The sequence below is a fragment of the Siphateles boraxobius genome, unplaced genomic scaffold (assembly GCF_051911475.1).
Source record: "Siphateles boraxobius isolate OS27281-9 unplaced genomic scaffold, OSU_SipBor_1 25, whole genome shotgun sequence".
In the NCBI taxonomy this organism is placed as follows: Eukaryota; Metazoa; Chordata; class Actinopteri; order Cypriniformes; family Leuciscidae; genus Siphateles; species Siphateles boraxobius.
The window spans coordinates 26876807-27437095 of NW_027508866.1; the positions used below are offsets into that span (position 1 = coordinate 26876807).

At 40.8% G+C, this 560289-nt stretch overlaps 11 protein-coding genes and 1 pseudogene across 12 annotated transcripts; 6 read left to right on the plus strand and 6 right to left on the minus strand.

Annotated features, from left to right (window-relative positions):
* Positions 1–17863: 17863 nt before the first annotated feature.
* Positions 17864–19868, minus strand: LOC143749576 (uncharacterized). The gene is made up of 4 exons (XM_077242022.1): positions 18877–19868; positions 18706–18786; positions 18529–18603; positions 17864–18382 (listed from the first exon to the last, which is right to left on the minus strand). Exons 1-4 carry the CDS (start codon positions 19280–19282, stop codon positions 18126–18128), a joined length of 819 nt encoding a protein of 272 aa, XP_077098137.1. The 5' UTR covers positions 19283–19868; the 3' UTR covers positions 17864–18125.
* A 5698-nt stretch (positions 19869–25566) lies between these two features.
* On the minus strand, positions 25567–33605 carry LOC143750740 (uncharacterized). The gene is made up of 9 exons (XM_077243911.1): positions 33356–33605; positions 30543–31970; positions 29674–29976; positions 27950–28050; positions 27751–27801; positions 27056–27440; positions 26782–26958; positions 25910–26045; positions 25567–25827 (listed from the first exon to the last, which is right to left on the minus strand). Exons 1-8 carry the CDS (start codon positions 33417–33419, stop codon positions 25951–25953), a joined length of 2604 nt encoding a protein of 867 aa, XP_077100026.1. The 5' UTR covers positions 33420–33605; the 3' UTR covers positions 25567–25827; positions 25910–25950.
* A 1558-nt stretch (positions 33606–35163) lies between these two features.
* isoc1 (isochorismatase domain containing 1) lies at positions 35164–67655 on the minus strand. Its single transcript, XM_077243428.1, has 5 exons — positions 67291–67655; positions 41252–41371; positions 40399–40602; positions 40140–40256; positions 35164–36236 (listed from the first exon to the last, which is right to left on the minus strand). Exons 1-5 carry the CDS (start codon positions 67561–67563, stop codon positions 36090–36092), a joined length of 861 nt encoding a protein of 286 aa, XP_077099543.1. The 5' UTR covers positions 67564–67655; the 3' UTR covers positions 35164–36089.
* A 1056-nt stretch (positions 67656–68711) lies between these two features.
* On the minus strand, positions 68712–102760 carry slc27a6 (solute carrier family 27 member 6). The gene is made up of 10 exons (XM_077243426.1): positions 102086–102760; positions 100966–101175; positions 95026–95184; positions 93844–93968; positions 92143–92337; positions 80427–80517; positions 71927–72125; positions 71722–71819; positions 71250–71380; positions 68712–69804 (listed from the first exon to the last, which is right to left on the minus strand). Exons 1-10 carry the CDS (start codon positions 102555–102557, stop codon positions 69628–69630), a joined length of 1857 nt encoding a protein of 618 aa, XP_077099541.1. The 5' UTR covers positions 102558–102760; the 3' UTR covers positions 68712–69627.
* A 12587-nt stretch (positions 102761–115347) lies between these two features.
* On the plus strand, positions 115348–117519 carry LOC143750741 (uncharacterized). The gene is made up of 8 exons (XM_077243912.1): positions 115348–115411; positions 115517–115566; positions 115651–115788; positions 116564–116698; positions 116781–116864; positions 116951–117039; positions 117125–117227; positions 117310–117519. The coding sequence occupies exons 1-8, from the start codon at positions 115384–115386 to the stop codon at positions 117517–117519; spliced, it is 837 nt and encodes a 278-aa protein (XP_077100027.1). The 5' UTR covers positions 115348–115383.
* Positions 117520–121095: 3576 nt separating this feature from the next.
* On the plus strand, positions 121096–183540 carry LOC143750374 (long-chain fatty acid transport protein 6). Its single transcript, XM_077243425.1, has 10 exons — positions 121096–121689; positions 134360–134710; positions 136628–136786; positions 136949–137073; positions 173832–174026; positions 174189–174279; positions 175440–175638; positions 177311–177408; positions 177704–177834; positions 181238–183540. Exons 1-10 carry the CDS (start codon positions 121212–121214, stop codon positions 181412–181414), a joined length of 2004 nt encoding a protein of 667 aa, XP_077099540.1. The 5' UTR covers positions 121096–121211; the 3' UTR covers positions 181415–183540.
* Positions 183541–198814: 15274 nt separating this feature from the next.
* On the plus strand, positions 198815–201889 carry LOC143750354 (G2/M phase-specific E3 ubiquitin-protein ligase-like). Its single transcript, XM_077243347.1, has 7 exons — positions 198815–198924; positions 199177–199319; positions 199564–199742; positions 200386–200558; positions 200659–200873; positions 201269–201360; positions 201638–201889. The coding sequence occupies exons 2-7, from the start codon at positions 199247–199249 to the stop codon at positions 201710–201712; spliced, it is 807 nt and encodes a 268-aa protein (XP_077099462.1). The 5' UTR covers positions 198815–198924; positions 199177–199246; the 3' UTR covers positions 201713–201889.
* Positions 201890–202108: 219 nt separating this feature from the next.
* LOC143750695 (uncharacterized) lies at positions 202109–206807 on the minus strand. The gene is made up of 4 exons (XM_077243880.1): positions 206684–206807; positions 204365–204530; positions 203863–204156; positions 202109–203563 (listed from the first exon to the last, which is right to left on the minus strand). Exons 1-4 carry the CDS (start codon positions 206805–206807, stop codon positions 202771–202773), a joined length of 1377 nt encoding a protein of 458 aa, XP_077099995.1. The 3' UTR covers positions 202109–202770.
* A 33341-nt stretch (positions 206808–240148) lies between these two features.
* fbn2 (fibrillin 2) lies at positions 240149–359370 on the plus strand. Its single transcript, XM_077243913.1, is given in 40 exon segments — positions 240149–240191; positions 241686–241736; positions 241850–241975; positions 251656–251990; positions 264502–264562; positions 264647–264714; positions 264964–265150; positions 269078–269203; positions 272407–272532; positions 272708–272821; positions 287673–287775; positions 287777–287793; positions 287896–288021; positions 288191–288313; positions 288406–288528; positions 297402–297470; positions 297565–297690; positions 305777–305902; positions 306139–306264; positions 306419–306535; positions 306751–306879; positions 312024–312686; positions 315413–315624; positions 326115–326255; positions 327453–327587; positions 331718–331782; positions 333747–333841; positions 334511–334618; positions 336402–336419; positions 337561–337713; positions 339613–339678; positions 340188–340313; positions 344963–345068; positions 353863–353978; positions 355281–355383; positions 355385–355449; positions 355452–355497; positions 356202–356243; positions 356245–356320; positions 356714–359370. Coding segments are annotated over 40 exon segments (5067 nt in total). The 3' UTR covers positions 357023–359370.
* Positions 359371–359706: 336 nt separating this feature from the next.
* Positions 359707–480712, minus strand: slc12a2 (solute carrier family 12 member 2). Of its 2 annotated transcripts, XM_077243436.1 has the most exons (27): positions 479787–480712; positions 440623–440742; positions 438580–438655; positions 438236–438331; positions 418118–418257; positions 417899–418009; positions 417709–417817; positions 416980–417104; positions 416796–416880; positions 416548–416714; positions 414908–415015; positions 414650–414773; positions 414460–414561; positions 410482–410637; positions 410168–410267; positions 407001–407112; positions 406113–406253; positions 405409–405515; positions 404123–404202; positions 401413–401535; positions 377117–377164; positions 376677–376799; positions 366802–366913; positions 366049–366135; positions 365323–365458; positions 363213–363280; positions 359707–362274 (listed from the first exon to the last, which is right to left on the minus strand). In XM_077243436.1, exons 1-27 carry the CDS (start codon positions 480303–480305, stop codon positions 362139–362141), a joined length of 3411 nt encoding a protein of 1136 aa, XP_077099551.1. In that variant the 5' UTR covers positions 480306–480712; the 3' UTR covers positions 359707–362138. The 2 variants fall into 2 exon arrangements, with proteins under 2 accessions (XP_077099551.1, XP_077099552.1); XM_077243437.1 differs by lacking the exon at positions 377117–377164 and having other exon boundaries at positions 479787–480693.
* A 33855-nt stretch (positions 480713–514567) lies between these two features.
* LOC143750744 (uncharacterized) lies at positions 514568–544809 on the plus strand. The gene is made up of 9 exons (XM_077243914.1): positions 514568–514659; positions 521052–521220; positions 543475–543525; positions 543613–543657; positions 543739–543800; positions 544055–544113; positions 544201–544235; positions 544326–544470; positions 544589–544809. Exons 2-9 carry the CDS (start codon positions 521215–521217, stop codon positions 544807–544809), a joined length of 624 nt encoding a protein of 207 aa, XP_077100029.1. The 5' UTR covers positions 514568–514659; positions 521052–521214.
* LOC143750696 (HMG domain-containing protein 3-like) lies at positions 534066–541682 on the plus strand (annotated as a pseudogene).
* Positions 544810–560289: the final 15480 nt, after the last annotated feature.

Here is a 560289-nt window from a genome sequence, read left to right on the forward strand (position 1 = left end):
ATGAAAAAAGTCTTGAAATCATGTCTTCTGTTATCCTGATTAAAATCACATCAAGTGAACATCATGTAAAATTTCGTATTTTAGGACACCTTCAGTCAGACGTCTTTTCACAGACATTTCATGGAGGTCATAGGCACTGCACCCCTCAATAAAAAAGGGGATCCAAATGTACTACAGTGAGACATTCATCTCCACTTTGGCTGCCTAGTTCTTGCCTCATGCAGCTCTTTGGACAACGATGATGCTGGGTCAGTTACACTTTTGTGATCGAAAGAGTCACTCAGAGAAAAACTTAAACATATCTTTGGTTACTTCAATAATTTAGATGTAAAGTTGTACTTGACATGTCCATGTAGTAGATTTGTCAGATGTCTGTAGTACTTTTGGCCCCATTGCCAGGCATGGACATAGTCAGCCCATCAAATGCTTCCTCCAAGGCAATTTTCAAAATCTACTAATCACATTCACATTAAATTTGTTATGCAATTTCATTATTCAAGGGGTGTGGATCTTCTCAGTTGTGGTCTCATTATATTTCCTCTGCTTTCACCATCAGGATAACTTCCAGCTTTTTACAAATGTTGTTTTAAGTACTCTGTAGATATAATCTAGAGTATGCAGAGAAGTTTCCCTAAAAGATGACCAAACAAGATGTAAAAATAATGTTATACTGTATCTTCAGGGGACCTGGGCAGACATGGTGAAGGACCTCCATACCCTATTTCAAAATTGAAAAGAAAAAACGCCAGGTGTGGAATAATTTGGATGAATATATGCAATCTAACGTTTTAATGTCTAAACCTATTACTTTACTCTGAGTCCTTAGTTAAGATACTATAGCCCTTTTATTGTCTTTTCAGAATTTCACTCAGGACAACAAGACACAAGGAATTATGGAAACGAGTCAGTGGGATTTTAAGAAAATTCGCTTTAAAGGAAGACGACTGCCCAGACTTGATGACTTCATAACGACCTACAAAGATACGGACACTGCACTTTTAAGGGAATTTAACGATGTGGAACGTATCACTAAAAGAAAGGTAAAACAATCACATTATATTGTATTTAAATGACTCTTGGTAAGAGTTATGCCTAAACATTTTTTTTTAAATCACACAAAATACAGTCACATAAGAAATTGCTTATCTGGTAAGACAGGCCTAAGGATGCATTTTCCATCCCTGCATCTGTCCAACTGTCTGTCTGTTCACCACCTTACTGTAATGCAAAATAAAAAAGATGTATTGGCCTTATTGGCCCATTACCATGACATTTGGACAGAAATTCCAAGTCTTTCATAAAATTAACTGTAACTTCACTAGAACAACAAATAATAACTTGTACAAATATATAAGAAGTCTACTATTCATTTAATTTCATAGGAGCACCGTATCCTGAAGGGGAAATGGAGGCAGAGAAAGCAAAACAGGAGAGGAGTCTGTTACCTCCATCAACAAGCCATTTCAATTAAAAAAACAGTGGTAACATTAAGCACATTTGGATACATTATTTAAAAAATAACACAGTTTTCAAATGCATTCCTACATAAATTCTATTTTCCAATGTTTATCCGTAAATAAAGCAGATGCCTACAGCTCTAGGAACAACCAGCACATCTTCTACTGACAGCCAAACACCATCAGTGGCAGCACAGGACTTAAAGACAGTCATCCAAGACAAAGATGCTTTGGAGGTGAACTTGACTGTAATGTCTTTTATAGTGTGCACTTACAGTACAATCTAATGTAAAAAGTGTACATTTTGGTCTGAGACGTAATGAAACGATTTGATTGTACTACTTAAAAAATAACACAATTTTCAAATACATTTATATTTTCCGATGTTTTTCCGTAAATAAAGCAGATGCCTACAGCTCTTTGGACAACCAGCACACCTTCTACTGACAGCCAAACACCATCTGTGGCAGCACAGGACTTAAAGACAGTCATCCAAGACAAAGATGCTTTGGAGGTGAACTTTACTGTACTGTCTTTTATAGTGTGCACTTACAATCGCAATAGTTTGACAATCAAAAGTTAGTTATGCCAACAATTCACAAAATAATTTAAAATATATTAAAGGGATACTTCAGGGTTTAGCATTAAACTTTGTATCAGTAGAAAACCAGTAGTATTTTCGAATTACTGTGCTTCCCCCCTCATTTCCCCCTGATATGAGAGATTTATGTATTTTTAGTCATTTTGGTCACTTTTAGTCATTTAGTCATCGTTATTTTGCGTCATCAGAGGATTTTTGGGCCAGAGGCTTAAAACTACAGCCATTACTAGTAGCTAGTTCCGCATTTTTTCACCACGCCCATGTGGTGCGGGATCTCACTCACAGAGTGTAAAGATATTGTCAGCCATCTTTCTGTAGAAGCTAAGTTAACAGGCTTCATGCTCTGTGTATAAAGTTTGTATAGTAGGCTAATCACGATGGCGGAAGTTAACAGTAGTTTTGAAGTTGAAATGGCAGAAGGGGATTTCGAAGATCTGTTGCGAGAATCTGATCCTCTACCTGTACGAGCCGCAATACAGCGACGAACAGTTGCAGGAGACGGAGGAACAAGAGGCGGCCGGAGGAACAAGAGGCGGCCGGAGCATCTGCTGCAGCAGGGGAGCAAGACCTGACTCGATCCGGTGTCACTGCTCTCGCTGTGTGCCTATGGAAACAGATAGAGAGTCCTATTGCTGTCGCGAATTTCAGCAATCCCATTTTCTTCTGGACGAGATAAATTGGAAACGCCAGCCAAAGCCCGCAGGGACAAACGGACGGCTTAGTGTAAAGCGAGTAACGTTATTTGGTTTGTTTTTCTTTTTTTACCGAGACGTAATGTTTGGACACCCGGCATTATCACAATGTTCTTCCCACGTAGAGCTATTGTTGTTATATTTACATGATAGCATACTGTATGTGCAAATAGTTCGCATTGCTAACGTTGTGCTTACTGTTTTGTAGACAATATCGCCTCAGTCTATCGTCACTTTATGGAATGGGTCCTGCAATGCGAGCGACTTGGTAAAGACTATCGTCTCGTTTTGCCCACCTGTGTTGTCCAGGATATCAGGATATCATTTGTCCAAATATTGAATATAAATGACAAACACTAAATAACAGCAAGTAACCTTTTCTGTGGACCCAATGAGCTTTGTCTTTACGACAGCCACAACACAACATCAACCCATAATCCAAGATCGCAGCATGTCAGTGTTAAATGTTGTCTGTTTTTACTAGTAAGATTCTCTAACTTTTTAGTTTTTTAAATATTTACACTTGACTTAAGTAAAGCATAGCATTTATATAGTGCATTGCAATTGGCATGTTTTATGATTTGTATGTGGATTTCTCCTTGCTGGATTATCTAACTGGGATACTGCTTTGATTCTCTGAACATATCCGTGCAACTGTCTGGGTTCTGGGTCTCAAAGACCTCCTGCGTCTCTCTACCTGCCTGGCCTTTCCCTCGGACCAAATTCACTGCAATGGCTTTCTCCATTTTTCACTCCATTGCCTGCAGTGCACTCACATACACAGATGTGCATTTCATGGACTAAGTCAATGGCGCTTCTCGGGGCTTTACTACGCGCCTTGTCTGTGTGGGATTTACGAGCAAGCTATCGTTCTGGGGTGAGTACATCTAACAATGTGGATTGCCCGCTGAACTTTGCTTTTGGATGCACTTGCTCTCTGGATGTTGTACAACCTGTGCAAACACCTAAACGGCTGGATCAGGACATGAATTTAGCATGCATGCTACCCAGAGACCTACCTCGTCTTCAAAGCCTCTTTGCTTTGAATAATTACTTTGTATTCAATGAGAGATCTCGTTCCGACTTTACGTACGAACTGTCTAAGGAATCGTCATGTAATGTTGCTACACGAAGATTGTTGATTGTTTTACTTTTACTTATGTCTGGCAACGTGCAACCTAATCCTGGCCCTGAGTTGCAATGTGTTCAGATGCCATCTGATTGTAAATTCTTGTCTGGTCTAAGTATTGTTCATCTCAATGTCCGCAGCATGATATCCAAAATGGATATGATTAGAATATGGGTTAAATCAACAGATGCCGACATTGTTGTAATATCTGAAACTTGGCTGACAAAATCAGTTATGGATAAAGATATTAACATGGATGAATACAATGTTTATCGAGCTGATAGACCAAAGAAAGGTGGCGGTGTTGCTATTTATGTGAAATCGAAATTTCATGTCAGGATAGTTTTGTCTGAATCAATCTGCAAACAATTGGAATTTCTGGCAGTAAATATTGACATTGTTAAGGGCCTCAGTATAACTGTTGTTGGGTTTTATAGACCTCCATCTGCCCCAAATGATGCGTTACAGTCTCTGATGCAACTTTTAAGTAGATTAAATTATAGCAAAATTATTGTAGCTGGCGATCTAAACTGGGATTGGCTTAAAGGTCCAGTGTGTAGATTTTATTGGCATCTAGCGGTTCGGTTGCGAGTTGCACTAATGGCTCAGCCCACCTCTCACCCCTCCCTTTCGAAGAAGCTACGGTTGCTAAGACGGGACAAACATATCGTCGTCTGAAACAGCAGAGAATAGCAAGAGTAAGCCAAGAGTGTGTAACATTGTCACTGTTTCTGTACCACAGTCCATTATAAACCACATGGATAAAGTTTACAAAGCCATAGTCAGGTGAGGATCAAGGGTCTTAATATATAATATAATAATAGTAATCAGCTGATTGTCTCACGAAAGTAACCAGCACATTTCTCCCCACATAACAAACCCATAATACAGGGAGGGAGAAGAACCACATGAAACTATCCAACTACACATTTTTTCTACTAGGGTAGTAAAAGTTTAGCTGGCTAATATGAGCTGTTATGCTGTAGGGCTGTGGCTGAGCTGGTTAAAGCGTAAAGCATTATTTATACTCGACGCGTCTGCAAAAATGATGTGATTGTAACAGCGCACGCGCCTCCGCATCCCCTAGACAGCATTTACTACACACAAATTAATCAATAATAATTAATAAAAATATTGTTTTTTTTTTCTCTGGTTTTGAAAACTCTTCGCGATCGACTTGAAATGCTTCCAAGATCGACTTGTCGACCGCAATCGACGGGTTGGTGACTCCAGTAACATTGTTTTACGGTCAATAGTACTAATCAGCTGATTGTCAAAGCCATAACACAGCGAGGGAGAAGAACTAAGTTACATGAAAAATCCAACTACATATTTTACACCACTGACAAGGGAAAAGGCACTACTCACGGTGTTTATGGCTAGCTTCTAGCTTTCTGCTGCTTCTCTTTCAAGGTAATGACGAAACGCGCTCTGTAGCGCTGTTTGTTCGCTGTCGGCTACGGTAGAAACATGACGTCACAATATGTCGACCTTCATAGAAGGGGGTGACCGCCAGGCTTGTGCACAATTCAGAATTGAATTGAGAATGACTCCTAAATTCCAATTCAATTCTTGAATTTGAATTGAATTTGAATTGATGTCAAAAACAGGATCTAGAATAACAATTCGAATTTGAATTAAAGGAAGCAGAATTGCAATTCAAAACAAATTCTAAGAAATTCATATAGATATTTTAAGTGAAGTGATTAACAATGAAGCTTTACAGTATATGTCAGATATGAATGCATTACATATTTTATATAATTGATATTAGTTTGAACTACTTGTACAGATTACATTAACAGGAAATATTTTCCCCCATCAATGAATGTTAAAAGCTCTAGTCACAGAACAAATAATTAAGTTTGATTTATTGTAATTGTAATTTTGTGGAACATGATAGAACATGACTCAGAACATGATAGAACATGACTCCCAGAATTACTGTAGTAAATCTTTAGAAGAAAAAAAAAACAATTTTAGGTGGACATTTGTTATATATAACAATATATATATATATATATATATATATATATATATATATATATAACAATATATATATATATATATATATATATATAGATTGTTATATATATTAGAACAAAATGTATGCAGGGTGGAGGAGTGAGTTAACTGTAATGAAATTATGTTATTGAAATACAAAATGAATGTACTTGTATTTAGTTGTATTACTGAGGTAAAATGTGTAATTTGATTAGTTACTAATCAAATTAAAAGGAAATTGATTTACATTGATAAAGTAATCCAAATAAAATAATCCAAACCACATTTATAATGGGTAACTTATAACAGTAAGCAATTACATTTCCAAAGTAACCTTCCTAACGCTGAATGTATGTGAGATTCAACATATTCTTTCTGTTGTGTGTGTTGTGCTGCCTTGCTCAGTGATGTTGAATTTAAATGGCAAGTAAAATAAAGACATGTTATGTTACATTGTGATGTAATTGTGTCGTCTGGAAGGGACTAAATAACAAAGTATTTTTATCAGCTGAAATGCAGAATAAAAATGTTTTTATTAAGTTAAATGGACATTATATAACAGTTTCAGGTTATGTTTTAGTGTTGGTAACATGTCCCACATCGTCCCACATTTGGTTTGTTTGATGGTGGTCACCCTATGTGTGACTGTGTAGAATTTCTTTGAATTGCCATGAATTTAATTCCACTTCCTGTCATTTCAATTCAAATTCAACTTCCTGTGGGGTGGAGTCAATTCAATTCAAATTCCAATTCATGAATTGAATGGAGGCCAATTCTGTAATTCTGAATTTTGCACAAGCCTGGTGCCCGAGGTTATGTAGATAGAAATGTCTCATTCTAAGGTAATAAAAACATAACGGTTCATTGAGTAAGGTCTTTATACACCACTGAACACATAGTTATGGATCTTATATTGCATTTCTGTCAATAGATCCTCAGAAATATTACACATTGCTCCTTTAAGCCAGTATCTCATGATTTTAAATATTTTTGTGAATCTGTCACTCTCACACAGTTGATCAATTCTACCACACATCCAAATCTTAAATGCCCGGAGAAGTCTACTTTAATTGATTTAATCCTGACCAATGTTCCTCATAAATTCTCATCTATTAGTGTTTTTTGCAATGACATAAGTAACCATTGTGTTGCGGCTGCCATCAGGAACACTAAGGTCCCTAAATTAAAATCATGTGTCATTTGTAAGAGGAATCTTAAACATTTTAATGAACAGGGGTTTTATCATGATTTGTTTAATTTTAATTAGAGTAGAATAGAGCTTATCCCTGATGTGGAGACAGCTTGGACATTATTTAATGAGGGTTTTACACAAATCATAAATACACATGCCCCATTCAGGAGATATAGAGTAAAGGGGCGTGATAACCCCTGGTTTTCCCCAGAGCTAACAGAAATTATTCATGAGTGTAACTTGGGTTGGGCCAAAGCAAGGAAAACAGGTTCTACATCTGACTGGCTTGCATTTCGACAGCTAAGAAACAAATGCTCCTCTTTTATTAAGACAGCTAAATCTGAATATTACTTGTCTATCCCCACTAAAAATTTAAATGATCCCAGAAGATTTTGGAAAGTATTTCACAAGTATTACCCACCTTTGTTATGAAGGATTCAGTTGCTGTTCATGAAAAAATAGAGATCTTGAATAGTTTTAATGAGCATTTAATATCTTCAGGTTCTTTGTTTGATTCTACTTGTTCTGCATCTGTGAATCCCTGTACTGACAAGCCAGGATATATTGATCAGTCTTTTAATTTCGTACCATTTTCGGTGCAGGAAGTTCATCAAGCCCTAAAATCCTTGGATTGTAGAAAAACATCAGGACCTGACCTTATTGATCCTTATTTCTTGAAATTGGCAGCCGATTTTGTAGCTGTGCCTCTTACATATCTTTTTAAACTTACAGTGGAAAATAAGGAAATTCCAAGGATATGGAAATCAGCTTTTGTTCTCCCTTCATTAAAAGGGGGTGACCAAGCTATTTTAAATAATTACAGGCCAATACCTAATTTATCAGTACTAGCTAAAATTCTTGAAGGTCTTGTGAGTGATCAATTAAAGGAGTTTTTATACTCAAATGCCGTTTTATCTACATATCAATCAGGCTTCAAAAAAAGACATAGCACTATCACAGCTGCAATGAAGGTGGTAAATGACGTTTTGGTTGCACTTGACAAGAAGCAACATTCGGCATTACTCTTTATTGATCTGTCCAAAGCTTTCGATACTGTTGATCATGAAGTTTTAAAATTTAGACTTATTAACTCAGGACTTTCAGAGCAAGCAGTTGCTTGGTTCTCAAACTACCTTAGTAATAGGTCTCAGTGTATTAGATGCAATGGTCTATGTTCCAATACTGTAGCAGTCACTAAGGGTGTACCACAGGGCTCTGTATTAGGTCCACAATTATTCATTATTTATATAAACAATATGGGTCAAAATGTGTCAAATGCTAATCTTTTTTTTTATTATTTGTTTTTATGCTGATGATACTGTCATATATTGCTGCGCGTCAACTCTTGTACAAGAAATTGAATATTTGCAAAATGCGTTTATCGAAGTCCAAAATACCCTTATGCAGCTGAAATTAGTTCTAAATGTAGATAAGACAAAACTTATGTTGTTTGTATGTGAAGATTGCAGAAAACAATTTGATTTAAATTTTTTATGAATTTATCAAATATGTCTATGTCAAGGTAAACCATATTGCTCATGACTTTGGCAGGCAATTATTTAAGAATAAAAAAGTAAAGCTCCATGAAAATCGCCACTGGTAGTCAGTGAGATGTAGAACAAGAATCTGGTGGAGTTTACAGAAAACAATTTGATTTAAATTTATGAATTTATCAAAAATGCCTATATAGCAAGGTAAATGTTCATGACTTTGGCAGGCAATTATTTAAGAATAAAACAGTAAAGCAACATGAAAATCACCACAGTGGTAGTCAGTGAGATGTAGAACAAGAATCTGGTGGAGTTTGCAGAAACCAATTTGATTGTAATTTTTTTATTAATTTATCAACTATGTCTATATATCAAGTTAAACCATATTGGTCATGACTTTGGCAGGCAATTATTAAAGAATAAAACAGTAGAACAACATGAAAATCACCACAGTGGTAGTCAGTGCGATGAAGAATAATAATCTGGTGGAGTTACAGAAAACAATTTGATTTAAATTTTGTATGAATTTATCAAATACTCCTGTATAGCAATGTAAATGTTCATGACTTTGGCAGGCAATTATTAAAGAATAAAACAGTAGAACAACATGAAATTGCCCACAGTGGGTAGTCAGTGAGATGTAGAACAAGAATCCGATAGAGTTTGCTAAAAATTATTTGGTTGTATTTATTTTATTATGAATATTTTTTTTAAAGTCTGCCGACATCAAGCGCATACACCTTTAGCCTAACACGCAACCTCGTGTAGACGCGCAATATATTTTTAAGCGTAGATGGCGTGACCGTGCTTTTCCACTGACCGCAGTCGGTAACTTAGTGTGTATTGCTCAGTGGCGTGAGAACATGACTTGAAAAATGCCTTTTCCTTCCTTAGGCACAGTTAACCAGTTTTAAACGTGCTTGCAGAAATATACATTTGATTACTTTTTGGAGAACAGACAGAAGAAGATCCGTCGATGTGCATTTGATCGTTATTTGTGTTCAGATGTTCAGTAGCGGTCATGAACACGAAGAGTTTTAAATCTTTCTTCTCTTTGTCAATGGTTCCCTTTACATCCCTTTGAATGCAAAACTCTGCAGAGTCACTATTTCGACATTGTCTAATAATCCAAATGTAGTTGTATATGTTACTATTATACAAACCAAAGGACAGGCAATGGACGGGCTACAAATAGCAGAAATATCCTTGTCTCTTCTGCTTTTGTTGCAAATGTAGCCTATCTAATTATGATAATAATAGTAATTTAAATTAAAAAATATCTAAATAATATCATGTGTTATATATATACATACACATATACATATTCAGTGGGGCCAAAAAGTATTTAGTCAGCCACTGATTGTGCAAGTTCTCCTACTTAGAATGATGAGAGAGGTCTGTAATTTTCATCATAGATACATTTCAACTATGAGAGACAAAATAAGCAGGAAAAAAATCCAGGAAATCACTCTGTAGGATTTTTAAAGAATTTATTTGTAAATTATGGTTGAAAATAAGTATTTGGTCACCCACAAACCAGTAAGATTTCTGGCTCTCACAGACCTGTAACTTCTTCTGTAAAAAGCTCTTTTGTCCTCCACTCGTTACCTGTATTAATGGAACCTGTTTGAACCCATTATCTGTATAAAAGACACCTGTCCACAGCCTCAAACAGTCACACTCCAAACTCAACCATGGCCAAGACCAAAGAGCTGTCGAAGGACACCAGGAAGAAAACTGTAGACCTGCACCAGGCTGGGAAGAGTGAATCTACAATAGGCCAGCAGATTGGTGTGAAAAAATCAACTGTGGGAGCAATTGTAAGAAAATGGAAGACATACAAGACAATTGATAATCTCCCTCGATCTGGGGCTCCACGCAAGATCTCATCCCGCGGGGTCAAAATGATCACGAGAATGGTGAGCAAAAATCCCAGAACTACACGGAGGGACTTGATGAATGACCTGCAGAGAGCTGGGACCAAAGTAACAAAGGCTACCATAAGTAACACACTACGCCGAGAGGGACTCAAATCTTGCAGTGCCAGGTGTGTCCCCCTGCTTAAGCCAGTACATGTCCAGGCCCGTCTGAAGTTTGCCAGAGAGCATATGGATGATCCAGAAGAGGATTGGGAGAATATCATGTGGTCAGATGAAATCAAAATAGAACTTTTTGGTAAAAACTCAACTCGTAGTGTTTGGAGGAAGAAGAATGCAGAGTTGCATCCCGAGAACACCATACCTACTGTGAAGCATGGGGGAGGAAACATCATGCTTTGGGGCTTTTTGTCTGCAAAGGGGACAGGAAAACTGATCCGTGTTAAGGGAAGAATGAACGGGGCCATGTATCGTGAGATTTTAAGCCAAAACCTCCTTCCATCAGTGAGAGTCTTGAAGATGAAACGTGGCTGGGTCTTCCAGCATGACAATGATTCCAAACACACTGCCCGGGCAACGAAGGAGTGGCTCCGTAAAAAGCATTTCAAGGTCCTGGAGTGGCTTGGCCAGTCTCCAGACCTCAACCACATAGAAAATTTGTGGAGGGAGTTGAAAGTCTGTGTTGCCCAGCGACAGCCCCGAAACATCACTGCTCTAGAGGAGATCTGCATGGAGGAATGGGCCAAAATACCAGCTACAGTGTGCAAACCTGGTGAAGACTTACAGCAAACGTATGACCTCTGTCATTGCCAACATAGGTTATGTTACAAAGTTTTGAGTTGAACTTTTGTTATTTATCAAATACTTATTTTCCACCATAATTTACAAATAAAATCTTTAAAAATCCTACAATGTGGTTTCCTGGATTTTTTCCCCTTCATTTTGTCTCATAGTTGCAGTGTACCTATGATGAAAATTACAGACCTCTCTCATCATTCTAAGTAGGAGAACTTGCACAATCAGTGGCTGACTAAATACTTTTTGGCCCCACTGTATATATATATATGCCTATATGATCCGAAGTAACTAACTACTTGAGTAGTTTTTTCATTGGATAATTTTTACTCTTACTCAAGTAACTATTTCTATAAGTACTTGTACTTTTACTTGAGTACAGTTTTTGGATACTCTTCCCACCTCTGCTGAAAGTACTTGGTGTGATAATGTAATGTAAGTATTGCATGTCCGTTATGGCACGTTCATTTGTGGAATATGCAGTGAACATAGCCAAAGTTACAGCACAGTAACTGTAATGTTAGCCCAGTGCATAACAACAATCGTTGATTGCTGAACAGAAATCGTGTCAGATGGAGTGTCAAGTAGGCGGCTGTAAGGTTGAGGATGGCCTTATGCAATATTTACACTGCTCTATTCCAGCAGATAAATGTATGTCTTGGCAATGAAATACATTTTTTTTTCAATTAACATAGGCTATTTATCAGGTTATTTGTGAGTCTTCTGGGTTAAAACTGAATTACAGGTTGTTGTTGCACTATCTCAGATTTTGTTCAAACCTTGTCTATATCAAGAATGTGTCCCAAAACTAAGGCCTGTAAAATATTTGTTCAAATCCTGTCTTCATATTTTTAGTCCTTGAACTTTCTTCAGTTTTACAGCCTGAATATCATATTATCTGGGAAGCAATATTTGGACATTAATATAATGAAGTATTATTCATAGGAATTATCTACTTAGACAGTTATACATTTTGAAAAATAAAACTAGATTTTTTTTAAAATCTGATCCGTCTGCTATTATGAAACACAATTTTGCCTGTTTATATAAAAACACTAAATAATAATTTTGACTATGTATTGGTATGTAATTTATAGTGGTGTAAGGTGCTGGAAAAAGCTTTAAAATGGAACTTGAAAAGTGCTTGAATTTGACCTTGGAAAAGGTGTAAAAACCCTGCTGACAGAAACACATGGAACGAATCACCGCTCCACCTTTTGATCGACAGCCGTCACAACCTACTAGTGACCGTGTTTACTCCTTTCTTTTCAACCATTGGATAGGATTTTAAAAACGGCTGTTGTATTTGTACTTCTGACGAAGCGCTGTTATATATAGGTCAAAAACTACGCCGCAAAAAGAATATATAAAATGCTTTCTTAAAAAGGAATAAGAACGCGTTCACGTTTTCTTAATATGATAATTAAAATCAACAGACTGATGAAAATGCGGGACATTTTCTCAACATGCGACATGCGTGACAAGGGGTGAAAATGCTGTGCGGTCACCCTAATCTTCACCTGTTCTCCGCGCTGCACACCGGAAAAAGACACGGCGCCACTGCCTAAACTGAAATTGAATGGTCTTCTTTTCATTAGCGGTGTAGAAAATGGGCAAACAGCTTTCAAAGAGAATGGGTTGTCATGTCCACACATGCATTTTTTTGTTTCATAAAATTGCGGCATTTTGCTTCATATAATCGCTTCACATAAGTTTTTTGTAAACATAAGTTTGCTTCATTTTTCTTCGGGTGAACAGGTTTGTTATTTCAAACAAACTGCAACTTGACACAACGAACAAACGAATGTTACAGTAGGAATTACTGACTGACTTGCCGGGGTAGTGACAAGCGCCTCTCACTGCTCTGCTCTGCTCCTCTGTTTCTGCTGCTGTCAGTTACGTGACGCTGGCTCTGAACGAAAACACGTCGTGGAAACGCGTTGGCCTAGTACTTTTTGACCCTTTCTGCTATTATAGTTTTTCAAGATGGCAGAACTACATGGAAGCCTCTGTGGACCTACCCGTCACATGTATATAAAGATAATAAATTCTTCGTTTACGAGGATAAGTCAGATAATTGACAGAGGTATTTGTACACCATTCGGGACATATTTATGAATAAAAATATTGATTTTAGATAATAAAATACCTAAAAAACTACACATTGTCCCTTTAAGAAGTAGAAGCTTTATTTCTTGTTAATTTAGCCACCCTGTCAAATAAATACCTAGGGTTGTGTTTTTCTTCTAAGAGCACCGAAAAATAAGCAGATCTAGCAGTTTTTAAGGCCTTTCTGTACGCAATCGTGCTCTCTCTCTCCACGAAATATGAAAAACGTCTAGTTTTGTTTTCTTACAGTTGCGCTCCATTTTTCTGGCTGCTCTCTTAAGGGCCTGAGTGTGCTCGTTGTACCATGGCATTGAAATATTTTCTTTAATCTTTCTTTAATTCTTTAAGTGCAAAGGAGCAACTGTAATATTCAGGTAAGCACTGAATATTTGGGACACTGGTTTACGGCACCACGGCAAGGTTGCTGGGTAATATTGGCTGGGCGCCAGGATCGGGGGTACTAGTTAAAATGAAAAAACGACTGCACGTTAGCTAATAAAAGTTCCAAGTTTGTTCGGTGCTCGCTGTACGTTTCCTTCTTTATGACTGGACGCCCTGTGCAATATAATTAGTAAACAAGAACAAGACATGGTGTCAGAAGAAAAGTAACTAAAATGGATTTTGCAGCAGTACCATCGCCGCACATGAATTGGGAAACGTCTAACTTACCAGATGCATGGCGTAAGTTCAGACAGCATGCAGAGCTCATGTTCGCGGGTCCGTTGAAGACACGAGGTGAAGACGAAAACTGCAGTTATTTGCTCCTGTGGATAGGAGGGAAAGGAAGAGATATCTTCAACACTTGGGCGCTGACGACAGATGAAACAAAGGTACTGAAAACATATTACGACAAGTACGAAGCATATGTGATGCCCAAAACAAACAATTTTCGCCAGATATAAATTTCATGAGCAAATTCAAGCCAACGAAAGTTTTGAGCAATTTATGACTGAACTAAGACTATTAGTGAAAGACTGGTGCTTATGCAGACAGCGAGGAAATGGTTAGAGATTGCATCGTTTTTGGCATTCACTCTCTGCGAGTGCGGGAGAAACTGCTGAGCATCGGCTCGGAGTTAACGTTAGACAAGGCCATGGATATAGCCAGATCACACGAAGTTGCACAAATTCAGCTCAAAACGTTTGCAAACAGCGCATACAACCCCCGCGATCAAGCAGTGCACGCAGTTATCTCGCAGAAAGAGTCACAGAAGCGAACAGTAAAAGCTGGAATGAATGCCTTTTTCATCTTTCAACATAAAACTAACAGAGGAATCGTCCAAGCTGTCGACATTCAACACTATACTAGGACGATACAGATTTCGTCGTCTTCCATTTGGCGTCATTTCAGCTCAGGATGAATTTCAACGAAAAATCGACGAGACAAATGTAGGTCTAAATGGTGTCGTTGCAATCGTCAATGGTATCCTCGTTTACGGGCGAACCAAAAAGGAAGATGACGAATACTTACACGCAATGTTGCAAAGATCTTGTGAGAAAGGGGTGAAGGTCAACCAAGAGAAAAGCATTGTGAGTGCCTCTGAGGTTCGCTACTTCAGACACTGCTTACTCCGCTGAAGGAGTCAGGCCAGACCCTGAAAAGGTCTCAGCGATCAAGCACATGGAGCCACCAAAGAGCAAAGCGGAGCTCGAAACAGTCCTGGGAATGGTGAACTACCTGTATAAGTTTGCACCCTGCTTATCGGACATTAGCCGCGTTTCCACTGTCGGGCCAGGGCCGGGCCAGGGCTAACAGCGAGCCGAGCCGGGCCACTGGCCTCGGGCCTCACGCACCGGGCCTCAAGCACCGGGCTTGCGTTTCCACTGCCGGGCCAGTAGCCCCGCAGCGCTGTCATAAACCCCGCCCTTAACACGCCTTCCTGGATCGAACGTCATACAACCCCACCCATTTCAGCGGGAATTATGAAGTTCATTCAGGCAGGACACACTAGCTTGCTAAAATCACACGACGATCGAGATGGAGAGGACCGAAGCGTCTGTTTGTTTGCTCATTTTGGTATTTGCTTGGTGGAAGATAAGGCAGCAAAGCCAAGATAAGAAGATGGAGGTTCAGCGGCGACAACGCCGAAAGCTTATGTTGGCAGCAAGGCGAAAGAGAGCGATCCAACGACGTGCGATTCGGTTACAGCGAATGGAGAGTCGTCAGCAATGGATGGAAACGGTAAATATTTTATTTTATAGTATAGTTAATTCGTATCTTGTAGTCGATGTGAGCATAACTTCAAATCATATTGCACGGAGTTGTTTTTATGAGCTTTCACTGTCTTTACTATCTGCTGAAAAGACAAATGTTTTGCTAGCTTATCATATCTTGCTTGCTATATTAATATAATTAAAGTTAGATGTTATTGTTAAACTGTCATTGTATTATTCGTTTAATACATCTATTTATACCCAAGATTATGAAAATATGCATTTACATTTCGCATAATTAGGGAAGTAATGTTTACAGTACCACTTTGCAAGAAAGTAAAGTATGTAATGTATGGGTTAACATGAACAAAACATTAGCAATACATTTGTTAATGTATTTGTTTATCTTTGTTAACGCTAGATTTTCAAAAAAATCAGCTGTTGGTTTGTTAGTTTGTTCAGTGCGTTAACTGATTGTAACAATTAAAACATTGGAGTGTAATGTATTAATAAATGGGTTAGCAAATATTTATAAATGCTGTAGAAGTGCCTTTCATTTATGTACATGTACAGATCTGTAACATAATTATGTAATTAATGTTTACACTTCATTCTATTATTTTTCAGATGATGCATCACTACTACACCAATATAATACGGACCGCTGAGGTGTGGGCCTATCAGCGAACAAGTGACTGGTGGGAGAACACTGCTCAAAGATTCACAGATGAGCAGTGGCTGGGCGACTTCAGAATTTCCAGAGAAACATTCACATACATTTGTACAACTCTGAAGCCTGCACTATAGCGACAAGATACAAATTATCGATTATGCATTCCTCTGGAGAAACGGGTAGAGAACTGTACAACATGCGAACAAGTCGAGCCCGTTGTGTGGTTGAACATGCGTTTGGGAGGTTGAAAGGAAGGTGGAAGTGTCTCAGTAAGCGCAATGACTGCAATGTAAATGTTGTTGTTGATATGGTTGAGACGTGCTGTACACTGCACAACTTGTGCGAATTGTACATGGACAGATTTATACCAGAGTGGTGTGATCGTGATAAAGATGCTGAACGTTCACTTTGCAATGTTGGTGATGAGCGTTCAGATGCAAGAAGTGCTCTGCAACAGTTATTCATGCAGCAGCAATAATTGTAAGTTGTTGTTATATTGTGTTTGTTACAAATAAAATATTTGAAATGAAGATTTGGCATAACCCTGTTTTGTGACTTGAATACAATTCTTTATCCTAAATGGTACATGGTTACATCAGACAATATCAGATCAATAGGCCATTTAAGCATTCAGAGTGAATACTGCAAAACTGTTTTAATAACATACAATTTAACAATCTTCTCACTATTTTTAAATAAAATCAAACATACTTAGCTCTACAGTTTTTTTTAAATTGCAGTTGTAAGTATATGTCTGTTGACATTTATTTAGATATGGTCACTTCTGTTAATGGTACTTTAAAATGTTAAACTGCTTACACTGTTTACAGTATTACAGAATACAAAAGGTGCCCATCACACAGCCGTTTAAATAATGTGCCCATCAGTATGCATAGTAGTCTATAAGTAGTCTATACCAATAAATGGCTTTGCTTAATTATCATTCTACTGACTAGGACCGTATTTGCATTACAGAATACAAAAGGTGCCCATCAGACAGCCGTTTAGATAATGTTTCCCATCAGTATGCATAGTAGTCTATACCAATAAATGTCTTTGCTTAATTATCGTTCTACTGACTAGGACCGTATTTGCATTATAGAATACAAAAGGTGCCCATCAGACAGCCGTTTAGATAATGTTTCCCATCAGTATGCATAGTAGTCTATACCAATAAATGTCTTTGCTTAATTATCGTTCTACTGACTAGGACCGTATTTGCATTATAGAATACAAAAGGTGCCCATCAGACAGCCGTTTAAATAATGTGTCCATCAGTATGCATAGAAGTCTATACGAATACCTGCAATAATGGCTTATCTGAGTCACAAAGTCTTTATATTTTAGTAAATTATCATGTAGGTAACTTTTACAATAGGTTTTCATAAGTTAACATTAGTTAAATACTTTATATAATAAAAACTAATAGTGAGCATTTAATACACAGTATGTATTCATCTTAGTTAAAGCAAATGCCAAATATTGCTAAGTATTGAAATCTAAAGTTTTTTTTTGCTAACGTATATGCAGTGTGAAATAACATGAACCAACAATGAATTACTAATAAAGAATGTATTTAAGTAACATTCATTTTACATATATGCCTTATAATAGGTGTATAATTTTTACTATAATGTGTATTTGCTTTTGATAATGTGCCCCTTAATAAGCATGATTTCCATTTGCCTCAGTTATAATAGCACAGATACTACTTTATTTATATATTAAGTTTACATCAGAGTGCAAAAATACAAAGGTGCTTATAAAACTTATAAAGCATACATACAAATGAAACAAAACAGGTGCTTTTGAGAAGTACTACTTACAAATGTGCATACATTACAAACAGAACAGCAGGTGATTTTAAGAAGTAGCCTACTATTTACACAATTTTTTTAAGGCATTAAGGAAAACGTTTCCATTAAGGAAAGATAGATGTTTTGTCCATCTAAGTTACTTCCTCTGGAGAAGGGCTGCGGTCAAATGACTGAAGACTGATGCAAAAGACTCCGATTCTTTCTGTCTTTGTGACATCTCCTCCCGTCTGAGTTGTGCATCATAGTCCAGTTCCTCTCGTCTCATCATCATTTCTTTCTTCATTTCTTCTCTTCTTAGCTCACGCTCTTCTTTCATCTGTTGCTGTGTTATGTCCTGCATACACTGCAAAAACTCCCTTGATGCCAAATTTACAGCTTTGCGTTTGCGACTCTCTGTAAAAGCAGACACACAAATAAGCAGGATATTTGAGATGTCTTCTGATAGATTATAGATTGTGGTATATAGCACATACAGTATACCAAACTATAAAGTCTGTTACATATATTTAGCAGGTACATTAAACGAATATAGTAAATACCTGGTCTAGTCCTTTGTGGAATGTGATGTGATCCTCCTCTTATTATGGTTAGATCTTCAGGGTCGTCATGTCTCTCTGTAATAAACATATATACTCATAACGTTAATTACATACTGACAAAGAAACTAACAAAACATTGAATACTTCTGTGGTGTATTTTGTATATTTTTTGCATACCAGGTGTCGACGTTAGCAGTGGAAGTGTAGACGGTCCCTGCTCCACTTCTGAGTCAAATAAAACACTCTGGGATGACGATTCTAGCACACAAAACATAAACACGCACGTTAGCCACTTATACCATATTTAATTATTTATTTAAAAGTTAGGAAGATAGCATATTAACTCACCGGCCGTGGCTGCCATAGTGTCCCGACTTGTCTCGCCACTAACAGAAGGACGGTGACCCAGCACACCGTCCATCAAATCGAACCATGGAAAATTCCTTCTTTGGGCTCCGCTTTTTCCATTGTGCGTTTTAATCGCCTTGTACTGCGCCCGCAACTTTTTAATTTTTTCCCGAACTTGAAGCGTTGTTCGGCTAATACTCAGCTTAGCAAGTTCAGCAACGATGTACTTGATAACATCCTCGTTTCTGCACACGCCGTCAAATTGACGTTGTACTCTTTCTTCTGCCCAAATGCTCAGAAGAGCTTTGGTATCCTCGACAGACCAGTACAGGCGATTCTCCATTTCGAGCAGCGATAATTTTGCGCGATATAAAAAAAGTGAAATGTGCATCTTGCCGCAGACCATACCTTTCCCTAACACCAATAAACTCCGCCTTTTACCTTGACCACGCCTCTAGCCCGAGCTGGCCTGCTTTGGCCCAAGGTATTCGACGGGCCAGAAATCCTGGCCGTTGGCCCCGAGTAAGCCCCGCTCAAGCACCGGAAGTGACAGTGGAAACGCGACTGGCCCTGGCACGCACTAGCATGGCTCGGCCCTGGCCCGGCAGTGGAAACGCGGCTAATAATGCACCACTTCGTCAGCTGCTCAAACAGTCCAGCGAGTTCATATGGGATTCCCAGCACGACACTGCATTCCAAAAAATGAAAGATCTTATAACTAAGGAACCTGGACTAGTGCTTGCATACTATGACCCACAGAAAGAACTGCACCTTCAAGTGGATGCATCGAAATATGGCCTCGTGCAGTCCTGCTGCAGGTCGGGAAGCCACTCAGCTATGCTTCGAGATCACTGACCAAATGTGAAGTTAGCTGTGCTCAAATAGAGAAGGATCTCTACGCGTTCTTATTTGGCTGCAAGCATTTTCATCAGTACGTATATGGCCGAAAAGTCATAGTGGAGTCTGATCACAAGCCGCTTGAAGCTGTGATGAAAAAAACACTAGCTGCAGCTCCGCCGCGACTTCAAAGAATGATCCTGCAACTCCAGAAATATGATATCACTATCACATACCGGCCAGGAAAAGAGATTCCTGTGGCAGACACCCTCTCTAGAAAGTTCATAGAGACAGAGCACGACAATCTCAGTGAGGGAATGGACTTGCAGGTTCACATGGTATGCAAAAGCTTACCTGTAAGTGACACAAGGCTACAACAGATCCGTGCTGAGACTGAGTTAGACAGCCAGCTTGTCCAGCTCAGACAGGTGATTCTGGATGGATGGCCTGGAGAGAGGAGAAAATGCCCTGCAAACATCAGCGACTTCTGGAATTTCCGAGACGAACTGTCATTGACTCAAAGGTGAGAAGATAGTCATACCCTCCTCACTCAGAGAAGATATGCTCACACGCATTCACGTAGGTCACATGGGCATAGAGAAGTCGAAGCAAAGAGCACGAGATGTGTTATTCTGGCCAGGAATGTGTAAACAAATAGAACGCATGGTCGAAAGATGCGATACCTGCCTGGAGCAATGCTGTTCAAACACCAAGGAGCCCATGATTCCTCACGAAATACCAACCAGACCATGGCAGGTGATAGCTTCAGACCTCTTTATCTGGAACAGCGAAGAATACATGGTTACAGTAGACTACTATAGCCGCTTCTTTGAATTGGACAAACTCAGCACGACCACGGCTGCCACTGTCATCAGCAAACTCAAAGTCATTTTTGCAAGACATTGTCGGAGAAAGTGGTCTCCGACAACGGTCCACAATATCGGGGAAAGGAATTTGAAGACTTTGTAAAGACAGGTTTCATGCACACCACCACAAGCCCTCATTACCCCCAGAGCAATGGTTTGGCTGAGAAGACTGTCCAGATTGCAAAATTCTATCTTGACAAAAGCCAAGATGGACAGGAAAGATGCCCATCTCAGTTTGTTAGAGTATAGGAATACATACCTGTTGACAACTTCAAATCACCTGCCCAGCTTCTCATGAGTCGCAGACCAAGATCCATACTGCCAACCACCATTAGGCAGCTCCTACCTGAAATTGTCAGTTTCAAACTTTCAGACTTTGGAAACCAGCTGTTGTTGTACACCCTGCCAATACACAAAGAGCCTATCATGTTCGCACTTCAGATGGTCTGGTGTATCGCAGAAACTGTCGTCTAAGAAATCTAAGATCTGGTATGGGCTGTCAGAGAATAATGGACGTTTTGTTCCTAAGTACTGTTGCATATTGTGCATAAGTGTCAGAGGTGTCTAGATGTTTTGTGAAATGCAGCAACCTCTGTGTTTAGGTTAGAGTAATGTTTCAGTGATTAGAGTATCCATACTGCATTGACTTGAGTGTTTTTTTTTTCAAAACAAAGGGGATGTAATATTCAGGTAAGCACTGAATATTTGCGACACTGGTTTACGGTGCCACGGCAAGGTTGCGGGGTAATATTGGCTGGGCGCCAGGATCGGGGGTACTAGTTAAAATGAAAAAACGTTTGCTCGTTAGCTAATAAAAGTTCCAAGTTTGTTCGGTACTCGCTGTACGTCTCCTTATTTATGACTGCACGTCCTGTGCATTATAATTAGTAAACAAGATCAAGACAGCAACTGTGTCTAAAGTGCTGGAAAAGAGAGAGTTGAAAGTTTCTGAACAATATAGAGTTCTTCTAAGCTATCTGGGATGTTAAGATGATGAAACTGATAAGGAAGATTATTTATAAAGTGATCTTTAGTGGCAGAAGTGATAGGTCTAACATATTTGTAACACAGAGTCAGCTTTGCAGCCTTGGCTAAATGAAGTTTACACAAGACTAGATAATGATGCTCTGCTGCAGAATTTCAACGGCATCAACATTGATTCCATGTGATATTATCTAGAGCAAGGGTTTTCAACCGGTGGTCTGCGGCCCCCTGTTGGTCTGCGGCGGCATTGCATGTGGTCCGTGACATGCATTCCAGCCTACGTAATTTCACTATTAAAATCACTTTTTTCCATAATTTATTTGCGCATTGGTGTGAATACTAAATTTAATGGAAATATCTAAAATAATATAGAGGAGTTGAGATTCAAACTGACACAAGATAGGCTAGCTTTGCACCTATCAGGTCTATGCTATGCTTTGCTAACGTTGTGTTTTGCGTCCCCAACGTCATGTACGTACTAGGGGTGCAACGGATCAAAAAACTCACGGTTCGGATCGTTTCCCGGATCAGAGTCACGGATCGGATCATTTTTCGGATCAGCAAAAAAAAAAAAAAAAAATTGCCTCATGTCTGCACCTATAAACACACTGATAGCTAGGCCTTTCTCGATAACAAATTTTGCTGGACGATAAATTGTCCAAGAAATTATTGCGATAAACGATAATATTGATAATAAACGATAATATTGTCGTTCTGAGACCATTTTCATCTAAAATAATGATAATGGCATAATAATGCAGGTATACCTTTTCAAAGATCAATAAACTTATTTCTATAGACTATTTAACACTGAAAACATTTTAAATATCCGCAATAAATGAACAAAACCAAAAACAATAAAAGCAATGGACTCTCATTCTCTGTTAACAAAAAATGCACTTACCAATGTGTGACTTATGTTCACACTGAGAATCATATGCATCATGTACTGTGTGAGCATGCGTCTCATATGAGTATGTGCGCTAGTGTGTGTGCTCGAGTCTCATGAGTATGTTCGCGGAGAGTTTGTGTGTGTGCTCGCGTCTCATTGAGTTTGTGCGCGAGTTTGTGTGTGTGTGCTCGTCTCATATGAGTATGTGCGTGGAGAGTTTGTGTGTGCGCGAGTTTGTGTGTATGCGCGTCTCTCATGATTATGTGCGTGGAGAGTTTGCGTGTGCGCGCATCTCGTGTGTGTAAAGTTTGCGTGTACGTGAGTGAGCGACTTTAGCTGTGTCTGTGCATTTCATTTGTATTTGTTTGAGCTTTCAGCAGTATACATGCATGTTTGACTACTTAGTATAGGTGTATGCAAGTGTTTCATATATATGTGCGTGAATGAAGTTTGATTTAAGCCGTAGATGGCACCTCATATGAGGGAGAGAGAGTGCGCGCGAGAGAGAGAGGGTCGAGCGAGGGGTAGTGCTGCGCGAACGCCGTTTGTGATGGCTTTAGCCCGCTCTGATTGTGCAACAAGGGGTTGCTTAAATGCCGCGGTGATAAGCGGTTGTTGAGCAGCCTTCGTTTTCACTCCTGTGAGTGAAACATCGGGGCGATGTCGCTTCAAATGCGTGGCCATGCTGCCACAGTGCCTACACACCGTCACGGGTTTTATCCACTAACCTCTTTCCTTCATCATTATATTTGACAGGGAAGCCAACATGCTCCCATACAGGGGATTTAAATGACGCGGGGCGTTCAAGCTCCTCCGTTCGCCATGATCACGCTGTGTGTGGATTGAATATGCGCACAACTTTTTTTTTTTTCATAAATCAATCCGCGGATCACGCGTGTGCCGAACCGAAGATATTGATCCGAACGGATCACGGATCAATGATGATCCGTTGCACCACTAGTACGTACACCTTCATCTTGCGCGCGAAATAGACCAGCATCTCGGAGTAAATGAAATACATTTTTGAGGTTTCATTGAAAAGATGCTTAATATTGGTGAATTTAAATTTGGATTGGAGTGGAGCTGTTAGCTAACGTTTCTAACTAAGGCTAAGTTTGCTAGTCAGCACCAGCATGGATCGCTTTTTAGTGAGGAAAGTGACATGTCAGGACAGATGGACAGGAGGACTACAGATGGACTACAACTTTGGAGGAAACAGGGAATCGTAGTGGGAAACGAAAAAGAAAATACAGTGAAGATTATGTTAAATATGGATTTACAGTTACGACTGACAAAACAGGAGAGGAGGTACCACTGTGTTTCGTATGTTCAACGTTGCTTTCAAATGAAACCGTTGAAGCTTTCTCGTCACACACACACACAATAGTGGGCCGCCGATTACTTGTTAGTCAGAATGGTGGTCCCTGGCACAGAACCAGTTGAAAACCCCTGATCTAGATTGTGATTTCGACAATGAGTAGGTCCTGACACGTGTTGTCTAACTCCAATAGAGTTAAGAATGTCTTTAAATGCCAATCCCAATGCATCTTTTTCATTATCTACATGTATATTAAAATCACCAACAATTAGGAATTTATCTACAGCCAGTACTAACTCTGATAGAAAATCAGCAAATTCTTTGATAAAGTCTGTATGGTGCCCTGTATACAGTAGCTAGCACAAATGTCAAGCACGATTTATCATTTACACTAGACAGTGTTACATTAAGCACCAACACTTCAACAGAAATATAGACTTGTCAGTAATTATGAAGATATTACTGTAGATTACAGCAGCTCCTTCCCCTTTTCCTTTCAGACGTGGCTCGTTTTTATAAGAGTTATCTTACGGGGTGGACTCATTTAAAGCAATGTAATCGTCTGGTTTTAGCCAGGTTTCTGTCACACAACACACGTCTAGGTTGTAGTCTGGAATTATATTATTAACAATAAGTGCTTTTGAAGTAAGGGATTGAATATTCAGCAACCCAAGTTTAATTAAGTTTAATTCTTTGAACATCAATTACATTTTTACCCTTAAATGGGTTTAGACGTTTTTTTTATTTTAAACTTTTTTTATTTCCTGGGTGTTTCACTGAGTGGGGAGAATCTATTTGTTATGGTAATCAGAACGGAAGAGCTGTGTTTTGTCCCGCGACTACAGCATCTCATGGTCACCCAGTTGCCCTGCTGCACGGGCTCTACAGCCGGAACCGAACCATGTACAGAGTTCACTAAGCTAGTCACATCCAAAGCAGTATCTAAAGCCCTTGCACTCTTACTATCCTCGATTAAAGTTTGGATGCGTATCTCTAGTTCTGAAATCTACCTGTATTTATCACGTGTAGTCCTCACCGCTGACAGAGAAGGCCAATACTATACATGTGACACAAAGTGCAAGTGACAATAACAGGAGAATACATTACTCATTGTGTTTGTTGACTGATCCTACTTACCACAGTTCTTTGATAGACTCGTAAAAGGCGCGAGAAAAAAGAAGATGGCAAGCACGGATGGCAGGTTAACAGCCTAGCAAGATCCTAGCATGTTGTGCTAGCGATAACGATTTAGATAAAAGCTAGCGCTGTCAGATTAATGTGATAGGCAATATTAGACAATATCTAACATGTTGATGAATGAGTTATATTTAGCAATAGAAACAACAAGAAATGTTATTAAATAGAGATTCAAAACAGAAAGCTATACGGAGCATACAGACGCAAACCAGCAGCGAGGCAGACAGGAGCAATCACTCGCCCTACTAGCCCCAATTACTATTTTATTTATTTACTTTAGTCCATTTTTAAGGTATATTTAATTGATTTCACTGCTTTAAAATGTACTCAATATTTTTAAGTTTAAAAATGTTTAACTAAAAAAAAAGAAGTACTTTTTTGAAAAAAAAAAAAAAAATTCTTCCTTGAACTTTAAATAAAGTTAAAAAAAAAGAATTGTGAAGTGAATAAAATGCATCAGATACAAATATGAATCAGCTGATAAGATGTCACCCAGAATCGTCTCTCGTGGGGGTGGGTGAATGTTTAATTCCGGTCCTGGAGGCCACTTGGCCTTATGAGGATGAATAAAACGTATAAATAAAGATGACAATTGCTTTGGTTAAAATATTTTTTATTAATTATATATTATATTATAACTAATCTTGTTGCCATTTCTGAAATGTCACTAATGTGTCTCCATCAGTATACTGGGGCGTTAGGACCCACACAGAGCACAGGGTGAGCAGCGCCCCCTGCTGGCCTCACTAACACCTCTTCTCTAATGTGCATGTAAACGCTGTCATTTTTCATTCACTTCAGTCCTGTTGGTTTTTTTTGATGGAGCTGTCTTCTGTCTTTTGTGCATCATCTACATACTGATCACATAAATGATAAAGAATTGAAAAATAACTGCTTTGCACTGCAAATGTAGTTTCCTACTTCTCTGTGTTACACTACCTGTTCTCGTCTGACTGATACACGGGATCTGGTTCTTCTTATCATGTATCAAACCACCTGTGTTTCTCCAGCTGCTCTAGCGTCAGTCGCTGGGCTGGATCACGCACCAAACACCAGAAAATCAGGTCTCGGCATGCTGTGAAGTTTTCAGAAAGGGCACGGGTTAGTCTTAGAGGAACACTAATGTTGAAATATGTGAAACAATGTTAAATATTTCTGCATAGTCCCGATTTATGAACATGTTTTGCCATATAAAATGTCATTATTTGATTATGTAAATATCCCTAATCAAATAATTAAAATATTAATCTAGTAAAAACGAGTAAAAAGTGTTAAAAAACTTAAAAACATGGCAGATATGCGTGACCGACAGTGAGAGGTTTAGATAAAGGTTTGAGTGACTAATCAAAGTTTAACCAGATAGAAAAATATTTATTTAATGTTATCCGTGTTATATTTCATCTGCAATAACAATGTGGACTTTTATAAAGATCCGTTTGGCCATTAACTTTCTGCATTTCTCTCCGATATGGTAAGAAATGAAATATGGAGGATTTTATCTTTGACAAGATGATTGACAGGCCAGTTAACTGTGACAGAGAGCAACAGTTCAAGACGCAATTGTATGACGTGATAGTTTGTCCTAAAGCTTGTGTTCTCTTTTGCTACGCACTCAAAAGTATCTACTTTTTCTTAACAAAGAGAGTACATACTTTTAGGGCGTAGGCGAATTGAGACACAGCAATAGTTTCGGCCCAGATCCGGCCCACATCTGGTACACATGGATCACACGGTCCAGATGTGGGCCGGATCTGGGCCGTCACTATGTTGCTGTCTGGGTGAGATTGTGCAGAGGTGTCTGATGTGTTTACCTGAGGATAAAGTCAGACTCGTGTTAAGATAGTCACGTAGTATGCCGTTCATGTTTTTAAAGGGCAGATGTCTGTGCAGGATTTCAAACAGCACAACACCTACAGCCCAGACGTATGCTGGCTCGGCGTAGAACACAGTGTCCCTCATGACCTCAGGTGGGGTGTACAGGTGTGCTCCTAAAAGAGAGACTTTGTTAGTGTCAATAATACAGTGCTCAATGTCACTGCACGCAATTTCCAAACTCTGCTATGCTAACACAAACTGCTAACGCACCTCGATATTCACTGCTGTTAAAGCCCTCACTACTAATTAGAAGACCACATCCAAAGTCAATTAATTTGAGCTTCAGACTGTCGCCTGTCACCACCAGGATGTTCCCCGAGTGGATATCACCATGGAAAACTCCACGATCAACACAGTGTTTTACAGCTTGGACTAACTGACGTATCATCCAGCATGCTTTTGCTTCGTTAATGTCGTCTGAATACACAATGTAATGCCGCAAGTTCTGGCATGGATCAGGTTTCTCCATAATGAGATTGAAGCTGCTCTCGTCCTCAATCCAGTGGTGTAATTTGATGATGTTGGGGCATGAGGGAGCTTGTCCCAAACGCAGCATCATTGCCACTTCTGCAAGCACAGGTTTGGAATGATCAGGCTAGAGAGAAAAACAAATAGTTAGTTGGCCTTGAGTAGTAATTTATTAGATGGAAAATTTGAAGATTGTTCAAGTTTATTTGTATAGCACATTTAAAAACACCCACAGTTGACCAAAGTGCTTAACAATGTTACACACAAATAAACAAACAGTAGAGAATGTCACAGTAGCAAAACTCTACTCATTGTATTTTTATGTAATTGTAAATTGTATTTACATTTACATCATCTTGACTTACTGCTTTATGTTAGCAACAGGAATTGACAATACTCGTCACTCAACCAAATTTTATATAGGTTTGTCAACTTACAGTGTCAAGATAATGGTCCTGTTCACGCTTGCGTATATGCTTGATGGCAACCTGTGAATGTCAGACAAAAAAAATCTGTTAATTTTTTTAGCAGTGCCTGGTCTGCACAACTACAATCTGTTCGGTTTTAAATTAAGAAAGACGACACATCTCTACATCAGGAGCAAAATGTTGGTTGAACTCAATAAGAGTGCTCTACCTTCATTCTCTCACAAAATATGTGGCTTGCTTCATAAACCAGGCCAAAACTTCCTGATCCTATAATTTCACCCACTAGAAAAACAACAGACATCCTAGTTCCTGAAAAAAAAACACAGGACAAAAACATAGACTATATATATATATATATATATATATATATATATATATATATATATATATATATATATATATATATATATGAGGCAGATTGATAAATAATTATAAGTAGGAAAGAACAGGGCAGTGCTTTAAGTGGCCCAAAAGAGGTGCCGGTACTCTATTATTAAATTTTTTTTTTTTTTTTTTTTGCTGACTCCCCTCCTCCCCTGAGGTAACAACAACTATATTGAAGGTTATATATTATATATATATATATATATATATATATATATATATATATATAGGCTATATATATTTACAGTCAACAGACGACCTTATAAAAAATTATTTAATTGTGGATTTGCTTGAGCGAGAAAGAGCTACTGAACATAAATAAAATGTGCAAAAGGGTATTGAAAACATTTTGAACAAAATGTAGGCTACATAAAATAAATTATAAAACATAATAACCATAGAACAGTAGAACATAAACATGAGTCTTGCTATGGTTCATACATTTCTTTACCCGTTTCACACACCCTCTCCGGACCACGTTGAGTTGACACCATGATTGACACATGGACACTTATAATCAGATTGACGGCTCGATCGGACTAAAAAACCCTCATGTAAACACCTTAATCGATCCGATTGAGCTCGATCCGAATGACATTTCGGTCGGATTGAAAGGGGGGCTTTATCCCTTATGTAATCCGATCGAGGGAACATGTAAACACTTGATTGAAAACCGAAACTGAAAGGACTGCACATGTGCAATGACGTTAAATAAACATAATGAGTATAACGCGCGGAACGAGCTGTTTTTCCAGTTGAATAAAGTGTCATTAATAAGCTTCCCGTCATTCTAAAATTCTCATTTTACTCGCGCGTATGTGAAGTGAAGCAGGACAACGTCCCACCAGTCCTTGTTGTGGATTCTCATCCACAGACGCCTGGTTTTGGCCGCGGGGAGGGGCATTTTTACTTCGTGATCAGCACGGCAAAACGGTTAATATGCTCTAAATTATGACCAGAGACGAATTAATATTACGTCTGCTGTTTAAAACAAATAAAGAACCAATAGAGGAGAATATTTATGCGCGAACAGCGGGAAACTCTGTATATTCGTTCAGTTTGTGCATGTCAAAAAATCAGATCCGATTTGAAACTTGTGACATAGGCCTATAAACGCGCACATCAACCCGATTACTTTATTTATCATTCATGTAAACACCTTGTTCAGATTCATCAATCGTATTGATTTCATTCCGATTGTGTCCATGTAAACGTAGCTACTGACAGCGGCAAAAGCGACGCATGCTCTTTTCACTTGTAAAACTCAAGGGTGTATGGGTAATGTAGTCTCTGCTCTCGGTGGGACGAATTAGGAAGCGTACATTGTGAAGGGCACTCTGAAAAGCGACAGCGCAGCCAAAGGATTAAAACAGATGTGCAAATAAGCGTACCGGTACGCTAAAAGCACATTCTGGGCGCACGGAGAGGTGGCGGTAAGCTCAAGAGCTATATTTGGAAGTGGCGGTACTGAGTACCGGCGCGTACCGGCCCACTTAAAGCACTGGAACAGGGCAGAAATATCAAGAAGCAAAGATAATAATGCCTCACCGTATTGCAGTCCGACAGGCAACGCCTCTGGATCGTCTGCCTCCGCTTGCACTGACGACTGCAGATCCTCACAGACCTGGCCCGACTCCGGCTCAGAATCCGGCTCCGGTTCCGGCTCAGGCACTGACTTGATCTCGGACGAAACCTGGAAAAGCGTCAGCTCGGAGTTGTCCAGATCCGACTGTGGTGTAAGATGCTGGACACTGTCCGGGTCGTAGCAGAGGAAGAGGTGCTTTGCAGCCTTGCGTAATCTACGGAAGAAGGCACGGACTGCTCTCCTCTTCCTTCCTTTCTTAGCTTTTTCTAAAATGAAGAAAAATCTATTGAAAATTATTGTAACACTTTACAATAAGATTTATTAGTTAACATTAGTTAATGTATTAACTAACATTAATTAACAATGAGCAATACATTTGTTACCGTATTTATTAATCTTTGTTAATGTTAGTTAATAAAAATCCAGCTGCTCATTGTTTGTTTATGTTAGTTCACAGTGCATTAACTTATGTTAACAAATACAACCTTTGATTTTAATAATGTATTAGTAAATGTTGAAATTAATATTAATAAATGCTGTAAAATTATTGTTCATTCTTAGTTCATATTAACTAAGGTAGGTAACTAAAGTTAACTAATGAAACTTATTGTAAAGTGTTACCAAAATTATTATAAACATCTCTGTGAATGATAATTAGAGCTGCAAGTACTAATCAATGCAATTAAAGATGAAAATAGTACAACAAATATCATTTTCAGATTTTTAACTCAAGGGATGTCAAATCAGAATTATAACTGAAAGTAATAATAAAAAGAATAGAACAAAATAACAGATGGCAGAAATAACATGAACAAAAGTAATAATGACTCACTGTCATCCAGATCAAAACTGGAGGGAAATGAAACAGGCGACAGCTCAGAATCAGCAGGATCTGTGTTCGGAGTTTGCTCAATCCTGGAGGAACCTGACAACCATTGGGACTCCAGATCTACACACACCTGGCCTGGCACACACACCAGCTCAGGAACTGCGTCCGGCGTTTGCTGGATCCTGGAGGAACTTGGGACACACAGGGACTCCAGATCTTCACACAACTGGCCTGGGTCAGGAACTGCGTCCGGCGTTTGCTCAATCCTGGAGGAACTTGGGACACACAGGGACTCCAGATCTACACACACCTGGCCTGGCACACACCCCAGCTCAGGTACTGTGTCCGACGTTTGCTGGATCCTGGAGGAACTTGGGACACACAGGGACTCCAGATCTTCACACAACTGGCCTGGGTCAGGAACTGCGTCCGGCGTTTGCTCAATCCTGGAGGAACTTGGGACACACAGGGACTCCAGATCTACACACACCTGGCCTGGCACACACCCCAGCTCAGGTACTGTGTCCGACGTTTGCTGGATCCTGGAGGAACTTGGGACAGACAGGGACTCCAGATCTTCACACAACTGGCCTGGGTCAGGAACTGCGTCCGGCGTTTGCTCAATCCTTGAGGAACTTGGGACACACAGGGACTCCAGATCTACACACACCTGGTCTGGCTCAGGAACTGCATCTGGCGTTTGCTCAATCCTGGAGGAACTTGGGACACACAGGGACTCCAGATCTTCACACACCTGGCCTGGCACACACACCAGCTCAGGAACTGCGTCCGGCGTTTGCTGGATCCTGGATGAATTTGGGACACACAGTGACTCCAGATCTTCACACACCTGGCCAGGCACACACACCAGCTCGGGAACTGCGTCCGGCGTTTGCTGGATCCTGGAGGAACTTGGGACACAAAGGGACTCCAGATCTTCACACACCTGGCCTGGGTCAGGAACTGCGTCCGGCGTTTGCTCAATCCTGGAGGAACTTGGGACACACAGGGACTCCAGATTTACACACACCTGGCCTGGCACACACACCAGCTCAGGAACTGCGTCCGGCGTTTGCTTAATCCTGGAGGAACTTGGGACACACAGGGACTCCAGATCTACACACACCTGGCCTGGGTCAGAAACTGCGTCCGGCGTTTGCTCAATCCTGGAGGAACTTGGGACACACAGGGACTCCAGATCTACACACACCTGGCCTGGCAAACACACCAGCTCAGGAACTGCGTCCGCCGTTGGCGTGTTCCACACAGGACTTGAAACAGGCATTAGCTCGGGATCCTCTAGATCCGGCTGTGGTTTAAGACACACCACCCTGTTCGGGTCATGTGGAAGGAAAGTGGGCTTTACAGCTATCCATAATTTCAGAAAGAGAGCACGGACTACTTTCCCCTTGCTACCTTTTGTAAGGTTTCCTAAAACAAAGAAAAATTATTATAAAACCAAATTACCACAGATGAAAAACAAACATATTCCAGAAAATTAAATGTGGCTTTTATCTGATAAATTAATTAAAGAAAAAATAAATTGCACTTTTGCAAGTTCATATTCCTGGCAAAATGTCAAACCCTAAGCCATGAACTCACGAAGGACCAGTGCAAGATTGAAAATTACAAGAACACTACAGAGATTAGTCACATAGCCAGGGCTTGACATTAACTGTTTTGCCCACCAGCAACAGTGGCTTATGGTTTTCCAAAGTTACTGGCCATTCAGCATTTTCACTGGCCACAATTTTGACATCGCTGCAATGGGGGAAACTGCAATACAGATATTTTGAATATTATCTCATAATTTGACATCCAGTATATTAGGCTGCTGTCACTTTAAGACCTGAAACACGGATCCATTATACTGTTACACATGCATTTTCTTTCTCAACTGTTTACGTTCACTTAAACAGAACTGACTATTTACGTCAATACTCGTGAAGATCTGCATTTGACATTATTTTGTGTTTTTGACTTTTTAAACACAATAAGCAGGCGTCGCTCAGCCCAAAACTTCCTCTGATTGGCTTGGTGTTTCATGATAGAAAATTTGTTCGGAGTTGTCTTCACTATAATGCACAGACAACATTAGCCTACATCCCGCAGTGGCAAGAGAAAATCATTATGAAATGTTTATTCGTAGTGGACGGTGTAAACAAACCCTGTACTTAAACTAGAGAAACACTTAAAATAACGAGGAACAGCATGTTTCCATGACAATGAAGTGGAGGAAAAAGTCTGATATAATGCTTTGCAATGTAGTAAAGCAAAATAAAGTTTCATAAAAACTATTTTAAGCTAGACACATTAGACTGCAGTGTCACTTAGTTATCATACAATGCACAACAAAACAAATAGCACCTTCTGCAAATTAAGTTTGTCTTTTCATGTTCAAAACAATACTGATACATATTTTTCATTTCCTTTCTCAGAGTAAATAATAACATTCCATAAATAATTGAATTCATAATTCATTCCTCTGAACTGAAGACCTGACCCTCCTGCTGTGGATAACCAAACAATACATTTTGTGTGTTCGTTCGTTCAGATAGTCTATTTCAGTACCGTATCGAAAAATCGATAACACTACCTTGCACTAAGTTTATTATTTCAGATGCCTTTTTAAAAGACTAACGTTACAATTGAAAAATGTATTCAACCCGCCGAAGTGGCCAGTAGGAGTGCGTTACACGCCGCTGATGAAATATACACCTGCATTTGGCGGGTGTTAATGTCAAGCCATGCACATAGCAATAACTTTATTTTTAATAAATGTATAAAATGATACATTTTTGTCACTTTCATCGCACCTGTTGGGCTGTTCTCCATGGTCTCAGCTGTCAACTCCGCAATGCTGACAGAACCAGAGAGCATGTCTGAGGTGCTCCTCTCAACTTCACTGCACTCAATGAACAACACAGAGGTGTGAAGATGCTGTTAAATATGTGTGTTAGCTCTGTGTGCAAATGCTAAGTCTAAATCGGTGTTTAAAAGTATCTAAAATCAGTAGTATCGCTCTCGATCAACTCTCTCACTGCTCTCGCACTTTGAGCGTGTTCTACTCTGTGACGTCACGGGGTGTTCTATAGGCACGTGACGATGGAGCAAGGATTTCTGTCTTGTTTTATTTCGAAATATAAAAATACCGCTCAGAAACTGTGTACCTCACCATCTAGAGAGATAACGGAAACGATAATACATTTCACGTAATATTTCGTTAGTTGTATTAATGTTTTATAAAATACTTCACTGAGGAACTGATTCGTTGAGCAATGGATAATTTCTAAAAAAGTTTACTACCACACATTAAACTTAGACAACAAACCACTTAATGCTTATGTCTCTATGAATCCGCTCGAAAGAGTTAAGATAAGAGTCAACTTTTATGTTTATTTATTGCAATAACAGTTTGAAAAGCAAAACCTTTCACAGGAAACCTTTGCTTCGTAACTGAAACTTCTAATTATTCTTGTTTGGGAGCCTGGCAGAGAACTAGACCTGAGCAACAGACACGTTTATGTTTCTTCCTCAGATAGTGATAGAGGCTTAAGTTATTAAATAACTTTTAATAATGTTCCAAGCAACCGTATAATGAAATGCTTTAACAATACATCAAGCTTACTTCCAGCTTTTCAGTATTTTTTTTAGAACATGTGCTATGTAGCATATACAGTGTGAATATATAAAGCAGGGTCCCAAGTTTTGTGAAAATCAGCCACAAGGTATCACTGTAATAAGTTAATTTATAGTTTTACCACTGATTTTTCTGTGGCTCAGAAATAAAATGGCCATATAGTTTTATTTCTGTTAGAAACAGTATACCATTCACTTAATTCACTGGGCAAGGCCCATCTTCTCTGAAGTTCAATCTGAAAATGAGGATACAGACAGATAATGTTTTCTTAAATTCCACTGACAGGAGGAGACACAATTTTTACATAACTCAATTGTTTTGTATATTGAAATACACCACATTTAGATGATTAATGTGTTCTGTTCTGCACAATTTGGATATTTCTTTCATTTCCTGATGTGCTTGTAGCCTGGTTCTACCAGACTCTCATACATTTCATTTGTACAGAGAGTCTGGCACCGCTCCATTGACAAGCGTTAACTTCCTTGTAGGCGGGTATTCTATTGAAGTCTAAAACTATTGGATCTGCCCAGAGTCACTCTATCTGCCATAACCAATCGCTGACGTTTGGTCGTGACATATGTCTTTTCGAGAACCCCGTGGGAGGATGGCCATAAACACAAAACTAAGCAAAGATTGTTCTTCCTCCGGCTTTAACTTCTTGATATTCGGCAGCGTTGCCACAACGGACCGAATGGCTTCGCCCGCATCTTTCTTATTTTGAACTACAACTCAAAATAACGCACGAGTCGACATCAACGTCATCGTTCTCAGCCACTCCCTCTGTTCGCTGATTGGCCCGGTAAAAAATTGATCGGAGAAAATCAAAGTCTACAGCGCAATCCCAGACGTAGTACTGAAGGAAAATGAAATTGAGCGGAAGTGCGTAGGAGGGCGGAGCCAGGCTAATGTGCTTGGGCTCCGATTACTGTAATATGTAATTGTTTTTGGACTTTTATAGAAACACCTTTAAGTTTACGAGACTTTGTGCATATAAACATTTATTATCAGATAAATATAGAGCAGATACAAAAACGTTTTTGGAACTGTAATGGTACAAAGTGCACAAAAAAGTACAATCAGTTGCGACTGTTCATTAGTAGGCACCAAATACATATTTTTCTCCCTATATACATGTACACAACAAAATGGGGGCTGATTTTAAAACGCACAAAAGAAATAGCAATAAATCAAATGACAATTCAGGAAATCACCCTCCCAACTTTAGGGCTAGCGTAGTCTATAGGGCAATAAATCAAATCAAATCAAACAATAGGATTAAAACTGCCCACAGGTCTACAGAAACATGTCACTTTCAAGAAATACATACAACTGTATGCAAACCTGATGCTTTCACTCTTGAAAATAAAGAGAAATTAATTTAAGAGAGAAAATCAGCTGATTTGAGTAACTTGTACCATGATCCAGCACATTTAGATGAGAGGCAGTTTGATGTGTTCATACATCACACTTTAAAATAGCCTACAGCAACTCTTAATAAACAGAAAGGTAAGGACAATCCGGTTAGGTCATCCATCATCATCATCAAATATCTACAAATCCACATAATCTAAAACTACAGAATGATCTTTGTTGATAGCCTGTTATTACATCATTGAACAGCACTGATTATACTCTACATTCAGAGCATGTATTTACAGTAACATAAAACACCTATTTGCCACCGTGCTGCAACCTTAGTGGGATTTCTTTATTTCGATCCTCATCTTGATATAGACACCAATTCACTAATGACAGATCTATTGCTCTCATACAACAGACATCTAAAAACACATTTCAGATTGTGTGACTTTAGCCTAAATTACGCACATCAAATACAACTGCCTGTGAGAATGAAAAGGTGTACCATTTTGAATATTTGAGAGAACTGTTCCAGTGTGTGTGTTGGTTCAGATCTTGGACAGCAGGCCTGACTCTGGAGCGCTGGCTTTAATGATGTTCTGGATCTCCTTGAACTTGGGATGCTCTTTATCGGCCACGAGCTGCAGCAGAACAGCCTCACTGGTGGTGATGATGGTCCCGGTGCGTGCCAGACGCTGGGGAACACCACACACAAGTTACCTCTCTGCCCACACAGATTATATTGTTTTAGTTGTCAAGCAGCAATATAACTGCAGCCTGACCCTGGATATATGAAGCATGAAGTGATTGGAATAGATTAGTGATGCACCGAAACTACATTTTCACCAAATCACGGAAGCCTTTTTTTTATTTACTCTAAAAAAATTTATTTACTCTAAAACCAAAACTAAAAGTTGTTTTAATAATCAACTCTCAAATAATGAGTTCCTTTTAATTATATAACTATTTCGTCTCCAATCCGTTGTTTTTTGGACTTCCCTTCACTATCAGAGTTGCAGTTTGCAGGATATTCAGTCCCGCACTCCACTGAGACACGTCATGAAGACAACAGGCGCTTCGAGATGTTTTTGATTAAAGATTTAAGAGTGCACATGAATTTTTAATAAATGATGTGCACAGATAAATCATAATATAATGATTAAAAAAAAAGAAAGAAGAATTCAAATATATAATAAAAAGAATGGTCAATGTTGATTTCATGGTGACTAAACGGTGGCTGTAATAAAAACTTGTTTTCATAATAGATTTATATATATCAACATGCTCCTCCTTAGATTTCCTTTTTTTCTTAGCTGACTATCGAGTTATGGACACTTTTCTGAGGTAAATGTAACGTTACATCACATATTGTTTACAAGCAGGTTTATTGACGTGTTTCTGTTGTTGAAACACTGATTGAGTGAATACATTAGAAATCAGTATTGTCAATCGAGCCGACATGTTTAACATTGTAGTTTATCCACATTGGCCCTCATTTATCAAAAGTGCGTACACCAAATTTCCAGCGTACACCTGGCGTTCACCCAAAACCACGGTGACTTTGATATTTATCAATATGGATGTTGGCGTATGGCACGCTCAAATCCTACACCAGGTCAGGAGGTGGTGTACATGTACACACGTTTTGAGTTAGTGCGGAAATGCGCAGAAAAACAATTCCTAACACCACAAAACGCACTGAAAACTAAAAGATATGAGGAGCTCTTTTCCAAAACGCGATAAACGCGTATTTTATTTCTATTAATAAACTAGTGTTGTGTCTGCAAAGATGAAATTGATGATAACCATCTCCGTAGTGAACGCGCCTATAGAGAGAGTAGCCTATTTCTTTTCGTTTATAATTGTTTCGTTTAAAGACATTTCAAGCTTTCTTTATAGATATATTTCTCATGTCTGTGAGGCATATACTGAGTTTCGGTTAATTTGTGATGAGATGCGCTCCAGTTCACGTGCAATGCAAGGGACCGCGCCCGCACCTCCATGTCATGACTCATGATTATATTGTCTGCTATTTGATTCTTATTTATTAAATCCAGGCAATTGGTTGATGAAAAAAATATTAAAATTAAGATACAATTTATACAAAACGAAATTCACTTTAAAGAAAGGCTTTCTACAAAACAAAACTTAATTAAGTGGCCAAAATCATGTCGGAGCATGTCTCCCGATATATTGCGCATCCTATCTTAGCCTATGTTCACTTTTCATAATCAACATAGATGGGGAAAAAATAACATTAGCATTTTTTAAGAAAATATGAAACTAAATGCACTTAGTTAATGGCTACAACACGTAGCCTAATAGTTGGCCTGAATATTGTTATCATTACTTTTTTCAAGTTCGGCACGAATGACTATTAGCCTAAATGTGTTACTAAATGATTTGAATGCATTTTTAACATTGTTGTATTTAAGGACTGTATTTGTGTGTTATTTTTAAATTATTTGTTTTATGTGGTGGACAATATTGGAACGTGACATTGGAAATATTTATTTTATTTTTACTATTTCATTTATTTTACTATTTATTTAGTTTGGCTTTTATTTATTTCATGCAGTTGCACTTATTTAATTTATATTAATTTATAGTATGAGTCCCTGATTATATGTTGCATGTTCTCTTCTTGTTGTTTTTGTTGTTGTTTTTTTAGACAAAAAATGGATGGATTTATAGCGTTTTGAAAAAAAAAATACAATTAACTTTGAATTTATCATCAACAATATTGTTGTTTGATTCAATGATAATTTTTCATGATGGTGATGGTCTCGATCTCCAGAGAAGTGTCTCCTCTTTGCCGTCTTCCGTGTGTCCATGGCGTAAAATGAGGGCGTGGGGGAAGCGGATACTTAAATATCCGTACAAACACTGGCTCATACTTGTATACAAGGCATTAGTCGGCCAGCTTCCTCAATATATCAATAGCTTATTAACTTTTAATAGTCAAGGGTATAATCTACGTTCAAGTAGATATATTCTGTTAAATGTTCCTTTAATGAAGACAGAGTTTGGAAAAACTGCTTTTATTTATAGTGCATCAGCTGCTTGGAATGAGATCCAAAGTTCATTGAAACTTGATGAACTTATTTCAGTACATGTGTTCAAGTTACATTTAAACAAATTATTCAAATCTGTCTGCACTTGCTCTTAACGTTTAATCTTGTTTTATTTTTATATATGTGTGTGTTGTGAAATCTGTTTTATGTAGTTATGTATATTGTGTGCTGCTATTTTGGCCAGGGCACACTTGTAAATGAGATATTTATCTCAATGTGTTTATTTCCCTGGTTAAATAAAGGTTTAATAAAAAAAAAATAAAAAAAAATATCTAGGGGCGTGTTATTCTAATGACGATCGTTTTCAGCCGCGGCATTTATCAAGGGCAGGTATTGCGTACACCTGGATTTCAAAGGTACCCACAGCTTACTAAATCAGGCGGTGAGAGGAGTGTAAGCATAATCTTACGCCAACATAGACGCCCGTTTCTACGCAAGAATGATAAATGAGGGCCATTGTGTGCAAGAAATAGACACAAGCCATGTTTCCATTACCCTTGAAATTGCGCAAATTGAAAATACACCCAATGGAAACAAGCAATTAGCAAAAATGTTTATGCTCGCATGAGGTGGTTTTTCAAGCAATTCGAAAAAGGAATTTTTGGCAAAACGGTTGTGGTCACCTGATGTAGATGATGTGGTGTGTTTGGACAGAAGTCAAGACAGAGTTCTTCATTAAACTCATAAAAGACAAAAGAATTAAAGGAATACTGGATTCTAAACAAAGAAATGCCACAATTGATCAAGAGCTTGAAGCAGATATGAGGGACAAACACCAAGGAAACACCTCATATGTGCCTCTCAAATATAAGGGTCTTTCCTTGTCAATAATGCTTGGATAACACACACGTCTCCTTCAATTAATAATAATGGCTAGTATGGCAGCTGAGATATACGTAATCTTACCAACATAAGTTGCCATGACTGTTGGAATGACTTATAGCAAGACAGAGGAAAAAATGGCGTTTTAGTCGCATAACATCGGTTGATGGAAACGCAGTCATTTCCCAATCGTTTTTATCGACATTTAGAAAATATTCCAAAAGTTTTGCGCAAATCTGTAATGGAAATGTGGCTACAGTCAAAACATGCTGTCAGAGAAGTGCTAATTAAACATCATTGTTTCAGCTGAAATCCAAATATTTTTGTTTGCTGAAATTTCAGTGCATCACTGGAATAGATGTTTATGATTTCTGTCCCAACAAATATAAACAAAACATTAAAGGAAGAGGTGAAATGATATTCAATACATCCAGACCAGCGGGCGTTCAGGGATTATTAAATGACCTTCAACAGTGTCTAAAGATTACACATAAGCAGACAACCATCATATACTGTACATTTCAAAACTGTGCGTACAGATGTCATGATGAATAATACAGAGTTCATCATGCATCAGGTTTCACACAATGTTGTCAACACTTTACAATTGATATTTGCACATTTGATATGCTAGCTTTCACTTTCCAGGATTGCTCAGTACAGACACTGTCTCTTGCTCCTAAACACAGTTATCCATCTTACCTCCAGTGCAAACATTCTGTCCATCATGCTTCTGGAGGACGTGGCGTCAGCAACAATGTGCACTTCAAAACCTCTTCCGATGAGATCCAGAGCGGTCTGCTGAATACAAACGTGTGTCTGCAAGAGACAAAACACTCATTCAAAGTCTCCTGTCAGCCAGTTTGGGTTTTCTGCTAAATCTCACAGCAGAAAGAGCATGTGAAGGACACTGCATGTCCATTATCACACAGATGTCAGTCTGATGTCAGACAGTACTGACCTCGACCCCGAAGAGCACAACACTGCGGACTCCTGGAGTCTCCGCCAGGACGGCCTCCACCTCAGGAAGCACCATCGAGAACTTGGTCTTGGGAAAAACTAGTTTGGCCCCCGTGAGGTCCAGCTCCTGCACGCTGCTGCCCAGGCCTTTGGGATACTGCTCCGACACCACCATGGGAACACCCAGAATACGAGCTCCCTGCAGCTGTGACACTCTCAAGGTCAGTTAGTCAAGTCACATTTACTTATATAGCGCCTTTTATAATACAGATTGTTTCAAAGCATCTTTACAGAGATAACAGGAAAATAATGCAACAAAGTTTGTTTCCAGAAGAAAATAGCGTCACAGTCCAAGCTTAAGTAAGTTGTAATAAGTAAGTAAAGAAAGACTACACGCCTGCACACATATATTCAAACGCACATACCTATATACTAAACACGTAATACACATGCGGATGTGTTCTCACAGGTTTGTGTTTTTGAGTTTGCACATAGATGATTTTTCATGGTTTGCGTTTTCAAGTCCCAGTGACTGTTGTTGTGCAAATGAGCGGCCAGAGAGCGTTAACGTTTTTCTGTTAGAACGGTGTCGTGTTAGCGGCCCCTAAGTTAATAACTAATGATCATTGCGGCGGAAGTGAATCAATTAAAACTAACTTTAGCTAGACAATAACTTTATTCTAGAACTACTGTAAAGCCAAAAAAATCTCTGTTACTTTAATATCCTATTATCACTGTAAAGCTGCTTTGAAACAGTCCATATTGTTAAAAGCGTTATATAAATAAAGGTGACTTGACTCTTCTAGAGCTGAGTTATGGTATTCAGAGATCATCTGAAAGATCAGCAGTATTACCAGCCTCTGGCCCACGCTGATGATGTCACCGAAGTACTTGATGGCGGGTCTGAACCTCTCCTGCATGTCACAGCAGAAGAAAACCGTGGAGGCCGGCGAGAGGTTTCCCAGCGTCGTGATCTGTGGTGAAGAGAGGCAACAGTGTAGGTATTATTACAACTCTGACATCTCATGATCCATCCGAGACCAATCAGCCCTGAAAATCATTTCTGCCGTGGCTTAAAAACAAGGACAGTGTTGTAGAAATTTTAATAGTCATTGATCCCAAACAGGTATCATAAGAGAAAGAACCTATTCAATGTATAAAAGTATATGTGTGTACGTGCTTGTGCGTGACTTTTCAGGAACATATGGGACAGGACCTCTGACCTTAGGGACGGTCAGTTTTGGCCAGTTTATTTCAGTACCAGTTTGTGTCTTTAAGTAGAAACTGAACAGCAGTAAGGACCTTATCTGGGTGGGTGAAAGGTACAGCGGGTGAGGAGGAACCTTGAAAACAGTATAAAGGCTGTCTCATATCTTCCTGTTGGGTGTCAATCTCTTGCACAGCGTAACTTCTGTGTACTAGACTGAACCTATTCTTGCAAGAATAAATACTTTTCTTTTTATTAATTTGACTCTGAGTGTCTCTTACGCAGTGATGATGTTTAACAGAATTTTTGCCACAACAATTTTGGTGTCAGAGTGGGGTTCCTTGGAAGTGCCTTCTGGACCTGAGAGCGGACGGTGTTTGGCCACCTGGACTGAGCAGTTCCAGCTCTACCTCGTAACCTTGAGAGAGAGGGGCCGACCGCTATCGGGTCCGGGAGGGGCTCCACTGGAATCAAAAGAAAGCGAACCCGTGGCAGCCAACATATCTCTGGTAAGAGACGTCTAAAATATTTTCTTTTGGGGAAAAGTATTTTGTTTCGGGTATGAAATGTGAGTGAACCATATTGGCTGAGGGCTGTTTCTGTGGTACGTAATCTGAGATTAATTGAGATCTATATATAGATCAAGAGGTTTCAAACAGATACGAGAGGAAATTATCTGAGATTACTTGAGGTCTGTAACAGATCAAGAGATTTCAAACAGATAGGTAACCTGAAAATGAGTTGTTCCGCCACGGAGCAAATTGTTTTTAGGTACTGAGGCTAATTAGGGGGAACCAGAACAGTTTTTGGTAAACCTTAATTAGGAGGCCACTAATAGTGCAACCCGACCAATTTGGGTTAAAAGGAAAAATCGGGTCTGTTGGGGACACCTAACAGATCAGGAAAACGCGCGTAAAACCGGTTTTTCTATCAAATGAGAAAATTATGGGGGAAAATTTATGTTTTAGATATTGAAAAAACTGAGAAAATACCATTATTTCCCAAGGGAGGGAACACTGAGCACAACTAGACTGAAAGTAGTGCGAGAATCAGTTGAACAGGGCAGTGAGAAACAAAAAAGGTTGTTATGGCTGTGTTCAACATGTGTAAGCAATGTGGACAAACAATGGATTGTTGTCTTAAAGGGGCAGATAAAAAAGTTGAACTGCCAGGAGAAATAAAGTTTTTACTTCTTCATCCAGTAAATGGGGTGACTCTGGGACGCAAGAATCACTGTCTTCATGTTTTTTATCATTTACGCCCGTGTTATGGAAATCATTATGAACAGCAGCTACGCTAATTATTTTCCCTTTTTGCTTTTCTGCTGTTATCTCGGGACGCGAGTCCCGAGAAAAACGGCGTTCGTCAGCTCCAGTTTGTATCCAGCCTTTCACAGAGACTTCAGATACGCCAATCACAAAGCCTGTGAAGAGACGACTCAACACCGGCGATATGGACCCTCTATGGTGGACGGCACTGATCCTCAACAACTCGTCTCAACACCGGCGTGATTACTTGGACTTCCAAAAGATGGAAATGGATAAATATTCTAAATCTTCCGATCCAATCTGACTTGTAATGCTGCCCGAATCATAAATCATGCACTGTTCCTTCGTTGGCCAGAGGAGAACTGGCCCTCCGACTGAGTCTGGTTTCTCCCAAGGTTTTTTTCTCCATTCTGTCACCTGATGGAGTTTTGGTTCCTTGCCACTGTTGCCTTGGCTTTTGGCTTGCTTAGTTGGGGACATTTAATATTCAATAATATTATTGATCTGCCTTGCTTAAGGTGGACGTTGACTCAATTTTCTTTTAGAAACAAACTCTGTTATATTATTTTCATGTTATCACTGTGAAGCTGCTTTGATACAATCTGTATTGTAAAAAGCGCTATATAAATAAAGGTGACTTGACTTGACTTGACTTAAATGGAAGCATGACATTAGATGTCTAGAGAACTTAAATTTATATGATACGGATTGAAGTTGCAAGCAGCAGTAAGGCGGTCTGTGTGAAATAGGGGATTGTTATCAAAACAAGGGAAAGATTGGAAATTCAAGTGTCACTATGACGGGTGGGAGACTTGATGGAAGAAGGAAGCGAAAAAAACACAAAAAAAAACGAAGGTTGGTGTGTGATATGTTTGTGTGGGGATTGTGCAAACAATCATGTACTGGTTAGATAATGAAGGAACTGGCATGTAGAGAAAAGAAAGAATTAGCATGTAGAACAGAGGATGCAGAAGGAACTGGCATGTAGGGAAAGATGGAAGGAATATAGTAGAAAACTATATGTGATGAAAATTAAATGTCTGACAGATTTCCATTACACGAGAGTAGATGTTAAAACTTCATGCTGATTTGTACTCGGCTTTCGCCAAGATAATCACCAACTAAGACGTAGCTTTACAGTAACCTATGCTTCTCCATCCATTTACGCTTCTTTCCATCTAGTGACGTGAATCTTCTGTCTGGTGTTAATACAGTGTATTGCGCGTCAGCACACACAACGGCTGCAACCACAGTGCGGTCCCCCATAACAACCCTCTGGATTGAGCGGAGTAGGGAATATCTCTAGGGTCTTCAAGTGGGCACCTTCCGTCCTCAGTGTTTCGTCGACTAGCCCACGACACCTCAAGAGGGCTCGACAGTGACTCTGGCGTCCCAGAGTCAACCCCCTCCGTCCCCCACTCAACTCAGCCCAGCTTACTGACCTCTACTTCCCCCTTGCTGCTGAGACCTAACCACAATCTCACAATCTCTCCGCAACCCAACCATACGCGCCAACCCGTTTGACTAAGGCTGTCGAGCCCCACTGGTGCGTTAATATGCAGTTTCAGTGGCAACGGTTCCGTATGGCATACCACCTACCACAAAACACAATATCTGCCCAACCACCCGTCATTCACGCAATATACACAGGAACGTAATGACTGTAAATACTATACAACCTATACAAATAAACCAACAGTTGCTGCTGAGACCTAACCACAATCTCACCGCAACCCAACCATACGCGCCAACCCGTTTGACTAAGGCTGTCGAGCCCCACTGGTGCGTTAATATGCAGTTTCAGTGGCAACGGTTCCGTATGGCATACCACCTACCACAAAACACAATATCTGCCCAACCACCCGTCATTCACGCAATATACACAGGAACGTAATGACTGTAAATACTATACAACCTATACAAATAAACCAACAGTTGCTGCTGAGACCTAACCACAATCTCACAATCTCTCCGCAACCCAACCATACGCGCCAACCCGTTTGACTAAGGCTGTCGAGCCCCACTGGTGCGTTAATATGCAGTTTCAGTGGCAACGGTTCCGTATGGCATACCACCTACCGCAAAACACAATATCTGCCCAACCACCCGTCATTCACGCAATATATACAGGAACGTAATGACTGTAAATACTATACAACCTATACAAATAAACCAACAGACCTTTCAAGTTTTCAAGAATTCTACGAAACCGTAGCATGGCGGCCTGTACACAGCCAGCTAGAATCTTTCCGTCTCAACCACAGCCAGTTGCTGCTCCTTTCTGCTGCTTCAGATAAGTTCTTTACTGTACGACGCAACTCTTGGCCACTGAATCCGACGTCTCTGAGGAACCGGGTTGTAGAGTGTGCCACAAAACCACGACAACCCACTTCCACTGGATAAACCTGGACTCTCCATCCTCGCTGTTCTGCTTCAGTGGCCAGATGAGCATACCGCAGTTTCTTCCTCTCATATGCCTCATCTACCGCATCCTCCCATGGCACTGTTAACTCTATCAGTTGAACAATGCGTGCTGATCCAGACCACAAAACAATATCTGGCCGTAGGTTAGTGGTGGCAATCTCAGGTGGAAAAATAAGCCGTTGATCAAGATCAACCAGCATCTTCCAGTCCCTAGCAGCTTCCAGTTGTCCTGGGCGAGAATTGGTGTTAGCACCTTTTCTTGGTGGTTGCTCGCCTGGGCGGAGGAATATTGTCTTCTGCGTGTAATGTTTTGCTAGAACAGGCGGCAATTTATTGGTCATACTACGCTTGCCTTCCAATGCTAAAGCCAAACATCGCAATACTTGGTCATGGCGCCAAGTAAACCGACCCTGGCTAAGAGCCACCTTACATCCTGTCAAAATGTGCCTTAATGTGGCAGGTGATGAACACAAAGGACAAGATGGATCCTCTCCTACCCAGAGGTTTAGGTTCTGCGGTGATGGGAGAACATCATATGTTGACCTAATAAGGAAACTGATCCTACTCTCTTCCATTGACCAAAGGTCTTGCCAGCCCATTTTGCGTTGTTCCACACTCTCCCATCTCATCCACTCTCCCTGCTTGGCCTGGGAAATGGCCTTTATACATCTCATCCTCTCCTCCTGCTTTCGCACCTCGTTGACTACCAGCTTCCTCCTTTGGGCTGGGCCTGCCTTGTGCCATTTAGGAGGAGCTAAACTGAGCCCAAAACCCCCTCTTCCATGCTGTACCTGTCCCACGATATCCCCAATTTGAAGGTCAGCCTTTGCCTCTACTACAGATTTCTTTGCTGACCACTTTCTACCAGTTTTTACCACAGGGGCTGTCTCCCTTACACATTTGTCACGTGACTCTGCTAAAGTCATTTCCAGTCTGACCTTGGCACACTTAAACTCCTCGGTTAAAGCAGAGACTGGCAGCTGCAATACTCCTTTACTATAAAGTCCCACTCTGCTGAGGCAGCTTGGAACTCCCAACCATTTCCTGATGTATGAACTTATTAACGCTTCCAGCTTATCCACTGTTGTCAAAGAAACCTCATACACAGTCAGTGGCCACAGCAACCTTGGCAGTAGACCAAACTGAAAGCACCAGAGTTTTAGTTTGCCTGGTAGAGCACAGCTGTTTATGCTCTTCAACCCTTCCACTGCTTGTCGTCTAACTTCTCCCACTCGAACTGTGTCCTTTAGATCCCCATCGTACCATCTCCCTAGACTCTTCACTGGCTTCTGAGAAACTGTTGGTATTGCCTCACCATTAATGAAGAATGTTTTATCTACTACCTTGCCTTTAATTATGGAGATGCTCCTTGATTTAGAGGGCTTAAATTGCATTCGTGCCCATTCAATATTATCTGTTAACTTCCCCAATAACCGATTAGTGCAGGCTACCGTTGTAGTCATGGTTGTCATGTCATCCATGTATGCTCTGATTGGTGGTAGTCGCATCCCAGAAGCCAAGCGCTCTCCTCCTACTACCCATTTTGATGCCCTAATGATTACTTCCATTGCCATGGTAAAAGCCAGTGGAGAAATGGTGCATCCTGCCATTATTCCAACCTCTAAGCATTGCCATGTAGTGCTGAATTCTGGAGTTGAGAAACTAAATTGCAAATCTCCAAAATAGGCTTTCACTAAATTTGTTATCGACATCGGTACCCTGAAAAAATCAAATGATGCCCAAAGAAGCTCATGTGGCACTGAACCATATGCATTAGCCAAATCCAGGAATGTCACGTGGAGCTCCTTCCTCTCCTTTTTAGCTGATTGAATTCGTTGCCAGATAACACTGATGTGTTCTAAGCATCCTGAGAATCCTGGAATGCCCGCTTTTTGAACTGAAGTGTCAATGAAGCCATTCTTTAATAGGTAGGTTGACAATCTCTGAGCAATAATGCTGAAGAAAATCTTTCCTTCGACGTTTAATAGTGAAATAGGGCGAAACTGACTGATGCTTGTAGCATCTTTTTCTTTGGGTATAAAGACTCCCCCTGCTCTGCGCCATGCTCTAGGTACAACCTGCTTTTCCCAAGCCACTTTTATCAATTTCCACAGAATTCGTAGAACTCCTGAAGCACTCTTGTACACTCTGTACGGAACTCCATTAGGCCCTGGAGATGATGAAGCCCTTGCCTTTCTCACAACCTGCTCTATCTCTTTCCACTTAGGTGCACAGACCTCCATTTGGTATTCTGGTGGATTGACAGGTGGGATGTCGACGGAATAGACATAGGCTTATGCCTTTTTGCATCTGTATGTGTTTCCTCCAAATATCTCTCTAGCTCAACCCTAGATGCTTTTAAAGTGCCATTCTTCTCACTGGTGAATAACTTCTTTGCGAATTTGAATGGATCTTTATAGAAATTAGCCCTCGCACGCTCCTTCTTTTTGTAGCGTTTCCGTAGGCGCTCAGCTCTGCGTAATGTTGCAAGCTTATCTTTTATGGCCCTTTGTAAGAGATTGAGTCCCTCATTCTGACTTTGTTCCGCTCTTTTCCATTGCTTCCTCAGCTGTCTCCTTTCTCTAACTAACCCTTCAATTTTCTGCTGCCGTCTAGACAATCCAGGAGTAGTTTGTACTTTTTCCTTCCTTTTTTCCACACCAAACCTCTCACTTCCATATGCGTAAATGATGTCCCCAAATTTATCCAGCTTCTTTTCAACTGTACCAGTTAATCTTTCTAATGCAAAGCATAGATCTGTGTTTACCGTGTCCCATGCAGTTTTCTCACAAGCTCTTGGCCATCTAACTCCAGGCCTATGCCCGTTGAGGTTCTTTTCTCTCTTATGCTGGTTAGTCTGACCGGGCTCACAAGAATCAATGTGTTCATCACTAACTGTGCAAACCCTCCTCTCCTCTATGACAGGGGTGCTGATATCCTGCGAACTGTGGTTTGCTTCCTGTCGCTGGATTTCATTCGACTGACTTGACTGACTTCGTAAGAAGTACTGATCAATGCGAGGCCCTTGTCCCTTCTCCCTCAAGCATTTCATTTTCCCTTGATGAATCTTCAAACCCCTGACCGTTGTCGCCTTGCTCCAGCCACAGACACAAGCTTGGAGTTCAATGGCTTTGCTAACTGCAGAACCTGAACTAGTCTTTAGTGAAGTACTCTCTATACTCATATCCGTTTCCATTCCAAAGTCGTTAACCATGTTGTCCACCATTGAGTCATCTTCCGCCCCTGCTCTCGCAGACTCTAGGGGTATTTTCCTCTTTAATTTTTCAGAAGCCTTGGGCGGGTGTCTCCAGCATCCTGTAAACACAGAGCTGGATACTGCCGACAAGGGTAGCTAACCCTTACCAGCACCATTGGGGTCTCTTTCCTCCTGTCAGCTGTCTCTCCAGGCTGTCACAAGGTCTTTCCCTTGTTGCCAGCAGCACTATTCACCGCAGTCACTGGACGTATCCAGATCTTCATGATTTCCATTACACGAGAGTAGATGTTAAAACTTCATGCTGATTTGTACTCGGCTTTCGCCAAGATAATCACCAACTAAGACGTAGCTTTACAGTAACCTATGCTTCTCCATCCATTTACGCTTCTTTCCATCTAGTGACGTGAATCTTCTGTCTGGTGTTAATATGGAAGTCAAATTAACTGTTTAAATGGTATGAAAAATGAGTTTCAGAATAAAAATAAGGCATTGAGTATGATTAACGGGGATTAATGTGATATAAAGATAAGGAATGTTTCATTAAGCAAAATGGGGAAAAATTCTATATTTTAATGGTAAAATAATGATTGAAATTAGGTTTAGTTTTAGTTTGATAACCATTGTGTTTTGAACCTAGGGTCCAGCTATGCTGGGGGTACAGCAACAGGGTTTGCTTATTCAGCCCGGTTCCCGGATGTTAGATATGTACTTGTTCTGTAATTAGGGTTGTTGATGATAATACCAAATTAGTAAAATGTAAAGACAACTTTGACCAAAAAATTCTGAAAATCAATAATGTATAATGTTGGATATTTGTTGATATTAAGTAATTGAAGCAAAAGATATTGTCTGTTTTATAAATGAAATTATGGGTCGGGGATAATTTCCCTGGACAAGTATGACTAAAGTTATACGAAAACTTTGTGAAAACAACTTAGAATATTTTGAGCATTTCGATGCAGCTTATTAAAATTAATGTGCGGCCAATGATAATGATGAAGATTATGATTTGGCTATTGTGATTAAATCCGCCACTGGTGGACTGTAAAAGAATACAGAGAACTGCTTAATCAGTGGCTCTGTTTATATTCCTGAATGGGACACACACTGCTTCAAGGGTGTGCAGTAAGTTTGCAAATGATGAAAGCCGTTTGCAAGCTCACAGTGATCAAACTATAGTCAAGGACAGGTGTCTGATGCTGTAGTTGAGGCTGACACATGAACCCACTAGATGACAGAGAGTGTTTTAATTGTGGTCAGCAGGACCATCTAACACGTAACTGTAAATGCCCACCGAGAAGGTGTAATAAACAAAGTGTAATTAAGTGATATAAATTTCTGGTGTTAATGTGGGCTTGAAAGTAGATCAGTGTTTAATATGATGATATTAACATTTTCGTCTGAGAAGGAACAAGAGATAAAAACAAGGTCAAAGGATTGAACTCTTAAAGTGAATCCTTTTGAAGAAAAGATCTCTAATAGTAATTTTTATAAGTGAATTGATGAATACAGGTTGATGTAAAATTAATGACTCCAACAAATGTGAGTTGCAAAATATATCAAAGTAACTAACAGGATGATTGTGTTGTAATTAAACATTTAAAAAAAAGATTTTAGAGTACATAGAGAGACTAATCTCACAGATGATTTACAATAACTGCAAAAGTATCACAAGCAGAGAGTGCTTGCCTCGTCAAAAAAGTAAATCCTAATTGGAGATTGATAAACTCCAAGAGAAAACTTAAGTCAAATATTAAACTATGGCAATTGAGATTGAGAAATGTGAAACGTTATTGAGAACTAGAATAATTATTTTTATGTAAGAACAAATAAGCAGAAGTAGTAGGCTACTGAATTAACGGTTGCTAAATGTAAAATGTGTTGAAAGGCATCTGATTAAACAAACAGCTTGAAAAGTTGACCATGAAAGAGCTAGAAGCTGATGTTTTGCTTTCAAAAGATAAGTCTGCTATTGGCTGTAATGAAACAGTTCGCTTATCTAAATCTGATGTGTGCTGTGGCTGAAACAGCCAGTGCGACAGAGACTCAATCTGAATGGAAATTTGTAATGTCTAGATTCCCTGACGTGGGCAAAAGACAACTGTAAAACTATGTTTATTTAAAAACACATGTAATTTCTGGCAAAGATGCCTTAAGCTGGGATAGAGTTAAAAGATGGTAGATAAAAGTTTGATGTTAGAAGTATATGAGAGAGCAGTGTACCAGTCCGAATGTCTCAGAGTCTCTCTAATTCAATGAGTCAGCTAAAAGCTGACATCTGTGATAATAAGTAAAGCACAGTGTTTCAGTTGAGAATCATAGACACAGAGATGTTTAAAGAAACAATTGCCGTTCAGAGGGCTATTTGTAAATGTTTTAAATGTAAACCTGAATGACTTTAAAGAAGTCTTTAAAATAATAATACAGACCTTAAACGATAGAGGTGACATTTTGATTAGCGTATTTTAGGACCAGTAACAACTTTGTCTCATTTAGTCTCCACCATTCAGGACCGATGGCTCCGGCTACAGATGAAGTACACTGAATGTACGGTTGTGATCTAAATTCACTGAGTATAGTCTAAGTAGCTAGGTTGCTGCTTTTAAGATAGTTAATGGATTTAAGTGATTAAATACTGTTGTTATTAACCTGTCTCCCTGTGATTCCATGAGGCAATCGGAATGGCTCTGGTGACTCTTGAACGTGCCTTTCCTAAGCTCCAGAAAACAGCTGAGTTCTGTTGAAGAAAACTGATTGTATTGGGAAAGAGCGGTCACCAGTGTGTACGTGTGTACGAGTGGCTACTCAATGACGGGATGATCTTCCTGGCCAGGGGACAGCCCAACGCAGGGGGTCACGAACATTGGGCAACTCCGGATGGAGGTGTTATTTGTGAGAAAGGTATGAGAGTTGAGCGCTGATTACTGGAGGCCACCGGGGTCAGCAGAGCATTGAGAGGTGAGATGGGCTGTGAGGTGAAAATTAATGTTACGGCAGTCTGACCGAGAAATGTGAGTTCCTCTATACCACTCACCAGAAACCGCATTGATTGTATGGCTTGTTTTTCATTGTGACAAGTGTCTGCAACTATGCCAGGGGACAACACCCTGAAGAGAAGAAAATTAGAGATAAAGAGATAATGGGAGTGGGCTTTCAGGAGCCAGCTGATTCCATGAGGTGATTGCCATTATTTGCTGCGGAGACAGTAACAAAACTTAATTATATGAGGGACATGATGTTGGTTGCCATATGGGCAAGTAAAATGTATAGAAGAGTTAATGTTGGGCTAATATGTTTATAACATAGTTTTAACTCCTGAAGGTCGTTAGGCATGGTGGTGGCTAAAGATGAAGACAGCTTTGTAGATTTGAGAAAAGTCTGGATAATAAAGCTGAATGGTAAAAGGTTAATGTAATGACTTTAATATTACATTTTGTCTAAATTACAGTCTTAGGAGGCTGTTGAAAAGATAATTTGTTTAGAGAGAGAGAGACTGTCTGAGTGGAGGCAGGGATGGTAACTGTGTCTGTCTTTCTGTTATCGGCCTGCTAGAGCAAGCTGAAGCAAAATAGTGATAATGAACCAAAATCCAGCTGACTTTTCTAAGATCAAATGAATAATGAACAGACATGCTTTGAAACTGGTTAAGAGACCATGTAAAATTAGGTAAAAGCTACAGTAAAATGTGAAGTTTAAAATCTTACTTAAAATTTAAATCTTTTTAGAGATGATATAATGAAAAGCGAACATTGAAGATGAACAGTTAAAATATGTGTCTAATATGTGTGTGTGTGATGGTGACTGCACTCTATGTCTTGTATGTGTTAGTTTGGGGTACGAATACTGTGTCTGAATAGTGTGTATATTGTAGTGTTGTCACAATAATAGAATTTCTAACTTCGATACGATACCTTGAAAAATATCGATATTCGATACCATTTTCGATACCACAGAGAAAAAAACTGCCACAATATTAAGGGGGTCTTTTTTTTATTTAAAGCTAAATATTACAAGTCTAGAACATGACAATGAGGTATATTTTACATGAACAAAAATGTCCTGAGTTCTATCTGTTAATATTTTTTCATTGGACCAGAGCTAACATGATCCGTTGTGTTTTTATTACCTACTGTTATCAAAGATTAAAATATACTGTAACAAATGCATTGGTCATCGGTGATAAATGCTGGTTAATACATTAACTTAATTTGATGAACAGATTTAAACGCAAACGTGTGTGCATCACACGCGGAAACAATGCTCACTGGATCAGCATCTAGTCAAGTTACCTTTATTTATATATTGCTTTTAATAATACAGATTGTGTCGAAGCACTTAACTGTATCAAATTGGAGGATAGAGTGTCAGTAATGTATAATAATAAGGTTAAACATTCAATTTTCAGTTAAAGGCATTTCGTTATTGAATTCAGAGATGCCATTGTCTAGCTCAGTTTAGTTTAATTAGTATATGTGTAATCAAATTGATGATAATCGCTAATGAAGGCAAATTGCAGAATTAAATAATAATTTTTGAATAAAGTTAAACAGACACAAGTTAATTTACATCTGACCACAGTTACAATATTTACTTGTCTACGATTCCTCAGTCAGATTATGTTAACTTTAAGAATTACAGTGAAAAAACGAAACACAGACTCATATCAACAACAATACTAGGCCATCTTGGTTAATGTTTCAGAAAAGTTAAAATGAGAAGAGTTACAGTGTTTTAGGATGTTTTTAGCAGTGGTGCAGGTCTGTCCAAAAAACAAACACCCCTGATGCTGAGCATATGCTTGCTAAATGGTACCCCTGGAGCCAATTCCTTAAATGTTTTCATCTATAAAATAATTTTACAAAATGAGTGATGAGAGGGATATTGATAGTCAAACAATCTTTTGGGTGCCCGCAGCCCGCTCGCAGTGTGAAGCGCGTGTCCGCGCTATTCTCCGACATGCCCGCTCGCGGTGTGTAGCGCGTGTCCTGTCCACGACATTCTCCGACTCCGACATGCCCGCTCGCGGTGTTCTTTATCAATCAACCAAAGCCGGTCGCGGGGACGGCTCACTCACCATCTTTCCATTCACTTTTGCTATTTAACCAGAGCGAATGAGACGAGTGCGTCACGTGTGGTGTTTGTCAACGCGCCTTTGGAGAGAAGTGAAAGTGACTGCTCGGCTAGTATTGGTGTATCGATACTTCGGGAAATTAGTATTGGTACCGTTCAGATATTTCAGTATCGATATTTATCGAAATATCGATATTTTTGACAACACTAGTATATTGTGTCATTAACCTCTAGAATGAGGGTTTTATCATTACAGATGGGTTAAGGCAAATGACAAGTTTTAAGGAAGCTAATAGTTTTGAGTCAATCTGATGACAAGATGATGCAGAAAATGGGACGAGCTTTAAATGGATTAGTCATCCAGCTCTGTCTGCTACTGGTAATTATGAATCAATCTATGGATTAAAAGCATTTATGTAAATTGGACTTGTGAAGTTGTAGAGCGCTGTCCATCATGGGTTGAGATAAACTAAAATGTTATAGATTTGCAGGCAATAACAAAGTGACATATTGGCTAATGCCTGGCTCACACTACAGGAGTTTTAAAATCCTAACCGATTTTGAAATCTGCTTGCACCACACACTTAAGGAGAATCTTTGCAGATTTTCTTCCCTCAAATCTTAAACATGCTCACACTACAAGATTTGAAAATCATGGCGCATCACACACTACAAAATGTTAATAAGATTATCATGCCAGATATGATTCCACCATGATCACGTGATTTCACGCAACAGATCGTAAGCGGAAAAGTGGATGTAAACTAAATATCTGTCCTTCAGATCAAGTCATATTTGAAAAATATGCCGTGACCAAGGAAAGCGAAATCTTTAAAAAAAAAAAATCATCCTTTTAACATTTAAGGATATTTCTAATGAATGGCGTCATCTCTATGAGGTGACTTGTCAGCTTCAGCGTTGCCTTGCCCATGCGCCGGAATGGGCAGCTGAGCCTTATAAAGTGGAGCTCAAAGTTAAAATTAAATGTTAAAATAATTAACAGCTTGTTTCATTACTTATATATTAGAATGAATCCGAATTTCTTGTTATGACTCACTCAAAGGCAGTATCTTGCCGCCACCTAGTGGCCTAATTGTGTAACTGGACTGAGTGTCTATAACACGCAGAGACGAGCAATGACGATACTGGTGAAATATCAGCAGAACGCCTCTCGTTTGGTGAGATTACAGGATCGGAACTAACTGTTATATAACAATGATCTAACAAGCTTGTGTCAGGTTTATGTTCTGTTATACTATGTGGACCCTTATTTTGACACTGTATCTTCTGTTTACTCCACTTTCTTTTGTTTCGGTTTCATTACTGAACATGTACTAGTCTTCGTGCCTGCCGACAACAGTGTAACACTTTTATTTAGCAATAAATAAATAAATAAAGATAATAAATAAAGGTAATACCGCATATCCTTTTTTACAGTCTATGTATGTGCATATCACGCTGATGAGTCACTCAAAATTACCTCATTCCTTCACCACGACAGCCCTACTTGTTTCTTATTGGCTATTGTGACAATACTGACGTAATCACAATCTTGCTCATCCCGATAAATATCAAACATGTTTGATATGATCGGGGCGACCCCGATTTGTGTGAGAGCAGATCGGGAGGTGCAAGATTCGATCTGTGAACGCCTCACATTACCAGATAATCTGCGCCGAACATCGGAACCGATCGAGGTCCTCGACAAGATATTTTCTCCGATTCTCGGGAGGGGGAAATCGGGCATAAATCGGCCTAAAACTCCTGTAGTGTGAGCCAGGCATTAGTCAATATCAAATTATCCAGAGAGTCCTTCACATTTATGAATATTGTGAACAAAAGGGGGAAAATGTTGTTTGACTGACATTGACAAAGTCTGTACAGCACGACCTGACCTGACAGAAACAATTGAAACAGAATTTTCAGAAACAATGTTTGTAGATGATGGGATTAAGAGACCAAACAACAGGCCTGAAAAGCAGGATACACTGTAAGACTGAGGGCCGTTGCCCTCCAAATACTCTGATAAGAAGATGTGTTTGTGGCTTTAAGTAATATTTTTGTTTCAAGAGGCAGAGAAAGATGTCTGAAGGAAATTTGTCTGAAGGACAACGTTTGGGTTAGTGATGATGGCAAACTTTACCCAAACACCATTATGTTAGATTGATGCAAGAGTTGAATCATTGCATCAAAAGGGGGATGGTAACAATTGGTAACAATTTTGATAACAATTGACAAAATTTGGTTTATTAAGGGACGGTATATGTTGGGAGGACAAGGGGCTTAATAGGGTAAAAGCCTGGCAAGAAGCGATTCTTCTCCCTAACAAAATTGCTGTCTGTAAATGTGCCGCACACACTGATAACAAAATTGCAGGACTGTTTCAACAGGAAACGCCAGGGCAGATGCAGCAGCGAAGGCCGTGGCAGCACAGCAGACAAAAGAAACTACGTGTACTTTACTATCTGAAAATAACCTCGACATTTGTTTTTCTTTACAGAGCATGCAGACTTTTGATGCAGGGCAGAATGTGCCCAATAAAATAATGGTTATGGATGAATTTGACTAACTATCCTGGCCTAGATTGTTATTGTGGCAGAAAGAAACAAGGCCACACCTGCGCAGCGCATAACTTAAGATTTTCCTTTTGCAGAATGTCAGGAAGGATTGCAGAAAACAGAACTAATTCTGTTCCAAATGTATACATATTGTGTTGTGGACATGAGCAAAGTGGGTTGAGTGTTTTTCAGGGTAAAAGGACCCCGAGTGCTATTAAGTGAGCAAGAAATTATCCGGAGATAATGTTTCAGGTTGTTGATTCCACAGGTCACACCAAAGGGGACGAGCGGCAAGACAAGCGGTCACTAACAAAATACTTAAGGTCTCCATTCACAGGTCAAAGCAGGAGATGGTTCACTCCAGTAGGGGTGCATCGTGATCTAAGGGGCAAATCTGGTAATGATCAGAAAATGGTTGGAGAGTGGGACACCTGGGTCGAAGCCTCTCACCTTAGACTACACCGACAGGCCTCAACAATCAAATATGAGGACAACGTGAGGGGTCAAAGGCTCGTGCTAGTAACAGCCTCCCTCACCGGCGAGGGAAAGACTACGGCAACGACTCGCAAAGAGTCACCCTGGTGAAGACGGAATGTCCATGGGGCAAACGAGATGACCAACACACCTGGAGGAAGATGCACCAACTAATGGTTTGAGTTTAGCAAAAGAATCTGTTTTTGTGATGATTTTGATGATTTTATTTGATTGAATCAAAATAGGGCTTAGAACAAATGATTTGATTGGTTAAGGATTCATTAGAAAATATTTCAGGTAAATTATAGGGATTATTATTGAAGAAACTTGATGATTAGGCTTTCCATTAAGGGTAAGAAAGGCCGATCATGGGAGAATATGTATGGTAATAAGCTAAAAGATGGTCCGTATTTGAAATATTAGAGTTAATTTTGAACAACTACATTGGTTAAAAGAATGGATAAAAAAATATATAACCTTTTCAGGATAGATTTTATTAAATATGGTGTTAAAAGTTAAGAAAATATGGTTAGGAAAATGGAGGCGTGGACTGATGGTAAATGGATAAGATTGGTTAATCTTTGGGGGGTTGGGGGTACTGTACTACCAATTTCAGCGATAGGATTATCAATATTGTTATGTTTACCATGCATTATAATGTGTCTCCAGCTCAGTACAGAGACTGGTTAAAGCTGGGAGTCTGTTCAATTGGATGAACAAAATATGATGATACAAGTAGTGGGAGCTACTGTGACATGTGTTAAAGAGTATGTTTCCTTTTCTTTTTCTTTCTTTCTATGAATGTTTTTGATATGAACAGAAGGTTAAAAGCTGTGGTTATCCGCTATGTGATGACGTACAAGGAGAGGGGTCGAAATGAGGGATTTTATTCTACTTTTATTTCTTCGTATTTCTTAGCCTGTTGATATGCCATGTGGGTTTCAGATGTGTAATGATAACCAGGGTGTTAAATTGATGTGTTTCCTACTTAAACTATACACTATTTCTTGTTTATACTGAGGTGACTGAGGGTCCGACCTAGGTCGGGAGTGCAATAACAGTGCTTATTCATTCAGCCCGGCCGCAGATAAAGTCTTTACTTGCTTGCTAATAATGAAGGGACTATCCCCACAAAAACAGCCTAGGCTTTTTACTTTTCCAAATGTTATTTCACAAATGTTTAAGAGAGTGGTCAGTTATGTGAAAACCAGAGATGAAGAGTATAAGTGTGATGAAATGACTTAAAATTTGTTCTAATATTTTTATTATTATGATTGGGTAATCTGAATGATAAAAAGGGGGGAATTGTTGTAGAAATTTTAATAGTCATTGATCCCAAACAGGTATCATAAGAGAAAGAACCTATTCAATGTATAAAAGTATATGTGTGTACGTGCTTGTGCGTGACTTTTCAGGAACATATGGGACAGGACCTCTGACCTTAGGGACGGTCAGTTTTGGCCAGTTTATTTCAGTACCAGTTTGTGTCTTTAAGTAGAAACTGAACAGCAGTAAGGACCTTATCTGGGTGGGTGAAAGGTACAGCGGGTGAGGAGGAACCTTGAAAACAGTATAAAGGCTGTCTCATATCTTCCTGTTGGGTGTCACTCTCTTGCACAGCGTAACTTCTGTGTACTAGACTGGGCCTATTCTTGCAAGAATAAATACTTTTCTTTTTATTAATTTGACTCTGAGTGTCTCTTACGCAGTGATGATGTTTAACAGAATTTTTGCCACAACAACAGCAATGAAATCGCTAGCTAGCATAATGGAAAAAAGTACTTTTTTCAGTAATACGTCAAAGATGATCATTGTGGATGATTGGGAAACACTGGGATCATGGCCAGTTCATCTTAAGGTCATTCAGATTCATCTAACCAGGACAAGACTGTGTGAGTATGTACATACCCTGACTCACATTATTACTATTGAGAATAAGGATTAAACCCTCTATCTAGACTTTAACCCTTATTTTCAATAGGATTTAGTAAAACGTCCGGATGTATCAAATTAATGATATATATATATAGAGAGAGATATTTGAAAATATATTGTATTCATATGCCCCATTCACGAATACATTTTTAGCTTTCAGGGTTTTCTTTCAACCAAACTTTGTATAATGATGATTCTCAACTATGTTATGAAATATATTATGGAATGAATTGATAAACCATTTTACTTTATGCAATATCTGGGTAAAATGGCCATTCATGTGTTTTACAACACAATGCAACTATGAACTGTATCTAATTTGCATATTAAAGCCAAGCAGAATTTGTTGTCCTTGTGAAAGCTCCTGAACAGTTGGTGTCTCTGAAAAGCCCTGGATCGGCTCTTTACAGGACAGACTCAGAACTGTGGCATGTGTGCTGTCAGAGAAATACACTACAATATAGTGTCCACTACAGGGGACCAATATTATGAAGCTGTTACAGTCCCCCACCCAGAATCCCGCATTCTCAGACCCCTCGTTTTTTGAGACAGCGCCTCCTGCTGTTCGGAAGATCGTATAACACCCTTATCCAAATGCCATTGAAAACAATAGGATGCAATATTTCGGTCTAGTTATTAAGTCTTAAGTTAAACAAATAAATATTTTCGTTCCCTGCTTAATGCATGTGCCAAAAAAAACTCGTTGTGTTCTCTGACTAACAAATTACCCAGTAGTTATTTTTTGAGCGTGGGTGTAATTGAAAGAAAATTACTGATGGAAGGTATACAATTACAGATTGAACTATCTTCTAAAAAATATTATGTGATGATATATTGCTACAATTTTTTTATTTAAATTCCATTTTTTATTTCAGTTCAACCTATAATGGTCTAATTAACATTATACCATGCTAACATTACAGAACCTGTTTTTTGATATTTTGAATGCGAAGCAAAACTCAAATAAGACTAGAAAAAACACCAATAATAAACAATTCTGTACTTTTTTTAACGATCACCTAAACATCATCTTGCTGTAAACAGGACAAAGCAAAGAAACAAGGAAGAAAGAATTGTGTTAGTATCTTTACTTTTCGTCTTCAATTGCATAAAAAAAGTCGCTTTGGATAAAAGCTTCTGCTAAATGAATAAATGTAAAATGTAATGTAAATGCATGAGGTAAAATAATTACTTTCTGGTAAGCGAATGTTCCTTCTTTTGTCATTCTTTTTGCAATCGCTCTGTCAAATTCCTCCACTTCACTGAATGCCATTGTCAAAAATATTGTGTAATAATATATATATATATTTTTTTTTTGCAAATGCAAATTACAAGCATACCTATGACACATTCTAGCTCACATGTTAAGACCATAGACTGGTTAATACATACATAGTGAAGGCATTGTAAATTTGATTATTAGGCAATTGTATGAGTTGTAAATGGCTGGCAACAACTTCATATCACAGTTAAATTAATATTGATTCATTTTAATACGTTTTATATGGCTTGTCTACAAAAAGTCATAGGTTAACGCTAAAGGCTAACGTTAGCTATCAAAATATTTTCGGGGGAAAAGGCGAAAAAACATACAATAACGGCTCAAATTTTGTTACATACTATCTTTACAAATATTAAATGGACTATTCATATGTTGGTGTATCAATGAGCTATAAAGTAGTTTGATTAAAAAAGAAATCGAATGAGTATGATTCGCTAAATAAAATTGACGATACTCACGTTTGGCCTAAGTTCTTCACATGTTTATCCGATCCAATTTGATAGGAGGCGCTGTCTCGAAAAACGAGGGGTCTGAGAATGCGGGAATCTGGGTGGGGGTGGGGGACTGTAGCTGCAGGCTCCGAGACTTCATACTACCAAAGAGAACAAGAGGCGAAACTCTGATGCTTTTTTGGTAACAGCCAGGTGGCGCTTCGGTAGCGCGGGCGCCATTTTGGGGTCAAAATTCCAACTGGATCACTGGACAACAGCACAGATAACGGTTGCTTTATTGAATATTTGCATTTTATGCAACTTTACAGATTTACTCATATTATTAGTTACAAACTCCACTAGGGCTGAAATATATTTTGTACGTTTTACCCATACAAAAATGTAATATATGGCCATATATGTAGGCCTACTTATATTTTAAATAGCATGACATATACATATATTTGACTTATCTGAGAACACAATATATGCCTGAAACATATATGAACACTTATGTGTCCAAACATGTGAAGAAAATATTTGAGTTCATCCATATGATACCATATATCTGCATATATTACAGTGTAGTATTGGTTCCTCGCATATGTAGACAACATTAAGCATAAATATGTGACATAAATTTTTGTTTCCCACATATTTAATAAATGTATGAAAACATACATGCGATATTGATTCATTGAAATAAGTATATGCATATCAACATATATGTGTCTTAGGCTACATATATTTAACATTTATGTGCATATATGGGAAAATATCCCAGACAGCATTTACATCTGTGCCAGGTCCGTTTTCGAATCAGTAGATTCGCGCAGCAGTCGCACTCAATATGCAGATCTGCACCAACTCTGCGCCAGACTTGTCTGTAGCTTCGACTGTGACAGTCCGTCCGGCGGGTGCGGCGCCGATCCGGGGCAGACCATACGCGCCACGACTGAATTGAGTCCGCCTGGCGGGTTTGGACCGGATCCGTGCGAGCTGCGCAGACCATACGCGCCACAACTGAATTGAGTCCGCCTGCCGGTTGTGGACCGGAGCCGCGCGAGCTGCGCAGACCGGACGCGCGGGCGCCAGCCCACATAAACCCGCTGACAAAAGTGGAAGAGTGCAGGCTGCACCGTCTCTGCTAATTGGTAAGTGCATTATACACGTATAATATAGTAAGTACATTATAAAAGTAAACTGGTGTTGATGTCATATTAGTCTGTTACATAATTATATTAAAAATAAAAGTTTACAAACGTTTACACTGACATTCTTACAACCTGAGACGTGTCAGATAAGCTGGGTAGTAGCAGGCGGTTGGTAGTAGCTATAGGTTATTTTAAACATCCACAACTAATGTGAACATATGCTTTAAGGCTGAATGGGTGATATTTGCTTATTATTCTCCAAAATTGCTGAATATCGTGTCCATTGTGTGTTATCTGCAAAATCGTATAACGTTAGCCTACCCACTAACGTTACCAGGGGTGACCGCTGCTAGCAACTGCAACAATAACAGATTAATGACTTCCCACGTCCAAATACATTAAACTAGTTCGACGTCAGTATCATATCAATTCTCACTGTATTATACCGGCTGTAGAGTGCGACATATATGTGATATGTCGATATGTTAGCTATCAAACTACCTGCAAATTACTGTTGCTTACCTCCAGTTCGTGTTGCAAAATGGATAAACCATATTAACGTTACCCACGTCTTCTAAGCCACTGCGATGTGCCTCTTTTATTAATTTGTTAAACAAGCTGTTTGTGAAATAGCCTTAAGCGGTTTTTAATTTCCATTGATGACTGATTATTGCAGTGTTCGGACATACTATTTATAGGCTGTTAATAACTTTAATTATAGGCCTATAATTCATTGTATAATCGATCTAACGTTAAATGTTTTTAGATAATTTTCAGCCCAAGCAAGCTCCTATATAATATTATTATCCTCCCAGCGTGTCTATGCGGTGATGCGCAGTTAAATTATTGCGTGGCATATTAATAATAATAATAGCCTATCAATTTAACAATAAAAGTAGGCCTTCCCTAATAATAATAATAACAACAACAATAATAATAATACAGTCATACTAATAATAATTTAATGCATAAATTTGAAATGCTAAATCCTCTTAAGACGATCTAGACACGGCAGGCAAAAACATTTTCTATCATTAGGTTCAAAATTATTTTTTCATTGTGTTCACATATTAGATGGAGAAATAATTACAGAGGGATTTATGGATATCTACTTTTGTTATCCTGTAAATCAAAATATACTGTCTATGAATATGTTGCCCATACCTCTCTATCATTTATCAATCTTTTACTTCTCACTAATTTAGTCTCTTGTTTCCACAGGTGGGAATGCTGGCCTTCATTGGTGGAAGAGATACCAAAAACATCATAACCAACCAAGGCTATTATGGCTCGTAAGTATTATGTATAGATGCCTTTCACTTTACTTAATCACCACTCTCTCATTCATTCACTCACTACTCTATGAAGGTAAAAGAGTATCAACACTCTAGAGCACGTAGATGTGAATTTGAGAACTTGTACAATAAATATTCATATTTGTACGTGAACATTTACACTCACAGCTCCAATGTGAAATCCTGTCAAATTAAAATCTGAAGTTGAATGTTGAAATTTGCACTCACAGACAAAAGTCACAAACCTGTATTTTGAATTTGAAGCTGCAGACAAGCAGTCACAAATGTGTAAAATGCCATTCACAGAAATACAATGACAGACACAAACTTGTAATATATATTTGCATTTAATCGCAGTACAACCTCAATTAGGCACTTGCAACTTGCAAATCTGTCACTGCAATTTCAATTTCAAACTTCGCGCCTTGAATTTTGCTACTCTTTTTTCGCAAGCGGCGAGAGAGAAGGGGGGGGGGGGGTGTTTTCTCCCTCCCATAGAAAACACTTAATGAGGCTTAATGGACCAACAGTTATAAAAAATAAAACACGATTCGTTATAAATTATTAATAAAACACAGGCAGCAGGTTTATTTGCTCTGAACACAAATTTGGTCATATTTAGTCATATTCTGTGCTCATGGGCTTTTCTGTTGATTGCATTATTAGTATGGTGTTTACTGAGTTTGATAATATCATTTATTTCTTTAAATATCAGTCTAATGCATTAAGTCATGTTAGCTTTTCAGAGCGTCCCCCTTTCTCTCTTACTGACACTGAGTTGCAAGTGCACAAGTTAGTTTTGCAACTTGCACGAAAGAGTAGCAAAATTCAAGGCGCGAAATTTGAAATTGCAGTGACAGATTTGAGAAGTTGCAAGTGCCTAATTGAGGTTGTACTGCGATTAAATGCAAATATATATTACAAGTTTGTGCGTGTCATATTTCTGTGAATGGCTGTGAGTGTAAATGTTCACGTACAAGTATGAATATTTATTGTACAAGTTTTCAAATTCACATCTACGTGCTCTTTAGTGCTGATACTCTTTTACCTTAATACTACTCATTCTACACCACTTTAGTCACATTTATTATTATTTATTTGTGCAAGCATTGTACAATAATGTCATGTAATAAAGAATCTTTGAATATTGGATCTAATATTTACTCTTTGTTTCTTTGCTTTGTTGTCCTTTTTGTACGTCTTACTGGAGCAGTGAGGAAGAATTGCATGTCTGACAAAGCCACAGACCCCGAGATAAACCAGTATAACATCAGGTGGTTTAATCTGGCATGCGACCGTGGGGGTGGCCACCGTGCCCGGTCACACCCAACTAATGAGCAATAAATGTGATTAAAATAAAAAAAGTTTTTTGAAAATTACAAATTGTCTGGGTGTTTGTGCCTTAATTGTCTGATAGCCTAAATATGAATCACAGACCAGGGCCAGATGAGCCCCAGATGTAAAATATGAGTCACGGATCTGGGCCAGATCTGCACCACATGTCATGGCATTAATAACTGTACTGGGCCAGTGCTGGCCCAGATCTGTCTCTGATCCGTAATTCCAACCTGTTCCGGTATTGGGCCGTTGGAAAGAATGACCCCGGCCCAGGTCCGTTTAGCGGATCTGCGCCAAATGCTAATGAAGACCTGGCCCAAATCTGGCCCAAATACATTTTGCTGTCTGGGATGGCACTTACATGAAAACGGCCATTTTTGCTATATTGTTTCATGTCTATGTGTTGTATTTATATGAATTTTGCATATATTCTCATATAGGCAGCAGACATAGGCTACATGGGCACTGACTGACATTATATATGTAATTTACTTATTTTGACATATTACATTTCTGTATGGGTAATCCCCTGGATCATGCTACAAACATGATGATCTTATAGAACAGTGGCTGTGTTTTTTTGTTTACATAGTATTGCTTTAACGCTCATTAATATAAGATAGTACTACTGCAAAAAAAAAGTTGACTGTAAAGCTATTCTATTGCTGTTATATATAAATACTGTCCAACATTCCCAATTATCTGATATAGCATGTCCTTTACTTTTATATGTTGGTATTAATCCAGTGTTTGTAATGCTAATACGAAAGGTTTTGTGGGAAAAAAGTAGAAAACTTGTCTAAGTATGTGAAAGAAACTGTTAAAAGGGATTTGATGATCACTAGTCTAGCCATTGTACGTTATTCTGTATTTGTCATCATTCCGTTTGGATTTGATCTTTAATGTAACGTTACTTTAAAAAAAAAATTTAAAAGCAGCTGATATTGCCATAGCGACAGCAAAAAGCAAGTGGATAGTGATGGGAAGTCCGGCTCTTTTCAAAGAATCGGCTTTTAGATAGTAGTGGGAAGTTCGGATCATTTTACTGACTCGGATCTTTGAGTCTCGTTCAGAAAAAAGAACGAATCTTTTTTCGAGTCATTTCGTTCATTTCGTTCATTTCAGCATAATATAATTAAAATGGCATGTTAAATATCCCAACACATCTAGTACTTACGAAAATGTTGATTACATTTGTAAAAAGAATAAAAATAAACTATAGGGTAATGCAGCCAAAGCCAAATTATAAGAAACCGAAATGTTTTATTAATTGATTAGTTGTTGGGTCTTAAGTTCAGGCTATTGCAGTCTGATTCTGTTAGTTCACCTCACCTCCTGATCCGAGATGTTCTTTCCTTTGCAACTTCATATTTATCAGGTTAGTTTTCCTCTCGTGTCTCGAGACATTAGCTGTCGACTCGCCAGTGTCTGACTCGGATCTGTCTGCTGGGCCGACCGTGCCGTGTGTGATGCAGCAGGGCCGGAAATAGAAATGATTAGTTCATCTTTCGAGTCTCGAGTTCGGGTTCGACCGGCTCCGAGTCTTTCGTTCTTCCTGTCAGTCCATAGAGACTATGCTGTCAGTACCGGAAAGAGAAATGATTAGTTCATCTCTCGAGTCTCGAGTTCGGGTTCGAGTCTTTCGTTCTTCCTGTCAGTCCATAGAGACTATGCTGTCAGTAGCGGAAAGAGAAATGATTAGTTCATCTCTCGAGTCTCGAGTTCGGGTTCGAGACTTTCGTTCTTCATGTCAGTCCATAGAGGCTATGCTGTCAGTACCGGACAGAGAAATGATTAGTTCATTTTCTTCGAGTCTCGAGTTCGGGTTTTAAATCCTTCGTTCTTTTGTCACGTGACCGCTGGTATCTCGCATCAAATACAACATTATATTCGTATTATTGACTGCGTCTGAATGTATATTGTTTTATATTTAGGAATTAAAATACAAAATATGTGCAAAACATTATCTGTAAAATAAAAGTTCCATCTTATATTGTCCCTGTCCTTCTCTTTTCTAAATGTTTCTTGTGCATCTGTGGTATGTTTTATTATATATTATACATTAATTAAGTACTATTATATTTAATACCTTAACTATACTTGTTTGTAAAAGGTTGTAAATTAGTAGGCTATTCAATACGGTGACAAGTCACGTGACAAAAGAACGAAGGACTCAAACCCGAAGACTCGAAAAAAATGAACTAATCATTTCTCTTTCCGGTACTGACAGCATAGCCTCTATTGGACTGACAGGAAGAACGAAAGACTCGGACCAGTCCGAACCCGAACTCGAGACTCGAAAGATGAACTAATCAATTCTCTTTCCGGTACTGACAGCATAGTCTCTATGGACTGACAGGAAGAACGAAAGACTCGGACCCGTCCCGAAACCGAAGACTCGAGAGAGATGAACTAATCATTTCTGTTTCCAGTACAGATTCAGAACCCATATGCTGCGCAATGCGCATGCGCGGTCGACACAAAATGAACGAATCACTCTCTGAGACAACTCGGCAGTCCCGAGTCATAATAAAGATTCGTTCAAAATGAACGAATCGTTCATGAACGACACATCACTACTTTTAGAGCGGCTCGTTCGCGAACGACACATCAACACTATGGACTGCCGAGTCGCTTTCACCCCAAAATGTCGGAAGCGTAGCGCTGCCGATTGCGCGTTGGTGTTGCAATGGAACGTTCTATTGAGTTTCGCCTCTTGTTCTTCTCTAGTATACTACTCCAGGGAACACAAGACTATTCCTGGGTCCCAGGAAAGAGCTTCAGTTCGCTTTGTGTTTCGAGACTGTAAACACGGTCAGTGTTTATCATTGAAACAACACATATACAAACGACAGATCTCAGTCTATACGAGAAAAGCCAACTTATATAATATCCATCCATGCACATAACGATTATATCACCTGAATTTCACATCACTCGTGTTTTCTGAACATTACTTTAATTTTACTAGCCAACAATAAGTTCACATTAGACATGGATGCATGGTTGTGTCTAATATAATAAACAAATGCATGATGCAACAGCCACACGATATCATGAGAAAAATGAAAGTGTTTTGTTTAAACGTCAAGCTATCCAACAAAGTTTGACAAACTGAATAATTTCCGCCCATACGCGCTAACGTTAACGTTACATGTCGATATTAATTTTTCACAGAACAACACGTCACATAATAAAGGGATATTATTCATACAGGTCTTGTGTGAAATATGAGCTTACATCCATCTGCAGAGGTACTAATCTCAGACGACATCTCTCTGAGACCACGAATCCCTTCGGTAAATCAATGTACTGGCCCCATTCCTCCGAGAAATACTGAAGCACCAGTTTACGATGAACATCGATCTGACGCCCGTAGATGGACAGAAACTTCTGGATGAGCACTTCATATCCTGAACCCACGGGCACAGACGAGGGACGAGAGTACACCGAGAAGGAGAATAACACCGGGACCTGCGTGTTATTGTTGCTGTGTGTGTCCGCCATGATCATATGAATCAGGAGTGATGTCCGACTCACAAATGAATTGTTCTTAAGAACCGATTCATAAGAACCGAGCTCATAAAGTTGTGAACCGGTCTTGTGTAGGTTTTAAAATTTAAATGCGTTTGTTTGGCATAATTGGATATAAAAAAAATGCAAAGACAATATCTGCTTGTGTCTGCTCCATTCCTCTGTATTTTTCAGTTTGTGAATTGAACACATGGGAATTGGCACAGTAAATCCGTGGTGCAAACCTATGTGGTGGTAGCATCGTGTTAGAAGTCCAAACAAGGTGCATTAACGTTCAGTGATGGCTGAAATCAATCTAACGTTTTTAACAAATCATTGAAACGAACAGTTCGAAAGAAGCGATTCGTTAAAATGACTCAAAATCTCCCTGCTATGAAACGAAATCTATTTAAAATCACCCTCGGAAACAATCATTCCTGCTTGACCTTTAATTAAATTTAGCATTTATCAAACTTGTCGTCATCCCCCAAAAAGTCCTCAGAGTGTGTTATAATTATCTTCAGAGAGTGTAAAACCTAGACTGGAAAAATTAAAGACCCTCAGTGGTGAAAAGCAAGCTTTTAATACTGTTTATATGCCTACGTGGTGTTTTGAATATGCTTTAAGACAAACCATGTGCAAATTCATCAGTCAACACACCATTTCTGAATATTTTCTCTTAAATCTGCAGTGAACCTGCAGTCTCAAAGTAAAAGCATAGTTTGAATGCCAGATATTCATGATCACAAAGTGCCTCAATAGTCTCTCTCCGAATGATGAAATGGGGCCCCAATTGATAAAAACGTATAATTCATTATCCATTGTATTATGAAGTGAAATGTGAAGTGACAATATAGTCCTGACATGGCTTTCCTTCTCAGTATCATGGCATCATTACAAAACAGCTCATAGATGATTTACACCGCTGTGAAAATAAGCTTCACAAAGATGAAAGAACAGGAATTGATTGTTTCCAGTCAGTCTATTGAAGAGGTAGCATGTGTTGAAGGACTCTGACTTCAAATTCAGTAGGCTACTACTTTTCTCTTGATAAAGAACTGTTTCACGTTTGAAATGAGTGATGTTTTGCTGTCTTTTTCTTGCATTGGTTTTTTGACATGCTTTTCACAATACAGTGAAAACATGAATGCATGTAAACAAAATTGTTATTTATTATGCATAATTAGGTTAATAAAACTGAGTGACATCATTGCAAATAAGAAAAAATAGTTTTAAATAAAATTCACAGTGAATCTCAAATGTTTCAAGTGCCCTGTTTAACAAGACTAAAACAAAATAATCAACCAAAAAGAAGAAAATCTTCACTTTCTATGATGCTCAGAACTCTAGCAAAAAAACAAACAACAAAATTTCCAGTTCAAGTCACATTCAGACTTAGTCTGTGTATTTGAAGTATTCACAGTGCATGTGTATGTATTACACATAATTATAACATTACACATCAACATATACAAAGATGGCCGGTTTTATTAAAATAAAACTCACAGCCACTCAAGACTGATGTCAGCAGGAAGACCGTACACGATTATAAGTGCTGAATTTGATTTGGAATTCCTTTTCACATAATTTACTTTAAATTCAACTATAACCATTTAAATTTCACTGGGATTGAGTTGCATTGTAGGACGTTAAAGCTTGATGTGCTCATATGACACACACTAAAGCAATATGTGAAAGTGTCTGTTTTGAACATAATCTTTCCAGTCACCAAATATAAAAGCTTTTCCTTCACACCCACACACATTCACTATACTATATTAGCCAGATGGCCTGTTCCACGTCTCAAGGTCTTTGTGCACTTCCTGTGTCGAAATCAGCAAACACACAACTGTTCGCTCATGTCCACTCAGAGCATATCATCATTACCCTCTTATATATCTACTAACTCTACATTCACTGAATGACACGGTCTGCAGCTCTGATCAATAATTCACTACGGAAGCTGATCAAATATACAGCGCTACAAAAGAGCCGGCGAGTCCCTCAGCGTCAGCACAGCTAAATCACTTCTCTAAGGTATCGTGGTGCTGTCAAGGGCTCGCGCTAGACTTTCTTCTGAGAGTTTAATATACTATCATAGACAGAGCTGGTCAGGGGAATGTAGCTCTTCTCTGTGTAGTCCAAGAAGAAGAGCGGGTCGCTGATGCAGGACGGGTTGAAGCCGCTCTCCACCAGACCGAACTTCTGCTGCTTGAACGTGCTGGTCATCTCCATAGACTCCTACAGACGCAAACCACATGACACACTGAGCATGAGAAAGCCTCAGCCCTGAAGGCAGAGGGTGGACATGATTGTGATGAACTGCAGCTACAGAATGAAACTGATTGGGCACTTGAGAAAGTCCAGAAGTCCTGATCTAGATGTCTAAAAGGCCCTTTTTCCACCTGGTATTAAAGGGTCATGAAACTCTAAAACTACATTTTCTGAGATTTTAACAGTTCAGTATACTAGTCTATAGGTGTAAGAAAACATCATCTTTTCCCTTCAAATCTACCTTCATTTTATTTTGTCAGTGTTTTTTATTATATTTGAATAAACATACTTTACAAAAATATGATGACACTGATTATCACAGTCAAACTCACACAGTTATAGCAAGTGTTTTTTGCTAGCCAGCCTGACGCAGTTTTTCTTTTCACGTCCTGCGCCACAGCTAATGCATTTGCGCCCAGGAGTTGCTGGTCTGAGAACGTGGTATGTGTTCAGGCGCATTGTTGGAGCGTTGCTATTTTGAGGCAACTGAAATAGACTGAGCCATTGACCAACTGAAACCTGATCTAAAGTCAATGGTGCAGTATTTTTTTGTTATTTTGTTGCATTAGCAATATGTGCCTATAGGTTGGTCATTTGACAGTCACGTGTCTAGTATCTGTAAAACCGCATTCTTCCATCTTAAAAATATATCTAAATTACATAATATGCTCTCAATGACAAATGGGGAACAGTTAGTTCATGTGTTCATGACATCAATGCTAGATTATTGTAATGCTCTACTGGGTGGTTGCCCAATCTATATTGTTAAAAGTGCTATATAAATGAAGGTGACTTGATTCACAGTCACACACGCACTCACACAGTCAGACTCACACAGTCAGACTCGCACAGTCATTCTCACACATACCCGCCAGGGCGCGAGCGCAACTAGCTTTTAAAAGGAATGGGATCTGATTGTAGAAAAATACAATCTGATTGTTTTTCGCACGTTACGCCCAAAACACACCCATAACTCATTAAGAGAATACGGACAACCCTTTTAGACCATACGCTGGACGCGCCAACCATTTTTCCTGTCGTCAAACTAGCAAAAGTACTATGTTTTGTTAGGGTTACCCTTATACTAACCCTACCCCTAAACCTACCCATCACACAAAACTTTCTGCATTTTCACTTTCACTTTCACACACTCACACTCACACTCACACTCACACTCACACTCACACTCACACACACACTCTCACACACACTCTCACACACTCTCACACACACTCTCACACACACTCTCACACACACTCTCACACACACTCTCACACACACTCTCACACACACTCTCACACACACACACACACACACACACACACACACACACACACACACACACACACACACACACACACACACACACACACACACACACACACACACACACGTTAGTGTTTGTTTTGTACCTGCAGTCGAATGAAGAGAGGTCTAGCATATGATGGCAGCTCTTTGAGGACAATATTGAACAGTTTCTTTCCATCAAACGTGCACTCGGGCCTCACAATCACTGCAGCCATTCCAGCACGGCCCTCATTTCCTGCACACAGAAACCCAGATGCTTTTTATCTTCCGGTTTACTCTTTCATCGGCCAGTCATAAGAAGATGCTACTATGATTTCATGGCAAGATTAAACAGTCTCAAATCTTGTAAAAAATAATAAACAAACAATCTAACAGACATTAACATTCAAATGTATCAGTATGGCAGAGTGATATAGTTAAAAAAATGTACTTTCAATATTTATATATTGATTCCAAAAGAGTGTTTTTTTTCCCCAATCATACAAAGCATTTTTACAAAAGAGCTATAGTAGTCCAGTATATTAAACATGTAATAGCTAAAATAAGGGTATTTGGCTCATGTGAAGTCTACAGTACCTGGCACTTGGACTCCATACACATTGACTTCCTGAATAAAATCTACTAGTCCCAGTATCTCTGTCACCTCAGTGGTCGCCACATTTTCACCCTTCCATCTGCAAACAGCAGCAGCGTGCAAAATTTGCACATATGCATACATGCTTGATCACAAATATTTCATCATTGTGACGACAGGCCTTCGGGGTTGTGCGCTCCTCTGTACCTGAAAGTGTCTCCCACTCTGTCTTTGAAGCAGATGAAGTTGTCCTCATCCTCAGCCATCAGGTCTCCAGTGTTGAAGTAAGCGTCTCCCTTGACAAACACATTTCGCAGGATCTTTTTCTCTGTCAGCTGTTTGTTCCCAGCATATCCGAAGAACGGACTCTGACTGCAGATCTTCGACAGCAGCAGCCCCGTCTCACCTGATCATCAACATACAGACACCACATTAGCAGAAAACAGCAACAATTGAAGTCATCGTGTGTTTATTAAGTTGGCTTGGAAAAGCCAACTTACTGATATTGTACTTAAACTTATTCTTCTTCTTCTTCTGAGCCAAATTTTAGACTGTATCTCCTCCTAGACCGTTAAAGCTACGACCACCAAACTCGGGTCAGACCTTCAGACTGTTCTGATTTGAGTTGCTATATCTTTTCAAACTGATTTGACTTTCAGATTTCTTAAAAATTAATATTAAAAATCCCATTGACTTTTATTGCAACAGTTCAAATTGAGCCAAGACTACGGTGGCCCAGTAGTGCACAACAAATAAACTCAAATCTAAACTCCCTGAAGCCCTAGACTCAATTAAACTACCATTCTATATGTACTAATGAACTTATCTATCTATCTATCTATCTATCTATCTATCTATCTATCTATCTATCTATCAAACTATCTGTCAAACTATCTATCTGTTACTAAATATATTATACATCGTCGCGGTCCGATGAAAACCGTGCAGGTCCATTTTGCCGATTTTGAGATTTTTCAACGGATAGAATGTCCAGGTTCATTTCCGTATACAGTATGCTTCACATTATCTAAATGACCAATGAAAAGTTGTGAAATGATGTCATCTTATTTTCACGTATATCCATTTGGTGTCAAAGCTGTCAATCACGCCGCGTATCTCCCACCCTGTGGAGGCATCTCGCCGGTCTCGTGAAGTTTCATCTTAAGCGTCTCTGGAAGCTCAGCATTGGATAGCCGAATAACACTGTGAGGTAAAGTATCAGCAAACGTTTGTTTTTGACAACTGTTCACAAGTTGATTATATATTCACAAAATTACGGTTGGACTGTGCAAACAAAGTATCAGTCTAGCATTGCCATGTCAGTGTATTGATTCATTGTCCCTTCATAGTTTGCAAGAGACATTTAATAAACTGAGACGTAGGCTATTTAATAAACTGAGCGTAGCCTATTAATCTGTCAATATGAAACGCGACTTGGTCATTCTAATTAATGATCGTGAGAACGCGTATCGACCACCGTTACTGTAAAATATGCACGTATGTCCATTTAAACTCGATTTTGGTCAAATGTGGATTATATCATTACACTGGCAAGAATATGGTTACATTTAAAGATGCCATACCAAGTATGCAACGCTACGTTCAACTGCTTTTGAAATTACAGTGTTTTTTTCACTTCCTGAAAAGTAACCGTTCTCGACATACGTGAGTTTCATCGGGCAGCGACGATATATATCTTTCTATCTTTCTGAATTATCTTTCTTTCTTTCTTTCCAATTAATCTTTTTCTTTCTAATTAATCTTTCTTTCTTTCTAACTAATCTTTCCTTCTGACTAATCTATCTTTCTTTCTTTCTAACTAATATATCTTTCTTTCTTTCTAAATAATATTTCTTTCTAACTAATCTATCTTTCTTTCTAACTAATCTATCTTTCAAGCTAATCTTTCTTTGTTTATTCTTTCTTTCTTTCGAACTAATCTTTCTTTCTTTCAAACTAATCTTTATTTCTTTCTAACTAAAATTTCTTTCTAACTAATCTATCTTTCTAACTAATCTATCTTTCTTTCTGACTAATATATCTTTCTTTCTTTCTTTCTAACTAATCCTTCTTTCTTTCTAACTAATCTATCTTTCTTTCTAACTAATTTATCTTTCTTTCTAACTAATTTATCTTTCTTTCTAACTAATCTATCTTTCTTTATTTCTTTCTAACTGATCTCTTTCTTTCTAACTAGTCTTTCTTTCTTTCTTTCTTTCTTTCTAACTAGTCTTTCTTTCTTTCTTTCTACCTAATCTATCTTTCTTTCTTTCTAACTAATCTTTCTTTCTTTATAACAAATGTATCTATCTTTCTTTTTTCCAACTATTCTATCTTTCTTTCTAACTAATCTTTCTTTCTAACTAATCTATCTATCTTTCTTTTTTCTAACTAATCTATCTATCTTTCTTTCTAACGAATCTATCTTTCTTTCTTTCTAACTAATCTTTCCTTCTTTCTAACTAATCTTTTTTCCTTCTTTCTAACTAATATTTCTTTCTTTTTTTCTAACTAATCTTGCTCTTAATTTTTTTAACTAATCTTTCTTTCTTTCTTTCTTTCTTTCTAACTGATCTCTTTCTTTTTAACTAATCTTTCTTTCTTTCTCTTTCTTTCTAACTGATCTCTTTCTTTTTAACTAATCTTTCTTTCTTTCTAACTAATCTATCTATCTTTCTTTCTTTCTACCTAATCTTTCTTTCTTTCTACCTAATCTCTTTCTTTCAACTAATCTTTCTTTCTATTTTCTAACTAATCTTTCTTTCTTTCTAACTAATCTTTCTTTCTATCTACCTAATCTTTCTTTCTTTCTTTCTAACTAATCTTTCTTTCTTTTTTTCTAACTAATCTTTCTTTCTTTCTTTCTAACTAATCTTTCTTTCTAACTGATCTACCTTTCTTTCTTTCTAACTAATCTTTCTTTCTCTCTCTCTCTTTCTTTCTTTCTACCTAATCTGTCTTTCTACCTAATCTAGCTTTCTTTCTTTCTAACTAATCTTTCTTTCTTTCTAACTAATATATATTTCTTTCTAACTAATCTATCTTTCAAGCTAATCTTTCTTTGTTTATTCTTTCTTTCTTTCGAACTAATCTTTCTTTCTTTCAAACTAATCTTTCTTTCTTTCTAACTAATCTTTATTTCTTTCTAACAAAAATTTCTTTCTAACTAATCTATCTTTCTAACTAATCTATCTTTCTTTCTTTCTGACTAATATATCTTTCTTTCTAACTAATCTATCTTTCTTTCAAACTAATCTATCTTTCTTTCTAACTAATCTATCTGTCTTTTCAACTAATCTATTTTTCTTTCTTTCTTTCTTTCTTTCTTTCTTTCTTTCTAACCAATCTTTCTTTCTTTCTGACTAATATATCTTTCTTTCTAAAAAATCTATCTGTCTTTCCAACTAATCTATCTTTCTTTCTTTCTTTTTAACTAATCTTTCTTTCTAACTGATCTCTTTCTTTCTAACTGATCTCTTTCTTTCTAACTAGTCTTTCTTTCTTTCTTTCTAACTAATCTTTCTTTCTTTTTTTCTACCTAATCTATCGTTCTTTCTAACTAATCTTTCTTTCTTTATAACAAATCTATCTATCTTTCTTTTTTCTAACTAATCTATCTTTCTTTCTAACTAATATATCTTTCTTTCTTTCTAACTAATCTTTCTTTCTAACTAATCTATCTATCTTTCTTTTTTCTAACTAATCTATATCTTTCTTTTTTCTAACTAATCTATCTATCTATCTATCTTTCTTTCTAACCAATTTTTCTTTCTTCCTTTCTAACTAATCTTTCCTTCTTTCTAACTATTCTTTTTTCTTTCTTTCTTTCTAACTAATATTTCTTTCTTTTTTTCTGACTAATCTTGCTCTTATTTTTTAACTAATCTTTCTTTCTTTCTTTCTTTCTTTCTTTCTTTCTTTCTTTCTTTCTTTCTTACTAATCTTTCTTTCTAACCGATCTCTTTCTTTTTAACTAATCTTTCTTTCTCTTTCTTTCTTTCTAACTAATCTTTCTTTCTAACTGATCACTTTCTTGTTAACTAATCTTTCTTTCTTTCTAACTAATCTTTCTTTCTTTCTACCTAATCTTTCTTTCTTTCTACCTAATCTCTTTCTTTCAACTAATCTTTCTTTCTATTTTCTAACTAATCTTTCTTTCTTACTTACTAATCTTTTTTCTTTCTTTCTAACTGATCTTTCTTTCTTTCTAACTGATCTATCTTTCATTCTTTCTAACTAATCTTTCATTCTTTCTAACTAATATTTCTTTCTATCTACCTAATCTTTCTTTCTTTCTTTCTAACTAATCTTTCTTTCTTTTTTTCTAACTAATCTTTCTTTCTTTCTTTCTAGCTAATCTTTCTTTCTAACTGATCTATCTTTCTTTCTTTCTAACTAATCTTTCTTTCTCTCTCTCTCTCTCTCTCTCTCTCTCTTTCTTTCTTTCTACCTAATCTTTCATTATTTCTTTCTTACTTTCTAACTAATATTTCTTTCTACCTAATATTTCTTTCTTTCTTTCTACCGAATCTTTCATTATTTATTTCTTACTTTCTAACTAATATTTCTTTCTACCTAATCTTTCTTTCTAACTAATCTTTCTTTCTTTTTTCTAACTAATCTTTCTTTCTTTCTTTCTAACTAATCTTACTTTCTAACTACTCTTTCTTTCTTTCTAACTGATCTATCTTTCTTTCTTTCTAACTAATCTTTCTTTCTTTCTTTCTTTCTAACTGATCTATCTTTCATTCTTTCTAGATAATCTTTCTATCTACCTAATATTTCTTTCTTACTAATCTTTCTTTCTACCTAGTCTTTCTTTTTTCTTTCTTTCTTTCTACCTAATCTTTCTTTCTTTCTTTCTTGCTATCTTTCTTTCTTTCTAACTAGTCTATCTTTCTTTCTTTCTAACTAATCTTTCTCTTTATTTTTTTCTAACTAATCTTTCTCTTTATTTTTTTCTAACTAATCTTTCTTTCTTTCTATCTTTTTCTAACTACTTTTTCTTTCTAACTGATCTCTTTCTTTCTAACTAATCTTTCTTTCTAACTAATCTTTCTTTCTAATTAATCTTTCTTTCTAACTAATCTTTCTTTCTTTCTACCTAATATTTCTTTCTTTCTTTCTACCTAATCTATCTTTCTTTCTTGTCATGTCCTTGATTTTTTGACTAGTCTTGTGGCAGGATCATGACAGACCCATGTTTTGTGTACAAGCACGTGGCCTTTTGCTTGGGCCATGTGCTTGTGTTGTCTAGTTATGTAACTCCGCCCCCTTGTTACACTTGTCTTGTTGTACATTATTGTCTAGTCAGTTTCACCTGTCCTCGTCATTAGTGTTCCCTATTTAATCCCCTTGTGTTTGCTGTCTTGTGCCGGTTCATTGTTTGATGTAGTGACATACGTTGCGTGTATCAAGCCGTGAGTAACTTGTTGGAAGTCTTGTCTAAGAGAAGTGTTTGTTCCTGTCTTAGTTGTTAGTTTATTGTCTGAGTCTTAGTCTAGTGTAGGCTACCCTGTCTTGTTTTTCCCCCACGTGGGTTTTGTTTTCTGTTTTTGTCATTAATAAACCCCTGTTTGAGTTATTTGTTGTCTGCGACTGGGTTCATCCTTCGTCCACATAACACTTTCTAACTAATGTTTCTTTCTATCTATCTAACTAATCTATCCATCTTCCTTTTTTTATATTATCTCTCTTTCTTTCTGATAAAGCCTTCTTTCTAACTAATCTTTCTTTCTTTATAACTAACTAATTTCTTTCTAACTAATCTTTCTTTATTTTTTCTAACTTTTCTTTCTTTCTTTCTAACTAAATTTCTTTCTAACTAATCTTTCTTTATTTTTTCTAACTAATCTTTCTTTCTAATCTTTCTTTCTAACTAATCTTTCTCTTTATTTCTTTCTAACTAATTTTTCTTTCTAACTAATCTTTCTTTCTAACTAATCTTTCTTTCTAACTAATCTTTCTCTTTATTTCTCTAACTAGTCTTTCTTTTTTCTACCTCATTTATCTTTCTAAATAATCTCTTTCTAACTAATCTTTCTTTCTAATCTTTTTCTAACTAATCTTTCTAACTAATCTATCTTTCTTTCTAACTAATCTATCTTTCTTTCTAACTAATCTATCTTTCTTTATAACTAACTAATCTTTCTTTCTTTCTAACTAATCTTTCTTTCTAACTGATCTTTCTCTTTATTTCTCTAACTAGTCTTTCTTTCTTTCTACCTCATCTTTCTACCTCATCTATCTTTCTAACTAATCTTTCTTTCTAACTTTATCTATCTATCTTTCTAACTAATATATCTTTTTTCTAAATCTCTTTCTTTCTAACTAATCTTTCTTTCTAACTAATCTTTCTTTCTAACTAATCTTTTGTTCTCTCTAACTGATCTATCTTTCTTTCTAACTAGTCTTTCTTTCTTTCTACCTAATCTTTCTTTCTTTCTAACTAATCTATCTATCTTTCTTTCTTTCTAACGAATCTATCTTTCCTTCTAACTAATATTTCTTTCTAGCTAATCTTTCTTTCTTTATAACTAACTAATCTATCTTTCTTTATAACTAATCTTTCTTTCTAACTAATCTGTCTTTCTTTCTTTATAACTAATCTTTCTTTCTAACTAATCTTTCTTCTTTTTTTCTAACTAATCTTTCTTTCTACCTAATCTTTCTTTCTTTCTAACTAATCTTTCTTTCTAACTAATCTTTCTTTCTTTCTACTTAATCTATCTTTCTAACTAATCTTTCTTTTTTTCTAACTATTCTTTCTTACTAATCTTTTTTCTTTCTTACTAACTGATCTATCTTTCATTCTTTCTAACTAATCTTTCTTTCTTAACACCTAATCTTTCTTTCTTTCTAACTAATCTTTCTTTCTTTTTTCTAACTAATCTTTCTTTCTAATCTTTCTTTCAAGCTGATCTTTTTTACTTTCTTTTTTCAAACTGATCTTTCTTTCTAATTACTTTTTTTTTAACTAATTTTTCTTTCTAACTATTTTCAACTAATCTTCATTACTTTCTAACTCACCTTTCTTTCTAACTAATCTTTCTTTCTTTGTTTTTTCTAAACTAATCATTCTTTCTTTTTTATTTCTTTATTTCTATCCATCTCTAATCTTTCTTTCTAACTAATCTTGATGATCTATCTATCCAACCATCCATGGTCATCATGTTAAAACATGCTAAATCATGATAGCAATGTGGCAAACCATACTGGAAACATGTTAAACCGTGCTAGAACAGTTTAAAACGTTTTCAAACTTTCTGGCTAGGCTTTTCCAAGCCAAAAAATTTTACCATCTAGTTTACAGAATTATTATACATATTTCAGTGATTATTTGATCATGTCTAGTGAGCCAGTCAACATTGCAAAATAACCTGGTTAAAAAAATAAAATTTGTTGTCGAACCTGCCCTGGAGACTCTTTGATAACTTTGCAAATTTAATAGGGAAAAAAGGTTCGGTCTTAAAACTGAAATATCACTGACATAGATATTCTGACCCGAACACCTGCAATTTAGCTCAGGGACATCTCTGAGATGTTTCTACACTTAAACTGGACTCTACTGGGGCAAATTAAATTGACTGGACATGATTTGGAAAGGCATTAAGGTGCGTTCACATTTACTATTTTCCTGCAATTATCAAGTCAAGTCAAGTCAAGTCATCCTCATTTATATAGCGCTTTTAGCAATGTAGATTGTTTCAAAGCAGCTTTACAGAGATAAACATATAATTTAAGGTAACAGAGATTGGTTTGGTTTCATAGTGGTTCTCGAAAAAAAAAAAATTTCCAGCTAAAGTTAGTTTTGATTGATTCACTTCCGTCTAAATGATCATTTGTTATTAAATTAGGGGCCGCTAAGACGACACCGTTCTCTCTAAACAGACTTTAAACGTGAACCTGTGATAGACGCTGATGCCGTTCACATGCGCATTAAGAATTGATTCTATAGTTATGTGCATTTGAATATAATTGCGCAGGTTTGTAATTCCTTACAAACCATGCCAAAACAAACTACGTGTCTTATCTATAAATTTTGATGCAGAATTTTATTTTATCTTATCACTTTGGGTAGGTACGCGAACCGAAAAATTCCACAAAGCTTTATCTGTAGAGTGGTATAGGGATCCTCCATAGGGAGAGGCTAGTTGGCACTTCAGCACTGCATTGTCATCAGGTCCAGGCGAAAGTCCTTCGTCAGATCTGGAAATCAGAACAACACTGGACCTCTTCTCACTGAATCATTTGGAGTGCTGAAACAATTTACATTTTATTAATTTAGCAGAATTTTTTTTACAAATTTTATCCAAAGTGACTGAAACCATCAGCTGTCAATGCAGTTCCTTCCTTCACAACACTTCATTCCTTCACACTGGTAAGGAAAAGTTTGTGTAAGCAGTTGGCAATAATTTCTGCAAACTCTGTTTTGAAGAAGTTCAAGTTCCAAGAGAGATTTATGTGACTGTTAAATTACACCTGTTGGTAACCCAGGAAAGTTTAATACTGCTGGCAAGTATGTGTTTTTCTCTTTTGAGAAAAAGTAGGCTCGGGTCAAAAGATCTTAGTATGGGTAGAGTTCAAGCTTCAGTTTAAAGCCTGTGCAGACCTACAAACCAAAGGTGTAAAAAGCAAAAATAATGTTTTGCCGAAAAATTATACTGGCTGGGCTGAATCTTTCTTCGAACGTTTCAGATGCTCTCACCTTTCTGAACATGCTGGCAGAATCCATTGTGGTCTCTCGTAGGCTCATCTCTGATCAGGTCATACCTCACCAGATCATACTTAAAAATCAACTGCAAAAACAAACAAAACGCTGCGTTTCAGACACCGTGATCCTGTGGAGAAATATCAGCTGGATGACATCATCCTTCAAACAGATGGAACTGATATGAACAAACACAACCTTCAGCATGAACGCTGAAAAAATATTTCAAATTTAAGGACTTTGTGCAGATCTTATATAATTAAAAACATTTCGGAGATATATGTTTATTAATTATTTCCTCCCAATTAAATCTAATGAGCTTGATATGTAGTTCCCTTTCAAGGGAACTTGCGTTGGTTCGATTGACGCTAAGGGAATGCTTTGCGTGTTGATGTATTGAAGCACATGTAAAATCAGTCTAATGGCGTGACAGGACGTCAGGAGCGGGTGACGTCATGTACCAGGAAGTATATAAGCCGGTTCAAACCCAGCCGCGACAGCTTTCTGTGTCTTCACAAGCGCTCTATGTGAAATTGTCCTTGTTACTTGGTGTTGTCTGTTATATATATATATATATATATATATATATACATATATATATATTTATAGACTATGGCGAGCAAGCAGCAGTTTAGAGTGTGTGTGTGCACCCCTGCCCGCGTTATTTAACGGGTTGGGAGTGGGGACACACACACTTTATGTGTTGTTTGTTTGGGAGAGGAGCATGCACGGTCAGCGCTCGAGGGCGCTGACTGTAAGCACTGTATCGTGCTTCCCTTGCGGACATTCTGATCCCGCCTGGCGTTTTTTAACGTGGACGCTCAGGCTTGCGTTCCCCAAGGCTCAGGTCCCGCTGCTGCCGAGGGACAGCGAAGACATCAGACTTGGGGTTCGCAAATGGATCTGTCAGCGGGGTTAGAGACGGGTTCTGCCTTATCTCTGACTTCACCTGGCAGATCTAATGCCTCGTATCAGGGTTTCGGAAGCACGCGCTGCGGTTTCTTCCACCCCGATACAGGCACAAAAACTACAGCTATCCAGTTCCGAGGGACTGGATGTTGTTAGTGTTTATGCACGTGATACTGAGGATTCGCCACCTCGGTCTCATGCTTTTGAGGAGCTCGTTGAGGTTGTAACGTGAGCGGTCAAAAGATTACATATCGATTGGCCGGCAGATAAGCAGGACGTTCGTTTTAAAAAGCAAACTAGACGAACGCTTCCTGTCCCCTCGTTCACAATCTCAACGCCTGAGCCTTCCGTTTTTTCCCGATCTCCACACTGAGGTGTCGAGATCGTGGAAGAAACCCGTGTCATATAGAATGTACAGTCCACAATCATTACACTCTCTTCTATTTCACAATATAAAGAGCACAGATATGGGGAAATGCCGAAGGTGGAAGAGACGCTCGCGAGCTATCTCTCCCGTGAATCTGCATCTTCCCTTAAAGCCACATTATTACCCACCAAGCCAGTTAGAGTAACTTCAGCTTTGATGGGTAAGGCTTATTTATCGGCTGGTCAGGCTGCAGCATGTCTTCATACAATATCGCTGCTGCAGGCTTACCAGGCTGAAATGTTAGGAGACATTGAGGGTGGGGCTATTGGCCCGAACGCAGTTTGCGAACTGCGTCGAGCCACAGATTTGTCTCTCAGGGTCGCCAAGGAGACGGCTATTTCTATCAGCCGGTCTATGGCAGCCCTGGTGGCCACCGAGAGACATTTCTGGCTCAATTTGAGCAATATTAAAGAAAATGAGAAAATATTTTTTATGGATTTTCCTATATCTTCATATGGCCTCTTCGGCGACGCAGTGAACACGGTCATCGAGAGGGTTCAGGAGTAAGCCATACAAGAAACGGCTGCCTTCCAAAAACTTCTCCCTCGCCAGACTCATGTCTCCGGGGTTGCTGAGCGGGAGCAGCCCCAAACTTTTAAAAACCGTGCCACACAAGAACAGAGCGTGGCTTCCCGTGTTCCCCCACAAAAAGACTGGGGACACGGAAAGCGCGCTCAACAGCAGCCTTCAAGGGATAAGACGGTCCAAGTGCACAGGCCATCGAGGGCAGTTCCCCACAGATTCAGAGCGGTTAACACCTCATTTTACGGTGCCCGTCTCCCTTCGGTGCCCTCGGGGGACCGTTATGCAAACCCTGCCACCTCGTGCGTTACAGGGCGCAGCGGTCCCCAGCGAGCACATATCTCAGTTGCCACCCGGAAACGTAGTGGCCCTGGGATGCCCGCCCCCTCCATGGAGGGTCCTAGAGCAGTCAGTTCAGTCGTTCCCTGCCGGTTCGCCATTTCAGGGCGATGGGTTGATTGCTCAGCAAAAAAAACTGAATCCAGAAACCAGTCTCGAGAGTCTGGTACCTTCAGTAGAATTCTCGACAGCACGGAAGCTACTGCCAAATATTTGTCGTTAGGTCCTGCAGACCAAAAGGGGCTTTCATCCCACCGTGGTGAGCCCTGAGCAGGTTCTGGTAATGGAACAAGAAGTGAAAATCCTGTTGGATATAGGGGCCATAGAATATGTACCTCCCTCCAGCAGGGACACCTGGTTTTTCACCCGGTATTTCATCGTTCCAGAGAAGGATGGGGGGGTTGCGACCCATTTTGATTTTAATAGTTCAGTACGTTTCTGTCATGTAACTAAAGTTTAAAATGTTGAGACAAATCCTGCCACAGATCAGCTCCGAGGACTGATCTGTCACGAAAGATCTCAAGGACGCATACTTCCACTTTTCCATCCTTCCATATCACGGGAAGTTCCTGAGGTTTGCTTTGGGGGACAAAGCATACCAATATCGAGTTCTTCCATTCGACCTAGCACTATCACCCCGCACTTTCACGAAATGCGTAGATGCAGCTCTGGTGCCACTACGTCCTCAGGGTATTCGCATCATGAACTACATCGACGATTTGTCGATTCTAGCTCAGTCGCATCTGTTGGCGGTTCGGCATCGAGATGTCGATCTCACCCACATGAAAGAGCTGGGGTTATGGCTGACTGTACGTTCACACCGCCGCCGACTTGAGCGTCAAAGCTCTGGCCGCTCTGTCAAGGACGCTTGTCAAAAAGCACGGGGAAGCTCGTTGACGCTTTGGACGCTCTGACGTAGCAGGGAGAAGAGAAGTGTCACAACATGAAATTTAATTAACAGAAAAAACAAGCAATACATTGAAGAAACCTTTTATAATGACAGCATTTTTATAACCGTTTTGGTCACATTTGGTCGGGGAAAAAATAATAATTAGCTATTATTATTATTATTTGCATTAGGCTATTATTTGCATTAGTGCAATTGGTCAAATCGTTGTCACCGTGAGCAAATGAATTGCATTCCCGCTTAAAACGAGCGTTCGTAAATATTTCAAATAAAAGTTGCGCTCACTATCAAATGTGTATCACTGGATCATTATGGAAAATCGCGAAGTTGTTGTGTTTGGTGCTGCTTTACTGTATTTGCGGAGAAGACGTCGGACTCTGAGATTTTGGGTTCATGACACCCTCCAGGACCGTTATCAATTCGGAGAGTATCACCGGCTGGTGCAGCAGCTGCGGCTCGATGACGAGAGGGTCCAGCGGAACTTCAGGCCGGACACGGAGCAGTTTAATAGCGTGCTGTCAAAGGTGGGGCCGTTTTGGTAGGAACGAAAGTTCACATCGTATGTTTCTCCGGAATCAGCCAGAGTGAAGGACGTCTTTATTCTGATTGGTTGCTGGCGTTTTGCCGCTGCTTGCCGCTGAACCGCGTCATAGCTCGGCGATGCTTACGTGCCCTGGTCATGTGGAAGAAACCTTGGTTCCTGTCCCAGGTCCCCATGTTGAGAGCTTCTTGTCGTCGCAGGATGCTAACGACAGATGCCTCACTCACGGGCTGGGTAGCGATCCTGGAAGGACGCCCAACTTAGGGCCTACCAGACCTCAGAGGTCAACATGTGTGGGTCTATACAGACAGCACAGGTGGTCACCTATATAAGTCATCTAGGAGCAGACATCCTGTGAAACCCGGGGGTTATATGTTCCACCCGAAGTGGTGGAACAAATATGGAGGGAGTTAGGCCAGGCTCAAGTGGATCTGTTTGCGTCTCGAGAGACGTCTCACTGTCCACTCTGGTTCTCCCTCACGCATCCAGCTCCTTTCCAACTGGATGTGTTGGTACAGACGTGGCCAAGGCTACGTTTGTAGGCTTTTCCACCGATCGCTTTGCTCCCGGGAGTTCTGGAGAGAGTTCGCAGGGACCATCTGCGCCTACTTCTTTTAGCCCCGCTGTGGCCGGGCAGAGTACAGTTCCCAGATCTATTGTCTCTCCTCTACGGGCCTCCTATGGAGCTTCCCGTCAGGAGAGACTTTCTATCCCAAGCAGAGGGCTCTATATTTCACCCTTGTCTCGAACTGTGGAACCTGTGGGCTTGACCTCTGAGGGGGCCCAGCTCATAGGGTCAGGTCTCTCAACTGAGGTTGAGGAGACCTTTCTACAATCCAGAGCTCCCTCCACAAGCAAATTTTATGCCCTGAAGTGGAAGGTTTTCACTTCATGGTGTAGTAACCGTCAGTTTGGACCCGATTAACTGCCCGGTTGGTACAGTGCTGGAGTTCCTGCAGGAGCGGTTCACTGCAGGTCTATCCCCGTCCACTTTAAAGGTTTTTGTGGCTCCCTTAGGTGCTTACCACTCTCATTTGGGTGGTATGTCTTTTGGTAAAGACCCCTTGGTATCTCGTTTCCTACGTGGCACTTTGAGGCTGAGGCCTGCTGCACGCACGAGGGTTCCGACTTGGGACCTGGCAATTGTCCTCCAAGGCCTTTCCCAGGCTCCCTTTGAGCCCCTGGAGGAGGTTCCTGCAGATTTCTGACTTTGTAAACTCTGTTCCTCCTCGCTATTTCGACTCTCAAGAGAATAGGAGATCTTCAGGCGCTGTCGGTTACACCCTCGTGCCTGGAATTTGCGCCCGGCATGGTTAAAGCGTTCCGTCATCCTAGGCCGGGTTATTTTCCCAAGGTCCCCACTAATGTGGCCCGATCTATAGTGCTGCAGGCCTTCTGTCCTCCTCCGTTCCAGGAGGCGGACCAGGAAAAGCACAATTTGCTATGCCCGGTTAGGGCTTTGGATGCTTATGTCCACAGAGCTGCCCTGTGGCGTAAATCCGAACAGTTGTTTGTCACTAGCATCTAAGCAAAGAATGTGCAAGTGGGTGGTCGAGACTATCTCACTTGCTTATGAGTCGACCGGACAGCCTTCCCCTTTGGCGGTGCGGTCCCATTCAACAAGGAGTATGGCGGCCTCTAAGGCCTTATTGTCAGGAGTACCTCTTCAAGACGTTTGTGATGAGGTTCTATTCTCTGGACTTGGACTCTACACCAGGGTCCCGAGTGCTCTCGTCCTAGTGCTGCTCGTCCTATTTCACAGTGGACATGCACTTCTCGCTATGGTGGCGTTGGTATAGACGCTCCCTTAGCGTCTATCGACGCAACGCGAGTTCCCTTGAAAGGGAACGCCTCGGTTACGACTGTAACCTCGGTTCCCTGAAGAGGGAACGAGACGTTGCGTCACCTGCCATATCTCCTACGTGCCTGTAAACGACTTGTTCAGACCCTACGAAGCTGTCGCGGCTGGGTTTGATCCGGCTTATATACTTCCTGGTAGGGGTGGCACGATCCGCCTTTTTTGCCTCCGATACCGATTCCGATACCTGGGACTCAGTATTGGCCGATACCGATCCAATCCGATCCAATACTAAAATAATAATTAAAAAAACAGTGCCAAATTACCTAATAAACTGTATCTGTATGCCTCACTGTGAGGAAGAGACTGGGATTATTCTTTTGTTAAAGGCATCAAAGCTTGACTTAAACATTATTTTCCTTACTTTGTAAAACAATACAGACAGAATATATACATATATATATATATAATTAAAAGACATTAATTTTAAAATTTTAAGCGCAACTTTTTAAGGAAGCAGCAACATATGATACATAGATTGGGCAGAACAACTAAGGCTATCAATAAACTGCTATTGGGCAAAAGTATTGTAATATGAAAGGCTCCAATATGAAAGGCACGAAACCTTATGCGCATCCCGTGCGCAGAATGATGCGCTCGAAGCAACATGGAGTCACGGCGCGCACCGCGTTGCATTGAAAAGTTCAAAGCACAAAAGTGAGATATACATATATTTATTTATTTATTCATTAGTTTGAGCCTTTTAACAGTTTTAAATTTCAGTTAATGTGCGCGTGAAGAGGAATTATATCGCTCTCTACTCCAGTGTTGTGATCACTGAGCAGTTGTGTTGTGATCTAACAGACACCCGGTAACATGTGAAACTCCAGCACGTTAAAGTCCTTTTATGCAAACCATAGACCTTTATCTACATATCTACAGTATAATAATAGGAACATTGACTCATCTTGGAGAGAGTTTCATCGTGTTGACTGTTTTACCCGAGCGCGACGCGCTGTTTGAGTGCTGAGAATGACTGACAGCCGCAGCGGAGGGAAGCACTTAGGTGAAGATTAATTTAACGATTTAAATCTGTACCTCACATTAAACTATATGTAATGGCTTCAGAAATCTTGGAATACAGTACACGAAAACATATAGTGCTTTATAATGTTTTTGTGCCTTTTGTGTTGTATAACAATAACATACGTAGGCTATACAATATCGGATCGGATTTGGATGGTCTCGTCTGGCGATACCCGATCCGGCAAATATTGGTAGTATCGGAGCAATACCGATACTGAGTATCGGATCGGCGCACCCCTACTTCCTGGTTCAAGACGTCACCCGCTTCTGACGTCCCGTCACGCCATTGGACTCATTTTACATGTGCTTCAATACATCAACACGCAAAGCGTTCCCTTAGTGTCAATCGACGCAACGTCTCGTTCCCTCTTCAGGGAACCAAGGTTACAGTCGTAGCCAAGGCGTTATCTTCATTGATTATAATTAGTGGTCAACCGATATTTATGATAACGCACAGTTTAATTTAAAAGTTTATACATACATGTCCAGTCACCTTTAATGTTGACATGTATCACACTAACATTATTTTAAAAATAGTATTTTGGATCTTGCATGTGCTCACATGAACGTTGTAAGCCATATTTTGAGAGGTTTTGTAATTTTAAGCATCTAAGAATAGCACGATGAGGATTACATGTCAATGCTTTTCCGCTCAGACTGATCATGTATTATGGCAAACAGAATCATCATTAAGCAACAAGTTGAAATATGCCAAGAGATCATCACTCTTTATTTAAAGCCTCACAGGCAGAGAGCATCTCTCTGTGATGAGTGTCAGTAATACTATTTCCTCTAGGGTATAAATAGTGTTTTGTTTATCTAGTTCTGGTATATTTGTTGCCATTTAAATACACACACACACTATATTGACAAAACCACTTGATTCCTGAATTCGGGTGCTTCAAGCAGACCCATTGCCACAGGTGTATTAAAATTTTAGCCCTGCAGTCTACATTTACAGTTTTTGGCGTATGCCTACCAACGCAGTGTCATAGGAACCAATGCAGCACCAAGACAGACAAATCAGATCTGAAAAGTTGCGATACACAGCTTGGACAGTCAATAATTTAGATCAGATTCCAATGAGATACACAAATAATCGGATTTGGACTGACTGTGTGTACATAGCCTAAATGCTTCAACATACCAAGACAATGCTATGCTTCCAACTTTGTGGGACCAATTGACCCTTCGCAAAGACCCGCCCCCCTCAGTTACTGTCGCTATGTCCGACAAGCTACGCCGCTCTCACGCACAAACCATGTTCTCACGCAGTGAAAAATACATCGTGGATCAGAGAGGAGACTGACAATACGCTGACAGACCAGGTTACTTTTCGGTTACTTTTGATATTAAACATATTAAACAAAGAGTCACCTTTCAAATTTGGTCATTTTTAAAAAGGAATTTAAACAATAAATACCGTTTTGTGGCTCTTTAATTTGTCGTGACAGATAGCTGTAGAGCCTCAGTTAAAGCTGCTCGTGAACCGATCATCTCTTCCTTGTAGTTCATTTATAGCATCAAATAAACATGAATGAACATAAGAAGGAATGTTGTTTTAACCGCGGAAAGGCGTCAGTATATTCAGTTTTTCAAGTTCAAATCCTCCCATGTTAAAGGGTTAGTTCACCCAAAAATGAAAATGATGTCATTAATGACTCACCCTCATGTCGCTCCAAGCCCGTAAGACCTCCGTTCATCTTCAGAACACAGTTTAAGATATTTTAGCAGCGTCTTACGTCAGCAGCGTCACTGAACACGGATCCCCAACAGAACCGGAAGACAATACAATGCTGAATAAAGTCGTAGTTTTTGTTATTTTTGGACCAAAATGTATTTCCGAGGCTTCAAAACATTCTAACTAACCCACTGATGTCACATGGACTACTTTGATGATGTCTTTATTTCCTTTCTGGACAAGGACAGTATACCGTTCATACATTTTCAATGGAGGGACAGAAAGCTCTTGGACTAAATCTAAAATATCTTAAACTGTGTTCTGAAGATGAACGGAGGTCTTACGGGCTTGGAGCGACATGAGGGTGAGTCATTAATGACATCATTTTCATTTTTGGGTGAACTAACCCCTTAATCTACTAACTCTCCTGACTGCTTTGTCGGACAAAATGGCAGATGGCAAAGTATGATTGGTCAGATCACCTGTCAATCAAGCTCCCTGCGAAGGGTCAATTAGGAGAAAGGCCCTTTTCTATTCAAGCATGACTGGGCACCACTGCACAAAACAAAGTGAATAAAGACATGGTTGGGTGAGTTTGGTGTGGAACAGGTTCTTCAGGTTGACTGACCCACACAGGGCCCTGACCTCAACCCCATCCAACACCTTTGGAACGGAGATTGCGAGCTAGGCCTTCTCATCCAACATCAATGTCTGACCTCACTAATGCTCTACTGGATGACTGGGCAAAAATTCCCAAAGTAAAACTAACTAAAAACTTGCGGAAAGCTTTCACAGAAGAGTGGAAGCTGTTATAACTGAAAAGAGGGACCAACTCCATGTTAATGTCTATGTATCTAGAATGTGATGTCATTACAGTCCCTGTTGGTGTAATGATCAGGTGTTCCAGTACTTATATAGTGTATATACTATACAGTGGTGCTCGAATGTTTGTAAACCCTTTAGAATTTTCTGTATTTCTGCATATATATGACCTAAATCATCATCAGATGTTCACGAAAGTCCTAAAAGTAGACAAAGAGGAACACATTCAAACAAATAAGATAAAAATATATACTTTGTCCACAAAACATTTTCCCAACAGCCCTCTGGCTTGTCCTCTTGATCTTTAGCAAACTGCAGACGGACAACAATGTCCTTTTTGAAGATGTTGCAACTCTGCCATGCACACCATGTTCTTCTGATGGTGAACTCATGAACATTAACATCAGCCAACATGAGGGGGGCCTTTAGTAGCTTAAAAGTTACCCTTGGATCCTTTGTGACCTCACAGACTATTACACAACTCGCTTTTGGAGAGATCTTTGCTGGTTGACCACTCCAGGTGAAGGGAGCAATCGTCTTAAATTTCCCTCCATTTGAACACAATCTGTCTGACTGTGGATTTGTGGAGTTCAAACTCTTTAGAGATGGTTTTATAACCTTTTCCAGACTGATGAGCAACAACAACTCTTTCTCAGAGAGGTTTTCAGAAATCTTTGTGAATTGCATGGGTTTAATTTTTAATATTTTAAACTGAATTGAAGGTTGAACTCCAAGATTTTGAATGGATTTCTTGTCCATTAGCAACCCAATACAGTTAGTATTCAGGGTATCAGCAAAAAATCAAAAAATGTTTTGAAAATCAAATTTAAGACATTAAGACTTGCACAGATAAAATGAATACCGTATGTCCATACAGAACACACAAGCACTCATCAACATGGGTGTCTATTATTGTTGCGTCTCCAGTAATTGATTTTTGTTCAGTCTCATCTATTTTGTGACTGCAACAACGTGCTTAAAAACTTAAGCTGAGCAGACAGAGTACTCTTGTTTAGTAAAATTGGACTGCGCACATGTGCACCCTTACTATGCATTAGCGTATGCATAAAAACCTATACTTTGAGCTTAATTTAGGAAATAATTCAGACAGAAACCTTAATTTTCAGCCTGAACCAGCACATAGCATTAACCCCCTGAGGTCAGATGATGCGTCAACCCGATGTTTATGTTTCTATTAATATCTCCGCGATTGTGCAGCACACATAAATGGTTCTGATTTTGCCGTAATCAATAGATTCTCAGCTTCAACGTCCTTATTCTCACGAGATCTTACGTGACTCACACAGAAATCAAGAGGGAAGATCAGATGGTCGCTCGCCTTGCGTGATTGGTGGGCTAGCTTGTCTGTCTGCATTTTGTGTGAAACCAACCAATAGATGCGGTTGAAATCCCTAAGTACCCTCCCATCTCCTCACAGTGAGGTAAATACCAGCTGACATGGATAGTGGTGGGTTTCTGTGTTATTTCTAATATATAGTTCATCTTTGGTTTGAAATTTTTTTTTTTTAATTTGACATGTTATGTAGACAAGAAAACATGAAAATGTGTACATTTTGTGAATATTGTTAGTAGTGAGTTTTTTCACAAAGTAAACGTTTTGCTTGAAAGAAAGACCTGTTGTAATGCTACTTTTTCATTTGCACACATCCCATAAAGCTTGATATGTATTAGGAAGTTATTTTAGTCCTATTTTATCTCAATCCCTCTAACATTTGGTGAAGGGAGTGTCACAGACAAAACTTGTACTAAAAACCGATTTTTCAAAAATGTCACTTAAGATCATTATTATTCATTATCTACTATTTTATTCATATATTACACTACTTTTGTGACCCTAAGACTTTGGGGAAACCCATTTCAAGGACCAAAATAATTCGTCCACATGAGTAATGGTATGTTTCCACAAGAGATTTGAAGAATTTCAAAAATCTGACTAATATTTTTCACCTTTTAGAGCCAAATTATCCCTCTCTCTCTTTACACAATGCTCTAGGACAAGCCGTGAGCTTAGAATTATACAGTTCTATTTCCGTTTAGGGTAGTTCTGAGATATTGAGCATCAAAGTTTTTAAATCCCTGCTGTTTTGTGAGATGGAACCTTTTTATTTGATTTATAACTACTAACAAAATATTTTTTTTACAAAAATAACACCACACAGGCATTAATAAACACCTAATGGATAAGAGTATGTCAAAAACTCAATTTTGACCAAAAGTGGGAGATAGAACCATGTAATTCTAAGCTCACGAAGTGGTGAACTCACCAGTAAGAGAGCTGGGTTTTCTCTGCACATTTTGATATAAAACATATGGGATTATGTTATGTAATTGCCTTGCCTGAATTTATTATGTAAAATCAAAGGAAAAAGTGAAAAAATGGCCTTAGACCTCAGAGGGTTAAAACAAATAAACACACTCAACCAGAACATCTTAAACACACAACACGGATGATATTTCTGCTCTGGTGGTCATTGACCCTGGGTCTTTGACATCAAAGCAAAGAGATGCAAGAATGAATTATGGCGCAATCCCATGTTTGACGTTGAGACGCACCCCTATAGATCTAGTTTAAATATTTACAAAGACTTGCTTATCTTTTTGTTGCCCTTTAAACTTGACAATCATAAGCCCAGTGTGAATTAAAGAGTTTCTGAACTGACCTTGTAAAAGAAATTGGAGCGGCCGACGGCTCCGATCTTGCCGACGTGGTTCATGAAGCACAGGTTTCCTTCGGTGGAGCCGTAGATCTCACACATGCGAATCTCCCCGAAACGCCGGAGGAACTCTCTCCAAACGTCCTGCCGGAGACCGTTCCCAACACCCATGAGCACCCTGTGATCCTTCTCATTCTCTGCCTAAAAGACACACACAAATCACATCAAGCTTTTCACGATCAATTCAATTCTATTCACATTTATTTGTATAGCGTTTTTCACAATACACATCGTTTCAAAGCAGCTTTACAGAGTCCACATTACAATTTAGAGTGATCTGCTATCAGAGTTATCAAAATCACAGTTAGCTAAAAATGTATTCATTTAAACAATGCAATAATTTAAGGCACACAGACTCTGCATGTTGAAAGATCGGATGCCCTGGGAGAAACCGGCAAAGTGGCATGCTTGAGGATTGAGTCCAGTGTGTAATTAATGGGGGGAAAAAAGTTACAAAGAAAATGTGAATAGTGTTTGACCATGCAGAACTCACTACCACAAAGCTAGGGTGATCTGGGTGGTTTCTTATGTCAAAAGAGCTCACTCTCTGGCTCGGGTCACTCCAAGTGATTTTTTTCCTGCAGTGCCGCATTTCTCAGTAAGACCGTGTGTGTGTGGGTGAACAATGCGAGCCAGTCAGACCAGCAGAACCACTACATATTCACAACAGCCTCGTGGATGTGTGTGCTGTCAGTTAAAGCTAATCAATGGAGGAGACATGTCCCATTTTGAAAACTCATTCTGTATGTGGATGTTCCTGCTGCAGAATGTGTACTTTTGGTCTTACGTGCCTGTCACTGTAATGTTTTGTGTGTTTGCTAAGCTAGCACAACGGTGTACGGACTGTCCGGGCCGTTAGAGGACGCGCACAAAGAGATCTTTGACAGACTCTGGGACCCGCTGAACCGTGAATGAGAAACATTAACAAAAGAGCCGTCTGTCATTTAGCCAAATGCTACACAACCCCACAAAACCAAAAAGTTCATTTTCATGGATTCGCAGAGCACATGGGTAAATTCTTTGCAGAGTTTGTCTGCGTGACCAAAGACACACGCGCTCTGCAGTGAGCTTCTGCGTACGGACCCTTCTGGAGTGCTGGGTCCATGATTAAAGTAATGAGGCATGACGCATAATGAAGACATTAATGTGGAACTAACAGGACCGTGGCGGGTCTTATTGTTATGAGATTATGTAATATATGCAATATATGATGTCAAAATGAACGACCTGAAACTAGACGGCATCAAAAACAAGGGTCATACATGCACATGAGTCATGCTCAGAAAACACAGCAGGGAAGGGATCGTAAATATTATGTCATTATTGCTTCACCCGTATGTCATTACAAAACTTACTTTCTTCAGTGGAACACAGAGGAAGAATTTCCATTATACTTTCAAACTTACTGTAACAGGGTTAAAATTAACAAGAGTCTACATTTAATTTCTACAAATTTTTAGACATAATAATCAAGAGTTTTATACCAACATTTACATTTTTATATCACGTTTTTCATCACATAACTCCAATAAATACAACTTTTGCTGAAATTATCAGGAAAAATGGCAGCATTTTCTGAGAATGACACACATCCTGCATATACCCACACAGATTTACATGAGAAAACATTGATATGAGTTACTGTACCACAGGCTGATTGCACAGATATCTGCAAAGCTCTCCTATATACTGGAATATGGTGACATTGTGTTTCCTGCAGTCATTCCAGAACTGAGAGGCTGAAAACTTCTTCTTCAGGACACAGGTGGCACCTAAATGACAAAAGCACAGAGACAGATATGAAACTAAACATTCATTCTGATGTGCCTAATAAGGCTGTTTTTGGGGATGAACATTACACATGCATGTTCCTTACAGCTCATTAACATGCAAATTCTGTTCGGTTTTGGTGAAAGGGCAGAAAATGGATATATTTTAGTAGCATTGGACAGCTATTGTACTCAAAGCATCGCCTGCATTTAAAGGCTGAATTAATGAATGAAAGAATTAAGGAATGACCACACAAAGTCACATAAGTTTTGTCATCCAAGGTCAAAAGAAAGCATTTCTATGATCATCTCAGGTAAAATGTAACTAAGTTATCACTCTTATCGTTCGTGTACACTGTTTAAAGATAAATGACTCCATCGTCGAGTCTGTGATTACATGAAGAAACAGAAACAACAGAAACTAAATACAGAAGAATTGTGGCAACGTCTCCAAGACGCTTGAAAAAACCTTCCTGCAAACTACAGTGCTGTGAAAAGTTTTAGGCACTTGTGTAAAAATGCTGTAAAGTCAGCATGCTTTCAAAAATAATGTCATAAATAGATTTTATTTACCAATTAACTTCTATTAATTACAGCAAATCAATAGTTGGTGTGATCACTCTTTTGCGTTTAAAATAGCTTTTGTACCTGTAGGTACACTTGCACATAGTTTTTCAGGGAGCTTTACAGGAAGGTTTCCTCAAGCGTCTTGGAGACGTTGCCAGAGTTCTTCTGGACTTAGACACAGGAGAATCGTTGTCATTCAGGAATAAGATCGGGTGTGTTTGAATCGAGATCGCCATCTTTTAATGAGTCATTTACTGAGACATTTTTCTAAATATCTTCTTTTGTGTTCCACATTAGAAAGAAATGCATACAGGTTTAGAATGACATGACATGATAATTTTTGGGTGACCCTTGAAGAGCAAGTCATTAACATTCTTTGACCCAATCTGTGTTTGGATTAGATGAAATGGATGTCATTAATTACCACAAGAAAGCATCAAGGTTTGCGATCACCTAAAGGCTGTTCATTAAAAGGTTTGATGAAGAGAATTACCCAATTCAATGGTCCCCCCAATGCCTACGAGCGAGGCTGCACTATGATACAGGGGGAGCGGCGTGTAGATGACATCACTTCCTGTCCCGCCATACGCCCAAAACCCAGCTGCCGCTTTCAGGGACTGCAAGTGTGTGATGACTGCAGCTTTGGGCAGCCCTGCAACAGACAACACACCATGACAATACAGAAGAGTCCGGTTCCTACAGGCAGACAATAACAGTAATAACAACATAATCCACACTCTAAAAAATGAAATGGATCTTCACAAGTCAGTAGTCCCATGGTGCTTCCCAATTCGCATACTATCTGTCCTAAACAGTATTCGAAAATAGAATTAGTACGTCCCAAATCGTAGAATGTTGAAATGAGTAGTCCTAAGATACCCAGATGGTCTACTATTTCCAGTCAGAATCTGAAGTGCAGATCTGTACACACACATATGATTTTCTCTTATCATCCGATCGTGGTTGTATCTCTCTATTAGTGCTACTCGATCTTAGTTCTGCATTTGATACTATTGACCACACCATTCTTTTAAATAGACTTGAAAATTATGTTGGCATTAGCGGAATTGCACTAGCATGGTTTAAATCATACTTATCTGACCATTATCAGTTTGTAGCAGTAAATAAAAAGATGTCTTATCGGTCAAAAGTTCAGTATGGTGTACCACAAGGCTCAGTACTAGGACCGTTGCTTTTCACTCTGTACATGCTACCCTTATGAGATATTATTAGGAAGCATGGCATTAGTTTTCACTGTTATGCTGATGATACTCAGCTCTATATTTCTTCACACCCTGACGAAACTTACCAATCCACAAAAATTAACGGACTGCATAGCAGATATTAAAAAAACTGCAGAGGTGTCAAGTAACGAAGTAAAAATACTTTGTTACCTTACTTAAGTAGAAATTTTGGGTATCTATACTTTACTTGAGTAATTATTTTACAGCCGACTTTTTACTTATACTTCTTACATTTTCACGCAATTATCTGTACTTTCTACTCCTTACATTTTAAAAATAGCCTCGTTACTCCCATTTCATTTCGGCTTGTTTTCATTCTGGCTTGTCATCGTTCAAAAAATGTTTAATAGATCCGAGTCCCGCCTCCTGAACATCGCTAAACTGATTGGCTTTGTGTTTTCTTTCTAACTTGTGAGAGGCTGTTACATTTGGTTGTGCAATGCGGCAAAACTCATCCGAAGGAATTAAGAAACCTAGATGCGGTAAGTGAGGGAGAAATCAACAGTTCTTTGCTCAAGAATACGGGGCAAATCGCGTCAAATATTGATTTGGGGGCAGACGTTTTTACAATATACTGTAAGACAATCCCGGGATAAGAGTCTGTGTGTGTGTGTGTGTGTTTAACCCTACATTATAGGATCAAAATATCCCCATAAAGATGGCAATATCCGAAATCCTTGTCGGGATTTTTTTTTTTTTCAGTTAGTTTCATAATTAACTGGCTACTAAAAAACAAACAGTGTTGGCATTGGTTTACGTTCTTGATCAAATCGAAAATTACGTCAAAGTATGGAAAATACATTTACAAAATTAGTGCATAATTCAGGTCCAAAATGTTTGTACGTGTTTGTCATAGACACACGAAATAGCGTAACTAAGTGGCTACTAAAGCCAGCGCTGGCATTTGTTTACGTCCTTGACAAAACTAAAACATTATGTCAAAAATTATACCTGCAAATACATTTAAAATTATTAAGTCTTACTTACAGGTTGTGGCCCAACAACTGCTGCCTCTCGGGTTTAAAGTTGGAACTGCTTCATGTTTTAGTAACAGTTTCTTGTTGAATCTGGCATTAAATTTGTGGAGATTCTGGAAGCTGTCTTCCGTAAAATGCGTAGCACAGAGAGCTAAATTAGGATTGTAATTTTCTGTCACATAATCAAACATAAATTGTAGCCATTGTTGACGAACTACAGCGTCCGTAGGAAGCCCGAACACAGAAGACCTGACAGCTGGGTGAAAATAACACACTTTCGACGGCATGGCTACTGCTATCCACTATAACACTTCCTCTTTGACAAAGCCGCAGAAATATCGCCATGTCCCCTTTTTTGCATATTCTGGAGGGAGGGTTGATTATGGGTTAGTTACGTACAAAACCTCGGAAGTATCTCGTTGTAGTCCCATTCGAGTCGTTTTTGTAGGCATTAAACTTCCTGATTTTTAAAAGACGATATCTCTGCTTACGTTGAACTGTCAGCGCAGCAACTTTGCAGATACTGTTCATGCACCAACAGCAACATTACACACTATTTAAAATGAAAAAAGTAAAATCGCAATCAACCACCCCTTTAATGAAAGATACAGACGTGTTTGGCTTCTTCAAAAAGCAAGGAACAAGACATTGGACTATGAACGGAGTAGGGCTGAAACGATTCCTCGAGTTACTCGATTTACTCGATTACAAAAATTCCTCGAGGCAAAAACTCTGCCTCGAAGCCTTGTTAAATTCCTATGTAAAATGTAATTCACTATACGCGGATCTATACTATAGCGCGTGATACATTTTGAATTTATTTGGCACGATGGCGGAGAGTAGGCTAAAGATGTCCATAAACGGAAGAGAATGTCTAAAGTTTGGGATCATTACATACTTAAAAAGGAAGAGAACAAGGTGCAATGTGTCTACTGCGAAGTAGACCTGGCATACCACAACAGTACGACTTCAATGATTCAGAATCTGAACCTAACATAACCTAATGGTCTGTTCACACCGAACGCGAATAGAGCGTCAAATACGCGTCTATCTCGTCTATTTAGACGCTTAAACATTGGCTCGAGTTAACATTTTTCAACGTGCGCGGAAGACGTTTGCGTCATTCGCGGCGTCCGGCGCGAATGATGCGTCTATTCGCGTCTTTGCACTGACTTTGTATGTAATCTACTCGCGCAAATAATTAAAGTTGCGTTCGGTGTGTGAACCCCTTCACTTACACACACACACACAGACACAGACACACACACACATGCACCCTCGTCTCTCTCACGCGCCAGTCAGATCAATTGCGGCAATGGATCACATATGCTTAAACTTTCATGTAGCCACGCAACAATAATTTCAGCATGCATTCACTGTATACACCGCGACGTGATGGAGGAACACATATTGTACTGCAATCTTTGCGAGACCTTGTTTGTATGTCACGTCTTCCAAATAGTTACAGACGACAACAACAAAAAATGAAATTCCCGAGCCTGCTTCTCCAAATCCACTCATACTTTTGGGGAAGACATTTTAATTGGCTACCAAAGTAATTGAGCATAGAACATTGTTGGCACTTATACTAAATGGGTAAAAATTGCAATAAATAGGCCTAGTTTTGGAGCCAAATGTTGGAGTTGGAATAAGTTTTTTTTGTTTGTTTTTGAGAAATAAAAGCCAAATGCTTGATAATTTTACAGCCACATCATTTTCGTTATGCATTATTTGTTTTAGTTGTTTAAAAACACACAAAATTATCCGATTACTCGATTAATCGATCGGTTAAGTGCTAGATTAATCGATTACAAAAAGAATCGATAGCTGCAGCCCTAGAACGGAGTAAAGTTAAGTCTCTGTTAAACTGCCTCCTTGTCTTTATTAGTTACCTGTAACATTACAGAATTAATTAATTAACGTATCGTTAAGGTCAATATAGACTAAAAACCTTAATACATTATCCTATTAATTTCCTGATTCCTCCGCTTCTGTGGATGTCCCAAGTCCCCACCAATCTCAAAATCCAACCTACGCCCTAAAGAGAAGTATAAACATATACCATTTCGATGATAACATCCCTCTGAAGTTTGACTTTTTGCACCATTACAATACTTATAGGCAACTAGTCATCATATCTTCCTCTCCATGAAACAAATGTTAATGCTCAGTAGTACACACATATGGTTCTTTAATGTATTTGCATTTTACTAAAAAGGAAATTGGACTGAAATTCATTTTCTAAGGGCATATTGGCGGCTGAAACAGGTAGTGCATCCCAAATTTTTCAACATTAAAATTTTAATATAACGTTATAGTCATGGCCTTTAGAAAAATGTTTTTTGAGGAGGTGGTAGTGCAATAGGCCCCTGTGGTGCGGCCTAAGCTTTTGTCATTAATGGCATTTTTTGCTTGCATTACTTTTACTTTTATACTTTAAGTAGTTTTGAAACCAGTACTTTTACACTTTACTTGAGTAAAAAGCTTGAGTTGATACTTCAACTTCTATAGAAGACTTTTTAAACCCTAGTATCTATACTTCTACTTAGGGTAACAAATGTGAATACTTTTGACACCACTGAAAAACTGTATGACTAGTAATTACCTACACTTAACTGAAAAAACAGAGTTTCTAATTATTGGGCAAAAAACCTCTCAAGTATTAACCCAGAATACTGTCTATCAATTGATGGCTGCTCTGTCAAGTCCTCGTCGATCGGTCAGGAATCTGGGTGTGCTCTTTGATACCAATCTTTCATTTGAAAGTCACGTGTCTAGTATCTGTAAAACAGCATTTTTTCATCTTAAAAATATATCTAAATTACGTCATATGCTCTTAATGAAAAATGCAGAACAGTTAGTTCATGCGTTCATGACATCAAGTCTAGATTATTGTAATGCTATTATGGGTGGTTGCCCTGCACGCTTAATCAACAAACTACAGCTGGTCCAAAATGCAGCCACTAGAGTTCTTACCAGAACCAGGAAGTACGACCATATTAGCCCGGTTCTGTCAACACTGCATTGGCTCCCTATTAAACATCATATACATTTTAATATATTGCTGATTACTTAAAAAGCACGTTTAGCTCCCCTGTACTTGAGCGAGCTTTTAACGCATTATAGTCCTTCACGTCTATTGCGATCTCAAAATTCTGGCCAGTTGATAATACCTAGAATATCAAAATCGACTGCTGGCAGTAGATCCTTTTCCTATTTAGAACCTAAACTCTGGAACAGTCTTCCTATCATTGCCCGGGAAGCAGACACAACTCTGTCAGTTCAAATCTAGATGGAAAACACATCTCTTTTACCTGGCATTCATGTAGAATATTATACATTATATTATTCAAATCAGTTAAATGATTATTAGACTGCATAAATTAGGTCAGCCAGAACCGGGAACACTTGCTAGAACACCTGATGTACTCGCTACATCATAAGAAGAATGGCATCTACGCTAATGTTAGTCTTTCTGTTTATTCCAAGGTTTACTAAAGTCAGCCGGATCCGGGCCGTATCCAGATCAGATAGTGGACCTGTGCCTGGACCCATCCACAACCCATCCCTGAAGTGCCAGCCTCATCAGCCCTGTAAGGCCTCATCGACACGACAGCCATCGGCAATGATCCTCAACAAACTCGTCTCCATACCGACATGACTCCGACTTCCAACCAGATGGATCTGGATAAATATTCTAAATTTTCTGATCCAATCTGACTTCTGACCTATAATGCTGCCTGAATCATAATCATAAACTTTTGTAAAGATACGTTTAGCCATTAACTTTTTAAATGCATCATTATATTCAAATTGCAAACACAAGAGGAGAATCTCCCCTTGAAAGACCCACAACTGGCAGATGAATGTGCTACTACATTTCTCTCCGAAACGCTAGGAAATTAAATTAGATTGAATGGAGGATTTTAACTGTGACGAGATGATTGACAGGTGACAGAGAGAAATCGTTAAAGATGATGAAGTAGTAGGTGCCAAAGCTTGCCTACTCTTCTCCTACACACTGAAAAGTATGTACTTTTTCTTCACAAAAACAGTACATACTTTTAGGGCATGGTATAAGTGTGCAAAGGGCTTTGGGAACACTGAACCTGTTAATCAGGGTCTTTGGGATCTTCTGAAACACAGGGCTGTAGAACGGAGATGTCCTGACACACTGGAGTCCACTGAGATGAAGAGAAACTCATCACATACCGGTAGTGCCTGAGGTGAAGATGTAGAGCGTGGGGGTTTTGAGACAGGTGACGGAGCGGCGATCAGCTGGGACGGGCTCGTGTGAAGCGCTCTCCATCTGATCCAGCAGACTGTGCACATCAGGATGAGCGCTTGCTGAACTCAAACCCCACACTGACACACCGTCCTGCCGGAGACCTGGCAGAATCTCCTCCAGAGTGCCTAGAAGATCTGCAGGCACAATCACTATCAATGAAAATCTGTATTTCAAACTATTAAAAGAAGAAACACATAAATAAAATATACAAACGAGCAAAAAGAAAATATATTAAATATACAAACGAGCAAAAAAAGAAAATATATAAAATATACAAACAAGCAAAAAAGAAAAAGAAAATATAAAATATACAAACGAGCAAAACAAAGAAAATGTTTAACAAAATACACAAAACAATTTCAACATAATACTCAACCTGTTCGCAAAAAGGATCATAAATAATACGACAATATTATAAATGATAAATGCTTACCTATTTATAGATAGCTTTTTTTACCTTTATTGTTTCACAAATAGTATAATAAAACAAGTGTTTCAGTGTAATTATACATTTGAGTACTGAGTAATAATAATAAACTACTTACTATTGGGTAAGGAATAGAGGTTTGTTCATGGTTAGTTGCATGTAATTGTTACTGTGGGTACAATTACTTATGAAAGATAGGCTATAATAGATTAAAATGTGAATATTTTAACATTGAGAATGTTTATAATGCACAACTCGAGCAAAGCCTACTCAAACAAAACAGCCCAGCACCTATACAGACAGGTTACCAGGGTAATAGGTCAAGGATTAACGGGTCAAAAAGGTCAATCTGGGGTTGTCAATCTGTCATCATTTATTCTTTAAATTAACACCGCAATTCGCTTATTGGCTATTTTGAGAGTATGTTTTATGTTTTTTTTAATCAGTTTATGTTTGCCAATTAATATTTATACATTAGGTAAAAACAAAGAAATAAAAAACACCTGTTTCAATGGTCTTTCGCCTGTTAATGATATGAGGTCTAGTCATTTCGTTCGCTCACATAACACATTTTAGAGCATTGTCGGTTGGCTGTAAAGCGTCAGAAATTAGTTTACCTGCTCCGACCACCAGTAGTTTGGCTCCACAACAGTTCAAACAGTGCAGCAATGATCTGGGCTTGATGTTCGTGTTGAGGAACGCCACTGCACAGCCCAGTTTGCAGAAGCCGAACCACACCGCGATGAAGTCGGGCTCGTTGCTCATGAGGAGCGCCACCGTGTCTCCTGTCCTCACCGAAGCCTGGAACACGCACGCGACCCTGTTGCTGCGCGCCTCGAGCTCTCTATAGGTGTACGTTACTCCTTCATAAATCACAAAGGCTTTCTCAGGGATCCGCTCGGCTTGTTGAACAAACCTGTCTATGACCGTCACGACCCGAGAGGATCTTTTGTAGATCTCCAGACGCGCTCCGTACCGAATAACTTTCATTAAATACATGGCGTCTTTCCAGAAGTGTGGGAAACACAAGCGCTGCGCGAGATACGCGGAGAGGATTCCAGTCAGCAGAGCCACGATCCATGACAACATCTCTGACACATAAACTTGACTCGGTCAAATTGGTCTAACCGTTAACATTGTTAAACTGCTTCGGGTTGGGTTGTTTAATGGATGTTATAAAACGCCGCACAGCACTGTCATCCTAATTTATGCAACGTCCAGAGGGTGTCACGTGACTGTTGTTGTACAACCGTGGGCGTGTCATCAGGGCCACGCGCTCAGCCCTGGTTATCAAGCTTACTACTATCACAGGAGTTACCATAGCAACAGGGCGTGGCGCATATTCTAGTAGTGCCACGCCCATAACAGCGACTCGGATGTTTTGTGGAATGTGCACGAGAGCAGGACGTAAAGCCTTAACCACGTAACTTTTGTTAATGTAAACTGCTAATAAGTGTCTGAACTGAAGTCACATTTGTCACATATCTCATACATAGTAGTAATGTATACACAAAAAATATAAAAACATGTCTTTGAAATAAACCATTAGTAACATTTTTATAAAATAAAACATTTGATTCATGTTTCTGTTTGTTTATTATACAGTGGACGGGACTGTTTACATTTACATTTAATGTTTAATTTAAGATTATGGCGAATGTACTTTCTATAGCCTAGTTCCTCCCCTCTGTACTGATTAGCTGCAGTAAAATATTCATGTCTCTCTCAATACTTGGTCAGATTCGTGGACACACTGTTCAGGTCAAATGACAGATTTCTGATTGAGTTTCCTGTCTGTGTCAGTCTGTGTGTTACTTTGGACCATTCAGTACTTTATGAAAGGCATTTTGTTCTCATCCAAATGGGTTTTGTGTAACACTGGCCCAGGACTCTGCAGATCAGTCATACTGAGGAGGAAGCGTCTGTCAATGAAGAAACCGTGGATTCGAAATCCTTAAAAATGGAGTTCATCTTGAAGTTTAGCGCCATCATGTGGGTGTCTTCATTATTTCTGCATTACATGTGTAAGTGTTATTAAACACAAAAGCCAATTGTTGTTTTTGTTTCCCATAGGACGAAGTAACTTTCACTGAGATATCTTAAATTATGTCAGTGCTATTGCTTTGTCCCAAAATTTACATCAGTGATGTTTTTTCTAAGGCACATTTATAAAAGCAGCTTAAATGCCCCTAATTGTTGAAGCTTAATCCTGGCTTAATCTAAAAAGCCTTGTCTGTGAAACCAGGGGGTGGTATGGGCTGAAATATGTGCCACCAGAAACTGAATTTCAATTCAAAAATTTGAATTGCTAAACTTGAATAATTGCGTTGAAAAACTGAATTTGAATAACATAATTGGAAATTGTATTGTTTAATTTGAATCATTGCATTGAAAAACTGAATCTGAATTGTATCATTTGAAATTGAATTTATTTGTTTGGAACTGAAGTCCAATAAAATTTGATCCTCACTGAAAATTAAACTCTCTATATACAGTATCTTCACATTCACTTCTCACAATTCAGCTTCAGTTTTCAAATTCAATTTCAGGTTACTGAGACAGACATCTGGGTAGTTGGAGGATGAAGGAAGAGCAATCGAGCGCAGATCGATAGATAGCTTTCATTGGCGCACAGGACTCCTCTTGGACCAATCAGCACCTACGTTTTCATTCCGAGTGGGGGTTCAATCGTAGACATAATAAATACATAGATGCCCTATTGGCCGCTGGGGCGTACGTCCACGGTGCCGCCATATTGCGGAGGGCAACTTTCCCATACCTCTCATTACAGGAATTGAGAAAAATGCCTGCTTCGTGTGTTGCTTGGGGCTGTACAAATCGCTACACAATTGAAAACAGGTTCCGGGGAATTACCTTTCACAAACAAGACTGAACATTTTTTTCTGGTTGTATTTGGTCTTTATGTAACAGTAATGTACACCACGTAGCCTACAAACCACTGAAATCGGTTGATAAATGTAAACGTTATTATTGTTTTTATCCAGGAAAACCGCAGCTCACCTGGGGTCTATTCCAGAAAGTAGGTTATGTGACATACCCGGGTATGTTTAAGAGTAAGCGGATAACCTCAACTTTCAGTTCCAAAAACGGAGGTAACTTTCAGGGTATGTTAGTAGTCATAGCAACTCACTCTCTGAACTTAACCTGCTCCGGAGCAGGTTATGTTCCAGAGTTAGTTTGTTTCAGAGAGGTGACAGAACATGGCGTGCCCTGACCATTTTAGTTACATAGCACTACTTAATCTAACCCTACTTTATACAGTCACAATAATTTTAAATGTTTCTAATTATATAACTTTCAATTTCAGGGTTCCCAAATGTTATTGGGTGCATTGATGGAACCCACATTCCCATTAAAGCTCCTTCAGTCAGGAGACTATGTTAATAGGAAGTCAATCCATAGCATCAATGTGCAGGTGACAATAGATTTTTTGGATGCTAAATGTTTGGGTGTTTAAACCATTAAATCACCCTCATTACTGGTCCCCACTAACTAGGTAATATGTGGCCAAGAGGAACCCAGTGAACCCGGTAGACCAAAGAGATGGCAGGGTGGTATGAGACATGATTAGCCAAAATCACTTTAATTAAAACCAGTTAACAGTCAAGTGTTGTTCATGGTTTCTTTATTTCCTGTAACAAAAGACATTTGTATTTATTGCTTTAGATTTCATTCAACAACAAATGACAGATTAATGTTCACATATGTTTCCCACCTTAAGCTGATGCTCCAGCAATTCAATTTCAAGTCTGGCCTTTTTTAGGTTAATCCTTTTCTCCTCCATTTGAAGCTGTATAAGGCTTATCCATGTCACTTTTTCTGATTTGCTTTTGAAGGTGGACCTTATACAGTTTTATGGCAGGCAACTAGAAAGACTGAAAAAGTCTTTAATACAAACACAGACCAAATATTTAAATGAGGAAGGAGAACTGCAGAACATTTCTTACACTGCTAAGATTCTGTTTGGAGGTAGATGGACTCTCATCTGTATTAAAATCTCCTGCCATATTCTGTAAAATGACAATTTATTTATTCTCTTATGTAAAAAAGGGGGAATGCATTCTATGCATCGTACCTCTATGGGCCTCCCCACATTTTCTGTTTCTGTCACAGCAGAAGTGGTCTCTTCATCATCATCCTACAGTGAAAATGAGGAAGGATGCTTGGTCTAGCAAACAGAAACCTAAAGACAATATTCACTTACACTTGTGACAGAGTGTGGTGTTGCAGGAGGATCCAACAATACAATGTGGCCATCAGCAACTGCAAGATAATTAAACCAATAAGATAATCATGCATATTCAATACTCAATGTATATTCTTAAACAGATACAACTAATAAAGAAGGACATTAGGAGCATCTAAGTACTAGTAATAAGATTACAGTATACAGCATATGCAGTCAAAGCAGCATGCATACTGCACAAGTGAATCAATGACTGTAAAATGAATTCAAAATGCCTTTTTAAAATGGTGACAGTGTTGATGATTTTCTTTATTAAAACACTGACAAAAACAGTAGGTAAACATAAGTATTATCAATAAACATAAGTATTAATATGGTACACCTACATTTTACTAAGCTACTTGTCTTGGTAGCTGAGTCTGACGAACTGCCCCCTGGGTGGACCCCCAGGAGGTGGACCCCCACCTGTTTTACTGGCCTCAGCCTTCTTTCTATTGGCTACATAGAAAACTAAATTACATTTAATACTAAATTACATGGCGTCAGTAACAAGTTTAGTAAGTTTAGAAAATATTACCTTGCCGGAGAATGTTTTTGTGTTTCATTTTGACTTGGCTTACACTTCTTCTGGCTCCAGAAGGATTACACCTGATAAAACAAGAAGCCAACATATAACTAGCCAATTATGCGCATTACTACTGTAATATTAAGAAATGTATGGAGGCCAACAAGTAATTACTTGTCTATTTTTACTACATGCCCCCAAAGAATTTTTGCGTCACAAATTATAAATGGGGTATTTTCCCATAATTTGTGACTCACAAGGGGAAAATACCCCATTTATAATTTTCTAAACTCACGCATTTACTCTGTCCATTATTATTTGCCAAGCCAACTTTCTTTTGCTGATGCAGCAGTATTGCTTTTTTTTTAATTTTTATAATGGGCTTATAGTCTTCATAAGCAAGCATTAAAACCTCCAACTCAGTTTCACCGAGGCATCGTATGTAGCTCGCTTTTTTTCTCCCTTGGTTTCCATGGTGACTCCTGAAATCGGCGATCCATTGAAAATACTCGCCGTGCGCGCGCATTAACTCTGGGTTACCAATAGGAGGTTGATTAAACTAACTCAACATAGGGGTTTTGGAACCGACATACCCAGAGTAAGCAAGTTTGGGGTTAAGTTCAAGGTTTATCTGACGGTAAGTTAACCTTGCTTTCTGGAATACACCCCAGTTTACTTGCATTTGTTTACAGCGCAGTCTTGCCCTCAGCAAAATGGCGGACGCGTTGACGTATCGCAGCAACGTTCCAAAGTGGCCAAAAGGGCGTCTATGTATTTATTATGTCTATGGGTTCAATCTTCAGCTGGCTGGCAGGAGCCGCCACTGGCATACACGTGACCTGTCAGTGGCTGGCTGGCAGGCTGATTCTGGCATGTCACGTGACCTGCCAGTGGCTGGTTGGCAGTCTGCCTTGGCAAGTTTCAGAAACCATTTATTTTTTGCAGTTTTTGTGCTTTGTGTTCCTCCCTCTCTAGCTCATTTAATATGCATCTGTTGATATGATTATGTTATTTTGTATGATTGATGTTTTGGGGCCGGTTATCCCAATTAAAGCAGTCAAATGGCCGATCACGACTGGTTGCTTACTGACGCTTGCTGGACGCTCAATCCAGCCAGCCGCGGTTGAACTGCGAGTATAACGTGTTGCCTATCACTCTCGCTGCAAGGAAATACATTGTTTTCTTTTTATGAATGTCATATCATGCATTTATTCTTTTATAGGATTGTCGTTTTAGAGAATTTTATCCCAATTAAATTAATTTTATCACAATTGCATCTGTTACAGGATTAGTTTTGAGTTGACAAAACCAAACCAATCCAACCAGGCTTTGGTACCATGACGCTGATCATCATCTTTTTCTGTCAACTCAGGCTTTGATCCTGAGTTTAGGAGTTTATGACATCAGTAGCGAACAGCCAATAACATGCTGAGAAAGAGTGAAACTCATTCAAAACTCATTGAAATTAATTTCTCAGGAGAGAAGCAGCGCAATTCACTTATTAAATAAAGTATTAAAATATTAAGAATTTAAACCAATTTACACAGCAACAAGAAAATGGCTGTCTATGAAAGAGGACAACTAAAAGAAAAAGACCCGCTACTGTATATCAGTGCAAGTAAAAGTTGTGAAGTTAGTTCAGTTGATAAAGGTATAGAGAGAATTGAACATTTAAGCTCACATGTAGTCATTTTATAGCTTCATCTATTGATTCTAAAGCGTATTTATATTACCTTTATATTTATTCATTTAAACTCTGCGTAATAATAATTGATGAACTAGAAATGTACTTGTGTGATCGATAATAACATAAATAATAATATAAATAATATCCAAAACATACAAATTTATTATTCTAAATAAGCATTACTAAAAGCCAGACGATTTTGTCTTTAAAAATCATTTGCTGTGTAGTGATTTTTCATAGATTTTTAATTTGGAGTAGAAACAGGTGGAGTGACTTTATCGCATCAGACATGTGACACTTTGCTCACAGCTGATTGGTCCCAGTTCGGTTTGGAACCTCTCACCTGAACATCACCTGACCTGGATCAGGGGCACGTTCAAGTTCAAAACGGTGCGCAACGTTTGAGAAGGGTCTGGCTGCAGACTGTGGGCGATTGGAGCTCCACTCTCAAACAGGAAGTACGTCACCTCCACTTCGCGGGGGCGGGAGGGAGTAAATTCGCGGGGTTTTTACATTCCATACGTCGCTGTGGGGAAACATCAGCGATTTTCTCCCCTTCTATTCAGGTATTAATTCTAATGATTTTTTTAAATATAATATTTGTAGAGTGTGCAGATGTGAGTATTATATTGATTGCTTGTTAATTTAAATGTTTGCCATTTTTTTAGTTAAGAGATGCACGAACGCAAATCTCCATTTTGAGCATTATTTAATGGCCCGAGACCACATATAGATAACATTTTAGTGTTGGTGTGTGGCAGGTATGTTTGTATTTATTGTTTAATTGTTTAGTGGGGATTTGATTGTATTGAGAAGTGTAAATCTGAAGAGAATTTAACGTTATGCATTTTCAGTTAAAACGGTTTCACCCTAATCCATTTCCCTAACATGAAACTTTTGGCAGTTAAAGATTTGTGCATTTATTGTCTGAATTGTGACTTTCATTGTGTTTTGAAATTGAACAGGTGTAGTGAGTTGGAAAAGACTTTCAGAGAGACACTGTCAAATGTACAGAAAGCCGTACACCATCTCTATATGCAGCCGCCTACAATGCAGCCAGCTTTACAAAGACTGTGGGGCTGGCTACCAGGGAAATGGACAACGGGGAGTGCTTTTGGGGTTTTACTCCTCAGATGACAACCCTGGCTACTGTAGCTGGGATTGCTTTTTGGATGATGGAGGTCTTGAACAGTGAAGTGTGTGTGCGCGCAGTGTTGTCTTTGATGTGACAATTTTGGTCACTTTTTTTGTAATTCAAGTGTGCTGTCAATATATATATATATATATATTTAAACAATTCAATTAACTGGAAATTATTCTTCATTATTTTACTGTGGTTGATTTGCACGTTATTTTGCTTTAAATACAAAATTCTAAATAATTATTTTGTTCATATTTGTATTTTTTTTTTGACAGTATGGACCATACAGTTATTGTGTTTTATTTGTGCATATTATTTGTTTTTTTACATAAAAACAATTAAAACTTAATTTGTGGAAATTATTCTTCATTATTTTACATTGGTTGATTTGTACATATTATTTAGCTTTAAATAGAAAATTCTGAAATTATTTTTACTGAAATATTATATTTAAAAGTCATAAACCGTAAAGTTAAGTATACTGCTTTGATATTGTGTGTGAAGATTAGGTGAGGTCACGTATATATGCGCTCGGTTAAATAATATATATATATATATATATATATATATATATATATATATATATATATATATATATGCGCTCGGTCGCAGTCATAGACAGTAAGGTCGCAGTGGAGGTGACGTATTTCCGCTTTTGAATGGAGCTCCACTCGCCCCGTAGTCTGCAGCCAGCCCCTATTGGAACGTTTTGCTACGGTTTCCGGGTTGAACGTCATGTTTCCTGGGGTGCTTCTCATTTCTTATTTGTGCATCCTCATTTCCTTTCCTCGCGTCTCAGCTCCACCCCCTGTAGGTTGTGAGGGAAGGACGCAAGGAAAAAAATTGAGGACGGAGGAATCGAATGAAAGCTTTTTTATACATTGGAATACTTGATCACTCGAGCGTCACTTCATAGCGTCATCAGCAGCGCTCAAAGGATCTGCCCTTATGTTGTTGAAGTTTTTTTATTTAAGAAATTCATATTAAATAATAATAAAGCAAGATACCCTGTTGAAATATGTGTAATGTGTGGTTTATATAAACTGCAAAGGTAAAGTATATATTAAAACAGATTGTGATCGATGTGAAGGGGGAGGAGAATGTATACGCGCGTCACGTTTAGTCGATAAAACTCTTCCGCATAGGATACAGCTGTGTATCCTCGCTCATGACCCCTCTGGAAGCCTCCTCACTCCTCGATCCTCAACTCCTCGCGGTGCAATCATAGACAGTAAAAGAAATGGACACAGCGACCCCGTTGATTTCAACGGAGAGAGTGGAAGCCAAACATGGGCACTCACTTCCTGATAGCCAAGCGTTCTGCGCAGGCTCAAACTGAGCTTGATGACGTATATGTCACGTGAGCAACCTGACTGACAGTTGTAAATCTTCTAGTAGCTGTGCCAAGAATATGTGAAGTGTATTAACAGTAGCATTATGAGCAGAACACATGGGTATGCAGTATGAACAATATAGACAGATATGTGCAGTTTAATAACAGTAACATTTTAAGAGTAGTGTGGGTGTGTGTGGTTGACCCTGTCAAAGCAGCCCCATGGACGTGGTTATAATAATTAATTTAATATAACATATTACGCTATATAATTACAATATGACATGATAAAAGTGGCTAAAATCGACTTTAAAATAGCCTACTTTAGGATTGTAATCGTTTGAGTAGCCTATCTGCAGTTCTAGTAATTTTAGTTAGTTAGTTTAGTTTATTTTGAACATGTTTATGTATATATCCATTAGATTTAAATATTTGGCTAGTACACACACACACACACACACATACACACATAATACAATCAAACATAACAGATAAATAAATGCATGTAGGCTACAGCTCAATCTTCCAAAATTATTAAAAATGATTCAAATATAGGCACATATGCAAATAATGTTTTCCCTTCTTTTTCGTTTCCTTCTACATCAAACAGAATAATAACCCATCCAAAAAATACTTCTTAGTATGAGCCCAGGAACCATATAATAATGTCCCCTCGAGTCATTTTCGTATCCATTCAATATTACATGACCATATAATATTCCAATATATAAAGAATTGTGAGCTAGGTGTAAAATCATGTAGTTTTGGCTAATAAATCACGGTCACAAACACTTGAACAAAACCGTTTTTCTTTATTTCACGTTATGTAGGCATTTTGTACATATGGCTTCCGAACGGGATCACATTCATCTTCAAGCGTAGATGTGTAAATAAATAAAGGAACAATGTTAACCGCGATAGACATTGAGATGTTTTTTTTCTTCTTCCATTGCCTGTATAATTTCCTGATAATTAATTTCCCCATCCCCCGTAGGTGTAGTAGTAGATAAATAATTTAAAGTTCGTGGATAAATGTTACTTCATATGTATTCACTTGCCACATATCGAATTATTTCCAATTCCTCAAAAACGTTGTTTAAATATTTTGTCGCGTTGCTTTTATGGACTCTATCTATGCCATGGGCTGACTTTAGACAGTAAAAGACTGCCTACGAGACTGTGCGAGCTTCTCCTCCTGTCTATACGGTAATGTCTCTATTGTGCGACATAAAGTCGCGTGGTTATGACGCAATTTTTAGCCTATTTTTACAAGAATGGCTTCTACGGGGCCATAACGTAAGATACAAAGTAATGGAGCCTTTTATACATTGTCGTGTTTCTTTAGAAATAAATAATGGACAAATGGAGTCTTTGGACACCTCAGATGTAAAGTTATTCGCTGTCAAAGTGACGCCAAAATGAATGGGAGTTAATGGGATGCTAACAGCAGGTGATAGCCAGCTACAATGGCGGCCCCCGGAGGCGATATTTTTTTTCACAGGATGGTAGAGGAAGACTCATGAATATTCATTAGGGAACTCATGCCTGATTGGTCTGATGACCTATCCCCTAACCCCGCCCCTAAACCTACCCGTCACTGGGGGTCTGATGACCTACCCCTAACCCCGCCCCTAAACCTACCAGTCACTGGGGTTAAGACCAATCAGGGATGAGTTCCCTAATGAATATTCATTAGTCTTCCCCTACAATCCTGTGAAAAAAAATATCGCCCCCCGGAGGCAGCTTCAACTTCCGGCTGATGGATTACCCCCTTGGGTGCAATTAGAGAATTGAGATGTCCTTCAAGATGGCTGAGCTCGATCGGTTTCCGGGTCATAGGATGGAGGACAGAGGAACGAGGAGACGAGGAGGGATATTGAGAATCACCCCTGGAAACAGCGTGCACCGGTGTGCAGCGGGGTTTGAGATACGTGTTCTCTTGTTTGATGGGTGTGTCAGAACTGCAGTCCAATCAGTAGCAACATGTATAGCACGCGGTATTAAAGTGAACTGGCACAATGGGTACAAGGAAAGTAATTTAAAAATGTGTTCGATGCTGCTCGGTATAGCCTACTGTACGCAACAACTGAGGATATTAGAAGACATGTTTGTCGTAAGTTTTATTGTAAAAATATAGGATTTTTTTTGTCTGAATTAGGAAAGATGTCTGCTTCCATTTGAGTTTCGGCAATCCCTTCACTTGATTGGGGTGTTCTCTTGTGTTCTGGGCGGCAAGTGCAGTAACTGTAACATCTGGCATATTTTGTAGTATCAAACACATATTTATACCATATTTATACTTCATCAGGGTCCGAAAATTCATCACAAAGAATACAAAGAATGGCCTTCTCAACTGCCATAGTTGCAACTCTTGCGTCAGAACAGTGCGTTCAACGCATCACCGTTTCTGTTTAAAAAACGTTGAGCAACGTTTTGTCGGGGCTGAACGCTGCCCAGTTTAGCCTGGGAGCGTGCGTTACTATGGCGATGCACAACGCTAAAAGCCAAACCACTTTCATTGTGTCTAACAGGGGCGCAGATGGCACTAGGAACGGGGGGGACATGACCCTGTGTGACAGTGTGTTACGAATCCTCAAAATGTAATATACAGGGGGTAACCACTTTTTCTGGACATCCAGGTAAAACGGTTACTCCTGTGTTCTCAGTGGAAGAGACTGATCTATGGATGACAGTGTTTACACATAAAGATGACACTTAAATACATCACCAGTATCACAGCAGTGTGTTATGAATCCTCAAAATGTAATATACAGGGGGAGAACCACTTTTTCTGGACCTCCTGGTAAAACGAAAGTGTTTACACATAAAGATGACACTTAAATACATCACCATCACTGCAGTGTGTTATGAATCCTCAAAATGTAATGCACTTTTCACTTTTTACTGTACCAAATGCACTTTTTCTGGGCCTTCAAGCAGACGAGTATCATAAAATATCGTAAATGAGAAAAACAACACAGATATTGTGCAGTGCAATATAGTTTATTTATGTCTGCAGCAAAACTGACAAAAACCACACACACACACACACACACACACACACACACACACACACACACACACACACACACACACACACACACATACACACACACACACACACATACACACACACACACACACACACACACACACACACACACACACACACACACACACACACTAACAACAACAATAATAAAAAAGAACTTAGAATTAGCATGTAGCTTGTAGCCTACATCTGATTGAGCCATAAAACATCTGAAAATATGCATTCTATAATTTAAAACCTGTATGTAATTGCAAATTATCTAACAAACAACGTAAAATGTACATTACTGTGATGGAGAGTAAGTAAAAACACCGCGATGCACAATACACCCGTTAATCGGAGCTTGCGCGGAATCATGAGGTCATGATTTTCGTCTTGATGTTGCGGACGCGCACTGAAGGGGAACTGAACTCTCCGGAACACCGCCGGTGTGGTGAAGGCGTGATTTTTTTTCCCAAACCACTTCAGCGGAAATCCCGCCCTGCAGCCGATTTCATTGGTTTAGGTTACAGTGACGGGTAGGTTTAGGGATCAGTGTTTGGTGTAGGCAATCAGTACAGTGATTGACATGACCAATGAAAACTTTTAAATCGGCTGCAGGGCGGGATTTCCACTGAAGTGGTTTGGGAAAAAAAATCACGCGTGGTGAAGAGATCGGAAGAGATGACAAGTCCCACTGAAGAGATGGGTCTCATCTATGATGGGTCTCACCTTAGGACCCCATTAGTATGCCAGTAGTATTCCTGATCTAAATATGTTCTCGCGATAACTTGTAGCTAATGTGAACTGTTATAGCTTTATGTGGAATGCTAAATCCCGCTGCTATGGTAGTACCCCAGAGTGCAAGATAAGATAAAAGATAAAAGCAGTTTGTTGCCATCAAGTAATACATTTATTTGTATAGCGCTTTTCATAGTAGGTTGCGTCAATAGCAGAGGAGAAAGGCCGCGAAAATTAAAAATACTACTTTTATTGTGTCACGAAATGTAGTTTTAAGAGTTTTTCAGTCGAGAATGTAGTTGCTTAAAGCTCAAATCTGTGGTTTATTTATAAAGATAGCGCCTATTTAAAATTTTGATCTAACGTTTTCGGAGTTGTGAGATCCAGGCGATAACCGGGCGCACAGCGCTCATGTAACCCGCCTGGAACAGCCTTACCTAGGCTAGTCCTTCTGACGTTTGCCGCTAGCTCTGATGTCTCTAGTCTAGTGGTTGAACATGAGATATAATTCGGCTTGTATAAGTCGATCTTTGGTCTCATTAATCTATAGTTTGTTCCGTGGCAAATCGTTTTGGCTGAGGGCAAAGTGAAGTCTCATAACTTTATATATTTAGGCTATTTATAACTTTAACGTTGTAGCCTGCTGACTTAGTTTGACTGAATCTTTTAACTTGCTTTATTTCTTGACTTGTATAGCTTCTTATACCTTTTAGGCTACTTATACTTTAATAATGGCTATTATTGATCAACAAAACTGAAATTTAACAAAAAGAGATAGGGTTGTGTCATTTTATTTCATATAGCCTATGTAAGAATATTTTAATATATATAAAATATGATATCACCAACACGTCATGTATTTTTTCATGTATGGAATGGGAAGAATTTCAGAGTATGTTGTCTTGAAAGAAATCAAGCATTACTGGCAAAGGCTGAAAAGAGACCATGCCTTTCTAAGAGCTTTTAAAAACAGGTTGCTGTTGATAATGTAGGTAAACAAAGTTTTTGTTCTGTACTTAGCTAATATGATGTACTGCAATATTAAATATATAATACTTCAATGTGTATATAATATAATGAACTTTGCTGCTTTGTAAATTTAAATCAGGAACGGGCAACTCAGTCCCTTTATTACACGTGTAAAAATTACACATACATTTTTTTTTCAGTGAATATTCATGATGACCATGATTACTGCCTGAAGACAGACATGGCAGGAGGTGATGCATCACGCACAGGTATGCTTTATTTGATTTTGATATTAGAATTAAATTTGTGCATTCCTTATTTAGATGTAAAAATGTAAAATAAGTTTGACAAAGATTTGTCCAATGTGTTCACAGAAATTGTTCAGTTTTCTGTGGATCGCTTTCACATCTTGGAGCTAGAAGAGGTAAGATGTCAAATAAATCTAAGGATGTTATATATTATATAATACTATATATATAAGACAATTACAAAGCATTACTTTTTCTAGGAAATATATATGAGAATTTTGAATGAGGAAACCGACAGAAAGCAGCCACTCATTAAGTTTTCGAGATGCCAGGCCACAGTTGAAGATTTCGAGACACTGTGCCCACAGAAGAAAAGTTTCCCATGGCTGAATGACGACGTTAGAATTTCAATTTGATAAAATTTTTGTAGTGAATATATATTTGTAATATCTCTAGTTAGTCCTGGTTTCCAGAAAACGTCCAAACAATAAGCTGCAATTGGACACATTCCTACCTGCAATCCATTTAATGGGGCTTTAGACAGTTTGTTTGGTAGACATTTTAATTAAAGTTCCTGTCATGATAAAAACTATTTTACTGCACTCAACAGGCCCAGAGTCTGTAGCACCAAGTTTCATCACAAAATTAAAAATATCTCAGCTCTGGAAGGCTCTAGAGCATCCAATCTTGCACTCATGTCTATGTCTCAGCACCCTCTATCAGAAATCCAAGATTTCGAGAAGATCCAAGAAACTTTATTTTTCAACCCAAAAAATCTATAAGGGGGTAGGTAGGCCATCAGGTAAAGTTTCTCGGATCTTGTCGAAATCTTGGATTTCTGATGGAGGGTGCTGAGACATAGACATGAGTGCAAGATTGGATGCTCTGGAGCCTTCAAGAGCTGAGATATGGAGATCCCACGTAGCATTTATTCCATGTACAAAATAGTGGCTTCACGGCCAGTGGAATTTTTGGATGAAACTTAGTGCTACGGACTCAGGGGAGCCCGCAAGTAAATAACAGGCATCTGTCATCCCAATTCAGCCTACGATCCCTCTGAGTCATTATGCGTTCAATTGTAGCTTATTTGTATGACCGTTTGTCCACGAACCTCCTACATATACTTCTTATATTATTCAACAACATTTTACTGTAATCTACTATTTCTTTTAGATTCTTGACACAAGGATTGCACAGCTCTGTAAAGCACATGGTGGAACTGCTTTACAGGTGCACACATTCGTTCTCTGGTGGCGATCCTTCACTAACAAGAAACATGTGAATGACAGTCACATTTCTTGTCTGAAGGTAAATGAAAATCTATTAAATAAATCTCAGGGGCTGGGAACACATTTGTCGCACCAATTATTTTCTTAAAAATATTTTAAAGGACCTTGATGAGAATGACATGGTCCTTATTCCAAGAATTGTTGGTGGACAGAGCCCTGAAAAGGGAAACCACTTCATTTTGTGGGTATGTGTGGAGAAAAAATAAATAAATTTTTTGCTCAACAGTTGTTACTCTTTGTGGTTAAAGCGGTTTCTGTTTGTTTTGTAAAGGTCTTGAATGGTTTGTTGAATCATATTCGAGTGTACGACCCCACTGGCAACTACAAATCAATTTCTGAGATGGACCTGGCTATACTATGGTATTTTTTGCATTGTAAATGACACACAATTTATCTTTATTTACTAATGTACATTTCTTAATTTCTTTTTTCTTTTGTACAAAAGCAATGCATTCCGAAATACTTGGGACTTGGGAAAATGGACTGTTGAGTACCCAGAACAGTGGAGGCTGGCTGACTCTAACAACTGTGGGGTTTTGGTTTGTACAGTAAGTTAAATAAATCCTTTTATTTTTTTATTTTTTGTGTATTACATCTACATTACTTTAACAACTGTGTTTATTGCATTAGATGGCAGAAATGGAGGTGAGGGACAAATGGACCTCTATGAAAATCGAGGTGATACAGGGAGAAGATCTGTGGTATCTGAGAAGATATCACGCATCATCAATGGCAGCATATGCTGTTCAGCATATTGACCCATCTCTTCGGTGGGACTCATCTCTTCACCACACCGGCCCGCCACTGCTTCAGAATCGCGTCGGGGCAGACGCAGGCTGACACACAATAATAATCTACACCGGTGACCATTACTTTGTTTGTACCCACGTTCTCACTACACGCTGTTCTGTTTTCAATAAACACACAATGCCACCAACGTTTACACACTCTCTCTCTCTCTCTCTCTGTGTGTGTGTACGACTCCTGAGTGACGTCGCCGGGGTCCTATGAGGAGCTGGTAGCTGCCTCAATCGTGCCTGTAGGAGCGGACCGGTAACCATAGTTATCATACTATGACTGAGCTGAGTCGGTGATTTTCTGAACTGAAAAAAATCGACTGTATAAATGCCACATAAAGGCAATGAAGAGACAAAAAACAATAACCTTGTTTTTTCAAAAACCAAACAATGTAAGTATCCTATGCCTGTGTTGACTTTCCCAGATGTGGCAGAATAGATTTGTTAAGGGGAATAACTAGTCTGACAATAATGGCAAGAAGGCAAATGTGGAGACCATAACTATGCATTTAGGTGAGTGGACAGAGGCAAATAATGAATGAACACAAAAAGAATGGTTGGATAAATCAAACAATTCGTCAGGAAATAATGTTTTATCTAATCATTTAAACCAGTGTACTGTATAAATGGATTGAGGTATGTTCACTGTTGTTTAAGCCACTATAAAAATAATTATAATAAGTCAATTTGTGTGGTGCAAGGTTTATGCAAACAACAAGTAAAGGCCTACATAAACTTTTGACATCCTCTTATAGCAGGAAATCATGTTTTTTTATTATACGGACTGGAGCAACGGAGGATATAGATTCTTAAATGATGGGCTATGAAAAACATTTCTTAATATGTCATACATCATTTGAAAGATATTTCTATAAATTGCAACAAACTTGTAATTAACACTTAAATTTAAAATTTTGAGTCATTCTTAGACATTTTTGAAATAGTAGTTTTAGCCATTAATTCTCAGGAATATGTTGTATTTCACATTGTTGTGAAATTCTATTCAGGTATAGAGGGTTAACTGAAATAAGATTTCAAATGTTTTCCTCCTGGCCTGCAGGCAATTTCTGATGACAGTAATGGCGCTTTTCCACTACACAGTACCAGCTCGCCTTGGCTCGGCTCAGCTCGACTCGACTCGCCTTTGTTTGGTTTTCCACTGTGTAAAAGTTGTACCTGTACCTGCTTTCGGGTACTTTTTTTCGTACCACCTCCGGCGAGGTTCTAAGCGAGCTGAGGCGAGCTAAGGCGATACTAAAATGTGACGTGAAAACAATGCCGACTGCTGATTGGTCAGAGAGAATCGTCACTATTCACTGCGTCATCATTGCACGCGCCAGATGGAGTATCCAGAATAACCCCGCCTTTTTTAAATAGTTTAGCCAGAGATAGTTACTAAACTTACTACTATTATTATGGCAACTCGGAAGAATACGCCGTGGTCAAACGAGGAGGTGCAGACATTCCTTTGTTTGGTTGCCGAAGAGAGGATCCAGCGAGAGCTTGATGGGGCAACGAGGAACGAAAGGCGTCGCTATGACGACCGGGTACTATTTGTGGCGATACTTTCTGCAATGGAAAACGGAACGAAAAGCGAGCCGAGTCGAGGCGAGCCAAGGCGAGTCGAGTCGAGTCGAGCTGGTACCTGTAATGGAAAAGCGCCATAAGACAGGCCCTAGGCCTAGTCAGTCAAGTGAGAATCTGCAGGAGGGCAGCCACAAAAAATACTTTGCTGAAGACATGAAGTTTTGGTGGGTGATTGGCATACAAGTCAAATAACAGTCTGATCATGCATTGCTAGTGGTGATCAGTGGTGATTAGGCCTTTGTTTACCTTTGTTCATTGTTGTTTATCCATGATTTCAAATAAGAATCCCCCAATGGCTTTTTAGTGCAAATCATTAGCCCAAATTACGCGAAGTTAATACACTCAGCAGAAAATTGCATTTTTAAGTTCACTTATCTGTTCTAAAAATCCGTTCAAAAATATGATGACGTCACATAACAGCAGAATGCTAGCGTGTTCCGGCCAACAACGACCTAACCTGTAAGAAATCGAAAGGACATAAGTACTTGTTCATTCGACTTTTGGATAATCTATATTGAACTTGCTGAATCAACAATAAAATCTACATTGATTCAACGACATGCAGGAGAAAGGGATACATTTAGCCTTCTAGCCCCATAGACTCCCATTCATTCTGCACTCGCCCGCGATCACCTCCAGTGGAATTCTAATGGAACTGCAACCAAGATGATATACAATGGGGCTAATAGGAAGTGCCAAGGCTCTCCGTTAGACGGGCTCTGCCTAAACCGGCTTCATGCTATAGGCCCCTGGGCTGTGTGCTTCTGAAAGACATCTATTCGGCTCACCAAGGCTGCATTTATTTGATCAATAATATCATGAAACATTACAAACTAAAATATCTGTTTTCTATGTGAATATATAGTAAACTGTAATTTATTCCTGTGATCAAAGCTGAATTTTCAGCATCATTACTCCAGTCTTCAGTGTCACATGATCCTCCAGAAATTACTCTAATATGATGATTTGATGATCAAGAAACATTTCTGATTATTATCAATGTTGAAAACAAATGTTGTGGAAATCGTGATGCACTGGCATTCAATAGATTTGGGTAGGTGAGATTTAAAAAAAATTATAACAAAAGAGACAATAAAGACATTTGTAATGTTACAAAAGATTTCTATATCAAAATGCTGTTCATGAACTTTCTGTTCATCAAAGATACAAAAATATTAAGCAGCAAACATAGTTTTCAACATTGATAATAATAAGAACCACCAGCACCAATAATAACTGATCAGACTCTGAAGACTGGATGACTGCACAAATAATGAGGTATGCATGTATATATTCAAAAAGAAGAAAGATATTCTATATTATAATCATATTTTACAATATTAATGTTTTACTGTATTTTAGATTAAATAAATGCAGGCTTAAGAGACTTAGACTAATTTCAAAAACATAACTTGTTTTAATAAATGGTGTAAATGTAGAAAAAAAGCACAAAGTGCTACTTATTTTATGAATATTAACTGATTTGTTACCTTCAGTAAAACATTGACAATGCACTTATGATTTATATAGCCTACAAAATTTATTGTTTGTACATATTTCCATAGTTTTATAATCGTATAAGACAAACAGTTGGCCATGTTTTATGTTAATGCATCTATCGTGGTTATAATGTGAGAATGAGTTATTCCTTTACTTTCTATCATGAATTATTCAACAGTTGGCTAATTATACTTTTGAGGGAGTATTTTTATATCTTAATAAAATTTGCATCCATTAAAAAAAGAAAGTAAATTCTGTGTCTGTATAAGGTTACAGTCTCACAACCTAGTGAATCAATACCTATCAATGCACTTTTGGGCTTATATGCTACTTTACAAATAGACAGCAATTTTATTAGATTATGAGAGTTTTGGACTTAAACCAAAATTCATTAGGATACTTGCAATAATTTTTTTCCTGAAGTGGGAGAGAAGCGAATTTCCTGCTGGCGTAGAGTATGTAGGCTATTTGTAGTTTCATGATAAAGAATATAATGAATGGTTCGAAGTGAGTGAAGTTGAAAATCATGCGCATGCGCAGTAGCGTCTGAGTGTATTTAAATATGGGATTCCAGCAGCTCCACAAACACACACGGTTCTTCTTCTCCACCTGATCAGTGTGTGTGTGTGTGAGAGAGTGTTACACATCATGATAAGCTGGGCCATCGGAACTCTGGCGGTCGGGATCGCCACTCTTCTGCTCGTCCAGAGGAAGTTTTACCCGTACTTCTGGGAAGACTTGCTGTATTACGCGAGGGTTCGGCGCGTGGGGAAGGCGATGATGGCGAGGATGAAGCGCGGAGTTGTCACATATCTCCAGTGCTTTGAGCTTCAAGCCAGAAACATCCCTCAGAAACCGTTCATCGTGTTCGAGGATCAGATCCTCTCGTACAGGGACGCAGATGTGCGCAGTAACAGATTCGCGAACGTGTTGAGGTCTCACTGCGGGCTGAAACAGGGGGATATCGTTGCGCTCCTCATGAACAACGAGCCGGACTTCATCTTCGTCTGGTTCGGGCTCTGTAAGCTGGGCTGTGAGGTCGCGTTTCTAAACTTTAACATCAAATCTCAGTCTCTGCAGCACTGTCTGCAGAGCTGTGGTGCTAAAGCGCTCGTCATCGGCTCAGGTAAGCGTCACAGACGCGACGCGACGCACGGGTAACGTTAACGTTAATAGCAACATAACTGACTGTAAAAGGAGCTTAGCACTATTATGTTATTATCACGGTATATAACTGCAATATATAGAGACATTTCCCCCTCAGTCGTTGCCATGTTTCATTGGCCTTTTTCCCATCAAGCTGAAGTCAAGATGAACATATTTGATCCTGTGAAAATTAGTGTGACGTAGAAGCACAGGGTTCTTTTACTACAGCTCGTATGCCATGCTAGTTGTTTTGGTTGATTATTTTGTATTGTTTGACTTTGAAAACAATTTACAAACAACAAGAAAAGTTTGACCCAAGAAATCTATGTTTTGACAAAGCCAAGCATGACTGAACATTGAAAAACAACAACAACTAAAGGCTGTTTAGGCTGGTATTGTTCTGTTTTTTTGTTTTGTTTTGTTTTCAGTTTCCAGAAATCTGGCGTCTGAATTATTCTGGGTGGTTGCTGGAGTATTGATTGGTAGTTATTAGAAGGGACGACAAAAGAAAAACGAATCCGGGTAGATTAATTACAAATTGTAATTAATAACCTAATCCTTACATTACACATTTAAAGTAATATAATATGACTACTTATTGATTACTTTTAGTTTATTTTTGACTAATATAAAAATACAAAGATAAAGAAAATATACTACATTCTTTATCAACAATGTGTGTATCAAATATTACGTTACGTCAGGGTTTCCCAGACTGGAGTCTGTGAGTTTAATGAAAATCATATAAAAATCTAAATAAAACAATTATTAAAAAATATTTTAAAAAATGATTTCTTTACCTGCATGCTATGTGACCATTAACCAATATTGGAGAACCTTAGTGATAGCCTAATTCAAATGATAATTAATGTGTTTGTCAGGACTTGATTAGATATGCAATGTTGAGACAACTCTTCTTAGAAGTGAAATGATTTCTGTATCTCCAGTGATAAAATGCTGTGTGTCAAGTCACCTTTATTTATAGGCTACGTGATTTTTACAATACAGGTTGTTTCAAAGCAGCTTAACAGAGATAACAGGAAAATAATGTTGTAATGTTGTTAAATATAAAATTAAATGTCCCCAACTAAGCAAGCCAAAAACCAATGGCGACAAAGGTGAAGAAAGGCGAAAAAGGCGACAGTGGCAAGGAACCAAAACTCCATGAGTGTCAGAATGTAGAAAAACCTTGGGAGAACCCAGGCTCAGTAAGGGGGCCAGTCCTCCTCTGGACATCGAACAAACAGTGTATGATTACAATTTAGGCAGCATTATAGGTTAGAAGTCAGATGGGATCAGCGAGCAAGTGGGACAATCTGGTTGGGGGTTGAAGTCATCACGCCGGTATGGAGACCAGTATTCTAGGTTATTACATGAGGAAGTTTTTTGTCCAATAATCAGAATCTCTGTTTTTTCAGAATTAAGTAGTAGGAAATTGCTAGTCGTCCAGTTTTTTTTTTCTGCTATGCATTTGTTAATTTTGTGAATGGGTAAATAGGGCATGAAGAAATATAGAGCCGTGTATCATCAGCATAACAGTGAAAACTAATGCCATGCTTTCTAATAATATCTCCTAAGGGTAGCATGTACAGAGTGAACAGCAACGGTCCTAGTAATGAGCCTTGTGGTACACCATACTGAACTTTTGATCGATAAGACATCTCTTCATTTACTGCTACAAACTGATAACGGTCAGATAAGTATGATTTAAACCATGCTAGTGCAATTCCACTAATGCCAAAATAATTTTCGAGTCTATTTAATAGAATGTTGTTATCTATAGAGTCAAATGCAGCACTAAGATTGAGTAACACTAAGAGAGAGATACAACCACGATCGGATGATAAGAGCAAATAACTTGTGTCTCTAATGAGAGCTGTCTTAGTACTATGATACAGTCTAAATCCTGATTGAAAATCCTCGCAGATACCATTTCTTTCTAAAAAGGAACATAGTTGTGAAGATACTGCCTTTTCTAGTATCTTTGACAGAAAAGGTAGATTCGAGATCGGCCTGTAATTGACTAATTCTGTAGGATCAAGTTGCGTTTTTTTAACAAGCGGTTTAACGATAGCCAGCTTAATTTTTTGGTACGTATCCTAATGACAAAGATGAATTAATGATATTAAGAAGAGGATCTATGACCTCTGGAAGCATCTCTTTCAGTAGCTTAGTCGCTATAGGGTCTAACATACAAGTTGTCGATTTGGATGATTTAAACAGGTTATAAAATTCACCCTCTTCTATAGCAATGAATGAATCAAATTTTTCGTCAGGGAGACTACAATGCACTGTCTGATGCGATCCCTGATATTATCAATCTTGTAAGTAAAGAAGTTTATAAAGTCATTACTGCTGTGCTGCTTGGAAACGTCTGGGTTGAAGCTTTATTTTTCGTTAGTTCAGCCACTGTTTCAAATAAATACCTAGGGTTTTGTTTATTTTCTTCTAATAGGGTTAAAAAATAAGCAGTTCTAGCAGTTTTTAAGGCCTCTCTGAATGCAATAGTGCTCTCTTTCCATGAAATGTGAAATACCTCTAGTTTTGTTTTCTTCCAGTTGCGCTCCATTTTTCTGGATGCTCTCTTAAGGGCCTATGTGTGCTCGTTGTACCAAGGCGTTGGACTATTTTCTTTAATCTTCTTTAAGCGCAAAGGAGCAACTTTGTCTTAAGTGCTGGAAAAGAGAGAGTTAAGTTTCTGTTGCAATATCGAGTTCTTCTAAGCTATCTGGGATGCTGAGATGATGAAACTGATCAGGCAGATTATTAATAAAGCAATCTTTAGTGACAGAAGTGATAGGTCTAACATTTTTGTAACACGGAGTCGGCTTTGCAGCCTTGGCTAAATGAAGTTTACACAAGACTAGATAATGATCTGAGATGTCATCGCTCTGCTGCAGAATTTCAACGGCATCAACATTGATTCCATGTGATAATATTAGATCTAGAGTATGATTACGACAATGAATAGTTCCTGACACATGTTGTCTAAAGGCCCGTTCACACCAAGCACGATAACTATAAAGATAACGATAAAGATAACTATATATGCGTCCACACCAACGACCGATAACAGTCTTTTTATTCTAAGCACGCGCGCGCCTGCGCTTCGGTTTCAAAGTAGAGAAAATGGATGACCTGCTGCTGCTTTACATTATAAAAAAATATCAAAGAAAAACAGGCGCTTTTGGGTACACGATATCCTTAAAAGACGAGAGGAGTTGGGAGAATCCGAATTTTATTATAATTGTTATTGTCATTTAATATGTTTTTGCTGTTCTTATTGCCTTTACACGTCTTTGCCAGCAGATGTCCTCAGCCAGCATGCTATGTTCCGAGCACATCTAAACAGTGAATCTAGCAAGTCTAGTGTAATCGATCAAATCTAACAGTGAATTTAGCTGACGAAGTCAATGATGGGATAAAAACATCGCCCAGTCAACACCTTTATGTACATCGCCTTTTTCACTGCAACTTAAGCAATGTTGTCAAAACTAGCGCTGGATAGCCTACCTTAGGTAATTTTGTCATGCTATGCTAAACTTTGCTAAACTGCGTAATATCTCATCGTTAATACTTCTCACCATTTATTCCCAGGATACGATGCTTTCCATATATCTCTCTTTTTTAACGTATCCTTGAAAAGGGGGTTTGACTTGTCAAACAGTGGAGGATTTTTTTTGTACCTCGACGATTAACTTCTCTGCAATGTCATCTGCCATTTTAAATGTACGAGACCTTAAAATTATAATGGATTCCGATTGGCTGTCAGTGTTTTATCGTTCGACAGCTGGAAAAAAATCGTTCTGAAAGTGATCCCAACGAAATCGTTTTTCATATCTTTATCGTTATAGTTGTGGTGTGAACTTTGTTATTCTTTAATATGCAGAACGATTTTTAGAATTATATCTTTATCGTGTTTGGTGTGAACGGCAGGGCTCTCAAGTCTCACGAGACACACGCATTTCAACCCGTTCACACGCTCACACGCCACACCTTGTATTTCTCACGCTGAGGAGTAAGGGAACTTGTCCCGCTATACAATTAATGGACGAGGCGCAGGCAAACGGAGGGAAGTTCTCTGCCGAGTTCATAGCATCTGTCTCGAGTTATACTGAGTTAAATGCTAGCTACCAGCCAATCAGAAATTAGAATTAGTTGTTTCCGGGTAAATTATGTGTTCCCGCTGCAAGCTCGTTCGTTACTAGACAACACGCGCACACACGGAGTGGAAATTGAAGAGCACGATCTGATGAATGCGGTTTGCGGACATCTTCATTTATTTTTTGTAGCATTTTGATTTTACGATTCCTGGACGATATCTCTTGCCTGTGATCAAAGACAGTGAGAGCTGATGTTGAGGAGTATAGCCAAATTCGTGCTAAATTATTTTTGATGCATTCAAAAACTCTCCAACTGCTTTTAAAGGGGTCATCGGATGCAAAATACACTTTTATATGGTGTTACGACCCAATATGATTTAATTTGTGTCTAAGGATTTTAAGGGAATAACATTTATTTTGACACTCAATATCTCGAGAAAGTAGCAATGCAAACAGTGGTAGTAATAATAATAAAGGAGAAATTGGATTATGAAGTGATTTATTCTTCCCAGCCCATAAACACAATATAGGAAAAGTAAACTTTAAATATTTCCAAATATAACTAATTAAACAAATGAAGAAAAATACAATGAAATTCACCAAATGAAAATGAAGAGCACGAGTGTTGCCAAAATCAAAGAACTAAATAAAACAAAACACCTCTAACTACAACCATGAAATCTAACCTCACTAAATCAAAAGAAAAATAAAAAGAAACATCTTCGGCGTGCCAAAGCACCCCTTAACTTACCTCCACTAACTAACAAACAAAAATTACAACACGGCAACACTCTCTAAACTAGTGAACTAATACATAACATTCGCTATGTAGCATGATGTATGTCACGTGACGTTCTAGCTAGCTCTTCGTAAGAAAACACGAGGACACACGGTCAAACTCTATCAAAATAAACTGAACAACAGATCAAAACTAAAGAAACAAATTAACAACAAATGAGGGACACAGATCTAACATGGGCTACATAATGAACATCTACGAGAGGGGCGCGCGCGCGCGCACACACAGCCAAAGCCCAACCAAAGCCCCCGCGCCTTTGAAGACAGCTGGCGTCGCATTTTATAGCCAGCTTCCGGCAGAGCGTCATGGAGACGAACGAATCCCAGAGGACTAACAGGATCTGAAGCCAATCAGAATCTGAGAACAAAAATAGAACAGATCATAAGTACGAAAACAATCGTAACACACTTCCCCCCATAAGTTTTTAAACAGCGAGTGAAAAAACTGTTTAAAGACTAAAAAAAAAATAAGAGGAAAGTAATACTTAGATTCTCGAGAGACTGTCCGCTACCACGTTTTCCGAACCCTTTTTGTGTCTAATTTCTAAGTTGTAACTCTGTACAATCAACGCCCAGCGCATAAGGCGTTGGTTATGATTGTACATTCGGGAGAGAAACACCAAAGGGTTATGGTCAGTAAAAACAATCACAGATGAAGAAGAAGACCCCAAATAAACTTCAAAAAATTGCAAAGCAAAAAATGAGTGCAAGGGTTTCTTTTTCTATGGTCGAATAGTTCAATTGATGCTTATTGAACTTCCTAGAAAAATAACAGACCGGGTGATCAAACCCCCTCTCATCCTCCTGCAAAAGTACAGCTCCCGAACCTGTACCACTAGCATCAATCTCCAACTTAAATGAACGAGCAAAGTCTGGGGCAACCAGAACTGGTGCGTTAGTCAGCAACATCTTAATGCCATCAAAAGCCTGCTGACAATTCTCAGTCCACTTCCATATCCTCTTAGGACTCAACAAATCTGTAAGAGATTGCACGACGACAGAAAAGTTACGACAAAAATTGCGATAATATCCAGCCATCCCTAGAAATCTCCGCAGTTCACGTCGCGTGGTAGGAACTGGATAATCTGCTACAGCCGCAACTTTAGCGCTGACCGGTCGAACTTGGCCTTGACCCACCTCCTTTCCAAGATAAGTAATTGTTGCTTTACCAAACTCACATTTCGCCAAGTTCACGGTCAAATGAGCTTCAGCTAGACGTGCAAACACAGTTCTAAGCAACATCAAGTGTTCTGACCAGTCCAAAGAATACAGTACAAGGTCATCCAGATAGGCATTACAATTTGGTACTCCAGACAAAACAGTGTTAATCAAGCGCTGAAATGTGGCAGGCGCGTTCCGCAGTCCGAACGCCATCACCCGATATTGTAGAAAATGATCGGGCGTGACGAAGGCAGAAATTTCGGCTGCGCGAGATGTAAGCGGCACCTGCCAATATCCTTTCAGCAAATCGAGCTTAGTAACAAATTTGGCCGGACCCAAATTGTCCACGCAATCCTCCATCCTCGGCAAAGGATAACTGTCGGGTATAGTAACTGAATTAACTTTTCTGTAATCTGTACAGAAACGACTGGTTCCATCCGACTTCCTCACTAGTAGACATGGGCTACTCCATGGACTCAAACTGGGTTCGGCTAATCCATTGGTCAACAGATAGTCAACTTCGGATTTCATCTGCATTCGCTTGACAACATTTACCCTATAGGCATGCTGCTTAATCGGGACCGCACAAGTGACTTGTATGTCATGTTGTAATACATTAGTGATTGAGGGGACATCTCCAAACAAAGAAGGAAACTCATGGATTAACCGAGTAACATCATATTTTTGGGTCTCACTTAAATCACTCAAAAAGCTTGGCATAGTTTGCAGAATTTCGGAATTTGCCAACCTTACCCCATGAGACGCATTAACTGACATTAACGCATCATCTTCTTGTAACTCACCATTAGATGGAGACGTACTCTCACCTTTCCCCGTGACGGAGGGAGCAATGACAGCAGCGACCACAGTGCTGTTCGGCTGAGAATCCACCTTACTATTAGCTTTCTCAATAGAATCTCTAGAAAGATATTTCTTCAGCATATTAACATGACACAGTCGTTGCTTCTTCTTACGGCCAGGAGTCAGAATTACATAACTAGTGTCATTCAACTTCTTAATCACCTCAAAGGGACCATCAAAACGCGCTGACAAAGACGAGCCCACAACTGGCAATAATACCAGCACTTGATCACCAGATTGGAAATCACGTTTAACAGACTTAATATCAAAACGTTTTTTCATTCTCATCTGAGTCTCACTCAAGGTTTTCTTCGCAAAAGAACAAGCTTCATGCAAACGCTCTTTAAACTTACTGACGTACTCTAGCACATTCACCCCAGAAGATTCCTGCTCACTCATCATCATCTCCTTAAATATTTTGAGAGGACCCCGCAGCGTGTGTCCGAAAACTAAATCTGCTGGGCTGAAACCCAACGATTCCTGAATAGTTTCACGAACTGCAAACAAAAGTAAAGGGACGCCCTCATCCCATTCCTTGTCAGACTCCAAACAGTATTTTCGTAACATCGATTTTAGTGTTTGGTGAAACCGTTCGATTGCTCCCTGACTCTCTGGATGATAGGCACTCGACACCTTATGCTGAATTTCAAGGGTTTTCAAAACCTGTGCAAAAAGAGAAGAAAGAAAATTAGTCCCCCGATCGGTCTGCACCACCTTTGGTAACCCAAAAGTAGTGAAAAACTTTACCAATGCTTTAATTACGACAGGGGAGGTAATTTTTCTTAAAGGAATTGCCTCCGGAAAACGAGTTGCAGTGCACATTATTGTCAGTAAAAACTGGTTACCACTCTTTGTTTTTGGTAAAGGACCCACACAGTCCACAAGAACCTTCTCAAATGGTTCGCCAACCGCAGGTACTGGAATTAACGGAGCCGGAGGAATCATCTGATTGGGCTTCCCAGTAACCTGACAAATATCACACGTACGACAGTACCCCGAGACATCTTTTTTCAATGCTGGCCAGAAAAAATATCTGAGGATTCGATTATAGGTTTTTGTAATCCCCATATGTCCCGACCATGGATGATCATGTGCTAACATCAAGACATGCCGTCTGTAAACTGACGGTACAACCACCTGCCTGAGAATATTCCAGTCCGTCTCTTCACTGAAATTTCCTTGCCACTCTCGTATAAGCAAGCCCTGATCTAACACATACCTCACTTTCTGATTTTTCACGGTGTCTGGATTTTCCGCCGCTAGAAAACACTTTTGCAGTGACGGATCAGCCCTCTGCGCTGAAATGACATCATCATGTGAGACAGGCAAATTCAGCACTTCAGCATCTAAAGATTTATCTTTAGGCAATTGGTCATCAGAAATAACCCTCGTGGTATTTTCAGGTTGAAGTTTACCTTCCTCAAATACAGACGACATGAATGAATCAGACAATCCAATCTCTTTGCCTATTCTGCGTTTTTGCGCTCGGGTAACCACGCTTGCGGGAAACACATCAGGATATTTGTGCGCTACATCATCCACAGGGATAAAACAATCTGGCTGATCAAGGAGTTCTGGCAAGGGAAATACCTTACCTCCAGCCAAATCATTTCCCAGGATAAAAGTGACACCCGTCACTGGCAATACAGTACGAACTCCCACATTCACAAAACCCGTGATTAACTCACACTGTAAGTGTATACGATGCAATGGGACTTTTATAGTACCCATTTCAATACCCTGAATCAATACATGAGATCCACAAGATGTCTGCTCAGATAGTGGTAAAACATCAGCGACAACAAAAGATAGAGCAGCTCCAGTGTCACGCAAAATGTTTACCTCTTGCTGATTATCACGATCGCCATGTAAAGAGATGAGCCCTTTCATTAAGAACGGCGTGAATTTCACATCAATCTCTTCACCATTAGTAGCATCACTCAAATGTGCCTTCATATTATTCACCAACCCAACCGGCTTTGGTTGACCTGGCGCCTGCTTTTTTTTTAACGTCATGCAGTCAGAAATAACGTGCCCTCGCTTATGACAATAAAAGCATTCTCTCACTTCTTGCGTTGGAGGTGAACTCTGTTTAACTCGGAAATTTGAACTCTGTCCAGAGAAAGAGCCTGCAGTTTTCTCTGAACGGACCGAACTAAACACATTCTTGTGCGTCAACACAAATTCGTCGGCAAGAATTGCAGCTTGTGATGAAGATACCACCTTCTGTTCATTCAAATATGTCACCACCCGTTCGGGCACGCAATTCTTAAATTCCTCCAACATCATCAGATCTTTAAGCGAATTAAAATCGGGCACCTTACTTGCAGCTAACCACTTATCAAATAGAATCCCCTTTTCACGGGCGAATTCCATATAAGTCTGCTGACCTGTTTTCCTGTGATTCCTAAACCTCTGTCTGTATGCCTCAGGCACCAACTCATATGCACGAAGTATAGTGTTTTTCACAACATCGTATTTCATACTATCATCCAAGGACAAAGTCGAAAAAACTTCCTGAGCCTTTCCTACAAGTCTGCATTGCAGTAATAATGTCCAAGCCTCTTTTGGCCACCGAAGTGAAGAAGCAATTCTTTCAAATGCATTAAAATATGAATCTACTTCATTCTCCCTAAACTGAGGCACTAATACGATATGCTTGCTGATATCAAACGAAATTGTTGAACCAACATTCCCTACCGGCACAGAATGATCAGGAGCAGATCGTACAGTTGATTCAGAACGACTCTTCACAGACTCCAATTCAAGCTGACGTAATTTAACCTGCGTCTCAGCTTCTATCTCCAGTTTTCGAACCTGGAGACGAAAATTCAACTCAGCCTGCCGTGTATCAGCACGATCCTGGGCTTCCATCTGAACTCGAGCGAGACGCACCTTCAGGCGCGTAACATCCCCTGAACCGACGGACAACGGGGCCAATGGCTGGAAGGGCGATAAAGTTACCTTGGCTTCGGCTTCTCCCTCCACCGTATCACCCAACCCTGCTCCTGACGCGTCAAACCTGGAGAGAGGCTTTTCAGCTGCCTCATCTTCCACCGCTTTCGCAAATACATTTAATTCAACAAGCTTTTGAAATATCGAAGCTTTAATAGACTTTTTCAACAGTTGCTTTGAAACTGGAACTTTAAAATGATCGGCAATTTCTAAAAGATCATCTTTTCGACACTTGTCTAACTGTTCAGGCGTTGGATTTTTAATAAATTCATGAAAATCGAATGAACTCATTTTTCTTACCTCATGCCATCCAATCTCTCACAGGAATTTTTCAAACGATCCAAGTGTTCTCCACACAACACCACTGTTACAATCTGCACATACCAAAGACAACAAGTGTACAAAACAGAAAAGAAAATATATATCTTTTCACTCCGGATCAGCTGTTATAATTATAATCCCGGACGAGCCCCCATTAAATGTTACGACCCAATATGATTTAATTTGTGTCTAAGGATTTTAAGGGAGTAACATTTATTTTGACACTCAATATCTCGAGAAAGTAGCAATGCAAACAGTGGTAGTAATAATAATAAAGGAGAAATTGGATTATGAAGTGATTTATTCTTCCCAGCCCATAAACACAATATAGGAAAAGTAAACTTTAAATATTTCCAAATATAACTAATTAAACAAATGAAGAAAAATACAATGAAATTCACCAAATGAAAATGAAGAGCACGAGTGTTGCCAAAATCAAAGAACTAAATAAAACAAAACACCTCTAACTACAACCATGAAATCTAACCTCACTAAATCAAAAGAAAAATAAAAAGAAACATCTTCGGCGTGCCAAAGCACCCCTTAACTTACCTCCACTAACTAACAAACAAAAATTACAACACGGCAACACTCTCTAAACTAGTGAACTAATACATAACATTCGCTATGTAGCATGATGTATGTCACGTGACGTTCTAGCTAGCTCTTCGTAAGAAAACACGAGGACACACGGTCAAACTCTATCAAAATAAACTGAACAACAGATCAAAACTAAAGAAACAAATTAACAACAAATGAGGGACACAGATCTAACATGGGCTACATAATGAACATCTACGAGAGGGGCGCGCGCGCGCGCACACACAGCCAAAGCCCAACCAAAGCCCCCGCGCCCTTGAAGACAGCTGGCGTCGCATTTTATAGCCAGCTTCCGGCAGAGCGTCATGGAGACGAACGAATCCCAGAGGACTAACAGGATCTGAAGCCAATCAGAATCTGAGAACAAAAATAGAACAGATCATAAGTACGAAAACAATCGTAACATATGGTATTTGCAAATAAATGTGTCTTTGCAGTGTGTGGACACAATCACCATGCAATGAAAAAAATCCATTCACTTTTTTTTAATCCTCAAAAAGCCAAAAAGTTGTTGCTCATTATCGTTTAAATATACATGCACCGAAACGGGTCACTGTGAACAGAGCTGTTTTTGAGGAGGTAAAAAGGGTGTTGTTTTACACAACCTTTGAGAAATTTTAACCAAAGTATGTTACAAACTTTACATGAAGACCCAAAAGAATCATACCAACTTGTGGAAAATGGGCATCCGATGACCCCTGTAAAGGTGACCGGTTTGGGTCTTGACATACATGCTCAGGGCAAGTTGTTATGACACAATGTTATGTACATTGAGCACTGATGTTCAGTTGGCTTGTTTGGGGTCAAATTTATTTTTTCAATAAATATGTATTTTTTAAATATAACTATTTATTTTATTTGGATGAATTTGTCTTTTTATCAGATTTAACAATTGTTATAATTTCCATTTGTGCTGGTCAATTATGAACAATAGGCAAAATTGAACTGCTAGCAAAAATTGAAGCGAATTTGGTTGGGTCGAGGGACCGCTGCTGCAAATATTTGGGTGGCTCCTCCCCTAAATCTCACTCTAAACTTTTGATAAAACTTGAGAGCCCTGGAACGGGCCTTAACCCCAATAGTGTTAAGAATGTCTTTAAATGCCAATCCCAATGCATATTCTTTATTATCTACATGTATATTAAAATCACCAATAATTAAATGATAGATTACAGCAGCTCCTCCCCCTTTGCCTTTCATACGAGGTTCAGGTTTATAACCATAATCTTGGGGGAGGGGGGGGGGGGGGGGGTGTACACATTTAAATTGGCTCTCAGTTTTCAGTGATCGGTGAGAATAACATATAATCATGTAATCAATAAAAAAGTAACTGTAGTCTGATTACGAGTATATTAAAAGGTAGTATAATCCAATTACATATACTTAATTTTTGGAATCTGATTACGTAACCCAGATTAAATGTAATCAATTAGCACCCAGGCCAGCAATGATTATTATTATTATTATTATTGGATATCTCAAATTAAAGAGTTGTGGCTCAGTATTATGTCACATAATTAAGACTCTTGCTCGCTGATCGATTCAATTTTAAGATGTGAATTTACAATAAGTTGGTTGTGTTGGTAATTAGTAAGAATATAAGCTCACAATAAAAATGATTAAAAGTGCTGCAGCAACCAAGACACTTTTATAAGAGCTTAATACATTTTTTATGTAGCAGACCAAAAATGTTACTCTGAATTGTTGGCAATGTAATTGTGAAAAAAATATTTTTAGTGCTTTTATTATATAACCATATTAACATCATTATATGCACTTCTGTACATCTAACATACAAGCCTCTTTGCTCCTGCAGCCACATAATGTCCTGATCTTGTCACGTCCTTGCAGACCTGATGGCGTCTCTGGAGGAGGTGCTGCCGACGCTGATGGACTCTGGGATAGGTGTGTGTGTGGCAGCAGAGAGGTCCTCACTGAAGGAATCTGGGATAGGTGTGTGTGTGGCAGCAGAGAGGTCCTCACTGAAGGACTCTGGGATAGGTGTGTGTGTGGCAGCAGAGAGGTCCTCACTGAAGGACTCTGGGATAGGTGTGTCTGTGGCAGCAGAGAGGTCCTCGCTGAAGAACATCAGGACACTGCTGGACCAGCTGGACTCGGCCTCACCAGAGAAGCCTGTGCTCGACGCTCCTCCACCAAACCTCATGGACAACTTCTTGTTCATCTTCACATCTGGCACTACAGGTGCAGTACACACAGAAAACACCAACAGCTGTTACTCTATAACAGTTCAGGACGGCAGCAGACACGTTTCTAGGCATGCCCACATCCATATTTTGATATTTTTAAAGACTGGTTTCGGATATGAATGGATAGAGTTGTCTTTACCTGTAGAACAGAGCAACACATGCTCTTTTTGTTTTCTTTCTTATAAAATATCCCAATATTATTTCAGCGTAAGATACCGCTGCAAAGGATTCAGCGCATTTATGAGCTGTGCTAAGACCTTTTTGCAAACCACTTTGGCAGATAAGATGAGGGTGATTACTCTGTGAATCTGGCATCACTAATTCTGATTCTAAACAGCTGATAAAAAAAACACAGATTACATGATTGATTGCTGAAATATTATTAGAGGAAATGATTCTCTGGACGGTATATGACACACAGGCCTGGTTAAACAGACAGGTCTTCGAGTAAGCCAGGATTAGGCATTAGTTCAATTATGATTGTATGTCCTTATGGACATTTTTGTCTTTTTCAGTTTTTTTTTAATCATTTTGCCTATGTTAGAGATTCCAAATGCATACATTTTGTGTCTAGGGGCGCACTATACCCTCATGTCCCGATTCAATACATATCACGAGACTGAACTCACCATACGATATTAATGCGATACTCCAAGGCATCTGTTAATTAAAATGCTAAATTTGATATTACATTGTGTGTGTAAGTGAATAGGCTTGGACTTGGTGCTGGAAACCCAAAGCACAAGACAATAGAGACACCAGAATAACAATATTCATGGTTCAGAAGCTGAAAATGACAAAGAAATGCCATGGGTCTGCGGAATATGCATATATTATTATTTGTTATTTCCGAGGCTCCTGGGGCATATGGCATCCGCGACCGCAGCAACGCCGCTCGGATTGTTTGATATGAGACCGCTTCAGCTCTGGTTTCGCAAACGAGTCCCGAGGTGGGCATGGTAACATGGCACGGTCCAAGTTAGTAAAATTTCCAGTTACTCCGGCCTGCCGTCAGACCTTCACCCCGTGGTCGAACTACAGCTTTCTATGGGCCGGAGTGCCCCTGGAATGAGTTTCCAGGCATATTGTTGTCTCAACAGATGCCTCCACCACGGGCTGAAAGCGGTGGTGGAGGCATGTCAATTGCACCATGTGCAATTGACATGCTGCCGCGGCTCCTGGACAGGACCCCAGCGCCTTTGGCATGTCAGTTGCCTCGAGTTGCTGGCAGTACGCCTTGCTCTGCACCGCTTTCTTGCATTGCTCAAGGGTCAACACGAACTAGTTCGCTCAGACAATACCGCAAATATAGCATACATCAACCGACAAGGTGGTCTAGACAAGGAATTAAATCAGAAATCAAGAAATGCTTCAGATACTTCACTGGTCTGGTAGAAATAGCTGTTCATTCATTTACAGTCATGTGGCAATGACTATTCTATTCTTCTATGTCTACATTACACTCTCCTCTCCTCTCCTCTACACTCTCCTCTCTACACTCTCCCCTCTACACTCTCCCCTCTACAAGGTGGTCTAGACAAGGAATTCAATCAGAAATCAAGAAAAATGCTTCAGATACTTCACTGTAAATGAATGAACAGCAATTTCTACCAGACCAGTCATGTGGCAATGACTATTCTATTCTTCTATGTCTACATTACACTCTCCTCTCCTCTACACTCTCCTCTCCTCTACACTCTCCTCTCCTCCCCTCTACTCTCTCCCCTCTACTCTCTCCCCTCTACACTCTCCCTTTTACACTCGACTCTACTCTCTACTCTTTACTCTACTCTGAGGTGTGGAGTGGTTGATTGTGAGCACATATGGAGTAGGTGATAATGTACACTACACATCTGTCTTTATTTTGCCCCAGGCTCGTTTGTTGCACTGATGGTTTTTCTCTGGTTCTCAGGACTGCCGAAAGCTGCCCGAATCAGTCACATCAAAGCTGTGATGTGTATGGCCTTCCTCCGTTTGTGTGGTGCTCGTGCCAGTGATAGAGTCTACCTGACGCTGCCGCTCTACCACATGTCTGCGTCGCTGCTCGGCATTGGCGGATGCATCGAGCTCGGTATGAGCTTACTAACACAGGGACTAATCACAACTGTTTTTTTGCACATTAAATGTCGCGTCTGTAAGGCTTCCATATACATATTGTTAGTGTAAGAAAGCAGTTAAATTTGAACAGTTCCTACAACTGTAATCCTTATCCTAACATGGAGCATTGTTTCAGGCGCAACGTGTGTTTTGAAGAGGAAGTTCTCTGCCAGCCAGTTTTGGAAGGACTGTCTGAAGTATGATATTACTGTGTTTCAGTATATTGGAGAACTCTGTCGATATTTGGTCAATCAACCAAAGGTACTAAAGTGTACTTCATGCTAAAATATGTACTGCATTCTTTGGGGTTTTGTTAAGTTGGCTTGTGAAAGCCAACTTACTGAAATTCTATTTAAACTTATTATTATTATTATTCTTCTTTTTCTTAACCAAAATTTTCTGACTCTTAACTCCTAGAGTTTTAACTCTACAAATTCCAAACTCGGGCCAGACCTTCAGACTGTTCTGACTCGAGTTGCTATATCTTTTCAGACTGATTTGACTTTCAGTTTTCTTAAAAATTAATATTAAAAACCATAACAATCCCATTGACTTTCATTGCAACAGTTCAAATTGAGCGAAGGCTACGGTGGCCCAGTAGTGTACAACACAAAAACTCAAATCTAAACTCCCTGAAGCCCTAGATTCAATTAAACAACCATTCTATATGTACTAATGAACTTTATCTATCTATCTATCTATCTATCTATCTATCTATCTATCTATCTATCTATCTATCTATCTATCTATCTATCTATCTATCTATCTATCTATCTATCTAACTTCTTTCTAACTAATCTTTTTTCTAACTAATCTTTTTTCTTTCTTTCTTTCTTTCTTTCTTTTTTTCTTTCTTTCTTTCTTTCTTTCTTTCTTTCTTTCTTTCTTTCTTTCTTTCTTTCTTTCTTTCTTTCTTTCTAACTAATCTTTCTTTCTTTCTTTCTAACTAATCTTTCTTTCTTTTTAACTTTATCTATCTATCTATCTATCTATCTATCTATCTATCTATCTATCTATCTATCTATCTATCTTTCTTTCTAACTAATCTATCTATCTTTCTTTCTAATCTATCTATCTTTCTTTCTAACTAATCTTTCTTTCTTTCTTTCTTTCTTTCTAACTAATCCATCTTTCTTTCTTTCTAACTAATCCATCTTTCTTTCTAACTAATCCATCTTTCTTTCTAAATAATCTATCTTTCTTTCTAACTAATATTTCTTTTTTCTAACAAATCCATCTTTCTTTCTAACTAATCTTTATTTCTTTCGAACTAATCTTTCTTTTTTCTAACAAATCCATCTTTCTTTCTAACTAATCTTTATTTCTTTCTAACTAATCTTTCTTTCTTTTTAACTAATCTATCTATCTATCTATCTATCTATCTATCTATCTATCTATCTATCTATCTATCTATCTATCTATCTATCTATCTATCTATCTATCTATCTTTCTTTCTAACTAATCTATCTATCTTTCTTTCTAATCTATCTATCTTTCTTTCTAACTAATCTTTCTTTCTTTCTAACCAATCTATCTTTCTTTCTAACTAATCTTTATTTCTTTCTAACTAATCTTTCTTTTTTCTAACAAATCCATCTTTCTTTCTAACTAATCTTTATTTCTTTCTAACTAATCTTTCTTTCTTTTTAACTTATCTATCTATCTATCTATCTATCTATCTATCTATCTATCTATCTATCTATCTATCTATCTATCTATCTATCTATCTATCTATCTATCTATCTATATATCTTTCTTTCTAACTAATCTATCTATCTTTCTTTCTAATCTATCTATCTTTCTTTCTAACTAATCTTTCTTTCTTTCTAACCAATCTATCTTTCTTTCTAACTAATCTTTATTTCTTTCTAACTAATCTTTCTTTTTTCTAACTAATCTATCTATCTATCTATCTATCTATCTATCTATCTATCTATCTATCTATCTATCTATCTATCTATCTATCTATCTATCTATCTTTCTTTCTTTCTTTCTAACTAATCCTTCTTTCTTTCTTTCTTTCTAACTAATCCATCTTTCTTTCTAAATAATCTATCTTTCTTTCTAACTAATATTTCTTTTTTCTAACAAATCCATCTTTCTTTCTAACTAATCTTTATTTCTTTCTAACTAATCTTTCTTTTTTCTAACAAATCCATCTTTCTTTCTCACTAATCTTTATTTCTTTCTAACTAATCTTTCTTTCTTTTTAACTAATCTATCTATCTATCTATCTATCTATCTATCTATCTATCTATCTATCTATCTATCTATCTATTTATCTATCTATCTATCTATCTATCTATCTATCTATCTATCTATTCTATCTATCTATCTATCTATCTATCTATCTATCTATCTATCTATCTATCTTTCTTTCTAACTAATCTATCTATCTTTCTTTCTAACTAATCTATCTATCTTTCTTTCTAATCTATCTATCTTTCTTTCTAACTAATCTTTCTTTCTTTCTAACCAATCTATCTTTCTTTCTAACTAATCTTTCTTTCTTTCTAACTAATCTTTCTTTTTTCTAACAAATCCATCTTTCTTTCTAACTAATCTTTATTTCTTTCTAACTAATCTTTCTTTCTTTTTAACTTATCTATCTATCTATCTATCTATCTATCTATCTATCTATCTATCTATCTATCTATCTATCTATCTATCTATCTATCTATCTATCTATCTATCTATCTATCCATCTATCTATCTATCTTTCTTTCTAACTAATCTATCTATCTTTCTTTCTAATCTATCTATCTTTCTTTCTAACTAATCTTTCTTTCTTTCTAACCAATCTATCTTTCTTTCTAACTAATCTTTCTTTCTTTCTAACTAATCTTTCTTTTTTCTAACAAATCCATCTTTCTTTCTAACTAATCTTTATTTCTTTCTAACTAATCTTTCTTTCTTTTTAACTTATCTATCTATCTATCTATCTATCTATCTATCTATCTATCTATCTATCTATCTATCTATCTATCTATCTATCTTTCTAACTAATCTATCTATCTTTCTTTCTAATCTATCTATCTATCTTTCTAACTAATCTTTCTTTCTTTCTAACCAATCTATCTTTCTTTCTAACTAATCTTTCTTTTTTCTAACTAATCTATCTATCTATCTATCTATCTATCTATCTATCTATCTATCTATCTATCTATCTATCTATCTATCTATCTATCTATCTATCTATCTATCTATCTATCTTTCTTTCTTTCTTTCTAACTAATCCATCTTTCTTTCTTTCTTTCTAACTAATCCATCTTTCTTTCTAAATAATCTATCTTTCTTTCTAACTAATATTTCTTTTTTCTAACAAATCCATCTTTCTTTCTCACTAATCTTTATTTCTTTCTAACTAATCTTTCTTTCTATCTATCTATCTATCTATCTATCTATCTATCTATCTATCTATCTATCTATCTATCTATCTATCTATCTATCTATCTATCTTTCTTTCTAACTAATCTATCTTTCTTTCTAATCTATCTATCTTTCTTTCTAACTAATCTTTCTTTCTATCTAACTAAGCTTTATTTCTTTCTAACTAATCTTTCTTTCTTTTTAACTTATCTATCTATCTATCTATCTATCTATCTATCTATCTATCTATCTATCTATCTATCTATCTATCTTTCTTTCTTTCTTTCTGTCTAACTAATCCATCTTTCTTTCTTTCTTTCTAACTAATCCATCTTACTTTCTTTCTTTCTAACTAATCCATCTTTCTTTCTAAATAATCTATCTTTCTTTCTAACTAATATTTCTCTTTTCTAACAAATCCATCTTTCTAACTAATCTTTATTTCTTTCTAACTAATCTTTCTTTTTTCTAACAAATCCATCTTTCTTTCTAACTAATCTTTATTTCTTTCTAACTAATCTTTATTTCTTTTTAACTAATCTATCTATCTATCTATCTAAATATCTTTCTTTCTAACTAAACTATCTATCTATCTTTCTTTCTTTCTTTCTTTCTAACTAATCCATCTTTCTTTCTTTCTTTTTTCCTAACTAATCCATCTTTCTTTCTAAATAATCTATCTTTCTTTCTAACTAATATTTCTTTTTTCTAACAAATCCATCTTTCTTTCTAACTAATCTTTATTTCTTTCTAACTAATCTTTCTTTCTTTTTAACTAATCTATCTATCTATCTATCTATCTTTCTTTCTAACTAATCTATCTATCTTTCTTCCTAATCTATATATCTTTCTTTCTAATCTATCTATCTTTCTTTCTTACTAATCTTTCTTTCTTTCTAACTAATCTTTCTTTCTTTTTAACTTATCTATCTATCTATCTATCTATCTATCTATCTATCTATCTATCTATCTATCTATCTATCTATCTATCTATCTATCTATCTATCTATCTTTCTTTCTAACTAATCTTTCTTTCTAACCAATCTATCTTTCTTTCTAACTAATCTATCTATCATTCTTTCTCTTTCTTTCTTTCTTTCTTTCTTTCTTTCTTTCTTTCTAGCTAATCTTTCTTTCTAACTAATCTTTCTTTTTTCTAACAAATCTATCTTTCTTTCTAACTAATCTTTATTTCTTTCTAACTAATCTTTCTTTCTTTTTAACTAATCTATCTATCTATCTATCTATCTATCTATCTATCTATCTATCTATCTATCTATCTATCTATCTATCTATCTATCTATCTTTCTTTCTTTCTTTCTTTCTTTCTTTCTTTCTTTCTTTCTTTTTTTCTTTCTTTTTAACTTTCTTTCTTTTTAACCTATCTATCTATCTATCTTTCTTTCTAACTAATCTATCTATCTTTCTTTCTAATCTATCTATCTTTCTTTCTAACTAATCTTTCTTTCTATCTAACTAAGCTTTATTTCTTTCTAACTAATCTTTCTTTCTTTTTAACTTTCTTTCTTTTTAACCTATCTATCTATCTATCTTTCTTTCTAACTAATCTATCTATCTTTCTTTCTAATCTATCTATCTTTCTTTCTAACTAATCTTTCTTTCTATCTAACTAAGCTTTATTTCTTTCTAACTAATCTTTCTTTCTTTTTAACCTATCTATCTATCTATCTATCTATCTATCTATCTATCTATCTATCTATCTATCTATCTATCTATCTTTCTTTCTTTCTTTCTTTCTTTCTTTCTTTCTTTCTTTCTTTCTTTCTGTCTAACTAATCCATCTTTCTTTCTTTCTTTCTAACTAATCCATCTTACTTTCTTTCTTTCTAACTAATCCATCTTTCTTTCTAAATAATCTATCTTTCTTTCTAACTAATATTTCTCTTTTCTAACAAATCCATCTTTCTAACTAATCTTTCTTTCTAACTAATCTTTCTTTTTTCTCACAAATCCATCTTTCTTTCTAACTAATCTTTATTTCTTTCTAACTAATCTTTATTTCTTTTTAACTAATCTATCTATCTATCTATCTATCTATCTAAATATCTTTCTTTCTAACTAAACTATCTATCTATCTTTCTTTCTTTCTTTCTTTCTAACTAATCCATCTTTCTTTCTTTCTTTTTTCCTAACTAATCCATCTTTCTTTCTAAATAATCTATCTTTCTTTCTAACTAATATTTCTTTTTTCTAACAAATCCATCTTTCTTTCTAACTAATCTTTATTTCTTTCTAACTAATCTTTCTTTTTTCTAACAAATCCATCTTTCTTTCTAACTAATCTTTATTGCTTTCTAACTAATCTTTCTTTTTTCTAACTAATCTTTCTTTTTTCTAACAAATCCATCTTTCTTTCTAACTAATCTTTATTTCTTTTTAACTAATCTATCTATCTATCTATCTTTCTTTCTAACTAATCTATCTATCTTTCTTCCTAATCTATATATCTTTCTTTCTAATCTATCTATCTTTCTTTCTTACTAATCTTTCTTTCTTTCTAACTAATCTTTCTTTCTTTTTAACTTATCTATCTATCTATCTATCTATCTATCTATCTATCTATCTATCTATCTATCTATCTATCTATCTATCTATCTATCTATCTATCTATCTATCTATCTTTCTTTCTAACTAATCTTTCTTTCTAACCAATCTATCTTTCTTTCTAACTAATCTATCTATCATTCTTTCTCTTTCTTTCTTTCTTTCTTTCTTTCTTTCTTTCTTTCTTTCTTTCTTTCTTTCTTTCTTTCTTTCTTTCTAGCTAATCTTTCTTTCTAACCAATCTATCTTTCTTTCTAACTAATCTTTCTTTTTTCTAACAAATCTATCTTTCTTTCTAACTAATCTTTATTTCTTTCTAACTAATCTTTCTTTCTTTTTAACTAATCTATCTATCTATCTATCTATCTATCTATCTATCTATCTATCTATCTATCTATCTATCTATCTTTCTTTCTAACTAATCTATCTATCTTTCTTTCTAATCTATCTATCTTTCTTTCTAACTAATCTTTCTTTCTATCTAACTAAGCTTTATTTCTTTCTAACTAATCTTTCTTTCTTTTTAACTTATCTATCTATCTATCTATCTATCTATCTATCTATCTATCTATCTATCTATCTATCTATCTATCTATCTATCTTTCTTTCTTTCTTTCTTTCTTTCTGTCTAACTAATCCATCTTTCTTTCTTTCTTTCTTTCTAACTAATCCATCTTACTTTCTTTCTTTCTAACTAATCCATCTTTCTTTCTAAATAATCTATCTTTCTTTCTAACTAATATTTCTCTTTTCTAACAAATCCATCTTTCTAACTAATCTGTATTTCTTTCTAACTAATCTTTCTTTTTTCTAACAAATCCATCTTTCTTTCTAACTAATCTTTATTTCTTTCTAACTAATCTTTATTTCTTTTTAACTAATCTATCTATCTATCTATCTATCTATCTATCTAAATATCTTTCTTTCTAACTAAACTATCTATCTATCTTTCTTTCTTTCTTTCTTTCTAACTAATCCATCTTTCTTTCTTTCTTTTTTCCTAACTAATCCATCTTTCTTTCTAAATAATCTATCTTTCTTTCTAACTAATATTTCTTTTTTCTAACAAATCCATCTTTCTTTCTAACTAATCTTTATTTCTTTCTAACTAATCTTTCTTTCTTTTTAACTAATCTATCTATCTATCTATCTTTCTTTCTAACTAATCTATCTATCTTTCTTCCTAATCTATATATCTTTCTTTCTAATCTATCTATCTTTCTTTCTTACTAATCTTTCTTTCTTTCTAACTAATCTTTCTTTCTTTTTAACTTATCTATCTATCTATCTATCTATCTTTCTTTCTAACTAATCTTTCTTTCTAACCAATCTATCTTTCTTTCTAACTAATCTATCTATCATTCTTTCTCTTTCTTTCTTTCTTTCTTTCTTTCTTTCTTTCTTTCTTTCTAGCTAATCTTTCTTTCTAACTAATCTTTCTTTTTTCTAACAAATCTATCTTTCTTTCTAACTAATCTTTATTTCTTTCTAACTAATCTTTCTTTCTTTTTAACTAATCTATCTATCTATCTATCTATCTATCTATCTTTCTTTCTTTCTTTCTTTCTTTCTTTCTTTCTTTCTTTCTTTCTTTCTTTTTAACTTTCTTTCTTTTTAACCTATCTATCTATCTATCTATCTTTCTTTCTAACTAATCTATCTATCTTTCTTTCTAATCTATCTATCTTTCTTTCTAACTAATCTTTCTTTCTATCTAACTAAGCTTTATTTCTTTCTAACTAATCTTTCTTTCTTTTTAACTTTCTTTCTTTTTAACCTATCTATCTATCTATCTTTCTTTCTAACTAATCTATCTATCTTTCTTTCTAATCTATCTATCTTTCTTTCTAACTAATCTTTTTTTCTATCTAACTAAGCTTTATTTCTTTCTAACTAATCTTTCTTTCTTTTTAACCTATCTATCTATCTATCTATCTATCTATCTATCTATCTATCTATCTATCTATCTATCTATCTATCTATCTATCTATCTTTCTTTCTTTCTTTCTTTCTTTCTTTCTTTCTTTCTGTCTAACTAATCCATCTTTCTTTCTTTCTTTCTAACTAATCCATCTTACTTTCTTTCTTTCTAACTAATCCATCTTTCTTTCTAAATAATCTATCTTTCTTTCTAACTAATATTTCTCTTTTCTAACAAATCCATCTTTCTAACTAATCTTTATTTCTTTCTAACTAATCTTTCTTTTTTCTAACAAATCCATCTTTCTTTCTAACTAATCTTTATTTCTTTCTAACTAATCTTTATTTCTTTTTAACTAATCTATCTATCTATCTATCTATCTATCTAAATATCTTTCTTTCTAACTAAACTATCTATCTATCTATCTTTCTTTCTTTCTTTCTTTCTTTCTAACTAATCCATCTTTCTTTCTTTCTTTTTTCCTAACTAATCCATCTTTCTTTCTAAATAATCTATCTTTCTTTCTAACTAATATTTCTTTTTTCTAACAAATCCATCTTTCTTTCTAACTAATCTTTCTTTTTTCTAACAAATCCATCTTTCTTTCTAACTAATCTTTATTTCTTTCTAACTAATCTTTCTTTTTTCTAACTAATCTTTCTTTTTTCTAACAAATCCATCTTTCTTTCTAACTAATCTTTATTTCTTTTTAACTAATCTATCTATCTATCTATCTATCTATCTATCTATCTATCTATCTATCTATCTATCTATCTATCTATCTATCTATCTATCTATCTATCTATCTATCTATCTATCTAAATATCTTTCTTTCTAACTAAACTATCTATCTATCTTTCTTTCTTTCTTTCTTTCTAACTAATCCATCTTTCTTTCTTTCTTTTTTCCTAACTAATCCATCTTTCTTTCTAAATAATCTATCTTTCTTTCTAACTAATATTTCTTTTTTCTAACAAATCCATCTTTCTTTCTAACTAATCTTTATTTCTTTCTAACTAATCTTTCTTTTTTCTAACAAATCCATCTTTCTTTCTAACTAATCTTTATTTCTTTCTAACTAATCTTTCTTTTTTCTAACTAATCTTTCTTTTTTCTAACAAATCCATCTTTCTTTCTAACTAATCTTTATTTCTTTTTAACTAATCTATCTATCTATCTATCTATCTTTCTTTCTAACTAATCTATCTATCTTTCTTCCTAATCTATATATCTTTCTTTGTAATCTATCTATCTTTCTTTCTTACTAATCTTTCTTTCTTTCTAACTAATCTTTCTTTCTTTTTAACTTATCTATCTATCTATCTATCTATCTATCTATCTATCTATCTATCTATCTATCTATCTATCTATCTATCTATCTATCTATCTATCTATCTATCTTTCTTTCTTTCTAACTAATCTTTCTTTCTAACCAATCTATCTTTCTTTCTAACTAATCTATCTATCATTCTTTCTCTTTCTTTCTTTCTTTCTTTCTTTCTTTCTTTCTTTCTTTCTTTCTTTCTTTCTTTCTTTCTTTCTTTCTTTCTTTCTTTCTTTCTTTCTTTCTTTCTAGCTAATCTTTCTTTCTAACCAATCTATCTTTCTTTCTAACTAATCTTTCTTTTTTCTAACAAATCTATCTTTCTTTCTAACTAATCTTTATTTCTTTCTAACTAATCTTTCTTTCTTTTTAACTAATCTATCTATCTATCTATCTATCTATCTATCTATCTATCTATCTATCTATCTATCTATCTATCTATCTATCTATCTATCTATCTTTCTTTCTTTCTGTCTAACTAATCCATCTTTCTTTCTTTCTTTCTAACTAATCCATCTTACTTTCTTTCTTTCTAACTAATCCATCTTTCTTTCTAAATAATCTATCTTTCTTTCTAACTAATATTTCTCTTTTCTAACAAATCCATCTTTCTAACTAATCTTTATTTCTTTCTAACTAATCTTTCTTTTTTCTAACAAATCCATCTTTCTTTCTAACTAATCTTTATTTCTTTCTAACTAATCTTTATTTCTTTTTAACTAATCTATCTATCTATCTATCTATCTAAATATCTTTCTTTCTAACTAAACTATCTATCTATCTTTCTTTCTTTCTTTCTTTCTAACTAATCCATCTTTCTTTCTTTCTTTTTTCCTAACTAATCCATCTTTCTTTCTAAATAATCTATCTTTCTTTCTAACTAATATTTCTTTTTTCTAACAAATCCATCTTTCTTTCTAACTAATCTTTATTTCTTTCTAACTAATCTTTCTTTTTTCTAACAAATCCATCTTTCTTTCTAACTAATCTTTATTTCTTTCTAACTAATCTTTCTTTTTTCTAACTAATCTTTCTTTTTTCTAACAAATCCATCTTTCTTTCTAACTAATCTTTATTTCTTTTTAACTAATCTATCTATCTATCTATCTATCTATCTATCTAAATATCTTTCTTTCTAACTAAACTATCTATCTATCTTTCTTTCTTTCTTTCTTTCTAACTAATCCATCTTTCTTTCTTTCTTTTTTCCTAACTAATCCATCTTTCTTTCTAAATAATCTATCTTTCTTTCTAACTAATATTTCTTTTTTCTAACAAATCCATCTTTCTTTCTAACTAATCTTTATTTCTTTCTAACTAATCTTTCTTTTTTCTAACAAATCCATCTTTCTTTCTAACTAATCTTTATTTCTTTCTAACTAATCTTTCTTTTTTCTAACTAATCTTTCTTTTTTCTAACAAATCCATCTTTCTTTCTAACTAATCTTTATTTCTTTTTAACTAATCTATCTATCTATCTATCTATCTATCTTTCTTTCTAACTAATCTATCTATCTTTCTTCCTAATCTATATATCTTTCTTTGTAATCTATCTATCTTTCTTTCTTACTAATCTTTCTTTCTTTCTAACTAATCTTTCTTTCTTTTTAACTTATCTATCTATCTATCTATCTATCTATCTATCTATCTATCTATCTATCTATCTATCTATCTATCTATCTATCTATCTATCTATCTTTCTTTATAACTAATCTTTCTTTCTAACCAATCTATCTTTCTTTCTAACTAATCTATCTATCATTCTTTCTCTTTCTTTCTTTCTTTCTTTCTTTCTTTCTTTCTTTCTTTCTTTCTTTCTTTCTTTCTTTCTTTCTTTCTTTCTTTCTTTCTTTCTAGCTAATCTTTCTTTCTAACCAATCTATCTTTCTTTCTAACTAATCTTTCTTTTTTCTAACAAATCTATCTTTCTTTCTAACTAATCTTTATTTCTTTCTAACTAATCTTTCTTTCTTTTTAACTAATCTATCTATCTATCTATCTATCTATCTATCTATCTATCTATCTATCTATCTATCTATCTATCTATCTATCTATCTATCTTTCTTTCTTTCTGTCTAACTAATCCATCTTTCTTTCTTTCTTTCTAACTAATCCATCTTACTTTCTTTCTTTCTAACTAATCCATCTTTCTTTCTAAATAATCTATCTTTCTTTCTAACTAATATTTCTCTTTTCTAACAAATCCATCTTTCTAACTAATCTTTATTTCTTTCTAACTAATCTTTCTTTTTTCTAACAAATCCATCTTTCTTTCTAACTAATCTTTATTTCTTTCTAACTAATCTTTATTTCTTTTTAACTAATCTATCTATCTATCTATCTATCTAAATATCTTTCTTTCTAACTAAACTATCTATCTATCTTTCTTTCTTTCTTTCTTTCTAACTAATCCATCTTTCTTTCTTTCTTTTTTCCTAACTAATCCATCTTTCTTTCTAAATAATCTATCTTTCTTTCTAACTAATATTTCTTTTTTCTAACAAATCCATCTTTCTTTCTAACTAATCTTTATTTCCTTCTAACTAATCTTTCTTTTTTCTAACAAATCCATCTTTCTTTCTAACTAATCTTTCTTTCTTTTTAACTAATCTATCTATCTATCTATCTATCTATCTATCTATCTATCTATCTATCTATCTATCTATCTATCTATCTATCTATCTATCTATCTATCTATCTTTCTAACTAATCTATCTATCTATCTATCTATCTATCTATCTATCTATCTATCTATCTATCTATCTATCTATCTATCTATCTATCTATCTATCTTACTTATCTATCTATCTTTCTTTCTAACTAATCTTTCTTTCTAACTAATCTTTCTTTCTAACCAATCTATCTATCATTCTTTCTCTTTCTTTCTTTCTAACTTTCTTTCTTTCTTTCTAACTTTCTTTCTAACTTTCTTTCTTTCTAACCTATCTATCTTTCTTTCTAATCTATCTATCTTTCTTTCTAACTAATCTATCTATCTTTCTTTCTAACTAATCTTATCTATCTATCTATCTATCTATCTATCTATCTATCTATCTATCTATCTATCTATCTATCTATCTTTCTTTTTAACTAATCTTTCTTTCTAACCAATCTATCTTTCTTTCTAACTAATCTATCTATCATTCTTTCTCTTTCTTTCTAACTTTCTTTCTTTCTTTCTAACTTTCTTTCTAACTTTCTTTCTTTCTAACCTATCTATCTTTCTTTCTAATCTATCTATCTTTCTTACTTTCTTTCTTTTTAACTTTCTTTCTTTTTAACTTTCTTTCTTTTTAACTTATCTATCTATCTATCTTTCTTTCTAACTAATCTATCTATCATTCTTTCTCTTTCTTTCTAACTTTCTTTCTTTCTTTCTAACTTTCTTTCTAACTTTCTTTCTTTCTAACCTATCTATCTTTCTTTCTAATCTATCTATCTTTCTTTCTAACTAATCTTATCTATCTATCTATCTATCTATCTATCTATCTATCTATCTATCTATCTATCTATCTATCTATCTATCTATCTATCTATCTATCTTTCTTTCTAACTAATCTTTCTTTCTAACCAATCTATCTTTCTTTCTAACTAATCTATCTATCATTCTTTCTCTTTCTTTCTAACTTTCTTTCTTTCTTTCTAACTTTCTTTCTAACTTTCTTTCTTTCTAACCTATCTATCTTTCTCTCTAATCTATCTATCTTTCTTTCTAACTAATCTTATCTATCTATCTATCTATCTATCTATCTATCTATCTATCTATCTATCTATCTATCTATCTTTCTTTCTATCTATCTATCTATCTATCTTTCTTTCTAACTAATCTTTCTTTCTAACCAATCTATCTTTCTTTCTAACTAATCTATCTATCATTCTTTCTCTTTCTTTCTAACTTTCTTTCTTTCTTTCTAACTTTCTTTCTAACTTTCTTTCTTTCTAACCTATCTATCTTTCTTTCTAATCTATCTATCTTTCTTTCTAACTAATCTTTCTTTCTTTTTAACTAATCTTTCTTTCTTTCTTTCTTTCTTTCTTTCTTTCTTTCTTTCTTTCTAACTTATCTATATCTATCTTTCTTTCTAACTAATCTTTCTTTCTAACCAATCTATCTTTCTTTCTAACTAATCTATCTATCATTCTTTCTCTTTCTTTCTAACTTTCTTTCTTTCTAACCTATCTATCTTTCTTTCTAACTAATCTTTCTTTCTTTTTAACTTATCTATCTATCTATCTTTCTTTCTAACTAATCTTTCTTTCTAACCGATCTATCTTTCTTTCTAACTAATCTATCTATCATTCTTTCTCTTTCTTTCCTTCTAACTAATCTTTTTTTCTTTCTAACTAATCCATCTTTCTTTCTTGCTTTCTAACTAATCTATCTATCTTTCTTTCTTTCTAACGAATCTATCTTTCTTTCTTTCTATCTAATCTATCTATCTTTCTTTCTAATCTATCTATCTTTCTTTCTAACTAGTCTTTCTTTCTTTTTAACTTATCTATCTATCTATCTTTCTTTCTAACTAATCTTTCTTTCTAACCAATCTATCTTTCTTTCTAACTAATCTATCTATCATTCTTTCTCTTTCTTTCTTTCTTTCTTTCTTTCTTTCTTTCTTTCTTTCTAGCTAATCTTTCTTTCTAACCAATCTATCTTTCTTTCTAACTAATCTTTCTTTTTTCTAACAAATCTATCTTTCTTTCTAACTAATCTTTATTTCTTTCTAACTAATCTTTCTTTCTTTTTAACTAATCTATCTATCTTTCTTTCTAACTAATCTATCTATCTTTCTTTCTAACTAATCTTTCTTTCTAACCAATCTATCTTTCTTTCTTTCTTTCTAACTAATCTATCTTTCTTTCTAACTAATCTATCAATCTTTCTTTCTAACTAATCTATCTTTCTTTCTCTTTTTTCTTTCTAACTTATCTATCTTCTTTTCTTTCTAACTAATCTTTCTTAAGCTATCTATCTTTCTCTTTCTTTCCTTCTAACTAATCTTTTTTTCTTTCTAACTAATCCATCTTTCTTTCTTTCTTTCTAGCTAATCCATCTTTCCTTCTAACTAATCTTTCTTTCTTTCTAACTAATCTATCTATCTTTCTTTCTTTCTAACGAATCTATCTTTCTTTCTAACTAATCTTTCTTTCTTTCTAATCTATGTATCTTTCTTTCTTTCTAACTAATCTTTCTTTCTAAATAATCTATCTATCTTTCTTTCTAACTAATCTATCTATCATTCTTTCTCTTTCTTTCTAACTTTCTTTCTTTCTTTCTAACTTTCTTTCTAACTTTCTTTCTTTCTAACCTATCTATCTTTCTTTCTAATCTATCTATCTTTCTTGCTAACTAATCTTATCTATCTATCTATCTATCTATCTATCTATCTATCTATCTATCTATCTATCTATCTATCTATCTATCTATCTATCTATCTATCTTTCTTTCTAACTAATCTTTCTTTCTAACCAATCTATCTTTCTTTCTAACTAATCTATCTATCATTCTTTCTCTTTCTTTCTAACTTTCTTTCTTTCTTTCTTTCTAGCTAATCTTTCTTTCTAACCAATCTATCTTTCTTTCTAACTAATCTTTCTTTTTTCTAACAAATCTATCTTTCTTTCTAACTAATCTTTCTTTCTTTTTAACTAATCTATCTATCTTTCTTTCTTTCTAACTAATCTATCTTTCTTTCTAACTAATCTTTCTTTCTAACCAATCTATCTTTCTTTCTTTCTTTCTAACTAATCTATCTTTCTTTCTAACGAATCTATCTATCATTCTTTCTCTTTCTTTCTTTCTTTCTTTCTTTCTTTCTTTCTTTCTTTCTTTCTTTCTTTCTTTCTTTCTTTCTTTCTTTCTTTCTTTCTTTCTTTCTTTCTTTCTTTCTAACTTATCTATCTATCTATCTTTCTTTCTAACTAATCTTTCTTTCTAACCAATCTATCTTTCTTTCTAACTAATCTATCTATCATTCTTTCTCTTTCTTTCTAACTTTTTTTCTTTCTAACCTATCTATCTTTCTTTCTAACTAATCTTTCTTTCTTTTTAACTTATCTATCTATCTATCTATCTATCTTTCTTTCTAACTAATCTTTCTTTCTAACCAATCTATCTTTCTTTCTAACTAATCTATCTATCATTCTTTCTCTTTCCTTCCTTCTAACTAATCTTTTTTTCTTTCTAACTAATCCATCTTTCTTTCTTTCTTTCTAACTAATTATCTATCTTTCTTTCTTTCTAACGAATCTATCTTTCTTTCTTTCTAACTAATCTATCTATCTATCTTTCTTTCTAACTAATCTTTCTTTCTTTTTAACTTATCTATCTATCTATCTTTCTTTCTAACTAATCTTTCTTTCTAACCAATCTATCTTTCTTTCTAACTAATCTATCTATCATTCTTTCTCTTTCTTTCTTTCTTTCTTTCTTTCTTTCTTTCTTTCTTTCTTTATTTCTTTCTTTCTAGCTAATCTTTCTTTCTAACCAATCTATCTTTCTTTCTAACTAATCTTTCTTTTTTCTAACAAATCTATCTTTCTTTCTAACTAATCTTTATTTCTTTCTAACTAATCTTTCTTTCTTTTTAACTAATCTATCTATCTTTCTTTCTAACTAATCTATCTATCTTTCTTTCTAACTAATCTTTCTTTCTAACCAATCTATCTTTCTTTCTTTCTTTCTAACTAATCTATCTTTCTTTCTAACTAATCTATCAATCTTTCTTTCTAACTAATCTATCTTTCTTTCTCTTTTTTCTTTCTAACTTATCTATCTTCTTTTCTTTCTAACTAATCTTTCTTAAGCTATCTATCTTTCTCTTTCTTTCCTTCTAACTAATCTTTTTTTCTTTCTAACTAATCCATCTTTCTTTCTTTCTTTCTAGCTAATCCATCTTTCCTTCTAACTAATCTTTCTTTCTTTCTAACTAATCTATCTATCTTTCTTTCTTTCTAACGAATCTATCTTTCTTTCTAACTAATCTTTCTTTCTTTCTAATCTATGTATCTTTCTTTCTTTCTAACTAATCTTTCTTTCTAAATAATCTATCTATCTTTCTTTCTAACTAATCTATCTATCATTCTTTCTCTTTCTTTCTAACTTTCTTTCTTTCTTTCTAACTTTCTTTCTAACTTTCTTTCTTTCTAACCTATCTATCTTTCTTTCTAATCTATCTATCTTTCTTGCTAACTAATCTTATCTATCTATCTATCTATCTATCTATCTATCTATCTATCTTTCTTTCTAACTAATCTTTCTTTCTAACCAATCTATCTTTCTTTCTAACTAATCTATCTATCATTCTTTCTCTTTCTTTCTAACTTTCTTTCTTTCTTTCTTTCTAGCTAATCTTTCTTTCTAACCAATCTATCTTTCTTTCTAACTAATCTTTCTTTTTTCTAACAAATCCATCTTTCTTTCTAACTAATCTTTATTTCTTTCTAACTAATCTTTCTTTCTTTTTAACTAATCTATCTATCTTTCTTTCTTTCTAACTAATATATCTATCTTTCTTTCTAACTAATCTTTCTTTCTAACCAATCTATCTTTCTTTCTTTCTTTCTTTCTAACTAATCTATCTTTCTTTCTAACTAATCTATCAATCTTTCTTTCTAACTAATCTATCTTTCTTTCTCTTTTTTCTTTCTAACTTATCTATCTTCTTTTCTTTCTAACTAATCTTTCTTAAGCTATCTATCTTTCTCTTTCTTTCCTTCTAACTAATCTTTTTTTCTTTCTAACTAATCCATCTTTCTTTCTTTCTTTCTAGCTAATCCATCTTTCCTTCTAACTAATCTTTCTTTCTTTCTAACTAATCTATCTATCTTTCTTTCTTTCTAACGAATCTATCTTTCTTTCTAACTAATCTTTCTTTCTTTCTAATCTATGTATCTTTCTTTCTTTCTAACTAATCTTTCTTTCTAAATAATCTATCTATCTTTCTTTCGTTCTAATCTATGTATCTTTCTTTCTAGCTAATCTGTCTTTCTTTCTTTCTAACTAATCTATCTATCTTTCTAACTAATCTATCTATCTTTCTTTCTAACTAATCTATCTATCTTTCTTTCTAACTAATCTATCTATCTTTCTTTCTAACTAATCTATCTATCTTTCTTTCTTTCTAACTAATCTATCGTTCTTTCTTTCTAACTAATCTATCTATCTTTCTTTCTAACTAATCTATCTATCTTTCTTTCTAACTAATCTATCTTTCTTTCTTTCTAACTAATCTATCTTTCTTTCCAACTAATCTTTCTTTCTTACTAATCTATTTTTTTTCTTTCTAACTAATCTATCTCTCTTTCTAACTAATCTCTTTCTAACTAGTCTCTTTTTTCTAACTAATCTGTCTTTCTTTCTTTCTCACTAATCTATCTTTCTTTCATTCTAACAAATCTATCAATCTTTCTTTCTAACTAATCTATCTTTCTTTCTCTTTTTTCTTTCTAACTTATCTATCTTTTCTTTCTAACTAATCTTTCTTAAGCTATCTATCTTTCTCTTTCTTTCCTTCTAACTAATCTTTTTTTCTTTCTAACTAATCCATCTTTCTTTCTTTCTTTCTAGCTAATCCATCTTTCCTTCTAACTAATCTTTCTTTCTTTCTAACTAATCTATCTATCTTTCTTTCTTTCTAACGAATCTATCTTTCTTTCTAACTAATCTTTCTTTCTTTCTAATCTATGTATCTTTCTTTCTTTCTAACTAATCTTTCTTTCTAAATAATCTATCTATCTTTCTTTCTAACTAATCTATCTATCATTCTTTCTCTTTCTTTCTAACTTTCTTTCTTTCTAACTTTCTTTCTAACTTTCTTTCTTTCTAACCTATCTATCTTTCTTTCTAATCTATCTATCTTTCTTTCTAACTAATCTTATCTATCTATCTATCTATCTATCTATCTATCTATCTATCTATCTATCTATCTATCTATCTATCTATCTATCTATCTATCTATCTATCTATCTTTCTTTCTAACTAATCTTTCTTTCTAACCAATCTATCTTTCTTTCTAACTAATCTATCTATCATTCTTTCTCTTTCTTTCTAACTTTCTTTCTTTCTTTCTTTCTTTCTTTCTTTCTTTCTTTCTAGCTAATCTTTCTTTCTAACCAATCTATCTTTCTTTCTAACTAATCTTTCTTTTTTCTAACAAATCTATCTTTCTTTCTAACTAATCTTTATTTCTTTCTAACTAATCTTTCTTTCTTTTTAACTAATCTATCTATCTTTCTTTCTAACTAATCTATCTATCTTTCTTTCTAACTAATCTTTCTTTCTAACCAATCTATCTTTCTTTCTTTCTTTCTAACTAATCTATCTTTCTTTCTAACTAATCTATCAATCTTTCTTTCTAACTAATCTATCTTTCTTTTTCTTTTTTCTTTCTAACTTATCTATCTTCTTTTCTTTCTAACTAATCTTTCTTAAGCTATCTATCTTTCTCTTTCTTTCCTTCTAACTAATCTTTTTTTCTTTCTAACTAATCCATCTTTCTTTCTTTCTTTCTAGCTAATCCATCTTTCCTTCTAACTAATCTTTCTTTCTTTCTAACTAATCTATCTATCTTTCTTTCTTTCTAACGAATCTATCTTTCTATCTAACTAATCTTTCTTTCTTTCTAATCTATGTATCTTTCTTTCTTTCTAACTAATCTTTCTTTCTAAATAATCTATCTATCTTTCTTTCGTTCTAATCTATGTATCTTTCTTTCTAGCTAATCTGTCTTTCTTTCTTTCTAACTAATCTATCTATCTTTCTAACTAATCTATCTATCTTTCTTTCTAACTAATCTATCTATCTTTCTTTCTAACTAATCTATCTATCTTTCTTTCTAACTAATCTATCTATCTTTCTTTCTTTCTAACTAATCTATCGTTCTTTCTTTCTAACTAATCTATCTATCTTTCTTTCTAACTAATCTATCTATCTTTCTTTCTAACTAATCTATCTTTCTTTCTTTCTAACTAATCTATCTTTCTTTCCAACTAATCTTTCTTTCTTACTAATCTATTTTTTTTCTTTCTAACTAATCTATCTCTCTTTCTAACTAATCTCTTTCTAACTAGTCTCTTTTTTCTAACTAATCTGTCTTTCTTTCTTTCTCACTAATCTATCTTTCTTTCATTCTAACAAATCTATCTTTCTTTCTTTCTAACTAATCTGTCTTTCATTCTAACAAATCTATCTCTCTTTCTAACTAATCTATCTTTCTTTCTAATTAATCGTTCTCTTTCTAACTAATCTATCTTTCTTTCTAATTAATCGTTCTCTTTCTAACTAATCTATCTTTTTTCTTTCTAACTAATCTATATTTTTTCTTTCTAACTTATCTATCTTTCTAACTAATCTATCTTTTTTCTTTCTAACTAATCTATCTATCTTTCTTTCTAAGTAATCTATCATTCTTTCTTTCCAACTAATCTATCTATCTTTCTTTCTAACTAATCTATCTATCTTTCTTTCTAACTAATCCATCTTTCTTTCTTTCTTTCTAACTAATCCATCTTTCTTTCTAAATAATCTATCTTTCTTTCTAACTAATATTTCTTTTTTCTAACAAATCCATCTTTCTTTCTAACTAATCTTTATTTCTTTCTAACTAATCTTTCTTTTTTCTAACAAATCCATCTTTCTTTCTAACTAATCTTTATTTCTTTCTAACTAATCTTTCTTTCTTTTTAACTAATCTATCTATCTATCTATCTATCTATCTATCTATCTATCTATCTATCTATCTATCTATCTATCTATCTATCTATCTATCTATCTTTCTTTCTAACTAATCTATCTATCTTTCTTTCTAATCTATCTATCTTTCTTTCTAATCTATCTATCTTTCTTTCTAACTAATCTTTCTTTCTTTCTAACTAATCTTTCTTTCTTTTTAACTTATCTATCTATCTATCTATCTATCTTTCTTTCTAACTAATCTTTCTTTCTAACCAATCTATCTTTCTTTCTAACTAATCTATCTATCATTCTTTCTCTTTCTTTCTTTCTTTCTTTCTTTCTAGCTAATCTTTCTTTCTAACCAATCTATCTTTCTTTCTAACTAATCTTTCTTTTTTCTAACAAATCTATCTTTCTTTCTAACTAATCTTTATTTCTTTCTAACTAATCTTTCTTTCTTTTTAACTAATCTATCTATCTATCTATCTATCTATCTATCTATCTATCTATCTATCTATCTATCTATCTATCTATCTATCTTTCTTTTCTAAGTAATCTATCTATCTTTCTTTCTAATCTATCTATCTATCTTTCTTTCTAACTAATCTATCTTTCTTTCTAACTAATCTTTCTTTCTAACTAATCTATCTTTCTTTCTCTTTTTTCTTTCTAACTTATCTATCTTCTTTTCTTTCTAACTAATCTTTCTTAAGCTATCTTTCTTTCTCTTTCTTTCCTTCTAACTAATCTTTTTTTCTTTCTAACTAATCCATCTTTCTTTCTTTCTTTCTAGCTAATCCATCTTTCCTTCTAACTAATCTTTCTTTCTTTCTAACTAATCTATCTATCTTTCTTTTTTTCTAACTAATCTATCTTTCTTTCTAACTAATCTATCTATCTTTCTTTCTTCCTAACTAATCTATCGTTCTTTCTTTCTAACTAATCTTTCTTTCTTTCTAACTAATCTTTCTTTCTTTCTAACTAATCCATCTTTCTTTCTTTCTAACTAATCCATCTTTCTTTCTTTCTTTCTAACTAATCCATCTTTCTTTCTAACTAATCTTTCTTTCTAACTAATCTATCTATCTTTCTTTGTTTCTAACTATTCTTTCTTTGTTTCTAACTAATCTATCTTTCTTTCTAAGTAATCTTTCTTTCTTTCTAACTAATCCATCTTTCTTTCTAACAAATCCATCTTTCTTTCTAACTAATCTATCTATCTTTATTTGTTTTTAACTAATCTTTCTTTCTTTCTAACTAATCTATCTATCTTTATTTGTTTTTAACTAATCTTTCTTTCTTTCTAACTAATCCATCTTTCTTTCTAACTAATCTATCTTTCTTTCTTTCTTTCTAACTAATTATCTTTCTTTCTAACTAATCTATCTTTCTTTCTAACTAATCTATCTATCTTTCTTTCTAACTAATCTTTCTTTCTTTCTTTCTTTCTAACTAATCTATCTATCTTTCTTTCTTTCTAACTAATCTTTCTTTTTTCTAACAAATCAATCTTTCTTTCTAACTAATCTTTATTTCTTTCTAACTAATATTTCTTTCTTTCTGACTAATCTATCTATCTTTCTTTCTTTCTAACTAATCTATCTTTCTTTCTAACTAATCTATCTATCTTTCTTTCTAACTAATCTATCTTTCTTTCTTTCTAACTATATCTTATCTTTCTTTCTTTCTAACTATATCTATCTTTCTTTCTTTCTAACTAATCTATCTTTCTAACTAATCTATCTATCTTTCCTTCTTTCTAACTAATCTTTCTTTCTTTCTTTCTAACTAATCCATCTTTCTTTCTAACTATTCCATCTTTCTTTCTTTCAAACTATTCCATCTTTCTTTCTTTCTAACTAATCTTTCTTTCTTTCTAACTAATCCATCTTTCTTTCTAACTAATCTATCTTTCTTTCTAACTAATCTTTTTTTCTTTCTGACTTTTCTTTCTTTCTTTCTAACTAATCCATCTTTCTTTCTTTCTTTCTTTCTAACTAATCCATCTTTCTTTCTTTCTAACTAACTAATCTTTCTTTCTAACAAATCCATCTTTCTAACTAATCCTTTCTTTCTTTCTTTCTTTCTTTCTTTCTTTCTTTCTTTCTTTCTTTCTTTCTTCAACGAATCTATCTTTCTTTCTTTCTAACTAATCTTTCTTTCTTTCTAATCTATGTATCTTTCTTACTTTCTAACTAATCTTTCTTTCTAAATAATCTATCTATCTTTCTTTCGTTCTAATCTATGTATCTTTCTTTCTAGCTAATCTGTCTTTCTTTCTTTCTAACTAATCTATCTATCTTTCTAACTAATCTATCTATCTTTCTTTCTAACTAATCTATCTTTCTTTCTAACTAATCTATCTATCTTTCTTTCTAACTAATCTATCTATCTTTCTTTCTTTCTAACTAATCTATCGTTCTTTCTTTCTAACTAATCTATCTATCTTTCTTTCTAACTAATCTATCTATCTTTCTTTCTAACTAATCTATCTTTCTTTCTTTCTAACTAATCTATCTTTCTTTCTAACTAATCTTTCTTTCTTACTAATCTATCTTTTTTCTTTCTAACTAATCTATCTCTCTTTCTAACTAATCTCTTTCTAACTAGTCTCTTTTTTCTAACTAATCTGTCTTTCTTTCTTTCTCACTAATCTATATTTCTTTCATTCTAACAAATCTATCTTTCTTTCTTTCTAACTAATCTGTCTTTCATTCTAACAAATCTATCTCTCTTTCTAACTAATCTATCTTTCTTTCTAATTAATCGTTCTCTTTCTAACTAATCTATCTTTCTTTCTAATTAATCGTTCTCTTTCTAACTAATCTATCTTTTTTCTTTCTAACTAATCTATATTTTTTCTTTCTAACTTATCTATCTTTCTAACTAATCTATCTTTTTTCTTTCTTTCATTCTAACAAATCTATCTTTCTTTCTTTCTAACTAATCTGTCTTTCATTCTAACAAATCTATCTCTCTTTCTAACTAATCTATCTTTCTTTCTAATTAATCGTTCTCTTTCTAACTAATCTATCTTTCTTTCTAATTAATCGTTCTCTTTCTAACTAATCTATCTTTTTTCTTTCTAACTAATCTATATTTTTTCTTTCTAACTTATCTATCGTTCTAACTAATCTATCTTTTTTCTTTCTAACTAATCTATCTGTCTTTCTTTCTAAGTAATCTATCATTCTTTCTTTCCAACTAATCTATCTATCTTTCTTTCTAACTAATCCATCTTTCTTTCTTTCTTTCTAACTAATCCATCTTTCTTTCTAAATAATCTATCTTTCTTTCTAACTAATATTTCTTTTTTCTAACAAATCCATCTTTCTTTCTAACTAATCTTTATTTCTTTCTAACTAATCTTTCTTTTTTCTAACAAATCCATCTTTCTTTCTAACTAATCTTTATTTCTTTCTAACTAATCTTTCTTTCTTTTTAACTTATCTATCTATCTATCTATCTTTCTTTCTAATCTATCTATCTTTCTTTCTAATCTATCTATCTTTCTTTCTAACTAATCTTTCTTTCTTTCTAACTAATCTATCTATCTTTCTTTCTTTCTAACTAATCTATCTATCTTTCTTTCTAACTAATCTTTCTTTCTTTCTAACTAATCTTTCTTTCTTTTTAACTTATCTATCTATCTATCTATCTATCTTTCTTTCTAACTAATCTTTCTTTCTAACCAATCTATCTTTCTTTCTAACTAATCTATCTATCATTCTTTCTTTCTTTCTTTCTTTCTTTCTAGCTAATCTTTCTTTCTAACCAATCTATCTTTCTTTCTAACTAATCTTTCTTTTTTCTAACAAATCTATCTTTCTTTCTAACTAATCTTTATTTCTTTCTAACTAATCTTTCTTTCTTTTTAACTAATCTATCTATCTTTCTTTCTAACTAATCTATCTATCTTTCTTTCTAACTAATCTTTCTTTCTAACCAATCTATCTTTCTTTCTTTCTTTCTAACTAATCTATCGTTCTTTCTAACTAATCTGTCAATCTTTCTTTCTAACTAATCTATCTTTCTTTCTCTTTTTTCTTTCTAACTTATCTATCTTCTTTTCTTTCTAACTAATCTTTCTTAAGCTATCTTTCTTTCTCTTTCTTTCCTTCTAACTAATCTTTTTTTCTTTCTAACTAATCCATCTTTCTTTCTTTCTTTCTAGCTAATCCATCTTTCCTTCTAACTAATCTTTCTTTCTTTCTAACTAATCTATCTATCTTTCTTTCTTTCTAACGAATCTATCTTTCTTTCTTTCTAACTAATCTTTCTTTCTTTCTAATCTATGTATCTTTCTTTCTAACTAATCTTTCTTTCTAAATAATCTATCTATCTTTCTTTCGTTCTAATCTATGTATCTTTCTTTCTAGCTAATCTGTCTTTCTTTCTTTCTAACTAATCTATCTATCTTTCTAACTAATCTATCTATCTTTCTTTCTAACTAATCTATCTATCTTTCTTTCTAACTAATCTATCTATCTTTCTTTCTAACTAATCTATCTATCTTTCTTTCTAACTAATCTATCTATCTTTCTTTCTTTCTAACTAATCTATCGTTCTTTCTTTCTAACTAATCTATCTATCTTTCTTTCTAACTAATCTATCTATCTTTCTTTCTAACTAATCTATCTTTCTTTCTTTCTAACTAATCTATCTTTCTTTCCAACTAATCTTTCTTTCTTACTAATCTATCTTTTTTCTTTCTAACTAATCTATCTCTCTTTCTAACTAATCTCTTTCTAACTAGTCTCTTTTTTCTAACTAATCTGTCTTTCTTTCTTTCTCACTAATCTATCTTTCTTTCATTCTAACAAATCTATCTTTCTTTCTTTCTAACTAATCTGTCTTTCATTCTAACAAATCTATCTCTCTTTCTAACTAATCTATCTTTCTTTCTAATTAATCGTTCTCTTTCTAACTAATCTATCTTTCTTTCTAATTAATCGTTCTCTTTCTAACTAATCTATCTTTTTTCTTTCTAACTAATCTATATTTTTTCTTTCTAACTTATCTATCTTTCTAACTAATCTATCTTTTTTCTTTCTAACTAATCTATCTATCTTTCTTTCTAAGTAATCTATCATTCTTTCTTTCCAACTAATCTATCTATCTTTCTTTCTAACTAATCTATCTATCTTTCTAACTAATCCATCTTTCTTTCTTTCTAACTAATCCATCTTTCTTTCTAAATAATCTATCTTTCTTTCTAACTAATATTTCTTTTTTCTAACAAATCCATCTTTCTTTCTAACTAATCTTTATTTCTTTCTAACTAATCTTTCTTTTTTCTAAAAAATCCATCTTTCTTTCTAACTAATCTTTATTTCTTTCTAACTAATCTTTCTTTCTTTTTAACTAATCTATCTATCTATCTATCTATCTATCTATCTATCTATCTATCTATCTATCTATCTATCTATCTATCTATCTATCTATCTATCTATCTATCTATCTATCTATCTATCTTTCTTTCTAACTAATCTATCTATCTTTCTTTCTAATCTATCTATCTTTCTTTCTAATCTATCTATCTTTCTTTCTAACTAATCTTTCTTTCTTTCTAACTAATCTTTCTTTCTTTTTAACTAATCTATCTATCTTTCTTTCTTTCTAACTAATCTATCTATCTTTCTTTCTAATCTATCTATCTTTCTTTCTAACTAATCTTTCTTTCTTTCTAACTAATCTTTCTTTCTTTTTAACTTATCTATCTATCTATCTATCTATCTATCTATCTATCTATCTATCTATCTATCTATCTATCTATCTATCTATCTATCTATCTATCTATCTATCTTTCTTTCTAACTAATCTTTCTTTCTAACCAATCTATCTTTCTTTCTAACGAATCTATCTATCATTCTTTCTCTTTCTTTCTTTCTTTCTTTCTTTCTTTCTTTCTTTCTTTCTAGCTAATCTTTCTTTCTAACCAATCTATCTTTCTTTCTAACTAATCTTTCTTTTTTCTAACAAATCTATCTTTCTTTCTAACTAATCTTTATTTCTTTCTAACTAATCTTTCTTTCTTTTTAACTAATCTATCTATCTTTCTTTCTAACTAATCTATCTATCTTTCTTTCTAACTAATCTTTCTTTCTAACCAATCTATCTTTCTTTCTTTCTTTCTAACTAATCTATCTTTCTTTCTAACTAATCTATCAATCTTTCTTTCTAACTAATCTATCTTTCTTTCTCTTTTTTCTTTCTAACTTATCTATCTTCTTTTCTTTCTAACTAATCTTTCTTAAGCTATCTTTCTTTCTCTTTCTTTCCTTCTAACTAATCTTTTTTTCTTTCTAACTAATCCATCTTTCTTTCTTTCTTTCTAGCTAATCCATCTTTCCTTCTAACTAATCTTTCTTTCTTTCTAACTAATCTATCTATCTTTCTTTTTTTCTAACTAATCTATCTTTCTTTCTAACTAATCTATCTATCTTTCTTTCTTCCTAACTAATCTATCGTTCTTTCTTTCTAACTAATCATTCTTTCTTTCTAACTAATCTTTCTTTCTTTCTAACTAATCCATCTTTCTGTCTTTCTAACTAATCCATCTTTCTTTCTAACTAATCTTTCTTTCTAACTAATCTATCTATCTTTCTTTGTTTCTAACTATTCTTTCTTTCTTTCTAATTAATCTATCTTTCTTTCTAAGTAATCTTTCTTTCTTTATTTCTAACTAATCCATCTTTCTTTCTAACAAATCCATCTTTCTTTCTAACAAATCCATCTTTCTTCCTAACTAATCTTTCTTTCTTACTAACTAATCTATCTATCTTTATTTGTTTTTAACTAATCTTTCTTTCTTTCTAACTAATCCATCTTTCTTTCTAACTAATCTATCTTTCTTTCTTTCTAACTAATCCATCTTTCTTCCTAACTAATCTATCTTTCTTTCTTTCTAACTAATTCATCTTTCTAACTAATCTGTCTTTCTTTCTAAGTAATCTTTCTTTCTTTCTAACAAATCTATCTCTCTTTCTAACTAATCTTTCTTTCTAACTAATCTATCTATTTTTATTTGTTTTTATCTAATCTTTCTTTCTTTCTAACTAATCCATCTTTCTTTCTAACTAATCTTTGTTTCTTTCTTTCTAACTAATCTTTCTTTCTTTCTAACTAATCTTTCTTTCTTTCTAACTAATCTTTCTTTTTTCTAACAAATCAATCTTTCTTTCTAACAAATCAATCTTTCTTTCTAAATAATCTTTATTTCTTTCTAACTAATCTTTCTTTCTTTCTGACTAATCTATCTATCTGTCTTTCCTTCTTTCTAACTAATCTTTCTTTCTCTCTAACTAATCCATCTTTCTTTCTAACTATTCCATCTTTCTTTCTTTCTAACTAATCTTTCTTTCTTTCTTTCTTTCTAACTAATCCATCTTTCTTTCTAATCTATCTTTCTTTCTTTCTAACTATATCTATCTTTCTTTCTAACTAATCTATCTTTCTAACTAATCTATCTTTCTAACTAATCTTTCTTTCTTTCTAACTAATCCATCTTTCTTTCTAATCTATCTTTCTTTCTAACTATTCCATCTTTCTTTCTTTCTAACTAATCCATCTTTCTTTCTAACTAATCTTTCTTTCTTTCTAACTAATCCATCTTTCTTTCTAACTATTCCATCTTTCTTTTTTTCTAACTAATCTATCTATCTTTCTTTCTAACTTATCTTTTTTCTTTCTAACTAATCCATCTATCTTTCTTTCTAACTAATCTTTCTTTCTTTCTAACTAAACATCTTTCTTTATTTCTAACTAATCCATCTTTCTTTCTTTCTAACTAATCTATCTTTCTTTCCAACTAATCTTTTTTTCTTTCTAACTTTTCTTTCTTTCTTTCTAACTAATCCATCTTTCTTTCTTTCTTTCTTTCTAACTAATCCATCTTTCTTTCTTTCTTTCTAACTAATCCATCTTTCTAACTAATCTTTCTTTCTTTCTTTCTAACTAATCTTTCTTTCTTTCTAACGAATCTATCTTTCTAACTAATCTTTCTTTCTTTCTAATCTATGTATCTTTCTTTCTTTCTAACTAATCTTTCTTTCTAAATAATCTATCTATCTTTCTTTCTAATCTATGTATCTTTCTTTCTAACTAATCTATCTTTCTGTCTTTCTAACTAATCTATCTATCTTTCTAACTAATCTATCGTTCTTTCTTTCTAACTAATCTATCGTTCTTTCTTTCTAACTAATCTATCGATCTTTCCAACTAATCTTTTTTTCTTTCTAACTTTTCTTTCTTTCTTTCTAACTAATCCATCTTTCTTTCTATCTTTCTAACTAATCCATCTTTCTTTCTTTCTTTCTTTCTTTATTTCTAACTAATCCATCTTTCTATCTAATCTTTCTTTCTTTCTTTCTAACTAATCTTTCTTTCTAACGAATCTATCTTTCTAACTAATCTTTCTTTCTTTCTAATCTATGAATCTTTCTTTCTTTCTAACTAATCTTTCTTTCTAAATAATCTATCTATCTTTCTTTCTAATCTATGTATCTTTCTTTCTAACTAATCTGTCGTTCTTTCTTTCTAACTAATCTATCGTTCTTTCTTTCTAACTAATCTATCGATCTTTCTTTCTAACTAATCTATCTATCTCTTTCTAACTAATCTATCTTTCTTTCTTTCTAACTAATTTTTCTTTCTTTCTAACTAATATTTCTTTCTTTCTAACTAATATATCTATCTTTCTTTCTTTCTAACTAATCCTTTCTTTCTTTCTGTCTTTCTATCAAATCCATCTTTCTTTCTCACTAATCCTTTCTTTCTTTTTTTCTAACTAATCCTTTCTTTCTTTCTAACTAATCTATTTTTCTTTCTATCTAACTAATCTTTCTTTTTTCTTTCTAACTAGTCTTTCTTTCTTTCTAACTAATCTATCTTTTTCTTTCTAACTAATTTTTCTAACGAATCTATCTTTCTTTCTTAACTACTCTATATTTCTTTCTTTCTTTCTTACTGATATTTCTTTCAAATCGATCTTCCTGTCTTTCTAACTAATCTTTCTATCTATCTTTCTTTCTAACTAATCTTTCTTTCTATCTATCTTTCTAACTAATCGTTCTTTCTATCTATCTTTCTAACTAATCTTTCTTTCTAATCTATCTTTCTTTCTAACTAATCTTTCTTTCTAACTGTTGTGAACTTTTTCCTTCTCAAGTGTAGAAAAGATAGAGTTGCAGACCAGGAGATTGTTGAGGTATAAGTTCTTTATTTCGTCGCTGTAGTCATCTCAATCAAGACTAAGGCAGTATACATTTAGTTCATATACCCTTTCAGGGGGAGGAGTTACATAAAGGTGGAAACAAAAGCATGTAAATGAGGCATACCGGTTAAGGAATGTGCCCTAGACTGAGAGTGTTACCAATCCTAATCCAATCACCATAACAGTGTAATGTAAATATCCTAATCCAATCAGCCAGACTCTTCACCGATACCTTCACATTATCTTAATGGCCAGGCAGTGCATAAAGACAAAAGGTGATAGTCTCAGTGCTCTGACCAATTTAACTTAAAATAGAGAGCTGGACAGACGGGAACAGGCAGGTTTGTGACATCATTTACCTTAGATACAAAATTCACACTAATACACTTTCTCAGTTTCTATACTATTGTATTGGAAGCTCAATTAAACATTGAAATAACATTTGTAATCCTACATCTCCCCCTTTGAGAGTTCTAAATAACTGTCACATTATATACAAATTTAAACAATTAAAAATTCATTCTTGCAACTTGTGATAGTTACAGGCACATAAGGCATGTTCTGTGTTTGTTTTTCTGTAATTGCATGTTGACACAGAAACAAAACATGCCATTTTAGGGTCCGTGAAGTTCTTAAGGGTAATAGTCTTTTCTGTTTGGAACTGTCATTTCTTTGTGAGGGGCGTGAGTCATTTGTTGAATGAAACACTTGATACTGTGGATGCATAGATAGTACGCTATTAGAAGAAATAACAGCAGAATTGCTATTTCCTTTATCCACAGCCAGGGTTTCCCAATCAAGTTTCCGAACCATGAAAAATTAACTTCAGTCATCTGGTGTAATGTTGCTGAAAGATCAAGAATGTCTTGTTGGATTTTGTTCAAGTTCTCTGTTGGATCCATTTACCCGGTGCAGCACTCAGGTCCGATGATGGTGCAGGCTCCTCCTTGCGTTGCTAGAATGTAATCCAAGGCCACTCTGTTCTGTAAGATCATTATCTTGTGCGAAGCGAGAGTGTCCGTGATGTTACCAAGGGCCAAAGCCGTATCATTGGCCAATTTCTGTACAGAATTCGATAAGCTTCTGACTTGATCAAGGGCTTGCATGACACCATAAGCTGGTATTAATGCTCCAAGAGTTCTTGACCACCATGTTTGTGCACAAGTCAGTCCTGGAATGCAGCCATCTGCTTCGTTAGTGGTAGGAGCTGAATTTTGTAGCTGTGGGGACTTTGGGGTGGAGTGTGTATTTTCTCTGATAGCTGGTAGAATATAAACCAGGGTGCACCTTCCGTTAAATTGGCTGGGGAGGATGCTGTAGACAGAAGTTCCACATAACCAAAAAGTGTCAGTTGGTGGAGAGATCATACACAACTTTTTAAAAAAAAAAATTGGTAGGGATGGGTTTCTGGAGAAACACTCTGTTAAGTCATTTTCCTCTTTCTTATCTGTTGTAGTAACGTACACGTGGGATTCTGCTCATCTTTCAATCACAAAGCTGCAACGTTCACGAGGAATTTCACCCAGTGGAGTCGATGCTGTAGCATAATTTTCCATGCACCAATAGAACATCATTGGCAGGAGTAGATCTGTCATGATGGGAGTAGCTGAAGTTAGCTTGCAGGATGGAATTGTTGTATTGTGACATGTATCCTTGTTGTATAATTCATGTTATGATGATTGAATAAGGTACACGTGTCACATTTGGAGATAGGGTGTGCCACCCAGGGGATTCCTGCTCCTACTGAAGGTGCGTGTGGCATGCAAACGTCCTTTCCAGCAAACAAGGCATTTCTTGACATATTCATTAGCTCTAAGAATATGTTGTTTCTGGAGTCCACACTTTGTGCGATGTCCATGATGCTTAGTAGAACGACAATCTTGATCATGTTGATGGAGGATTGAAGGTTTCATATGTGAGTCTCTGCGTTGTGTATTTTTTTCTTTCGTGATAGTTGGTTCGCCAATGGATCTAGTTGTTTTCTGGAGGTTGTGGCTTCATACGCAGGTGAGGAGGTTGGTGCGTATGGGTCCCGGACTGTCATCAAGTGGTGTCTGCACAGAGTGAGAAAGAAAAAAACAAAAGACAGTAGAGCAGTATTTGTTCAAACACTAGGATTGTGAACTTTTTCTGAGTCTGCTAGACAGTGGAGCAGTATTTGTTCAAACACTAGGGTTGTAAACTTTTCTGAGTCTGCTATTGTTGTTTTCCTCTTTCCCTATTTCTTAAACCTTTGACACCTAAGGAACAGTGAGGTAAGGATGGACTAGGATAGGGCCTATGAGGGAAGTCTTCACCCCAGGGTTAACCCCCGAAGCATGTTGCGTTCGGTTCTTCCCGGGGCTCCTCACTGGTTCCGTGTCCTAACCTATCCCTGTTGCTGGGGGAACAACCTTACAGTGTGTACAATGAGTCCAGGTTTTCCTTCCCTGACACAATACTGCAGCGGCTGTAATCAACATCACTTGATGTGGCCCATGCCACTTTGGTTCTAATGGCTTATTTCTGAATGACTTTATCATGACCCATTGACCTGGGATGATTGTGTGTCCCCCTTCTGGTGGAGTCTGCCAACATGACTCAACTCTCCCTCTGGCACTCTGTACCGCCTTTGTTAGGTTTTCACAGTAAGCAATCAGGGCATCTGAGGCAATGTGTACATCAGCATTTCTAAGATCAATCACACCTGGCATCTGCATGGGGCGTCCAGTAATAATCTCATGAGGGCTCAGTCCTACTGTTCTGTTAGGTGATGCTCTCATACTACACAGTACTGCTGGCAACGCTTCAACCCATGGTACTCCTTCCTGATGCATTTTGCTTAGCCTGATTTTGATTGTTCTGTTTGCACGTTCAACCTGTCCTGATGCTTGTGGCCTATAGGGGCAGTGAAGGTTCCACTTAATCTGCAACATTCTAGACACTTCCTTGACTATCTGTCCTGTGAAGTGTGTACCTTGATCTGAGTCAATCCAATATGGTAATCCCCATCTGGGAATGAAATCAGTGACAAGACATTTAGCAGTATGTGCAGCTGTAGCACGCCCTGTTGGATAAGCTTCTACCCATCTTGAGAACTTGTCTATTACTACCAAAACATCAGTTTTTCCCTTACAACGAGGCAATGATATGTAATCAACTTGCAGGTGACGAAATGGTCCTGGTGGAGCTGGGGTATGTGCTGCTAGTGTAGTGGCTGCTGGTATATCATTATTTTTCTGACATGTAACACACCTCTTGGCTGTTTCTGTGGCTACATTTCAGAATTTTGGATTCCACCACTGATTTGAGAACCTGTGATTCATCGTTGCTGGACCACTGTGACCTAAACTGTGTATTTGTTGAGCCAAATATGGCAGCAGTGATTCGGGAGCGACATACTTTCCCCCTTTGGTCCAGCAACCAGATGAATCCACTGTGGCTCCTTTGTCTAACCATGTCCATGCTTCATACAGAGGAACGTCTTTGTACAGATCAATTATTGATTCAGGAGGCATAATTGTCTTCTGTGCTGCACTACCTGAACACACTTGTACAGTTGCATAGAAACAAGCCTGTTTAGCTGCCATATCAGCAAGAGCATTACATTTAGCTTCCGTAGTATTAGTTGTGAGATGTGCTTTCACTTTGATCACTGCTAATTTCTTTGGAAGTTTCATGGAAAACATTAGATCTTTCACTAATTCAGCATGCTTAATGGGGGATCCAGCAGAAGTTAGAAACTGTCTGGTTTGCCAAATGACACCAAAATCATGAATTACCCCAAAAGCATATCTGGAATCTGTGTAGATATTAGCAACTGATCCTGAAGCTAGCGTGCATGCTCTTGTTAGGGCTACTAGTTCTGCAGCTTGAGTTGAAAAATGATCTGGAAGACGTCCTGAAGCTAACACTTCCGTGGTGGACGTTACTGCATAACCTGCTCGTCTGTTACCTTTAATTACTTGAGCTGAACCGTCAACAAACTACTCAAATTCTGAATTCTCTGTGGGAGTTTCTTTTACTTCACTCATAGGTGTATATGTAAGCGTAACACAATCGTGAGTAATTTCTCCTTCATCCTCTAACAAAACTTCAGTCATAGCAGACATCATACATGAGGACGAATTTGTGACAGGTGCACGCTGTAAGACAATATTTGGCATTATTGTGGACACTGCATGAGGGCTTTTTTACATTTACAGTCTGATCTAACACTATTAATGATGAAAGGCCTATGCTGTAAAATAACATTTAAGGCTGTGAGTCTACTTTAACCAGTGTCCCCCAAAGGAAAAACTGAGATAGTCACTTTCCTTTTGTTCTATTAAACAAAAACCGAAGTCTTTTATCTCTGTTGCAAGTAATGCTTTCTGTACACCTAAAGACTTTGAAAAGATTTAGAAAAGACTTTATAAGATTATCAGCTCACATCTAAAGACTTGGGTTCACAGTTTTTAGTCTCAGACTAAAGACTTGCGATAATATCAAACATGTTTGATATGAAAGACTAGAGAAAAACTGGCATAAATCGTGTCGCCGACTGCAGATTATCACCTCACATTTAACGATCGAGACGACGGGAGCGCGCCGAAACTCCAGTAAGATTCCTAAAGACTGGCGGTCTTTAATCTGGGACTGTGAAAATCCTTTGGTGTACGCCCGGCATTAGTGGGGAAATTAAGCACTCACAGCCCAACTGGTTAACAACTAAAACAGCTGCCCAACGAGCTTAATGACGAGGGGAGGGGCTGCTTCAGAGCAGCCAGCAGGCTGAGCAGAAGCTGAGTTACATTGTTAGTTTCTCTAACATTCTTTTTGTTTTTTCTACACTCTTTTCCCCAATGTCCATGTTTACCACAATAATAACAACTACTGCCCTCTCTCTTAGGACATTTGCGTTTCTGTTGATCCTCTGTGTTGACCTTAAAGGATGCTGCTGCAATTTTTACTCTTGACATCAGAGTCTCTTTCCCATGCAGCCAAACTGTCTAAGTTGTTTTGTATGGTTGTAGTGGACCATGTTAAGTCTAAGAAAGGCAATGCTTTTCTATGTTCTGACAACAGACCATCAAACCATGTGCGAACTAGGGGACCATTATCTTCTAGCACCTTCTCTGAAGTGTCAGCTATACCACTGTATGCTGCTGCTGACTGACAAAATCTTTCAGTGTACTCACTAACATTCTCATGTTTCTTCTGTACACAACTAGTGATCTTTGACCAGTCCATGTTTGGTCCAACAATGTTCTTTAATGCCTTCAGAACTCCCTCTCTCAATTCATCTTTTCTGGCATGTTGTAGTTCAGAAGTAACAGCAGACTCAAAACTGTTGAATTCAGATTCAGTTAGAATTTGTGACATCAGCTGTGTGACTTCTGCCAACGACATGTCGTAAAGACGCATTTTACTGATCAATGCCCTTCTGAATTCAGAAAAATATGTGCGTACTGAAGGTAAGCTTTGGGATAGTCTTTCTATGTCTCTAGGTCCGAGTGCTTTGGCAACAGTTTGGTTTTGGACAACAGAAGAGTTGGGAGGAACACTTTCAGTTCTCTCAATTCCCTGAGATCTTCTTGCGACACATACCTTTACTGAATCTACAGGCTTATCAGTTACTGATGGGATGTCTACATCTGTTTCAAAGAATGCTTGTAATTCAGGATAAGTTTCATCTGACTGTTGGTCTTCTGAGTCACATTTGGTTGAGGCCTTGTTATGGCTCACCTTTGTCTTGAAACAGGACACTTGAGTCTGCAGTTGTTTGTTTTGTTCATTTAACTTATCAATACACCTAGTTTGTTCTTGTGCAATGGATAAGCTATATTCTCTATGGCAACAGATTATGCCTTTCATGTTTTTCTTTCTGATACATGCACCTAACACCTTCTTGCATTCTTCAATAGACCAAACTTTGTCTGGATCAATACCAAATTTCTTTGTCAAATCCAATCTAACTGACTCAGTCACTATGGAATCCATTTTCTCTCCTAACAATGACTTGAACTCACTGTCTGTCCATAAAGGGCTAGCTAGTCCATTTTTCTCAGTTGATGGAACTAGCCTAGCATTTCTTCTAACCATTTTGTGGATTTCTTTTGTTACCACACAATCAAAAAAATAAACTTCTCTGATTAACAGAGGGTATACTTGTTAACACAGATCAAATCTTGTTAAACTTCCTTGTTACCAACACATCACAAACTATTAGCATGTTACGCTAATCTTCCCTAAAAGAAAAATGCAAAGGATCTTTCACCTTCTTAACTTTTAGAGGATAAAACAAACAAAAACACTAAATCTTCTCTGATCAAAAGAGGCTACACTCGATAACACAGTTAACCTTCCTTGCCCAGAGCAAAGGGCAAGGACAACAAAATATTATAATATTTTATAATATAACAATATTACAATAAGCGTTTGACGTCTGTGCTGGCCAAGAAGGGCTTTTCTACAAAATATTAACATGCTGTTTGTCCAGGGGGTCAAATACTTGTTTTTCCTCATCAGATGGTTATCAATTTTTATAAATTCATATGATGTGATTTTCTGGAATTTTCTTTGGGATTCTGTCTTTCACTGTTAGAATGTACATATGATTAAAATTATAGATCGTTAAATTCTTTGTAAGTGGGCAAACCTGCAAAATCAGCAAGGGGTCAAATAATTATGTCCCCCACTGTACGTTAATCTTCCCTGCCTGAAAAACAGAGGATACATTTCATCTCTAAAAGCAACTTTAGAGGATAACTTTAGTTAACAAACCCTACAGCTGTCTTTTAACTTCTTCTCTGGCGGCGCAGAGGAATGACAAATTTGTACTGGTCTTTGGTGGTTCTTTGAATAGAGTGAAACACCAAATCGTTCGCTGTACGGAAAGGTTCCGTCTGGAAACTCAGTGAGAAAGTTCTTTCTTTGTTGAGCTTGAAGTTTCAAGATTCAGTCTGGAACTGGAAAGTCAGATCTTTGTTGAGCTCAATCTGGATTCAAAAGATTCAGTCTGGAACTGGAAAGTCAGATGTTGAGATCTTTGTTGAGCTTCAGTTCTGGAACTCAGTTAGCTTTGTTGAGATCTTTGAGCTTTGAAGTTTCAAATCAGTCTGGAAAAGTTCATTCTTTGTTGAGTTTCAGTTTCTCCATCCGGGTCACGGCACCATCTGTTGTGAACTTTTTCCTTCTCAAGTGTAGAAAAGATAGAGTTGCAGACCAGGAGATTGTTGAGGTATAAGTTCTTTATTTCGTCGCTGTAGTCATCTCAATCAAGTCTAAGGCAGTATACATTTAGTTCATATACCCTTTCAGGGGGAGGAGTTACATAAAGGTGGAAACAAAAGCATGTAAATGAGGCATACCGGTTAAGGAATGTGCCCTAGACTGAGAGTGTTACCAATCCTAATCCAATCACCATAACAGTGTAATGTAAATATCCTAATCCAATCAGCCAGACTCTTCACCGATACCTTCACATTATCTTAATGGCCAGGCAGTGCATAAAGACAAAAGGTGATAGTCTCAGTGCTCTGACCAATTTAACTTACAAAAGAGAGCTGGACAGACAGGAACAGGCAGGTTTGTGACATCATTTACCTTAGATACAAAATTCACACTAATACACTTTCTCAGTTTCTATACTATTGTATTGGAAGCTCAATTAAACATTTAAATAAAATTTGTAATCCTACATCTAACTAATCTTTCTTTCATTGAAACTAATCTTTCTATATATATATATTATTCATCTATCTTTCTAACCAATCGTTTTCTTTCTTTCTTTCTAACTATTCTTTCTTTCTGACTAATCCATCTATCAAACTTCAAACTACTTTAAACTTATTCAAACTCTCTGGTCCGGCTTTCTCAAGCCAACTTAAAGTTTGTCTCATCAAACTTTTTTTTCTAGTTTCTAGTTGACATTGTTTTGTCAAAGACAGCATTTTAGATAACATTAAGATTTTGCTTTATTTGTTGACAGACTGCAAAGGAAGCATCTCATAAAGTTCGCCTCGCCGCTGGAAGTGGACTTAGAGCTGATGTGTGGAAGGAGCTTGTCAGACGTTTTGGAAAAATCCAAATTCGCGAAGCTTATGGTTTGACGGAGGCCAGTATTGGCTTTGTTAATTACACCGATGAAATTGGACCAATTGGACGAGCCAGTTATTTTAATAAGGTCTGGGGGTTTTTTTTATTTGAGGTTTACTAATCCAACTCTCCAATAACATTGAGTTTGAATTATGTGTAATGAAGGAGATTCAAAGATGAATTTCAGTTCATTCAGAAATGTGAAGGTACTTTCTGATGTAATGTAGATTTTTTCTCTGATTTATTCTAGCTCAGTCTGCCTTTTGAGTTTTTAAAATGTGATCCACAATCGTATGAGCCCATACGGACAGACTCAGGACACTGCATTAAAGTGAGTAAAGGTGAGGTCAGTATATTTTTAATCGTTAATATACTTCACATTTTGGGAGCAGACAGCTGGACCATATTAAGTACAAAACTGCTACGTGACTCTGAGACGGGATCACCTACGCTAGATCATTGGTAAGGGAAAGTATTAAGAATGGTACCTTTATGTTTACAGGGCTTGACATTAACACCCGCCAAATGTGTGTGTATTTGTATTGTTGTGGTGGGTTGAATTTTATATAATATATATATTTTTCAATTGTTGGGTTTCAAAAGGGTATCTGAAATATTAAACTAAGTGTTCATTTTTGGATACATGGGTACTGTATCTGAAAAGTTCCAATACTAATTTCCCGCAGAATAGATACACTATATTAGCAGTGCTTTCTCATTACACACAAACCCGCCTCCACTCACTCATTTCATTTGCTTTGGATGAATATTTTTGCTGTTACAGGGCTTGAATTTTGGTGTGGGATTGCGCGTATAACTCATTCCCCCAGATTTTGTGCTCACACCCAAAGTGCCCACACATAAAGCCTCTCAGTACTAAAGGTAGTTCTTTTTCGCAGCTTTTGTGCTTAAACCGTAAAATACACACAAAATAATGTAAAAATGCTGGTTGAGTATTCATGTAAGCGCAGTCAGTCCGTGTGTCAGGTCTTAGCAGCCTAATAAACCTGCATCCAAATTATGTGATAATATAACAAATATTGGTAACACTTTATTTTACTGGTTCCTTGTTAAATACGTTACATGTACTTACCATAGTAATAACAGTAAATTATGCATAATTACATGCAAATAACCAAACCCTAATCTAACCTTATAGTAAGTACATGTAGTTAATTAATATTACTCATAGATATTTTGGTTACACTTTATTTTAAGGTGTCATTGTTACAGTATAATTATATATTTAAGTACTATGGCAGTTTTTTCCCATGGTATCAGTCAAAATTGTGGCCAGTGAAAATGCTGAATGGCTAATAACTTTGAAAAATCACTAGCCACAGTGGTTGGTGAGCCAAAAAAGTTCACGTCAAGCCATGATTTTATAGATTTTATATTATATATGAGGAAAACTCATACAAAAATTTCCTAAAGTAAAGTCTGATCTATTTTGAGTGTATAAGCAGCATGTGATCCTCAGGCCAGACTCGTGTGTTTTCAGGGGAAGCAGGGTTACTGGTGGCTCCAGTGATGTTCACCAACCCTTTCCTGGGCTACGCGGGGGATAAAGCCATGTCTGAGAGGAAGCTGCTGAGGGACGTCTTCAAGACGGGAGACGTGTATTTCAACACAGGAGATCTGATGCTTCAGGACCACAGAGACTTTGTCTACTTCAAAGACAGGATTGGAGACACGTTCAGGTCTTTAATTCACTGTTTTTTCCCTCATGCTTGCAAATGTGGCTATAATGTTGGGAATCTTTGCATTTAATTCTGGCTTGTAGCTGCAAGAGGTCACCAGTCATAATATCATCTTTGATAGATTTCTGTATGAATATTTGAAACCCTTCAGGGCTCTGGCAGAGGGTCTGGCCAAGACTAACCTGGTGGGATTTCTGAAGATCTGCCCAAAAGCTCAGCCTTCATGCAGTAAAATTACAAACAAAAGGGCATTTCCTTCTGGCTCGTCCTTTGGGGTTTCCTCTCTGAGCAGAGCGCTCTTACATTGACTGAACTTTTGACTCACACATACATGAATATACACAACAGATGGAGACTACATTTACATCTATTATGAGAAATCTCACACACAAGCCAGTTTTAATAAGGGCCAACCTAATGCCAGTGTAAAGCAGAAAAGAAAAGAGTTCTACTAGGTTTCAAATCCTGTTTTAAATTCTTGACTTTTTTTCCATTTGCTTTACAGAAGAGGATTCTTTATTTGTCCGTTTGGAACTGTGTGTGAAATATGAACACAAATGACTGCTAGGATCATGATCCATTTGCTTTGTTAAGGCCTGTTCACATCCACAACAATAAATATAAAGATAACTATAATAGCGTCCACAACAGTGGAAGATAACGTTGTGTTTATTCTAAGCGCATGCTGCAGTTTTGTCATCTGTTGCTTTAGGGCCCTTTCACACCTACCTTGTTTGGTCCGGATTTTCTGACTTTTCAGTTTGATCCGAATCAAAATAACAGGTGTGAAACCCCCCCTTAACCACAGCCCCGACCAAACAGACAAAATTTGGTCAGACGAAAAGAGGTAGTCTCGATCCGGATCTAACTGAACAAAGGTTTTGTTCGTTTCTAGTGTGAACACATTTTCTGTGTGGTTCTGACTTTCAGAGCATTCAAAGGAAATTTCCGGTGGTTCCCGCAGGATTGCTTGCAGTCTTCTCCTCCTTTCCTGCCGACGACGATAAAATGTTCGCACAACGAGGACGTTCATTTGGTGAATTTGAAGGCTATCGAGTATAGCTGGTGCTGCAGGCAGTAATGCCGTGATAATAACAGTATAGTGGCAACGATATGGGTCTGTTCATTCATTCTTGTCAAAATTAGCCGCCGAATTGACAACACGCTGACGTCAGACGCACGTCCGTTTACAAACTAATCAATGTCAAGATGCAGCCCACATAGATTCTGACGACAGGACGCACGTGTGTCATGTAAAGTGCTTTAGTGCGCTCGCATAATTGCAATGTGAAACCAAACCAAAACTTACAGAATGTATAAAATGTATCAAAACATGAACTTTGGTTCAGACCTTGCGGACTTTCAGGTGTGAAAACGCCCTTGAATGCTCAAACAGGACCGATTTTGATTGGCTGTCAATTATTTTATTGTTCATCAACAATATAGTTTCTCTCTGCCGTTATCATTATAGTTGTGGCATTTTATTATGCTTTTCAAAAACATTTTTTAGAACTGTGACTTTATAATTTTTATAGCTATCATTTTTTGTGTGAACGGGCCTTTTGTTTTCACATCCTCAGAAAGGCCAACATAATTCCTATGGCTCTCTGTGTTTTTACACTGACTTTGACAGCGAGACCACGCCATGGATCATGTTCTTGTTGGTTTGCAGGTGGAAAGGAGAAAACGTGTCTACCACTGAGGTGTCTGAAGTGCTGGGCGCTCTGGACTTCCTTCTGGACGTCAGTGTGTACGGGGTCACTGTACCAGGTGACGATCGTCTCAGGCTAGGATAGCTGTCAGACAGACTAAAAGGGCTGTTCTGTAGTGTTTACTTTGCTTATATTTATTATACAAAATACCTTCTTTGTGTTCAGCAGAAGAAACTCATACAGGTTTGAAACAACTTGAGGGCGAGTAAATGACAGAACTTTTCATTTGGAAGTGAACTTCCTTTAAGAAGCACTAATTACATTTGACCAGATTCCAGTGTTTGAAGTGAGAAGTACAGTAGATTCATCAGTGTTCAAAGAGCTCGTGTGAATGAAGTCTGATGTTTCTGCAGGATACGAGGGTCGAGTGGGAATGGCTGCTGTTGTCTTGAAGGATGATCATGGATTGGATGGAGAGAGGCTCTACAGTCATCTGATCCACACACTCCCTCCGTACGCATGGCCATGGTTTCTGAGAGTTCAGGTATCTCTCTCTCTCTCTGTCTCTCTCTCTCTCTCTCTCTCTCTCTCATCCTCTTCTCTGTGGGCTGTTTGTCTGAAAACTTCATGATTATATTTTCTCATCAGTGGATGAAACATAAGTTGACATGTCAGGCCACTCAAGTCAGATTTATTTATATAGTACTTTTCACAATAAACATTGTTTCAAAGCAGCTTTACAGAAAATCATCATGTTAATGTTTATAATATCTTAATATCTTCGAGCCTTATTAGTTGCATTTGGCAGATTAGAGCTGGCCGATAATAGTTTACATTTTGTGATTTACAAGTGTCAACTGGAGACTGGAAAAAATCCTTCACAAGCAATCAAGCTGTTGAGTATACAAAGTTTCGAAAATGGAAAGGGTATAAACATGAATCTTAAAGTCTTCTGTGACCACTTGAGGTCAGAAAATGTATTTACCATTGACCACTTGTATTTTTATCACCAATTGAAACAATCTGTATTGTAAAAAGCGCTATATAAATAAAGGGGACTTGACTTGACCAAAACCAGGATGGACGCAGGATGGGACATTTCGTTATTTTAATTACTCAGGACGTCTAACTACTTATATTGCCTGTGTTAAACTGGGATATGCATGGAATAGAGGTTTTTTTTGTTTTTTTTCTCCAAGTTAATATACAGCTCAGTTAATGCACCCACTCAACAGTGCAATATTTTTCAATAACTCTGCTGTCTGGAGTCAGTTATACCACAGTTAGCACATCATAACACAATATTAGGTTTTCATCTCTCAAACATTCTCCAGCATCTTGCTTATGAACCGCTGAAATTATCCTGGAAGAGTCAGCCAGCCTCTATTGTGATCTTCAACCATGTGAGAGTAATTTCTTTGACATTTTACACTGTCATTCAGCTATTACTAAGTAATCAGGATCCTTTGGCTGTCCACTACTCAGAATCAATCAGTGCTGTGGTAAAATGCAACCGACTGAGCTTGTTAATTGATGGTTTAAGCTTTTGTTGAAGCAGCCAGTCTGGATTATTTCAATTTATTTTTTAAAATCATTTTTAACAGATGATTTCCTGGTGAAAAACTTCTGCAAAGAAATCTCCACTGATCAGAGAATCGAGACAAAAAAATAGTGCAACAGTCGGGTTCAGGAAGTAAAAACTGGGCACATAAAGTAAAAAGAGGGCAAACGTTTTTTTTACGATAACTTTTAAACCTTTAAAGACAGACCTGTTGTGACCCATTGTTGTTCATCGATAGTGTGTTTTTGTTATAGATGCCCAGTTGAATTATTTGAAATTATAAAAAAAAAAAAAATACTGTCATGAAGTAAAGGACATAATCCAAATGAGTCTCCCCACGCTCTCAAAAAACGCAAATATTTGTATGTACATGCCTGTTGTGTAATAACAAATATTGTTTATATATATATAAACATACATATATTTTTTTTTTTTACATATATATATATGTATATATTTTGTTATATATATATATATTTTGTATATATATATATATAGTAGTTGTACAAATAGTACAACTATTTGTTCAAAATTGATATATATATATATATCAATTTTTAACAAATAGTTGTACTATTTGTACAACTACAATATATATATATATGTATATATATATATATATATATATATATATATATATATATATATACAAAAATATATATATATATATATCAATTTTAAACAAATAGTTGTTCACTCACCTAAAGGATTATTAGGAACACCTGTTCAATTTCTCATTAATGCAATTATCTAATCAACCAATCACATGGCAGTTGCTTCAATGCATTTAGGGGTGTGGTCCTGGTCAAGACAATCTCCTGAACTCCAAACTGAATGTCAGAATAGGAAAGAAAGGTGATTTAAGCAATTTTGAGCGTGGCATGGTTGTTGGTGCCAGACGGGCCGGTCTGAGTATTTCACAATCTGCTCAGTTACTGGGATTTTCACGCACAACCATTTCTAGGGTTTACAAAGACTGGTGTGAAAAGGGAAAAACATCCAGTATGCGGCAGTCCTGTGGGCGAAAATGCCTTGTTGATGCTAGAGCTCAGAGGAGAATGGGCCGACTGATCCAAGCTGATAGAAGAGCAACTTTGACTGAAATAACCACTCGTTACAACCGTGAAGCCACAACACGCACAGCCTTGAGGTGGATGGGCTACAACAGCAGAAGACCCCACCGGGTACCACTCATCTCCACTACAAATAGGAAAAAGAGACTACAATTTGCAAGAGCTCACCAAAATTGGACAGTTGAAGACTGGAAAAATATTGCCTGGTCTGATGAGTCTCGATTTCTGTTGAGACATTCAGATGGTAGAGTCAGAATTTGGTGTAAACCGAATGAGAACATGGATCCATCATGCCTTGTTACCACTGTGCAGGCTGGTGGTGGTGGTGTAATGGTGTGGGGGATTTTTTCTTAGCACACTTTAGGCCCCTTAGTGCCAATTGGGCATTGTTTAAATGCCACGGCCTACCTGAGCATTGTTTCTAATCATGTCCATCCCTTTATGGCCACCATGTACCCATCCTCTGATGGCTACTTCCAGCAGGATAATGCACCATGTCACAAAACTCAAATCATTTCAAATTGGTTTCTTGAACATGACAATGAGTTCACTGTACTAAAATGGCCTCCACAGTCACCAGATCTCAACCCAATAGAGCATCTTTGGGATGTGGTGGAATGGGAGCTTCGTGCCCTGGATGTGCATCCCACAAATCTCCATCAACAGCAAGATGCTATCCTATCAATATGGGCCAACATTTCTAAAGAATGCTTTCAGCACATTGTTGAATCAATGCCATGTAGAATTAAGTCAGTTCTGAAGGCAAAAGGGGGTCAAACACAGTATTAGTATGGTGTTCCTAATAATCCTTTAGGTGAGTGTATATTTCTGTATAGTTTTTAATTTGATTTTGTTATTCTCAATGCATCATGGGATTGTAGTTCTTTCCCTCACTAAAGACGATTTTCAAATGCTTTTTTGCTTCAAATAAAACTTTGTAATTAATGTTGTGATTTAGCTCGTAGCTGGTTGGCTTGGTTCGTGGCTTATAACTCTTTGGAGTTATAGACTGATTGGAATAAATACTTCTGAAAAAAGTGGACTGGCCCTAATGCACTACAGTATAAGAGCATCTTTAACAACGACATTCATCAATAAATCCAATACTGAGATGTCACAATGTAATTTGAGTTTATTGGAATAGCGCTCTTCACAGAAGCAATGGATCCAAATCTGTTATAAGAACAGAATAGTGCAGCACTGAGTGATGTACGACTCATGTTCCTGGAAGAAACCGCACCCTGCATGTGTGCTTTTACACATTCATCCATTGCCTTGAGTCTTTATGTGCTTTTCCTGCTTTTGTCCTGCAGACTTCCTTAGACATGACGGACACGTTCAAGCAGCAGAAGGGAAGACTGGTCGAGCAGGGCTTCAGTCCCGATACAGTCCAGCAGCCGCTCTACTTCCTAGACGCTTCGCAGAAAACCTACACCCCCCTCACTGCACACACATATCAACACATCGTGTCAGGCAAGAAGAGACTGTAGGTGCATTGTGGGAAATGCAGTGACCCGTGAAACGATGCGTTTGGAACGCATCCACATCACTAGATGACATTTTTCTGGAAGTGGATTTCCTACAGTGTAATCCACATAGGCAGTACAGCGGTCAGCCTTTTATCAATTGTTTGTGAGTTTTTAGTGTTCTAGTTATAAACCAGTAGGTGTCTAATGGGTACCAAGCCCAGATATACTGGAATGATTTTGTTAGGGTTTATTAACATCAATAAAGAAAACAAATGAATACTATAGTCAGTTACAAGCTGAGTGAAGTGGTTAGAAAGTATTGTTCACTTGTCTTATTAACAGTAAAGCACAGAAAAGGGTTTTACGTATATTCATGTATAATAATATAACATCAGTTTATGAGCATTATCTGCTCTTGTTCTATTTTAAAGGGCCACTCCACCCATTTGCATTAAGAGGTCCATTGTTAGACAACCAGTCATACTATTGAATGGTCGTGCAACATTCTTTCATTTTCCCCTGAGACGAGAGAAATCTACTATTTACCTTTTTCACTTCCTCCTACAATGACGCAAAAATCGTCATTTGACGTCATTGTAGGAGGAAGTGTAAAAAGGGGGGATTTCTGTATAGACTACAAGCACAAATTCCCACCCTTTCAAACCCGCCCATAGGGGGTTGTGCCTAATGCGCTAACAGAGCTATCACAGATCAGTGGGTGGGACTTCACTTGCAGATACTGAAAGCAATATCAGCCATCTTGTTTATAAGCTAAGCTAACAAGCGCTGTGGATATAGGAAGTTACGACAATGACGGAAGAAACTAAACATGATATGGAATAGAGGATTTTGAAATTCTGCTGCTCGAATCCGCTGTTCGTGGCTATCTTTACGAGCCACAATATAGTGAAGAGCAGCTGAGGCTGATGGAGGATCAGGAGGCGGCTGCCTGTCGCGGACGAGGAGCCCGGACTGGGTCGAGCTGAGGCGGGCTGCTGGTGCGTGTGCTCTCGCTGTGCTTTACGGACACAGATAGAGTCCGTCTGCTGCAGAGAATTTCAACGATCGCAATTTCTCCTGGACGAAATCTCTGAATCAGACGACCACACGGACGTTTGTGTTGTGATGTGAACCATCCTAGTTTCGCCTGACTGAACATCCAGGTATCATGCAATAATTCACCATATAGAAAGAAATACAAACGAGTAATTCACTAATGAGTTTGCCAATGTAACGGGGTTCGTTGTTGTGGGAAGAAGGAGGCTGGAACCGGCGAACATTTGAACGTTTTAATAGTAAAATAAACAAATACAAAACAAAAGTATAAGCCAGCTGAGCTGGCCACACACAACAGAAACAAAACATAAAATCAGGCCTGTTCCTTTTGTGCTTCCGCTCCTCCGTGAGAGATATGAGACCGCTGCACAGGTGTCATTCATTATCACTCGCGTCGTCCTCTCACGTCCCTCGCCCTCGTCCTGCTCGCCACAGCCAACTAACTAGACATTTTTTGTGAAATGAATTTCAAACTCATTTGGCAGCTAGCCTTCTTGTAGACGGAAGAGTGATTTCTCTGATGTTTGCGCTGTTCTGGATTAGTGGGAGTGGCTTGCGGAGCTGTGGCTTGCGGAGCTGCATTGTGGGAGTTGTTGTCTTACATACAAATGCGCCCCAAAGTTATTTTCTGTCTTTTCTCGGTCAAGAGGGCACCAAATTCAAAATTTCTTTTACATTTCGACTACATATATAACCCACTTTCAATAAAGATTAATGTTGAAATGGGTGGAGTGACCCTTTAAACAAATGTCTGATATGTTTGCAGGACTTGTATAAATGGATTATATGAATTGGTTTTATAATCTCAATGAACAAGCAAAAGTTGTGCCTTTTCATTTATATGAAACAATGTAAATAATTCAATGAAATGTAATTGGACAGTATATGATTTTATATATATATATATATCGTATTTGTAGCTTTAATCATGTCCACCTTCCAATTCAAGGCCAGTTCATACTGTCTGATGTTTGATTGTAGTGCTGGACACTGGAAAACCTCATAGATTGGTCTGGCACATATGACAAAGTGTAATTGTTTTTATTTGTTAGCATCTCACTTACATAATAAAGTTAACTTTTATTATCGTTCACTTGCTTAGATTTAATAAAGTTGGCATGCTTTCTGTGTTTCCATGCTGCTATACGAAACTCTTAGATCATGATGATTCCATGTGATCATCCAATAAATCACAGTTTATTTACAAATGTGCAAATACTGTTAACCACAAGGGGGCAGTGACAACCTTACACATCTTGTACAAATGCTACATAAACAAGAATTATATTTAATAAAGGACATATCGTGAGCGCGCCCGTGTGTGTAGGCATATTGCTGAATATTATGACAATGAACAGAAAATACAGAAAACAATTGTTAAAACTGAATTAAATAACTTTTTAACAATTAACTTATTGACTATATATTTATTTACAAAATGTACAGGCCACAATAAAACAAACATTTTGAACAGGTCATCCATCTAAATGCCCGTTAACACCAATAACTATAAAGACCGATAACAATATTAGCGTCTACTAACGTTACAGTAACTTACACCAGCGGACGATATTGACAGTTCTCTTACGAGAGGTTCTCTCGTATTGCGTAAGTTTAGCTTACGCTACGGGAAAGATTCATCTTCTCGAGATATTGAAGCCAAAAAATTATCCTTAATTTTGTATTCATTGTCAACGCAGTCCAGCAGCTAGCAGACCTAGAGCAAGCCATCTCGCGTGCTCATTGGCTGCCCTGGGGGCAACTGCTGCAACCTACCAGTGAGCCCGGCGTGACGTCACACCCAATGAAGGGCGCCCGCGCCTTCATAGCGTCATAGCCCGCCAGAATGGTATAAAAGTAGGGGCTGTAGGCTGAATTCCCTGATTTTTCGTCTCTTCAGCGAGCTCTTCGCATTGCTGGATCTGAGAGAAGCCACCGCCGCCGTCGAACAGCGAACAGCCAGCTTAGGACAGCGCTGAGGAAGCCGGCCGTCTTCGCCACCTTCAGACATCCGTGCAAGCTACGCTATCCGGCAACGTATCCTTTTGCCTTGCTATATATATTCTAAAAGAGCAGCGAGCGTCTTTTTAAAGATGCCTCGCACTTCCTGCGGCTCGTGTAGAGACCCGCTCAGCGCCGGAGACCGCCACCTGATCTGCGCTCTCTGCCTGGGCCTGGAACATGCAGAGCTCGCCCTCGCGTCCGGCGGCTGCAAGCTCTGTGAGGAGCTTCCGCTGTCGACCCTGCAGGCTCGACTCGAGGCCTTCAACACCGCAGCAGTCACTCCGCCCTCTGTCGGACCGCGCAGGAAGAAGCGCCGTTCCCTGAGACAGCCGGAACCTGTGGCCACAGCGATGCGCTCGCCGGAGAACCTCCCTCGAGCCTCGCTTTCGCCTTCCCCGCCTCTCCTCACAGACGCGCAGCTGCCGCTTACGAGCCTCACTGCCGTCGCTTCGGAGGATGAGGCCGAGTCAATGGGTACTCGTTGCCCTGCCAGAAGGAGTGATGAACACGATCACGCAGTCTTCCATGAGAAGGCTCTACGCGTCTAAATGGTCGGTCTCCGAATTGTGCACCGACAGAGGTCTGGACCCACGGACATGCGGGGTGGCGCATCTGCTCACCTTCCTACAAGAGCTGTTGGATAAGGGGAGGACCCCATCCACTTTCAAAGTATACGTGGCGGCCGTGGCAGCGTTCGCAGAATCGACGCACGGCCAGTCACAGGGAAGACATGAGTTGGTCATCCGCTTCCTTAGAGGAAAAAGAAGGATGAACCCGCCGCACCCCCCGTCGGTTCCTATGAGGGATCTTTCATTGGTCCTCGAGGCCCTGAAAGCCTTTCCATTTGAACCACTAGATTCCGTGGGGTTGAAATATCTATCACTGAAAACCGTCTTTTTGACTGCACTGTCGTCAGTAAAACGTTTGGGGGGACCTGCATGCGCTGTCTGTCAGCGCGTCGTGTCTTGAGTTCGGGCCGAATGACTCTAAAGTCATCCTCAGACCTAGACATGGCTATGTTCCTAAAGTGATGGGCACTCCATTCAGAGCGCAAGTTATTTCGCTGTCAGCTCTGCCAGCATCTGACAGCGAAGGTGAGGTGAATCTCCTCTGCCCTGTCAGGGCGCTGAGATTTTACATTACACGCTCTGCCTCCTTCAGGCGTTCAGAACAGCTTTTTGTTTCGTTTGGTGGGTGCACCAAGGGTCTCGCCTCCTGGAAACGGAGTCTGTCCAGATGGATAGTGGACGCTATAGCAGCTGCTTACGCGTCAAAAGGTCTGCAATGCCTTTTGGGCATCAGGGCTCATTCCACGAGAGGCGTGGCCTCGTCGTGGGTGTGGTCCAGTGGGATTTCTATCCATGACATATGTGTAGCGGCGGGCTGGAGGTCTCCGTGTACCTTTGTCAGGTTTTATAACCTAGAAGTTCCTGCCTTGCAGGCTAAACTTTTGTCAGTTTGAAGGAGAGGTGTATTCTGCCCAGATCTTCCTGCTCAGATCACTCTCACGTGACTCAGCTCTCCTGGTTGAGCTGCAATAGTAGGGTATGTGCCATGTGCCTATACAGACCGGCGCGCTGCTCTGTATTCCCTATGTGTGCTTATGTACAAGTGATGGCCCGCGTTGCTGGCCACATTATTTTTTCCACTTATGGGGTTCCCCTTAAAGTTCGGGGTCTCATGGTGGATGCTTGGCGCGCACGGCGTTGACAAAGTGATTCCGTAGCGTAAGCTAAACTTATGCAATACGAGAGAACCTCTCGTAAGAGAATGATACTCGGTTACTAACGTAACCTCGGTTCTCTCTAGAGAGGGAACGAGTATTGCGTAACCGGCCGTGCTCGCGCCACGAGCGACTTCGCTTCAGTCGACGAAAAACCAGGGAATTCAGCCTACAGCCCCTACTTTTATACGCTAAGCCACGCCCATTCTGGCAGGCTATGACGCTATGAAGGCGCGGGCGCCCTTCATTGGGCGTGACGTCACGCCGGGCTCACTGGTAGGCTGCAGCAGTTGCCCGCAGGGCAGCCAATGAGCACGCGAGATGGCTTGCTCTAGGTCTGCTAGCTGCTGCACTACGTTGACAATGAATACAAAATTAAGGATAATTTTTTGGCTTCGATATCTCGAGAAGATGAATCTTTCCCGTAGCGTAAGCTAAACTTACGCAATACTCGTTCCCTCTCTAGAGAGAACCGAGGTTACGTTAGTAACCGAGTATCGTTTTGTCGTCTGTCGCTTTAAATGCTGTAAGCAGGATGGATTTTGATTGGATGGCAATGTTTATCGTTCATCAGCAGTGCCATAGACCAACGCTACTTTCGCGTCATCGAAGGGTAACACCCCTTTTTTGGGGAAAGCAAACGAATACGGGGTTAGGTGTCCCTTTGAAATGGTCAGTAAGGCTAAAATCTTTCAGTGGCAGGGGCAGCTGCCACTGAGACCTGTCACTCCACCCGTCACCACCAGGGGCGCAGATGGCACTAGGGACGGGGGGACATGACCCCCCCAGATTCATAGTGACCCGATCCGTCCCTCTCCCTCACTATCCCTACGAAAGGCGACAAAAGTCGGTAAAACAGAGGATTAACCAGTGTTTTCGCTATGTACATTAGCCAAAGTAGTGTCCCGACCCGCCACTGCTTCAGAATCGGGTAGGGGCAGACGCAGGCTGACACACAATAATAATCTACACCGGTCACCATTACTTTGTTTGTACCCACGTTCTCACTACACGCTGTTCTGTTGTCAATAAACACACAATACCATCATGCCACCAACATTTACACTCTCTCCCTCTCTCTGTGTGTGCGCTACGACTCCTGAGTGACGTCGCCGGGGTCCTATGAAGAGCTGGTAGCTGCCTCAATCGTGCCTGTAGGAGCGGACCGGTAACCATAGTTATCATATACCATCTATGACTGAGCTGAGTCTGTGATTTTCTGAACTGAAAAAAATCGACTGTATAAATGCCACATAAAGGCAATGAAGAGACAAAAAACAATCACCTTGTTTTTGTCAAAAACCAAACAATGTAAGTATCCTATGCCTGTTGACTTTCCCAGATGTGACAGAATAGATTTGTTAAGGGGAATAGCTAGTCTGACAATAATGGCAAGAAGGCAAATGTGGAGACCATAACTATGCATTTAGGTGAGTGGACAGAGGCAAATAATGAATGAACACAAAAAGAATGGTTGGATAAATCAAACAATTCATCAGGAAATAATGTTTTATCTTATCATTTAACCCAGTGTACTGTGTAAATGGACTGAGGTATGTTCACTGTTGTGTAAACCACTATAAACATAATTATAGTAAGTAAATTTGTGTGGTGCAAGGTTTATGCAAACAACAAATAAAGGCCTACATAAACTTTTGACATCCCCTTATAGCAGGAAATCATGTTTTTTTTTATTATACGGCCTGGAGCAACGGAGGATATATATTCTCAAATTATGGGCTATGAAAAACATTTCTTAATATGTCATACATCATTTGAAAGATATTTCTATAAATTGCAACAAACTTGTAATTAACACTTAAATTTAAAATTTTGAGTCATTCTTAGGCATTTTTGAAATAGTAGTTTTAGCCATTAATTCTCAGGAATATGTTGTATTTCACATTGTTGTGAAATTCTATTTAGGTATAGAGGGTTAACTGAAATGATAAGATTTCAAATGTTTTCCTCCTGGCCTGCAGGCAATTTCTGATGACAGTAAGACAGGCCCTAGGCCTAGTCAGTCAAGTGAGGATCTGCAGGAGGGCAGCCACAAAAAATACTTTGCTGAAGACATGAAGTTTTGGTGGGTGATTGGCATACAAGTCAAATAACAGTCTGATCATGCATTGCTAGTGGTGATCAGTGGTGATTAGGCCTTTCTTTACCTTTGTTCATTGTTGTTTATCCATGATTTCAAATAAGAATCCCCCAATGGCTTTTTAGTGCAAATCATTAGCCCAAATTACGCAAAGTAACTACTTGAGCAATAGTTAAAGCCCAAATTACGCAAAATAACGAATTGAGTTTAAATCATTTGCTGACAGCTTGGTCTCCCCCCCCCCCCCCCCCCCCCCATTGTTAAAATATCCTATCTACGCCACTGGTCACCGCTATTGGCAGCTGTCACTCGACCTGTCCCCGCTATATGCGCCTGTCACTCGACCTGTCACTGCTATATACGCCTGTCACTCGACTTGGCTTGATTTAAGCCTACATTTCAATATTTTGTGTCATAAAATTTCTTGTTTTTAAGCCCTTCGCATGTACGATCACGGTGTAATCAGTCTAGGCTGGTCCCATGGAGCGTATGATCACACCGGTGTTTATGCCTATACATTTTTATATTGCCTATTCCGCATCTCAAAGCTTGCCACAAAAAAATGGCCAAAAATGGCCTACTTCCTGCTCAGCTACTGTTCGGACGCTCTCGCTTACTGCTCCGCGCTTTGCTCTATCGCTTTTATATTTCTATATTTTATCTCCTTTTATCACCTAATTTTAACTTCAGCAAATCAGCACAGTGCTCAAACGTTTGGATTACTACAAAAAAAAGCAGAATTATTTTATTCAACCAGCCTCCCACTGAAAGCTTACATTCCGGGGAAGAGAAAACAAAACTGCCTACATTCATAAGGATAAGAAAATGCCTCCTCTGGAATCTACTTGCTGCTCCAACTGCCACAGACTTTTACAAAGGATTGCAATTCTTGAAACAAAGTTAATTGCGGGACCACCAAACCAGACGGAACACACAACAGAGCTTCGTCATGGACGTCCTCAGCATACAGCCGGTGAGTCCCATGAATCTAGTGCTTCTCGACAGGCCATACTGAGTGTAGAGAAACAAGCCGATCGTTTTACTAATCGATGGCACAAACAGGGTGCGAGACCCAAAGGCACTCGAGACATCAGATTGTCACGAGCATCACATATTACTGCAGTAGCATCCTCTACCCCAGATACGGCTCTGACAAGGACTGCAAACACTGGTCTCCTACCACCGCCTATACATCTTGAGAACAGATTTGAAGTATTAATGAATGAGGAATCCCCAAATTTGATGAATGTGATTGAACACAGACTGAATCAACCAGTAGCTAACACTGATGCTAACTGGGGCTCAAGGTCGAGCAGACAGCGGCACTCAGCTCACAGTGCAGCCGAGCCCAGGACTCTGATAGTGGGCGACTCCGTAATCAGAAACATTAATAGCAGGGATACAACAACGTGCTGCCTTCCACAAGCAACAACATCTGATGTAAACAGGGAACTTCAGAACATTCTGATGAAACATAAGACTGCAAATCGACTGATCATTCATGTGGGGAAGAATGATATTCATAAAGAGCAGTCGGAACTTCTTAAAAAGGATTTCAATGAACTTTTTGAAACACTTAAAAGACTGAAAGTTCAAACATTCATCAGTGGACCACTCCCAGCAAGAGGAACAAACAGGTTTTCACGGTTGCTTGGGCTTAATACATGGCTGCAAAAAACCTGCAATATAAAAGGAGTGAACTTTATTGACAACTTCAATCTTTTCTGGAGTCAGAGGCAACTGTTTCAACAGGATGGCCACCACCCAAACAAACTTGGTTCAAGAGTGCTAAAGGACAATATCTACTTCTCCCTCCGTCATCCTTCTGCAATGTGTGCCAATCCACTCAACCTGAATGGCACACACACACCTGGATACAGTATGAATGACCACAGGATTTCACTTCAGCCCCTGAATGGACATGCGGTTGACACATCACACAAGGACAGTGATAACACCACTCAGCCACAACAACCTCTGCTCACGGACACAATCTCAGCTGAGCCCTGCCCACAGAGCTCACCACAGACAGACTGTGACATACCAGCACTGCTCCAATATACAGCACCCAAGGACGACTTTCTGGAAAACAGCCAGGGAAACCAGGACAGCATATTACAGCCTCCAATAACACCAGAGCAAAAATCACTCTCACTGGAAACATTATCACTCTCTCCAGCATCTCCACTTCTGTGCTTCTCAGAGAAAATGGAACAACTGGTGCACGCTGGAACTAGACTATCCCACTCTTTTGCTGCGAGCCCCCAGATACCAACCAAAAAACGCCAGGCCCCACAACCACCAAAGCCTACGGGCCCAGCTCGCCCTCCCCCTCCCCCTGTGAGAGCTCTTCGGCCTCTGCCACAGCGCCAGGGCCCACACCCTCCTCCGGCGGCTCGAGGTGAACCAAAAACAACTGATACCAGCTCTCAGTGATATGTGTCGGGTCCCCGCTATGATAACAATAACTTTCTCAAATGTTTACAGAACAAGCGGGAACCCAGTGTGCCTGTATGTTTTTCTATTGCTGTTCAATTACATGATAGAAAGTCTAAGGCCTTCAAAAGCCGTACAGCAAACCCATCTAATCTGGTGCCTATTACACGACATACCAAGATTGCTGTGGGGACAAAAAGTAAGACTGTTAAGTTAGCACTTTTAAACATCCGCTCACTTAAAAATAAATCACTTTTAGTCAATGACTTAATAACCACATACAACCTGGATTTTATGTTGCTAAATGAAACTTGGCTAGAAGAAAGTTGCAGTGCAACAGTCCTCAATGAAACAGCCCCTCCTAACTTTACTTTTATGAGTGTCTGCAGAGCTGTCAGAAGAGGCGGAGGTTTAGCTGCTCTTTATAAAGATGTCTATCAATGTAAGCAAATATCATTTGGGAATTACCCGTCTTTCGAATATCTGGGTATTGTGTTAAAAGGTGCTCCACGCATTTTACTTATCATTGTTTACAGGCCTCCAAAATACTCTCCAGCTTTTGCTGAGAACTTAACAGAACTGTTAAGTTCTATTTCCTCAGAGTTTGACTGCTTTGCCATTGCTGGAGATTTTAACATTCACATAGATAATGCAGAAAACAATATGGCAAAAGAAATCAAAACTGTTTTAAAAACTTTTGATCTGACTCAGCATGTACATGGAGCCACACATAATCGTGGACACACTCTAGATTTACTTATCAGTAAGGGTCTAAACATTTCATCAATTGTTATTAAGGATGTAGCACTGTCTGATCATTTTTGTATTTTCTTTGATATATTGATCTCTCCTGCCATTGAAGCTAGATCTGTGTCTGTCAAGAAGAGATGCTTAAATGAGAATACTAGTGTACTATTTATGAAGGCTATATCTTTAACACCAAGCATATCTGCTGACTCTGTTGATTTTCTCCTTGATTCTTTTAACTCAAAAGTTAAGAGTGTAATTGATGATATTGCTCCTGTGAAAGTCAGGAAGAAGAGTGGCAGACAAAAAGCACCTTGGAGAAACTCAACAGCAGTGCAAAATATGAAAAGACAATGCAGAAAAGCAGAGCGCATGTGGCGGAAGACAAAACTTGTAGTCCATTATAACATCTACAAAGACAGCATCCATGCTTTCAATAAGGAACTAAGCAAAGCTAGACAGACTTTTTTCTCGAATATTATAAACAGCAATATAAACAACACGCGCACTCTTTTTGCTACTGTAGAGAGACTGACAAACCCCCCAAGCCAGATTCCCAGTGAAATGCTCTCAGTGAGAAAGTGCAGTGAGTTTGCTTCTTTCTTCTCTGAGAAAATCAATAATATTAGAAAGGTGATCAGCTCATCCTTGAGTTGCGCTGGGGTCAGGCAGATCAAACAACAGCACGAGAAAGTAGCAACTATGTCTGATTTCGAAGAAATTGATGGCAAAATTTTGGAAGAAACCGTACAGCAACTAAAAACATCAACCTGCGCCCTTGATGCACTTCCCACATCTTTTTTCAAAAATGTGTTACACAGCTTAGAAGCAGATCTCCTAGAAGTGGTAAATGCCTCACTTCTCTCTGGGAGTTTTCCGACCTCCCTGAAAACTGCTGTTGTCAAGCCCCTCCTGAAAAAGAGCAATCTGGATAAGACCATATTAAACAACTATAGACCGATCTCAAATCTTCCTTTCATAGGCAAGATCATTGAAAAAGTTGTCTTCAATCAGCTGAACAAATTCTTAAGCTCGAATGGATACTTTGACCATTTTCAATCTGGTTTCCGACCGCACCACAGTACAGAGACCGCGCTCATAAAGATAATAAATGATATTCGCTTAAATACTGATACAGGCAAATTATCAGTGCTGGTACTACTCGACCTCAGTGCTGCATTTGACACTGTCGATCACAAAATACTTCTTGACAGGCTGGAAAACTGGGTCGGGCTTTCTGGGATAGTCCTAAAATGGTTCAGGTCATACTTAGGAGGCAGAGGTTATTATGTGAGTATAGGAGACCATAAGTCTGAGTGGACATCCATGACATGCGGAGTCCCTCAAGGCTCAATTCTTGCGCCACTCCTATTCAACCTGTACATGCTCCCAATGAGCCAAATAATGAGAAAGAACCAAATCGCTTACCATAGCTATGCAGACGACACACAGCTCTACTTAGCCCTATCGCCTAACGATTACAGCCCCATTGACTCCCTTTGCCAATGCATTGATGAAGTAAACAATTGGATGTGCCAAAACTTTCTTCAGTTAAACAAAGACAAAACTGAAGTCATTGCGTTTGGAAACAAAGATGAAGTTCTCAAGGTGAACGCATACCTTCAGTCTAGGGGTCAAACAACTAAAAATCAAGTCAGGAATCTGGGTGTGTCTCTAGAGTCAGACCTTAGTTTCAGTAGTCATGTCAAAGCAATAACTAAATCAGCATATTATCACCTGAAAAATATTGCAAGAATTAGATGCTTTGTTTCCAGTCAAGACTTAGAAAAACTTGTGCATGCTTTCATCACCAGTAGGGTGGATTATTGTAATGGACTTCTCACTGGCCTTCCCAAAAAGACCATAAGACAGTTGCAGCTCATACAGAACGCTGCTGCTAGGATTCTGAGCAGAACCAGAAAATATGAACACATCACACCAGTCCTCAGGTCTTTACACTGGCTGCCAGTTACATTTAGGATTGATTTTAAAGTATTATTACTGGTATATAAATCATTCAATGGCCTAGGACCTCAATACATTGCAGATATGCTCACTGAATATAAACCCAACAGATCACTCAGATCATTAGGATCACATCGGCTAGAAATACCAAGGGTTCACTCTAAGCATGGCGAGTCTGCTTTTAGCTACTATGCCAGCCGCAGCTGGAACCAGCTTCCAGAAGAGATCAGATGTGCTCCTACAGTAGTCACATTCAAATCCAGACTCAAAACACATCTGTTTAGCTGTGCATTTACTGAATGAGCACTGTGCCACTGTTCGTCCGACTGTTTGCACTGTATTTTATTTTATGTTTTAATTATTCTGATTTCTGTATTTTATCTTTTATTCTAAACTGTTTTAATTATTCTGATTTCTTTTGATTATTTTAATTTCTTCTATGTAAAGCACTTTGAATTACCATTGTGTATGAAATGTGCTATATAAATAAACTTGCCTTGCCTTGCCTTGCCTAAGGATTATGCATTAAACATTTGAATTGTTTATTAATAAACTGGTGTTTTCTGTCAGTTTTCTGTTAATTTATGAGATGCGCTCCAGTTCACGCGCCGGCGCCTCCGTGTCCTAATTATATTGTCTACTATATTTGCTTCTTATTTATTAATCCAGTCAATTTGTTGATGAAATATTGATTAAATTGAAGATACAATTTATACAAAACGAAATTCACTTAAAACAAAACTTAATAAGTGGTCAAAATTATGTCTGACCCATTCCAAATGTTTTCCGGTAGGCCTACATTGGGCATCTTATGATCCTATCTTAGCCTACTCATCTCATGCGGTTCTCTTTTCATATAATAAATAGATGAAATAAATAAAATAACATTATATTATTTAAACATAGGATATATAACGTATGTTTAAGTTTTTTAACTTATATTTAAGCGTCACACAGACTCCATGTAGGCCTATGATTCGCTCTTCTGTTGTTCTGTTTTCTTTCAGGATCAAAAATACAACAAATGAAAGCGTTTATCTGTATTTCCGACTTTTGAGAACTATGCATATACAGTACATTCATAAATCAGTCAATTTTGTATTTTATTATGAGATATTTTATTCTAATGTGATCAGTGACTCAACCACTGATGGACCAAAGAGCGCGCATTTCGACATTTGCAGTAAAAACTTATATATTTTTTCTTATAAATATAAATTCTCAGAAAATACATTTAATACCAATATATTGAAACGTCAGTTTATATAGCCTACTCCATTAATAAAGGAGTCCAGACATTTGAAAAATATCAGTCCACATGCGTTTTATATTTAATATGAGGGAAATGGACGTGACACAAAAAATCTTGAACTTTTAGGTAGCAAAATATTTTTAGAAGTTCTACTAGACTAACGTCACTCATAAATCATCAAATTTCACACATCCACCATCTCTTGAGTTTTATTAAAAATCTTTAACTTTTATGTAGCAAAATATTTTTTAGTAATTCTGTCAATTACACTAAGGTTAGATTTCATTGAAGGTAAATTGGAGCGGCCACACTGAGCTGTGCGTATCGCCCACAGACGTGAAGTGAACGAGACAGAGGCTGTCCGGTAATGTCTGAAATGGTTAACTCTGTGGCGATACATGTGCAAAACAGATTTAACTAATCATAAAGTCAATCAGGATACATAACACAGCCTACTATAGGCCTACACTAAAAAATCGACCTGTCACGGCTATACGAGCCTGTCACCCGACCTGTCACGGCTATGCTATCGAAAGCCAAATGGTTCAGAATTCGTGTGCATTTGATCGGCGTATAAATATTAAAACGCCGTCTTCATAACGCCGCCAGGCGTTAAATAAGCGCCGTCAGGCGATAAGTTAACGTCACACGCCGCCACGCGTTAAAATAACGCCACTCGCCGATAGATGTTAAATTGACGCCACACGCCACTCAAAATGCAGATTTATGAGCTCATCTACATGGCCCCTCCTCTTCTGAGTTTGAGGACCCTACGGCAAGTCGGAGAGGACAATCCAGTGTGGAAGAGCGCGAAAATGGCAAGGAGAGAATTTGTTTCGCGGTGTAAACACACTGTAAATGAATGTGAAGTGTAAATGTAAATTAATTTTGTTAAAGAAAAAAATAATAAAATAAAAAAAGGTCTAGTTTAAGATCTGGCGCAGCACCGGATGTAGTCTGGCTCGTACCCCCGTTATCTGAGCCCAGAAAAATGTCTGATCCAAATCATTTTAGAAGACGTCTAACTACGATTAGGGATCGCATAAATGCCCAGCTCGATAGTTTGCTGGAAACATCGCCACAAGGGCATGGGGAACACAGTCTCGTAGACAGGTAGGTAAGGAACAGAGTGTCCTGCAGAGTTTACCTCCAACCCCACTGAAACACACCTGGACCAGCTAGACACCACTTCCAGGCAGGTGTCTTGACAGGTTGGAGCTAAACTCTGCAGGACAGTGACCCTCCAGGACTGACTCGTATGCAGGTAAAAGAGTAGTAAACTCGAGAGCATGTAGAGGTGAATTTGAGAACTTGTAAGTTATGCTAAAATTTATTCGTAGCCTACTGCTCAGATGTGAAAACCTTTAAAATCAAAATCTGAAATTGAATGTTGAGATTTGCACTCGCAGACAATTGTCACAGACATGCATTTCTGTTCTGAATTTTAAATTATTATAAGACGTACAGTATAAACTGCTAATTCCAAAACAGGTCATTGTGCTATAAAATAAACCAATAAGCCCTACGAAGCCGTGATTTACAGTGAATTTAGAACAGGGGCGTTGTTCTAAATTTGGAACGGTGCAGATTTATGGAGCCCATCCCCTAGAAATATTTTGCATGGTTCTTTATAACTTCACAAAACCGTTATACACTTTCTTTTTAAAAGCCAAATACCACTTTCTTTTCTAAAGTATTAATTGAATTACATGTTTGTATTTTAATTATAATGTATTTCATTTGTAATGATCTCAGCTTGAGCACCCGTCCCGCTTTGCGTTGTAGCCTACCGCACAGCATTTTCACCGCTTGTCCCGCACTTCGCATATTGAGAAAATGACCCGCATTTTCATCAGTCTGTTGGTTTTTAATGATCATATTAAGTAATCGTAGATGCGTTCTTTTTCCTTTTTAAGAAAGCATTTTATTTATTCTTTTTGCGGCATAGTTTTTCACCTATATTTACCAGCGCTTCGTTAGAAGTGCAAATACAACAGCCGTTTTTAAAATCCTATCCAATTGTTGAAAGCACAGGAGTAAACACGTCACTAGTAGGTTATGACGGCTGTCAATCAAAATGTGGAGCGGTGATTCGTTCCATTTGTTTCTGTCAGAAAACAAATGGATAATTCGGTAAATCAAATTTTAAATTTAACAGAATTTATCAACTTTTGCCTGCTGTGATTGTTTTAATTCACATCCTTTCTAAAAAAATATGAACTTTTTGGTTTAATATATTCTTAATATATAAGACTGTCAATTATCTAAATTCATGTTGGTTTATATTTTATTTGTTCATTATTTATTTTGTTGGATTTTAGTTGGACTTGGTCAGAACTGTTTCAAAAATGGTGATCTGCATGATGTCTGCTGCCTTTGGGCTCAGTGATGTTGAATTAAAATGTCATGTAAAATAAATACATATTATGTTACATTGTGATGTAATGGTGTTTTCTGGAAGGGACTAAAGAACAAATCATTTTTATCAGCTGAAAGGCAGAATACAAATGTTTTTATTAAGTTAGATAAACATTATATAGGCTAACAGTTTCAGGTTATGTTTTAGTGTTGTAACATGTCCCACATTGTCCCACACAAACTTATAATCGTCCCACATTTGGTATGTTTGATGGTGGTCACCCTAATCTCAGGGTATTACTTAATAGCACACTCAAATTTGTAGTATAGCCTAATGTGTAAATGTTTTCTGAAAGGTTTGAGATGTTTCGCAACGAACACTCGTTGCACGGTCCAGCTCGTCCCAGGAGGGCACGGAGGAGAAATGTGACATGTACATTTAGAGTTACACTTCTCAGAACAGGAGTTCAACGCTTAACATCATTGAGAGGTAAGTCATCTGCTAACATACTGTTTAAAATTAACATGACAATTCTGTGAGCAACATAAAAAGCAGAGTTTGGTTATATTAAATTGATGACAGCATTGCACACTGTTGCCCAATAGATGCCATTGCCAGTCAGAGGCTTGTAGTGCAGAGAGATCAAAGTGAGAGTCAGTTTGCAGAAACTCTACGGAGTGCATTCCCACAGCTTCAAGGAAGGGAGTTTGAGTTGTACAGGGTTGATGCTCAGAGGCAGGTTTCTTGTTTGAGTCTGGAGTCAAAAACCCCAGCAGCAATAAGTGCAAGTGGGCAACTTGGAAGATCAGCACTTTATATACAGGAAAAGGTAATCTAACATAACAACAACAACAACAACAACAACAATAATTTCAAATAAAATTAAAATTGTGTCTGCAATTCTCCTTTGTTTAGAGATTGTGTTTCCAGTATTTGATCTGTTTCATTACAGTTTTCATTTTCATTTGATATGTAGGTAGCATCTCATTATTTTACTGCTTGCATTGTTTTATGTATAAATTATAGTTAATTTAAATGAAAGCAGTTACAGTTGTTCAATTTTACAGAGTACTTCTGCACCAGTGGCCTCCTCTCCAGCAGCTCCAGTGGCCTTCTCTCCATCAGCTCCAGTGGCCTCCTCTCCATCAGCTCCAGTGGCCTCCTCTCCATCAGCTCCAGTGGCCTCCTCTCCATCAGCTCCAGTGGCCTCCTCTCCATCAGCTCCAGTGGCCTTCTCTCCATCAGCTCCAGTGGCCTCCTCTCCATCAGCTCCAGTGGCCTCCTCTCCATCAGCTCCAGTGGCCTCCTCTCCATCAGCTCCAGTGGCCTCCTCTCCATCAGCTCCAGTGGCCTTCTCTCCATCAGCTCCAGTGGCCTTCTCTCCATCAGCTCCAGTGGCCTTCTCTCCATCAGCTCCAGTGGCCTTCTCTCAATCAGCTCCAGTGGCCTTCTCTCCATCAGCTCCAGTGGCCTTCTCTCCATCAGCTCCAGTGGCCTTCTCTCCATCAGCTCCAGTGGCCTTCTCTCCATCAGCTCCAGTGGCCTCCTCTCCAGCAGCTCCAGTGGCCTTCTCTCCATCAGCTCCAGTGGCCTTCTCTCAATCAGCTCCAGTGGCCTTCTCTCCATCAGCTCCAGTGGCCTCCTCTCCAGCAGCTCCAGTGGCCTTCTCTCCATCAGCTCCAGTGGCCTTCTCTCCATCAGCTCCAGTGGCCTTCTCTCAATCAGCTCCAGTGGCCTTCTCTCCATCAGCTCCAGTGGCCTTCTCTCCATCAGCTCCAGTGGCCTTCTCTCCATCAGCTCCAGTGGCCTTCTCTCCAGCAGCTCCAGCAGCCTTCTCTTCACTCGATCCAGTTGCAGATATATATATCTCGGACGAAGATGAAGATGAGTAAGTGATTTGATGTTGTTGTTAAATGTATTTATAGTTACAACAAAAGATGAAGTAACAATTTGTATTATTTCTTGTTTTCAGTGTTGGCATCAAAGTGTTATTAACTACAATGCTAAGCAAAGTGGATTTTACATTTGCACCTGCTTCCAACCAAATCAATACCACAAGATGCAACATCCTAGAAAGTGGTATTAGAGCTTTTCGACGTCAACGATTTAACCCTGAGTCGAAATTGGACGTTGTGTTTAGAGACGCTGATGGAATTGGTGAGGGGGCGGCTGATGAGGGTGGTCCTACTCGTGAATATTTAACTTTGCTGATGAGGGAAATTCACTCATGCGAAGTATTTGATGGAGAAGACTGGAATAAAACTCTTGCTTGCAATTCCAAAGGTAACCTAATGTTTATTTTTTGTGTTTTACATTAAACATTGTGGAAAAAGTGTTTACCTCATTGATCATTTTCCTGTAATTCTGCACATTTTTACACTTAAAGTCATTAGGGCTTTAAACAAAACATCTTTAAGTTAACACCTAGTGCCCATGTTAGTCAAAACCAGTTTACACCCCATTAGCAGCACACACTTTCTAAGCACCGTTTATAGACATAATAATGCTTTTTCCATTTGCATTACAGCATTGTACAATGGAATGTACAAACTAGTTGGACAGATGATAGCTGTGTGCCTGGTACATGGTGGTGTGGAGCCACATTTTTTTTCACAAAGACTGCTCTGTCAGGTGTGCAACCTTCAGCCCCCAGTACCAGACATACAACAGATTGTAGACTATGACTTCAGAGAAAAGATGATCAAGGTATGTATTAAACATTTTAATTTAGGCTAGCTGTTGCGTTGTTATAGTACTGGTAATTAGGTGACAGTTGTAATATCTTTGAATGCAGGAATTGCAAAATTATACCATGATTAACTCACCCTCAAGCCATCCTAGGTGTGCATGACTATCTTGGCTCTTCCAAGCTTGTAATGTTAGGGAATGGGCACTGTATTTTAAAGCCCAAAAATAGCACATCCATCAAACATAAAAGTATTCCACATGACTCCAGGGGGTTAATAAAGACTTTCTAAAGTGATATTTCTGTTAGAAAAAATATCCATATTTAAAACTTTATGAACTAAAATAACTTGCTTCCGGCGGGATTTTCGGTTAAGCCGTGCAGCGGATGGCAGTGTGGGAGAACCTCTGGTAAATTGGGTCAAAGTGCCTCCTACCGTAGTGCTTCTACCGTAACTCGTCTTACGTAGTATGTGTATGGCCACTTTGCCGGAAGCTAGTTCATAAAGTTATAAATATACTATTTACTATAAATCATGGGATAATTTCCATTTTTGGGTGAACTATCCCCTTAAAAAAACCTGTGTGCATAAAATATTTAACAATATTTTGTTTCTTTCTGAAATTGAATGCTAATTTTGTGTTAAATTCCTTCTCAATTTAGATCCAGTCAGCACATAATGTGAATGATGCCCAGTGTGCTATAATGGAGGCTTCTGACCAGTTGGCGATGCTTGGGTCTCTAAGGCACATCCAAACCTTAGAGGAGAGAGACGACTTGGTGGAATCGGCCACAAAGTTCTTCCTTGATAATAGGCTGAGGGATTCCTTGGATCAGTGAGTATAAGAATGGACAGATATTTTCACCTGATTTAAATTAACAGTGTTAGTTTAATAATGTGTCATATTGTATGCATATTTTTTTTTTTTAATCTAGATTTAAAGAGGGCCTGAAGTGTCTTGGGCTTTTGCCTTTGATGCAAAAGCACCCTGAGCTCTTCAAAGAGCTATTTATGAATGAGGAGAAGCCCCTTTTGGCCAGAGACATATCTGCTTTGTTCAAAGCAGAGCTTTCTCCAGTTGGCAGCAACAGGAGAGTACTGGAGAGTAGAACAATCTGTTTTTGGAGGGACTGGCTCATAGAAGTGGAAGGTATGACATCATACTGTAGTTATATTGGATCTATCTGTCTGTCTATTCATCTAACTATATATCATATAATATCTATCTTTCTCATCTATATATATATATATATATATATATAATCACTTAGCTAGCTTTTATATATTTATCTGTCTTTCTCATCTGTCGTATCTGTCACACATTTATTTCGTCACCTCTCTGTCGTCTTTGTCATCTGTCTTTCTCATCTATCATCTGCCTGTCTATCATAATCCGTTCTGTCTAAATCTTTTCTATCTATAGTAATCTGTTCTACCCTAATATATTATTAAAATATTTTTTTTATTTTACCCAAAGATGTTAATGTCGTCATCATCATTATATATCTATAAAACTTAACCTTGTGTGTGGAATTTGTTTTTTAGATGTTCATGGTACTCTTTTAAATATTAGGAAGGTCGACAGTTCACATCGTGTAACTTACAGTGTGGCAAATATGAATGAAAGTACAAATAAGGTACTAGAGCTGTGGTGAAGGACATGTTTGTTATTGACTAACAATTAAAATTTTGGTCTGTTCTTGGGCTACTTTTATAAAGCTTTTTGTCCTTTTTTTATCTTGACCGGCATTTTAGCATGACCTTGTCACTCTCAAATGTAAAAAAATAAATAAAATAATAATAGTAATATATGGGTTTGGAACAACATGAGGGCCAGTAGCTTTGACAACTATTTCATGGCCATTCTATATCTGCAGAATGGTCATTGACTTTTTCCTTGTTCATTTTTACTAGAGGGAACTGCATACCCACTCACCTTGGAGAAGATTCTTGGATTCGTGTCAGGATCCACTTCTATTCCAAGGTTAGGGTTCCCAGTGGAACCAAAATTAGAGTTCCTACACCCTCAAGAGAATGAGGCCATTAGAATTTTCCCCGAAGCAAATACCTGCTGCATTGTCTTGAGGCTGCCAATCCATCAGAGCTATGAATTATTCAGGGAAAGTATGGAAAGTGGCATTTTGCAATCCCCCACTTTTGGAGTAATGTAGACATTGTTTGAAATACGTTTATGTTTTAATGTTATATTATGGACACGTTAGTGTACATTTAATATACATTTTTACTGCTGTTTTGTGATGTTTGTGGGTATTGCGGAGTTTTGTCCTTTTCTTAAGTTCTGATCTGTCTTGAGGCTGCCAATCCATCAGACCTATGAATTGTTCTGGGAAAAGTGGCATTTTGCAATCTCCCACTTTTGTCCTTTTCTTCAGTTCTGATCTGTCTTGTGATATCTATTATCTGTATGTACATATGAAAGTGTTCAGATTACACAAAATGAAATTCATCAAAATTACAGTAAACATTTATTGATGTCACTACCGATGTGATTTATGTTGTGATATATTACACATGTTATTGTACAAGACAAAAAAAAAAACATTTATATTTGCACATGAAAAATATTCTAGTGAATTTTATCATTAAACACTTTTTGTGGAATAAAGCAGGAATAGTTCAGCTCTATCCCAATTTAAACACACTTTGATAAAGGTTGTAGCTGGACCAGGACCAGAATTTTTTAGTACTGGCATAAACTATAGATCATGAGACAGAAAAGTAGAGGAGAGAAACAGATGTGAACATGACACATGCCATGAGCAACACTTCCAAGGTTCAGACACTATTTTAACGCTATTAAGGAATTTGTTCAATTCAAAATGAAAATTCTGTCATAATTTACTTTATTTTTTTCATACTATGGAAGTCAATGGGGTCCATCAACTGTCTGATTATCAACATTCTTCCAAATGTCTTCCTTTGTGTTGTGAGAAGAAAGAAATTCATACAGATTTGAAACAACTTGAGGGTGAGTAAATGATGACAGAATTTTTAATTTGAAGTGAACTATTCCTTTTAATGTCATTTTAAGGTCTTAGGTTTTCCACAAAAGAAAGAACATCTTTAAGGACATTTACTCCAAGATTTTCCCGGGGGCCTCCAAGTGGATCAATTTGTTCAGTGAGTTGTTGCATCTCAGCATCAGTCACAGTGAACTGGTTTGGAGGTAAAGTAACCCGTTCAGGCCAGAGTACATGAGGTACATCTGATACAGAGCGACCCTCACCACCAACTTGTTCTGCTGGATTACCCTCTCCTCCACTGGAGCCTGAGGGTCTTGCTGCAAATATCTCCCGCACTGCAGTACTCGGCTGCCTCTGTTGTGCCAGACAACCCCGGACAAAAATTTGCAGGGGCGACTGGTGTCTCTCGGTTCGCAAACCATGATTGTTCCATTGGCGTGAGAAATTTGTCAAGTCTTTATTAATTCTTGGGATGTAGACATGATGCAGAGCCCACATGTGCATTTCATTATCTACATCTACAATGCCCTCACTCTCAAGAAAATTGAAAAGGTCATAGTACACATTTGACACGCCACGCCACAGATCGACCCAAAGTCTTTCAATCCTTTGATTGTGTGTACTCCTTCCTCTGAGAGCACTACCTCGGTCAGTGCCTCTGAACAAGTTCATGAACAGGCACACGGCGTTGTTCTCTCCACCATGGTCAGTCCTTACTCTGGAAGGGACTCCATATTTGGAAATGGCATCCAAGAAACAATCCATGACAGTGCTGCTACGATTGTTGTTGGAGGCACGGAGAAAGGTGATGAGACGACTATAGCCATCAATGGCACCATGAATTACTATCCTCCATCTAATCAACACAAATACATTATTACTTAAACATAACAACTGCTGTAGACAACAAAAAAAATATACTATACTAGTATATACTATACTATATACTGCATTTAAGGAAATCTAAACAACCTGTTTTAGCAATCATATAAATGTACATTAATGAATTGCTCAATTCTTAAGTTTAAACTTTTAAAACTTATTTACTTAAAACAAAAAACAAAAAAGTGTGGCAAAAAACACTTATGGTTAGATAAGTGTTACCTAAAAAAAAGACAAAAGAATATTTAAGATAAAGTAACATAAAAAAACTACCTTATTAGTTTGTGGTTTCCATCCAAATGCCATAAAGAATTAGGTCCTGCGACACGGTAGGACCTTCTACGTAGTCGCTGACACATTGCTCTGAGAGCTGCAGCCCTTGGGTTGACACGATGCATACTGCTCCTCACTCTGCATCTTTGAACCAGAATTCCCTCTGCCCTCAGTTGTGCTCGAACTGCCTCTGATCCAAGTTGGTCATTTCCAGCCACTAGGTCCCTGATCTTTTCGTCCAAGTCTACATCAGATATGTCTGAGTATGAAGCAGACTGCAACAGATTGAAGCACCTGAAAAGATATATCCAAGTATTTTAACATTTACTAGGAGTTCTAAAATAAATCAAAAGATGCACTCAGCATTTTTCTTCACCTATTACGATTAAATGAGATGAGGTCCCCAGTCATATCAGTGACCAAACAGGTGACATTTTATTCTCTGTGGATCAGGTATAATGTGTGTAGTCAATGGATATATGTATTATATGATACAATTTACCTTAAACGTCGTTTAACTGTCGACACGGAGGTGTGTAAAATATCTGCAATCTGTGTTACAGTGAAGCCACAAGACAACAGAAACGACAGTTGATCCGGAGTAATGACATAAGACGGTGCGCCTCTGGACCCATTACTATTCAGTGGAGGTCGATATCCAGTACTTTCTGTAGAAAAATGATAACACTGCTTTTATAAAACACTTGATTAGGAAAAAGATTGACATAATAATTTTCCTATAGTTCAATAGGGTCAAACAATTCCTAGAGGGCCACTGCCCTAATTAAACACACCTGATCCAGCTAACCAAAGGCTGTATCTGAAATCGCCCCCTATACCATCATTCACTATTCCCTACACTAGTCCACTAGAAGGAGTGAATGAAAATGAGTGAGTAAATTCAGACAATGAGTGAGCGGAAGGGCTGGCGAGACCCGGGAATTCATTCAGCACGACCCTCACAGTGCAATATGGGTATTCTCTAGCTGTTGAGCATACATTCGTTGTACACATGTTAGTGCGGTGCATTATAGGATTGAATGGGTGCACTCGATAATGTCAACCAGTGTTGTGCAAGTTACTTCCAAACTGTAATACATTATACATTACCTGTTACTGTAATTTAAAAGTAATTCATTACCTTACAATATTACTGTCTCAGAATTGTAATGCGTTACATTACTCCTGTATTACTTTTGAGTTACTTTCACCAAAATAGCTATACAGTAGTAGAACTTAACATTCTAAGGCTGTAACAATATGCGATATGAAACACTCAGATCCAAAAAACCTGCAGAATCGAGACACACCCCTTCCAACTCCAAGAGTTATCCTTCCCGTCCAGATCCAACGCTACCACATCTTTAAATTACTATTAGTATTATTTGAATTTTGAAGTTAACATTATAAAAACTGCGCAAATGTGTAATTCACAGTAATACTACCCACCGGATGAAGAAGGGTTGGCTCTCCACAGAACATAAAATATTCATTTTATTTTATTTTGTTTTTCGTGATCGCATTTATGAGGAAAAAACAATGTAAGGAGGTGACAAATCTCTGTTACGGACGCGACCTCTCTGAAGCTGCACTAAAAGAGGGTTTTAAAACTCTCATATTCACAGAGACCTCAAACAGAAGACACAAATTTCTTGTGAATTTCGATTTGTACTAATTGTATCTTAATTTTAATAAATGTTTCATCAACCAATTGCCTGGATTTAATAAATAAGAAGTAAATATAGCAGACAATAGATAGGCTAATCACGACACGGAGGCGCCTGCGCGTGAACTGGAGCGCGTCTCATAAATTAACCGAAACTCAGCGTAGGCTATAAGGTAGCCTAGCCTACTTCACAGACCTGAATATATATATATATATATATATATTGAAATGTCTACTTGTAAACAGAACAATTCAAAACGAAAGAAAACGGACTGCTCTCTGCTTATCTGTATGAATGTGCATTTCTCTCTGGGGCATTCACTACTGAGAAGATCGCGAGTCAGCAACGTCAACTTCATCTTTTTTAATAAACAATTAAAATGTCTCCTTGCTATATTTGACATATTCATATTCATTGCTTTTGCCGGTTCTTTGTGACAGCTTTTAGTTGCTTTCCTTACATCATGTTACGTGAACGCGTCACCACCGCATCAAACACATGATTGCGTGATGAAAACAAGAAAAATACCACCTAAACATAGCCTAACTGTTTAGAAAGAAAACACAGAACAAATAGAGTAGCCTCATGCGCATACGTCCATCTCGCGAATGTACGGTCGTCTTCATGCCATCTTCACCCATTAGCGAGCCCAAGCATTAGCCGCTTTTCCACTGGCCAGCGTGAGCACAGAGGCCAAAATCATGCCTCACGGCACTCCTGTAAAAAAATAAATCGCTATAAAAAATATATCAGACGCTGCCATTTTGTCTTTATTTACAAAACTTGGACACCACACGCGGCTATTGACTGACCATGAACAGGCAACTTAGCCTACTTGCATTTTTCATTCGTTAATGTCTGGCGGTCTTGTTTTTTTTTCTTGTTGTTTTTTTACAATTAAATCTAAAATTGTGTTGTAACGCAAGCGTACCTGAACATGTAATATAGTAAAAAATTACTGAAAATTTATTAGTAATCCCTTACACTACTGCGTTACAGCAAAAAGTAATATGTTACTGTAATGCATTACTTTTGTAACGCGTTACTCCCAACACTGATGTCAACTATGGTTTTGGACACCACTACAAATGGATGTCCCTAGTGCCCTATTTAACTCTTTATTTTTGTTTGCAAAACAGTTTGATGGCATTTACCTTCCTGCGCTCTCGGTTCAGAAGTTTGAATCTCCTGAATAAACTCTGATACCTCATGGATTATCTCATCTGCAGCCTGAGCATTTAGAAGCCTCCCCTTTGCCCATTCCAGGCTCCTTAGCATGGTTTGAAGTCTGAAAAGTAAAACATTTATTATTATTAAATAAATAAATAGGGTCAAATGTGTTTTTGTATTTTTTCTTTGTCTTACGACAAAGACAGCAAGGTGGCCCAACACCAGTAGAAGAGGCAACATTAACATTATGTAACCATGCCCCAGTTTCACAGACAGGTGCTTATCTTAAACCAGGAGAAGATTAATACGTACATATGTACAGTACCGGTCACAAGTACAATTGGTCATAGAATTGCATTGCACACGGTACCGCTGCTAGCCATTTTGGTGCCCTAAGCATAATTCCTTTATGATTTTGTTATATACATCTCTAAAAAGTGCCTAATAATATTTCTGTGCTGAAATAATATCGGCATTATAATTATTATGATGACTATGATATGATTGATTTTTCATTAGGCTATTTTTGGTGCCCCCTACACACAGCGCGTGGTGGAAGAAGCGATTGCACATAAAACTTTTACAATTTATAGCCTACCCACCAACCGTATACGCTAATGCTAATATCTTGTCTTTACAGAAATCCTTACCTATTTAATGATGACTGAAAGACATCAGGCCCTGGATTATCAGAGAGTAAAAGGCGAGTGCAGTCATTTACAGTGTGTTTACACCGCGAAACAAATTCTCTCCTTGCCATTTTCGCGCTCTTCCACACTGGATTGTCCTCTCCGACTTGCCGTAGGGTCCTCAAACTCAGAAGAGGAGGGGCCATGTAGATGAGCTCATAAATCTGCATTTTGAGTGGCGTGTGGCGTCAATTTAACATCTATCGGCGAGTGGCGTTATTTTAACGCGTGGCGGCGTGTGACGTTAACTTATCGCCTGACGGCGCTTATTTAACGCCTGGCGGCGTTATGAAGACGGCGTTTTAATATTTATACGCCGATCAAATGCACACGAATTCTGAACCATTTGGCTTTCGATACTATGCGCCTATTATGGCAAGCCAAAGTGTTCAGGCGTCTGATTGCACGATGACCCGTCAAAAGCGTGCGTTTCGATAGCCAAACACGTGTCCCTGACGCTCGATGTATGGAACGCCAAAAGGGTCAAATTTCGCCACTATTTCATTCTCAAAACGCCGCTTTTTACGGCGTTTAAGACGAAAAGACGCCGCAAAGTACGGCGTTCTGTGATACAAACGCCGCAAATTACGACGTTTACAAAGCAAAAGCGCCGTCATTTTCGGCGTTTTTTTTATCCAGCCAATGACGCCGTTTCTGACGCCATAGGCCATCCATAGTGCGCCGTCATTTGCGGCGCTTGTGTCTGACAAAGACGGCGTAAAAAGCGGCGTTTTGTATAATATTATAATCAGCCCCACCCTTTTCTTCAAAGTTCAGCCCATCTAATGAAGAAGATGGAAAGACATATGTAGTACATTGTCGATCTGAATGGCGGTCGTCTTAAGGCCTCTGTTTTTCTAATGTTGTTAGGAATAGTGTTTGGACAGTTATCGTGTCATATTTTTATTTCTTCATTGGGCACGTGTATCCCCCTTTTTCCTTTATCATGTGGGTATATACAGTATGATTTTAGCCTCTGTTTACATTCATGTCTGTGAAATCCATTAGATTACCAAGATATCTTACTACCTTCAGTAGGGCATTGGCCTGCGTGCATGGAGAGCAGTGTCGTTTTGCTCTTAGTGACAGGGGTTCGACTCCAAGGTCCGACCCTATTTTTATCTCCGCTTCCTTTCTTTTGTATTGGTCTGTTGGTGTATGTCTTTTAAATTTCGGAAGACTATCCGATAGCTGACAACTGACTGAGTAGCAGGGTGTAGGCTACTTATTACGGAAATGACAGCAGCAACTGTTTTAAGTCCGCGTACAGTACTGCTGTGGGTCCCTTTATTGCTGCTGATTATAAAGATTTTGATGGGCCTAGGTAGATTTTTTTTTGTTACACTAAATTATTCACTTTCTGTAGAATCAGAATCAGAATTTCTGACGTTATTTTTAAGAGAGCATTGTGGGAAAAGGGGGCTAAAGATGGAAAATGTAATGGTAATTTTTTTGCCAAAACTTTATTCGGTAATTTTACGGAATTTTCCGTTAACCCTAAAACACAACACAATACAATGCCTCAGTAAAAATACACAGGAAAACTGTAAATATATTCTCGTATTATAATCGTATAATACATGCCCTATTTTTATGGACTGTAAATAATAAAGAGTTGTGAGATGCCTGTATTTCCATAATGGTTAATATTTTATTAGGTTTTCTTTTAAATGTTTTTTTTTTTTTTTTTTTTCTAAAATAAAATCTTGAATTGAATTGTTTCAGTCAAACTTGGACTCAGCACATTTGGAATTGCCTGGAGTAGGCTAGACCTTATAAAAAGTGTTTTTTTTTTTGTTTGTTTGTTTTTTAATAGGCTAGCCTATATATATCTTGAAGCAGTGGGATCTGCAGACATCTCGTTCAAGCCATAAAAAAATAGTTAAAAAGCTGATGTGGATGTTTCTGCATTTCAGCACTCCTAATTTAGGCTATACCACTTTATACAATACAGCATATTGCTTTAAAGCCACAAATATCATAACTTCCTAGAGGCTTACTGTAATTGAGACATGCACCGCGGAAACATGGTTCGTTTGTTAGGCTACTCACTTTAATCCAAACCCGATGTTCTTGGTTTCTTATTTATTAAATACAGTCCATTCGTTGATTAAATATTGATTCGAATTAAGATACAAATTATACAAAACGAAATTCACTTTAAAGAAAGTCTTTCGACAAAAAAAAAACTTAATGAAGTGGTCAAAATCATGTCTGACCAACTTCATGTCTCGCGTCATATTGTGCATCCGATGTAGCTCTTACTCTTGCTGTTCACTATTCATAATCAACATAAATGAAATAAAATAACAATAGCCTATTATTTAAACATAAATGTGAAACTGGCAAAGAGTGGATATTGAGCGGAGAGTCACGGTGAAAAGTAACTTGAAACTTGTTTTTAAAGCGCGTCTTTGTTCACCCTCTGCCTGTCAGAAAATGAATATGCTTTATTACACAAAACGAAACTTTGAAACATTATTATAAATGACTATCACTTGGAGAATAGCCGCCTTCAATGGTGAGTAGCCTACTGTACAGTGAATGTTTTTGTTACACATCAATATGCTACAGATTGGGGCTGCACGACATTGAAGAAAAATGCAATATGTTATCTTTAAAATATATTTAAATTTATACTACCCATGTACGTGTTTCACGTTATTTTTCTGACAAGAAAACATCACTACAACACAACTTCTATAAAATGAACATTAGTGTTTTATAAGAAGTGCTATTTTAACATCAAACCACAGGGTTTAGGTTATCCTTATTTAACAACAGAAACTGAACAATCAAATGTAAAAAAAAAAAAAAACACACACACACATTAGTTTTCACTGTTAATATAGGCCTATACTGATTCTTATTAAAGCTACAAAAGTTATTCAGCCAAGAGCAGAGAGTGATTTTCTCTTCCTAGTTTGCTCCTGACCCCATGCAGTTATTGCAAGGCGTTTGCGATATGCATATTGCGAAATACATTTGATATTTCGATAATTATGATATATTGTGCAGCCCTTCTACAGATGTATGCTTCATATTTTATTGCTATTTTGTATGTATTGTTTTTATCATTGTGTTGTTGGAGGAATTGAAACGTCTTTGTTCCTCGTTTATAGGCAATATGTAGCAGGCTAATGCAAAATGGTTGTGGTGTAGTTTGTATGATGGACTATCTACTTCAGTAATAACACGGGATCTTATGTTTTTTGGTGAGATGACTGTTTCTCAGATAATAATAAAAAATGCTTGCCCCCCCCCCCCCATATGAAAACGAAATGAGTAGCTACATATAGGCTACCCTCTATATGTTCTGGCGACGGCCCTGAGCCAGCGGTGTGTGGAATCTTCAGAAACGGGCTTTTCGCTCTCATGAAACACATAGCCTAAAACGTTTTAATTTGTAATGTTTAAAATAATGAATCAAAAATTGACAAAACCGACTCTTAGACAACCGTTATGGATTTTTTAGGCTATTTTACTAGTCTGCCTATAACCAGACCAATGAATGGTCCCCGTCTATTAATGAATCTCTTACTATTTTATTTTTTTATGGCTTGAACGAGACGTCCGCAGATCCAGCTGCTTCAAGATATATTTATATAAAAAAAATAATAATAATAATAAAAAAACTTTTACAAGATTTTATTTTAGAAAAATACAATATAATTATTTTTAAAAATACACATTTAAAAGAAAACCTAATAAAATATGTAGCATTAGCCATTATGGAAATACAGGCATCTCACAACTCTTTATTATTTACAGTCCATAAAAATAGGGCATGTATTATACGATTATAATACGAGAATATATTTACAGTTTTCCCGTGTATTTTTACTGAGGCATTGTATTGTGTTGTGTTTTAGGGTTAACGGAAAATTCCGTAAAATTACTGAATAAAGTCTTGGCAAAAAATGACCATTACATTTTCCATCTTTAGCCCCCTTTTTCCACAATGGTCTCCTAAAAATAACCCCAGAAATTCTGATTCTGATTCTACAGAAAATGAATAATTTAGTGTTACAAAAAAAAAACGTCATAAAATCGTTATATGACATCAGAATGAACAAGGTAGTACAAAATATATTATTCACTGTTAACAATATTAATGTCTATTTTAAGGCAATGGCAGCGTGATAATAAATAATTTATATGTGAAATATTAAAGTCTTGTATGATGGCCAAGAGCAGCGGTGGTCCTCGCTTGGGCTGGCGTCATCTCTTGTTTTAATTGTTCAATCGTTTAGGAAGGCTATACCTGTGTATCCTGTGAACTACTAAAATAGTCTTATTATCTTAAAAAGCGAAATGGACTATATCGTGAAGCATATACCTTGGCCCATCTAAATCATTATAATCAGCAATAAAGGGACCCACAGCAGCCAGTGTACACGGACTTAAAACAGTTGCTGCTGTCATTTCCTTAATAAGTAGCCTACACCCTGCTACTCAATGTTGTCAGCTATCGGGTAGTCTTCCGAAATTTAAAAGACATACACCAACAGACCAATACAAAAGAAAGGAAGCGGAGATAAAAATAGGGTCGGACCTTGGAGTCGAACCCCTGTCACTAAGAGCAAAACGACACTGTTCTCCATGCACCCAGACCAATGCCCTACTGAAGGGAATAAAAGAATTTGGTGGTCTAATGTATTTCACAGACATGAACGTAAACAGAGGCTAAAATCATACTGTATATACCCACATATGATAAAGGAAAAAGGGGGATAGGGGCCTACACGTGCCCAATGAAGAAATAAAAATATGACACGATAACAGTCCAAACACCAGTCCTAACAACATTAGAAAAACAGAAGCCTTAAGACGATCGCCATTCAGATCGACAATCTACTACTTATGTCTTTCCATCTACTTCATTAGATGGGCTGAACTTTGAAGAAAAGGGTGGGGCTGATTATAATATTATACAAAACGCCGCTTTTTACACCGTCTTTGTCAGACAGAAGCTCCGCAAATGACGGCGCACTATGGATGGCCTGCGGCGTCAGAAACGGCGTCATTGGCTGGATAAAAAAACGCCGAAAACGACGGCGCTTTTGCTTTGTAAACGCCGTAATTTGCGGCGTTTGTATCACAGAACGCCGTACTTTGCGGCGTCTTTTCGTCTTAAACGCCGTAAAAAGCGGCGTTTTGAGAATGAAACGCGTTTGGTTAGTGGCGAAATTTGACCCTTTTGGCGTTCCATATCGATTTACCAGAAAAGCGCGCGTTCTTAACGTGCGCTTTGTGGTCACAGAAAACACGCGTCAGAAACGTGCGGTTTTTGCATCAAAACGCGCGTCTTCGGCGCGTTATCTGCTATTTAAAACGCACGTTATTGACGTGCGCTCTGGGGTCACCGAAAACGCACGTTTTTGACCCGCGTTTATCGTAACAAAAATGGGCGTCGAATTCGTGTGTTTTGAGAATGGACAAAACGCACTTTGCGAACGTGTAAACAGGTAAACCTAACAGGCAGTGCAAACGTGTGTGAAGTGTACAAACGGGCGAAAAGAACGTCCTCGTTCCCTAAAGTGTTCTCGAAATCACACGTCGAAAGCGTGTGCTCACTTCTTGATCGAGTCTGTCATGCTTTTGGCCCTATGTGGTTTAGGAATTATGTATTATCATTAAACCAAAGCAAAACGGCATGGAATTATTGATGGCAAATTCGACAAGAGGAGAGGATTATAATTGGTGAGTTATGATAATCCAGTATAGAGAGAGGGTATTAACATTAAGTAACATGGGCATCTGATGCACAGAAGCCAATGGCACATGTCACTATGGAATTGGCACATCCGGTGGCACATCCGGTCTCCACTGGCATGTGCCAGTGGATATAGTGACATGTGTCACTGACATTATTGGCATGTGCGAGTAGATAGTGACATGTCTTACTGACATTATTGGCATGATAGTGACATGTGTCAGTGACATCTCGGAACACTGATACTGTCTCGGAACAGGTTGCCGTCTTGTGACACCTTGGTAGTGATTGACAGTCAGATGAGCTGAGCACTGACATACTGACGTAATTGTGAAACAAACGCCTATATAAGTTATCTTTTTTTTTTAATATATGTCAATTTAACGTTTTAAAGACAGTATTTTTTTCTCAAACATATCAGTGTGACACATCAGTAGCCTATCTGAGTGGCATATAAGCAACTGAATGTTAAATATGTAATGCCAATGTTGTTGATCACGCAAACTGCCCATCCTAGGAAACACAACGAATAAATCAGAAGTTACTACGAATAGCGCATCCGTTACTGTAACCTTTATTTTTGCATTATGCTGCATGCACGCCAGTAGGTGTCAGTAAGTCCACACTGGGCAGCGCAAAATAACGTCTCGGTTACATATGGTAACCCTTGTTCCCTGAGGGAGGGAACGGAGACGTAGGTCATGACTGACCAATAGGAATCTCGCTAGAGAGACCAATCTACTTCGAGTGAAACTAAAACAAGCCAATACACATTGGCATGCAATCATTTGCAACAGCTGTGCAGCCTCGCAGCGCGGGTATTTAACAAGCAGCTGGTGCGATTGCACACTAGTTTTTTGCTGAGGAGCCAAGCTTGAAAAAGCTGGCCGCTCCGACGGGCGGCAGCAGATGTGGCGACGGGACCTACGTCTCCGTTCCCTCCCTCAGGGAACGAGGGTTACCATATGTAACCGTGATGTTCCCTATGGGTCAGTCACTACAACGTAGGTCATGACTGACCAATAGGAATCCCTACCAAAGCACCACAGCCGCTGCACCCATCCAGCGCCCCGTGCAAGCCTCTACACCTTCTTGCCTGGAAGGACGATAGGAGGAGGCTTACACAGAGTGAATTTGACACTGTTGTTCCGTGATAACCCATACAGTGAGATATTGGATAACACTGGGAAAGCGTGCCCTTTCTGTTTAGGAAGGAACGCTGCGGAAGCCACTTCTTCAAAGAGTTATGTGGAAATACATATGGACTAGCCCGAAGGCTGTACTGCATATGAAATAATGGGTGACTTAGGCCAAGGGAAAGAAACAGGCTTTCGATAGGAGCAGCCGTGGAGAATATACACATATGGGATCCCCGTAGGGTCACACATACGGAACCCAGCCCAGATCCGGTTCTCAAGGATTCAGCGGATAAGGGCCTGGCGCCGGACGCTCCGCCAAGTCCGGGCCGAGGGGTTTGGAGGACTCGACAGGTTTTACTCTGGAGCAATAAGGGTGCACAGTAGGGTGCAGCAAGCCGACAGAGCCAGACCTCTCAGTGCTTCTAGCCGTCTAGGGCGAAAACACGGGAGGAGACCGGCTCTACACGTAGGCTATATTATCTAGCGAACGTGTTAGGTGTCGCCCAGCCCGCAGCTCTACAGATATCTGTTAGCGAGGAGCCACGTGCCAGCGCCCAGGAGGATGCAACGCCTCTCGTGGATTGTGCATGCAACCTGAGCGGGCAGGGCACGCCTTGTGCTTGGTAAGCCAAGGCGATGGCATCCACTATCCAGTGGGCCATCCTCTGCTTGGAGACAGCCTTTCCCTTCTGCTGGCCTCCGTAACAGACAAAGAGCTGATCTGAGGTCCTGACGCTTTGAGTTCTGTCCACGTACATACGCAGAGCGCGAACGGGACAGGGCAAAGCCAGGGCTGGGTCTGCCTCCTCCAAAGGCAGCGCTTGCAGGTTCACTACCTGGTCTTTGTAGGGAGTGGTAGGAACCTTGGGCACATAGCCAGGCCGGGGTCTTAGTACCACATGGCTGTCACCCGGCCCGAACTCTAGGCACTATTCGTCGACCGAAAATGCGTGCAGGTCTCCTACCCTCTTTACAGAGGCCAGTGCGACCAGCGGCTCAGAGCGAGATGTACTGCTAGCAACTCGAGGCAATTGATGTGCCAATGCAGTTGGGGGTCCGTCCACACCCCTGACACTGCATGCCTTTTGTATGTGGCACCCCAGCCGGTGGCAGAGGCATCTGTGAATACCACAGCATGCCTGGACACCTGTTCCAAGGGGACTCCTGCCCGCAGGAACAAGAGGTCTGACCACGGGCTGAAGGTCCGGCGGCCTGCCGGTGTGATTGCCACCCGGTGAGTGCCGTGATGCCACGCCCAACTTCGGGACTCGGCCGTGAAGCCAGTGCTGAAGCGGTCTCATATGAAGCAGGCCGAGCGGGGTTACCGCTGCTGCTGCTGCCGTATGCCCCAGGAGCCTCTGAAAGAATTTCAGTGGGACCGCCGTCCTGCCTTTGAACGTGTTCAAGCAGTTCAGCACCGACTGAGCACGCTGCTCTGTGAGGCGTGCTGTCTGAGCGACCGAATCCAACTCCATACCGAGATAAGAGATCCTCTGCACAGGGGAGAGTTTGCTCTTTTCCCAGTTGACCTGAAGACCCAACTGGCTGAGGTGCCTGAGCACTAGGTCCCTGTGTTCGCATAGCTGATCTCGAGAGTGTGCTAGTATGAGCCAGTCGTCGAGATAGTTGAGGATGTGAACGCCCTGTTCTCTCATGGGAACAAGGGCCCCCTCCGTGACTTTCGTGAAGACACGGGGGGACAGGGACAGCCCGAAGGGTAGGACCTTGTACTGATATGCTTGACCCTCGAACGTAAAGCGCAGGAATGGCCTGTGTCGAGGAAGAATCGAGACATGAAAGTACGCGTCCTTCAGGTCGATCGCTGCAAACCAATCTTGGGGAGGGATGCATTCGCAAAAATGCGTCTCTGCGTGAGCATTTTGAACGGTAGCTTGTGGAGGCTCCGATTCAAAACTCGCAGATCCAAGATCGGTCGTAACCCACCACCTTTCTTGGGTACAATGAAGTAGGGACTGTAGTGCCCTGACCTCATATCGGCTGGAGGGACCGGCTCTATCGCATCCTTCGCCAGTAGGACTGCGATCTCCGCACGCAAGACATGGGCATCGGCTGCTCTCACTGTAGTGGAGTGGATGGCCCGAAACTTGGGGGGACGCCGGGCGAACTGAATCACATAGCCGAGCCTGATGGTTCGAATGAGCGCTAACCAGGCTCGCAGAGACCGTACAAGCGGGACCAAAGGGACCGTAGGCGTACCCGGAGTGGGGCAGCGAGGTGGAACACAGGGACGCGGCTCGGGAGGCTCTCTCTGGGAGGCGGCCCGTAGCGGGGTCTGAGTGTGCTGTGCAGCACTTACCTGGTTCCACGGGGCAGGAGGTGCGGGAGGCGGCTCGGTGGCGTTCTCGGACCGTACACAGCTGCGGGCTGGCGAAAGAAGAGGCGGATGAGAGTGGTGAGGATTCCAACCCCCCACTGCTCTCCGGGTCTTCTTCGGACCCAGAGATGATAGAAACTGCTCTTCTATTGAGAATTTGGGTACCGCTGGTTTTAAGGCCAGCGGCGGAACACAAACAAAATGAAACAAAGGATTTACCACCCGGCCCTCTTCCGGGGGAGGGAGCAATGCAGTCATCGTCTCCTGGAGAGCAGTCCCTTCCATCTCTGGGTCGACTGTCCTAGGGCCGCTTACCCTTGGCTTTGCCACCCCTCTCTGCGGGGGCCTGGACGGGCAGGGCACCCTGCCTGCAACTGGCTCCACGGCGCCGTTTAGATGGAGGCTGCTGCTGCGGCACGGGAGCAGGTGCAGACGCAGGAGGACGCCCACGGCGACGAGCAGACCGAGGAGCCGCGGGTGGTGGGTTGGAGGCAGCAGCTGACCGCCGCGGCAGGATGTGTCTGATGGCCTCAGTCTGCTTCTGTACAGCCGAGAACTGCTGGGCGAAGTTCTCGACCGCGTCGCCGAAGAGGCACTGGGACACGGGGGAGTTAAGGAACCTGATCTTGTCGGTCTCCCGCATGTCAGCCAGACACAGCCAGAGATGGCGTTCCTGGACCACTAGTGTGGACATCGCACGACCCACTGACCGCGCAGTGACCTTCGTCGCACGAAGCGGGAGGTCAGTTGCGGCACGAGGTTCTTGGAGAACTTGTGGATCATGACCACCCTCGTGCAGGTCCTTCAGTGCCTTGGCCTGATGAACCTGCAACAACGCCATAGCGTGCATGGCAGAGGCAGCTTCCCCACAGGCCTTGTAAGCCTTGCCGGTCAGGTCCGACAAGTACTTACAGGCCTGGGAAGGAAGACACGGTTCTCCACGCCAAGTGGAGTTAGGGCACAGTTGCATAGCAACGGCCAGTTCCACTGCCGGGATATGCGTATATCCCTTAGCTGCCCCGCCATCAAGGGTGGTGAGGTAGGAGGAGCCACCGAGACGGTTTCTGGCAGTAAAAGGTGCCGTCCACGTCCCTGTGAGCTCCTCATGCACCTCCGGGAAGTAAGGCACTGGGGTGGGTTGCTGAGAACCAGCGCGCACCACCCCGAGATACCAATCATCCAACCTCGAGGGCTCGGGACACGGTGGAGGGTTCCACACGAGCCCGATCCTGTTGGCGGCCCGGGAAAGCATGGCCATCATCTCCGGGTCCGACTCGGGCACCGCTGACACACCTGAAGGAGGCAGCGGCTCCGAGCCGTCGTCCGCGGAGAGGTCTGACCCACCCTCCGATGCAGCGATCGATATCTGGTCGTCGCAGGGAGCGCCGAACGAAACGACTGGTACACATCTCGAGGATGCTCCAGCACGCTCCGTTGGCAGCTCAACTGGATGCGGAGCATGAGAGGAGTGAGAGTTCCTAGGGGGTTGGTTCCCCGAAGGAAGCGCGCTCACTGTAATCCTCAGGTCACCCGTGTCACTGCCCGAAGCAACCCGCGAAGGGGGGTTGGAACGAGGTGCAGGCACGGGGACTCCGCCCCTTTGGAGGAACGTGAGTCTCGACCTCAGCTCCGAGATGGTCATCTTCCCACAATGGGTACATGACTCATCCATGAACGCTGCCTGTGCGTGTTCGAGGCCCAGACACACAAGGCAGCGATCGTGACCATCCCGCGACCCCAGGTAACGACCGCATCCAGAAACACACAGATAGAACGTCATCTTGAAAAAGACGCGAACCATCTGTGTAAGCTCTTTTAGGGACTACTCTCACTGGTGCTGAAGCACGCAGGGGAACAGCCACAGCGATCACAGACGGGAATGTGCACCCGTCTGTGCGCTGGATCTCTCTCGCTGGAGGTCTTACCAGCTGTTACAACAGCTTTTGAGCGCTTGCCAGGCGCACCTTACCAGCTGTTATAACAGCTTTTGAGCGCTCTGAAGCGCACATCACCAGCTGTTAAAGCAGCTCTTTTTTCTTTGCTCAGTTTTTAAAATACCAACAAAAAAAAAGAAAGAGAGAGAAAGAGAAACTTTTCGCGCTGCCGTGCTGTCACGCCCGCACCGGGAAGGAGAGGTCCAGAAAGGCTCGTTGAAGTTGATTTCAACTGTAAGCAGAGACATCGAAGTGTTTGGCTCCGAAGCAAAAAGCTAACTGTGCAATCGCACCAGCTGCTTGTTAAATACCCGCGCTGCGAGGCTGCACAGCTGTTGCAAATAATTGAACGCCAATGTGTATTGGCTTGTTTTAGTTTCACTCGAAGTAGATTGGCCTCTCTAGCGAGATTCCTATTGGTCAGTCATGACCTACGTTGTAGTGACTGACCGATAGGGAACACTGTGCTGCTTACTGTACTGAGTTCGAGAAGCATGAGTACTACTGTACTAGACACTACTGTTAAAAGGTGGGGGTTGGTAAGAATTTTTTTTTAATGGTTTAAAAAAAAAAAAGTTTGATCATAAATATAGTAGTCACCTTCATTTATATAGCGCTTTTAACAATTTTGTAGATTGTTTCAAAGCAGCTTTACAGTTATAGTAGGAAATTACAGTAACAGAGATTGTTTTGACTTTACAGCAGCTCTAGAATAAAGTTATTGTTCAGCTAAAGTTAGTTTTGATTGATTCACTTCCGTTGCAAAAATCACACGACACCATTCTAACAGAAAACCCTTAACGTGCTCCGGCCGCTCATTTGCACAAAACAGTGCCTCTTGCCTCGAGAACGCAAACCTTGATATAGGTTCCAAGTAAAAGCGATGAAAATATTTAAAAAACTTAATCATCTCCATGTAAACTTCAAAAACGCGAATCTGTGAAAACGCTGACAGCGTGCTCATGCGTATTACGTGTTCGGTCTACAGCTATGCGCGTTTGAATATATATGTGCAGGCGTGTAGTCTTTCTTTAACAATTGACCTCACCAAATGACTTATCTGGCCTTAAAAATTCATAATACAGAATTTTTTGTCGCTTCCACGTAGCCATGTGAACTGAAATCATTTTGACAACGTTTTATCTGTACAGAGGTAAATGGAAGGAGGCCTTCACAGGGGAGAGACTAGTTGACACTTCAGGACTGCGTTGTCGTCGTGTCCAGACAAGTACATCAGGATTTATGGGAAGTGTTCCCGGTTCCTGGAACTTCCGGCTGACCTAATCTATGCAGTCTAACATTGAATTATAGAAGTTTATAATGTGTTATGAGTATGCTAGGTCAAATAAATGTTTTTTTTAGTCTAGATTTAAACTGACAGAGTGTGTCTGCTTCCCGGACAATGTTGTTAGGAAGATTGTTCCAGAGTTTTGGTGCTAAATAGGAAAAGGATCTACTGCCAGCAGTCAATTTTGATATTCTAGGTATTATCAACTGGCCAGAATTCTGAGATCACAATAGACGTGAAGGACTATAATATGTTAAGAGCTCGCTTAAGTGCAGGGGAGCTAAACCATTTAGTGCTTTGTAAGTAATCAGCAATATTTTAAAATTTATAAGGGAGCCAATGCAGTCTTGACAGAACCGGGCTAATAAATGGTTCTGGTAAGAACTCTAGCTGCTGCATTTTGGACCAGCTGTAGTTCCCTTTCGTCCTGGGAACTCCGACGTGTCGTCGGGGGAGTTCCCTGACGAATTGGGATCACGCTAGGGAGACCAATTGCCTTCGAGTGAATTAAAACGAGCCAATGAAAATTGGCATGCAAGATTTGCATTCCGCGACCCGTCTACCAGCGCGGGTATAAAAGGCGGAAGTAAACATTGCGCAATGCTTTTAGCTTCGGAGCCGACCGATTGTGTGCTCTCTGAGTGAGTGAGCTTTAAGATTGTATTTTTCTTACGGCTACGAGTCTGCTGTTTCGGGAGGGGATCTCTCTGTGTTGGTGAGATGGCGTTTCAGCGACCGCGCGGTTTCCTGTCTGCCGGCTGCGTCTATATGCTGTTAATTCAAAAGCTGTTTTCACAGCTGGTAAACGGTTGAGTGCGCACAGCGGGCTTGCAGTTTCCCCGCTGTGTTGCCGCGTTGGGTCCCTGTGTGCTTCAGCACGATAGAGAGAGTACTTTCTTCCTGAAAGAGCAACACGAGTGAAGATCGCGTCCTTTTCAGGATGACGTTTCACTCGTGTGTTTCTGCATGCGATCGTTCCCTGTCCTTATTTGACGGCCACGTTCATTGTTTCACATGCCTAATCAATTCGTGAGACTACGTTCGTGGGTGGTTCATGTTCTCTCAGGAGTGCATGACCACGTTGGCACGTTGTTCGTCTCCCCTTTCTCGTAAAGGCTTGAGCCGCTCAGCATGCCGTGTGCCGTCGAGCGCCGGCTGACAGCGTGGGTTGTCACGGCAACCCAGCGCGCGTCATTCGGCGCTCAAGATGCACGGTCAAGATCAAGACTCGCGTGCCTCTATGATGTGAGTCCCTTTGCTTATTTCCCGATCTAGTTTCTCTTCTGGAGCACCAGAGGAGGGCTACTTTGGCGAATAACATTGGTGATCTGAGGGTTTCAGTGAGCAAGAACCACTCACTCCTCTAGCGCATCGCAAACATGCTGACTGTGTTTGTGGGTGGTTTATGCTTTCTTATGAGAGCATGACTACGTCGGCACGTTGTTCGCCCTGCCTAAAGGCTTGAGCGCCCAGCGTGCCGTGTGTCATCGAAGCGATGGCCACGTTCACTATCTTGCATGCCTGGTTGACGGCCACGATCACTGTTTCACATGCCTAATCAGTGTGTTGAGACTGCGTTCGTGGGTGGTTCATGTACTCTCAGAAGTGCATGACCACGTCGGCACGTTGCTCGTCTCCCCTTTCTCGTAAAGGCTTGAGCCGCTCAGCGTGCCGTGTGCCGTCGAGGCTTTAGGATGGGATTCTGGTCCTTCTCATGAGGGACCAAGCATTTCATTCGGGGCCCCAGGGAGGACAGATGTCGATCGCTACGTCAGAGAGGGCTGTTATACTCTGAAATGATGCTAAGTTCCTACTATAATGGTGTGTTCTCATGCTGAAGATTCAGACTTAACAGCCACACTTTCCTGGGCTGTTCTAAAGTGCCTGGATGTGTGTGAAGAATTTTTGCAGTATGCAAGCATTTTGGTGCCAATATGGCAAGCCAAACATGCCTAAATCTGCAGAAGTTTTTCCTCTCTCACTACCACTGCATGTGCGTAGTTCTAACTCGGGGTTGAGCTGTGCTTAGTGACTGACCGTGACTGACCGACTGACCGCTGGCCCTCGGTTAGACGATATCCACACTGGTGGTCCAGAAGCACCTCAAAACCAGCCCGCTCGGAGTATGTTTTCCCCCACTCCCATTCCCCTCTCCCCAGCTTGCAGATAGCAGTGACGCAGCCTCGGCTGCGTCACTCCGGTCTGCAGCTGGGCCCGGAGGCACAGAGACCAGCATACGAGGAGTCAGGGCTCGTTCCTCGTCTCTCCCCCTCCCCTCGCCACCGGGCAGTCCGCAGCAGAACGCCCACGAGCCTTCTCTGCCGTCTGCCCCTCGGTGGAAGCAGGTTGGTGTCAGGCGCACCCAGACCCTCGCTCTCGGTCGCTACAACGCCATCAGTGGGTCGAGGGAATAGGTTGTGTTGGCTTGCTGCGCCACTCTGCCTCAAACAGCGGATACGTGTGTTCTTTGCTCCGTATGGCGCCCTACGTTGGTGAGCCTCGTGAGTTCCTCCTTCACCCCTCCGGTGCTGGGCATGGCGGACCGCCCGGCACCAGGCCTGCTACCTCTAGTAAGGAGTTGCTAGTAGACTGGGTGCTCCAGTGGTTTCTATTGTGACCCATGATGCCACGTGCAGTTCAGCAGTGTCTTCCCCTTGACGGACTCGTTCGTCGTCCCTGTTGAGTACGCTCCCACTTCCCTTGGATTGGGACTACCTCAGGGACTGCCATATGTTTCACTATTCCTTCGGGCTAGTACATATGTGTATTCCTGGCCTTCCTCAGTCAGGCTGGGGCTTCCGCAGCGTTCCCTCCTCTCTTGAGGGAACGCTTTCCCAGTGTTATCCAATATCCACTGTGCAGGTCTTGCGGAACAGCAGTGTGTTTCCCGTGCTAGCTCCCGCAACTTATTTCAAGAAACTGCTGCAGGGTAGCTTTGCCGGCCGTTGGAAGGGGCCAGCACCATGGCGTTTTATTAGGGATCCCAATTCGTCAGGGAACTCCCCCGACGACACGTCGGAGTTCCCAGGACGAAAGGGAACGTCTCAGTTACATATGTAACCCTCGTTCCCTGAGTACAGGGAATGGAGACGTGTCGTCCCTTTGCCATGTTGCTGTACCTTCGCGGAGGACTGGACACCGTTCGGCTCCTCAGCGAAAAGCATTGCGCAATGTTTACTTACGCCTTATATACCCGCGCTGGTAGGCGGGTCGCGGAATGCAAATCTTGCATGCCAATTTTCATTGGCTCGTTTTAATTCACTCGAAGGCAATTGGTCTCCCTAGCATGATCCCAATTCGTCAGGGAAGTCCCCCGACGATACGTCTCCGTTCCCTGTACTCAGGGAACGAGGGTTACATACGTAACCGAGACGTTTCAGGGCAACCACCCATAATAGCATTACAATAATCTAGCATTTATGTTATGAATGCATGAACTAATTCTTCCGCATTTTTCATTGAGAGCATATGACGTAATTTTGATATTTTTTAAGATGGAAGAATGCGGTTTTACAGATGCTAGAAACATGCCTTTCAAATGAAAGATTGGTATCAAAGAGCACACCCAGGTTCCTAACCGACGACGAGGACTTGACAGAGCAGCCATCAAGTGTTAGACAGTATTCTAGGTTACTACGTGTGGAAGTTTTTTGCCCAATAATTAGAATCAGAATTAAGTAGTAGGAAATTACTAGTCATCCAGTTTTTTATATCAGCTATGCATTCCATTCATTTATGAATTGGTAAGTTTCGCCAGGGCGTGAAGAAATAGAGAGCTGAGTATCATCAGCATAAACGTGAAAACTAATGCTATGCTTCCTAATGATTATCTCCTAAGGGTAGCATGTACAGATTGAACAGCAACAGTCCTAGTACTGAGCCTTGTGGTACTCCATACTGAACTTGTGTTCGATAAGACATCTCTTCATTTACTGCTACAAACTGATAACTGTCAGATAAGTATGATTTAAACCATGCTAATGCAATTTCCCTAATGCCAACATAATCTTTGAGTCTATTTAAAAGAATGTTGTGGTCGATATTGTCAAATGCAGCACTAAGATCGAGTAGCACTAATAGAGAGATACAACCACGATCGAATGATAAAAGCAAATAATTTGTGACTCTAATGAGAGCTGTCTCAGTACGGTCTAAATCCTGACTGAAAATCCTCACAGGTACCATTTCTTTCTAAAAATGAACATAGTTGTGAAGATACTGCCTTTTCTAGTATCTTTGACAGAAAAGGTAGATTTGAGATCGGCCTGTAATTGACTAATTCTGTAGGATTAAGTTGTATTTTTTTAACAAGCGGTTTAATCATAGCCAGCTTAAAAGTTTTTGGTACATATCCTTATGACAAAGATGAATTAATGATATTAAGAAGAGGATCTATGACCTCTGGAAGCATCTCTTTCAATAGCTTAGTCGGTATAGGGTCTAATATTTATGTTGTCGATTTAGATGATGTAACGAGTTTAGAAAATTCTTCCTCTCCTATAGCAATGAATGAATCGATATTTTTAGTCGTGATGGGATGGGTGATACCGGAGCTCCGACGCAGTTTTCAAAGCACTATTGTATCGCACACTGTACCGATGCTTATATCGAAATGACAATATCACGTGATTGATGACGTTTGAAGCTTCAAACATCATGCAGCATCGGAAGGTCGGCACAGGTCTTTTGAAAAAAAAAATGTCGAGAAAATCGCAACCTCATTTGATGCATTAAAAGGGAAATGATTATGGAGGAGGCATTATTTAAATGATTTAACACTACACTTCCCTATAACATTTATATATTTTTTTAAAACGAACACCCGAAATATTTTTTCAATTACTATAATTATGATTAAATTACACAATTACACAAATTAATTTAGATATATCAGAAGATAGAACTGTATTGATCCTAGATTGATTCCACTCTTGTGTCACAGCCTTCCGAACCTTGGTTTGGTCATGTACTTTTTCTGCTCTGCGGTGATTTGTTAGATATGGTGGAGAAAACAGGTGTGACCACCAGATGTCACTAATGCACATTGTGTTAAAAGCTTTGAGTAATGAACCTTTTTTCAGCACAATTTGACGAAAGTCTCAAATGCTTCAGAAAGCCTCGGTTACCCATTACTAATTTTTAGTAATATTGTGAAATATTATTACAGTTTAAAATGTATTTTCTATTTGTACTTTAAAGTGGCTCTAAAGTGAGTCTCCAACAATAGGTTTAGATGCATCCAAGGTCAAAACACACTTTAATATTCTCATAATATTATTCATAATATATTGTTTCGTTCCCCTCCCAGTCTAGGAGTAGGGAGGGGAAGTAACAAAGGAAAAGAAAATATGATAAGTTCCCTCCTGGGAAGTTCGTACTTACGAGGTGGGAAGTTGTGTTTACGACAGCAGGTGCGTACAAGTCACTTTCGTCGGAGTAAGATTGCGGTGTATTTTCTCTTAATTAATTGCATAAGAATACAGCAAGGTTCTTAAACTCTAGTTCTAGAAAATGAAGAACAAAGAAAGGTGCATCAGGTATGCTTTGCTTTTTATGTTTTTAACTAATTAATGAAGCAAACTTTATCGTTACATATTACATTGTTAGATTATAATGCCATCATATTCTTTGCAGGCAATTAGCTTACTGCGCTCTAAATAGAAAAGCCTGACAATATGACTGCTAAATACCTTTTAGTATTGTGGTATCCCGCCATATTTCTCTCTGACACGCCCCCAACTCATAAAGGATCTGTGCCCGGTTGCATAAAGCACCTTAAGTGTAATTTTCCCTCAAGTTCACCCTTATGTTTACCTTAAACCTAAGGGTGTTGCAGAAAAAAACCCTTAAGAGTTACTTAAGGGTTTCTTTAAGTGAAACGTCATAAACACTTAGAATTTCCCTTAAAAGCTGTTTTTTCACTTAAGTAATCAATTAAAAATCGTTAAGTGTTGCATAAAACCCCTTAACGGTCATTTCCCTAATTATAACTTAAGGTTTGGAAATCGTAACCTTAAGAGTAATGCGGACAAAAATAAGACGACATGGCTGAATTTATGGAACCAGCTGAAGATCATTATGTGCAAAGAAGAATTTTTAGGGATAGGGAGAACCTTTTGGACCATTTTAGCGATGCGAAATTGTTGCAAGCATACCGCTTTGATTGACGCTCAATGTACAGCAATAAAACGAACTCTTCACCAATGTGCTGTTCATACAATCCTAAAAGCGTAGTCTTGCTTAATCTTACCTGTTTTGTTGGCTTCTTTCTTATAAGCGCTCAGCTCTCTTTTTGTTTTCGTATTTTTTAAGGACTTCCTGAACTGTCTTTTTCTGTTATCTTAATCCATTCCAATATCCTAGCTTACTTTATTTGATGAAACTGTGAAATTGCTAGTGTTAGTGTTTTGCGTATCTATGGCAACAACAGACTTTTATAACGTGAATTCAGGTTTGCTGTCGTGAAACACTTAAATGTTTTCCTTACCTAAGAGAACCGGCTGGAGAAACCAGCCCGCAATCTTTCCTCAGCTGCGATCGTGCACAGACTTTTGAAGCACTTCAAAGAACTTTGAAACTGCATTGATTTGGACTTCAAAACAGTGGTTGCCAGGGCCGGAGTGGGACTAGTTTTCAGCCCTGGAGTTTCATACCTTAGACCGGCCCACTTTAGTTCCCGACCGACTATATTAAAATAATGTAATTAAACCCTCAGTATATAAGTCTGCAATAGTGCACTGTTCTGTACAGCCTTGTAATTCATTGTATTTTTCAAAAATATAATTGTCTATTCAGTGCAATAGCCGTACATACAAAGGTCCCAAAGGTGATCTGGGTTCGGGGGCATATTATTTTTCCACTGTCATTGGCAAAGAACATGTATATCTGTGTTAAATAGGAATCCATTGTAATAAAGTTATTCTCCTTCTGGGCATAGTATGTAACAGGCTATTGCTCTTCCTGCTCTCCTCTCTTATCTCCATCTCCATCTCCTTCTCTCATTCTTCTTCTCTCAGGGTGCTTCTCAATATCCCTCCTCGCTCCTCTGTCCTACATCCTATGACCCGGAAAGCAATCAATTTCAACAGGATATCTTGATTTATTATTATTCATTATGAATTTCTTTAATAAACAAACTTCAACAACATAAGGGCAGATCCTTTGAGCGCTGCTGATGATGCTGTGAAGTGACGCTCGAGTGATCAAGTATTCCAATGTATAAAAAAAGCTTTCATTCGATTCCTCCGTCCTCATTTTCTTTCCTTGCAGCCTCCCGTCACAACCTACAGGGGGAGGAGCTGAGGCGCTAGGAAAGGAAGCGAGGAAAGGAAACGAGGATGCACAAATAAGAAATGAGAAGCACCCTCAGTCTCTTTATCTTTAGGTTACCTTTAAATCTCCCCTTACCGAAGCTGAGCTTTGATTGAGACAGTCTTTGCAAACTGATTATTTATTTCATTCGTTTAAAACTTCTATCGTAAAACAGCTGTTTAGTTTAGTTCCACTTGCTAATCTCTTGAAGCGTCGCGCTGGGATTCGCGCGCGGCCACGCCTCGCGCTTCTGTTAACATAAATCCCGCTTGCTTTGATCGGTCATCTCAAACATTTGCAAGCAGCTCAGATTATGAGGTTGGTTATCGCCGCGATATGCGAATCATTGCAGCACCAAATTAGAGTGTTAGGCAATTATTTCACAAAGTTCATTATACACTCAGAAAATTATAATAAAAAAATAGTGGTGCTGCGCTGAGACTGGAGCATTCAACCCAGTGCCATGACAACACCGGCCCTCCTGGCCAATAAAACAGACTGGCCCACCGGGAATTCTCCCGGTGCTCCCGATTAGCCAATCCGGGCCTGGTGGTTGCCATTGAAGTCCATTATTCGAAGAAAAATCCAGAAATGTTTTCCTCAAAAAACTTAATTTCTCTTCCACTGAAGAAAGAAAGACATTTATATCTTGGATGGCATTGGGGTGAGTAAATTATTAGGAAATTTTCATTTTGAGGTCAACTAATCCTTTAACAAAAAGATATGAATCAGCAAACCTTGGCTCGCTCAGCAAATCAAGCAAGCTGAGCAGGATTGCTCCTGTCTGCTGCAAAGTTGGTTTGTGTCTGTAAGCTTTGTATATCTTTCTGTTTTGAAACATTATTTACTATCATATCCTGTTGTTTATACTTATAAATAAAACTTACTCAACATCACATATTAACCTTACATCGCTAACTTCAATCTAAATCGTTGCTAGCACAACACGCTAGTAATTCGCTAACCTGTTAGCGTGCCATCAGTGTGCTCTTTATTTATTTTGCTTGCGCCTTTTACAAATCCATCAAACAACTGTGGTGAGTATCAGTCAGTCAAACAAACATGGTGCGTCACGTCATCTTCTCTTATTATCACTTGCACTTCATGTAACATGTTTAGCAGAGCCTTCTCTGTCAGCACAGGATTTACATGTGATAAATGCAGGGAGATAGTCAGGCTGACGAAGAAGATTTCAGAACTAGAGACACGCATCCAAACTTTAATTGGGGTTAGTTGTAAGAGTGCAAGGGCTTTAGATACTACTTTGGATGCGATTAGCTAAGTGAACTCTGTACATTGTTCAGTTCCGGCTGTAAAGTCGTGCAGCAGGGCAATTGGGTGACCGTGAGACGCTGTAGTCGCGGGACAAAACACCGCTCTTCCGTTCCGATTACAACATCAAATAGATTGTCCCCACTAAGTGAAACACCCACTGTGAATCCTGTTGAAAGTGCCCTAGTTATTGGCGATTCTGTTACACGGAACGTGAAAATAGAGACACCAGCCACCATAGTCACATGTTTGCCGGGAGCCAGAGCGCCTGACATCAAAGCAAATTTAAAAGTGCTGGCTAATTCTAATTGTAAATTCTCTAAGATTATTATTCACGTCGGCACTAATGATGATCGACTTCGCCAGTCGGAGATCACTAAAATTAACGTTAAAGCGGTGTGTGAGCTCGCAAGTACAATGTCAGGGACTGTAATTTGCTCTGGCCCCCTTCCTGTTCGAAGGAGTGATGAGATAGTTAGTAGACTGTCCTCACTCAATGGCTGGCTGTCTAAGTGGTGTCCACAAAATAATATAAAATTCATAGACAATTGGAAAAGGTTTTGGGGCAGACCTGACCTGTTGAAAAGAGATGGTATTCATTCCTCCTGGGATGGTGCTGCTCTTCTCTATAGTAATATGGCACATAGTCTTAGAACTCAAACATGACAATCTGGGGCTCAGGTCAGGAAGCAGACAAACTGGCTAAACCGACCGTCTGCTAGCTGTCTCACCTCACTGAGGTCAGATAAACCCCATCGCATAGAGACTCTTTCACCTAGATATCATCATATAGAGACTGTGTCTGTTCCCCGAATTAGGAAATACAAAAAAACTTCCAAACCCATCTAAGGGTAAAAATTTAATTGATGTTCAACAAATAAAAAACAGATATAATACAAATGATAAAGCCCGGGTTGCTAAATATTAGATCCCTTACTTCAAAAGGACTTATTGTTAATGATATGATTACAGACTATAACCTAGATGTGCTGTGTATGACAGAAACCTGGCTAAAACCAAACAATTACATTACTTTAAATGAGTCCATCCCCCAAGATTACGGTTATAAACATGAACCTCGTATGAAAGGCAAAGGGGGAGGTGTTGCTGTAATTTATAGTAATATTTTCAGAATTACTAAAAAGTCTAGTTTCTAATATTATTATTTTGAAGTGTTGGTGCTTAATGTAACAATATCTAGTGTAAATGATATTTACATTTGAGATTTGCACTGGCTACTGTATACAGGCCACCAGTGCACCATACAGACTTTATCAAAGAATTTGCTGACTTTCTATCAGAGTTAGTACTAGCTGCAGATAAAGTCCTAATTGTTGGTTATTTTAATATACATGTAGATAACGAAAAAGATGAATTGGGATTGGCATTTAAAGCTGCTGTAGGTAACTTTTGGATTTTTTTTTTTTTTTTACATATTTGTTAAAACTGTCATTATGTCCTGACAGTAGAATATGAGATAGATAATCTATGAAAAAATCAAGCTCCTCTGGCTCCTCCCAGTGGTCCTTTTGCCGTTTGCAGAAATACACAGCTCCCAGTCAGAAGCAACCAATCAGAGCCAGGAGGAATGTCTTAGCGGTGTCAATCATGCTCGTGGATGCGCTGATCACACCCCTCTCTTGCACACAAGTACCGTCGTTCAAACTCAAGATTGCCGGTGTGCTGCATCTGTGCTAATGGCGGAGAAACAACCTAAACTGCCAATTTCTCGAGTGGCACCTGCTCATAAAACAAAGAGGTAAAAGGAAAAAGACTGATGACGATAAACAAGCGAAAAAGAAAGAATTAGACAGAGCCCATTGACTCGGTGTCAAAACTCTAGCCGCATAACATAACATGTACATAACATGTAGATAAAATGTCACACACTGTGCTAAGCAACAATTGAAACCTGCTCATTACACTGGCTTGTCATGTTGCTGAAATAATGTACTAGCAAACCTTATCTAGCATTACATATCGCTAGAATAATTACTTACATACTGTTACGTTAGTTACCGTTATATTAACGTTATCTTACTAGCTATTTATAATTATAGAAAGAGTGCAACATTATAAAGTTACGTGTATTGCAAAAATACATAATGATTTGAGGACCAAGTTTGTAGTCAAAGTATGGGCAGGCCATTGTCAATGTAAAGCATATTTTTGATGTTTTGTCCCTATTAGTGAATGTGCCATAACTGACGACTATCTGCCATCATCGGTGGCCCTGCTTACTAGCCTGCGCGTTCACGGCAGGCTCTGCTGTGGGGGAGGAACTGTGGAGGGAGGGCTGTAGCGCAGCAGAGAGCAAGGGTGTTGGACCTGTAAGTTGTGCTTGTTCAAATTTTCAGGCTAAGTGAACATTTTCTCAAAACTCCCTACTGCAGCTTTAAAGACATTCTTAACTCTATTGGAGTTAGACAACACGTGTCATGACCTACTCATTGTCGTAATCATACTCTAGATAGATCTAATATTATCACATGGAATCAATTTTGATGCCGTTGAAATTCTGCAGCAGAGCGATGACATCTCAGATCATTATCTAGTCTTGTGTAAACTTCCTTTAGCCAAGGCTGAAAAGCTAACTCCGTGTTACAAATATGTTAGACCTATCACTTCTGCCACTAAAGATTGCTTTATAAATAATCTTCCTGATCAGTTTCATCATCTCAGCATCCCAGATAGCTTAGAAGAACTCAATATTGCGACAGAAACTTTTAACTCTCTCTTTTCCAGCACTTTAGACACAGTTACTCCTTTGCACTTAAAGAAGATTAAAGAAAATTGTCCAACACCATGGTACAATGAGCACACTCGGGCCCTTAAGAGAGCAGCCAGAAAAATGTGGCGATACTGGAAGAAAACAAAACTAGTGGTATTTCGCATTTCATGGAAAGAGAGCACGATTGCATACAGACAGGCCTTAAAAACTGCTAGATCTATTTATTTTTCAAACTTATTAGAAGAAAATTAACAAAACCCTAGGTATTTATTTGAAAAAGTGGCTAAACTAACAAAAAATAAGCTTCAAGCCCAGACGTTTCCAAGCAGCACAGCAGTAATGACTTTATGAACTTTTTTACTTACAAGAGTGATAATATCAGGGAGAAAATTATAACTATGCAACCGTCTACTACAGTATTGCATCATTGTAGTCTCCTTGACGAAAAATTCAATTCATTCATTGCTATAAGAGAGGGGGAATTTTATAAACTTGTTAAATCATATAAATCGACAACATGTATGTTAGACCCTATACCGACTAAACTACTGAAAGAGATGCTTCCAGAGGTCATAGATCCTCTTCTTAATAACATTAATTCATCTTTGTCATTAGGATACGTACCAAAATTTTTTAAGCTGGCTATGATTAAACCGCTTGTTAGATAAACGCAACTTGATCCTACAGAATTAGTCAATTACAGGCCGATCTCGAATCTACCTTTTCTGTCAAAGATACTAGAAAAGGCAGTATCTTCACAACTATGTTCCTTTTTAGAAAGAAATGGCATAACTGAGAATTTTCAATCAGGATTTAGACCTTATCATAGTACTGAGACAGCTCTCATTAGAGTCACAAATTATTTGCTCTTATCATCCGATCGTGGTTGTAATTCTCTATTAGTGTTACTCGATCTTAGTGCTGCATTTGACACTATCGACCACAACATTCTTTTAAATAGACTCGAAAATTTCGTTGGCATTAGTGGAATTGCACTAGCATGGTTTAAATCATACTTATCTGACCGTTATCAGTTTGTAGCAGTAAATGAAGAGATGTCTTATCGGTCAAAAATTCAGTATGGCGTACCACAAGGCTCAGTACTAGGACAGTTGCTGTTCACTCTCACTATATTTCTTCACGCCCTGACGAAACTTACCAATCCACAAAATTGACGGAATGCATAGCTGATATGAAAAACTGGATGACTAGTAATTTCCTATTACTTAATTCTGAAAAAAACAGAGATTCTAATTATTGGACAAAAGACTTCCTCACGTTATAACCTAGAATACTGTCTAACACTTGATTGCTGATCTGTCAAGTCCTCGTTGTCGGATAGTAACCTGGGTGTGCTCTTTGATACCAATCTTTCATTTAAAAGTCACGTGTCTAGTATCTATAAAACCAAATTTTTTTTATCTTAAAAATATATCTAAATTATGTCATATGCTCTCAATTAAAAATGCAGAACAATTAGTTAATGCGTTCATGACATCAAGGCTAGATTATTGTAATGCTCTACTTGTCGTGAGGCCTGGAGTATAGATATGAGGAGGACTCAAATGCAGTGCGGAGAAGTGAAAAGTTTATTAGAAAACTTTGTGAACAATATAATAAATTCCGTGACACAGTGAATAATAGTGAAGCCTCTCCGATCGGTGGTTCCAGTGAGAACAGCCTGCAATCCTGCGGACGTGAAGAGAAGCGGAGACCACCGTCAGACAGAGAGAACCCAGGAATATCCAGCAATAGATGAGGACAGGGACCAACAGGCGAACAGTCCTACCTGCACTGGTAGACACAGCTGGGGATATAAAGGGTAGAGGAAACGAGCGTCAGGTGGGGATGATCAGCCCGTTATTGTGCTAATTGCCACCCTCACGAGCTGCAGAAATGACAGGACCAAAACAAACAACAGACGCCGACTCACCATGACGCTGATGGAATTGGTCAATGAGAGCACGGTCCAGCACGTCACGAGCCGGAATCCAGAATCTCTCCTCCGGACCATAACCCTCCCAGTCTACCAGATATTGATGACCTCTACCCCTCCGTCTCACATCAAGAAGTCTTCGCACCGTGTAGGCGGGTAACCCCTCTACGAGTCTGGGAGTCGGTGGAGTAGAGGTCTGAAGTGGGGAGCGAATAACAGGCTTGACCTTGAAAACGTGAAACACCGGGTGAATTCTCTTAAATTGGGGGGTAATTTGAGCCGAACCGTCACCGGGTTAAGCACCTTATAAGGTTATAATGTACGATCCAATAAATTTGGGTCCCAGTTTACGTGCGGGAAGTCTGAGGGGAATGTCCTTGGTAGACAACCCAACTTTTTGACCACACAAGTAAAGTGGGGGCCTAGACCCGTGACGGTCCGCCGACGCCCTGTTCCTTTCGCCAGTCCGGGAAAGGGCTTCTCTGGCGAGCCTCCACGTACGAAGGTATCTCTGAAAGAACGTCTGCGCGGATGGAACAATGGCGTCGGTTTCTTGGGAGGGAAATAACGGGGGCTGGTAGCCTAAACAGCACTGAAAGGGCGACAATCCCGTAGACGAGACCCGGAGTGAGTTATGTGCGTACTGGACCATGGTTAATCTAGAACTCCAAGTCGACTGTTCTGCCGACGCCACACAGCGCAGGACTCTCTCCAAGTCCTGATTTGCTCGCTCAGCCTGACTGTTTGTCTGCGGATGGTAACCGGAAGATAAACTCACAGTCGCCCCCAGCTGTCGAAAGAATTCTGTCCAAAATCTAGACACAAATTGGGGACACCTGTTAGAGACCACGTCCACCCGGAGGCCATGGATGCGAAAAACGTAGTCTAAGACAATGGCCGCTGTCTCCCTAGCTGAAGGTAATTTGGGGTGGGGAATGAAATGTACCGCCTTCGAGAACCTTTCAACCACAGTAAGGACCATGGTATTGCCACTAGATGGGGGTAGACCTGTGACAAAGTCCATGGCTATGTGTGACCAGGGTCTCGAAGGGATAGACAGTGGCCGGAGTAGCCCTTACTAGTGGTCGATTCGAGCCCTCGCCCACCGCACACATCGGACAAGCCGAAACAAACTCTCGAGCGTCCCGTGCCATCGAAGGCCACCAGAACCGTTGCTTTATTAACGAACATGTTAAGTAGCTCCCGGACGGCAAGCTAGACTTGATGAGTGACCCCACTGAAGAACGCTAGTTCGGACCGGCTCTGGCATAAACAACAGACTCTGCTGGACACTCTGCGGGAATCGTGACGTTGCGTAACGCCTCACGGACCCTAGACCCCACCCCCCAAGTAACCGCCACGACCACCCGGTTGGGAGGCACGATGGTTACTGGAGAGGTGGATCCTGCTTCTACTTCAAAAACACATGAGAGCGCATCGGGCTTACCGTTCTTACTACCGGGGCGATATGAGATGTTAAAATCAAACCGGCCGAAAAATAATGCCCAGCGAGCCTGCCGGGAATTTAGTCTCTTAGCGGAACAAATGTATTCTAAGTTCTTATGGTCGGTCCAAACTATGAATGGAACTCCCGCGCCCTCCAACCAGTGACGCCACTCATCCAGCGCCAACTTAACAGCCAGTAACTCCTTATTCCCGATGTCGTAATTCCGTACCGAAGCAGTTAGACGATGAGAAAAAGGCGCATGGATGTATTCTGTTGTCCGAAGGGGACCTCTGAGACAAAATTGCCCCCAATCCTACCTCCGACGCATCCACCTCCACAACGGATTGACGAGATGGGTCAAGGTTGGTGAGAATGGGAGCCGAAACAAAGCGGCTCTTTAAGGTTTCGAATGCCTCTTGAGCCTGCATTGACCAACAGAATCGAATTCGTGTGGAGGTGAGATTCGTCAGCGGTAGGGCGACCTGACTAAAACCCCGATTGAAACGCCTGTAAAAATTGGCGAACCCCAGAAAAGGCTGGACCGCCTTGCAATTCTCTGGGGTGGGTCAATCCGCAACCGCCTTTACCTTGGCCGGATCCATTCGGATACATTTGGGCGACAGAACGAAACCCAGGAACGGAACCGACCGTGCGTGAAACTCACACTTCACCACCTTGGCAAATAAACGATTCTTGAGCAGCCGCTGTAATACTCGCCTGACGTTCTGGACATGGTCACGCTCGTTCTGGGAGAAGATCAGGATGTCGTCGAGATACACAAATACAATCCGGTCAACCATGCCTCTGAGCACGTCATTAACGAGTGCCTGGAAGACTGTCTGGAAGTTTGAGAGTCCAAAAGGCATGACCAGATACTCAAAATGACCTGTGGGGGTATTAAAAGCGGTCTTCCATTCCTCCCCCTCCCTAATCCGAACCAGGTGATAAGCATTGCGTAAGTCCAACCTCGTAAAGATAGTCGTCCCCTGCAAGAGTTCAAACGCTGAAGACATCAACGGCAAAGGGTGGCTATTCTTTACTGTGATGTCATTCAGCCCTCAAAAATCTATACAAGGACACAGCGACCCATCTGCGACCCATCTTCCTTCCCGGACATCCGGCGGACTGCGGTAAACCTTGGGATAAACAGAGAGACTTATATTAGCGTAGACGCCATCCTTCTTATGATGTACCAAGTACATCAGGATTTATGGGAAGTGTTCCCGGTTTCGGATGATCTAAACCAGTGGTTCCCAAACCTGTCCTGGCGACCCACCAACACTGCACGTTTTCTCTGTCTCCCTAATCAAACACACCTGATTCAACTCATCAGCTCATTAACCCATGTGATTATGAGCTGATGAGTTGAATCAGGTGTGTTTGATTAGGGAGACAGAGAAAACGTGCAGTGTTGGTGGGTCGCCAGGACAGGTTTGGTAACCACTGATCTAAACTATGCAGCCTAACATTGAATTGTAGAAGTCTATAATGTATTTTGTGTATGCTAAGCCAAAGAGATGTGTTTTAGTCTAGATTTGAACTGACAGACTGTGTCTGCTTCCTGGACAATGTAAGGAAGATTGTTCCAAAGTTTTGGTGCTAAATAGGAAAAGGATCTACCGCCAGCAGTCGATTTTGATATTCTAGATATTATGAACTGGCCAGAATTTTGAGATCGCAATAGACGTGAAGGACTATAATGCGTTAAGAGCTCGCTCAAGTACTGGGGAGCTAAACCATTTAGTGCTTTGTAAGTAATCAGCAATATTTTAAAATGTTTACGATGTTTATTAGGGAGCCAATGCAGTCTTGACAGAACCGGGCTAATATGATCATACTTCCTGGTTTTGGTAAGAACTCTAGCGGCTGCATTTTGGACCAGCTGTAGTTTGTTTATTAAACATGCAGAGCAACCACCCAGGAGAGCATTACAATAATCTAGCCTTGAAGTCATGAACGCATTAACTAATTGTTCTGCATTTTTAATTGAGAGCATATGACGTAATTCAGATATATTTTTAAAGGGGTGGTAAAACACAATTTCACTTTTCTAACTTTAGCTAGTGTGAAATGTTGCTGTTTGAGCATAAACACCATCTGCAAAGTTACAATGCTCAAAGTTCAAAGCAAAGGGAGATATTTGCTTTTAAAGAAAAGGACTACAACAAACGGCTGGTAGGGACTACACGACATTCTTCCCGGGTTAGTGACATCAGCAACCCTAAAATGTACATAAACCCCGCCCCCGGGACACGCAGTCCATGCTGAGAAGAGGAAAAGTTGTAGTATAAGAGTACATTTGTGAGTCAGCTCAAACTTTAGCATCCTTCTTTTCACATGCAATAAAAAGTCAATCTGTGTGCATCTCACAACAGTTCCTATACGAGCGATTTATAGATTATCATGACAGAATATGCTAATTGGAGATAGTTAACTCCACATCAGCAACATAAATGTATCAACTAACCATTCAGAGACGTCCTGTTGCATTCTACGTGTTGTCACTTCTTCTTGAGTCTCTCCATCTTTGTCTGACTCTGTTTTAACATTAAAGGCAGAACAGTTTCTGTCATTTTAGTGTGTTTGCGTGAGGTAATCACAGCTGCTAACACGCAAGAGCTCTTGAAACCCCGCCCTCTGAGGCAGCTCATTTGCATTTAAAGGGCCAGGCACAAAACGGTGCGTTTTTGCTAGCCCTCAAAAAGTGACAACTTTACCATGCTATATAAAAATATCTGTGGGGTATTTTGTGCTAAAACTTCACACACACACTCTGGGGACATCAGAGATTTATTTTACATCTTGTGAAAAGGGAATTTTACCACCCCTTTAAGATGGAAGAATGCGGTTTTACAGATACTAGACACGTGACTTTCAAATGAAAGTAGTAGTAGTAGTAAAAACTTTATTGTCCCACGGAGGGAAATTTGTGTTGGGCCATCACCCATGCTGCCGTCAGTATACAGTTAACATACAACAAATTTACAAACCAGACAATATTAATAATAAAAATGGCATAAATTACAACTCCGTACCGCCCTCATTTAACAACTTTACAGACACTGGGATAAATGAGTTTTTGTATCTGTTCAATCTGCAGCGAGGAACTCTAAACCTCCTCCCAGAAGGCAGCAACTCGTACTCTGTGTACAGGATATGCGACGGATCACACACAATCTTTTTAGCTTGCGTTAAAGTAGCCTGTTCATAGAGGGTCTGCAATGATGTCTGTTCTTTTACTCCAATGATTTTCCAAGCAGTGTGGATCATCCGTACCAGTTTAGTTCTACGTGCTACGGACAGATTACCAAACCAGACTACAATACTATATCTAATTAAACTCTCGAAGACTGCCTGATAAAAAATTATCATAAACCTCTGATCCACACCATAAAGTCTAAGACGCCGTAAAAAGTGCAACCGTTGTTGTAATCTACTGCAAAGACTATCTACATGGATATTCCATGTCAATAAATTATCAAACAAGACCCCAAGATATTTATGTGAAGGGACCTGTATGATGGTTTCATTGTGGATAATCACAGGCCTGTGATCACCAACTCCTCTAGGGTCGAACACCATTTCATTCGTCTTATTGACATTCAGAGCTAGGTGGTTATCCTTGCACCAATTCACAAACTGTTCAATCTCTGACAGATATTCAGACAAGTCCTCTGTCTTTTTCAATAACCCTAAAATTGCAGTATCATCTGAGAACTTAATGATGTGGTTATTAGAATAACGCCTTCTGCAATCATCTGTATACAAAGTGAACAAAACCGGTGAGCTAACACAGCCCTGAGGGGCTCCTGTGCTTAACGTTCTGAATTCAGATAGTGTCCCATTAACACTAACCTGCTGCCTACGATTGGTCAAAAAAGAATAATACCATTTTATAATAAGTGGATTGACTTTAAAATCATTCAGCCTTGCAATTAAAAGATGTGGTTGCAACATATTAAAAGCTGAACTAAAATCTACAAATAAAAGACGTGCATACGAGCCTGGATCATCTAAATGCCTATTTATAAAATGTGTTATAGCTATAACAGCATCGTCTGTACTTCTATTGCTCCTATAAGCAAACTGAAGTTGGTCTGATAGACCACTCACGTCTGTTTTAACAAAATTAATCATAATTTTCTCCAAACACTTCATTATTATTGAAGTAAGTGCTACAGGACGATAATCATTATTCTCCTTACAGCTAGCCTTTTTTGGGACAGGGATAATAGTGGAGCTCTTCCACATAGAGGGAACTGTATTCGTGTCCATAGATTTCTGATAAATAGGGCACCAGGCTTCGGCCAACTCTCTACTACAAGATTTTAGTAACCGCCCAGAGATGCCGTCCGGCCCAGAAGCCTTATTAGGACAGACCTGTGAAAACAGTCTCTCCACCATGTTCTGGTCAATAATTATTTTAGGATTATCCAATATAGACAAGGCATCCAGTGCATTTGCCTGCTCCTGTGAGAAGTCTCTTACATCAAATCTACAATAAAAGTCATTCAACTCATTTGCCTTTGCCCCCTCATCTATCACATTGATAGATCTTTTGGCTGGAGCCATGTTTGTCATATGTTTCATAGAATCCCATAATTTTTTGGTATTCATAGTCGAACAATGGGCCTCAAATTTCTCCCTCTCCTTTATCCTAGCATTCCTTAGTTTATAATTCAGTTCCTTCTGTACATCTTTCATAGCTGCAAGGTCTCCTCTCCTAAAAGCCATTTTTTTCTGTACTATGCACTCCTTAATTTCCTTAGAGATATAGGATTTATTATTCGGATATATAGTTATTATTTTTTGGTCTAACACATTATCTTTGCAGAAAAGTATATAATCTGTCATAGTCTCTACGGCCTCCTCTAGATCCAAACTTTGAAAGACGTTCCAGTCAGTGCAAGAGAAGCATCCTTTTAACGTTTCAATTCCATCATCATTCCACACATATACAGTTTTAGTTTGTGGTTTACTGCTCTTAAGCATGGACTTATATGTCGGAATTAAATGGACAGCATTATGATCAGAGGAGCCTAATGGCGATTTAACCTTAGCTATATAGGCATTCTTAACATTCCCATAACATTTGTCCAAGATGTTTTTGCCTCTCGTATTACAGTCCACATATTGATGGAATCCAGGCAACACAGCATCAAGTTTACAATGATTAAAATCCCCTAAAATGAAACAAGGTGCTTCAGGGGTACGACTTAATTGTCTATGAATACAGTCTGCTGTAAGTTTAGCTGCATTTGCAGCATTCCCACTAGGTGGAATATAAACGATACATATTAAAATGTTTCCAAATTCACGTGGAAGATAAAAAGGCCTAAAGATTAGTATCAAAGAGCACACCCAGGTTCCTAACCGACGACGAGGACTTGACAGAGCAGCCATCAAGTGTTAGACAGTATTCTAGGTTATTACGTGAGGAAGTTTTTTGTCCAATAATTATAATCTCGTTTTTTTCCGAACTAAGTAATAGCAAATTACTAGTCATTCAAATTTTTATATCAGCTATGCATTCCGTTAATTTTGTGAATTGGTAATTTTCGTCGGGGCATGAAGAAATAAAGTGCTGAGTATCATCAGCATAACAGTGAAAACTAATGCCATGTTTCCTAATGATATCTCCTAAGGGTAGCATGTACAGAGTGAACAGCAACGTTCCTAGTACTGAGTCTTGTGGTACACCATAATGAACTTTTGATCGATATGACATCTCTTCATTTACTGCTACAAACTGATAACTGTCAGATAAGTATGATTTAAACCATGTTAATGCAATTCTACCAGCTTTAAAGTTTTCGGTACATTTCCTAGTGACAAAGATGAATTAATGATATTAAGAAGAGGATCTATGACCTCTGGAAGCATCTCTCTCAGTAGCTTAGTCGGTATAGGGTCTAACATACATGTTGTTGATTTAGATGATTTACCAGAGAGCACTACGTCATTCACTACCTTTACAAGGGAAGTTTCAGTACTATGAAAACCAGATTGAAAAGGATCAAGGAGATTATTTTGAACTAGAAAAGACTGAAGCTGGGAGGCAACCATTTTTTTCCAGTAATTTGGCAATAAATGGTAGATTTGATAGGACGATAATAGGACGATAATTAGATAGAACTGAGGGGTCGAGGTTGGGTTTCTTGAGAACTGGGGAAACTGCGGCAGTTTTGAGTGGCAGAGGAGATTAAGAGATAAATTGATGAAGTGAGAAATAGGTGAAGACAGGAAAGAGTGGCATAATTTTAGGAGAAAGTCCTGGTCTTAGCTTCTGAATTTCCATCAAAACCTACAAAGGTTTGTGCAGGACGTGAGACTGGATTTACGCTTCGAGCACTTCATAATTGTTTCTTTCTTTGAGCTTTGACATTTTTTAAATTCACAAAAAGCCATATTACACACTTCATGAAATGTAATATTTGAAAAAGCATAATAGGGACACTTTAAAGTGTAATTTATTCCTGTGATCAAAGCTGAATTTTCTCCAGTCTTCAATGTCACATGATCCTTCTGAAATCAAGTCACGGCGATAAGGCATATTTTAAATTGCTTTGTACTTTGTGTAAGCAGTGCTGACAGTATCTGTTCCTTGTTTTTTATGGTTTCTTGTAGTCTATTTTTTATTTTCCATTTTTATTTCTGTTTTTAAAATGTAATAAAAATGAAAATAACAAAAAAGACATCATTCTAATATGGTGATGTGATGCTCAAGAAATATTTCTAATTATTATCAATATTTAAAACAGTTAATGTTTAATATTTTTGTTGAAGCTGCAATAGATTTTTTCGAGATTCTTTGATAAATAGAAAGTTCATTTTTAAAGTTAATTAAAGATTGTTACTAAATATTTTTACTCTCTTTTGATCAATTTAATGTGTCCTTGCTGAATAAAAGAATTTCTTTCAAAAACACTACGAATCATAGTGTACTGTACATGTTAAGTATATTTGAATTTTAACCGGATTAGTTTATTAGCCCATTATATTATAAGATTAAAAATATTCACATTTTTGTTAAAAAAAACTTTAAAAGTATACTTTTTATTGGCAAAAATATGAAATACTTGAAAATGTTGTATTTTTATTAAACTTGTATTAACCTGTATGTCTTTTCAAAGGAAAATAATGGTGACATGCTTTTTATTTCATGAATGCTGTTATTTATGTCCACAGATCCTGTATGTGAACAAGGATTTGCTCGGACAAGAGGAGCTTCATGTGAAGGTGACCATGTAACATTGAAGTGACTGACACATAAACTATAAAATCTCTGATTTTTGTCTTAAGCTTACCTAGTTAATCACAATGCACTTTTCTGTCGCTCTTTCTCTGTGTAGATGTGGATGAGTGTGAGGTGTTTCCTGGTGTGTGTCATAATGGACACTGTGTGAACACTAGAGGTTCCTTTCAATGTCAGTGTCCAGATAGCCTCACACGGGATGTCACTGGACGTCTCTGTGTGGGTGAGTTACCAGGAGTATATGCTTTCTTCAGCTCTTTGTCATAGTCATTCACCTTCACCATAGCCACTATCACTCCATCACTCTTTCTTTGTCTTTAATTCCCTGAAATATGTTTTCGAATCTGGATCTTTGGAAATCCTTATGATCTTGTGTGCTTTAACCATAAGTAGTCTTTTATAATCACTTAACCACTGCTCAGATAACTTTATTTTATATCAACACTGGCAGTTACACTATAGCTTTTTTGTAGCCTGCATGATTTTGTCATCATTTAATTAAATGGTTAGTCCACACAAAACTCTCCCTCATATCTTTTCAAGTCCATAAAACTTTCATCTTCAAATAAAAATGAAGTTACAAAATACAAACAAAATACTAGCTTGTTAGCACTCCAGAACTAATTACAATGACCACTCTCTTGAAGATCTCCTTGAACACACTGGGCTATTTTAACGATCTATAACGCAAGTGTCAAGCGCAATGCGCAAGTAACTTTGTGGGCGGATCTCGGCCTTGTTGCTATTTAACCGGCTTATTAAATGACGCTTGTGCTCGACGCAAATCTAAAAGGGGTTGGTCTGAAGCAGCTTCATTATTCATAGGTGTGGTTTGGGCGTAACGGGAAACGAACCAATAAGAGCTTTATATCACATTCCCTTTAAGAGCATGATGAACGAGGTGCGCTTTTCCCAGGGCGCAATAGACCTACTATTATAACGGCGCATTTACCAGGCGCGCTTCAGAATCGGTTCTCAGCCGAGGAGATCAATGTTCTCGTCAGGGCCGTAAAAGAAAGAGAAGTGACATTGGGGATGGGACAAACCCGACCAAATTAGCTTCGGCTAAACATGCATATAATATTTTGGGTAAATGTGTAAGCTTTATGCCTATTTTCCCATCGTCATGGACACAACAATGATTTCCCTCGTGTTTTAATATTTTTCCTTATAATAATGTATCATTTGCAAAAAGGAAAATGCATCTGTGTAGATGAGAGAATCGTCTACAGTGTATTCGCGTTGTTCACACTCTGTATTATGGCCAAGCATGCGCGCTTAAAATAGCATCTGAATGTACGCGCAACACACCACTGACTTTAGACTAGTTTTTTTCTGGTCAGTGGAGCAATTGTTTTCTGGAACTGCAAAATAGCACCAGGGATTGTTTGCGCCGGAACACGCCTCCTTTTTTACGCTGAACCGCCCAGGGAGCGCAAGTTCATTCCCTAGTTTGCCGGCGTGCGTCTGTGGAGGGAAAAGTCCGCTTTGCGCTGGTGCAAAATACGAATGATACATGCGTCGGTGTACAAAGTCAATTGCGCTGGGTGCAAGATTGGGCCCACTGTGAATTGGCTGCTGGCTCTTTGGTCATGCCATGGTCATGCTGCCCATTCACATTTAGAATTTTGCTCTTTAAGACTACAGGCTCGTACACACCAAAAACGATAACTATAAAGATAATGATTTAGATATAGTTCTTAAAAATCGTTCTCAATATTAAAGAATAGCAGAGTTCCCAGAGAAACGATATTGGTTGAATTACTTTCAGAACGATTTTCTCCTTCGAAAGAACGATAAAAACATTGACAGCCAATCAGAATCCATCCTGCTGTAACAAGCTCAAGCATTTGAAGCATCAGACAAGCAGGCGCTTAGAATAAACAGAAATATCGTCTGCTGGTGTGGACACTAATACAATGTATAGTTATCTTGGTAACACTTTACAATAAGGTTCATTAGTTAACATTAGTTAATGTATTAACTAATATGAACTACCAATGAGCAATACATTTGTTACAGTATTTATTCATCTTTGTTAATGTTAATTAATATTAATCCAGCTGTTCATTGTTTGTTCATGTTAGTTCACGGTGTATTGGTGTGTAGTTTTTCACTTTGATGTACTGTATTAACATACTGGGTCTAAAATCACACAAAAAACACAAAATCCGAATAGAAAAATTATAGCTTTTCTACTACAAAAAACACAAACATCCTTATTGAAGCATTTTAAAAGGTTTAAAATGTAAACACAAGTTGTAAATGTCAACATATACAGGTACAATTCAGATATACAGGTGCTGGTCATATAATTAGAATTACATCAAAAAGTTGATTTATTTCAGTTATTCCATTCAAAAAGTGAAATTTGGATATTATATCCATTCATTACACACAGACTGATATATTTCAAGTGTTCATTCCTTTTTATTTTGATGTTTATAACTGACAACTAATGAAAACCCCAAAATCAGTATCTCAGAAAATTTGATTATTGTGAAAAGGTTCAAGGTTCAATTGAAGACACCTGGTACAACACTCTAATCAGCTAATTCACTCAAAAATCCTGCAAAGGCCTTTAAATGGTCTCTCAGTCTAGTGCTGTAGGCTACACAATCATGGGGAAGACTTCTGCCTTGACAGCTGTCCAAATGACGACCATTGACATCTTGCACAAGAAGGGCAAGACACAAAAGGTTATTGCTAAAGAGGCTGGCTGTTCACAGAGCTCTGTGTCCAAGTATATTAATAGATTGGGCGAAGGGAAGAAAAAGATGTGGTAGAAAAAAGTGTACACGCAATAGGGATAACCGCACCCTGGAGAGGATTGTGAAACAAAACCCACTCAAAAATGTGGGGGAGATTCACAAAGAGTGGACTGCAGCTGGAGTCAGTGCTTCAAGAACCACCACTCACAGACGTATGCAAGACATGAGTTTCAGCTGTCGCATTCCTTGTGTCAAGCCACTCAACATGTCATCTGCTGGAGTTGGTCCACTGGACTGTTGTTGGATTTTCATTAATTGTCAGTTTTAATCATCACAATTAAATGAAATAAACATTTGAAATATATCAGTCTGTATGTAATGAATGAATATAATATCCAAATTTCACTTTTTAAATGGAATTACTGAAATAAATCAACTTTTTAATGATTGTAACGTGGTTTATAGCTCAGGGAAGAAGGAGATGGGAACCGGCAACAAAAAGACTTTATTTAAAATAAACCAAACAAACCAAAAAGAATCGCCAGCAGCCCCTCGCGAACGATTGCTGGCTACCACAATAAAACATAAAAGGAACCGCCAGCAGCCCCTTGTGGACGACTGCTGGCTACCGAAAATCAAAATCAAACACAAACAAAACACAGGCCTGTTCCTCTCTCGATCATCAACGTCGTCGCTCCTCCTTTATGCTTCCGCTCCTCCGTGAGAGATGCGAGACCGGTGTGCTTTACAGTTCATTAACACTCGCACCACCGGCCTCGCGCCATTCTCTCAAATCCCTCGGCCTCGTCCTGTTCGCCACAATGATATTCTAATTATATGACCAGCACCTGTATACCAAAAAAAAAATATGATTTACAAAAAAAGCGGGTGTAGCCATAGGCTTTTTTTTTCTTTTTAGCTTTGCCACTTTTAAAAAAAATTAGTGCACCCAATTATACAGAGAGCTATATTTAAGGCCTTGCATTCCCAGAGTATGAGGGTTCCCAAATAGTGCAAATACAACATAAAAAAGGTAAAATTTAGATAAAATCAAACTATATACAGCAAAAAGCAGGTGTGGCAATAGACGTTTTTTCTTTTCTTTTTTGCTTAGAAACTCTACAAAACACTTAATGTACAATTACACGGATAGCTACATTACAGGGCTTTTATTCCTTGAGTAAGAGGTGTTCCTCAATAGTGCAAATATACCATACAAAAGGTAAAATGAACACAAAATCAAACTATACATACAACTATTTACAACAAATACCAGGTGTGTTTTTAAAATTTTTTTTTATCTGTGCCACTTCTCAAAACAGTTTATCCAAATCTACTCCTAAACTACTCCTAAACTACCTAAACTATCTACACTACTCCTAAACTACTCTCAAAATCTACTCAAACTCTTCCAAAAACTAGCAATAATATCTCTCGCTATATATACAGTATATGACGTATATATGTCTCTCTTTGTCTACTCTGTAAATCTCCTGCATTTCAATTTCGCTTCTTTGCTCAGTTGGCTCCTCCTCCATTGCCTAAATGTACAGCCTGAAGAGCAGAGTCAGCAGTTTCACACATTTTTCTCTGTTTTGTTTTATGACAAAACCAATGAAGTTATTAGAATAACTATAACGCCTGTTGCATCCCATTATTTATTAATCTACAAAACTTGATGATTAGGCCTGCAATTAAAGAATTGATTTCCATTGCATAAAAGAATATTGTTTATGCATGGTTATTGATAAAAATAAAAATTAAAGTTTCTGAAATAAGGCCACAAAACACATTTTAAATATGTGTCCACAATACTTTTGACTAATGGCTGTTGTGGCCTAGAGTTTTTGCTTCAAAATGATCTGAAAATCATCCTGCCTAATCATTCACATAAAACATTAATACATTGATTTAAATTTTGTAAAACACTTTTTGTTTGGAAAGGCAATATGCGTGTGGGCGAGAACGGCCCAACTCCTATCATGAATAATTCACACCTGAGAAGACAATGTCTCGCATAATCAACCTTTCATTCATGTGTGTCACACAAGAAAGAATGTGAGGAGGAAAAAAAATAAAAAATAAAATAAAAATTTATATATATATATATATATATATATATACACTGTATATAAAATATATATATATATACACTGTATATAAAATATATATATATTATATATATATATATATATATATATATATATATATATATATATATATATATATATATATATATATATATATATATATATATATATATATATATATATATTTACACACACTGCCGTTCAAAAGTTGTGGGTCGGTACGATTGTTAAATTACGATTGTAATTTTCAGAATCATTACTCCAGTCTTCAGTGTCACATGATCCTTCAGAAATCATTCTAATATGCTGATTTGATGCTCAAGAAACATTTCTCATTATTATCAATGTTGAAAACAGTTATTTACATTTTTATTTCAGGATTCTTTGATAAATAGAAAGTTCAAAAGAACAGCATTTATCTGAAATAGAATCTTTTGTAACATTAAACACTACCGTTCAAAACTTTGCGGTCAGTAAGTATTTTTATTTTATTTTTTGGGGGAAATAAATAAAATAAATCAATACTTTTATTCATCAAGGAGGAATTAAATTGATCAAAAGTGACAGTAAAGACATTTATAATGTTTCAAAAGATTATATTTCAAATAAATGCTGTTGTTTTTAACTTTCTGTTCATCAAAGAATCCTAAAAAAATTGTACACAACTGTTTTCAACATTGATCATAATCATAAATGTTTCTTGAGCATCAAATCAAAATCCAAATCATATTAGAATGATTTCTGAAGGATCATGTGACTGAAGACTGGAGTAATGATGCTGAAAATTCAGCTTTGATCACAGGAATAAATAATATTTTAAAATATATTAATAATCGAAAACTGTTATTTTAAATTGTAATAATATTTCACTATATTACTGTTTTTTTGTTGTATTTTTAATGAAATAAATACAGCATTGGTGAGCATAAGTGACTTCATTTAAAAACATTAAAAATTGTACCGACCCCAAACTTTTGAACTGCAGTGTATATATATAATCCAAATATAAATGAAAGTCAAAAGCACATTTTTAGTACATAGTAATTCCTGGAGACAAATCCTTTTCAAATAGGCTATATGGGCCATTCTACAGAATTTGTTCAAGGTTAGAGTTGGAAACATCTTGAAAAGAAAATTGTCTTTTCCCATAAATTTCTTATAAAGTATTCTTTTTAAAAGTAGGCCAATACATTTTATCATACATATTTTAAAGTTAAGGATTCATTAGTTTGATATAGCTTACATTGGAACAAACACTATAATAAAATCTTAGTTGATGAGTTTATTTTTGACAGAACATAGCCTACTATATATTTAACATATGAGCTGAAACTGGATAACAAAAGCTCATTTGATATTTTAGAATAAAAACTTTATAATCTATCCAAAACTACGAAATGCTGTCTTTCATATTTCATCTGTAACATAGTAGGCTAAACATAAACAACAGCGCCCATCTGTGCCGTTAATTCATTCACACACAGAAACGTAATCAAATTTAAACAGTCTTTTTGCATTTACAGACACTATTCCATAATGCGATTATTACAAAGCACAAGAATAAAAAACTTAGGCTACTCAAAATTCTCGGCTAGATCCATCGCTCCTTGAAATGAAAATAAACCAGCACATGTTCTGAGGTAAATGTCCCAGGATTATTCCTCACAGTCACAGCCTCGCAAGACGAAATAGTACATTAATCTGATGATTAAATTTGTTGTGTTATCGCGTTTATGAGGGGCGTTGAAACGTTTGCATGTGTCGCTTAAGATCATTTACGTCTGAATAGCGCGCGCTCTCTGTGGGCGTGTCACATTTGCAGAATAATGAGCTGAGAGAACGATAATGAGATCGACTGACACCTCTCTCTTTTTTTATAGATTACATAAACAGAGAATATTTATTTTAGTTTTGAATTAGATATTTTAAAAGTACAAACTTAAATGATTATAAAGATATATTGCTCATGCTTGGGTGAATAGTATTCGCTGAGTTTTGTTTAAGTTTAGAGACGTGCTCCAGAAAAATGTTAACGGAGATGGAGAGACAGAAAGCACACCGTTTATTTTCTTTATTTTACAAAAGCACAATGTTTTATTTCGATTGTAAGTAGACACATAAAAAATAGACATTCAACAGTTTATTTTTTTATATTTCTTAAGTCTATATGACCAAAAATGACAGAGTATTTTAAGTCTATTTTCCTGCTATGTGAAAAAAATTGAGCAAAACGAGCCGGCGTGTTTGCCGAACCCAGAGGGTTAAACTCATTCCTACGCCCCTGGGTACAAAGGAGAGGGTAGGATCGAAGATGGTTCCAAGGTTGCGGATGCAGGTGGAGTTTGTGACGTTGGAGCCATCGATGTTGAGGGAAAAGGTCTGGGCATGTCGGGTGAGGTAGTTAGGGCCGATTATGATAATCTCTGATTTATTACATTCATTATTTTGATGGTTCCATGAGTTTCAAACGATTTCTTCTGCATTGCGGAAAAAAATGGTGATGAACTAGAATGGTTGACTGTTCTAGTTGAAGGTTTTCTCTCTCTCCATGAGCACATGGCTGGAGTGCAGATTGTGGCCTGCCGGCCCTGGGCCAGAGAAGCCACGCAGGGTAACCAGGAGCAAGGAGGAAGTCAGAAGAGTTGATGGTTGTCCATTCAGTGATAGTAAAGTTGCAGTTTTCTTGAGTTGGAATGAAGAAATTACAGTCTGACTCTGTTGGGAGAGTGAAGGCATAGCAGGCTGTGGTCAAGGCCTGTCGGCGCCCATGGGCCCCGGTGGGGGTGCCCACAGATATCAACCCGAAGAAGCAGTAGAAGAAACCAGAAGAAAAATAGAGAGGGTCACTGTGTATTTGTCACTAATAAAGCCGGAGAAAAGTCCTACCTCTCCGAGTTGGCTTGGCCAATGAGAAAGGTGGAATTTCCAAGCGGGAAAATTCCTCTGTTGGAGATTTATGGCTCTTTTTTTCAAGCGTGCTCATTTGAATGTGCAGCTGGATTGGATGCTGAAAAATTCTTGTAATACTAATATGTTGCGCAGCAACGCATAACCGGAGACGCCAAAGGTGAAGTTGAAAATTACCTCTCATCCCGAGACAGAACCCGGACGCAGATGTTATTCGACTCTGGAAAGAAAACTCCACGTCTTTTCACCGCCTGGCTAAAGTAGCTCATATTGTGTTCAGCATTTGGTTTCTTCTGCTGCTTCTGCTGCGGGTCTGTGAGCGCAGAGAGGGTCTTCTCCTCTGCTGGCCTGTTGTCAAGAAACCACTGCTAACCCTAACCCTAACCCTAACCCATTTTTTTATATTTTTGTATATATAATTTTTATTTATATTATTAGGTCCATTTATTCGTTTAATTTTACAGCAGTTGAATGTACAATGGATATAAGCCAATTTACATTTTAATTGTGTGCGTTGCGCAAAAGTTCAGTTATCAAAATTCTGGCCTAATACTTAATTTACTTTTAAAACTTATATATATTTTTGTTTATATAATTTTTATTTATATTATTAGGCCCATTTATACGTTTAATTTTCTAGGACTTTTTGTGTAGGCTATATTCTTTCTTACATAAGCTAGGCCTAATTTGTAATTTGAAATAAAACATTTCTATTTGGAAAATGTTGTTGTTGCTCTTTAGTTCTTTGGGAGGTAAGGTTGTGGTCTAAGCTCAAAGTGAAATACATATGCAAGTGTTTTTATATGTAGAGCGCGTTGGGGTATAGGAAAGTAAACTGCGTTGAGCGCTGAGTGATAATGTGTGGAGCGGCCTGATGTGGCTTTGAGCGGGGGAGTGGAGGGGCGAACAGTTCTGTGAGCGAGGTGCTGAGATTCTCACCGGTCCACTCCGCTCATATGCTCTGCAAGAGACCCAACTAGTGCCTATGCATGTTTACCCTTCCAGCTATCTGCTTTCTATCCTGCACCGTTCTAGTCGGTGGACTGTCAGAGGCTACATGCCCAGTGTCCTGTACGCGCTCTGCGCATCTATCTAGACAGAACTTGTGATTAATGACTGTGACCGAAATTATTTGTGTGTTTTGTAGAGCCAGTAAAGGGACAGAGGCTGTCTTAGCAGAGGTTGTCACACTGGATAGTCGCAGCTATCTCACTGGTATACCAATGTCCATTTCACCAGGGCCATAGCATTGTCATGGGTGCTATTTAAAGGAGTTTTGGTGAAGGAAATTTGGACAGCAGCTAGCTGGGCCTCCACTCATCATTTTGTGAAACACTACAGATGTGACATGCACCTAATATCTTGCATGCTTGACTGCGAGCAAGGATGCCGTTATCAGAATCAGCCAAGTAAGAATACTTTAGAGATGCGAGGGCAGTAGTATTACCATTCACCTTATGTCAAAATGATTTATGACCCTATGATTGACAGGTGGGCGGGGCTAACCTTTGACCTTCCGGAGGGTGTTCCGGAGGTCCTTTGATGTAGGGATTAACCTTTGACCTTCCGGAGGGGTTGTTCCGGAGGTCCGTTAATGTAGGGATTAACCTTTGACATTCCGGAGGATGTTCCGGAGGTCCTTTAATGTAGGGATTAACCTTTGACCTATCGATCGATCGAGTTGACAGTTGTCTTTGCCCTATTGACCTTTGTATGATATATCAAGTTGCCAGTTGTCTTTGCCCCATTGATTTTGGCCTATTGTGTCACAGTGTTGGTTTGTGTTTTCCCCGGGTGTCCACTAGAGGTCTCTTTCCCTTACTGTCACCATTCATTCTGGAACTGCATTTCCCACGATCCTTTGTCTGTTCTCATCACTCATCATTGCACGCAGCTGTTTTCCATTACATTGTTTAGTTCTGTGTATAAATACCCTGTCTGTTTCAGTCCATGTCACGGAGTCGTTGTTTTATGTCCCCACACTTCTGAGGTTTGTTTCTGCTCGTTTCTCGTTTTTGTTGTTTTGTTCTTGGATTGCTTATACGGTGTTTGACCCTTGCCTGGACTGGATTACGTGTACGGATTACTCAATAAATATACTGCTACTGGATCTACTGTTTCCCTGTGTGTGCGTCGTGACAGAACGACTCCGTCCTCAAGATCCAGCGGTATGTTTTTTAATATCTCTTCCCCAGCCACTGAGCGGGAGAGAAGGGATTTGTTTGAGGGGACCCGGTTGGTCAAGTTTCGCGGGACCCGTGGAGGTCGCAGTGGAGGAGGTGGTCGAGAGGAATTCCAACACCATTTTCCACTCAGGCCCCTCTTCGACCCTGGGCTGGTGCGATCCAGTCCAGAGTTTCATCCGGCGCTGTTTCCATCCAGCCCAGAGCGCGCACTTCACCAGCGGAAACGGCGGAGGAGGAAGACCTCTAGCCTCTCCAAAGGCCCGGAGGCCGTGTCCCAGCAGCCCGCCGCTTTTCTGGAGGCTGATTCGGAGATGGTTCACGTCCTGTTTGCCCAGTCAGAGACTGTTCACGTCCCGTTTGCCCAGTCAGAGACTGTTCACGTCGCGTCTGTCCAGTCAGAGACTGTTCACATCACGTCTGCCCAGCGAGAGACTGTTCACGTCACGTCTGCCCAGCGAGAGACTGTTCACGTCACGTCTGCCCAGCGAGAGACTGTTCACGTCACGTCTGCCCAGCGAGAGACTGTTCACGTCACGTCTGCCCAGCGAGAGACTGTTCACGTCACGTCTGCCCAGCGAGAGACTGTTCACGTCACGTCTGCCCAGCGAGAGACTGTTCACGTCACGTCTGCCCAGCGAGAGACTGTTCACGTCACGTCTGCCCAGCGAGAGACTGTTCACGTCACGTCTGCCCAGCGAGAGACTGTTCACGTGCCGTCTGCCTTCATGGACCTGGACTATCTGGAGCGTCTGGCTCGGATCCTGGACATCCCCGTGTCTACTATCCCAGAGCCGGAGCCAGTGTCTCCTGTTCCAGAGCCGGAGGCAGAGCCAATGCCTGTTCCAGAGCCGGAGGCAGAGCCAGTGCCTGTTCCAGAGCCGGAGGCAGAGCCAGTGCCTGTTCCAGAGCCGGAGGCAGAGCCAGTGCCTGTTCCAGAGCCGGAGGCAGAGCCAGTGCCTGTTCCAGAGCCGGAGGCAGAGCCAGTGCCTGTTCCAGAGCCGGAGGCAGAGCCAGTGCCTGTTCCAGAGCTGGAGCCAATGTCTGTTCCAGAGCCAGTGCCTATTCCAGCGCCAGAGCCAGTGTTTGTTTCTGTGTTTGTGTCTGTTCTTGTGGCTGTTACAGTTTTGGTGTCTGTTCCTGAGCCGGTGTCTGTTCCAGAGCTGGAGCCAGTGGCTGTTTTAGAGCCAGAGCCGGTGCCGTCTGTTCCAGAGCCAGTGTCTGCTGTTCCAGAGCCGGTGTCTGCTATTCCTGAGCCAGTGCCAGTGTCTGTTCCAGAGCCTCTGCCATGGCCGCCCGAGGGGTCTGCTCCGCCCTGGCCGCCTGAGGGGTCTGCTCCGCCCTGGCCGCCCGAGGGGTCTTCACCGACCTGGCCGCCCGAGGGGTCTTCACCGCCCTGGCCGCCCGAGGGGTCTTCACCGCCCTGGCCGCCCGAGGGGTCTTCACCGCCCTGGCCGCCCGAGGGGTCTTCACCGCCCTGGCCGCCCGAAGGGTCTTCACCGCCCTGGCCGCCCGATGGGCCGTCTGCTTCGCCCTGGCCGCCCGAGGGGTCTTCACCGCCCTGGCCGCCCGAAGGGTCTTCACCGCCCTGGCCGCCCGATGGGCCGTCTGCTTCGCCCTGGCCGCCCGATGGGTCGTCTGCTTCGCCCTGGCCGCCCGATGGGTCGTCTGCTTCGCCCTGGCCGCCCGATGGACTGTCTGCTTCGCCCTGGCCGCCCGATGGACTGTCTGCTTCGCCCTGGCCGCCCGATGGACTGTCTGCTTCGCCCTGGCCGCCGGCTAAACCATCACCCCCTGTCTCTGTTTCCTTCCATGGACCTGGCCCCCCATCCCTCCCCCTGATCCTCCACCGTTCCACCTCCCTCCTGGACTCTTGTTTTGTTTGTTTTTTGTGGGTCTTGGAGCGTCTGGTAGCCGCTCCGTAGAGGGGGGGTTATGTCACAGTGTTGGTTTGTGTTTTCCCCGGGTGTCCACTAGAGGTCTCTTTCCCTTACTGTCACCATTCATTCTGGAACTGCATTTCCCACGATCCTTTGTCTGTTCTCATCACTCATCATTGCACGCAGCTGTTTTCCATTACATTGTTTAGTTCTGTGTATAAATACCCTGTCTGTTTCAGTCCATGTCACGGAGTCGTTGTTTTATGTCCCCACACTTCTGAGGTTTGTTTCTGCTCGTTTCTCGTTTTTGTTGTTTTGTTCTTGGATTGCTTATACGGTGTTTGACCCTTGCCTGGACTGGATTACGTGTACGGATTACTCAATAAATATACTGCTACTGGATCTACTGTTTCCCTGTGTGTGCGTCGTGACATATTGACCCCGGGGGGGAAATAACTTCTTGCTGTGGGAAATCCCCTCCATGCCAGCCGTGTCGGGGTTAGTGAGAAATTTTTTTTTCTAATGTCGCATATAGATTAGAATAAAACATGGGGGTGTCCAAAAAGTAAAATCATCTTACCGTTTCACTATGGTGAAAAAAAGTTCCTCCGAGTGATTCTCTCCTTTTGCATCTGACAGTCTCCGCACTGTGTGTGTGCATCTGTCTGTGAGTGTGTGCGTGCGTGACATCCGATATCCTGGCATTCCTGAGCACGCTATATAAATGGGGATAGTGAGAAAAAGTTTTTCTAATAATGCTACATATCTCACACTAAAGTTGAAAAGCATGCTGCTCCTTTAAAATGGTTATAAATTTTAGTCATTTTCAATATATCTTACACTAAAGTTGAAAAAGCATTGATCTTTAAAAGTATATAAATGAAATGGTTAATACAATATCTTTTCAAAACACAAAATAAATAAATAAATTTTCACCTGGGTTGAAGAAGTAAATCTACCGCCATGTGTCTGGCCTCGTGGGTATAAGGGTTTGATTTAATGGAAGTTGTGAAGGTTTTATGTTTGAACTTTGACACGCGGCTTCGCAGGATGTCCCTCCATATTCCAGAGGAGAGGGGATTGCTGAGGACGGTGGAAGTGAGAAAATATCTCCCAGTAACTAAAGTTGAAACACATTCTGTTCTTTAAAAGTATATGAATGAAATATTTATAAAATTTACATTTAGTCATTTACAAATATAATATTTTCACACTAACTAAAGTTGAAAACGTTCTGTTCTTTACAAGTATATATGAAACGGTTATAACATTTACATTTAGTCATTTACAAATATATTATCTTCACCCTAAGTAGAGTTGAAATACATGTGGGTGGGGGTGTGGGGGTGGGGGTGGGGGTGTGTGTGTGTGTGTGTGTGTGTGTGTGTGTGTGTGTGTGTGTGTGTGTGGTGTGTGGGTGTGTGTGTGGGTGTGGGTGTGTGGGGGTGGGGGTGGGGATGTGAGTGTGTGGGTGTGTGGGTGTGTGGGTGTGTGGGGGTGGGGGTGTGGCTGTGGGTGTGTGTGTGTTACATGAGACCCTCCGCATTGCTGGGGACAGTGAGAAAAATAAAAGAAGATTTCAATTCAATTCAATGAATTATTTAAAGTCTTAATAAAACGTTGTAATACAGTCGAATCTTCTATTTATCTTTTAGAAGATTACTGTAATGATTTTGTTTAACGGAGACCTAAAGTATAATCTTTATTAATTTAGTCATAGCCATAATGATTTTTTCACTGTAACAGCATATTCTATCCCGTACACCTAAACACGACCATCACAGAAAACTGCATCTTTACATTTTCCAAAATAAATAAATAAAAATAAATAAATAATTTAATATAATTTCGAAGCTGTTTTGCACTCACGCACACACTAACCCGGCTCCATAAAATTAACCAATCTCTGTTTTTAAATTAAATGATTATAAATAAAGTATATAACTCAATGAATATTAACAAGTATGTTACTAAAATGAATTCAAACTATTTAAACATAGTTTTAGCTAAATTAATTTATATATAAATAAAAAAGTATATAAATATAAAAATACCTTACATTTCCACAGTGCTGAAGATGTAGTTCTTTATGCAATGATAAAAACAGTCCAAAGTCATAAACAAAATTTTATTCCTTTTTTATTCCTTCAGTGATAAACTACAGGGTGAAATGAATGCATGACCCCCTCACAGAGACGAGAGGAGTTACAGGACAGATGAGCCTCTGGGATGTGACAATGTCATAGCATATGTAAAGTTAGTCTGCTTTCCAGAGTTTATTCATACTAAATTCATTTGAAATATTAAAAGATTAAATTAGATCTTTTAAAATTAAAAGACTGTTTAAATCAAAGCTTTAACGTTTTATTAAAATCGTATCTTCTATTTATCTTCGTAGAAGACTTCTGTATGATATAAATGATTTTACATAAATTTAACCTAAGGTATTATTTTTACTAAAGCGTCTGTTCAAAAAATAAAGCAAAAACTGTACTTTGGTATCTTAGATCTTATACAAATTATTTCAAACAGTATTTTTGTCCATGCCGCATGAAACATGTTGTCAAAGTTTGTCACAATGTTTTTTTGTTTTTGTAGTTGTTGTTTTTGTTTTTAAGAAATCCCAGGATTCTACATTGCTCTTATTTAGATTACGTTGTGTCATTTAGAAAACCACCGTACATTTTCAGAGACGCGATGTACCTTTTTTGGTCCATCACACAGCATATTTAATTTTACTCATCTTAATTCAAAGCATGATCTTACTTTTTCTACGGTAGCTATGATCTATTGCACGTATAAGGTGTATATCATTTTTTACTTTTCTTGTATCTCCCGAACTATCCTTAATCAGTGTGGAAACATACAGGGTGAACGTCTCAGGTTACGTATGTAACCCTGGTTCCCTGAGAGGGAACGAGACGCTGCGTTGAGACGCGGTGGGAACGCTCTGCGTGATTGCGTCGTGAAGCACGTGTATAATCAGTCCAATGGAAGAACGAGACGTCACCGGCGGTGACGTCATAGACCAGGAAGCTATAAAGCACACCAGAAATCAGACCGCGACAGCTTCTGAAAAGGCCTGAAGCAAGTCGATCAGGGCATGCAGGAAGTATGGCAGGAGAACGCAGCGTCTCGTTCCCTCTCAGGGAACCAGGGTTACATACGTAACCTGAGACGTTCCCTTTCAAGGGAACTCGAGCTGCGTTGAGACGCGGTGGGAACCCCATGTCCACTACGCCATAATGAGAAATGCCCGTTCTGTGTGGAGTCCTTGCGCACACTAAGAAACAAGCAGCCTAGCCCCGGGAGTGGAGAGGTCTAGGTCGTAGAATCTGACAAATGTATGCGGTGAGGACCAGCCTGCCGCATTACAAACGTCCTGCAGGGAAACCCCTGAAATTAAAGCCTTAGAGGCAGCAATACTCCTGGTAGAATGGGCGCGGACAGCCATAGGTGAGAGCTGTCCGGCCGCTTCATAAGCAAGTGAGATAGCCTCAACTACCCACTTGCTCATTACCTGTCTAGATGCAGGGCAACCTTTCTTGGTTGAACCGAAGCAGACAAATAACTGCCCTGATCTACGCCACAGGGCAGCTCTGTGAACGTAGGCATCCAAAGCCCTAACGGGACATAACAGATTGAGACCTTCCTGATCTGGGGTAACGAAAGGTGGAGGGCAAAAAGCCTGCAGCACAATAGGGCCCGCCACATTAGTGGGGACCTTAGGAATGTAGCCCGGCCTAGAGTGTAAAAATGCTTTCACCATACCAGGTGCAAATTCCAAACATGAAGGAGCCACCGACAGGGCTTGCAGATCTCCAATTCTCTTGATAGAAGAAATAGCGAGAAGAAATAGAGTTTTTAGTGTAAGGAACTTCTCTGAAACCTCTTCAATAGGCTCGAAGGGAGCCAGGGCCAGACCCTCAAGTACAATGGCCAAATCCCAAGCCGGTGCTCTAGAGTGCAATGCAGGCCTAAGCCTCAGTGTACCACGGAGAAAACGAGTAATAAGAGGATCTCTCCCAAGAGAAGAAGCCCCCAAAGGGGAGCGATAAGCAGATATAGCCGCTACGTACACCTTTAAGGTGGAGGGAGATAATCCAGCAGAGAAACGGTCTTGAAGGAAATCGAGAACTGTACCAACCGGGCAGTTAGCAGGATTTAAAAAACGTTCTCCACACCATGTAGAGAACAATTTCCATTTCAATGAATATAGTTTTCTCGTGGAAGGAGCTCTGGATTGAAGGATGGTCTCAACGACCTCAGTCGAGAGACCGGATTCTAAGAGCTGGGCCCCCTCAGAGGCCAAGCCCACAGTTTCCACAACTCCGGGCGAGGGTGAAATATCGTGCCCCCTGCTTGAGATAACAAGTCCCCCCTGACAGGAATCTCCATGGGAGAGCCGTGCAGAAGGGACACTAGGTCCGAGAACCACACTCGGGTCGGCCAGTGCGGGGCTACTAATAATAGATGAGCCCCCTCCCGGCGAACCCTCTCCAGAACTCCCGGAAGCAATGATATCGGGGGGAATGCGTATAGGTGCAGCCTCGGCCACTCCTGTACCATAGCGTCCAGTCCGAGAGGAGCTGGATATGTGAGGGAGAACCAAAGCGGACAATGGGTTGTATCACATGTACCACATGACCAAGGCACGTAGGCATAGCCGCGTGACCTTGATCGTGCGAAACGGATTTCCCCTCGGAGAAAACCCCTTGGTCCTGAGCCACCACTGCAGGGGTCTCATGTGCAGAAGGCCAAAAGTAACTACGTTGGACGCAGCTGCCATGAGACCCACCAGTCTCTGGAACTGTTTCACAGTGAGTGACTGGCCTAGTTTTACCATATTTACGGCTGTGAGAATCGCAGAAATACGAGCTGGAGACAATCGTGCTTGCATAGTTGTCGAATCCCACATCACCCCTAAAAAAGTGGTCCTCTGGGCTGGGAGGAGCACACTCTTCTTGGTGTTTAGCCGCAACCCCAACCTTTTTAAGTGAGACAGAACGACATCTCGATGCCGAACTGCCAACTGCTCGGAACGAGCCAGGATCAACCAGTCGTCGATATAGTTTAATACGCGAATGCCCTGGAGTCTCAGAGGAGCCAGCGCTGCATCCACGCATTTCGTAAAGGTGCGGGGTGATAAACCTAGGCCGAATGGAAGGACCCGATATTGGTATGCTTCGCCCCCGAAAGCAAACCTCAGGAACTTCCTGTGATGAGGATGAATGGATACATGAAAGTAAGCGTCCTTCAAGTCTATTGTGACAAACCAGTCCTCGGACTGAATCTGTGATACAATCTGTTTGAGTGTAAGCATCTTGAACTTGAGTTTCTGAACTCTGCTGTTTAACTGACGCAGATCTAGAATAGGACGCAACCCCCCATCCTTCTTGGGAACGATGAAGTAACGGCTGTAAAACCCTGACTCTCTGCTGGGAGGAGAAACCCTTTCTATAGCCCCTTTTTGCAGAAGCGTCAGTACTTCTAGTTCCATGACCCGAGCCTGCCTTGGGTCCACCACTGTGGGAAGGACCCCTTGAAATCTGGGCGGACGAGAACCGAACTGAATTCTGTAACCCTTTTCTATTATATGCAGGACCCACTGAGAAATATTTGGCAGTAGTTTCCACGCTGCCAGAAATTCTACTAAGGGGACCAGTCTCTCGAGACTGGCCTCGGGATTCGGTTGTACGGACATTTCGGTGCCCTGAAGCGGCGAACCGGCAGGGAACAACCGATGTGGCAGCGCTGCGACTCTCCTCAGAGAATCGCCCCCCAGAGGGTGCCGAGGATGAACGATTTCTCGAAATCGTCCCTCCTCGGAGGGGACCACCCTCAGAAGCCTGACGCCTTGGGCGTCAGGACTTCTTCTTAGCCCAAGCCTTCTTAGAGATGACAGTCCTCAGATCTTGCCTACCCCTAGCTGGCCTGGACTGCGACCGCCACCCAGATTCCCCAGATTGTGGAGGAGCCCGAGTGGCGACGCTCTGTTTTTGATGCACTCTGTGCTGTGAGGAGCTTGTACTCGGATGAGACTGCTCGGATTTAATAATCATTTTTCGCCCAGCAGTCTCGGGGATATTGAAACGTCGAGGAAGAAACCTCTGGAACGCAGCCGATTGTTTTTTCGTTTCTTGAAACCTATCGACGACACAGTTGATAGCGTCGCCGAACAAACTTGAAGGTGACAGTGGCGCGTCCAGAAGAACAGACCTATCTTTATCCTTTATATCAGACAGATTTAACCAAAGATGCCGCTCCGTGGCCACCAGGGCTGCCATAGAACGGCCCACTGATTTGGCCGTCTCCTTGGTGGCCCGGAGAGACAGGTCTGTTGCGCGACGCAATTCTCGAATTGCGTCAGCGCTGACTTCCTCACGTTCATCGATATCCTTCAGCAGATCAGCCTGGTATGCCTGCAGTATAGACATAGTGTGCAGACATGACGCAGCCTGACCTGCTGCCGAATAAGCTTTACCCACCAGCGAAGATGTAGATTTTAATGGCTTGGTGGGTAACGTCGGGGTTTTTAATGATGACGATGACTCGGGAGAGAGATAGCTCGCGAGCGTCTCTTCAGCCCGAGGCACCTTAACATAACCATAATCAGATGCACCCAAAACATTACTGTAACATGAAGTTTGTGGGTTAAATACTCTGAATGACGCCGGTTTATTCCACGATCTCGAAACCTCATTGTGGAGATCGGGAAAAAACGGGAGTCCCCGACGTGGAGGCTGTGTTTTAGATGGTAAAAATCTTTCATCTAATAAACTTTTTCTAGTAACACTCAAAGAATCATCGGCTGGCCATTCAATATTTAATCTAGCTACAGCACGAGATAAAACCTCCATAAGCTCCTCATCATTATCGGAGGCATGAGCTGGCGAAAACTCAACATCCCCCATATCAACACTGACGACATCCAGATCCTCAGAACTGGATAGCCGCAATAATGGTGCCCCAACCTGGGAAGGAGAAGCCGCAGCGCGGGCTCCTTCCTGGGCAGAGGCACCGGATCCAGCAGGTAAGGGTTGAGAAAGGGCTGGGCCCGTCTCAAGCCCCGCTACTAGATCCATATGCGAACCCCAAGATGAAAGCCTTCGCTGTGCCTCGGGAGCAGCGGGACCCGCACCCCGGGGAGCGCGAACCGAACCGTCTTCCTCAAAGAACGCCCGGCGAGAGCGGAGCGTCCTCACGGACAGCTTCTCGCAATGCTCAGAGTCAGCTCCCTCGAGAACTGACTGGGCATGCTCCACTCCCAAACAAGCAACACAAAGCTGATGTGTGTCCCCACCCGTGATGAAACGAGGGCAAGGGACAACACAACGCTTAAACTCTTGTTTCGCCATAATATATATATATATAGATAGATAGATATAATGTGCTTGTGACAGACAACAGTAAATTGACAAGGACAGTATACAGGGAGCGCTTGCTGAAGGCAACAGAAGCTGTCGCGGTCTGTTTTCAGGTGTGCTTTATAGCTTCCTGGTCTATGACGTCACCCGCCTATGACGTCTCGCTCTTCCATTGGACTGATTATACACGTGCTTCACGAAGCAATCACGTACAGCGTTCCCACCGCGTCTCAACGCAGCTCGAGTTCCCTTGAAAGGGAACTGTAAGACTGGAGAAACTGGAAGAACTGGAAGAGAGGGCAACTCTCTGAGAAAACAAAGGAAATCAACGTTTGAATTTCTCTTTTGTGCTATCATGCTGAGATCACCTGAAATTCACCCAAAAATCTATATGGGTTAATGTGAATAATTATCCTACAGTATTACACATGTTTGTTATAATTTGAAATGTCTCAGTGCGACTCGTACAAAAGTCTCATTCTCAAAGAAGTAAACCAGAAGGTAATAAGGTATTTAAGAGTTTAGAGATAATTCGTAATTATAGGAGGGTGTGTCTTCCAGGCAAATGGTCTCCAGCTCTCAGTAGGTGTAAACTCTATTGAAATTCCCATTGTTAGCAAATGGTTCCATGTAAATCAACTACTGCCCCCAGTAAGTCTGGGATGGTGATTAAGGTGAATTCCCACTGTGAACTCATGTTTACATTTGAAAAGAGGTTTCTGCCTTGTTCTGTCTATATAATGAAATGCAACGAGAGGCTGGCGCAATTCTGTAACCCAGACTAGCCTGTGATGTGAAGTGTAAGGAAAACACTTCGCATCATGTATTATATAATGTCAAGGTATTACATCTTCTCTCTTTATTCTAGAGCAGGGGTGTCCAAACTCGGTCCTGGAGGGCCACTGTCCTGCAGAGTTTAGCTCCAACCCCAATTAAACACACCTGAAACAGCTAATCAAGGTCTTGATTAGCTGTTGAAGGTCAAAAGGCATGCTAAAAACTTACAAGCAGGTGTGTTGAGGCAAGTTGGAACTAAACTCTGCAGGACAGTGGCCCTCCAAGACAGAGTTTCGACACCCCTGTTCTAGAGCATTTGATGTTTGTATATATTATCTTTGAACTGATTATGCAATTGGCGTGCTACATTTACCTGACAAAATAAATTGTAAACATTTGATTCTATTCTAATCGACTTTGACATAATTTTCAGTAAAGAGTTAAAAAGAGTAGTCAAACACTCGCTCACACTTAATGATGCACAGATATCATTAAAACCTTTTTCATTTATTGAGTCAGATGAAATAACGAGTTAATACATATGATAAAATGTATTTCATCTAATCAAATTACTTTGCCATGCGGAAAGACAGTAACGTGCAGAGACCTTAACCCGCTGATCGGAAAACCTGCTTTGGGCCGATTGAGCTGAACTTAAAGACCCTTCAGTTAATTTAGTAATTTTCTGTGGCTCTGTCCAACCACTCTTTTGTGTGTATGGAAACTGTAAATGCATTAATGAAAAGAGGAGTATATGAAACCAAAGTGGCTATTCATTTACACTCACGTTTAAACATCTGTACGATTTCTTGTAAGAAGTCTCTTCTGCTCACCAAGGCTGCATTTATTTGATCACAAATACTATAAAACAGGAATATTGTGAAATATTATCATTTTAATGTAACTGTTTTCTATATGATTATATATTGTAAAATGTAATTTATGTCGCGGTTCATGGATCCGTGTGTTTATTTTGCCTATCTGTCGGGTGTGGGGTCTGTGTGTGTGGTGCTTGTTTGTTGCTTACGAACCAGCTGATCACTCAAATCAGTCTCCAGCTGCAGCTAGTCTACTGCTTGTTATGCTGCCTATATCTAGTGAGACTGTATATTGCCTTGTATTGGTTCGTCACTCTTGTTTGTTCTCTCACCTAGTTCCTGTGTCAGAGTTTTCCTAGCGGAGTTATTTCCTCCTTCATTTCTGTGCTTCCAAGCAGTACGGAGATCGCCTTGAGTTCTCTTCAACCAGACATCGGTCTGAGTTCCACGCTGTGTTTATTCCTGTCACTGCCTACACTACTTGGATTGTGTATTTCAGGTTGCCCGCCTGCAAACTGTGGCATATTGAGTTTTGTTTCCTGTGCTGCCCGTCGCAATAAACTGTTTACTTGCAGTTGGATCTACGACTCTGTTTCTGACAGAACGAACCGACCATAGAATGGATCCAGCAAGTGCGGCAGAATTGCATGATGTACTGGTCAAGAGCGACGTTCGTCTTCAGCAACAGGAGGAACAAACTATGGTCACGGGCCTTGCTGTTCAGGCGCTCATAGTCCAAGTGTCGGAAATGACGAGACAGGTGGAACAGTTATGAACTGAGGCTAATCAACAAAAGCCCGCGGGTAATCCACCTGCTTCGGTGATCCGCTCCGGTCTTTCCACGGAACCTCGCCTTCCGCCTGCAGCGTTCTACTCTGGTGAGCCCCAGTTGTGTTGTCCTTTTCTAGCCAAATGCTTCTTATATCTCTCACTTCAACCCTCTTCATTTCCCAAGGAGGAATCCAAGGTGGCTTTTGTGATTACCTTGCTCGCTGGAAGAGCGGGCCGCTGCTGAACAACTGTTTGGGAGCAGAAACTTCCGTGCTGTGTGTCATTTCAAGCTTTCTCCAACAAACTCCGTAAGGTGTTTGATCGTGTGTTCTCTGGCCGAGATGCGACAGGGAGAGCGTACGGTAACAGACTATTCAATTGAATTCCGTACAGTAGCTGCAGAGTGTGGCTGGAATGTTGAAGCACAATGGGACATGTTTTTATACGGACTTGCTGAGTATATAAAGGATGAGATTTATGCACTGGAATTACCCGCCGGGGTGGATAAACTGATTGATCTAGCGATTCAAGTGGATGCCAGATTACATCGACGAGGGCGACGGTCACCGAGAGGCTGTTCGAGGAATGCACATAGCCCTGTTGTTTACTCTCCTGACGAGACGACAGCATCTCTTCCCGATCTTGAAGCTATGCAATTGGGCATATCTCGACTATCGTCACAGGAGAAGCAGAGGAGGTTAGAGCGGGGATTATGTCTTTATTGTGGAGCCGCCGGTCACATCGCGCTGAAGGGTCCAGTAAAAGCCGGCACCCGTTAGTAGGTAAGAGGTTACTAACAGGTGGGGTTGTACGGACTGAATCCTCTTTTTTTGCTACTCATCTTCCAGTGAGTTTAAGACTACAGACTTCGAACTGTGAGGCTCTAATCGACTTAGGAGCCAAGGGTAACTTTTTGGATGTCGATCTGGTACACTGACTGGTACCAGAGTGCCAGTGGTGGCGCTCTCCCAGCCCATTTCTGTGGTTGCACTTAATGGTGAACTTTTACCCCCGGTCACACACTCTACCGTTACTTTAAGATTGGTCAACTCAGGTAACCATTCTGAGAACATTGACTTCCTTTTAATTAACAATCATTCTGCTCCTGTGGTGCTAGGTTATCCCTGGCTGGTACTCCATAACCTGCATATTAACTGGCGCAGGAATTCTGTTTTCTCCTGGAGTAGATCTTGTCATGCTTTTTGTTTAGTGTCTGCGTGTCCTTCTGTGTCTTCTGTGTTTCAGGATGAACACACGGATTTATCTAACGTGCCACATAAGTATCTTGACCTGAAGGAAGTGTTCAGTAAGTCTCGGGCTGCTTCTCTCCCACCGCATCGTCCCTATGACTGTGCAATAGATTTACTGCCAGGTATGTCTCCGCCTCAAGGCAAGTTATACCCACTTTCTGCTCCAGAAAGGGAGGCCATGGAGAAATACGTTTCTGATTCTCTGACAGTGAGCGTGTATTGACTACCGAGGGCTGAACAACATCACGGTAAAGAATACCTATCCTTTGCCGTAGATGTCTTCAACCTTTGAGCAGTTACAGGGAAGGGGGCACTTTGAATATTTGGTCATGCCTTTCAGTCTGTCTAACTCCCCTGGGGTTTCCAGGCACTCGTGAATGACGTGCTGAGAGATATGGTAGATCAGTTCATATATGTTTACCTGGATGACATATTGATATTTTCTTCTTCTCTCCAGGAACACATTCAGAATGTCAGGCGAGTGCTCCAGAGGCTGTTAGAGAATGGCCTTTGTGTCAAGGCGGAGAAATGTTCGTTCCATGCACAGTCGGTTCCATTTCTGGTTTACATCATCTCCTCCGATGGGGTGCACATGGATCCCGACAAGGTTAAGGCTGTGGAGGATTGGCCAACCTCAGATTCCCGTAAGGCCCTACAGAGGTTTCTGGGGTTCGCCAATTTTTACAGACGTTTCATTCGCAATTGACCTGTCGCTAAGCCCCGCCCTCCCTAGTTACTGTTGCTACGCCTGACAAGCTTTCGTGCCTGGCACGTCTATTACAGTGTGTATGCACCGGTGTCAGACATTCCAAATGAGATAATTAGTCATTTTTGTCAAACATGGGAAATATCTGAGAGAGCAAGACAAAAGGGACTGCAGTATGCATTCGAGGGATATATCCACGACATAATATGCAACCGATTAGAGAATAATTTCATAAAAATTGAAGCTAAAGCCTATAGTCCCAGCCCAAGCAGCAGCCGCCTCATACACTGACCATTCAAATGGGAAACACAAATTGAGGAACAGCTATGTTCGTGCACAGCAGGGTAAGTGAAATGTGAAAATAATCTAATAATTATAAATCAAACGGTTTATTCATAAATCTTGTGGAATAACACACACCGGGAGAGCCGCGATTGGATTGGGTTAAAGTTAACAAAATGCTGAAATATATTTTAAAGTATGTCAGTGAGCCTCCGTCTGGTCTTTAATCGTCTTATTTTACATTAAAATATATGCATTATGAACAAAGAGCCATCATTTTTTCCAAGCAAAAGGTGTTTTTGTTAATCCTGTCGACATTTAGTTGTGAATGGGGTCTCCCACACTGCTTGATCCACGCCCATCATTTCTCCCGTTGGCTTTTAGATTTTCGGGAAGGAAAAAAATTCCACTCCCCCGTCCAGACTTTTAGGATACCGGAAATCAGATTTGCAAAATCCATATACAAAATGCTCCGGCATGTTTCCCTCGCTTAAAAGCTTGCCAGACCTCCCGCGCCTAGTTACGGTTACTAAGACACGATTGGCCAGTGGCGGTTTTCGGGCGTGGCTTAGCGAAGGGTCAATTTCAGTCAACTAGCCACTCCTCTAACTGCCTTGACCTCCACCAAGACGATCAGGTGGTCTGGTGCAGCTGAAACTGCATTTACCAACCTCAAGAGCCGCTTCGTTTCAAATCCCATTTTTATAGCCCCTGATCCTTCATGTCAGTTTGTGGTGGGGGTCGACGCGTCGGAGGTGGGGGTAGGAGCGGTTCTTTCCCAGCGCTAACCCACAGATTACAAGATGCATCCTTGCACGTTTTTTTCTCAACGTTTATCTCCTGCCGAGCGCAATTATGACATTGGTAACAGAGAGTTGCTGGCAGTCAAGTTAGCGTCGGAGGAGTGGCGTCATTGGTTAGAGGGTTCGGGGGTACCCTTTATTGTCTGGACCGATCATAAGAACCTAGAATATATCAGATCAGCTAAACGTCTCAACTCCAGCAGGCTCGGTGGGCACTTTTTTTCGGTCGTTTTGAGTTTTCTCTGTCGCATCGTCTAGGCTCCAAAAACATCAAGCCTGATGGTTTATCTCGTATTTTTGACCATTCCCTTTGCCCGTCCACTCCCGAGTGCATTTTCTCTGAGAGACTCATTGTCTCCACACTCGTATGGGAGATCGAGTCGAAGGTCCGTTCGGCCTTAGAAGGGGTAACGCCTCCGCCCGAGTGTCCACCGAGTCATTTATTCGTGCCGGAAGGATTACGGTCCGTCATCCTTCGGTGGCGTCACTGTTCCAATGTAGCATGTCATCTAGGAGTTAATCGCACTAGTTTTTTGGTCAAGCAACGATTCTGGTGGTCCTCCATGGCTCGCGACATTCAAAGTTTTGTTTTGGCATGTTCGGTCTGTGCTTCCAATCGCCCACCGGATGGGTTACTCCAACCGTTGTCTGTCCCTTCGAGACCCTGGTCCCATATCACGCTAGATTTTGTTACTGCCCTCCCAGGGCAATACGGTCGTTTTGACCGTAGTGGACCGGTTCTCGAAGGCGGCTCATTTCAACCCCTTGCCCAAATTACCGTCTGCCAAGGAGACAGCGGTTGCTGTCGTAGATCACGTCTTTCGTTTACATGGCCTCCCGATGGACGTGGTTTCTGACAGGGGTCCCCAGTTTATTTCCAAAATTTGGAGAGAATTTTGTCGTTTATTGGGGGCAAGTGTCAGTCTTTCTTCTGGGTTTTCATCCTCAGAGCAACGACCAGACCGAGCGTGCCAAACAAAACTTAGAGAGAGTGTTGCAATGTTTGGTTTCTCAGAATTCTTCCTCCTAGAGCCAGCAACTCTCATGGGTTGAGTACGCACATAACTCTTTACCAATGTCATCAACGGGCCTATCTCCATTTGAGTGTAATGTAGGGTACCAGCCACCTATTTTTCCCAGTCTGGAATCCGAAGTCGCGGTCCCCTCCGCTCACGCGTTCGTCCAGAGGTGCCGCTGCTCTTGGAGTAGAGCCCATGACACTCTCCTCCAAGTGGGAGCGCGCACGAAGGCCCAGGCCGATTGCCACCGGTCGAAGCCTCCCGTCTATGTTGTGGGTCAAAAAGTGTAGCTTTCCTTCAAGAACATTCCTCTCCGCTCCGTATGTAACAAATTACCTCCCAAATTCATCGGCCCATTTCCTGTCACCAAGATTCTTAGTCCGGTGGCAGTCCACCTCAAACTCCCTATTGCGTACAGGAGAATTTATCCCGTTTTTCATGTATCCAAATTAAAGTCTGTGTTCCATTCACACATTAATCCGCCAGCCCCGGTTCCCCCTCCACTGCGACTCGTAGATGGGGAACCCACTTATTCGGTCAATCGCATTCTGGACTCGAGAAGGAGGGGGCGCGGATTTCAGTACCTGGTGGACCCGGAGGAGAGAAGTTGGGTTTCCTGCTAGGGACATACTGGATCACTCCCTTATCGATGATTACAATCGCCAGGTAGGTTCTCCTGGGAGTGCCAGGAGGCACTCTTAGGGGAGGGGGTACTGTCATGGTTCATGGATCGGTGTGTTCATTTTGCCTATATGTCGGGTGTGGAGTCTGTGTGTGTGGTGCTTGTTTGTTGCTTAGGAACCAGCTGATCACTCAAATCAGTCTCCAGCAGCAGCTAGTCTACAGCTTGTTAAGCTGCCTATATCTAGTAAGAGTGTATATTGCCTTGTGTCGGTTCGTCACTCTTGTTTGTTCTCTCACCTTGTTCCTGTGTCTGAGTTTTCCTAGCGGAGTTATTTCCTCCTTCATTTCTGTGCTTCCAAGCAGTACGGAGATCGCCTTGAGTTCTCTTCAACCAGCCATCGGTCTGAGTTCCATGCTGTGTTTATTCCTGTCACTGCCTACACTACGTGGATTGTGTATTTCAGGTCGCCAGCCTGCAAACTGTGGAGTATTGAGTTTTGTTTCCTGTGCTGTAAAAACTGTTTACTTGCAATTGGATCTATGACTCTGTTTCTGACTATTTATTCCTGTGAACAAAGCTGAATTTTCAGCATCATTACTCCAGTCTTCAGTGTCACATGATCCACATGATCACTCTAATATGATGATTTGATGCTCAAGAAACATTTCGGATTATTATCAATGCTGAAAACAATTGTGCTGATTCACATTTTTGTCGAAACCATGATGCATTTTTTTAGGGATTCTTTGATGGATAGAAAGTTCAAAAGAACAGTATTTATACGAAATAGAAGTATTTTGTAATATTATGTCTTTATTAACTGTTTTTTATGGAATTTAATGCACCCTTGCTGAATAAAATAATTAATTTCTTGCAACAACAAAAAATCTTAGTGATCCCAGTCTTTTAAACAGTAGTGTGAACTGCTTTGTCAGCTATTACTGAATGTCTCTACATCACTAACACAGATATGTTTTATGTTTATCTGTGTCTACAGAAGCGTAATTTAACACAGCGGTCTTTAATCTACAAACACAGCTGATTGAGTGGTGCATAAATTTGTATATTGCATATTGTATGTCTAGTTGCAAATATACACTGTACATAGACTCACCTCTCTTTCTTTCTCTTTCCAGATGTGAATGAGTGTAAAGAGGATGTTGGCATCTGTGAAGGTGGTCAGTGCACTAAATCTCCTGGAGCATATCATTGCCTGTGTTATGAAGGATTCATGACTTCTGTGGACACAAGGACATGCATCGGTATGATGCTCAATTCTTAAACAGGAATGTATTTTTAGAAGGAATGTTTTTGCTCTGTTTTTGTTTATTTGTATGTAATTCAACACACCTCTTCTGCAGAGATCTTTTGTTGTGTGTGACATAGAGTATGTTTTCAAAAATAAGACAACATCTGTTAATAACCCATGTTTTAAAAGTTAGCATTACAAGAATGTGATGCATATCAAATCAAATCAAATCAAATCCTTTTATTGTCACACAACCATATACACAAGTGCAACAGTGGGTGAAATTCTTAGGTGCAGTTCCGAGCAACATAGCAGTATGACACGATGTGACGAAAACAATTACAGCAAACATCAGATTTACATAGATTACACATCTAATGTGCGCACAATTACTCACAGTACCATATACACTAACAGAACAATAAATAATATACAATGTACAATATACAACAGTTTACAATATACAACAATATACAATATACAACAATTTACAATATACAACAGTATACAAAAATACAAAAAGAGGTAATTATACATAGAATAGATACTCGTAAGGTGCAAATATATATATATATATATATATATATATATTATGTAAATGCAGTAGGTTATGTTGTGCTGTGTTGACAGTTAGAATGTTTATGGTTATTGATCATGAGGGATCAAGAGTTTAGAAATCTAATTGCTTGTGGGAAGAAGCTGTCATGGAGTCGGCTGGTGTGTGTCCTGATGCTGCGGTACCGCCGGCCTGAGGGTAGCAGTGAGAGCAGCCCATGGCTCGGGTGGCTAGAGTCTCTGATGATCCTCCGAGCTTTCTTCACACACCGCTTGGCATAAATATCCTGGAGGGAGGGAAGCTCACCTCCGATGATACGGCTGGCAGTGCTCACCACCCTTCGCAAGGCTTTGCGGTTACGGCTGGTAGTATTGCCATACCAGGCAGTGATGCAGCCAGTCAGGATGCTCTCGACGGTGCTGGTGTAGAACTGTGTGAGGATGTGGCGGTTCATTCCAAACTTCCTCAGCCGTCTCAGGAAGAAGAGGCGCTGATGAGCCTTCTTCACGACGGCCTCAGTGTGGACGGACCATGTGAGCTCCTCTGTGATGTGGACACCGAGGAACTTGAAGCTGCTGACTCTCTCCACCGGTGCTCCATTGATGGTGATGGGGCTGTGTTCTCTGTCGTTCTTCCTGAAGTCGACCACTAGCTCCTTGGTTTTGCTGATGTTGAGGGAGAGGTTGTTCCTCTGACACCAGTGCGTCAGAGTGAGCACCTCCTCTCTGTAGGCCGTTTCATCGTTGTCGGTGATCAGACCTACGACCGTAGTATCATCAGCAAACTTGATGATGGAATTAGAGCTGTGAGTTGCCACGCAGTCATATGTGTACAAGGAGTACAAGAGTGGGCTGAGAACACAGCCCTGTGGGGCTCCAGTGTTGAGGGTCAGTGATGAGGAGATGTTGCTGCCTATTCTAACCACCTGGCGTCTGTTTGACAGGAAGTCCAGGATCCAGCTGCACAGCAAGCTGTTTAAGCCCAGAGCCCGGAGTTTCACATCAAGCAAGGAGGGCACTATGGTATTGAATGCTGAGCTGTAGTCTACAAATAGCATTCTCACATATGTGTTCCTCTTTTCCATGTGGGAGAGAGCAGTGTGTATTGTAGATGCAATAGCATCATCAGTGGAGCGGTTATTGCGGTATGCAAACTGCAGTGGGTCCAGTGAGGAAGGTAGAACAGAGCAGATGTAATCTCTGACTAGTCTCTCAAAGCATTTACTGATGATGGGGGTCAGAGCAACAGGGCGCCAGTCATTTAAGCAGGTGATGTTGGTTTGCTTCGGTACAGGTACGATGGTGGACGTTTTGAAGCATGTGGGGACTACAGACAAGGAGAGGGACCAATTGAAAATGTCCGTAAAAACACCAGCTAGTTGGTTCGCGCACTTTCTGATGACGCGGCCCGGAATACCGTCTGGACCCGCGGCTTTACGGATGTTCACTCGACGGAAAGATCGGGTTACATCCGCTACAGAGACGGAGAGTGTACTAACCTCTGTAGCTTCAGCCGCGAGAACTCTCTCCGCGAGGGGGATGTTAGTTCCCTCAAATCGAGCATAAAAAGTGTTCAGCTCATCTGGGAGAGAGGCAGTGTTGTTCACTGTGGAGTTTATGTTTCCTTTATAGTCCGTAATGCTATTAATTCCCTTCCACATGCTTCTAGAGTCGGTGGTGTTGAACTGTCCTTCAATCTTGTCCCTGAATTGGCGTTTTGCTGCTCTGATAGTTTTTCGGAGGGCATAACTTGCTTGTTTTTGCTCCTCCGCACTCCCGGAGTTAAAAGCGGAGGTCCGCGCGTTGAGTGCTGCACGAACATCGCCATTAATCCATGGTTTCTGGTTCGGGTAAATCCGTATTGTTTTGATCGGAACAACGTCTTCTACGCACTTCCTGATGAAACAGGTTACGCTATCAGCATAAGCCTCGATGTCGTCATCAGAGGCCGACCGGAACATCTCCCAGTATGCGTGATCAAAACAGTCCTGAAGCATAGAGTCTGATTGGTCCGACCAGCACTGGATCGTTTTGAGGGCGGGTGTTTCCTGTTTCAGTTTCTGCCTGTAAGCGGGCAGAAGGAGAACGGAAGAGTGATCCGATTTGCCAAAAGGTGGGCGGGGGAGGGATTTGTAGCCATCCCGGAAAGGGGAGTAGCAATGATCCAAAACCCGGTCCCCTCGTGTGTTAAAGTTTATGTGTTGGTGGTATTTAGGTGCTATTTTCTTGAAGTTGGCTTTGTTAAAGTCCCCGGACACAATGAACGCGGCCTCAGGGTGCGCGGTTTCCTGCTCGCTTATTTCCCCATACAGTTCCTTTAGTGCCCGGTCTGTGTCGGCTTGTGGGGGAATGTACACAGCCGTGATAATGACCGCTGTGAATTCCCTCGGTAGCCAGAATGGTCGACACAGAAGCATGAGAAATTCCAGATCAGGAGAGCAGAAAGACTTCCTCAAGTCAAGTCATCCTCATTTATATAGCGCTTTTAACAATGTAGATTGTTTCAAAGCAGCTTTACAGAGATAAACATATAATTTAAGGTAACAGATATCTTACCAGATGAATGAGTCTGTCTGTACTGGGTCTGTTTTGAATCTTGCTTAGTCATTTGACAGAATGTGAATTTGTTTTTAGTCTGTTGGTGTGGAATTTTTGTTGTAGATGTGAATGAGTGTGAACTAAACAGCGGCATCTGTATGTTTGGGGAGTGTGAGAACACCGAGGGTTCATACATCTGTCATTGTGAGATGGGTTACGCTGTGAAGAGGGGAACCTCTGGCTGCACTGGTGAGACCTGATCCAGTAAAACACCTCAGACATGTAACGCATGTGACGTGTAATTAATCACATATAAATACTTCCAAACTGAACTTACACTATTACTGTACATCAATACTCCACAATACAGAGCGTTTTAATAGTTGTTAATTATCTGTGTATTGGCATGTAATCTCTGATACAGATGTTAATGAGTGCGAGACGAACACTCATAACTGTGATGCACACGCCCCCTGTATCAACACCGCTGGTCATTACCTTTGCTCCTGCTGGGACGGGGATGGAGTCAGATGTGCTGGTGCGTGTTATTCCTCATTTACCCTGTTACTGGGCTAGAAAGGTGTGTAAACTGAATGTGGCCATGTAACTTATCCATGTTTTTTATTATAATGATAGCAAAACGCTTAAAACCCTCTTACCTGTGGTAATTAGTAACCTTTATTTATGTAGCGCTTTTTACAATACAGATAGTTTCAAAGCAACTTTAAAGTGATAACAGGAAAATAGTGCAAAAAAGTTTGTTTTCAGAAGAAAACAGTGTCACAGTCCAGCTTAAGTAAGTTCAGTGATGTTTCATTTTTGTTGTAAAAAATGTATTAATTTAGTTCATTTATATATATATACGCTCTGGAGAAAACCGTGATGTCATCGTCCAGCTCAGTTCAGTTCTCATTTAAATGGTGTCAATGCAGGCAATCAATATTAATGTTGAATATTAAATTAAATATCCCCAACTAAGCAAGCCAAAAGCCAATGGCGACAAAGGCAAAAAAGGCAACAGTGGCAAGGAACCAAAACTCCATCAGTGACAGTGACAGAATGGAGAAAAAAACCTTGGGAGAGCCCAGGCTTAGTCAGGGGGCTAGTTCTTCTTTGGCCAATGAACGAACATTGTATGATTATGATTCAGGCAGCATTACAGGTCAGAAGTCCGATTGGATTGGAACAATCAGAATATTATCCAGTTCCATCTGGTTGAAGATCGGAATCATGCCGGTATGGAGACGGGTTTGTTGAGGATCAGTGTTGAAGTCTGTCGTGTCGATGAGGCCTTACAGGGGAGAGTCTAGTTGACACAATCTCTGATGACACTTCAGGGATGCGTTGTGGTCGTGTCTAGGTGCAGGACCTCCATCTGATCTGCGTATGGCCCGGATCCGGCTGAGTACATCATGTGTTGTGGTCGTGTCTAGGCGTAGGTCCATCATCTGATCACAGATCCACCATCCCGGACACATGTCTAGGGTACGTGTCTATGCTATCTGATCTGGATACAGCCCGGATCCACCTGACTACATCATGCATTGTGGTCGTGTCTACCTAAACTGAAACAGATACAGTTCATGAACCCTTTGTACTAAAAGCACAAGTAGATCTCATTTGAAAGCTGACACCTGGTAGTTTATTGTAAATGTAGAATTAATTATTGTCATAATGAAAAAAATAGCTATAAATAGATTTTAAAAAATTAAAGTTATTAGAATTTTTTTTAATGAAACATCTTCATGAAAATAAAATTGAAGTTGGCATTGTATCAATCTAGAAATGCACTGCAGCTAAATTCACATGTCTGACCATGTTATACTTAAAATCTGAAGATGATATGTCTAAAACTCTGTATTTAGGTAAATGTTTTTCAAGATCATGTCATATGACTTTACTTATTATCTTAGCACACCATCAATAAACAAAAATTTATGAGATTAAAACCATGTTTGTGCTCCAAACTTACTTTATAAATCAAGTCGAGTGTTCTAAATAACCTTCTGTGATCTGATTTGGCTTCAGATAAAAAAAAAATCAGACAGAAAATATATTTTATGTATAATGCAACGATGATAAAGTCTATCGATTAGCATAACATTATACATATAATCTATTATTATGAAAATGCCTGACATGGCTCGAAGAACACAGGTAAGTCAAATAACATAGCAAAAATGTTTATTGTCTTCAAAACGACATAATCTGCAGGGCTCGACATTAAGCCTTTTCATGTGCTTGTCCTTTGGACAAGTAAATCTGGCATTCACTTGTCCAAGTAAAAAAATTGCTTGTCCGGATTTTTTTTGTTTTTTTTTTTTGTTAATTTATTCTGAAGCAATTTCTCATCAGTGTTCAATCAGCTTTGATATTTAAATCGGCATATTGTAATATCTGCACCTTTAAAGGGCATCTCCTCCCCCAATCGTATTAAATGTATGCTTCATCTTTCATTTTAAATTCCTAAATTTGATCAATACATTCAATTATTTAGAATAATAAGACATCATAGGGCTGTTACCCTAGGTAGGGCTGATCAAATTAAATAATTTACACTGAAAAATTACAACTGCATAAAATAATGTTATGAAATTGATTTAAATATACAAATAAGAAACGTTGGAAAGAATGATACTACTTTTAAACATAACACTAAACCGCCAGTAGGTGGTGGCAGGCGACCGTCTTAATGAGTGAGTCATTGATTATTTCAATCAAACGATCCGTTCAAACGGCATGTTACAGCGATCTGTTAGCTCTGTTTGTGGTCGGGGATTTGGGATTTCCTGCATTGCCGAACGCTCTTCTTCATGTGCTTCAAATATGAACTATAATGTTCAGTAGAGCGCTGGTATGAATTGAAAACACTGCACATCAGTATACAGCGCTCATAATGATTACATCGACGCATTGGCGCTTTATACAGGGAACTTGGACAGGGCCAGGGCACACAGGCCACTGTGGCCGTACGATGATTTTTTTTTTAACGGGGCATGAAGGCCAAAGTGTAGGGCAACGGCGGCCATGGCCGCGTGGCCGCGGTATAATTCCCACGCTTGTCTAGGCGCAGGTGTACCATCTGATCTTGATACGGCCCGGACACGGCTAACTACATCATGCAGTGTGGTCGTGTCTAGGTGCAGGTCCTCCATCTGATCTGGATACGACCCGGATACAGCTGACTACATCATGCGGATACGGCCCGGATCCGCCTGACTACATCATGCATTGTGGTCGTGTCTAGGCGCAGGTCCTCCATCTGATCTCGATATAACCTGGATCCGGCTGACTATATCATGCATTGTGGTCGTGTCTAGGCGTAGGTCTACCATCTGATCTGGATATGCCCTGGATCCGGCTGACTACATCATACGTTGTAGTCGTGTCTAGGCGCAGGTCCACCATCTGGTCTGGATACGACCCGTATCCGGCTGACTACATCATACGTTGTGGTCGTGTCTTGGCGCAGGTCCTCCATCTGATCTCGATATGGCCTGGATCCGGCTGATTACATCATGCATTGTGGTCGTGTCTAGGCGCAGGTCTACCATCTGATCTGGATATGGCCTGGATCCGGCTGAATACATCATGCGATGTGATCGTGTCTAGGCGCAAGTCCACCGTCTGATCTGGATGCGGTCCGGATCCGGCTGATTACAGTAAACCTCAGAATAAACAGAAAGACTATTATTAGCGTAGATGCCATTCTTCTTATGATGTAACGAGTAACCACTGTAAAGCACTGTTTCAAAGAGTTTTATGATCATTTATGACCTACATTTTCTCTATTTATTCTCTATTGACCTTTTTATGGTTGTGCACAATTATGATAAGCTGGAAACGTATCATGGAAAAAATCAATGTTATTTAAAGTACCCAATCATCATGACTAAAACTAAAGATACCTGAATGAGAAATTATTAAAATTGAGTAAAAGTTAAAGAAGCCAATTAATACAAAGGTAATAAAGCAGTAAAATGAAGGGGTCTGAAGAAGTACAAAAAACATATAGGGGACACGGTGATGGTAAAATGAGAGGAGAGGAAGAATTATATTTCAGTGCGTTTGCATTCATTCACGAAAGGTCTGCATTCCCCAAGCAATGTGAAAGTGTTGCAAGGGACACAAGGGAAAATGCAAAAGCTTTGAAATATAATCTTTCCAATAGCATCTAACAACTATTGACAGTTTGTGCAGATACTGCTACCAGAGAATGTCTAATATGGGGAGAAGTTTCACTGGCGGTAAACTTCCGGGTTCTGAACTGGTTGCAGTTCCACTCTGGCTCCATATGAGGGCGCTCACAGGAGGAGTGCAGAATGAATGGAGGTCTATGGAGCTATAACCCTAAAAATCCACTTTTCTCAGGATATAATTTTTTGTCTAGTAATTTGAATGTTGTTTTCGAAAGGAGATACAAAGTAATTACAGACTACTTGGTGTTAGATTTTTTAGAGTCACTTATTTGCTTTAAAAAGTCTTTTAAAATGGCAATGACGTCATACACATCGTACGACCAGAGAACTGCTTTACAGCAATCCTTCAGTCCCTTTGGTGCTTTCGCGATCTGCACTTTCTTTTCTCTCGAGGCATCGACAACACCGCTGACACTGGTAAATACACGTGCTAGAAGAGTTTTTGTTTTGTTGTTTTAAAAGACGACGCCGAAAATACTTCGGATGCCACGATGCCATCAAAGCGGTATCTCTTGACGTAATCACTCCTTCACTGACCAATCAAAGTCCATTAGCAGAATGCTAGCGTGTTATGGGCAACCACAACTCAACCTGTAAGAAATCGAAAGGACATAAGTACTTGTTCATTCAACTTTGGACCTATAACCCATGTTGAACTTGCAAAATCTACATTCAAATCTGAGATTTCTCAACGGCAATCGGGTGAAAGAGAAAAATTTAGCCGTCTAGCCCCATAGACTCCCATTCATTTTGCACTCGGAGGGTCGCCCCCCAGTGGAACTCTGGTGGAACTACAACCAAAATTCGGTACAATAGGGCTTAATAGGGAGTGGCCAGGCTTTCCTTAGACAGCTTTGTTGCTACTTTCACTTTAGTGCAAATTCCTCCAAAATGAACATTCTGTCATCATTTACTCACCCTTTTGTCGTTCCAAACCTTTTTGACTTCTTTCTTTCTAAAATATATTTTAAAGATTGTTGGTAATCAAACAGTAATGGTGACATTTCTCAAAATATATTCTTTTATTTTCCACAGAAGAAAGAAATGCTTTGGAACGACATGAGGTTGTTTAAATGATTACAGAATTATCATTTTGGGTGAACTATCCCTTTTAATGTTAATTAATAAAACAGTCATTTATTATTTGTTCATGTTACTTTACATTTATAACCAATTTAATGTTAATTTTTTTTTTCATAAATACATGTTTTCTAAATGGGTTCTACTGCTAATTTACATGAACTGACAATGAATAACACATTTTTAAAATCAAAAGTTGTATCTGTTGACATTAGTTAATGCTGTGACGATGCAGAGCAGGAAGCAGGATCCAAGTGCAGCAGTGTTTTTATTAAATAAACTTGAACTTTGACAAAGCCTCAGACTAAGACTCACAAGTACGATGTCAGGCACTGTAATTTGCTCTGGCCCCCTTCCTGTTCGAAGGAGTGGTTAGATAGTAGATTGTGTTCACTCAATGGCTGGCTGAGTGGTGTCCGCAAAATAATATAGAATTCATAGACAATTGGAAAAGTTTTTGGGGCAAACCTGACCTGTTGAAAAGAGATGGTATTCATCCCTCCTGGGATGGTGCTGCTCTTCTCTCTAGTAATTTGGCTCATAGTCTTAGAGATAAAACATGACAATCTGGGGCTCAGGTCAGGAAGCAGACAAACTGGCTAAACCGACCGTCTGCTAACGGCCTCGCGTCACCAAGGTCAGATAAAGGTCTTTCACCTAAGCTCCTTTCACACAGAGATTCCGGAAAATACTCGGATAAAGTGACCCGGGATTTGACCCGGGTTCGTTTGATTTTGGTTCATTCACACTGACAGTGATTTTCCGGAATCAGAGAGTGAGTTCACACACCACCCGTAAAAATCCCGTAAAGACACGTGACATCCATGTGACATGTAATGTCTCAGCAGATTCTATAGTTTGCTTATGAGCTGCGATTTCCACGATGAAACCACGCTTGTGCCTTTTTGTCTCTTATTCGATCATAAACTAGCGCATTACGTACCGTTTCACTAGCCTGCTTTCACTTCACTTCAGCGTCATCATTACGACACGGCATTGATTATGGCTTTTGTTCACACAGCGCGCGTTCTGGGACTGATCCCGGCAATGTTACTAGGTCCCCAACCCGGCATCGATCCCGGCATCAATACCGGGTCGTGTTTGCGTTCACACAGAAGGCGTTCTGGCAATCTCCTGGCAATTTCCCGGGATCAACGCGCTGTGTGAAAGGGGCTCTAGATATCATCATATAGAGTCTGTGTCTGTTCTCCGAATTTGGAAATCCAAAAAACGTCCAAACCCATCTAAGGTTAAAAATGTAATTGATGTTCAACAAATAAAAAATAGATATAATACAGATCAGCAAACGATAGAGTTTTTTTTGGGTTGCTGAATATTCTATCCCTTACTTCAAAAGCGCTCATAGTTAATTATATCATTTCAGATTATAACCTAGATGTGCTGTGTTTGACAGAAACCTGGCTAAAACCAAACGATTACATTACTTTAAATGAGTCCATCCCCCAAGATGACTTTTATATACATGAGTCTCGTCCGAAAGGCAAAGGGGGAGGTGTTGCTGTAATTTATAGTAATATTTTCAAAACCACTAAGAAATATAGTTTTAAATATACTTCTTTTGAAGTGTTGGTGCTATGTAAAAATATATAATGTAAACGATAAATCACGTTTGAAAATTCTGCTGGCTACTGTATACAGGCCACCAGGGCACCATAAAGATTTTATCAAAGAATTTGCTGACTTTCTATCAGAATTAGTATTGACTGCAGATAAAGTACTAATTGTTGGTGATTTTAATATACATGTAGATAATGAAAAAGATGCATTGGGATTGGCATTTAAAGACATTGTAAACTCAATTGGAGTTAGACAACATGTGTCAGGACCTACTCATTGTCGTAATCATACTCTAGATCTAATATTATCATATGGAATCAATGTTGATGCCTTTGAAATTCTGCAGCAGAGCAACGACATCTCAGATCATTATCTAGTCTCATGTAAATTACATTTAGCCAAGGCTGCAAAGCCGACTCTGTGTTACAAGTATGTTAGACCTATCACTTCTGCCACAAAAGATTGCTTTATCAATAATCTTCCTAATCAGTTTCATCATATCAGCATCCCGGATATCTTAGAAGAACTTGATATTGCAACAGAAACCTTTAACTCTCTCTTTTCCAGCACTTTAGACACAGTTGCTCTGTTGCGCTTAAAGAAGATTAAAGAAAATAGTCCAACACCGTGGTACAACGAGCACACCCGGGCCCTTAAGAGAGCAGCCAGAAAAATGGAGCGAAACTGGAAGAAAACAAAACTCCTAACACTGTCTAACACTTGATGGCTGCTCTGTTAAGTCTTCGTCGTCAGTTAGGAACCTGGGTGTGCTCTTTGATACCAATCTTTCATTTGAAAGTCACGTGTCTAGTATCTGTAAAAATGCAATTTTCCATCTTAAAAATATATCTAAATTACATCATATGCTCTCATTGTCAAATGCGGAACAACTAGTTAATATGTCACAACGTCATGACCTCAAGGCTAGATTACTGTAATGATCTACTGGGTGGTTGCCCTGCACGCTTAATAAACAAACTACAGCTAGTTCAAAACGCAGCAGCTTGAGTTCTTACCAGAACCAGGAAGTATGACCATATTAGCCCGGTTCTGTCAACACTGCATTGGCTGCCTATTAAACATCGTATACATTTTAAAATATTGCTGATTACTTACAAAGCACTTAATGGTTTAGCTCTGCAGTACTTGAACGAGCTCTTAACGCATTATAGTCCTTCACATTTATCGGATCTTAAAGTTCCAGCCAGTTGATAATACCTAGAATATCAAAATCAACTGCTGGTGGTAGATCCTTTTCCTGTTTAGCACCAAAACTTTGGAACCGTCTTCCTAACATTGTCCGGGAAGCAGACACAGTCAGTCAGTTCAAAGCTAGAATAAAAACACACCTCTTTGACCTAGCATTCACATAATACATTATCGACTTCTATAATTCAATATTAGGCTGAATAGATTAGGTAAGCCGGAACTGGGAACACTTCCCTTAAATCCTGATGTATTCGTTACATCATAAGAAGAATGGCATCTACGCTAATTTTAGTGTCTTTGTTTATCCCAAGGTTTTCCCGCAGCCTGCCGGATCCAGGCGGTTTCCAGATCTGACAAAGGACCTTCGCCTGGACCCGATGACAATACAGTGCTGAAGTGCCAACTAGCCTCTCCTTATGGAGGATCCCTATACCACTCTACAGATAAAGCGTTGTGGAATTTTCGGCTCGCGTACCTACCCGAAGTGATAAAATAAAATTTGTATCAAAATTTATAGGCAAGACAAGTAGTTTGTTTAGGCATGGTTTGTAGGGAATTACAAACCTGCGCACATATATTCAAACGTACATAACTATAGAATCAATTCTTAATGCGCATGTGAACACCATCAGCGTCTATCACAGGTTCGCGTTTAAAGTCTGTTTAGAGAGAAAGTGTTGTGAATCAACGGAATCAGAGAGATCCGTGTGCAGTTTATGTCTTTATTGGAAGAATGGTCAAAACAGGCGAAGGTCAAGGTCAGCAGGCTCAGCAGTATAGACAAGGCTAAATCGTAGTCAGAATACCAGGCAGAAGATCAGTGCAGGCTGAGAACAGGCAGAATCCGAAATCCAGGCAGAGGTGATACAGGCAGACAGCGAACAGGGAGAAAACCGGGGCTATCGAGATATCCGAACAGGCAATAGCAGGTAGTAACACTCAGAAATGTTCACTGTAGTAAAACAAGACTTCGCACTGGAAGCTTGTGGGAAGCGTGGTTAAATAGGGTGGTAAATGGGCTTCAGCTGGCCAAGGTAATCAGAGTCAGGAACGGGGTTAGTTGGGAAATGTAGTGACTTGAGCATCAATATTCGGGCGAGGGCGCCCTGTGATCGCCAGGTAGAGAGGTTATGGAATCCGAGATTTTGACAGAGCCCCCTCCCTGCGAGCGACTCTGGGCGCGAGGAGCCTGACGGCGTCGGGGTCTGCCCCATGGTCGTGGGGCCGGTTTGGTGGGGTGAGCTCGGTGAAAGTCAGAGATCAGATTGGGATCTAGGATGTCCGCGGCGTTCACCCATGATCGTTCCTCAGGTCCATATCCCTCCCAATGGACCAGGTATTGTAAGGAGCTGCCCCGACGTCTGGAGTCCAAGAGCTCCTGGACTCGGCAGGCCTCCTCGCCTTCCACTAGGATGGGCTGGGGGCTCTGGTCTTGGGACATCTCCTCCTCCCTTGCATTGGGCCCAACAGCGGGTTTGAGTAGGGAAACATTAAAGGTGGGAGCAAGACGGTAATGTTTAGGCAGGTCAAGGCGGAAGGAGACAGGGGTGATTTGTTGTGTGATTTTGAATGGGGCCACGTACCGGGGACTGAACTTCTTGCAAGGGAGTCGTAGGCGCAGGTCTCGAGTTGACGCCCACACCCACTGAACCGGGTGATACTCCGGGCCCGACCGACGTAGGCGGTTGGCCTGCTCCTCCTGACGACAAACAGCTTGTTTGGGGTGAGTATGGGCTTGATTCCAGGTCTCCTTGCTGCGTCTTACCCAATCGTTTACGGCTGGGACATTGGTGGGCTCTCCTTTTCATGGAAAGAGGGGCGGTTGAAAACCCAGGATGCATTGGAAGGGCGTTAACCCAGTGGAGTGTTTCTGGATGGAATTCTGGGCATATTCGGCCCAGATTAGATACCGACTCCAGTCTTGTTGATGTTGGTGGCAATAGGAGCGCAGGAATCTGATGACTTCCAGGTTCATGCGTTCGGCCTGCCCTTTGGACTGGGGATGATACCCGGATGTGAGGCCTACATTGACCTGGAGAGTCTTGAAGAAAGCTGACCACACCTGCGACGTGAATTGGGGCTCCGATCAGAGACAATATCTTCAGGTAGAACCGGAAAACCTGGTTAACGAGGGGTTCTGCGGTCTGCAGAGCTGTGGGGAGCTTAGCGAGGGGAATTGAGCGACAGGCCTTGGAGAACCGATCGACTACAGTGAGAATGGTGGTGTTGCCTTCGGAAACTGGTAGATCGGTGATGAAGTCAACGGCGATGTGTGACCAAGGGCCTTGCGGAATGGGAAGAGGTTGTAGTAAACCGGCAGGCAGCTGACATGATGACTACTGGGTGTTACAAATCTGGCAGTGTTGGACGTAGGCTGTGGTATCAGAGGCCAAGGAGGGCCACCAATAGTGGTTCTGGAGCAGTTGGATGGTGGCCGTAATTCCTGGGTGCCCCCAGCTAGGTAGAGCATGAACGAGTTCTAGGACCTGGTTCAGAAGAGCTTCGGGGACATAGACTCGGTTGGGCGGACAATCAGACAGGGTTTCTGAGCGGGAGTTCATCTGTTCAATTTCGGTGTCGATGCCCCACTGGATTTGAGCGGCAATGAGGTTTGGAGGCAGAATGGTCCTGGGTTCTTGCGGTGTGGTTTCAGGATCGCCCTGGTGTGACAGGGCATCTGCCTTGGTATTTTTGGAACCGGGACGATAGGTGACTGTGAAGTGGAACCGGGTGAAGACTAGTGACCAGCGAGCTTGTCTGGGGTTTAGCCTTTTAGCGGTACGCAGGTATTCCAGGTTTTTGTGGTCGGTGAATACAGTGAAGGGATGGGCGGCACCTTCGAGCCAGTGGCGCCATTTCTCGAAGACGGCCTTCATGGCCAGAAGTTATCGGTTTCCCACATCATAATTCCTCTCGGTGGCGTTCAACTTACGAGAGTAATACGCGCAGGGGTACAACTTGGGTGGTTAACCGTGACGTTGCGAGAGAACGACCCCCAGAGCGGTGTTCGAGGCGTCTACTTCGACTACGAATGGCAGTTCGGGATCAGGGTGATGCAGGATGAGTGCAGTGGTGAATCATAGCTTGAGCTGATTAAAGGCTTGGGGGGCTGACTCGTTCCATGGGAGACGATGTGTCCCTTTTCTTACCAGAGAGGTGAGTGGGCTCGCCACGGTACTGAAGTTCTTGATGAAGCGTCGATAGAAATTGGCAAACCCGAGGAAACGCTGCAGCTCCTTCAGGGTAGTGGGTCGTGACCATTTGCTCACTGCTCTGACCTTGCCCTCATCCATGGCGACCCCGTCTGGGCTGATGACATATCCCAGGAAAGTTGTGGAGGTCTGATGAAACTCACACTTCTCCAGCTTTGCATACAAGTGATGGTGAATGAACCTCTGAAGGACGGCCCGAATGTGCTGAACATGGTCGACGAGGGTGTCTGAATAAACCAGGATGTCATCAATTTACACTTTGACTATACGGTGGAGCATGTCGCTGAACACGTCGTTAATGAATGACTGAAAGATGGACGGACTGTTCGCCAGGCCAAACGGGCCAGGGCACGATAGTTGATGCAGGATCGGAGACCTCCGTCTTTCTTCTGAACAAACAAAAAGCCTGCAGATGCTGGAGACTTGGAGGGCCGAATGAAGCCCTTAGCAAGCTCTTCCTCGATGTATTTCTTCATGGCTTCGGACTCAGGCTGGGAGAGAGGAAAGATACGGCCCTTGGGAGGTGTTGATCCGGGTATCAGGTCGATAGCGCAATCGCTAGCGCGAGGAGGTGGGAGCTTTGAGGCCTTCGCTTTGCTAAAAGCCTCCTTCAAATCATGGAAGATCATTCAGGTCATCCCTCTCCACGGGCACGGAAATTACTCGGAGGGAGAAGGAAGCCACCGGAGAGACACATTTAGAGTGGCAAGACGCGCCCCAACGAGCAATCTGATTTGTTCTCCGGAGGATCGGGGGGTTGTGTTTTCGGAGCCAAGGTAGGCCTAGGATGATGGGAGTGCGTGGAGCATAGAAGACATAGAACTGAATGGTCTCGGAATGGAGCGCCCCAGTTTGCAGTTGGAGCTCTTGGGTTAGATGGGTAACGTGCCCGGAGCCTAGTGGCCTAGTGCATGGGCTCTGATTTGTCAGCGCGAGCGGGGACCATTGCCCGGGTGACATGAACAGTGCGAGGAGCGGGAATGGAGCGATGGCTTGCACGGCGAAATCTCATGAGGTTGATGATCTGGATCGTGAGGTTAATGAATTGATCGAGGTCCCTCCACTCGTCACGGCAGGCCAGCTCTGACGGCAGGCCATGGTTCAGGCCCCCCTGGAAGAGTAACTTGAGAGTGTCGTCATTCCAAGTAGTTTGTGCGGCGAGAGTGCGATGCGCGAGAGCATACTCAGCGACGGTAGATTTTCCCTGTGAGAGCTCTAGCAAGCAATCGCCCGCGCTCTTACCCTCCCTGGAATGTTCGAAAACTTCCCGAAAGCATTGGAGGAACACAGCAAAAGATGGAAACGCTGACCGTCTACTCTCCACACGGCCGTTATCCATTCAAGCGCCTTCCCCGTCAGCAGTGAACAAGCGAAGGCGATCTTCCCTGCGTCAGTGGAATACAGCGCGGGTTGTTGCTCGATGTATAGGGAGCATTGAAAGACAAATCCCTTACATTTGTCAGGATCCCCGTCTAATTTTTCTGGTAGCGCGAGATGCAGAGTTGCAGTGGGCTGGACCGGTGCGGGATTGACAACAGCAGTGCGGCTTGCGTGGGCGCTGGCTCCGTTGTGGAGGCTTTTAGACCGCGAACAGCTTTGACCAGCTCGTCCATTAGCGAGGTAAGATGGTTCAACTGATGGCGGTGGGCAGTGATCTGTTCCGCTTGGGCTGAATAGGTGGCTGTCAGGGTAGACATTGCTGCTGGATCTGGTTGCGGGGAAGTCTTCTGTTGTGAATCAACGGAATCAGAGAGATCCATGTGCAGTTTATGTCTTTACTGGAAGAATGGTCAAAACAGGCAAAAGTCAACGTCAGCAGGCTCAGCAGTATAGACAAGGCTAAATCGTAGTCAGAATACCAGGCAGAAGATCAGGGCAGGCTGAGAAAAGGCAGAATCCGAAATCCAGGCAGAGGTGATACAGGCAGGCAGCGAACAGGGAGAAAACCGGGGCTGAAAGGGTCGAGATATCTGAACAGGCAATAGCAGGTAGTAACGCTCAGAAATGTTCACTGTAGTAAAACAAGACTTCGCACTGGAAATCTAGATGCATCCTAGCGGCAGCAAAAATTATTTTGCAGCCAGTGTGGTCTAGGAACTCTCCTTTGGCATTCAAGCTGGAAAAAACAAACTGTGGTCAGGCCAATCACATCGTGTATAGAGTTGGTGGGCGGGCTTAACATAATGATGACAGAGTTGTGACGGTTCCGCGTGATTTCCATAAGTGATTTCCCTGCTACTTGAAAACAAAGATGCTGCTGGCAAACAGCGGTCTTTTGAATCGGCTTTGGCCGTGACTCTGGATGACTTTGAGTTAAGAGAACGACACTTAAGTCATTCTTAAAAAAGGAAGATGTGTTCGGAGTTTTGATGACCGGATACGGCAAAAGTTTAATATATCAACTAGCTCCGCTGGTGGAAAAATGCATGGGACTCACTCTGCCACAGTTGTTCGTTGCTCTGGTTGGTTGTAGCGCTGTCCTATTGCGTGCAGAGGGAATTCAAAAGACAACCGTTTATCCCGCCCCTCGGATTGAGGTCTGGCAATTGTGAGTTCCCAGACCTGACATCTTGATGTAGGTCTGGCTTGCCAGGCTAGAAGCTTGTGGGAAGCGTGGTTAAATAGGCTGGCAAATGGGCTTCAGCTGGCCATGTTCCTAATCATGAGTCAGGAACGGGGTTAGTTGGGAAATGTAGTGACTTGACCATCAATATTCTGGCGAGGGCGCCCTGTGATGGCCAGAGAGAGAGGTTATGGAATCTGAGATTGTGACAGAACGGTGTCGTTTTAGCGGCCCCTAATTTAGTAACAAATGACCATTTCGACGGAAGTGAATCAATCAAAAGTAACTTTAGCTGGAAAAAACATTATTCAAGAACCACTTTAAAACCAAACCAATCTCTGTTACCTTAAATTATATGTTTATCTCTGTAAAAAGCTGCTTTGAAACAATCTACTTTGTTAAAAGCGCTATATAAATGAGGATGACTTGATTTGACTCCGGAACAGAACAATCAACATGCAACATAACAACATCGAGAACTCACAAAGACTGAACTAGACACAGGGATTTAAATACACAGGAAAACAAGCTAAACAAGATAACAAGGGGGCATGGCTAACTTAAAACACCTGGTGAGACTAGTTAGACATGACGAGGAACTACCAAACATGGAAAAAGACAGGGGAACACAGAAAGGAAACATGACAGAACCCACACCGTGACATAGCCATGACGTGAACAGTCTCTGGCTCGGCAGATGTGACGTGAACAGGCTTTTGTGTGGCAAGCACGACGTGTACAGTCTCTGGTTCGGTGGCCATGACGTGATGCGTAGGCTCGGCAGGACTGACATGAAGCGCAGGTTCGGCGGGACTGATGTAAAGAGCAGGCTCAGCAGGGTTGACGTGGAGCGCAGGCTCGGCAGGGCTGACGTGGAGTGCAGGCTCGGCCAGCAGAAGAGCAATGACAATATATTTTTCTAAACTCCAGCTAGGATGATGAATTGGCATAAGGGAGTTGACCGGCTTGGTTAGCCCTCCCCAGAAAAATATCATTAAGCACACCTCATCAAAACATTACAAGTGTGCCAGTTCAATAAAGTCCATGATGTACTCCCCAATGGGCCTGTCTCCCTGACTGAGGATGCATGATCTGTGCTGCTGGATCCATGTTTGGTGAGTTCTTCTGTGACGATACAGAGCCGAGCAGGAAGCAGGAAGCAGGATCCAAGTGCAGCAGTGTTTCAATTAAATAAACCTGCAACTAAACAAATACAGACACAAACTCGGTAACCAGACTTGGGAACAGGACAGCCAAATGCACTGTAAAGTAACTTGAACAAACAACAAACGACTGTCATTTGTCTCTTTCTCCTAGAAATAGAGGTTTATATTCAAGTATAATCTAAATGAATTATCTACACAATGCTTATATGTAAAAAGAGCCAATTAAATCAGTTGTTCTCAGTGTTCATCACACGGTTATCCAATGTATTACATCATGCATTTAAAAATAATGCAATAATAATGGATTTAGTAATATTTATGTATTTAAATAATTAAATATTACATTAAATGTTTCATGTGTTTGTATGTATTTAATGTGTAGATGTGGATGAGTGTGTGAACAGGACTGAGGTCTGCAGCGCTGATGCCGAGTGTGTGAACATGGCTGGCTCGTTCCGCTGTAAATGTTCAAAGGCTTTACTTGCGCGGCTTTACCTGCTCAGGTCCATCATTCATCTTTCTGTCTGTCTGTTCAATCTGTACATCCACACCAACATACTTCCATCATACAAACCATCACTGACTGGGGTCTTGATGTCCTGCAGATATGGACGAGTGTGCTGAAGATGTGGATCTGTGTGAAAACGACCAGAGCCTCAATGTTCCTGGCGGCTATCGCTGTGAATGTGAGATGGGCTTCACACACCCTCCCAACAGGAGAACCTGTCGAGGTGCTCTTATCTACACACACACAGGCTACAATAATTTAATATTTTATATATAATTTTAAAAAGCTGAATTGTAATTGTCTAAGTCAATTACTGCTATTTGCCATCATTTTGTGGACAGACAAGAGATCACATAAAAATCAATTACTGATATCTTTTGGCTCATTTACAGATATAGACGAGTGCTCCTTCCACAACATCTGTGTGTTTGGCTCATGTCAGAATATTCCAGGAATGTTTCGCTGTGTTTGTGATGAGAGGTATGAGCTGGACAGGACAGTTGGAAACTGCACAGGTAAACCTGCTGTTACCCTACACACACACCCACATCAACAGCTGTTCTTCACCTCACACACACTGACCGCTTCTGTGTTGCTGTGATGTCAGACGTGGATGAGTGTCTTGATCCCATCCGCTGTGTTAATGGTCACTGTGAGAACACAGCCGGCTCGTACCAGTGCAACTGTCCCATTGACTTCGAGCTCAACCCCACAAGAATCGGCTGTGTTGGTAAGACTGATTATTCAATGTAACCCTCACTACGTTACAGCTTATATATATATTCAAACTAAATCCTGTCATCAGCATCTCCTCCCTTCCTCTTTCATCCTCATTCTTTTCATCAAAAATGTGTTTTAAGTGGACAGATCAATACAGTACAAAGAACATCAAAAAATGCTGGATGTTGGTAAATAACAATGTCTTTTCTGTTAACCAAATGCCTTTTAATCTTAAGCTATTGCTTCAATGCAAATGAACAAGCGCGCCGCCGTTAATTGTTGCGTAAAGACGTATGAATGCGTGAATGACGGGTGGTTGGGCAGATATTGTGTTTTGTGGTAGGTGGTATGCCATACGGAACCGTTGCCACTGAAACTGCATATTAACGCACCAGTGGGGCTCGACAGCCTTAGTCAAACGGGTTGGCGCGTATGGTTGGGTTGCGGAGAGATTGTGAGATTGTGGTTAGGTCTCAGCAGCAAGAGGGAAGTAGAGGTCAGTAAGCTGGGCTGAGTTGAGTGGGGGACGGAGGGGGGTGACTCTGGGACGCCAGAGTCACTGTCGAGCCCTCTTGAGGTGTCGTGGGCTAGTCGACGAAACACTGACGACGGAAGGTGCCCACTTTCTGAAAATTTCTGAAAAATTAAAGAGGAAAATACCCCTAGAGTCTGCGAGAGCAGGGGCGGAAGATGACTCAATGGTGGACAACATGGTTAACGACTTTGGAATGGAAATGGATATGAGTATAGAGAGTACTTCACAAAAGACTAGTTCAGGTTCTGCAGTTAGCAAAGCCATTGAACTCCAAGCTTGTGTCTGTGGCTGGAGCAAGGCGACAACGGTCAGGGGTTTGAAGATTCATCAAGGGAAAATGAAATGCTTGAGGGAGAAGGGACAAGGGCCTCGCATTGATCAGTACTTCTTACGAAGTCAGTCAAGTCAGTCGAATGAAATCCAGCGACAGGAAGCAAACCACAGTTCGCAGGATATCAGCACCCCTGTCATAGAGGAGAGGAGGGTTTGCACAGTTAGTGATGAACACATTGATTCTTGTGAACCCGGTCAGACTAACCAGCATAAGAGAGAAAAGAACCTCAACGGGCATAGGCCTGGAGTTAGATGGCCAAGAGCTTGTGAGAAAACTGCATGGGACACGGTAAACACAGATCTATGCTTTGCATTAGAAAGATTAACTGGTACAGTTGAAAAGAAGCTGGATAAATTTGGGGACATCATTTACGCATATGGAAGTGAGAGGTTTGGTGTGGAAAAAAGGAAGGAAAAAGTACAAACTACTCCTGGATTGTCTAGACGGCAGCAGAAAATTGAAGGGTTAGTTAGAGAAAGGAGACAGCTGAGGAAGCAATGGAAAAGAGCGGAACAAAGTCAGAAGGAGGGACTCAGTCTCTTACAAAGGGCCATAAAAGATAAGCTTGCAACATTACGCAGAGCTGAGCGCCTACGGAAACGCTACAAAAAGAAGGAGCGTGCGAGGGCTAATTTCTATAAAGATCCATTCAAATTCGCAAAGAAGTTATTCACCAGTGAGAAGAATGGCACTTTAAAAGCATCTAGGGTTGAGCTAGAGAGATATTTGGAGGAAACACATACAGATGCAAAAAGGCATAAGCCTATGTCTATTCCGTCAGACATCCCACCTGTCAATCCACCAGAATACCAAATGGAGGTCTGTGCACCTAAGTGGAAAGAGATAGAGCAGGTTGTGAGAAAGGCAAGGGCTTCATCATCTCCAGGGCCTAATGGAGTTCCGTACAGAGTGTACAAGAGTGCTTCAGGAGTTCTACGAATTCTGTGGAAATTGATAAAAGTGGCTTGGGAAAAGCAGGTTGTACCTAGAGCATGGCGCAGAGCAGGGGGAGTCTTTATACCCAAAGAAAAAGATGCTACAAGCATCAGTCAGTTTCGCCCTATTTCACTATTAAACGTCGAAGGAAAGATTTTCTTCAGCATTATTGCTCAGAGATTGTCAACCTACCTATTAAAGAATGGCTTCATTGACACTTCAGTTCAAAAAGCGGGCATTCCAGGATTCTCAGGATGCTTAGAACACATCAGTGTTATCTGGCAACGAATTCAATCAGCTAAAAAGGAGAGGAAGGAGCTCCACGTGACATTCCTGGATTTGGCTAATGCATATGGTTCAGTGCCACATGAGCTTCTTTGGGCATCATTTGATTTTTTCAGGGTACCGATGTCGATAACAAATTTAGTGAAAGCCTATTTTGGAGATTTGCAATTTAGTTTCTCAACTCCAGAATTCAGCACTACATGGCAATGCTTAGAGGTTGGAATAATGGGAGGATGCACCATTTCTCCACTGGCTTTTACCATGGCAATGGAAGTAATCATTAGGGCATCAAAATGGGTAGTAGGAGGAGAGCGCTTGGCTTCTGGGATGCGACTACCACCAATCAGAGCATACATGGATGACATGACAACCATAACTACAACGGTAGCCTGCACTAATCGGTTATTGGGGAAGTTAACAGATAATATTGAATGGGCACGAATGCAATTTAAGCCCTCTAAATCAAGGAGCATCTCCATAATTAAAGGCAAGGTAGTAGATAAAACATTCTTCATTAATGGTGAGGCAATACCAACAGTTTCTCAGAAGCCAGTGAAGAGTCTAGGGAGATGGTACGATGGGGATCTAAAGGACACAGTTCGAGTGGGAGAAGTTAGACGACAAGCAGTGGAAGGGTTGAAGAGCATAAACAGTTGTGCTCTACCAGGCAAACTGAAACTCTGGTGCTTTCAGTTTGGTCTACTGCCAAGGTTGCTGTGGCCACTGACTGTGTATGAGGTTTCTTTGACAACAGTGGATAAGCTGGAAGCGTTAATAAGTTCATACATCAGGAAATGGTTGGGAGTTCCACGCTGCCTCAGCAGAGTGGGACTTTATAGTAAAGGAGTATTGCAGCTGCCAGTCTCTGCTTTAACCGAGGAGTTTAAGTGTGCCAAGGTCAGACTGGAAATGACTTTAGCAGAGTCACGTGACAAATGTGTAAGGGAGACAGCCCCTGTGGTAAAAACTGGTAGAAAGTGGTCAGCAAAGAAATCTGTAGTAGAGGCAAAGGCTGACCTTCAAATTGGGGATATCGTGGGACAGGTACAGCATGGAAGAGGGGGTTTTGGGCTCAGTTTAGCTCCTCCTAAATGGCACAAGGCAGGCCCAGCCCAAAGGAGGAAGCTGGTAGTCAACGAGGTGCGAAAGCAGGAGGAGAGGATGAGATGTATAAAGGCCATTTCCCAGGCCAAGCAGGGAGAGTGGATGAGATGGGAGAGTGTGGAACAACGCAAAATGGGCTGGCAAGACCTTTGGTCAATGGAAGAGAGTAGGATCAGTTTCCTTATTAGGTCAACATATGATGTTCTCCCATCACCGCAGAACCTAAACCTCTGGGTAGGAGAGGATCCATCTTGTCCTTTGTGTTCATCACCTGCCACATTAAGGCACATTTTGACAGGATGTAAGGTGGCTCTTAGCCAGGGTCGGTTTACTTGGCGCCATGACCAAGTATTGCGATGTTTGGCTTTAGCATTGGAAGGCAAGCGTAGTATGACCAATAAATTGCTGCCTGTTCTAGCAAAACATTACACGCAGAAGACCATATTCCTCCGCCCAGGCGAGCAACCACCAAGAAAAGGTGCTAACACCAATTCTCGCCCAGGACAACTGGAAGCTGCTATGGACTGGAAGATGCTGGTTGATCTTGATCAACGGCTTATTTTTCCACCTGAGATTGCCACCACTAACCTACGGCCAGATATTGTTTTGTGGTCTGGATCAGCACGCATTTTTCAACTGATAGAGTTAACAGTGCCATGGGAGGATGCGGTAGATGAGGCATATGAGAGGAAGAAACTGCGGTATGCTCATCTGGCCACTGAAGCAGAACAGCGAGGATGGAGAGTCCAGGTTTATCCAGTGGAAGTGGGTTGTCGTGGTTTTGTGGCACACTCTACAACCCGGTTCCTCAGAGACGTCGGATTCAGTGGCCAAGAGTTGCGTCGTACAGTAAAGAACTTATCTGAAGCAGCAGAAAGGAGCAGCAACTGGCTGTGGTTGAGACGGAAAGATTCTAGCTGGCTGTGTACAGGCCGCCATGCTACGGTTTCGTAGAATTCTTGAAAACTTGAAAGGTCTGTTGGTTTATTTGTATAGGTTGTATAGTATTTACAGTCATTACGTTCCTGTGTATATTGCGTGAATGACGGGTGGTTGGGCAGATATTGTGTTTTGCGGTAGGTGGTATGCCATACGGAACCGTTGCCACTGAAACTGCATATTAACGCACCAGTGGGGCTCGACAGCCTTAGTCAAACGGGTTGGCGCGTATGGTTGGGTTGCGGAGAGATTGTGAGATTGTGGTTAGGTCTCAGCAGCAACTGTTGGTTTATTTGTATAGGTTGTATAGTATTTACAGTCATTACGTTCCTGTATATATTGCGTGAATGACGGGTGGTTGGGCAGATATTGTGTTTTGTGGTAGGTGGTATGCCATACGGAACCGTTGCCACTGAAACTGCATATTAACGCACCAGTGGGGCTCGACAGCCTTAGTCAAACGGGTTGGCGCGTATGGTTGGGTTGCGGTGAGATTGTGGTTAGGTCTCAGCAGCAACTGTTGGTTTATTTGTATAGGTTGTATAGTATTTACAGTCATTACGTTCCTGTATATATTGCGTGAATGACGGGTGGTTGGGCAGATATTGTGTTTTGTGGTAGGTGGTATGCCATACGGAACCGTTGCCACTGAAACTGCATATTAACGCACCAGTGGGGCTCGACAGCCTTAGTCAAACGGGTTGGCGCGTATGGTTGGGTTGCGGAGAGATTGTGAGATTGTGGTTAGGTCTCAGCAGCAAGAGGGAAGTAGAGGTCAGTAAGCTGGGCTGAGTTGAGTGGGGGACGGAGGGGGGTGACTCTGGGACGCCAGAGTCACTGTCGAGCCCTCTTGAGGTGTCGTGGGCTAGTCGACGAAACACTGAGGACGGAAGGTGCCCACTTGAAGACCCTAGAGATGTTCCCTACTCCGCTCAATCCAGAGGGTTGTTATGGGGGACCGCACTGTGGTTGCAGCCGTTGTGTGTGCTGACGCGCAATACACTGTATTAACACCAGACAGAAGATTCACGTCACTAGATGGAAAGAAGCGTAAATGGATGGAGAAGCATAGGTTACTGTAAAGCTACGTCTTAGTTGGTGATTATCTTGGCGAAAGCCGAGTACAAATCAGCATGAAGTTTTAACATCTACTCTCGTGTAATGGAAATCATGTGTTCAAGTAAGCCAGATATATGCAGATTCTGCGCAATACGCTGTCACGGTAGACGTATTATCTGGTTTCTTCTAGTCTTGTGTTTATGTTGTTGTATGAGCGCACGTGTGTGAGAGGCGTGTATGTATATCATTACCTGATCCGCTCCAGCTGTTCATCATTACTTCACCAGCTGCTAGCGATCTCACCACTCTATTTATACTCACCGCTGTTCTATCATCTTTGTCAGATCGTTGCTTGATGTCTCCTCGTTGGTCTTCTGGTTCCGTGTTCCTGTCTCATGTTCCTGTTCCTCGTGGTCATTGTTGTGGATTTACTTCGTCTCACCGTCTGCACTTCACGTCTCCAGATACAGGATTGGACACACATGGCTTAATAGTTTTAATTGTAATCAATAGATTTTATGGTAACACTTTACAATAAGGTTCATTAGTTAATATATTAACTAACAAGAACTAACAATGTGCAATACATTTGTTACAGTATTTATTAAACTGTGTTAAAAAAATACAACTGCTCATTGTTTGTTAATATTAGTTCACGGTGCTTTAACAAATGTTAAAAAATACAACCTTTGATTTTAATAATGTATTAGTAAATGTTAAAATAGGCGACAGTGGCAAGGAACCAAAACTCCATCAGGTGACAGAATAGAGAAAAAAACCTTGGGAGAAGCAAGGCTCAGTCAGGGGGCCAGTCCTCCTTTGGCCAACAAACGAACAGTGTATGATTGATTTAGGCGGGATAATAGGTCAGGAGTCAGATTGGATCAGAACTTTCACAATATTTATCCAGTTCATCTGGTTAGGGGTCGGAGTCATCACGCCGGTATGGAGATGAGTTTGTTGAGGTGTCTATGAGGCCTTCACAGTGTTGATGAGGCTGGCATTTCAGGGATGCGTTGTCGTCGATATCCAGATCGCCTTCATCAGATCTGGATATGGCCTGGATCCGGCGGACTGCGGTAAACCTCGGGATAAACCGAGAGACTAATATTAGCGTAGACGCCATCCTTCTTATGATGTACAAAGTACATCGGGATTTATGGGAAGTGTTCCCGGTTCCGGCTGATCTAAACTATGCAGCCTAACATTGAATTATAGCAATCTATAATGTGTTATGTGTATGCTAAGCCAAAGAGATGTGTTTTTAGTCTAGATTTGAACTGACAGACTGTGTCTGCTTCCCGGACAATGTAAGGAAGATTGTTCCAAAGTTTTGGTGCTAAATAGGAAAAGGATCTACCGCCAGCAGTTGATTTTGATATTCTAAGTATTATCAACTGGCCAGAATTTTGAGATCACAATAGACGTGAAGGACTATAATGGGTTAAGAGCTCGCTCAAGTACTCCGGAGCTAAACCATTTAGTGCTTTGTAAGTAATCAGCAATATTTTAAAATTTATACGATGTTTAATAGGGAGCCAATGCAGTGTTGACAGAACCGGGCTAATATGGTCATACTTCCTGGCTCTGATAAGAACTCTAGCTGCTGCGTTTTGGACCAGCTGTAGTTTGTTTATTAAGCGTGCAGGGCAACCACCCAGTAGAGCATTACAATAATCTCGCCTTGAGGTCATGAACGAATGAACTAATTGTTCCGCATTTGTCAATGAGAGCATATGATGTAATTTAGATATATTTTTAAGATGGAAAAATCCGCTTTTACAGATACTAGACACGTGACTTTCAAATGAGAGATTGGTATCAAAGAGCACACCCAGGTTCCTAACTGACGACGAAGACTTGACAGAGCAGCCATCAAGTGTTAAACAGTATTCTAGGTTATTGCGAGTGGAAGTTTTTTGTCCAATAATTAGAATCTCTGTTTTTTCAGAATTTAGTAGAAGGAAATTACTAGTCATCCAATTTTTTATATCAGCTATGCATTCCGTTCATTTTGTGAATTGGTAAGTTTCGTTAGGTTTTGAGGAAATATAGAGCTGAGTATCATCAGCATAACAGTGCAAACTAATTCCATGTTTCCTAATGATATCTCCTAACGGTAGCATGTACAGAGTGAACAGCAACGGTCCTAGTACTGAGCCTTTGTGGTACGCCATACTGAACGCTACAAACTGATAACGGTCAGATAAGTATGATTTAAACCATGCTAGTGCAATTCCACTAATGCCAACTTAGTTTTCTAGTCTATTTAATAGAATGTTGTGGTCAATGGTGTCAATTGCAGCACTAAGATCAAGTAACACTAATAGAGAGATACAACCACGATCGGATGAGAGCTGTCTCAGTACTATGAGAGCTGAGAGCTGTCTCAGTACTATGATACGGTCTAAATCCGGACTGAAAATCTTCGCAGATAGCATTTCCTTCAAGAAAGGAACACAGTTGTGAGGATACAAGGTGTTATAATGTGATCATTATCTTTTAAAGTCTACTCATGAGATGACATCAGTTGTCCTAAACTCCTATGAGGGAAGAGAAACCTCTATTTTCCTACGCAGAAGTTGAAAGAAAATGCATTTTTCTGCTTCTTCAAATGAAACGCAATAGTGTTCACATGGCATCCTCAGTAGCTTGACTTTTGAAAACGAATACCAGGCAAACACAGTTAGGAACATTAATCCGAAATTATTTTTTCCTAGAAAGGTGAAGTAGGCTCAGATGTAGATGGTACTTTTTCTCATTCACACTTATCTTTTCATGATTTACTGAAAAAGCGAAATATTGAAATGTGTGCACCTGTCATCACTTGTTGTTTTTATTATTATTTTTTTTTGTTCGGTCACTGGAGTTTTGGTTCCTTGCCACTGTCGCCTTTTTCACCTTTCTTTGCCTTTGTCGCCATTGGCTTTTGGCTTGCTTAGTTGGCAACATTTAATTTTATATTTAACAATACTATTACAACATTATTTTCCTGTTCTCTGTCACGGCTCTACCAGATCTACAGACTCCGCCCACTTGTTCACTCTCCCCTGAGTACTGATTCACCACATCGGCACCTCGTCACCTGTTCACCTTATAACACTCACTTGCACCTCACATGTTTGTCTGATCTCGTCTTTCCATGGACACACAGACTCTACCTCAAATCCTTACCTGTTCCACTTACCTGCTATCCTCGTCACCGCTCCCGTTCCACAGACCTTCGGCCATCTCCAAAGACTGTCATCAGTGTTGACCATCCAGCTTGTTCCGATCTCCACCTGTGAAGGACATTACAGTTATTCATCAGCTAAGTTCCTTTCGTCTGATCCTCATTGTGTTCAACTCACCATTACATCTGCTGACTTCCGTGGTTCTGTTCAAAATATTATATTTCACTCACCTGTCTGCTTCATCACTATCCATGACATTATCTCTGTAAAGCTGCTTTGAAACAATCTGTATTTAAAAAGCGCTATATAAATAAAGGTGACTTGACTTGACTGCATTAATGAACTATCATCAAAGAAGATGACAACAATTGACAAAAATAAAACTGGTTAAAAAACAGCCGTTGCATTTTTACCACGCAGCATTTTGATTTTCCAATCATGCATCCGATCATAAATATGGGGGTGGGGGTTGACATCTAATTTGCTACTCTACTGGATTGTACCCTCTGTTATTTCAGGGGATTATATAAGTCTTTGTGGCAGTATGACCGGATTCAGGATTGACTTTGAAACTGGAAATCCAAAAGGTAAAGACAAATTTTGTAGTTAGTGAAATTTCAGGAGAAATGGCAGAAATACCTTTTTACATCATGTGTAATGTTTTTGTTCTGCTCTTTTCAGATATTGATGAATGTCGTGAAATCCCAGGCGTCTGTGCTCATGGTGTGTGTATGAACCACATGGGCAGTTTCCACTGCAAGTGTCCCACAGACTTCATTTACAATGACCTGCTGCTCATCTGTGAAGGTCTGATTGCTATCTCTCTGTAAGAGGCCGTTCATACAGAACAAGTTTTTGTTGCTCTTTTTATTTTCATTTTACTACCCTGCATCTCACGTTTTAAACACAAAATGCTTTGTGTGAGTGGCTCCCTTAAATCTTTATAACTACTGGGCTTATTTAGTGTGGCAACTTCACCGGTTTTCAACCTGCTTTGTTTAAAAATAATATTGCCAAGTTTCCATTTTTGTTTTTTGTTATCGAAAAAGTGAATATGCGTTAAAAAAGATTGCAAAATTGGCTGTCTCCAGCCAGTTTCCATCAAATTGGCCTTTTACCGATAAAATGGTGTGCGTAATCATGTCATCCCTAAAAAAACACGCATTGTTGCATAAGTTTTGTTGTATCACTTAAAAAATCGACCCTCAAGTCATTTCCATACATAATTTCACCTATATTGCATATTATATTGTATCTGTCGCAACCCAACTATTTGTAAAATGCAGAGAGTAATGAGACAATTGCCATTCGCCAGTTTACTGCTCACTATTTTACCCAATAATAAGCCTATTACTAAAAGAGGAAATATTAGGAAATCAAAAATCATGGCGTAGTGGGACTGACAGGACTGCATGTCACAGCCTTTATTTGACGAACCCCATGGGTCTGGACACAGTGCAGCTCATGTGTCCTGTGTAGCCTATGCAGAATTTTAGGATCCATAAAAAGATTGGTACAGTGAACTGCATGTTCAAGGCATATGTTAAAGATTGTTGCTATATTAACAAACAGTCAAGCCAGTTGACGTGATTCAGATCATTCAAACCAAAAAAGTTATTCTTTCTGGTTTCAGAATTCAGTAACATCAAATCGATCAAAAACATCATATTGCTGCTAATTTTTTTTTCTTTCGCAAAAACATTTGCCATTCCCTTTCGTTGTCACTCCGAGTTACGTCGGATGACGACGAATGGGGGTTTCGCTTAGAACACCTATCGACTTTGACTATTACAAAACGAGCCAATGGCAAAGAAATGCCATGGGTCTACGGAATTTGCATAGCGTAACTCCGCCCCACCTCGTGGGTATAAAAGGAGGAAGCCGGCAACATGCAGATATGTTTTTGCTTCGGAGCCAAGAGTATTTCTTCACTCCACAGTCATCTCTGACTTCGCTCTACGAGACGAGCTTCTCTCTCCGGTGATGGTGTGACGGCGATCTGCAGCGAGCTCACAGTGCCTGCTGATCTGTGCAGTGATCTGCCATTGTGTGTGTGTGTCTTCATGTGGGCTTCAACATCGCAGAGTTTTTTTCTCCTCTCATAAAAGAGCTCGCACGCGGCACGTCTTTTTAAAGACGGCTCGCCCGTGCATTTCTGGTTGCAGCGGACTGGTATCGGACTCTGATGGGCACGAGCGCTGTCTAGTGTGTTTGGGCTTTGATCATGCTTGAACAGCGCTCGTGGGTGACTCATGTTCTCTCTGGGAACGGGATCATCGCGTCATATGTAGGTCGAGACTCGGCGAACTTGCAAGAGTGAGAGTCCCCTCATCCACCCCCCGTTCTTCGGCTGGTGGCCAGGGTGACCTGAGGGTGTTGGTCTGGAACAAGGCGCCGACTCTGTGTCCGCGACCCCAGCCCCCCTCTTTAATGATGGTGCCCGCTAGCGAACTGATCATTCCACGAGTCTACCCTCGGGTGGCCCGTGTGTTTTCATTTGAAGCTACAGAGGATGATGCTGTGTCTGTAGCAGCATCACTAGGTGGGCTTGATTCTTCTGGAAATGACGACTCGTCACAGCTGCCACCCTCTGGTGTGCATACGGCTGTGCCTGAGTCTGATCCGGAGATGACGGCCATGCTTTCCCGGGACGATTGGTTTTTGGGTGAGGCCGCCGACCCGCGTCCACGGCAAACCCCAATATCATTCCTCCCGGACGTGCATGATGAGATCACGGGTCCGCTCGTTGGTCTCATCTGCCTTTCCTCCCCTCAGGGGCCGCTGCCCATGGGTACACTGGGGTCCCCCCGGTTGAACGCTCTGTGGCCATGCTACTGTGTCCTCAGAGTGCTTCCCGGCACAATCCTAAGCACCCGTCCAAAGCCTGTAGTTCTTTTCGTCTACACTAATCTGTGGCGAAATCCTATAGTGCCACAGGACAGGCAGCCGCCTCACTGCATCCCATGACCGTTCTGCTGGTCTACCTGACCCAGATGCTCATGGACATGCAGGAGGGCGGGACTGACCCGAGGCTCTTCAGTGAGCTGCGCGCCACCACTGACCTTGCTCTCCGAGCGACGAAAGTGGCCGTACGCTCTCAGTCAGGTGATGTTCCCCATTCTGCGGCTGACCGGTCTGATGTGCACGATGTGGGGTGGACCCGTCTGCTCGATACCCATCTCCCAGGTCGGCCTCTTCGGCGGTGCGGTTGAGTGCTTCTGCCCAACAGTTCTCAACTGCCCGTGAGCAGATTGAGGTTATTCTGCCCGACGGCCCTGCCGTCCGCTCAGATCCCTCAGTCTGCCCACCGCCGAAGGCGCCCTCCCACGGTTCCAACCCCGCAGGGCCACTCCTTTCCCCGGTGGAGGGCTGGGGAAGAATCCTTATTCAGAAAGAGCTGACTCTCTCGTCTCTGAGCATACAGAGTTCTCGGACGACACAGAGCGCCGCCCACAAGCCGTGCTCTCCTCGTCCCCCTCTGTCCCAGAGGCGGTTGACATGGCGTGCCGTCCACGTACTGCTTCGCCCCTGTCCCCCTCTGTCGCCAGACCCCTGACAGAGCAGGCCCCTGTGGAACGCTGGTCCTTCCCTGGCCTCGTCTGTCAGGGTGCGGTTAGGACCTTGCCCCCACACCGGGGGATGCTGTCCACGTCTGGGCCGGTCATTCCGCTTCACTGCACCACCGGGGGGACGTCTGTGGTTCTTGACGCCGTTGGCACAGTTGGGAGCCTGCCTAGAGCTTCCCTATCTGTTCCGCTGGGTTGCGCGAACCATCGCCTCGGCTATGCGATTCAGTTCGCACGATCTCCTCCCCGCTTCTGGGGAGTCCGCTCCACTTTGGTCGATGGCTATGCCCCAATCATGAGAGCGGAGGTTGCTACCCTACTGGTGAAGGGTGCGATTGAGACTGTCCCTCCAGCCGAAATGAGGTCCGGGGTTACAGCCCCTACCTCATTGTCCTGGAGAAGTCTGGTGGGTTACGGCCAATCCTGGACCTACGCATCTGAACCGCTCCCTTCACAGGCTGCCGTTCAAGATGCACCTGGCCAAACGCATTCTGGATGTGTGCGGCCACAGAATTGGTTTGCAGCGATTGACCTGAAGGACGCCTACTTTTATGTCTCCGTTCTCCTTCGACTCAGACCATACCTACGGTTTGCTGTCAGGGCGGGCGCATATCAGTACGCTGTTCTCCCATTCGGGCTAGCCCTGTCTCCTCGCGCCTTCACAAGGTTGTTAAGGCAGCCCTTGTTCCTCCACGGGAACACGGGGTTCGCATCCTGAACTATCTCGGTGACTGGCTGTCTTAAGCTCACTCCTGAGACCAGGTTTGCGAATACAGTGACCCAGTGCTCCGGCACCTAGCTCGTCTGGGCCTTCGGGTCAACTGGGAAAGGAGTAAACTTTGCCCCGTGCAGAGGAGCTCTTTTCTCGGTATGGACTTGGTCGCCTTCTCCACTCAGCCATTGCTGACTTGCCTGAGACTATCAAGCGCAAGAGTGTGGTTCCACTGAAGTTTTTTCAGAGGCTCCTGAGGCATATGGCATCTGCAGCCGCGATACGCCGCTCAGATTGCTTCATATGAGACCGCTTCAGCTTTGGCTTCGCGACCGAGTCCCGAGACCAGTTACTCCGACCTGCCGTCAGTACTCACCCCGTGGTTGAACCTCAGTTTTCTACGGGTCCGAGTGCCCCTGGAACGAGCTTCCCGGCATGTTGTTGTCTCAACAGATGCCTCCACGGGCTGGGGCGCCATGCGCAATGGATATGCTGTCACACTCTCATGTTGAGCAGAAATGCTCCTGAAAAATTCAGTGAGATTTATCACACCAGGTGTTGAGCAGAAATGCTCCTGAAGTTCAGTGAATTTCTTCACACTTAGGTATTGAGCAAGGTTGCTCCTGAAGCTCAGTGATTCTCGCATGTAGTGTTGAGCAGTATGGCATGTCTATTGCCTCGAGTTGCTGGCAGTACGCCTTGCCCTGCACCGCTTCCGGGCGTTGCTCTGGGGTCAACACATACTAGTCTGATCAGACAATACCGCCACAGTAGCGTACATCAACCGTCAAGGTGGTCTACGCTCGCGCCGTATGTCGCAACTCGCCCGCCACGTCCTCTTATGGAGTCAGAAGCATCTGAGGTCGCTTCGAGCCATTTTTCCAGGAGTCCTGAACTGTGCAGCCGACGAGCTCTCACGGCTTCAGCCCCTCCCTGGAGAATGGCGACTCCATCCCCAGCCGGTTCAGCTGATTTGGGACCAGTTCGGGGACGCACAGATAGATCTGTTTGCCTCTCACGACTCGACCCATTGCGCCCAGTTCTATTCCCTGACCGAGGGCACGCTCGGCACGGATGCACTGGCACACAGCTGGCCGCGGGGCCGCAAATATGCGTTTCCCCCAGTGAGCCTTCTTGCGCAGGTTTTGCGCAAAGTCAAGGAGGTCGAGGAGCAGGTCCTTCTGGTTGTGCCCTACTGGCCCACCGGACCTGGTTCTCCGAACTCATACTCCTCGCGTCAGCACCTCCTTGGCCCATTCCTCTGAGGAAGGACCTCCTTTCTCAGGGACGGGGCAGCCTATGGCACCCTCGTCCCGATCTTTGGATCCTCCACGTGTGGCTCCTGGCCGGGACGGTTTGAGTACCCTACCACCAGCGGTGGCGGCTACCATCACTTCCGCTAGAGCGTCGTCCACTAGACACGTCTATGCGTTGAAGTGGAACCTCTTCGTCAACTGGTGCTCTTCTCACCGAGAAGACCCCCGGAGATGTTCGATTAGTGTCGTGCTTTCCTTCCTTCAAGATGGGTTGGAGCGAAGGCTGTCTCCCTCCACCCTGAAAGTCTATGTTGCCGCTATTGCCGCACACCATGACCCGGTCGAAGGTAAGTCTGTTGGGATGCACGACCTGATCGTCAGCTTCCTGAGAGGAGCGAGGAGACTGAATCCTCCTTGCCCTCCTCTCGTCCCCTCTTGGGACCTCTCAGTGGTTCTAACTGCCCTGCAGGGTGCTCCATTTGAGCCTTTGCAATCAGTGGAGCTTAAGTTCCTGTCTATGAAGACAGCGCTCCTGGTTGCATTGGCCTCCATCAAGAGGGTAGGGGACCTGCACGCATTCTCCGTTGAAGCAGCGTGCCTGGAATTCGGGCCGGCTTACTCTCACGTGATCCTGAGACCCCGGCTCGGATATGTGCCCAAGGTTCCTACCACTCCCTTCAGGGACCAGGTGGTGAACCTGCAAGCGCTGCCCCTGGAGGAGGCAGACCCAGCCTTGGCACTGCTCTGTCCAGTACGCGCTCTCCGGGTCGCCTATGTAGACAGGATGCAGTGTTTCAGGACCTCAGACCAGGTCTTTGTCTGTTATGGTGGGAAGCTTAAGGGAAAGGCTCTCTCCAAGCAAGGTTGTCTCACTGGATAGTGGACGCCATTGCCTTGGCATACCAGCAGCAAGGTCGACCGTGCCCCCTTGGTGTGACTGCCCACTCCACCCGGAGTGTGGCGTCCTTTTGGGCTCTAGCGCATGGTGCCTCGCTAACAAACATCTGCAGAGCTGCAGGCTGGGCGACACCTAACACATTCGCCAGATTCTACAATCTTCGGGTGGAGCCAGTGTCCTCTCATGTACTCGCTTCAACCAGCTAGTACTGGATCCGCTCAGGTGTCTTCGCTTGCTCACCATTCCACTCCACGGACTGCGATATTCTCCTCAGGTGAGCTTCTCCGAAAGCCCTGAGTTCCTCCAGCACTCCTGACGTCGGCGCCAGTGTCTATTGCCTGCGCGTCGGCTAGGTGCCTCCCGTGTGCATGGTCCCTCCTCTGAGCGACCCCCACATGTGTATTTCCACTGAAAGCCTCTCTGAGCATGTGTCTTTCCCTTGGCAAGCCACCTTGCCACCCCTGGGGTTGAAATATTCCACCTGCGGCTGGACACCCCAGTGTTCTCCATATGCATCCTTTGGGGTCATATGTGTATTCTCTAAGGCCCCCCCATTGGGCTGGCAATATTTTGCATATTTCCTCTAAACTATGGGATATGCTCCCCAGTGTACCTTGGTATTCCTGTGCTAGATAGGAGTCCTTCGTCCGTGCCAATCTCACGACAAGGATCACAGATTTACGCAGGGCACTGGAAGACAGCCGAGAAGGTGGCGTGATTAGACTGGCAACCCCATTTGTCGTCATCCGATGTAACTCGGAGTGACAACAAAAGGGAACGTCTCGGTTACGTATGTTACCCTCGTTCCCTGAGTAGGGAACGGAGACGTTACGTCTGCCTGCCACTTTCCGCTGTACCGCGGGGATCGCCTTAGCTCAGTCTTGGCTCCTCAGCGAAGAAACATATCTGCATGTTGCCGGCTTCCTCCTTTTATACCCACGAGGTGGGGCGGAGTTATGCTATGCAAATTCCGCAGACCCATGGCATTTCTTTGCCATTGGCTCGTTTTGTAATACTCGAAGTCGATAGGTGTTCTAAGCGAAACCCCCATTCGTCGTCATCCGACGTAACGTCTCCGTTCCCTACTCAGGGAACGAGGGTTACATACTTAACCGAGACGTTATTTTACTTCAATACAAAACACTCAATTTCTGACTGACAAACATTACAATACTCACAGTGGGTCTCATTCACTAATAATTGTGTGGATTATTTGTATTTATATGATTTATATGCATGAAGATGATAATTTCTTTCACAAAAAAATCATACACGCATGAACTTGTTCATAACCTTGTTCTAATGTTAATGAATTTCAGTATTCTAGACTGACAGCCATACTCAAAACCAGTCTAAATGCATTCATAAAGGCACCCGGAGTATATGATTTCTGTGCTCCTTCATTTCATAAACTTATTGAAGAATCATTATTTGTTTGTGAAAATGTTTGTATGCAGATTTCAGGCACAAATCTGTGGATACGTGTAAAACTCCTTATGTGACTTGACTCAAATCCCAGGGGAGACACGAGGAACTGCCTTTCATGTGTTGTGTTTATTTCTGTAACACGTGATGAAAGATATTTCTTCTGGCGACACAGTGGGCATTCATACATATACACATATATCTAAAAGAACAAGATTATAGAAATACTAAACTTTCAAATTAACATTAATTGTGAGATTAACATGTAGTATTTTACTAAAGTCTATTTTTACTGGAGAACATTTCTAACAGGTAAAAGGGAAATTACCCACTAATTACTTAATGACACCAACAGAGGTCACACAGTTATTTTAATTGTTTTATTGCTTTTTGAAGAGAATTTGAAGATGTCTTCTCATTTTACATTACATTATTTAACAATACCTCCCCCGCCCCATTTTCTCCCAAAGATTTAACCAAGGAAAAGGATAATTAAAAAAACAAACAAACAGGGTATCACAAGAATTGTAAAGTACCTTTGTTTCTGATTGACTAAATCGTAGAACTTATAAACTTTATCCTTCATTGCAAATCTAATTCCTTCCAATTTCAGATTTGCATGACATCTCCTAACCAAACCGAGTGAGTTGGTGTATTTTTTTCTTTCCAGTTAAGAAGGATCAGTCTCCGTGCAAGAAGTGTAACAAATACAATCCCAGAATGTTGACTCTTTGATATCGTTTTGCTAACATTTAACTCCAAAGAGAGCCAGGACTGGACCTGGGCCAAAGGTCTTCCCAAAACGTCCGACAATGTTTTAAAAAATTGCTAACCAATATGTACGTATATTTGGACATTTCCAAAACATATGTGCCAGTGATGCTCCTGTTTGTGCCACACAATTATTAATTGAACAAAAATGCGGCAATTGTGTTAAAAGATATAACATTTACAGTACAGCTTTTAACCCTGTTACGTGTGCATGGTTAGTGAATGCGAGCCTCTGTGATGTGTGTGTGTGTGTGTTTGTGTCCAGAAGTTGACGAGTGCAGCAGTGGAGAGCTTGTGTGTCAGAGGAATGCAGACTGCATCAACCGTCTGGGTGGCTATCAGTGTGAGTGTGCTGATGGGTACAGACTCATACCACACGGGGCCTGCGCTGGTGAGAGGACCCCAAACACACACTACCACACACTTCATGAGTTTGTAGGAAAGGAGTTCACCTTATTATAACACAAATTGGAAAGTATTATCTGGAAGTCACTGAGAACAGTCTCCCACTCATCATTTCCAAATGTCTCCAATCACTGTTAATCATGCAAGTTATCTTAAAAGAATTGTGGGTGTTTGTAATGAAACCCAGTTATTTGAGTCTGTCATCTCTGTTCCTCCATAAAGACCGTAACGAGTGTGTGGAGACGCCCAGGGTGTGTCATCATGGTGACTGTGTGGACATTGCAGGAGGATACGAGTCTGTGTGCCACACCGGCTTCACAGCCACACTAAACCGCAGGATGTGTCTGGGTAAGATTTCTTCATATCATATTTACTCCATGAGGACCAGTGTTCAGAAGACCCCTAGATGAAGGCTGTCATTAACCTTCTCATCAGGGCTGCTGTAGTTCACCAGAGCAGTTTACTGTAACGGTGTTTACAGCCAGTGTTTTATCTCCCGCAGATGCTAATGAGTGTTCACGTCAGCCGTGTGGGAATGGGACATGTAAAAACTCTATTGGCTCTTTCAACTGTATCTGTCATCCAGGATTTGATCTCGCCAGTAATAACTACTGTACAGGTAATGATGTTGCTCCCTTAAACATGTTTACTGTTGATTTGTACAGTACATTTGTATAGTACATTTGACCTTATTTACCTACCCTCCATTCCTTAACCTACCCTCCATTTTTTTAAATTTGTGTAGGAAATATCTAAAGCTATTTCCATTGCAGGTTTTTGAAATCTGATCAGCTAGTAGTAAAAGATGCTGATGAAAGCTCTTGTGTTCTGTAGATATTGACGAGTGTGCAGGTTTTCACTCTCAGCTCTGCAGGAGCGGCCGGTGTGTTAATAGCGTCGGGTCCTTCCAGTGCCTCTGTGGAGAGGGTTATGAACTCAGCCTTGACGGCAAGACCTGTATAGGTGAATTCATTTTTACTTATTATTAACTGTGATGTCTGCAATGTATTATATGCAGTGCTTGGTAGATTTTTTTTTTACAAACTGTAGTTTATTACTGATTACATATTACATGAAGAAAATTGTAGTTTTAAATTTATATATTAGATTACACATTTTAGGTTAGATTACTTTTGTAACCTTGTTCATCACATTGATTTCAATAGGAAAATATTGATATAAAAATACAAAGGAACAAAAAATATATTCTGTTCTTTATCAACTACATGAAGTGCACCAAACAGTACATTATATAAGGGGATCCCAGTCTGGGATGAACGATCTGCAGGGGGCTGTTTGATAAAAAGCTAATAATTAATTAAATCTTAAAAATGTCAAATTACAATTTTAATTAAAAATAAAAACGATTACTAAAAAAACATTTAAAAAACCCCATTTGTTAACCTACATGTCTTGTGACCATTAACCAACATCAGAGATCCTAATTATTTAAATATTAACTTCAAAGTAAATATTGTAAGTCAAAGGTGTTTGGCCTGCAAAAAAGTAATGTACTGCCATTGTGTGAATAATGTAATCATGTAACCGAAAAAAAAAATTACAAATATTTATTTTTTGGAAGCTGTTTATGTAATCCAGATGACATATAATCAGTTGCTGGCCAGCAGTGTCTATGCTTAGACTGACGTATCCATCTGAGACTCCTCTTATTTACATATTAGCAGACACTTTTATCTTGAGCCACTTACAAATGAGTAGTTCTCATAATTCAAAGTGTTATCTATACATATAGTTCTGTTATCTACCATTCTTTTCATGAGAAATAAACAACAATACTGACAAATTAATAACAATATAGATATTCAGTGTAATTGGACACTATTATTATGTTCTAGGATTTGTAGACTGACGGGAGTCCTATGACAATATCATAAGTGTCTGTCCTGTCTTTTAATAAATGTAGATGTTAACGAGTTCAGTTAACGATGTTAACTGAACAGCGACCACGGCAGCTAACGTAATGTCTTGTTCCGACTTTCAGGGAACCAAGGTTACACTAGTAACCGGAGATGTTCCCTTTCAAGGTGGTAACTCAACATTACGTCAGCTGTGACGTATATGGGAACTGTATTAAATCCCGCCGTAAGAGCAGTGAAGATAAGCCCTAAACCGGGGTCAAACCACACCCACACGTAGCAAAACAGTCCTAACCAATAGCCGCGTCGCTAAGAGTACTCGTATCTGATAGGCGGAACTAGACCAATGAGACATCTGTTCCGACCCTATCAAAATTTGCATATCTCAAAGCAATGAAAGAGAAGGCTGCACTGAATAGGGAAGACACAACATAATAAGCACTCAAGCATGAGAGTTCAACACAGCATCGATGGCGCTTGCGGTAACAGCTGCATCTTATTAACCATAACAGAGTTAGCAGCTATGGTAACTTCTGCATAGAAATGTGATTGTGAAGTGTTATAACCAGCTGTTTACTCAGAAAGCTCAACTCACTGAAAGAACTTGTGATGTTACAGAGGGTATATCCAGCTTGTAAAACCTGGCGAATGTGTTCTGAGAAGACCAGCCAGCAGCAAGGCACAAATCCTTGATAGACATACCTCTAGCCCAGGCCCATGAGGAAGCAATCACCCTCATAGAATGAGCTCTGATGTTAAGGGGACAATCTTTCCTCTGGCATTCGTAAGCCAACGCAATAGCATCCACAATCTAGTGAGAAAGTCTCTGTTTTGAAACAGCACGCCCCTTATTGCATCCACCAAAGCACACAAACAGCTGGTCCGACTGACGAAAGGCGGCCGAGCGATCCACGTACATCCGCAAAGCCCTGACCGGGCAAACAGCGCTCTGAGCGTCGGTATTGCGTGAGGCTGACGGCTCATTAAATAAGGCGGGCAGTGAAACAACCTGTGCTCTAAACAGTGTGTTGAGTGACTTCGGAACGTAGCCTGGTCTCGGCCGGAGAGTGACATTGCAGTCGCCAGGTCCGAAACAGATGCAGTCGTCATTCACCGAGAACGCGTGTAAGTCTCCAATGCGCTTCGCCGAGGCAAGAGCAAGAAGCAAAGCGCTTTCAGGGAGAGCTCCTTAACTGCAACCGAAGCTAGGGGCTCGAACGGTGGTAGAGATAGAGCCCTCAAAACTAGAGCTAGATCCCACGGCGGCACTGAGGGCGGCCGAGAAGGACACAATCTCCTCGCTCCCCTGAGAAATTAGATCACCAGAGCGTCCTTACCGATCGATTGCCCGTCAACCGGGGAACGAAAAGCAGCAATAACGGCCACATTCAGCGTGGATGGCAAACTCCCGCTATCCATTCTGTGCTGTAGAAAGCGCAAGATCACTGATGCTCTCTCCTCCCTGATTTTGCACAAAACCATAGGCAGAATCTTCACCGGAGGGAACGCGTAAAGCCTGGCTTCCGGCCAACGCGACATCTCAGCGTCTCCCGCCAGCTGGGAGTGAGATAGCGTAACGAACGTCTGACAGTGAGCATTATCGCTTGAGGCAAAAAGATCCACGTCCGCCTTCCCGAATCGATCCCAAATCATTTGGACCGATCCGGGGTGAAGCCTCCACTCTCCTTGAGGAATCTCGTTCCTCGAAAGCATGTCTGCTCCATGGTTCAGGATAACGGGGATGTGTGACACCCTTATGGAGAGAAAGTGCTGGTCCGCCCACACCAGGAGACTCACTGCCTGTTTGAACAGAGCTCTGGAGCGCACGCCGCCCTGTCCATTTATGTACGAGACCACAGACGTGTTGTCGGTTCGAATCAGTACATATTGCCACTCCAATTTTGACCGAAAAGCCTTCAAGGCTAAGGACACCGCTTCCAATTCCAGATGGTTTATGTGCCAATCTCTCTGTGACTCCGACCACAGGCCTGAGGCAGGTATGCCCAGGTACACTGCTCCCCAGCCTAAGGTTGACGCGTCCGTCAAGACCACGGTGCGCTGCGTCACTATTCCCAGGGGAACTCCTGGGCTTAACAAATCCGGGTTGCTCCACGGCCTCAGAGTTCAGACACAACTGTGAGTCAAGCCAAGTCAAGTCATCCTGATTTATATAGCGCTTTTAACAATTTAGATTGTTTCAAAGCAGCTTTACAGAGATAAACATATAATTTACGGTAACAGAGATTGCTTTGGTTTTATAGTGGTTATTGAATAATGTTTTTTCCAGCTAAAGTTAGTTTTGATTTATTCACTTCCGTCTAAATGATCATTTGTTATTAAATTAGGGGCAGCTAAGACGACGCTGTTCTCTCTAAACAGACTTTAAACGCGAACCTGTGATAGACACTGACGGCGTTCACATGCGCATTAAGAATTGATTCTATAGGGCCAGTTGTTCAAAGGTAAGCTGATCGGATTTTGTTATCGGATTGGATCAAATCTTGAAAATGGGTTGTTCAAAAGGGAAAGAAGGAATCTGAAATCAGATTAGATCAGGGAATCCAATCCTAGTTTTAATCTGGATCAAACCATCAGTTTGTGTTGTTCAAAACTTGTCAGTGGGATTTGGATAACTTTGATCCAAAAAAACAGGATTATCCTGATCCCAACAGGGGGTAGGATTTCAAGGTGGATTTCAGGAAGAAAATGTAGTAAAACTTTAAAATTGGTCAAATAATAGATTTGTATCATTTAGTGTATATACTTTTATTTATATTTTGCACTTGACTTGTGTAACCGTTGTAACAGTGATAAAGTAGACATAGGCTAACAATTAAGCTATTCAGTATAGTAAAGTAAATATAAAATAAAAAAATATCTTGTCCCCATGAAATAATCCCCCAAACAGATTTCAATAACAAACAAAAATAATATGTTCATTTTTCGGTCATTCATCACCGTATATTAATTTCAAAGAAACAAACATCAGAGATGAGCCTGTCAAAAATAATGTCTAACAATTGCATCCCTTACTATACGTCCAGTCAGTCCCTGATTCTGACAGACCACCAGAGGTTGGTCTGGTTCTTCAACAGGCTCAGGTGCATCATAAACATCATCACAGAGAGGGACATTGCGCCTGGTAGCGATGTTGTGCAGAACGATACACGCAAGTATTATGTTGCATGCTCCCTGTGGTTCCACTCGCAAGTAGTTAAGGCATGCAAAGCGTCTCTTCAGAACTCCATTTAAACGCTCAATTGCACATCTTGTTTTGCAATGAGCAGTGTTGAAGCGTGCCTGCCCAGGTGTGGTTGCTGCAAGAAAAGGAGTCATCAGCCATGGTAGGAGTGGATAGGCACTGTCTCCTAATATTATGCCATCCGGTCGGTTGGTTTGGAGCTCTCTGTATAAAGCACTCTCTCTCAGGATGCGTGCATCATGAACAGACCCAGGCCACTTCACTTCACAGTTTGTGATGATGAGGTCAGCATCGCCCACAAGTTGGATGTTGATGCTGCGCCTCCCCTTTCGGTTGATGTACTCCCAATCCCTCTCATGAGGTGCTTGGAAATGCACATGAGTGCAGTCAATAACCCCAATAGTATTGGGCATGTTCCCCAAAAGAAAAAACTTGTGCTTGGTCTGGGCAATCTGGACATCCTTTGGAAGTGAAACAAACTGATTGACCAGGCTGGCCAATGCAATTGACACAGCTTTCACTACATCACTCACAGTTGATTTGTCCACTCCCATATTATCACCAACAACTTGGTAGAAAGTCCCAGATGCATAGAAGCGCAGACCAATGAGGACCTGTTCTTCCACAGACAGACAGTGACTCCTTCGGGTTCTCCGTTGAAGTTTTGGCCTGACAAGGTCTGCAATGTACTTAATATCAGCATTCCCAAAGCGAAAGCGAGCATACAGTTCTTCAGTGGTGTATTGCTCCAGTGGTTGTGCACGCTCAACATACACCCTTTGACGGTATCCTCTTCCACCAACACGGTGGTAGCGATGGACAATACCTGCCATGTCAGTGCCTCTCTCTAAGTCCTCTGAGAAAGGCTGAATATAAGATGGCTGTCAAATACCCACACACCAATTGGCTGACGTGCTGTGGCTTGTGTTCAATTAAATCAATCATGCCCAAGGCCTATAAATACTATGTTCACTACAACAGAAGCCGTGAAACCATGGACTCAAAAGGACCTAATTTCACTGTTGCAGAAACCCATGCACTGCTGGAGGGTGTTAAGTGCCATTATGCCTCAATAGTAGGAAGCTCTGTTGCAGGTGGAATGGTGACTAACAAAAGGAAGAAAGACATTTGGGTTGAAATCACCCAGAATGTAAATGCAATGGGGTCTGGCCAGAAGAGGACCTTGGAGCAAGTGAAATTTAGATGGAAGAATCTGAGGGCCAGAGCAACGAAGGACCTTGCTGAAGCAAAAAACACCCAAACAGGCAACAAATCCTTTAAGAAAGGTGAATACACAGATGTGATTCTGGACATTATTGGAGGTGAGAACTCTAAAGCTCTGCATGGGATTCCAGGTGTTGTAGGGGATGGTGAGCCTACAATTGTAGAGGAAAGTGAGCCAGTTCCTCCTAATGCAGAGGAAACATTCATTCTGGATCTCAGCCCTATTATTGAAGAACAACCTGGATCCTCACTGGTAGAGCCAGCAGTCACAGGAGCTCAGAAAAGAGGCTTGAAGCGTCCTTTGCCGAATAAAAATGATGATTTCTATGGATCACTTCTTAAACGAGAAACTGAAAGAGCAGAAGCACAGATACTCCTGGCAGAGGAACAAATCAAGCTGACCAAACTACAGCAAACCAAAGCGAAACTTCAGATCCACCTCCTAAAAGCGGGGCTTGGAATTGCTGGTCTCTCCTCTTCAGATGAAGAAGAACCCTGAACATTCTTTATTTCGTTAACTATTGGATATTTAGCCATTTCATTTTTTTTAAGACGTTTTCAAAATGTCCACAATGTATTTGTTAATGTATGTTTGTTTATTTTGTTGTGGTTCAGATGTGGGTCATAAAATAAATTATGATTAGAAGTGGATGTTTATGTTATTTTTGTGTTTTGTCTCAAAATAAGAAACACTTACAGTGACCCCATGTTGGCTCTTCTACCTGTTCTTTACATAGCTGGTAGCCCACATTGTGATATGTTGTCCCATTTAGAGCACTGGTAATCCGGATTTGGTAATCTTGAAAACTGTGTATCTGGATCAGGGTGATCCAGTCCAATGTTGCTTTGAAAAACCGGCATAAAAGTAAGAGGGATTACCTGATCCTGGATAGGAAAAAATAGGATTTCCAAATCCGGATAATTTTGATCCAGATTAAATGTTTTGAACAACTGGCCCATAGTTATGCGCTTTTAAATATATGTGCGCAGGTCTGTAATTCCTTACAAACCATCCCTAAACAAACTAATTGTCTTTTCTATAAATTGATGCAGAATTTTATTTTATTTTATCACTTCGGGTAGGTACGCGAACCAAGAAATCGCTTGATTTGTAGAGTGGTATTGGGATCCTCCATAGGGAGAGGCTAGTTGGCACTTCAGCACTGCATTGTCATTGGGTCCATGCGAAGGTCCTTTGTCAGATCTAGAAACGGCCTGGATCCGGCAGGCTGCGGGAAAACCTCGGGATAAACAAAGACACTAAAATTAGCGTAGATGCCATTCTTCATGCAGGATTTAAGGGAAGAGTTCCCAGTTCCGGCTGACCTAATCTATGCAGCCTAATATTGAATTATAGAAGTTGATAATGTTATGTGTATGCTAGGTCAAAGAGATGTGTTTTTAGTCTAGCTTTGAACTGACAGACTGTGTCTGCTTCCCGGACAATGTTAGGAAGATTGTTTCAAAGTTTTGGTGCTAAATAGGAAAAGGATCAACCGCCAGCAGTCGATTTTGATATTCTAGGTATTATCAACTGGCCGGAACTTTGAGATTGCAATAGACGTGAAGGACTATAATGCGTTAAGAGCTTGCTCAAGTACTGCGGAGCTAAACCATTTAGTGCTATGTAAGTAATCAGCAATATTTTAAAATGTATACGATGTTTAATAGGCAGCCAATGCAGTGTTGACAGAACCGGGCTAATATGGTCATACTTCCTGGTTCTGGTAAGAACTCAAGCTGCTGCGTTTTGAACTAGCTGTAGTTTGTTTATTAAGCGTGCATGGCAACCACCCAGTAGAGCATTACAATAATCTAGCCTTGATGTCATGAATGCATGAACTAGTTGTTCCGCATTTGTCAATGAGAGCATATGAGGTAATTTAGATATATTTTTAAGATGGAAAAATGCGCTTTTACAGATACCTAGACACGTGACTTTCAAATGAAAGATTGGTATCAAAGAGCACACCCAGGTTCCTAACTGATGACGAAGACTTAACAGAGCCATCAAGTGTTAGACAGTATTCTAGGTTATTATGTGTGGAAGTTTTTTGTCCAATAATTAGAATCTCTGTTTTTTCAGAATTTAGTAGAGGGAAATTACTAGTCATCCAATTTTTTATATCAACTATGCATTCAAATAATTTTGTGAATTGGTAAGTTTTGTTAGCTTTTGAAGAAATATAGAGCTGAGTATTATCAGCATAACAGTGAAAGCTAATTCCATGTTTCTTAATGATATCTCCTAAAGGTAGCATGTACAGTGTGAACAGCAGCGGTCCTAGTACTGATCCTTGTGGTATGCCATACTGAACTTGTGATCGATAAGACATCTGCTACATTTCATTTACTGCTACAAACTGATAGCGGTCAGATAAATATGATTTAAACCGTGGTAGTGCAATTCCACTAATGCCAACATAGTTTTCTAGTCTATTTAAAAGAATGTTGTGGTCAATGGTGTCAAATGCAGCGCTAAGATCAAGTAACAGAGAAGAACCACGATCGGATGATAAGAGCAAATAATTTGTGACTCTAATGAGAGCTATCTCATTGCTATGGTGCGGTGTAAATCCTGACTGACAATCCTCGCAGATACCATTTCTTTCAAGAAAGGTACACAGTTGTGAGGATACTGCTTTTTCTAATATCTTTGACAGAAAAGGTAGATTTGAGATCGGCCTGTAATTGACTAATTCTGTAGGATCAAGTTGCGTTTTTTTAACAAGCGGTTTAATCATAGTCAGCTTAAAGGTTTTTGGTACGTATCCTAGAGACAAAGACGAATTAATGATGTTAAGAAGAAGATCTATGACATCTGGAAGCATCTCTTTCAGTAGCTTAGTCGGTATAGGGACTACATACATGTTGTCGATTTAGATGAATTAACTTGTTTGCAAAATTCTTCCTCTCCTATAGCAACAAATGAATAAAATTTTACCTCAGGGAGACTACAATGCACTCCCTGATGCGATACTGTAGTAGACGGTTGTATAGTTATAATTTGTCCCTAATATTATCAATCTTATAAGTGAAGAAGTGGACTTCCGGTTATGGCGAGGTGCTAAAAGGTCGCAACTTTTTAGCTCTGCTATTAGCATGTAATTAATCCTACAATACCAACCAGAAGTGTACATAAAGCTAAGCAACAAGTACATAAGAGTACATGGAATTAAAATGTCACGTAAAGGTGGCAAAAAAGACAAGAAAAAAGCACGAAACGAAGACGAACACTCTGAGGGTGAAGAAATTAGCGACGCCATGACAACTATGGAAGACGGTCTTGATGAAGGAGAGGGTGAAGTAGCAACTTCGGGCGAAAATAATCGGGATATAATGAAAGCCATGTCTCTGAAAAGTTGCCTTTATAAGATAGATGGTGTGCAAACAACAATTACGGAGGTAAGAAAGGAGATACAGGAATGCACAGGGCGCATAGCTCACACGGAACAACGTATTTCTGATGCTGAAGACAACGTTAATGGGCTAATATCCAAAGTGAGCACATTGGAAAGCACCGTTAAAACTCTTTCAAATAAAGTGGAAGATTTAGAATGTAGAAGCCGACGGAACAATGTGAGACTGGTGGGCCTACCGGAGAAAGCAGAGGGCCTGGAGACGGTTACATTTCTTGAGAAGTGGATACCAGAGGTTTTGGGAATGGAACCGCGGGAGACATTGGTAATCGAGCGGGCTCACAGAATCGGCACTCTGACAAATAACGATTCGCGCATGACACGCCCGAGGACACTGATTATGAAGTTCTTGAATTTCAAAGACAAGGAGCGAGTATTAAAGGCAGCCAGGATCAAAGGGAATTTTCTTTACAATAACGAACAAGTTCGTTTTCACCCAGACCTCTCCGCTGGTGTTCACAAGATGCAGCGTGACTATGATGACGTGCGAAAGAAGCTGCGAGATAAGGGTATTCATAAGCACAGAATCATCTTTCCAGCACGGCTCTTGCTGACACATGAGGAGAGGTCCTACACTTTCCAAACGCCGGCTGAAGTAGACAAATTTGTCCAGTCTCTTTGAAGGATCAAGGCAAATCTATATGGCAGAGGCTACTTTACCAGGAAAATGTGGCTAACGGCAATAGCTGCCTATAGGCTTATATTGTTTTTACACAAGAGAAAGTGACAATTATTTTTGCTTGCCCTTTTCCGTCAAATGGGACTGTCTTGGTTTCTTTTACACTTTCATGGCCAAAATAAGTTTATTTTCATGGATGCAAGGGAACATACGGACATGACTCGCATCCTAGACTACCGAAAAGTTTAAAATGACACATATGGGACGTACAACCCATCACATACCGGTACTCTACATGGCCAATAGTTGTATTTTATTTCTTTAATATTTTTGTCCTCCCTTCAGCGCAGTCCTCCGGTAACGTTATGTTATTATCTGGTATGTGCGTAATCGTATAACCCTTTAATGGTTATGTTAACAAATGTTGCATTGTTCATTACAATAATATTGGTTGGTTAGTAGGTTGGTTTCTTTAATAGCATAGAGAGCTAAAGAGAAGGAAATAACTAAAAGCGAGAGATAGACGGCTGCGCGGACCCGTCTCAGTCATAAGCGGTTGGTATAAGGTGTGTGGGGTTTGTTTCTTTTCTTTTTTTTCCTTTTTTTTTTTTCTTTTTTTTTTTTACGGGTGGGTTGCTATCAATGTATTTTATTTTATCAAAACGAATCGTAAGGATATTTTATATAACTAATGTCCAGTAGTTTGAAGGTGAAATGTACCTCATGGAACTGTAGGGGTTTAAATAAAATCACAAAGGTTAAACAAGTGATGAACAGGATAAAATTCTTGCAATCAAAAATTATTTTCTTGCAGGAAACTCATTTAATGGCTGGGGATATTTGTAAAATAAGAAGATGGCAGGGTCAAGTGTTGTCAGCTCCTTATACCACCCATGCTAGAGGAGTGATGATACTAATTCATAAATCTGTCCCACTACAAATAAAAAATATAATTAAGGACCCTGCTGGTAGATATATCATAATTCAGGGTATGTTATTATTTGAAAATATAAATCTGATAAATGTGTATGGCCCAAATGATGATGACCCTAAATTCTATAATAATCTATTTCTGACTGTCTCAAATCTTTCTGGGCAATACATAATAGCTGGCGACTTTAATTGCACGTTAGATCCAGTAAGAGATAGATCATCAGGCTTGGATAATACTCACACTAGTTCGAGGAAGACAATAAGCCATTTTATGAAAGTTAAATTTGTTGGATATATGGAGGCATGGCAAGCCCAATGCAGTAGAATACTCCTGTTATTCCAGCACTTATAAAACTCACTCACGTATAGATTATTTTTTGGTCTCAGCACTACTTGTTTCAAAAATTGACAACTGTCAGTATAGTAGTATAGTAATATCTGACCATGCAGCTATTTCACTCACTTATACAGATACTAAACTTGTGAGTGATCCCCCGAAATGGCGTCTTTAATCAGGATGGCTTACAGACCCCATATTTATAGATTTTTTAGATAAACAAATTGACATGTACTTTGTATGTAATACTTCTCAAACGTCTACTAGCATAAGATGGGAGGCATTTAAGGCCTTTCTTAGGGGTCAAATAATTAGCTTTACCAGCTCAAAATAAAAGAGTTCACATTTGGAAATAAAGACATTAGATGAGAAAATTAAAAAACTTGAAATAGATCTCTACAATAAGAAACCAAACTCTAACGATGTACATGTACAATTACTTCTACTTAGAGCAAATTACAATGAATTGTCAGCTAACAAGGCAGCAGTTAATTTAATGAGACTTAAACAATCCTTTTATGACCAAGGGGAAAAACCTGGGAAACTTTTAGCATGGCGCATTAAACAACAACAAACAGAAAGATCTATTAACTACATCGAAGATCCAAATGGTAGAACCATAGTAGACCCTACAGAAATTAATGAGGCCTTCAGGGTATTTTATGAAAAACTGTATAGCTCTGAGGGTACTCGTAATCTCGATAAACAAACACTATTCCTAAACAACCTTAATATTCCTAGAATTTCAGAAAATGAAAGTAGAGCATTAGATGGAGAAATAACAGAATTAGAAATTGTAGAAGCAATTAGCTGTATGCAGGCTGGAAAAGCAGCAGGTCCAGATGGCATACCTATAGATATTTATACAAAATTTCAGTCCAAATTAATTTCACCCCTGTTGGAAATGTTCCAGGAATCTTTTAGGAATGGCCTTCTCCCTACATCCATGAGGAGAGCCCTAATAACTTTACTCCCAAAACCAGGAAAACCTAACACAAAATGTGAAAACATGCGCCCAATCAGCCTTTTAAACTCCCATACAAAAATACTTAGCAAAGTTCTTGCAAGAAGATTGGAGGGCCTGATACCTCTGGTGGTGGGAGAGGACCAAAATGGATTTATCCAAGGTAGACAGGGCTTTCATAATGTCAGACGAGTGCTCAATATTTTACATAACCAGAGAGGGGCAAAAGACACGGCTTTACTCTCTCTTGATGCAGAAAAGGCCTTTGACCGCGTCGAATGGCACTACTTATTTGAGGTGCTCACTCGTTTTGGCTTTGGGGATACTTTTTGTAAATGGGTTAGATTGCTTTGTACTGGGCTTTCCGCAGAAGTTTTGACCAATAATGTGGTCTCTAAACCTTTTAACATCTCTAGAAGTTGCCCGCAAGGAAGTCCCTTATCACCTCTATTATTTATCCTTGCAATAGAACCTTTTGCTATAAGGGTGAGGATGCATAGAGACATTTATGGAATCCGAGAAAGTCACCTGGAACATAAAATAGCACTTTTTGCAGATGACGTAATTTTGTTCCTGAAAAACCTGAGCAGATCTATCCCTGCACTCCTAGAACTCATTGAAACTTTTGGGAAAATTTCTGGATACAAAGTTAATCACTCAAAATCATCCATAATGTTACTTAATGAATCAGAGAGGGAAAATTGCCAGGATTATTCTTCTACCTTCACCTCAACAGATAATTTTACATATCTGGGTATAAATATTGTCCCCGAGGTGAATAAGATTGCCCAGATAAATTATGACCCAATTCTGAAAGATGTTACCTCATCAATAGAACGTTGGACATCTTTACCTATCTCAATGATTGGCAGGATAAATATTATAAAAATGAATATACTCCCTAAATTTCTCTATTTGTTCCAGAATATTCCCCTACCCCCTCCCTCATCTTTATTTACTAGAATTAAGAAATTGTTTACCAACTTTATTTGGCAAAATAAGCGTCCCAGACTACGTCTATCTTTATTATACCTACCATTTGACCGAGGAGGCCTTAAATGTCCAAACATCCAATGGTATTACTGGGCAGCTCAGCTGCGTACAATTATGTTTTATTTTTCATCTGAAAGCCCTCCTGCTTGGTTGGATTTGGAATCTTGTTCTATTACACCAAGGTTACCATTGCACCTATACCTGTATTCAGCAGACCACAAATACCTGAGAAAAAACACAGATAATCCTATCGTATTGAATATGATCAATATTTGGTTTAATTCATGTAAATATTTGAAATTTAACTCCTCCTTGTCACGTTTCAGTCCTACTTGGGGTAATACTAATTTCAAACCAGGGAAATGTGATGCAGGATTTCGGATATGGGCTGAAAAAGGGTTAAAGAAAGTGCAGGATTTGTACAGTGAAGGTGAAGTACTTATGTCCTTTGCAGAAATATCAACCAAATATGCCATTCCAACGACCCACTTTTTCAAATATCTTCAACTTAGAAGCTTTATATCCTCATCTCAAAATCATTCATTAGACATACCGGCCATTTCCCCACTAGAAGCAGCAATTATAGGACATTGTTATGATAAGGGTTCAATTTCATCTTTGTATGACTTGTTTGTGTCTGGGTCGGATGAATCCTCAGAATCAAAACTAAGATTATGGAAAGAAGATATAGATGACGAAATATCCCTAGAGGATTGGAATGAGTCATGTAAGAAGGCGCAGATGCAGACAGTCAGCACTAGCTTGAAACTCATACAGGACAAATGGCTGATGCGTACATGCATAACTCCTAAAAAAAAGTTTTACTGTGTTTTACATGATTGCTATTCATTATGTACAGTAATTTGATGTGATATGTAAACTGAAAAATGATTAAATATATTGTTAAAAAAAAAATAAAAATAAATAAGTGAAGTTCATAAAGTCATTACTGCTGTGTTTCTTGGAAACTTCTAAGCTTGAAGCTTTCTTTTTCGTTAGTTTATGCACTTCTTAAATAAATACCTAGGATTATGTTTATTTTCTTCTAATAGGGTTGAAAAATAAGCAGATCTAGCAGCTTTTAAAGCCTCTCTGTAAGCAATCGAACTCTCCTTCCATGAAATCCGAAATACCTCTAGTTCCCTTTCGTTGTCACTCCGAGTTACGTCGGATGACGACGAATGGGGTTTCGCTTAGAAAGCCTATCAACTTCGAGTATTACAAAACGAGCCAATGGCAAAGAAATGCCATGGGTCTGCGGAATTTGCATGGCGTAACTCCGCCCCACCTCGTGGGTATAAAAGGAGGAAGCGGGCAGCAAGCAGATATGTTTTTCGCTTCGGAGCCAAGTGTATTCTTCTCTCCACAAGCCATCTCTGAATTGTCAGCTTTACAAACGAGTACCTCGAGTGTTGGTGTGACGGCGATCTACGGCGAGAGCGTGCTTCCTGCTGATCTGTTGCAGTGGTCTGCCAGTCGGTGCGTTTCTCCCCGGGTGCTTCAACACTTGAGTTTTCTCTTACTAAAAGAGCTTACACGTGGCACGTCTTTTTAAAGATGTCTCGCCCGTGTACTTCTGGTTGCGGCAGATTGGTATCGGACTCTGATGGGCACGAGCGTTGCATAGTATGTTTGGGCATTGATCATGCTAGAGCAGCGCTCGTGGATGACTCATGTTCTCTCTGTGGGAACATGACCATCGCGTCATTACGGTCGAGACTCCGTGAACTCGCAAGAGTGAGAATCCCCTCATCCACCCCCCGTCCTGCGGCTGGTGGCCAGGGTGACCTGAGGGTTACGGTCTGGAACAAGGCGCCGACTAGGTGTCCGCGACCCCAGCCCCCCTCTTCAATGACGGTGCCCGCTAGTGAACTGCTGATTCCCGCGGGTCTACCCTCTGGTGGCCCGCGTGTTTCAGTTGAAGCTACAGAGGAAGATGCCATGTCTGTTGCAGCATCACTAGGCGGGTTTGACTCTTCTGGAAGTGAGGGCTCGTCACAGTTGCCACCTTCCGGTGTGCATACGGCTGTGCTCGAGTCTGATCCGGAGATGACGGCCATGCTTTCCCGGGCAGCCGCGAGCATCGGACTTGAGTGGAGGCCTCCACCCTGTCCTGAGCGCTCGCGGCTGGACGATTGGTTTTTGGGTAAGGCCGCCGACCCTCGTCCTCGGCAAACCCCAATACCTTTCTTCCCGGATGTGCATGATGAGATCTCGAAGTCCTGGAAGACCCCCCTGTCTTCTCGGGACCGCTCGCTGGTCTCATCCGCCTTTCCTCCCCTCGATGAGGCAGCTGCCCGTGGGTACACTGGGCTTCCCCCGGTTGAACGCTCTGTTGCCATGCAACTATGTCCTCAGAGTGCTTCTTCTCGGGGCGAGCCTAAGCACCCATCCAAGGCCTGTAGATTTTCGTCGACCCTGGTGGCGAAGTCTTACAGAGCGGCGGGACAGGCGGCTGCTTCACTGCATGCTATGGCCACTCTGCAGGTCTACCAGGCCCAGATGCTCAGAGACATGCACGAGGGTAGGACAAACCCAGGGCTCTTTGATGAGCTGCGCGCCGCGACCGACCTTGCTCTCCGGGCGACGAAGGTTACCGCGCGCTCCCTGGGTTTGGTGATGTCCACAGCTGTGGTCCAGGAGCGACATCTGTGGCTGAACCTGGCTGACATGCGGGACGCTGAGCGGACCCGTCTGCTTAACGCCCCCTTGTCCCAGGCCGGCCTTTTCGGCGGTGCAGTTGAAGACTTTGCCCAACAGTTTTCAACTGCCCAGAAACAGACCGAGGCCATCAGACACATTCTGCCCCGCCGGCCCGCTGCTGCCTCCACCTTGCCGGCCGGGCAGACGCCTCGACCTGTTTCCCGCCGATTCAGTTCGCACGGTCTCCTCCCCGCTTCAGGGGAGTCCGCTCCACTTTGGTCGGTGGCAATGCCCCTATCATGAGAGCAGAGATTGCCACCCTGCTGGCGAAGGGTGCAATCGAGACTGTCCCTCCAGCCGAGATGAGGTCCGGCTTCTACAGCCCCTACTTCATTGTCCCCAAGAAAACCGGTGGGTTACGGCCAATCCTGGACTTGCACGTGCTGAACCGCTCCCTTCACAGGATGCCGATAAGATGCTCACCGCCAAACGCGTTTTCGAATGCATACGGCCCCAGGATTGGTTTGCAGCGATCGACCTGAAGGACGCCTACTTTCATGTCTCCATTCTTCCTCGACACAGACCGTTCCTCCGGTTTGCTTTCGAGGGGCAGGCATACCAGTACGCGGTTCTCCCTTTCGGGCTAGCCCTGTCTCCTCGCATCTTCACGAAGGTCGTCGAGGCGGCCCTTGTTCCCCTTCGAGAACAAGGGGTTCGCATCCTGAGTTATATCGACGACTGGCTGATCCTAGCTCACTCTCGAGATCAGGTTTGCGAACACAGGGACCTAGTTCTTCGGCACCTAGCCCGTCTGGGCCTTCGGGTCAACTGGGAGAAGAGCAAACTTTGCCCCGTGCAGAGGATCTCTTTTCTCGGTATGGACATCGACTCGGTCGCCATGTCCGCGCAGCTTACGAGCGAGCGCGCGCAGTCACTGCTGACTTGCCTAAGACAATTCGAGGGCAAGAGTGCGGTTCCACTGAAACTTTTTCAGAGGCTCCTGGGGCATATGGCATCTGCAGCCTCGGTCACGCCGCTCGGATTGCTTCATATGAGACCGCTTCAGCTTTGGCTTCGCGACCGAGTCCCGAGGTGGGCATGGCAACACGGCACGTTCCGAGTACCAGTTTCTCCGACCTGCCGTCAGTTCTTCACCCCGTGGGCGAACCTCGGTTTTCTCAGGGCGGGTGTCCCCCTGGCACGAGCTTCCCGGCATGTTGTTGTCTCAACAGATGCCTCCACCACGGGCTGGGGCGCCATGTGCAATGGACATGCTGCTGCGGGCTCCTGGACAGGACCCCAGCGGCTGTGGCATGTCAATTGCCTCGAGTTGTTGGCAGTACGCCTTGCCCTGCACCACTTCCGGGCGTTGCTCAGGGGTCAACACGTACTAGTCCGTTCAGACAATACCGCCACTGTAGCGTACATCAACCATAAAGGTGGTCTACGCTCCCGCCGTATGTCACAACTCGCTTGCCACCTCCTCCTATGGAGTCAGAAGCATCTGAGGTCGCTTCGAGCCATCTTCATTCCCGGAGCGCTGAACTGCGCAGCCGACGAGCTCTCACGGCTTCAGCCCCTCCCTGGAGAATGGCGACTCCATCCCCAGTCGGTTCAGCTGATTTGGGACCAGTTCGGGGACGCGCAGATAGATCTGTTTGCCTCTCACGACTCGACCCATTGCGCCCAGTTCTATTCCCTGTCCGAGGGCACGCTCGGCACGGATGCTCTGGCGCACAGCTGGCCGCAGGGCCGCAAGTATGCGTTTCTCCCAGTGAGCCTTCTTGCGCACACTTTGCGCAAGGTCAGGGAGGACGAGGAGCAGGTCATTCTGGTTGCCCCTTACTGGCCCAACCGGACCTGGTTCCCCGAACTAGTACTCCTCGCGACAGCACCTCCCTGGCCGAGCCCTCTGAGGAAGAACCTTCTTTCTCAGGGACGGGGCTCCCTATGGCACCCTCGTCCCGATCTTTGGAACCTCCACGTGTGGCTCCTGGATGGGACGAGGCAGGTTTGAGTACCCTACCACCAGCGGTGGTGGCTACCATCACTTCCGCTAGAGCGTCGTCCACGAGACACGTCTATGCGTTGAAGTGGAACCTCTTCGTCAACTGGTGCTCTTCTCACCGAGAAGACCCCCGGAGATGCTCGATCAGTGTTGTGCTTTCCTTCCTTCAACAGGGGTTGGAGCGAAGGCTGTCTCCCTCCACCCTGAAGGTCTATGTTGCCGCCATTGCCGCACATCATGACCTCATCGAAGGTAAGTCGTTGGGGAAGCACGACCTGGTCATCAGGTTCCTGAGAGGAGCGAGGAGACTAAGTCCTCCTCGTCCTCCTCTCGTTCCCTCTTGGGACCTCTCAGTGGTTCTAACTGCCCTGAAAAGTGCTCCCTTTGAGCCCCTGCAATCAGTCGAGCTTAAGTTCCTGTCTATGAAGACAGCGCTCCTGGTTGCACTGGCCTCCATCAAGAGGGTTGGGCACCTGCACGCATTCTCCGTTGACGAAGCGTGCCTGGAATTTGGGCCGGCTTCCTCTCACGTGATCCTGAGACCCCGGCCTGGATACGTGCCCAAGGTTCCTACCACTCCCTTTCGGGACCAGGTGGTGAACCTGCAAGCGCTGCCCTCGGAGGAGGCAGACCCAGCCTTGGCACTGCTCTGTCCAGTACGCGCTCTCCGCGCCTATGTAGACAGAACGCTGTGTTTCAGGACCTCAGACCAGCTCTTTGTTATGGTGGGAAGCTGAAGGGAAAGGCTCTCTCCAAGCAAAGGTTGTCTCACTGGATAGTGGACACCATTGCTTTGGCTTACCAGCAGCAAGGTCGACCGTGCCCCCTTGGTGTGACTGCCCACTCCACCCGGAGTGTGGCGTCCTCTTGGGCTCTAGCGCATGGCGCCTCGCTAACAGACATCTGCAGAGCTGCAGGCTGGGCGACACCTAACACATTCGCCAGATTCTATAATCTCCGAGTGGAGCCTGTGTCCTCTCGTGTACTCGCTTCAACCAGCTAGTATCGGACCCGCTCAGGTGTCTTCGCTTGCTCGCCATTCCACTCCACGGACTGGATACGTGCGATATTTTCCTCAGGTGAGCTTTTCCGAAAGCCCTGAGCTCCTCCAGCACTCCTGACGTCGGCGCCAGTGTCTATTGCCTGCGCGTCGGCTAGGTGCCTCCCGTGTGCATGGTCCCTCCTCTGAGCGACCCCCACATGTGTATTTCCACTGTAAGCCTCTCTGAGCGTGTGTCTTTCCCTTGGCAAGCCACCTTGCCTCCCCTGGGGTTGAAATATTCCACCTGCGGCTGGACACCCCAGTGTTTTCCATATGCTTCCTTCGGGTCATATGTGTATTCTCTAAGTCCCCCCCCCTCCGGGCTGGCATTAATTGCATACTTCCCCTAAGCTTGGGATATGCTTCCCAGTGTACCTTGGTATTCCTGTGATAAATGGAGTCCTTTGTCCAGGCTGACAGGGATCTCGATTTACGCAGGGCACTGGAAGACAGCTGAGAAGGTGGCGTGATTAGACTGGTAACCCCATTCGTCGTCATCCGACGTAACTCGGAGTGACAACGAAAGGGAACGTCTACGGTTACGTATGTAACTGAGTAGGGAACGGAGACGTTACGTCTGCCTGCCACTTTCCGCTGTACCGCGGGGATCGTCTGAGCTCAGTCTTGGCTCCTCAGCGAAGAAACATATCTGCTTGCTGCCGGCTTCCTTCTTTTATACCCACGAGGTGGGGCGGAGTTACGCCATGCAAATTCCGCAGACCCATGGCATTTCTTTGCCATTGGCTCGTTTTGTAATACTCGAAGTTGATAGGCTTTCTAAGCGAAACCCCATTCGTCGTCATCCGACGTAACGTCTCCGTTCCCTACTCAGGGAACGAGGGTTACATACGTAACCGTAGACGTTTTGTTTTCTTCCAGTTGCGCTCCATTTTTTTGGAGCCTCTGTGAGTGACCGTAATATGCTTGTGGCCTGAAGACCACGCCCTCGGCGGATCTTGAGTTTTCAGCCAAAACTGCAGTGGCCGCATATGCAGCAGGCCCAGATGGCACCCTGAAGAAGCTGCCGCCATCAGTCCCAGAAGCCTCTGAAACTCCCTCAGTGAAACAGACCTGCCCAGTCTGAAACGGCGCAGAGTCGATGAGATTGTCTCTATGCGCTCTTGAGAGAGGTGGGCTCGTATCGTCATCGAGTTCAAACCTACTCCCAGATACGTTATAGGCTGACTCGGTATAAACACGCTTTTCTGCATGGGTACACGCGCAGTTCCAGCGTATCCAGATTGCGAATCAGCGTATCCTCGTGACCGATTAGCACATCTCTCGAGTGGGCTAAAATCAGCCAGTCGTCCAGATAATTCAGGATGCGCATTCCACTTGATCTGAGGGGAGAAAGCGCCGCGTCTACACACTTTGAAAAGGTGCGAGGGGCTAGGGCGAGTCCGAACGGGAGCATTGAGTACTGATAAGCCGTGCCTCCAAACCTGAGAAAGAGCCTGTGGCGTGTCGCTATTTGGATATGAAAGTACGCGTCCTTTAAATCCAGCAAGCGAACCAATCCCCGGGACGAACCTGTGCCAAGATCTGCTTCAGTGTTGTCATTCTGAACGTATGCTTGTGAAGCGCTCGGTTGATGGGTCTCAGGTCCAGTATCGGACGGAGTCCCCCATCCTCCTCTGGCACCACAAAGTAACGGCTGTAGAATCCGCTTTCCTGCTTGCTCGAAGGGACGTGTTCTATCGCTCCTTTCTCGAGCAAACTGAGAACTTCCTGTTTCAGAACGGGAGCGTTTGGGGCAAAGTTAATGACAGGACCACGCCATGGAAGCGGGGTGGTCTGCGTCTGAACTGAAGAGAATAACTGTGCTGAATTATGCCCAGTACCCACGGCAAAATCCCCGGGATAGCCTTCCACACATCCAGGAAGTGACACAGCATTCGCTAACAAAGTTAGCTCTGCGGCCGTCTCCGCTACCGGCACCTTGTATAGGCTGGAACCCTGCCCCTGCCATGCTCGCAGCACTGGTGGGAGGGCGGCTCGCGGAGGGCTGTGTGTGATGTTGCCATTCTCGCGCCAAAGAGATGCCATTATAGTTATGGGCTGTGGCTCCGCGCTGCTCTGGGGCAGGGTGAGTGACACAGAGTGAGGTGTAAGAGGAAGAAAAAGCTGTCTTTGTGAATGGATACATGTTTTTATTGTATTTCTCACAACAGAAACCACATTCACAAACATATTGCAATCGTCGCTCGAAGTAACATGAGGGACCTGATGGCAGGACCTCCAGCCCGCTCTCTCTTCCTCTTGCCCGCTCTGTCAGGAAGACTGCTTGGATGCCGAGGAAGACGCGTTGGGCGAGGCCCAAGCAGGCGACACAAAACTGATGGGTGTCGGGCGGTTCGAGAGGGCCCGAACAGATCCAGCAAGCAGAAGCCACCGGATACTGAGAAGAAAGGTAAGAATCTTCTCATTGCACCTTCTACGATGACTAATAGAATTCCGTAGGTTGAGCTGTAGCACAACGATTTAAGCGTGAAGAAAGAGATTCTGGCGTAATTGTCGCGCCCATGCAATTTATACTGCCCGCGTACCTGTCAGTATTTGCATGCTTCGCATCAATTGGCCAGCTGTCTCTGGCTGTGCCCATAAGATTTCAGCGAAAGTGGAGAAGGGAGCAGTTCCCATATACGTCACAGCTGACGTAATGTTGAGTTACCGCCTTGAAAGGATAATCACCTGACCTGGGATTTGATGCTATCCTGTGCATTATCTCCGGCTCCCTGATCACTGATTAATCAGGTAAATCATTCATATTCCTGAATCACTATTAAATGTGATGAATCTCCATTCAGTTTAGCCTGTTCCTACTGAAACACACTCAGAAAAAAATACACCTTGTATTTATGCGAAAGTGACTGACTTGGCAATTTTGTGATATTTAAAGCGATTAAGGAGATTAAAAATAGAGTTGGGCGGTATCCAAATTTTTATACTGTCAAACCTCCTCCCAGTTTACCGCGGTATACGGTATTACTGCGTAACTAATTAAACATTATGACATAAGGCTCAGACGGAGTCACCAAACTGTTGGCTTGTGCCTACTAGGGATGAGTGACGATTTTCGAATATTCAATTAGTTGATTTTATTATAGAATATCGAATAGGTTGTGAGATTATTGTCTATAAAAAATCCCCATGTTTTCCGTTCTGATGCGGTGACACGTTCATGTAACCAGAGGGTGGCGATGCCAATAATGCATCTAAAAGCAGCCAATAATGCATCTAAAAGCAGTCAATCAACTCTCAGACATGTGAGCGGAGTGGTAATATTTCCTCCAGAGCAGAGAGCACATTCTGAAGATTAAGCACCACTCGCTCAGAACACCCTTTGTGATGTGCTGGTTAGAAAATATGTGAAATAAGTAGGGCTGCCCGTGCATGATTTAAGTTTTTTTTCTAGTCGACTAGTAGTAGTTCATTTAAGCCATTAGTCTAATCACATATTTATATTGATTTCATTACTTAAATATATATGGGAGAGAATGCTAAACCATAATGAGCGTTTTTGTAATACATTGCCTATTCCGCATCTCAATGCATAAAGCTAGCCATAAAGAACTGGCAAAAGTAATTATTATGCATGAAACATTTGAATTGTTTATTAATAAACTAGTGTTTTCTGTCAGTGTCAGCTGCAAAGATAAAGTTGACAATGCTGACTCACCATCTTCACAGTAGTGAGCGCGCTTATAGAGAGAAATGCACGCTTCATACGAATTACCCTACATAAACGGAGAGTAACCCATTTCTTGTCGTTTTTAATTGTTTTATTTAAAAGTATTTAAGCTTTCTATATATACTTCTCAGGTCAAGAAACTCGCTTGAGTATTGGTTGATTTATGAGACGTGCTCCATTTCATGCACCAGCGCCTTTGTGTCATGATTATATATTGTCTACTATATTTGCTTATTTATTAATCCAGGCAATTTGTTGATGAAACATTGATTAAAATAAAGATACAATTTATGCAAAACGAAATTCACTTTAAAGAAAGGCTTTCTAGAAAAAACAAAACTTAATAAGTGGTCATAATCATGTCTTACCCATTCCAAATGTTTTCTGATATATTGGGCATCTTATGATCCTATCTTACTCATCTCATGCGGTTCCCTTTTCATATAATCAACATGGATGAAATTAAAAAATAACATTATATTATTAAACAATTTTGAAACGTATGTTTATTTATTTTTTTTTACTTATATTTAAGCATCACACCGCTCCGCTGTATAGGTGTGTAGCCTCCTATACATGCATGTGTGCGTGCATGTGGTGGGCGGTGCGATTTTCGAATAATACCAGTCGATTTTCGAATATTATTTTTGCTTGAAATGCCCATCCCTAGTGCCTACACCGTCCCTTCTCATTAGGTCGGAACTCGAAATACTGCCAAACTGCAGAAGACGTGTTCTACTTCGAGACCAGGGGCCTCATTTATAAACGTTGCGCACGCACAAAAGAAGGCGTACGCCGCTCTCTACGCAATAATTGGTATTTATAAAAAGCAAACTTGACGGGAAAATGTGCGGTCCTTCACGCAAGCTCTGACCCAGGCGTACGCACAAAAACAGGTGAAATGAGAAATGGCGACACCGTCGGCAGATGGAAGAAACACGTGAAAGTGTGTGAAACTGTAGACCGTTGTGTAAAATAAATGGCAATACTGCCTCTCATAAATAACACAAAGACTTCACAAAGCAAGTCTTACAATCAACAGCCTACACGAACACCCGTTTGATCGATCTGAAACAGAAATGCAAATTAATATTTCCAAAAAGAAAAGTCAAATATGTTCTGCAATAATATTGGCATGTTATACAATTCATCCTCATAAATAAGATGGTAAACAGAACGAAATAATGTACAAAACTGATATTCTCGCCAATGTGTCCGTCTGGCGGAGCAGATATTGATGCAATTAGATAGTCAGTCAGATAGATATATAATTAGGGAGATATATAGCCTAGATAGATTTATAGACCGATAGATAAATGGTTGTATTTGTCCTCTGGGGAAAGTTGTTTTCATACTAAAAATGTCTTCATCAGCTACGGAATCATGGTATTCATGCATATGCCTTTAGTTTGTTTTATTTTTGATAAAATAACGTATGACGTAGCCTATGTCTCAACCATTCAGAAAGCTGCAAGAAATTACATTTGCGCTGAACTAATTCCCATTTCCAAGTAGATTATAACCAACATCTGTAGCTTGTCAGATGCAATTAAATGGATGGAAATAAAATGCCCCATCACAATGCGTAATGACGCACAATGGCTGATCTTGCGCTCTTAGAAGATGTGGCAAATGGAAGGATTCGGAGTGAACGCATCTTCAGACAGCAAGAAGATTTGCTGGCAAATGAGGACGAGTGGCTCATGAGCCGGTTCCGACTTCCTCGAGCTGTCCTGTTGGACCTCTGCGGTCTTTTGACCCCGCGTTACAGAGGAGCACTCGGAGGAACCATGCCGTGCCAGTCCCACTTCAAGTCCTAACAACACTAGGATTCCTGGCGACTGGCACTTTTCAGAGGGAATTGGCTGACAGGTCAGGCATATCTCAGCCAACCCTTAGCCGGATAATGCCAGACGTTTTAAAAGGCATAATAGCTTTGTCCCATGAGTGCATAAAGTTTCCATACATGGCGGGTGAACAGGCAAACAAGAAAGCTCAATTTGCAGCTATGTACGGTTTCCCAAACGTTATCGGTGCTATTGACTGCACTCATGTTGCCATAAGGGCACCGAATGTGAATGAAAATGCTTTCATTAATCGAAAGCATTTCCATTCGATCAATGTCCAAATTATTTGTGATGCAGACATGTTGCTCACTAACGTAGTAGCTCGGTGGCCTGGGTCAACCCATGACTCATTCATTTTAAGACACAGCAGTGTTGGGCGCAGACTCGAGGCTGGTGCTGTGCGTGATGGCTGGCTTCTAGGTAGGCTACGTTTGATTACTAGACATTTTACTGTACTTCAAAGTCTTAACCCTTTCACTATCCTTGCAGGGGACATTGGATATCCCCTCAAACAGTCGCTGCTTACACCTTTCCTCAATCCACATAATGCAGAGGAAAGGCACTACAACATGTGCCACAGCCGAGCTCGCGCTATAGTGGAGCGCACCATCGGCCTGTTTAAGGGCAGATGGCGCTGCCTCGACTGCACTGGAGGGAGGTTATTGTACACTCCTGAAAAGGTGTCCAAAATCGTGCTGGCATGTGCTGTGCTACACAATGTGGCACAGCTTAAAAACGTGCCTCTACCCCCTGACGCCGATTGCTGTGTTGGCCCGACCCTGACCCCCATCCCCAGGCATTTGAGCCAAATGCTGCTGCTGTGCGCCAGCGTTTGGAAGTGATGCGTCGCTTGTAAAGAACAACAAAAGGTGTGGAAAAAATATATTATTTATTCAAGAATTCCCTCATTGTGCTGTTTATTTCAGTTAGGACAGTCTTGATTTCACCCAACTCCTTTGCCACCTCTCTGACTGAGTTAATGACTTCCCTCTGCATTTCAAGGACTGCATCGGTGTGGACACGCCCACTGCTGGAGGGTTGAGAGCCGCGTGCCGTGGAGACGCTGGGCACAGACGGCTGCTCAGCTGCAGCCTCTGAACCACTGGCACTGGCCCAGCTAGAACACCCAGCGACTGAAATAAAGATTGTTCTATATGAATAAATTGTAATCGTGTAGCCTACATACATGTGACTTGACTGCATTCATTTGACTTATTTCACTTACCTGTGTCATCCGGTGCATCTGGCGCGTCAGTTTCCCCCTCCGCCTCAGTCACCACTCCACTTAATAGGGATTCCCCAATAATTGCCGACAGTCTCTCATCAAGAGGGGTCAGCTCCGGTGTCCCCTTTCCCCCACCCGTGGCAGACACACTCTGGCGATGGAGCGCTAGACGCTTTTTTGCCTCGACTTTGATGTCTGACCATTTCTTTTTTATTTCGGCCACAGTCCGAGGTTGTGAGGCTACAGCATTTACAGCGTCTGCAACCTTTTGCCACTCAAGTGCCTTTTTGGCATTAGTAATGCCCACACTGTGCCCTCCAAACAACATTTTTCTCCTCTTTTCCACCTCGCCAATGATAACTTCTACGTCACATTGAGTGAAGTTACGTTTTTTTGATTTCCTCTCTATGTTTGCCATAATTTCACAATCTATGAATATTAACTTGTGGGCATTTCACGGACTATTTATGGGCAACTATGGGCGTGACATGAAGCCGCAAAAGCTGCGCTACATTTAGAATTGATTGGGATTTATTAAGGAAAAAATGCGTAGGATGTGCGTGCGCACGGTTTTATAAATCTGAATATTTCTGTGCGTACGCACGTCCTATGTTTCATCCGTACGCCACTTCTGACGCAAAACCTACGCAAAGTTTTATAAATGAGGCCCCAGGTCACTCGGTGCCCAACTTGCCATCTTTCCCCGTCTCTCTCTCTCTCCTCAACGCTGTCACGTGATGACAACCACACATAAGCATTAAATAAATTATATTTAATATTTAATCCTTGACTGGTATATAAGTGCATTGCATTTATATATATATATATATTATTATTTTATTTTATTTTTTTTATTTTTTTTATGACGTATTGAAACTGATACCGTTGCTATTTTAAGACCCCGCGTTATACCTTATTACCGCCCAATCCTAATTAAAAACCTAAGCTCTTTTATTCTACAAGATAAACTTTCTTATCAGTAGTTAGTCAGCAGTAGTTTCATGGAAAATGAACTGAGACTACATGAAGGGAATATTTGTTTCTCTAAATACCCGGCTATGTGTAAATGTGGCCATAGTTTATAGTAATGGCCATAGCTCAGAAGTGTTTATTCCTCTTCATACACACCTGCCTGGAAGTTTTGATTGATCCTAATGACCTTGATTAGCTACTTCAGGTGCGTTTAACTAGGGCTGGAGATAAACTCAACTGGAAAAGATCAGATACCTTGCCATAGTGCTTTCATTAGATATTGAAGTGTTAATATATTTTAGATGAAGGTAGTTGGATTTTTTTTTATGTTTAGCAATTTAAAAAAAGTGAGCCATATTGTGTTTAGACTATTAACATTCTTGAATGTCAAGTCACCTTTATTTATATAGCACTTTTTACAATGCAGATTGTTTCAAAGCAGCTTTACAGGGATAACAGGAAAATAATGTTGTAATATGATTTTTAAATATAAAATTAAATGTCCCCAACTAAGCAAGCCAAAAGCCAATGGCGATAAGGCGAAGAAAGGCGACAGTGGCAAGGAACCAAAACTCCATCAGTGACAGAATGGAGAAAAAAAAAACTTGGGAGAACCCAGGCTCAGTCAGGGGGCCAGTTCTCCTCTGGCCAACGAACCAACAGTATATGATTAGGATTCAGGCAGCATTATAGGTCAGAAGTCAGATTGGAACATTATATTATGCAGTTCATCTGTTTGAAGATCGGTGTCATCACGCGCTATGATGTGACTATGTGTGACCACTGAATTGACTTGCTTTTCAGTAACATCATGCTTTCTTTTTCCGATTTCAGAGAACCCAACGTAAAAGAGGTCAATACCTACTTAACCGTCTATTGGAAGCCAGATTTTAAAGAAATCCCCACTGTTTCAGACGAGGTTCATAACAGTAATCTTGGGGGGTGGACTCATTTAAAGTAATGTAATTCTTTGGTTTTAGCCAGGTTTCTGTCATACTCAGCGCATCTAGGTTATAGTCTGTAATCATATCATTAACAATAAGTGCTTTTGAAGTAAGGGATCGAATATTTAGCAACCCAAGCTTTATCATTTGTTCATTTGTATTAAATCTGTTTTTTATTTGTTCAACATCAATTAAATGTTAAACCTTGGATGGGTTTGGAGGTTTTTTGTATTTCCTAATTCGGGGAATAGACACAGTCTCTATATGATGATATCTAGGTGAAAGAGGTTCTATGTGATGGGATTTATCTGACCTCAGTGACGTGAGACAGCTAGCAGATTGTCGGTTTAGCCAGTTTGTCTGCTTCCTGACCTGAGCCCCAGATTGTCATGTTTGAGCTCTAAGACTACATTTACATTTATTCATTTAGCTGACGCTTTTATCCAAAGCGACTTACAATTTCTACATTTCAGAGGTCGCACGCCTTTGGAGCAACTAGGGGTTAAGTGTCTTGCTCAGGGTGCTCAGTGGATTCAAACCCGGGTCTCTCACACCAAAGGCATGTGTCTTATCCACTGTGCCATCACCAGCTCCTTAGACTATGTGCCATATTACTAGAGAGAAGAGCAGCACCTGCGTGCGTGCATGCGTCAGATGTGAACGAGTGTTTGGAGGAGCCCGGCATCTGTGCGTACGGCTCCTGTTTCAACAGTCTAGGCAGCTTTGAGTGCATGTGTAAACCTGGATTTGTGCTCTCAGAAGATAGATGTCACAGGTCGTGATGGCCCCCCTCTGGCGCAGACCACCCCTGTGAGCGTACTACCTTGAGGAGTTACCCAGAGACGCCACGAAACCAGACAAGGTATCAAGTATAATAAGTATTTTATTGAATTAAAACTTCCTAAACTAAAACTTGGCGTCTCTTCTTCCTGGCCGCCAGGGGTGTGCGACGGAGCCGGACTCACAGTGGATACACACAGCGGGGCCTCTCCGGACGTCCAACGGTAAGTCACGGAACAGATTCTTGCAAGGAATTCACACCGTCGTTCTACTCACAGTCAGAGGCCAGTAAATGAACAGATGCTTCTCAGGAGTTCACACGACAGTTCCTCTTCCCACCACCAGGGGTAAGTAATGGAGCAGATGCTTCTCAGGAGTTCACACAACGGTTCCTCTTCACACCACCAGGAGTAAGTAATGGAGCGGATGCTTCTCAGGTGTTCACACGACAGTTCCTCTTCACACCACCAGGGGTAAGTACTGGAGCAGATGCCTCTCAGGCGTTCACACGTCAGTTCCTCTTCACACCACCAGGAGTAAGTAATGGAGTAGATGCCTCTCAGGCGTTCACACAACAGTTCCTCTTCACACCACCATGGGTAAGTAATGGAGCGGATGCTTCTCAGGTGTTCACACGACAGTTCCTCTTCACACCACCAGGGGTAAGTAATGGAGCAGATGCTTCTCAGGAGTTCACACGACAGTTCCTCTTCAGGCCAACAGCATGCCCATACTCACGACAGGACTTTCTTCAGTGTGAGAAGCTCAATGGGCAGATGCTGGTTCTTGTTTAGAACAGGAGAATCAAACAGCAATACATGAATGTTTCACGAATCCTCTTCAAGTCATCAGCATTCAAATACTCACAGCAGGGGCTTGCTTCGGTGTGAGACAGCTCAATGGGCAGGTACTGGTTCTTATTTAGAACAGGAGAATCAAACAGCAATATATGAATGTTTCACGAATCCTCTTCACACTAGACAGACTGGAGCAGCAACCCTGTACATTGCACACTCATCACACAGTAAATGGTTACTTCTGACTCAGCAATCCAGGACAGTGAGTGTAACGGCTGGGAACACGGACAGACACAAGGTAACAATGCTCACACCGGTGCATACATCAATCACTTCAAATCGTAACAGGTGTTCACTTCACACTAAGCACTGCAACTCACAGCAACTCGCAGTGAATAAGGTATCCGCTCGTTATCCAAGCCGACTCCCTCCTCCTGAGTTGATGAAACAGCACATCCAGACTGTACGGGAAATGCACTACACACACACCACTGACATTAAAGCTGCAACAGCATCAGACATCCGATTTCAATAAGCATCATCAGAATTCAATAGGCCTCAGGGCAAACTCGCCAGACGGTTGTATACCACACCAGCGTTGAGTCAAATATTAAGGATTCCCGATGGCACTTAACTGTCTCACTTCTCTGTTACTGTTGTCTCTCCTTCCCCATCCAGGTTGAATCGCCGTTTTAGACTCCTTCTCTGCCGTGGATCGCCCCTTCCCGCTCTATCCTTCTGGCTCTGCCTGTCTTCTTCACTCAAACATCCGCTTTTATGATCCCCCTCGTGAACGCCATAATTCAATCTCCGCCCATCTCGCAGCTGCCGCTCGTTTCTCCCGTTTACGGGATCCAGCCGAACTGTTTTTTTTTCTTTTCTGGGGCAACCGGCGGGGTGTTACATTAAATTAGCTCCCCATGGAAACAACACCGAAATAATGGTTCCGCCCTTCGTCACCTGGTGACATAGACGCAGATGTTACGGTAATTCATCATAAACCTGCTTATCTGACTAAACTTAAATGGGTGAAAATGTCTGGTTTATATTTTACCAACAATCAACAGAATATAAAAAAATATTTTTTGCATTAAGAAAAGAAGCCTATTAGGACCATTAATAATGGCGATTACACATTACTGAAACTGACTGCACTAAACTGTTGTTGTTGTTGTTTTTGTGTTTGTTTTGTTTTTTGCCTTTGAATTAATTTTAGAATGTATAAAGCCTATGAATTTCGTTACACTTTATTTTGTTTGTCTATAGTAACTTTGCAACTACATGTCAACCAACACTTATTAGTGTATTGGTAGGCTGTAGTAGACTGTTAGTAGACTGTAGTTCTTAAGCTACTTATATTTAGCAGAATTAATAAAGTGGACCATAGAAAGAAAGTTTTACAAAAATGTGTTTTCCAGTTTTTTCTGTAAAAGAAAAGCGTTCTGTTGCATGTGGTCATTTGAGGATGTCTTAAAATAGGATGATTTTTCACCTTGTGAAAGGAACTGCAATGCTCTGGAATGGTTGATTCTGATTAGCTGACAGACAAAGGTTCAGAGCTGTTGGTTAATTAACTAATTTAGTTCCATGTCTCGACTGTTTTACAGTTCCAGATAGCTTCCATCTCATAACACCTCCAACCAACAATTCATCCTATGCATTTGATTTGGCATTTTCTATCTAAAACTTTACAATTAGTGGACATGTGCAGTTTAATTATATAAAATAAAGCATTGTCAAAATAAGAAAATTACAATAAAATATGTTTAAACAAACCATTGCTCTATTGCTAAGGGCCGTACGCAGAAACTAAGACATGTGCTCACATGCACATGTAGAATTTTAACCCTGTCTCGCAACTGAATTCAATATTTTTTAGTCCTGAACACTTAAATTACATTTTTCAGTAGTGGTACTTTTTGAAGTAGTTAAACTAACATGTTTGCTGACTCTTCTGAGAGACATGTAATTCACTCATGCTTTCTCTCCAATACAGTATCTGTTAGTAGTTCTAAACTGACATTGTTTCTAAACAAGCTGGTTTTAAGGACAAAAAAATGTCTTGAAATAAAACATTGTGATTCCTTACATAATGCTTATGGGTATGCCTGCTGTTTGTTGTGTCAGACACCAGAGAGAGCTTCTGTTTCACACGCTTTGAGAATGGTAAGTGATCTGTCCCGCAGGCGTTCAACACCAGCAAAGCCAAGTGTTGCTGTAGTGTCCTGGCCAGAGAGGGCTGGGGCGACCCCTGCGAGCTGTGCCCGAAACAGCAGCACGGTAACTGAGCTCTCTCTCCTTCATCATCACCATCACCACTGCCTTCTCACGGTTTCATGTTGCCAGAGGTGGGCACAAATACATCAAAAACTATTTTGTTACAAAATACAAATACTGGCTCATGAAATGTAACAAAATAAAATACAAAATACTGATGTGAAAAATGTATTTAAATAAAATACAAGTAATTAGTATTTTGCAAATACAAAAATACTCCCACAATAATCGTAAGTCTTTTTTTTATTACTGAAAGATCAATAACACAAAAAGTAGCAATAACACAAATATGAGAAATGTGTAAATTCAAAATGGCAAAGTAGAAAAAAAGTATGGGCATTTCACTAAAACTCTACAGGGCCTGAAATAGTTCCCTCTGACGTAAATGTCATGTATAGCTAAGTTCACATCAATGGTGTGGTAGGCTGCCCTTAATAGCAAAACGTGTTTGATGTAGGCTACGTAGCCATATTATCAGCGTTACTCTACTCGTGCCTTAAAGGACAAGTTCGGTATTTTCACTTAAAGTCCTGTTTTAGGATCGTTTCTGATGAAATAGAACGCTTAAGATTGAAATTTGGACAAATGCTGCTGTCCCGAGAATTTTCAGTTTCTGTGTTAGCACCCCCCCACCTCCACAATGGTTTCATAGGGGCACTGGAAGAATCATTCACAAAACGCATTTAACTTTAGTTTACAGAGACACGAAACTCACCGAGTGATCTGGGGTGTTCACTGATATGCTCGCACAAAAATCGCTGCAAAAGATGCTTTCCAACAGGTGTTTTACCATTCGTTGTAAAACTGTGGACCTATTTTTCCAAACGCCTCACAACCGGACATTCTTCCGTTGAGAGCTTGAATAATAGACACTCCAGCCCAGTTGGTGGCAATAATGCAACTTTGCCAATGTTTGGATACCATAGCCTACGATACCGCGACTGCATAACTACAGAAAGAATACAAACAACCCCATTTCCTTTCCGGCGGCGGAGTAATACCGTACCTCACAGAACACCCAATACAAGTCAGTGGAGTTGGACAAAAACTATGATAAAACCTGTTGGAAAGCATCTTTTGCAGCGATTTTTGTGTGAAAATAACAGACCGAGAATTTTCGTCACGAAATCAAAATTCCATTTTAATCATAATATATATGATTAATCTTAACATGTGTGGGTTTGTTTTACACACAAGACTCTAACTGCCCTGACCGCGTATGCCTTTTCAATAGTAGAATCGCGTTGCGTGTGCAATTACTGAAAAACAATAGGATTGCTGATTATTTTATACAAAATCAATATCAATATTTCTCTTATGTAATGCGTTTAAAAACGTGTAAAAACTGCAGATGGATGTTATATTGTGAACGCTTGCTTAGCATGGAGATTTCAGTGGAAATATGACAGACGCGCTGTTTCATAATAGGTAGGGGCCTATGATGTCCTTTTATGAATGACAACACAGTGCATTGATCTCATAAGGCACAATTATTTTCTCTATAATGCCGTTCAGTGTGCAATATGTGTGTGTAGACTGCATAATTTTCACAAAACACTTTACCTTAATGCTGTTTTTAAGAGTTCAAAACTCATCACGTCTTGGAGGGAGCTACAGGGTGTCACGTGATTTTCGTGCATCTAACCTGGACATTACCAACATCAAAATCAGATTTCATCAATATGGCAAAATCATTTACTATGGTGATTTTTCTTAAGTATTTAAGTATTTGAAATACTCAAAATACACTCCCTCAAAATATTTTGTTACAAACTACATTTTATTTTTTCCACACCTGCAAAATACAAATTACAAAATACACTAAAGTAATTAAATACGTATTTAAAATACATTTAATTGAAATACTGCCCATGTCTGCATGTTGCGTGTGTGTGTTCACAGCTGCATTTCAGGATCTGTGTCCGTTCGGCCATGGGATCGTTCCTGGTTTTGGGGACACACGTCAAGGTACTGTGGACTATAAGTCTTTTGATTCTTGTAGACTGCTATAGACCGTATGTAGCCCCGCCCCTTTTCAGCGCTGATCTCGTTGTCTTTTGACTTCCGGTCTGTATTTTCACAGCGATCTTCCATGGGTATGAATGAACTGCCCGTAAAAAAATTCCCGGTCGACATTTGTTAAGACATCTGCTTTACAATGCTTATGATAAACATTACAATGCTCATGATAACTTTTGTTAACTCTACAATAAGTAAATCCACTTCACCAGCGAATTACTCCTGGACAGCGATGCCATATACAGAGCGACCGCAAAAACGTAAGTTCAAAGACAATATTGTAAAGATGACGGCGCCCACGTTTCTCTGGTGCATAAGGTCTATAGCCATGGGTTGTAAATGAATATTAAAATAATGTAACTTTAATGCATTGAGAAACACTGATTGTTGCAAATAAATCATTAAACACATTAAACCCAGCTGTACAGATTGACCCGCCGTATTACTGTGTGTCTCAGACTTGAACGAGTGTGTGGAGAATTCTGAGATCTGTGTGAAAGGCCGCTGCATCAACACGGACGGCTCCTTCCGCTGCGAGTGTCCCGCGGGATACACACTCCACCACACAGGGACACGCTGCGATGGTGAGAGAACGACGAAATCTAACCCTCCACTAAACCGTTTTACTTTAAGAGTGAATGTATTCCACGCCAAATATGAATGATGTGTTCATAATTTATTCTTTATTAGAATAATAGTCAAGTCATCCTCATTTACAGTATATAGCGCTTTTAACAATGTAGATTGTTTCAAAGCAGCTTTACAGAGATAAACATATAATTTAAGGTAACAGAGATTGGTTTTAAAACTAAAAAATCCACAACGCTTTATCTGTAGAGTGGTATAGGGATCCTCCATAGGGAGAGGCTAGTCGGCACTTCAGCACTACATTGTCATCGGGTCCAGGTGAAAGTCCTTCTTCAGATCTGGAAACGGCCTGGATCCGGCAGGCTGCGGGAAAACCTCGAGATAAACAAAGACACTAAAATTAGCCAAGTTGCCATTCTTCTTATGATGTAACGAGTACATCAGGATTTAAGGTAAGTGTTCCCAGTTCCGGCTGACCTAATCTAAGCAGCCTAATATTGAATTATAGAAGTCTATAGAGTGTTATGTGAATGGTAGGTCAAATGTGTTTTTAGTCTAGCTTTGAACTGACAGACTGTGTCTGCTTCCCGAACAATGTTAGGAAGATTGTTCCAAAGTTTTGGTGCTAAATAGGAAAAGGATCTACCGCCAACAGTCGACTTTGATATTCTAGGCAGGGGCGCTGCTAAGGATTTTGGGCCCCATGAAAAGAATCTTGACAGGGCCCCCAACACAGCTGAGACCTTTTTCATATTAATTTACATAAAATCATGCGCTTTTATGGTATTTTGACTATCATTCTCATATATTTAAGTCAATCAGACAATTGAACTCCATCCCATGTCCACACCCGTAATTTGTCCTCTGTAATACTGCACTACTTCAGTACTGTATAATGTATATACTGTGCATAGCTGTACATGTGTCATATAGTGTATTCACATATATTTATATTTGTATGTATGTACTGTACATATTTGTACTGTACACTGGCAATGACAATAAAGTTAATCTAATCTAACCTAATATTTTTTAACATGACAGTTGAAATGTAACGGAAACACTGAGCACTCTTAATACAATGAAATGTATTTATAGTTATTTGCTTCAACACTGATACTGAAATTTCAAAATAAAACTCTTTAATTGAAAAAACAGGAATTACAATCTGTGGTGAAAAAAAAAATCTCAGCAAGAAAACATCACCATAAAACAAAATGGCCATAACAAATTTCTAATAATTTAAGCAGAACTTGCATAATATACTATATCAAAGAATGGCCAAGGTATAACATAGATGAGTCTGAGTTACTCTTTCCACATCATTTCTAATCTCTTGTCCTTGCTCAACATTTCTAAACAAAAGTCCAACGTCTGACCTTTTCAGCTGCAAAATCATTAATCAAATCTTTGAAGTCGAGCTCTCTAGCCAACTCGCTCTCAATGGAAAGCATAGCAAGACTGCAAAGCCTTTCTTGAGACATTGTAGACCTCAAGTAGTTTTTTATCAGTTTTAATTTGCTGAATGCCCTCTCCCCACCAGCAACAGTCACTGGCAGTGTGCTAAATAAACGCAAAGCAATGCACACTTCTCCAAAGATGCTTTGCAGCTGCAGCTTACAAATAGCATTTAGGAGTTCAAGAGGTGACAGGTTAGGGGGGAAGTTGGAAGCATATACACGGTTTAGGTGTCTTACTTGATTTTCAAAATCAGGAGTTAGATCACTGGAATACTTGGTGATCAGTGGTTGGCACACAGAAGAGATTTTGTCCTCACTAATCTGCCCAACTTTCAGAACCGCATAAAACTCGTTCACAATATCAGCAATTCTCTGGAACCTAGTGTCTAAGTCACTGATGATACTATCCATAGCAGTGTAAAACACAGTATTCCGAAACTCTGTTTCTGAATCTTCCTGAGTTGTCTCCCCTTCACAGGTTTCATCATGGAATCTCTTTCTTTTCTTCTTGCGACTGCACTCCTTGCTTAACTGAGGAGTAACATGAGCTTCTCTAGCTATCAACTTTGCCTCAGCTAGGAGAGACCCCCATGCATCTCTCAGAGACTGCATCTCTTCTGTCAAGGATCTGATATTGGCTGCCTCTATGTCAAGTGAGATTTTCCCTGACTGGAGAATAACATTCCTGTCATCAATGCTTTGCAGTACTTTCAGCCAGATGGTGAGAAGAAGAATAGCATCAAATGACATGAAGTATTTTCTGAGACCATTAGCATCTGATCTTGCTTCATTGGTGAGACTGCAAGTCATTAGTATGCTATCAAGTGCATTGATGACAGAAGGTAGGTGCTTTGCCACAGGTTTAACAGCCTCAATCCTTGCACTCCAGCGGGTATCAGATAGCTGATGCAATGAGCAACCTGTTTGCTCTTTGTAGATTGCCCAGCGCTCTGGGCTGCTACTTACAAATGTGTACAGGCGATTTATGCAGCCAAAAAAGGTGTATACATCTGGACTTGATTGTGCAGCATGTACGCCGACAAGATTTAATGTATGAGAGGCACAAGGTGAATAAGTAGCTAGCTTGTTTTTCCTCAGTATTTCAGCTTGGACTCCCTTTACCTTCCCTGACATATTTGCCCCATTGTCATATCCCTGTCCTCTGCAATCACTGATGTCAATCCCATGCTCACAAAGAACAGACTCAATCATCTCTGCTATCTCACTCCCTGTCTTTTTGTAAAAATCCTTGAATTCAAGGAACCTCTCAGTGATCTCCCACTCGTCTTTTTCTTTGTCATATTTGACATACCGTAGAACCACCACGTTTTGCTCTGTATGGGAAATGTCTGGTGTGGCATCGGCGATGACTGCATAATAGATGGCATCCTCCCTTTCCTGTAGAATTCTTTTCAGAACTCGTCTGCCACATAAGTTGATGAACTCATTTTGACTTTCAGAGCTAAGATAATGTGTTTGCCTGGTTTGTTTTCCTTCTTTTTGTTTTTGTTTGTTGTCCCTGATTTTTTGAAAGTGCTCTTTCAGCAGAGGATCATAATGTGACAAAAGCTCCAGTGTGCCTAGGAAATTGCCATTATGAATGTCATCTAAGTCGCTTGTTTTGCCTCTGAAAGGCAGGTTTCTTGAGGCCAGGTGTAGGGTAACATCTAACAGTCTCTCCAGGATGGCCCTATTTTTCTCAATTTCTGTTTGGAACTCCCTGTTTAACAGAGAGTCTATACCTTTATCTTGTAAAACAGATCTTTGCAGATTTTTTCATCTTAAGTAGCAGTCTCTGTGTGCATCACTCCTCTCATGGATTGGGAGTTTATTGTACATGCGACGCCACTTCACATGACACATTTTAAACCCATTTTGACTGGCCAGTGCACTACAGGAAGGCTTTTTCTGTATATTGGAGAAAAGCACACATGGTATGCAATAAAGTGACTGATTGCTTTGACTAAAAGTAAGCCAGTCTCTCTTAATTTTTTCTCTCTTATTGGCTGACTTTGTATAATTCAAGTATTCAGGGAACGGCTTCCCCCCTGAATCGCATGGCATTTCCACTTTCTTTTCTCTCATGGTCACAGCCAATTTTCTGACTATGTCCTCCCTATCCTGATCAGTACAAACTGCTGGCCACAAACCAGGGTCATTTGTCACAAGATTTTCTTCCCTTTCAAATCCCTCAACATTCAGTCCATCCTCGGCATCTGAATTCTCATCTCTATCTTCACTCTCTGACATCTGTGTCTCACTTGCATCTGTACCCTCTTCCATCTCTTCCTCCACTTCCTCAGTTCTCCCTGACAAACAGGAAGAGGGTCCTGGAACTGACAAAGTATATAGCATTTCCTATAGCCAATCTTTTCCACTCTACAGATGCCTATTATATTTTGTGTGTATCACTTTCAGACATTAATGTGTTGCCATTAAACTAATACTAATAGCCGCTCACCTTCTTCTTCATGTGGGAGCGCAGGGGCTGATTCAGGGGATGCTGGAGTTAGGGGTTGGGAGACAGCCGGACCAGTTGCTGCTGCTGGTTCATTTGACTCTGTTTGGAACGAGGCATGATTTTGACAAAGTGCGTTTGACTGCATTGATCGTTTAACTAAAACTGTGTATTGTTATTTTTTCCAGCGTTTTCTTGACCTAACATGGGGAGAAAATTGAGTTCCCTTATCATGCACTTTTAACACTAGAACGGCCACCAGCAGTCATTTTAACCACAACATTTAAACTTATGGTAATTATCTTTAACACTAGAACGAACAAGGCGTCATTTTGACCGTTTTGAAATTTGCATAGTCAATAACTTTGTCTAAATAAATCACAAAGCCTTGCTGCTCCCTGACTTTTCCTAAAACTACATGAATTTTCATTAAAACTAGTTTAAATATTTATTGTGTGAATAAAAACAGAAATATAATCATTTCTACCTATAACGTCCACAGGCAGTCATTTTGCGCTGTTTAAATTGAGTTTTGCCGACGGTCTGGATCAGATAATGTGAAAGTATTATGTGAAGATGGTTGGCAGAGATGAATCATGCTGTATTTGACAATATAAGGGACACTGTAGTAGTAATACAACTCCACATCATCTTCAAGAGATGCACTGAAACCTCACAAACAGCTGATAGTAGTTTGTACAGTAGCTGGCAGAGGATTTTTTATCAGAGTTCATGAAGTTAGACAGCTTGCAAGACAGGTGCAACAGCGTGGACCGCAGCAGAGTGCTGAAAGTGGGCGGAGCCTCGTACAAAGATGCCGACACCGGCTGCATGTGAGGCAAAGCCGTGCACGGTGCACCCGCTGCACCCTGCTCTATCGAAACGTGCCAACTTGTCGAAAAATGCTACCGTAGAGACCTGGGGCCTCATGTACAAAGCGTGCGTACGTACGCACAGAAAAGTGCCGTAGGCTACGATCATTGTCACGGACGGTCCACTAACAATTTAGGCCTACTTACAAACCCACCTTTTCTTGTGAAATATTGGGTAACATACTGTCGACCCTTTGCCTCTTTCACTTCTCTTATTTTTTTCTCTTTCCGTTTTTGACTTCCAGATTTTTGAGGCATTTTCACTTCCTCTTCCGTCAAGTTGATATTCTGCTGGCGAGCTGTTTGTGTTGCCTGGATACAATTTGGGCGGACTGAACCATTTTATGATTATCGAGAGGGGGAGAGGGGCCCACGGACGTTTGTGTTTCCTAAACAAATACATTTTTTTGACACCAGGAAACAGCAAATAGAATAATTTAAAGTTAATAATTTTTACTATCAAATATATTTTTTTAGCACCACAATTTTATTGGGGGCTTCTCTGGACCCCCTCTTAGTCATGGGCCCCGAGAATCGTCATCGTTTACCCCCCCTTTACAGCGCCCCTGATTCTAGGTATTATTAACTGGCCAGAACTTTGAGATCGCAATAGACGTTAGGCATGTGCCGGTATCAAATTTTCATGCTGCGATTAATTGATTGAGCTTTTATCACGGTATACGGTATTATCACGATATTTTAATTGCACAAGAGAAACAGACGGATTGGGGGTATCTAAAAAAAACTTGCATCACAATGTGTTATTGTGATTGTCAAAACATTAATTTTATTTTTTAGTGACAACATGTTATAATGTTTACATGGTACAGTTACTGAGGCTACTGTTTGTATTATTGCTTAACACAATTTTCATGATTTCAATTAAATTCTTGGATTTAATTTCAATCTTGATTCAATATTGACTCATTTGGATAAATATTAGGTAGGCTACAGTAGATAGCCTGCATTTAATTTTTTCTCAAGAAAAAATATATCTCACATAATGCTGTAAACATACAGAGAGAAATTAAATATAATGCATACAATATAAATATAATAATAATATAAATATAAAAATTTAATATGCCGTAATTTTCATTATAATAACAATTATATAATGACAAGTAAACATATATTAAAATATGTAATATAGTGCACATATTTAGCTAAATACTCTCTCTATAGCTATTTTCTTATAGTCAACTAACATTAAATGCATTTCCTGAGGTAAATGTAACGTTCTGTGACATAATTGTTCTCCTGCAGTGTTATTGACCTCTTTCCGTGGTTGAAAAACACTGATTGATCGAAAGTACGTATACCTTTCGGTGGGTTGTACTGTATCTTTAATAAAAAGTAACAGATGATCTGTTTACTTGAACTGAGGCGCGTGATCTGTCACGTCATTTACAAGCACCAAAACAGTATTTATTGTCTGAATTTCGTTATAAAACCTGAGAGCTGATATTTTTTTCATATCAAAAGTAACCTGCTCTGTCTAGTCTGTCGGTGTCAGTGTCCTCTTTGCTCCGCGATTTTTCTCTGCGTGAGAAAATGGATGTGTGGCGCGAGACCGTGTGAAAGTGTCAATTGCGTGAGTCTCAAGCTGCTGAATGCGTGAGAGTTGGCAGCCATGCGGGGGATAAATAGTCGGCAGCGTTCCTCCTTCCGCCGTGCTTCTTTTCCATGTGAGGATTGTTTACATTAGACTAGAGTGCACACTGCATTCACACAGTGCTTATACATGTGATGTGGGGATTGTTTACATCAAAGTGCGCACGTGTTTTGTGCAGCATATACGCATTGTTTTTTTAAGCGGTTGATGGAAAATAAGCTGATGCGCGTTCTAAAAATCTAAATTCGGATCTATTATTTTTCACGGTATTTCGAAGTCCCCGCGATAACAATATCGTGCATATTCATTACCGAGATTTATCGCATTACCGAATACCGGCACATGTCTAATAGACGTGAAGGACTATAATGCGTTAAGAGCTCGCTCAAGTACTGGGGAGCTAAACCATTTAGTGCTTTGTAAGTAATCAGCAATATTTAAAAATTTATCCGATGTTTAATAGGGAGCCAATGCAGTGTTGACAGAACCGGGCTAATATGGTCGTACTTCCTGGTTCCGGTAAGAACTCTAGCGGCTGCGTTTTGAACTGGCTGTAGTTTGTTTATTAAGCGTGCAGGGCAACCACCCAGTAGAGCATTACAATAATCTAGCCTTGATGTCATTAACGCATGATGCGGTTTTACAGACACTAGACACGTGACTTTCAAATGAAAGATTGGTATCAAAGAGCACACCCAGGTTCCTAACTGACGACGAAGACTTAACAGAGCAGCCATCAAGTGTTAGACGGTATTCTAGGTTATTACGTGTGGAAGTTTTTTGTTCAATAATTAGAATCTCTGTTTTTTCAGAATTTAGTAGTAGGAAATTACTAGTCATCCAATTTTTGATATCAACTATGCATTCCGATAATTTTGTGAATTGGTGAGTTTCGTTAGGTTTGGAAGAAATATAGAGCTGAGTATCATTAGCATAACAGTGAAAGGTAATTCCATGTTTCCTAATGATATCTCCTAAAGGTAGCATGTACAGAGTGAACAGCAGCGGTCCTAGTACTGAGCCTTGTGGTACGCCATACTGAACTTGTGATCGATAAGACATCTCTTCATTTACTGCTACAAACTGATAGCGGTCAGATAAATATGATTTAAACCATGCTAATGCAATTCCACTAATGCCAACATAGTTTTCTAGTCTATTTAAGAGAATGTTGTGGTCAATGGTGTCAAATGCAGCACTAAGATCAAGTAACACTAATAGAGAGATACAACCACGATCGGATGATAAGAGAAAATCATTTGTGACTCTAATGAGAGCTGTCTCAGTGCTATGGTGCGGTCTAAATCCTGACTGGAAATCCTCGCAGATACCATTTCTTTTAAGAAAGGAACACAGTTGTGAGGATACTGCCTTTTCTAGTATCTTTGACAGAAAATGTAGATTCGAGATTGGCCTGTAATTGACTAATTCTGTAGGATCCAGTTGCGTTTTTTTAACAAGCGGTTTAATCATAGCCAACTTAAAGGTTTTTGGTACGTATCCTAGAGACAAAGATGAATTAATGATGTTAAGAAGAGGATCTATGACTTCTGGAAGCATCTCTTTCAGTAGTTTAGTCGGTATAGGGTCTAACATACATGTTGTCGATTTAGATGAATTAACGAGTTTGCAAAATTCTTCCGCTCCTATGGCAACAAATGAATCAAATTTTACCTCGGGGAGACTATAATGCACTCCCTGATGTGATGCTGTAGTAAACGGTTGCATAGTTATAATTTTGTCCCTAATATTATCAATCTTATAAGTGAAGAAGTTCATAAAGTCATTACTGCTGTGTTTCTTGGAAACTTCTGGGCTTGAAGCTTTCTTTTTCGTTAGTGTAGCCACTTTTTCAAAAAAATACCTTGGATTATGTTTATTTTCTTTTAATAGGGTTGAAAAATAAGCAGATCTAGCAGCTTTTAAAGCCTCTCTGTAAGCAATCGAGCTCTCCTTCCATGAAATCCGAAATACCTCTAGTTTTGTTTTCTTCCAGTTGCGCTCCATTTTTCTGGCTGCTCTCTTAAGGGCCCGGGTGTGCTCGTTGTACCACGGTGTTGGACTATTTTCTTTAATCTTCTTTAAGCGCAACGGAGCAACTGTATCTAAAGTGCTGGAAAGGAGAGAGTTAAAAGTTTCTGTTGCAATATCAAGTTCTTCTAAGCTATCTGGGATGCTGAGACGATGAAACTTATTAGGAAGATTATTGATAAAGCAATCTTTAGTGGCAGAAGTGATAGGTCTAACATACTTGTAACACTGAGTTGGCTTTGCAGCCTTGGCTAAATGTAATTTACATGAGACTAGATAATGATCTGAGATGTCGTGGCTCTGCTGCAGAATTTCAACAGCATCAACATTGATTCCATGTGATAATATTAGATCTAGAGTATGATTACGACAATGAGTAGGTCCTGACACGTGTTGTCTAACTCCAATAGAGTTAAGAATGTCTTTAAATGCCAATCCCATTGCATCTTTTCCATTATCTACATGTATATTAAAATCACCAACAATTAGGACTTTATCTGCAGTCAATACTAATTCTGATAGAAAGTCAGCAAATTCTTTGATAAAATCTTTATGGTGCCCTGGTGGCCTGTAGACAGTTGCCAGCAGAATTCTCAACTTTGATTTATCGTTTACATTATATATTTTTACATTAAGCACCAACACTTCAAAATAAATATATTTTAAACTAGATTTTTTAGTGGTTTTGAAAATATTACTATAAATTACAGCAACACCTCCCCCTTTGCCTTTCAGGCGAGGTTCATGTTTATAACAGTAATCATGAGGGGTGGACTCATTTAAAGTAATGTAATCGTCTGGTTTTAGCCAGGTTTCTGTCATACACAGCACATCTAGGTTATAATCTGAAATCATATCATTAACTATGAGTGCTTTTGAAGTAAGGGATCGAATATTCAGCAACCCAAGCTTTATCGTTTGCTCATCTGTATTATATCTATTTTTTATTTGTTGAATATCAATTACATTTTTAACCTTAGATCGGTTTGGACGTTTTTTGGATTTCCAAATTCGGGGAACAGACACAGTCTCTATATGATGATATCTAGGTGAAAGAGCCTCTATGTGATGGGATTTATCTGACCTGACGCGAGGCCGCTAGCAGACGGTCGGTTTAGCCAGTTTGTCTGCTTCCTGACCTGATCCCCAGATTGTCATGTTTTGTCTCTAAGACTATGAGCCAAATTACTAGAGAGAAGAGCAGCACCATCCCAGGAGGGATGAATACCATCTCTTTTCAACAGGTCAGGTTTGCCCCAAAAACCTTTCCAATTGTCTATGAATTCTATATTATTTTGCGGACACCACTTAGACAGCCAGCCATTGAGTGATGACAATCTGCTAACTATCTCATCACTCCTTCGTACAGGAAGGGGGCCAGAGCAAATTACAGTGCCTGACATCGTACTTGCGAGTTCAAACACCTCTTTAATATTAATTTTAACATGAGAATGAACCTAATTGGTTCTTGCAGAAGCTCAAACATGCTGCGTAACACGAGAATGAACCTCATTGGTTCTTGCTGAAGCTTAAAACATTCTGCATAACATGAGACTGAACCTCATTGGATCTTGCTGAAGCTTAAACTTGCTGCGTGACATGAGAATGAACCTCATTGGTTCTTGCTTAAGCTTAAACTTGGTGCGTTATATGAGAATGGACCTCATTGGTTCTTGCAGAAGCTTACACTTTCTGCATAACATAAGAATGAACCTCATTGGTTCTTGCAGAAGCTTACACTTGCTGCATAACATGAGAATGAACCTCATTGGTTCTTGCAGAAGTTTAAACATTGCTGCGTAACATGAGAATGAACCTCATTGTTTCTTGCTGAAGCTCAAAAGTGCTGCGTAACACGAGAATGAACCTCATTGGTTCTTGCAGAAGCTCAAACGTGCTGCATAACGCAAGAATGAACCTCATTGGTTCTTGCAGAAGCTCAAACGTGCTGCATAACACGAGAATGAACCTCATTGGTTCTTGCAGAAGCTTAAACTTGCTTCGTAACATGAGAATGAACCTCATTGGTTCTTGCAGAAGCTTAAACGTGCTGCGTAACATGAGAATGAACCTCAGTGGTTCTTGCAGAAGCTCAAACGTGCTGCGTAACACGAGAATGAACTTCATTGGTTTTGCAGAAGCTTAAACTTGCTGCGTAACATGAGAATGAATCTCATTGGTTCTTGCTAAAGCCTAAACTTGCTGCGTAATACGAGAATGAACCTCATTGGTTCTTGCAGAAGCTTAAACGTGCTGCATAACACGAGAATGAACCTCACTGGTTCTTGCTGAGCCTCCAATGTGCTGCATAACATGAGAATCAACCTCATTGGTTTTTGCAGAAGCTAAAACGTGCTGCGTAACAAGAGAATGAACCTCATTGGTTCTTGCAAAAGCTCAAACGTGCTGCGTAACATGAGAATCAACCTCATTGGTTCTTGCAGAAGCTCAAACGTGCTGTGTAACAAGAGAATGAACCTCATTGGTTCTTGCTGAAGCTCAAACGTGCTGCGTAACATGAGAATGAACCTCATTGGTTCTTCCAGAAGCTCAAACGTGCTGCGTAACATGACAATGAACCTTATTTGTTCTTGCAGAAGCTCAAACGTGCTGCGTAACACGAGAATGAACCACATTGGTTCTTGTAGAAGCTTAAACTTGCTACATAACACAAGAATGAACCTCATTGGTTCTTGCAGAAGCTCAAATGTGCTGCGTAACATGAGAATGAACCTCATTGGTTCTTACTAAAGCTCACACTTGCTGTGTAACATGAGAATGAACCTCATTGGTTCTTGCAGAAGCTTAAACGTGCTGCGTAACACGAGAATGAACCTCATTGGTTCTTGCTGAGCCTCAAACATGCTGCGTAACATGAGAATCAACCTCATTGGTTCTTGCAGAAGCTCGAACATGCTGCGTAACATGAGAATCAACCTCATTGGTTTTTGCAGAAGCTCAAACGTGCTGCGTAACACGAGAATGAACCTCATTGGTTCTTGATGAAGCTCAAACGTGCTGCGAAACATGATAATGAACCTCATAGGTTCTTGCAGAAGCTGAAACTGGCTGCGTAACATAAATACGCTCTGTACATTTTTACATACCTGATGCATGCTTTTAAATTTTTTTTGAATTTCCCATCTTCCCAAACCTTATTTGTCACTGACGCTACTACAGAATAACTAAGACACAAGTTTTCTGTGCAAATCGGCACACTAATGTGAACATATGACTGAAACGCAGCCATATGTGGCTCACTGCTGCATCCCGCTTATCTTACTGGAATCTGTATCCTTTGAAAGGATTCTCTCCGACCCTGACAAGACAGGTTAGTTTTGTTAAGCAGCTTTTCCACTACACAGTACCAGCTCGACACGACTCGACTCGACTCGCCTTTGTTTGGTTTTCCTGTGTGTTAAAGTTGTACCTGTACCTGCTTTCGGGTACTTTTTTTCGTATCACCTCCGGCAAGGTTCTGAGTGAGCTGAGGCGATACTAAAATGTGACGTGAAAACACTGCAGACTGCTGATTGGTCAGACAGAATCCTCACTATTCACTGCGTCATCATTGCACGCGCCAGACGGAACTGTTTTTTTCAGCAGTTACAGGCAGTTTGAGTCATTCCACCAGCAGGAAACAGTCCAGGTAAAGGTCTGAGAAAGAGATTTTGTGCCTGTTTGAGATGATTCACCACAAGATCAGGTTCACAGGTAGAGAGCGCAAGTTACTGGATGGCACGTAAGTCTGAAGTAATGAGTTTAGGTAAAAGGGACCAGAACCAGTGGTTGTTCTGTAGGCAAACATCAGTGACTTGAATTTGATGCAAGCGGCAACTGGCAACCAGCGCAATTTTGTGAGAGGAGTGACGTGTTGTCTTCATCTTGTTGAAGACCACTCTAGCTGCAGCATTCCGGATCAGTTGCAGAGGTTTGACAGAGCAAGCTGGAAGACCTGCTAGGAGAGCATTACAATAGTCCAGTCTGGACAGAACAAGCACTTGGACAAGGAGTTGTGTAGTATGCTCTGATAGGAAGGGCCTGATCCTTCTAATGTTGTATAAAGCAAATCTACAGGACTGGGCCGTTCTAGCAATGTGGTCTGTGAAGTTCAATTGATCATCAATGACAACTCCAAAGTTCCTGGCTGACCTTGATGGATGACGAGCCTAGCTGAATGGAGAAGTTGTGGTGTAGTGTTGGGTTGGCCGGGACCACAAGCAGATGATCCAAAAGCTTCCTGTTCTCTTCTCTTTGCTTCAAACCATTGTTGCATCACATCCAAACAGACTCTTGGGTTCTGCTGGCTGATCATGAGTATGTCATTTATCCTTTTCAGCCATTGAGGGCAAATTCAGCCACAGATTTCTCTTGCTTACAAATGCCAAGCCGAAAGATCTTCATGTGGATAACTTGACCAGCACTGGATCCAGTTAGTCACTATACGAGTCTCTGTCCATGACGTTCCCTGCAAACAAATGGGTCTTGCTCAATTATGTTATCCACTATGTAGTGCTTTGAAAGGCTAGCACACTCAACTGTTCGCGCAATGGAGAGGAACACAAAGATCAGTGTATTTGAGCCTTGGAGGTTCTTTCACACTGGCATTTGGTGCACTCACAGAATCCTTTTGCATGAAATGAACATACGAGTGATGTGAAGTTCATTTGGATGATATGAACGCTGTTTTCTAAACCTAAAGTTTGCTTGAAATGGTGTTTCTTTAGCATTCTCCTCATCTCTTATATCTCTTATGGTACATGCACAGCATACAAACACAAGAGTTCTTTCTCTCTCCCTAAGGTTCTGCTGATTAATCCAATGTAACAAAAACATAAATAAAACAGCAAAGCTATAGGATGTTCTCTTCCTAAGTCATTACCCAGATACAGTGGTTTACAGCTGCCGTTGATGGATCCATGGTATGGATCCAAAAGCACAATGTGAAGAGACGGGGAAGGATGAGGGGAGGAATCAGACTCGGGTGTATACCAAGCAATGGAAGTGTGAAAGCACTGAAGTGTCCAGCGTACTGTCTGCGGGGCCACTGCACTATACTATGTGAGATGCATGAATTACGTTACATGTTTCTCTCTCTCTCTCAGATATAGATGAGTGTGTGTGTGATCACAGGTGTCAGTTTGGCTGTCAGAATGTTGCGGGTGGTTTCCGTTGCAGCTGTCCACAGGGATACACTCAACACCAGCAGTGGAACCAATGTGTGGGTTAGTGTGTACACACACACACACACACACACACACACACACACACACACACACACACACACACACACACACACACACACACACACACACACACACACACACACACACACACACACACACACACACACACACACACACACACACACACACACACAAAATTGTTGGGTTTCCTAGTTTTATGGGCACTTTCCATAGACATAATTTTTATACTGTACAAACTGTATACATTCTATAACCCTAAACTTTGCAACCTAAGCTTAAATGGGAGTAAAACAGATTGTTGCATTCAGACCTAACTGAAATCTCACTGTCTAAACTCTATGTCAAGCCTCATGTGAAAAATCTGGGAGTCCTTCAGGGGTGTGTTTCCCGAAAGCAGCATTAGCCAACTATGATCATAAGTTCCATCGTTATCAGCATAGTCCAACGAGTCTGTGTTTCCCGAAAACATCGTTCAGACAAACATTTGCAAACAGCATCGCAGAGTTGCGGTTTGGAGCGACAGATCTCATCCTTTTATCAAGAAGCAGTTTCTTGTTTGCATGACATGTGGACTCTTGAGCCAAATAAGCAAGCTGACATTCAGTACAATCTATATATTTTATTTAGAATACATACAAATGTCATTTATGTCTTTTAGTTTGTCAAGAGATTTAAAACACAGTTTTAAGAGCGCGCATGTGTTAACGTGCTCTACTACGTAAGAACGAGCCTATGATTGAATCTGGAAATAAAGCAAAAAAAACGGAGACAAATTAGAAATAGTCCTCAGATACCATGCCCGTAATTTATAGCAAAACATCTAGCATTAATTAAATCTCAAGTTCTTTTAATAAAACTGTTTATTACTCCATCACCTGTGTGACATCATTAACCAACGTGGTTGAACGACCAATTTGCGACAGTACGGTTTCAGGAAACAGTCGTGACTATCTAGTTGATTTCTTAAACAATGCTTTGTACTATGGTAGCAACCTGACTGTAGCAGAGAGTTACTGAGTTGTAAGGAAAACACACCCCTGGACAGTGCTCTAAAGCTTGATAGAAACTTTATTTTACAACCTGCTATCAATTGCGAGTTTTGGTAAAAATGATATTTTCTCTTTTTTTAATAATTTTGATGATCCATGCTTTTATTTCCTTGACACTCTAACACTCTTGTACTTGGGTATCCGCTCCTAAACTTTGGAACAGCTTGCCAAATCAAATCAGAACTGACCCACATTTTTAAATTAAAGTTAAAACATATATTTTTTATCTTTCCAACAATCTGTGATGCTTTACTGTTTTTCTTAACTGCAGATGACAATGAGTGCTTGAACCCGGGCAACTGTCGTTCAGCTTCCTGTTTCAACACGTTGGGCAGCTTTAAGTGTGGCTGTCCATCTGGCTTTACCTTTGACCCCGAGCTGTGAAGACGTGGACGAGTGTGTGTCCTCCATGAGGCCCTGCATATACGCCTGCTCAAACACGCATTCGTGTGCGGATGTCCCGCTGGATATTACAGAGCAGGACAGGGGTGAGTCTGCACCAAATACCGTTACACTAAAGTCAAGTGGAATATTTACATAGCAAGACAGATTATAGTTGACTAGTGAATAGTGGACAAGTAATAGGGATTTCATTATAATGTTAGAAATGATTAAACTATGTATTTTTTGTTAGCAATTTTTGGGCAAATCGAATGAAACCTGCTCAAAACATGGCTGGATTTTTGCACAAAAAAATCATTATACTTCTCTTAATTTTGTGTTTTTTACTGATTGATTATTATACTATGCTGTGTAATACAATACAACTACTATATTACAGTAATGAGAATCATCATTGATGATTCCCTTTAATGGGACTAAAAAATAAAAAATAAAATAAAAACTAGTTCTTTTCCCTTTAATGCATCTGAACATTTTTTGTATTTATTACAGTAATGAAACAGCATGATAATTAATAAAACATTTAAATGGACCTTGATCCCAGTTAGTTTCTTACCATGCAAACAGTGGGAAAGCGGCCTTTCTCTTTATAGTTTTATATTATGAATATTGTTGGCTCTTTTAAAAAAATAGGAACAATCGTCATTTGTCTGTTGCTTTGGACAAAAGTGTCTGCTAAATGCGAATGACATGGGTAGAAATACATGTAGCCAGCATTCTGTGTTATTTATATTGTGCCTTTTATTTGGATCTTTCTCATCAGTGAGATTGAATGAGTGTGTTCCTGTAGGCACTGTGTATCTGCTGCTGGTTTTGGAGGTGATGAACTTGGAAACCTGCTATGGCTGCAAAACCAGTGGACAAAAGAAGAAAAGTATCAGGAGAAGAGACACTTCAAAATTCACACAGGTAAAAGACAAGAGAAAAAATCAAGAGAATTTTATCATAGGGATTGATTCACCCAAAAATTAAAATAGGCGGGGGGGGGGGGGAATGTTAGAATTAAAACACTTTAAACCTAAATGTCAAAAAAATTACTTGAATCAATGAACAGCAATAATAAAGCCCCAGTCTTACAGATCATTAACTAAAAAAAGTTGGTTTAGGGTTTAGTAACCCTTTAAAAATCTTACAGGTTTGAACAAAATGAAGGGCAAGTAATTTATGAGAGAAAAAGTTTGTGTGAACGCTTTAAAAATGTGTTGGACTGTTAGTTTCATTCCTCTTCTAAATAAATGCTGGATGTGGATGTCCGTTCACTGAACCTCATAACTGTAATATAATATTCTGCTGTTCCTACAGGAAGCAGTTAGTCTGGCCAGTGTGGACGTGGATCAGCCGCTGAAGTTACTTCTCAAGCGTTCACAACTCAAACCCAGAGCAGCCGTCCTGGAGCTGGTGCCTGCGGTCCGATCCCTCGTCCAGCGCGAGACCTACTCCATCACAGCCGGAAACCAGGATGGTCTCTTCCAGATCAGACAGCGGGCAGGGGTCAGTTACCTGCACCGCACACACAGGACCTCCTCAAGGACACACTACACCCTGCAGATCAGAGGTTCTGATGAACCTGCTCCAGCCCTGCTCATCACACTCCACATCACACTCCAGTAGAGTAGCAGTTCTGATGACCCGTTCCAGCCCTGCTCATCACACTCCTCATCACACTCCTCATGACACTCCTCATCACACCCCACATCACACCCCTCATCACACTCCTCATCATTCCTCATCACACTCTTCATCACACTCTTCATCACTCCACATCACACCACATCACACTCCTACATGCTCCCCGTGATTATTGTCTGAATACGTAATACTCATTGAAACAGCTGAATTGTTTTTATATGGAGCTAATCATATTTTCTTTCCCCAAACCCTCACAGATTTTTTTTTTATTAAATAAAACTTTTAAGTATATTTGTTTTTAAGCCTTTCGAAATTTACGACCTGAGATGCTCACATAAAATGTTTACACACAATTTTCTTCATAAAGCATGTACACAAGCACACATACTGTCTTATGCAGCTTGAAAGGGCCTAGTTGCGGACATATTTTCCATTTTTAAAATGTAAATGGAGAAAACCCCACTATATTTACAGGTCCTTCTCAAAAAATTAGCATATTGTGATAAAGTTAATTTTTTTCCATAATGTTATGATAAAAATTAAACTTTCATATATTTTAGATTCATTGCACAGCAACTGAAATATTTCAGGTCTTTTATTGTTTTAATACTGATGATTTTGGCATACAGCTCATGGAAACCCAAAATTCCTATCTCAAAAAATTAGCATATCATGAAAAGGGTCTCTAAACGAGCTATTAACCTAATCATCTGAATCAACTAATTAATTCTAAACAGCTGCAAAAGATTCCTGAGGCTTTTAAAAACTCCAAGCCTGTTTCATTACTCAAAACCGCAATCATGGGTAAGACTGCCGACCTGACTGCTGTCCAGAAGGCCATCATTGACACCCTCAAGCAAGAGGGTAAGACACAGAAAGAAATTTCTGAACAAATACGCTGTTCCCAGAGTGCTGTATCAAGGCACCTCAGTGGGAAGTCTGTGGGAAGGAAAAAGTGTGGCAAAAAACGCTGCACAACGAGAAGAGGTGACTGGACCCTGAGGAAGATTGTGGAGAAGGACCGATTCCAGACCTTGGGGGACCTGCGGAAGCAGTGGACTGAGTCTGGAGTAGAAACATCCAGAGCCACCGTGCACAGGCGTGTGCAGGAAATGGGCTACAGGTGCCGCATTCCCCAGGTCAAGCCACTTTTGAACCAGAAACAGCGGCAGAAGCGCCTGACCTGGGCTACAGAGAAGCATGACTGGACTGTTGCTCAGTTTTGCATGTCATTCGGAAATCAAGGTGCCAGAGTCTGGAGGAAGACTTGGGAGAAGGAAATGCCAATATGCCTGAAGTCCAGTGTCAAGTACCCACAGTCAGTGATGGTCTGGGGTGCCATGTCAGCTGCTGGTGTTGGTCCACTGTGTTTTATCAAGGGCAGGGTCAATGCAGCTAGCTATCAGGAGATTTTGGAGCACTTCATGCTTCCATCTGCTGAAAAGCTTTATGGAGATGAAGATTTCATTTTTCAGCACGACCTGGCACCTGCTCACAGTGCCAAAACCACTGGTAAATGGTTTACTGACCATGGTATTACTGTGCTCAATTGGCCTGCCAACTCTCCTGACCTGAACCCCATAGAGAATTTGTGGGATATTGTGAAGAGGAAGTTGAGAGACGCAAGACCCAACACTCTGGATGAGCTTAAGGCCGCTATCCATTCATCCTGGGCCTCCATAACACCTCAGCAGTGCCACAGGCTGATTGCCTCCATGCCACGCCGCATTGAAGCAGTCATTTCTGCAAAAGGATTCCCGACCAAGTATTGAGTGCATAACTAAACATAATTATTTGAAGTTTGCCTTTTTTTGTATTAAAAACACTTCTTTTATTGGTCGGATGAAATATGCTAATTTTTTGAGATAGGAATTTTGGGTTTTCATGAGCTGTATGCCAAAATCATCAGTATTAAAACAATAAAGGACCTGAAATATTTCAGTTGGTGTGCAATGAATCTAAAATATATGAAAGTTTAATTTGTATCATTACATTATGGAAAATAATTAACTTTATCACAATATGCTAATTTTTTGAGAAGGACCTGTATGTATGAAAATTGCATAGTGTTTGGAGGCTATTACATGAATAAGATGAAAAGCCTCATTGTTTTGAACTGGATCTCTGTACCCCAAATCTCCCCAATTACCTGCATTTCCAGCCCTGATTATCCCTCTCTCTGTTGCAAAACCGTTCGTTCTTCTTAGTTATGGTTGACTGGAGATCATTGTAACATGTTTTGTTTCACTATAAATAGCATAAAGCAGATTACACTTTGTAAATTCTACTGGGTGTAGATTGTCCACAGTAAATAAACCTGTTAAACTGTATGTCTTGCCTCATTAACTCTTAAAGCGCTCTTTAGGTACAAGCCTACTATAGGGTGATGTGTATCACTGCCACCATTAAATTATGCTTATAAAAGACAGCGTTTCAGACTGCGGAGTTAACTGAGTGCCATGAGATCTTTCTGAGATCTTCAGCTGAATCACTGCTTGAAAACAGACACCATATTTATACTTTTTTGATTCAGGAGCTGGTTAACAAGCCTGGTTATTTTGTCTGAGGGCCGATAACAAGGTTGTCTCCGAGGTCGAGAATCATTGAGGACCCAGTGGTAAAAGATGAGTATCTGTATTTAGAGGCACCAACAAAAACAGAACAACTGATTATCATTTGTTTATTTTTATATATTGCAATAAAGATGTACAAAGCATCGATACCCTTAACCGTTAAAATGTTAGAAAAAAGCATGTGACAAATAACAGTACAGTATATCAAAACATTACTGTTCCAGCACAATCAATCAGAACCACCCTCATGGTTTAGCAGGAAACTCAAACCATTGGTCAACAGAGCATTTCTTTAAAAGGCATATAAAAGATAGAAATGTGACCAAACATTGAAAAAGAAAAAGATTGTGCAGGCTAAACCCAAACTAAAAAAAAAAAAAAAAAAAACATCTTAAAACTACTGTAACAAAAAACAACCTGTAATAAATAATTTCACCATATTAATTCCACTCCTTTGATTAATCTGGTTAAGCTAAAAGATATTTACAGGTTAGTAAGGAAGAATAGTGTGAACTAGAGCTGGAACTCGTTGACCTTGATGTGTTAACTCATTTGCACACGATAAGCTACTGAGAAAATGTGAGAGACTTTGGCAACACATTCTGCAGAACGAGAAATGCTGTGACATGCCAAGGGCAAAATAACGTCTTCATCTACAGAAAAACCAGAGGAACCGTTGAGAGGCACTTTTAAAGCACCTCGTGGTGTGGAAACCTACAGCTGCAACTAATGCATTTCTACATCGGTGAGAAACACACATTATATGGTTGTGACACTCTCCTGCTTTCTTTTCTAGATCTACATATAATATACAAGTGTCTTCACCATTCAACTCCTACCTGTTATCTTGAATGATTATTTTGTCATACGTTGGTGTGTCTGTACAGCACTCGTTCTCCCGATCAAACAATAGATTTTCAATAGGTAAGATTGTACCATCAGCTTCACTAATTTCACCCACTTCAAATGAAAACACATGCGGTGCGCACACACACACACACAAACACACACTTAACTTTTAAATATTAGTTTATATTGAGAACTATAAATGTGATTATATTCGTCACATGGATTATTTCTCAGGTAAGTTGCAGGGCAGTGAATTGCATGAATATAACATACACAGAACTGCAACACACTGCGCCTGCAAACTATTAGTGTTGGGAACCAGACCAAACCAAAGACGCCCAATATTCATATTTTCAGCTGGACTGCAGTTAAACTGACCAATGCTTCAGTTAATGACCGGTTTAAACTAAGGCATGATGGGCCATACAACAAACATCTGGTCACATCCTAGCATTCAATCACAAGAACCAACCGGACAAACAGATAACATTCAGGAACAGGACAGACTGAAATCCTGGATGTCAGACGTCTCCAACATTAAAGATGAACCCGGCTCTCAATCCTGAGTTTAGATTACAATATTTCAACGAGTCGCACGCAGTCCATCTGCATAGAGGAACAAATCAGCTTCATTCAACGCAGAAAACATTCTGTCTATGTAAGAGGGAAGATGGTGGTTTATGAAGGTACAGACTGCTTTATAAAACTAGGAAAGTGTAAAGATGGGAGAGCTTCCCTAGACGGCCAGGATTACATTCTCGTTCAGGCATTAGTCCATCTTTCATCACAGCTAGCCAGTATGGCTTGAAGACGACAAGTAAAAACAATCCTCACTTCATCTGTTAAGGCAAAGGTCTTCTCTGTGAATCCAGGGCTTTGCTCTCTTTTGGTTCATTGTTAGTTTGAAAGGATCTGACTTCTCTTTTCCTCCCTTCAGACAGCACTCATCCATCAGCCTCTCTTCGTCAAACCAAAAACTGTTCAACTGTACACAAGGGAAAACTAATATAGTTTTGTTAAAAGTTCTGACTTTTTACATTAGACTACGTGAAAGATGATTGTAATCACCCCGTAGTTCAGGTCTATCAATGGAACAAGAACATGCGCAAAAACACCACAACTCATTCAATGCTTAAAGGAAGACGTAAAACTTTGAAGAAAAAAACAACAGAAGAATAAAAAAACTGACTACAAAAAAAAAGCCAAAAAGTATTTTCTAATGCTGCACAGTGGAGACCTCAGTCCACTCGGGTTGAAGCGTGATTTTTTAAAATGTAAGAATTTAATATGATCGCACAGGAAGGCACATCCACAAGGCTAAGTGTTGCAAAGAACCGTGTTTTTCTTCAAAGTGAGAAAATAAGAAAGGAGGTGATTATTGCTTCAACAAGAGCAAATTAAAAAGTACGAAAGAGGAAAAATAAATCCACAACTCAAAAAGTTGTGACAGTCATAGTAATAATAACAACAATCAGTATAACAACGTGTGCTCAGAAACTGTGAGCTGAAGACAGTATAACCAGCAAACGTGATCTCTCCTGTTGGCGTTGAAGGAAGAACCGCTCTGGTTTCAGCTTCGTTGAGGAGCGTCTGTCGTCGTCATCATCATCATCATCATCAGTCAGATGTGCTGTACTCTGTGTGTCTGTGTGTGTGTGTGTGTGTGTGTGTGTGCTCTACGAGTAGAAGGTGAGGACGCTCTGATGGTTCCCACGCACTAACAGGATGGGCGGCAGGTCTTTGGAGAGTGTGTCCAGCCAGGCCATATACAGAGCACTGGAGACGGCTCCTTTCCTGGCCAGCGGCATGCTCCTGTCACACACACACACACACACACACACACACACACACACACACACACACACACACACACACACACACACACACACACACACACACACACACACACACACACACACACACATTAGTGCTGCTTGACTATAAAGAAAGGAACTCTCGAATGACCAGTCTCACTCATTGTCATGATCATGTTTTTTGAGAGAGAGACTTGTGCCTCAGAGCTGTAAATCCAAAAGGAGAAAATGAATGGTACTTTTTTAGAAACATTACAGTGTGAACGGCAGTAAAAAAACAGGGTTCGTACAGATAATGTAAAAAGAAATTCCAGGACTTTTAAGGACTTGAAGCACTACTTTTTTGGTTTTCAAGGATCACAATCAGAGATCGCACTTATCAAACAATATCTTTAGGATTTTTTTTAAACTCAAATTACAGATATAAGGTATCCAGAATACAACTTACAACGTATTTAATAAAATATATTAAATACAAAGTTTATAATATAAAATATTATTTATAGAACAATAATAGCCATTATAAAGTTGGCGTACTTTGCAGCACGTCTGATAAACCCTCATCAGACCTTTTCTTGATACGGTGTTGCATGAAAAGATTTTATTTTCTTTATTATTATTTTTAATGAATTTTCATATAGTTTAATAAGTCAGCCATATTTACAAAGAGGTACATGAAAAGTGAAGCTTTCAGTCCTGGAAAACCCTTGAAAACCACACTGCTTGAATTTGACTTTTTGAAATGTAAGTCCTTGAAGTACTTTAGCACCTTGTACGAACCCTGACACACAGAGTGAAGAACTGTAACTAAACTATGATTCAACTTTAAACCGACTGGTCGAGCATACGTGCTGATATAACAGTCTTTTCAATGCATCACTCCGCCAGTAGGTGACAGCAAGTGAGCATGTTTATAAGTTCAGGTTTGTAACTTACATGACTATGAGGTTGGCTGTGCTGGAGTGCTCCTTCAACAGTTCGTTCAGCCGGATCTGACGGTTACTCTGAGCAAAAACAAATCAATTCACTGTAAGACTGAAGTTACTGTGTCTGTTAACAGCCAATAAAACAAACTTCAAACAAGACCTTCCAAGGAAAAAAAATGCACACCATCATTTTAATCCACGGTCTCAAATTTAGTTTTTTCCTGCTAAAGTGAGTTAAATAGAATAGTCACACAGCACCCATACACCCATACCCTGATCTAAGATGGGTATAGGACCAAGGGAAGTACCCATACATCCCATCTCTAAAACTTGAGTCTGGTAATGTCTTGTCTATCATCATTTGCAGCATCCATTGCTTGTGGGGAACCACAGGGCTCGATTTCAGGTCCTTTTTTCTAAAACATCTCAATTCTCATTACAAAAAAGTGGGGTCTTTGGTTTCTTCATTGAGTCCCATTTATATAGGATTCAGGGGGCCGGTTGCACCAGTAAGTTAACCTAGTTAGACCTAAATAAGCACTAAATTACAACTTACGCACTACTAAATATTTAGAAATTGCACCATTAGACTTAGATGAAGCACAACTCTAGAGAGTTGAATCCTAAAGCTGAATCCTAATCCTAAAGCCCCCTGAATCCTAAAGTTTCACAACTTACGCACTACTAAATATTTAGAAATTGCACCATTAGACTTAGATGAAGCGCAACTATACGTATAAGCTAAATATTTAGGGACTAGGTCATATAAGCACTTTGGTCAACCAAGGTTGTTGTAAATGTGCTTTGTAAAGTTTCAAGTTTAATTTATTTATAGAGAACTTACGGCAGGGCGCTAGGGCTGGGCTAAGGGGGCTTAAGCCCCGAATGGTTTTAGTAAAGCCCGAATATTTTGTTACCTTTCATTCACTTTTGTTTTTCTGATGAATTGTTTTGCTCTATGAGAAAAAGATCACAGCTGCCGCGATTACCTAATCATGAAAACTGCATATTACAGTGTAATTTATATTTTTCCCTTTGCATTAAAAGTACTTTGGCTCAATGCTGCAAAAACACGTAACTTATCACTGATAAGCCGTTGCGTTCAACAGACATGTCTGAGGCGTTTAAATGAGTCGGTGACCTCGCGCAAAATCTTCAGCACAGCGAGTTCTACACTTTCACAAACCTGTTATTATTATTGGCTATAAACTGCAGTGAATCTCTTATTTCTTAAATGTATTTGATCTTCTTGATGCTGCTCTGATGCACTTCATTACGCACCGCTCTGTGTTAGGATGACGGTTAGTTCAGCGGTCTAGCTCTTCAATGTCAGAATGATTAAAGAAGGCGCGGCTTACCGTTCACAGAAGGGTGTTAACAATGAACGAATGCCTGGTAAAATGCAAGTAGATAAACATTTCTATTGTAAAATAGTTGTCAAATATGAAATGTTCAACAACTGACAGTATCCGGTGACACAAATTACTCAACTAATTTTTTTTTTTATTATTACATTTTACCTTTTTGAATGGAAAATATGCCATTTCCTTGATTCATGTAGAGTAAATTAAGTATGCATACATTCAAACTATTTGCAAATAATATTTAATTTTTATTTCACATACAATAAGCCTTTCCTTAATTATAAAAGCGATTTAAGGGAATAAATTCCTTTAGCCCAAACTAAAATTGGGTATTTTTATGTAAAGCCCCTAATATTCACTGACCTTAGAACCGCCCCTGGAGCTTTCGACTAGCTACATTGTGCTGTAAGAACAAATGAGTTACATTTGTGACCTTTGTTCAAAATCTCACTTCTCTAATGTCTTCAAATAACCTGTTCTGATAAGAGATATGTTTTGGCACAAATTATCCAAGAGCAGCATTTCCTAACAACACCAAGTGCCTCACAATCCTTGACTTTTCATGGCATGTTTTAATAAAAAAAAACATCAACACTAACATTTAAAGGGGTCACAAGCATGACACAGAACAATTCCCTAACAAACCAGGTGATGTGGGTTTTTTGCTTACAACTATGCACATGCTGTCACTACGTTTCTCCCCATTTCTGCTTTGATGGCTTATCTAGTTTGCTGTGGTTAAATGTGTGTTGAAACCTTGGCTTTGTAGAGCTCCAGCTCGTTGTCTGTGATTCTCCAGGGCTCTTCACTCTTCATCTTCTCAGCAGCGTCCTGCTCCATGTCGTCTTCTCTCAATTTATACGGCTCGATCATCTCAGCAAACTCGGTCAAACTGAATGGTAAACACACACAGTTGGCATTGTGAGAGCTGAAGTGAAACATTCACATGTTCTCAGGAATCAGATAACCGGGATGATAGGAATCTTGAGGCACGTCATGTAATTGTTTGACAACAATTATGAAATCAGGTTGTTTTTTTAAACTATGATCCGGACAGACAGGATATACTCTGCATACACTGGTTCAAGCATCAGTTTATATGCCTTTTCTGAAGTTTATGGAAGTTTTGATACTTGCTTGAGGGTTTTATTGAGTGTGATTGGCAAAACATGCCATAGTTTAATTTTTGTAGGTGGTGTAAACAGAGTATATTCAGATTGTTCATGGATTGATTGAGAATCATTAAAAAAAAGAAAGAAAAAAATACATTGCTGAATGGAATTTCTCTTGCTTCTCTTGCTCTTCAGCTGTTAAAATATCAACAAGACCCAAATACAAAACCAGCACCCAAATGCATTCATAATTACAAATTACATTTAACACAAAACTGCTTCACTGTTACTCGTTTTCTTTTTGTGTGTGAGGAATATTCCAGTAGAGCTCATGTAATGCGATGTCTTCTGTGAAGTGTGTAGATCTTACCCCTCTGACTTGGGCTTTGTGTTGACGTCACCCAGGACAGTGATGTCAGAGAAATCGATCCTGAATTTGCTGAGCAATGTGGCCATGCTAAGGAAAGAGCAACAAAGTCTCATCACATATTTATCAGGCAATCATAAATAATGCATGCAATATTGCCACAGCTTCCTTGCAGCTCAGACAGTTCTTCAAAACTCCTGAAAGGTTACATGCAGAAGGAAGCGAGGACCGCTTTCATAACGCTTTCTGATTCTGCTTTTACTGGTGATGAAGACTGCAATTTGTCAGATTTCGACAGATCCATGGACATGAATCCACACATGTGCAGTTGAACATGTGAAAGACCTCGCACAGTTTCTATGAAGACCTTACCGCTGGAACACGGCTAATTATAGCTAACAAAAGGCACTGGCAGCAGCTGCAGAGGACAATGGGGAACATTTCTCTCTCTCACACACACTAACACATACACACAGCGAGTGCCACAGAGAGAGCGCTTTATGTAAAAAGAAACCGCATACTAATGTGATTCATGGTCCAGCTCTCGCTCATCTGTGTGATCTCAACTCGACAGGACTAGACCTGACATCTGTGAGATGAAGTCAAATATCAAAGAAAAGCATTTTCTTATAGTTAATTTGTGTCATGCATGTTGACGGTGTTCTTCTATAGAAAAAGAAAAAGAAAAGCATGTTCTTCTCAGTTCTGATTCTGATAATGAGGCTACATGTGTATATGTATTATTGATGTACACACGCTCTGCGGTCGTGGTCGATCCTGTTGATCTTTCCACCGATGAACACGCGGATCTTACAGTCCTTCCACTTCTTCTTATTGGCGATGAGGTAGGGAATCAGCAGAGTCAGACCTGACAGATGAGGACACACTTTAAACATGATCTAGCAGGAGAGGAAGTACTACAGATGCATTAGTATATGGCATCATAACGTGTAAATCTTGTTAAATCTGTTAATACACAAAGATAAACTTCACAGAAATGTAATAATGAGGGTCAGTATGAGAGAGCATCAGTCAGCCTGTGTTTCCAGCAGCTTCAAGCCCTCGAGTGAGGACACGTACACATCTGAAGTGCTCAAGCCTCCTGACGCAGGACACACAGCTTCTCATGTCTTAGTTAGTTACAGTAACTTCAGTCAGAAACAGAGATTTGCTGTCCTGTCTCATGCCTTTAAACCGTTTCACAGGTGCATCTGCAAATATGGTTTATGGTTCATTGATCAAGCATGAAAAACATTGTTTAAAAACATTGTTTGGTACATGCACTTTTACAAGTTGATTGTACTGAAATGTGTGTTGGCAGTGCCTGTACACAACCATCATATAATGATAAAAATCCATCCAGTGATTTTGTTTTAATCTCCTTATATGTTTTCCCCTGCCTCAAATTGAGCCGTTCGACCGTGTGACGTCACAAGGTCGGACGCCCCTCCCACGATTGTTGATTGACAGCAGCGTTTCAACACAGACCCGCCTCGCTCGTGAGCGAGCTGTCAATCATAGTCCGCACAGCCCGGTGTCATGCCGAAAAGTACGCTGGAGCACTGTCTATGAGCAGAATGGACTCTAAGCGAAGTGGTGTTCTATTCTTGGGTACAATAAGGAACACAGCAGTCATTTTAATGTTCCTAAATCCGAACCGCTGAAGACGCAGTGGCTGAGTTCGTTTTCGAAGGGAATATTCCCCACGATCAACGTAAATGCTTTTATGTTTGCACGAATCATTTCACACACCAGACTGCTTTATAAACGAGGAAGGTCAGTATAAAGCTGGTTTTGCTAGGAAGCTGCTCCTGAAAAAAGGATCGGTACCAACCAACTATTCGTGTTCCTGCTGCACCTCCAGAAGAACTGAAGTGAGTGTAACGTTTTATTAACCTTTATATTAATATTTATATTAACTTTGCAAATCGCTAGCTTCACGATGAATGCGGCTACAGTTTACACTCAGGGTACATTACGGCATGTTATCTATGTACGACGTTCTCAATATAATTCATAATCCCACGTTATAATGATCAACGCGTTATGGTTATTGTGTTATTGTGTTACTAACGGTGTACGCACAGAACAGAGGGGCCATACACTTAAACGGCGTGCTGACAATAGAGCTGTTCCCTTTCGAAGGGAACTCAACAATACGTCATCAACGCTATGGGGAACGCCTCAGGCGTGACAGGTGTCTGAAATCCCTATCAAATCACGTCAATCACATTGACCGGCGACAGCCCGTGAAACATTAGAGTAATGATTAAAGTGCGACCTGGCATGTATATAAGGGCGCCTTGCAACATGACAAATCATCTCATCGTCTTCAGGGACTGTTAGTTTGAAACGCTATATTCAAGTGTACAGAAAGGTAAGAGAAAGATGAAACGCACAGCTAAGGCAGATTGTTTTCGGAAGTGTGCCGACCCGTGTCCGAGGTTTCTGACACCGCCCAACACACACGAGCTGTGCGTTTTTTGCTTGGGGGAAGAGCACGCACGGGAGGTTCTCGAGGGAGCCCTCCGTGCGAACTGCGACCGTTTTTCTCTTAAAACGCTCCGCTCTCGTCTGGCCCTCTTCTCGAGTGAAGGGGGTTCAGTGTCTGGACCTCATGGTGCGGGTCCCGCTCGTGCCGAGGCCGAGCGGCGACTTACATCATGGGGCTCCCAGATGGAGCTCGTCGATCGCCTCGAGAGGGCTGTAAACCTCTCAGATGATTCGACGGCTGACGAGGGCGAACTGCAGGTCGATGGGGAAGATTATTCACCGACTGTACCTGCAGTTGATGCTCTTCAGGACGCGCAGGAGATGGCAGAGGAGGTTTATGATCAGGTAGATTCTGAACCTCCTCAGCCATCCTGCTCCTTGTATGCAGAGCTGGTGGATGTGATGAAGCACGCTGCCGACAGGCTGCAGCTGCCTTTGCAGTGCGCTAGAGGAGAGACCGCTCGCGGTAGGCTCGACGATCGGTTTCTCCCCGGTCATACACCACCAGCTCAGGTGAGCCTTCCATTCCTTCCTGATCTTCATATGGAGATCGAGAGGGCATGGAAGAACCCATACTCTGCCCGTATCCACCGACATCAGCGGGCCAGTTTCGCTGATGTTGAGGGGATCGGAGAGCATGTGTACGTGTCAATGCCGCCCATTGACGAGACGTTCGCAAACTATCTCGTGTCTGGGCGGGCAGCGTCACTGAAAGCTCCAACCCTGCCATCCAAACCGCTGAAAACAACGGCTCGTTTGAATGGCAGAGCATACACGGCAGCAGGTACAGGCGTACCAGGCCGACCTGCTGGGGGATCTCGACCAGGGGGCAGGGATGTCCCTTGAGGCGGTGGCTGAGCTGCGCCACACCACAGATCTGGCTCTCCGGGCTACCAAGCAAACCGCTGCCGCGATCGGACGGTCGATGGCGGCAATGGTGGCCACGGAGAGGCATCTGTGGTTAAATCTAGCCGACATCGGGTAGAAAGAAAAAGCCTTTCTCCTCGATTCGCCGGTTTCGCCTTCCGAACTCTTCGACACCCCCGTAGAGGCGGTGGTGGGGAAGTTCAGGGAGGCGAAGGCACGCTCAGCAGCATTCAAAACTTGTATACCGCTGAGATCTGGCCCGGCCCTTCACGGTCTGAGGACCAAAGGCAGGGCCAACGAGCCAGTGTCGCCTCTCGTGCGCCCCCTCTCTCAAGGAGCAGGGTAGAGTAGTTGTACTTAGGGTAGTACTTAGGGTAGAGTAGTTGGTCTCTCTCTTTTAGAAGTTTTTACTTAGAGTATTGACTGACGCTAGTGCTTCAGTTAGATCTTATGTCCCGCCCACGGGGCCGTTCTGACTTCTCTGAGTGTTTCGCCCCTTGAGCTCTGTTTGGGTTTTCAGTAGGCTGAGCGATTTTGCAGCCCTTTGTATGGAATAATACAGACTATATTCTTTAGTGGCTGTGGCTCCTCCGAGCCCTCAGATAGATCTATGCTTGCAGGCTGGCCCTCACCAGGGCCGCCTCTGTAGCTGGCATAGGCTGTACCTGGGATATTGAGGCGATCTGCTTAGTTTAGCATTTCTTCCTCTGACTCTTCACTTTGTGAATGTATGTTTCTTTATTCCTGTATAACAGCCTCCTCCCATGGGAGTCGTTAGGCCATGGCCCGCCCCTTCTCTGCATTCTGGGGCGACTAGAGTAATGCAGCTTGGTGCAGAGGTTGGTTTATAAGGACGTGGTAGGCCTCAATCAGGCCTCCGTGGTATTTCTGTCTTTTTTGAGCAGGGTTAGGTTGTCTTTCGCTTCACTAAGTAAACGGGGTTTGTCTGCCCGACCCTGCCGTGCAGAACTGGCATACGGATTAGGCCGCCAGTATAGGCTTTACTTACCTCGCTGAGTTGTAGGTGGTGGCTTTTAGGTCAAACCCCACTCCCCTAGGTTGGGCACAGATACATTTCTGTCACCCCTAGAGCCGCTGGCAGGCCCGCACCCTGGTAACCTCAGGGTGAAGAGTGAGTATTCCCCTGTGATACAGGGTAGGTCCGAGCACTTCACTACCAGTTCTGTATTTTCCTACCTCGCACCACTATGACTCGGGTCGAGTATGAAGTAAGCCTTCACTTCTTTTGTCGAAGTACACTCCCCTGAAGCCAGAGCATTGCCCTGAGCTGACGCCCATGCACAAATGGTAGGCCCCTGACTAACTGGGGCCTCCGTTTAGGCAGAGTGGCGTATGCTTGTACTCCCCTTGTTTTGAGGGTGCTAGCTTTCTTGCAGAGTACACTGCCATGGGCGATGTGGTTAGGCACCTGGATGCTGTAGGCGCTGTGTGAACAGCTTATCTGCCAATGAAGGCTGCGCCATTGAGTAGTAGGCCTTAGCAGGCCTCCTTGATTGGGCAGCCCCCAAGAGGGCGCTGTAGGCCAGCTCACTTTACGTGGTTGGCCTTAGTGTTCGGGCAGTTGACTCACTGATGGGTAGTAGGCCTTAAACAGGCCTCCTCGGAGGTGAGTCCCAACATTGTGGGACATACCTATAGTGCTACTGGAAGCCCAATAGTAAATTATGCTTGTGTAGTATGGTTCCCAACAGTGTATGTTAGCAGAATATGACTTGCTATCAGCTAATAGGCCCGACCAGGCCTCCCTGCTAGGTGAGTCCCCAACTGGCTGGCCTTAGCAGACCACCTTGCACTGTCACCGGACTCAGGGCTCATAGCTACCAGTGGTTATCAGGTAGTAGGCCACTCAGGCCTCCCTGAAGGTGAGCTCCCCACATACTGTGGTTACCAGGTAGTAGGCCTCACCAGGCCTCCCTGAAGGTGAGCTCCCCACATACTGTGGTTTCCAGGTAGTAGCCCTGACCAGGCCTCCCTGAAGGTGAGTTCTCCACATACTGTGGTTATCAGGTTGTGGGCCTCACCCGGGCGCCCTGAAGGTGAATTTCCACTTACGTTTGCTATCAGGTAGTAGCCCTCTCTGGGCCTCCCTGAATGTGAGCTCCCAAATGTTGTGGCTGTCAGGTAGTAGGCCTCTCTGGGCCTCCCTGGATGTGAGCTCCCAAATGTTGTAGCTGTCAGGTAGTAGGCCTCACTGAAGGTGAGTTCCCACATGCTGTGATATCAGGTAGTAGGCTCCTCCAGGCCTCCTTGAATGAGAACTGTCAGGTAGTAGGCCTCACCAGGCCTCCCTGAGGGTGAGTTTCCCACATGCTGTGGTGATCAGGGTTTAGGCCCTACTGGGTCTCCCTGAATGGAACGCTCAGGTAGTAGGCCTCACCAGGCCTCCTTGAAGGTGAGTTCCCACAGATTGTGGTGATCAGGTAGTAGGCTTCACCAGGCCTCCCTGAGATTGAGTTCCCCACATACTGTGGTTTTCAGGTTGTAGGCCTCTCCAGGCCTCCCTGTGAATGGTTCCCTATGGTGCTGGGTTTATGAAGCTAGTGGCCTCTTGCTACCTGTTTCAGCTAGCCTTAATAGGCAGTTGCTGAAGGCGAGCTTGCGCCCTTGCTCGCTAAAGTGTTCATTCTCTGCTATTGGTTCCCTCCCGGAACCTTTCCTGTCTACAGCCTGGTTTGCCTATCAGGCAGACCTTGTGCTCCCCTCACCGAGGCTCTCTATGAGCATGCGGCTTCCTGAGTCTGGTCAGACGGTTGTAGGCCTCTCGTGAGGCCTCCCAGTTAGATCAGCCCTTAGGCCTTCACAGGCCTTCTCAGTGTTTTGAAACACAGACACTGGGTTGATCCGTGGATCGAGTAGAGAAACTCCCCTCGCTAGCAAGGGTTGGAAAGCACTATGCTGAGTCATACTCTCCGGGATATCCCGTCTCTGAGATCCGGGCCGAGTGGTTCACTGCCAGCTTCGCAGTCCCTCGGGTTGGATGCCTTACTTAAGGCATTTGTCTAGAGGCTCTGTCTTCAGACAGACAGGATTTGGCCAGACTAAGTGTCTATGTACTGACGCCAGGTCAGGCCGTCCTGGTGGCATTTCGGGGTGAGTACGTTCCCCTGAACAGTGACTGGCTGGGGTTCCTTTGGGTTCCCTAGCCACATTCCCTAGAAGGGACCCCTTTTAATTGGAAGTTGTGGTTCCAGGCCCGGAGCCGGCCCAGGTAGACCCTTCATTTAACCATGTTTATGAGGGTTTTTCTGTGAGGCTGTAGCTTGGGCTATGACCGTAGGGAAATGCTGTCACTGACAGCCCAGTGTGACCTGAGGGTGAGTGGTTCTAGCGTTCCATTTGAAGTTGCTGGTTCTGACAGTTGTCACTGCCATTGGGCATGCACTCCCCTCAGCATGGCGGAGTGGGTATTTCGTTCCCCACAGCGTCAATGACGTATTGTTGAGTTCCCTTTGAAAGGGAACTTCTCAGGTTACGAATGTAACCTATGCTCCCTGAGAACAGGGAACGAGACAATACGTCTCCCTGCCATGCCTCGGGGCTTGCCTACCGTACAGTCCCTTCAGACGATAAGGTGATTTGTCATGTTGCAAGCCGCCCTTATATACTTCCAGGTTGGACGTTAATCATTACTCTAATGATTCACGGGCTGTCGCCGGTCAATGTGATTGATGTGATTTGATAGTGATTTCAGACACCTGTGACGCCTGAGGCGTTCCCCATAACGTCGATGACGTATAGTCTCGTTCCCTGTTCTCAGGGAACATAGGTTACAGTCGTAACCTGAGACGTTTTTGACCAGGTAAAATAAGTGTTTTCTTACAATACTAATGAGAATTTTTTATTAAAGTATATTACAAACTTTTAATTTAGACCCTAAAGAATCATATTAGCTTGTACAAAAATGGCATTATATGACCCCTTTGCTTGTACAAAAATGGCATTATATGACCCCTTTAAAAAAATGATCTTTAATTTTTTTAACACTTTTCTTTAAAACACTTTTACTGCTGCCTTTCACACACACATCTGAACTCGTGTCAAACCTGTAAGTGTGTGTGTGTCATGGCAGCAGTAAAGTGGCACTGCAGCATTTCAAGAATGCGTCTGTGCAATGACTGCGTGTGTTAAATCAACACCACATGACCTTTACAGAACTAAAGTGGCTCTAAATGGTTAAATAGGATAGGCAAGATGTGATAATACAGTATGTGTCATACAGATTTGCCTTGTAAAACAGGAAGCCCTGTCTGGCCCGTGTCATCTCTAGACTACACGACTGAAGCAATGCTCTTTGAGCTGATGTGTTAAAGAGCTCAAGCCATCGCTTCACTGGCCACCAGAAGCTCCTCACATCGAGAAAGAGCGTGAAAATACAGAATGTCACTACAAAATGTCACTAGATAGCACAAAGGTTATTTATCAAGTCTTGTCAGTTTGAATCATCACATGACTTGAGTTCTTTCACTAGCAGTCTAAAGACACACCCCCGAAGCGCACACACAGAGAGCTGCCTGTCACTGAAGTACTGAAGAGAACTCTTTAACACGCATTTTTGTGTGTATTTTCCAGTTTACGCAATATCATTAACAGGGTTTGAAATTAACACACGCCAACCCACCAAACGCAGGTGAAAATCAACTGTGGCGGATCAAGTCAAGGCAAATCAACACTGTCAAATCACTAGCCAATTTGGCGTGTTACTTATTATGTTCACTCACTTTGCTGGGGAAGTTGTTGTAAGCCAAATCTGCGCAGATGTAGCACAAAACTCTACGCTGTATTTAATATATCATGATGACTCATGAGTTTTGTGCAGAATCTGCTCATATCTGGCTTACTTGAACATATACGTCGTTACACAACAAATAATGGCGTGCTTGTTCATTTGCATTGAAGCAATAGAGATATGGGATAAAATTCCCGCCAAATATATAGCGGTCACGTATCAAAAAATAATAAGCGTCAATCAAAATTTTAAAAACACATGTGAAAATATAACGCAAAAAAAATTAAAAAACAAACAATGCAAAAGTTAACCAGAATCTCAAACAACACGGTCACGGAAATAAAAATAATAAGCGTGAATCAAACATGTAAACAAATTTAAAATGATATTGCTCAAAACTGAAACATGAATTCAAAATTATCTGAATCGCATACAATCATGTTTTCTGTTCTTATTTTCATTTTTTGTATGCCTGTGCTCTTTTCTCCTTTGCTCTCGTTTCCACATTCTGCGCTTGCGTTTCCAAAATTTGCCGTTAGAGTTTCAAGTAAATCAGGGGCGGGTCTTAGCATCACCACTGGTCCACTGGCTAGAGGATGAGCTGTCAATCTAGAACTAATCAATCGAAGAGGGAAGTTGACGTCACTCCAATGCGACTCATGGATGCTGTGGCTAATTCATACAGGTGTGAATATGGATCATCAGCATCAGCTGGCAAATGCCGGACAATCTCAGGTAATTGAACACGAATATATTGTTACAGGGTGATGGATACAGGTATTATGTGTGTTATGAATGCTCTCTGCGAGTTAAAAAAATTGAACATGAATTCATGTTTCAGTTTTGAGTGTGTTTTTAAAATGTTGACTGACGCTTATTTTTTGACACGTGACCGCTATATATTTGGCGGGAATTTGATCCCATACAGCGAAGATTAAAAATCTTGGTTGACAGAAAAAAAAGTTATTTTCCAACATCCAACATTTTTTTTATGAAAAAAAAAATATATATATATTTTGATGTTTTTAGTACTGTATTGATCTGTTCACTTAAAAAACATTTTTGATGAAAAGAATGAGGATGAAAAGAATGAGGATGAAAAGAATGAGGATCAAAGAGGAAGGGAGGAGATGCTGGATGACAGGATTTAGTTTGAATAAGAAATGAATGTATGCTGTGAAATCAAATAAGCTGTGACGTAGTGGTTTATTTATTTCTTTTCTTCAATTTTTTTTTGGCTAGTAGTAGTTCTGAATGGCTAGTAACTTTATTTAGAAGCCAAATTGGCTGGTGAGTGAAAAAGTTAATTTCAAACCCTGATCATTAACATGAAACTCGTCTCATATGAATTTTGGTCGTGTTTTTTTCGGCTTCTCTTGCATTGTTGTGAATAGTATTGCTGTAAACTAATGTCTCTTTGCTGTATTCAGCAGGGGATTTTTTTATTTCAACATAACGGCAGCTTTTAATTACAAGTCTGTAATATGCGATTGCAGTCTGTTCCTAATTACAAGTCTGTAATATGCGATTGCAGTCTGTTCCTAATGTCATGGAAACAGCAGTCAAAAACATTAACTCTTTTTCTTTCTTTTTTGTGGTTGAGCCAGTAAAAATCTTGGCAGGACAAGTGAAGATCTGTGATATTATATATAATAAGTCTCTCTTGATCTCTCTTATTCCCAGTGGGAACTGGCAGCTCTGGAGATATTCCAGACAGAAGGCTTTCCCAGGTTTACTCAGCGAGAACATTAACTTTCGCTTACAAAAAGAGGACACTTTGCCTTTGCCTGCAGCCGTAGCGGTTTATGATCCAGGTAAACGACTGTCACAATATCTCTCTGCATCTCAGACTACACACAACATAGATACTTTATCCATGCTGTATATTGCCTTCTTTTTCCATTTGCTTTCCCAAACTATTTTGAAGAATTTAAATGAATAATTCCCATATAAAACCCAATCGAATTGTGACCAAATATCAGATTTCACAATGCATCGCAATTCACCCTTCACAGGGAGTTTGATTGACAGGCGATCTGACCAATCATAATCCGCCATCCGCAGAATCCGCCATTTTGTCTGAAAAAGCAGTCAGGAGAGTTAGTAGATTAACTTGAGGATTTTAACTTGATAAACGGTGTGTACAGATGTCTTTCCATGGTTGAAACATTCCTTCTGATATTGATTCATGTTTATTTGGAAGAGATGACCGGTTCACGAGCAGCTTTAACTGAGGCTCTAGCGATCTGTCACGACACATTAAAGAGCCACAAAACAGTATTTATTGTTTAAATTTCTTTAAAAAATTACCAATTTTGAAAGTTGAGACTTTGTTTCATATCAAAAGTAAGCTGGTCTGTCCTGTCTGTCAGCGTGTTGTCAGTGTCATCTCCACTCCGCGATGTATTTTTGAACATGGTGTGTGGCGTGAGCGCGGCGTGGCTTGTCGGACATAGCAACAGTAACCAAAGGGGCAGGTCTTTGTGAACGGTCAATTGTAAGTTTGCAAATGTTTTACACTCACCCCCATCATCAAAGAGCCACCACACGTCGACCGTCCCCTTGCCCTGCTTCTGCTGGAACTGCTGACTGGCGTCCAACAGCTGCTGGTCCGCTACATTCAGAGGAAGCGTCGGGCTCCGTTTATCTAGAGTCACAAACACACACGATCACACTCCAGATCAGGACACACACAGATAATAAGAATAATCCATAAGCAGATAGAAGAAAAGAAAGAGACTGAAGCAGACTCTTCAGTGGGAAAGACAAGCAACCCTGCAGGAAGACACAGAGAATTAGAATGTGACAGGAAGTGACATCATTGGCGCTAAAACACATCTAGATCAGGTCAGAGGTCACACCAGCAGAAAACACTCAAAACGGCGATTCCTAAAATGTTGCAGAGAAAAGGTGCATGCAGGAGTGAGACAGAATGAGCAGAGAGTGAGAATGAGAGAAACATGCCTTTCCTCAACAGCGGCCGAGTGTGAGCTTTGCCATCATCATCCTCATCTGGATAAAAACATGAGAGGGTTAAAGTCTGCTAATTCTGCGATGGGAAACATGTACGTCAGTCAAACAGAGACATGTGTTCTGCTGCAGTTCAGGAGCTCCATCATTCACACACTGATGACGCCAAACACTCATCCACATAAGCTGTTTTGCAGGTCTGTGGTGCCTATTAATGATGATTATGTGAATTATGATCAAGCTGCTGCTCGCGAGCCCACGCTGGTATGAGCTTCACAGTGGACTATTACCCAGAAGTCTACCCGGCATTACACAGTGTGGACTAAGGGAGGAGCACAAAATAAAAAAATATTACAGATTTCATAGGGCAATAATAGAGGGTCATATGTGCTGTTCCTGCACCCAGAACACAGACAGTGCAGTGTTATCTAACAATTAATTTTTTTAACCCCCTGGGGTTGGCTATCGCTTTTGTTCTTATCAAATAACTCTGTCGATTTTTGTCATACAGGCAAGTGTTATACATCATTAAAAACTGTTAAATGTCTTTTATTTGTGTACACTAATAATAAAAACAAAAAGTTGTGTTTTTCGTAAAATAAAGAAAAAAAACATGCGCGTTCTGTCTTCTCAAGTGCGAAACGCGACAGAAGATGATCTGTAACTCAGCGAATACTTGCCACCCACACGTGGAAGTAATGTCTTTATAAAGCTTGAAGTCTCCTTTTTTAAATTATGTAAATCGTATCAAAAACAAATATTCTCGGTTTAAGAAATCCGTATGAAAGCAACGACATGTACAGTTTCTCCAGCCCGAGCTAATTAACTCTAATGTGACTACACGCACACAAGCTGTTCACATCCAAATGATCCACGTGAAGGAACGGAGAGCTGTTAACAGCCTCATCACCTATAAACAAAGAATCAGCGACTTCAGTATTCCTTTGCTTTTCATCGAGTTTGGAAGACTGTTTGTGCTGTGCGGTTTACCTTGGATTTACCTCAGAAGAATTAGAAGAACACGATTTGATTATGAGAACGATTTTTAAGGTAAGACGCATAATAGTAAGCATGTTGTTGCATAAACTTTACATTGTAGTTACTAGTTGAACTGGTGCCAGACTAAAATGTTATGAAATGAGATTGGAGTAAAAACATGAAGCCTGATGCTAAATAAATATACATGTACGACACAAGAATAGTTTTATGTTCGATAATTAAACACAGCACCATATAAAAGTAGGCTAGTATGAGTGTTTATTCTAATATGGTGAATATTATAATGTTTAGACCCGTGTTCACTGTTAAATACTGTGTTTGTGGATATCTGCTCAAACGTAGATTTGTATAATGTAACAATAATGTTTAATAGTTTGGAGCGGCTCGATCGCTTCAGTAAACGTTCTCTGCACGTGCTGAGTTTCAGTCAGTCAGTCGCGCTGTGCGTTTGAAAAGCAAAACACGCCAAACATTAGGCTTCATGTTTTTACTCCAATCTCATTTCATAAAGAATGGAAACGTTTGAAGTAACAAGATATTCCATATATTTTTGTCTAGTGTAGTGTTACAGAAGTGTTCATTTTTAACGATTTATAGGCTGCCTGCTATCTAGGCTATTGTTATCATTTTATACAGCCCTACACATATATACCTACAAGGCACAACAAACTTGGTGTTCGTATATATATTTACAAAATACCTATACACTGCCGTTCAAAAGTTTGGGGTCGGTAAGATTTTTAATGTTTTTAAAAGAAGTCACTTATGCTCACCAATGCTGTATTTATTTCATTAAAATACAAAACAAACCCAGTAATGTTGTGAAATATTATTTGAATGTAAAACAGCTGTTTTCTATGTGAATATATAAAGTGTAATTTATTCCTGTGATCAAAGCTAAATTTTCAGCTTTATTTACTGCAGTCTTCAGTCACATGATCCTTCAGAAATCATTCTAATATGATGATTTGATGCTCAAGAAACATTTATGATTATTATCAATGTTGAAAACAGTTGTGAACCATTTTTTTAGGATTCTTTGATGAACAGAAAGTTAAAAACAACAGCATTTAATTTGAAATATAATCTTTTGTAACATTATAAATGTCTTTACTGTCACTTTTGTCAAATTCCTCCATGATGAATAAAAGTATTGATTTATTTTATTTATTTCCTCCAAAAAATAAAATACAAATTCTTACTGACCCCAAAGTTTTTAACGGTAGTGTTTAATGTTACAAAATATTCTATTTCAGATAAATGCTGTTTTTGTTTTACTTTCTATTCATCAAAAAATCCTGAAATAAAAATGCAAATAACTGTTTTCAACATTGATAATAATGAGAAATGTTTCTTAAGCATCAAATCATCATATTAGAATGATTTCTGAAGGATCATGTGACAATGAAGACTGGAGTAATGATGCTGAAAATTCAGCTTTGATCACAGGAATAAATTACACTTTATATTCACATAGAAAACAGCTGTTTTACATTGAAATAATATTTCACAATATTACTGGGTTTGTTTTGTATTTTTAATCAAATAAATGCAGCCTTGGTGAGCAGAAGAGACTTCTTTTAAAAACATTAAAAATCAAACTTTTGAACGGCAGTATATGTGTGTGTGTGTGTGTGTGTGTGTGTGTGTGTGTGTGTGTGTGTGTGTGTGTGTTTTGTAAATGTCATAATTTTAATCAGAAAAATCTAAAATGTATTCCCAAAATCGTGCAGGCCTATAGTTTCTCTTGATATCAGCATGCTCACAGGTGTTTATTTTTATTTTATTTTTAAAACGACCAGATGCCACTGGATGAGTCCTGCTGACTTCAACATTTACATGAGTCTCTGTACATAAACATGGTAAAATGAAAAACACCTTGGATACAACAGGTATGTAGGCCTACAATGTTTCAGGAATGGCACAAAGGTGTGTGACTGTTCAAGTCTCTGCCTTTAGATCAGTGTGTTTACTTATGTGCTTTTTTGTCCTTTGTTGTGTATCTTTGGATTATGTTGTGTTGTAAATAAATCCAGACAATCTAAAAGCCATTCTTTTTTAAATTTCTCCTCATTCTTTGTGCAAGGCTCCTCATAATGATAGGGCCTGATAACACCATTACGGGAGGATCTTTGTCTTTCTCAGGTGTGAAATGGATTAATAATTACGAGAGATTCACGCCTCCTCGCATAAAGCTTTCTCACACAAAACATGTCTTACAAATTTTAAATCAATACATTGTCTTATCTGAATGAGTATGCAGGATGATTTTCACATAGTTTTGGAGCAAATATTCTAGGCTACGTGATACAATTTTCAAAAGTCTTAGAAGACTTAATAGAAGAAATAATCAGTATGTGTTTCATGACCTTATTTCAGTGACAATTTTCTTTTGTTTTTTCACAAACCACGCATAAACGCCACTATCTCAAAACAACAAACTTTTACATATATGCTGCTGACATATTATTGTAGCAGAGTTTGTGCTGAATACAATGTAATTGTATTGAAAATGTCACAAGTAACAGAAATAAGCACAAATGTCAGAGCATGTCAGAACACCTCCAGGACCCAGAAAACACCTCAGACCTCCTTGAACTGCCATCTTACTGTGGTGGAGGGGTTTGAGTATCCGAACGATCCTAGGAGCTATGTTGTCCCCCTGGTAGGGTCTCCCAAGGCAAAAGGGTCCTAGGTGATTGGTCAGACTAAGAGCGGTTCATAACCCTCTCAGGTCTAAGGGTTTTTTGGGGTCCTTGAGGTGTTCTGACATGCTCTGACATTTGTGCTTTTTTCAGTTATTTATAAACATGTTAATGGCAAAGGTGTAAATTCACTCTATATAGCACAAACGGGGCTACCGTAATATGTGAGCAACATGTATGTACATGTTTGTATTTTTGAGAGAATATTGCTTATGCATGGATATTGAAAAAACTAAAACTTAAAGTGTCTGAAATAAGGCCACAAAAGACATACTAAATATATGTCCACAAGACTTTTGACTAATGAGAATTTTTGCTTCAAAATGATCTGAAAATCATCCTGCCTAATCATTTACACAAAACAATATATTGATTTAAATTTTATAAGACACCTTTTGTTTGGAAAGGCAATATGCGTGGAGGCGTGTTCGCACCTGAGAAGACAAAGGCCAGATAATGTGCCGCATAATGAGCTGCATATTAATTGGCCCTTTCACACATGGTGTGTCACAGGGTCCCAAAGAATGCAAGGACAAAAGAAATGATCTATATACATATTTTACAATTAGAAATTGTAACCAATTACAAATAGGTTACAATTACAGGGTTCGTACAGATTCTGTCAAATGAAATTCCAGGACTTTCAAGGACTTTTCAAGCACTACTTTTTTGGATTTCAAGGACTTCAATCGGCACTTATCAAACAATATCTTTATTATTATTTTTATTTATTTAATTTTATTTTTTTACTCAAATTAAACATATGGTATCTGATGTTTCACTTCATAGAGGTCAATCCATTGACCAGGGCTGTCAGGCATGGGAAATCCCCTTAACCATTGAAAGGATATTGAAACTGAATTTTTTTCCATTAATATATATGATTGACCTGAAGAATGAAAGTTGTATTATATACTTGATATCATGCTCATAGCCATAAGAAATAGCTCTATATCTCAGACGGGCTGCAGCATTGATTTAACGTGAAACTATTTTATTTTTTCAACAAAAAAAAAAAAACACTTTTTGCAGAACGAGATACCGATACCGTAACCGATCCCTGAATTTTCACTGCATTTGTAATTTTTAAATGTATTAGTAGATAAACCAAAAGAATATAAATCATATTAGTTGGCTTAATTTGTTCATCAAATATATATTTCTTTCAATTATTTTCATGCTTAATTAAGCCTGTTAAGAGGCATTGTATGAGCTTCAGTTACTGTACATTCTATTGCTCTATCATATTGTATCTTTCATTGAATACACAGCACATACTTAGCAAAGGATTGGGTCAGTGGTACAAATGTTTAGACACCAGTGAAATATCAATTATTTAATCTAATTTTAATACTACAACAAAAACTGCCAGCCTAATTAATGTGAATTTAAAACATTATTAAGCAGTCAGCAACAAAATAAGAACGAATAATCAACTTACAAATAAATACAATAGAACAAAGATAGGCTACAAATGAAATAAACAGTGTTTTTTGAGTTTTTCGGGTAGATCTAGTACAGAAATTTGAATAAAGTAATAAAATGTGAAAAAATTGCATATTCATTACTGGATAAATTAAATATACGTAGATGTATCTTTTTGTAAAGCTGAAAAGTGCAGCCTATTTAGTCAAGAGCAGTGAGTAATTTATTTGTCCATTGTTTGATTAACATTAAAACAGCAGTGGGTTTGTTAAACTGCCCCTTTAAGACCGAACGCACGGACCCCATTTGAACATGGCTACTTCACTTGAGATATAACTGACTTTGTTTACTAGGATACTCGCCAAGATGGCCGTTTTTACATAATTTTGTGTGAATTACAACACAAAAGTTGTACAAGCGCAAGACGTGAAAGACAATTTAATTCAGTATTCGCGCGCGGAGACGCTGGTTTGCGGGGGCGCGCGCTGATGTTTGCGTTCATGGAACTTCTTGACTGCAAACGTCCAGTAATAATGTAGGTAATCACTCGTTATACACAAATCAGATAACAGTTCATGTTTTACTTTACTTACATATACGAGTTAGTTTTCATCCAAATAATACGTGCTGAGTGAACGATCAGCAATCAAGAGCATTCAACAGAACTGCGCTCTCTCGTCAGTTAACGTTAATAATAAGCTACATGCCTCGTTTTATTTTCTTTGCCATTGACATCCGAATGAACTACACACCTTCCACTGATGTCTGTTTAAAGGGATGTGCTCGACCAGCTCGCGCGTCTGTGCCCTGCGCGCTCAATCCACTGCGTGGTTTCCTCTGATCAGCTTGCGCACCACAGCTATGTGTTACTATACACACGCTGCCTGGTAGGCCTAACGGTTGTTGGATTCGGAGTATTTTTACATGAGCTCGGTATCGGTGCATCCTTATTTTTAATAATTCAAGCACTTTTCAAGTACCTCTTCAAAAATATGTCTGTTTTCAAGGGTTTTCCAGGACTTAAATTTCAAAAAGTCAAATTCAAGTACTTCAAGCACTTTAAGCACCTTGTACGAACCCTGCAATTACAACAACAATTACAATTTTAACAATATTTCAAGTGTATTGCTTTGTAAAAAGTATACATTTTATCATGCGTATTAAAAAAGGTAAGGATTCATTAGTTTGAATATTGGAACAAACACTATAATAACATCTTAGTTGATAATTCAATATACCTACTTTATTTTTGACAAAACATCATACTATAGTATATTTAACTATGAGCAGAAATTGGTGAACAAAAGCTTACCTATTTAATTTGACAGTAGTCTTTTTTTACAGTCAAAACTTTATAATCGATCCAAAACTAATCACAAAATCTTGTCTAAACATTCATATTTAGTCTGTAACATACTGTGTATGATATATTAGTATATACATGTGAATTTGCAGCTTGTTGCTTATACAGACATTTTATTTCAACATATTTCAGTATATTTTTACTCATCTTAGTAGGCTATAGCAATATAGTTTGGATGTGTTCATGTAAACATAACGTTTACTAATGTAGGTGCGAGAGTGAATGAACGGCACAGACACGCGCTCTATAACTGTAGTAAACAACAGTGCGCGCGCCTGTGCCGTTCATTCATCATTTAGCCTACACACAGACACGCAATTCATATTTAAACAGTCTTTTTGCGGTTTACAGTCAGACACTATTCAATATCGCGATTAGAACAAAGCACTTAAGAATAAATGACTTACTACGGCAGCTGGATCCGTTGCTCCTCGAAATGAAACTACCACTTCTGGTACATTTTCCAGGGTTATTAGATAGTATTATTCCTCACACCGAAAGGATACGCTGTGTACACAGCTGTACAAGATACTTACTAAACACGATGTGTTTTATAATCCAGCTGGTGGGCGTTTACATGTTTGAATGGCTTGCCTTAGATCATTTGCGTTTCAATACCGCGCGCTCTCCGTGGGCGTGGCACATTAACGCGTAATGAGGTATAATGAGCTGGAAAGAAAAATACTGACATCTCTCTCTTTTCATACAGATTACATAAACTGAGAATATTTGTTTTTTATATAAATTAATTCATTTAAAAGAAGAGAGTTCAAGCTTCATTATGGAAAAACACTCGTGCCTGTATGACAAGTATTCACGGAATTACAGTTAATTTTCGGACGCGTTTCAGAATGGACTTAACTGACAGAGAGAAGGCAGAACGCGCATCATGTTTGTTTTTCTTTATTTGGCGAAAAGCACAACACTTTGTTTTTATTGTGAGTATCCACAAAAAAAATAGACATTTATCAGGATCTAATGATGTACAACACTTAATATGTAAGATCAAAATCAACAGAGTATTTTGAGTTTCTTTTGCACTGATAAGAAAAAAAGGCGAGACTATCGCGCCCGCGCGATAGCCGACCTCAGAGGGATAAACCCCCTTATGATAGACTTAAAAATGAGGACGGTGACGTCGCCCGGCATGGCGCAGCCGGGGCCCTACCCTGGAGCCAGGCCCGAGGTTGGGGCTTGTATGCGAGCACCTGGTGGCCGGGCCTCCCCCAATGGGGCCCGGCCAGGCTCAGCCCGAAGGAGCGACGTGGGGCCGCCCTCCAGTGGGCTCACCACCAGTGCAAAGTGGATCGGGTGGCAGTCGAAGGCGGGGGCCTCGACAGTCCAATCCCTGGACACGGAAACTAGCTTTAGGGACGTGGAACGTCACCTCGCTGGCGTAGTTCTGTTATTGGACTTCTGTGCTAGTCTAATTAAAGCAATTTTTATAAAATATAGACATGTTGGAATACATTCTGATCAAAGTCTTAAATAGCCAAAGTTTTAGACAACATTTTGTATTCTGAACATATGAGTGAAACAGGGTGCCAATTGCCAATACACTGAAGATCCCCTTTTTTTAGGTAACAGTGTGATGTTCATTGTTGGACTCTTCATTCACCTTTGGCAGTCCTTCAAGGAAATGATCAGCATCTGCACCTCATTCCTTCAGTTCAGATTTATAAAGGTCTGAGAAAACTCTACAGCACAGCTACGTATGTCAGCAGGCTCAGTAAATTCTGGTCCTGTAGCTGAATGTAAAGTATGGATCATTTTACTTTGATCTTTTTTCATTTCTAAGTTACAAAATAATTTTTAGGGAGCGTCCATTTGTCCCACAGTTTGAAACCGTTAATGGACTAAAGCTCCCTGTGCTTTAACTCCTAACAGGTTTACCAAAAAAACATTTTTTTTAAGCTAATAAATCCTGCAAAACAATAATTTCCGTTTCTAATGTCTTCATTGACTGGGCTATGTCTTGAGTAACATTAAGTGTGTACTTTTGACAAAAATCTTTAATAAGAACTTTTCTGCAATCCCACCATTGCAGAAAAGCATCAAAATGTTTTTGTTGCTTAAAAGTTTTCCAAAAAAACCCCTAAAATTTTCCATAATTTTATCATAATTTAGCAATGAAGTATTACAATTCCAGTATGTACTCTTATACTTAACACACTTATTCAAAACACTGTACAGAACTAAACTCAGAAAATCCCACTGGAATAATTTTACAAAATTTAAAAAGATTACGTTGATGCCAAACACTATAAATTCTGTCCAGCTGTGCCAAAGATACAGAAGGTCAAGTACTATGAACCCAAGTGTACTATCTAACATCTGGATTCAAACTTCTCCATACTGTACATCACATAAATCATGAGTTTTAATAAGTTGTCTAATTGTTTTCTGAGAAGCAGCGTGTAGTTCTATATGGTTTCTATCCAACTTATCATTAGCGGTACAATTAAAATCTCAACATAAAAATAACAAATCCTCTGGATTTACATCTTTTAAAACAGCATCCACCTTTTCAAAGAAAATAACACTTTCTAATCCCTTTGTAGGAGCATATAAATTCAGAAGCACCATGGTGATTTTCTCATATTTCACTTTGATCTTTAAAAAACGACCACCAATTATTTCCTCAAGACAGAGGTAAGAAAAGTTTTGAAAACAAAACAGCAACATCTCCACTAATAGAGGATTTGTGACTTAGGACAATTGTCTGTCCCATTTTCTTCTCCAGACGGTCTCATTTTTAAAATCTCTGTGTGTTTCGTGTAGAAATGGAATATCAATTTGCTTTTGTCTAATAAACTCAAATAACATCATTCTTTTATGACCATCTCTGGCACCATTTAAGTTTAAAGTTCCAATTTTAAAATTGTCATTTATTTTAGAAACCAGGAAAAAAAAGAAAAAAAAAAAGATAAGAGCTGTCAAAAAAACTATTTTTGGAAGAGTTTTAGATGTTGACAACCTCATCATCTTTAGTATTTTTTTTTTATTTTTACGTTTGTTCAACAGTTTTCTAAGACGGTAAATCTCCACATCTTGAAAAGCTCCCTATTTTATTAGATACCTCATATCATTGATGAATTGTTTACAATCAGGGAAGAAATCTTCAACTTTCACTCCCTTTGTTTCTTGCAGAAATTGACTAATGTCATTAGCTCTATACAAACAAATCAAGTTTTCATTTTGAGAACTTGTAGACAGAGATTCTTCTGATTCAAATGCGTCTCAGGTTTCAAATATATCACTGTCTTATCCCATATTCTCATTACCACCCTCGTCCTTCTTTACTTGTTTAAAAGCTTTTCCACAGCTATTTTTCTTTCTTTTAACTGGGATCTTAAAAACAGCTTTTGTTTCCTTCTCAAAATCAGCATCATTGTCAGCATCAGCATCTGTTACACAAACATGTTCAGCCTGCTCATCAGACATCAAGAGAGAACAATTTTTACTAGGCTTAGTAACAATCTCAGTTGTATCAGACTTATCCTCAGCAGCCACAACTACAACCAGCCCAAGCTCATGCTCACCGCCTTCGACCACAGACATACAGCAGTGTCTGTGTCATTCGCAATCTCAGCCGGAGGAAGAACAGAAACGCCCTGTGCTCACACATGCACTGTCCTTTTTATTAGGACAATCACAAACAAGATGTCCGATCCTACCACAACTAAATCATTTAATTGTAGTGTCAGATGTTGGAAACACTGTGTAATCAAAACCATCAATTTTGAACTTAAAAATCAGATCGATCTCATCAATTCCATTTTTCAACACCATGAAAACTTGCTGCTTCACTATGCTTCACTAAGGGGGACTTGCACCCGAGAGGGATTTTCTTTATAGGGGAAAGCAGTTGTCCATACCGAGATAACTCTTGCACCAGTATTTCGTCTTTGATAATTGGAGGTACGTTGGACAGTATGACCTTTTTGGACGGAGTACTCAAAATTAAAACAGTCACGAGTGAACTATTCAACATAACGCCGCGTTGGAGAATGTAATTTGCCTTTTCAACTGATTTAAAAAAAATAACAATTGCACTTTTCATTCGCAATACCGAGACAATATGATCATGTCCCACAATCTATCCCACTGCTTAACACTGCTCCATATTAATTCTAGACTCCATGGCGGCGGGATAAGTCTATAAAACTCATCGTGTTTAAGTTCGTCATGCCTCCCAGCTGGTTGGAGACGAAAACACCTTTAAATTTAGTCGATCGAACAAGTTCAACACAAAAAAAGATAAAAACGCACCAGAAGTCATTTTTGCTAGACAGACTTTGTTAAATAGTCACCTAGCCTACATCCGGGGAAAAAAACGAGCACAATTTGAAAGTAAAATTTTCATCAAGCAGTAATTTGGCATGAACCAATCACTGAATAGATTTCCTTATTTAAGAATATTCTCAGATAAATTCGCATTGAATTCATCATTTTCAGGAGAATATATTATGATGTTCACATTGGAAATGAAAGAACCCCTATTGCAACATGTCTTAATTACAAATATTCATCAACTAATTGCCTGGAATTAATAAATTAGAAGCAAATATAGCAGACATAATATAATCAGGAGATCGTTGAAGCGCGGGTGCAATCTCTTGCGCGTGAACTGGAGCTCGTCTCAAATGAACCGAAACTCGGCGTAGGCTAGGCGTAAATGTCTACTTTTAAACAAAATTCAAAACGAAATGATAAAATTTTAGTCTACAGTAGCCTAGTCAGGTAAGGTCAGGTTTGCCGATGTGCGTTATAGGCTATTTACTTATTTATATTTATCCCTGTGCGCCGATCGGAGACAGAGTTCACTGCTGATATTCTGGGGATACAACATAGCCAATATACTAGGGACAATATACTTAGCCTTTAAATATCTTTGCTGCATTGGATCAGTGTTCTTTCTAGAACAACCAAGAGCTTTCTAGCCTCGCGGCAGCAGCGCCTCGCATTGCTCATAGACCTTAAAACAGTCAGCACAGCGGATGCGGTTTCTAAAATTGATCAAAAAACGTTGGTGCAGGTGGATGGTGGACAGATGAGTTTTGTGATGCGGTTGTGGATGAAATAATAGCCCATCCGCGCATCTCTAATACGAATGGAATGTTATTATGTGTCATGGAACATTGCGCTCCTCAACTCGCGAAAGATCGGATTTGCTCCATCTTTTGAGGATAAGGTTTGTTTATAAAACCTTGAATCCATGTAAGCCACTATATCATTAGACATAATCCATGTCATTAGAATCAATGAATCCATGTCATTAGACATTTGCGGTGATGACGGTGACGAGCTCAGACCCGCGGTTGGAGTCACGTGACCGCGGTATTGCGGTAACCGTCCCAGCCCTAAACACTGGCAACATGCAGATATGTTTTCGCTTCAGAGCCAAGTTTAATTCTTCACTCCCTAAGCCATCTCTGATTTTGTCAGCTTCTTCGAGACGAGCAAACTCTCTGGTGTTGGTGTGATGGCGATCTCCCGGCGAGTGCACACTTCCTGCTTATCTGTGCGTGGTTTGCGAGTAAGTGTGTTTCTCCAATGGCGCTTCAGCACTTAAGTTTCTCTCACAAAAGAGCTTGCACGCGGCACATCTTTTTAAAGATGCCTCGCCCTTGCACTTCTGGTTGCGGTCGACTCTTGTCTGACTCTGATGGGCATGAGCGCTGTCTGGTGTGTTTGGGCATTAATCACGCTAGAGCAGCGCTCGTGGATGAGTCATGTTCTCCATGTCGTGGGTTTCCTTTGGAGCTCCAGAGGAAGATGTGATGTCAATCGCAGCATCACAAGGCGGGTCTGATTCGTCTGGAAATGACGACTCATCACGGCTGCCACCTTCAGGTGTGAATACGGCTGTGGCTCAGTCTGATCCAGAGATGACGGCCATGCTTTCCCGGGCGGCCGCGACCATTGGTTTAGAGTGGACCCTCCACCCTGTCACGAGCGCTCGAGGCTGGACGATTGGTTTTTGGGTGCAGCTGCGGCTTCCCGTCCGCAGCCTGCCCCAATACCTTTCTTCCCGGACGTGCATGATGAAATCTCGAAGTCCTGGAAGACTCCCATGTCTTCACGCGACCGGTCGTTGGTTTCATCCGCCTTTCCTCCCCTCGATGGGGCTGGTGCCCGTGGGTACACTGGGCTCCCCCCGGTTGAACGCTCTGTTGCGATGCAACTGTGTCCTCAGAGTGCTTCTCGCGGCGAGCCTAAGCACCCATCCAAATCCTGTAGGTTTTCATCTACGTTATTGGCGAAGTCCTACAGGGCGGCGGGACAGGCGGGTGCCTCTCTGCATGCCATGGCCACTCTGCAGGTCTACCAGGTCCAGATGCTAAGGGACATGCACGAGGGTAGGACAGACCCAGGACTCTTCGATGAGCTGCGCGCCGCCACCGACCTCGCTCTCCGGGCGACGAAAGTGACCGCACGCTCCCTGGGTCTGGTGATGTCCACAGCTGTGGTCCAGGAGAGACATCTGTGGCTGAACCTGGCTGACATGCGGGATGCTGAGCAGTCCCGGCTGCTCGACACCCCCATGTCCCAGGCCGGCCTATTCGGCGGTGCGGTGGAGGATTTCGCCCAACAGTTCTCCACCGCCCAGAAACAGACTGAGGCTAATCAAACACATTCTGCCCTGACGGCCCGCTGCTGCCTCCACCCAGCCGACCGGGCAGAATCCTCAGTCTGTTCGCCACCGAGGGCGCCCTCCTACGGCTCCCGCCCCTCCCGCCCGATCCAAGCAGCAGCCTCCACCCGGGCCCGGTCGCGGACGCCGGGCCAAGCGGCAGTCCTGAGACGGGCTGATTAATGTTACTTCTCAGGAGGTGGTAGCAGGACCACTCCTTCCCCCGGTGGAGGGCCGGGGGATAATCTTTTGTTCTCCACTCCCCGCTGCTCACCCCAGGGTGGGCAGCACCCTAATGTGGTTAAAGAAAGAAGTGACATTTCCATCCCTGAGCACACAGAGTTCTCAAACGACACGGTGCGCCGCCCCCGTGCCGTGCATCCCTCGTCCTCCTCTGTCCCAGAGCCGGATGACAGTGCACGCCGTCCCCGGACCGTGCCTATCTCATCCTCCTCTGTCGCCAGACCCCTGGCAGAGCAGACCCCCGTGGAACGTCCGTCCTTCCCTGGTCTCCTCTGTCAGGGCGCGGTCAATGACTGTGCCCCCACACCGGGCCGCTATGCCGTCCACGTCTGGGCCAGTCATTCCGTGCGGTTCCACTGAAACTTTTTCAGAGGCTCCTGGGGCATATGGCATCTGCAGCCGCGGCAACGCCGCTCGGATTGCTTCATATGAGACCGCTTCAGCTTTGGCTTCGCGACCGAGTCCCGAGGTGGGCATGGCAACACGGCATCCTCCGAGTACCAGTTACTCCGACCTGCCGTCGGACCTTCACCCCATGGTCGAACCTCAGTTTTTCTACATCAACCATCAAGGTGGTCTACGCTCCCGCCGTATGTCGCAACTCAACCACCACCTCCTCATATGGAGTCAGAAGCATCTGAGGTCGCTTCATGCCATTTATATCCCCGGAGCTCTGAACTGTGCAGCCGACGAGCTCTCACGGCTTCAGCCCTTCCCGGGAGATTGGCGACTCCATCCCCAGTCAGTTCAGCTGATTTGGGACCAGTTCGGTGACGCACAGATAGATCTGTTTGCCTCTCACGACTCGACCCATTGCGCCCTGTAATATTCCCTGACCGAGGGCACGCTCCGCACGGATGCACTGGCGCACAGCTGGCCGCGGGGCCGCAAATATGCGTTTCCCCCAGTGAGCCTTCTTGCGCAGAAGAAGCAGGTCATTCTGGTCACGCCGTACTGGCCCACCCGGACCTGGTTCTCCGAACTCGTACTCCTCGCGACAGCACCTCCTTGGCCGATTCCCCTGAGGAAGGACCTTCTTTCTCAGAGACAGGGCAACCTATGGCACCCTTGTCCCGATCTTTGGAACCTCCACGTGTGGCTCCTGGACAGGACGAGGCAGGTTTGAGTACCTTACTACCAGCGGTGGTGGCTACCATCACTTTCGCTAGAGCGTCGTCCACGAGACACGTCGATGCGTTGAAGTGGAACCTCTTCGTCAGCTGGTGCTCTTCTCACCGAGAAGACCCCCGGAGATGTTCGATCAGTGTCGTAATTCCTTCTTTCAAGAAGGGTTGGAGCGAAGGCTGTATCCCTCCACCCTGAAAGTCTATGTTGCCGCTATTGCCGCACACCATGAACCGGTCGAAGGTAAGTCTGTTGGGAAGCACGACCTGATCGTCAGGTTCCGTGCCCCCTTGGTGTGACTGCCCACTCCACCCGGAGTGTGGCGTCCTCTTGGGCTCTAGCGCATTGCGCCTCGCTAACAGACATCTGCAGAGCTGCAGGCTGGGCGACACAGAACACATTCGCCAGATTCTATAATCTCCGAGTGGAGCCTGTGTCCTCTCATGTACTCGCTTCAACCAACTAGTACTGGACCCGCTCAGGTGTCTTCGCTTTCTCGCCATTCCACTCCACGGAATGGATACGTACGGTATATTCCTCAGGTGAGCTCCCCGAAAGCCCAGAGTTCCTCCAGCACTCCTGATGTCGGAGCCAGTGTCTATTGCCTGCGCGTCGGCTAGGTGCCTCCCGTGTGCATGGATCCTCTCCTGAGCGACCCCACATGTGTATTTCCATTGGCAAGCCACCTTGCCACCCCTGGGGTTGAAATATTCCACCTGCGGCTGGACACCCCAGTGTTCCCCATATGCATCCCTCTGGGTCATATGTGTATTCTCTAAGTCTGGGTTGGCAATAATTGCATATTTCCTCTAAGCTATGGGATATGCTCCCCAGTGTACCTTGGTATTCCTGTGCTAAATACGAGTCCTTCGTCCATGCCAGTCTCACGACAGGGATCTCAGATTTACGCAGGGCACTGGAAGACAGCCGAGAAGGTGGCATGATTAGACTGGAAACCCCATTCGTCGCCATCCGACGTAACTCTGAGTGACAACGAAAGGGAACGTCTCGGTTACGCATGTAACCCTCGTTCCCTGAGTAGGGAACGGAGACGTTACGTCAGCCTGCCACTTCCGCTGTACCGCGGGGATCGCCTTAGCTCAGTCTTGGCTCCTCAGCGAAGAAACATATCTGCATGTTGCCAGCGTCTTCCTTTTATACCCACGAGGTAGGGCGGAGATACGCTATGCAAATACCGCAGACCCATGGCATTTCTTTGCCATTGGCTCGTTTTGTAATACTCGAAGTTGATAGGCTTTCTAAGCGAAACCCCATTCGTCGTCATCCGATGTAACGTCTCCGTTCCCTACTCAGGGAACGAGGGTTACATACGTAACCGAGACGATTGCTGCCATCTACAGGAAAACAAACACTTTTAAAATTAAAATAAAATGAAACTACACCAGATGGCTGCAGAGGATTACTCAATGGATAATTCACCACTTCCACATAGGTGTACAACTTTCCGCAGGTTTTTCCATTTCGATTTGTAAAAATATTATCATAATATAAAATATGTATTATGAGAATAAAATGACCATTTGCAAAGTTAAGCATTCTTTTGTATTAAGTATAATTTTTTTTAGCCACATTACAGTCAAACCTGAACATGAGGTTATGTGTGTTATATGCGTTTCAATGTGTGTGTTTGCATTTGTTCTCCATCTACGGATATGTAATGGTGTCACTTCATTTCTGTGTGTTCTGCATTGTAGCTGAAGTGTTTATGACAAATTATTCAAGATAGAGCAACTTGTCTCACCCATTCATTTTCCTGTGTGATCTTTTGGGTAGGTTGTTTTGTGTATGCGTAGGTTGTTTTGTGTATGCGTTTACTTCGCAAGTATCATCTGGGGCATACCTGTCAAGTATCCCGTTTTGGCCGGGAAAGTCCCGTATTTAACCCTTCTTTCCCGCCGTCCTCCCGTATTAGTATTTTCCCGTAAATCTCCCGTATTTTAACCTGCGCTATTAAAAAATAATAATGGCCCGGGCGGATAAAAAAAAAAAAAAAAACATTCGCAATCTGAGCTCTGTCACTAGCCACGCGATAACTGCCACCTCCAGTAGCCTACTACAGGGAAAGTTGTCGCGAGGTTAGTGTGTGGGTGAGGTCAGAAGATGAGTGACACGGGAAAAAAAAAAAAAAAATCGGAGACGGTTGATGGACGCTACGACAGAGACGGAAGGCACTCCTGCCACAAAACCAAAACCCTCATGTAAATACCGAGATCAATGGGACAGCGAATTTACTTTTCTGAAGAGGAGCAGGGTAGGGGACAGTCACGCGTTTTGTAACTGCGACTTTAGCATCTTAAAACCTGTTAACCGTTGCCAGTGCGCCGGCGGGATTGCTGTTCGATTGCTGTTCCTGATCCTGATCGATTGCTCCTGTCTGCCTAGCTGCCTGCTGTGTTTTGTTTGCTTCGAGGCTGTAAGCTCCGTCTAAGCCTCGTATTAGCTTTGTATTTCTTTCTGTTTTGAACCATCATTTACTACCATTTCTAGTTTTTTATACTACTAAATACAGCTTAGACAACATCTCAGATTAACCTGACATCGCTAGCTTCCGTTATAGTTAGAACAACACGCTAGTAACTCGCTAGCCTGTTAACGCGCCACCCCTGCGCTCAGTTATTTATTTATTTTTCTCTCGCGCGCCCGCGCCTCTGAGTTCATAAAAAGCCCAGGTGAGTAAGAATCAGTCAACAAACACGGTGAGTAATGTCTTGTCCTGTTATTGTCACCTGCACTTCATGTTACATGTTTAGCATAGCCTTCCCCGTCGGCAATATAGGGTTTATATGTGATAAATGCAAGGAAACAGACAGGCTGACGGAGAAGATTTCAGAATTAGAAACACGCATCCAAACTTTAATTGAGGATAGTAAGTGTGCTAGAGCTTTAGATTCTACTTTGGATGCGCCTAGCATAGTGAACTCTTTACATGATTCGGTTCCGGCTGAATTATTGCCTGTGCAGCCAGGCAGATGGGTGACAGTGAGGGATCGCTCTAGTCACGGATCAAAAAAACAGTCTTCCGTTCCGATTACCACAACAAATCGATTTGCCCCACTCAGTGAAACACTCACTGAGAATTCTGTTGATTGTGCCCTGGTATTTGGCGATTCTATTACACGGAACGTGAAGATAGGGACACCAGCCAACATAGTCACATGTTTGCCGGGAGCCAGAGCGCCTGACATCAAAGCAAATTTAAAAGTGCTGGCTAATGCTAATCATAAATTCTCTAAGATTGTTATTCACGTCGGCACTATAGATGTTCGACTCCGCCAGTCGGAGATCACCAAAATTAATATTAAAGAGGTGTTTGAACTCGCAAGTACGATGTCAGGCACTGTAATTTGCTCTGGCCCCCTTCCTGTTCGAAGGAGTGATGAGATAGTTAGCAGATTGTCATCACTCAATGGCTGGCTGTCTAAGTGGTGTCCGCAAAATAATATAGAATTCATAGACAATTGGAAAAGTTTTTGGGGCAAACCTGACCTGTTGAAAAGAGATGGTATTCATCCCTCCTGGGATGGTGCTGCTCTTCTCTCTAGTTATTTGGCTCATAGTCTTAGAGACAAAACATGACAATCTGGGGCTCAGGTCAGGAAGCAGACAAACTGGCTAAACCGACCGTCTGCTAGCGGCCTCGCGTCACCAAGGTCAGATAAATCCCATCACATAGAGGCTCTTTCACCTAGATATCATCATATAGAGACTGTGTCTGTTCCCCGAATTTGGAAATCCAAAAAACGTCCAAACCGATCTAAGGTTAAAAATGTAATTGATATTCAACAAATAAAAAATAGATATAATACAGATGAGCAAACGATAAAGCTTGGGTTGCTGAATATTCGATCCCTTACTTCAAAAGCACTCATAGATAATGATATGATTTCAGATTATAACCTAGATGTGCTGTGTATGACAGAAACCTGGCTAAAACCAGACGATTACATTACTTTAAATGAGTCCACCCCTCATGATTACTGTTATATACATGAACCTCACCTGAAAGGCAAAGGGGGAGGTGTTGCTGTAATTTATAGTAATATTTTCAAAACCACTAAAAAATCTAGTTTAAAATATATTTCTTTTGAAGTGTTGGTGCTTAATGTAAAAATATATAATGTAAACGATAAATCAAGTTTGAGAATTCTGCTGGCAACTGTATACAGGCCACCAGGGCACCATAAAGATTTTTTCAAAGAATTTGCTGACTTGCTGATAGCTTAGAAGAACTTGATATTGCAACAGAAACTTTTAACTCTCTCCTTTCCAGCACTTTAGATACAGTTGCTCCGTTGCGCTTAAAGAAGATTAAAGAAAATAGTCCAACACCGTGGTACAACGAGCACACCCGGGCCCTTAAGAGAGCAGCCAGAAAAATGGAGCGCAACTGGAAGAAAACAAAACTATAGGTATTCCAGATTTCATGGAAGGAGAGCTCGATTGCTTACAGAGAGGCTTTAAAAGCTGCTAGATCTGCATATTTTTCAACCCTATTAAAAGAAAATAAACATAATCCAAGGTATTTATTTGAAAAAGTGGCTACACTAACGAAAAAGAAAGCTTCAAGCCCAGAAGTTTCCAAGAAACACAGCAGTAATGACTTTATGAACTTCTTCACTTATAAGATTGATAATATTAGGGACAAAATTATAACTATGCAACCGTCTACTACAGCATCACATCAGGGAGTGAATTATAGTCTCCCCGAGGTAAAATTTGATTCATTTGTTGCCATAGGAGAGGAAGAATTTTGCAAACTCGTTAATTCATCTAAATCGACAACATGTATGCTAGACCCTATACCGACTAAACTACTGAAAGAGATGCTTCCAGAAGTCATAGATCCTCTTCTTAACATCATTAATTCATCTTTGTCTCTAGGATACGTACCAAAAATCTTTAAGCTGGCTATGATTAAACCGCTTGTTAAAAAAACGCAACTTGATCCTACAGAATTAGTCAATTACAGGCCGATCTCAAATCTACCTTTTCTGTCAAAGATACTAGAAAAGGCAGTATCCTCACAACTGTGTTCCTTTCTTAAAAGAAATGGTATCTGCGAGGATTTCCAGTCAGGATTTAGACCGCACCATAGCACTGAGACAGCTCTCATTAGAGTCACAAATGATTTGCTCTTATCATCCGATCGTGGTTGTATCTCTCTATTAGTGTTACTTGATCTTAGTGCTGCTTTTGACACCATTGACCACAACATTCTCTTAAATAGACTAGAAAACTATGTTGGCATTAGTGGAATTGCATTAGCATGGTTTAAATCATATTTATCTGACCGCTGTCAGTTTGTAGCAGTAAATGAAGAGATGCCTTATCGATCACAAGTTCAGTATGGCGTACCACAAGGCTCAGTACTAGGACCGCTGCTGTTCACTCTGTACATGCTACCTTTAGGAGATATCATTAGGAAACATGGAATTAGCTTTCACTGTTATGCTGATGATACTCAGCTCTATATATTTCTTCCAAACCTAACGAAACTCACCAATTCACAAAATTATCGGAATGCATAGTTGATATCAAAAAATTGGATGACTAGTAATTTCCTACTACTAAATTCTGAAAAAACAGAGATTCTAATTATTGGACAAAAAACTTCCACACTTATTAACCTAGAATACAGTCTAACACTTGATGGCTGCTCTGTTAAGTCTTCGTCGTCAGTTAGGAACCTGGGTGTGCTCTTTGATACCAATCTTTCATTTGAAAGTCACGTGTCTAGTGTCTGTAAAACCGCATTTTTCCATCTTAAAAATATATCGAAATTACGTCATATGCTCTCATTGACAAATGCGGAACAACTAGTTCATGCGTTCATGACATCAAGGCTAGATTATTGTAATGCTCTACTGGGTGGTTGCCCTGCACGCTTAATAAACAAACTACAGCTAGTTCAAAACGCAGCCGCTAGAGTTCTTACCAGAACCAGGAAGTACGACCATATTAGCCCGGTTCTGTCAACACTGCATTGGCTCCCTATTAAACATCGTATAAATTTTAAAATATTGCTGATTACTTACAAAGCACTAAATGGTTTAGCTCCCCAGTACTTGAGCGAGCTCTTAACGCATTATAGTCCTTCACGTCTATGCGATCTCCAAACTCCGGCCAGTTGATAATACCTAGAATATATAAATCGACTGCTGGCGGTAGATCCTTTTCCTATTTAGCACCAAAACTTTGGAACAATCTTCCTAACATTGTCCGGGAAGCAGACACAGTCTGTCAGTTCAAAGCTAGACTAAAAACACATCTCTTTGACCTAGCATTCACATAACACTCTATAGCCTTCTATAAATCGATATTAGGCTGCTTAGATTAGGTCAGCCGGAACTGGGAACGCTTCCCTCAAATCCTGATGTACTCGTTACATCATAAGAAGAATGGCATCTACGCTAATTTTAGTGTCTTTGTTTATCCCGAGGTTTTCCCGCAGCCTGCTGGATCCAGGCCGTTTCCAGATCTGACGAAGGACTTTCGCCTGGACCTGATGACAATGCAGTGCTGAAGTGCCAACTAGCCTCTCCCTATGGAGGATCCCTATACCACTCTACAGATAAAGCGTTGTGGAATTTTTCGGTTCGCGTACCGACCCAAAGTGATAAGATAAAATAAAAATTCTGCATCAAAATTTATAGACAAGTAGTTTGTTTAGGCATGGTTTGTAAGGAATTACAAACCTGCGCACATATATTCAAACGCACATAACTATAGAATCAATTCTTAATGCGCATGTGAACGCCATCAGCGTCTATCACAGGTTCACGTTTAAAGTCTGTTTAGAGAGAACGGTGTCGTCTTAGCGGCCCCTAATTTAATAACAAATGATCATTTAGACGGAAGTGAATCAATCAAAACTAACTTTAGCTGGAAAAAACATTTTTCAAGAGCCACTATAAAACCAAACCAATCTCTGTTACCTTAAATTATATGTTTATCTCTGTAAAGCTGCTTTGAAACAATCTACATTGTTAAAAGCGCTATATAAATGAGGATGACTTGAAGCGTTTTTTGTTTGTTTAAATAGTTCAAAGTTTTCAGATTTAATGTTATTACCTTGACAAACTATACATCATTAAAAAGATATAACACTCAAGTTTCAGTATTGGACCACTATTGTATTCTCAGAAACTTTGAAGATGTTTCATACAAAATAAATTTCTAATAACTTTACAAAACTTTGTAGCTATTAATAACTATTTTTTCATTATGACAATAATTAATTCTACATTTACAATAAACTGCCAGGTGTCAGCTTTCAAATGAGATCATACTTGTGATTTTAGTGCAAAGTGTTTATGAACTGTAAGCTATCTGTTTCAGTTTGGGTATGCCATTTCTGAGGATTTTTCAAAAGTGGGGTTGCAGCTTAACAGGTTAAAGAATGCAAAGTCTGCAACAAATTTGAACAATAACTCACTAAAAGAGTACAGAAAAGTTATGTGAAATGTAAATAAAAACTGTAAAAGAAAAGCAATATGAAATTAAAAGAATGTGTGGAATGAAAATAAAATGTAAATGTAGAGACAAGCAATGTTAAATGAACAGAAAATATGCAAATAAGCCTTTAAAATAAATGCTCTTCATATATACCCTTTTGTGTTTTCATTTAAGCTATAACACTTGTCTTAAAATGTAAGGGATAACGTGACTGGAGCTTGGTTGCGGTGGTGGGACTGCTCGCGGTGGGCGCCGGAAAATTTCCCTTATTTTCAAATCCAAAACTTGACAGGTATGATCTGGGGTATCAACAGTGCATAAGGGCTGTCAATGAATGCTTCAGGTGTGGGGTAGACCTGAAAACTTTTGTGAATGCATATTTAGGAAAATTGGCACACATGGTGACAGGCCACATTTCAGCAAATTCTGCTTCACTAAAATCCTCAACGCATCTGATCAACGAAGCGGTCCATCTACAGAGAGCACCTTCTCGTATGGTCATTTTCTGCAGTTTTCTCATCTGCCTGACCCCTGTTGATCACCGCTTGCAGCTATATTTGTTTTTTTTGAGTATTTTCTCACCCTGCAGAGAGCCCTGCGATGTCAGATGGTGCTGAGAGGCCCAAACTTCAGACCTCCATGCAATTTATCATAGACTGACTACAAACATGACAAGCCGTGTAAACACTCGCACTGTTCCCAGCGCAGACACATCTGAGAACACTGTTTGTTGTGGGGCTGGACGATTTTGGCTAAAATCATAATCGCGATTAATCGAACAAGTTACCTCGGTTACGATTATTGAACGATTATTTTAAAAAAAATTCTCTCATGTGTCACTGTCAAGGCTTATACTGTAAATATGTTCACGGTTATTTTTTGAAAGAATGCATAATCCTATCTTTGTGATTCTAAAATAAGGAAACACACAGATAGCTTTTAATGCTTACTTATTAAATATTTCAAACAATTGAATCAAACAAAGCATACAATGCTTGAAATAAAAACGTCTTATAAAAAATTAATTAAGTTTTAATGTAAAAAGAAAGTTTCCTAAAAATGTAGAAAATAATTCTTTTTGTAAACAAAATAAATTATTGTAAATATTGCCATCTTAAAAGTAAAATATAACTTGTATTAAACTAAAAAAAACTAATCCTTTTCATATTGTGTAGCATTTGTAAATGCTTGTGTTATCGAAACCTGCTTTGTGGAGTGGAGGCACTTGTTGCTGGGCGTTTGTCAGTCTCTCTCTGTTTTCGCGTGTTTCTTTGGTACAAGCGGGTCCTGTTGCTGAGTTGACTCAGTGTTTGAGTTCCCTTTCACACAGAGATTCCGGAAAATACACGGATAAAGTGGCCCGGGATTTGACCCGGGTTCTTTTGACTTTGGTTCATTCAGACACTGCCAGTGATTTTCCGGAATCAAGAGAGTGCGTTCACACAGACACACACAACCCGCAAAGACACGTGACATGTCCCAGCGGCGTCTATAGTTTGCTTATGAGCTGCGATTACTCTCTCGAGAAACCACGCTTGTGCATTTTTTTCTCTCTGATTCGATCATAAACTAGCGCATTACGAACCATTTCACGCTGGCGAACGATCCCGGCTTAGCACCATCATTATGACACGGCATTGATTACGGCTTTTGTTCACATAACGCGCGTTCGGGGACTGAACACGGCAATGTTAAATATGTCCCCAACCTGGCGTCAATCCCGGGTCGTGTTTGTGTTCACACAAAGGGTGTTTGTTCTGGCAATTTCCCGGGATCAAAGCGCTGTGTGAAAGGGGCTCATGTTGCTTTAATGTCGCAGACTGGACGGGGCGGAGTTACGTGACTACACACGCGGTAATATGTTTTAAGGGGAAAGTAGGCTACATTAACACACAGTGGGCGGAAATATTAATAGGATTAATAAACCGATATAACCGACATGGAAAAATTACGTCGGTTATAGGCTCTGAATTTCGGTTTCGATTACTTTTCGATTAATCATCCAGCCCTAGTTTGTTGTTTGTGGTGTTGTGTTGGGCAGAACTTTTCAGAAAACACATGGAGTGTGGATGAGTTGGGATGTGAAATGCTTTGGATGAGAACAGGCCCCAAAGGGACATGAAGGATCAGAAGGTCAACATATGACTTCTGCTCTGAGCAACTACTGCCGAAGAGGAACATTTTACTAAACTCCTGGGAAATAATCTCATCTGAGATTTCGCTTTCAGCATTTTCTCCCAGAAAAGAAGTTTATTTAAATGACAACTTCAAAACCAGAGCTTATCCATGAACACACAGATGTGAAGGTGCTGCTAACCTTTCTGGACGGCTGGGCTGTTCTGGACACTGGTGGTCTTGGAGGAGGGTTTCGACGAGTCTCCATCCGAGTCTTTACTCATGTCAACCGAAACCACCACATCCTTCAAACCTGAAGAATCATCTTTAGAGACAATGCAAAGTTCAGCTTTGAGGTCAGGGCAAATTCAAATTGAGCATGGATGGCAAGTTAACAGAAAATGGCCTCATTACATGGACAATTTCATCCGCACAAACACTAAATGTCTATAATCACGCATGTCCAGCTGTGAACATCATGCGGTCCATCTCAATGCTTTAAAGCAGTGGTTCTCAAACTTTTTCGGTCATTCCCCACTTTGGACAAGGGGGAATTATCGAGCCCCACCTGCCCCCCTCGCCCCAACACAATGCTAATGAAAAACGCAAAAAGCTTAAAATGTTCCAATTTATTGAAGTAACAAGTAGTATCAGTATAGTAACAAGTTGTTTCTAAATACAAACTATCTACATCAAATAACAGTAAGTTCAATAATAAAGAAAATTATTATATATATAAGTGCAGCTGTGTCATAACTTGCATGAAATTCAAAAATAGAGAAAATAAAAGTGCAGTTGTGTATCAAGTTCAAAAATAGAAAAAATAGAAAAAATTATATATTACACATATTAAAATAGACATAACATACTGTGTTTGATATGGAATTAAAATGATGGGCAGTGTAAACTAATGATTAAATATTTTAATATTCCTTTGTTCCGATCAGAGCATGTGAGCGGAGAATGCACTGAATATTCTTCCGCTCGCTCATTCCGCTCAGGGTCGCTCAACACAGAATGGCCTGCTGGTTTGAAAATATGTGGAATAAGTCTCCGACTTAAGTTTTTTTTTTCTATTCGACTAATAGTTGTTCATTTAAGCCATTAGTGGACAAATCGCCCCTTTATATTGATTTAAAGGAGCCGTATGTAAGAATGTGTCCAAAACTGGTACTGCAATCCCTTTCAAATGACTGTAGAGCGGTGTATCCCCTCCCCCTCCTCCCTGACTCCAGGTTGCCAGATAGGCTGCAGGATCCAGCAGGAACGTATACAGGCTGCTACAAGAAGCTTTTTCTGTTAATTATGTTTATGCTTCAAATGAGAGATGTTTTGCAAAGTATAATCGCAAAAATTTACTAATGGCGATTAGCCCAATATAATCGTAAAGATGTACGCTCGCATGTGACAGTACATTGTTAGAACAGTAGCTGTTAGTCTAACTTGTAACGGTAGGTATCTGTCATTAACGTAAGTACAAGCACAAGCCTCTGTCACTGTGTGTAACCGATATCAAAGATACAGCTATTCATTTAGCTGACGCTATAAGTGAAAGCGACCAGCTGTATTTTTTTTTTAACTTACCCAGCAGTACACGTCCATAACGCTTAAATATGTGATGTGAAAGCTTACGTGTCATTCTATTATTTTTGGCAGTAGGACTTGCATTATAAACAGTAATGGGCGTGCTAATGTTGTTTTCCTCTGCGTCTCAGCATAATGCCAGAGAAACGGGCTCTGATAATGCATTGCTAATGTTAGTAATGACGACTCGCAGTTTTTATTAGCCAAACAATTCCTTACCTATTCAATTTGATGACCCACCTCCTCCATAGGAGCTAACGTTATGTTACTTTGCACGAACATGCATAACTTTGTTCGACTGTCATGAATATTTGAAATGTCCATTTACATCAAGTACAAGTTAGCCAAACATTGATGAATCTTAGTTACCTGTCCAGAAATTCTTCTCCGTTTTCAGCCGGCTCCATCTTTCAAAGGCATCTCTATACAGATCCTTGTTTTATTTCGGACTTTGTCACAAAGTATTTTGGATTCATAACGAGTTTTTTTTGGTTTCGCAACGTTAGACATTTTTTTGATAACTAGAGCAGAGCTGGCAATCCAGATGCCGCAATACTACTGACTACTACTACGTGATTGGTAGATAGATGGAGGGTGGCGCATCAGACCAAAACACAACATGACAACATCAACATAAGTTAAGGGCTGCAACTTCACTTTTTAAATGACAATATCCTGGCCGGACTACTGTTGTCAGTGATATAAGTATTTGAAATGAACATAATTTCTTAATGTCTAGTGACACATCAGGGCCATTTTATGATTAATTGAAATACGTTTCTTACATACAGCTCCTTTAATTACTTAGATAGGCTATACAGGATAATGAGCGTTATATAGCCGCACTCAAGCGCACGAATAAAGCTTGCCACAAAGAACCGGCAAAAATAATGATTATGAATGTGTAAAAAATAGCAAGGAGACATTTAATTGTTTGTTTATTAATAAACTAGTGTTTTTTGTTTCGCTGCAAAGATGAAGTTGACGTTGCGGACTCGCCATCAACGAATAAAGATATAAAGGCATAAAAAGGAATCCTCCCGTTTGGAGCGCCCCACCTGTCATGTCTCTATTCCTCACCAGTGGGGTGCGCCCCACACTTTGAGAACCTCTGCTTTAAAGAGTTAAAATACTTTCCTTTACATTCCCTCTCATAGGAACAGAATCAATATCATATGTGTGTAGTTCATAGCTAGTGAACTGCTGATGACACATTTTCCTGAAGCTAACAGACAATAACGCAACAGCATTAAGCAGAAGCACTTGTCAAAATATGCTTATTTTAAGAAATGACTGGTTAATGTAGTAATAAATGTACTGCACTGTACCTTGGCCTTGAATGTGAGAAATATCGAGTCCCTCTCGCAGTCTGAGAATGACGACACCGTACTGGAAATCAAACGCATCGCTACACACACAAAAACAAGAGTTAATGTCTCACAGGAGGACGACCAAAACCATTTACATCAAAGCTGCATTTGCTCATAAACATCTGTTCATTAGATGTATATGCAATAGAAATACTTCGGTGCATCTGAAAAGGACAGGGCACATTTATGAAAAACAAATGTCAGAAAACATAAATGTTCATTGTGCTGTTATGTTTGCAGCTCATCACTGGTGTGGTTCCTGAAGGAGCTACCGTGTGTAGATAACCAGTGCTTAATTTGAGCTGGATCTTGTTATGGAAAACGTCAGATTTTGTATTTTTGCGTTCCGACATTTGTTTTTACATGATCTGGCATAAACAAGTGCATTACATGATGACAGTGCATGCGTGTGAGAGAGAGCAAGCGCGGGTTAATGCAAATGTATTTATTTTAGAGGTTATGTTTTGCAGCATATATATTTTTGATCAGCTTTCTTAAGTTCAAGAGAGTGTATATACCTGATGAACTATTCTAATAAAAATAAGTTAATATCGCCAAATGTCAAAAAGACAGTCAAGCATATATTCCTTTTCCATATCCACGTTTAAAGCCGATGTTTCTGATTAAAAGAGCTCCCGATAGCACTGCTAATACTAATCAGGATAGCAGACACGAGCAACGGGAGTTTGATCAGTCAGAATCAGAAATCCATGAAATGGAAAAGGCAACAATGTCATCGGTGAGAGAATATCACTGATCAACTGAATGATTTTTGGCCTCAATGTAGCTATACACATGACAAGATAATACACTAGGCTGTAGTTAAAGCTGTGCAGAAACTTGTGAAGGATGCTCTGAGTTCAGTGACGTCATTGTGTGTGTTCCGGGAAAACCTGAGCTGTTTTGTCAGTGTCGGTCACGGCACCTTTTGATAATTTGCAACTATTAATTTACAAATTAAGCACTGTAGATAATGTACAAGCATTTCTGAGCGTGAGTATCTTTGACGCCACTGCTGCCCCGGTGACAAGCTGTTTTGCACAGTTTTTGCATCTATTTCTCGCTCTACTGCAGCAAAAAGAAAAACTCAAGAAACTCATGTTACATGGAGGACTCTGGGACATAACCAGATTTCAGGAAAACCACTTGTATCATTGTACAAGCACAGTAAAAACTGATGACACACTAATTCAAGAGTATGATTATTAATAGTGTGTCGATTTGAAACGGAAGATTAAACCCACTGTATGAGGTTTATGTAGGTCTCAACATTCTTTATATCTCCAATACGCCAGTCGTTTTTGAAACCAAGCACCAGAGTGTTGGGCCTCAATCTACCCAGTCCAGCAGCCTGTAAAACACACACACTTTGGTTTATTAGGACTTTCCATAGGCAAAACATTGTTTAATACGGAGCTCATGACATTTTCTATAACTCAACTCTCATAGAAAACGTTTTGCATTTTTTTACTAAAACATTTGGTATGCTTATTCAGTGTATTTGATTTACTGCCTCAGTTAGCATGTCCAATAATGTTGAGAGTCAGGTTTTGGGAGGCCAATTTTGGCCCCATAATGTAGGTCAAATTAGCAAATGCACACACGGCAGAAGTAAATATCTTAAAATAGGTTAAAGGACAGAAGTCAGCTGTGAGCCGATTACAGAGTCACGTGAACAGTGCACTGAGGAGGAACCAAAAGGGCCAAGTCATTTTAGTCCAATTGGTGCAAATGAGCTTCTGACCAATGAAAACGCTAAAGTTAAAAAAGCAATAACTTTGTAAGGATTGACATGCACATTATGTGAGCCAACTTTGGTAAACATTGAACAAAACTTTTAGGAGAAGCAAAAACATTTTCTAAATTAACCAGTGAGCAAGATCCTAAAAACAAGTATTAAACAAATATTTTGTGAATGGGACTATACAATTTTAAAATGCACACACACCTGCAGCAGGAACTGTGTTCCTTGCCGAAGGTCTTCAGCCACCACGGGTGTGTAAAATGCCTTGGAGTTGTTGTTGAGGAGCCACCTCTGGTAGCGCACCATATCACCGTTCAACTCTTTGAAGTTGGGCCGCCGAGAGCTCTGTGAACGAACACAGAAACGAAAGAGACCAGTTGAAGTGATGCCACAGGAACATTAAGTCAGGTCTTTATTTATATACTACAATACAGACTGTTTCAAAGCAGCTTTACAGTGATAACAGGAAAATAATGATCAATGATGCAAACAGAGTTCAGTTCTGCTGTAAAGCAACTCTAAAAAGACAATAGTGTCATTGTTCAGTTCAGTGTTGATTCAGTTCAGTTCTATAACTGCGTAAAGATCATCAATTATGAAATGAGTTAAATTCATGAATAAAACAGCTCTGGAGCTGTGATGTCATCGTCCAGCTCAGCTCAGTTCTCATACAACAGTGTCAGTTCAGTCAGATCAATAATATTGCTGAATATTAAGTGTCCTCAACTAAGCAAGCAGGGACAAGAACCCAAACTCCATCAGTGACAGAATGGAGAAAAAAACTTGGAGAAACCAGGCTGGTGCGATTTTGATTCTAGGAACGTGTTTTTTAAAATGAGCTCATGGAAGCTTTTCCAGACAATGTACTCTTGATTAGCATGGTCCACACGGACCCCTAAAGGACACCGGTTTGTTTTCAACACCTATAAATCACTGTCCCCACTGAGTTCAGGGAAGTTTTATTACACCAAGAACATGTGCTAATTAGCAGAGTCAAAACCGAATTAAACAACATTCTACTAGCTTCTGAAACACACACACCACATGTTCTCCACGTATTGACAGATATCAGACGTTAGAGAAGGTACTCACGATGCGCACATGACCGCACACCATCAGACCCACGTTCTTGGTGAAGGCATGGACCAGATGAAGAATAGCTGGTCGTGAGTTTGGAGCTCCAGTCATCACCAGACACTGAGGCCTAGAAGAGAACACCACACCATCACATGTCATCTGAACATCACACACGCAAGATCTTTAGAAGAGACACACCACACCAGCACATGTCATCTGAGCATCACACACCGCGAGATCCTCAGAATATTGTACATTGGCGTTCATTTAAGTGTAAAGCGCCATAAACTGCGACATCAAGCAAAAGCAGCACATAGTGTGCAGTGCATTACGTTCTCATGACCTCTAGGGTCATCGGTCCAGTCGAGAGCAGAACACACAGCTCACATTAGAGAGCTTCAAAGCAAAAATGTTAAGAATAAAACAGGATTATGCCGAGGGTAAAGCATTTGATTTGAAGGTACCGTCAGAAAACCGGTAATCTCTGATCCTGGAGGATCTAGCAGCTCTTCCTCTGCTCTCAACATGTGATTCAGTCTGAGCACATACATTAAACACTTTACACTGAATAGGAGTCAATCTAGAGCACTCATAATGAAACAAAACACTATTAAATCTATTTTTCCTCCATCAATTCCATTATGATTTTTCATGCATGTCTTAGTCACTCAATCATTTGACATATTTTGATTGCATTTAAAGAAAAATTGTTTAACAATCAATGGCAAAGATTTTCAAGCTTGAACTAGTCAAGCGACCATTGAAGCTTTAAGCTTGACTTTGCCTGGAGTCAGATTTAAACCATGATAAAACCATGATCGCACTTCTGCAGGCCAACGTTAACAAGTTGTTTTTTTCTCTGGAAATTCTAAAACGCTTAATGTGAAAAAAGCTTTTAAAACGCTTAAAGGGCACTTTTACATGGCTTAATGTATAGTACATACCACATTAAGAAACCATACTATTTGCAGATAAGCAGATGAACCCAGAATATGAACGCAACGTGTTCCTCATATAGAAAGTCATGTAAAGCGTTTTCTTTATAATAACGGTTTTCAATTGGAGGAAAATTAGCGTTTAATTAAACTCGTTGCGTTCATATTCTGGGCTCATCTGCTTTTCTGTAGGCTACATAAGGTGTGTACAGAATTTGATCTATTAATATAACTGTCTTAGGACATTTAGGACAAGCCTTTAAAGGTGCAATGTGTAAATATTTTGAGTATCTATTAACAGAAATGCAATATGACATCCATAACTATGTGTTCAGTGGTGTATAAAGAACTTACTTAATAAACCGTAATGTTTTTATTACCTTAGAATGAGGCATTTTTATCTACATAGGCGCGGGAATCCCCTTCTATGAAGGTCGACACATTGTGACGTCATGTTTCTACCGTAGCCGAAAGCGTTACAGAGCGCGTTTCGTCACTACCTTGAAAGAGAAGCCGCAGAAAGCTAGAAGCTAGCCATAAACACCGCGAGTAGTGACTTTTCCATTGTCAGTGGTGTAAAATATGTAGTTGGATTGTTTCATGTAACTTAATTCTTCTCCCTCGCTGTGTTATGGCTTTGCAATGTGGGGATAAATGTGCTGGTTACGTTCGTGAGACAGCTGATTAGTACTCTTGTCATTGACCGTAAAACAGTTACAGGAATCACCAACCCGTCGATCTTGGAAGCATTTTAAGTCGATCGAGTTTCCAAAATCAGAGAAAAAAAGCCTATTGTGTGTAGTAAATGGTGTCTAGGGGATGCGGAGGCGCGCGCGCTGTTACAATCACGTTATTTTTGCCGCACGGACCTTTGGGCTCATGCGGACGCGTCCAGTATAAACAAGGCTTAACGCTTTAACCAGCTCAGCCACAGTAACAGCTCATATTAGCCAGCTAAACTTTTAATACCCTGTTAGAAAAAATATATAGTTGCATAGTTTCATGTGGTTCTTCTCCCTCGCTGTATTATGGGTTTGCTATGTGGGGAGAAATGTGCTGGTTACGTTTGTCAGACAATCAACTAATTACTATTATTATATTATATATTAAGACCCTTGATCCTCACCTGACTATGGCTTTGTAAACTTTATCCATGATGTGGTTTATAATGGAGTGTGGTACAGAAACTTGGTTTACTCTGGCTATTCTCTGCCGCCTCAGACGACGATGTGTGTCTCATTTTAGCCACCGTAGCTTCTTCGAAAGGGAGGGGTGAGCGGTGGGCTGAGCCCTTAGTGTAAACTCGCAACCGAACCGCTAGATGTCGCTAAAAGTCACACACTGCACCTTTAAACGTTTTTCATGTTAAGCGTTTTAGAATGCATTTTATCCGCGCACACAATTTGAAAAGACTCAAACGGACACAGAGACACAGAGTGAAAGACTAGATTTTTTCTCTCTCGATCAGGTAGGGGTACAAGTGATTTCAAAAATTTTAGCCGGTTCTAATTTGATTTTTGGATGCTTTGAACATGTTTAGAAACTGTCACTCGAGTTTAGCGTTTATTGTTGTTTCTGGAGTTGAAAAGAAAGTTGACAATTCTGGCTATACTTTCGATATTTTAATAATTTATTTATTTTAATTTAATTTATTGATCACTCAGGGTTATCTAATTTAACTATTTGTGGCTTGCGTTTTGAATATATGTTCCCCTGCACTTTAGGCACTTTGCACACATTTGTTCTGCATCTTGTGACTTGATTCTGACTTATTTCGTTTTGTATTTTTATTTATTAGAAAGGTATAGCCTATTCTGTTCTAATTTAATTCTGTTAATTAGTTGTTGATTATTTTTGGGTGCATGATGTTGCGCTCTGTAGGCTACTTAGAGCATTAACTGATTTAATTTGATTTGCATGTGAAATGCAAATCCTATCTGCAGTGTGGCCTTTCTGAAGTTATTTGTGTTATTTCTTAGTTTTATTGATCCGAAATGTTTTTATACATTTTCTTCTATATCTTTGTGTGATGTTCTGTACATCGCGGCTTTGAAATGTTAAAGCCCCGCCCGCTGCCCAACCCCACACACGATTCGACTATTAGGAAGACTTGATGATTCTGATTCAACTATGAAAATCCTTAGTCGGGGACACCCCTAGAAATAAGTGATCAATAAAGTTTTTACAATTACAATTAATAATTACAGGTAGAACAAGCATGAAACACACTTACACACGCTCTATTACCTATAGGTTTTGATGTGGTCAGCTACTCCGCACAGCTGTAAACTGTGTGTCAGGGCCTGATGATAGGTCAGAGCTTGAGTGGACGAGCCCCAGTTCACATCTGTAATTCAATTCAGTACACATTTATTTGTATAGCGCTTTTCGCAATACACATAGTTCCAAAGTAGCTTTACAGAAAATGCAAGACCGCACTATTTCATAAAGAGCCAAATTCCCAAAACCAGAACGCCATCATTAGAACCACCACCCATGGAGGCATTAGTTAGGAAATGTCTGTGCTGAAGAACACATGACTGGTGCTCAAGTATGTTCACCTGGTTTCTTGTAGCTGACGTAGATGTAGAGAGATAAGACAATGACGTTGGTCAAGAGGGCCGCCCACCAGTTGATTATAAACATGACGACACAACATAGGATTGCCCCAGCAAGAGACGCCCACATGTTGTAGTACTTGAAGCTCGGCCTCCATCCTACCCAACAAACATGGAACAAACACTTAGAGATCTCCAGTCAAAACCCAGCGGGCCTGAGGAACTATGGGTTAGGATTTGGCAACATGGTAAAAAGTTCAAATACCCTTATTACAACCATCAACTGGAGCCAACATATCGGAACAAATAGTTGGCATAAAACCAACAATAGTTATTTGTGGTACGAATGTGCTAACTGTGCCATTCTGCTACGATACGTAACAGTATGGGACACAAACAATGGCACACGGGGTGTGTGACAGGACAACTGAGAGCTGCTAGTGAAAGTGGAGAGGGATGTCTCTCTGAACAGTGTCCAGATGCAGAAGATTTCATACGAGCTTGTTAACGGTGTCAAAGCTTCCCAATGTTCTAGAGTCTTTAGAACACAAATTAGTCACAGTCAATACAGTTGAAATGTCACAGTTTTATAAAAGCATGAGAAAAGAATTGATTAAATGAAGTTAGCATAAGTTAGGATTCATAGCAGTTACCACAGCTAGGAAGGGTTCTTGAACACAGTACATGTACTAGAGTAATGGGATTTAGTGGAGTCACGATTACCTTGTAATGCTACAGAAACTACATGACATAAAGGGTACATAAGCGTTTTAAATGGTGTCTGTGAGATATCTGGAGATTGAGTGATGTGGGAAATCTACACATACCCTTTATGTTCATGCAAGTGTGTGCTGAGACTATATACAGTGTGGGAAGTGAAGATATCTACCTGCTGGTCTTCTAGAGCTTTGGTATTGAGGGAAAAACAAACCTCTTTACACAAAGAATAAAGAAATGTGTAAAATTATAACTTCAAAAACAATAAATAGTCAAAAACAATAAATAGTCAATTACAAAATACAATTCAGAAAAGAAAATACTTTCATTTTCATTCAGATATTAAAGGTTTGAGTAACACTCTCTACAGTACAACAAAAACCTCTCCTTACATAGGAACTGTTACTTTGCAAAGCTTTGTGAACTCGATGAGAAGCCCACAAAGCATGATGGGAAGACCATATCACTGCATTCTAGGGGTGTGATGAGATTTCTCGTCGAGTGAAAAGTTGTCTCGCGATATTGCCATGACGGAGCGTGAGGGTGAAATTAGCATAGAATATGCGACCGCTACATTCACATTACATTACCCATCGTGGCCCTGCCTCCACTGTCGTTTTGCTTTTTTATAGAAATAAAAACCATTGTAAAATATAAACATCTGCTCTGCTCATCCAGCACAAGTTGCAGTAGCACACAGTGCAGCAGGACACAGGTCACTGCTCGAGTGACCATGGGGGATGATTCGTTAAGTGTCTGATAAATCTCTTATCTTGTAGAACGCGCGCTCAGCCCCGCTGCTCCCTATACACATGTCTCCCAATATCAAACCTGACTCTGGACTGTGTAGCTGTGGCTCTGGTCTCTGTTTGCACTTTGAATACTGATAAAGTACTTTTATTAAGTGCAAACAATAAGTGCAAGTGCAACCATAATCAGACTAAGAAAAAACTTTTATTTTTATATATAATATATATATATATATATTAGGGCTGTCAGTTAAACGCGTTATTAACGGCGTTAACGCAAACCCATTTTAACGGCGTTAATTTTTTTATCGCGCGATTAACGGTCTTTTTGGCCTAGCAAACTTTGTAGTTTTTTTTCACATGCTTTTGCAATAGGACGCGGCATGGACGTTTTGAAAGCGCAAGCGGATCTAGCTAGACCGGAAACAAAACAACAGGCACGCCGCACACACTTGTTTGGGCTTGCGAGCCGGATGCGCGAGCGCGAATCTCTCTGCTCGCGCGTGGAATATAATGTGCCGAGCACGAATCTCTCTGCTCGAGTCGCGCGCTCTCAGATACACGCTGCTCTTGTTAGAATTTTCTCTGGGCTCGCTAGGACAATATGTGCCTGCACTTAAAACGTGTTCAGTGCAATCGCGAATCTCTCCTCTTCCCCCGCTAACAATTTTAGGTTATAAGAACGTTTTCATAACGTTCCCATTAAGTTATAAAAACGTTATTTCTGAATGTTATAGGAACGTTCAAAACGTCCAGTTTTGAGTGGATGACGAGCGCGAGACACCGAAATGGATGCCAATAAGATTCTGAATGGAACGTTTACTTTTAAAAAGTTGCCAAATGGTTCCATTGACGAGACCAAAGTGATCTGTGTGTTTTGTCGTTGTGAACTGAGCTATCATCATCGCAGCACGTCCAGTCTGAAATACCACTTGATGATGGCCAAACACACACACACACACACACACACACACACACACACAGCTGATGCGAATTCTCCGCCCCCTCGTCAATATCAGGACCTCGTCAGTATTTCTTTCACCCTTTTATTGATGGACAGTGTTACATTGTGTGAGAGATTATTTGCTCCAAGTAAGAATGTTTTAGTGTGAAATTGAACACAATATATGCCAATGTTGTTTTCAATAAAAAACATTTGCACAAAGCAAGCCAATCCACTTTTCCATGTTGATAAGAGCATTAAAATGAGAAAAAATAATGGGACAAAAAGAAATCAAGAGACATTTAGAATAGATAAAAATGTGCGATTAAATGCGATTAATCGCGAGTTAACTATGACATTAATGCGATTAATCGCGATTAAATATTTTAATCGTTTGACAGCACTAATATATATATATATATATATATATATATATATATATATATATATATACTGTTTTTATTTCTATGTTCAATTTGTGGAAAAGAGTTCAATTATGAGGTCACACACACAGCCTCAATCAGAAGTTTTGGAAGCTCATAAATGTACAGTAAGGTCTGAAGAGACTTGTGTGAAATCATACAGGAGAAAAGCCAGTCAGTTCAGTTAGTGGCAAAACCTTTTACAGTGCTTGTATATTGTCTTTCAATGCATTTTGAAAATGTATACTCAAATTAGAACTGAAATGACATTCATTACAAGATTATTAGTTAAAACATTTCAAAATGCACCTGCAGACTATTTTTCCAGTCATGAATTTTGTCATTGAGGATTCCTATAGAATATTGTGCAAACATCTCGTCTCGTTCTCGTGAACCCAATCACCTGTCTCGTCTCGTGAGATAAGGTTCTCGTCACACCCCTACTGCATTCTCTCCATTTCTACACAAATTGTGTTGGTGACTGCATTTATCCAGCTCAACCACTCTACATTTCTGTGAATTACAGAATTACAGTTAATTACTGTTAATCTTTTGGATGTGGTCACATTATTCCTAATTAAAGCTAAACTCATTTTACCTAGGACTTCATTCAAGCGGTTATTAAATATTCATTGCTAGCAAGTAATGATAATCACATAAATCAAGGTTTTATAGACATGCCTCTTTGATTTAGTAACAGAGTTTAAAATATATGCTAATATAAACGGAAAAAATCGAGATCAAAGAACAAACTAGTGTGACATTTTAAACAAAATCAAAAATGTTTGTTTCAGTTCAAAACGGCTTGCCAAACCAGAAAACTTCCCTTCAAACTACCATTGTGGTGATTATGTAATAGATCAGGGCCTTAAAGCACCTCATTTCACTGAACTGTCAGTTTAAAGTCTCCCTCTTTAACCCATTCATGAAAAATGACAGATAATAAAAAGAAAAAAAAACTGCACCCAACATTCAAAATCTAAATTCCTCATACTTCAGATAATGAATGCTGAGATCTACCATACTGACACTAATGATATTTGAGCACTCTGGTGTCTGTGGAGACATGACCCAGCTTGTCTACAGCATAAATTCATCACAACTCAACCAGTTCAGTTTTACAAGTCGTACAAGTGGAAGAAAGTCTTACCGGGGGAATTGGCCAGTGACGCGTGAAACACAGAGAAGTTGATGAGGGCGTATGATGCCAAGAAGAAATTGGAAATGATTGGAGCGATGACGTTCAACTCCGCTGGAGAAATGAAAAACAAATGCATGCCAGAGTGAGATGACCTCATCTGTGATGAATAAAACAATTTGATTAGTTGATTTCCACCTACCAATGAGAATGAAGGCCAAGGCAATGCCAAAGGTGAGTAAATATCCTCGCAAGGGCTCGTTGTTCTTGCCGTAGCCCTTCCCAAAAACACCGATTCCAGGATAGATATTGTCTTTGCATAAAGCCTGAGGGAAATGGAAAAATCCATCAAACCAGCAAGACAAGTTCCAACAATTCTGAGATCATACAGGCACTGGAGTGGAAACACACACTCAACGAATCCTGACACACACTACAGTTAGCTCGAGATGACACCCACCTGGAAGACTTTGGGGGCGCTGACGAGAGACGCCAGGGCAGAGGAGAGGGTCGCAGAGAAGATCCCCGCTGTGATGAGGGGACTGAAGCCCGACACCACACTCATGACCTTTAGCACAAGACATTCAGTCACCAATCCTTTTAGTGTCTTTCTGTTCCAAAGCTTAATGTGTTTACGTCCTTACTGTAATGGAAGTGATTCTGAGCGCTCACACATGAACCACAAGGACTTCCAGTAGAGTTTGACATTAGCATCTTCCCAAAATTTCATATCACGATCTTATAAAAAACAAATGACGATACACGATCTGAATCGCAATCTTCCCAATTTTGAGATGTAGGCTACTATCGAGAATATCCAGATTGGAACAAGCCTATGGACGGATCTATTTTCACAATTTAAAACACCGTCTTGCATTAAACAATCAGTTGTCAAAATAGTCATTAAACTAGTGGTCGACCGATATTGGGTTTTTAATAATTTTATTGGCCAATGCTGATATCTTAAGAGCAGACTGACCGAAAAATTTAGTAAATTAATTAAAAAAAAACATCTCCAAAGTAAACCGACTTACAGGAGATTCTAACTTCTTGATTCTGTAATCATATTAATTCTATAATCATATCACTGTATTTTTCACGAATAAAGAAATTGTTTTGAAAAAATATGAATAAAAAGGAAGTAAACACTAATCAACAGGGCACTCAGTAATCTGGTAAATTTGTATGGACCGGGAATCACATTTTTAAAAAAAAAAAAAGACAAGCTGACACTAATTTTACATAGAGCACATTGAAAATGACATGAATATGACATAGTGGGCAACTGAATACAGAGCAGCATAGTAAAAAAATAAAAAAAAATAATCAAGGGTTTAAAGTTTGTCGATCGTGCGTCTCCATTGAAGCTGATCTCACAGTCATGCACAGTAACACGTTGATTGACTTCAGAATATCTGACAGCTGGATTCAACTAAGCCCGCAAGGTTTGTGAAATTAAATATTTTTAGATATTGAAAGATTCATTTAAATTATATAAATGCGCATATGCTGACGGTAAATGAGAAAGTATTAATAGTGTTTGCCTTTTTCTAATAATATGAAAGCAAACGCTATGATACTCTTTCGTATACAGTTTACATTCTTTGTTTAAGAGTTCTATCCAGTAACATATTTCGACAAAACTGTTAAACAGAGACCGTGAACTAATGAAGATGGAGAATGTGACCGCTGTGCTCAGGAGCTGCCATTCGCAGAGCCGTCAAAATAAAAGTCCCGATATTACTAGGACAAAGATCAAGATCTCTACGATTCGCTTGAAAAGTAGATCTGGACGTCTTCAAGATCGATCACAATATAAAACCGTCAGGTCGGCATGTAGATAATGACAGTAACAAACAAAAATACATAGCTCACTAAAATATAAAGTAAAGCCTGCCGCAAAACTCTCAAAGCTAATCATGCTACGTTCTCTTCCTTTTATAAGTGTATTGCTGGATACCTAATTTTGGCCAAAGTCTAGCATGTGGAAGAGTCTTTGCATCAGGAGTACAACTTCGAGGCCTTAAAATGCAGCGCAGGGAAATCACTAGGATTTGGAACAGAGTGATAATGTAGAAAAAGTGTATGCTGTTGATGTACCTGAAAATCATGGTGAAGGCCAAACTTGCAGGCAGGCTTTCCTCCAACCGTTTGTCTGCAGGAATTGAAGTCATAGCCGAACTTACAGGCCGCATCGGTGCAGTTTACAATTCCACTGAGAGTAATGTTACTCTCAATACCTGTAGCATCCCTCACGATGCAAGCACCTTTCAACAAATCAATCAATAAATAAGAAAATAACTCATACAGTACTGCTTCATATGATATGCGATTCTAACAGCGTTTACCTGCAGAAATGGCCACACCAATGTACACGAGGCCCGTTATGAGAATAGCCAAAAGTGTTCCTTTTGGGATGGCCAGTTGAGGGTCCTTAGAGAAATTACACATATACAGAGATCCTTGGCAGTGACGAACTGTGTATGTGAGGAACAATAAATATGTGGTAAGGAAATGAATGGCCACACTCACTGCTAGATCTCCTGAGATGTTGGCACCAGCCAAAATGCCCGTGGCCGCCGGGAAGAAGATGGAAAAAACAGAGAAAAACGTTTCTCCTCGAAAGTCTGGGCCAAAGTTGTCCGCAAAGATGCCAGCTAAAAAGAGTTTGGATAATTATGTAGTTACATTATAAAAAAAAAAGGTGAATGATGAAGAGAGAGAAAACGACACATGAAAAATAAAGAACATTAAAATGATCTGTAGCCTGGGACAAGAATCTTGACAAACTGTTTCTTAAATGGTTTTCATTAAAAGACCAAAGTTTTAATTTGGATATCAAGTGGCCTTCAAGTGGTTATTAATACATTCAAAATGTGTTAATATTACACCACGGTATAATATTATATATAAAAAATAAAAATAAATCTCAGAAGGCGTGTCATAGTTTCTGTCTCTTGAATTTTGATGGTTTCCTTCTTTCTGCAGTGAGTTTATTCACCACACAAAACCATGTTTATCAAATACTGTAGAGTTTGATTTGACATACAACCTTTTACAGACATGAGAAGTGTTGTCTTCTCTCTTTTAAGATTATATTCTTTAGCTTAAGAATATTTATTTAGCTGTCATGGGGTTTTATAGCAGGTTATCATTAAACATGAAGCATTGCTTTCTCCCTGCTGTCTGTGCACCATCAGATCAGTCACGACAAACCCGTTGAGAACCTCCGGTCTAGATGATTTTAACAATCGCACTTACTATCATAGCCGAAGAAGCCAAATTTCTTCTTGGACTCAACAGGGATGAAGGACCCAATAAAGTAGTTGAAAATGGCAGTGATCAAAATGACCAAGAGGAAAATCTGAGCCTATGAAACAAAATCATGAATTCAAAAGGTCAGAAACTGGCTAATGTTCAAAGAAAACTGAATACGCAATAAATGTCCTGCCTTGGCCTCCCACTCCATTCCAGCCACTGAAATGCCGAGGAGCAGGATGACCGTAATGGTTCCAATGATTCTCACATCATTAATTGGATCGAACATGAGCGCACCAGAACTCTAAAGACACAAACACATATTATGATTATTTTATCCACCATTCTATACAAAATCATATTAAAGCAATAAATTATGAGCAATGTGTGAGAGAATATAATTGTCTCTTACCATGAGCAACTCAACAACAGTTTCTGCAAAGCCAACGACGTACATGGCAACGGCCACAGCATTGGCAAAGGCAAAAATCAGACCAATCGAGCCGCCAAACTCTGGGCCCAGACTTCGAGATATCAAGTAATACGCTCCACCTGAAGAACAGATATTTAAACAGATCAACTTTCAGAAGACACAATTCAAGGTTGATTTATTTATGCGTCACCCTTTGCATTGTTAAGAGACTTTTTAAAAATATTGTTAAACTCATACCACTATGAATGCATGAATGGCAGAGTTGGGAGCAGGTCACATGTCCCTATCATCAAGTCTGAGGGCGCAGTGCACACAAACCAAGCAAGTCAAGTCAGTGGCTCATCTCATTCAAGTCAAGCTAAGGGTTTTCTGTGCTTTTGCAACATCACGCAATCACAGACTCTGATCACTGGTCTCAGTGATTCCATTACAATGTTCATCAATTGATGTTGCAATGATTTATATAAAAAAATTATTTAATTACTTTAGCTGCAATAAAGTCACTCTCGAGTCATACAGTTCAAGTCAAGTCTCGAGTCATAGGATCTCAAGTCAAAGTCAAGTCAAGACATTTTCATTTAGTCAAGCAAGTCTCAAGTCCTTAAATTTGCGACTCGATTAAAGTCATTTGACTCATTAAGTTCAGTGCTAGGACCCACATATTTTCTAAAGGAGATATTGATTACTCACACATTTAATTATTTATTTTATATTATTTTATCCAGCATTATTTGACTCTGACAAATGCAACAGATTTACACAAAACTCAAATCATTAACAAATTCTAGTCCTCCCCTTGTGTTTCTGCGTTTCTTTGTTCTTTGTGACAGTTGACGAATGCGAGCGGTGAGGACCAGTCCGCCGCGTCACAAACGTCTGGAGAGAAACTCCAGATAATAAAGCTTAGAAGCCATACTCCTAGTAGAATGAGCCCTGACCACCAAATGGTTGGCCAGAGGACTCACAAGCAAGAAAAATAGTCTCGACTGTCCTATTGCTTAAAGGGTCAGATTTTCTCTACGGAGAAGTCCGATGAACATAAGTGTCCAGTGCTCGCACTAGGCACAAGAGGTTCAGCTTTTCCTGGTCCGATAAACGGGGGAGGACAGAAACCTGCAGCACAATAGGCCCGTGGAAAGCAGCAATGGCCGCCACGTATACCTTAAGCGGTGAAGGACATAGACCTGATGCAAAGCGTTCTTGCAGAAACTCGAATACTTTGTTTACTGAACAGTTAACCGGATCCCACTGACGCTGGTAACACCAAGAAGTGAAACTCCCCAAGTGAATATAGTTTCCTCGTAGTTTCCTCGGAGCTCTGGAGCTTAGAATGGCCTCAACAACCTCAGTTGAGAGACCACTCTCTATGAGTTGGGCCCCCTCAAGGCCAAACCCACAGATTCCAAATCCCCTGCCAGGGGTGCAATATTGCACCCCCTGCCTGAGACGGCGGTCTCTCCTGATCGGGATCTCCAAGCGAGGGCCGTCGAGGAGAAGAATTAGGTCCGCAAACCAAATTAGACTCGGCCAGCATGGTGCTACTAGCAGTAGCCTTATTCCTTCCTGGCGGATTCACTCCAGAACTCCTGGGAGCAGAGCAATAGGGGGAAATGCATACAGACGTAGCCACGCCACGTCTGCACCATAGAATCCAGCCCCAGGGGGGCTGGTTGAGTGAGGGAGAACCAAAGTGGACAGTGCGTCGTGTGCTGAGACGCGAACAAATCCACTTCTACTTGGCAGTAAACTTCCATATTTGCTCCACCGCCTCGGGGTGGAGTCTCCAGTCCCCTGGCTTCAGCCCCTGCCTCAACAGGGTGTCTGCTCCAATATTCTGGCCCCCTGGAATATACACTGCCCTCAGAGAGCGTATTTTCCTGAGGGACCAAAAATAAGAGGCCAACAACGTGTTGTCTGTGGGACAAGAACCAGAGTTTCCTTCATTTCAGGGGTTTCAACCGGTGGTCCACGGTGGCATTGCATGTGGTCCGTGACAGGCATTCCAGCCTACTTAATTTCACTATTAAAATCACTTTTTTCCATAATTTATTTGCGCATTGGTGTGAATACAAAATTTAATGAAAATATCTTAAATAATATAGAGGAGTTGAGATTCAAACTGACAGAGGATAGGCTAGCTTTGCACCTATCAGGTCTATCCTATGCTTTGCTAACGTTGTGTTTTGCTTCCCCAAGGTCATATACGTACACATTCATCTTGCGCGCGAAATAGACCAGCATCTCGGAGTTAAGGAAATACATTATTGAGGTTTCATTGAAAAGACGCTTAATTTAAATTTGGAGTGGAGCTGTTAGCTAACGTTTCTAATTAAGGCGAAGTTTGCTAGTCAGCACCAGCATGGATCGCTTTTTAGTGAGGAAAGTGACAGATGTCAGGACAGATCGACAGGCTTCTGCTGCATGCTCTTCAGACAAAGCTACAACTTAGGAGGAAACAGGGAATCGTAGTGGGAAACGAAAAAGAAAATACAGTGAAGATTATGTTAAATATGGATTTACGACTGACAAAACAGGACAGGAGGTACACCTGTGCTTCTTATGTTCAACGTGCTTTCAAATGAAACCGAAGCTTTCTCGTCACACTCACACACAGACACACACACACACACAATAGTGGGTCGCCGATTACTTGTTAGTCAGAATGTTGGTCCCTGGCACAGAACCAGTTGAAAACGTCTCGGTTACGTATGTAACCCTAGTTCCCTGATAGGGAACGAGACGCTGCGTCAAACGCTGCGGGAACGCCCCTGCGTTGTGCGTCATGAAGCACGTATGGAATCAGCCCAATGGAGAGATGAAACGTCATAGGCGGGTGACGTCATCGACCAGGAAACTATAAAGCACCCCAAAAACACAAGCGCATTAGCTTCTGATAGGCTTGAAGGAAGCGCTAACGGGAGTGCCGGGAGTATGGCGGAGCGACGCAGCGTCTCGTTCCCTATCAGGGAACTAGGGTTACATACGTAACCGAGACGTTCCCTTTCAAGGGAACTTCGAGCTGCGTCAAACGCTGCGGGAACGCGAATACCCACGTCGCCATAGGACCAAATGACCGTCATGTGAGACTAGCGCACAGAGGACGAGAGCACCTGTGCCCCAGGGGTAGAGCTTAAGTCTAGGTCATAGAACTTAATAAAAGTATGCGGTGAAGACCATCCAGCCGCATCACAAACATCACTCAGGGAAACCCCCGACAAAAGAGCTTTAGAAGCAGCCATACTCCTGGTAGAGTGAGCTCGGACAACCAAAGGTGAAGGCTGGCCAGCCGACTCATAAGCAAGTGAGATAGCCTCAACCACCCACTTGCTCATTCTCTGTTTAGACGCCGGACACCCTTTCCTGGGTGGCCCGAAACATACAAAAAGTTGTTCTGATTTCCTCCACAGGGCAGCTCTGTGGACATAAGCGTCTAATGCCCTAACAGGGCAGAGTGAATTAAGTTTCTCCTGGTCCGATGACATAAATGGAGGAGGACAGAAAGCCTGCAGAACCGTAGGTCTAACAATATTAGTAGGAACCTTAGGAACGTAACCTGGTCTAGGAAGCAGAAAAGCTTTAACCATGCCAGGTGCAAATTCCAGGCACGAGGGTGAAACCGACAGAGCCTGCAAATCTCCGATTCTTTTTAGTGAAGAGATAGCAAGCAAAAAGATAGTCTTAAAAGTGAGAAACTTCTCGGGAACTTCTTCGATAGGTTCAAAAGGAGCTAGGGAAAGACCTTCTAATACAATGGCCAGATCCCAAGTCGGCACCCTCGTACGAACTGCTGGCCTCAGCCTCAAAGTGCCACGGAGGAAACGAGTTATAAGCGGGTGTCTCCCAAGAGAAACTCCACTGAAAGGGACGTGGTAAGCAGCTAGTGCCGCCACATACACCTTTAGTGTGGAGGGGGATAACCCTGTGGAGAAGCGCTCCTGCAGGAATTCCAGCACTGCACCCACTGGGCAGTTAACTGGGTCCTGCAGGTGTTCTCCACACCAAGAAGTGAAAAGTTTCCACTTCAAGGCATAAAGCTTCCTCGTGGATGGAGCTCTGGAGTTAAGAATGGTCTCAACAACCTCGGTTGAGAGACCGGAGTCTATGAGCTGGGCCCCCTCAGAGGCCAAGCCCACAGTTTCCACAATTCTGGGCGGGGGTGAAGTATCGTGCCCCCCGCCTGGGAGAGTAGATCCCTCCTGACCGGGAGCTCCAAAGGAGAACCGTCCAGGAGAGAAATCAGGTCCGCAAACCATACTCGGGCCGGCCAGAACGGGGCTACTAGTAGTAGACTGACCCCGTCCGGGCGGACCCTCTCCAGAACTCCTGGTAACAGAGCAATCGGGGGAAAGGCGTACAGACGTGACCTCGGCCACGGCTGCACCATAGCATCCAACCCCAGGGGGGCTGGAAGAGTGATGGAGAACCACCGATGACAATGAGTGGTCTCCTTGGAAGCGAATAGGTCCACCTCGGCGCGACCGAAACTCAACCAAAGGAGCTCCACCACCTCGGGGTGGAGTCTCCATTCCCCTGGCCTCGGCCCCTGCCTCGACAGGGAGTCTGCTACCACATTCAAATACCCAGGGAGATACATTGCTCTCAGAGATAGTAGCTTCCCTTGGGACCACAGGAGGATCTGACGGGCCAACTTGTAAAGCCGGCGAGACCGCAGGCCCCCCTGATGATTTATATAAGAGACCACCGACGTGTTGTCTGATTGAACTAACACATGATGGCCTCTCAGGTCTGTTAGGAAGTGTTTCAGAGCCTGAAACACAGCCAACATCTCTAGACAATTTATGTGCCACGAAAGATGATGATCCTGCCACAGACCTTGGGCTGGGCGACCACTCATGACCGCCCCCCACCCTGTGAGGGAAGCATCCGTCGTTAGCGTTATGCGACGACAAAGAGCCCCCAGCACAGGACCTTTGGATAGGAACCAAGTTTCTCTCCACATGACCAGAGCACGAAGGCAGCGCCGCGTGACTTTGAACGTGCGGAGCGGATTTCCCCTCGGGGAGAATCCCTTGGTCCTGAGCCACCACTGTAGCGGTCTCATGTACAACAGGCCGCAAGGTATAACGTTGGACGCTGCTGCCATCAGACCCAACAGTCTCTGAAACTGCTTGACAGTGAGTAGCTGGCCTAGCTTCACTTGTTTCACAGCTGAGAGAATCGAAGCGATGCGGGTCGGAGAGAGTCGCGCCCGCATCGATACCGAATCCCAAACGACACCCAGAAAAGTGGTCTTCTGGGAAGGAGATAATACACTTTTCTTTGCGTTCAGCCTCAACCCCAACTTTCTGATATGAGCGAGGACGACATCTCGATGCCGAACCGCCATCTGCTCGGTCTGAGCTAAAATCAACCAATCGTCGATGTAATTGAGAATACGAATGCCCTGAAGCCTCAGAGGCACTAGTGCTGCATCCATGCATTTCGTGAAAGTGCGGGGAGATAAAGCTAGGCCAAACGGAAGAACCCTGTACTGGTACGCCTCGCCCCCGAAGGTGAACCTCAGGAACTTCCTGTGTTGTGGAAGGATGGACACATGGAAGTATGCGTCCTTCAGATCTATCGTGACAAACCAGTCCTCGGACCTGATTTGAGACACGATCTGCTTGATAGTGAGCATCTTGAATTTTAGCTTCCCTACCGAGCGATTCAATATGCGCAGGTCTAAAATTGGACGCAACCCCCCATCCTTCTTTGGAACGATGAAATATCGGCTGTAATAACCTGACTCCAAACTGGGAGGAGGAACCCGTTCTATAGCCTCTTTTTGAAGGAGCGTTTTCACCTCTTGTTCCAATACCAGAGCCTGCTCGGGGCCCACCACTGTGTGCAGAACCCCTCTGAATTTTGGTGGACGACACCTGAACTGGATAGCATAACCCTTTTCTACTGTCTGCAGGACCCAATGAGATATTTTTGGAAGGCTTTTCCACTCTGCCAGAAATTCTACTAAGGGTACCAGCCTCTCGAGACTGGCCTCTGGTGTAACTTGAGCAGCAGACGCAGCGCCCTGTAACGGCGCACCGGCAGGGAACAACTGGTCTGACCGCTCTGAGACCCTCCTCAGAGGGAGCGAGCGTCCCTCGGGAAAGCGCTCGCTGGGATCGTCTGTGCCCCGGCATAAAGGCGGGGTTGGCAGAACGAGCCCCTGAGGGCACCGAGGAGGAATGGGCACCGTAAAAAGAGGTGAACACCTTTCCGCCTCGGTGGGGACCACCCTCAGCATCCTGAACGGCTTGGCGTCAGGACTTCTTCTTAGCCGAAGCCTTCTTAGCCAATATAACTGTCCTCAGATCAGTTCTACTGGGAGAAGGCTTCGGCTGAGAGTGTCGCGGCTGAGCCCACTGTCCAGCAGGGGGAGCACGAGACGCGACACTCTGCCTCTGCTGCGCTCTATGTGATGAGCTCGAAGACGGCCGGGGCTGCTCCCGCCCAGCAGCCCCAGGGACATGAACTTTAAGGGGAAGAAACTTTTTAAAAGCTGCAGTTTGTTTCTTTTCTTCTTGGAATTTATCGATAACTGAATTCACAGCATCACCAAACAACCCCATGGGAGAAAGAGGAGCATCTAAAAGAAAAGCTTTTTCTCTCTCTTTAATATTAGTCTGATTTAACCACAAATGTCTTTCTGCGGCCACCAGAGCTGCCATAGAACGACCCATTCATTTGGCCGATTCTCTGGTGGCACGCAGGGATAAATCAGCAGCCTGACGCAGTTCGCGAACTACGTCAGTACTGACCTCCTCACTCTCACTCATGTCCCTTAGCAGATCAGCCTGGTATGCCTGCAAGATTGACATAGTATGCAGACATGACGCAGCCTGACCTGCTGCCGAATATGCTTTACCCACCAAAGCCGAAGTGTTTCTTAAAGGCTTGGTGGGTAATGCCGGTGCCTTAAAAGATGATGCTGCTTCGGGGGAGAGATGGCTCGCAAGCGTCTCTTCCACACGAGGCAAAGCACCATAACCATGAGCCTTGGCTCCCATAATATTAGCGTATGTTGAAGTCTGGGGACTAAACACTCTATATGACACCGGTTTTCTCCATGATTTCGACACCTCGGTGTGGAGATCATGGAAAAACGGCAGGCACCGGCGTGGAGGCTGCACACGTGACGGCAAAAATCTCTCATCCAACTTTGATTTAGAAACAGACTCCTGTCTAGTCACTGGCCATTCAATATTAAGTTTTTCAACAGCTCTTGTTAACACCTCCATAAGCTCATCACTCTCAGGAGTGTGGGGTGGCGAATCCTCCACATCTCCCTCAACACTAACAACATCAAGTTCCTCAGAACTGGATAGCTGCAGCATTGGTGCCTCAGCCCGAGCGGAAGAAACCGCAGCGCGTGCTTCCGAACCCGGGACTGAGGCACTGGATCTCACAGGTGAAGGGAGAGATAAGGCAGAGCCCGTCTCAAACCCCGCTGTGAGATCCATCTGCGATCCCCACGATAAGCGCCGCCGCTCTGCCTCGGCAGAAGCGGGACCCGGACCGCGGGGAGCGCGCACCGAACGGCTCTCCTCAAAGAGCGATCGGCGGGAGCGGAGCGTCCTTAACGGCAAACGCTCGCAATGCTCACAGTCTGCTCCCTCGAGAGCAAACTGGGCATGCTGAACTCCCAAACAAACAACACAAAGATCATGTGTATCCCCGCTCGTTAAATAACGCGAGCAGGGAGGAACACACTTTCTAAACTGCTGTTCGTCCGCCATAATCTCTCAATATATATATATATAGGGATAAATTGTTTGTGTGGTGCAGGGTATGTAAGACAGACAATATCACACAGGGACAGATTCACATGTAGCGCGACTGAAAGCACAGAAGCTAATGCGCTTGTGTTTTTGGGGTGCTTTATAGTTTCCTGGTCGATGACGTCACCCGCCTATGACGTTTCATCTCTCCATTGGGCTGATTCCATACGTGCTTCATGACGCACAACGCAGGGGCGTTCCCGCAGCGTTTGACGCAGCTCGAAGTTCCCTTGAAAGGGAACCCCTGCTCAATATAACCAAGGCACGGGGATACTACCGTGTGATCTTGATCATACGGAGTGTAATAAACATGAACCTGAGGGCTGAATAGTCGTGAAGAGTATGGTTTATTCCACGATCTAGACAGCTCGCTGTGCAGAAGTGGGAAAAAAATGGAAGGCCCCGTGATGGAGGTGAAACAATAGAGGGAAGGAAGTGCTTGTTTAATTTATTTTTATTACGAGCGCCCCTTTTCTCTACTGGCCATAAAATATTTAATTTATCTACAGCTTTAGTAATCACCTCCACCAGTTCCTCAAACGCTGAAGAAAGAGATGGCGAATCTTTTCCCCCCATGATTGTGTCACTTTCAATGCTCAACACATCTACCTCCCCGGAGGTAGAGCACTGAAGCATTGGTCTCTCTCCCCGGGCCGAAGAAACCGCGGCGCGGGCTTCCAATACCGGAGAGGGAGCAATGGATCCCTCGTGAAAAAGAAATCCATTTGTAATCCCCAGGAATGCATTCTCCGCGCTGCCTCGGCAGACACGGGTCCTGCACCCTGAGAATCGCGAGCCTGACCACTTTCCTCGAAAAGTGACAGGCGGGAGCAGAGCATTGAAGCAAAAGCTTCTCACAATGCCGGCAATCAGCCCCGCATGCTCCACTCCCAAACAAATCACACAAAGCTTGTGTGTGTCCCCACTCGTTAAATAGCGTGAGCAGGGAGAAAAACCGTTTGTGCGATTGTTTCGCCATAGTGTATAGATATATATATATATATCAGACAGACAACAGTAAATATAACAGACAGTTTGACACAGATCGCTTGCTGAAGCAACAGAAGCTAATGGCGGTTTCACCGGATGCGCTATTATAACTTCCTGGTCATGACGTCGCCCCGCCCGTGACGTTCATTCCATCCATTGGACTAGTTGACATAGATGCTTCAGACAGATTCACGCTGGAAGGGTTCCCAAAGCGTCATCGACGCATTACGAGTTCCCTCGAAAGGGAAGTAGAGCTGTGCGTGTCGTCAACGTAGCAGTGGCAGACCAGTTTGAGGTGTGCCGGAATAATAAGTCCCAGTGTGTAGTATACAGTGAGAAGAGGAAGGGATTCAGCACATACCCCTGTGGAGAAGATAATACTGGGTTCAGCACCCGAACAGTTTAGAGAGCGCACAGGCTTGCAACAGTCATTACACACTATTTGAATGAAGCTTACTTGACAACAGCAGTTCCTATCAATATTTTAATACATAGAAAACAGCCTTAAATAATGTATAACTCTAAAGGATCGGACAGCTGATAACCACAGATTTTAATGATGCAGAAGAGCTCAAGCACTGAGAGGTGAATATAAAAGGCTGAGCAGCGTCTCAGTTTCCACTGGGCTATGAGGTGTGCAATTTAAATTACCTTATTACATAATTTCACTAATGGTAGATTCTGTGCTACTCTGTAGCTTTAATGAAGAGAGGGAAGAGTTCAGTGAAGGGTTGCCATATATCATACAAATAAGCAAATCATAGCCCTCAAAAACACAATATAATAAACAGACATGGCAAAACTGTACCATGAGAACAAATAAAAACAATATAACTAGTGATATCAATATTCTAAAATAGTAAAAGGCAGGAAATATGATTTATTATTATAAATTGAAGTACAACCATAACATGAGATGTATATAAAAAGGTGGGCCAGGGAGAATGAATTAAAATTCTAAAACGAGTTTGAAAAGTAAATCAAATTTACACAATTTTTATTCAATATTGAGAATAAATTTTTAACTGAATCATGACCCAAGAATCGATTGTAATTGAATCATGAGATTCCAAAAGATTCACATCCCTATAAAAAAAAGTGCCCTGATTTTGGCACAGACGTGTGTGTGTGTGTGTGTGTGTGTGTTTAATAAATTACTGTCATACCAGGGACGATTAGGCCTAATCTCAGATTAACGGCTACTCACCGCAGTGACGAAGCATTAGCACATTCATACACACTATTAAAAAAAAAACCTGCATGTAATGCTGAAAAAGGAAATGTATCAAGTAGTAAATATAATGTCCTGTGAGTGTGGGAAAATGTAAATTATCTGAAAAGAGTGGCAGCGACAGCTAAATATCCATGAGCATCTCAAACAAACCCAATCCTACAAATACACAACCTCCCATGACTAAGGTTCATAACTAATGCCTGAGGAGCTCATGGAAAAATATTGATTTCGCTTCCACACTGAAACAAAAATGTTATCTAGTGCCATCAACCCTGTCTAACAGATGGAGGCCTAAAGAGTGGGTCAACTATCCATTTCTGGCTTCCAGACTGCCAGTGAACATCACCTGAGAGAAAAACACGGAGATCTCAAAACACTATTAAATTTCCCCACAAGCTGTGAGAACTAGAAGCGTGATGCCGTGTACCTTCATCTTTCGTTAGTTTAATGCCAGAACGGTTAGATGTGTCATCACACTCATGCACTCACACGAGATCACGCCTTAGTGGGAATAATAAGATAAGAGACAATTATCCAGAGTTAAAAAACAAAAAACATTCTCAGTTCTGAAGACTTCAGGGACAATATAAAGGGCTTTTCACACTGCACTAACCCCAGGTTATCGTCCTTCTAAACACAGCTAATTTAGAAGTGGGGTTAGCACTTTTTTGGGGTTATGAAACCCTGCTCCAGAGCAATGCTAGAGCCTTTGTGGAAACATTTTGCGTGCTGCGTTCTTCCAATCAGTGACACTGACACCACAAATATGCATATAAGGATGTTAACCCAGGGTTTGGGAATGTACAGTGTGACCCGCCACTGTCACGCTGCTCTCAATCTAAACTGAGCTGGCTGTTGCAGATCCACCAGCTTGTTTCCGCCACAGAATAAAACATTTTAAAAGATTATTGCAACTTTTTCATCTCACAATTGTGTGACTTTATTTCTCAGAATTGGGAGATATAAAGTCACAATTTTGACTTCTCACAATTGCGAGTTATAAAGTTCAATTTTAAGGACTTTTTCCTCAGAATTACAAGGTTATATATCACAATTCTGTTTAACACAAAATTGCGACTTTATATCAGGCAATTTTGACTTTATATCCCCCAATTGCGTGTTATAAATTTAGAATTGTGAGATATAAACATGCAATTCTGAAAAGAAAAGTCAGAATTGTCAGATGTAAACTCACAATTGTGACAGAGAAAAAAAAAGTTGCAGGTTATGAATTAACCCCTTTACAATCCAGTGTTTCCCCTACCATTATATAAGGGCTCGTATTTTTGTATCTGACTCGAGTATTTCAACATGTCAGCGGGAAATTTACGGACACACATGATCCTCTCATGCCGTTACAGATGCAGCATTTTGACTGTACTTCTGCACGAGATGAAAACACGTTTTAATAATTTCTAAGGTCAAGAAAGATATGTCCTCCCACCAGTGCTCTCTCTGTCTGGATGCACTTCACAATATGCGCACTTCAATAAGCCCAAAGAACGCGGGTTTTAAATGGCGGGAGAAATCAGAGTAAGGGGCAGAAATTCGATCGGTTTATACTTAAACTTATGACTTGACTCCGATAAAGGAAAACAGGTTAATGCGTTTACATGACCACATGCATTGTCAGTTTATTCAGAATAATCGTGTTGGAACGTGCATGTAAACGCACTCATTCTCTGAAAGTGAAAGTAGAAACTGATCGAGCTTTCAGCATCTGTTGCAGCATTAACGCCAGGTTCTCTCAGAGACGACCGCGACTATCTTAAATTTACTGGCTTAATATTTCTCTTGTGGACCTATATGATGACAGTGAAAAAATTAGAATAATATTTCTTCTTAAACAAGTGTTTGAATCTACTTTTGATTTTCATAGATGGCAGAGTTGTGCTGTGTTCGTGAACTAAAGACTGGCCTATATAATTTTTGTGATATTATTATTATAAATATTTAATTGTATTGTTTTTAGTGTTATTAGTGTCATTAAACATTTTGTTAATGTGCTATGGAAACAAAATACTGATGAACAACGATGCCGTTTTCATCTTGGATCTGTATGAGATGCGTGCGCCTGTTAAAACAAGCACTCTTGACAATTTGTGAATGGATCACCTTGCAATTCAATTTTGATGTGGGATGTTTTTCGTTTTGTTTTAAAAACATTTTCTTAGAGGAGTCCTCATAAGCGCGTGTCGGTGTTGTCGCAAGTGTTAGGCTATGCGGTGATGTCGTTATGAATTTAGGCAAGGCAAATTAATTGTAGTTCCTAATATTAATTTAATAACAATACTAGCTTTATAATAATACTACTACTAATAATAATTTAATACGTTCATGGTAAACGAGCCAATTATCGTATTGATATTGTCAAAGGCATCTGCCTTCGTCGAAATCTCAGACTATCGTCGATACACGATACTATCGTCTATCGGCACAACCCTAGCGGGAAATATGTTGCGTCAACGAGATGAAAATCAGACAAAAATATTTGCGTTTTTTAAACGCTCACAGAGAATTGAAGATGGCAACAATCGCTCTACTGCGGTTAGCAGTCGGAGTAGCTCTCCAGCTCCAAATCTAAGTGCTGCGCATCCTGCCCCTGACGAGCATCAAAAGTCCAGTCATCACCGGATGACAGGTTTTGACCCAGCTTGGCTGTCAGAGGGGAAATAGTCTCCTTGGCTGTACAAGACTGATCTTGGTAAGTAATTTAGAGCTTAGATTCTCTGCCCGAGCTTGTCCCCTAGGATGACCCCCTTGACCCCTTGGGGCCGGGCCGGGTGGGGACGATATTTCCCGTCACTATCCTCGGGCCGGGTCGGGACAATATTTCCCGTCACTATCCTCGGGCCGGGCCCTTGATCTAGAGATGTGCACTGCCAACCCAATAGAGTGCGGCACGGGACTAGATTTGATGGCCGAGTGCGAGTGCGGGCGCTAATGTACACACTCACTCCGTGTGTGTGCGTTGCGGGAGAATAAAACGATTTGCGGGACTCCCGCAAACTAGAAATATCTATGAATAAAACATACAAAACTAATACATTTTTATTCATCTGTTGCAGAAAAGCAACAAGAAGAACTAATACAAAATAGAAACGATTTACAGGCCAGAGTTTCTTTTTATAACATGTTTGCAGCGTTGAGTGATGTAGCCAATCACAGACATGTGTTGATTTCTTGAACGCAATGGCCAATCACAAGCATTCAAGATGGACTACCCTCACTGCTCAAAACGTCTCAGGTTACGTATGTAACCCTGGTTCCCTGAGAGGGAACGAGACGCTGCGTTGAGACGCGGTGAGAACGCTCTGCGTGATTGCGTCGTGAAGCACGTGTATAATCAGTGCAATGGAAGAGCGAGACGTCATAGGCGGGTGACGTCATAGACCAGGAAGCTATAAAGCACACCTGAAAAGAGACCGCGACAGCTTCTGAAAAGCCTGAAGCAAGTCGATCAGGGCATGCAGGAAGTATGGCAGGAGAACGCAGCGTCTCGTTCCCTCTTAGGGAACCAGGGTTACATACGTAACTTGAGACGTTCCCTTTCAAGGGAACTCGAGCTGCGTTGAGACACGGTGGGAACCCCATACCCACTACGCCATAATGAGAAATGCCCGTTCTGTGTGAAGTCCTTGCGCACACTAAGAAGCAAGCAGCCTAGCCCCGGGAGTGGAGAGGTCTAGGTCATAAAATCTGACAAATGTATGCGGTGAGGACCAGCCTGCCGCATTACAAATGTCCTGAAGGGCAACACCCGAAATTAAAGCCTTAGAGGCAGCCATACTCCCCGTAGAATGAGCACGGACAGCCATAGATGAAGGCTGTCCGGCCGCTTCATAAGCAAGTGAGATAGCCTCAACTACCCACTTGCTAATTACTTGTCTCGATGCAGGGCAACCTTTCTTGGTTGAACCGAAGCAGACAAATAACTGCTCTGATCTACGCCACAGGGCAGCTCTGTGAACGTAGGTATCCAAAGCCCTAACGTGAGCATAACAGATTGAGAGTTTCCTGATCTGGGGTATTAAAAGGTGGAGGGCAAAAAGCCTGCAGCACAATAGGGCCCGCCACATTAGTGGTAACCTTAGGAATGTAACCCGGCCTAGGGTGTAAAAATGCTTTCACCATACCGGGTGCAAATTCCAAACATGAAGGAGCCACCGACAGGGCTTGTAGATCTCCAATTCTCTTGATAGAAGAAATAGAGAGTAGAAATAGAGTTTTTAGTGTTAGGAACTTCTCTGAAACCTCTTCAATAGGCTCGAAGGGAGCCAAGGCCAGACCCTCAAGTACAATGGCCAAATCCCAAGCCGGTGCTCTAGAGTACAGTGCAGGCCTCAGCCTTAATGTACCACTTAGAAAACGAATAATAAGAGGATCTCTCCCAAGAGAAGAAGCCCCCAGAGAGGTGCGATAAGGAATTTAGTCGCTACGTACACCTTTAAGGTGGAAGGAGATAATCCAGCAGAGAAACGGTCTTGTAGGAAATCGAGAACTGTACCAACCGGGCAGTTAACAGGATTTAAAAAACGTTCTCCACACCATGTAGAGAACAGTTTCCATTTCAAATGAATATAGTTTTCTCGTGGAAGGAGCTCTGGATTGAAGGATGGTCTCAACGACCTCAGTCGAGAGACCGGATTCTATGAGCTGGGCCCCCTCAGAGGCCAAGCCCAAAATTTACACAACTCCGGGCGAGGGTGAAATATCGTGCCCCCCCTTTGAGATAGCAAGTCCCTTCAGACAGGAATCTCAATGGGAGAGCCATCCAGAAGGGACACTAGGTCCGAGAACCACACTCGGGCCGGCCAGTGCGGGGCTACTAATAATAGATGAGCCCCCTCCTGGCGAACCCTCTCAAGAACTCCCTGAAGCAAAGATATCGGGGGGAATGCATACAGGTGCAGCCTCGACCACACCTGCACCATAGCGTCCAGTCCGAGAGGAGCTGGATATGTGAGGGAGAACCAAGGCGGACAATGGTTTGTATCGTAAGATGCGAAAAGATCGACCTGAGCTTGACCATAGTTCTCCCATAGGAGCTCCACCACCTCGGGGAGAAGTCTCCACTCCCCGGGTCTCAGCCCCTGCCTTGACAGGATATCTGCTCCCACATTCAGACACCCTGGAATATAAACTGCCCTGAGTGACAGTAATTTCCCCTGGGCCCATAGGAGGATCTGATGAGCCAGTTTGCATAATAATCGGAACCTCAGACCCCCCTGATGGTTGATTCAAGAGACCACCGATGTGTTGTCCGTGCGGACAAGCACATGATTGCCTCCCAGGTCTGGCAGGAAGTATTTGAGAGCCTGAAATACCGCCATCATCTCTAGTCGGTTTATATGCCACGAAAGCTGATGGTCCTGCCAGAGACCTGTCGCCGAGCGGCCACTCATGACCGCCCCCCAGCCTGTGAGGGAAGCATCCGTCGATAGCATTACGCGTCGACAAGAAGCCCCCAATACTGGGCCCAGGTTTTGAACCAAGGCACGTAGGCATTGCCCTCGGAGAAAACCCCTTGGTCCTGAGCAACCACTGCAGGAGTCTCATGTACAGAAGGCCAAAAGTAATTACGTTGGACGCAGCTGCCATGAGACCCACCAGTCTCTGAAACTGTTTCACAGTGAGTGACTGGCCTAGTTTTACCCTTTTTACGGCTGTGAGAATCGCAGAAATACGTGCTGGAGACAATCGTGCTTACATAGTTGTCAAATCCCACATCACCCCTAGAAAAGTGGTCCTCTGGGCTGGGAGGAGCACACTCTTCTTGGTGTTTAGCCGCAACCCCAACCTCTTTATGTGAGACAGAACGACATCTCGATGCCAAACTGCCAACTGCTCAGAATGAGCCAGGATCAACCAGTCGTCGATATAGTTTGATACGCGAATGCCCTGGAGTCTCAAAGGAGCCAGAGCTGCATCCACGCATTTTGTTAAGGTGCGGGGTGATAAACCTAGGCCGAATGGAAGGACCCGATATTGGTATGCTTCGCAGGAATTCCTGAGGTTTGCTTTCGGGGGTGATGAGGATGAATGGATACATGAAAGTAAGCGTCCTTCAAGTCTATTATGACAAACCATTCCTCGGACTGAATCTGTGATACAATCTGTTTGAGTGTAAGCATCTTGAACTTGAGTTTCTGAACTCTGCTGTTTAACTGACGCAGATCTAGAATAGGACGAAACCCTCCATCCTTCTTGGGAACGATGAAGTAACGGCTCTAAAACCCTGACTCTGACGCAGCAGATTGCTTTTTTGATTCTTGAAACCTAATTGACGACACAGATGTTAGCGTCGCCGAACAAACTTGAAGGTGAAAGCGGGGCGTCCAGAAGAACAGACCTATCCTTATCCTTTATATCTGACAGATTTAACCAAAGATGCCGCTCCATGGCCACCAGGGCTGCCATAGAACGGCCCACTGATTTGGCCGTCTCCTTGCTGGCCATGAGAGACAGGTCTGTTGCGCGACGCAATTCTCGAATTGCGCCAGCGCTGACTTCCTCAAGTTCATCGATATCCTTCAGCAGTATAGACATAGTGTGCAGACATGACGCAGCCTGACCTGCTGCCGAATAAGCTTTACCCACCAGCGAAGATGTAGACTTTAAAGGCTTAGTGGGTAACGTCGGGGCTTTTATTGATGACGCTGACTCGGGAGAGAGATAGCTCTCGAGCGTCTCTTCAGCCCGAGGCACGGTCAAATAACCATAATCAGATGCACCCAAAACGTTACTATAGTTGGAAGTTTGTGGGTTAAACACTCTGAATGACGCCGGTTTATTCCACGATCTCGACACCTTAGTGTGGAGATCGGGAAAAAACGGGAGTCCCGACGTGGAGGCTGTGTTCTAGATGGTAGAAATCTTTCATCAAGTAAACTCTTTTTTGTAACACTCTGAGAATCATCGGCTGGCCATTCAATAATTTAATCTAGCTACAGCACCTCATCATTACCGGGGATATGAGCTGGCGAAGACTCATAATCCCCCATATCAACACTGACGACATCCAGATCCTCAGAACTGGATAGCCTCAGCATTGGTGCCTAGACCTGGGAAGGAGAAGCCGCAGCGCTGGCTCCTTCCTGGGCAGAGGCACCGGATCCAGCAGATAAGGGTTGAGAAAGGGCTGGGCCCGTCTCAAGCCCCGCTACTAGATCCATATGCGAACCCCAAGATGAAAGCCTTCGCTGTGCCTCGGCAGCAGAGGGACTCGCACCTTGGGGAACGCGAACCGAACCGTCCTCCTCAAAGTACGCCCGGCGAGAGCAGAGCGTCCTCACGGACAGCTTGTCGCAATGCTCGCAGTCAGCTCCATCGAGAACTGACTGGGCATGCTCCACTCCCAAACAAGCAACACAAAGCTGATGTGTGTCCCCACCCGTGATGAAACGAGGGCAAGGGACAACACAACGCTTGAACTCTTTTTTCGCCATAATATATATATATATATATATATAAATAAATATATAGATATAGTGTGCTTGTGACAGACAATAGTAAATAGACAAGGACAGTATACAGAGAGCGCTTGCTGAAGGCAACAGAAGCTGTCGCGGTCTGTTTTCAGGTGTGCTTTATAGCTTCCTGGTCTGACGTCACCCGCCTATGACGTCTTGCTCTTCCATTGGACTGATTATACACGTGCTTCACGACGCAATCACGCAGAGCGTTCCCACCGCGTCTCAACGCAGCTCGAAAGGGAACAAACTTTTTGTTCATTGCTGAATTCTGGATGCTGACAAATCCTCTAATTATAACAAACAAAGTGTATATATTATGAAAGATTCATTGTGCAGTCAGCTTCATTGATAATAACAGAGATGTGTGAGATTGCGATGAACTGATGTCAGCTTTTTAGGAATTATTAAGAGAGCGCACTTTGCGCGCAGTCATGCCAAACCATGCACGCAGTATCTGCTTGCTTTTATGTTAAAACACAAACAGTGGTTTTTGTGTTAATGCTTTAATAACAAATCATTTATCAGGAGCATTATGCTGATGTGTATGGTGTCAACACGTAGGCTAACTTGAAAGTATTTGGAGGTACAGAAAAAAAAGTATATTTTAAGTCTATATATTCACTGCTGCCATTAAAAGAAACAAATGAACACCATGACTCCTTTAAGTGTTTGTGTCTGTCAATTCCCCTTTGACATAATGGCTTAAAGGGCACCTATTATGCAAAATTCACTTTTACATGGTGTTTGAACATAAATGTGTGTTGGCAGTGTGTGAGCAAAACCACCCTAGAATGATAAAAATCCACCTAGTGTTTTTTTTTACAATCTCAATAAATCATAAGCACTGTCTCAGAACGAGCTGTTCTAAGATTCAGCGCAATGTGACGTAGAATTGCGCAAGCCCCACCGACGTGGTTTGAATGACACTGTGGTTTTGGCATAGACCCCGCCCTCGGGGATCTGTACACAATCCTCCATTGTTTCAACGACAGCCGGTGTTCTGACAATTTGTGCTGCCTTGTCGAAAATGTCTCCTAAGAAACATAAGTGTTCTGTTGTGGGATGTAATAATGTACATAGTAGTTTTCACTTACTTCCGACATCAGAGCCACTGAAACTGCAGTGGATGGATTTTATTTACGAAGGAAAGGCACCACTTAAACTTCCAAAATACGTTTAAGTTATACGCAAATCATTTTCTGACTGACTGTTTGTGAACGAGGGTCAATTCAACGCAGGTCTTGCTTCAAAGTTAATCCTCAAGTGTGGATCGTTGCCTACTGTTCGCGATCCAACGTCACCTCCAGTAGAAGTAAGTGTATTTTATGATTTTTGAGCAAATAGTCATTTCAGTCGATGTCAGCCAATTCAACAACAAATGCGTCTAAAGTTGTTGTCGTCGTCGTAGGATGTCTGTGTATATAATTTAAACCTTGTTTTTATAGTGTGTAACCACATGTTTATAAATATTTTTTTAAAGATATTGTATTAAAAACTGTGCATGTTTTCTGTAAAGACAAGACATCAAAATTGCTGTTTATACAAAGGCCAGCACATGGACACGAAGCTGTAGAACGAGGGATATTGGCGTGCAGACAGAAACATCACATAAATGTGATTTCGTTTGTACGTAGCAAACGTTATCACAGTATTTGTGTTTGTAGTTTCAAAAAATTGCGCCAACGTTATCACAGTTTGTGTGTGTCTGTGGGTGTGTGTGTGTTGCACATCCATAACTGCAAAGGGGACGCGATTACAACTCTATAAATACATAAATGTATCAAATAACCATTCCGAGACGTCCTGGTCCATTCTCATTTGTGTTTCTTCTGCCGGAGTCTCTTCATCATCTGGGTCTGATTCCGGTTCAAACATGTACGGCTGAATGCCATACAAAACAGCGGGTCTCTCACTTTCAGCCATTCTGCTTTTACCGACTGTTTATTTCCATAGGTATGCAAGTTACGCCCTCATCCAAAGGCAGGGCGGGGATATGCAGCTCATTTACATTTAAGGTGGTACACACCAAAACAGCTCTTTTTAAAACAGGCCCCAAAAATGACATTTTCAAAAGGTTATAATAAATTAACTGTGGGGTATTTTGTGCTGAAACTTCACAAATACATTCTGGGGACACCCGAGACCAATATTTCATCTTGTAAAAAGGGGCATAATAGGTGCCCTTTAATGTCAACACTATTTCCATAATTTGTGTAAATGATTAGTAAACCTCTAGTCGGTTATATGTTATTTTGTTTAGTTATCTGTTCAAAATCGTGGGACAATTGTGATCCGAGATTGATCTGAGTGAAACTGAGTTTGACAATTGAATTTGAAACTAAAAAAAAATTGATTCTCAAATTTACCAGTCGTGCAGCTTTACTGAATGTTTACAAGAAATATGTTCATTAAATTCACATTGTCATGATAGATTAGATGTGCTCCTGCTTGAAGTGGGTATTTGATCATATATAGAGACACCAAATGACCACACACACAAAAAATGACCATTTTGCACATGGTGAATAACTATCCAAACAAAGACCATTCAAAGGGTCCCTGTGTATCAGTGATTTACATTGATGCAGTGTCAATGCACATTTCATCTTTTTTAGATTACCTCCTCGTACAAAGCCATTAGTTGCGATGGCAGACGTCGAGCAGCCTGTGATGGTAGTCACAACCGTTGCCATTATAACAATGACGCAGGAGTACGCTGTGGAAATAAAAATGTGAAATGACAGTGAACATCTCTGGCGACTCATGGATCCTCAAAGAGAGTACTAAACAAGCCGTTTGCATCCGGCTTCATGAGTGTTCTTCGGTGCCGTGCCGGTCAACTCACAGCGCCTCACAGCGACATTCAGCATGTGCATGACAAATGACTGCAGCTCGATGGAAAACACAAGAGTTTGCTTTTGAATTGAAGTGCTAATTCACACAGACGACCAAGGTCAGACCTACCAATTCCAGCCTGGCCCACGATCCATGTCATTCGAATGAAGAGCATCACACCCCATATGTTTAACATGCAGCGCACCTGCACAGAGGAAGGATGCAGTTTAGACTCATGCTGACAAGAACATCAACGACCAAAGCCGTTTCTCAAACCTAGCCACTGACCGGCCGTGGCATTCAGCGGGACCAGTGACCTCTGGACAGGAACCCATCCGTGTTTGAAAGAAAAGCTGTGGGTTAAAGTCTATAGACTAGTCCAATAAAACAGAAAAGAGTTATCACTGTTTGAATGACAGAAGAAAAACTTCCCAGACCTCCAGAGGCTTTAACAGCACAGAGATGTTATGCTGTTGAACCTTAAAGGGTTAGTTCACCCAAACATTAAAATTGTGTCAGTAATTCTGTCCTCTTCTCAGCTCTCAAGCATGCTCTCGTGAACTCACTCACAGGCCCACACGGAAGAAAATTAACAGTTGAATAAAGTTATATTTTTGTGCACAAAAAGTATTCTCGTCACTTGATAAACTTAAGGTTGACCAATAGTCACTTGGACTATCTTAACGATGTTTTTACTAACTTTTCTGGGTCAGCAGATGCAATTACCTCGCAGCCTATGAAGGAGTGATCCAGCTCTCAGATTTCATCAAGATTATCTTAATTTGTGTTCTGAAGATGAACGAAAGTCTTACGGGCTTGGAACAACATGAGGGTGAGTAATTACAGACGGAGTTTTAATTTTTGGGTGAATTAACCCTTTAATATTCAGCCGTATTACTGATCTGACGCTGTTGTGTGAGAACTGAACTGGACGATGACAATTTTTGCAGAACTGCTTTATAGACTAAATGAACTAATTTAATAATTGATGATCTTTACAACAGAACTGAATCAACACTGAACTGACTTCAGCTGAAATGCATTATTTCCCTGTTATCTCTGTAAAGCTGATTTGAAACAATCTGTATTGTATTAAGCACTATATAAATAAAGGTGACTTGACTTGTTTAAGTGGTTTATTTTATCTGTAAAGCATGTAACTATCTTTTAGTGGCATGCCTACTGTTCTAGGTGGATAAACTTCTGGTTACGTGTTACTTTTATTCAATGTATTAATTTAAAGATTATTACTGAGTTTGCTCCAAGTACATCATGTCCCTTTCTAGGGTTCATTCCAAAGTCTCTGGATTTACATGGTCTTGACAGCAAAGTTTAGAGATTATATATAACTTTACACAGATCAGTTTGTGATTCTTTCACACTAGTCTCATGTGATTAATGTTTAAGCGATACTAAACAGCATGTACTGTAATGTTCATTAACTGTTCTTGCACTTTCACTGTAAGTGCCTACTCTAACTACAATTTTTTTGCTTTGTTTTTATTCATTTTTTTTAATTGAGGGAGGAGTTGATGTTTTTCTGAGGTAATGGACATTACACAGCAAAAGCTGTGGGAGAACCCGGATCAGTCCTCTAAACACACAACGCTTTCAAACACTGAATGAATTCCTGCCGTGGTTTGAAAGACACTTTGGATGAAATGAATTTTCACTTGTCGACACTATGAGAAGCTGTTTGGTGTCAAATGTTAAGACTGGGAAGGTGAAAATGAGGACAACTTCAAGGACGAGGAAGACCTGTCAAAATATTGACCAAGAGACAAAAAGCAGAGCAGATCATAAAGCTTTTACTAGATTCAAATACCTACCCCCCCCCCTCCCCCCTCCCCCTCCTCTCCCTCTACCATGTCATAATCTGTTCTAAGCAAAGCCACAGTTTGTAGAGAGCATTAGCATAGTAAACATTACAACAGCATGACAGTTTAACATTCAGCCTCTAATGTGAGTCTCTACAGGCAGCAGATATAGCAAACTCATAAAAGATCAATTATCACCCACAGCAGGAAAATCTCACTCATCAACATTCCGGTCTTTCATTTTGAGTGGCTGACACAGTTCACAAGTCAAATGACCCTCTCATTCAAAGTGCCCTCATCATCATCATCTGGCCTGACCTCTGACTGGTATACTCGTCTCAAGGCGAGTCCTTACCAGCACTCCTTTGATCCAGCCGAACTTCACCACACCTTTGGACTCGGACGCCTCTTTAGCGGCGGCCTCCTCGGCAGGGGTCAGCTCTTCCCCGTTAGCAAACCCGTCCTCGAACGGCTCCTGTGATCACACACACACACACAGGCATTAATGAAGACTTTGTGGAATAACATGCCGATTAACCGCACTTACACCCTGCTCCTGAGAGCTACATTTCTTTAAATCAATTTATTAATTTAAAGGTTATTACCATAATGTCAATGTGTGAGTGTTGTTAACCACCACACGTGATATAGCAAACTAATGACAAGACCAATTATAACCCACTCATTGGCCAAAGGTCTCAAACCCATCCTGCAGACAAAGTCTCAGTCTGTGGCTCTCAGGTAACCCTGAACACCTTCATTCTCTGCTTCAGGTGTGTTTGAGGCTGGAGCTGAAACTTGAAGACCCCTTCTCTAGACCAATATATTATTTTCATTATAACAAGATCACCACAATATTTGGAAGTACAGGGGTTCATAATGTTGTCTTCTAAAGGAAGATTTAACTATGTAAAAGTTGCACTAATGCAAGTGAAAATGAACTGTAAACATAAAAATACTCATGACTTTGAGACTAGACGACCCCTAACACACACATTCACAGCAGCAGTTATGGTTGTGTTTGTGAAAGGTCAAACACCGGAAGAGTCCCTCCTCCACAGAAACAATGGCGTGACGAAAGCAGAGGCTCCTGGGATATATACACGACCCTGCACATCCACACAGAGGACACACTTTACAATGACAATGTGGGAACTTTACAACATCCTGTCCCGGCACACATAAAGCTGGAGTCCTGACTGTGGAAACAGCGGTTCGATACGAGCGCAGGAGCGGGGTCGTATCGACATCTGCTAGATCAGGGTCAACCAGAGCGAGCGGAGGACAAGAGCACAGACACATCTCAAATCTTCAGCGGTGATCAGATGTTCAGGCTCTCCTCACTCCACACCAGCACATTTCTCCAGGATATTCATTCTCGCAGGAAGGGCACGCGAATGGCACGCGAAGCTTACGTTGTCTTACTTGACCTTGACCAAATGAGTGAGTGTTGACGGGATTCGTACGGGTGACATTGAGTTGTGATTATTGATAGCTGATGGCTTCAGGACATACTGTATTGAACATGTAATGTTTTTGGCAGTACTGTCCACAGAAAATCACCACTAACCCTCGATGAATAACACTGAAAGACAGTGGGGGGGCAAATAACACTCAGAAATTATTTATTACCACACATACACAAATTGTGATTAGTGGTTAAAAAAAACCTTATTCAAATCAAACACCATTCAACAATTTATTTCTACCGTGTGAAACAAACAACCGTACATCAGGTTTTAATGTTTTCCGGTCCGGTTCTCTTCCTCACTGCAATAAGCAGTCAAATATCCCTGTATAATTCTCACATCTCCTCCAACTCTTCACAGTCTCTTCAAGGCGGATCATCCTGAGTTAGAGAAGTTAAGAGGCAACTATGCATGCTCCTACAGCTGCCAACTGTAAAAATTGAGAACACATTTTAATAAAGGCAAAAAGATTAACATTAAATTGCTGACAGACAGCTAGAAGCTCAGAAGTGTCCAAACATTCAGAAGCAAGGCTGGAAATATTTCTTGGACAATGTTGGGAGACAAATCATTATGATGGCAAGCTAATAACTTTTAGGATAAAGCATCTATTTGTAATAACGTTTTTAATAACGGTGCCATCGAGCATGATGCGCGAGTCGCCGCCGCTCGCCATTGGCCGGAGCCTGCTACCATCCGCCAGTGAAGGGGAGGAGCAGGGAGTGGGGGACTCACGGCCATGGACGCTCGAGGCGGTGCGCTGGAGTGAGTTGCCGGGGGGACGGTCGAGCTCGCTGCCAGGCGGCTGCCGTCCGGAAAGGAGCGGAGGAGTCGCCGCCGCTCGCCATTGGCCGGAGCCTGCTACCATCCGCCAGTGAAGGGGAGGAGCAGGGAGTGGGGGACTCACGGCCATGGACGCTCGAGGCGGTGCGCTGGAGTGAGTTGCCGGGGGGACGGTCGAGCTCGCTGCCGGCCGCCTGGATGTTGGAGGGGCGGCTGCCGTCCGGAAAGGAGCGGAGGAGTCGCCGCCGCTCGCCATGGGCCGGAGCCTGCTACAGTCCGCCAAAGAAGGGGAGGAGCAGGGAGCAGGAGACTGTGTGTGTGTGTGGGGGGGGGGGGGTTTGGATTATGGGGCGGGAGGTAGTAGGCACAGTCTCGGGAGTACTCCACGGCCTGTGAGTGGCGATGGGGGTATGTGGCGAACAGGACGAGGACAAGGGGCATGAGAGAACGGCGCGAGGCCGGTGGTGCGAGTGTTAATGAGCGACACCTGTGAGGCACACCGGTCTCGCATCTCTCACGGAGGAGCGGAAGCATAAAGGAGCGACGACGTGGATTATCGAGAGAGGAAAAGGGCTGTGTTTTGTTTGTGTTTGATTTTTGGTAGCCAGCAGTCGTCCGAGATGGGCTGCTAGCGGTTCTTTTTGGTTTGTTTGTTTTATTTTAAATAAAGTACTTTTGATTGTTCGCCGGTTCCCGCCTCCTCCTTCCCTGAACCTTAAACTTCGTTACAGTGATCAAATTCCTTTTTGTGTTTTCCACTTTTGATATTGAAATGTTATTTTTCCTGATGAAGCAGCGCACATCTATAATACATCGGCGTGGCACGTGTGTCATGTGACGGGCAGCGGGCGTCACCTGACCCATCCGTCAGCAGGAGTTCAGCGGCACCGGCACAGGGTTCAGACGGGATACGGCCAGGACATGAACACGCTGCTTTGTTTGAGCTCTAGAGCTTTTCAACAGCTCCTCATGAATCAGCGAGGCTCAGGGGGGAACGTGTAAGACTAGACAGACAGATACACACACACGCGGCCTGTCCTTCAAAACAACAGTCTCACTCACTCAACGATCTTTCATACTAGAGCTGCAAGATTCTGGATAAGTTATGAATCACTATTTTTTTTTTTGTTTCAAATAGAGATCCTGATTCTCCACCAATTCTGAATACACTAATTACAATAACACGTAATTTACTAGAGATTCTGACAAAATGTTAATTGCTACAGTCCATTTTTTAAATTTAATTAATAGTTTAATAGACATAACCGAATCATTGTGATTGAGAAATAAGTGGGTGTTTGATTTGAGATCGTGATCTTTTAGTCACACACTTTCATAATGTGCAGAAAGTCAGGATATCCAATGAAAAACACAAAAGTATGGCATAAATTGAACATATTTTAAGAGAAGTAGGTTTAATTAGGGTCCTATGCAATCGGTTTAATTTTTCCCAAATTCCTTTTTTTTTCTTTAAATTTTTTGGACCACATTTTAAATGGTTAAATAAAATTTTTGTAATCAAAAAGCATGTCTAATTAATTGAAATCATGAAACTTGCACAATTTAACAAAAATAACATGTTTAGGGCCCTGTGAAATAAGTTTATTTTTTTCCCTCAAATTCCTTTTTATTTTTACCAAGTTCTGCGTTTTCTGTTTCAAGTTTTCAGGATTCCATTTTAATGGTTTAATTAAATTTTAATAATCAAAAAACACGTCTAATTATTTACATCTGAAATGCTCAAAGTGGCTCTGGAGATTAAGTTCATGCATTCATGTCCTCATAGTGAAGCAGCATAGGCTGAAAACCCAGCGAGCATCACGCGTGCTTCAGACAGTGAGAGAGTGTTGTGAGACTGTGTAACGAAACCGCACGTCTGCTCCATTCATTCACCCAGAGACAAGCAGAACAGGCAGGATTCATATTTAAATAGTCGTTTTGTGGCTATACAGTAAGTTCTGTTTTTATGACTGGATTCCGCGAATACCACATCACTGAAATCATAGGGCCCCATTTAATGTCAGGCAAAAAATGTAACTTACGAAGTCTGATATAGTGAACTGATGAATCATTCACAATAAGACCAGGAACATGAATTTAAAAACTGATGAATCATTCACAATAAGACCAGGAACATGAATTTAAAAAGTAAATAGAGTAATTTTAACATCACTGTGACCTTCATGTCTTCTAATAACTTTAAACATCTTATGAGATGTAATTTGTAGATTGCAGCCCTAACTAATCTGGAGGAAATGAAAATCAAGAGTTTACAGCCAAGCTTAAGCCTTGTTTTACAACTGTTTGCCATCTTAAATCCTACAATACAGACTGTAAAACAGGACTCATGAACAAAGCAAACAGTGTGTATTGGACACCAGACCTCCACACGTCACACACAGACTCTAGTCAACAGACTTCATTGGATCATGTCTCCTAGGATGCTGGATTTGGGCAGATACTAACAGCCTGAACAAACTCAACATTCAGACCACAGACTGTAAAACAATAGGGACGTAGTGTCCGTGACGTCACCCGTTGGTTTCTGAAGAGCATTTTTGAAGCCCAAAGTGGGCGGAGCCTGCCGTCGCCATCTTGGCAGCGAGTCACTCGGGGATAAACGAAAATGTGCAGCGAGGCGAATTAGCTGAGGTGACGTGACGCTAACAGACAGCAGACTAACGGCTAATAGTGACATCAGTGGCAATTCACCTGTCACTCAAGTGGCCACGCCCTTAATTATACACAACTTTGAGTTTAATTAATTAATTTATTTATTTTTTATTTATTTATCCGTTTAAATTATATTAAGCCTTACAGTTGTCATGAAGGGTAAAATTAGCTATATAGACCAAAACCACTTTTTGCACCAAGCTGTAAAAACTTTTTCTGCTGTAAAGCTGGGCATTTTATAGTGATCGACCGATGTATCGGTTTACCGATATTTTTCCCGATATTTAAGCATTTTCCCATAATCGGGAATCGGTTTTGTAATATCGGATTTTCCGATAAACGGCGCCATCTTGTGGCCGTTTTGAGAATTCCGCCATTGCAGCCCGCGTCTGAGGAGATCAGTCAATAACAACTCTGTGCACAGGTAAAGTATATGTTCTACTTGCTTTGCTTTAATTATTCAACTTTATTTAACATAACAGACATGCAGAAATGAGATTTGAGACATAAATGCCTGATATAGTTTATTTATGCAGCTTGGTTCTAAAAAATTGAGACGAACTCATGGAGTCACGTAGCGTAATCCGTCATGTCCTTCCCCAATAAAGACGTAACTTTACATGAATTAAATAAAACAGACATGAATGAGTGCATGTTGAAAATAAAAGCGCTGAATTTAATTCTCTATCTGTTGTATTTGCTCACCATTAGTCTAGAAAAAAAAGTTCGTTCATATTGCTGAGCACTCACTGGGTTGATGATCAGGAATGCTCAAGCACGGCCACTGAATGAAACTTTTGACAAGATTATCTTGTTTAAACACCTTAGATTATATTATCATTTACTACATAGCAATTATTTCGCTAATACACATCTAAATATACCGCTTTGTGGAAATTAATTATTTATTATCTGCACGCGCGATCGCGGTTGAGTATAGCCTAATGTTATAGCTATGTGTAAATGCATAGATAAACAGCACTTTGTCATAAAGCATTTCATGATCTAGACCGACAAAAATATTAATAATAATTAATAACATACTAGTTGGAAAATGCAATGATGTATATGCTGTTTTGTTTGTTACTTTCCTGATGTTATAGGCTATTCCAGCTAATATTATGCAGTGAATTAATATTACCCAGTGAATTATTCCTCACTCTTAGTTTAAACCTATTAAACGGCACACAAACCTTCTAAAACTGTTTAAAATGAATTACATTTCTGCAAAGGTGATATGACTCCCCTGTCAATTATTTTTTCCATATGAAAACATTATGCTTTTAACATTTATTTTGCCTATTGTTAACATTGTTGCTGCTGATGCTTATAAATGATATGTATAATTTAGATATAAGTTATATAATGTAATAATATAAATGTTTTTATTGTAATTTGATTAGTTTACCATTTATGAAAACAAATAAACATATCACTAGCATTTTATCATGGGAGTTTATGGGATTTACTCTTTTGGAGCATGTCACTAGTGGCCAGTCGGTGAACTGCAGTTTAAGTCACTTAGAGAGACTGGAAGGTTGCAGCTTGATTCACAGACAAGAAAAAAAGGAGCATTTACTACTACATATGCAAACCCTGAGTGAAAACTTCCTGAATTAGGCATTACTCCATAAAAAACAACATTAAGTCATTTTTCGCCTTTCTTCACCTTTGTTGCCATTGGCTTTTGGTTTGCTTAGTTGGGGACATTTCATTTTCTATTTAACAATATTATTACAACATTATTTTCCTGTTATCTCTACAAAGCTGCTTTAAAACAATCTGTATTGTAAAAAGCGCTATATAAAATAAAGGTGACTTGACTTGTCATTTTGGACATGCTTGAGTTTAGTTACAACATTCAATCTAAATTACTTTGACTCTACTTGAAAAGGCAATAATCAAATACAACCACATCTAAATGAAACCTTTATGAAGAAAGCGTAGTGAATGGTTAAGTTAATCCAGATGACGTCTGAGGTGTGTGTGTGTGTGTGTGAGTGTGTGTGTCTCCTACAGGTGCTGTTCTCACACACACACACACACACACACACGTCACGCTCCACAGAGAGAACACAGGCCTCAAGAAAATAAAACGGCTCTCCTGTCAACTGCAGTTTACCAAGAGACGTGTGCTCAGAAATACACAACATAGGTTCAACATGTTTTTTTGTTTATAGACGTTAGCACAACATTACTAAGGTTATCAGAGTCAATGACACGAGGTAGTAGCGGGTGTGTGACTAATTTGGCTATCAATTCCCACATTTAAAAGACCAAGCTCATCACTCAAAATGTAGCAGTGTACACATCCAGCAAAACAAGTGCAGGTTCTGGATCAGGTTTTCAGTGCTCATGTATTTGGTTGACGCAGTGAGTTTGCTGACATCACTATGTATTGGCTCCACTGTGGCGTCTGCACACCGGCACAACATTAAAACAACAGGAACACATCCACTGCACACACACACACACACACAGCTGTGCTCGCCCACACACACACACACACTCCATAGCCATATCCTTCTATCCTCAGTAGGGCTGAAACGAATTACTCGATTACAAAAATTCCTCGAGGCAAAAACTCTGCCTCGAACCCTTGTTAAATTCCTAGGACGCGCACTATACGCGCGGCGCAGGGATTTGATTATTTCACACTGACCGTTTATTCACACGGACCTGTTCAGGCAGGGCCGGCCGAAGGCATAAGCGAACTACGCGGCTGCTTGGGGCCCCCTGGGTTTAAAAAAAAATGTCAGATGACTTAAACAAGTGACATAAATGAATGAATGAATGAATGATTCAAGACAAGAAAATTCTGATTTCATGATCAATATACCTGCCAACAACTGCTGCTGTGTCTGCCAGCGTTTAAGTCATGCGCTTAATCTAGACACCTCGCGAGTGCATAGACAGTTCGTGCGCAACTGTGCATAGTCACGGTATCGGTTTAAGTTGGAGAAAATAGCCGCAGGGGAACTTAACCTTCTAGGTGTAAGGGTAGCAGTTTGAATAAATAATAAACATAGCAGTTTGAACTCTTCTCCACTTTATTATACCACACATTAGATCACTAACTCCAAAAACCCGCGACACTCCAGTACCAAGTGCGCACGACCCATTCCTATCTACGGCAAGCCCCGAGGGGAAAAATAGATCGCATACACGCATACAACGAGCGCCAGTACATCATTACCGGTATTATAGTAACATACTTTGTTGGATTCTGTCATGTACAATCCAACAAAGTCTGTTACAATAATAATAATAAAAAAGATTGAGGACAGTTACACTGTATTGAGAAATAATAATATTTTTACAGTTTTCAACAATAATTGTCATTGTTGAACCCTTGCTCTTATTATGTTTCTAATTTCTGAGTTGTCATTATTTTAGCAAATAATTTATTTTACATGTTTTGAGACAGTTTGTTTTAAGAATTTTCAAAGAGTTAGTAAAAGAGTAAAGTAAAAGTTAAATCTTTTTTATTTAAGTAGGCATCTATTTTTTATTAAGTATTTATTTTGTATTAATACTAGAGGTGGGCATAGATTAATTTTTTTTAATCTAGATTAATCTCACTGGAATCTTGGAATTAATCTAGATTAATCTAGATTAAAATGGCTAATTTGAATTCTGCCGAAGGCATTCAGAATATGTGTGCTACCCAAATAATGACTAAAAGTAAGTCTTTGAGAATAGTTCGCCTCGCGTAGGGATGTGAATTTCTGGCAAAAATGCCATTCGACAATAGAGGAGCAAAAGTAGAATATCGGTAAAAAAAAATTATAAAATAAAATAAATAAATAAAAAGCACAATTACAATGACAGAAAGGGAGGCCAATTTTAATCTTTAGCGATTTGTCATTAAACAAACTGTTTATTAATTGAACAAGTAACATGTTTTCGTCGTTTTTTTTAACATAGTAGGCTAATTGGAAGAAGAAAATAAACAATAAGCACGACGTAGCTACAGTCCGTTTTTGCATCGCCAAACCAGATGCTCGTTAGATCAAAAAATAATGTCATATGTCATAATGATTTTATGTGAACTTGCCTTTACCGGCAATAGCCTCCTCCTTTTTAAACAAATTAGTTTCAATAAATGTAAACTATTCGTGTGACTATGCCCCTGCGCAATACACACACATTACCGCGGGATGGCGGGTGTTCATTTGATAAACTGTACAATGGTAGCTTATTTATTTTGTAGCCTATAAATGAATGTATATGTCCAACGGATAATTTCATACTTTTTAGTAGTGCTATCGTGGCGTAATAATCTGTTTGGTTGTAAAATGTATTACCTGAATGAAATGAAATCGAATGTATCGTCCTGTGGAATCATTCATTCACAGACAGCTTACGAAGATGTTCAACTAATAAAGATCTTCATCGCTGACAAAAAATATGATGCATTTGCAGATTTGCTTTCACTAGACTAAACTGTCGCTCTTGGTGTTCTTAAATCTTCCTGTTCCGACTCCGTGTCGAGTGTGATTGAACGCGCTTCAGAGTTCAGACGATTCAGTACGTGAGGAACTGAACAGAACTGATTCGCGAACCGATTTAGACAGATCTGCCAACTTGTTTGATGAAGTCTTTGAACAGAATCAACCCAAAAGAGTGATTCATTTGTAAATTGAGCATCGCTCATGCCCATAAAAAAAGATACAGCGCGCTTGGAATAAACTCATTTAACAACATATAAAGTAACGAGAGGAACGATCAACGTAACATGTCTTTACACCTTGTGTCCCTGACAGGAAAATACTGCTGCGCGATTTGCGCGAAAATATAACGATATTCGATGGCTATTTTTCAAAAGCTATTTTATGATCCCAACCCAACTTTGAGAATAGATTAACGGCGATATTTTTTTTATCGCCCGATAAGAGTCTCACGTTAACGCAGCACGTTAACGCCGATAACGGCCCACCACTAATTAATACATAACCTCACTGTATTCATTTATAATGTATCATTATTGCGTGACATTTGTGTCAATAATCGTCAAGCACAGGTGACTTCGAATAGTGAGAGGGGGCCCCCCAAATCAAATACTGCTTAGGGCCCCCAAAAGACTCGGACCGGCTCTGTGTTCAGGAAGCATTTTGAATTTAGTTGGCGCGATGGCAGAGAATAAATATGTAAATAAACGGTAGAAATTGTCTAAAGTGTGGGATCATTACACACTTAAAGAAGACAACAAGGTGCAGTGTCTCTACTGCAAAATAGAGCTGGCATACCACAACAGCACATCTTCCATGATTCAGCATCTGAACAGGAGACATCCATTCCATGCTGTTTCACCAAGCATCGCTGAAACAAGGTAACAGTCTAAGCCTATTGATGTTCGCTGATTTTAATAATGTATTTGTAGACACACACACACACACACATACCTTTTTTGTAATGTTGTGTATTAAGAAGACAAAAAACTAAGTTTATATGCATATTAAGTTTGTATTCATACATGTTACAGTAAGTTCACTTAACTATGTTGTTATATAATTGGTGGCAATGCCAACTTGGCACTTAACTTTTGGACTTGGAAAATAAATACCTCTGTTGGGAAATAAATACCTCTGTCGAGAAATAAAAAGTCAAATGCTTGATCATTTTACAGCCACATAATTTTTGTTATGCATAATTTGTTTTGGTTGTTCAAAAACACAAAAAAAAAATTATCCGATTACTCGATTAATCGATCGATCAAGTGCTAGATTAATCGATTACAAAAAGAATCAATAGCTGCAGCCCTAATCCTCAGCCTGTGAGATCATCACAGATACACCATATTATCGATGTGAAATGCACCAAACGCAGACCTGCTTCATTTTGGAAGCTCATGTAAGACATTGCCAGCAAGCCCAGAGAGAGGCGATGGCGCGATGCACTCCATAGGTCACTCGGAGACAGTTATGCTGGAGAAGGACATGCATCCGCATTGACTGATTTCTCTCTTTCAGCTGATAAAAGACCTCTGCAGTTCACAGTACTACTGAAATCTCGCCGAACAGTAAATACGAGCTGCTGTCTCCAAACTTTGTTTATTTGTACAGTCATTTCCCACTAAATCCATTTAAGACAAGTCACCTTTATTTATACAATACAGATTGCTTCAAAAGCAGTTTTACAGTGATAACAGGAAAATAATGCAACAAAGTTTGTTTGTAGAAGAAAATAGAGTCATAGTCCAGCTTAATTAAGCTCAGTGATACACTGACTATGAAAGAGGCAAAGCAAGTCACTTGTCTTCCATTAACCAGACCAAATTCTAAATGTCTTAATTTGAGAATATGAAAACTGGAAAGGCATACTTAACTAAAGGCTGAAACCACCATTTATATCACTATAAGAAATATCTTGATGAACTTAATGCATTAATTTCGCCAGCTAACGGCATGGTACCTGGGAAAAAAGAAACTCCAAATAAAGCCATCCATTCAACAAATAAAACTGAACTTGGAACTTCAGTTGACATACGACATATGTAGCATCATAAAACTGACAGGTATAAATACCATGCTATAAGAGTTATGTTGCAAAATGTCCAACGGTACACTATGAATAAAATAATCGAACTAGCAAAAAAATATATATATATAATATGTTTAAAAAAATAGCTTGAAAAAATATTTTTATTAGGAGTCAGTTTATTATTTTGTGTGAACTAAAGATACCATAATCACGTTTCTAACAAAAGTGGTTTTGTTGACCTTACTTAGATTCAAAACTTGTCCAAATGTTGTCCTAATTTTATAAATTACGCAATCTGAACAAACAATTTTGTTGCACAATATTGTGCAAGTTCCCTGCATGCATTGCAGCTTATAAAAATTATGTGGTAACTTTTGCTCTGTCCAAATACTCACACTTGCGGTCTTGCACTTGACCACTTGTCTACTTACATGAACACTTGGGCCAAATACAGGAATACGTCAAGTAGGCGTGAAGACTGCAAGTGTGTGTAGATCTTTAGATTACCTGGTGCGACACTTCTTGTCTTGCAAAATATGCAAGCGTTTAGAGAGCTTTTATTTTTTTATTTTCAATACTTTGCGTTTTAAAATAAACTTCAAAATGTCTGTTCAGTAGGCGCTATGTAACAGAAGACACAGTTTTAAAATTGTGGTGCTTCTAATTAAGTGATAAAAAGCAGTTGCAAATGTTGTACAAAACAACATACTCTACTTATCTATCACTTTATGTTTTACTACCAAATTGTATATGTGTTGACAACAATCCATGCCAAACACTTAGTCTGTTCAGTAGAAGATCTACTAGGCAAACTAAAACAAATTCAGCTAGTTCTCTATCACAAGCACTCTGGGACACGTACACCGAACACACACAACTCATGATAAGTCCCACCAGTTTCTCTAGTCACACACGGTCCTTCCAAACACTCACGCCATGGAAATGAAGGGGATATTGTGCTTTGCCAATATCTCAGGAGCATTCAAGAACATCAGTGTTGTTTTCTAAGGGAGGGATGCTGATGGACTAATCTTAAAGTAAATAACATCATTAACCATTAGGGTAAACAGAAGCCCCATTTTACCCATGCGACTTCACATGCATCATGGAAAACAATCCCACCACAGTTTCTATTAGTATGTGGTGAATGGGTCGCGGTTCTGCCCATTTAATTACGGTTTTAACATCATATCATTGGAATGAGCCAGAAGCAGCTCTAAACAGGAAGGGAGCACTTCGTCCCATCCCGAATCTGAGCCGCTCAGTCAGATCAGGCTCTACAGAGGCGCAGAGGGAGTCGTGTGCTCAGGAAACATCAGCAGTGCACCGTAACATCATGCCTGACGTCACACGAACGCACAACAGGAGCAGCACATCTCTCAGATCTGCCACATGTGTGCACTCTGGGAAATGTGCTGACTTCCTGTGCATGTTTATTTATCGAGCTACTACCACATACTTTCGGTGGGGGGACAGAAGAGGGCTTTTAAACGAAAGCGGAGGACAGAGGGATCGACGCCAGTGTAATATTACTGTACTTCATCACAGAGTTTCCACATCTGGCTCTTTAGATGTTACGTCTCTCTGTCTGAACCAGATGACACTTTCATGGATTGTAAAGCACTGAGAATGACTTTAATTTACCATCAACTCCAAAATGAAAGCCATACCACACAAAAACTTTACAGAACACACACTACAATATCACACACAGTAACATATTTGAGGTGGTTTTGTTAGTGATAATTAATTTATTTTAGTGTTAAGTAGGGCTGCCCTCGACAGAAGATTTTTCTAGTCGACTAATAGTTGTTCTAATCACGTGTATATTAATAAGCCATATAAATCATAACAATGAGCATTTAACTGCCTAATATTATTTATTTATTTATTTATTTATATATAAACAAGGCCTAATCAGCGCTCCTGCGCACACAAAGCTTGCCACAGGCTAGCGCACCAGTTGACAATCGCCTTCTATAGATGAATTTCTCATGTCTGTGAGGCAAGTAAATTTTTTTTAAGCGCTTACGTTTACAGAAACCAAGACGACAAATCGTGCAACCTGTTTGTTTTATTTATTTTACAAAGCAACCGCGTTTTGTTATTGTGAGTTTCAAATTATGTATAACTCTTATCTGTATGGTCAAAAAAAAAAAGTGAAGTTGAAAAAAATGCAAGTGTTCCTCATTTGTAAGTTGTATTAGATAAAAGTATCTGCTTAATTAACGAATGGAAATGTTTGAGCAGCCCAGCATTTCAACTTTCTGTCTCAACTCTGGCTGTTTCATTTGACTAGTTTCATCATTCGATTATATGAGAGTAATCAGACTCTGATCTAACCTTCAGCAGCAAAAACAGTTATTAATATGTGCATAACACAACTGCAACTGCTGCTGATAACTGATAGATCGACAACACTGGCTCTGAAACGACTTTCCTTTTTGTCTAGAGCAGGTCATTACATTTTCACCCGAATGTATGAAGGTCAGTTATAAGGTCAGTTCTTGATTCCTCTATTTGAATCTAAGAAAGTAAAAAAGCATTGAGGTTCACAGATGGTTTAGAGGTTCTCCACTCCTCCTGTATAAATGTGAATGGAAGAGTTCAGTGGCGTACGAGGTAAGCTCATCTCATTCAACAAAGCAGCTCATTGTTGCTAGATCTACTCGGGCCCGATCACAACTGTAACTGAAAACGTTTGAAAAGCCCCCAGCGAACCCACAGCGCCCAGTTCAGCTCATTCAGCACACCACATTAAGCGCCAGGGCTCATCTCCCAGAATTCATTTATAAGAGATGAAAAAAAAAATAGTGCATTTCATTTCAGTAAGAGATCTCTTAAAAGCTTGATGGAAACATTGGTTTGAAGAGAGTGTGGCATTTTCATGATGGCTGGGAAGTAGCTTTAAAAAAATGACAAAAAAATATTACTGAAACAATCAATTACTGAAAATCAACTCTAACAGCACACTTCATTTGTCAAATTGTGCAACACTCACTGGTTTAGACCTTTGTGCTAAATTTAGTTTTAATGGGGTGGTTGATTGCGATTTCACTTTTTTCATTTTAAATAGTGTGTAATGTTGCTGTTGGTGCATGAACAGTATCTGCAAAGTTGCTGTGCTGAAATTCAACGTAAGCAGAGATATTGTGTTTTAAAAATCAGGAAGTTGAATGCGCACACGCGATCATTGGTAAATTACCATTGCTTAGTTACCAATGATCGCGATTGAGTTACTTGACAATCGACTACTGTGGACTTCGACCGAAATCAGGAAGTAAATACAGGTATGTGAGGTGGCTGAATTAACATCACTTTTATTCATATCTTTCACATCTACTGCAGTCAGGCTGACCGTGTTCACTCTGAATAAAATCACTCACATGGCTGTGCACTCGTAATGACACATCAAGGATGTTAAGAGGCTAAAAGCAGGATTAAAACTTGCCCCATTGAAGTCAAATTTTAAAAGAGGATAACAAGGTGTCGGCAACTCCGATTTTTGTTCTTGTTCTCTGTACTCAGACCCATCGCCAGACCTCAGTTTTAAGGGGGACATATGAAATGTATGGGGGGGCACAATTATTATTAGCCTACACTATGAATGAATGAAAAGTTTTTATTTCGAACATGTAGAAAAAAACCATTAATAACAAAAAACAATTAATAAAAAACAATTTTAACTTATACATGTCCGAAAAGGAGTAGGACGAAGCATAAGCTTATTCAATCCTACCCCATCTCCACTACTTTTTAATAATGAATTAGCTAATTAACCGGTTGACCGAACATTTTGATCTATTTGTCTCTACACACCAAAAAAACAAAACCAACATACATATTTACCTATGTTTATATACATCTTCAATAAAAAAATACATAAGAAAATAAAGAAAAAATAATAAAAGAAAAAAAAGAAAAAATATAAATAAACTTTCACCTAACTAATAACCTTCATCCTCTCTATACCTTGCAAAAATCATATTTTTACAATGCTTTTTAAACTGAGTCATACTTGGGCATTGTTTAAGTACTGAACTTAATCTGTTCCACAACTCCTCAAAGTATCATTCCACTCGGAAGGAACTGAAGCGAGTAAGCCGGCGAAAACTCGTTTTGAAACAGCTTTCAAAAATGCGCGGTAACTGTTGAGCGGCTTAGTTGTATGTCACGTACGTAGCCTAACATTCTTTTGTAAGGCCGTGATAGGCTGTTGCAGTGTAGATCCCCATCAATCAAACTAAATCACACCATTGTTTCTTTATATTTTAATGATAAAGAATGTAACATTAATGCAACACAAAATTAGCAACTATGATAATATTAAAATTAAATTATCTGTGCCTCAAGTGGGGGGGGGGGGGGCACAAGTATTTTTTGGGGCGGGCCCTGGTCTGTCTGTATAGCGACGGGTCTGTCTGTACTGACTGCACTCCAAATTTACAAAAAAATGAGCTCGATTGTTAAAATTGACCGGAGTTCTCCTTTAACCAAGTGATAAAATGTTGAGTACACCCTCCAAACAGCACAAAATATAATTGGTGCCAGTTAAAGGCAGTTTTGATCAACAGCCAAGTATAGGCACGTTTACACGACAATGGTGTTCTAAAAATGGAAAGGTTTTTCTTTTGCCTTTTATTGCATACAAATGACAACATTGTCAAAACGATCCCCGTTCACTTCTCACAGATCCGTGAAAACAACTAAACGCTGTATTATTCATGCAAGGCCAGTCACTTGTTAAACAAGTGTTGGCGATGTCACTTGGTAAACAAAACACTTACGCACCTATAGACTGAACAAGTAATACGCATACACACATGAGGTCACCGTTTTCACAAATTGTTTCATAGACCAGTGAATCATTCTCAGACTTGGTCAAAGGTCATATGATGCTTTTTAAGACTTTCCTTTTCCATTAGTATGTAAAAGTACCCGTTTATGCACAAGAATCTATTCTAACAGAACACAGATCCAGACCTGCAAAACAGCTCAATCAAAGGTGCCAATATCAATTCAGCAAATGTATAGGCCTATGTCACAATGATAATGCCAACCCAAAGGCATATGCAAAGAAATAAGGTGATGCTTCAGTGAACTGTTGTCACCCTGTGGTGGAGTCAAATTTAAAAATCATACAGGTCACTTTATTTGACAAATTAAAATTCTGGGGTAACAAGAGATTCAAACAATAAGACCAACAGTGTAGAGCTAAAAAAAACAATGATTTGTTCTGTCGATAAATGTATCCAAACATTTGCTCACCTGTCTAATAAAACAATATATTAAAGCATCTTTGTTGATTCCATGGTTTCTACGGAAGTAAAACGGGAAATCAAGGGTAGCGCGATATAATGTCACTCATAGGCGACGCAATGACACGGGCCGTTACACTAGTTAAAATGGCTGATTTCTCTGGATTTAAACATTGATGGAAACATTTGGGATAATGCAAGTACACATTGATGGAAACATTTGGGATAATATAAGTACACAAGTCAACAAAATATAAAACATTGTTCTGGTGGTTTTTGGATATTTTATCTGAAAATCTTACACATTCTGCCTTTAATCAAGATGTAGCCTACTTGTTTTTTCAACCCCTCATTTAAACAAAACATTTACTTATTTTACAGCTATTGATTACATATTTTTCTCTGTTTTTATCAAGTATTTTAATATATTGTAAGCGATCATTTAGAAATATAACTTTATGTTCAGAGGGGGTGTACTCATTCATGCTGTACTGTATACTGTTATCGACTGTTAAGTAACATGACTCCACTGTGCACATGAACAAGCATGCGTTCGGAATAATGAAGGAGCTGTAATGCGCAGGTCACATGGATGCTGTGGCAGAGTGCATGATGGGAAGGCTGGAGCATCAGATGAAGACACTGATGTGACAGACGTGTCAGAAACACAGTGACAGTGGGCAGACTGAGCACTCGGAGAGAGACCGGGGACCCTGTACTCACAGGCACACTTTTCCAGCGGAGTCATGCTAGCCCCCACTCACCAGAACAACACAACAACACCATCCTTAAAGGGGTAGTTCACCCAAAAATGAAAATTAGCACATGATTTACTAACCCTGAAGCCATCCTAGGTGTATATGAGAGTTATATAAAAAAAGTGTCCTGGCTCTTCCAAGCTTTATAATGGCAGTGAATGGCTGTTTCTGTTTTTGAAGTCCATAAAAGTGCATCTGTCTATGATTAAAGGCTCTGCTGGGGTTAATAAAGGCCTTCTGAAGTGAAGCGATGCATTTGTGTAAGAAAAGAGTGCCTACAAGAGTGCCTCGTGACGCATGTATGACATAGATGTAGGAGTAGCGTAAGCTTCGATGCCTCTCGCGGTTCAAACAAACAGGGCGATGATGTTATCATCAGGTGTGATGGAGTTAACGTATGTGTGTGTCCACTGGGCCTGACCTCAGGTGTGATGGAGTGTCAGGTGCGAGCAACACGCAACATCACCCGTCGTAAATGTAGAGAATTTTCTGACATGATTTTACGCACAGCACTCCTTGTTATGCGTAATGTTATGATACATCCATCAAAGTAGCCTTTAAGCAGGCGATACAAAGCAGTAAAATTTAAAAAACACCGCCGCCAAGACCTGGGCTCTACCCCCGAACATCTACCGTCGGCCTGTAATATTCTATCTACAGAATTCACGGATTATGAACGATTGCTGACTAGGGTTGTAACGGTATGAGATTTTCACGGTATGATAATAGTCTCAGAAAATATCACGGTTTCACGGTTTACGGTATTAAACAATGATTATTATTATCAGCTGCAATGAACCTTAAATTAATGAAAACTGATAGGGTTTTTTGGTTGAACATGGTTTATTAAAACAAACTTTTTTAATCTACCTTTTGAAAAAATAAGAAAGAAAAAATAAAGCTGCAGATCTCCCATTTGAACAAACATGTTTGATCAATTGAATTAATAAAATTCTTAATTTATTAATTATTATTTAAGATAATTTTTATTTTGACAGGTTGTACTAAACTCCTATGAGTTTCAGTCAGAGTGTATTTGACAATGATTATTTTCAACAAAATTATGAAATGCTCATTTAGTTCTCTCAGAGCAGCTCTGGATATGTTCATGTGTTCACGTCCTTATATAGTGAGTGAGACGGCAGACGCTTTAAACAACATGAGCGTCCCACATACTTGAGTATATACTAGGTGAAACGGTGCTGCTCATTCACACAGACACGCTGAACAAGCAGAATATAGATTTACAGTTTTTTGCGCTGTTTAATAGACACACTCATATAGCGATTTTATTTATTGCACAGCTATATTTTAGATTTATTCATCCATCTATCAAATCGCGCATTTTACGTGACATCTGCGTTATATTGTAAATTCCCTCAGCAACACGTAAATAATATGGACTTAAGTTATAAATGGAACTTTATCTGCAGGGAGGGAAGGTGTTCGCGAATATGGGAGAACATATTTGACATATTTCCTCATTTTGCAGCCACTCTTCGTCCATATTTCTGGACACAACTGGATATCAATCTTCAAGGAAAAACCCACGTTCGTTTTTCGGATACCCAAAGTATTCCCACACTGCAGATTTTAACTTTTTTTTTTTCGAAGAATTCGCAGCCTCAGTCTCAGACATTTTCTCCAGTGCACATGTATAGGTGGAGTAGTCAAGTGGAAATAAGTTGCATATGCGCATTTGAGATCTGCTTTAATTTTTTTTCCAAAACCGTGGATAAGCAAATGTTCACGATATGATAATCGTACAAGTCAATATCGCGATAAACCGCCATACCGGTATACCGTTACAACCCTATTGCTGACAGAAAAATGAATGGATACTTTTCCAGTGACACGAAAGACAATTTAGGAATGGCCTGGATACTAAGCAATTAGAAGAAAAACAAAACTTTGTACTCACCGGATATTTCAGGAAGTGGTCAAAGTTGTTTACAGTTCTTAACGGGGCCTTCTTCAAAACCGGAATATTTTCCACAAACCGCACAGATGGAGGACAACTTGGACTACCGTTATTTAAGTATGTAGTGCGGATTTTAAGGACTTTGCCACTGGATAATGCGCGATTTAGATCAAACCCTGTTGCAAATCCAGCCGATTGGATTGAAAAACAACTGCGGTACCTGCGGGTGGTGATACAACCAGCGATTGCATCTGCCACACGACAGCATTAGAAAAATCCTCAAAAGGTAGGAAAAAACAAACTATGGCAGCATCGTAGATCAAAGGTGATTTCCATTATCCTAAATGACTGCATGTTTCCCACGCCATCGTCAGATCCTGGTAACACTGAGCAAGTGTACAAATACAGGTATTATCTGAAAAAATGCCAGTCTGATCCAACTACTATCACACTTGAAGTACCACCTTGGAATGATGACTTAAAAAATATAACGACTGAGTTGTCGCCGTTTACAATAGAAGAGATTGAGAAAGTAAATTGTAAATCTGCCCAATAACAAAGCCAGTGTAAAACACATATTTAACACCTGTATGATTAATGGTAAAGTCCCTAGTTCATGGAAGGGAGCACTCATTCACAGAATACCGAAGAAAGACAATGTACCAGAAGATCCCTCAACATGGAGGGACATTTTTGTATTGCCATCTGTATACAAAGTCTTTATGAAGTGCCTGCTTTCAAAACTTTTACCTTGGCTGGTTGATACTGGAATTCTGTCTAACAAACAAAAAGCAGGACAAGGCATGAATGAGCATGTTTTTTGCTTAAAAACTGCCATTGACGATTTTAAGCACAAATCTGCTAAGGTATACATTGTCTTTCTTGACTTCAGAGATGCCTTTGGCACATTGCCTCAGAGTCATGATTGAAGCATTGGAAGAGATACAGCTCCCGAAGATCTATGTGGACATAATAAAAGATATATAACTTGATTCCTACCTACAAGTGATCTGTGGAAAAGACCTCACCATACTAAAACCACTTGAGGTAGGAATCAAAACTGGTTGTCCATGGAGTGCTGTAAACTTTATCATTGCAATAAATCAATGGCTAAAATGGCTCTGTGCACATGCCCCGCCCCACGTCCTGTCATCAAACCCAGTCCTGATGATGTGGACGTCGCATCAGGAGATGAAGGCGAGATTAAAAACATGCTGTCATGCACTGACAGACTTCCTGACATAGTTTTGCCTACAAGTAAAGCACAGTAAATGTGCAGTTTTCTATGCGAGGAGGAGCAGTGGCAACCGTTGGTATAGACCCAAGGCCGACCAACTCCCTGATTTTACCATCTTAGACCAGCCACTCAGAGTGTACACTAGACATGAGACCTACAACTATCTGGGTCACAAGTTTAACATCGCCGGAGAATGGAGTCTGCAAGTGACTGACATGGCACATCAGTTCATGACCAGACTGGATCTCATTGATGCATCACCATTTCCTTTTCCTCTTCCCACAGCTACAAGACAGTCTCACCTTACCAACATGCTTAACCGTGATGACGTCAGTGTGAGGCAAATGGCCAGAGCATCCTTACTGGTGGATTTTAAAAGACGGAAGGTGCTAAACGCATGCCGTGGGGAAGATAGCTTCCTGGGTTTTAAAAGAAAGACAAATGGAAAGCTAGATGGACGGGCACAGGGATTTGCTGTGTCATCAGACTGGCCAGACTTAAATTATCTATGCTGGAAGACAGGTACTGAACTGAAGTGGACCTCTCACTATCAACCTGTAGAGGTCTCTGATCCAGTCGTAGAGGACCCATCTGTCATCGTGGAAGCCAGTCTGCACCATAACAACACTGTTCACCTGCTCCAGCCTAGAACATCAAGGCAGACTCTCTGGTTTATTCACAGAGCCACATATGGAGTACTGGTCCAGTCTGAAACTCCAGGGAAAGTTGGCAAAACTGCCCTGTGCGGACCACTCAGTATCACACACACACACGATCTACAGCAATGCCACCATCAGTGAGGAGATCCTCACATTCTGTGTAAAAGCAGATTCATCTGCAGGTTCATCCTACAAAATACAACCTATCACTCTGGTTTCCCTCCACCCAGTCACCCCTCTGCATGCTGCACACCCCCCCTCAACACCTGGAGTCAGTAGCCCACATTATGAACAGCTGCTCATCACTTAAAGGACTATATATTGGCAGACATGACATACTCGTGGCTAGGGCTGAAACGATTCCTCGAGTTACTCGATTACAAAAATTTCTCTAGGCAAAAACTCTGCCTCGAAGCCTCGTTAAATTCCTATGACGCGCACTATACGCGCGGCGCAGGGATTTGATTGTTTCACACGGACCGTTTATTGACACGTACCTGTTCAGGAAGCATATATTTTGAATTTAGTTGGCGCGATGTCAGAGAATAATTATGTAAATAAATGGCAGAAATTGTCTAAAGTGTGGGATCATCGCTGAAACAAGGTAACGTAGTCTAAGCCTATTGATGGTCGCTGATTTTAATCCCATACTGTATTTGTAGCGATGTCATCGTGATGCGGTTTGACTAGATATGATTTTTAGCTTTGATGACATTTTTAAGTAGTAAACGTAACTATCACGTTCAATTGCAAGAGAGTATAGCCTAAAAAAGGAACCCCTTCACACACACACACACACACACGCCAGTCAGACCGATTGCAGCAATGCATCACATATGCTTAAACTTATGTAGCCACGCAACAATAATTTCAGCATGCATTCACTGTACACACCGGGACGTGATGGAGGAACAAATATTGTATTGCAGTCTTTGCGAGACCTTGTTTGTATTTCACGTCTGCCAAATACAGACAACAACAAAAAATTAAAGTCCCCAGCCTGTTGGTTTTTAATAAAGATTCGGAGTACTCATTTTTCAGTTAAAACGCACGGAACAAAAAGTGCGTCGGCTTTTACTGCGTGTTCAACAACAAGCCATGTTACAGCTCTTCTTCAGCGTTAAACTACCACAATACACAAATATGCTTAGAGTGGTTATATTATAACATCTTAAAGGAAAATTCACATATGAGATAGCTTTATAACTTGCATATTATACAACTTATATTAAACTTGTGTCTATTTCAGTTAAAGCTGTTAAGTTATATATTATAACTATTCTGTTAATAAAACACACACAAAGAAAATCAGATTACTCGATTAATCGATCGATTAAGTGCTAGATTAATCGATTACAAAAAGAATCGATAGCTGCAGCCCTACTCGTGGCCCTCATTGCTGCTCAGATTCCATGCGTGGCTGAGGAGCAGATCTTTAAACTCACTACTGTACAGTCCAAATGGTTTAACTCACCTGCAAACACTTTTTTAGGAATTGCTAATACGCCCGATATCAGAATCAGAATCAGAAAGAGCTTTAATGCCAAGTGTGCTTGCGCACGCAAGGAATTTTCCTTAGTACTGAAGCTTCCAGTGCACATATACAAATACAGATACAACAAGTAATAGTAATACAAATAGTAATACAAATTCTACAAATAAAATTATAAAAAATATGAAAATACTATAAAAATATATGGTCACAGTTGGGTTTTGTCAGAATAAACATTTACAGATTATGAACATATTTACAGTATTTTGTGTAGTATGAATAAATATAAATATATCACCTGAATTTTTAAGATGTTGCACTAAACAGTGGGAGTATTGCACTTACAGGCATATGCCTTGGGAGATATGTTAACTGTTCAGAAGGGAAATGGCCTGTGGGAAGAAACTGTTCCTGTGCCGAGATGTTCTTGTGGCCAGTGATCTGAGTCTCCGTCTTGACGGTAACAGTTCAAACAGATCGTGTCCAGGGTTAGTGGAGTCTGTGATGATTTTACCTGCTCTCTTCCTCACTCTGGAAGAGTACAGGTCCTGGAGGTTTGGCAGGGGGGCACCAATAATCCTCTCCGCAGTCCGGACTGTCCGTTGTGGTCTCCTGATGTCTAATTTGGTAGCTGAACCAAACCAGACAGTGATGGAAGTGCATAAAACAGACTCAATGACGGCTGAGTAGAACTGAATCAGCAGCTCCTGTGATCCAGCTCCTGCAAGTTGAACTTCCTCAGCTGGCGAAGGAAGTACAGTCTCTGCTGGGCCTTTTTCACAGTGGAGACAATGTGATTATCCCACTTCAGGTCCTGAGAGATGTTAGTGCCCAGGAACCTGAATGACTCCACTGCTTCCACAGTGCTGTTCATGATGGTGAGGTGATGGAGTGCTGGGCTGTTCCTCCTGAAGTCCATGATCATCTCCACGGTTTTGAGCGTGTTCAGCTCAAGGTTGTTATAACTGCACCAGACAGCCAGCTGTTCAACCTCCAGTCTGTAAGCAGACTCGTCACAGTTTCGGATGAGACCGATGACTGTGTCGTCGGCAAATTTCAGGAGCTTGACAGTGGGGTCTTTAGAAGTGCAGTCATTAGTGTACAGGGAGAAGAGCACCCTTGGGGGGCACCAGTGCTGATTGTGAGAGTCTTGGATGTGTGTTTCCCCAGTCTCACTCGCTGCTGCCGGTCCGTCAGGAAGCTGGTGATCCACTGACAGATCGAGGATGGTATGGAGAGCTGGGTCAGTTTGGCTGTGAGAAGACCAGGCATGATGGTATTGAAGGTCGAACTGAAGTCCACAAAGAAGATCCTTGCATAAGTCCCTGGTCTGTCGAGATGTTGCAGGATATAATGCAGTACCATGTTGACTGCATCATCCACAGACCTGTTTGCTCTGTAAGCAAACTGAAAGGGATCCAGCAGGGGTCCAGTGATGTCCTTCAGGTGGGCCAACACCAGTCTTTCAACCGACTTCATGACCACAGACGTGAGAGCGACAGGTCTGTAGTCATTAAGTCCAGTGATTTTGTTTTTTTGGGGGACAGGAATGATAGTGGAGCGTTTGAAGCAGCAGGGAACTTCACACTGCTCCAATGATCTATTGAAGATCTGAGTGAAGACTGGGGCCAGTTGGTCAGCGCAGGCTTTTAAACAAGCAGATGAGATGCCGTCTGGGGCTGAGGTTTTCCTAGTCTTCTGTTTTTTGAAGACTCTGCTCACGTCCTCCACACAGACCTTAAGCTCAGGTTGGATGGCAGGAGGGGGGAGTAATGGGAGTGCTGGAGGTGATGGTGAATGTGTGAAGTGCAGATCAGACCGGGTGTGTGGTGTGAATGAGGGCTTTTCAAACCTGCAGTAAAATGAATTTAAATCGTCAGCCAGGTGTTGATTGTCCACAGATCGGGGGGATGGTGACTTGTAGTTGGTGATGTTCCTCAGGCCATTCCAGACTAATGATGGGTCGTTGGATGAAAACTGTTTTTTCAGCTTTTCAGAGTAGTTCCTTTTAGCAACTCTGATCTCCTTTGTCAATCTGTTTCTGGCCTGGTTATACAAGATTTTATCCCCACTTCTGTAAGCATCCTCTTTGGCATGACGAAGGTGTTTGAGTTTCCCAGTAAATCATGGTTTATCATTAGTGAATGATAAGAACGTCCTGGTAGGAATGCATGTATCCTCACAGAAACGTATATATGATGTTACAGTATCTGTGAGCTCATCCAGATCGTTGGTAGCAGCTTCAAAAACAGTCCAATCAGTGTAATCAAAGCAGGCCTGTAGATTCTGCTCTGCTTCATTAGTCCATCTTTTTACAGTCCTTGTTACAGGTTTAGCTGATTTCAGTTTCTGCCTGTAGGTCGGTATGAGATGAACCAAACAGTGATCAGAGAGCCACAAAGCTGCCCGTGAGACCGAGTGATACGCAAGTGATATTTTTAACATCTCTCAGAATGGCAAAAAAGTTACATTAAATGTCATGTGCATTTGACTTGTTTATGGAGGACTCTTATTGCTCTAAGATTCTAAAATATCAGTCATTGATATCAACCATTGAGAACCTTGGGTACAGATGCCAACTTATTGTGCTAGTGGTTGGTAGTTTAGGTCATGTACACAGGCTGGCAGTCCGTGGACTTTGCCAACTGTTTGGCCCCCGTTTTAGAAATCCCCCCCAATGCAAGTACTGTTTAATCTCAGCAACTATAGTAAGCATGTTTATGTGGAAAAGACAATGTTTCCTGTACCCTTTAAAACTCTAAAACAAATCAGCACATTGTTATGGATTACTAATCTGTTAAATTATTCAAAAAATTTGAATCCAAATGAAATTGACTTGTAATGTGGAATCAAATAAAGTATATAAAATGTGTGTGTGTGTGTGTGTGTGTGTATGTCTGTCCACTGGGCCTGACCTCGGCCCAGTGGCCTGATGATGAAGATTATCTCTCATCACACCCTTTCATCTGAGGTTTCTGACCCACCCCAACATCCTCATCTCATCGAGTGACACCAGAACCGCTGTTACATGAGATCAGTCACACACAGACCCAGCTGACAGTCCTCGAGCACCGGGGAGCGAGTAGCACACACAACATCTGTGGCCATCAGGTCTAACTTCCAAAATACAACATGTGGACAGGTTTAGTAGGGATGTGATCAAGTACTCAGCGTGACAGCGATGATTGATCATAAAAACGATGATCACCATGACCCAAATATACATTTCTTTTTTTTCTGATTGGTGTTTCCTGAGGACTGATTGGTTAACATTAGGACAGCCTGCCTTCCAGACCGGCCTAATAAAGTGAGCTTTAGTTGCCTGTGTGTAGGAGATCTGTTAAGGGACAAGCGCAACCACAGCAGTTACACTTTTTGGCTAGCACAGAACTTAGATCAAGTTCACTTGTATTTGTGTCCTTTGTGCAGATACGTAATGTTAAGTTTATATTGTGTATCAAGGATGTTTGATTGATCTATAGGATGTGTCATATAGAACAGGCTTCAATTTACTGGTGTTCGTTCACTCTTCAGCTTCACCTCGTGCTGCGGTTCTTTTTAGATATGTTTAGTTTTCAAAAACAGCGATGCTTTAGTCAAGTCACCTTCATTTATATAGCACTTTTAACAATATGGACTGTTTCAAAGCAGCTTTACAGTGATAATAGGAAACATAGATTGTTTTGGCTTTATAGAAGTTCTAGAATAAAGTTATTGTCCAGCTAAAGTTAGTTTTGATTGATTCACTTCTGTTGTAAAGATCATTAGTTATTAACTTATGGGCTGCTAACACGACACCATTCTAACAGAAAACCCTTAATGCGCTCTGGCCGCTCATTTGCACAACAACAGTGCCTGGGGCTCGAGAACGCAAAACATGAAACATGTCCCAAGGTACAAGCCTTGAAGAAAAAAACTGCATGCATGTTTATTTTTTATTTGTTTTGTTTTTTATCATCTCTGCGCAAGCTTTAAAAACGCAAACCTGCTAGAACGCTGACGGTGTGCACGTGTATTACGTGTTTAGTCTATAGGTGTGCACGTTTGAATATACATGTGCGCAGGCGTGTAGTCTTTCTTTACAAACCAACCCTCAACAAACTACTCTTCTGGCCTTAAAAATGTATAATACAGAATTACTTAACGCTTCTGTGTATCCATGTGAACTGGAACTATTTTGACAATGTTTTATCTGTACAGAGGTAAAGGAAAATATATATTGATAATCTAGCAAAATCTAGCAATTCATATTTTGATAGACATATTTTCATGACATGTTTTTACTTGTCACAATGTCAAGTTGTCAAAAAATTTGGGCCAGACACACCCCACCCAGAGCACTTGTTTTTGAGATCTATCGGTACTAGAAATGAAAAACTGACAAAATGCCTATCCATAATGTTTAGGCTTATTTTTTTGTATATTTATTTACATTTAATCTAATCCCAGATCTGGCAGCCCCTTCAGACCCTACGGCAGGAGAAACGGACCGGTGTCAAACATGGTAATGAGTCAAGACTCGCTCCTTCATTCACTTGCAGAGACAGAAGACAGACAACCCCTGACGTGCGCAAGTGTGTCTTTAAAAACTAGTTAAGTTTCGTTCTGCACATACTGCGTGGAATAAATTCAGTTGTCACAGTAAATTCCTGAAGAACAGGACTGAGCTGTAAAAGGTGAAGTGATGACTTCAGCTGCAGTGTGTGTGTGTGTGTGTGTATATAAGAGCTGCAGTGTGTGTATTCAACGCCGCCATATTTACGACCGATCTCGCCCGGTATGGTATTTAGCTCCCGCAAAGTAGCCGATGGCAACCAGCCAAAGCTGTCTCGTAGCTATATCCGAAACAGGAAAACGATGTAATCTGAACGGTGATCCCGGCACATTCTTGTGGTCACAGCCTGGAAATTTACAAGTTCGCACCATCGTTCATTTTCTACTTTTTACGTCGTTTCGTAATCGATTGTGTAAACACTATGGAACAGCTGATCGGAACGTGCGCACTGTTGACGTTGACAGCAGCACAATCCGTGCTAATTTCGGATTGCAATCCGTGCTAATTTCCTAATTTCTGATAGAAATGGAAAGAAAATAGTGCCGATTAAAACTGAGGTATGAATTTTGACCGGCGTGTTTTTTGTGTGTTAAATTAATCAAGCTTTGAAACCCAAATACTTTTTTCATGTAAAAACGCACAGTTTTGAGGCCCCGGAAACTAACCGGGAGTACTTTCTTGAAAAACTTCCAGCGGCCAGAACTCTGACATGGGAGGTGACTACAGAGTGGGTCAGTGTGTATGCACTATAGTGCTGGTAAGGATTCCATACAACTTCCATGTCTTAAATGGGCGAACTAACCCTTTAAGGGAGTAAATTTTTGTGGGAATTTCCCGCATTATAACTGGGAGACCTGCGGGAATTATTAAAATTATGCGCAATACCTACAATCCCGCGCCGAAATTTGAGTCTTGGATTGCCTACATTCAAAAGCACGACTGTATCGATTCATCGGGGGTTGGTGCACAGACCTCTCCCGAATCATCTCCAGCAGTAGCAGCCTCCGAAGCACCATTAATTTCGCCCCCGTTTCCCTCGTCAGCAGATACAATTTCCCTCCGGAGTCTTTTTTATTAAAAAATATTTTAATAACACGGTTTTGGCGGTTGTAGAGTTTTAATGACGGTGTTCAACTATAACCGTCGGTCTCACGGTTATATAATAACCGTCACACCCCTACCTGCAGTGTGTGTATATAAGGCCTGCAGTGTGTGTGTGTATGAGGCTAGGGCTGCAGCTATCGATTCTTTTTGTAATCGATTAATCTAGCACTTAATCGATCGATTAATCTAGCACTTAATCGATCGATTAATCGAGTAATCAGATTTTTTTGTGTGTGTGTGTTTTATTAACAGAATAGTTATATTAAACTTGTGTCTATTTCAGTTAAAGCTGTTAAGTTATATACTATAAGTTATATAGTATGCAAGTTATAAATCTCATATGTGAATTTTCCTTTAAGATGTTATAATATAATCACTCTAAGCATCGAAGCATATTTGTGTAAGAATTGATAAATTAGGAAATTCCAGACAGTCTGTTTCGGGGGTGACCAGACACTGAGAGGACAAAAGGACCTCTCTGGAGATTACCATTTGAACTGGCCTTCATGCACCATTGAGACGAAAGTCTCACCTCCGAACCAACTTCATCTACATCTCCCCTCACCCCCACCTGAATGCACCCAAGAAAATGTAGTTTTAATGTGAATGATTATCACAGAGTATTTTCATGTTTAGTATTATTTGAAATGTCTCGGTACGACTGGTACAAATGTCTCATTCCCAAAGAAGTAAACCCAAAAGGTAATAAAGTTCTTAGGAAGTTTAGAAATATCTTCCACACCCTCCAATACTGGAGGGTGTGTCTTTGAGTTAACACCTTCGACCATTTGACTGAATGCTAATTTTCCACTGCTAGCAAATGGTGACTTATGGCTCGTTTCCACTGAGCGGTACGGTACGGTACAGTTCGGTACGCAATTATTTGCGTTTCCACTGTCAAAAGTTGTGAATGGTACCAAAAAGCCGAACCGTACCGTACCACTTTTTGGGTACCCTTCCGTTGGGGTACCTAGCACAGTGGAACGGTACTAAAGGGTGGAGCTAGACTCACTGCAGAACGCTGATTGGTTGACAGAGTATCGTCACTTGCGCGAGCTACAAGGGGAATGACAACAAAAGCAGCGCCATTTTTTTAATATACAGTTGGAATATAATAGTATGGTTATTCTTTCACGAAATGTAGTTTTAAGAGTTTTTCAGACGAGAATGTAGTTGTTCAAAGCTCAAATCTGTGGTTTATTTATAATGATTTATGATAATTTGATCCATTCCAGGCGATCACCGGGCGCTCGGCGCTCATGTTCCCCGCCTGGAACAGCCTTTCCTCGGCTAGTCGTTCTGACGTTTGCCGCTGACTCTGTAGTGGTAATTCGTCTTGTGTAAATTTAACGGGTGATCTTTGGTCTCGTGAATCGATAATTCGTTCCCTGGCCAATCGTTTTGGCTGAGGGTTAAGTGAAGTTTCATATATTTAGGCTATTTAACTTTTCCGTTGTAACGTTAATGTTAGACCAGCGCTGAATTTGTATATTTGACTGAATTTTTTGCTTTATCTCTTATTGTATAGCTTCTTGTAACGTTACCTTTTACTTATACTTTTATAATGGCTATTATTGCTAAAACTGAAATTTAACTGGGTTGAGTTTTGTCATTTTTTATTTTATTACAAGATTATCACTGTAATGTTGTTTATTGCAACATTTGTACAAATGCAAATATTGCCAGGAATATGTTTAATATTTTTAAAATTTAAACGAAAAGATGCAGGGTTGTGTTTTATATTTCGTTTTGTTATAAATAGGCTAACGTTAAACATGCAGTAAATAATATAATCAGGTCTATACATTGCCTGAACCACATTTGTGTGCCTATAATGTTTAAAATGTATTTAAATGAAAACGAAAAGGGACAGAGTGGTGTTTTATAATATATTTCGTTTTATTGTTGCCTAAAATGTACATGCAGAGCGAGCTGAGTGACACTTTCAAGAACGCGCTGTTCCATTTGGAGAATTACCGGGCTCACGTCCTCGGGAGTCCTTCTGCTGAGAACTTTACATACTTGTTATTGAGAAATGCCTAATGTCGGCGCTTGTCTTCTTGTGACAAACATGCCGAGAAGCAAGGACAAGATCTGCTGTATGCCATCCATTAGTGTTTACTTTGTCGCTTTCTTCTTCGCGCGAAAATGACGTTGATCGCTTCTTTCCTGCAAACACCACGCCTATCAAGTAGGGTACTGTTGGCGGTGGAAACGCTAGCCGGATCATGGTTTACTGACCCGACCCGACCCGAACCGTACTGTACCGTACCGTACTGCTCAGTGGAAACGAGCCATTACAGGTAAATTTCCACTGTGAATGATGTTTAGATTTGAAATGAGGTCTGGGTATATAATGAAACGCAGCGAGAGCTCAGGGCCTTTTCTATATCTGAGATCGGCCCGTGAGGCTGAGAGTTGTGAGACTCTCAGCCTCACGCATTTCTTGTCGGGTAAACTTTTTCCTCTTTGTTCTAGAACATTTGATGGTTTGCATTGATTATCTTTCAATTGATTATGGAATTGTAATAATACATTTACCTGACATAATAAATTGTTATATTTGATTATTCTAACAGACTTTATTTTCATTGGAGTTAAAAGGAATAGTCAAACATTAACGTATATTTAATGATGCACAGATATCATTGAAAAACCTTTTCATTTTATGGAGTCAGATGAAACGAGTTAATACATAAGATAAAATGTATTGCATTTAACCAAAAATACTTTGCCACGAGAAAAGACAGTAACACGCAAAGACCTTCACCGCTAATTCGAATACTGCCATTGGATCGAGTTAGACGGCCTTACATTTGTGTATTCTGGTAGTTTAACGCTGAAGAAGAGCTGTAACGTGGCTTGTTGTTGAACACGCAGTAAAAGCCAACGCACTTTTTGTTCCGTGCGTTTTAACTGAAAAATGAGTACTCCGAATCTTTATTAAAAACCAACAGGCTGGGGACTTTAATTTTTTGTTGTTGTCTGTATTTGGCAGACGTGAAATACAAACAAGGTCTCGCAAAGACTGCAATACAATATTTGTTCCTCCACCACGTCCCGGTGTGTACAGTGAATGCATGCTGAAATTGTTGCGTGGCTACATAAGTTTAAGCATATGTGATGCATTGCTGCAATCGGTCTGACTGGCGTGTGTGTCTGTGTGTGTGTGTGTGTGTGAAGGGGTTCCTTTTTTAGGCTATACTCTCTTGCAATTGAACGTGATAGTTACGTTTACTACTTAAAAAATGTCATCAAAGCTAAAAAATGTCATCAAAGCTAAAAATCATATCTAGTCAAACTGCATCACGACGACGTCGCTACAAATACAGTATGGGATTAAAATCAGCGAACATCAATAGGCTTAGACTACGTTACCTTGTTTCAGTGAGTTAAGTGTATTAAGAGAATTAAGTGTGTAATGATCCCACACTTTAGACAATTTCTGCCGTTTATTTACATATTATTCTCCGCCATCGCGCCAACTAAATTCAAAATATATGCTTCCTGAACAGGTACGTGTGAATAAACGGTCCGTGTGAAACAATCAAATCCCTGCGCCACGCGTATAGTGCGCGTCATAGGAATTTAACGAGGCTTCGAGGCAGAGTTTTTGCCTCGAGGAATTTTTGTAATCGAGTAACTCGAGGAATCGTTTCAGCCCTATATAAGGCCTTACATTAGAGGACTGAAGACTCACGGTAGGTCAGTGAAGCTGTCCGACTCTGACCCTCGTACTGAAGAGAACATTTGAAGGGGACTAACAGACTAACGGTTGATTCTGTAATTATATAATATAAAATAAAAATTAAATTTCAACATCCCACTGGTTCTTTTACTGGATAGAATTTCCTATTAACACTTCAGTCCTGAATAATATTCTTTCAAGTTAAACATCAAAAATTCAAACAGCCGTGCAATCTTTTTTCTAAATGACAATTCGCTGTGTCTCCTAAACCTTGCCAAAATCCACCTGAACACTCAGATGTGTGTTTGCACTGCTTATGATCCAGAGAGAGCAATTATAATGTACAGTATAAGTATAAAACCACTCCATAAACAGCCTTTTCAACAACATAGTCATTATTTTTGTCTTGCAATCATTCAAATTATCACAGAAGTACTAAAATAAAAGTGTATAGCTCGGATATAAACACTGATGTCTACAGTAGAGATCAAAATAGAGCAAAACACCTTTTGAAAGCAACTTGGCACTTCATATAACAATAGTATCATTGCATTATGCCACTAGGTGGAAACAAGTGACTGTTAGAAAAAATGAGTCTTTAAATTAAAAAAAAATTAAAGCTGCAGTCCGGAGTTCTCTGTCGCCATCTCTGTTCGAAATATGCAATTGCAGTTATTCGCGGAATGATCTCCTTTGCGTGGGTTGTGCCTAGGCACGGCACAGCACGGATGAATTCGGTGTTTTGAGGAGAATGTGCGGCTGTCAGTCGGTGCGGATGGCATTCACAATCACAGATTGGCCTACACTTTTTGGAAGTATGACCAACATAAGCATGAAAATGTCCTCTGAACAAGTAACATCCCCTTTTGTTCTGACCAACTAAGGGGAAAAAAGTATTGCAGTAAATCGCGCTGATTAAATCTAACGATCGCTTATATCTAGGGATGCACTGATCCGACACTCAGTATCGGGTCTGATACTGCCATTCTCTCACCGGGTATCGGTTAGACGAGGCCGATCCAAATCCCATATTGTGCGTATACTATTCGGTCATTGTTAAGCCCCACAAAAGGCACAAATACATTATAAAAGCACAATAAAGTTTTCGTGCACTACATTATTAGTGTTCAGAAGCCATTCTATAGTCTAATGTGAGGTAGAAATTAATATTTAAGTCATTACATTCAAGTCTTCACTCGCTGCGGCTGTCAGTCATTCTCCATTTCCCGCTGTAATCCACAAGTACCACTGGAGTTAACAACATTATTACAAGCTTACCGGTTTGAATCGAGTTCAACACAGAGTTTTGAACACTGGCTGGTTATGTACTTGCTCAATTTATTTTGGATAATTTTTAACCCAAAAAAAGTTAAGGACTGCAGCTTCATGGGAAGTTTTTTAAATTAAATCATTCAAACCACTTTTTTTATTAATTAATTCTAATTAAACATATTTAAACAGACTGCAGTAGTTAATATTTTTGTCAGGTCCTCTAGTAAATAGTATTTTATTTAGCTGTCTTTGTTCAGAATCACGGGAAAATCATGATCTCTATTTGAAACCATAAAATAGTGGTTCTCAATTTCTGTCACTGAACCCCCAGGTTACGCCACAGGTTTACGCGTCGCTGAGCATCTTGCGGTAAGCATTAGCACCACATCAACGGAGTCACAGAGACGCTCACAGCAGGACGTGCACATCTGGCCACAGTCACTCAAGCAAAGTCTTCCAACCCCGAGCCGGTCTGTGTCAGTTTGACAGATATCACAACACATTCAATCGCTGCAGGTTCCAGCTGAAATGAACACTAGAGGCAGTAAAACAGCAAAGCAATTTGTGATTACAGGGGCAAATTATGGATCAATAAAGACTTATTTCTGCGTGGTTCCTTGCACAATATTATGTTATGATCTGTTTACCATAGTGATTTGTAAACCAATGTATTTTGATGTTTGCATCACCTGACCCGCTCCATATGTGTGGCGTTTCTTGTGTAGCAGACTTGCTCACCAGCTCACCCGGTAGAATAGATAGAACAGCACAAAGACTTGAAGCAAGCTTACATGGCATGGATGCTTCAGCAAATGCATTTATGTCATGTTGCTTTTGTTAACAGTATTGGGTATGTTAAGGGCTTAGTGTAGGATGTGCATCAATTTCAAATGCGATTGACCTTTAAGTATCACTCACTGGACATTTCACTTCAGAACTGCTGCAATATACAACAACCTACGTAAATAACGTTCAAATACATTCATTGGTTTCAAATTGAACATGCTTTTAGAGCCACTCACTGGACCTTTCACTCGAAACGTGCAAGAGACAAAACGCAATACCATTTTGCAGAAATGTATTTCCAATGAGCCTGTCACAATAAATTAGTCTTTCGGTTTGTTGGTCTCTCACAGCATCAGTATTTCAACATCTATTTCTGCTCCGTCACACTTATGAATAAATCCGCCCTGACAGGACTTTATTACTCGTCAATATCATGCTTCCGTGATCAGTGTCCATCCAACGCCAGTCAAGCTACCAAAACCTGCAACGCTTTCAGTATTCTTCAACACAGCCAAAATAAATGAATGATTTGGTGTTTCTCTATTGAAGTACTGAAACTGTACAAGAAACAGCTGGAAAACTGTACTGGTGTGTCGAGTGTCACAGCGTTCGTTTGACAGCCATAAAATTCTCACTGACACACACATCAATATCTGCTTAAATTCACTTCCAGCAGCCAGTAAAACACTTTTAATTCAGTCATGGATTTGTTGTACAGTGCCATCCTGTGTGTAACTTCAACAGGAAAAAGCTTCGATCGAAAGCATGAGGACTTTAACATGACTTTACTATTGTTAGCTTTACACAACATGTCAAAGCAGACCACTTATCGAAATATCCATCTAGACAAAGAGGAATAACATCAGCCACTTCACATGACAAACTTGATTTCTGAAATGGTGCACAAGCACGTGTTTCACATTATCTGGACCGGATTACAGATGATTAATTGACAACCATGGACAACAAGAAGAAAATAGCTTTGTAAAATTCCACACAGATTAACTTCATTCCAAACTGTACAAAACAGTTGTACCTCTGCCGACAGTGACGTCTTTAAGAGCGGCATTTACAAAAAAGTGGGGCTAGACTAAATCTATGAAAACTTGCAGTGTTACATGCGTTGGCTTGGCCAATCAGTCGACACTAACGTAACTGGTAGCTCCTATAGTGCTGGTTTAGACCGACTCTGAAGTAGGAGCTAATTGAGTTCCCCAAAATAAGTTCCTAGAACTAAAATCATTCCTAGTTCCTGTGATGTTGTAGTCACTTGGACTATTTTAACGATGTCTTTAATAACTTTTAGGCCGGAAAGTTCAATCCCTCAAGAAGCCTATGGACTAGTATGGAGGATCGATCCAGCTCTCAGATTTCATCAAAAATATCTTAAATTCGTGTTCCGAAGATGAACGAAGGTCTTACGGGGTTGGAACAACACGAGGGTGAGTAAATACTGACAGAATTTTAATTTTTGGGTGAACTATCCCTTTAATGCTTCCGCGTTCCCTAACAAAAGTTGTGCGTTTTCACCCCAAGAAACTTTGCATTCATTTGCAAATAACTCAAGTTTGGATAGTGAATGCAAAGTCTCTTGGGGAATGCAGAAGCATTAAAATTAATTTGTCCTCCCATCATCACCATGTTCCTTTAGAGCTTCTGTAGCCCCTGATGTGACCCAGAACAAAAACAAACATTCAAAAAGGGATGCAGTTGTTAGAAACTACTCTCAACTGGTTCATCTGATTGTGCCAATGTAGTTTATATTCAGTGATTTAAAAAATAAAATAAATTAAGTATATTTTTGTTTGATGTTGATGGCTGTTCATGGGGATTATTTTATGGCATCAAAATCTCTCTTTACTGTACTAAAAGGATACACACAAATACAATGATAAAAATTGTTTTTTTTACCTATTTTAAAGTTATTACATTTCTTCTACATCCACCTCCTTTTTTTTCCACTTTTCTTTTTTTAACAACCCATTTTCAAGATTTGATTCAATCCGGCAGCCGAAATCCAATCAGATAAGCCTACTTCTAAACTAAATTTTATCAAAGATCTTCAAGAAGTGGTTTAAGATGCAGTCCAGTCATGAATTGGCCAAGTGTAAACAAAGATCTGGTTGTTTAAGCCACATATGTAAATTTGACTCCTCCCAAAACAAAAGATTAAAAATAAAAGTGTGAGGAAGTGATACGTCACTTATGCTCTCGATGTTGTTGTTGTTTTTTTGTGATGTCAGCAATTATTTGTTAATTGTATGATACGTTGATAATTTAACATGTTATGTGTGTTTGTGTTATGTACGCATCTACGGTGGAAACAAATTTCATTTGAGGACAAATTAAAATCTATCTTATAACAGCTCCAGCCAGACACCACAAACACTGCTATTGCAACACATCTTTTTTCACAGATATGGCCCGCTGGAAGGAAGCCCCTCTCTTCACAAAGCACATATTACCCAGTGTCCTTCATTAAAGCCCTGCTGACTAGACTGAGTGTGATCCGCTCGCTCGAGACCATGTGTGTGACCGTGTGTAAATACACCGTAAGTGAAGTAACGGCACACCTCAACAAGACACAGTAATCATTCATGACTCATGCAGGACTACAAAGCATTCGAGGTTTCATCACATCACAAGGAGAACTGGTACTAGCGATGCCAGGGTTCACAAACACTAACCCAATTACCATTTCAGTCAGCTCTCAAAAACATCTATGATCCTATTCAGAAGGCTTTACTTTGTTCTGTCTCATGATTACAATTACTACTGCAAAAGAAAACTAGTGCCGTCAGAGTATCCATGCTTCAACACACACATCTAACCCTAGGGCTGCGCAATTAATCGAATTTCTAATCGCGATTACGATTACGGATGCCACGATTACGTAATTGTTCAAAGCCGCGATTACAAAAGAAAATCCATTCTGCGTGTGTGTGTTTAGAGCATAATTATGTTATGAGAGACGAATCACGACTACTTCAGAAAACCCAGCACAATATGACATACCAGGCAGTGACGCAAGTGTACGCTGAAATAAAAAGACTTTCACCTCAGAAAAACTGACTTTACTGTCTTGTTAGCCGTTATACTGTGCTCGTAGCGCCACTCTTCAATTGTATGCGCAAATGCTGCGGCGCGCTGTGTATCGCTTCACTGTATAAAGTGCAAAAGAAACTACGAGCATGCAACGTCGTTACAATGTAAATTAGTAAGTCACGAAATAAAAGTAAAATACCAATAAATCACGTGTTAGCTGAGAAGGATTTGCACGCAGGTATGATTTTCATTCTATTCACCAGGAGCTGTTTCATTAACAGTTCTTGTTAGTATTGTGTATTCACCATGGTAACTGTCGTTACCATAACCCAAAAATGCCACCTTATTTTCACTTTGTGTTATTTTTTATATTTTTAAATGACTGTGGTGGCTCATATCAACATTGTATTAACAAAAACTAGTTTGGGACTGCTATTTAATTGCTTTAGCATAGTCCTAATTTTTATCTATTTGTAGGCTAGTCTTTACTATTAGTCATTCTTAAAATTGATGTGTATGTTAAGGAAAGGGGGACAGTACTTGTGTGTGTTTTAACTTTTTATGTAAACATGTATTATAATACACCTATATATATATTCAATGAAAATTGTGATAATCGTAATTAATAATCGCAATTACAATTTCAAGGGAATAATCGGCAATTATGATTTTTGTGATAATCGTGCAGCTCTATCGAACCCTGCAGAAAACATGTCTTCTTCCACTGCTGCATTTGATATTATAATGTATTTTTATATACACATTATCTCGCGCATCGGTTTATTTGCCTAAGAGAATCGTTCAATGGCTCTACTTGAGTCATTAACTCAGAAGAGCTCTCTTACTCAGTTCAGGCTCAAATGAATGGAAACTACTGCTAAAACACTTATGCGTCATGTACTTTGAATCAAAGAGGCTTTTCTAAAACTTGGCATCAAAGTTTGGTACAAATGCACTAAACTAGATAAACTGCCAAGTCATAATAGCCAGTGGTGTCAGAGCTAAATCGTCATGCCTCCGGATAAAACTGCTCCCTAAGTCCATCAGCGCCAGGTCATTCAGCAAGTGCGTTTCAGCGCTGTGAGGCCAACATGGACACAACATCTGCTGTTCATATCAAAAGAACAGGCTTTTAAACAGACTTACACATAGCAAACAAATCACTTCATGAACAACGCAGATTATCAGTCTCAACAAAAGGCTCTCAATGCCTGAGAGAAAGCAAGACTAACAGCAACACACACTCTCAGCACATCTGAGTCTGGTGTAAGAATGTAAACACAGCCTGGCCTTGCGTTTTCATAACAGAGAACTACATGTACAATGATACAGTGAAGAGTCTGATCTTCAGATAAGACTTCCCATCATCACGGTCCTTATATGCACTGCAGTTACTGCACAGGTCCATGTGGACTCTGTAAAGTGTTATGAAGTATCACACATGATATGAATCCTGCAATCTCATCAAATATCAGAAGAAATGAGACAGTGTCTTACTGAACATCATTCAATAAATGTATGTAATTTCAGACAAAACTGGGACATGTGCATTCAGTACTAACCCACTAAACTAGTGTCCGATATGTGCATTCAGTACTAACCCACTAAATCTAGTGTCTGATATGTGTATTCAGTACTAACTACTAAAACTAGTGTATGTGCATTCAGTACTAACACACTAAAACTAGTGTCTGATATGTGCATTCATTACTAACCCACTAAAACTAGTGTCTTATATGTGTATTCAGTACTAACCACTAAAACTAGTGTATGTGCATTCAGTACTAACCCACTCAAACTAGTGTCTGATATGTCCATTCAGTACTAACCCGCTACACTAGTGTCTGATATCATGTGCATTCAGTACTAACCAACTAAAACTAGTGTCCGATATCTGCATTCAGTAGTAACCCACTAAACTTGTGTCCGATATGTGCATTCAGAACTAACCCACTAAACTAGTGTGCGATATGTGGCTTCAGTACTAACCCACAAAACTAGTGTCCGATATGTGCATTCAGTACTAACCCACTAAACTAGTGTCTAATATGTGCATTCAGTACTAATCCACAAAACTAGTGTCCAATATGTGCACTCAGTAAAAAAACACTAAACTAGTGTCTGATATGTGCATTCAGTACTAACCCACTAAACTAGTGTCCGATATGTGCATTCAGTACTAACCCACTAAACTAGTGTCTGAAATGTGCATTCAGTGCTACCCCCACCAGTGCCCGGAGTGTGTGTTCAGTAGGCTACTACCCCAGTAGTGCCCGGAGTGTGTGTTCAGTAGGCTACTACCCCAGTTGTGCCCGGAGTGTGCGGTGCGGCTGTACCTTGTCGAGCTCGTCGTGCAGCTCGGAGAGGGTGGGTCTGATGAGCTTCTCGCCCAGCGGAGCCGCGGTCTGCCGGTAGAAGTCTATGTTGGGCACGGCGTCGATGGTGTTGTGTCCGAAGGTGCGGAGGTAGTATGTGTTGGTGTGTGTGTCGTAGTGGTGGTGCTGTTGGCCGCCGGTGGAGGACTGCAGGCTGCCCTCGCTCATCACCGTGTCCCCGTTCTGCGCGCTGTCCGCCGGCGCGGCGTCCGGGCTCGAGGCCGCGAAGTTCACAACCCGAAACCGGCCCTTGGCTTCCTCGCCGCCCGCCGCAGAGTCCCGACGCGCGCAGGATGGCGGCTCGGCGTCGTACGCGGGCGGGGATGAGTCGGAGACGGCGTGTGTATGCCCGGACTCGGACACCAGGTCCACCTGAAAGCGGCTCTGGCTCGGTGTGGGACCGGCGGGTTTGAGCGCGTCAGGCTCGGGCGCGGAGAGAGAGTAGCCCGGGTCGGCTAGAGGCGGAGGTGATGCCGACATGACGAGTCAGAAAAGCTCTCTAAAAGCTGATACTGTCCGTTAAAAGTGCCGAAGAGTCGATGGATGTGACTGAACGCGGACACTGATGCTGCAGGAAGACTAAAATAACGCGCCGCGCTTTCCTCCGAACCCTCAGCGCGACGCGCACATGCGGATGCAAACGGAGATCAGCAGCACTTCCAGTCAAAAACTCCTGACAAGTTTAACGCGCTCAGTGAAATATCCTCCGAGTGTGCGCTCACAGGGACCTTAAAGAACCAGAAGATGTCCGTGAATCGCGCTTTCCGTGGCTAATGTGCGCCGTGATGCTGCGCGACCTTGCCGCAACTCCTCCTCTAGTGCCCGCGAGGCTCGCTGCTTTATACGCGCACTGCAGCAGGGCAGCGATGCTGTGAGACATCGCGAGAGGACGAGCGCTCGCGAGATCTGCCCGCTCCATCTCTACAGCTCGGGGGTGGAGTTTACAGCAGGATGACATACAACTCACACACACAGGCAGTTGAGAAGTTTTTTTTTATTTTTTTATTTTTTATTCAACTTTCATAAAAGCTTACAATGACATTTTACATTAAACATAAGACGAACAGATATTGGGGGAAACAGAGTAAAACATTATATTTTAAAAATTATTTTTTTCAATATAAGATATGTTTTTATACACGTCTTATTGCTAGTGATTGAATTCAGTGAGTCATGGAATATTTTAAGATCTTTACAAAAAAAATTAAAGTAGGGTTTTATAGACATTACTTTAGCTCTATGTATATGAAACCTCCCAGAAAGAATTATCAAATCTGAGCCAGTATTACAGTCCAAGAAGAAGATCATAGCTTCATCTATTCTGATTATTTTGTGGAATGTATCAAAAACCAACATACCTACTACAAGATACCTACTTCCAAAAGTCTTCAGAGTATTCACAATTACAAAATAAATGTAAAAGAGTTTCATAATTCAAGATTACAAATACAACATTGTGGTGAGATGTCTTTTTAAAACTTATTAAGAAATGCATTACACGGATAATACCTGTGTAATATTTTAAAATGAGTTTCCTTGACCTTATTTGGCAGTAAAAATGTATTGCTGACCAGTTTATCACAATGAAACGTATAGGAGAAGTAATTGTTTCCATTTCAGAGTTTTTGGGTAACAACTGATTTCTGGATTAAGACACTTTCTGATGTAAGAATTATTACACTTCATATTCAAAATATTAACAACTCCAATAACAAGTTTAGGAGTCTGCCGTAACACTGAGTTGGAACTGAGATGTGCTTTCACAAGCTAAAGCAATTTAATGGAGATGTTTTTAACAACCATATGATAATCTCTACATGTAGATTCAATCCCTGAGAGAGCAAGAAATTGTTGATAAGTATAAATCTCACCATCACAGTTTAGTAAGTCGGAAATAATAATTTCCTTATCAAACCATTCTTTTTAATATATACTTTTTCTTTTAGATAGTACATGTTGGTTATTGCATAGTATACATGCGTGTGAGTAGAAATTATGTTTAAAGGCTATTTTCCATGCAGTGATTGCTTGTGAAAATTAGATAATTTGATGGGAAAGTTTACTCTAGTAAACTTTGAAGTCACACGCTAATAAAAAGTTGAACTCACCACACTTTTCAAAAAACAAATTAGGGATATAAAACCATATAGAATTATTATGGGCCAAGCAATGTTTTATCCAGTTGATTTTAAAAAAGGTATTAAGAGTACTGAAATCAAGAACCCTCTGTATACTGTATATTCAGTCCTGTCTTTCAAATTAAACTTGAATATGGCCCTGTCAATATCTGAGAACATTTTAGAGTTAACATTCAAGGAGAGAGCTGGATATACCAGCCTCGAAATTCCCTCAGCCTTGGAAAGCAGAACACGTCCATGGATAGCTAGGTTTCTCTGAGACCAGCCATTGAAAAACATTTTTTCTTCATGTAAAAACATAGAAAACTGTTTCAAATCTTTCATGTGGACATTTATTGATTATAATGACAAGTTACCTAACCTTTTCTTTTACCTTAATTCCACATATATCTGGGATAGCAGAATGATGAATTATCATAATCTCTGATTTACTCTGATTAACAGAAGTCAGTCAAGACACCTTTATGTAGCGCTTTTTACAATACAGATTGTTTCAAAGCAGCTTTACAGAGATAACAGGAAAACAATGTTGTAATAATATTGTCCCCAACTAAGCAAGCCAAAAGCCAATTGCGACAAAGGCGAAGAAAGGCGAAAAAGGCAACAGTGGCAAGGAACCAAAACTCCATCAGTGACAGAATGGAGAAAAAAACCTTGGGAAAACCCAGGCTCAGTCAGAGGGCCAGTCCTCCTTTGGCCAACGAACGAACAGTGTATGATTATGATTCAGGCAGCATTAGAGGTCAGAAGTCAGATGAGATCAGAACTTATTTATCCAGTTCCATCTGTGCAATATTAATCCAGTTCCATCTGGTTGGGGGTCGGAGTCATCATGCCGGTATGGAGATGAGTTTGTTGAGGTGTCCATGAGGCATTCACAGGGTTGATGAGGCTGGCACTTCAAGGATGCGTTGTTGTCGTGTCCATGCGATGGTCCTTCATCAGATCTGGATATGGCCTGGATCCGGCAGAAGCATGGCATTAGTTTTCACTGTTATGCTGATAATACTCAGTTCTATATTTCTTCACGCCCTGACGAAACTTACCAATCCACAAATTTAACGGAATGCATAGCTGATATCAAAAACTGGATGACTAGTAATTTCCTACTACTTAATTCTGAAAAAACAGATTCTAATTATTGGGGAAAGAGCTTCCTCACGTAGTAACCTAGAATACTGTCTAACACTCGTCGGTTAGGAACCTGTGTGTGTGTGTGTGTGTGTGTGTGTGTGTGTGTGTGTGTGTGTGTGTGTGTGTGTGTGTGTGTGTGTGTGTGTGTGTGTGTGTGTGTGTGTGTGTGTGTGTGTGCTCTTTTGATATCAACTTTCATTTGAAATTCAGGTGTCTAGAATCTGTAAAACCGCATTTTTACATCTTAAAAATATATCTAAATTACGTCATATGCTCTCAATGAAAAATGCAGAAAAATTGGTTCATACGTTCATGACATCAAGGCTAGATTATTGTAATGCTCTACTGGGTGGTTGCCCTGCACGTTTAATAAATAAACTACAGCTGGTCTAAAATGCAGCCGCTAGAGTTCTTAGCAGAACCAGGAAATATGATCATATTAGCCGGTTCTGTCAACACTGCAATGGCTCCCTATTAAACATCGTATACATTTTGAAATATTGCTGACTACTTACAAAGCACTAAATGGTTTATCTCGCCTGTACTTGAGCGAGCTCTTAACGCATTCCTTCACGTCTATTGCGATCTCAAAATTCTGGCCAGTTGATAATACCTAGAATATCAAAATCGACTGCTGGTGGTAGATCCTTTTCCTATTTAGCACCAAAACTTTGGAACAATCTTCCTAACATTGTCCGGGAAGCAGACACAGTCTGTCAGTACAAATCTAGACAAAAAACACATCCCTTTGGCTTACCATACACATAACACATTATAGACTTCTATAATTCAATGTTAGACTGCATAGTTTAGATCAGCCGGAACCAGGAACACTTCCCATAAATCCTGATGTACTTTGTACTTCATAAGAAAGATGGCATCTACGCTAATATTAATCTCTCTGTTTATCCCCGAGGTTTATCGCAGTCCGCCGGATCCAGGCCGTATCCGGATCTGATGAAGGACCATCGCCTTGACACGACGACAACGCAGTCCTGAAGTGTCAACTAGTCTCTCCCCTGTGAAGGCCTCCTTCCCTTTACCTCTGTACACATAAAACGTTGTCAGGATAATTCCGGTTCAAGGAAAATTCTCGAGCCACCATGCACTGTTTTATAAAAATGAGCGGCCAGATCGCATTAAAGGCTTTCTGTTAGAATGGAAGTGAATCAATCAAAACTAACTTTAGCTGGACAATAACTTTATCCTAGAGCTGCTGTAAAGCCAAAACAATCTCTGTTACTTTAATTTCCTATTATCACTGTAAAGCTGCTTTGAAACTCCATATTGTTAAAAGCACTATATAAGTGAAGGAGACTTGACTGTTCGTTCATTGGCCAAAGGAGGACTGGCCCCCTGACTGAGCCTGGGTTCTCCAAAGGTTTTTTTCTCCATTCTGTCACTGATGGAGTTTTGGTTCCTTGCCACTGTTGCCTTTTTCGCCTTTCTTCGCCTTTGAATCATTTGCTTTTGGCTTGCTTAGTTGGGGACATTTCATTTTATATTTAACAATATTATTACAACATTATTTTCCTGTTATCTCTGTAAAGATGGTTTGAAACAATCTGTATTGTAAAAAGCGCTATATAAATAAAGCTGACTTGACTTGACATTTGACCTTTTCTGCATGAAGAACATCAAGGTCTTCCTTCAATAAAAGCAACTTCTCATTGTCCTGTTCACTGGGAGATGACAGACATAACATATTATTAATTTCCTTTATAATAGCAAAACTTCCTTTGCCTTAGAAAGATGTTTACCAAAATGTATAGAGAATTTTCAGCACTCATATTTAAAAAGTTCCCACTTTGCAATAGCAGAGTCTGAATTAACTTCACATTTTTCAATAACATTCTTAATGCCTGAACAATATGAAGGAAGTTTCAAAAAACGAATCCTGGTCGTCTCTGAAAACTGTTACGAACTTCAGATATTTCAAGATCGATCCAGGCATGATCCGTTAGAGGGCCAGGAGAAATACTACAGGAGATATTAAAAGAAACTCAGTCAGATATAAGCCAAAGGTCTATTCTAGATTTGTGTGACATGTCTACTTTAAACCAATGATTTAGTAATAAGAAGATTGTATTGTGACATTAAGATGAAATATAAATGTATCTGTTTAATTTTGTATCTACCGTAAGCAATAATTGGTATGGAGGGATAGAGGCAGAGGCTAGTTGTCACACAGGTCATAACTGTAAGGTTTTGAGTCAAAAGTTCATTTACATAAATGTTTGTTTTATCATCATATTTTTTTAACATGATTTCCATTACACGAGAGTAGATGTTAAAAATTCATGCTGATTTGTACTCGGCTTTCGCCAAGATAAGCACCAACTAAGACATAGCTTTACAGTAACCTATGCTTCTCCATCCATTTACGCTTCTTTCCATATGGTGATGTAAATCTCCTTCTGTCTAGTGTTAACACACGTCAGCACACACAACAGCTGCAACCACAGTGCGGTCCCCCCATGACAACCGTCTGGATTGAGCTGAGTAAGGGACATCTCTAGGGTCTTCAAGTGGGCACCTTCCGTCCTCAGTGTTTCGTCGACTAGGCCATGACACCTCAAGAGGGCTCGACAGTGACTCTGGCGTCCCAGAGTCACCCCCCTCCGTCCCCCACTCAACTCAGCCCAGCTTACTGACCTCTACATCCCTCCTGCTACTGAGACCTAACCACAATCTCACAATCTCTCCGCAACCCAACCATACTGACCAACCCGTTTAACTAAGGCTGTCGAGCCCCACTGGTGCGTTAATATGCAGTTTCAGTGGCAACGGTTCCGTATGGCATACCACCTACCGCTCAACACAATATCGGCCCAACCACCCGTCATTCATGCAATGTACACAGGAACGTAATGACTGTAAATACTATACAACCTATACAAATATACCAACAGACTCTTCAAGTTTTCAAGAATTCTACGAAACCGTAGCATGGCGGCCTGTACACAGCCAGCTAGAATCTTTCCGTCTCAACCACAGCCAGTTGCTGCTCCTTTCTGCTGCTTCAGATAAGTTCTTTACTGTGCGACGCAACTGTTGGCCACTGAATCCGACGTCTCTGAGGAGCCGGGTTGTAGAGTGTGCCACAAAACCTCGACAACCCACTTCCACTGGATAAACCTGGACTCTCCATCCTCGCTGTTCTGCTTCAGTGGCCAGATGAGCATACCGCAGTTTCTTCCTCTCATATGCCTCATCTACGGCATCCTCCCATGGCACTGTTAACTCTATCAGACGAACAATGCGTGCTGATCCAGACCACAAAACAATATCTGGTCGTAGGTTAGTGGTGGCAATCTCAGGTGGAAAAATAAGCCGTTGATCAAGATCAGCCAGCATCTTCCAGTCCCTAGCAGCTTCCAGTTGTCCTGGGCGAGAATTGGTGTTAGCACCTTTTCTTGGTGGTTGCTCGCCTGGGCGGAGGAATATTGTCTTCTGCATGTAATGTTTTGCTAGAACAGGCGGCAACTTATTGGTCATACTACGCTTGGCTTCCAATGCTAAAGCCAAACATTGCAATACTTGGTCATGGCGCCAAGTAAACCGACCTTGGCTAAGAGCCACCTTACATCCTGTCAAAATGTGCCTTAATGTGGCAGGTGATGAACACAAAGGACAAGAGGGATCCTCTCCTACCCAGAGGTTTAGGTTCTGCGGTGATGGGAGAACATCATATGTTGACCTAATAAGGAAACTGATCCTACTCTCTTCCATTGACCAAAGGTCTTGCCAGCCCATTTTGCGTTGTTCCACACTCTCCCATCTCATCCACTCTCCCTGCTTGGCCTGGGAAATGACCTTTATACATCTCATCCTCTCCTCCTGCTTTCGCACCTTGTTGGCTACCAGCTTCCTCCATTGAGCTGGGCCTGCCTTGTGCCATTTAGGAGGAGCTAAACTGAGCCCAAAACCCCCTCTTCCATGCTGTACCTGTCCCACGACATCCCCAATTTGAAGGTCAGCCTTTGCCTCTACTACAGATTTCTTTGCTGACCACTTTCTACCAGTTTTTACCACAGGGGCTGCCTCCCTTAGACATTTTTCGTGTGACTCTGCTAAAGTCATTTCCAGTCTGACCTTGGCACACTTAAACTCCTCGGTTAAAGCAGAGACTGGCAGCTGCAATACTCCTTTACTATAAAGTCCCACTCTGCTGAGGCAGTGTGGAACTCCCAACCATATCTTGATGTATGAACTTATTAACGCCTCCAGCTTATCCACTGTTGTCAAAGAAACCTTGTACACAGTCAGTGGCCACAGCAACCTTGGCAGTAGACCAAACTGAAAACCAGAGTTTTAGTTTACCTGGTAGAGCACAGCTGTTTATGCTCTTCAACCCTTCCACTGCTTGTTGTCTAACTTCACTCGAACTGTGTCCTTTAGATCCCCATCGTACCATCTCCCAAGACTCTTCACTGGCTTCTCAGAAACTGTTGGTATTGCCTCACCATTAATGAAGAATTTTTGTTTTATCTACTACCTTTCCTTTAACTATCGAGATGCTCCTTGATTTAGAGTGAACAAATAGCATTCGTGCCCATTCAATATTATCTGTTAACTTCCCCAATAACCCGATTAGTGCAGGCTACTGTTGTAGTCATGGTTGTCATGTCATCCATGTATGCTCTGATTGGCGGTAGTCGCATCCCAGAAGCCAAGCGCTCTCCTCCTACTACCCATCTTGATGCCCTAATGATTACTTCCATTGCCATGGTAAAAGCCAGTGGAGAAATAGCGCATCCTGCCATTATTCCAACCTCTAAGCATTGCCATGCGGTGCTGAATTTTGGAGTTGAGAAACTAAATAGCAAATCTCCAAAATAGGCTTTCACTAAATTTGTTATTGACATTGGTCCTCTAAAAAATGTGGCACTGAACCATATGCATTAGCCTTGAATTCGTTGCCGGATAACATTGATGTGTTCTAAGCATCCTGAGAACCCTGGAATGCCCGCGTTTTGAACTGAAGTGTCAATGAAGCCATTCTTTAATAGGTAGGTTGACAATCTCTGCGCAATAATGCTGAAGAAAATCTTACCTTCGACGTTTAATAGTAAAATATGACGAAACTGACTGATGCTTGTAGCATCTTTTTCTTTAGGTATAAAGACTCCACCTGCTCGGCGCCATGCTCTAGGTACAACCTGCTTTTCCCATGCCACTTTTATCAATTTCCACAGATTTAGTAGAACTCCTGAAGCACTCTTGTACACTCTGTACGGAACTCCATTAGGACCTGGAGATGATGAAGCCCTTGCCTTTCTCACAACCTGCTCTATCTCTTTCCACTTAGGTGCACAGACCTCCATTTGGTATTCTGGTGGATTGATAGGTGGGATATCTGACGGAATTGACATAGGCTCATGCCTTTTTGCATCTGTACGCGTTTCCTCCAAATATCTCTCTAGCTCAACCCTAGATGCTTTTAAAGTGCCATTCTTCTCACTGGTGAATAACTTCTTTACGAATTTGAATGGATCTTTATAGAAACTAGCCCTCGCACGCTCCTTCTTTTTGTAGCGTTTCCGTAGGCGCTCAGCTCTGCGTAATTTTGCAAGCTTATCTTTTATGGCCCTTTGTAAGAGATTGAGGCCCTCCTTCTGACTTTGTTCTGCTTTTTTCCATTGCTTACTCAGCTGTCTCCTTTCTCTAACTAACCCTTCAATTTTCTGCTGCCGTCTAGATACAGCAGGAGTAGTTTGTACTTTTTCCTTCCTTTTTTCCACACCAAACCTCTCACTTCCATATGCGTAAATGATGTCCCCAAATTTATCCAGCTTCTTTTCAACTGTACCAGTTAATCTTTCCAATGCAAAGCATAGATCTGTGTTTACCGTGTCCCATGCAGTTTTCTCACAAGCTCTTTGCCATCTAACTCCAGGCCTATGCCAGTTGAGGTTCTTTTGTCTCTTATGCTGGTTAGTCTGACCGGGTTCACAAGTATCAATGTGTTCATCACTAACTGTGCAAACCCTCATCTCCTCTATGACAAAATATATTGCCAGAAAAACAAGAAAACATGCACTGGTTACTATATAATGATGTGAACTTTGCTTTCAGATTGCCATTTGCCTCCCCGATAAATATGGTGATTTTACAAAAATTACAATTCAATAACTGTCATAAACAGCAAATATTCTTCCTGCCTACCATTATTATTATGTAACTGTAATGGCAACAAAACAAAAAAAAATATTTTTTATCCTGCCAGCTCTCGTTACTATGTTGCTCTCAGAGTTCAGTCTGTGTTGAAGGAGATACAAAGAGATACTGATCTTAAAGGAACTGTCCACACAGAGATCCAAGTCTTCATGCATGTCTTTTTATACCCTGACAAATCATAGCAAAAACCACACTGAATACAACTTTTGAACTACATCTACATTTACTGAAATCATTCAATAGATTTGTGAGATCCTAGCTTTAAAGGATAGTTTACACAAAAATGAAAATTACCCCATGATTTACTCGCCCTCAAGTCATCCTAGGTGTATATGACTTTCTTCTTTCAAACGAATACAATTGGAGTTATATAAGAACTAACCTGGCTCTTCCAAGCTTTATAATGGCAGTGAATAGAGATTTTGAAGTACAAAAAGCGAATCCATCCATCAAAAAAGTAATCCATATAACTACAGGGGGTTAATAAAGGCCTTCTGAAGCGAAGCAATGGGTTTGTGTAAGAAAAATATCCATATTTATAACTTTAAACACTATAATCATTGGCTTCCGGTAACGGCCGTACGTGAGTCTTGTTATGCGTTGGGGATTTTTGAGTTAGAATAGTTTGCAAGAGCACGATATGAACACAATGAGGCAGTGAAAGTGGACTAGAGACTAGATGAGTTTACTTTTTCGCCGTGATGATGTTTAATGTCCCTCTGTCGTCCCATTTAGACAACCTCCATTTTCAAGACAAGTAAAAGCTTTTAAAAAATCACAAGAGGGGGATAACTGATACTAATTTTGTGTCGTACAATGCAACTGGAAAATATCTTGAGCTTGTCCTAACCCATTTCACCAACAAAAAATAATAGACATTGGTATGAAGGAACCGGAAGTGCTTGTTTTTTCTGGGGTTTGGCTTACAGAAATACATCAACCCTCTTGCTAGAACTGTATAATAAAATATTCATGTGTGCTCAAATAACAAAGAACGTATCTGTAATGCATTAGCATGAATGCGCTGGTTTATTACTGCTGCAGTCTGAGTTTGTTCAGTAGTGCTTCTGTCTGAGATCATTCATTTTCTTCACGTGTGTCTCGTTCTAATGGATAATGTGTACATGCTCGGCACTCAGTGCTGTGTTTGTCTCGCTGCCTGATCTTCAGCTGCGAGCTGCTGTTTTACTCTTGGGATTTTGTTTGTTGATCTCCAAGATCTGCGTTTGACGAAGCAGTCGACGTGCCCTCAGGCCTTCAGCACTTCCCGTTTGACTTCTCCTTTCTTCAGTCTGAAGTCTTCGCTTCGTTAGGATTGAGCTCCATCATCTGGCGAGGGCTGAAAACCACTGACAGAAAACCAGGTGCTTTTACAGTTCACATCAATGCTGCAGACCATTGCTTCTCATTTATTACCAAGGCAGATGTCTTAAAATACTCATTTTATAAACTAAAGGTTTAAACACCAAGGAGAAGCACACAGTAATAAACAAACAAACAAGTAAATACCGTGTAGAAGTGCAGTTCAAGTTTGAACTGTCAACTTTGTTTCTTAAAAAGACTTGATTCAAGTCACAATTCATAAGTTTTCAATTCAATTCAAAAGCATTTTTTTTTAAATTTAGAACAATTTATTTTGAAGTTTTATGGGCGTTAAAACCCTTATAAAAATGACCACATCAATACTTTATAGTCCCCCTGTAGTAAATAATTGTATCCCTTAAAACTCATCTTTGATCACCAAAATGACATATTTAAACGTTTTTTTCCTTGAAAAAAAAAAAAGTCTTCATGCCTTAAAATATCTTGAATGTAACTCGACACCCTTGCCTAATTTAGAATACCACTCGTTGACGATCACACGTTGATCTGATTCCCACACAGCAAACAGACTTTTGGGAGAATTTGGGCCAATTGTGCATAGGAGGTGTGTGGCCCAGATCAGTGTAGCGATTATCGGGCATACTTTGTGTACTGGACAAATTATAAGTATTTAGGCCGCTACTATATATTCAAGGATTGTCCCCCCACCACCACAATTTTTCACGGGAGAAATAAACCAGTTTAAAGTGTTGTCAATGGATGGCAGTTATCAAAACTACGACAGAGATGTAATGATTTTAATAATTAATAACAATAATAATATGAATTGACTTATGAGTCAGTGAAAAAAGCTATGTCCAGAAAAAATGATAAATAATTAATAAATATAGCATTTAGTTTTCAGCAGTGTTCACAAAATTCAATAATCATTTAAAAAATCCAAAATCCATTTGACCTGAACAAAATATAAATTTTCCTAACATGACAATTGAGTTAATTTAAACTCTTTAGTTGAAGCACCACTAAATCATGTTAAAACTTACTATATATATATATATATATATATATATATATATATATATATATATATATATATATATATATATATATATATATATATATATATATATATATATACTAAATAACAGTTTAAAAATATGTACAGTTAACTGTGCAGTGAACTATTATTTATTTTGGTGCGATCGCCACGGTGCAGCAGCTTTCTGGTTGGTGGATGAGGTTCACGTGATGCGTCGTTTGAAATTTCTCCCGCTGAAGGGTGTAGAAGACGTCTGTCAGACAACCCAACCGCTGCTCAGGTAAGTGAAGCTATTTTGTGCATGACCTTATTCTTTTTTACAGTCTATATTGTATACGACCTAACATTAGATGTAATACATTATACAGAAGATATGCAACCATATGGGTTCTCTTTTGCACTCATGCAGAAACAGATCAAGCCTGCGATGTGTTTACAGCTCTCTTATTTTTTTAGTATTTTTATTTAACCTTAACCTCGATTAAAAATCGACCGTGGCGGTTACGAAGGTTATTTTGGCAGGTTATGTAATGGCAATCTTTAAAAAAAAATAGGAGCTTTTTTAAATACCTGAATTCAAACTCGGATGTCACCTTGTTCTTTATTGAAGTAAACTTTTGCCTATATGGTAACGTTAGCTGATTCACTGCCCTGAACTTGAGAACGCGAGTACAGACTGAAGACCCGACCGTCCTGCGGGTCATAGTGCCACATTATAAGCAATCATATCCTGTATAAAAATTAACCGAAGCAACCTTATTTTATTTTGTTACCTAAATTTATTTACAGTAGATGGATGAATATTTGTGTATGTATTTGTTAATTTAGTATTTTGTCTTTTAGCTGCTGTGAGGAAAAATCGTCTGACACATGCCACAGATCAGCAGATAGAAGCAACAATACAAATATGGCTTCAGCTTGCTCCTGATAGAGATGGAGAAAGGAGATAGAGCGCTTAAGGAGAAAAGAGGGACTGCAGAGCTGTACTTCACTATCTGAGGACAGTCCTGTTGCATCTCTGTCTTAATCAAATAAACACACGGACACACTCTTTTGATTCTCCACCGTCCTTTTCTTTACTCTTCTTTTCTTGAATGTTTTACACCCCTTTTCTTTTCCAGGCCACAGCGCCTTCTAGTGACAACCCCTTCTAGTGACAACCCCTTGAAACACCGCCAGTAATACTGATACATTACATCCCCCCTTTTCTTGGATATAAAACCACATCATTTAACTGAACATGTTTAGGACTAATTCTATATTAACTCACTGAACATATCTTGAACCCCCTTTTTTTTTTTTTTTTTTTTACAATTCTCAAAATATTTATATACTTTACTTGCCATTTTCCCAGGTGTCTGGGATTCGAACAAACACTCTAACATCTATGGCATTTACCTTTTAGTCTATGACATAATCAGACAACCTCTCAGGCAATCGTCGGGTCCTTTGGGGTCTATCAGGTTTTGGTGTATTTGGGAAATCAGCCTTAGGATCATTAGGATTTTGATCATGAGAATTAGAATCAGGACAATAGCTGTTTGTGCTCTGATCTGTCTGTTCACGTTCAGTTCCCACCTCAGCTGTTTTGTTGGTGTTGAACCTTTTAACATGAGTGGTGTTTCGCGTGTATCTCGCCCCAGTTGGCGATTCCACAGTCACCTTTTTTCCAGTTCTGCTCACGACCTGGTGTGGAATTGGGTTGAATGGAGTTGTGAATTTATCCATCTTTTCTTGTTGCACAAGCACTGTGTCACCGACATTTACTTTTGAGTACTGCGCCCCTCGACGTTCATCTGCATACTTCTTTGCTTTTGCTTTTTGTTCTGCATCCCTATGGTTACTTGCTGATCTTTGCATGCCTCTGAAAGGTTGGGCAACTTTCCACGAATCTTTCTGTTAAAAAGCAACTCGGCTGGGCTTTTTCCTGTTGTGGTATACTCCTATACACAGTGACATATTTCCTCAGCTCTTTTTTCCAATCAAGTCCCTCAGCCTGTGCAATTCGAATTCTTTTCATTAAAGAGGAGTTTTGGCGTTCCACCTCCCCGTTAGCCTGAGCCCATTTGGGAGTAGTTTTCACATGTTCAATGCCATTGTTCTCACAAAACGCACCAAACTGTTCAGATTTGAACTGAGGTCCTTGATCTGACCGACATGTCACAGGTAAGCCGTGTCTACTAAACATAGACTCCAGGCTGTCTATAATTTTCTCTGATACTGTTGACATCAACACATCATATTCGTAGTAGCGACTATAATAATCCACCACGACAAGCATGGAGTGACCAGTTGGGAGTGGTCCTAACAGATCTATGGCCACATCCTACCAGGGTCCATCTGGTAGTGGCGTTGGTCTTAGTGGTTCAGGTGCATCCGGCCTGGATACCACCTGGCACCCGTGACATGATTTACAGTACTTTTCTGCGGCTTTATCCATACCCGGCCACCACACTTTAGACCGGAGATGTTGTTTAGTGCCCACAATTCCTAAATGTCCTTCGTGCGCTAGTGCTAATGCCCTGAGTTGTAACGCTTTTGGCATCACTATCCGTGTTCCACGGAGGACCAAATGGCCAATACAGCACAACTCGTTGGCTATTGGAGCATATGCTTTACAGTTCTCAAAATGTCCACTGTTGACTGCAAAACGCACCTCTTTCAACTCCATGTCGCTCTCAGAGGCCCTCTCGACTTCTCTAGTGGTTAAAGCATTAGGAGTTGCACTCACTGCAATAAATCTAACATATTCCTCTGAATTGTGGTTGTGTCTCTCAATTTTTGCTGCTTCCCCCAGTAATCTTGACAGCGAATCTGCAATGTTCTGGCTGCCCGGTAAGTACGTGACCCTGAAATTGTATGGCTGTAGTCGGAGTACCCATCGTTCTATACGTGCACAGGGTTTAGAGCGGGGGCTGTATATGGCCTCTAGCGGTTTGTGGTCAGTGACCAGCTCAAATTCTCGGCCATAAATGTAAGCATGTAGTCTCTCACATGCCCACACGAGAGCCAGTGCCTCCTTTTCTGTCTGTGAATATCTACGTTCACAGTCCGTTAAGCAGCGACTCACATAGCATATTGGCACTGTCTCCCCTTTTTGGATCTGAACTAAGACAGCTCCCAGCCCCACTGGGCTCGCATCCGCGATCACTTTGGTTGGTGCACATTTATCAAAATAGGCTAGCGTGCCTGCTCTGGCCAGTTCTTCTTTTAGCGCCTTGAACGATTGTCTTTGTTCTGGCCCAAACTCAAAGTATGTCCCTTTTTTGGTCAAGCGTCTTAGTGGCTCAGACAAGGTTGCAAACTGCGGGATGAATCTGCTGCTGTAGCCAACCAGACCTAGGAAGCTCCTAACCTCTGAAGACGTCTTTGGTTCTCTTGCCTCCCTTACAGCTCGCACTCTCTCCTCTGTCGGACCGATTCCTTTCTCAGACAAAAGAATTCCCATGAATATCAGTTTGCCCATGTTGAACTGGCACTTCTCAGAGTTTAATGTCAATCCTCGTTCGCTCAGCCTTTTAATTACTGCATGTAAACGTTGATCGTGCGTTTCTTGGTCACAAGCATGAACAATGACATCATCTGAGATATTTTCTACACCCTCGATTCCTGCTAAGGCTTTGGCAATCTCGTGTTGATACTGTTCGCTGGCGGAGGATACACCAAAGATCAGACTTTTATAACGATATACGCCATTATGCACTGCAAATGTAGTGATCTCTCTCTTCAGGGCTGAGCTCCAGCTGGTGGTAACCCCACTTTAAATCCAGCTTGCTGAATATAGTTGAGCCATTAACGCCTTGAAGAATTTCATCCACTGTCGGGATGGGGTACCGTTCCCTCACTATAGCACGGTTAGCCTGCCTCATGTCCAGACACAATCTTATCTCTGAGTTGGCCTTTGGCACAATGACTACAGGGTTCACCCATGGTGTGGGACCACTGACGGGTTCCATGATGTCCATGTCCATTAGCTCCTTTATTCTCTGCTCTACTGCTCTTCTGAGATTAAATGGAATGCGTCTGAGTGGCTGTGCTACTGGCTTTACACTCTGGTCTATGTGTAAGGTAACTTGGTTGGTGTTTAACTTACCAACCCCACTGAACACTTCTGGATATTTTTGTTGCAGTGCTTGCTTTATTCCCATCACAGCAGAGATGTCAGCACCTATTTTCAATACTCCCAGCTTAATAGCAGTCTCTCTTCCCAAAAGTGGTTCTCCTTTCCCTCTTATCACAATGAATTCAGCCTGCTCCGTTTTATTGGATATGTTCACCTCACATGTGAATGCACCCTTGACTGTTAGAGGTTGGTTGGAAGAGTATGTGTAGAGCTTTCTTTCAGCTTCAGGTACATATGACTTGCATTTAATTTTACTCTGTTTGAGATCCTCCCAGGTATCTTCATCAATTACATTATTTGTGGCACCTGAGTCGATTAACAGTGTTAGTTTTACTCCGCCCACAAGGAAAGTCAACCTCACTGACATAGTATTCTCTTGGATAACAAATGCATAATCAGCTTCCTCCACATTATTTACAAGATTTTTCCTTTGGTGTTTCGTGCGACACATCTTGGAAAAATGGTCTCTTCCGTTGCATTTATGACATACTTGACCCCGTGCAGGACATATTTGGTCTCTGGCTAAATGGTCATTGTGTCCATATCTGTAACATTTCCTATCTACTTTTTCGTCTGTTCTCTCTGCAGGTCTGTTTCTGGTGTATCCTTTCTCTTTTTTGTCTCTTTTTTGCACAATTCGATTAACAGCACCTGTTTCAGGTTTCAATGACATCACTGACATCTGCTCTTCAATTCTCTCACACTGTGACGCTAATTCCACTGAACGAGCGAGCGTTAGATTTGGACCTTCCTCTAATAATTTCCGACGAACATAATCTGACATGCATTTGCTGAGAATAGCATCTCTTATCTGATTGTCTGTGTCTGTTTGAAACCCACAGTCTTTTGCAGCTTGCCTCAGGCGAGTAGCAAATTGTTGTATCGTCTCACCTGTTTTCTGTGTCAACATGTGAAAAGCTTGTCGGGCAAATGCTGCGTTGACTCGAGGCACGAAATAAGAATTCAAAGCGGTCACTGCAGCGTCATAGTCAGTAACCTCCCCCGTGTTTTCCAGAGTTGAAAAGACATCTTGTACATCTGGTCCCGCGAGGTGCAGCATTAAAGCTCTCCTCCGTTGTTTAGTCGCGTCCGACACATCCCCTGTGATGATGAGTCCTTTCCCATCAGCAAACAATTCGAAAGACTTCAGCCATCGCGTCCATCTCGGTCCTAGCGTGGCTGGGTCCGAAAAACCGTCAAAGTTCTGGATCCCACTTTTCTCTGTCATTTTTCCGGTTCACAATTTTAGATGTATTAATTTTTTATAGTTTATCCTCGTCGCCAGTGTTGCATCTCTGTCTTAATCAAATAAACACACGGACACACTCTTTTGGTTCTCCACCGTCCTTTTCTTTACTCTTCTTTTCTTGAATGTTTTACACCCCTTTTCTTTTCCAGGCCACAGCGCCTTCTAGTGACAACCCCTTGAAACAACGCCAGTAATACTGATACATTACAAGTCCTAAATAGCATCACTTTCTCCCTCACACATACAAACATTCTTATGTGCAAATTTGTTTTTGTTTTTAAAAAGTATTTTTTTAAATTTGCTCTGTGTTTGTTGAGAGTAAAATTATATTATAATATGATTAAATGTCAGAGCTAGATTCATTGATATATTCATTTAGTTAGAATTAAAAAATGTTGTACATAGTTGGCTGTTCAGGCAACTAAAATAGTGTTCACAAATTATAGATTTTTTTTTTGGCTTGTGTATTACTACAATAAGTAAACTAGTGTTTAAGACAGACAAGAACATTTTGAAATTAAATGCACTTTGAGGTGGTAATAAGATGTTAAGCTTTGAATGTACTAAAACAATAGAAAATAATAATAATTTATTATAATTGTCTTGTGCCTATTGTTAAATAAACTATTTTGAGAATTTAATTTTCTTGTGCCTTATTTGTTCACATAGTCTGGGTAAGATTAGGCAGTGTTACGGCTCAGTTTTGGGGTTTCTGTGTCGATATGGTTAACTTATGGCTGAGAATTGGTACCAATAATAAAACCTGTTTTGGCCCAGTTCAGGGCCAGTTAAAGGTGACTAACTGGCTGAGATTCGGGCTTGTTGATGACTTGTTGTTGAACACGCAGTAAAAGCCGACGCACTTTTTGTTCCGTGCGTTTTAACTGAAAAATGAGTAGCCTACTCCGAATCTTTATTAAAAACCAACAGGCTGGGGACTTTAATTTTTTGTTCTTGTCTGTATTTGGCAGGCGTGAAATACAAACAAGGTCTCGCAAAGACTGCAATACAATATTTGTTCCTCCATCACGTCCCGGTGTGTACAGTGAATGCATGCTGAAATTATTGTTGCGTGGCTACATAAAAGTTTAAGCATATGTGATGCATTGCTGCAATCGGTCTGACTGGCGTGTGTGTGTGTGTGTGTGTGTGTGTTTGTGTGTGTGTGTGTGTGTGAAGGGGTTCCTTTTTAGGCTATACTCTCTTGCAATTGAACGTGATAGTTACGTTTACTACTTAAAAATGTCATCCAAGCTAAAAATCATATCTAGTCAAACCGCATCACGACGACATTGCTACAAATACAGTATGGGATTAAAATCAGCGAACATCAATAGGCTTAGACTACGTTACCTTGTTTCAGCGAGTTAAGTGTGTAATGATCCCACACTTTAGACAATTTCTGCCGTTTATTTACATATTTATTCTCCGCCATCGCGCCAACTAAATTCAAAATATATGCTTCCTGAACAGGTACGTGTGAATAAACGGTTCGTGTGAAACAATCAAATCCATGCGCCGCGCGTATAGTGCGCGTCATAGGAATTTAACGAGGCTTCGAGACAGAATTTTTGCCTCGAGGAATTTTTGTAATCGAGTAACTCGAGTAACTCGAGGAATCGTTTCAGCCCTAGTTACAAGGTAGTTTATGACATCAGAAACACCAGCGATTTCCGTGTTTTTGAGACAGTCTTTGGTTCACTGCAGTTTTAAGGAGAAAATACTGAAAATGCTGTCGACTTATGAATTTACACATGGTTTGTCTTAAAGCATATTAAAAACACCCCATAGACATATAAATTATGTTTTATTAACTTAGTTCGGGAGGAACACCTCAAAAAAAGCCACTCAAGCGCCACCGGCTGTCTACCATCAGTAACCAACAAATACTCTAGTATCATCAGCTGTCTACAATCAGTAATCAACAAATACTCTAGTATCACTAGCTGTCTACAATCAGTAATCAACGTATCTACCCAATAAACACGAAGGCAAACCATATATTAATCACAGTGAAACTCACCTAAGGATTCTCTACAGTGTTCAGAAGCTCTACAATCTTCAGAACAGGTTTCGCTTAATAATATTGATAATCACGATAATTTCTGTCACTATAATCGTGATATGAAATTTTCATACCGTCCCATCCCTAGCCTCCGCTAGCAGCGCAGGCCCAGTCGTGTAATTTTCCTCCTCAGCTTTCTCTCTCCTTCCCGGTCGCTTCCCAAGCTCCAGGGGCCGTTGCAAACGCAAGACCACCTCTGTTTTCCACGTTGGCCCCGGATTGTCTCCCCCAGAACACACTCCCTCAGGCAAAATCACCATTTTCTATGTTTACAGTAACTCAGATGCCCATACCTCCAAACGCCATCGCTTGGGAACCGCCCCTTGTCACCAGCAACATCCGAGGCCAGATTCTATCAGGTGCGGATATCGACCTATCATCTCTCCTTTCTCTGCTTCCCCCATCCGATTCAAATCGCCAGATCGATTGCGGCGACTTCTCAGTCACCCTGAAAAATCCAAACAACACATCATCCCGAATCTTGTAATTTTTAGAATTTTGCATCGCATTCGCCAGATATACAGAGGTCATCTGCGCCATTTTTCCCCATGGGAGGCGCAAGCTCAATAACTATCGTGGCAGAGCTTGCGTTATTCTACGGAGGATCACATTTTTACACGTACAACAAGCTGTTTGCAGCTAAATGCGCTGTCCGAATCACCCAATGGAACCAGTGCCCATATTGGGGCGGATCTCCACAACAAAATCTTCTTGGGCGTTCGAAATATTTCCTGCGCAGTCTGTAGGTCACTCGCCCATTCCACCACGTCTTGCCCTCAAGTAAATTCATCAATTCCTCCAATTCCAGTCCCTAACCAAGAAAGATCAACTAGTTACGTTCCACGGCCAGCAAACTTCGACTCCCCCTGAAGAGCCTCAGGTCTGCAACCACTTTAATGCAGGCGGCTGCTCAAGACAACCAGGGCCGGCCCGAGGCATAAGCGAACTTAGCGGCTGCTTGGGGCCCCCTGGAAATTGAGTTTAATTATTATTATTTTTTAGATGACTTAAACAAGTGACAATTGAATGAATGAATAATTCAAGACAAGAACATTCTGATTTCATGATCAATATACCTGCCAACAACTGCTGCTGTGTCTGTCAGCATTTAAGTCATGCGCATAATCTAGACACCTCGCGAGTGCATAGACAATTCGTGCGCAACTGCGCATAGTCACGGTATCGGTTTAAGTTGGAAAAAATAGCCGCAGGAGAACCTAACCTTCTAGTTGTAAGGGTAGCAGTTTGAATAAATAATAAACATAGCAGTTTGAACTCTTCTCTACTTTATTATACCACACATCAGATCACTAACTCCAAAACCCTGCGATACTCCAGTACCAAGTGCGCACGACCTGGCACGACCCATTCCTATCTAGGGCAAGCCCCGAGGGGACAAAAAGATTGCATACACGCATACAACGAGCGCCAGTACATCATTACCGGTAGTAACAGACTTTGTTGGATTCTGTCATGTACAATCCAACAAAGTCTGTTACAATAATAATAATAAAAAAGATTTTGAGGACAGTTACACTGTATTGAGACAGTTGAGAAGTAATAATATATTTACAGTTTTCAACAATAATTGTCATTGTTGAACCCTTGCTCTTATTATGTTTCTGATTTCTCAGTTTTGTCATTATTTTAGCAAATAATTTATTTTATATGTTTTGAGACAGTTTGTTTTAAGAAGTTTCAAAGAGTTAGTAAAAGAGTAAAGTAAAAGTTAAAACTTTTTTATTTAAGTAGGCATCTATTTTTTTATTAAGTATTTATTTTGTATTAATACATAACCTCACTGTATTCATTTATAATTTATCATTATTGTGTGACATTTGTGTCAATAATCGTCAAGCACAGGTGACTTCGCGTAGTGGGACGGGGCCCCCAAATCAAATTCTGCTTAGGGCCCCCAAAAGGCTCGGACCGGCTCTGAAGACAATGCTGTCGGTTTCTGCACATTTGCAATTATTGTGGCGGCGCTCATGCCCGCACCGTATCCATGTAAAGAAACACACCAATAATTTAAAAAAATTTACTTTTTGAAAAAAGAAAAAGAAAAAAAAAGACACCACAGCCGCCCAAAAATGACTCTCACAGCAACAGATTCAAGCTCTTGGTCGTTGGTCATCCGAAGCTTTCAAAAGCTACATTAGATCTAATTGCTTCCACATCAAAAAAGTGCACCAAACCTTTATCAGCTAAACGAACTATAACTTCTTAGATTTCTGGCGGGGCTTACCCATTCGATCGCAGTCAATATTGTACTCCCGCCGGATGGTGCAAGAGCCCTCCCAAACGATGAAAGCTAAACGTCTTCATGTCTACATCAGCGGGGGCTTACCCGTCCGAATCGCAGCGAGTATTGAACTCCCGTCGGACGGCGCAAAAAAAAACTCCCAATATAAATCATATACCTCTTCGCCAGCAGGGCTTACCCGTCTGATCATAGTGGCCCTCATTTATCAAAAGTGCGTACACCAAATTTCCAGCGTACACCTGGTGGACACCCAAAACCACGGTGACTTTGAGATTTATCAATATGGATGTTGGCGTACGGCACGCTCAAATCCTACGCCAGCTCAGGAGATGGTGTACATCTAGGCCTACGCACCTTTTGAGTTAGTGAGAAATGCGCAGAAAAAAAATCCTAACACCACAAAACGCACTGACAAACTAAAAGATATGATATATTATGACCCACTGTAAAAAAACAACAACATAGTAATTATAAACTTCAGTGTTTATTTTTGTGCAACATGGACTTCAATGTTTAATTTGTGTGACTTTACCAAAGCATTTGATTTGAAGGCATATGTATTCCTTCAGTTGCGAGCCTGTGCGCTTTACCTGACGTTTCAAAATGACATTCTTCTTCTTTTAAATAATAATAATAATACAAATAATAATAATAATAATGACATTCTTCTTCTAAATAACAATAAGCGTCATTAATAATAAAAATCATAATAATATTCTCCTTGTTTAGTGTCAGCTGGAGGCTTGGATCCGGTGGGCCACCCCCAGTCTGACTCTGGCTCCTCTTCAGTGCCGAGACGCGCCTCTTTGTGGCGATCTTTATATCTGACCACTTTTTTTTACCTACAATAAACAAGAAAACTCATGCTTAACTTGATCCCTATTAGTCTATATTAAGCAATAAAACATTCTTACCTCTGCTGGAGTGTGCTTCTCAACCCACACACTATTAACAGAACTCGTAATTTGGGTCCATATTTTGTTTTTGTGGGCGCCTTTAATCCAACTCTTTAAACTCCCAAATAAAACAATTTTGTTTCTTTCCACTTCCCTGGTGATGGTCTCGATCTCCACGTCGGAGAAGTTTCTCCTCTTTGCCGTCTTCCGTGTGTCCATGACGTAAAATGAGGGTGTGTGGGAAGCGGAGACTTGAATATATAGGGGTGTGTTATTCTAATGACGATTGTTTCCAGCCGCGGCATTTATCAAGTGCAGGTATTGCGTACACCTGGATTTAAAAGGTACGCACAGCTTCATAAATCAGGCGGTGAGAGGAGTGTTAGCATAATCTTACGCCAACATATACGCCCATTTCTACTCAAGAATGATACATGAGTGCCAGTGAGTATTGAACTCCTGTCGGACCACGCAAAAGCCCCCCAATATAAACCGTCCACCTCATCACCAGCGGAGGCTTACCTGTCCGATCGCAGTGAGTATTGAACTCCCGTCGGACGCCGCAAAAGCCCCCCAATATAAACCATCCACCTCATCGCCAGGAAGGGCTTACCAGTCCGATCACAGTGAGTATTGAACTCCTGTTGGACTCCGCAAAAGCCCCCCAATATAAACTGTCCACCTCATCGCCAGCGAGGGCTTACCCTTCCGATCGCAGTGAGTATTGGACTCCCGTCGGACGCCACCAAAAGCCCTCCCAGTCTAATACAATTAATAAAAGTCCACCTAAACGTCACCGAAGGCTTACCTGTCTGATCGCAGCGAGTATTGAACTCCTGTCGGACGCCACCAAAAGCCCTGCCAATCTAATACAATTAATAAAAGTCCACCTAAACGTCACCGAAGGCTTACCTGTCTGATCACAGTGAGTATTGAACTCCCGTCGGACACCGCAAAAATAATTTTTTGGGAGGTACAGTTCCTGGCTGCGGTCCGAATAAACAAATTTTGCATTTTTTGGGGGATACTCAGCATTCGGGCCAATCACCAAGATCAGAGCCCTCTCCCCGGACAGCACACCAAATACGTTTACGAATTTAATCTATCCGACTTATATGTAAGTGTGAACTCGTGAAACAACATTAAAACCTTGATTTTCACCACAGGAGGACTTTGTAGTATAAAAATATCCTGTAAGTTTCAGAACTCAAAACTTCCTATTTATTCCAAAAAAAAAAAGCTTTTATTGAAAACGAGCTCCCAAAACATCCTGTTTCGGCTGAATTTCACCAGTTGACATTTTTCAACATCTTCCACAAGTATAATGGCGGGACTTAAAAAAATTATTTTAATGTGCAAAACTGTTACCCAATCATAGCAGTGGGCATTTCCAAGTCTTGAATGTGAAGCGCCAATCAAACCAGTTTGTTCGAAACAGAAGGTCAAAAACAGGACAGAAAATATCTTATTATTTCTACAAATGTAGTTCATGAAACCTTTAAATGAAAAGTACATCATTAACATTACCTTGGAGCAATCCGAGCAAATGTAGGTGTTCGTAGTACTGTTCATGTTCACATGTCGATATGTGCACTTCTCAAGATTTATTTAAAAGATTTGTTTTGTTATTTTAAGACAGATAACACACCTGTTTTATACGCTTTCATGCTGTATATCTTTATGTGACAGCAATAGTACAAGTATACTGTTTTGAATTCAGCCTTTGTTTCTGTGAAGTTGGCCAAGAACATATTCTTGCTACCTGTGAATACATCTCCTCTCTAGAACCATATTCCTGTCTGCTCATCAAAACAACTGGTGATTTGTCTTGAAATGATCGTGTTTGGGACATGGCAGTATGCTGAGAAAACAGTGAAGCAAACATCTAATTACGAAAATGATTACGAACATATACAGAGGCCAAGCCAACAGTCATGTGTCAACATTAATGACACTGAATTAATGTTACAGGGTTATATTGCTTCAACATATTGCTTTTGCACCCTCAGTTAATGTTGAAACAATGTTGAAAATAATGCTATGCTAATGTTATTGAAACAATGTTATATTGTGATTTTAATTTTACATCACTGTTAAGCCTGTTTTATGCTTCTGCGTCGAATCGACGGTGTACCCCCGCAGACCCCTCTGCGTCGCCGCGAACCCCTCCGTAGCTCGACGTGCACCTCCAAAAAATTGTAACTACGCGTCGAGGCGACGCAGACCACAAGGGCTGTGATTGGTCAGATGCACCGCGATGCAACTCAACCTGACGCAGAACCATAAAACGGCCACGACGCCGTAGGAGTGACGGCGTAGCTACGCCGTGGAGTTGACGCAGAAGCATAATGAGGCCTTTAGGCCGCTGTACGTGAGCTGTATCGTTCATTTTCGTTCCGACAAACGGGGCACTACATTTTCTTTTGCTCAATATGTTCAACATTAATAAAAGGTATCCAAGCAAAAAGTTCTCCACGCATTATCCTGCAGTTAATGAGAAAAGTGTAATTTGTTTGCGCACTATATTGACTGCGTATTGAGACATATAAAACTGTTTAGATAGATTTTCAACCAATCAGCATCGAAAATGTAAGTAGGTCAGAGCCAAAATCAAGCCAATATCACTACGCACATGTAAACATGGAGGAGGGCGAAAGCAGCGCATCTTCATCTGATAGCGGCGATCAAACTCGATTAACACTCGTAAAGTGTATTCTTCATGTCGGAAAAGATGGTGGGAGAGGTCCGCAGCCCTTTACTGAAGTCCGACGGGAAAAAAATCAAGCAATGTGCGAAGGAATGGCTCAAAACGTCGGACACTACGGAGCTAGCTATTGATCCCATGCTGCAGGTAAGTTACTTTCATAAGATATGAATATTTTTTCATTATTTTTGGGTGATGATAATTTACAAACTTTTGTCACATCAGAATCCCGATAAAAACATTGACATGATGAGAGACGTTGTCCTCCGTTGCTTGATCTGTTATCTGAGTACAACAAGAGTACAAGAGTACAATGCAAGTGACTAGAATTATTCTATATATTTTTATTTATAAAAATAGAAATGCAACTTAAACAAGAATCTTTTTTCCAATTAAATTATATAAAGCTAATAATGTGAAAATATTTAACACAAAATAGATTTTTGTCAGCCACTAAGTTATATGAAAAAGGTAACACTTTATTTTGATGGTCCACTTTAGACATTCTATACTGACTCTAAGTAACTGCAACTACATGTTACATTTACATTTATTCATTTAGCTGACAAAGCAACTTACAATTGCTAAATATGTCAGAGATCACACAACTCTGGAGCAACTAGGAGTTAAGTGTCTTGCTCAGGGTCACATTGGTGTCTCACAGTGGATTCGAACCCGGGTCTCTCACACCAAAGGCATGTGTCTTATCCATAGCGCCATCACCACCACATGTTAACTTAATCTATCAACCCTAACCTAGCAGTCTACTAATACTCTGAGTTAGTTGACATGTAGTCACTTACAGTTAGTAGAATGTCTATAGTGGATCATCGAAATAAAGCGTTACCTTTTTTCATATAGTGGCTGACAAAAATCTATTTCGTGTTAAATATTTTTTAATATATTAATTAAATATAATTTTATACCACCCCCCCCCCCCCCCTTTATACCCCCCTTTCTTCTTCCTGAATACACCCTCTGTCATTGGTGAAACTTTACTTATGTTATTGTGAAAGTCTTTGTCTTTGTGGTCCACTGAAACATAATATTTTTATGTTTCAGCGATTACATAGAAAACAAACTAAAATTGTTTACTTGTAGTTGTCTAAGCATTTTGAGCTGTTATAAGAATTTTTTACAACTGTACACAAATCAAATTTATAATTATGGACAGACTTTTAATGAGACAGACGAGATTAAAATACTTCTTTAATGTTTGTTTTACAGTGTGACAATGGAGATATCCTGCAGCACATAATGAAAATTGCCATCTGCAAGAGGGATTATCAGGAGGATTTCAGCATCATCTTGGAGGGGATGCTAGCCTGGTTAAAACCAGACCCTTCTCAGTCGTAACTGAGTTAGGGTCTGGGGAAGGTTCATTCACAACTCATTTCCAAAGGGGCGTCACCAGCGGATGCCGTTCAAATGTCTCTGTAAGCAATTGGATAGACCTTAAAACCAATCAGATCGATCGTCATCTTGTAAAGCCTGCCTCAACGTTTGTGATTGGTGCCTAGATTTGGAAAGATTGGAAATGAGCTTGAATGGGCTCTTCGCCAGACTAACTTGCAGAGCAAATCTAAATTTGCCGGAAGTTCTTCTGTGTTTTCCCAGGCTAAGGGGATGCAAGTCATGGCATGGCTTGGAAAATCTGGCAAAAGCCTGTGCTGTTCTTCTTGGTTAGATAGCATGTAATATTTTTTACAGTGTAGTGCAGTTACTGCTCGTGTGTGCAAATTGACAATTCACCATTAAATGTGTTATTTTGAAAAGTGTTTTTTTATATATATTATATTTTGGCTTAATTCTATCTGTTATTCAGATTTTACCTCAAATATTACCTTTGAATTGGAACAACATAATGAGAAGTAATTGGGATTTTCATTCTACAGTAGAAGTTTTCTTGATAATCTTATGTTTACTGTGCCTAGATAGCAACTTGAGGGGAATCACACATTTCAAACTGGTTTATTTTGTACTTCAGGTGGTAATTTGACATTTTTGGGTTTATGTGATAAACAGGTTTGAAAGTGAAAAACTCTAAAAAATCAAAATGGGCACCTTTAGCATAATTTTTCTCAAAAACTACAAGGTTGTGTGCGGAGAACTTTTTCCTAAGGAATCTCTATATATTTCTGATGTTAAATATAAAAAAAAGTAGGTAGTGCCCCACTTGGTGGAACGAACCCCTATTTCTAGGCCTCTTTTAGGCTACCGACAGCGGCCTATGTTGTTCAACAGCGAAACTAACAAAAATTCAACTTTTGAATTTTACAATGTCATGTTATCTCAAATATTTTCATTAAAGAAATCTATAATAATGTCATTGACATTACAATGCTAAACTGCGAACATCATTTTAAAATAAATAAAATAAACTTAAATAAAATATAAGAAACCTAAATTCATTTTCTTTTTCAGGTAGTAGCCAAGGCAGCATTTTTCATTTTAAGTTAGTTTAACTTGATGTACTAAAATAACTAAAAGTAAAATAAATTAATAAAAACGTCTCGGTTACATATGGTAACCCTCGTTCCCTGAGGGAGGGAACGGAGACGTAGGTCATGACTGACCAATAGGAATCTCGCTAGAGAGGCCAATCTACTTCGAGTGAAACTAAAACAAGCCAATACACATTGGCGTGCAATCATTTGCATCAGCTGCGCGCCCTCGTTAGCGCGGGTATAAACGAGCAGCTGGTGCGATTGCACACTAGTTTTTTGCTGAGGAGCCAAGCCTGAGAAGCTGGCCGCCCCGGCGGGCGGCAGCGGATGTGGCGACGGGACCTACGTCTCCGTTCCCTCCCTCAGGGAACGAGGGTTACCATATGTAACCGAGACGTTCCCTATCGGTCAGTCACTACAACGTAGGTCATGACTGACCAATAGGAATCCCTACCAAAGCGCCACAGCCGCTGCACCCCATCCAGCGCCCCCGTGCAAGCCTCTACACCTTCTTGCCTGGAAGGACGATAGGCGGAGGCTTACACAGAGTGAGTCTGACACTGTTGTTCCGTAATAACCCATACAGTGAGATATTGGATAACACTGGGAAAGCGTGCCCTTTCTGTTTAGGAAGGAACGCTGCGGAAGCCACTTCTTCAAAGAGTTATGTGGAAATGCATATGGACTAGCCGAAGGCTGTACTGCATATGAAATAAAGGGTGACTTAGCCCAAGGGAAAGACACGGGCTTCCGATAGGAGCAGCCGTGGAATATACACATATGGGATCCCCGTAGGGTCACACAAATGGAACCCAGCCCAGATCCGGTTCTCAAGGATTCAGCGGATAAGGGCCTGGCGCCGGACGCTCCGCCAAGTCCGGGCCGAGGGGTTTTGGAGGACTCAACAGGTTTTACTCTGGAGCAATAAGGGTGCACAGTAGGGTGCAGCAAGCCGACAGAGCCAGACCTCTCAGTGCTTCTACCCGTCTAGGGTGAGAACACGGGAGGACACCGGCTCTACACGTAGGCTATAGTATCTAGCGAACGTGTTAGGTGTCGCCCAGCCCGCAGCTCTACAGATATCTGTTAGCGAGGAGCCACGTGCCAGCGCCCAGGAGGATGCAACGCCTCTCGTGGAGTGTGCATGCAGCCTGAGCGGGCAGGGCACGCCTTGTGCTTGGTAAGCCAAGGCGATGGCATCCACTATCCAGTGGGCCATCCTCTGCTTGGAGACAGCCTTTCCCTTCTGCTGGCCTCCGTAACAGACAAAGAGCTGGTCTGAGGTCCTGACGCTTTGAGTTCTGTCCACGTACATACGCAGAGCGCGAACGGGACAGAGCAAAGCCAGGGCTGGGTCTGCCTCCTCCAAAGGCAGCGCTTGCAGGTTCACTACCTGGTCTTTGAAGGGAGTGGTAGGAACCTTGGGCACATAGCCAGGCCGGGGTCTTAGTACCACGTGGCTGCCACCCGGCCCGAACTCTAGGCACGATTCGTCGACCGAAAATGCGTGCAGGTCTCCTACCCTCTTGACAGAGGCCAGTGCAACCAGCAGCAAAGTCTTCATGGAAAGAAGCTTTAAGTCTACTGACTGCAGAGGCTCAAAGGGAACATCCTGAAGTGCTCGAAGCACCAGGGAAAGATCCCAAGAGGGTATGGAGGGGGGTCGAGGAGGATTTAATCGTCTCGCCCCCCTAAGAAACCTGACGACCAGGTCGTGCTTTCCCACTGCTTTGCCATCTATGTGGTCGTGATAAGCTGAAATAGCGGCAGCATGTACTTTGAGGGTGGAGGGAGACAGTCTACGCTCCAACCCCTGCTGCAAGAAGGAAAGCACAGACCCTATCGGACATCTTCGGGGGTCTTCTCGGCGAGAAGAACACCACTTGACGAACAGGTTCCACTTCAGGGCGTAAACACGTCTCGTGGACGGCGCCCGTGCTGAAGTGATGGTGTTAAGTACCTCAGGGGGTAAGTCACCTAAAACCTCCGCGTCCCGTCCAGGGACCAGACATGGAGTTTCCAGAGGTCTGGATGCGGGTGCCATAGGGTGCCCCGTCTCTGAGTCAGAAGGTCCTTCCTCAGAGGAATGGGCCAGGGAGGGACTGTCACAAGGAGCATGAGTTCTGGGAACCAAGTCCGGGTGGGCCAATAGGGAGCCACCAGAAGGACCTGCTCCTCGTCCTCCCTGACTTTGCACAGTGTCTGCGCAAGTAGGCTCACTGGGGGAAACGCATATTTGCGAAGGCCCCGGGGCCAGCTGTGTGCCAGTGCGTCCGTGCCGAGTGTTCCCTCGGTCAGGGAGTAAAACAGCTGGCAGTGGGAGGTCTCTGAGGAGGCAAACAGGTCTACCTGAGCCTCCCCGAACTCTCTCCAGATCAGCTGAACCGCCTGGGGGTGGAGTCGCCATTCTCCCGGGAGCACAGCTCGTGATAGCTCGTCGGCCACACGGTTGAGCAAGCCGGGGACATACATGGCTCGAAGCGACCTCAGATGCTTCTGACTCCAGAGGAGGAGATGGCGGGCGAGTTGCGACATGCGACGGGAGCGTAGACCACCTTGTCGGTTGATGTAGGCAACGGTCGCAGTGTTGTCCGTACAGACCAGCACGTCCCTGCCCTGTAGCCGTCTTTTCAAGCGGGTCAGGGCGAGATGTACTGCTAGCAACTCGAGGCAGTTGATGTGCCAACGCAGTTGAGGGTCCGTCCACACCCCTGACACTGCATGCCCGTTGTACGTGGCACCCCAGCCGGTGGCAGAGGCATCTGTGAATACCACAGCATGCCTGGACACCTGTTCCAAGGGGACTCCTGCCCGCAGGAACGAGGGGTCTGACCACGGGCTGAAGGTCTGGCGGCACGCCGGTGTGATTGCCACCCGGTGAGTGCCATGACGCCACGCCCATCTCGGGACTCGGCCGTGAAGCCAGTGCTGAAGCGGTCTCATATGTAGCAGGCCGAGCGGGGTTACCGCTGATGCTGCTGCCATATGCCCCAGGAGCCTCTGAAAGAGTTTCAGTGGGACCGCTGTCCTGCCCTTGAACGTGTTCAAGCAGTTCAGCACCGACTGAGCACGCTGCTCTGTGAGGCGCGCTGTCTGGGCGACCGAATCCAACTCCATACCGAGAAAAGAGATCCTCTGCACAGGGGAGAGTTTGCTCTTTTCCCAGTTGACCTGAAGACCCAACTGGCTGAGGTGCCTGAGCACTAGGTCCCTGTGTTCGCATAGCTGATCTCGAGAGTGTGCTAGTATGAGCCAGTCGTCGAGATAGTTGAGGATGCGAACGCCCTGTTCTCTCATGGGAACAAGGGCCCCCTCCGTGACTTTCGTGAAGACACGGGGGGAGAGGGACAGCCCGAAGGGTAGGACTTTGTACTGATATGCTCGACCCTCGAACGCAAAGCGCAGAAATGGCCTGTGTCGAGGAAGAATCGAGACATGAAAGTACGCGTCCTTCAGGTCGATCGCTGCAAACCAATCTTGGGGACGGATACATTCGAAAATGCGTCTCTGCGTGAGCATTTTGAACGGTAGCTTGTGGAGGCTCCGATTCAAAACTCGCAGATCCAAGATCGGTCGTAACCCACCACCTTTCTTGGGTACAATGAAGTAGGGACTGTAGTGCCCTGACCTCATATCGGCTGGAGGGACCGGCTCTATCGCATCCTTCGCCAGTAGGACTGCGATCTCCGCACGCAAGACATGGGCATCGGCTGCTCTCACTGTAGTGGAGTGGATGGCCCGAAACTTGGGGGGACGCCGGGCGAACTGAATCGCATAGCCGAGCCTGATGGTTCGAATGAGCCAGCGAGACGGCCTGGGGAGCGCTAACCAGGCTCGCAGAGACCGTACAAGCGGGACCAAAGGGACCGTAGGCGTACCCGGAGTGGGGCAGCGAGGTGGAACACAGGGACGCAGCTCGGGAGGCTCTCTCTGGGAGGCGGCCCGTAGCGGGTCTGAGTGTGCTGTGCAGCACTTACCTGGTTCCACGGGGCAGGAGGTGCGGGAGGCGGCTCGATGGCGTTCTCGGACCGTACGCAGCTGCCGGCTGGCGATAGAAGAGGCGGATGAGAGTGGTGAGGATTCTGACCCCCCACTACTCTCCGGGCCCTCTTCGGACCCAGAGATGATAGAAACTGCTCTTTTATTGAAAATTTGGGTACCGCTGGTTTTAAGGCCAGCGGCGGAACAAAGGATTTTCCACCCGGCCCTCTTCCGGGGGAGGGAGCGATGCAGTCATCGTCTCCTGGAGAGCAGTCCCTTCCACCTCTGGGTCGCCCGTCCTAGGGCCGCTTACCTTTGGCTTTGCCGCCCCTCTTGGCGGGGGCCTGGACGGGCGGGGCGCCCTGCCTGCGACTGGCTCCACGGTGCCGCTTGGATGGAGGCTGCTGCTGCGGCGCGGGAGCAGGGGCAGACGCAGGCGGACGCCCACGGCGACGAGCAGACCGAGGAGCTGCGGGCGGTGGGGTGGAGGCAGCAGCTGACCGCCGCGGCAAGATGTGTCTAATGGCCTCAGTCTGCTTCTGTACAGCCGAGAACTGCTGGGCGAAGTTCTCGACCGCGTCGCCGAAGAGGCCGGTCTGGGACACGGGGGAGTTAAGGAACCTGATCTTGTCGGTCTCCCGCATGTCAGCCAGACACAGCCGGAGGTGGCGTTCCTGGACCACCAGTGTGGACATCGCACGACCCACTGACCGCGCAGTGACCTTCGTCGCACGGAGCGCGAGGTCAGTTGCGGCACGAAGTTCTTGGAGAACTTGTGGATCATGACCACCCTCGTGCAGGTCCTTCAGTGCCTTGGCCTGATGAACCTGCAACAACGCCATGGCGTGCATGGCAGAGGCAGCTTCCCCACAGGCCTTGTAAGCCTTGCCGGTCAGGTCCGACGAGTACTTACAAGCCCGGGAAGGAAGACACGGTTCTCCACGCCAAGTGGAGTTAGGGCACAGTTGCATAGCAACGGCCCGTTCCACTGGCGGGATACGCGTGTATCCCTTAGCTGCCCCGCCATCAAGGGTGGTGAGGGAGGAGGATCCACCGAGACGGTTTCTGGCAGTAAAAGGTGCCGTCCACGTCCCTGTGAGCTCCTCATGCACCTCCGGGAAGAAAGGCACTGGGGTGGGTTGCTGAGAACCAGCGCGCGCCACCCCGAGATACCAATCGTCCAACCTCGAGGGCTCGGGACACGGTGGAGGGTTCCACACGAGCCCGATCCTGTTGGCGGCCCGGGAAAGCATGGCCATCATCTCCGGGTCCGACTCGGGCACCGCTGGCACACCTGAAGGAGGCAGCGGCTCCGAGCCGTCGTCCGCGGAGAGGTCTGACCCACCCTCCGATGCAGCGATCGACATCTGGTCTTCGCAGGGAGCGCCGAACGAAACGACCGGTACACATCTCGAGGACGGTCCAGAACGTTCCGTTGGCAGCTCAACTGGTTGCGGAGCATGAGAGGAGTGAGGGTTCCTAGGGGGTTGGTTCCCCGAAGGAAGCGCGCTCACTGTAATCCTCAGGTCACCCGTGTCACTGCCCGAAGCAACCCGCGAAGGGGGGTTGGAACGAGGTGCAGGCACGGGGACTCCGCCCCTTTGCAGGAACGTGAGTCTCGACCTCAGCTCCGAGATGGTCATCTTCCCACAATGGGTACATGACTCATCCACGAACGCTGCCTGTGCGTGTTCGAGGCCCAGACACACAAGGCAGCGATCGTGACCATCCCGCGAACCCAGGTAACGACCGCATCCAGAAACACACAGATAGAATGTCATCTTGAAAAAGACGCAAACTATCTGTGTAAGCTCTTTTAGAGACTGCTCTCCTTGGTGCTGAAGCACGCAGGGGAACGGTCACAGCGAACACAGACAGGAATGTGCACCTGTCTGTGCGCGATTCTCTCTCGCTGGTCTTACCAGCCGTAAAAACGGCCGTTGAGCGCTTTAATCGCGCACCTTACCAGCCGTAAAAACGGCCGTTGAGCGCTTTAACCGCGCACCTTACCAGCCGTGAAAACAGCTTTTTTGTTTGCTCAGTTTTAAAACAACAAACAAAGAAGAGAGAGAGAGAAGAGAAAAAGACCGCTCGCGCTGTTGTGCCGTCACGCCCGCACCAAAGTGGAGAGATCCAGAAGAGGCTTGCTTTCAAATTCACTCTGTTCAGCATACGAAGTGCTTGGCTCCGAAGCAAAAAGCTAGTGTGCAATCGCACCAGCTGCTCGTTTATACCCGCGCTAACGAGGGCGCGCAGCTGATGCAAATGATTGCACGCCAATGTGTATTGGCTTGTTTTAGTTTCACTCGAAGTAGATTGGCCTCTCTAGCGAGATTCCTATTGGTCAGTCATGACCTACGTTGTAGTGACTGACCGATAGGGAACTATCAGATATAGGCTACTTTTTTTAACTAATAAAATGACAAAAACACAACAAAATTACAAATAATTTAGCTAAAATTAAAATTAAAACAGAAATACAAAAATAAAAAGATAATTAAAATATGAATAAAAACTAAATAATAGTATCTCAATGATACTAAAATACTCTCCAGAGGCTAATTTGTAACAGTGTAGTCCAACCAATGATAAAAAGATAATTCTTACAAAAGTAAATCTGGGACAAAAAGGACAAAATGCACTACAGCCTTAAAAATAATAATAATTTGCTGAAGGGTTATGACTGTGCAGCGGTTCTGATGTTAAAGGGTAAGTTCACCCAAAAATGAAAATTATGTCATTAATGACTCACCCTCATGTCGCTCCAAGCCAGTAAGACCTCCGTTCATCTTCAGAGCACAGTTTAAGATATTTTAGATTTAGTCCGAGAGCTTCTGTCCCTCCATTGAAAATGTATGAACGGTATACTGTCCTTGTCCAGAAAGGAAATAAAGACATAATCAAAGTAGTCCATGTGACATCAGTGGGTTAGTTAGAATGTTTTGAAGCATCGGAAATACATTTTGGTCCAAAAATATCCAAAACTACGACTTTATTCAGCATTGTATTGTCTTCCGGTTCTGTTGGGGATCCGCGTTCAGTGACGATGCTGACGTAAGACGCTGCTGACGTGTGTCTGGTGCGCCGAGAAGGAGGTCTCTGCAGAGCAACAAGGGGCGGGCCTCAATTTGGGGGCGTTTTACAACCGGGTAGGCGTTTTACAACCTCTCTGCCTGGTTTGCTAAAACTTGAGTGGGCGTTACTTGAATACGCTTTTCCCATCAGATATTCAGAGTGATAAAGCGAGAAAGCGGTGAAATGAGGAGAGAGGTCACCTGTCCAGCATATGGATGTAAGTGGATTTGTGTAAATTCTCATTTTACGTCAGTTAACGTTAATTAGTTTGTGTAAATTTGTTTGCAACACGATTAAGAAAAGCTCCAAGAGGTCTGCCACTTACAATCTATCGCTAACCACTATTAGCAAACATTCGCTAACTTTTTGGTGCATGCGTTTGTTACTTTAGTGTTGATAGTGGTAGTTTGCTTACTGTCGGCGTATTCTAATATAAAAGATAGTTAACGTTTGCTTGTCAGACTAGAAAACAATAGTTGTAAACAAATATTAGTGGGCTATTCCACCGAATTATGGCCCGGTTTCACAGACAGGGACAGGGTTTAGCCTAAACCAGGATTAGTCCATAGTTCAAGTTGGACATTTTAATAATTTTCATAAACATGCTTAGAAAAAAAACATTACTGGTGTTCATCTTGAGACAAAACTATGGTACTGATATATTTTAAGATCAGTCAGTGCAAGTTTATTTCAGTTTGAACAGCTCAGACTTATTTGGTCTAGGACTAGCTTAAAAATTGTTTGTGAAACCAGGGGGTATAGGTAGCCTACTAATATGTATTATAAATACAATAAAAATAAAAAATAAATACATTTTAAGGAAAGTGTTGTGCAAATTAATCTAACTGCAAATTCTGTCTAATTAAAAATTATTAAAAACTATAATATTTTGGATAGATTACGTTTTCATTCAGTCCAGAACCCACTCCCTTCATATATGAAATGGTGTTTGAGTGTGAGGTGCGCTGTAAGAAAACAAGAAAAGCTGAAAAAGCATTGCTTGTTAAGTTTATTATTTTTAATATCAATTTTAATGTAATATTTATAATTTTTATGTTATTTATATTATATCTCATAATCCTAACAAAAACGTCTCGGTTACGTATGTAACCCTAGTTCCCTGATAGGGAACGAGATGCTGCGTCAAACGCTGTGGGAACGCCCCTGCGTTGTGCGTCATGAAGCACGTATGGAATCAGCCCAATGGAGAGATGGAACGTCATAGGCGGGTGACGTCATCGACCAGGAAACTATAAAGCACCCCATAAACACAAGCGCAACAGCTTCTGATAGGCCTGAAGGAAGCGCTAGCGGGAATGCCGGGAGTATGGTGGAATGACGCAGCGTCTCGTTCCCTATCAGGGAACTAGGGTTACATACGTAACCGAGACGTTCCCTTTCAAGGGAACTCGAGCTGCGTCAAACGCTGTGGGAACGCTAATACCCACGTCGCCATAGGACCAAGTGACCGCCATGTGAGAACTAGCGCACAGAGGACGAGAGCACCTGTGCCCCAGGGGTAGAACTTAAGTCTAGGTCGTAGATCTTAATGAAAGTATGCGGTGAAGACCATCCAGCCGCATCACAAACGTCACTGAGGGAAACTCCTGACAGTAAGGCTTTAGAAGCCGCCATACTCCTGGTAGAGTGGGCTCGTACAGCCAAAGGTGAAGGCTGACCAGCCGACTCATAGGCAAGTGAGATAGCCTCGACCACCCACTTGCTCATTCTCTGTTTAGACGCGGGACACCCCTTCTTGGGTGGCCCAAAGCACACAAATAGTTGTTCTGACTTCCTCCACAGGTCAGTTCTGTGGACATAGGCGTCTAACAGAGTAAATTAAGTTTCTCCTGGTCAGACGACAGAAATGGAGGAGGACAAAAGGCCTGCAGAACTGTAGGTCTAACAACATTAGTAGGGACCTTGGGAACGTAACCTGGTCTAGGATGCAGAAAAGCCTTAACCATGCCAGGCGAAAATTCCAGGCACGAGGGTGAAACCGACAGAGCCTGCAAATCTCTGATTCTCTTTAGTGAGGAGATAGCAAGAAGAAAGATAGTCTTAAACGTGAGAAACTTCTCAGGAACTTCTTCGATAGGTTCAAGAGGAGCTAGGGAAAGACCTTCTAATACGATGGCCAGATCCCAGGCCGGCACCCTCGTACGAACTGCTGGCCTCAGCCTCAGTGTGCCACGAAGGAAACGAGTTATAAGCGGGTGTCTCCCAAGGGAAACTCCACTGAAAGGGACGTGGTAAGCAGCCAGTGCCGCCACATACACCTTTAGTGTGGAGGGGGATAGCCCTGTGGAGAAGCGCTCCTGCAGGAATTCCAGCACTGCACCCACTGGGCAGTTAACTGGGTCCTGCAGGTGCTCTCCACACCAAGAAGTGAAGAGTTTCCACTTCAAGGCATAAAGCTTCCTCGTGGATGGAGCTCTGGAGTAAGAATGGTCTCAACAACCTCGGTTGAGAGACCAGAGTTCATGAGCTGGGCCCCCTCAGAGGCCAAGCCCACAATACTGGGCGGGGGTGAAATATCATGCTGCCCGCCTGAGAGAGTAGATCCCTCCTGACCGGGAGCTCCAGGGGAGAGCCGTCCAGGAGGGAAATCAGGTCCGCAAACCATACTCGGGCCGGCCAGAACGGGGCTACTAATAGTAGGCTGACCCCGTCCCGGCGAACCCTCTCCAGAACTCCAGGTAGCAGAGCAATCGGGGGAAAGGCGAACAGACGTGACCTCGGCCACGGCTGCACCATAGCGTCCAACCCCAGAGGGGCTGGATGGCTGATGGAAAACCACAGATGACAATGCGTGGTCTCCTTGGAAGCGAATAGGTCCATCTCGGCGCGACCGAACTCAACCAAAGGAGCTCCACCACCTCGGGATGGAGTCTCCAATCCCCCGGCCTCGGCCCATGTCTCGACAGGGAGTCTGCTACCACATTCAAATACCCAGGAAGATACATTGCTCTCAGAAATAGTAACCTCCCTTGGGACCACAGGAGGATCTGACGGGCCAACTTGGAAAGCCGGCGAAACCGCAGGCCCCCCTGATGATTTATATAAGAGACCACCGACGTGTTGTCTGACTGAACTAACACATGATGACCTCTCAGGTCTGCTAGGAAGTGTTTCAGAGCCTGGAACACCGCCCACATCTCTAGACAATTTATAAGCCGTGATAGATGATGGTCCTGCGACAGCCCTTGGGCTGGACGACCACTCGTGACCGCCCCCCACCCTGTGAGGGAAGCATCCGTCGTTAGCGTTACGCGACGACAAAGAGCCCCCAACACAGGCCCTTTGAATAGGAACCAAGTTTCTTTCCACATGACCAGAGCATGAAGGCAGCGCCGCGTGACTTTGACCGTGCGGAGCGGATTTCCCCTCGGGGAGAATCCCTTGGTCCTGAGCCACCACTGTAGCGATCTCATGTACAACAGGCCGCAAGGTATAACGTCGGACGCTGCTGCCATCAGACCCGACAGTCTCTAAAACTGTTTTACAGTAAGTAGCTGGCCTAGCTTTACTTGTTTCACAGCTGAGAGAATCGAAACGATGCGGGTCGGAGCGAGTCGCGCCTGCATCGAAACCGAAACCCAAACGACACCCAGAAAAGTGGTCTTCTGAGGAGATAATACACTTTTCTTTGCGTTCAGCCTCAACCCCAACTTCCTGATATGAACGAGAACGACATCTCAATGTCGAACCGCCATCTGCTCTGTCTGAGCTAAAATCAACCAATCGTTGATGTAATTGAGGACACGAACACCCTGAAGCCTCAGGGGCACTAGTGCTGCGTCCATGCATTTCGTGAAAGTGCGGGGAGATAAAGCTAGGCCAAACGGAAGATCCCTGTGCTGGTACACCTCGCCCCCGAAGGCGAATCTCAGGAACTTCCTGTGTTGTGGAAGGATGGAAATGTGGAAGTACGCGTCCCTTAGATCTATCGTGACAGACCAGTCCTCGGATCTGATTTGTGACACGATCTGCTTGATAGAGAGCATCTTGAATTTTGGCTTCCCTACCGAGCGATTCAATAGGTCTAAATTTGGACGCAACCCCCCATCCTATTTTGGAACGATGAAATATCGGCTGTAATAGCCTGACTCCACACTGGGAGGAGGAACCCGTTCTATAGCCTCCTTTTGAAGGAGTGCTTTCACCTCTTGTTCCATAACCAGAGCCTGCTCGGGGCCCACCACTGTAGGCAGAACCCCTCTGAATCTTGGTTGACGACACCTGAATTGGATAGCATAATCCCTTTCTATTGTCTGCAGGACCCAATGAGATATTTTTGGAAGGCTTTTCCACTCTGCCAGAAATTCTACTAAGGGTACCAGTCTCTCGAGACTGGCCTCTGGTGTAACTTGAGCAGCAAACGCACCGCCCTGTAACGGCACACCGGCAGGGAACAACTGGTCTAACCGCTCTGAAACCCTCCTCAGAGGGAGCGAGCGTCCCTCGGGAAATCGCTCACTGGGACCGTCTGCGCCCCGGCATGAAGGCGGGGTTGGCAGAACGGGCCCCTGAGGGCACCGAGGAAGAATGGGCACCGTAGAAAGAGGTGAACACCTTTCCGCCTCGGTGGGGACCACCTTCAGTGTCCTGCGCGCCGTGGCGCCAGGACTTCTTCTTAGCCGAAGCCTTCTTAGCTAATATAACTGTCCTCAGATCAGTTCTATTACTGGGAGATTTCGGCTGAGAGTGCCGCGGCTGAACCCACTGTCCAGCAGGGGGAGCACGAGACGCGACACTCTGCTTCAGCGCCCTATATGATGAGCTCGCAGACGGCCGGGGCTGCTCCCGCTCAGCAGCCCCAGGGACATGAATTTTTAAAGGGAGAAATTTCTTAAAAGCTGTTGTTTGCTTTTCCTTCTCCTGGAATTTATCGATGACAGAATTTACAGCATCGCCAAATAAACCCAGGGGGGAGAGAGGAGTGTCTAAAAGGAAAGCTTTTTCTTTTTCTTTTATATTTGTCTGATTTAACCACAGATGTCTTTCTGCGGCCACCAGAGCTGCCATAGATCGACCCACTAGCTTGCCCGACTCTCTGGTTGCGCGCAGGGATAAATCAGCAGCCTGACGCAGTTCGCGAACCACGTCAGCACTGACCTCCTCACTCTCAATCACGTCCCTCAGCAGGTCAGCCTGGTATGCCTGCATAATAGACATAGTATGCAGACATGACGCAGCCTGACCCGCCGCCGAATACGCTTTACCCACAAAAACCGAAATATTTCTAAGAGGCTTGGTGGGTAATGCCGGTGCCTTAACGGATGACGCAGCCTCGAGGGAGAGAAAACTCGCAAGCGTCTCTTCCACGCAAGGCATAGCCGAATAACCATATGATTTTGCCCCCACAATATTAGAATATATTGAAGTCTGGGGACTAAACACTCTATAGTCTATATGCACCGGTTTTTTCCACGATTTCGACACCTCAGTGTGGAGATCGGGAAAAAATGGCAAACACCGGCGTGGAGGTTGCACTCGTGACGGCAAAAATCTCTCATCTAATTTTGATTTAGAAACAGACTCCTGTCTAGTCACTGGCCATACAATGCTGAGTTTTTCTACAGCTGTTGTTAATACCTCCACTAGCTCATCACTTTCGGGAGTGTAAGGTGGCGAATCCTCCACATCTCCCTCATTTATAACTGGTGCCTCAGCCCGAGCGGAAGAAACCGCAGCGCGTGCTTCCGAACACGGGACTGAGGCACTGGATCTCACAGGTGAAGGCAGAGATAAGGCAGAGCCCGTCTCTAACCCCGCTGAGAGATCCATCTGCGATCCCCATGATACGCGTCGTCTCTCTGCCTCGGCAAGAGCGGGACCCGAACCGCGGGGAGTGCGCACCGAACCGCTCTCCTCGAAGAGCGCCCGGCGGGAGCGGAGCGTCCTTAATGGCAGACGCTCGCAATGCTCACAATCAGCTACCTCGAGAGCTGACTGGGCATGCTGCACTCCCAAACAAACAACACAAAGAACGTGTGTATCCCCACTCGTAAAACAACGCGACCAGGGAGGGACACACTTCCTAAACTGCTGTTCGTTCGCCATATCTCTCTTAATATATATATATATATATATATATATATATATATATGTATATATATATATATATACATATATATATATAAATTGTTTGTGTGGTGCAGAGTATGTAAAGACAGACAATATTCACACAGGGACAGATTCACATATAGCGCGACTGAAGGCACAGAAAGCTGTTGCGCTTGTGTTTATGGGGTGCTTTATAGTTTCCTGGTCGATGACGTCACCCGCCTATGACGTTCCATCTCTCCATTGGGCTGATTCCATACGTGCTTCATGATGCACAACGCAGGGGCGTTCCCTCAGCGTTTGACGCAGCTCGAGTTCCCTTGAAAGGGAACCTCTGCAGACAACTAGATTTAAATAGAAACATGATTTGACATTTTTTAGCTGTGAGATCAGCTCAATAGTCAATGTTCAACACTCTTCATTATATCAGTGCAGGCATTAATACCTCACATGTGTAGTCAAACCTATAGACTAACATAATTATGTACAGTGGAGGAAAGTTATTTTTTTAAAAAATTGATGAATTTGTTGTCTATTCAGCACATCACAATTCAGCGGAGAGGACAAGAGCCTCAACCACAGCGCTACCTTGCAGATATATATTTATTCACATGCCCCTTCTGCACTTCTCAAATATGTAAACCCAGACAGTATCATCAAATAGTGACCCATATAGCTGGGCATAAAATAAGAGCAACTGAATATGGAGGTGAGTGTATATGCATATCTTATAAATGTGTATTAAACATTTTTTTAAATCTACTAACATGGCTATTTTCAATTTTGCATTAGATTATGTTATATACAGCTGTGGCCTTGGCTGTGGCCAAAAGGCCAAGCATTTTCACTGCTGTCATTGTCCACAGACCTACATAAATAAAGCTGCTATAAAAAGGCATCTTTGCAGTGTTGTAGAAATTTTAATAGTCATTGATCCCAAACAGATATCATAAGAGAGAGAACCTATTCAATGTATAAAAATATATGTGTGTACGTGCTTGTGTGTGACGTTTCAGGAACATATGGGACAGGACCTCTGACCTTAGGGATGGTCAGGTTTGGCCAGTTTATTTCAGTACCAGTTTGTGTCTTTAAGTAGAAACTGAACAGCAGTAAGGACCTTATCTGGGTGGGTGAAAGGTACAGCGGGTGAGGAGGAACCTTGAAAAGAGTATAAAGGCTGTCTCATATCTTCCTGTTGTGTGTCACTCTCTTGCACAGCGTAACTTCTGTGTACTAGACTGAACCTATTCTTGCAAGAATAAATACTTTTCTTTTTTATTAATTTGACTCTGAGTGTCTCTTACGTAGTGATGATGTTAAACAGAATTTTTGCCACAACAATTTGGTGTCAGAACAGTGGGATTCCTTGGAAGTGCCTTCTGGACCTGAGAGCGGACAGTGATTGATCATCCTGGACTGAGCAGTACCAGCTCTACCTCGTAAGCTTTAGAGAGAGGGGCTGACCACTATCAGGGCCAGGAGAAACTCCACTGGAATTGAATGAAAGCGAACCCGTGGCAACCCAAAACATCTCTGGTAAGAGACGGCTAAAATATTTTCTTTTGGGGTAAAATATTTTTCTTTTGGTATAAGAGTGAGCAAACAATACTGGCTGAGACTGTTTTCTATGGTGCGAGATCAAGAGATTTAAGGCATAGACTGAGGCAAGAGGTACTCGACCAAGAAATTGAGACCCTTAAACAGGTCAAGAGATTTTCTAAACTGAGGCTGAGTCAAGAAGTTATGACCGAGGATTGAGCTCTCGCAAAAGTGGGAAATTGAGACCTTTAAACAGGTCAAGAGGTTTTGCCACACCAAAAGTGGGAAATTGAGACCTACGAACAGGTCAAGAAATTTTGCCACACCAAAAGTTAATTAAGGCTAACTGAAATATTGATTTTGGGTGAACCATAATTAATGACCCCTGTCCGATTTTAGGTTAAAAATCGGATCTGTCGGAGACGTCTGACAGATTACTAGACGAGCGTCGAACAAAATGCACAGAGAACAGAAAACAGCCAGTATGGGGAAATCTCAAAATAAGCTTGCCAAAATTTGATACACCGGTTTTCTGTCAAATGCTGAAAGAATTACGGGGAGAAAATGAATACAGGTTATTGAAAAGTTTAACCTAATATCAACCAATATCAATATAACCTAACCTAATATATGATTTTCCAAGGTGAGGGAACATTGAGCGCTACAAGATTAAAAGTAGTGCGGGAATCAGTTGAACAGGGCAGTGAGAAACAAAAAGGTTGTTTACGGCTGCATTCAACGTGTGAATAGGCAGATAAAAAAGTCAAACTGCCAGGAGAAATAAAGTTTTTACTTCTTCATCCAGTAAATGGATGCATGACATTAGATGTCTGAGAACTTAAATTTACATGATAAGGATTGAAGTAGCAAGCAGCAATAAGGCTGTCTGTGTGAAATAGGAGGCTGTTGAAAAGATTATTTCTTTAGAGAGAGAGAGACTGCTTGAGTGGAGGAAGGGATGGTAACTGTGTCTGTCTTTTTGTTATCGGCCTGCCAGAGCAAGCTGAAGCAAAATAGTGATAATGAACCAAAACAACCCAGCTGACTTTTCTAAAATCAAATGAATAATGAACAGACATGAGTTGAAACTGGTTAAGACCATGTCAAATTAGGTAAAAGCTACAGTAAAATGTGAAGTTTAAAATCTTACTTAAAATTTAAATATTTTTAGAGATGATATAATGAAAAGTGAACATTGAAGATGAACAGTTAAAATATGTGTCTAATATGAGTGTGTGTGATGGTGACTGCACTCTATGTCTTGTATGTGTTAGTTTGGGGTACTAATACTCCATCTGAATAGTGTGTAAATTGTGTCATTAGCCAATGACAAATTTGTAAGGCAAATGACAAATTTTAAAGAAGCTGTTAATTCTGTTGAGTCCATCTGATGAAAAGATGATGTAGATAATGGGACGAGCGTTAAATGGATTAGTTATCCAGCTCTGTCTGCTACTGGTAATTATGAATCAATCTATGGATTAAAAGCATTTATGTAAATTGGATTTGTGAAGTGGTAGATCGTCGTCCATAATGGGTTGAGATAAACTAAAATGTTATAGATTTGAAGGCAATAACAAAGTGACATATTGGCTAAGTCAGTATCAAATATCCAGAGAGTCCCTCAAATGTATGATTATTGTGAACAAAAGGGGGAAAATGTTGTTTGACTGACATTGACCTAGTCTGTACAGTACGACCTGACCTGACAGAAACAATTGATGACTTTGAAAATGTTTGTAGATGACTGGCTTAAGAGACCAAACAACAGGCCTGAAAAGCAGGATACACTGTAAGACTGAGGGCGTTGCCTCCAAATACTCTGATAAGAAGATGTGATTGTGGCTTTAAGTAATATTTTTGTTTCAGAGGCAGAGAAAGATGTCTGAGGAAATTTGGCTTTAGGACAACGTTTGGGTTAGTGATGATGGCAAACTTTATCCAAACACCATTATGTTAGATTGATGCAAGAGTTGAATCATTGCATCAAAAGGGGGATGGTAACAATTGCCAAATATGGCCAAAATATGGTTTACTAGGGGACACTATATATGTTGGGAAGACACTGAGCTTGACTGGGTAAAAGCCTGGCTAGAAGGCATTCTTCTCCCTAACAAAATTGCTGTCTGTAAGTGTATTTGCAGGACTGTTTCAACAGGAAACATCAGGGCAGATGCGGCAGCGAAGGCCGCAGCAGCACAGTAGACAAAAGAAACTATGTGTATTTTACCAACTGAAAATAACCTCGACATTTGTTTTTCTTTACAGAGAATGCAGACTTTGATACAGGGCAGAATGTGCCCAATAAAATAATGGCTATGGATGAATTTGACTAACTATCCTAGCCTGGGTTATTATTGTGGCAGAGAGAAACAGGGCCACACCTGCGCAGCGCATATCTTAAAATTTTCCTTTTGCAGGATGTCAGGATGGATTGAATCAAACAGAACTGATTCTGTTCCAAATGTATAAATGTTGTGTTGTTGACATGAGCAAAGTGGGTTGAAGGTTTTTCAGAGGAAAAGAACTCTGAGTGCTATTAAGTGAGCAAGAAATTATTTAGGGATAAGATGATTTGTAAAATGAGAAGAAACAGAGTTGAATTGGACAAGTGTTGAGAATAAACTTGAAATTCTTTATGCATATCATCAGCAAGGTGAACAAATGGTGAAAATTCCACAGGTCACACCAAAAGGGACGACCAGCTAGACAAGTGGTCACTAACAAAACCTTAAGGTCTCCATTCACAGGTCAAAGCAGGAGATGGTTCACTCCAGTGGGGGTGCGTTGTGATCTAAGGAGCAAATCGGGTAATGATCAGAAAACGGTTGGAGAGTGGGACACCTGGGTCGAAGCCTCTCACCTTAGACTACACCGACGAGGGAAAGACTACGGCAACGACTCGCAAAGAGTCACCCTGGTGAAGACGGGATGTCCATGGAGAGATGACCAACACACCTGGAGGAAGATGCAACTAATGGTTTGAGTTTAGCAAAGGAATCTGTTCCCTTTCGTTGTCACTCTGAGTTACGTCGGATGACGACGAATGGGGTTTCGCTTAGAACACCTATCGACTTCGAGTATTACAAAACGAGCCAATGGCAAAGAAATGCCATGGGTCTGCGGAATTTGCATAGCGTATCTCCGCCTTACCTCGTGGGTATAAAAGGAGGACGCCAGCAACATGCAGATATGTTTTCGCTTCGGAGCCAAGAATATTTTTTCACTCCACAGTCATCTCTGACTTCGCTCTACGAGACGAGCTTCTCTCTCCGATGTTGGTGTGATGGCGATCTGCAGCGAGCTCACAGTGCCTGCTGATCTGTGCAGTGATCTGCCAGTGTGTGTGTGTCTCCCTGTGTGCTTCAACATCGCGGAGTTTTTTTTTCTCCTCTCTTAAAAGAGCTCGCACGCGGCACGTCTTTTTAAAGACGGCTCGCCCGTGCATTTCTGGTTGCAGCGGACTGGTATCGGACTCTGATGGGCACGAGCGCTGTCTAGTGTGTTGGGCTTTGATCATGCTTGAACAGCGCTCGTGGATGACTCATGTTCTCTCTGGGAACGTGATCATCGCGTCATATATAGGTCGAAACTCGGTGAACTCGCAAGAGTGAGAGTCCCCTCATCCACCCCCCGATCTTCGGCTGGTGGCCAGGGTGACCTGAGGGTGTTGGTCTTAAACAAGGCGCCGACTCTGTGTCCGCGACCCCAGCCCCCCTCTTTAATGACGGTGCCCGCTAGCGAACTGATGATTCCACGAGTCTACCTTCGGGTGGCCCGTGTGTTTTCATTTGAAGCTACAGAGGATGATGCTGTGTCTGTAGCAGCATCACTAGGTGGGCTTGATTCTTCTGGAAATGACGACTCGTCACAGCTGCCACCCTCTGGTGTGCATACGGTTGTGCCTGAGTCTGATCCGGAGATGACGGCCATGCTTTCCCGGGACGATTGGTTTTTGGGTGAGGCCGCCGACCCGCGTCCACGGCAAACCCCAATATCTTTCCTCCCGGACGTGCATGATGAGACCACGGGTCCGCTCGTTGGTCTCATCCGCCTTTCCTCCCCTCAGGGGCCGCTGCCCATGGGTACACTGGGGTCCCCCCGGTTGAACGCTCTGTTGCCATGCTACTGTGTCCTCAGAGTGCTTTCCGGCGCAATCCTAAGCATCCGTCCTAAGCCTGTAGTTCTTTTCGTCTACACTAATCTGTGGCGAAATCCTATAGTGCCACAGGACAGGCAGCCGCCTCACTGCATCCCATGACCGTTCTGTTGGTCTACCTGACCCAGATGCTCATGGACATGCAGGAGGGCGGGACTGACCCGAGGCTCTTCAGTGAGCTGCGCGCCGCCACTGACCTTGCTCTCCGAGCGACGAAAGTGGCCGTACGCTCTCGGAGTCAGGTGATGTTCACCATTCTGGGGCTGACCGGTCTGATGTGCACGATGTCGGGTGGACCCGTCTGCTCGACACCCCCATCTCCCAAGTCGGCCTCTTCGGCGGTGCGGTTGAGTGCTTATGCCCTACAGTTCTCAACCGCCCATGAGCAGATTGAGGTTATTCTGCCCGACGGCCCCGCCGTCCGCTCAGATCCCTCAGTCTGCCCACCGCCGAAGACACCCTCCTACGGTTCCAACCCCGCCCATTCACCCGGGCCTGGCTCTGGAAGACTGTAGGTGGGACGCCACAGCCTTCTCCAGCCCCGCCCCCCGCTAAACGCCGGGTTAGCGGCACTTTTGAGATGGGCTGCTCAGAGATGAGACTCAGTTCTTCCAGGAGTTGGTAGCAGGGCCACTCCTTTCCCCGGTGGAGGGCTGGCGAAGAATCCTTATTCAGAAAGAACTGACTCTCTCGTCTCTGAGCATATAGAGTTCTCGGACGACACAGAGCGCCGCCCACAAGCCGTGCTCTCCCCTCTGTTCCAGAGGCGGTTGACACGGGGGCCGTCCACGGGCCGCTTCGCCCCTGTCCCCCTCTGTCGCCAGACCCCTGACAGAGCAGGACCCCGTGGAACGCTGGTCCTTCCCTGGGCTCCTCTGTCAGGGTGCGGTTATGACCTTGCCCCCACACCGGGCCGCTATGCCGTCCATGTCTGGGCCGGTCATTCCGCTTCGCTGCACCACCGGGGGGACGTCTGTGGTTCTTGACGCCGCTGGTACAGTTGGGAGCCTGCCTAGAGCTTCCCTTCTGTTCCGCTGGGTCGCGCGAACCATCGGCTCGGCTTGCGATTCAGTTCGCACGGTCTCCTCCCCGCTTCAGGGGAGTCTGCTCCACTTTGGTCGGTGGCTATGCCCCTATCATGAGAGCGGAGGTTGCTACCCTACTGGCGATGGGTGCGATTGAGACTGTTCCTCCAGCCGAAATGAGGTCCGGGTTTACAGCCCCTACCTCATTGTCCCGGAGAAGTCTGGTGGGTCACGGCCAATCCTGGACCTACGCATCTGAACCGCTCCCTTCACAGGCTGCAGTTCAAGATGCTCCTGGCCAAACGCATTTCTGGATGTGTGCGGCCACAGGATTGGTTTGCAGCGATCGACCTGAAGGACGCCTACTTTTATGTCTTCGTTCTCCTTCGACTCAGACCATACCTACGGTTTGCTGTCAGGGCACGCGCATATCAGTACGCTGTTCTCCCATTCGGGCTAGCCCTGTCTCCTCGCGCCTTCACAGGGGTTGTTGAGGCAGCCCTTGTTCCTCCATGGGAACACGGGGTTCGCATCCTGAACTATCTCGGTGACTGGCTGTCTTAAGCTCACTCCTTAGACCAGGTTTGCGAATACAGGGACCCAGTGCTCCGGCACCTAGCTCGTCTGGGCCTTCGGGTCAACTGGGGAAGGAGTAAACTTTGCGCCGTGCAGAGGATCTCTTTTCTCGGTATGAACTTGGTCGCCTTCTCCACTCAGCCATTGCTGACTTGCCTGAGACTATCAAGCGCAAGAGTGCGGTTCCACTGAATTTTTTTCAGAGGCTCCTGGGGCATATGGCATCTGCAGCCGCGGTACACCGCTCAGATTGCTTTATATGAGACCGCTTCAGCTTTGGCTTCGCGACCGAGTCCCGAGGTGGGCATGGCAACACGGCACCCTCCGAGTACCAGTTACTCCGACCTGCCGTCGGTACTCACCCCGTGGTCGAACCTCAGTTTTCTACGGGCCCGAGTGCCCCTGGAACGAGCTTCCCGGCATGTTGTTGTATCAACAGATGCCTCCACGGGCTGGGGCGCCATGCGCAATGGACATGCTGTCACACTCTCATGTTGAGCAGAAATGCTCCTGAAAAATTCTGTGAGATTTATCACACCCAGGTGTTGAGCAAGGTTGCTCCTGAAGCTCAGTGATTCTCGCATGTAGTGTTGAGCAGTATGGCATGTCTATTGCCTCGAGTTGCTGGCAGTACGCCTTGCCCTGCACCGCTTCCGGGCGTTGCTCTGGGGTCAACACGTACTAGTCCGATCAGACAATATCGCCACAGTAGCGTACATCAACCATCAAGGTGGTCTACGCTCGCGCCGTATGTCGCAACTCGCCCGCCACCTCCTCTTATGGAGTCAGAAGCATCTGAGGTCGCTTCGAGCCATCTTCATTCCCGGAGCGCTGAACTGTGCAGCCGACGAGCTCTCACGGCTTCGGCCACTCCCTGGAGAATGGCGACTCCATCCCCAGTCGGTTCAGCTGATTTGGGACCAGTTCAGGGACGCGCAGATAGATCTGTTTGCCTCTCACGACTCGACCCATTGCGCCCAGTTTTATTCCCTGACCGAGGGCACGCTCGGCACGGATGCTCTGGCGCACAGCTGGCCGCAGGGCCGCAAGTATGCGTTTCCCCCAGTGAGCCTTCTTGCGCACACCTTGCGCAAGGTCAGGGAGGACGAGGAGCAGGTCATTCTGGTTGCCCCTTACTGGCCCAACCGGACCTGGTTCCCCGAACTAGTACTCCTCGCGACAGCACCTCCCTGGCCGATCCCTCTGAGGAAGAACCTTCTTTCTCAGGGACGGGGCACCCTATGGCACCCTCGTCCCGATCTTTGGAGCCTCCACGTGTGGCTCCTGGATGGGACGAGGCAGGTTTGAGTACCCTACCACCAGCGGTGGTGGCTACCATCACTTCCGCTAGAGCGTCGTCCACGAGACACGTCTATGCGTTGAAGTGGAACCTCTTCGTCAACTGGTGCTCTTCTCACCGAGAAGACCCCCGGAGATGCTCGATCAGCGTTGTGCTTTTCTTCCTTCAACAGGGGTTGGAGCGAAGGCTGTCTCCCTCCACCCTGAAGGTCTATGTTGCCGCCATTGCCGCACATCATGACCTCATCGAAGGTAAGTCGGTGGGGAAGCACGACCTGGTCATCAGGTTCCTGAGAGGAGCGAGGAGACTAAATCCGCCTCACCCTCCTCTCGTTCCCTCTTGGGACCTCTCAGTGGTTCTAACTGCCCTGAAGAGTGCTCCCTTTGAGCCCCTGCAATCAGTCGAGCTTAAGTTCCTTTCTATGAAGACAGCGCTCCTGGTTGCACTGGCCTCCATCAAGAGGGTTGGGGACCTGCACGCATTCTCCGTTGACGAAGCGTGCCTGGAATTTGGGCCGGCTTCCTCTCACGTGATCCTGAGATCCCGGCCTGGATACGTGCCCAAGGTTCCTACCACTCCCTTTCGGGACCAGGTGGTCAACCTGCAAGCGCTGCCCTCGGAGGAGGCAGACCCAGCCTTGGCACTGCTCTGTCCAGTACGCGCTCTCCGCGCCTATGTAGACAGAACGCAGTGTTTCAGGACCTCAGACCAGCTCTTTGTCTGTTATGGTGGGAAGCTGAAGGGAAAGGCTCTCTCCAAGCAAAGGTTGTCTCACTGGATAGTGGACACCATTGCTTTGGCATACCAGCAGCAAGGTCGACCGTGCCCCCTTGGTGTGACTGCCCACTCCACCCGGAGTGTGGCGTCCTCTTGGGCTCTAGCGCATGGCGCCTCGCTAACAGACATCTGCAGAGCTGCAGGCTGGGCGACACCTAACACATTCGCCAGATTCTATAATCTCCGAGTGGAGCCTGTGTCCTCTCGTGTACTCGCTTCAACCGGCTAGTACCGGACCCGCTCAGGTGTCTTCGCTTGCTCGCCATTCCCCTCCACGGACTGGATACGTGCGATATTTTCCTCAGGTGAGCTTTCCCGAAAGCCCTGAGCTCCTCCAGCACTCCTGACGTCGGCGCCAGTGTCTATTGCCTGCGCGTCGGCTAGGTGCCTCCCGTGTGCATGGCCCCTCCTCTGAGCGACCCCCACATGTGTATTTCCACTGTAAGCCTCTCTGAGCATGTGTCTTTCCCTTGGCAAGCCACCTTGCCACCCCTGGGGTTGAAATATTCCACCTGCGTCTGGACACCCCAGTGTTTTCCATATGCTTCCTTCGGGTCATATGTGTATTCTCTAAGTCCCCCCCCTCTGGGTTGGCATTAATTGCATACTTCCCCTAAGCTTGGGATATGCTTCCCAGTGTACTTTGGTATTCCTGTGATAAATGGAGTCCTTTGTCCAGGCTGACAGGGATCTCGATTTACGCAGGGCACTGGAAGACAGCTGAGAAGGTGGCGTGATTAGACTGGTAACCCCATTCGTCGTCATCCGACGTAACTCGGAGTGACAACGAAAGGGAACGTCTACGGTTACGTATGTAACCCTCGTTCCCTGAGTAGGGAACGGAGACGTTACGTCTGCCTGCCACTTTCCGCTGTACCGCGGGGATCGCCTGAGCTCAGTCTTGGCTCCTCAGCGAAGAAACATATCTGCATGTTGCTGGCGTCCTCCTTTTATACCCACGAGGTAAGGCAGAGATACGCTATGCAAATTCCGCAGACCCATGGCATTTCTTTGCCATTGGCTCGTTTTGTAATACTCGAAGTCGATAGGTGTTCTAAGCGAAACCCCATTCGTCGTCATCCGACGTAACGTCTCCGTTCCCTACTCAGGGAACGAGGGTTACATACGTAACCGTAGACGTTTTTGTGATGATTTTGATGATTTTATTTGATTGAATCAAAATAGGGCTTAGATCAAATGATTTGATTGGTTAAGGATTCAGAAGAAAATATTTCAGGTAAATTATAGGGATTATTATTGAAGAAACTTGATGATTAGGCTTTCCATTAAGGGTAAGAAAGGCCGATCATGGGAAAATCTGTATGGTAATAAGCTAAAAGATGGTCCGTAATGGAAATATTTGAGTTAATTTTGAACAACTACATTGGTTAAAAGAATGGATAAAAAATATAAAACCTTTTCTGGATAGATTTTATTAAATATGGTGTTAAATAGAGCTTACTAAGTAAAACCATTGGCTGAATCGAATTAAAAGTTAGGAAATTATTGTTAGGAAAATGGAGGGGACATATGGAAATGGGCGTGGATTGATGGTAAATGGATAAGATTGGTTAATCTTTGGGGGGTACTGGTTGCAAAACTGTACTACCAATTTCAGCGATAGGATTATCAATATTGTTATGTTTACCATGCATTATAATGTGTCTCCAGCTCAGTACAGAGACTGGTTAAAGCTGGGAGTCTGTTCAATTGGATGAACAAAATATGATGATACAAGTAGTGGGAGCTACTGTGACATGTGTTAAAGTGTATGTTTCCTTTTCTTTTTCTTTCTTTCTATGAATGTTTTTGATATGAACAGAAGGTTAAAAGCTGTGGTTATCCGCTATGTGATGACGTACAAGGAGAGGGGTCGAAATGAGGGATTTTATTCTACTTTTATTTCTTCGTATTTCTTAGCCTGTTGATATGCCATGTGGGTTTCAGATGTGTAATGATAACCAGGGTGTTAAATTGATGTGTTTCCTACTTAAACTATACACTATTTCTTGTTTATACTGAGGTGACTGAGGGTCCGACCTAGGTCGGGAGTGCAATAACAGTGCTTATTCATTCAGCCCGGCCTCAGATAAAGTCTTTACTTGCTTGCTAATACTTAAGGGACTATCCCCACAAAAACAGCCTAAGCTTTTTACTTTTCCAAATGTTATTTCACAAATGTTTAAGAGAGTGGTCAGTTATGTGAAAACCCGAGATGAAGTGTATAAGTGTGATGAAATGACTTAAACTTTGTTCTATTATTTTTATTATTATGATTGGGTAATCTGAATGATAAAAAGGGGGGAATTGTTGTAGAAATTTTAATAGTCATTGATCCCAAACAGATATCATAAGAGAGAGAACCTATTCAATGTATAAAAATATATGTGTGTACGTGCTTGTGTGTGACGTTTCAGGAACATATGGGACAGGACCTCTGACCTTAGGGATGGTCAGGTTTGGCCAGTTTATTTCAGTACCAGTTTGTGTCTTTAAGTAGAAACTGAACAGCAGTAAGGACCTTATCTGGGTGGGTGAAATGTACAGCGGGTGAGGAGGAACCTTGAAAAGAGTATAAAGGCTGTCTCATATCTTCCTGTTGTGTGTCACTCTCTTGCACAGCGTAACTTCTGTGTACTAGACTGAACCTATTCTTGCAAGAATAAATACTTTTCTTTTTTTATTAATTTGACTCTGAGTGTCTCTTACGTAGTGATGATGTTAAACAGAATTTTTGCCACAACAGCAGTTTCCGACCGCTGCCCCCAGCAGCACCTGATCCACCACGACAAACTCCTTCGCTGCCTCCAGCAGCACCTGATCCACCACGAGAAACTCCTTCGCTGGCCCCAGCAGCACCTGATCCACCACGACAAACTCCTTCGCTGGCCCCAGCAGCACCTGATCCACCACAACAAACTCCTTCGCTGGCCCCAGCAGCACCTGATCCACCACAACAAACTCCTTCGCTGCCCCCAGCAGCACCTGATCCACCAGGAGAAACTCCTTCGCTGCCCCCAGCAGCACCTGATCCACCACGACAAACTCCTTCGCTGGCCCCAGCAGCAACTGATCCACCAGGAGAAACTCCTTCGCTGCCCCCAGCAGCACCTGATCCACCAGGAGAAACTCCTTCGCTGCCCCCAGCAGCACCTGATCCACCAGGAGAAACTCCTTCGCTGCCCCCAGCAGCACCTGATCCACCACAACAAACTCCTTCGCTGGCCCCAGCAGCACCTGATGCACCACAACAAACTCCTTCGCTGGCCCCAGCAGCACCTGATCCACCACAACAAACTCCTTCGCTGGCCCCAGCAGCAACTGATCCACCACAACAAACTCCTTCGCTGGCCCCAGCAGCACCTGATCCACCACGACAAACTCCTTCGCTGGCCCCAGCAGCACCTGATCCACCACAACAAACTCCTTCGTTCGCCCCAGCAGCACTTGATCCACCACGACATCCAGCAGCTCCTCCAGTGATTAAAAGAAAGCAAATCACTGTGAGGTGTCCTCAATGTGGAGTGAGTCTAAATTCTAAAAATTTGAAAAAACACATTGAGCGGAAACATCAACCTATACATCTCGTATCTTCAACTTATCATTTACCAACACAGTGTGTTGATAAAAAGAATGGGATATATGTTGTAGCAAAATCATTTTGTGGGCCCTGTATTCCCATTCATGTGGCGAAGCAAATTTGGGGCTCATCACACAAGGTAATGTGTGAAATGGATATGTGCAACACTTGTGCTGAAATGACTCAAAGGAGTGAACTTTTGGTTACATCATGTGTGCATCTGAGATCAGTAGACTACTCCTGTGCTATTGCACCACATGAAGAGTTATCAGAGGACGTGTTGACTGAGATAGTGGAGCAAAAATGGTTTTGTAACACAAGGAGAAACCAATGCCTTACGCTGCAAGGTCAGGCTAAAAGTAAAGGTGCAACATTTAGTAGCCTTGTTACTATTGGAGGCCCTGACTACAAGCATTACATATCAGTATATGACCCAAGGGTTTCTTATTACAGTAGACTGGGCAGAGTTTTGGTTAATTACAATTCCAAGACAAACACTTGGCACTGCCCTTGTATCAGAGGTAGGAGATCGTGTCTGCATAAGTGCATAGCAAAATAGTGTCTCTTTCAAATGAAGCGGGAGCTCTTCACAACCATGCCAGAAGCAGCTGCAGAGATTGAACCAGCAGAACATGATGACTTGTCTGGCCAGCAATGGGAATATCCTCCAAAGAGTGATGGCCTGAAGCAGATGGTACAATATATATACCATAACAAAAAGCTTCCAGACACACTATCAGATGTTTTTATAGAAGATGTAAAGAAGGAAGACATTCCTCAACATCTTATTCCTGAAGAGGAGTTCTGCTCTCAGTGCCCTGGACCTGTTCCTCTCAGTGCTCCTGTCCTTATCACCAAAAATGCTAAAGTGGCGACGCTCAGTGGTGTAGTGACTGGTAGGCATTGCAGGTTTGTAAATTTTCAATGATAATATTTAATATTTATAAGTTGTTGATTTATACTACTCACTAAAAGTTAGGCATATTTGACTTTCGGGTGAAATTTATGGAAAATGTAAAAAGCTTGTGCTACAGTGATAATATATCATAAAAGAAGGGCATTTAAGTAGAAGCATGCATTTATTCTTCTACAGCAATTTATTAAAACAAAAACTAACAACAGTGGTGGGTATACCATAACAAAAATGTCAATGTTTCAATAACTTGTAACTTTCCTTGAGCATCAATTACAGCTCAACAACGACATCTCATGCTGTTCGCAAATCAACTTATTTTCTAGGGAGGCACAGCATCCCACTCTTCTTAAAGTTTTGCCCTCAGGTCATTGAGGTTCTGGCGTGCATGGTTATGACTTTCTATATGACGTTTCTGCTTATCACATAGGTTTTCTATGGGATTCATGTCTGGAGAAAGTGCAAGTCACTCCATTTGAGGTACCACTATTTGAGGTACCTGCCACTATTCCCTGATAATGCGACCTCAATGAGCTGGGGCATTGTCATCCATAAAGAGGAAATCAGGCCTGTGTTGCTCATGCAGAGGCACAACGACTGGATTAATGGTGTTTTTCAGATAGTATTGGCTTATCACAGTACCATGTAGAGGGTCGTTACCCTGCACCCCAGAACCTCAATGACCTGAGGGTAGCCCTTTAAGAAGAGTGGGATGCTTTACCTCCCCAGACAATAAGTCAATTTGCAAAATTTGAATATCCCAAAGAGTAAAAAGAATATATATATTCTTTTTACTCTCTGTGAGTAGTACATGTAATTTTTTGCATTATACCCCAGTATTAGAGGAGTATTAAAGTATGCTATTCACAATAATTGCCAAGTGATTGTTTGATCATTTTGTACTATTATTATCTGTTTATTTACCTCATTAGGAATATCCACATACTGCAAGAAATGCAGTAATTGTGGTATGTTTTACCGATACCAGGACTGGATGCATGGGCTTCACAACTTTAATGATAAAGTGCTGCTAAGCATCTTTCTATCCATCTTCATAAGGAATTCTGTTCAGGTTTTAATTATGAAAATTAAAATACATTAGGCTCAAGATTGTTCAACTTAATCTAGCACTGATATATGTTCTCATGACTGTTCTCACTCAGGATCATGTGGCAGTTGGAAGGGTGAGTTCCATATTGCAAAAGACAACACACATGCCTTACCCAAAGGAGACAGAGTTTCTTCATGCATATTTACATTTTGAGGCACTTACCATGATTATGCCTTTTCGTGTCTAAAATGTGGACATCATCCTCCAGTTGTTGTAATGGACTTACATAAAAAGGGAGTGTTCAACATGGCAGGTAAGCAATCACAGTGTTTTGTCATTTTCTATTTACAGTTCATTTGTGTTAATTGAATTTTGTTTCTTTATCCAGTCAGTGACATAAGTGAGCCAACTGAAACCTTCAATGGAGAGGTGAATTCCGAGGAGTTCTGGGAGACTCTTTCAAGGGAGAGAATTGCAACTGGCTTGTTGAGGAGTAAGTTGCAACAAGACAAATAGGCTATCATGTGCAATAATGTAAACAACTTCCTTGTCTCTTGTACATATACTTGTTGAGTTCATTGCATCTGTGGTTCCCAACCACGTTCCTGGAGGCCCAACAACACTGTTCATTTTGCATCTCTCCATTGTCTGACACACAAATTTCTGATCTTGGAGTCTCTACTAATGAGCTGATGATCTGAATCGGGTGTGTTTGATTTTCACTGGCCCACCGGTGGGCCCATTTGCCATTGCATGTTTAAAACAATTATATCCTATATGTAACCTGATCTAATATTGACAAACAATATATCGTTGGAAAGCTCTAAGTGTGTACTTTTCATATTTGACAACTGTTTTGCAGGAAATATTATGTAGTGACAAACATTTATCAATTTGTGACAAGAGAAAGTAGCAAAAAATCAAAACTATACCAGGAGTTGTGGCCTTTGTTATGAAAAACCAATAAACACACTTACAGTGACTTAAACTTCAGTTTTTATGTTAATAATCCAAACTAAATATATTTTCTAGTATTTGTCCAAAATATTGAGAATACAATCGAAAATTAATATATTTGATGTTTGGATGTAGTAACATTTGATGGTTGATGTAGCAAGTCTTCAATGAAAACTGTAATGCATGTCCAGTTGATGCATGATCATACATGAAATCCACTTTTTCTGGGAGGTTTCTGTATCAGCACTCTAGTCAATGTGTCTGATAAAGTCTTCTGATCAGAAACATCTCATACCTTTATCCAAAAATGATCAGGCAAGTCATTCAAGTTAGTCTCAATAACCAAAACAGAGCAGCTAGAGCTGTATCTAACCCTTGTGAGTCCTCAGCAACTGAGCAGGCCAATGGCCTCTTTGAAACCTGACTTTGACAAACTATTATCCAATCAAAATTTAACTGCCACCTGTTGCTAATCACATGTCCACCTGCAGTTTGAAAACTGCTGCTGAACGTTTGTCAACATAGTGTACATAAAAGTAAACCTGCAAGGGCTAGGAGGCCAGGAGCAACCATTTTATTTGCACTTCGACACTCCACACTTCATGGTCATGATATGGAACCGAAGAGACAGAAAACGTCATTTTATACACTTTTAGAAGTTGTAGATGAGCTTTGCAAATCAAGTGATGAAGAGCGGGAGGAGTCCAGTGATGACGAACGAGACATACTTTTTCCAGAAGCAGAATTTTCAGATACCTCACTAGATCGGTAAGTTCATACATTTATAACATCTTTACTAATATGCAGTATGCTAGAGAGCAGTGTGTAAATTTGACATGATGTGTAATTATATATTATATTTAGTTTATTTTTTGCTTAGTTTATACATTTCATTTACAGTCATTACTAATGTATGTTATGGAACATACAAATGTGCATATAAATTTGATGTGTATTATATTTATTCTTTTGAAATGCACTGCTATAGTTTTTAATTTTTATATGCCAATATGTATTATGTTTATACATGCATATTATTGCATATAATAGGTGTCAAGACGATACTTCTGATGAGGACTGGACTGCTGAACAAACATGCCAACCATCATCATCATCGGAATCACTTACTTCAGCTGCTCCTAGTAATTTCGAAGGGAGAGGGAGAGCCAGAACCAGACGGAGAAGCAGTGAAACAGGGAAAGGACGAGACCGAAGCAGTGAGAGAGGAGTGGAAAGAGAGAGAAGCATTGAAAGAAGAAGAGAAAGAGAGATAAGTAGTGAAAGAAGAGTAAGAGAGAGAAGCAGTGAGAGCAGAAGAAACGGAGAGAGAAGCAGTGAAAATAGAAGTGAAAGAGGAAGAAAAAGTCAGAGAGGAAGAGGAAGAAGTGAGAGAGGAAGAGGAAGAAGTGAGAGAGGAAGAGGAAGAGGAAGAAGTGAGAGAGGAAGAGGTAGAAGCACCAAGAGAGGGACAGACAGAGGGTATGGAAGACAGATCCAATCTGTTTTATCTGGCACTGAAGATAGATGGCATACATCAGATGAGCCAGATATTTCACCACCGAAACCATTGTTTAGACCTGCTCGAAATCCTGGGCCTCAGATTATTTCAACAGAATCCTACAGTCCTCTGGAGCTATTTCAACTGTTCTTTTCATCGTCTGTTTGCCAGACCATAATTCAAAATTCAAATGCCTACACTGAGCACCTGAATACCACTAGGAGACCAAGGCAAGACATATGTCAGAAGGACTTGTTCTCCTTCATTGCAGTGGTCATCTACATGGGTCTGGTAAAGCTACCGGCAGTGACAGACTATTGGAATGGCTCCAGGCTTTATAGTATCAGCTTCCCAGCATCAGTCATGTCATGTCATGCAGAAAATTCAGTGCTATCTCTTCAGCACTTCACCTGAGTAATCCAAAAGTTGATGCTGAAAACTTGAAGAAAAAAGGTACACCTGCCTATGATCGCCTCTGTAAACTAAAGCCATTATATGATCAGCTTCGTGATGGATGCAAGAGCTACTTTCATCCACACCAGAACATCAGCATCGACGAGAGAATGGTGGCATCTAAGGCAAGGATTGGTCTAAAGCAGTACCATAAAGATAAGCCAACAAAGTGGGGGTACAAGCTCTTTGTACTTGCAGACTCCAGACATGCCTATACCTGGGATTTTTTCATTTATGAAGGCAAATCCCCCGTAGCTCAAAGTCAACAGAACAAAGGGCTGAGCTACGACTCCGTGATGGCTCTAGTAGATGAAAAAAGTCTTTGGGTCAGGCTATAAGCTATACGTAGACAATTTCTACACTAGCCCAATGCTTTTTAGGGATCTCCTTACAAAAAACTTTTGGGCCTGTGGAACCATTAGATGCAACAGGGTGGGCTTCCCTAAAACCACCCTCAACAAGCTGCCAAAAACTGCACCCCGTGGGAGCATGAGGTGGATCAGGGATGACCAACTTCTCTTTGTGGAATGGAAGGACACAAGAGAAGTCCTGGTGTGTTCTTCCTTTCATTCAGCCAATGGAGACCAGACTGTGAAAAGGAGGGTCAAAACTCCAGATGGGAAATGGACAGAAAAGACTGTTCCCGTTCCTGCTACAGTGTTGGACTACAATAAGTGAGTCAAACATTTTTTTCTGTAATTGCTGATTTGCTGGAAATTCAAAAATGTTAATAGCTATTTTATGTATTGATTATTGTTATGCTTGCTTTACACACAGGAACATGGGAGGAGTTGATGTATCCGACACCCTCATTGGGTATTACACAGTGCTGCGGAAAACTAGAAAGTGGTACCACACTTTGTTCTACCACTTTTTGGACATTGCGGTGGTAAATTCGTTCATAATCCACCAGCAGCTGGCTGCACTGCAGCAAGAGAATTTCGAGAAGCTCTAGTTTGTGAGCTTGCTGACTGGATGCCACCACCTGCTCCACCTGCTGCTCCTGCTCCATCTGCTGCTCCTGCTTCCCATCACTCTGCACACCACAAACCAAAGCACATTGCACAGTCCAAGCGTGCTTCTAGAAGGAAATGCAAAGTGTGCCACAAGAAGACCCCAGTCATCTGCTCTGCATGTAATACGGCTCTCTGCTTCTTGCCACATCGAGATTGTTTCAACAATTGGCATGATAAAAATGAGTAATAAGACTTTTCAGTGTTCCCATCACTCTGCACACCACAGATCAAAGCTTATTACTGAAAAGTTGTAAATAGTTAGTATTTAATAGTATATATATATATACAGTTGTATGAATAGTCATTTATAGTAGTAATAGTTGTTGTTTCAACAGTATATTTGTATATCTTTCATTATTATTTCATTATCTTTCTTTCATATGTTTATTGAAAAAAATAAATTAAGGAACCGTTTATACTCTTTTAAAACATTTTACATCTTGAAAACAATGTTTTGAATTAAAAAAAAAGGATATCAATCTGTGTTGTGGTGTGAGGTTAAGTGGTAAAAAGTGTCCTTTTGGAATCATCAACTGGGCATGAATGTCACCTAGTGGCCTTTGTTGGTATAGCAGCTCATAAAATTCTCATTTTTTAAGATATTAGTCTCAAATTTGGAACACAACTTCTTTAGAAGTATGGCTTTTATTTCATATAATTTTTAGGGTGAACCAAATTTTTATTGATATATTATTTTAATAAAATATAAAAATTGTATTGCAGTACATTTTTATTACAATAAACTTAAACAGCTATAACTTTTTTTTTTAAACTACAGACACCTGTGCAACAAACTTCAAACTCTCTTCTTTAAAAAAAGACCAGAATGAGGATTAAATTCAAAAGGGTTCCAGAATTACATTCATTTGAATTTCGACATCAACTTTGCAGGCCTACACTCAAAAATGGGCGTGACAGTTAACAGGTTAAGGAGACATGGACAACATGGATGGTGTTGGGGGGCCTCCAGGAATGTGGTTGAGAACCACTGCATTACACATGTATTTTCACATCTAAACAAAATGCCTTGTTTCAAGAGTTTGTTTCACTACTTTATTTTCTGTATTATTTTAGTTGGAGACACAAATCCTTACACTTTGAAACCCAATTATGAGAACTGGGCCCCATGGATCGGCAGACACACACGCAGGTCACCATCTGTGATAAACACAGAGTGGAAGAAAGTGCAGACCACAAATACACTAGAAAACATCGCTGAAATAGACATGACAGAAGAGAGACTAAGTGATGAATTAATGAAGCTAAAGGTACGCTCCAGCTCAGTATAAATCTCTATAGCCTCTTATAATTTGCAGTTTATTAAAAATGGTGATGGTTGACCAGTAATGAAACAATCACTATGCAGGTCTAAATCAGTTGTTACCTTCTAGTCTTAGTTAGAACTAACACACAAAGAGATAGTTTCATATTGTAATGAAATATCAAACATATTTGTGCTTTACCAGGTTGCAGACATTCGAAAACTCTGCAAGGCATGTGGAGTTGGCACTGAAGGATCAAAGACTGATCTTCTATCCAGACTGAGAGAAGAAATGCAAAACAGAACTGCATACGACAAGATTTCAAAAAGTTTGGGGAGCATCAGGTATATGGTGGGCTCTGTGAGTTCCAATGTACATGTTCTGAAAGTTAACGAATTTCATTCACTAAACAAACTATACTCCTCTTTGTCAGGTGGATGGGCAGCCATTTTATGTCCTTGTGGTATAGTTTACAGTGTAAAATTTCTCCTCCGTGCCGAAAGTCCTAGAGACTTTACGGACATGTTATTTTCATGGAAACATATCCCAAACATTTGTATTTATGATTTTGCCAGAGGACTTGCTACCCATTCCAACTTAAGGAGGCCAGAAGCAATGCCATTTACACCCTTTGAGGGACGACTTGCGGAATCTACAGAAAACAATATAACAGCTGCACAGAGCGGAACCCTAACTATAAGCCTACCCTGGATAAAAGAGAAGAAGATGGATGAGGATGGTAATTGCCATCCAGTGACTGGTTCTTCCGAGCACTATGCTCTATCTGACAAGTTCCACGAGGCCAACAGTAAGGATAAGCGAGACACACTTAGAAAGATTCAGATTGTCCCAGAGTTGGCTGGCAGAGTGAACACACAAGCTGCAGAACAACTTTTCGCTGGAATGCGTAAGAACAACTTTTTCTTGAATATGATGTCTCCCACCACCCACATGTTTTTTGTAAGAAACATTTTGCACATGCAAAATAAAGAAAAAAATGGATCCATGCTGTCAAAAATACAAAAGGACCTTGGGCATCCAAAAACGACTATAAACCTCTAAACTGATTTGTTTGGACGTTTGGTTGTAGGTACGTTTATTACATGTATACTTTGAACCTTATCTCTTATTTGCTATTTACAAATCATTATGTCTTTATGTGTCTTTAAATAAAGAGAACAGGGCTCCTGAAATGACCAGACTACATCTGATAAAACCTAGCAAGGCTTGCTGGGGAAAGCCACTGACTCGATCAAAGCGTAAACTGGTAATATAGCTAAACGGTTATTAATTGCACAACTTCAGTCCTCTATTATGATTAAATTTTAGATTTTGCATTTTCATTTATGCATTCAGACAGTCATACCCTAAGCAACTTACAACTGATTCATCATGGAGCCAGCAATATTCACTGTGTGCAACGCCAGGTCTTTTAGAAGACTAAGACTAATAAGAATCTGTTTTGTAAGTAATAGAATATTTCTGTTCTCTTGACAGATGGCTCAAGTTCGTTCTGCAAATGCTGATGATGAAGTAGCACTTGTGGGCTCTATTGTCATAAAACAGAAAGACTTAATAACACTGACAAACCTTTGCGAGGTGGAAGGAAATGTAAGAAACAGACAAAAACATGAATCAAAACTTAAAATCATAATAAATAAAATAATGTCCATTTCAAAGTAGCTAAATGTTGATATTTTCACACAGGTGCTGAATTCCTGCTTCTGTGTGCTGCAACAGATTGCACTCTCCCAGGTTTAACCTCAAAGTTTGAGAGCATAAATTAATTAATTTTTTTCAATTCATAACAATTTTCTTTTTGCGGCAGAATGTGGACATCTATCTGGTTGACAGCCATGTCTTAGTGACATGGTTGCCACCAATTTGTGCACATCCCATGGACCACTTACCTGTAAGGATCACTGACATTTGTAATGTCTTTAAACATTAAACACTATATACTATAAAATATAAATTTTAATAGTTTATGTAATAAACTAATTTTAATATACATGTAGCCTGAAATTATTAGCAAGGATGCTGTGGTCTTCCCATCTTGGGTGCCAGGGCATTGGATGCTGTGTGTGAGTCTGCTTTAATGTTACGATACATAAACATACAATACCAATTGTTGTGCAAACTGAAATCAGCGCATATTTCTGATTATTTCCTTGATATTATGCGTTTCCTAACAACTAACACAGGGTAAAAACATTTTTTCAGATCATTAAGCCAAATTTGCGTGAATTGTATTTTCTCAATTCCCTGAAAACTCAAGGTTTTGGAGATGGCACTTACATTGCCATATACAGGTTTTCCTGTTACAGAATTATGTGTTCTCTTGTTCTATGTTCAGTTCTTTTCTCTTTTTTCCCCCCATTGGCTTTTTTCTCATTGCATACAATTTAAGAAACACTTTACTTGCAACACACTTTAATTTTAGGGTCATATATTTATACATTTTGTGCATCCCTGCATTGAGAAGAAATCCATGGGAAAAAATAAAGGCGGGACAGTTCCTGTTAAACTCTGCCTTTATTATTTTCTGTTCTATTTCAAATTTACTTGGTAATCATATGTAGTATTGCAGGGTAGATATCTTTTAAAAACCCTGTTTGATTGACTGTTTGTAGTGTTTATCTTAATGTGTTTTTTTTTTTATTGTTGGGGGGCATTTGTTTATTTTGACAGAGAAATTGCTCAGAGCCTGTGTCCTGGGACATGGACAGAATTCTATTCTGAGGACCTTGGGGTATGTTTCATTTTACACCAAATGTGATTGAAAATTTTAATTAATTAGGAATTTAGTGGTACTAGTTAAAAATTATATCATATGTAATTTACTTATATCTAGGATATACCTCGACAAGAGATGTCTTGCAGCTGTGGAGTCTTCATTCTAATGGTAGGATCAATGGTTACTATTGATTTTGCAGGTGCCTGGTCAGAATTAAACCCATGTGCAGTTATTAATACATAATTCATGTTGCAGTATGCTCTCTATGTCATCTTGGGGGGAACATTTGACTTTTCAGAGGTGGGTTTTCCAAGCTCATTAAAAAAACATTCTGTAAGTTTAAGAATTGTTTTGATAAACTTGTGCTTTTTCCAAATATAGTCAGACATACCAAGTATAAGAAGATGGTGGTCTGTCCTTTTGCTGGAGAAATTCCCACCAAGGTCTTTGTCTTTCTTTCTTTCTTTCTTTCTTTCTTTCTTTCTTTCTTTCTTTCTTTCTTTCTTTCTTTCTTTCTTTCTTTCTTTCTTTCTTTCTTTCTTTCTTTCTTTCTTGTTTTTAGTCCTTTTCTAAAAAATAATGACAAGGATGGCAAAATGCCTTTACAGTTAGTGTGACTTTTAGTTGTCATATCTTCATGCAATGAAACTTGATATACTGTATTATTAATGTGTTTTTATGGCATAAATGTATCAAGATCGGTCATGGAAATCCAGCAAAGAAAGATAAGGCGGACTGACAAGCCACTCAAAAGTGGTATGATTTATTTTGTTTGAGGTGCTCTATTATTAATAGTAAATGTTGACTGTCATTTACTGACGTTCTTCATTTGTCCCTTCACAGTGGCAACTGTTGACCAAGCCCTGAACATACAGGAGGTATGTATTTGTTATTACTCAATTTATAAAAGGCAAGGGAATCATAATAACCACAAGAAGTTCAGATTGGTATGTTTTGTTCATGTATAGCTTCCTCCGCTGGTCCTTCGTGAAATCTTACTGGAGGTTGTGCTTCAAGATGGTGATGTTGCAATTGGCTCCCTTGCCCTCACCTGCAGGTGCATTGTGAGCATGGAAAGTTTCCGCCGAGAGGCTCACTTTCGGTGGTTGGACAGTAAGTTTTATTAGTGTCACTGTTTGGTTAATCACAACTCTCCCTCTGTTTTTTTCTTAGTTATGTATGGTTGAATATTAAGACAATTATGAGATCAGCTTCTTTTTTTTTTCTTCAGGTGTCGTGAACTGGAAGGCATGCCGTGAAAATGTCAGAAACCTGTACAGGGTTCCATACAGTCTTTCCAGATGTCTCCATTGTGAGACTACATACAAAGACTGTGGAGAAGGCTACAGAGGAAGAGGGCAAAGAGGTGTGTTACAGGGGTTCTATGGCTCTGATGACTTCCGAGGATACTGCAGCCACGACTGTTTCTATGAGGCTGGAGTAAGTACCTAATGTTTGCAATGCAATGTGTTTCTTATGTTTAAACTTGCCACATTTATTGATTATTTTATTTTAATTATGATTAAGTGATGCTAATGTTTAAAGTTTTCAGAGTCATTATTCTAAGTAAACACATTTTACCTTAATTTAAAGGTCAATACATTTTACTTTATATATCATTTAATGTAAGCTACTGATATCACTTAAATATCAGTCATTACATATAAATATGATATTTAGAAAAATACAGGTGAGAAAGACCAATACAATCATTTTCACCATTGCTTTATAGTAGGATTTAATACACACTCACAGGCTATTAGTATTACAAGATCTTTATCTTATAACAATATGTAAGGCGTGGCGTTTAGCTGCCCGTGGACTGGTTTCAATAAAGACGATGGACTGGAAATATTGACGACTAATAACTTTTTATTGAGAGGAGAGTCTAAGGAGAGCAGAGCAACACAACATACTCCTCGCTCGTACTCTCTCTACTCCTCCCCTTTTTTGCACTCCCGCTTCTCAGTACATCATCCTCTCCATGAGGATTCAACACCAAAATAAAAGTCCTTAACAAAAATATGTAAAAATAAAATACAATGAATATTAAACAAAAGAAACTTCACATTAGTTACCCTGTGGGGAAAAAAAAAATGTCCACTTTTTCAACAAACAGAAAATAACAATGCCATTAATAAACCAGGCAAAGCATTGTGCAGATTATTGGTGCACTAAAACCAAAAGTTTCCATGAACACAATATGGTCTGTAGTCCAGGCAATTTGACAGGCCTGCGACCTAACGGTCTAGAGTCTAAATCAGCATGTGGAGCCACAGCACTAGAACAGCCCACTTTTGAGGTTACAGTGTCCATATTATCAGGCTGAGGGACATTAAACTGTCCAGTGTTTTGAGTTAAGCTCAACGGTAACTGTCCCAAAAGCAATGACCTAGTTGGACTCTGATTTGGGACTTCTCCAGTAAAGACAACAAAAGGCAAGTTCTCTCGGACAGCAAGTGTAGAAGAATTAGAAGTACGGGGGGTACTTCCTTTTCCACAGTCTGTACAATGGGAGATGATGCATCTAATACTGTTCGCCCCAGCGGATATGTGGAAGGCAGGTAGGGTTTGAGACGATTATGATGTACCACTTGCGGTGTCTTTTCAGGAAAACCTTTTGGCTGAATAGCATACAGCACAGCATTACCATCGGCAGGCTGAACAATACGTGCTACAATGTAGGGTCCTTTCCAGCGTGGGGCCAGTTTACATCGGTAATGAGCAGGATCATTCAGCCAAACCAAGTCTCCCACACTGTACGTGGTGAATTTGGCCTTTTTGTCATATTGAGCTTTTTGCTGTATGTGAGCATGTTCCTGATTCTCCTGACGCAACTTGAATGCAAACTGCAGCTTCCTGTAGACAGATGTAGCATACTCTGCTGGGGTGCCAGCAGAGGCACTAGAAGCTTCAGTATGACAAGGAAAGAGTAAATGAACAGGCAGTCTGGCGTCACGTCCATGAACAAGAAAAAAAGGGGTGTATCCAGTACTGCTGTGCACACTGGTATTGTAAGAGAACTGAATTGACCTCAACATGGTATCCCATGGCTCTGTTTGCTGATACAGACATTTACTCAATTGGTCTTTCAGGTTGCGATTGAATCTTTCAACTAAACCATCTCCCTCAGGATGATAAGGAGAAGTCCTTGTTTTGGTGACACCCAACTTGGAACACAACTCCTTGATTAAATCTGCCTCAAACTGACGGCCTTGATCTGTATGAAGGCATTCAGGGACACCATGCTCTGTGGCATACTGTTCAAAAATACAGTTGGCCAACGTTACCGCTCTTTGATCCTTCATAGGGTACAAATTCACATACTTGGTGAAATAGTCTTGAAGAACAAGGACATATCTATGGCCTGATGGAGAAACTGGAAGCTCAGTAATGTCAGCTGCCACCTTTTTAAAAGGATGATTGGCATGTATAGTCTGTAGGGGAGCTACCCGGTGAGGAACTGGCATAGATCTAGACTGGCATGAAACACACTGTTGGCAGTAGTTCTCTATGTCTCTAGCCATGTATGGCCAATAGAAATGCTCCCTGGCCCTCGCAAGTGTCTTTTTATGACCAAGGTGACCTACAGTGGAATGACCATGTAAAAACGGTAACACCTGGGGCACAGCTTTACTGGGAACAACTACATGAAGAGTGGGTGACTCTTTTGGTCTGTTACAGGCAGAACGGTAGATTTTTCCATCCTGCAAATGCAGTCTATCAAACTGTCGCCAGTATACTTTGAGCTCTGTTGACCCCTTCTTTAGAACCCAAGCTGGGGGTCTCTTTTCTTCCTTCAACCATTCACTCACTGTCCTCAGGGTGACATCCTCTTTTTGACACTGTGCAAGATCGACTGACAAAGTCTGAGAAAGGTCTATGACAGCATGAGCGGTCAGAGGAGCAGTGACTACAGAAGGTTCTGACATTGAGGGACCAGTAGGAATAGTATCACTTTGACTCAGGCGTCTAGATAGTGAATCTGCATTTGTGTGCTGTACGCCATTCCTGTGTTCTATGACCCAATTGTACACGTCAAGCTCCAATACCCAGCGTGCCCTACGTCCTGTTGGATCTCGATCAATGGGCATTTTCTTCAACCCTAACAAGGGGCGATGGTCAGATCACAAAGGCGCATCCTTGCAAGTAGTGTGAGAAATGTCTAACGGATCAAACAATAGCCCACCATTCTCTATCAAAGGTGGACCAGTTACGCTCTGTTGTGCTTAGGACATGACTGGCATAGGCTACCACCTTTTCAACCCCCTGTTGCTGTTGTGCAAGCACGGAGCCAATCGCCTGGTGAGATGCGTCCGTATAGAGAATAAAAGACTTGCTGTAATCAGGGTAGGTGAGAATAGGAGGGGAAGATAGAGCATGGCGAAAATACTGAAATGTGTCCTCACATTGTTCACTCCATGTGAATTTGGTATGTTTCCTCGTCAGAATGTGTAAAGGGGCTGCTTTTTCCACAAAGTCTCTGATAAAGCGGCGATAGTATGAACAGAGGCCTATGAAAGCTCTAACCTCTGTAGGTGTAGTTGGACGAGGCCAATTCAGCACTTTCTCAGTCACTTTGGGGTCAGGTTGAATGCCATCCCTTGAAACCACATGTCCTAGAAAGAGTACAGATTGTTTAAAAAAAATGACACTTTCGAGGATGGAGTTTGAGACCAGCCTGCCGCAATCTACCAAACACTTCAGAGAGATCGTGAATGTGATCTTTAAAGGTCTTACTGAAGACTATGATGTCATCGAGATAAACCAGAGTCTTAGACCAATGGAGGCCACAGAGAACAAGCTCCATCAACCTCTGAAATGTTGGGGGGGCATTAGTAAGGCCCATTGGCATGACCTTAAATTGATAGAGGGAATCTCCCGTAGTAAAGGCAGTTTTTTCTTTACTAGCATCATCCATTTGAGTCTGCCAATAGCCGCTTGACAAATCTAGAGTGCTAAACAAGGTGGCTCCAGAAAGGGCATCTAAACTGTCATCAACACGTGGTAGTGGATGTGCATCTTTGATGGTAATTGAGTTCAACCGCCTATAATCAATATAGAATCTGTAAGACCCATCCTTCTTACGAACAAGTATCACTGGGGAGGCCCACGGGCTATGGCTAGGCTCAATTAAGTCAGCATCAAGAAGTTTCTGTACTTGTTTATGGATTTCCTCTCGTAGGATAGGAGATGTACGGTATGCTCTCTGACGCACAGGGGATGTGGAGGATGTGTGTATGCTATGCTTAATCAAATCAGTTCTACCTAGATCAGTAGAAGAAGTACTAAAGACATCGCAGTTCTCTTGTAGGAGGGAGTTAACTACTTCTAACTCATTGGGAGTAAGAGTGTCTGAACCCATGTGAATATCAGGTAATTGGCATGAAGGGCTTGGCAGGCTAACCTGAGCTACAAGACCGTCCACAGGCTTATAAAAATCAGACGGCATGTCACGCACCGAGTAGAACTGACCTAAATGGGTCTGTTTGGGCAACTCAATGTCTTGATGTGTAGGATTAAGCAGATGAACTACTGTGAGCCCATTTTCGACATTAGAGAAGCTACGAGCAACAGCTAAATCTTTGTCAAAGGTCACATGTGGTTCCAGAATACCTTGAAAACCATGGAGCTGACTTCCTGTTTCTGAGGTACATGCTACAGAGGCAGGAACAACAATCTCTGTTAAAGGGGGGACTGAGACCTGTGAGAGCAGGAACACATTACAGCAAAAAGGCAGTGCTTGGGAGGAACTGAGAAGAGAAATTGTGCCGTTCTTGAACATGAAAGCACCAGAGGCTGTGTCAATTGAGGCACCATGCTTTTTGAAAAAGTCCCACCCAAGAAGAACGTCCTGTCTAGAGTCTCTTACAACATACATGTTCATACTGAATATGTGTGTCCCCAGAGGTAATGTAACAGATAATGAGCCTAAAATGTCTAACTGTTGTCCTGTCAGTGTGTGTGCCACCTGGAAACTTTTGAGTAAGGGGCGATGTTTCAGTGCAGGGATGCATTGACGTAAGGCCTCACTGATGAGTGACAAACCAGCGCCCGTGTCAAGGAAAACACTGACTTCTTGGTCCTCGACGAGACCTTTTATGTATGGTGTCCAGACTGTGGTGTCCACAGATGTGTCTGCATTTCTGCAATGGGCCGCTGACGATTGAACTGAAGATTGGCCCTCATCCCCAGCTACCACTCGTTTCCCGAAAGCTGATGTTCGACGAAGTGTACATGGCGTGAATGGGGTCGTTGTGGACTTGGAGAGCGATGTCTGTAATATTGCTCATCCCTCCGCCGATCTTGTTTCTCGCTTGGCCTGCAATCATCCTTCAGTTGATGCCTGTAGCTGGGTTGAGAAGGCACTGAGTCATCGTATGCATCATATCTCTGCCGAGGGCTTGAGCGGGTATCTCTACTGTCATATTGCAAGGGTCTATCATAACCTTGCTGCTGCTGGTGATAACTTGCCCTGGGGCTCCCGTGTAGTCTGCGATAACTGTTACTGGAATGTTCAGGAGATCTTCCTCTGAAGTAGGGCTCATCAGATGCGGAGAAATGTTGATAACGAGAAGATGGCATACAGTGATTTTCTTTAGCTCTGTCAAGTGAAGGGGATCTCTGCTGATAGTTGCAGTGACGATCAGGAGATGAGACAGCACTGGTGTGATGAGACTTAGGCTGCGTCAGCATAGTCACAACAGACTGAAGTTTGTCTACTTTCAGATGAAGGTCACTGAGCTGCGCTGCGAGCATATTGGCAGACTCAGTTGTGAGGCTGTGTACCACGGCAGGTTGAGGTGCAGAGGATGTCGGCAGTGGAAAAGGCTCAGTGACTGTGGAACGTGCCCTCTCACACCGACCAGCTACTTTAATCGCATCCTCAAGTGTAGTTACACCAAACTCATACAGCTTAGTTTGCAATGAAAGTTCAAGTCCAGCTATAAAGCGTCGCAAAATTTCACCTTTGATGGCAGATTCTCCATAATCCGGAAAAGCCTGGTGAACAAGGCGGGTCAGTTCAGCAGCATACACTTCTAATGGCTCGTTACTCCGACGCGGTCTGGCATTTAAGTATGTTTGAAAAGTTCTCAGTAGCTGTTTGTGGTCAAAAACTGCAGCAATTTTGTTACATGTACTGTCAAAATCAGCTTTTATGTCATCCGACAAACTATCCCAGTAACTGAATGCAGCACCTGCCAATCTTGAAGGCAGTACGTTGGCAAGCTGAGGTTTGTCCATACCTGAGGTCTCACAGCATACTTGAAAACAACGAGCCCATTGAGAAAAGCTTTCGTTGCCATCCCCAGTGAAGTCTGGAGGTAAAACAGCTCTGAAGTGCACTTGTGGGGTTGTTACATTGTCTTCTGCCATGTTTGAAAAGAGTTAAGTCTATTTGTTTTTATTTATTTTTTTTAGAAGTCTTATTTGCAGTGCGGTCTTCTTTTACTCTCGGCCATGTGCAGTTACCAAAGTCCGCCACAGGAGGGAGACGCACGCACGTTTCAGAAAAAAAAATTTGCGTCGTCAAATCCTGGCAATGAGCCAACTTCTAACCCTCGAGATACAGGCGTCTTCTTTTACTCTTTGTTTTTCTTGTTTCTTTTCACCAAAATAAAACGAAATAAACAAATACCTGTACTTGAAAAGAAAACTCACACGATGGTGAAAACAATAAACCAGCTCTACAGTTATAACTAGACCGTCTGAATACCGTCCATGCAAATGAAAACGTAACACGTTAAGCAAAACGCGATCCAGTTAATCCACTAGTACAACTGATCCAGCCGAAAGGTTTAGCTGCCCGTGGACTGGTTTATAATAAAAGTCCTTAACAAAAATATGTAAAAATAAAATACAATGAATATTAAACAAAAGAAACTTCACAATAAGAATGGGAAATTTGGTTTATGAAAGAATTCCTTTGTAAAGAAAATAGGTAGCTGTAGCTTGTATTTTATTTTGACATAAATGTTGTCACGATATAGACATTATAGTAAAAATCAAGAAAAAATAAAAATAAAAATAATAATAACGCATTTCCGCTTCTGAGAGTGCTTTAATAATAACGCATATCTGCTTCTGAAAGGGCTTCGAATCCGTACGGTTTTGATTGGATGGTTGGAAAATGCCTAGACCAGTTTGAAAACGCCCAATAATTTGGAAACACCTTCTTGTTGTTCCGCAGAGACGTATATTTGGGTGCGCCCGAGCTTCGTTTACAGTCTGAGGGAGACGCACGCTGGAAACAAAACAATCTTCACAAACATGTCTAAGGATTTCCACACATGTCTGTCCCCTCAGTCAGTGCCCCGTTTAAGGGTGTAGGGCCCATGTTCTCAGATGGATGGGTCAGGATCTGTCCTATTACACACACTTGCGTCTTGGCCACCTTCCTGTTCGAAGGAGTGATGAGATAGTTTGTAGACCGTCCTCACTCAAAGGCTGGGAGTCAGCAAAATAATATAGGGTTCACAATTGGAAAAGTTTTTGGGCAGACCTGACCTGTTTAAAAGAGATTGTATTCATCCCTCCTCACGTCACTGAGGTCATATAAATCCCATCACTTTTGTCGCTTTTCCACTACACAGTACCAGCTCGCTTCGACTCGACTCGACTCTGTTTGGTTTTCCACTGCGTAAAAGTTGTACCTGTACCTGCTTTCAGGTACTTTTTTTTTCACGTGTAAACACGTGTAAAGCAGACTGCTGATTGATCTCTAAACAGGATGTTGATGGCTTGGTGTGTATGGCTTGCCGTCCGCAGCTTGCCTGGCTGTTTGTGATTGTTTAATGTTTTTCTCTTATCTTTCAATAGGTCTCAAACTCCTTGGTCTATGACAAACAAACATTACTCAATATTCGATATATACTCTGTTGAAAAACTGATTAAACAGCATATAAGAGAGTCAACTACCTTTGCTCCTCCATTTGAGTTTTCCATACCAGAGAGTCTTCGCCGGCTATCTCATGCCACCTCCGGGAAAATACGGCGACGCAGACGCGGAATGCGAGGCGGGATTTCTACTAGATGGAGGATGTACATGGCGTCACTGGCGGTGCCTCGTTCCTGGCTGTTTGTCCGCTGTTGTGGGCCGGTTTCGGATCGGTATATCTTCCGGCACTGCGTGGAGCCGCGACTCCGCTGGATTCAGCCTGCTGTGCCCGATCTAAACCAAACTCCTTCTCAGGTACTTTTACCACATCTCCGCAGAGGGGGAGTAAATCAAAATAATCTTCGCTCGCTGTGTTATGCGTCACGGCCAGCGTATGAATCGATCTCGGCCAAAATGGCCTAGGTTAACTCGAGATCGGTAATAAACAAGTCTTTTATATTGAAGGATTTTTTCAACTCGCACTGTTTGGATTTTTTATTTTTAACTGAAACATGGATCAACGTTGGCGACCAGAGCCCTTTCACAGAGCGTGTACCACTGGACTGTAATTTCCTTAGCGCACCCCGTACCACTGGTTGCCGTGGAGGAGGTATTGCATCAGTCTTTAAAAAGAAATTTGACTGTCGAAACATGAAGACAAACATCTTCCCAAGCTTTGAAGCTCAGCTGATGCAAATTGACTTACAAAATCCGGTGCTATGTGTGCTGGTGTATCGACCACCTAAAACAAATAAGAACTTTATTTCGGAGTTCACGGAGTTCTTAGGGGGACTCATGACGAAGCATGATAGACTCTTGATGATCGGGGATTTTAAATATTCGTGTGTGTTGTCCCTCAAGGGTGCTGGCAAGAGATTTTTTAAATCTTATTGATTCATTTAATCTTGTCCAGTCTGTGACAGGCCCGAAACATAAACATGGTCACACTCTGGATCTAGTTTTATCTTATGGTTTATCAGTATGTGATCTTGAAATTACGGATACTGGTTTCTCGGATCATAAGTCGGTTGCTTTTAAAATTTCTCTATCATACCCTGTGGGGAAATCCGGTATGTCCCCTCTCAGGGGTCGTACTATGAACTCTGAAACTACTGAAGTTTTTTGTAGTATGTTTAATGAGGTTGCCATCTCCAATGTGTATTATGAAAACTCACCATCGCACTTGTGTGCGGATGAGCTATTATCTTCTTTTACGTTTACATCTAACAATATTTTAGACTCTATTGCACCTATGAAGGCTAGACGTATTAATCTAAAATTAGAACCATGGTTAAATGATGCCACTCGTGCTCTTCGTTGGTTGTGTAGACGTGCAGAGCGAAAATAGAATAAAAATAAGCTTCAAGTTTTTCCCGACATTTATAGAGAATTATTCCTGTCAAAATATAAGGAAATGGTTAAAATTGTGCGGGACAAATATATTTCTGATCTTATTGAAAAAAATCTCCATAACTCTAGAGTTTTATTTAGTACATTGAATGCTGTGATACATCCTCCAGCTTCAGATGGTATTGATGTCTCTGTACAAAGTGTAGTGTATTGAGTAGAATGCACTTAACAGTAAACTCAGGAATAAGCACTACTTGGCCACTCTAGGTTAACTCTGGATTGAATTTGGTTGGCCAGCATGTTGTTCCATGTTGCACAGTAAAATACAAAAGAAGAATGTTCATCGTTGTCCCGACTCTGATTTTTGTATTGTTTAAATAGACAAACACAACAATTGGCGACGAGGATTTTTGGTTATCATATGGAAGCGCTATCTCCTAGTTTTTTTTTCTGGATGGACGTTTTTTTTTTCTGGGGGAAGTGATAAAAAGGAGATGAAAACACCGCCTCACGGAGATTGAGAGAGAGGTAGATTCAGCACAAACCAGTAAGTGAATTAAGAAAGATGGCAGGATATATCGGAAAGATTGATCCATTTGAAAATGCTACGGATGATTGGACTTTGTACTGTGAACGAATCGAGCAGTATTTCAAAGCTAATGACATCGATGATGAAAAGCGGGTGTCAGTGTTGTTGAGCGCGATAGGAGGGAAAGCATATGCTCTCCTGAGAAGCCTCACTGCTCCCACAAAGCCTGCTGATCTTAGTTTTGACAACATTGTGAAGATAATGCAAGAGCATCTAGCACCAAAACCGCTGCTCATTGCAGAACGATTCAGATTTCATAAACGGAATCAGAATGATGGAAAGTCAATCGAAGTTTATGTAGCTGAATTAAAGAAATTATCAGAACACTGTCAGTTTGGGGACGGACTAAATGACGCGCTGAGAGATCGTCTAGTCTGTGGCATTGCACAAGAGAGTATACAGAAGAGATTGCTCTCAGAGGCAGATCTAACATTCAAACGTGCAGTTGAAATTTCTGTCGCCATGGAAACGGCTGCCAGAGATGCAGTAGAGCTGAGATCAGGAGTGAAAATGTCTGTAAACAAGGTGACCACTGCAGGTAAACCTAAAAGAACTATGCAAAAAGTTGAACTCTGTTACCGTTGTGACAGAGGTGGACACAAAGCAAATCAGTGCAGATTCAAAACTGAAATGTGCAGAAAATGCAACAAAGTTGGACACATACAAAGAGCATGTCGGTCTGATGTACCATACATTGAAAAGGGGAGACAGTACAAGGCTCAGAAAATGAAAAGTAGGAATGTGCATGTTGTTGCCCAAAACTCAGATGAAGAAAGTGACACAGGGTTGGCAAACTTAGAAATCTACAGTCTGAAAAGTGACTTAAAACAAGCAATCTGGCTTACACCTAAAGTGAATGGACAGATAATCAGAATGGAATTGGATACAGGCTCCGCCGTATCAGTGATGTCACAGCACGAGTTTGAAAAACATTTCAAAACGACTAAATTAAAGCCATCGCCTGTTAAACTGAAAACATATACTGGTGAGCCCATAATCCCTCTTGGGGTGATGCCTGTGACAGTAATGTACAATGATCAACAGAGTGAATTAGATCTGTACATAGTTCGAACAGAGGGACCAGCACTTTGGGGACGTGACTGGCTGAGAAAGTTGCAGCTGGACTGGAAATCCATAAAAAGTCTGCAAGTCACAGTTCCTTCATCGAAGTGCACCCAAAAGAAACTGGAAAAAGTGCTGGATGGGGCTGTAGCTGTGTTTCAGTCGGGAATAGGAACGCTGAAGCATATAAAATGATAGATAACCCTGAATGAGAATGCAGTACCCAGGTTTCACAAGGCGCGGCCTGTTCCCTATGCTATTCGCCAGAAAGTGGAAAATGAGCTGGATCGGTTGGAAGCTGAAGGAATACTTTCAAAGGTTGACTGGAGTTCCTGGGCAACTCCAGTTGTTCCTGTTGCCAAGAAAGATGGAACTGTTAGACTTTGCGGGGATTTTAAAGTCTCAGTCAACCCTGAATTGCAGGCAGAACAATATCCACTACCAAGAATAGAGGATATTTTTGCTACACTTGCGGGTGGACAGCTCTTTAGTAAAATAGACTTGGCGGAAGCATATTTACAGATGGAAATGGAGGAGGACTCAAAAGTGTTCTTGACTATCAATACTCTCAAGGGCTTGTATCGCTATAACAGGCTTGTTTTCGGCGTCGCCTCAGCACCGGCCTTGTGGCAAAGGGCTATGGATCAGGTACTTCAGGGTTGCCCTGGTACCCAATGTTACCTCGATGACATCATCGTCACAGGTGACAGTGACAGTAGTCACTTGGAGAACTTAGCACGAGTTTTAAAGAGATTGGAAGAGTATGGACTGCGCGCAAGACGTGACAAGTGTGAGTTTTTCAAAGACAACATCACGTATTGTGGACATAAAATTGATGTGAATGGTCTGCACAAGTGTCACGACAAGCTAAGAGCTGTTGCAGAGGCTCCACAACCGGAAGATGTCTCGCAATTGAGGTCCTTCCTTGGATTTGTCAATTACTACAACAGGTTTTTGGCAAATCTGGCTACTGTTCTCCATCCTCTAAATGCCCTGTTACAAGCAGGAAAGAAATGGACGTGGACAAAGCAATGCAGGCAAGCTTTTCAGGAAGCAAAGAAACTAGTGATGTCAGACACAGTTCTGACTCACTATGACCCACACAAGCCACTAAAGCTGGCATGCGATGCCTCACCATACGGCATAGGGGCAGTGTTGTCACATGTGATGGGTGATGGAACGGAGCGCCCCATAGCTTTCGCATCACGCTCCCTCAGTGCTGCAGAGAAGAACTATGCACAGATTGATAGGGAAGCTTTGAGCCTGGTATGGGGCGTAAAACGATTCAATCAGTATCTGTATGGAAACAACTTTACCTTGGTTACGGACCATCAGCCGTTGGTTTCCATTTTCAATCCTCAGAAAGGAATTCCACTGACTGCAGCAGCACGGATTCAAAGGTGGGCGTTGTTTCTTGGAGGACATAGATATCAGATTGATTTCAAAAGAACACACAGACATGCTAATGCTGATGGGCTATCACGTCTACCATTTGGATGGGTGTGATTCAAAGACAGAGAATGCAAGCACACCTTTGGACGTTTTTACAATTGCTCAGCTTGAGAGTTCTCCTGTTACAGACGAAATGATTCGGAGAGAAACCAGGAGAGATCCTGCATTGTCTCAGGTATATTTAGCTATACAGTCTGGCTGGAATACAGAGCAGAAGGCTCGTTTCACACAATTCTATCAGCGCCGTGATGAACTAACTCTGGATGGTGGTTGCATCATGTGGGGATTAAGAGTTGTTGTACCTCCTAAGTTGCGAACTCGAGTTTTGGAGGAGCTTCATGTTGGGCATCTAGGAGTGGTAAAGATGAAATCACTTGCTAGAAGCTTTGTATGGTGGCCTGGAATAGATCAGCAGATCGAGCAGCTCGCCATGCATTGTTCAGGATGTCAACATGTGCAAAAGATGCCAAAGACTGCAACACTACATCCTTGGGAGTGGCCTGCGTCACCGTGGCAAAGGATCCATGTTGATTTTGCGGGTGCTTTCATGGGCACCACATTTCTGGTTGTGGTCGATGCATGTTCAAAGTGGCCAGAAGTGTTCAGTATGACCTCCACAACTGCAGCCCAAACGGTGACGGTTCTGAGAGAACTTTTTGCAAGGACTGGTGTGCCAGAACAGCTGGTGAGTGACAATGGTCCCCAGTTTATATCGGAGGAGTTCCAGATCTTCTTAAAGAACAATGGGATCAAACATGTGACCTCAGCGCCCTACCACCCAGCTACAAATGGTTTAGCTGAGAGATTTGTGCAAAGCTTGAAAAATGCACTACGGGCCATGACAAGCGAAAAGATCACACTGAACCAGAAACTTCACAATTTCTTGTTTGCATATCGAAATGCCACTCATGCCACCACAAACCGAACACCTGCCATGTTGTTCCTGGGTAGAGCCTTACGTTCAAGGTTGGATTTGTTGAAACCCAATTTGAGGAGGACTGTACATGACAGACAGATGAAGCAATCACAAGGAGGAGGAAAAACCAGAGAGTTGGAAATAGGAGAGAGTGTGCTTGCTAGGAACTACAGAGGAGATCATATATGGACACCTGCAAAGGTCAAAGAAAGAACAGGACCACTCTCATATACAGTCGAGATTGCACCAGATACTATCTGGAGACGACACATTGATCAGTTGAAAAGATCAGATGTTCCTCTGGAAAGTGTTCCTGTGAGTGTTCCATTCACCACTGCTGATACTGTTTCCAGTGGAAGTGATGCAACAACACTTCAAGATGATACTGTAGTTCCCAGTGAAGTGCCAGAAGCACTAACTCCAACCTGCGAAGAGAAACGTTACCCTACCCGGGTACGGAAACCACCAAGCCGTCTGGATTTGTGAAAAGAAACCCGGAGTGGGACATTTAGTTACAGTAGCATAAGTTGTTCCTTTAAAAAAAGTAAAAATAATAATAATAATAATTTTTTGTTAAAAGAGAAATATTGTTGTTAAAAATTTCCTTATATAGGGGGGGAGGAAGTGTAGTGTATTGAGTAGAATGCACTTAACAGTAAACTCAGGAATAAGCACTACTTGGCCACTCTAGGTTAACTCTGGATTGAATTTGGTTGGCCAGCATGTTGTTCCATGTTGCACAGTAAAAAACAAAAGAAGAATGTTCATCGTTGTCCCGACTCTGATTTTTGTATTGTTTAAATAGACAAACACAACACAAACCTGTACCTTTCGCACACATTTTATGGATAAGATTGCTCATATTAGTTCTTCTATTCAGCCCTCTGTCCATGATCCTTCAATTCCGCCGGCGACTGTCTCTGCTGTTTTTTATCGGTTCGAGCCTGTGTCTATTTCGACCCTGGCGAAGATAGTCAAACATTTGAAGCCTTCTTCTAGTCCTCAAGATGTTATTCCGACCCATATTTTTAAACAGATTTTTAATGTCATTGGCCCTAGTATTTTGATCCTAATAAATTGCTGTCTGGTTACGGGTTCCGTGCCAGCATATCTAAAACACGATATAGTGCAACCTTTAATTAAAAAATCGAACTTGGATCCGACAGATTTATCTAATTTTAGACCAATTTCCAAATTACCGTTTCTCTCAAAGGTTTGAGAGAAGGTAGTTTTTAGTCAATTACAATCCTTTTTAGAGAAGAATTCTGTGTTTGAAGCCTTTCAATCTGGATTCAGGGAAAAACACAGCACAGAAACTGCTCTTTTAAAGGTTCATAATGATATCCTATTAAGTGCTGATTCAGGATCCTTAACAATTTTGGTGTTATTAGAACTTAGTGCAGCATTTGATACAGTGGATCATAACATCTTGGTCTCTCGTTTGGAACGCCATGTTGGAGTGTGAGGAATGGCCCTTCAGTGGTTTAAGATCTAACAAATAGTAGTTTTGCAGTTAAACTTGGCGAATGTTTGTCAACGTTAGCTCCACTTACCTGTGGAGTACCGGTTTCACTGTTATGCCGACGACACGCAGATTTATTTGCCATTCAACAAGAATGCTTTAAATCTGCTTTTGGACTGTCTAAATGACGTGAAAAGCTGGATGGCTTTAAATTATCTGAAACTAAATGACAATAAGACAGAAATAATTTCATTTGGACTAAATGAAAAAACAGTTTCTCTAAGCTACAATCTTGGTCCTTTAGCTATATACAATAAGCCACTTGTGAAGAACTTAGGTGTACTATTTGATAAAGAGCTCAAATTCGATAAGCAAATAAGAAAATGTAGTTAAATCTTGCTTTTTTTATCTTAGACTTCTATCCAAGGTAAAGAGCTTTCTTTATTTTAATGACCTTGAGAAAGTGATTCATGCTTTTATTTTTTCACGACTCGATTATTGTAAAACTCTCATCACAGGAGTTAGCCAGACAGCCTTGGCGCGTTTGAGGACAGTTGAAAATGCTGCCGCTAGGCTACTGACAGGTACAAAAAAGCGTGAGCACATTACTCCAATTTTGTACTCTCTTCAATGGTTGCCGATCCGTTTCCGTATAGAATATAAACTTTTAATGTTTTTTTTTAAATCCTTAAAAACACTTTGATCCTTAGTGAAACGTCATTCATCAAATAGATCCCTACGCTACGGTCCTCTGATCAGTCACTTTTAGAATCAGAATCAGAAAGAGCTTTATTGCCAAGTGTGCTTGCACACACAAGGAATTTGTTTTGGTACTGAGGCTTCCAGTGGACATATACAAATACAAATACAACATGAAACATAATACTACAAATTATAAGAACTTAAGGCATATGCCTTGGGAGGAGTGTTAACTGTTCAGGAGGGAAATGGCCTGTGGGAAGAAACTGTTCCTGTGCCGAGATGTTCTTGTGGCCAGTGATCTGAGTCTCCGTCTTGACGGTAACAGTTCAAACAGGAGGTGTCCAGGGTGAGTGGAGTCTGTGATGATTTTACCTGCTCTCTTCCTCACTCTGGAAGAGTACAGGTCCTGGAGGTTTGGCAGAGGGGCACCAATGATCCTCTCCGCAGTCCGGACTGTCCGTTGTAGTCTCCTGATGTCTGATTTGGTAGCTGAACCAAACCAGACAGTGATGGAAGCGCAC

Bases quoted from the DNA above. Each gene is read 5' to 3' on its own strand.
- LOC143749576 (XM_077242022.1), bottom strand. From the start codon at position 19,282: ATGGTCTGCGGCAAGATGCACATTTCACTTTTTTTATATCGCGCAAAA. The intron at 18,787-18,876 runs GTGAGTTAATAT...TTTGTGTGCTAG, and splicing joins CACTATGGCAGCCACGGCCG to AATCGTCATCCCAGAGTGTT. The intron at 18,604-18,705 runs GTATGCAAAAAA...TGTTTATTACAG, and splicing joins ACTGCTAACGTCGACACCTG to AGAGACATGACGACCCTGAA.
- LOC143750740 (XM_077243911.1), bottom strand. From the start codon at position 33,419: ATGCTCTCTGGTTCTGTCAGCATTGCGGAGTTGACAGCTGAGACCATG. The intron at 31,971-33,355 runs GTGCGATGAAAG...TCTTTGTTTTAG, and splicing joins CATGGAGAACAGCCCAACAG to GAAACCTTACAAAAGGTAGC. The intron at 27,441-27,750 runs GTAAGTTGACAA...TTTTCTCTCTAG, and splicing joins AGGACCATTATCTTGACACT to CCTGATCATTCCAAACCTGT.
- isoc1 (XM_077243428.1), bottom strand. From the start codon at position 67,563: ATGATCATGGCGGACACACACAGCAACAATAACACGCAGGTCCCGGTG. The intron at 40,257-40,398 runs GTCAGTACTGTC...TGTCTCTTGCAG, and splicing joins TTGTGCTCTTCGGGGTCGAG to ACACACGTTTGTATTCAGCA. The intron at 36,237-40,139 runs GTAAGATGGATA...GGTGTTCCCCAG, and splicing joins ACAGAATGTTTGCACTGGAG to CGTCTGGCACGCACCGGGAC.
- slc27a6 (XM_077243426.1), bottom strand. From the start codon at position 102,557: ATGTTGTCATGGATCGTGGCTCTGCTGACTGGAATCCTCTCCGCGTAT. The intron at 93,969-95,025 runs GTAATTCTCTTC...TTTGTCATTTAG, and splicing joins TGGGGGGACCATTGAATTGG to GTGCCACCTGTGTCCTGAAG. The intron at 71,820-71,926 runs GTACAGAGGAGC...TGCTGTTTGCAG, and splicing joins AGAGTGGGAGACACTTTCAG to ATGGAAGGGTGAAAATGTGG.
- LOC143750741 (XM_077243912.1), top strand. From the start codon at position 115,384: ATGGCAGGAGGTGATGCATCACGCACAG. The intron at 115,412-115,516 runs GTATGCTTTATT...ATGTGTTCACAG, and splicing joins AGGTGATGCATCACGCACAG to AAATTGTTCAGTTTTCTGTG. The intron at 116,865-116,950 runs GTATGTGTGGAG...TGTTTTGTAAAG, and splicing joins GAAACCACTTCATTTTGTGG to GTCTTGAATGGTTTGTTGAA.
- LOC143750374 (XM_077243425.1), top strand. From the start codon at position 121,212: ATGATAAGCTGGGCCATCGGAACTCTGGCGGTCGGGATCGCCACTCTT. The intron at 136,787-136,948 runs GTATGAGCTTAC...GCATTGTTTCAG, and splicing joins TGGCGGATGCATCGAGCTCG to GCGCAACGTGTGTTTTGAAG. The intron at 137,074-173,831 runs GTACTAAAGTGT...ATTTGTTGACAG, and splicing joins ATTTGGTCAATCAACCAAAG to ACTGCAAAGGAAGCATCTCA.
- LOC143750354 (XM_077243347.1), top strand. From the start codon at position 199,247: ATGAGGGAAATTCACTCATGCGAAGTATTTGATGGAGAAGACTGGAAT. The intron at 200,559-200,658 runs GTGAGTATAAGA...TTTTTAATCTAG, and splicing joins CTGAGGGATTCCTTGGATCA to ATTTAAAGAGGGCCTGAAGT. The intron at 201,361-201,637 runs GTACTAGAGCTG...CATTTTTACTAG, and splicing joins TGAATGAAAGTACAAATAAG to AGGGAACTGCATACCCACTC.
- LOC143750695 (XM_077243880.1), bottom strand. From the start codon at position 206,807: ATGCTAAGGAGCCTGGAATGGGCAAAGGGGAGGCTTCTAAATGCTCAG. The intron at 204,531-206,683 runs GTAAATGCCATC...ATTTTTCTACAG, and splicing joins TGAACCGAGAGCGCAGGAAG to AAAGTACTGGATATCGACCT. The intron at 204,157-204,364 runs GTAAATTGTATC...ATATCTTTTCAG, and splicing joins ACAGTTAAACGACGTTTAAG to GTGCTTCAATCTGTTGCAGT.
- slc12a2 (XM_077243436.1), bottom strand. From the start codon at position 480,305: ATGTCGGCATCACCTCCGCCTCTAGCCGACCCGGGCTACTCTCTCTCC. The intron at 438,332-438,579 runs GTAGGTCTGACC...TTATTTCCACAG, and splicing joins CGTGGGCCAGGCTGGAATTG to CGTACTCCTGCGTCATTGTT. The intron at 407,113-410,167 runs GTAATAGAGCGT...GTTCTCTTCTAG, and splicing joins GACCACATCAAAACCTATAG to GCCTCAGTGTCTGGTGATGA.
- LOC143750744 (XM_077243914.1), top strand. The intron at 543,526-543,612 runs GTAGGATCAATG...TTCATGTTGCAG, and splicing joins GTGGAGTCTTCATTCTAATG to TATGCTCTCTATGTCATCTT. The intron at 544,114-544,200 runs GTATGATTTATT...GTCCCTTCACAG, and splicing joins TGACAAGCCACTCAAAAGTG to TGGCAACTGTTGACCAAGCC.